Consider the following 556,409-nt stretch of genomic DNA (forward strand, 5'->3'; position numbering starts at 1 on the left):
TTTGGCCAAGTTTTCCCATACAAACTTCAAGCTCGTTGAGCGCCCCCTTAGGGGCCATGAACAAATTACGACACGCTTTAGGAGGGGAGGGGTGAGGTTTTGCAGAACGTGACGACCCATACAAACACTGGTGAGGTCCCATACAAAAAGCGTGACATAGAGGAGAGGGGGGTTGGAAAAGGACGAATTTTGCGTGACATAATTTGTGTATCACCCCTAGACTAACTTGATTTCGCTCAAATGCTGAACTTAGCTCCTGGGAGTCCCAAACAATCGAAACAGGAGGTAAGACTTGGCATTTTTTGAATTTTATGTTTTTCATATAAGTGTGGGCCACCCTAATACGCCTTTTTTAAATGTTAGTCTAGATAAATGTTAGATTATGCAAAATTGATTCTTAAACAAATTTTTAAACATCCATAAAGTTTCATTGGTTGATGAGAGGCTACTGAACCTATATATGGCCATGTTGGCACGAAACACGATGAAAAATATTCACTCAATGTAGACATGAAAAAAGTTTTTGTTAGAAAAACTTTTTTCTCTTAAATATGTCACAGCAACATCGTTTGGAGAAAATGTAGGTAATTGAAATACCTTTCTCCAGAAAAAAAAAAAAATCATCGATTTAAAAACATAGGGTTTTTTGTAATATCGATTTAAATTTTTAAAACCTTTATTTTTCAGTGTAGGAATTAATTTTGTATTTTTTGGATATTTTTCTAAAAAACTTCATGGAATTTCACGATAGTCCGCCATACAACACTTTTTTGTAGGTCTTGTCATTTTTGAGTTACATCGATTTGAAAAAAATCTATGAAAAAAAAATTAGGCCCTCTTCAAATGTTACGCTTGAAAAAAATCGAAAAACAAAATATGCAAAGTTGCTTAGAAAGACCTATTGTTTATGCCCAAAAAGTTTCGTTCGATTCTGAGAGGGTGCTGCCAACCGTTGGTCGAGTTGGCGCGAAATTCGTCGATATGCTCATCTCGATGACGTCATCTAATATTTGTGCAAGTTTTCATGCTATGCTATCTATGCTTCTGGAAAAATTTATGTAGGGTATTGGTAGGGCATGTGGCTCCTATTTTTATCCTACGAAAAACAAAGGATTGAAGCGCTGTTTGTTTTGTTTCTTATTTTTGTATTTTTTGTTAGAAGTGAGCACTTATGAAAACAAAACCCAAGTAGCAATTCGATAACCTTTCAGCATCCGCGTTATTTTATGAGGGTTTTATAATGACAATCAACATGCTGTTCAGTTTATCAAAAGCATTTATTCATGCAAAACGTACTTCTTTTTTGTTGAAATTAGTAGCTGTTTTTAAAACCCTTTGAAGTCTGACAATAAAGTTGCAAAAGGCTTGGTTTTAAAACTAAATTTATCACGGCACTGCATACCCCGATAAAACCGTTAAAGGTGTCCATAATAAACTACGTCGATGCATATTTATTACCGTGATGATAAATTGCATCATAAATGTGAATTGCCTTCATAAATGTCGTTATTAAACTGAGCAGCTTTATTCGAAACTAAAAAGCATTTATGATTACGTTTTGCTCTAGATAAAATGCATCATAAGGAATGTGTTCACTTTGTTTGGATCGCGAAAAATAAAAATGGATTCGCATAGAGAGAATCTCAGAAATATTAAAACAAGCGGTAGTTTTAAGCGCAGGATAAAACAAAACTTTTTGCGCATTTACAACAGTGATTTAACGGCCCCACATGAAACGAAGAAGTTAAAAATAAAGGATCAATCCGAGGACACTACGCCAGCAGAAGCACCGGAAAGATCTGAAGCGTCTTCGTTGAAATCCAAGGAAAACAACACAGCTATCAGGCTGAACGATTCGAATTCTGCTAAAAGTGAATTTCCAAAAAAACAGGACACCCTACATTATAAAGAACCCAAGGAAGAACCCACTAATCAAAGTGACGAAGAAGGCGCAAATCATTTTGAGGATGTTGACAATGATTTGCTCAGTAGCGAAATGATAAAAAACATCTACTTATTGAACTCTCTTCGAACATTGGCGGTAACATTCAACATCAAACAAAATGCGCGTAAATTGAAGACTGTTTGGCTTGTAAATTGTCATCATTGTTGTTTTTTCTAGATGATCCAACTTTATCGATGCTTTCGTGAAAGCAAAACGCTCTTGTTTATATGAAGTATGGAACAGCCATGTTTTTTTATGTTTTTGTTTTTTTGCACTTTTAAAAACTTTCATCTACCATGGTATTTCAATTAATAATGAATAATTTAATCTCGTAATGTTATTTTACAGTAATGAGGATCACTCAATGCCAAATAATTCCACAAATAATTATGATTTTTACATTCTGGTACTGAACTATATTTCGATTTATTCAAAAGAAATGTTAAATAACAGCTTGTTTGAATGGCGCGCACATTATTTCAAAGCTTTTCGGCACTTTACACAATAAACTTTATTCCGCACATACAATTTGATGGGAATATAAAAAATGTTTCTTCACGTATTCACGTATGGAATATGTTTTATCTATTATGGCGTTTTATTTTTGCAACTTTTTAGAATTTCTTTTATGTCATGCATTTATGAAGATGAATTGAATGTTATAAATTCTAAAATGTTTTTATCGTCGCTTTATTTAGTGTAAACGGCAAGGAAGAAGGGTAAGCAGCATAGGTTTGGTTACGATAAATGCTAAACAACTTTTATTAAAGTTTGCATATGGTTTAGAAATGGTTTCAAAGGATACCGTCACGTAACCCATTTGTTTTCATTCAGCCACAAAATGCTTGAAAAATTCACTCTTTGAAACCTTCTCTAGAGTGGGCCAACTGGACAGATTCTACTCTCAGTGACGTTTTAGTGTACGCAACCAAGATGAAAACACATTTATTTGGGTTTTATTGATTTTAGTTTATAATACTCTTGAAGGAATTCATAAAACTTAAAATGTTACTTGGGAAAGAACGGAATCAATCGGTGCCGCAATCGCTTGTTCTCGAATAGGATGAATATGGGAGCGTGATATTACTGATGGCACACATACCCTAGTAATCTATGATACAATTTTTGTCGAATCATCATGGCTTAGCCTCTTCAAACTTTTCCTCATTGCTATTGAAAATATCGCCAATTTGACCATGACGATGTCAATGACCTATTTTGTTCCAGCCAGGATCATCATATTCATTCTTCAGTGTACGAATTATTCATGCAGCGTTTATTTCATCCTGCCAGACACAGAATGCCAATCCGAACTGGATACATTATTTAGGTATTGCTTAGAGACGTTTGTAGCCATCATCAACCTCGAAATTGCCACACTTGAAGGTAATGCCAGTGGCAGAAGTAACTAAATCAACGAATGCCCCATCCGTTGGGAAAATATGCGCATATGGAGATGTATTTGAGCAGACAGTCGGGCTTCCATCCATTGTTGTGCTCCAGTTCACTTTGAGCCTGCTTATACCTATACAGGTATACGTCGCAAGAGAGTAGCTTTGCAATGAAACTATATTCATTCAGTTCTATTTTAAATGCAACCAAAAACTGAACGAACCACTATAGTAAGTGATAACTTTCCGGCAAACTTGGCATTGATTCTGCGCCACTTACAGCCATTCGGCTCAAAGTTTTTCCGCATAAAAAGTAAACTCAAAATATCACGAGGAGAATATGTTGGCACGTTTCGTATTTCCTGCCGGTTGATATATTTCCTATTTCCCATCAACCGGAGCGGACCATTTCCCGCGTAAAACTTGGCTTTTTTCAGTTGAAAGCATTCCTTTATATTCCTGCTCGTAGGTAGGTATAAGCTTCGAAGCGGTTAACTTTGCAACGCCTTTCGGCAGCACAACACATTTCTCAGTTCACCTTCTCGAAGCGTTATTGCGATGGATCTCGCTGATGGCTGGCGTGGCGTCTCCACCTGGGTTCTCTGTGCACGCGGGAAACGGTTAAGAAAAGATTCTACACTATACCTAGGTACGCCCGGCTTTCTAAGGCGGAATAAGTGCGTTGTTGGTCCGCCGCAGCCGGTCGCCCATCTAGGGCAGGCGAAGAACGAACTACAGAAGAAAAAAAAATGTATGTACATATTTGAGAGAGTTATCTGCTGCATGGAAACGGGTTCTAATTATCATAAAGCAAATATCGGCTATATATTGGCCCTCGCGGGCTAAATCTAGCGACAGTGGTTTATCGAGTGCGTTCAGTGTCTGAGGATCGTCCGGCGCGCGTTGACAGCGGTGTTCTAAGCGAGGATCGTTGAATCTTAGTTGGAGTTTTGGAAATTGGAGTGTTCGGTTAGTGAGTGATTAAAAGTAAATTGTTGGAAAGTGAATTCAGTTTATTTATAGAAGAAAATTGGCGAGTGATTCAAAGTTATCTGTTTAGGCTTGTGGAAGCCAAATTGACTCTTTTGGTTGCGCTTTTTCTTCGGGAGATGTGCCGCGTGCTTCGAAAATTGTGAAATCGATTGTTCATTCATAAGGGCCTAAAGAATATCGCTTCATTTTGGTTGAATCCTAAATACAATTTTACCATTTTTTGCAATATTATTGCGACTTTTTCGTAAAAATGCTATTTTTATTATTCTTTTTTAAGAATTCTAGCATATGTTTCTTTCCTATTTATGAAAATTCCATCGGCTGTTTCTGTCAGACGTTTGATACTTGAGAAATCGAACAATCTTGGTAACCGAATTCCTAAAATTTCATGATTCTATTTTAATAGGGGCAATATTGTTTGAGTCTCGGTGTAAGTTTTAGCGCGATATCAGTAAATCTATACTGACTCAAGGAAAATAATTACACTAGTTTACATCATTTTTGAACTCGGTAAGCTGATGATCGATTTTGGTGTAGAATCATGCCCTGAGTTCGAAAACGCGAAGGGAAAAAATACAGTAGAGCGGAAATTTTTTTCGACTTTTCATACAAGGTTGATGATATGAAATCGATTTTTGTTCTATTTTTTAAGCAAAGTCGCTTACTTCACACATCTCATTCTCCGTAATCAATACTCCGATTGAGCTGAACTTTTTACTGTAACTCGCATACATATGATATGTCAAATAAACGTTTTTTTTTCTTATTTAAAAAAATACATTTCTTCATATATTTTTGGAAATTTAAGGAGATCGCCTAAAACTCGCCAATGTCTTGAATTTCATCAATCTGACGCAAAACCTGCATTCAGATGATCGAGTGGTATAATATTCAGCTTTTTATTTATGGAAAAAGATTTAAAATTTGTTTAACAAAACGCAAGATATTTAAATTTTAGTTAATTCCATGTTTTAAAAAGTTGAAAAACTCAATATTGAGCTAAAACTCAAAAACTGTTCTACTTTTTGAAGCACGGTTTCGAAATCTGCGCTAAATTATACTTCAAAAATTTTGGTCATTGACAGAAGTTCACGACTTTCGTTTTATTTTGTAAACTAGTGTTATTTATGAGCCTTCAGTAAACTTTGCCTAGATTTCGTTAAAAGTTGGATTGGCGATGGCCCAGAAGAGTTTTTATAACATTTTGATCAAATTTTACAAATTTCATGAAACAATGTTCTTGAAGAGATTACAATTCTTGTCTTTATTTCACACAAATTTATCGTTAGATTTTGACAAATTCGTGGGCGATTTTATTAGAATATTTCAAAAGAAATCATCTTTTATTACAGAGGATGGCCTGGTAATCTGGATATAAAGTTTCTGTCAAAATGGAGCATCTAGTGGTTTTGAAATCATACATTGTTGTCCTGTTAACTGATATGTTTTTCTATTCCCTTTGAAGCGCTGGTAGTTATTCTCTTTGATTTATTTGTTTGCTTATATTGGGTAAGGTGGAGTAAGATGCCATTTTTTAACCTTTCATCGTTTTCAATTATACTTCAATGAAAATATTCATGACGCTTACGCATTTTCATCGATTTTTTTGCGATTTTAGAAGTTTGTTCGTAAAACGGAAGTGGTGCAAAAAGTACATCTGCCATACGGTAAGACAGAGGTTCCCAAACCTTTTGCTACCGCGGCGCCTTTTGACATTTTTAAAATCGTCGCGGCGCTCCAACAACTTTTTACAATGAATTTTAATAATTTTAACATCTTCATTTCAAAATTTCAAATATGAATCGTAAAAAAGCCTTCAATGTCATGCTTTCTTATTATTCAAAAAATTTGCAAAAGATTTGCAGAGCATGAAACAAATTTGTGGATAGCGTAGGCGTAAAAAACCATGCGCCTCCATATGTTTCCTAATTTCCTTGGAACACTTCGCTGATAATAAATTCACCAGAAAAAAAACTTAACTGCAAGCAAGAAAAACTGGAAGTTGCAAACTCATTTTGTTACTAAGGGACAGTTACCGATTGAGAATTCTGGAAGCTAGGGACTGTTCTCGGCTTGACAGTCGCAAATGCATTCACACAATCAGTTAGTCTTCTTCATCTGTTTCTTTGACGTGTATTACATCTTCTTCAGAGAATTAGAAGTTTCTAATAACTTTCGTTATGAGAAGCTTTGTGGAAGCATAATTCGTCCGTAGCAGTTATTCAAAAACGTTGGGATGAGTGTTGTGAGGAAAATGATAAAATTTCATAGGAAGATGTAATAATTATGAAGATATTTTCTTTGTGAAATTTCATCAACTGGTTTAAAAAAAATCAATAGTGTATTGAGAAAATTGTTCGTGTTTTAGCAATAAATGATCCGTGCGATTAAGTAATAGTACTTACCACCAATTTAAACCACACAAAAGTTCCATTCAACGTTTAATTTTGCTGCTGATGAATGCAGTATAAAATTGATAAAAACAAACTTACGTAGCACTATAACCGCGCGTTATGATTTGGTGGGCATAACAATTGAAAAAGGAACATCTATTCAAACTTAAACGCTTTTCTATATATATGCGAACGGGACGTCCGATTTGGATCGTCTTTGTTTTGTTTCGTCACTTTTCAACCAAAGAAAGGCTTCTGAGGCAAACACGTTGATGAATGGAGAGCCTTTGGAAATCGATTTTTCAGACGTTTTGCTCGGGGGACTGTGATTTAAATCGTAAAAAATGCAATATGCAAGACAAAGTTTGCCGGGGACAACTATAGTAGTTTATAAAAACATTATTCGATTTGGCCGCGTGATCTTGATGGTCTAGTGAATACTGCTTCTGATTCGTATGCAGAAGATCCTGGGTTCAACCCCTGGCCCGTCTTTTTTTCCTACTTTGAATATTTCTATGTACTTTCTCCTTGCCTCCTTTCTACATATACAACTCATATAGGGTATTGGTTCCCTTATTGAGCATGTGGCTCCCATTTTCATCCCACGAAAAACAAAGGATTGAAGCGCTGTTGTTTTGTTTCTTATTTTTGTATTTTTTGTTAGAAGTGAGCACCCATGAAAACAAAAAGAACGGAGTCAATCGGTGCCGTAATCGCTTGTTTTCGAATAGGATGAAAATGGGAGCATGAGATTACTGATGGCACACATACCCTATACCATGTATTTACATGTTCATAGCCATTGCTAGAACAGAAGAGAGTTGGAAAATGTGTTTCCTTTCCTTCCAACTTTCATAGCACAGTGTCAATCTATCATATAACGTTTACGAGTTATGTAATCAAGCGATCTGTGCCACCATTTTCTTCAGAGTAATATAAACACACTAATCTTCCACATTACGCCTGGCATCCACGCATCAATGTGTGAACCCTCTACCACCAATACCCTGACATCCGCATGAATTTTTGCATACGCAGAGGTCAGATGTGAATACAAACGATTGCAATCATCACTTCTTTACCCTTCCCTGACCTTCAACCTGACGTGGTAGGCGCCATTGTCGCTTAAAAATAGAAGGTCACCAACACTCACACACTGAAGATGCCTGCTAGTCCCTAGCAGATATATCATTGGTTCCTTGTGCGAGTGTAGCTGGTCTGGCGACACTGGAGTAGCATCCACGGGTGGTCAATCAAGCTCAAGCTCAAGCTCATAAAAATATTATTCGATTTGAATTTGAATGGCAAAGGATTTGACCAATCTGTTGATTGCACAATAATAGTCGTTTCAAAATTTTTGACTTGGGATGGACCACGGGGCTATTCATAAACCCCGTTGACCAAATTTTGGTCATCTCAGAACCCCTCCCCCCTTGTAGACTTTTGTTCATACAAACATTTTGAAATTTGTATGGAGCATAGACTTTGGCCAGAGCCCCCCCCCCCCCCCCGCTTTCCACAAAAGATCCATGTGGTTTATGAACGGCCTATGTATATGTAGATGTAGAAGGTGTGACGGAAATAGAACAGGCAAAAAAGTCATGGTCATTATCTGTAAAATGTTGTTCGGTGATATTTTCGGGTCTATCGATCGGAGGCACTTGTTCAGAGATTCATGTCAAGCGAACATTACTTATTGATATATTTGTGTTTTCATCTCGCATACTCCAAATAAACTTTTTCGAACTGAAGTTATTAGTTTTTGCTTTCCTTACTTCCTCTTCGAGTCAGGATTCCTGATTTCTACTTAGGATTCATCTTCTTCTACATTCGAAGACAGTCAGAAGCGAACGGCTGTCGCTTTAGTTAGTGTGTTTGCTTGTCAGCGACGACAACAAACTCCGGCGAACGGTCGGAAGCCACACTTGGAAATCACTCATTCGTCCACATTCGCATCGCAAGCGATCGAGCGGTAATGCGATTCGTGAGTGATACGAGTGATATTGTGCATACGATTTCTTGATGTTTTCTAAAAATGTTTATTATTTTCTTTGCTATTCTAGCATTTCAACAACAATACTCTAAAAATGAATGCATTACATGCAGAAATTCTCTTTTAGTTAATATAATAGCCGCTTCGATCGCTCACCAGCATTGTTAACCATTCGTCATTCATTCATTCGGTTGCGATCCAAACTGCGACGAACGGCAACGAATATCAATTTCAAACAACTTTAGCATGATGGGTGATGGGGTTGCGTGTTTGATCACGACAATCCGTTTGCTGCATCTTTCTCGATTCGCTTCAGCAAAGAGGAGTGAATATGAATGGAGTGAGGCGAATATACCGATCCTTGCTTCGAGCAGAGTTCATGTCACCCAAAAGTGCCAATTTCAGTTAACTATGATCATTAGCGGAGCCAGCTTTTTCTTTTGTCTTACTCACTCTCCCAAACATGCAAGCGAAAAAGCGAGATGAAAGAGGCGGCAAGCTGCCTCCTCTTCTGTTTTTCTCTTTCTCGTGTATGTTTAGGAGAGTGAGTAAGAAAAAAAAAAATGCTGGCTCCGCCAATGACTATGATAAAGTCATATGATGATCAAAACTAAGAAGTAAAATCCAAATGGAAAAAGCTAATAAAACTTCGGTTTGCAAAAAAAATATCTTGACTAGATGTCTTGTTCAGAAGTACTTCCTGGAGTGATAGTCTTTTACGAATTTTTTTCTTTTTTTATCATTACTTCAATGCAAAATTCTGTCAAAATTTTTACTGCAAATGCTTACTTAAGGTTATTTCTGAAACTTTCAAAGTTTTTCACTGTTGTTTTCCTCAAGAAGGTCTGAATCAGTTGAAAGCGTAATCTAATGTGATCGATATGAGAATTTTAGGAACAATCAATGTCACAAATATATTGATATTAGGAGAATTATTATAAGAAGGCACTGTAACATTCAATTCACAGATTGATGATTTTTTCACAACGATTCAATTGTTTCAAATAATTACGTACTTATTTTGGAATCGTGCTCCAAAAATGTGAGAGTGTAAAAATAGTTTTTGAATTTTTGTTGACAATCATGTTTTGCAACTTTAAGAATTTACATAACTTTAAATATTTATCATTTAAATCAACCGTTTTCAAATCTTTTAGCATTAATCTAAAGCTACAGAAATGTATGGAATGAGCATATTTAAGACTTTTTCGGCTTTATAGTTCATTGCCAATGATCGATAGAGCCATAAAAGTTTCAATTATAAATTAGATAAATGTAGAAATGAGCATGAGATGTATGAAAATAGAAGTCGAAAAAAAAATCTGCTAAAATACATTTTATTCCGTTGCGTTCTCAAACTTTTGACATGACTCTAAACTAAAAATGATCATCAGCTTACCGATTTAAACATGCTGTAACATATTTATTTGATGAATTCTACTTCAATGACGAGCCCTAGAAACCTCTCGTCAGGTCTTTTGGAATAATCTTATTTTTTCGCGAAACGTGATTTTATTATTATTACTATTTATTAACGACAGTTTACCATAATTGTGACATTCGTGTCATAGAAATGTGATGATAGTTTCAAAGATATTTCTTGATATTTATTTTTTAACGGGAATCTTAGAGACGTGACAATGAAGATTAGAATAACAACATATATTAAGTACTTATATGGTAGATTTACATTAGCGATAGTTCATTTCCATGCATTCAACGAGAGTTTAATTATATGATTAAGATATTTGTTACATATTTTTTTTAGATTTCAATGATAATTTAAAAAAATGAACTTTTGATGTGAGAATTTGAAGAAATTAAATCAGCTGGAAGATCATAATATGACCCATTTCATATTTAAATACTTGCATTACCTAGTTCATTGAAAATAAACTATATACGTTTTCTCGTTTAAATGCTAAAAATATTTGAACAAAATAAATAGAAACATTCACTATTTTTTTTTTAAGCCAATGGGTTATTCAACGCCAAGTGTGCACATCGCGTGTTATCGACTATCACGGATTTGGACCGAATTTTGATAGAATCTTTATTTAAATGGAACAAAAAATCTAATTTCTTGGTGCCGATCAACCCCTCGATTTTGTCAATACGAAAAAAACATCCTTTCTTTAAAAATTTGATGATATACTATTGCATATACACCTTTTTATATCTCTGGCCCTTTGAAAAACGTCGTTTCAGTAAATTAGGAAAAATATAATTGTATAGTGTTTAAAACATAAAATATTCTATTCGTTGGTAGGGAACGGTATAGTGTGGGTCTGGCAGTCAGCCTGTATAATCATGCAAAATCGCCAACCAGTAGTGGTACTACGGCAATGTGGTCAATGCAAAGACCACTTGATTTTATCGCGCATTATTCGCTTGCTTAAGGACGAACATACTGTTAATCAAAATATCCGCAATTGCTCTTTTGCTGAAATGATGATAATCTCAGATTTTACTCCATATTATGTACAGCATCCGCTCGATAAATGGGTTTGACGACCGTTCAGTTAGCGAGCGCCGCTTGATAACTGGACTGAGCTCCCGGAGCCCAGTGTTGCGAAACTCATGCTCACGAATAAAAAATACTCACTGACCTTACTCATTTGTGAGTAATGCTCACGCTGTGAGTTACTCGCGTATGAGTATACTCACGCGTGAGTAATGACGTCATACTCTCGCGTCAGTATTACTCACTTGTGAATAATACTCGCGCGAGAGTATGACGTCATTACTCACGCGTGAGTTACTCATTTTACTCACGGTGAGTTTAGTGAGTAAGTTATTTTTGTTGGTTTGAAATGATGTTTTCGTTTGTTCTGCACTGCAATGGTGATTATTTATATACTAGGTACAGTTTTCGAGGAAAGGTGGATCTGCTCGAGAGCTTTGGCACCATAGGCTAAAAACTCTTATTGTTTACCTACGCATGCAAAGTAATATCATTAATTAGGAAATCTCTATATTTCGCCACGCTTTGTTAAGGGTATTACTTTTTCGCATACGTCAGATCACTTTACGGTATTCAATAAATTGATTGATTTATCTTTATTTGAGAGACTTTCAGCCCTTGGCTGGTTCGTCTCTCTGTATTCAATAAAGATGTTTGGCATATATTTGCATACCTTCAAATAAAAAATTGTTGGGTCAATTACAGCATCTCCTAGCTCCAAACATTTAAAACCTGCATACATTTGATCGTTTTTTCCCATATGGCTAGTTTATATTACTGTGCAAAATTACTTGAGTAGGCAAGTAAGGAAAAAAGTTTTACACTGGTAACGCCTCCCTTGTTAATCTAAAAGAGCTGTAGTAGCTGTGTGGAAAAATAGTCCGTTCTATTATTCCGTAAGGAAAAGTAACGTTTTTCCTCATACTAAATACTTGATCAGTTTGTAATTTAAAATTTACAAAAATTAGTAAATGTACTTGAGTGCTCTACTTTCGAACATGAAACTTACACACTAAACGCATCCAGCAAAGCAAAAACCAGCAAAACGAATTGTTGATTTTTAAGCATTTTTTTGCAAGAATTCGTTACAACTTTGTGCCCTATTGCTGGATGTTTCATAAAAAAGTGCTTAGACTTGATAGAATTGGAACAAAACTTTATTGAAACTTATGGGTGACAAAAGGAACAAATTCTGAAGGAATCTCATGAGCTTTTTCAAGTCTTAGTTTTTTTTTTTCATATAAAGTTGGACCACCCTAATTATATGAGCCTCGGACCTAAAAAGAAAAAAAAACTGCCGAGCAAATTACTACCAGTAACATGGCCAGTAATCACACCCAGGTAACAAATAAGCAGCTAAAATGGCATTAATTCAGCACTATATGCATGCACCTTTACAGCAGGTCATTAAATGCTAGTCTGCTGCTATCAAACTGTCAAATCGGCTACCAATCGAGCACACCACACGATTCCGTAAAATTACTTTTTCTTAATTGCTATCTCTGCCAACCCCCTAAAGAAAGCGTTAGTTCTTGAAGCCGCCGCCTTTGGTGGGGTGTCACGGGCTCGTTTACGAAATTTCAGCCTGCCTTTCAATCTGCTACGTGCGGAAGCGAACTTCGTCGTACGAATTATCTTGCATTTGAGAAACGATCGTTTACACATTTGTTCAATGCGTTTAGTATTCTTTGTTAAATTTGCAAGACGCACATGCATGAATATACATGTCGTCCATTTAAAACAACGCTGAACTCAATTATATGTGAATGTCACGCCTGCACTAACAGAAAAAAAATCACTGTTTTCAGCTTAATGCAACCGCCCATTCAACAGTTGACAGCCACTATTCGCATCGTTCGGACGTACTTATAACTTCTCCCGTGCTTCGTATCGGTAAAATGAGTGGTGTTCGCAAAAACACTTTGGTGATTGATTTTGGTGTTCTTCCGTCGCGTCCAGATGTTGGGAAAGTCCAACAGTTTCTGGAACACGAAATCAAATTAAATCTCGTTGATGTTGAAAGTGTTCAATTCCACAACACCCGAAAATGTGTGTTTGTTGAAATGGTGGACATTAATACAGCGAAGCGCTATGAAAGCGCCCATAATATCAAGCGAGTTTTTGTTTGTAAGGGCAAGCCTTTCAAAATACCCGTCTATGTGGACAGCGAGGCAGTGAGTGTCCGAGTACACGATCTTCCCCCGTCCGTATCACACAAGACCGTCGCCGATTTTATGATGCGGTTTGGCGATGTGCTTTCAGTGCAAAGCGAACGTTGGAGGCATTATTTTTCGGGATTACCGAACGGAGTTCGAGTGTTGCAGATGCGGATCAAGCATCCCATTCCATCATATCTAACGATCGTCGATGAGATCTGTTTCGTGGAGCACCCGAACCAAATCCGGACTTGTAGGCGATGTTGCCGACCCGCACACCCGAGGCAGAAATGCGTAGAATCAACCATTCCCGAACGCACCAACAACACTTATCCAACCACATCACCATCATCACCAGCAGCAACAGCAGCGAGCGATGAGCAAAACACATGCGAGAATACGTTCAGTGAGGTTGATTTCCCGCCGCTTCAAATTGAATCCCAATCATTCCATTGTGCCCCTATCACGTTCAACGAGCCATCGAAATGTGTACTTGCCGAACACAATAGGCAACCCAATACCGTGCTTACGGTTTGTGCAGTGGAAGCAGAGAATCTAAACGACGCGATCGAGATCGTCGACGATGACGACGACGACGACGATGACGGTGACCACGACGATAACGGTGACGACGACGCGAACGACAGCTCATCTCCATGCGAGGCCTCTGATGGTACCAACAAGCGACGACTGTCAACGAAGCGTGGAGGGGAAAAAAAGAAAATTTGTGCTAGTCTGGGATCGCAGCAGAGTAGCTGTGATACCGTTGTTCCCAATGTAAATATAAGAGCAAATCGGCCCCGTTAAGCCCCCGGGCGTATGGGCCTGTAAAATAAACGAATAAACGAATTGAATAAAAAAAAAAAAACCGCCCATTCAAATCAGCACCACGTCCTGCACCAATTTTTTGGCTTCACGCCAGTTATATGAGGATGACAGCCATTTCAGGGGATTGATCTCTGTCTACAAGAGGTTTAAGTTCAAACAAAAGCCCTTACGTTGAGCTGTTGGGCTCAAAGGGGACCTCTTCAGGACCGCCCTTAACGGAGCGCTTAGAACTAGCAGTAAGTTACAATTCACTAGAATAAACAAAATAACAATAGAGTTATTGACAAGCAACCTTGTCTACTGATTCAAGCTAGGATTCCAAGCCTTAAGATAAATTTTAGATTACCGTATGAATATGAGTAAAGCATACTCGTGAGTGAGTATGTGCACGTCAATACACACGAGTGAGTGTGAGTTGTACAACAGCGCTTACTCAAATGTGAGTAATACTCACGGTGAGTTTAAGGTGTACTGCTCATACTCATGAGTGAGTTTGACTAGATGTGTGAGTACTCGCTCATTTCGCAACACTGCCGGAGCCTAGTAATTCTACATTATAGAGATGTGCGGAGGCAGCCATTGTGAGCCAATCGAGCAGAGAGAACTGTCAAAGTGTGAGCCAAATGAACATGTTTATCGTTTGTAGGAAGGCGATGAACGGTATTCAGTCGACAATAAACATATTACAAATATTTATTTTTATTATCGAGAATTTGATGGCATATGTAAATTTAGTAAGGAGATAATATTTATTTAGTTCTGCTTTCAAAAGCTTATGCTCATGAAGAAACTTTTGTTGCTGCTCTTCTCGAAAAAACTTTCATTGCTGCTGCTTGATTCACTTCTGCCGATTTTATTCGCGTTATTCTTTGCAATGCATTTCTGATTTCTTCGATTGCGCTGTTATCTTTTTCAAAATTTGGGAAAAAAAAAGTTCGAATATAATTAGCAAACGTAAACAAAACAACTTGGACCACAACAAAGTCACGCAAAAAGTTTGAACATCTAGCTTTGTGGCAAGTGTTGGAAGCTGTTGTAAACAAAACAAACAAGCGTTGCCGAATCGATATACTTATGTAACTTCCGCTCATCTCTATGTAGAGGATTTCTACCGGAGCCGAAGGCTATTGTTATATTTTATTTTGTTTACTGATTTGCAAAATGTGAGGTTAAATTTCGTTTCTTTTTGACAGCCAACTGCCTTTTAACTGGACTTTGGCCCAGTTATCGAGCGCCCAGTTAAAAAGCAGTCCAGTTAAACAGCAGTCAGTTATCGAGCGGATGCTGTACTAGCAACTCATTCTTGTGCATAATATGATGGTTCTTCAGCGATATCAGTAAGATGGAAATAAAAAAATCTATCTTGGAAATTGCGAGGTTAATTGTTAAAAGACAGCAATAATAACATCCTGTAATAGATTAATCGAACACGATTAAAACTGTCGCGATGCTCTCACCATGGAGGACCGATGCATAGTTTTTATGTGATCTCCTTGCACGTAGGGTAAATGTACTAATAGTGGTGCTATTAGTAGCTCCGTGCAGTAAAATAATAGAATAAAATAGATAAAACCACAATATAAAAAGTCTGAAATCGTTAATCGGTAATTTTTCACTTAAATTTGCTAGAAAAAAATGTAAAAACCATTGTTTATTTCAGTTTTTGCCAGTGGGGTGACACGGCTGTCAAACTCGGTACATCGCCGCTCCTCCCAACATCATTTTTGGTACGGCGTGTTTTGGTACCCACTTTCTGGTCGGTTTACCCTAACTTGCTCCTGCTTTTCAGGTGTGTGGCTCGTGTGTTGCTAGTGCTTGTTTCAGAAATTACACATTTCAAACGAAATCGTTGTTTTTGATGATTGTTTCTTTTTCCTTTTTCCTTTGCACGATATTATTTATAGCCCCAGTAAACCACACATCGTAATGGGAAGTGCATTCAAAATCGTATATCTCGCGGTCAGAAATCGAAATCGTAAAAACCGTTGAATCTTGTGATAAAAATGTCAAGCTCAATTGTATATAAATCGCTGCTGCGATTTGTTTTATAGTAAATTTGTTGTGTATAGAGAAAGTCATAAATAGCGCTAATTGAAGTCGTCACTGTTTGCCTACGCTTACAAATCATATATAATGTTAGTAAGGTTTGGTTGGGAATCGTAACGACTTAATGAATTTCGGCACCGCGACGAGGTGATTGGGTGGTGTTGGATGCAAAATTCATAAAGCATCCCACTTGCCTTGCTCATCACCGCCTGGCCGCTGATTATGATTTGGGACTGGAACATTCTGTTATTCGGGCAATCTTTGGGAGTGTTCATAGTTACCGAATGAAGACATTTGTCTCACAATTATTCCTATATGAGCAGTAATTTTTTCCCGCGACGACGACGACGACGAAACGTACACTCGATGCGGAACTAATGTTGTAAACAAAATATGTCGTAATGAATGCAAATCCAACTCGCTACGAGTTGTATTTAAATTGACAACTCATCATTAGGTATGCTATATATCAGTACAGCATTGCAATAAATGGAATCGCAATGACTTAGGAAAAAATGCAGCCCAATCCTCATATCAGCATTCATGTAGGAAGACTGGCAAAGGCATGTTTCATAGGTGGTTTAGAAAGCTTAAGTTTATATTGGCCAAAATTTGCGCTCTTCTCAAGGCAGATCAGTTAGTACAATGGTATGGGCTTAGACTCACAATATCGAGGTGCCGTGTTCTAGGCTAGGTGTCAACTTTTTTTATAGCTAATTTCGGACATCGTATTGCATATCAGCCGAAGTCGTATTTTATTCTTTCGATCGATTATTTGGGGCATCGTAATGATGATCATATGGAATCGCCAAATGTCGTCAGAAGTATGTATATGGCCTCCACTTTGGTACGTATATAGCAGTTTTGTGCAGTTTATACGATTAAAAAGGTTCTTATATAGTAGTGTATAACACAAATTATATATACCAAAATGTTTACTGGGGCAGCGAAGCAGTGTCGATGTTTCCAGCGCATTTTTTCCATGAATTAGGCAATCAAAACAAAAACATTGGACGCCATGTTGAATTGAATGCTGGGTAGATGATTCTGGCCTAAAGTGACCGGACGTCCCGCGTTTCGCGGGACAGTCCCGCATTTTGACCAAATGTCCCGCGACAAATTATGTCCCGCGAAATGTCCCGCGTTCGTCTGAAATCGTAAAAATGTCCCGCGTTTGAAAAAAAATTCAACAAGCATTCAAAATATTGTAGTAACTTCAAATTCCAAAGTTTAACTATTTTGACCGGTTTTGTACAAAGCACAAACCACATCAAACATATTAACGGAACTTTCAACATCAGAGTTCAAAAACTGAAAGATTTTGCGAGAAAGTACATGAAGATTCTGGGTTACAGTAAAGTTTGAACTGTTGAAAGCATTTTTTTTATCGAGCGATAGCAGTCCCAGCATTTTTTTTTATTTTCAAAGAAAAAATTCGAATATTTGGCAGCATCATTTTACAGTTGGGTGAAGAAAATAGAGAGTGACAAGAGTACAATTACAAAAATAGTAGACGAAACTGTCTCAAGTTCAAACTTCAGGGTAGAAAACTACTTTTATTACTATGTAAGTGCGCACTGCGTATAGTCAGATGAAAAATCTGGAGTGAAATCGTTGCCCGAAGTTAAAATCTTTCCAAGCCCAGTATAGTAAACTTTTATCGGAAATTTATTTTGACTGTGTTATTTTTTTTTTTTCAAATGGATGAATATCAAAACCTTCATTGACTGGCAGGCGGTTCAAACGAGTACGCTCATAAATTAAATTCATCCAATAAGTTATTCAATGTTGACAGAGAAGCATCCGAGCTACTTAACCCTACGTCTCCACTAGACAGAAATGTCTTGCCATTTTGCTGCCAGAAAGAGAAAACGCAACAGAAATGATCAACACCGCTGCTTTCTATGCAAACAGCGAGAGAACATTTCTGTTATGACACATCTGTCCAGCAAAATGGCAAGACATTTCTGTCTAGTGGAGACGTCGGGTAAGGAAAGTGGACGTCGCAATTGACGAAATTGGACAAGTAGAAGCTAGATTGGTTAACATTTTTAGGCACTTTGAGGATAATAATAACCTTGAAAAAATGTAGAGTTCACGTCATGCTTGTCAGGCAAAAATGCTGTAATAAACGATTTTTGTTTCAGTTGTGTACGAAGTTTGAACCACCTCAATTTTTATTTTGAAAGCCATTGATAGTTGAAATATTAAAACCATTTTTGACAGCTAGATTTAATTATCAGGTTTCTTTTGAAGACTGTTGAAAAATGTTTATGAGTTTGTCTCACTTCTGCAAAGCTCACAACGTAGAAAGATATGCTTGGTAGAAGAAATGAGTGCTTCGTATTCTACGAACAAAAAAAAAAACCCTACGTATTCGTTAACAAAAAAAAAAGATCATGATTTCACCTTACTATGCATCTTTCCAAATAAATGTCCCGCGTTGTAGCTCTGATCATCTGGTCACTTTATTCTGGCCCTTCGTCATCCCCCTGGTTTTTGCTAATAAAACACTTGCGCCAACTATAGGTACACGGTTCCTATTATGGAGGTAAAATTTAACATTGGTTCCTATAGTGGCGCATCCCATTGAATTCTTATGGGACCCACCACAATAGGAACACTACCACCACTATAGGTACAAGGAAGCAAAAACATTAAGGAAAATAATTATTTAAAATAGGTTTTTCGGCAAATCCTGAACACAAAACTGAATTAATGTTATTAATTAGGTATGATGCATCTATTAACAATGTCATTTGCAAGCTTTTTGGTCGAAATAGAGGTAAATTGTCACTACCACCACTATTGGTACTACCTCCACTAAGGGAGCTTTTACCCTAGTAAATTATTATATTTCAAATAAGTTTCAAACAGATTCAAAAAGTAAAGTAACTTCAACAACCATAAAAGAGCCAATTGATACCCCATTTCGTGGCACCAATGCCAATGTAACGAAGTTACTCATCCCTGTCCGATACATCACTTTCTCAAGAGCTCGTGCGAAACAAGTTCCTGTTTGAAAATAAGAAACCATACATCTAATACAGGCAAAGTGCAACTTTGCTCTTTTCCACCTTCTGCCTTACCGGTGTTGCTGCAGGGTGTATCCGTTACTACTGAATTGCTTCACCACGGAAAGCGCTACAACTTGCCGAACACTTGGGTGAGTAGGGAAAAGCGAGGTATATCTTACCGTCTAAGCAAACTTGGACATATAATTAAAATTAGGTTGATTTTTTCGCTATCTGGGTGATGATCCTTTATAATGATAAAGGTTGAAAGTGTTTTGCTCCGAGAGAGCGTATTACCCCAGGTTACCCTATCACTATTAACTTTTACAGTTTAAGTTTACCCTATCAATCTTTAAAAAATGGAAAGCTTTCTAAGAGACTGGGCCTAGTCGATACTGGCAGTGCATTAGTGTCGGTTCATGACTACTACTTTAAAAATCAGATTGACAAGTAAATCCTATTTCAAGCTAATTAACTATTTTTAAGATTTTTTAAGAAAAAAAAATTCAATAATTCTGTGGCAAAGTTTCAAAATGATTAAAACTCATGATTTTGACAACGCCAGCTCACCCTATTGGAGCATCGATTTCCCGTGGATAAATTGCATGATCCGTAGCCCTAACAAGCACTAGCGTGCGCAGGGTTCTTGCTTAGGGGGGGCACTATAATAATGGTGCAATATATGTATGACCATGGTGCAAAATAGAATTATGGCGTTACACGTAATATGCATCCCCAAGTAGGGGTTTCAACATGTTGTGGTGCTAACATCGCCAAGTACTTCATATTGGGATTCTGGAGAAGGCTTCGGATGGTGATGATTTCAAGGCAATGCGAAACTTTAATATGAAGTCATTATCTCGACTCTTATAAAATTTTATAAACGTATCAAATACAATGGAGAATATCGAGAAAATTATCAATTATAGATAAAAAATATTGTCGTTGTGAAAGAATTTTGATCCTGGACAATTAGTGATGCTAGAATTGGAGAATGTCAGAATTGCTAGATAGAACATTTTGATCGAAATCCTTGTTGCAATCTACAGAGATTCCTCCAGGATTTCTCCAAAGATTCGTGCATGAGTTCCTCCAGGAATTCCCCCAAAAAATCTTCCAATAATTCATTCAGAAATTCCTCCAGGAAGTCTCATATATTTCTACAGAAATTCTTAAAATTATTCCTCCAGGAATTCCTTCAGAAAATACTCCAGAAATTCTTCCAAAATTACCTCCAGGAATTCCTCCTGGAATTTCTTCTAGAAAAAAACCTCTAGGAATGTCTGCCAGAATTCTCCCAATATTTCCTCCAGGGATTCCTCTAGGAATTGCTCCACGGAATCCCCCAGAAAATCCTAAAGGAATTTCTGAAGAATCTCTTCCTGGAATTCCTTGAAAAATTCATCCAGGAGTTCCTTCAGAGAATTATCCAGGAAATTCTCAACGAATTTCTTCAGGAACTCCTTCAAGGACTCATCCATAAATTATTTCAAAAAATCCTTCTAAAATTCCTCCAGAAATTCCTTCAGAAATTTCTCGAAAAATAACGCCAGAAATTCCTACAGGAATTCCTCAAAAAAAATCCTCCAAGAATTCCTCATGAAATTCCTCCAGGGATTTCTCCAGAAAATCCTCTAGGAATTTCTGCCAGAATCTCCCAGAGAATCTTAAAAGAATGTCTCTCGGAACTCTTCTAAAAATTTCTCGAGGAATCTCTACAGGAAATCCTTCACAGATTCCTCCAGTAATTTCTCCAGGATTTTTTCCAGGATTTTTTTCAGAAATTCCTTCAGATATTCCTTTAGAAATTCCTCGAGGGGTTCTTTAGACATTTCTCCAGGAAGCGTCATATATTTCTCCTGAAATTCCTCAAATAAATCCTCCAGGAATTGCTCCAGTAAATACTCCTAAAATTCCTCCAGAGACCCCTCCTGACATTTTTCTAGGAAAAATCCTGAATGTCTGTCTGTCAGAATTCCCCCAATATTTCCTCCACGGATGCCTCCATAACATGCTAAAGGAATTTCTCACGGAATTCTTCCAGGTATTCCTCGAGAAATTTCTCCAAGGATTTATCCATGGATTCCTCCAGGAAATTCTCAAACAGTTTCATCAGAAATTCCTCCAGGGATCCATCCATGGATTTCTTCAGAAATTCCACAGAAAATCCTCCAGAAATTCCACCAGGAATTCCTCCAGGCATTCCTCAAGAAAATCCTCTAGGAATTTCTGTCTGAGTTCCCCAATAATGTCTCCCGGAACCCTTCCAAGAATTCCTCGAGGAATTCCGCAATTTGTCCAGGAAATCCTACACGGATTCCTTCGGGAATTTCTTCAGGATTTTTTCCAGCAATTTATCCAAGAATTCCTGCAGGAATTCATTCATATATTTCTTCCGAAATTCCTCAAAAAATCTCCCAGATATTCCTTCAGAATTTGCTCGAGTAGTTCCTTCAGACATTCCTCCAGAAATTCCTCCGAGATGCCTCCAGGGATTTCTCCCCGAAATTCATCCATGGACTCCACCAGAAAATCCTAAAGTAATTTCACCCGAAACTCTTCCAGGAGTTCCTCGAATAATTACGCAAGAAATTCCCCCAAGGAATTCTCCACGGAATCCCCTAGGAATTTCTCCAGGATTTTTTCCAGAAATTTCTTCAGGAATTCCTCCAGGGATGCAATAATGAATGTCTTCAGAAATTCCTCCAAATATTCCTCGAGAAGTTCCTTCAGACATTCCTCCATTATTTTTTCCAGGAAGCCTAATATATTTCACCAGAAATTCCTCAAATAATTCCTCTGGTAAATACTCCAATAATTCCTCCAGAGATTCCTCCTGAAATTTTCTTTTAGGAATGACTGTCAGGATTCTTACAATATTTCTTCTAGGGATTCCTCCAAGAATTGACCCTCGGATTCCTACAGATAATCCTAAATGAATTTTTAACGGAACTCTTCCAGGAATTCCTCATAGAATTCCTTGAAAAAACCCCCCATGGATTCCTCTAGGAAATTCTCAAGGCATCTCTTCAGAAATTCCTCCGAGGATTCATCCATGAATTTCTTCAGAAATTTCGCAAAAATTCCTCCGGGAATTCTCTCAGAAATTTGTTAAGGAAGAGCGCCAGAAATTCTACCAGGAACTCCTCCAGGGATTCTTCGAAAAAATGCTCTGGGAATTTTCACCAGAACTACAGGGAATTGTCCTTGCATTCCTCAAATAATTTCCTCAGAACTTTTTCTAGGAGTTTCTCAAGGAGTTCCTGCAGGGATTGGTTAAAAAATTTCTTCAGAAATTTAAAACAAAATCCTGCAGAAATTCCTCCAGAAATTCCTTCAGAAATTCCTCGAGGATTTCCTTCAGAAATTTCTACATGAAGCCTCATATATTTCTCCAGAATTTCTCCAAATAATTCCTCCAGGAATTCCTCCAATAAATACTCCAGAAATTTCTTCAGAATTATCTCCAAAGACACCTCGTGAAATTTCTTTTAGAAAAAATCCTCTAGGAATGTCTGCCAGAATTTCTTCAATATTTCCTCCAGGGATTCTTCAAGGAATTGCTCTACAGATTCCACCAGAAAATCCTAAAGGAATTTCTCCCGGAACTCTTCCAGGAATTCCTCCTGGAATTTCTCGAGCAATGCTTCCATGGATTCCTCCAGGAAATTCTACAGGAAATTCTCAAGGACTTCGTCAGGGATTCATTCCTTCAACGATTTATTCATGAATTTCTTCAAAAATTCATCCAGAGATACCTCCAGGAATTACTCCAGAAAATCCTCTAGGAATTTCTGTCAGAATTCCTCCAGAGAATCTTAAAGGAATGTCTCCCGGAACCCTTCCAAGAATTCCTTCAGGGATACCTCCTTGGATTCCTCCAGGAATTTCTCCAGGATTTTTTTCAGGAATTCCTTCAGAAAATCCTCCCTCCATGGATTCCACCAGAAATTTCTCAAGACATTCATCCAGGGATTTTTCCAGAAAATCCTCCACGGAATCCTCCACATAATCCTAAATCAATTTCTCCCAGAACTCTTCTAGGAATTCCTCCAGGGATACTTCCATGGAATCCCCATGAAATACCTCCAGGGATTGCTGCCGGAATTCCTACAGAAAATTCTCTAAGAATTTCTGCCAGAATTCCTCCAATATTGTGTCCAGGGATTCTTCCAGAAATTCGTCGACTTATTCCTCCAGAAAATCCTAAAAGAATTTTTCCTGGATCTTTTCCGTGAATTTCTCCAGGAATTCCTCCAGAGATTTCTTCATGGATTCCTCCCAAATTTCTTCGGGAATTCATCCATGAGTTTATTCAGAAATTGCTCAAAAAAATCCTTCATTGATTCCTTGAGGAGTTCCTCCAGACATTCCTCCAGGAGGCTTTAAATATTTGTCCAGAAATTCCTTAAAGAATTCATCCAGGAATTTCTCTAGTTATTACTCTAAGAATTCCTATTCCTATTCCTAGTTATTTCTTCTAATGAATTCCTCCAAAAAAATCTGGAGGAATTTATCCATAAATACCTCCTGGAATGCAAATATGGATACCTTCAGGAATTTCTCCAGAGTTTCCTCAAGAAAATCATTCAGAAATTTTTCCAGGAATTTTTCGCAAAAAAACACCTCAAAAAATTCTTTCAGGAATTCCTCCAGGAATTCTCCATTATTCCCTCAATAATTCCTTCGTTTATTCCATCTTGAATATCTCTGATTCCTACGATTCCTCCAGGAATTTCTGCAAGGACTCCTAAAATATTCCTGCTCAGATTTCTCCAGAAAATCCTGAAGAAATTTCTCCCGGAACTCTTCCAGGAATTCCTCGAGAAATTTCTCCAGGGATTTCTACAGAAATTTTTTCAGGATTTTTTTTTCTGGAATTTTTTAAGGAATCCTTCGAGAAATATCTCCTGGGACAACTATAAAAATTTCTCTATTAATTGCTCCAGAAAATCATCTAAAAAATTTATCATGGATTCCTCCAAGAATTCCAGGTATTCCAACAAAAATTTATCCACGGATTCCTCCAGAAAAAAAAAACTTCTCCTGGAACTGTTTCAGGAATTCCTCGAAAAATTTCTACAGGTATTCCTCCATGGATTTCACCAGGAATTCCTCCAGGGATTCATCAATGAATTTCTTCAGATATTCCTCAAAAATCCCTCTTGGAATTCTTTTGCTTGAGGAGTTCCTTTAATCATTCCTCCAGAAAGCAGCAAATATTTTTCCAGAAATTTTTCAAAGAATCCCTTCAGGAAATTCTCCAGAAAATCTTCCAGGAATTCCTACATTTTTTTAGGAATTTCTCCAGAAAAAAAACTCTAGGGATCCTTCCAGAAGTTTCTCTAGTAATTCTCCAGGGATTCATCCTGGAATTTCTTCACCGATTCATTCATGAATTCCTCCTAGGATTACAGCAGGAATTTCTCCAGGCATTTTCCAAAGCTTTCTCTAGGATTTCCTCTATAAATGTCTCCAGGGATTCCTCCAAGTATTCCTCCTGAAAATCCTCCAGAAATTCTTCCAATGATTCTTGAAAGAATGCCTCCAGAAATTCCCCCAAGAATTTTTTCACGGATTCTTCCAAAAATTCCTTCAGGAATGCCTCCACTGATTCCTCCAGAAATTGATCCACAAATTCCCCCAGAGATTTCTCCAGTAATTTCTGCAAAGATTCGCCATTGAATTCCTCGAGTAATTCTTCCACAAATTTATGCAGGAATTTTTCCGAAAAAAAACCTTCAGGAATTCCATGGATTCCTTCTGTTACCCCTCCAGTGTTTCATCCTGTAATTCCTTCACGGATTCCTTCAGGAATTCCTCCAGGGATTACATCAGGGATTTCTCCAGGAATTTCTCATAGCTTCCTCCAGGAATTCTTCTAGAAACTCCTCCAAATGTCCCTCCAGAAATTTCATCAGGGATTCCTGCAGAAATTCCTCCGGACATTCTTCCAAAAGTTCCTCCAGGAATTCTTACAAGTAAACCTCCAGGCATTCTTCCAAGGATTCCTTCAGGAATGCCTTCAGAGATTCCTCCAGAAATTCTTCCAGGAATTTCTCCAGGGTTTCTTCCAGGAATGCCTCTAGAGTTTACTCCAGGAAATCCTCCAGGGGTTCGTCAATGAACCACTGCTGGAACTCTTCCAGAAATTTGTCCAGGAGTTTTCGAAATCTTTCTCCAGAAATTCCTCCATGAATTCTTTCACGAATTCCTCTAGGAATTCCCCCAGGAAATTCTTCAAGGATTCCTTTAAAAATGCCTCCAGGGTATTCCTTCAATAATTTTTCCAGCAATTCCTTTAGCTTTGCAAATTCTACAGGAATTTCTCTAGACTCCTCTTACAGTTTTTGACAGCTTCGTTCAAAAATTCTTTCAAGCACTTCTTTGGTAATGCCTTCAGGGATTCCTCCAGAAAGTTCTTCAAAGATTCCTCTTGAAATTCCTCCAGGGATTTCTTCTGGAATGCCTCCACGGATTTCTCCAGATATTTCTCGAGCTGGTAAAGTGATTCTCAAAATGATCCACGGAATGCTGTTTTGATGCGCGAATCACAAAATGGTATATAAAATTCAATTGTGGATGATACAACGTACACCAAGGTGCATAGAATTTTAAAAAGGTGTGTGATGTGAGTATAGTACATTAAATACCTTAATGATCAAGGGAATGTCGAAATAGTGCATGCATGGCAAGTAATTGCAATTTGATTTTTAGAAAGCTAAGATAAAGCATGAGATTTGGAGATGTTGTAAACATAAAAATGTTGGTGCTGCGTAAAAATCAAATTGCGTGCGGCAATAAAGGTGCATGATGTCACCGTGGTGTATAGGATCTACTGATAACACTGAGTTCATTGGTATGGTGCATTGATATGGAGCATTAGAGTTGATATCGTACAAGAAACGCTATTTCGATGTACGAAACTTCATACAATAATAATGGTGCAATAGAACGCCACGATTATGCAATAAAAGCTTTTGTAATGCAAGAAATTTAACGATGGTGCATGATTTCGCAATTAGATACATATTTGATTCAAAGATGGTGCGTGAGATGGTGCCTAGATGATTCTTTGAACATCATGGTGGTGCATGGAATGAATTATGTCAGTATGGTGCATTAGCTTCACCATGATTCTGTTATACTCGTCATGTTTCATATTAAGGTGCACTTGCAATTCGTGCAAAGGTGCAGGAAACTCAATGTGGCACAGAAATCAACATGTTCCAGGTACGTGGAATACTATTTTGTATGCGAAATGCCAAAATGGTGCATCAAATTCAAATGTAAACCACATCATAATGGTGCATAAGATGCCTAGATGATATAGTGAATGCCATAATGGTGCATGGAAAGCTTTGAAGAAAGCGTATGATACTTACTAGTGTGCTGCATTAGTTGTCACCGTTATTCAAAGATTACACAACATGTTGCATGATTAAGTGCACGCAAAAATGGTGCATAGAATACAAAATAAAAGTATTTTATGTGATGCTCACAACATTATGGTGCATCAGATGCCCAGATGATAGAATAAACGCTGAAATGGTGCTTGGAAAGCTTTGATGGTGCATGAAAATCAATGATGGTGCATATCAGTATGATGCATTAGATTCCTAGTTGATTAAAAGATAGTGCATGAGAACAGCATAATGCGTGGATACCTAGATCATTCTGTGGACGCTTTGAAGAAAGTACATGATGTTAGTGTGCTGTATTAGTTGTCACCGTTATTCAGCGACACTCGACATTGTGTATGGCTAGGTGCACGAATTGCAAAAATGGTGCATGGAATTCAATGTGGTGCCGAAGTCACCATGATTCACGTACATGGATTACAGTTTTGGAATACGAAATGCCAAAATGGTGCATGTTGTTAGAATATGGTGCTGTCATCACTGATTAGTTAAAAGATGGTGAGTGAGATTAGCCTAAATGATTCTGAGAACATCATGGTTGTGCATAAGATAATAAGAAATTGTATGTATCAGTGGTGCATTTGTTGCCACCATGATTCAGTGATTCTCAACATTGCGTGGTTAGATTAAAGGTGCAAGAATATCTAAAATGGTGCGTAGAATTTGATGTGGTGCGGAAGTCAACATGGATCAGGTACATGGAATACAGTTGGGTGTACGATATGGCAAAATGGAGCTTATGAAATTCAAATTTGAATTAAACGCTTAGATGACGCGTGAGATGGTGCGTAGATATTTATGTGATCACCATGGTGGTGCATGGAATACAAAGGAGCTACATGATGCCTGTATGGTGCATTAGTTTTACCATGATTCAGTTATACTCAACAAATTCCATATGTAGGTGCACGAATTGCAAAAATGGTGCAGGAAACTCAATGCGACACAGAAATCCACATAGGCCAGGTACAAGGAATGCTATTTTGTATGCGAAATGCCAAAATGGTGCATCAAATTCACTTGTGAACCACATCATAATGGTGCATAAGATGTCACCGTTTTACAAAGCTTATCAACATGTTGCATGGTTAGATGCATGAATTGCAAAAATGGTGCATAGGATACAAAAAATGTATTTTATGTGATGCTCACGGCATTACGGTGCTTTAGATGCCTAGATGATATGATAAACGCTGAAATGGTGCTTTGAAGAGCTGTGATGGTGCATGAAATTTCATGATGGTGCATATCAGTATGAGGTATTAGATACTTAATTGATAAAAAGACAATTCATGCGATCATCATAATACGTGGATACCTAGATCATTCTGTGGACATCATGATGGTGCATTGAAAACTTTGAAGAAGGTGCATGATGTTAGTGTGCTGTATTACTCGTCACTGTTATTCAATGATACTCGTTATTTCGTATGGCTAGGTGCACGAATTGCAAAAATGGTGCCGAAGTCACCATGGTTCACGTACATAGAATACAGTTTTGGAATACGAAATGCCAAAATGGTGCATGTTTTTCAAATGTGGCGCTGACATCACTGATTAGTTAGAAGATGGTGCGTGAGATTAGCCTAGATGATTTTGAGAACATCATGGTTGTGCATGAGATACTAAGAAACTGTATGTGTCAATGGTGCACCATAGTTCAGTGATTCTCAACATTGCACAAGAACTGCAAAAATGGTGCATAGAATTTTTATAGAAGGGGGGGCAAGTGTCCCCCCTTGCCCCCCCCTGTGCACGCTAGTGCTAACAAGTCTATCAAGGGGGTTCGAAAGCTTCCCACTTTCCAACCTTGACCAAGTTGTCGACAAATGGTCTTGAGCTAAAATAAATATCGCTCCGCTTAAACAGCGGCAAGAACACGCGATTTTTGTGACGGTAAAAGTGCTGCTGCTTGCTTCAAAGCATGTGTGGGAAAGGGCCCGATGGGAATCGTTTTAGAAAGTGGTTACTAATGGACGACTAAGGACTTGATTTTCGACCGCGCATCCGTCCTGGGACCGTGGGTGGTGTCGTTCGATTGAATTTTTAAAACTTGTTTGAAAGGAATCACTGCTGTGCTTTCCGGAGGAAATAAGCGCGACCGAAAGGATAGAGTAAAACTGTGCGATGGGTTTCCAGGGGACAGAAACCACGGAGAACTAAATGGGATTCCATTTCGGGACTGTTTATTGGATTATCGTAAATTGAATCCTGCAGACTGCGAAGTGAGGGCAAAGCCAGGGGGACATTGGTGCTGCGGTGGATCAACTGAAAGCGTTACATAATTGTGAAAAATGAGTGAGTTTTGAGACAAAAAGCGATTTTTCGTGCTGCTGATCACGAGGTCCTGATAATAGTGGTTTCCGAGCTGTTGAACGACAGAGAGTGGAAGGTCAAAAATAATCTCGATAAAGGGCGCTTTTGTGGTGTGTGAACGAAAATAGATTTTCGGTCGGTGTGAAAGTGATTGTGACAAAAGGATTTAATCTGATTAGAGTTGACTGAAAACAGTAAGCCAGCGAGTGGGAGCCGCCGTCATGGATGTGAAGATAAGGGGATTGCTGCTGCTCATTTGCTACGTGGGACTCGCACAGTCGGAAGGTGAGTGGACACTATGTTGCGGTTGAGGTGAATTTTCCAACGTGGTTTCGTAGGAATTTGATTAGCGAACTAGGTGATTCTGTTCCAATACTAAGCATATAAGTATATGGGTTCAATGTACATGTACCTTAAATGAATTTTCATTGTAGTCAAAAATCCTGTTTAATGTGTAAATAATCCGAAATACCAACTAATCCTTTGTATCAACTTCTGGCAAAACTTTCATTCGTATATGTATGAGCTAATGATGCATTCACATACCATCATAATACGTGACAACGGCTTAGTGGACCGGCTATGCTGTGTAAGCACATAATGAATTTAAATTTTACCATAGTCTAGACCCCTTTGGCAATTATTAATGAGAGCGATTAAATTATTCATGAACAACGCAGCTCATGAGTAATCCTACTGCTGACTGTCGGCTGGTCATAGCCTGGTCCACGCTATACCCACACGCATGTGATACTAGAGTGGATCAGAATGTTGTTTGTTTGGGGGAACTTTAATTGAACATTTTGTTTCAAATTCGACATCCAAAACTGCGTTGCTAAAATAATAAAGACCGTCCATAAACCACACAGATCCAACTTTGGCCATCAAAAATCCTGGAGTAGACTTTGACCTCCTATCTCTAAAATATCCTAATTGTCTATGAATGCTACTTAACAAGAATCTGAAGTAGATGGGTTCCTCCAAAAACTTCCTCGCAAGTATTCCAATCTTTGATATCTTAATGCCTCCTACACGATAAATGAATGTACATAAATTTTTCGCCAGAGAAATAAAAGACTTAACCGTAGTAAGATCTCTCTCTCTCTCTCTCTCTCTCTCTCTCTCTCTCTCTCTCTCTCTCTCTCTCTCTCTCTCTCTCTCTCTCTCTCTCTTCTTGGCGTAACGTCCTCATTGGGACAAAGCCTGCTTCTCAGCTTAGTGTTCTATGAGTACTTCCACAGTTATTAACTGAGACCTTCCTCTACCAATGACCATTTTGCATGCGTATATCGTGTGGCAGGCACAAAGATACTCTATGCCCAAGGAAGTCAAGGAAATTTGCTTTACGAAAAGATCCTGGACCGACCGGGAATCGAACCCGTCACCCTCAGCATGGTCATGCTGAATACCCGTGCGTTTACCGCCTCGGCTATATGGGCCCTTAACCGTAGTAAGATGTTGGGGGCAAAATGACCCAAACAGGTACGCTGAACGTGCACTTCGTTATATGGTGGTGTGTCTAACGTAACATCTTAGGAGGGTTGAGCGTAGTGTTTACGTTTTAAAGTTGGATTGGCTATCTTAAAATCGCTTTGATTGCACGACAAAATATTGCTTTTTCGAACTTACTTAGATTAATTTACAAAAATTGAACCAGCCTATTGAAAAAGCATGTTCGCATGCCTAGTGACATACCCGCACAGATTTCTATATGTCAACCTCATGTCGGCGCATATCGCCACTCTCCCAATTGTCATGGGAACACCCCAATCGTGGAAAACCTTGTCGGATGGCATTTTTGGAGGCTTGAACTTCACTTCCAAATTTAAATTCTACACTGTTGCCCCATAATTAATGGCAGTTTGCCCAGGCACAGCTGTTTGCTTTGTATCTGGCTTGGTTGGCGGCCGAACAGCCGGAAGCTGTCCGAGATTTGCCCCGAGCAGAGGAAAATATCAAAATAATAACAACGGATTCACAAAACCTGTTTTTATATCTCGGTTTGTTATTATTAACTTATAAAGTCATCACCGTTCCATAACATGTTCTGTTTGGCAATCTTATTTTGTTATGATCGTGCTCCTGGTATATTTTCTTTAAATTACATTTCAATAACATGTTTTGTTGTAGCACAAGTTCAGTTATTATTGTGTCATTGAGACTAGCACAAATATTTGATCATTAATATTACAACATAACTTGCTTTGCAATCAAAACTACACCATTCGAGATTTTCGTTTCGGCACGTTACAGTGCCAACTTATCAGCCTTTTGTTTTATAAGCACTTTGAAAAGTATACCTGTTTTTTTTGTCCCAGTTTCAGTTAGGTATGAATACGAAAATAGAGAGTTTAATAGAGTGTTAGCCATTTTATGAAACATTTTGGATCAACTGGTGGAATTCAACGACGAACAACACATTTTCGACAAAAATGTAAAAAATAAGTCATCAAGAACTCCATTGATTATTTTTAGACATTTTTGCCTTTCTCGTACACCAAGGTGTACCGAAAGGCTATATGTTCACTCCAAAAACGAAAAGTTGATAGAGCCCCCGGAGGGGTCAAGTGTTATATACCAATCGACTCAGCTCGACGAGTTGAGATGATGTCTGTGTGTATGTATGTGTGTGTGTGTGTATGTATGTATGTGTGTGTGTATGTGTACAAAAAGGTCACCTCATTTTTAGATAGTAAATATGAACCGATTTCAACGACCGATGGTTCATTCGACGGAGTACATTGTCCCATTGTTTCCTATTGAAAATGGTTCAGATCGGTCCAGCCGTTCCGGAGTTATGGCCATTTAGGTGTTCCGGACCAGTACCCCAGGAAGGGGCCAGATATGAAAATGCAACAAACCCATGCATGCGACCCATCAAACCACGGCATTTTTGATTTTCTGATGAACGGGAAGTAGGAAAATAGTTTCAGACTATATCTGAACCGGTAGTGTTCCGGAACCGGTTCCGGGTGTACCGTCGGAAGAGGCCAATAAAAAAAGAGAACCAAACCCTGGCATGCGACACATTAAAGAGCGGCTTTTTCGATAACCAGATGAACGGTAAGCAGGAAAATAGTATCAGACCGTATCTGGACCGGTTGTGTTCCGGAACCTGTTCCGGATGTCCTGCCGGAAGTGGCCAATTAAAAAAGTGAACCAAACCCCGGCATGCGACACATTAAAGAGCGGCTTTTTCGATAACCAGATGAACGGTAAGCAGGAAAATAGTATCAGACCGTATCTGGACCGGTTGTGTTCCGGAACCGGTTCCGGATGTCGTGCCGGAAGTGGCCAATTAAAAAAGTGGACCAAACCCAGGCATGTTACACATCAAAGAGCGGCTTTTTCGATAACCAGATGAACATGCCAATTAAAAAAGTGAACCAAACCCGTGCATGCGAAACATCTAATCATCAAAAATGTTCGATAACCAGCTAAACGGGCAGCAAGAAAATAAACTCTGACCACATCTAAGATAACCGGCAGTGTTGCAGAATCAGGATTGGATGCATCGCTGAAATTACTAAGATGAACAAAATCGATGCAAGCAATTAATATGCGTAAAAGAACAAAATCTTGATAAACATTTAAGCGATCTTGTCAAATCACACCATTTTAGATTCCTGAGACGTCATTATACAGTAGGATGGATCAATGTGTTTACATACATTTTAAATTTTATAGCACCAATCCCCTTTTGCGTCTAAAATTACTGAGAACAATTTTGATGCAACAGATTAAGCCCTCGCGCTCTGTAACACGGTTGAAATTTGAATGGGTATGGGAAATTTCGCTTGCTTGCACTTTTTTTTGTCAAATTTTACATGAATCTTATAATCAATGATAATAAAATATCGGCTAAAGTGTGCAGAAAAAAAATCGCCGATAATGATCGGCATCCAGTGCTAGCTAGCTATTTTATTAGATCATCATTCAACAAACATGTTTGTTGTTTCAAACTACAGTGTTTTTTCTCCGTGAGTGAAGCTGGTCAAGCAGTCAACTGAGAGGTTTGATATTTTTCAGCTCTGCCTATACGTTTAACATAGCGTCGGATTATGAGCCATCAATAAGTTTCCAAATTCGATTATGGATTTGATAAAATTCTTGCATTTCTGAATAAGGCTGACACAAGTTTCGATTTTTTCTCAAGTCAAAAGGGGTCCCCCCTTGGAAATTTTGGTCGGAATTTAACCTTTGGAGGAAGGGCACAATTGAATAAACCAATATTTTTTTAATGTTAAGATGAAATTATAGTCTTCCGGAAGATTTCTAATCAAATCCGACGAGTTAAGCGGTTTTGCTTAATTGTTTGAGTATTTTTTCATCAAATACATGTACTATTTCTCAACTACAACCCCCCCCCCCCCTTAATTGAAGAGTCAACGAGCACTGTGACAAAAGAAGAAAATGAGGTTTATTCCGTTCTAGAGAATTCTCAGGATTCAGGAACACTTCGGGTCTTCGGGTTATGGCGACGGAAAAATTTTGAGTGCATATTCGACGAGAAAGGCACTATCACCACTAGGTGGATTAATCTGGGTTTTTTTTATTGATTTCACTGCATCGAGCCCACTTAGATTAACTAGGATAAATGTGTCAATCAATGAGGTAATAATGTAAATTAATCTTATAAACAATGAACCACCTAATAAAGGGTTTCAAAACGACGGTAGTTTTCATCGTAAGTTGTTTGGAAAATAAACGAGAACTATTGATTCTCTCTGTTTTCGATAAGAAACCGCTTGCGACAACAATAGCGTCCCAATTATGAATGAAACATTTAACAATAGATCCTATTGTTGCGTATCCCATTGAATGCATATGGGACTATGGAGGAGTTCCTATCCGCAACAGAAAAAAAAGCAAATTTTGTTTTCAGATTGTTATCAATAACGTATTCATATCAAAATTTGTTATTGAAATATTTTCAAAATTCGCTGTTATTAAGTTGTTATTGAACTAACAAAATATGTTATTAAACAGGTCTTCCAGGAACATTTTTTTGTTATAATATTTGTTATTTTGCCGCTTATGACAGACAAGTTTATAACACGATATGTTATGTAAATAACATGAAAATAACTCTTTCCGCTACTCAGTTATTTTTCCAAAATAACATATTTTATTATGCTGTTGCTATTCCCTTCTGCTCGGGGCGTGCAGGATAATTAAACAAAGGGTTTCGGTTTTAGTGGGTGTGAAATACGAAGCCAATAAACTAATCGAGTGCAAAGTGGGTCCTATCGTATCGTATTGCGGTCTCGACGGGACACAAGCGGTTACTTTCTGGGGAACAAACATAACTCTGTGGCTCAATGTTTGGCTAAATAGTGCCAGCGAGATGGAAACGCCGTGCACAAACATGTCGAAGTTTTTGGATTATTTATGAGCCGTGGGGTGACGGAATTTATGAAATTAGTTATTTTTGCTTTTGAGTAATTAGTTTTTTTGAATTATGTGATGCATTTGTTCGGTGTATTAAGTGGCTTATTGTTTCTAACACAAAGAAATATGTTCTGAATACCACAAAAGAATATCTTAAAATCTCAGGTTTCTGGTCAGTCACTCAGTAATAAAACACATATTTTTTCATATAAGCTCCTGTACAAACATGAACAGAATGCTGCATTGTCCAAATGTTATCGTCTTCAGCTACAAAAATGAGCAGAGCATCGTGGAATCAAATAAAAAAGAAAAAGTTGCATTCCTGACACTGAACAAGCTCTCGTGTGAAGAATAAGCATTAGTTCAAATTCACGAGTAAAAAAACTGAATCAGCTGAATAACAGTTTCTCAAACAAACGTTTTCTAAAAAGTAGTGTGTTCCATTTTTTAACAGTAAAAATGTTTGTTGGGTGGGCTCATCAATTGATGTGGTATTTTAGCCACGTTTCAATGCTGTGCTTTCAAAAAGGCTCGTACAACTAATAAACAGCCTACCTCTTCCTATGAGGAGTAATCTGAAAATCAACCCCTGAGTGAAGAATCTCTAGAACACCTCTAGAAGCAGTCTGGATGAATGTAGCTAGAACTTCTAGCCCAGAAGCAGTCTGTGAAGTAATGCCGGGAAAAAATTGCAGAAATCCCTCTTGGAATGTTCCTTTTATTCTTCAATCACTTAACCTAATTTACAGCTCCTTTGTCCACTAGGGCACTGCATGAGCGATTCCAATTGGCAGCTGCACTTACACTTTTTTGTACAGCGCCTAAATGTATTCTATTCTAATTATACTATATTGAACTGGTTGCCGTTGCGCTGCTGTCACTTTTCTATACTGTCCATGGTAGAATGATGAGCACGAGGATGTTGATGTGTGGCTCTTGTTTCATCTCCAGCCCGATTGGGGGTCCACTATGAGTTGCCGTTAGCCGATATCCATGTATCCGGGTCCGTTAGAGCATATACTCAGAAGAGGGTCAGGTGTCAGCTGCTCTCCGGGGGAAGAGCAACTGACGAAAAATTACAAGTGCCGGGGCTGGGATCGAACCCATGACCATCCATTTATGAAGTGAACGCGTAGCCACTACGCAACGGGCCCCGGCTAACCCCTCCTGAAATATCTGGAACCATCTTTTTGGGAATGCCTAAAATAATCTCATGATAAACTTCTAGAAGAATCCTAGGAGAAACTCCGAGAGGAATGCCACAAGAAATTCCGGGAGCAATCCTAAAAGGAATATTTAGAATAATTTATGAATACTTCCTGGGAAAGAACAAGCTTAAGTAATAAAAAGTTTGGATAAGAGGGTACTTTATTGGCTAAGTAGCTTGCAAGAGATTGCTCTCCAGCTGTATTCTTAAGTAATTTCGGAACTTGAAAGTTCACATACTGGATAGCTTTCCAAGCAACTTCTGATGGAACTTTCTCAAAATTAATGTGAAAACAAAAATGTACAGGGGAACTTACGTATTTTCGGCAGTTTTGTTCAGTGCTGAAAATGTCATTTCGGCATATCTAAATTCAGCCATCTACAGCTCACTTTAGAAGATGAACCTGAGAATATTGTGCGGCTAGACCAGTTCTATACAAGAAAGTCACGAAAAAGCCACTCGTTTTTGAATATTTAAGGAAAATGTCACGGCCTACCTTCGAAAAATCCCAAGACAAATCCGTGATAAAATTACCATTAAAATTCAAGGAGAAAACCCTGTTCAAATATCGGGAGGAGTTCCCAACAGGAAAGTACCTTTGGAAAAATACTGGGAGAAATCACTGGAAGAATTCCTGAAGGAATCTCGGGAAAAAAATCTTCAAGGCATATGAAACCATCATTCAATCATCAGCAGTCATCAATTATTCAAAATCAGTTTTTCGCCAAAAATCACAGAACTGTGTTTAAAAATGATTTCACTGTTGTGCACATAGTATATAGAGTGTAGTGATAAATTTTCATTAACATTGACTGGATTTTGAGAGAAAAACAGCTTTTGAGCTTTTGGCTGCTTGTTTGCTCTGTTCCAGGAAAAACCATTGCCAAGAAATGTCAGCAGAAATCCCTATAAAAAATCTGGTAGGAATCCTTGTAGGAATCTCGATAGGAATAGCTAATGATATTTCCGAAAGAATCCAGGGAGGAATCCCTAAAGGCATCGTGATAAAAATTCTGGGAAGAATCCCTAAAGTTGTCACGCAAAAAACTTCTTATGAAATCCCGGGAACTCGATAGGAGTTTCATGACAAATTCCAGGAAAAATCCTTCTAGGAATCATGACAGGAATGCCAAAAGGATATTCTGAAGGAATCCCTTCGAAAACACTGGCACTAGAGTTTTAGATGAAATCCTGGGAGAAATCGCAGAAGGAATTTCATGATTCCCATTCATCATTTGATTCATCCTTTCAAAAAATCCTAGGAAAAGCTCTAAATGAAATCGGAAAAGATCGGAATTGTTGAAGGAATCCCGGAAAGAATTCTCTTCTCGCACATAATTTATAGTCATAGAAATCATCACAGAGTCACTTATAATTTCTGACAGTGTGAAACCTGTGAAATTTATTCATATGTTTTCCTTTTCTCGCACTAGGGAATAAACACCGGCAGTCAAAGCTGCTCAATAAAAAATGAACAATCTCAATAAAAGTGTGGTCCACTTGGTTGAAAAACGTTCTTATAACGGCTGTCGAAAGGTTATAATGCAATAGTTGATTTTATTGATAGTTTTATTGAATTTGGCTATGATAACTGCTAATAGATCATTATAAAACTTTAAATGTTACTGTAGTCTATTTTCCCGCAGATACTTTTAATTAAGTATTGCATCATTCATAAGAATGAATGAACCTCTTGAAAAACAATTTGAACTTTTAGTGTATTGTAAAAAAATCTGAGATATTTTGGAAAAAACTCGCTTGAGAATTCAGTGGATGTTTTGTTTTTAGTAACAGGCGTCGAATATGTACTGTTGTCCATCAACCAAATCAGATATACTACCTAGTAAACTAATCATTTCAAGCTTTTAGAAATGTTCTTGAAACCGGTTTTGAATATTTTAAGGTTTGCGCTCATATATATAGGAAATGGTCATGCGTCTCCATCACTTTAAAATAGCCATTTATTTTACTCATTATTTATATATTTTTATTTATATACACAGCCTTGGGCTACTAAGTAAACTTCAGTTAGTGAAAAAAAAAATCCGCGAATTCGGCTGCTGCAGAGTAATAATCCTCTGTGAATTCCATCAGAAGTTAATTCTATGGATGTTTCTTTTCAGATTCCTCCTAGAGTTCTTTCTGAGATTCATTCAGGAGCTCCTTCTGGAATGCCTTCATGAGTGCCTTCAGAGATTGATCTAAGAGTACCTTCTAAGATTTCCCCAGAGGATCCTTTGAAGGACCCCAGGAGTCCCTATTGAACTTACTACACCAGTTGCTTCTGGTGTCACTAGGAATTGATTCTGAGAAGCCACAAAAAGTTTCTTCTTGGATGCGTGAAGAAGTTCCTTTCCTTTTCTGAGAATTCTTCCAGTGATTCCTTCTGGAAATTCTCAAACAGTTTCTTCTGAGATTTTTCAAGGAGTCCTGTCTGAGACATTTCAAGGAGTTCCTTAGAATTTTTTTTTGGATTCATCCTGAAGCTCCTTCGAAGATTCCTTCAGGAGTTTCTTTACGAATACCTCCTCCAGATCCTTCTGGGATTTCTCCGAGATTTTGCAAGAGTGACCAGGAGTTGCTTCTGGGATTTATCCAAAAATTCTTTCAAAGATTCCTCTCTCTAGGAATGTTCTCTTTCCTTTATCAATTTCTTCAAGGGCTTTTAGGGATTTTTCAAGGAATTTCTTCTGAGATTCCGGAGTTTTTTTCTGAGATTCTTAAGGATGTTCCATCTGCAATGGATCCAAGAGTGCCAGTCATTCTCCAGCAATTTTTTTTGTGATTCCTCCAGGAATTCCTCTTCGGGATTTATTTCAATTTCTGTCCAATTTCTGTATGGTGGATAAATACAAAGGGAGTAATAATCCACCGTATTTTGCCATTACTTTCCTTTCTTCCCCTTACTTTGAGTAGTATTCATATCATCTTTTTATCGGGCTGAGGTACTTTCTAACTAACATTTTCTAACTTTCAAACATGGTTATGGTTTATGGTTTTAATTTGGAAAACCTTGATTTTTGAACAGTTGGAACAGACCCTAATGACGAAATAAAAAAAATACGCATCTAATCATTTTCGATTACTACATTGCGACCATACGGGTGTCCCGCATCAAATTGCACCACGAAAAAAAGTGTATGATTTTGATTGCATGCATGAAAATGGCTGATTTTTCAACTAGCAACAGTTTATTTTGTGTAGATGATACCTTCAAAATTTCATCAGAATCAATTTAATACTGATGGAGAAATCTTTGACGCGAGAAATTTAGATTTTGGGCATCTTGTACATACAAAGACTAAAAATAACGAATACTTTACATACATGTTACGCTTGAGTCAGAAAAATTGAGCTGATTACAATGATTTTTATTTTCTATAGGTGGTGTATGTATGTCGATATTGTGGAAATGTTATTCTAAAATTGCTTTCGATTTGGTCAAACGGATAAAAAGTTGTGGTCGTATATGTAGCCAAAAGTTACCATAAGTTTATTGTATTCTGACACAAAAATGTTTTATTGCATTGTGACATTCAAAGTTTTCTAACTTTGAATGTGTTAAGCTAAAAAGGCTCAAAATTTGATTTAAAATGTGTTATTATATTAGGTTAACACTGTCCAATTTTATTGAGAATCGCAGCAGTATTGACAGTTTTATAGTCGAAAGAAGTGCCTAAAATTCACACTTAAGCGGTTTGAGTTTTGAATTATATCCGATTTCGATGAAAACTTCAGTACTTAATATTTATTATGTTGGAAACTTATAGTCAAATTTTCAGTCGTTTCGACACACTAACAGTAAAGTTATAGTCTAAGCCATTTTCAGAATAAGTATACAAGATTCCAAAAAATCAAATAAAAAAAAAGAAAAGAATAATCGGAATATATTCCATACCGATGTTCCTGTCGATTTCAAAGCAATTAAAAAGGAGTTAGTCATGATTGAATCCTTCCCTTACTTCTGGTACTTCTGAATATACTTAAGCAATGGAGTAAAATTTAGCTCTAACATCTTGCAGCATGAACAAAATCAGTCACGTCGGAAATACTCGCAATTATTTTGTTGAATTTAAAGTGTTATATTGCCATACAAATTACGTATATCAAAAAAAATAATACAAATGATACCTTAAAATTGATTTTAAAGTAGATGAAAAGTCGGCGTTAATCCCGTAATACAACATTAATCATTTGTTGATCTTCCAGAAAATCAAGCTTTGAAGAAATATTCTCAAAAGAATGTTATCGAATCGATTGTTCCCGCATACAATATTGTTTGAAAACCAACCACTTTTTTGATCTAAGAACACTAACTTGTTGAATTTTTCCACACCTTCCCTTTGTTTTGCTTAGCTTAATTTTATCGTTAAGGATAGTTTGATTGAATAAATTTCATGAAAAAAACAGATAACAGAAAAAAATCGAAGTGCGTCTGTAGAAAATGGTCAAAACAGTCCAATAGTCTTGCTTTTCATATAAATGCTAAAACCTATATGTAACCATATAGGTATTTAAATAGTTATTTATGTAATGAGTTGCAAAAAGTTGATTTTTTCAGCACGAGTCGTACATGAGTCGCAAATGAGTTGCTCTATGAACATTATACAACTATTTTTCATTATGCAATTCATTTCAGTTGCATAATGAGCCAGTTCGGAAAAAATGGCCATTATGATATCAAAATGAGTTACATAAAATGTAAATTATGATACTGAATTGCATAAAAAACATTAGTGGATACATGTCGAATCGCATAACGTTTGTATCGTAAATATAGCCTGGAGTAGAAAATTGAGGGTGCGGCTAGAGCAAGTGGCCGCAGTAGACGAACCTATCAAGTATCAAGTTCCACTATACTGTTTTTTCATGGAATGGCTGCAGTAGAAAAACAAGATATTCTCATCAAGATATAAGAAATCGCTTCCTTGAATACGAAATATGAATAAAGAATAAAAAACTGAATAACAAATCTTTTCAGGCTATTAAATTTTCATACCACTTCAAACCAATAATAACTCCAAATTGTTTGTGATTTATTTCTAGATAACAAACATTAGGTAGGGTCTGGGACCATTTGGGCAGGTGGTCCTATTTTGGGCAATTGCTGCTATAATTCAGTCAATTTTAAACCGATTGATTTAATTTTTGGGACACGATCAGATACGTACATTATCTAGCCATGTTCAAAGATTTAAGTCAATCGGTTTGAAATGGAGTCAGTTATAGTAGCAAGCGCCCAAAATAGGTCCCCCTGTCCAAATGGTCCCAGCCCCAACTGCTATTTTAAAACAAGTTGGAAATAACAGGCAGCATTGAATAACGAGCTTTGTAGTACATACTACGGTACCTTGCGATTCAATTTCAGTATATTGAACATTTTACACCTCCACACTGTTTCCTAATGGTTTGTTGTCTCGCTGCTGGAAGGAATCAGGAAAGGCAGTAACATGCTACAAGACACTCGTTCCTATCATTGCATCATCAGTTCTATCTTACCTACAACTAGGAAACTAACTACTATGGATGACGGAAAGTGGAAATTGGATTGTAATAAAACCGTTGTTCTTCTGTGCTTCAACTTCATCCTGTCTGAACGCGCGGGTAGAAGTGACCTGAGTAAGCTTTTTCCGCGATTCGATTCGATTTTGAAGAGCGAAGAAAGTCATTGGGGCATCAATTTTATTGACACAGAGAATGTATTGTTGCACAGCCACAGCGAGACATGAGCAATACTCACTACACAGTCTACTGCAAATTGGAAGGCGGTAAAATGTATTACGACTTTCGAGAATGGGTGTTGGACATAAAAATGGAAATTTCCGTTCGAAGGGTGCCAAAACATGAGCATCATAAACCCTTCAACAGCTTTTACGATTTAATGGAGAACCATATTTCACTCCGACGATGGTGACGCTGAAAGTATTCTTCCAAGTATCTTTGATGAGAATAAAATCAGCACGTCCTCGAAAGTACTCTTGATGAATAAATATGAGCCAAATTATGTGACGATAAACGCGATAATTGATACTAATGTGGAGAGTTTTGATCAATGCATGAAAACATACAAGCGTTAAACTCGCACCAGCGAAAAGCAATGTGTGGACTGCGGTGGATAACCGAATCCAATCCCTACATAATTCACCCTGCTCGCTCCATCTGTAATCCGATTGACTGCCGCCAACATGCCAAAATTACCATATATCGGATGAAGAATTAATTGGCTGGGGCCTCTCGCTGTGATACAAGGGGCAAATTGTTGATGTAAAATTTATTGGCAACAAGAACCGAACGCGCCAAGTGCAACATGCATGCCGGAAGCAGCATAGCTACCACCATCATCATCTGTGTGTGGTGTAGGTATGAGCAGTAAGGGTAACAATGGTGGCAGCGAATGGTACACCGTCCCAGCCCTGCAAAAACTGATTAATTCACACCGATGATGGTAGGGTAGATTCTTTTTTGTTGCCCGGCCGGCGAGCAAAAAGCATTTTCCACACCATACTCGCTACCGCACAATTGACAGTTTTGTCATCACACTAAGAATTAAAATTCGACGTGGGTGAGCCCAATTCGGCCCGGCCAATTAACACGTTTTTGATGGTTTCACGCTGACAGCTGGTGCACAGGGCGTATTTTTGAATGGTTCGATGTGTATAGATGAATGTGATTTAATTATGGTTTTGTGGTAAATGGGCCGACTTCCTTTATTTCTTTGTTGAGGTTTTGGCGCCATCAACCTCTGGACCTGGCTATGCTGTAATGTCCTGCTGGGTTCCAATCTAACGCTTGCTAGCAGATTTCATTCCCGCCTCTGCATAGAGTGTGGCCGACCCACCTCTACTTTCGCTCCCGAATTTCTGTCGCTATCGTCTTTAGATGGCATCGACGATGGAGCTCCACGTTGGCGATCCATTTGTGAGGCCACCATGCACGAATTGTATACAGCAGGCATCTATTGATGAATACCTGCAGCCGTTGAGTGTTCTCTGCTGATACACACCAAGTTTCACTGGCGTACAGCAGCACAGATTTCATGTTCTAGCAGGGTTGGCATTTTCTCACTCACTGCGCGCAATGCGCAGTTTCTAAACGCAAAGCGCAAAGAGCAGGTGGCTACGCAATGAGAAATAAAAAGAACGCAGTGAGCAAACTCACACGCAGAGAGCAGTTTGCCATAGTGGTTTCGCAGCGCGACGTCACGAACACTAATGCAAATCTACTGGTTGAAAATATGCCCATTTGATTTTGCCGGGAACAGCTGATTTTTGTTTACTATTTTCAACCAGTAACTCAGGTGGTGTTCGTGTAATGCAACGTGTACGTACACGCAACACCACTAAAAGCAGAAACCACTATTACACACTGCGTCATTTGTTCTGCTCACTGTGAAAGAGTGTAAAAGTAAATTGACAATGAGTGAGGCGTAACGAAGTAAAATCAGAGACAAACAGATGTAACGCTGTCGAAATTTGCTTCCTATATGTGTCAAGATCCTGATTACTTTGAGAATTGATTTTTTCGGTAAAGTTGTTAGGCTGATCAAGGGCCTAAAGGTAATGGATCGTTTGATTCAGTATTCCATCGCTAGGTGGTGCTAGAGGTCAAATAAATTTTATATTTCATATATCTCAGCACTCTAATCACTTAGAAAATTGGTGTCTTCGGCAATGTTGTTTGGTAAGTCAAGGGCTCAAAGTAAATGGTCCACTTGTTTCGAAACTCCGCCACTAGGCGGCGCTAGTTACACATTTGCAAGATCATGCTAATGATTGATTTTTTTCATCAAGTATTCAACATGCTGTAATTTTGTTTTCTTTGAACATATTCAAGTCAAGTTAAATGTTTTACAAAGACCAATATGTTAGCCGTAAATGTGGAAAATTTCATTTCATTCGGTTCACTAAATTCTGAGATATAGCAGTTTAATGAAAAATACTCAAATATGAATCATTTGACTTGAATCGCTCTAACTTCATGTAAAATTATCCAATCAAGCCCAAATTTGTACCATTTAGAGCTTACTAGTTGTGCAATAAGCGATAAAAATTTGAGAATTTTTGGTGCACTTTATAAAAAGTTACAGCTTGCTGAATATTTTTGCGATAAATAATTAAAGTTGCATGCTTCTACCCATTTTTAACTAGCGCCACCTAGTGGCAGAATATTGAAACAATTTACCAATCAACTGAAAGGCCTTAACCAACCAAACAACATTGCCGAAGACACCATCTTTCTAAGTGATCAGAATCCTGAAATATATATAATATAAATTTTGTTTGCTCTGTAGCGCCGCCTAGTGGAGGAATTTTGAATTAAACGAATCATTATTGGTAAGTTCTTAACCAGCCTAATATATTTTTCCGAAGACATCAACTCTCGAAGTTATCGCGATCATGAGATATTTGGTATAAAAAACCCGTCAGTATTACGTCTGTTTGTCTCTGACATAACAGAATTCACAAGATGTGACACTTGTGAAAATTTCATACCGTATATCTCAGCACCAAGATTACTTAGATAGTTAGTGTGTTTGACAAAGTTGTTAGGATAGTCAAGGTCTTGCTGGTGATAGACCGTTTGATTGTAAATACCTCCACTAGGTGGCGATAGCGATCAAGCAAATTTTATATTCTATATATCTCAGGACTCTGATCACTTAGAAAGATGGTGTCTTCGGCAATGTTGTTTGGGTGGTTAAGGCCTTTCAGTTGATTGGTAAATTGTTTCAATATTCTGCCACTAGGTGGCGCTAGTTAAAAGTGAGTAGAAGCATGTAACTTTAATTATTTATCGCAAAAATATTCAGCAAGGTGTAACTTTTTATTAAGTGCACCAAAAATTCTCAAATTTTTATCGCTTATTGCACAACTAGTAAGCTCTAAATGGTACCAATTTGGGCTTGATTGGATAATTTTACGTGAAGTTAGAGCGATTCAAGTCAAATGATTCATATTTGAGTATTTTTCATTAAACTGCTATATCTCAGAATTTAGTGAATCGAATGAAATGAAAATTTGCACATTTACGGCTAACATATTGGTCTTTGTAAAACATTTGACTTGACTTGAATATGTTCAAAGAAAACAAAATTACAGCATGTTGAATATTTAATAAAAAATCAATCATTTGCATGATCTTGCAAATATGTAACTAGCGCCGCCTAATGGCAAAATTCCGAAACAAATTGTCCACGAACTGTAAGCCCTTGACCTACTAAACAACAATGCCGAAGACATCATCTTTCTAAGTAATCAGAGTCCAGAGATATATGAAATATAAAATTTGTTCGATCACTAGCGCCGCCTAATGGAAGAATTCCGAATCAAACTACCCATTACCAGTAGGTCCTTGACCAGCCTAATAATTATGCCGAAAACACCAACTCTGTAAGTTATCTGGATCCTGAGATATATTGGAAGAAAATTTCGTCAGTGTTACGTTCGTTTATCTGTGATTTCTATCATACCAACTGCGCAATGAGCAGCGCATTGAGTATGCGTGCATCATGTGTCCTTTACTCTTTGCGTGAAACAGATACATTACGCACTGCGCCAAAACGCAGTGCGCCTCAAAGAGCAAAAGATCCGTGAGAATGAGTATCCGTACGCAGCACATTCGTCTGTATTGAATGCGCGCAGCCAGTGGCTCACTGCGTTTTTACACTTTGATGAGAATTCCAGCCCTGCGTTCTAGTTGAAAATTTGGATTTTGATGCGTCGACTTATCTGATTGTTTTTCCATACATTTCTTAAACTAGCAAAGGCAGCCCTCGCCTTCTTGATCTCTGCACCTATGTCGATCTTGGTGCCACCATCGGCCACCATTTTACTATCAAGATATTGGAAGGTTTTCACATTCTCCACTGCTTTCCCAGCTATCGCAAAGCTGAAAGGATTGACCGTGTTTACATCCAACGATTTGGTCCTGTTGACGTTGATGATTAGATATGCCACCGACGAACAATTAGCAAAATCCTTGAACTTGCTCTGCACATCAGAGCGTCGTTGAACTAAGATAGCAATGCACAATGGTCCGAGGACCAACATTAAGTGGAAAAAATTAATAACTCAAAAACCATCCAAGATAGAGTCTTCATGTTTTCTAGACATTTGCTCGTGAGTCCAAGCCGCGTTATATGCAAAAGTGTCCTAAACGCCAAATCTTAAAATACTTCATATTTCAGCACCTAACTTTTTTATTTCAAAAGATATCGAAATAAAATGTTCTGCAAAGTTGAAGAAGGTAAAAACCCCGACAACTTTCTCGAAGAGCAGTTTTTTCTATCTCTTCAATCTGAGGAGATATAACTTATTGAAGAAATAAAAAGTCCGAAATCGGTTTTTTGTCATATGTCAAAAACTATCATTTTTTCAAGCCTACTATGTTCAGAGCAATTGTACATATTGCCAAAATACACATTTCGTCAGAAGACATCAAAGCTGTACGATGTTTCTATCAAAAGATATAAGTATTTTTGTACTTTTTTATGCCAATTTTTCTAGCGTAACATTTGAAAAAGGCGCAAGTGAATCTTTAATTTTCTCCCACCACCGGATCTAGTATGACAAAAACTGCATTTTAACAAATTTTGGAGAGGGTGTTTTTTTGTTTTGCGTTTTAAATGTGATTTGACTATGACCGTATTTTAGGCATCAAATTCACGAAAAATGACATCCATAATGTCCGATTTCAACATCTACTCGTGTTTCAAGATCACTTATCTTAAACATTCGAGTAGCGATGAACCCAATGTTGTCTTTTTTGTTTTGTTTTGTTCCTTTGTGTAAGTGAGCAAAAATATAAAACAAATTCCCTATAGTTTTTCGATTTCTTAATTCGTCAGATATATGCATCTGGTGATCGTATGCAAATTTTAAATTGAATTGTGGACCGTCCAGTTTTATATGTTTGACATATATTATGAAAGGCCTTTGATCCTAGGATAGGATGCGACACGTAGTCAGTCAATTTGAGACCAATTTGCTGTCAAACGGAGACCAGTCGCTGATTGGTCGAAATTGATATCCGTTTGCTGCGATCATATCGCTTTGTTGTTGGCTTGGCCGTGTTGCTAGTTTGTAGGTTTAGCATTTGATACCAATATTTAAAATCATTGTATTTTTTTTATTCAAGCTTTATCGCCTCAAATATGTCAGCATTCAAAAGCAAATCAACCTAATGTGACTCCCATGGCTTGACACCGGTTAAAACCATTGCAAAAAAAAATCAGAAAGATTTTCAACAGAAATTAGTGTAGGATTTCCGGGGTAAATCTTTGGAGGAATTCCCGAAGGAATCTCAAAAGAAATCTCTGAAAGAATTGCAGAAGGAGTCTCTGAAGAAATGTCTGGAGAAATTTTTAAAGGAACCCTGAACCCTTGAAGTAATCATTAAAATAATCTCGAAGAAATAGCAAGATAAGTTCCAAAAGAAAACCCGAGAAGAATGAATGCAGGAATCAGGGGAGAAATTTCTGAAGAGATCTTCTGAAGCAATATTGGAAATAATCCGTCAAGGAATCCCGGAAATAAACCTGGGATGAATCCTACACTCTTAAAAAATTAGGAATTTACACATGACGTAAACCATCAACGTACGTAAATATTTCATGACAGAATGGCAAATTTAACTGAATTTTACATCTATCATGTAAGTTCGAGTTGTTTGCACAAGACGTAAACAAACCTATCTGACCTGGTAGGTAGAAACGGTTTTACATTTATCGCTTGCCCTGCAACTCGGTGATATGACCGAGAGGTATAGTCCGTACCTCTCAATCAGTGGACCAGTGTTCGAATCCAGTTCATTATTTTACTTTCATATGCTTCATCTGTCGATTCGGTTTTAGCGAATGCGGTGCTAGCTCGACTTTATTTGTGATAGAAGATGTATATTTGAGTCAAACGGGCCGCTCCTTTTATGTGCATCCAAGAGAACTTAAATTTACATGATTTTTTCTAAGAGTGTAACCTAACAAGCCCAGGTTAATCATCACCTGGGATGAATCATTGAAGGAGTACGGGGATCAGTCCTTGATGGAATCCGGAAAATATTCATGAAAGAATCCCGGAATACATAATTCCTTGCAAGAATCCCGAGAGGAATCAAAGAAGGAATCTCCGGAGGAATTCTTAATGGAATTCCAGAAAGAATCATGGAAAATCCCTAAAGAAAACCCGGGAAAGATCCATGAATAAATCCCAAAAAAAGAATTCCAAAAGAAGTCCCGGAGGAATTCGCTGAAGGAATCCCGGAGAAAAAAAATACCGGAAGAAATCCATTGAAGAATTTCAGGGGACATCAATGAAGAAATGACATAGGAGTCTCTGATGGAATCCAGGAAAGATTCCCTGAAGGAATCCTTGAGAGAAATCCCGGAAAAAAAATTCTTAAGAAACTCCAGGCAGAATCTTCAAAAGTATCATTCATTGATTTTTGCAGGAATTGCAGGACTTTCTTAAAGAATCCCGGGAGAAAACATAGGAAGATTTCTGAAGGAATTGATAATGGAATCTCAAGAATAATCCATGAAAGTACACGCAAGGTATCCTGGGAGGAATCTCAAAAGAAACCACCCGAGAAATCATTAAAGGAATTCCGAGTGGAATTTCTTACGGATTCCTAGAAAAAAAAACCATGAGTAATTCCAAAAGAAATCCCGGGAAAGATCAATTGAGGAATCCTGGAAAGAACCTTAAAAGAATTCGCAAAAACAACAAGAACAAATCTGAAGAAAAAAATCCAAAGCAAATTCATTGAACAAATCCTGGGGTGCAGCTCTGAATAAATCTCGCGAAGAATTCCTTGATGAGAAACCCAGAGAAATCCTTGAGGGAAACCCAGGAGACATAAAAAAATCCCGTAAGAAATTTCTAAAGACATCATTAGAGAAATCAATTAAGGAAACTGGAAATGAAGGAATCTTTAGAAACATATGTACTTGAAGGGATATCAGGAAGAATCCTGGGAGGAATACCGAGAGGAATTGCATGAGAAAATCCAAGAATCCTCATGAATTTTCTCATGAAATTTCTAGGAGAGATCCATGGAGAGTTTTCGGGAGTAATTCATAGATAAATTACATAAATTAAATCATCGCCATATAGTGGAATAATTCTTACCTGTAATTTTTCGACCTATGGCTCTTATATTCTTATTAACGCATTTGTTGAACACGCCATCTCTATATCGCTTCTCAAAGTCGAGTAACAGTATTTTTTTCACCCCAGTTGCATCTGCTCGAAGGATTAATATTACCTGACCAATTTTGGCCATATACACATATTTACAGAAAAAATAAAAATGGTATTCTTTTTTCGAATAGACACGTTTTCAAATCAAATTAATCATACTGTAGCACCATCTGATGAGAAAATTTCTAACTAAAAATCTTTCAAATAGAAGATTAACATCCTTATTAGAATCTACACCGAAGTCATCAACATGAAATTTAAAACCGTGATTAGATATAAGGAAAACAAATGCAGGGTCTGGGTACATTTGGGCACTTGCTGCTATAACTCAATTAATTTCGATCCAATTGACAAGATTGTTGGGACACAGTGAAATAGTACGTACATTATCTAGCCATGTTCATGTGTCATTCAAGTCAATTGATTTGAAGTTGACTAAGTTATAGAGGAACGTGCCCAAAATAGGCCCTTCTGCTCAAAAGGTCCCAGACCCTTCCTTTCTAATTAAAATGGTACTCATAAACCATGGTTATATGTAATTTTTGCAGCAATGTTTGGGCCACCTATTCTGAAGTTAATTGTTCACCATGTACGAAACATGGATCATCTGAACAATTCCTCCGATACAGTGTGCTGACATATTGTACAATTCTCAAGATATTCACTTCAAAAGTACTGTCCAACATACAGGGGATAGACAAAATTCTCAAATTTAGCCAACTTTGGATTGTTATATCATCGGATTCAATGAACCGAATGGAATGGAATTTTGAGCGTTTATGACATGTATAATGAGCTTTGAAAAACTTTTGATTGGGCGGAGCGGACCTGGTGTGATGGTTAGAACACTTGACTATCACGCCGAGGACCTGGGATCGAATCCAACTCGCAAAACGTGAGTTCTTCCGTCGGAAGGGAAGTAAAGCGTGGGTCCCCAGATGAACTAGCCTTGGGCTAAAAATCTCGTTAATACAGATAAAAAAAACATTTGAATTATTTAAGAATTGTTAATACAGAAAAACTGACTATCAGATACTTATGACTTTTACTAGAATTTTTCTAAGTTCATGTAGAATAGCCCGGTTTTTACCCAAAAGACCAACTTTCAGTAAAAAATGAGAATATTTGACGCACTTTTCAAAAAGTTACAGCTAGTTCACCATTTTTTGAAAAGTGGAAATTTCCTCTATCCCTATCATTTTGTATATCCCTATCCCCTGTATAGGACGCTGGGCGTATATGGGTTAAAAATTTTTTTTTCGAATTTTTCACACAAAAGACGTGTAAAATCAGAAAAACTATCCAAAGCTAGCAGCTACCAAGGCATACGCGTTTCTTCTGAAAAATATTGCAATCCCATACCTTTCCTTGTCCGCTTGGTACGTTTACTTTCATTGAACAAATCAACCAATTCTTTTCAACTCCCCGCTTGGATTCCTCCGTTCAATAGGAATGACAGACGACAGGCAACATCCGCGTCGCTGTAGGACAGAGGAATCCCTTCGGTAGCATTTCTTACCAGAACCGCGACGACAATGGCCGGGAAACTTAAATCCATTCCGATCCACCCAGTACTTACAGTTCCGTACAGAGAAATCTCTCTACGCTTTAGCCCATGCTTCTGACGGCGGCGAGCGAGTACATAATGACTTTCCATCGTTGGTCGTTTCTGTTTGCGCGTTTCACTCCCCCCAACAGGAGCAGCACATTCTATCAGGGTCAATCCACGCGCAAGCACCACCACCGCACTATGGCTACTATTTGAGCAAAACTTTTATTCTCCCCGCCAGCCGTGTGGCATGCCGCATCGCCATTCTGCAGCCATCATCACATCGCCGTCAAAGACAACCCTTTCTTGGTCTGATGCCTTCTGCCTTTGGCGCGCGGAAAGATTGCGGCTGCACGTTTCGAGGGTTTCGTTGCGGTTTCCTTGCCTGGGAAAAATAAAATTATGCTAATGAGGATGGGTGGGCGCGGAAATGTGTTTGGGTGGGTGGGCTGCCCTGGTTGCTGCTAGTCAGTGCGGTGTGGGCGGGTATTTCTCGAGGAAAAGATATATTCCTTTTCTTGCCAGCAACCGCACTGACTGTTGTAACTTTGGAATGGAATTAGTAGGTGGCTGCAACAACCACGGTTTTCCGTCCGGCGCGGCGAACGGTGTCTACCAAGTGTTAAGGTCTTCCGCTTCCTTGGCTTTCTTTACTTTTGCTAAATGGTGCAGAAGTGAAAGCAGTGCATGAATTTATGTTCTGAACTTTGTGCCGGCAAAGTGGATCCAGAAATATGAGGTCAGATTTTTTAAGTGAAAGATGTGCGGCTACCATATGGGTCATCCATATTGTGCAGAAGCAGGTGCAGTTTGTTTGGAAGGGAATATAGCTTTTTCTTCTTAATTTGCCATAAATTTGACCGTTTTTTTATTCAGTCATTCCGTGGAATATCCTCTCAATTTTATCTCCAAAATAATTTAAATCTTACAGAAATACCTAAACCTAATTATCCAATTGGAATGCTCTCACACGGTGTGTCTAAAACCGTTATTAACATAGTTTGAACGATTTGAAATTTTAGGGCGATTTTCAATGAAATTCTCTTTGAACTATTAATATTCAATCGCGGTTGTATCACGATCGTGGCCATCAACCTGTCCCTCCTAAATTTGGAATTCAACATTCGAAACGTATGGTATTCGAGTATTCTTACTGAAAATTTGAGAACTGTTTATCTACGAATTCAAAAGTTATCTTGAATTGAATTTATAATCCAAATCCTTAGGTTCCAGTATTTATAGCAATTAAACAGTTACTATTTACTACCAATAACCAAAACCAATTCAAATGCCCGCTGTTGTAGTGAATCACAGCATTCAACAACTGGTTGAAATAGGATTTAGATATCTGAAGCGTACGATATCTCTCCCATGTTTCGGAAAAATTTCTGGGAATGATCTCAGTGGCTTGCTCTCCGAACACACCAAGAGATTTGCCAGAATGTATCATCTCAGACCAGCAACTGGAACTACAAAATATGAAACTTTGAGAAAATCGGCTTATTAAGGATCTGAAATATCGTTTCTTCAACGTGGTATAGTTTGGATCCAATTTATCTATGGAACACGCTCTGTAGATGTCTTCGTAGAGCTTTAATGCCTGAAATATAATTATTATTAAACCATCATAGTTAATTAATTGTTTTCAAGACTTATGTCTAATCATTATATTTCTAATAGTCATTTATATCGTATCAATATTGTAGATTCAAATTTATGTATTTGTGGTGAATCATATCAAGATATTGATCATATAATTTTTCATTGTGTTCATTATGCATTACCCAAAAAAACTTGATTGATAGATTTAAAAGTTTAGGCTTTTCTTTACCTGTATCTGTTAGAGATATTTTAGGTTGTAAATCTTTAGCCATGATGAAAATTCTTTTCAGATATTTTATTGAAATTGGTTATGCTGTTTGATACTCTTTATTTTTTTTTTCAGTTTTCAAGAACTGCGTCCGGTTTCTGTCCTTGATGTTCAAAATTCCTTCGTCGTAGTCAGATTACCTTGGTTCATCCCTTGACAAATCCGCATCAAGAAAACGGCTCGATTATGGATACTTTTCCGGAGGAGCCTTTAGTTTTAAGTTTATTTTATAATGATTTTCGAAAAGATAAAGAGGTTTTATGCCTTTTTGAGAAAGATTTCGTAGATGAGAAAATCACGCAAAGGGGTTTTTCCCTCTTTCAAAATTTTAAGTTAAAAATAAATAACAATAACAATAACTATCATAGTTAATTAAACGCTTACATTTAAAAGATCGTGTAGCTTAGGACCTCCTTCAAGAACCATCAAAGCGTCCATTAAATTGTGACATGCTTTTCCTGTGAAGCCATACGTTCGTTGCTGGTGTCTCATAATATCAACTCCTGATCCATACCGTTAGCTAGGGGCTCATTTACACAACAAACATGACGATTTGCTTACAAATTTAAATGTTTTCGCGTGCAAGAATGATGACAACGCTACTTCACCATGCCGTGAGACTAATAAAAATCGCCCAACAATTTGCTTTAATTGCTGACTTACTTCTACACATTACAAAAAATGCTGCTTTCCCTTTTTAATTTCTGGTAAGCATTGTAACAGATTCACTAGACGTCCTTTGACCATTCATATACCACGTTGATTGCAAAGTTTATATCAATTTCCTAAAAGTTTCATGTTTAGCGGGTCGGTTTGTTCAGAGAGCAAGCTACTGAGATCGTTCCCAGCGATTTTGCCGAAACATGGGGAAGATATTGAACGTCCAAGACATCGAAATCCTATTTCATCCAATTATTGAATGCTGTGATTGACTACAATAGCGGGCATTTGAACTGATTTTGGTTATTTGTAGTAAATGGTAACCGTTTATTTGCCATAAATACTGTAAAAACCTTCACAGCTTTCCCGGGAAGCTGACTAGACTGATAAGAGCAACGATGGACGGTGTGCAGAACAGCGTAAGGATTTCGGGTGAGCTATCCAGTTCATTTGAATCTCGACGGGGACTACGACAAGGTGATGGACTTTCCTGCCTACTATTCAACATCGCCCTGGAAGGTGTTATGCGACGAGCCGGGCTCAACAGCCGGGGTACGATCTTCACGAAATCCAGCCAATTTGTCTGTTTTGCGGATGACATGGATATTATTGCCAGAACATTTGGAACGGTGGCAGAACAGTACACCCGCCTGAAACGTGAAGCAGCAAAGTACATGCTGGTAGGTGGGACTGATCGAGACAGGACAAGCCTTGGCAGCAATGTTACGATAGACGGGGATACTTTCGAGGTGGTAGAAGAATTCGTCTATCTCGGTTCCTTGCTAACGGCAAACAATAACGTGAGCCGTGAAATACGAAGGCGCATCATCAGTGGAAGTCGTGCCTACTATGGGCTCCAGAAGAAACTGCGGTCAAAAAAGATTCACCCCCTCACCAAATGTACCATGTACAAGACGTTAATAAGACCGGTGGTTCTCTACGGACACGAGACATGGACGATGCTCGAGGAGGACCTGCAAGCACTCGGAGTTTTCGAGCGACGGGTGCTAAGGACGATCTTCGGCGGTGTGCAGGAGAACGGTGTGTGGCGGAGAAGGATGAACCACGAGCTCGCTGCACTTTACGGCGAACACAGTATCCAGAAAGTGGCCAAAGCTGGAAGGATACGGTGGGCAGGGCATGTTGCAAGAATACCGGACAACAACCCTGCAAAGTTGGTGTTTGCTAACCATCCGGTTGGTACAAGAAGGCGTGGAGCGCAGAGAGCACGATGGGCGGACCAGGTGGAGCGAGATCTGGCGAGTGTTGGGCGTGACCGAGGATGGAGAGCTGCAGCTGCAAATCGAGTATTATGGCGGCAAATTGTTGATTCAGTATTATCATGAATTTGATGTGAACTAAATAAATGAAATGAAACTGTAAAAACCTATGGATTTGGATTATAAATTCAATGGAGCACGTTCGGTGTAGTACTAGATTTGAAGTAATGAGTTGAATTTTAGTATGGTGATAAGGTCAATTCTCCGTTTCTGTAATGAAATGGTGCAAAAGCGTGGGTATTATGATTCCTTGCCTAATTTTATGCTGTTCGAGCAAAACTTTGGATAACTATGTTGTTTATGTTGCAAGAAATGGAGAAAACAACAACACTGTTGCCCAAAGCTTTGCTCAAACAGCATCAAATTACCATACTAAAATTCAGCTCATTACTACAAATCTAGTACTTCACCGATCTGTCCTATTCACGATAACTTTTGGATTGGTAGATAAACTGTTCTCAAATTTTCAGTAAGAATACTCGAATACCATACGTTTCGAATGTTGAGTTTCTAATTTATGAGGGACAGGTCGATGGTCACGATCGTGATACAACCACGATTGAATATTAATAGTTCAAAGAGAATTTCATTGAAAATGATGATGATGATGATTGTGTACCCACCATCAACGCAAGGATTACCTATGGCTGCAGAGTCATACCGGAAGGGAATGATCTACCTGATGGTTTGTTGTAGCAGGGTAAGCTAAATTCACTGGAAACCTTCGGAAGACAACACGATGGTTGTTATCTCGTGACAAAGTCTGGCTACCCCACGAACATTTGCCCAGAAACCAGTTCATTTTGCTTCCTTAGGCTACCCTCCCAAAATCCCATATATCATGTAATTTAAATATAATTAATTATATAGTTGACCAATTACCTGATTTTACCTGAAATAATAAATAATATTATGATATTTAATTGACCTACATTACAATTGAGGGGCCCAGATGCAAAGGGGTGTAAGTGACCATTTTGTCGATTTTGAGCTAAGTATACCAAAAAATTCTTCAGATTTCAAGCTTTCAGCAACTTGTTTAAGATTGATTTTACGAAAAATTACAATAAATCGGAGAAAATTGAGTAGATTTTGAATTTCCATACATTTTGTATGGGATGGAAAATTGGTGAAAAACTTTAAACCTCATTTACTCGAAAGTGAGTTTTTGTCACTTACACCCCTTTGCTTCTAACCCCCTCAATTACAACTTTATTAACCTGAACAGCGCTGAAACAAATAGTTATTATCAGTGCTGAAAAATTCATTTCGTCACATCTAAATTCAATCACCTACAGCTCACTTTAGAATTTTAGAGAATTTCATTGAAAATCGCCCTAAAATTTAAAATCGCTCAAACTGTTAATTTCCTCGATGAAACATTTCCAAAATTTCAGAGATAATACCTGGATATTATATCTTTCGAATGGTGGGTACCGCTTAGATGGGTATTTTATTTTGTTAATAACGGTTTAAGACACACCGTGTTTCAAGATCCTCGCTTATTTTTTATGCTGAGAGATTTTCTTTGTAAACCTTAAAAAGATACCAACGCCATCCTTGGCGGTACTCTTTGACCTCATACACATTTCCACATTTTCATTTACACAAACACATTCTCCTACATATTCTTAGCATATGTCTTGGAAGATTTTCATGGCCATTTCTTGGATGATTTCAACCGATATTCTTAGTATTTTTTTATAATTCCCTCGACAGATTCTCGCTCAAACTTCAACCTAATGAATGGGCCTTTGAATCGCCTATCCGATGACGGATCATTCGATTTTCGATCTTTCTGAATATTTTGTATAACACAGGATTATTTTCAAGAATTCTTCTAGAGATTCCTCCAGTGATTCCTTTCAGAAAATTTTCCACGCATGCTTTCAAAAATTTTCCATGCATTTCTTCAGAAATTTCTTTAAAGAACCTTCAGAAATTTTTATCAAGAATTCTTCTAGAAAACCTTCCATCCTTCATGGATTATTTCGGAAATGTCTCCGGGGATAATTTCAGAAAACCATCCACAGATTCCAGACATTCCTACAGGGATTTTTTAATCTAGAGTTAAGATTTTTTTTTCCAGAAAAATCGTTAGGGATTTCTAAACAACTTCCAATTTTTCCTCCGGAAATATAGGGATGCCTTAAGTTCCTCCATAATTTCTAAAAATAAGATCTTAAAAGATCCTTCTATGGATTCATTCTAATATGGAGCCACTTCCAAAAGAATCAATGGTTCCGTTATAGAAAGAATCCATAGAAGGTTCTTTTAAAAAATTATTTGGAAAAATTATGGAGAAACTTAGGGTATCCCTATATTTCCGGAGGAATATTTGGAAGTTTTTTTTTGAATCCCTGAATAATTTTCTGAAATAAAAACGGATCTCTTGATTTAAAAAAAATCGTTGCAAGAATGTCTGGAATCTGTGGATGGTTTTCTGAACAAATCCCCGGAGAAGTTTCTGAAATAATAAATTACAATTGAAAATATTGTCCATTTATAACCCCTTCCCCTCTTGTATGGAATTTTTGATTTTTTTTGTATGGATTAGCACACTGTTGAATCCCTCCTCAAATCGTGACGCATATTAAGAACCTTCTCTCTCCAGAAATAGCGAAAGGAATTCCTATCTGTAGTAATTCGTCGCTTCTTCCTAGAACCCCTCCATCGGTTTCTTCAAAAATTCTGTCAGGAATTCTTTAATAGATTTCTTGGAACAGATCTCCAAGAATTTCTTCTGATTATTATCTAAGAATTCAAAGAGTTTTCCATGGAATCCGTAAAAAATCAGCCAAAGATTATTTCATAAAATTTTTAAAAGAAATTGCTTGCAAACTTTCAAGGGCTTCCTTCAAAAAATTCTCCAGGGATGTCTTCAGTTATATCTTTAGGGTTTCCTTCAGTATTTCTTTCAGACATTTCTTCAACGGTGTTTTCTAAATCTGAAATGCGTATAGATATATTTTTATGTACCCCTCCGCGGGGTCATCACAGGTATGGCCAGATATTCTAGGGATTGTCTCCAGGAATTACTCAATTTTTTTTTTATCTGTATTAACGAGATTTTTAGCCCTAGGCTAGTTCAATTCGGGACCCACGCTTTACTTCCCTTCCGAAGGAAGTACTCACATTTTGCGAGTTTGTCGGGAGTGGGATTCGATCCCAGGTCCTCGGCGTGATAGTCAAGTGTTCTAACCATCACACCAGGTCCGCTCCAAATTACTCACTCAATTTCATCAAGTTGATTCATGATGTTTTTCCAATGATTCCTGTAGAAATCCTCCATGTATTTTCCCAGAAATTTATCCACGATTTCTTTCGTGAATATCCTTATAAATTTTTACTCGCATTTTCAAAAAAATTCTGATATTTCTTCAGAAATATTTCCTATACAGAACCGCCGGCTGTTCGGGCTCGAAAGAAGTTGATCATCAATATTAATTTCTATTTCCCGATCAGCCTAGATAGTCGTGCAGTTCCTTCAACTGGCTAAGAATATCACTACGGATTGTCTGATCCGGTGGTAAAAGTCCGCCAAACAGGCCCTAATTCATGGTGCCATGCGGCTTAATACATACCGTGCCTAGGAATGGATGGTTAGGGGGGGTAGTTTAATAAAAACCTAACCGTTAACGGTGTCTGTGGAGTACCAGGGCACCCTCCACAGTATTTTGCCCTTACTGTGTTAAGCGGAGCAATGACGCAGTGGACCTTATTTTTCTCCTGGAAATAGTAAAAGAATGAGAACCATGAAAATTATTCAAACAAATCTTCACCACACGAAGGGTGCTTCGGCTGTGCTCAGCAGAAGATTTATTAGAGAACAGTTAGACGTGGGATTAATTGAAGAGCCCTGGGTAAATAGTGGAAGGGTAATGGGTTGCTCTTCGCAGAATTGTAGAATCTTGTACGACGAAAGTCAGTATAGTCCAAGAACAGCCATTTTAGTAAGTAGGAAAACAAAATTTGTCCCAATTACTGAGTTTATTACAAGAGACATTGTTGCGATTGAAATGGAGGTCCCAACAACCCAGGGAAAAACTAAAGTATGCATTGCTTCTGCATATTTTCCGGGAGACGTTGATGATGTGCCTCCATCTTTGGTCGTAAGTGTTGTTAATTATTGTAAAAAATATAAACGCCAAATTTGTAATAGGGTGCGATGCAAATGCCCATCATACCATATGGAGCAGTACAGATATTAATAAAAGAGGTGAGGATCTCCTGAATTAATAGTTCATCTAATAACATAGACATGTGCAATAAAGAGGATTCTCCAACTTTTGTTAATGCTATTCGACAGGAAGTTTTAGATCTTATGCTTTGTAGCTATCTGTTATCAGATAAGATCGCGAACTGGCATGTTTCTGATGAGGAATCATTGTCAGATCACAAACATATCAGGTTCGATTATAACGCCGGATCAAATTTAATTGAAAGCTATAGAAACCCAAAGAAACCTAACTGGGACCTCTACCGCTTTTATTTAATGAATGGAAATGCATATATGGGTGAGCAGATCTTGTCTGCTTCGCAGTTGGAAAATGCCTTTGATGAGATTATTGATAAAATAATTTCATCATATCATGCTAGCTGCCCAATCCGACAGAGGTCATCTAACAGGGATGTCCTTTGGTGGAATGAAAAGCTGGCAGATCTGAGGAAGAAATCAAGACGGTTGTTGAATAGAGCAAAAGTTACATCTGATTGGGTTCAGTATAAACAAGCCCTTACAGAATAAAACAGAGAATTGAGGTTAGCCAAACGGAAGGGCTGGAGACGGGTACGTGCAGACATCAATAACGCTTTTACGGCAGCAAGGCTTCATAAAGTCCTTTCGAAAGACCATTCAGTCGTCTTGGATGTTTTAAAAAAGAAGATGGCAGTTTTACTGTTGATTTTTTCTGAAACATTGGAAGTAATGATGAGAACTCAATTCCCAGGGTCGATTCCTTATTCGGATGAAGAACAGAACTCAGATAAGGTAAGATATGCATGGTCGACCAATGCCTATGAAAAAGCTTGTGAAATTGTCACACCGTCGAGAGTCGAATGGTCATTAAGTTCTTTTCAACCTTTCAAATCTGTCGGGAAAGAAGGAATTTTCCCAGCTTTACTTTAGCATGGAAAAGAGGCGATTTGTCCGCTCTTAACCGAAATATTCAGAGCCAGCATTACTTTTGCTTACATACCTAAGGCGTGGCATAAGGTTAGTGTTGTTTTTATCCCAAAAGCTGGCAAACGGGACAAAACAACTCCAAAAGCTTTCAGACCCATAAGCCTTTGTTGTGTTCTGTTAAAGACCGTGGAGAAAATAGTGGATGACTTTGTCAAGTCTATCAGCTTAGTAGAAATGCCTCTAAGCAAATTTCAATTTGCTCATCAAACACGCAAATCGACCATACCATGTCTGAAAAGAAATTATAGGTTTTCCAAGATCTATATTTTTTCGGACAGTCAGGCGGCCCTAAATGCGCTAAGAGCTTTCACTTGTCAATCAAAGCTAGTGTGGGAATGCATTATTTCTCTGAAGCAATTGGCCAGTAGGAACGAGTTAACTTTATACTGAGTGCCTGGTCATTTTAGAATTCTGGGAAATGAAAACGCCGACAATTTAGCCAGACAGGGTGTGGCATCAAGTTTTGTAGACCCGGAATCTTTCTGTGGAGTTCCGGAGTGTGCTCTTCGGATGAAATTAAAATCTTGGGAAATGTCCACAGTAGAATCTAATTGGAAAGCCACGGATATATCCAAGCAAGCGAAAAAGTTCATAAAACCCAGTACAAAAAAAGCCAGGTCCATAATGATTCTGAACAAAAAAATCTCAGTGTGATTACTTATTTATTTATTTGCCGTCCTTAGATAGAAAAAAAAAATACACAGACCGATTCTTAATCCTATTTAAACTCTATTCTATTCTACTAACATTCTACTAACTGGTCTGATGACTGGCCACTGCCCGAATAAATATCATCTAAGTAAGAAGGGAAAAATCCAATCCTCCGAGTGTCGTTTCTGTCAAACGGAAAACGAAACTGCCGAGCATTTACTCTGCAACTGCGGAGTGCTGTCCCATCACAGATTGTTGATATTTGGTAAAGGGTTTCTAGAGTCCTTGGAAGTTTGGAGAAGTAATCCCAACAGGGTAATAAACTTTATAAAACGAGTTGTGCCTAGTTGGGATCACGTGTTACATCAACCATTGTTCATCACAGCTCAATTATGACAGGATATTTGACTAGCACCAAATTAAATATGGGTCATACCACAATATTCCTAAATAATAGACGCAGTAGTTAAAAGGCTCCATAGATGAGCAAAAAAAAAACATCTTTAGAAATAACATTAGAAGTTTCTCATGAATTTTTTCTAGGATTTTTTTACAGAGGTTTTCAAGTTTTTCCAGACATTCCTACATTGATTACATTAAAAATACGTCCACAAATTTCTCCAGGAATTCTTTCAAAAAATCCTCCATGGATTTGGGTAAGGGATTTCCCCAGCAATTTTTCTTAATCTTTATTTAATAAAGGGTTTCTCCAGGAGCTGTTCCAGGTACACCTAATGGGAATTCTTTTCTTTTCTGAAAACTCTTTGTTAGAATTCCTAAGGAATTTCCCTGGAATTCTCACTTACTTTTAAAACTTCTTGAGGAACTTCTTTAAAAATATCTCAAGAGACTCCTTCAATAGTTTGAGCATGTAAGCAAGATATTTCATCTGAACATATTTCACAGATATTTTTTTTAGAACTTTCATGCGGTTATTCAGGAAATTTTTGTAAGGGTTCCACCTAAAATTTCATCAGGTGTTCCTGAAGACATTTCTAGAAAGTTTCTGTGTGGAATTTCTAGTGAGATTCAGACATTCCTCCAGGATTTTTTTTTGGCAAAAGGTTATTACAACCATAACAAATTGCAAATGCTCCATAGAAAATCAAAAAGCGCTCCATAAAGAATGAACATATGTTCCATGAAAATGTGAAATGTTACCCATAAATAATTGAAAACGTTCCATACTTTATAAAAAATGTACCGGTAAAACATAAAAATTTCTCATTAAAAGTGAAATTTTGCACCAATAAATAATACTGAAATGCTCCATAATAAAATACAAACGCTCCATAGAAAAATGCAAACTCTCCATAAAAATTAAAATTGTACCCATATAAAATTGAATATTGCTCCATAGAAAAATTAAATTGCACCATAAAAAAAAGAAATTGCACCATACAAAAACGATGAATGCTCCATAAGTATAAGCAAACTGCACCACATAAAATACAATTTGCTCAATAAAAAAATGAAAATTCTCCATAATTTTAAACATTTGCACCACTAAAGCAGTGCAATGTAAAGCAATTCAGCCCTGTCGAATTAAATTATGAGAATATGCTATCTATGGAGGATTTTCATTTTTTCATGGAGCAATTCATATTTTCTATGGTGCAGTTTGATAATACTTATGGGGAATTCATCTATTTCCTATGGTGCAATTTCAATTTTTTATGGTGCAATTTAATTTTTCTATGGAGCAATATTCAATTTTCTATGGGTACAATTTTAATTTTTTATGGAGCATTTGCATTTTTCTATGGAACATTTGTATATTATTATGGAGCATTTCAGTATTATTTATTGATGCAAAATTTCACTTTTAATGAGAAAATTTTATGTCTTACCGGTACATTTTTTATAAAATATGGAACGTTTTGAATTATTTATGGGTAATATTGCACATTTTCATGGAACATATGTTCTTTCTTTATGGAGCACTTTTTGATTTTCTATGGAGCGTTTCTATTTGTTTATGGGTGCATTAAATAGGCTGCCATTTTTTTTAGGAAGTACTCCGCAGATTTTTGCAGAAATTCTTTATGGAAAAACATAAAAATACTGGAGGAATGGTTCAAGGGTTCCCTGAAGAAATTTCCAAAGGAATCACCTGTGGAGATACCTGTGTATATTCCATTATTTTTTTTTCAAAAGTTAATAAATTCTGTTCTTCTTTGGTAGAACCACCTCCTCAATAAATTTGAAATAAGTCCATTTTGGAAAAAGAGCGATTTTTTAACTATATGTATTTTTTATTTGCGAAATTGTACTTCAGAGGAACATAACATAAAAAGCGGTTCTTCAAAAATGCCTTTTTTCCTTTCCTCAAATGTGTCGCACACAATGTTTTAAGCATACGAATTACCCGTACGGGGAGGGGGAGGGGGGGGGGGGGGGAGGGAATGGGAGAGTATGGAAAACTCCCATTTTTTGCGTGACGTTATTAATGGATGCGCTCTCTGCGGTAATTCCCAAGAAATTATTTTCTGTAAGAATATCCAATGTAACAGGGAAATAATCATTAAAAACACTACAAATGCGTCTTGCCCCACGTTGGGCGACACAATCTGACAACTATTACCCGAAGCCTACAAATGCTCATTTTTAGTTCCCGTGTCAGGCCCGTTTGTGTGCTGATACAAAAATAAAATGGAACATTACAAATGCACAAAACATAACATAAATTATGCCCACACTCTTGAAAAAATAGGAATTTACACGTGATGTAAACCATCAACGTACGTAAACATTTCATGACTGAATGGCAAATTTGACTCAACTTTACATCCATCATGTAAGTTCGAGCTGGTTGCACAAAATGTCAACAAACCTATCTGACCAGGTACGTGGAAACAGTTTCACATTTATCGGCTATCTCACAACTCTGTGATACGCCCGAGTGGTAAAGTCCATGCCTCTCAATCAGCGCACCAGTGTTCGAATCCAGTTCATTATTTACATTCATATGTTTCATCTGTCGATTCGGTTTTAGCGATTACTAGCTCGATTTTATTTGTGATAGAAAATGTAAATTTGTGTGAAACGGGCCGCTCCTTTTATGTGCATCCAAGTGAACTTAATTTTACCTGATTTTTTTCTAAGAGTGCAGTCATCCATATGGATAACGAAGTTCGAACCCAGGATGACGAGGTTTCATTGAAGTTTTTGGTCCATCAGTCATCCTAGAATTGTATTTCGTTTGGCAGTTCGCCTTTTAGTTCGCAGCATCTGTTGCTGCATTCATAGCTTGTTTTGCTCTAGGAATTTCTAATCCTAACAGCACAAGACCGTCTGCCGTTTGATGTCCATGTTAGGGGACGGCTTGCGTGTTTTGTGCTGGATCGGTGCCCGAAATTACTGGTGCGCTATAAATGCGCATTAAAATTCAAGGACAGATGCACAAACCATAGTATAACATACAAATTAACTGACACAATGTTCACAACTATTTACACAGCAAATAATTTTGTAATATCCAGGTGCGTAATTTTTGGCGATGTATCCATATTTTCGAACCTAATTTCATTCGGTTACATCGTTTTCCAACAATTATCACACTCACCATGTACACCCTAGTTTCCACCGAAAGTGTCAACAAACCCATTCCAGCAGCTTACCTAGAAACAGTATTATATTTATCACCCACCTTTCAGCTCGGTGAAATAGCCGAGAGGTCAGGGATATGCCTCACAATCAACGGATCATTGTTTGAATCTATGCCGATATTTTACTTATATATGATTCATCTATCGATTCGGTTCTAGCGATTGCTTGACCCACTTTCAAGCTGCGGCGGCTAATTTGCTGCGTGGAAAGAATGTAATCTGTACATCAATTTAACGACGTGACTGATGTGCAGCAAAAATAATGTGATATCACAAGATTTTTTTTTGCTGTGTACAAACGTAACAGAGGTTCTTTTGATTTTTTTTAGAGAAATTTCTGAAGAAATGAGAGAATCCTCGGGGAATGCCTGAAAAGAACCCCAGGAGAAATGTACAGAGAATTTCCTGAAGGACCACTCGAAGCACCAACAAAAATTTCAAAAAGCATTCCTATAAAACAAATTACAAATTTCTGGAGGAATTGTCAGAATAATGCATTAGAACATGATCACTAGAGATCTTTATCTATTTAGCCAAATCTACTTCCATAAAAGATTTCGCAAGAAATTCTGGAGAAAGAAAAGGTCAGAAATAATACAAAAAAGTCTAAAATGTCCCAGATAGTGTCCAGTAGTTTGCCCGAACGGCGTTTGGTTAATTGCCGTCTTGCTGAAAGGGATTTTGGCCGAATTATGATCAAAAGAATTTAGAGGCGCAGACAAACACTGAGTAACATTTTAGCAACTAATATTATCGTCACAAATAGGGTCTGGGACCATTTGGGCAGCGGGACCTATTTTGGGCACAACTCAATCAATTTTGAACCAATTGACATAATTTTTGGGACACGATCAGATAAGTTCAGAGGTCCTAGAACCCATTTCCTTCTTTTAATCATAGTAACTGCTAGTTTTACCATTAACGACAGACTTTTTAGAATCCCAAAATGGCCGCCCCCATGGGATTCTTTTTAATTATACTGATTTTTTTTATTTGTTTTTATTTTTATTTTTTTTTCTTATACTGATACAGAAAACAGTGTCTTGATTACCTAATTTCATACTCCCTTTTCCGTCAAATGCCATTTGGATAAACAACGTTCGGTCAAATGACCCGGAACCGTCCCAGAATAACATCATGTCCCAAGAAAGTATGTACATCAGTAGCTTCAAGGGAACTCCGTTGATTTATGAGCATTATGGCGAGGTTTTCAACATTCTAGGTAATTTTACTGAATGCAAATGAGTGATCAGAATACTCAGCGTGTCACAAATCACCAATTTTTCCTGTAAAATTGAAGATTACAGAATGGCATATCTATCAGCTTCAACTTCACCGAAGACCTGTTTAACCCTAGTAGAATGTTTGGGTCAATATGACCCAGACAGGCACGCTGAACGTGCACTATACCATCGTGCTCCAAAAATCCCAAGGAAAAACCTAACATCTTAGAAGGTAGACTTTACATATACTGGCGTGAGTGAGAAATGGACAAATTGAGGTGAAATTTGCGAAAAAGTTACTCGTCCTCTCGGTGAGACTCGAACTCACGACTCCTACTCACTAGACAGGCGCGTTGCCGCTACGCCACGAGAAGACTCGAAGACGTAGCTGCTAACCTGAATTCAAGTTCAACACAAAATTCCGAGGTTATCTTTTCCACAGATTGCACCCCTTTCGGATGGAAATGAGATGTACATCCACACTACGCATATATTGTATATGTAAAGCCTCTTCGACACAGTCGTCGATGAGAGGTGTGTGGACTTCCAACACACAAAAACAATGCGCTCTCGCCTAGGCTTTACATATACAATATATGCGTAGTGTGGATGTACATCTCATTTCCATCCGAAAGGGGTGCAATCTGTGGAAAAGATAACCTCGGAATTTTGTGTTGAACTTGAATTCAGGTTAGCAGCTACGTCTTCGAGTCTTCTCGTGGCGTAGCGGCAACGCGCCTGTCTAGTGAGTAGGAGTCGTGAGTTCGAGTCTCACCGAGAGGACGAGTAACTTTTTCGCAAATTTCACCTCAATTTGTCCATTTCTCACTCACGCCAGTATATGTAAAGTCTAGCTTTTGGAATAAAGTAAAACTTCCATTCGGCTGGTTAAGCCGCAAAAATCGATAATTAATTAATTTAATTATATCTTAGAAGGGTTCAATAGGACGCTTCATTATTTAATTATTGATTTCACCTAATCATGACTACAATATTTTACTGCGAAATGCAGTGATGCCAATCGAATACTTTTATCAAGAGTTTTACCATCATTATCAAAGATTTTCATTTTGGATGAAAATATGATTACGAATCAAATTAGTGATGTGAAGGAAAATCATGTTAAAATAGTTATTTATACATCCTTACAAGTTGTACACTTACCTCTGCACACCGCTGGACGGATGTCTGAAAAGTTTCTCCCGGCTGGCGCACAATCCATTACAAAGCAGTTTTTCGCCTGTAATCCTGAATCCCACCGCATAAATTACCCATTGTGCTGCTGAGAAATGTTGTTTCCGAGGAGCCTTCCTATTAACGCGAGCACTGTTGAATACCCGGCATTGCTCGGTCCGTTGAATGCCAACTCGTTAAGATCACGATGCATAGGCATAGCAATTCTTAATTTATAAAACTAAACCATGATTTTTTATGACGTTCTTTTTCAGCAATCGCCATCGAACAGATACTGTCTCTCTGCTGCCAGGAAGGCGAAGAGTGGGGTACCCAGCACAGGTTGTGTTCCAGTTTCAACAACACGTTGGAGATTGTACCGGGAGAGCTTCGGGGTCTGTGTCTGTCCACGGTGGAAATCTGCTGCTCGAAGCAGCACAAGATCTACAAATGCACGGAGGGTCAAATCGCTGCCCGGCAGGGTCTCAGCTGTTCGCTCAAGGATGGCCAATCGGGATCGGAGTTCTACACGGTAAGTAGATCGGAGTTAAGTGGTGAGACAGATTGCACTTTGTTTTCGACAATAACGATAACAGCATCTGCCGGTAGGACTGCTGTGAAGCTTGCAAAATCGGTCTGGTGGTGGGATCCAGCTCGAGCAAGTGTTCGGTGGAACCGTTCGCCTTCGGAAGCCCGTGGGATGAAGTCTACGATGGATGTTGCAGGGATATAAAGCAAGGAGATGACACGTTCATTCTGAACGAAGAAGATGAGAGTAAGTATATGACAGTTGAATTTTCTTGCACATGCTCAACCATGCAAATTTTGTAATTCTGTTTCGAAAAAACGACACTTTGACATTTTAGGATGGTTTTGGCCTTATCCCATAGAATTGTCAACAAATTCTTTGCCAGTTCTGATCAACAGGCTGGATCAATGGTGAACGCTATGCGTTATAAAACGGCAAAAGGTTATTGCAACCATAGCAATTTGCAAATGCTCCATAGAAAACTAAAAAGTGTTCCGTAAAGAATGAATAAATGTAGAGTAAAGGGGGGCAAAAGTTCGAGTGGGACAAGAGTTTCTTTCGAAGTTTTTGAGCTCAATTCAAATTATTTCTTTCGGGTGTCAAGGTTGTTCGAACCCTTTTTGAAAAAGAGTCTTTCACTCCAAAAATTATGAAAATTGATCAATATTTCGAAAAGTTATGACAAATGTTGGTTTTTGATCAAAAAATTGTAACATGCGATGGTCCTTCCAAAGCATGGAATGGAATTGTAATGAAATCGAATTGGATGTTTTATTTTGGGGCGTAACTAGGTAGGGTAGCAAACCACTTGGGCAGCGGCCGGTATTTTGGGCACTCTTCGCTATAACTCAGTCAATTCCAAACCAATTAACTTGAAATTTTGTACACGGCTAGATACTATACGTATCTCAGCGCGTTCCAAAAATTGTGTCAATTGGTTCAGAATTGGCTGAGTTATAGCAGAAAAGTGCCCAAAATAGGACCCCTGCCGAGATGGTTCCACTTCCCTACATTTTGAAGATGCTTTAGCATGTATAACATTTTGCAAAAAAGATTTGGAAATCATATTTTACACATAGTGGGGCAAAAGTTCGAGTCATGTGGCAACTTTAGGTATAAACCTTAAAATCTGCGAAATGTACATATTATTACTAAGAGTAATGGAATTAGAGAGAAAATTGAGCATGAGCATGAGCATAGATGACCGCACAATTCGTAGTTGCTACTCCGTGATTGACCAGAGCAATCGAAATTGCACAAGGAACCAATGAATAGGGCTTGGGACTAGCTTACTATTCTCAATGTACACAGGTCGAGAGCTCTCAACTTTAATAGGGTCAATAACGGCGCCGGCCACGTCCTTACGGTCATCGAGGATGGAAGGGAATGTTAGTAAGACAAACGTTGTTATAAAGACCGCGAATCGCTGCATCCCCACGTTTGTCTCAGGAAGGATTTTTTTGTTAGTAGGGTAAGGTACATTGTTAGTCCGGGAGTCACCTATGGTTGGTGATATGATTTGACAATGGATCAATATACACAAACCGCCGTTAACAACCGACCACTTTTCGACGCAAGAACTAGCCAAAAAGAAAATTCTATCGCGCGTCTCCACTCCACTAGGGAGCAGAAACCTTTAGTCTATTCCACACAGAAATACACTGAACGCGACTCACTTGTCGGCGCCCGGATTTTTTTCTCGAGCGGCGAACCCGAAGTAACATTTGTCACTCTTTTGTGTAAATGCAAAAAATGAAAGAAAATATTTATTATCAACTAAAAGTGTATTGGAAACTAGCGCCGAAGGGAAGCGAAAAATTCGGAACCGACTCGAACCACGGCGCGCGCACACTCGTCCCGTCTTCGGAGCCCCGCAGAGGGAAGAGGAAAAAAAAATCGCAAAAATCTAGCAAAGCGAGCGCGCGAAACTTTGCTGCTGCCGAACTACCGCACACTACTGACTGCTTGGCGTCCCGTCGTCGGAGCCCCGCAGAGAGAAGAGGAAAAAAAAAATCGCAAAAATATAGCAAAGCGAGCGCGCGAAACTTTGCTGCTGCCGAACTATCGCACACTACTGACTGCTTGGCGTCCCGTCGTCGGAGCCCCGCAGAGGGAAGAGGAAAAAAAAATCGCAAAAATCTAGCAAGGCGAGCGCGCGAAACTTTGCTGCTGCCGAACTACCGCACACTACTGACTGCTTGGCGTCCCGTCGTCGGAGCCCCGCAGAGAGAAGAGGAAAAAAAAATCGCAAAAATCTAGCAAAGCGAGCGCGCGAAACTTTGCTGCTGCCGAACTACCGCACACTACTGACTGCTTGGCGTCCCGTCGTCGGAGCCCCGCAGAGGGAAGAGGAAAAAAAAATCGCAAAAATCTAGCAAGGCGAGCGCGCGAAACTTTGCTGCTGCCGAACTACCGCACACTACTGACTGCTTGGCGTCCCGTCGTCGGAGCCCCGCAGAGGGAAGAGGAAAAAAATCGCAAAAATCTAGCAAAGCGAGCGCGCGAAACTTTGCTGCTGCCGAACTACCGCACACTACGGACTGCTTGGCGTCCCGTCGTCGGAGCCCCGCAGAGGGAAGAGGAAAAAAAATCGCAAAAATCTAGCAAGGCGAGCGCGCGAAACTTTGCTGCTGCCGAACTACCGCACACTACTGACTGCTTGGCGTCCCGTCGTCGGAGCCCCGCAGAGGGAAGAGGAAAAAAAATCGCAAAAATCTAGCAAAGCGAGCGCGCGAAACTTTGCTGCTGCCGAACTACCGCACACTACTGACTGCTTGGCGTCCCGTCGTCGGAGCCCCGCAGAGGGAAGAGGAAAAAAAAATCGCAAAAATCTAGCAAGGCGAGCGCGCGAAACTTTGCTGCTGCCGAACTACCGCACACTACTCGGAATTAGAGAGAAAATTCGATTAAAGTTGAAAAAAATGTTGTTTTATCTGAATTTGGCGGAAAACTACTAATTTTTGGTGTAGTAAATTTAACCCTGATTTGGGTAAAATCCAGATCGAATTTTTAAGTGTATTCCAGTTCCAACATCAAATATTAAGTGGTTTCAGGTAAAGGGTGATACGGTCAAAATTTGGTCACACAATTTTTTTCATAACTTTAGACTTTGGTGTACGCAGCTGATTTTTGGACCAGTAATGCTACATTATATGTAGCGGTTCTATAACATTTACCCGAAAAACATTTACCCGAAAGACATTTACCCGAATGACATTTACCCGAACGTCATTTACCCGAATGCGACAAATACTCGAATGCGACAAATACCCGAATGCGACATTTACCCGAATGCGACATTTACCCGAATACGACATTTACCCAAATGCGACACTTAACCGAAAAAATAAAAAAAAATGTGTTTTTGATCCCCATATGATTTGTCAATAATAAATATGTTATGGCCCGGTATCATATAGCAGGCTTTGGTTAGACCTAATAATCATCAGACTGAGTGATCATCATGTACTCTGGTATAGGACTAACTGGCTGTCACAATGCTATTTTAATCGAAGGTCTTTTGTTGATATTCTGTTCTTTTACGGCTCCATCCAATTAGCCCGAACGCCAATCCGAATCAATCAGGAGGTCGCCCAAAAAATGCAAAATTAGCTACTTATATACACGATCACAAACTGGCAGCCATACCGCAAGTATTATCAACTTCTTCTAAGATTTGCCTTCTTTTCAAAATAGGCTGTTCTTTCGAATTTACATTGTCCACCCGTAAACTGTTGATGAGTTGGTCGGCTGGTACTGGCTAAACTGGTAATTTCTCCATATAATGTATTCATTCTTTCCATAAGAGGCTACTTTTGCGAGTTGGAGTTGAAATGTTATTTAGTTTGTTGCGGACGAACTACTAACTGCATAGGAGACCCGTGAATCCATATTTCTATCTATATCCTTTAGGGAACTATTATACATATCTATCGGGGTGATGACCCATTCGGGGGAATGGCTTTTGGAATAATGTCCTATTCGAGATGAACTAGCCTAAGGTTAAAAATCTCGCTAATACAGACAAAAAAAAACTATTCGAGGTTATGATGGCATTCGGGGCAAGGGGGTAGAGTTTCTTTAACAGACATTGTATCACTGTGTTGTTTGGTGGCCAAACTATTACCTATCCTTCGGAGATTTTCCCTTCTCTTCAAAGGCTGTTCTTTCGAGTTGCACTGCTGCATATTTTGTAGGCGTTCGAACTACTAACTGCACAACAAACATTGTTGCTGTACAATAGAAGAATAAGTCAATCATAAGCTTAATTTTTGAAATTTTGATTGAATAAGCTGTTATTCAGCTACCATTATTGTTAGTTGGGATGCATATAAGTTTTGTCCTTGTTTCGATTATATGATGTTCTTTTAAATTACACTCTTACGTGATTGAGTGATGGATTCCAAGCCTACATCTAAGATTTTTTCCTTCTTTTAATAATGGGATGTTCTGTTTGGTGAACAATCTGCAAAATTTTCTGTCAAATATTATTTTCTAATGATATGTTGATTTTCCGAGGGCTGTTTCTAATCGTTTCGAACTAATGACACCTTGGCCTACAAACAGAGATTTCCCCTTCTTTAAATCATAAACTGTTCTTTGCTTATCAAAAGAACAGCATATGAATCTAAGAAGGGTAAATATCTAGAGTGAACGCTAACAGCGTTAACATAACAAATGTAAGCTGCAGTTATGTGTTTTATTCAAGCATATGCCCTGTGAATTCCTATCGTGGATCATTTCAGGGAAAATTTGATAAAATGGGTTCTTGAGGAATATCAAAATGCTTTTCTGATCCACAATACAAAATAATACATGCACTTTTTAAATAGAAGAAAATAAGTGAACTTTATTCACAAAATCACAATTTGTGCATAGTAATAAACTATTCGGGTAAATGTCGCTCGGGTAAGTGTCGCATTCGGGTAAGTGTCGCATTCGGGTAAATGTCGCGTTCGGGTAAATGTCGCATTCGGGTATTTGGCATTCGGGTATATGTTACATTCGGGTAAATGGTTTTCGGGTAAATGTCTTTCGGGTAAATGGCTTTCGGGTAAATGTTATAGAATCTATGTAGCTTATACAGTAAGGTGGGGCAAAAGTTCGACCCTAGTTGAAAATTCATTTTTTTTTGAAAAAGTCGAAGCAAATAAAAATAAATGAATACCGTGTGCCGATTCTACCATCCATGAGCTAAAATTTTGCTGAACAAAGTTACGCCAAATGTCTTTTCAATTTTGAGTTACAACACCTTTTGTATGTGTGCGTCTTTTTCGAACTCTTGCCCCACCACTGGGGCAAAAGTTCGAATCTAGTGTTTGTGGGATTTCGCTAACCGTAGCACTCTATTTTGACACTTTGGTAATAGAAATGATTGAAACCAATTAATATTTGATGTTGGAACTGGAATACACTTTAAAGTTCGATCTGGATTTTACCCAAATCTGGGTTAAATTTACTACACCAAAAATTAGTAGTTTTCCGCCAAATTTAGATAAAACAACAAATTTTTTCAACTTTGATCGCATTTTCTCACTAATTCCATCATTTATAGAGATAATATGTACATTTTACACAATTTTAGGTTTTTACCTGAAGTTGCCACATGACTTGAACTTTTGCCCCACAATTCGAACTTTTGCCCCACTATGGGTAAAATATGATTTCCAAATCTTTTTTGCAAAAAGTTATACATGCTAAAGCATCTTCAAAATATACCTAGTTACGCCCCAAAATAAAAGACCGAGTTCAATTTGATTACAATTCCAATCCATGTGTTGGAAGGACCATCGCAAATTACATTTTTTTGATCAAAAATCAACATTTTGTCATAACTATTCGAAACATTGATCAATTTTCATAATTTTTGGAGTGAAAGACTCTTTTTCAATAAGGTTTCGAACAACCTTGACACCCGAAAGAAATAATTTGAATTGCGCTCAAAAACTTCAAAAGAAATTCTTGCCCCACTCGAACTTTTGCCCCACTTTACTCTACCATAATATTTTCATCAAAATCGATTAAGTATTGGTTGATATATAGATAAAACCATCGACCTACCTTTTTAAAATTTTGTACAAAGGCGCTCCATAGTAAATTTTCGGAAATTTAAGGTCAGTAAAGCACAATTTTGATTATAGAACTACCAATACTGCTCCGATTTTTATCAAAATTTTACAGTATAATACTATTATGAAAATATGTTCTTAGTAAAATTTTGAGCCATTTTGTATGAATACTTTCAAAGTTGTAGCAGGTTGAATATGAAAAAAACTGACCGGGTGCCACTTAAGCAAATATAACTTTGTAACGGCTGGATCAAATTGAATGAAATTTTTACACAACATTTTGATATGTATACTTCACATACAGAAAAATTTTCATTGAAATCGGTTAAGCATCTCTGGCTCTATAAATAAAACAGTAAAAATGTGTTCTTATTTGTGAATCCTCTTTGCACAAAATTTTAAAATTGCAGATCTCAGGGTTCAACAATATCTCCGCAAATACTAGACCGATTTTGATGAAAATTTTATGGTACAAGCTACATATAATGTAAATTACTGATCAAAAAATCAGCTGTTTTGAAGTACGCAGTCTAAAGTTATGAAAAAAATTGTGTGACCAAAATTTGACTTGACTTGACAAAATTTGAAAAAATTTCACCACCTAAACAAATATAACTTTGTAACGGCTGGATCAAATTGAATGAAATTTTTACACAACATTTTGATATGTATACTTAATATATAGAAAAAATTTCATTGAAATTGGTTCAGTATTTCTGGCTCTATAAATAAAAGAGTAAAAATGTGTTCTTATTTTTTAATCCTCTTTGTACAACTTTTTAAAATTGCAGTTTTCAGGATTCACAATATCTCCGCAAATACTAAACCGATTTTGATGAAAATTGTATGGTATAAGCTACATATAATGTACCGTTACTGGTCCAAAAATCAGCTGTTTTGGTGTTCGCAGTCTCAAGTTATGAAACAAACTGTGTGACCAAATTTTGACCGTATCACCCTTTATTCCTATAACCAAAGTGTCAAAATAATGTGCTACGGTTAGCGAAATTCCACAAACACTAGATTCGAACTTTTGCCCCAGTGGTGGAGCAAGAGTTCGTGTAAAACACACACACATACAAAAAGTGTTGTAACTCAAAATTGGAGAGACATTTGGTGTAACTTTGTTCAACAAAATTTTAGCTCAAAGATGGTAGAATCACCAAACGGTATTTATTTATTTTTATCTACTTCGATTTTTTGAAATAGGTTGAATTTTCGACTAGGGTCGAACTTTTACCCCACCTTACTCTACCATAAAAATGTGCAATAATGCTCATAAATAATAGAAAACGTTCCATACTTTTTAGAAAATGTACCAGTAAAACATAAAATTTCCTCAATGTAAGTAAAATTTTGCACCAATTAATAATACTGATATGCTCCATAACAAAATACAAATGCTCCAGAAAAAAATAAAATTGCACCATAGAAAATAGATAAATACACCATGTTTAGCATTTAACAACTCTTCTTTTCTTCAGTTGTCCGTGGGACACTTTTCCCAGCGGCCAGCGGGTTGTTTGCACTTCTTTCGCAATTCCACTTTAATCTGTGATAGATTCACTCCCCCGGGGCACTGTACGAGCGGACAAGAATAATCCCGTGCTGAACCGTCGCAAATGGTACACGCGAAAAAAAAAACCGTTCTGATAAACGTGAACAAATATACACCGTGAACTAGAACTAGTTCCAGCTGTCAATATGGTCGTTCTAGAGAACGTGAAATCTAGTTCACGGTGTACATGTCTTATTGTTGTTATCACTGCCATGCATGCATTGCATAGTTCCCGTTGCCGTGACTGGAAGTGCACGTATATCGGAACGGATTTTTTTTTGCGTGTAGCTTTCGGATACCACAGAACCGAATAATGGGTAGTAGGGGAACAGAGCCCAAAATGCCAAGATGGGGTAAAATGGCCCAACTCATAAAATCATTCCTGTATGGGACTTGATCATTGCTATAGGTGGATGGTGTCAAGATATGTTTGCATCGAACATTATTCTAGAAGCTAGGCCACCAAACCCACGAAAAATGTTTAGATTTCCCAAAGAAAATTGGCAACTTCCGGTTTTTCGTGCTTGCATGTGTGGTTTTCTGGTGATTTTATTACCAGCCAAGTGTTTCCAACGAGATTGAGGCACACATGGAGACGCATGGTTGTTGATGTGTTCGCTTTCTATGTTAGGAGTCATTCAAATATTACGATCATCGTTTTGCAGGGAGGGGGGTAACACTCCATTTATTGAGTTTACGAAAAAAGCGGGACAGAGGGGGGGAAAGGAGTCGGAAATGCCCGAAAACTGATGGACGTAATGTTTGAATGTTTTTATGAAGTGGCATCTTACCCCATGGCAGATGGTCGTTTTGCACCACTTCTGTTTTACGCATCAGTTTTTAAATTCGCTAAAAATCAATTAAAATGCAATAGTTTAGTGAATAGTTTTGCTGAAGTATCGAGCAAATATTGTCTAGTTGCTGTTATTACTTTGAAAGCCTAACAAATGAGGCTAATTCTGGAGGAACATTTGAAAAGGGCCCAAGAGGTCTTGTGTCTTTTTTTTAAAACGCTCCGTAGGGCATAACAGCAGCCCGCCCACGCAAATGAACACCGTTATCCGAAAGATCGATGTTTGCTCTATCTGATAACGGTCTTAGTTTTTGCGAATAAGCTGAGGGGGGTTCAGGAGCGACGTGTGAAGTCATTGTTTACCAATGCTTGTATGCCCTTTTCAAATGTTGCTCCAGAATTATCATTGACCCTACGCAGATCGCAAGAAATTTCTTGACCTATCCCGATGCGTGGGAAATTCAGGCAAGGAATCGCACAAGAAATAAGGAAGCGTCGCTTTATTCTGGATCCTAGTACGGAGATGAAACGAAACGTCAAATCAAATGGGGCTTGCTGTGTCAAATTTCTTGACCATTCCGCTCACGGAAAAATAATGCACTGAACGAAAATTACTTGAGCGATTCCGTTTGAAGTGCATACCTCGCATAAGACCGGAATACGTGTAAACGCGGCTGGATGCGAAATTCAACTCTTTATTGTTTTGTCTCTTATACTACTATTTACATGGAGGTTTTTACACAGTGTGTTGGTGTGGACTTTTTTGGGTGTTAAATTCATTGTGTTTTATGTGACGAGTGTGTTTATAAATGTATTAGGAAATATCATTCTAAAATTATGTTAGTTTTAAACACACCATAACATTATCAAACTGCACCATAAAACATATGATTTTCCCCATAAACAATTGACAATTCCCCATAACTTTGAACTTCTGCACCACTGAAGTAGCGTAATGTGAAGAAGTATAGAATAATACGAATTTAAATTATGACAATATGGACAATTTTCATTTTTTCTGAAGCATTTCATATTTTATATGGTGCAGTTTGATAATATTATTGGAGCATTTATCTATTTTCTATGATGTAATTTTAATTTTTTATGGTGCAATTTGATTTTTCTATGGAGCAATATTCAATTTTCTATAGGCACAATTTTCATTTTTTATGGATCATTTCTAATTCATTATGGAGCATTTGTATTTTATTATGGTGCATTTTTGATTTATTTATAGATGCAACGTTGCACTTTTAATGAGAAAATTTTATGTTTAACCGGTACGTTTTCTATAAAGTATGGAACGATTTCAATTGTTTATGGGTAATATTGCACATTTTCATGGAACATAACATTTGCATTAAAAAAAATGGACTTTTCTCGCCAATTTTTCATGAAGTTGTTTTACACTAAAGAGTCATATTTAAACATTTTCCCCGATTTTACAACTTGTTTACTATTTCCATTCCAATTTTCATAACGATATATGCATTAATTGTGGAGTTATTCCAATAAATGTGATACCATGTTGAAAAATTTCACGTTATTCCCAATGATTTTCTACTGAGGGCATATATTGCATTTCAGTGTACCTCTGTGCTCCATTGAGATAAAATTGCTCAAAAATTTGTACGAGTATATCTTTGCATGGTTGATGAAAATATATGAAAAACTTAGATGATTGTGATCATTTCACATTATACTGGGACTTTGAAGTAGGGTGGCACTTTTAAGAAAATTCGGTCACATCATATTTCTTTTTGGGTAACAAAATTTCCTTTAAAAATTGGTAAACTATTGCATCAATTGCACCAAATGTTCACGAGAGATATAGTTATTCATTCGGGAACATAATAGGGGTGATTATATTCTGTTTTGGGAGTGGAAGCTCAGGTAAAATATTATCTCCTGGGCGCCCATTAAAAACACCACCCCCGGCGAAGACTGGCGCTCGAGCCTAGCTATTAAGCACTGTAGTTGGAGGAAATGCCAATGCAGAACCCGTAGCTTCCGGGAAGGTAAGCCCAGCTCCCTGGGTTAGTGGGTTGGTGTCAGGCCCTGCGAGCCAGCCGTAAAAAATACTAGCTCCGGAAAATCAACAAGAGAAGAATGCGAACCGATACCAATGGCGACGACCACAGCGACGAAAAGGGACTTGCGATTGGAAGCTCGGTACGTGGAACTGCAGATCTCTCAACTTCATCGGGAGCACCCGCATACTCGCCGATATACTGAAGGACCGCGGATTCGGAATCGTAGCGCTGCAGGAGGTGTGATGGACAGGATCTATGGTGCGAACGTTTAGAGGTAATCATACCATCTACCAGAGTTGCGGCAACACACGTGAGCTGGGAACAGCTTTTATAGTGATGGGCGACATGCAGAGGCGCGTGATCGGTTGGTGGCCGATCGACGAAAGAATGTGCAGGTTGAGGATCAAGGGCCGATTCTTCAACATTAGCATAATAAACGTGCACAGCCCTCACTCCGGAAGCACTGATGATGACAAGGACGCATTTTACGCGCAGCTCGAACGCGAGTACGACCGTTGCCCAAACCACGACGTCAAGATCATCATAGGGGATTTAAACACTCAGGTAGGCCAGGAGGAGGAATTCAGACCGACGATTGGAAAGTTCAGCGCCCACCAGCTGACGAACGAAAATGGCCTACGCCTCATCGATTTCGCCGCCTCCAAGAGCATGGCCATTCGTAGCACCTTCTTCCAGCACAGCCTCCCTTATCGTTACACCTGGAGATCACCACAACAAACGGAATCGCAAATCGACCACGTTCTGATTGATGGACGGCCCTTCTCCGACATTATCGACGTCAGGACCTATCGTGCCGCTAATATCGACTCTGATCACTACCTGGTGATGGTTAAACTGCGCCCAAAACTCTCCGTTATTAACAACGTACATTACCGGCGGCCGCCCCGGTACGATCTAGAGCGACTGAAGCAACCGGATGTCGCCACCGCATACGCGCAGAATCTCGAGGCAGCGTTGCCGGACGAGGGTGTGCTCGATGTGGCCCCTCTAGAGGACTGCTGGAGTACAGTCAAAGCAGCCATCAACAACGCAGCCGAGAGCACTATCGGGTTCGTAGAACGGAGTCGACGAAACGATTGATTCGACGAGGAGTGCAGAGCGGTCGTGGAGGAGAAGGAAGCAGCACGGGCGGTAATGCTGCAACATGGAACCCGACAGAATGTGGAGCGATATAGACTGAAGCGGAAGCAGCAGACCCGTCTCTTCCGGGAGAAAAAGCGCCGCCTGGAAGAAGCGGAGTGCGAGGAAATGGAACTGCTGTGCCGTTCACAGGAAACACGCAAGTTCTACCAGAAGCTCAACGCATCCCGCAAAGGCTACGTGCCGCAAGCCGAAATCTGCAGGGATAAGGACGGGAGCCTCCTGACGGACAAACGTGAGGTGATCGACAGGTGGAAGCAGCACTTCGACGAGCACCTGAATGGCGAAGAGAATGTAGGCACGGAGGACCAAGGCAGCGGAGGAAATGACTATGTTGGTGCAGCAGAGGACGGGAATGAACCAACTCCCACGCTGAGGGAAGTTTAGGATGCCATCCACCAGCTCAAAAACAACAAAGCGGCTGGTAAGGACGGTATCGCAGCAGAACTCATCAAGATGGGCCCGGAAAAGTTGGCCACCTGTCTGCACCAGTTAGTAGTCAAGATCTGGGAAACCGAACAGCTACCGGAGGAGTGGAAGGAAGGGATAATCTGTCCCATACACAAGAAAGGCGACAAGTTAATGTGTGAGAACTTTCGAGCGATCACCATTTTGAATGCCGCCTACAAAGTGCTATCCCAGATCATCTTCCGTCGTCTTTCACCTAAAGTAAATGAGTTCGTGGGAAGTTACCAAGCCGGTTTCATCGATGGCCGGTCGACAACGGACCAGATCTTCACCGTACGGCAAATCCTCCAGAAATGCCGTGAATACCAGGTCCCAACGCATCACCTGTTCATCGACTTCAAAGCGGCATACGACAGTATCGACCGCAAAGAGCTATGGAAAATTATGGACGAGAACAGCTTTCCCGGGAAGCTGACTAGACTGATAAGAGCAACGATAGACGGTGTGCAGAACAGCGTAAGGATTTCGGGTGAACTATCCAGTTCATTTGAATCTCGACGGGAACTACGACAAGGTGATGGACTTTCCTGCCTACTATTCAACATCGCCCTGGAAGGTGTTATGCGACGAGCCGGGCTCAACAGCCGGGGTACGATCGTCACGAAATCCAGCCAATTTGTCTGTTTTGCGGATGACATGGATATTATTGCTAGAACATTTGGAACGGTGGCAGAACTGTACACCCGCCTGAAACGCGAAGCAGCAAAGGCCGGACTGGTGGTGAATGCGGCTAAGACAAAGTACATGTTGGTAGGTGGGACTGAGCGAGACAGGACAAGCCTTGGCAGCAATGTTACGATAGACGGGGATACTTTCGAGGTGGTAGAAGAATTCGTCTACCTCGGTTCCTTGCTAACGGCTGACAATAACGTGAGCCGTGAAATACGAAGGCGCATCATCAGTGGATGTCGTGCCTACTATGGGCTCCAGAAGAAACTGCGGTCAAAAAAGATTCACCCCCGCACCAAATGTACCATGTACAAGACGTTAATAAGACCGGTGGTTCTCTACGGACACGAGACATGGACGATGCTCGAGGCGGACCTGCAAGCACTCGGAGTTTTCGAGTGACGCGTGCTAAGTACAATCTTCGGCGGTGTGCAGGAGAACGGTGTGTGGTGGAGAAGGATGAACCACGAGCTCGCTGCACTTTACGGCGAACTCAGCATCCAGAAAGTGGCTAAAGCCGGAAGGATACGATGGGCAGGGCATTTTGCAAGAATGCCGGACAACAACCCTGCAAAGTTGGTGTTTGCTAACCATCCGGTTGGTACAAGAAGGCGTGGAGCGCAGAGAGCACGATGGGCGGACCAGGTAGAGCGTGATCTGGCGAGTGTTGGGCGTGACCGACGTTGGAGAGCTGAAGCTGCAAATCGAGTATTATGGCGGCAAATTGTTGATTCAGTATTATCATGAATTTGATGTTAACTAAATAAATGAAATATTCTGTTTTGACATGGCTCTCCAACGATGTTTAGCATGATAAAATTATAAGTCGAAATTTGCTGTTTTTTGACACTTGGGGCAACATGGAATTCTTATTTCTCAAAAGTTTCTCGATAATTTCGAAGTGTTAATTGATAAGAAGAAGTTAAATAAGGATTATACGCAACTAAATATGTAATAGTTTTCACAGACATATAGCTCAAAACGGTAAAAATATCGAAAAATATGCCAACACGTTTGTTTTCGACTACTGTAACCAACATCCTCACTAACTTTAATAAAACTGCGTTTAAAGGTCTGTACCAATTTTTTAGCATAACCAATAAATGCTGTTAGTAAACAAAAATAACAACTTGTTTATATTTAGCTTATACAATTTTCTAGCTCACTTCGAAAAAAGTCCATTTTTTTAATGCAAACGTTATGTTCATTCTTTACGGAGCGCGTTTTGATTTTCTATGGAGCGTTTTTAGCTTCTTATGGGTGCAATAAATAGGCTGCCGTTATAAAACCACTTAGACTTTTACAAAGGAGGGGGTCTGAGCAAATCCTCCGTTGTAAAAAATTCTTGTGTGGTCGAGATAACCACAACGTCTACGTGGTATGAACAACCCCAAAGTTAGTTTTTGTCATAGCTTTTATTTTTTTCAACTGCACACATTCAATTGCATCAGCGGAGCACTTTTTGGCCAATACAAAAAACCCTTTCATAAAGACTTGTCTGCTTTTCATTGCACTGCTGCACTCCCGTTTTTATATTCCCTGCAGACAATCTTTGCGGTCGCTTTGAAAATCTTTGCTCGCAGATTTGCGAAAACACGGAAGCCGGTTCGTACATGTGCCGTTGCCATCCTGGCTACACGCTGCTTGATGACCGGAAAACCTGCGCCCAAATTACGTCCGAGGATGAAAACGAAATCTCATCGGCGGAGATTTTGGATAGTTCCGAGTAAGTATCCAACCAGCCACGATGGGAAGTTTTATTGTCTTATAATGAGCAAATTTTCCGCTTCGCTGAATCAGTTGTCGACGTGGCTATGAGAAAGACCAACGGACAGGTGAGTGCGTCGATGTGGATGAGTGCGAAACCGGTGAAGCCACCTGCGATACCCACAATCAGGTTTGTATGAATCTTGAAGGCAGTTACCGGTGCTTGGACATTCAGGATGTCAAGTGCGATGCTGGATACCGCTACGACCGCAAGGCAGGAAAATGTGAAGGTATGTTTGAAGCAGGATGACATCATTATCTAACATTATGCTCTGCAATGCAACACTTGCTATCGCAAACGACCACGGGATTCATATTGACACCTATCTTTCATAACTATAATTGTAACTCATTTCCACCCTGGTACAGAAACGCTCTACACACTATCTCTTCTATCTCTTGCCATTCTCGTTTAGATATAAATGAATGCTTAGAGGGAACTGATGCTTGCAATAGGGAAACCCAGCACTGCCTGAACGGGCGCGGAAATTACACCTGCCAGAACAAGGCGGTGGAAACGTGCTTGCCCGGGTTCATCTACGATAGTGCCAGCAAGGCATGTGAAGGTTTGAACATTGCTTTTTTTCGCACCACTGACTGACTGTCGAGCCAACCACCACAACTCCTCGCTATCTAATCATCGTTCCGATTTTTTCCCTTCTCCTTCTGGATCTGTTGGCTTTCAAGTGCACTCCAATGTGACGTTTTACTTCCCAGAGGGGAAAACACTTTCATCACACTTTGCCTTTGTTTCGTCCTTTGAAACCCAGATATCGACGAGTGCGAGGACCAAGCGGCCTGTGACGAAGGCTTCCAGTGCGTCAACATAAAAGGCTCGTACGACTGTATCGCCGTGGTGAAAAACTATCCACTGTGAGTAATCGGTGCTGCACCCGATACATAGCATACATATCCGAGGCGATCAACTGTGGCAATTTAATTGATGAGGTTTTGTGAATCATTCCAGCCCGACGAAGAAGAAGGTCGAATCCTGTGCACCGGGTTTTAGACGCCACAACGAGCAGTGTGTAGGTGAGTGCTGGGAGTTAACGGTGCATGCCGTATATCAGGTTAGGTTAGCTATGATCGATATCGTTTTTAGATGTCTTTCGGTATATCGAGTCTTTTCTATTGAAAGTGAAAAAGCCATTGAACTTAAGTGAGCCTTTTCCAGTGTCTTTTAACATTTTGGAATATTGTTGAAAACAATTATCATAGGAAACATGTAGCGTAGACGTGTTCACTTTTTTCCACAGGTGCTCTCTGATTCAAAGGTTACAATCAAACCTTATTCCAATCAAACACTGATACAAAACTTCAGTCAAACAAACAAATAGAAATCGCGTCAAACTGATTTTGTATATTTAAAATTGTATAATATTGGAAAGCATATACGATGAGAAGAATTTGATTCGATACCATTTTACCATTGTATGGTATTGTTAAATGGTATCTCAAAAACATGTGCTTTGTTATTAGTGGAGCTTTCCATTGCTGACTAAATGTCAACATTTCTGAGATTTCGGAAAAAATGGTTCTATTCTGACCCTTAACCTCATTATATGTATAACATTTTTTAGCATTAGCATTAGCATTAGCATTAAGCGAGTCGCACAAATTCGTAGGTGGTACAGTCCTAGACCGCTGTTATGAGGGTTGCCTCCTTCCCGTCCGAACCAAAGCACAAAGATGTGGGACTAATATCTGACTCTTAGACAAGACTGACGCAATCCTCCAATGATCGAGCACTGTCATGGCCACGTCCTTGCGACTGCTGAGGAATGGGAAAGGATGGTTAGTTTTGGATACCTATGAAAAATGTAGACAACTCTACGATCTCTCAGGCCTAGGTGTCACGGGATTGTTAGGTTGTTGTTAGTGGAAGGGTTAACTCCAAAGGATACGCTTGGTCAACGTTCAGGCACACCTTGTTAGACTGCTTTGAATCAGTTGTTTGCCCAATTCATCCTGTGTCCTCGTCATCTTGGTTGGATTACTAGCTACATATTAGTGATACGCTCGCCACAGTTACATATTTTTATAATATGATTTATATCATACGATAAATTTACGTGAATCCTGCTGAAATAAAATATTAATTAGCAGCGCCCTAAAACAAAATAAACTACAAAACACAAAAAAGTGAATCAAACTTTGATCTTGGAATATTTATAAATACGGTAAATATCAAGATCAACATTTGATTTGGTAGATCTTACACCGCAACGCACCATTCTAAGGTGATCTACCCACGTTACGGGTCACATTACTGTATAACATTTTTTTCCCAAATATTTGTAATTTTGATATTTTTAGATATTTTAGCTATTTTTTAGAAATTAGATGCAACGGATATGGACGCGACCAGAGTCATTATTGGCTTCATCCATTAACTCCTTCAAGGCTTCTTTCAGAAATTCCTTCAAGTATTCTGCCAAGACTGCCTCCTCATATTTTCTCAAGAAGGTTTTCTAGGTTTCCTTCAAGAATTTTTGTATTTTCTCCAAGGATTTCTTCTGCAATCTTTTCAAAAATGCCCACAGGAAATTCCCCAAGAAAAGCTTAAAACTAGCTCTTGTAAATTAAAAAAAAAACTTAGGTAAACTAAATTTAAATTCCACTAAAACTTTATCCAGGATAATAAATTGAATTCCGGGAGGAGCCTTTGGAAAGATTCCAGAAGAGTTATTGTGAGAATTACTTCAACAGCTCCTGAAGAGACGAAAATACTTTTTTTTCGAAGACACAGTGTGCGTTGACAAATTGAGAGGTGGAGCCTCGTAGCCGTGCGGTTAGGGTCACCAAGCTTATAATCGCACCATGCTATGGGGTGAGGGTTCGATTCCCGCTTCGGGCGTTGAAACTTTTCGTGAGAATAGTTTCTTCCCCGTTTCCACTGGTGCATGCTCCGTTGTCCGTTGTCTAATGTTAAGTTTAAAACAGTCTGTACAGCCGAAAGCTGAAGACGTTGTCCGTGTCTTTAAAAAAAAAATGTGAAAATACAACTTGTTTTGGTGGGATTCGAACCGGCGACTCCATATCGCTAGTCCGGCGCTTTAACCAACTAATCACAGAACAAATTACGATTCTGTGAAATAGAAAGTCAAAGTGGATTCGAAGGACCACCCTAACTGGGTCCATCTTTCACAACTTTATCTCTCTTTCGGCTTAGATGTCTTGAAAAATTCACTGCAAAAGTCCACAGTAAAACCCCGGAGGATTCTTTTAATATTGCTTGGAAGATTGCCTGCTTTTTTTTTCAAAAATTCTTGAACGAGTCGTTGAAGAAATTACTGAATAAATTATAGGAATATTCCATGGATACATTTTTAGTTGAATTCTTAGAAATATTTTTTGGAGAATTCTTAGAGTAACTCCAAGAGAAGCTCTCCGAAGAATTCCTGCGGGAATTAAAAAAAAATGTAAGTTATGGAAGAATGTTCACATAAAAATCTGGGAAAAATTGCTGAAGGGGTTTTAAGAAATGCTTGGAGAAATTTCTGGAAGAACCCTTGGAGGAAACCCTGCAAGATAGGGTAAATGATGATGGTTGAACCGAGTCAAAAACTGATCATGGTTGGACCATTTAAAAAAAATGGCAATTTAGCCAACATTTTCTCATCAACTTGATCTAAATGTCACTAGTATCGAAGAAGTATGCCTTATTCCTTGAATTGACATTGATTTTGATTGAAATATCTTCAAATTCATAAAATAACTGAGCCTTTCGAGAAGGCTTGCAATTAGCACATTTGGGTACCAAAATTAAGCGATTTACAACATCTACAATAAAGATATTCCGTGAAAAATTCCAGAACATTTTGGGCTCTACTGGTGCGAAAATATGTAATCTTCATTTTGCCACTTTGGAAGTTTATCATATTCTTTTAAAAATGCAATGAATTAGCGAAATGGTATCAACTGAATCTGATCATGGTTGGTCCTACGCATGATTTTAATTGGACCTAACCGTTACCATGTGGGTTGCTAGGTTCAGTTGAACTTGTTTACAATTTTCTTTGCGGGCGCTGACAATACCAAACCGACGCGACGATGTCTCTCGGACCTAACTACTTCAACCGCACAGAAAATAATCCAAAAGCATTGAATCAGGTTGGTAACAAAATCTAATATTTACCTATTGAAGTATTTAAGACTCTCTTGAACCATTGTAGGAGTATGGCGCGCAACATGATGCTTTTACGGACTTGGTAAGCACTTGAATTTTACCGAAGCTCGAGCGTTTGTGTGGTTCTATTCGGTGCTCAACTCCGAAGGACAGAGGTTTACCGCTGGCTGAATATTGATGATAAGCCGACATCTTCAAAAAACGCAGCCTGATATTGTATGTCAATTAGCCACTGTGTGTTTCATTAGCTAACTTATACGCTAACTTAAACCAACTTTATCACTCTGCCCTCTGGCATCGATCATTTCCGATGGGTTCCTGGATTACCATTTTACCGCAGGCGAGGTGACTGAAATTGCCCAAAAAAGTGTGCCGAATTCGATTGGTTGCCAAAATAAATTCATATATTTTACGTACTGTTCTATGTTTTTAACCCTGTCATGAAATAAATTGTTCACCGTGGGAATCCAATGGAACAGATTCTGAAAACTATCAAAAGTTATAATAGCTTGGTTTTAACCTCTGAATCTGAGCAATTTACAAACGAAGAAAGACCCGTTACCTCTAAGCTTCCATTTTTTTATCACGCAGAACTCACTGAATGTAACTGAATCTACTTGACTGCCACAGACAACTTAAAGGCAGACCAAACAAAAAAAAATACGCACTCCCAAAATAGATCGTGGTTTTCCAAACATAAACGAAACATCTTTCAAGACTTGTTGTTTGAATAATGTTGGTACGCTTTTTTATAATTTTATTGTGACAACTTCAGTTATTCGAACAATTACTCGTTTGAGAGGTGTTGTCTGCCGATTGGTCCAACCATTATCATCTCTTTGGTCCAACCATTATTGGTCCAACCAAAATCAAAATCCTCTGCTCAATAAAAAGGCTTTAATTAATTATTTTTACACTTTTTTGGTTATTTGTGGGGCTTTCCGAAAACTAGAAGAGTAGAGCTTTTCATAAATACAAAATATAGTTTACCATGTTGTCAAGATCATAGTGATTTTTCGGCACAAATGTTGACTACGTGCATGAACACGTTCCATTGGTCCAACCATCATCATTTACCCTAGTCTAGAGGTTCCAACCCGGGATATCCCGGGACAAGAAATCCCGGGATCTTGAAAAATTCGGGATTTCTCGAATCCCGGGATAACATTTTAAACCGTCCCGAAAATCCCGGGATTCCCGGGACACACATTTCCTACATATTTTTTCGCTTTGATTTAGAATTGGAGAGTCCAAAGAGTCGTGATTTTTTTTTTCGATAATTCCTTTAAGAAAAAACCACGAAAATGTTACATAAACCACTTCAACTGTGTGTGGAGTGGACGTCAAAACTCGTTGAAATTCGACTGAAACGATGCTGGAGCACTTCATTCGCTGTTTTGATTGCATCAAAGAGACACTTTCTGAAATAGGCTATTCAGGTCTTATGTGGGACAGTGATTTCGAGGTTGGAATAATCCTTAAGGAAGCTCTTCAGTCAATCAGACTCGCTTGGGAAGCATTTGGAAGACGAAATGCTACATTACTGTCTGCGGAAGGTAGCTTGAGTTTCTTCAAGAAACGTTCTTGTATTCGAATGTAATCATGAAGAGAATCAACGAACGGCGACAAATGAAATAATAACAGCGCTTAAATTCCTTGACCGTCTTCCGTTATCAACTCAAGTGCCAGCAGAACTCGAAAGCTAATCGAAAACGCAAATGATTAAGGCGAAACTGGAAGCATTTACTCATTTTTTGGTTTTTGATTTTTTATTAAATATCGAAGTAATATTTTCAAAATCGGTTTTCGTGCACATGTAGAGCAGGGATCAAGGTATCTTCTGATTTTTTTTGTGGTGGAGAAAGTTTTCCATTTTTGCAGAAACCATTTTTCTGTGAAATTATATTCAAAAATGGTTTCTGCAAAAAACGAAAAACATTTTCCACCACGAAAAAAAATCAAGAGATACCTTGATCCATACTCTACATGTGCACGAAAACCGATTTTGAAAATATAGCTTCATTATTTTATAAAAAAATCAAAAACCAAAAAGTGAGGAAATGGATCCAGTTTCGCCTTAAGTACATCAAGGAACTAGTAGTAAAATTGTTGCAAGACTGCCAAAGACAGACCGATAATGATGCAGCCGAGTTGAATGCTGGATTGTCCTGTACGCATGACACCATCGAGCATGCGTGAATAACTGGAATCGGCTATTTATTTATTTATTTATTTAACGAGATTTTTAGCCCTAGGCTAGTTCATCTCGGGACCCACGCTCTACTTCCCTTCCGAAGGAAGAACCCACATTTATTTGTGGGTTTGTCGGGAGTGAGATTCGATCCCAGGTCCTCGGCGTGATAGTCAAGTGTTCTAACCATCACACCAGGTCCGCTCCACATTTATTTATTTATTCATTGTTTAAATTCAACGGATCTCGTATGGATCTTATTGAATTTTTTCCTAAATCTAGTTTCACACAGTAAGTTTGACGGCAGCAACAACGATAAATAGTACGACACTAATCTGTACGAAACTCTTACTTACGAACACTAGACATTATATGAGAACACATACATGTAAATATATGATATAGAATTGTGAACTTGACATTTATAAAGGAATATGCCAATCCGTCCCAGACTGATCCGGGATGATTGATTTTTCAAAAGCTATTGCGAAAGAGCTATCGGTTTTTGAGCTACATGGTAAATTAAACCGACGTCAACTACTTGCGAGCGCATCTTTTTGAACTCCCCGAGTTCTCCCATTGATGAAGGCAAAATACAGTTGCCGAAACGTCGGACAGTAGAAAATTAATCTGTTTTGACTGAGGACACAAGACTGAACGCCAAGAAACATTCCCCGAAATTTTCAAATATATGAAATCTTTTTTTAGAAGAATGGTTCATATGAATAATTCTATCAGATAAAACTTTCATGATTATAAATAAAAAATAGTACATGTATTTTTTTAGTAAATTGTGATGAAAAATACTCAAAAAATATACCTTTTACCAGCCCTGGCGAAATGTTTTACAAAAATGCTACAAATATGTATATCTTTCATTCAAGGGTTGAGCACCTACACTTTTCGAACATCGATTTTTTTGGGCCAGCGCTAGCGCTGAAAATAAATTTTACTCAAATGAGTGAATTTTCTGACCGTGTAGGCGATTATCGATAAAATAATATTCCTATGCATAGTTGATGAAAATACATAGGAAACTCAAATGATTGTGATCATTTCACATTATAATGGCGCTTTGAAGTAGGGTAGCACTATTAAGAAAATACGGTTAAATCATAATTTTCTTTCGGTAACAAAATTTCCTTCAAAAACTTGATAAACTTTTGTATCAATTGTACCAAATGTTCACGGAGGATATCTTAGTTCATTCACAAATACCATGGGGATGATGATATTCTGCTTTGACATGAATCTACAACTAACTTGATGATTTGTGGCTATATCGGTCTCTTTCTACTCATAAGTATAAGGGAGTAGAGATCAAAGTGGATAATGAAATGGTAGATATGATAGAATTCGCTAGGTAGCGAACAAGTGTGAAAATTTTATAGAAGGTGAAATTAGGCAAGTAGACCATGTATTGAACGAATACATCGAATGCGTGAAACTTCTGCCGTGCGACCTGTGCTTTTAAACAGATCGGCTTGGTTGGTAGTTCATACCTCCTTACCAAGACTGGCAAAAGTTTCAGGCACCCGACTGCCTATGTATTGTTCTGTTTTCATCACAAATTCTATCGATCGGTAGCTTTTTCGGAATTCGCACTCCGTTCATAGGAGTATGCCTATATCGCGGCGTGTTCTTCCTATTAGCTTTTTCGATCTTATTGGATAGAACACTTTTCTTTTTGAGCCAAACTTTTCATATCATGTACTGATTTATCGACCGTATTCTATAATTAACTTGATGATTTGTGGCTATAACGGTCTCTTTCTACTCATAAGTATAAGGGAGTAAAATTTTCACATTTGTTCGCTACCTAGCGAATTCTATCATATCTACCATTTCATTACCCACTTTGATCTCTACTCCCTTACACTTATGAGTAGAAAGAGACCGATATAGCCACAAATCATCAAGTTAATTATAGAATACGGTCGATAAATCAGTACATGATATGAATCTACAACGACGATTAGCATGACATAATTATAAGTGGAAATTTGCGGTTTTTTACACTTCGGGCAACATGGAATCTTTATTTCTTTCAAGTTTCTCTATCATTTCGAAGGGTTGGTTAGTAAGAAGAAGTGAAATGAGGAGTATACTCATCCAAATATGTAATAATTCTCATGGAAAAATTGTTCAAAACGATAAAAAAATATCGAAAAATATGTCCGCACGGTTGTTTTCAACCACTGTAACCACTAACTACAATCAAACTGGCTTTAGGTGCCTGTACACTCAGGAAAATTGCGTTATACTTAATGGCAAATATCCATCTGCCAAACCACAGTATATGCAACTAATACACGATTACGCAGCCAAATTAGCGCATGAATAGTATGTGCTCTAAATTGTATGAGTCGCTGCTGCATGGTGCCTCATGAGTCGCACTAATGGAAAACATTTGTTTACCCCCATTGCGAAAATCCATGTTCCGGACACATAGAAGGAATGAAGATTTTTTTCCCAGTGTACCAATTTTTCTAGCATTACCAATATATGCTGTTTTAAGGAAAAATAACAACTTGTTCATATTTTGCTTATACATTTTTCTAGCACACTTTGTGAAAAAAGTCCATTTTTTTAATGCAAACGTTAGTCAATATGACATGGGCAATGTTATTTTGTTATATTCTCTTTTATTCGTTGACAGCTAAAGCTACCCGAGTTGATTCCGTTTCGCCAAATATAATAAATTTTCTGTTTGTTGAACCCGAGACTATGAAAACGTGAAAAAAATTATATATTTTTCACATTGGCACTTTTAAACACCGTCAACGTATTTTTCCTATAAAAAAATACCGTAAAACGGGGTAGCTTTGATAATACGGGTTAATTTGATAGTATGGCAGTATCTTATGACTATGATTTCTTCAATCAGTTAAGAAAACAGCAAACGTGGATCTAAACTATACTTCTAAAAGTCCATGTTAGAAGTATCTTCATTACAACCAAGCTTATATAAAACTTTTTAGGAAAAAATAAAGATAGTCGATATTTTCGTCATTTGCCAACGTCTTCAAACAGTCTGATCTATAGCATTGTTTTGATTATTTTTTTCATCGAATGGCCACTTATTTTCGGTCGATCTATCATAGTAGATTCTAGATTCTCTTATCGAAGCGTATTTTAACGACCCGGAATCTTTTTTGTAAATTGGATTGTATTCACTAAACTATTGCTATTTTCTATCGAAAGAGCTCTTTTTTCTGAGTAGACCGTTCGCAATGCTGTTTTATTTTGTATGGCGAGTTTTAAAATTTTTAAAACTCGCCATACAAAATAAAACAGCATTGTGAACGGCCTAACGTGGTTTTATTGTTTTTATTTCCGTGGATAGAATGACAGTTCAATTGATAAAATGACAGTTCGCCCCGAACAAAAAACATTCCCCATACAAGCATTAATTGCATTTTAAAAATAGTTCTCCACCACCAAAAATTATGAAGTTTCGGTTTTCGACGATTTTTTGAATGGAGATTTCGATTATGAAATCATCTAGATACAGGGGATAGACAAAATGATCGGGACAGGCAAAATTTTCACTTTTTAAAAAATGTTCAACTAGATGCAACTTTTCGAAAAGTGCATCGAATATTCTCAAATTTTTACTGTAAGTTCGTCAACTAGTTGTGTATCAGTGGTCCAAATTTGGGAAAGATCGGGCCATTTTCCAAGAAGTTATAAAGATTCTTGAAAAAGGTAAAATTATCCGATAGTTAACTTTGAGCTATTATATATCCGGATTTAATGAACCGACTGCAATGAAATTTTGATCAATTAGGACTTATATAATGAACTCTTAAAAACATTTGAATTAACTTAATTTTTTTTACAAGTGAAAAAGTTATAGCGATTTTATTATTTTCATGATTTTTTAGCAAATTGGTCTATTTTTAATATGTATTCCATTACTTTTTCAATTTGTTGGCGAATATGTTGTTACTTTCCTTCAAAATACATTTATATATAAGTCAATTAGAGGGGAATTACATGAACTATAATTTGCTTCTTAAATTTTGATACGATGTTGTAGTTTTGGATAATTTGGTGTTTTATCAGAAAAATAATCAAATTGTTATTATTTTCTTCCGTGTTAGGAATTTTAAGTTATGTCAACGGTTTTTCATAGCTCATTATATAAGTCATAAATGGTCAAAATTTCATTGTATTCGGTTCATTGAATTCGGAGATATTACAGCTCAAAGTTGGCTGTCGGATAACTTTACCTTTTATAAGAATCTTTATAACTTCGTGAAAAATGGCCCGATCTTTCCCAAATTTGGACCACTGATAAACAACTAGTTGATAAACTTACAGTGAAAATTTGGGAATATTTGATGCACTTTTCGAAAAGTCACAGCTAGTTGAACGTTTTTTGAAAAGTGAAAATTTTGCCTGTCCCGATCATTTTGTCTATCCCCTGTATATCTAAAGAACCCAATTGGGACAGAAACCTCCATACACCGATAAGCGCTCAAAAGTATGCAATGCCCTTGTATTTTCATAAAGTTTTAACTTTGAACTGTTGCTTTTTAAATTTTATTCAAAAAAAAAAAACTAAAACAACTCAAATAAAGAGAAATTACTATGCGTAGCATATAATCATATAATGATGTACCGTAAAATAATATAATTTTACACAAGTAATGATTTTTGATGGTTAATTTCTTTGAGCTTTTCACTCAGGTCTCAACAAACTCTCTTTGATATGTAGAATTTTGTAAAAAAATACTTGTTTTGTCATAGAAATTCAACACGATATGTTTTACACAGTTTCTCCCATCATGTTGATACTCCCAAGATTCTGTAATATTTAAAAAAAATATTGAGGAAATTGGCTGGAAAAATAACAAAGTTACCCCATTTTACGGTACTTAATACAAAGGATAAAAGAAATTTAATATTGGTCAACTAGATCCAAAGTTACGATTTTTTGGAAAATTTTGTGTTCAACTGTCACTCCGTTCATCGGATGTCAAAAATACCTGGTTAACAAGTAGAATCAGCTGTCTCATGGATTGCCTTATTGTTTTAATTGAAGTTCAAATCTGCCAAGGTTCATGACATTCGCAGTTCCACTATAAGCCTGTGTATGTTGGCGAAATGCTTTTGTCTCTTGACTTTCACTTCGAACACTATTTTAGTGCTATCCTGCTCACTCTCATGGGAAACTTGAAAATATTGCTTGCAGTGAAAGTCAAAATTCCACAGCATGCAAAGTAGGGTGGCCCACATTTATATGGAAAACCAAAAAAATGAAAAATTCCGAGTCTTGCATGCAAAACCAGTTGTGTTGGACTCCCAGAAGTTTGGTTCAAAATTTGAGCGAAATCGGTTAAGTCTAAGGGGGCGGTCAACGAGCTTGAAGTTCGTATGGGAAAACGTGGCTAAATGTATGCAGAAACCTTCAGTTTTCGGTTTTTACAGCTAGGCACTGTAAGCGTCCGATGATCAAGACCTTTAGTATCCTCGTAGATGACTAGACTATATGCCAAACAACTTTATTGAAGACCGCAAAGTGATTCGACGCCTGTGAAAAAAGTTATACCCTTGGTGAAGTGAGGCGTAGCACTATGATTTCATTATTGAAAACATTTTTTTACATGTAAGGTATACCAGGGCAAGTTGAAACGGGTGGGATAAGGTGAAACGCTATAATGATGTTATTTAATCATGATAAATAGTTTAAATGTCATAACTCATAGTTTTTAAATCAACCAATATTTTGGTGAAGAAAAATTTTCCAAATTGTTTTGAAAACTATTGCGTTTCATCTTGCTCCGGTGTACCTTACTGGAAAAACATCAATAACGTTTTGCCTCACTTTTCCAAGGGTATAACTTTTTTCACAGGCGTCGGATCGCTTTGCGGTCTTCGATAAAGTTGTTTGGCATATAGTTATCTACAAGAACAACAAAGGTTTTAATCATCGGACGCTTACAGCGCCATCTAGCAGTGAAAAATGAAAACTTAAGATTTGTGCATACATTTAGCCATGTTTTCCTATGCAAACTTCAAGCTCTTTGAGCGCCGCCTTGGACTTTACCGATTTCATTCAAATTTTAAACGTAGCTTCTGGGAGTCCAACACAACTGATTTTGCATGTAAGACTTGGAATTTTTCGAATTTTTGGTTTTTCATATAAGTGTGGGCCACCCTAATGCAGAGGTTCATATTGATTTTCTATTGAATGACTGTATATAAAGTTTTTGCGTAATGTAATTGCCTTATTGCGATTTTTGGCTTCGTCACTGCTTCAAACAAATAAAATAATAATAACATACATTTTTTGAAATTCAGTCCGATCTGTATTTGTTTGAGTCATTCTTGAAGAGTTAGTATTTGATAAGTTGTAAGGCATCTCTGATTTTTGTAGTGAAAATGTTTCAAATTTTGATTGGTGACTTTTTTAATATGGTAATCCAAATATGGATGTTAACTTGGAAATCAGTGAACATAAAAAAACGGACAGGACTTGATGAAAAGTTTGTAGTTTGTCTCAGATTTTTGCTCTTCGTTTCACGTAAAACTGAATAGATGATGGTTCACATCCTGCCAATGTTTTCAACACCACAAATAATAAAAAATAATTTAATCAATAATTCGCCGATCCTTAAAGTGATTTCCGCCCTCAATCCCGATCAAATTCGATTCGGTTCGGTTCTGTTTACTCATCTGCGCTGTATGCACTTGATTTTTTTTTGCAGATATTGATGAATGTGCCGTCGATAAATACGCCTGCGACAGCAACCAGGTGTGCACCAACGAAATCGGCGGTTTTCGGTGCGACTGCAAAATTGGCTTCACGCTCGATCAGGTCACCAACGCGTGTGTGGGTGAGTATCCGCATGATAAGGATTTTTCTGGTCCTGTTGGGGTGTTTAATGAAGACCTTCCATTGAATTTACATCCACGACTCAGATTAATTAGAAACATAGCTCGTGCCATTCCACAATGCAGTCACACTTTAAAACGTGCATTTTTCAGATATTAACGAATGTCAAATTAATGCACATGAGTGCCTGGAAAGTCAACGGTGCGATAATACGATTGGGTCCTACACGTGCATCCGGTTGCAGAGCTGCGGTACGGGCTACACACTGAATGCTGAAACCGGAAACTGCGACGGTGAGTGATTGGCCTTTGTTGAAGAGTGCGCACAATAATGAAATAAAAAAAAACTTTCAAATTAATCGATTTCACTTTGGTCGACCAGACGATGATGAATGTGCACTCGGCCGGCACAATTGCGTGCCACCATACGAGTGTTTCAACACCAAAGGTTCCTTCCGCTGTCGGCAAAGGTCAAGGTATGCATCGGGCGTAAGTAGAGTTCCTGGTATTTTGACGAGCACTAGTACCAGCACCACCACAAGTACGACTACAACTGCCCGTCCTGTCTATTACACGCATACGAACAGGATTACCCCTCCTCAGTATCGGCCGGGGTACCAAACGAATGATCAACAAGTCGAATATAACCGGTACCTGGGGTCATGTGGCATTGGCTTCGAGCGGAATGCCCTAGGGGCTTGCGTTGGTAAGATATTGGGTTTTACTACATTAAAGCTATAATCAAACTAATTCATATTTTTCCTTTTCAATATGCTTTCCGGAATAAACAAAAGCCATCAATCCTTGAATATTGCAAAACCCTCTGCTACTTACTCATTTTATGTTTTTATCAATTTCTTCACTACCATTAGATATAGATGAATGCTTGAACGAGCATACTTGTCGACCGAACCAAAAATGCGTCAATAGCAACGGATCTTATCGATGTTACGACCTGCTGGCGTGCCCAAGTGGATTTGTTGCCAACAGTGATGCAACGGAATGTTTAGGTGCGTATGTAGTAGCGTGGTTCAAAAAATCGTTTTGCTCCACACTGCTTATTCGATTCGTAACCAGATTCTATGCCTTCTCCCAAAATTTGAGCTGGTTTGGTTGAAAAGAGAGAGTGCTACACTCAACGAAAAAAACTAACGAAATTCATCAAAATACCATATGCTTTTCTGCTATAAGTCAAAATTATGGATGTCATAAGAATACCTACCGACGGTTGAGAATATCATGTTGCTAAACATATATAAAATACAAGTTGTGAGACGATTTTGAGTCATAGAGCAACCATATAAAATTCATACAAATCATTATGAATTATTTAAAGGTGATCCATAAGTTAGGCCTAATGAAAATCTTATGTTTTTTTTGGCTGAGTGTATGGGAAAACGATGTTTTTCATTCAATCGACCGTAGCATTTCAGTTGATTGCTGGTACACCTAGGCCACTTTATCAGCAACAACTTCTCCGAAGACCTCAGAACGTCTCATTAATTAGTTACCGTTTTTTATCCATCATGAAAATCTTCGCTCATGATGGTTAAGGTACACCGGGGCAAGTTGAAACGGGTGGGGCAAGATGGAACAGCGGGTTAACATGATGATATCCAATGATGGTGAACAGCTTGATTTCCTTAACACATAGTTTTTGATTCAAACAATCTATTGGCGAAAAAAAGATTTCCAAATTTCATTGTAATATATTTCAAAATTTCGCGTTTCATCTTGCCCCACCCGTTTCAACTTGCCCCGGTGTACCTTATAGTTATCGATGGGTATCACTGATATTTGCTTTGAAACATAGAAGCCATGATTTCTGTGCGCTATCTTTGGCACCATATGCAGCAATGTTGCCGGCTAGGAAGCTGGAGGATCACTGTTAAAGTTTCTCCAGATGGATAAAAATCAAGAATCAATTAATGAGGCGTCGATTTGAATGCGGTCTTTGGTGAAGCTGTAGATGTGCAAGCACTTCCGACTCATATTTGTGTCGTATACTAGTACCCAATTCTGGAAATAGCTTCCGAGTATCTTGTAGAAATTATCAGTAATATCTCAAGGCGTAGGAGAGGTTCGGCAATAGCCCACCTAACACTATTGAACGCGTTCCTTACATCCCGGATCATTGCTTCAAAATCCCCCTCCTCTTACGCTGGAGAACTTTCTTGTGATGTTTGTGACCGACAAGATAACGTCTACGATCGACCTCCCCTTCCGGAAATCGAACTGCCCAGGTAACCACTAAGCATTTGAATAAGCCGTGTATCAGCCCGTATTTCGCATTTAAACTGCTTGCTGCCCTACATAAGCAGTTCGAATGCATAGCTGCCTTGAGTTAGCATAAGCTGTGCTGCTCAAAAGCTTTCGGCTGTTAATTAGCATTTCAACTGCTTGAAGTGGTTTCACTTGTGTTAAGGGCGGGGTGAGAAGAAAAAGCGGTCCCGGTTTTGATAGCGGTCTGTATTATGATGCTTCAACTGTAAATGGTCAAATACGATATCTTAAAGGTAAGTACAATGCATATATCAATGGACGGTCTTCCACTTACAATTCGGTGGCCTTTACACCTCGCTCACCCTACGAACCAATTCTACCCTCTTAAATGATGCGCTATCTAAGGGTGATTCATGTTGTTTAGTGTGATATTCTAACTATTTCGTACAGTCTTACTTTTCTATTTTCAGGAATTCAGATTACACGGACTTCGCGACGGACAGGCTACCGACGACCAGGAACGAGAACTCGAGAAATAACTTCACTGTAGAATATTTGAGGTTATATGAATCTATCACTATAATCACGAATATCAAATCTACTTCGCTTTACCCTATATATCTGGGATTTATCCCCAACAAATTCAATAAAGGACGACTTCGTCCAACACACACTCTGCAGAATTCACTTTAACTTTGAGATCAAGAGCTGCCCAAAATTTCACTTTGCACTCCTTCAGCTACTGGTGGAAAAGTATGGCCGAGATCAACCGGAAACTCCTCTGGACCGATTATCCATCGAACAATGACATTTGTCATTCGTTATGCGGCGACGCTTTTACAGCAGAACGCGGCGCTCTAAAGGCGGAGGGCGACAAGGTTGCCAGTTTGCCGTTTCCTGCGTTGATAGTCTCCCCCGGGTGTGATCCGGAGTTGTCCGGAGTTTCACAGAATCCTTTCACGTCAAGCAATGCCAACCGTGACACCGGCCGCAGCAGAGTTTTCGAACCTATCTGCACCACCGCCTGTCGATTTCGGCCATCCAGGCTTGGGACAGTTCGGACTATCCGCCCACGCTCCCATCCATTTCTCTTCGTTGGCTCAGCTACCATGACCAAGTCTCCTGCTTCTACGGGACGGGCTTCCTCGAACCACTTCGGTTGCCTACGGATCACCGGCAGATATTCCACTAGCCAGCGCTTCCAGAATACATTCAACTGCCGCTGGATCAGCTCCCATGATTTCCCTAATATTTCTCGTCGGGCTAGCTCACGGTAATGTCCGTGTTCAGAAGCTTCTCCTTGCCCGCTACGTGGTCTTATTCCGTTTGAGCTCAGTAGCAGGAAGTGGTTGGGCGTAATCGCCTCTGACTCCTCAGCTTCCAGCGGCAAATACGTCAGAGGCCTTGAGTTTACCAACCTTTCAGCCTCCACGACCAGCGTCTGCAGCCCCTCGTCATCAAGCTTTCCCTCCGAATATGCTTCCTGCATTGCAGCCTTCACGGATTGAACCAGGCGTTCCCACGCTCCGCCCATGTGTGGGGCTCCTGGCGGAATGAAGTTCCACTTGGTGTTGGTACTGGTGAACGTCGTGGACAGTCCCTGGCTAATTTGATGTTGTAGCACTCGATCGGCTCCCTGGAAGTTCGTCCCGTTGTCACTGAAGAACTCCGCGGGCGGACCTCGACGGCCCACGAATCGGCGGACACACGATATGCAGGATTCTGTTGATAATGTATACGCAACTTCAAGGTGAACGGCGCGCACTGTGAGACAGGTAAACAACGCGATCCACCGCTTCACATTAGACCTTCCCAGCTTGACGATTAGGGGGCCGAAGTAGTCTACTCCGGTGTAAGTGAAGGCTCTCTCGTGGTGGGCAAGACGCGCCGGAAGGAGCGGCGCCATCGGGGGAATCGCTGGCCTCGCCCTGCGAATCTTACATAGTGCGCAGTCCCGGCTTACTTTCTTGACGACTGACCGTAGTCTTGGGATATTATAGAGCTGGCGAATCTCATTCACCACCGTTTCGGAATTCCCGTGCTGACAACGTTGATGGAAATCCAACACCAGGAGCTCCGTAACACGGTGTTTTCTAGGAAGGATAATGGGGTGGCGAACGTTAAACTCTACTCCTTCCACGGACCCGATTCGACCACGCTCGCGCAACAGGCCGCGGTTGTCTAGCATCGGCATCAGCTGGAAAATTGAGCTATGTTTTCCTATAATTTCCTGCCCACTTTCGTTAGGTGCTTTGCCGGACAGTGCCATGACCTCCTCTGGATACGTTTCACGCTGCATCACTTTGAAGATGGTTTCTTCTGCTACCTGCAGCTCCGTTTGTGATAACTGCCCGGTACGCAACGGCCGCTTCTTGTTCGAATTGTTCAGGAACCTTATCGCGTACGCTATTGCTCGTAGCAGTCGATTCCAGGAAGAGAACCGGGTGAAATCAATCGGGGGCACGAAAGAACAGTGGTGCAGGGTTGATGCGCGCATTTCTTCACTGGTAGCCGGCACTGGATCCTTCAAAAGAGGCCACTCGTTTTCTGGAAGTCGCAGAAAGTCGGGTCCCCGAAACCATTTGCTGTTGCGGTCGAAGTATGGACCACTACCCCACTTCGTAGCTTCATCCGCTGGATTGGCCTTCGACGGTACCCACCGCCAGTCACTCGAAGTAGTGTGTTCCAGTATCTCTCCTACTCTGAATGAAACGAAGTGCCGATAATTCCTAGGGTCGGATTTAATCCAGGCCAGTGCCGTTCTGGAATCTGTCCAGAATATCATCTTGGATACGGGAATGTTGTGCTCTGTTTTGACAAACTTCGACCATCGCACACCCAAAACACAACCCTGCAGCTCGAGTCTCGGAATTGACCAGGGCTTCAGTGGTGCGACCTTGGCTTTAGCGGCGATTAGGCAGCACTGTGACTCATCACCTGTTCCTAGCGTTCGTAGATATATCGCGCAAGAATACGCTATCTCGCTCGCGTCGACAAAAACGTGGAGCTCCGAGTTGTAGTAGGTATTTTGACAAGCGTTACGGAAGTAACACCGCGGAATTCGTATTTCTGCGATGTAGCCTATCATTTGCACCCACCTGTGCCACTTTGAGTAAATTTCCTCGCTGACTTGTTCATCCCAAGCGGTTCCCGCTCGCCACAAGTCCTGGATAAGAACCTTTCCGTGAACGATAAAAGGTGAGAGTAACCCTAAAGGATCAAACAGGGTCATCACGCACCGCAAAACTTGCCTCTTCGTGGGTTTCGTGGCTGTACGGATCAGTATTTGGACTTCCTCGCTCATCTGAGTAGAAAAACTCAGCTCGTCGCTGGACGGACTCCACAGCATTCCGAGAACCCTTTCGGGATTCGCACTGTCCATCAAACTTATCTGCTTATCCGATTCAAGCTGTTCCTCGTCCAGCATTTGAAGCACCACGCTACTGTTGGACCGCCAGTTGTGCAGCTTGAAGCCGCCGTTGCCATGCACGGTTCGTACATCGCGTGCCACCTTTGCTGCCTCTTCCCATGAGCTAAAACTGGCCAAATAATCGTCGACGTAATGGTCGTCGACAATCGCTTTGGCTGCCTCCGGATAAAGCTCACTGTGTAGTTCCGCGTTTCGGTTTTTCACAAATTGAGCTGATGCGGGGGAGCAAGTGCTCCCAAATGTGGCTACATCCATCACGTAGACCGTTGGCTTATCGATCGGCTGGGCGCGCCATAGAAAACGCTGAGAGTCCCTGTCCTCTTTTCGGATGCGGATTTGGTGAAACATCTCTTGGATATCCGAGGTAACGGCCACCCCATACAACCGAAATCGGAAGAGAATAGCTGGGAGAGATGTGAGTTGATCCGGACCTTTGAGGAGCTCACTGTTCAATGATACGCCGTTGACTTTGGCTGCTGCGTCCCAAATTACTCGGACCTTCCCTGGTTTTTTAGGGTTCATCACTGCTCCGACTGGGAGGTACCAAACTCTCCGGGGATCTGCTGATTCTATCTCCGCGATTGTGGTCTTGTGGGCATAGCCTTTCTTTTCATACTCGACGATTTGCCGATGGAGATTTTCTTTTAGCACTGGGTCACGCTCCATCCGACGTTCCAGACACTCCAGTCGTCGTACTGCCATGTAGTAGCTGTCGGGGAATTCTACTTGATCTTTTCGCCAAATCAGCCCGGTCTCGAACCTGTTCCCCACTCGCCGGGTCGTAGCTTCCATGATGGCTAACGCTCGCTCATCTTCCTTCGCCAGGGACGGTTCAACTGGCCTGGAACCCGTTTCTTCGACAGTGTAGAACTGCTTCACCGCTTCGTGGAGTTTCTCGTCGCAGGAACACTCACATACATGGAAGCTATAGGATTCTTGCTTACAGCTCCCTTGAGGACCGTAGACACACCACCCTAGTCTGGTTTTCACCGCAACTGGAGCTGTTTCATCACCTTCCCGAACTTTCAGTGGTACTGCTAGTCGCAAATTGTCCACCCCTATCAGAATTTTGGGCACCGCGTTTTGATAACTGGCAATCGGGAGCCCCTTCAGGTGTTTGTGACGTTCTGCGCCTTCATCTACTTCGAAGCTTTGACCGGGCAGTCCAAGGTTGTTCACGGTTCTTGCGCTAAGCAGCTTGTAGCGTTTCTCCTGACCGAGCCCTGTAATCTCGATCGTAATTTGCTGTGAGCTCTTCTCAACTCGTGAGGTGTTACCGGTCCACCGAAGGCACAATGGCAGTGGTGCACCCTTGACACCTAGTGAAGCCACCAGATCACTCTCCACCAAGGTCAAATCCGAACCTTCGTCGAGGAAGGCAAACGTGTCGACTGAACTACTCGTGCCGTGGAGTGTCACCGGAATGATTCGGAAAAGCGTTCCGGAAGTTGGGTGGCGATGGGTGTGATTTTCTGCCACCTGAACCACGGTCTCCGAAGATCGTTGAGGGCCCTTGGAGGAATGCAGGAGCGGATGATGGCGGAACTGGCAGCCGTCGATGTCGCACGTTTTCCGTCCTCGGCATCCACGTCTTCCGTGGTTGTATAAACAATTCTGACATAGGCCGAGCGCGCGTACTTGCTTCCAGCGCTCGTCAACGTGCAGCTGCCTGAATGCATGACAGTCGCGTACTCGGTGGCCTCCTCTTTTGCAGTAAGCACAGTTGAACTGCTTCGACTCCTCCTTCGAATCGTAGGACGATTTCACGATTTCCTCCGACAATTCCTTCGCGTGGGAGTTGACGAATCCCTTATTCTTCGGACGGTCGCGGGCACCGCTGCGTTTTACGTCCGGTTCGAAGGTCACCACACTTGTTGCATCCTGCACCACCGCCGCCATGTAATCGCCGAAGGTCTTGAGGTCCACCTGTTGAAATCCCCGTTTGTATCCTGCCCACATCATCCGTTGGTCCGCAGGAAGCTTTGCCACTAGTTCCTGAAGCAGCGATGGGTTTGAGAGATGAGCACGTTCGTTGGCAGCCTCAATATGGTCGCATAACGCTTGCACTGCCATGCCAAAATCGATAAGCCCTTCGAGTTTGTCCGATCTTGGAGCTGGGATTTCTCGCACCTTCCGTAGTAGCGCATTGATCAGTAGCTCCGGTCTTCCAAATCGCATTCGGAGCGTCTCGATCACCTGTGGCACAGCTGCTGGTAGGACCAATCGACTGCGTACTGTTTCAAGCGCAGGCCCCGATAGGCATCGTTGTAGACGGAGCATATTTTCCCCATCCGAGAATCCACAAGCTTCGGTTGTGTAGCGGTAGCTGGAGATAAAGATCGGCCACTCTGCGGGGTCGCCGGAGAATCGTGGTAGTTCTTTAGCCAGGGACTGCCTTGCTGCTAGCTGCTGCTGCGTTGGACGTACTAGTTCGTGGTTGGGAATCACTTGGTTGTGTTGAACACTTTCTGACTGACGAGGGGTCTGAGACAAATCAACCGCGCGCGAGGGAGGGTTTCGCGATTGCAGACTGGTTGAATTTAGATGGCTTACAAAATTGTACGAGTTGTCGTTACCAGAGTGCGCGAGGGAATCTCGCAGCTGCTCTCGGGGATAGATTGGAGGAGTATACGTTTCTTCCGGGCGCGCGTTGGTTCGCAGCTGCTCTCGGGAAGATGGAATGTTGGTCGTGGGGCAATGGTTTATGTCACATTGGTTTGGATTTTCAGTGAAATTACTCAAGGCTTGACGCTTACCTGGATTTTCCGTCGGACGCATCGGACGGTTTAGTTGACTTACCGAGGAGGGGCCCTTTTGGCTTACCGGCACCTTAAGTGGCCAGACTTGCTCCGGACGGAAGGCTCCACCGACTGCTCCGGATTCGTCCAGCAAAGTCCGACTCGCTTTCGGGATAGTTCCGGTAGGATGCTGCATGCGCGATGCTCCTACCCCCGGATTTGGCTGAACTCGTTCCGCTCGCTGAACCGGCACGGCGGGTTGTTCATTGGCCTGGAAACGTTCGAGGACCTTTCGACACAATTCCAGTTGGGCATGGAGATCGGCAAGTTGCTCAGAAGTTGGGTTGGCGCGCTGCTCGCACTGCTCAATCCTTTTCTTGAGCTCTTTCATGGCCACTTTAGGATCTTTCTTGCGCTGCAGAGTTTCTACAGCACTTGGTTCGAGCACCGAAAGAGGAATAGAAACGACAACCGGTGCTGTTGTCCTCGGAGTCTCTGTCGGTGGTAACGACCGACGGGGTTTCGGTACCAGAGGAGCTCCAGGAGGAGGCGGCGTTTCGAGTCGCTTGTTGGACGAGGGCGATGTTAGCGCATTGGTTTCTTCGCATGGGAAACCATCACCGCGATTGCCTTTCGCATCGGCTCCGTCGAGCACCCTGTCGATCAGCTGTTGCTGCTCATCCAAATGACGGCGCTGTAGCTCTATCTCCATACGGGTGCGTTCGAGCTGTTGCCGTTCCACCATCTGACTCAAACAAACGGAGAACACCGACGACGTACTACGGTGACTGGACGCACTGTGTACGGTGATAGCGTCATCGCTTTGCCGGCCGGTACAGTGGCCGCAAACCCAAGAGTGATTTGCGATGTTCTCATCCACCCCCGCGCAGGTATAATGGCTCCACACATCGCAGTGGTCACACTGGACCATGTCTTCTACCTCGTCCGGTCGCTGACAGCCAACGCAGCCGCCTGTGGGGCGATCGTCATTTTGTCCTTCCATCATTGCACTCGAATTTTGAAGATTTGTTAAGGGCGGGGTGAGAAGAAAAAGCGGTCCCGGTTTTGATAGCGGTCTGTATTATGATGCTTCAACTGTAAATGGTCAAATACGATATCTTAAAGGTAAGTACAATGCATATATCAATGGACGGTCTTCCACTTACAATTCGGTGGCCTTTACACCTCGCTCACCCTACGAACCAATTCTACCCTCTTAAATGATGCGCTATCTAAGGGTGATTCATGTTGTTTAGTGTGATATTCTAACTATTTCGTACAGTCTTACTTTTCTATTTTCAGGAATTCAGATTACACGGACTTCGCGACGGACAGGCTACCGACGACCAGGAACGAGAACTCGAGAAATAACTTCACTGTAGAATATTTGAGGTTATATGAATCTATCACTATAATCACGAATATCAAATCTACTTCGCTTTACCCTATATATCTGGGATTTATCCCCAACAAATTCAATAAAGGACGACTTCGTCCAACACACACTCTGCAGAATTCACTTTAACTTTGAGATCAAGAGCTGCCCAAAATTTCACTTTGCACTCCTTCAGCTACTGGTGGAAAAGTATGGCCGAGATCAACCGGAAACTCCTCTGGACCGATTATCCATCGAACAATGACATTTGTCATTCGTTATGCGGCGACGCTTTTACAGCAGAACGCGGCGCTCTAAAGGCGGAGGGCGACAAGGTTGCCAGTTTGCCGTTTCCTGCGTTGATAACTTGGGAGCATACAGAATGCTTTTCAACTGCTCTTTAAATGCTAGGAGCAAAAAGGTTGGGAGATATGTTACGCATTTGGCAACACATTTTGTCTCTCTCTTACAGAGTCTATGCTTCTGTTTACAAATTTGTGCATCTTATTTGTTTCATCATTTTCCCCTACTCATCCAAAAGCACCAAAGAAAACATTACTGCAGCTGGATTGGACTGGGAACTTGTCCATCAAAAAATCACCAATTATTTATCATTTCGTCGGAAAATATGTGCCGAATAGGTGGGTGCTTTGGTGGATCATAGGATTGTTTGAAAGAGGGAAGAAACAATCTTATTCCACAGATATTTATAAGAAGGGATCGTTATACTCTACCACAATGAAATATCTCAATCAAAACAAGTTTTGGATTTTTAATCTAGATCTAATCAAGAGGCACTTTCTCCTCCATTTGGGAAATTTGTGCCATCGCCATGAATACGAGCCTATTCATCATTTACCTGAGGGAGAGCGAACCCGAGCAGAAAAGAATAGCAAGTGAATAACATATTTAGGTATTAATCTTAAATACAATCAAACCTCGATATGCCCTTCATTTGGTGGACATAAGAGGCAAAATAACAAAAACGAATACCATGATTTTGTATCAGTAACACCTAGAAAATAATAAGTATTGTTATTTCAATAATAAATGAATACCTAAAATTTTAAGTGCTGTATTTGTTATCCAAAAGGTCTTGAATAACAAAGTAATAACATTTTTTGTTATTAAATCGTGAATTTGTTCGATAACGCCATGGCATAATACCAAAATATGTTCTTCAGTTATGTCACTGCAAAATCAACAAATACCACACCAATACCAAACTCTGCTCACATACTTCCAAATGTTATTGCGTTGTTCTCATAACATTTTGTAGAATAATATAATACAGTATTGTTCCGATTTTATCACGCCCCTTTTCAAAAATGCTTTTAAATATTCCTCGAAACCTATTCGCAGTTCCAATATTTTTAAAGTTGCAAAACGCACCTTCAGCATTCATCTCGAAGAAAAGGGAAAACACTTGCTTTCAAATGTAACAGTAAATTAATGAAAAATGAAGAACTGACGCGTGGAGGGCGTGATAAAATCGGAACATAACTGTAATGACAATCTTAGATATTAGAGCACAGGTTGTTGTCACCCAAGTAACCAGTAAGCATTTAAAATAGCATTACTCCAGTATTATAGTAGTCCTTACGACAAGGCACTTAATGCCAACTGGCCGTATATGCGCCTATAGTGCTACCACACAGCAGGTTTTGACAAAATAACGGGCTGCCTCAGTGCAACACCTTCAGGAACGTCGTATCTAAATGTCAAAAAAGCGTAACGCCTCGTCGAGCAAAACAAACCAAAAACAGATTTACGTCCGCTCCTCGCTCTTCGCGCTTCCTCGTCCTTGCATACTCCAGGTGATGTTAGATCGTACTTTTTTGCATATTTTAATAGTTATTTGGATTTGAACTTACGATCCAGAGATTATTCCATGTTTGCTGCACAATTTTCATTTCCACGCTACTGGATACGCCACAGCTGTTCCGATGGCGTGCACTGATTTAACCCCCAATATAAAGAATAATTCGGAAGCAGCGTTAGTTCCAACACCCAAAACTTGTTTTTTGTGCACAAAGCATTTTCATTCCCTCTTCGATCTAGCATATGATTCCCTCTTTCGCATAATTTTATGACCCGCCAAAGCATTCATAGATTCGGTACATACTTTTCGACGAAATGATACATGATAATTGTTTGATGGCCATGTTCCTAATCTGAACCAGCTGCAGCAATGTTGCTGCGGAGCTTTTTGATGAGTACGGGAAAAACCAAGGGAAAAATGAATAAGGAACTGATGTACAAATATGTCATATACAATGTAAGAAAGAGACAACATGCGTTATCAAACACGTAACATATCTTCCATACTCTTCGCTCTTAACATTTGAAGAGCAGTTAAAAAGCATTCTGAATGCTTCCAGGCGAAAACATCTCAAGCAGTTGAAGTGCTAATTAACAGCCAAAAACTTTTGAGCAGCACAGCTTATGCTAATTCAAGGCAGCTATGCATTCGAACTGCTTATGTAGGGCAGCAAGCAGTTCAAATGCTTAATATGGTCTGCTCTACGGCTTATCCAAATGCTTAGTGGTTACCTGGGCAGCATGGTATATGAAAGGTATTTGCTTCTGCTCGTGAAGGGAGGAATAAGGGATGGGATAGGGAAAGGGAAGGTAAGGGAATAGGGTCGACATAATCGCATAAGCGTACCACAACGAGTTCACAGGCGTTTTAGAGAGTTTTTGAAGGTCTAATGTGCCTTACAGGGTCTGAGGAAGTTTCAGGAAGCCTCAGCGGATTACAGGGTGTTTCGGAAGATGTTCCTCAGCGAGTTCTAAGACGTTACACGGGGCTTCAAATTTTCCAAATGGAGGAGAACGTGCCTCTGGAGCCAATCTACTGATAAAAGGGGTTTCAGAGGTTTTCAGTGAATTTCTGATGCATAACAGGTACGTTTTCAGGGGTTTCTGAGAGTCTCAGGCACGTTACAGCGGGCAAGAGGGGTTTTCGGAAGCATTTCATAAAAATTCGGATTATTTTCAGTATTACAGTGACGTTTTCGGGGGTTTCAAAGGGTTTCAGTTGCGTCACAGGGGTTCCAGGAGTGTCGGAGGCATATTAGGAAGATTCGGAGAGTTTTCTGCGGGTTTCGGAGACGTTGCAGCGTTATTTTTAGGTTTTGCGGTGGGTCTCAGTAGTGACACTAGGAATTTTAGTCAATTCATTTTGAACCACTGCTCTCAACTTCAGAGGGAATTTCTGAGACGTTTTAAAGAGTTTCAAAACGTTCCAAACTATGATGCTCGTAGATTCGATGACCTTTTGTTCATTCGACCTTCTTTCCTTAGCCCTAGTCGTGCATTGAGGTCATTATGACTCCACTACGTGCACTACGCCAGCGCGATAAGCGTCAGCTAATGCACTAAGAAGGTTAAGCCAATCGATACTGTTACATGAAACCGAAAAAAAAGTATAATTTTCCTTAAAGTTTCTATTTCACCTTCTTTTTTTCTTGGTTCACAGGTTGAAATAATTCTGCAAAGTTGAGTCCTATCTAGTTTCTGAATCTAAATCGAATTAAGCAGTGGATTCAATACTCTCGATTCTTTCCATAAAGCGCAGCATACGATGCCAACCATTCCAATTTACATTTTCCCATGAACGTGCTAATTGCATCCCGCTAGGAAACACAAACTAACGCTAATCACCATTTTAACTTCTTTCCCGCAACGCGCCCCCACCAACAGACATAGACGAGTGCAGCACCGGCAAAGCGAAGTGCGGCCCGGGCCAGATATGTAAGAACAAGCACGGCAGTTACGCTTGCCACTGTCCCCCCGGTTTCATTATCGGGAAAAACCAACGGTGCGAGGACATCAACGAGTGCGAGATGCACAAAGGTATGGTGTGTCCGCACAACTCCGAATGCATCAATACGCTCGGGTCGTACAGGTGTGACTGCAAGGCCGGTTTCAAGAAAAACCGCCCCGAGGACCTGGTCTGCACGGACGTGGACGAGTGCACTGAAGTTCCCGGGTTGTGTCATCAACGGTGTATCAATTACTATGGGTCGTACCGGTGCGGATGCGAGCCGGGCTACAAACTAACGGCAAACAACCGCACCTGTGAGGACGTGGACGAGTGTGTCGAGTACAAATCGAACAATTTATGCGTCGGGATATGCGAAAACAGCCCCGGCTCGTACGGATGCCGTTGTCCTCAGGGGTACCGATTGGGACACGACGGTCGAAGTTGCATCGGTAAGTAACGGAAACTATGGGCACTGTACAATTTGCCAATTTAATTGTTTTAACCCTTCATTGGCCGCCTTGTCCAACGAGAAATTCATTTCAATGTAAATCATGTCTATAGGCAATTTAACGCAAAGCTAAAAAGCGCTGGTGCTTTTTTAAAACAGGTATTTACGCACCCCGATAATTTGTCATTACTTACGATAAAAATGGAAGACTTTTGCAATTATTGCAGAACTTGGCGATTTTTACACAATGTATTGATCAGACACATGGTTTTTTTGCATCCAAAGTTGAAAATTTTTCGTTACCTAACCTCACAATCGCCCATGGAATTTTGAACAGTATCAAATAAGAGAACGACCCTAAATTATGCCACGATTGACAACCTATACAAAAACTCATAGGTCTCATACAAAATGTGTAACATAGGGGGGTTTTTGAAAATTTGCCATTTTTTTCGTAACGCAATTTATAGACTACACAGATCGGAATGTAAAATTGTGTGACATATGATGCACATGATTGGAGCGTGGGATATCACAGAAGTTTACATGACATATCATGTAAATGTCATAAAATATCATGTAAACTTACATTATATGTCATGTAATTCAGCATGACTCTGAGTGTTTACATGACATATAACGCAAATTTACATGATATATCGTGTTAACCATCATAACAGTAAGTTTACATGACTAAAATGAAGTTTACATGACGTGTAAATCTCATTATTTTTATCTGTGTAAGATTGCTGTAGAGGCAGGCAGTGTGCACTTGGCAAAATTAGCGCACCCTCTCAAGAGCACCCTCATCCAGTTTCGCCTTAAGGTATGGGCATGAAAATTTACCACTATTTTTTAAAAGATAGTTTCTGGGTTATTTTCATATAAATACATTTTGGACGGATTCTGCCCACAGAGGGTTTAGCTTTTGATAACCGCATTGTTCTTCGTTGTTACTTTCAGATGTTGACGAGTGCGAAACGAGAGACGTCTGTAATGGACGGAACGAAATATGCACCAATATTCGTGGCAGCTTCCGATGCACCCGCATCGATTGTCCTCATGAATATGAAATTGATCCCGATAGGAACAAGTAAGTAGGGGCGTCTGGGGTAATACGCACTGTCGAGGCAAAACGCACCCCCTTTGTTTTTCAGGGATTATCGGTTTTAGAGCTTTGAAACCTTATCAGTCTAATAGAACGTCTTAATAAATGAGCATCTGGAAAATTTTACATATCTGCGTTACGTAATTAGTGAGAAAAATGAATAAAATTGAAAAGCACGATTCTGATGTAATTTTCCCGATCGTTTGTCGAATGATTTAATGGTGAAAATCGACCAAACATCTAATGCTGTTGTGTTTATTCAGTTCATTGAGGGCAATGCTAAGCATAGGAAAAATAACTTAAACAGTAATCTACGTAAATTATATGTTTTAAACTATTTTATTTTTTGCTATTGATTGGGGCAATATGCACTCCATTGGTTGGGGCAAAACGCACCTATAGAAAACAAGCTGTAATCATATCTATGAGTGCTCTGTAAGTAATCGCAAACAAAATTGAGCTATTGTTTGTCTTAAAACCTTATAAAACATGCATTTTGTCTAAAAAGTAAAAAGATTTCTAAACTCGACGGTGCATCTTGCCTCAATGTTGTGGTGCGTCTTGCCCCTTTGTTTGAGTGCATCCTGCCCCATTGTTGTAGTGCATTTTACTCCGAGCAAGGGTGCATACTGCCCCGCATAAACATACGAAGCCGTAATGTTAGTCTTTACAAAAAACGTTATTTTCAAGAGCTGAACTGTATTAAGGCTGAAATTTTGTTTGGTTTCTCTTAGAATGAAAGTATATGCAATGAATGCATGCATTAAACCAATAAATTATTGCCTTTTTAAATGCATTTGGACGCATCTTCCTTAAGTGGTGCGTATTACCCCAGAATCCCCTAGAAGTTTTTTATGAGTAGTGAATGAAGGGCAATGTATTCCAAGATTTTTTGGGAAATTTATTAAATTTATTTTGAAGTTGTTTTGAATAATAATAAAAAATATTACTAAGGTTAGCAGATTTTCAAGCAAATCTCAAAACGCCATAACCATCGCAAGTAGTAGTGGTTATCCAACCTAATGACAACAAAAAGCAAAATTAATTTAATATTGCTGAATTTGTCGAATGTTTTTTCCTAACTAGTCGCTGCCGCCGGACGGTCCGATTCTGCCAGCAGGACGACGTCGCGTGTCTGAGGAAACCGACCTCGTACTCGTACAACTTCATAACCCTGACGTCGAACATGCCGGTGCCTCCAACAGGACGAGCACTGTTCAATTTACGGGGACCCACCTGGTACGAGTCAATCGACTTTGATATGAAGCTGATCCACGTCGATGCTCCCGCCAACGTTCGACCGGCGGACGAACGCTATTTCAGGTATGTACCGTACCATATCATACCCGCACACGCCACAGCGGACCACGACACGCGAGCATGGAGCACTTAATTCTTATTGCTGCTTTTTTTTTTCTCAATTTTCTTTACCTTTGACAGCTTGAACAAACTGTCGAACGAAGTGCTGCTGAATCTGGTCAAAAGCATAGAGGGACCGCAGGATATTGAGCTGGAGCTGAGCATGACAGTGTTCAACAATGGGCAACCGTTCGGATCCAACATCGCCAAGCTGTTCCTGTTGATATCGGCGCATGAATTTTAAATACACCTGAAGGAGTGCTCCCTGCGGGAGCTCGTCGAGTTTTCAGTTTTAATTTGATCTGCTAGACTCATCCGATTTAGTTTTTACACTTCATCGTACAAATAAACGCCAGCAATCTCCGGTTATCTCAGCTGTATCTGTGAAGAATTTTGTTTGAAGAGAATTTCCTTTTGTTTGTCGTCAGAATGCTAAGATAGTCATCCGTGTATCTTGAGAAAGGCTTGAATGACCAGCAAAAGGATCCTCAAAAAGTCAGCCTCTGCCAATGGTTTGCTTCAAAGATAACTTCAAATTTTTTTTTCAAAAATTCTCAAAAACTATTTCTGAAACAATTCCGGTAAGAATTCTTACACAAATTCCTCCTTAGCACTCGAGTGATCGCACTGTTGTATTTTGTACTACACGATAAAAAAAACAGATCGAAAAAAGAATGTAAAATTCTGTGACATAAAGACTGCCCCAGAAAGTATGGACGCACCTAGTCTTCAGTTGTCTGGGTCTGATCGATGGTTCTTGTTGCGGGTTTCGTTTTGGCTGTTTCTCCTTACTATAATATCCAAAATTCAAACGATCTTTTTCACGATGAACATTGGAATTCGAAATGATAACTTTTTTGGTCATACCCCGCTCTGTGTAAGTTAGAAGGTTTTTTTTCTTCTGCTCAAACACCTTCATTATTTGTTTATCCAAATGAGGGTTAGCAGAATCTTTTTTTTTTTCATCCAATATTTGCCTATGCTTACGTGTTATCCCCACCATATTTGCTGATTGCTGCTTGCACGACTTTCTCACTTACTCCCACCATATTTTGCTCATTTCCAAAGCGACCTTTCAAACACTGTACATCGTTTGTGCACATTTTTTCGATGATGTTGCGCTAAAAGCTCATGTATTTTGAAATCAATTGATGGAATCGCAAAAACCACTATACAAATACTGAGAAAATAGGTTGACCAACAGGATGTAGCTTTCAAAATGAACTAGTCATCAATAGTTTTGAAATGCCAGTATTTTCTTACTGCGTCCATACTTTCTGGACCGGTCTTTATAATGCACATAATTGGAGTGTGGGATATCACAGAAGCTTACGTATAATATCATGTAAATGTCACGAAATTTCAAGTAAATTCCATTATATGATGTGTAATTCATCATGACTCAAAATATTTACATGACATATAACAAATTTACATGATATAAAGCCTGTATCCGCAATAATCGGTACACAGATGTACGGCTCTAGCTCTGTAATGAATCGGTAAAATTGGTTAAATAATTTACTGAGAACCCTTTGGTGTATGTTTATTATTTGTGCCAAATTTCATAAAAATCGATGCATTACTTTTTTTTTTTTTTAAAAGACACAGACACGTTCAATGCTTCCAGTGAGCTATTTGCTCTTTGAAGGAAGCACGACACTAGACAACGGACTAGCATGCAACGCCCAGTGGCACAGCCGAAAACTTTTCCTGACAGCTGCGGCGGGAATCGAACCCGCGCTCCTTAGCACGATGCGACTAAAGGCTTGGTGACCTTAGCCGCACGACCACGAAGCCACACAAAATACAAAATACACTGTACAAAATTCAATGGCGCAGATTCTACACTTCAATTGCTACAACAAAAAGTACTGCACTGTTTCATATGAAATTTTGTAGGTGAAATGAACACATCATAAGATGTTATTAAGCCAAATTTGAGCAGTTTTAGTATGTTTATTTCAGAGTTACAGTTGTATTTCTGTGTCCCGATTATTGCGGATACAGGCTTTATCATGTAAACCATCATAGTATGAAGTTTACTTGACTAAAATGAAGTTTACATGACGTGTAAGCCTCATTATTTTTATCTGTGCAGCATTAGCGTGGTGCTGGCGGAGATGTACAACCGCACGAGTTATGGAAGGTAAAAATTCTAAATTTCTCCAGAGTACTTTCAGGCACTCCTTATAAGAATTCTCCAGAAACTCCTGAAAGAATTGTTTTAGGGAATTTTTCAAATATTCTTTAGCGGTTTTCCCGAAGACTTTCAACGATTTCACCAATGTATTTGTCATTAATAAATATAAAAACCAATGTATTCCTCCAAGATTTCTATCAGGAATTTATCCGAGAGTCTCTACAGGAATTTCAGAAAATGAAAATCTCAAATGATTCACTTTTGAGTGTTTTTTTTTTTCAAAATGTCTTCCAGGTATTGCGTTATTAATTTCCCCAAATAATTCCTTCAAAGGATTTCTTTAAAATTTCTTCAGATATTCTTCCAAGGATTACTTCCAGAGGTTTCTTCAAAAACTTAATCAAGCATACATTTGTGTTCATAACAATCGCAGTGAAAGACAATTTTCATACAAAATAGCCAACTTTGACATTCTGTATCTTTCTTCTTCTATGACCGATTGAGCCCAAAATTTGACAGCATGGCCAATTTTGTTTTAGCAACATTTAGATTTTTTCGGAGCACTTGCAAAAAAAAGGTCAATATTATGTTCAAAATAATAACAGTATTTGCTTTTAATATTTTTGTTCATCAATTATTTTAATTTTCCCTTCATTCTAATTTGTAACCTTGACGGATGTTCTCCTAATGGCGTGCGGATTTTTTTTCTCGTGGGGATTTTTCTTTTATAACCATACGGGTTTGGGCCAAAAAGACTCAGATTTTCATGAAGATTTTTCCACAGGCAAGGCTCATGGATATATGAACAACAAAAAAATTAAAAAAATCAGGGTCACCTAATATTCCGGAAAACTAAGATGTAATTTTTATTGTTTTCCCCTGACACTACTCATTTTGAAAAATTATAACTCAAGAATGAAGCATTGAATTTTAGAAAATAAAAGCTAATTTTCTCAGAAATGAAAAATAAAAAAATTGAGAAGGTTATTTCATAAGCTTTAATCGCTGATATTTTTGGAACGCATTTTTTTCGGTTTTTGAGTTATGGCCAATTTTGTTGAAAAATGTCATATAAGCCTTATCTTTGAAAAATCATAACTCAAGAACGAAGTATCGTAGAAACAAAGTTTTTTTTAAATAAAAATTATAGCAAATTTTCTCAATAAAAAAAAAGAAGTGGGAAAAGTTTTTCCACAAAATTTTCCACCGTTGAGAAAAATAATAAAGAAAAGTCGGAAAAACTATGCCCGAATTAGCTGAAAATTCTCAAAAAACAATTTTTGAGAAGGTAATTTCATAAGCTTATTTTTTTTATTTCTGAGAAAATTTGCATTTATTTCACCGTTCAACACTAAATTTTGTTATGGGGTGAGAAAAAAATAACAGGGGTTTGGGACCCTAGAAGTGTCATAGTGAAAGAATTTTTGAAAAATATTGGACCGGGACCACACAGTTCAAAACCGAAGTTTGTATGGAGAACTTGGGGTGTTCAATTAATATGTGCATTAGAATGCGCTGTGCATATATTTAGGCGTTAGACAATAACGATACTAACCCAAATACCGAAAACGCCTAAAAATATGCACGGCACGTTTCAATGCACATATCAATTGAACACCCCAAGTTCTCCATACAAACTTCGGTTTTAAACACTGAAGGCCCGGTCCAATATTTTTCAATAATTCTTTCACTATGACACTTCTAGGGTCCCAAACCCCTGTTATTTTTTTCTCATCTCATAACACCAAATTTTGTAAAATTTTGTCGAGCAGTGTTTTCCTTTATTTTATGCTTCGTTCTTGAGTTAGGATTTCTCAAAGAAAAGACTTCTATGGCATATTTGGATATTTTTCAACAAAATTGGCCATAACTCAAAAACGAATAAAAAAGTGCATTCCAAAAATTTCATCGATTAGAGCTTATAAAATAGTTTTTGGAATATTTTCCACGAGTTCGGGCATTGAACCAAGTATTTTCAAAGCTTGAGCCATCAACTTAAGAATTAAGTCTTTTAAAAAAATCTCCATTTATTTCTCTGGTGTTTTATTCCAGGACTCTTTTGAATTGTTTTTTATAAGTCCTCTTACAGTTTCATGCAAGGATTCTATCAAACATTTGACCAATGATTTCTTCAAGAATTTCGTCAAGTATTCCAACAATTTCACCATTTGCCTTCAATGGTTTTCCCAAAAAAAAATCTCCAAAAATTACATCAAAGCTTCTCTCAAAGACTCCTTCAGGAATTCATTCAATGATTCCTCCAGAAATTTCTCAAAATATTTCTGCGTGTGTTCCTGAACTAATTGGGATTTCCAACAAAGACTCCTCCAACCAGAGAAAGGTTTTTTTTTGATTCTATCCGGAACTCTATTATTTCTTCCTAATTTCTTCACGAGTTTCTTTACGAGTTCTTCCAAGGATTCTTTTGGTTACCCTTCCGAAAAAAATTCTTGGGATTTCGCCAAGCATTATTGTTTCAGATTGCTTCAAGAATTGTTTAGAAAGCATCCAATAATATTTTAAGAGAAATGCTGGTTTGTTTTAGGAATTTCCAAAGAAACTGATTAGGGTGTTCATTAAGGATTTTTTATGAGAAATTCTGATAAAATCTTTGTGGGAACTTCCGAAAAGATTTGGAACAATATTTGAAGATAATCCTGAGGATGTGCTTAAGGCGAAACTGGAAGCATTTCCTCACTTTTGGTATTTGATTTTTTTTAATAAATAACGAAGCAATATTTTCAAAATCAGTTTTCGTATACATGTAGCGTATGGATCAAGGTATCTCCTGAATTCTTTTCCTGGTGGAAAATGTTTTTCGTTTTTGCGGAAACCATTTTTGAACAAAATTTCACAAAAAAATGGTTTTTGAAAAAATGTAAAACATTTTCCACCACAAAAAAAATCAGAAGATACCTTGATTCATACTCTACATGTGTAGGAAAGCCGATTTTGAAAATATTGCTTCGTTATTTAATAAAAAATCAAAAACAAAAAAAAATGAGAAAATGCTTCCAGTTTCGTCTTAAGTTCCAGAAGGAATTATTGAAAGAATTTCAGAAGAAATACTTGGATGATTTTTTAAAGAAATCCTTGGAGTGATTCCTTGATGAATCGATAGATAAATCATTGGTAGATATTTTGGAGGGCTTCCCGTAGAAGTCTTAAGATGAAAAATATGAATACTCACTCAGTGATATCTTCTTCTTCTTATTTCTCTTCTTCTAAAATAATCATTGGTAATAAAATCTTAGGAAATCCTACTTAAAATCTTCAATCTCTTGGAATAAAACTTCTTGGAAAATATCTAATATTACCTATTTAGAAACTACTGGAAGGAGAAATATCAAAAAGAAACTAGGTATTCCGAAAGAAACTTTTGAAAGAAAATCCTACGGAAGCTTTAATGAAACTTTTAACAAATTCGGAAAAAAATCGAAAAGAATGCCTGAAGAAATTTCTTCAAAAATATTTGGAGGAGATCCTGGAGGATTCGAAGGAATAATATAATTTTAAAAACTTTTTTTTTTGGGAGAACTCCAGATTGTTTTTTGAAAAACTTCCACAGTAGAAGCACAGACAAACAGACGTAACACTCTTCAAAACGGCTTGGCACATGCATTTAACGATCAATTCAAATTTCATTTGATTTGCGCGATCGTTCCACCAGAGGCGCTAGTGTTCGATCGATTTGATGTTCGCTAGTGTACACGTTGCTGAATGATGCAAACGAAAATTATAGGCAATTTGTGTAGTAGTGTGCGTGTCAGCAAAACGTCGAATCGAAATACATCATGGCCGACAGTGTCGCGCGCGGTTCTTCCAACAGGTGGCAGTGTGCTCATGAAAATGATACCGGGAAAAAGTTTTTGATGAATTTCCTCTAAGAGTTACGTCTGCTTGTCTGTGGTAAAAGTATTTCTGTAAAACTTCTTGAAGATATTTTTGGAAGAATTTCCTAAAGACTCTTATGAAAAATTGATATAATTTTTAACAAAATTCTTGCGTGAGCTCCTTAAGGAGTTTTTGGAAAAGGAAATCCTATTAGGAATTCCCGAAGGAAACCAAGGAATAATTCTAAAAGGTATATTAAAAAAAACTTTTAAGAATCCTTGATGAAATTAGCAGAAGATTTGTTTTATGGAGAATTCCTTGAAAAACTAAATAAAATTTGTAAAAGAAATTTACAAAAGGAAAATTGCTGGAAGAATGGCTTAAAATGCATTTCTTAGCGCCAAGGTTAATCTTACAAGAAATTCCTGGCTGAAAGTCTCTTAAATGAAGACAAATCAATCAATCAAGAAATCCCTGAAAAAAAAAGATTCGAGGAAATTAAGGAAAAATCGTTGGCGAAATTCTTAGCGAATCTTTTGAGAAATAATTGATGTAACATTATCAAGTAATTTATAATATGTTATACAATAATCTTATGAAGAAATTGTAGAAGAATTATTCTTCCACAAAAAAAAATTCCAATGTATATGTATAATGGTGGCTGATCTACGTCCGAGTGCCAGGGAAGGACTCTAAGGTAAACTGTGCACTATGGTCCTCCGGAAAGTAAGGGGTTGGTGTCAGGCCCTACGAGCCAGCCGTAAAAAACCATTGTAATGGAAAATCAGCAACCGAGACCAACGGCAACGACCCCAGCGAACTAAAAGGACTTGCGATTGGAAACTCGGTACGTGGAACTACCATCTGCCGTGGAACTCGGTACCATCTACCAGAGCTGCGGCAACACACGCGAGCTGGGAACAGCTTTCATCGTGATGGGTGATATGCAGAAACGCGTGATCGGTTGGTGGCCGATCGACGAAAGAATGTGCAGGTTGAGGATCAAGGGCCTATTCTTCAACTTCAGCATAATAAACGTGCACAGCCCACACTCCGGAAGCACTGATGATGACAAGGACGCATTTTACGCGCAGCTCGAACGCGAGTACGATCGCTGCCCAAGCCACGACGTCAAGATCATCATAGGAGATTTGAACGATCAGGTAGGCCAGGAGGAGGAGTTCAGACCAACGATTGGTAAGTTCAGCGCCCACCAGCAGACGAAAGAAAACGGCCTACGACTCATTGATCTCGCCGCCTCCAAAAATATGGCCATACGTAGCACCTTTTTCCAACACAGCCTCCCTTATCGTTACACCTGGAGATCACCACAGCAGACGGAATCTCAAATCGACCACGTTCTGATTGACGGACGGCACTTCTCCGACATTATCGACGTCAGGACCTATCGTGGCGCCAACATCGACTCCGACCACTATCTGGTGATGGTCAAACTGCGCTCAAAACTCTCCGTCATCAACAATGTACGGTACCGGCGACCGCCACGGTACAACCTAGAGCGACTGAAACAACCGGATGTCGCCTCAGCATACGCGCAGAATCTCGAGGCCGCGTTGCCAGACGAGAACGAGCTCGATTAGCCCCCTCTAGAGGACTGCTGGAGTACAGTGAAAGCAGCCATCAACGACGCAGCCGAGAGCACCATCGGGTACGTGGAACGGAATCGTCGGAACGAATGGTTCGACGAAGAGTGCAGAACGGTTTTGGAGGAGAAGAACGCAGCGAGGGCGGTAATGCTGCAGCAAGGGACCCGACAGAACGTGGAACGTTATAAACAGAAGCGGAAACAGCAGACCCGCCTCTTTCGGGAGAAAAAGCGCCGCCTGGAAGAAGCGGAGTGTGAAGAAATGGAACTGCTGTGCCGTTCCCAAGAAACAAGGAAGTTCTATCAGAAGCTCAACGCATCCCGCAACGGCTTCGTGCCGCGAGCCGAAATCTGCAGGGATAAAAACGGAGGCCTCTTGACGGACGAACGTGAGGTGATCGAAAGGTAGAAGCAGCACTTCGATCAGCACCTGAACGGCGTGGAGAACGTAGGCACGGGAGCCCACGGCAGCGGAGGAAACGACGACGCCAGTGCAGCGGAGGACGGGAATGAACCAACTCCCACGCTGAGGGAAGTTAAGGATGCCATTCATCAGCTCAAAACCAACAAAGCAGCTGGTAAGGATGGTATCGCAGCTGAACTCATCAAGATGGGCCCAGAAAAGTTGGCCACCTATCTGCATCGGCTGATAGTCAGGATCTGGGAAACCGAATAGCTACCGGAGGAGTGGAAGGAAGGGGTAATCTGCCCCATTCACAAGAAAGGCGACCATTTGGAATGTGAGAACTTCAGGGCGATCACTATTTTGAATTCTGCCTACAAAGTGCTATCCCAGATTATCTTCCGTCGTCTTTCACCTAAAACGAATGAGTTCGTGGGAAGTTATCAAGCCGGCTTCATCGACGGCCGGTCGACAGCGGACCAGATCTTTACCATACGGCAAATGCTCCAGAAATGCTGTGAATACCAGGTCCCAACGCATCACCTGTTCATCGACTTCAAAGCGGTATACGACAGTATCGACCGCGCAGAGCTATGGAGAATCATGGACGAAAACGGCTTTCCTGGGAAGCTGACTAGACTGATTAAAGCAACGATGGACGGTGTGCAAAACTGCGTAAGGATTTCGGGTGAACTATCCAGTTCATTCGAATCTCGCCGGGGACTGAGACAAGGTGATGGACTCCCATGCCTACTCTTCAACATCGCTCTGGAAGCCCAAGTAACAATCAGCATGCCTTTAAGGTTTATTCATGTTTTATCCTGGTTTTATACGAGCATGTCAAAAAGCTAGTTGTTCTAAATTAGTTTTATGTGGTTGTTTTTTACTTTGAATCTTTGGCGTTCCATAAAACTATCATATAACTTCTGCTATAAACATCTTCAGTTAAAGACTTGCAAGTAGACATGAATTGGTTTTATCACTTATTATATAACATTTCAATAAAACTTGCATTGGCGGTTGTTGTCGGAGAGATTTCTTTTGTAAACAAATACACAAAACTGTGAGGCAATGCATAAAACTGACAAAAGATTTCGTGGCCGTAACATAAACCAAAAAAATGCTGTGATAAAACCGCTAGTTCAATCATGAGCTCAGTTATGACTACCTCAGGAGGGTTAGCCCTATTGGAGGAATCAACAGGAACACAGAGTTTTATCAGAAAAATATGTCGCCTAGCCGGGATAATTCATGTAAATACAGAAAAAATATTACTCAATTTTATGATTTCACGTTCAGCTTAAGATCAAATTAAACCATACAACACGTTTTCGTCATTTTATTTTGTCAGAAGAATTACATAATGTCTTTTAAACTCCGCTGTGTTGAAAAAACCGTTTTTGCACCCAATTCCACCGAGTAAATTAAATGCATTCAACTTCCAAATTATGCATAGTTTGTGTGGTGCACTTAGTTTTTGTCATTATCACAGTCACATTCACCACAAATTTTCCGTGGCATGTCTTCTAACACGTATTAAATAGGAAAACAAATCTGAATTCCATATCTGCATCTTTCCAATTGATGGCTGGATAAACAACCAAGCATAATTTATTCTGACGATCGAACATTGAGAGTGAAAAATAATCAAAACAATTATTTGACAAGGCAGAAGATGGTTTTATTTAGAAGATTGATAAAACTATGATACAACCCGAAATCCTCAGCCGGTTTGCATACGAAGTCCTGTAGACCCTAATAAGACTGGGCCAACTAGCCAGAACGTGAGCTTATTGAGGCATACAAGAACTCGAGAGCATTTTCAAGTTGGCATCAATGGTTTTATGTTTAGGATTTTTGAATCGCTAAAAAACTTTGATAAAATTAAAATTGTTACTTGGGAGGTGTGATGAGACGAGTCGGGCTCAACAGCCGGGGAACGATTTTCACAAAATCCGGTCAATTTGTGTGCTTTGCGGACGACTTGGACATTATTACCAGAACATTTGGAACGGTGGCAGAGCTGTACACCCGCCTGAAACGCGAAGCAGCAAAGATCGGGCTGGTGGTGAATGCCTCAAAAACAAAGTACATGCTGGTAGGCGGAACCGAACACGACCGGATCCGTCTGGGTAGTAATGTTACGATAGACGGGGATACTTTCGAGGTGGTGGAGGAATTCGTCTACCTCGGATCCTTACTGACGGCTGACAACAACGTGAGCCGTGAAATTCGGAGGCGCATCATCAGCGGAAGTCGGGCCTACTACGGGGTCCAGAAGAAACTGCGGTCGAAAAAGATTCACCCACGCACCAAATATACCATGTACAAAACGCTAATAAGACCGGTGGTCCACTGCGGACACGAGACATGGACCATGCTCGAGGAGGACTTGCAAGCACTCGGAGTTTTCGAACGACGCGCGCTAAGGACGATCTTCGGCGGTGTGCAGGAGAACGGTGTGTGGCGAAGAAAGATGAACCACGAGCTCACTACACTTTACGGCGAACCCAGCATCCAGAAGGTGGCCAAAGCCGGAAGGATACGGTGGGCAGGGCATGTTGCAAGAATGCCGGACAACAACCCTGCAAAGCTGGTGTTTGCAACTGATCCGGTTGGCACAAGAAGGCGTGGAGCGCAGAGAGCACGATGGGCGGACCAGGTGGAACGTGACCTGGCGAGCATTGGGCGCGACCGATGATGGAGAACGGCAGCCACAAACCGATTATTGTGGCGTACTATTGTTGATTTTGTCTTGTCTTAAATGTGATGTTGAACAAATATATGTATGTATGTATGTATGTATGTAATCTTCCTAAATTCAACCCCCTTCATAATTCCACATTTAGAAACCACCTGAAACTCCCTAAATCCTCGATGAAGCCCTAGCAATCCTCCCGAACATTGCAGATACAGAATGACCAAAACGATGTACAGAAATACTCTACTAAAAATACACGAAGGATTTTCGCCAAATCTCTTGCTGGCAACAGCGAAAGCTATTAAGCCAAAACTGGAAAGTCAATCATGACAAAAACCAGGAAACTTTGTCTTATCATCGCATCGGTAAACTGCAACATTGGTGGTACACCAAAAACCAGGGAAACCAATTCAAAATCACCATCACAGTTGTTCCCTAAGTAGAAGTCGAGGAAATCAGACGGTAAGGCGTATCGATAGCCATCAGAATCGAGCCCATCCCGAGTCATCACCATTATTGTCATCAACCACGAAAGAATGTTCCTCCACTAACTCTGATGTCAGTGCCTAGCCCCAGGGAGTCGATGATGGAGCAAAGCAGGGCGGATTATTCTGTAGAGAAACTTTTGCCGGAACTATTTGCTGAACTTTTGAATATTGTACTAATTTAATTAAAACGGAGCTTGATTAATGATCAATGCAAATTACTTGTCTTTAGAGCTTTTGGGGGGACAGCGGTTTCCGTTTTTATCGCCAGATTCGCGGTTCGTCACAAATGACGATAATTGAGATGGATTAGTTGAGGAGACGAGTTTGCCATCCCGGAAGCTATTTCGAACAGGATAAAGATTGTGGTTTTAATGAATTCTGATCTGCTTGTACCGCAGACAAAAAATCCAAATTGAGTAAACTTCATTTATTATACTACTTTCAGTGGAAACAGCCGACCTTTCAATTAATCAAATTGCAACTAGTCCCACCATAATTGAACTCACAGCACACTTAATGCGATTTGCCCCCCGGTACCATAACCGGCAATTTTCTTCCAATTGACCACCACTCAATCTGTTTGGTCGTTCTCCTGTTCGTTCCACTACACTACTCTGGGGCAATCTCATTAGAGTGCCATTAATTTATGTTTTCTGCCGTTTGCCAACACCTTTCGCAAGGCGGCGACTGGTTAAGCGGATGTGATTTTCCACTGACCAGCTCGAAGAAATTGCCAGGGATGGATTCGAGCACGGAGGAAATAAACCTGGGAATGTTCTTCATTTATGTGTTTTATAATATATATATCTGGTTTCGTTGACCTTTAATAATCTCAATTTTGTTTGTACACTAATAATTATTTCGTTTTAGAGCTACCCCATTAGTTTTGTACATAGAACTTTGTAAAAAAGAAAAAAAAAAGTTTTCTCAATAGTATTATTTTCTTTCTATTCAACTTTAAGTTTTTTTTTTTCAAGAATTGCAATTTGATCTTCCTCATAGCATCATCAAGATTTGGAACTGCTAAATCAACTAAAAATAGTTCATTTTTAATTCCTGACTGAAGTTCTTTTCAAGTTTGGTGTAAGCTCTTAAGCAACTCTGTTTGGAACTTGAAATTAAGTTTTGTGATAAAAAGCGAAACTTCGGATAACTTGTGTAGGTGGCACCTAAAAATCCTGCCCTGATGAGTAATGTTCCCCAACAGAGTAGGAAATCTATCCCAGAAATCAGCGCAGGTGATCATCCGTAGACATCACAGTTTACACCTCGCGCGCCCTCACTAGCTCTTGTACTTCCCACCTCCGGTAAACCTCTGCCAGGAAGGGGCTAAAATGTAGAATAAGCACAATCCACGACTCATGATTGCGTTAAAGTAAACTAATTACATCCTGCTGGATAAGGGGAAACGCTCGGCTTGTCCATGGTCGGATAAATCTGCCACGTCGTCGTCGTCGTCGTCCGTCGTCAGTTGATGAAATGGCTTTTCTGCACCGAGCAATCTTCTTTCCGAAGCGTCTTCATCCGTTCGTAACTGGATGGTCCTAGCCTAGCACCTCTTTCGGCGGGATAGCACTGTCCGTGTTCAACTTTGTAGCCGCAATTTCTTTTGAGCTTTCCATCACCCACTACACTGCCACTCTTGTCGTTGCGGCCGGTCGGTCTCTCCATTCTGGGATGGGTCCGGATAGATGATGTAGCGAAAAGCTGGGGTCCTGCTGCTGTTGCTTACTCCTTCTGGTGGCAGTGCCAGCGCCAGCGGGTGCGGTCGACAGCGCTGATAAATGGAACAGGATGAGCAAAAGCCATTTCCATAGTTTCCTTTCCAAAACGGATTGCAATCTTTCGATGATGGTTTAGCCACTTTAGGTGGCTGCGGGATGTTAAACGGAGGTTTTTATACAACACTAATTTCCACTCAGATTCGCTTCAACTCACGCTTTGGAATAGTGCGTATCATGATGCATCAATTTTGTTTCCTATGAAATCATCCTTTTTCACCATTTACAATAAAAGGGTAAGTATGTGATATATTGAATGATTTTGAGAATTTTGACGTGAAGAGAAATCCCATGGAATCCAGCAGTTTTGCGAACTGTCCATAGTTGTTCTGACCTGCGTGTTAAAATTCTCGAGCAAGCTGTTCTCGTTCAAGACTTTCCATAGCTTTGAACAGTCGTAAGTGTCGTATGCTGACTTTACATCAATCAACAGGTGGTGCGCTGGAACCAGATGTTCACGGAATTTTTAAAGGATTTGATGAATGGTAGTTATCTGGTCCGTTGACCATCGCATCGGTTGTCGATGAATCCGGCTTGAACACCACGAATTTATTGGTACAGGTGACAGACGAAGAGTGATGATTTGGGGTAGCATGTTCCGAGCCATGTGCACGAACGCCATTTAGCCGAATGCCGTTTGACAGAATGCCATTTGACCGAAAGGGTCATTTGGCCGAACACCCTTTAGCCGAATGCAGTTTGGCCGAAAAGGAATGACGAACTTAAGTAATCATATCACTGTTTCTTATATCAGTATAACTCGATAACACAGCCTACGATTCAAAGAAGGAATAAACTCTGACAAAAATATTCACAATTCTAAGCCAACTGTGCCTTCAATAGTAAAACTAGAAAGAATAACGTATGATTAGAAGAAGGAAATATTTGTGATGATCATATTGGCACCTGCATGTTATATAGAGTTTGCCCACTCCTCCAAATGATTTGGATCGTAATTATCCACCAGGACTTCATCTCCGCGGCCACTTAATCGCTATAAGGGTCAATTTGGACCACAGGGCACCGGTATGACCTACGAAGCCGACTCTGGAAGTTTCTTCATAGTTTGGACCTTTTTTCTCATCATTGCGAAATTAGGGTAATCGCTCTAGTTTAGCTGATCCACACATCTGCTTTTTAATAGTTTTATGTTCACTTACAAAATGCTCTACAAAGTTGTAAAAGAACTTATACGAGGTATACACTTCAAAGGAATCGCTCAAGTAATTTTCGTTCAGTGCATTATTTTTCTGTGACCGGAATGGTCAAGAAATTTAACACAGCAAGCCCCCTTTGATTTGACGTTTAGTTTCAGCTCCGTACTAGGATCCGGAATAAAGCGACGCTTCTTTATTTCTTGAGTGATCCTTGTCTGCATTTCCCACGCATCGAGATAGGCCCAGAAATTTCTTGCGATCTGCGTACTACTTATTATTTGGAACAAGTTTGCCGAAGAAACCATTAAAATTGAGTTTACTTGCAATAACTTTTAATCCATTCATTTCTCGTGAAAACTTTGTTCCGAGCACTTTTAGAACTATCAATCGTACAGTATCTAATCCTATACATAAATTCAAATCAATTGTTTTGAAATGGACTTAGTTATAGCGTCAAATGACCAAAATAGGTACACCTGCCCAAATGGTGCGAGACCCTACGATCTTTTCAAAGCAATAAAGCGATTGGAAATCCATTTCCTCCTTTTTGAGATATGATTTTTTGAAATAAAAAGTGATTTTTCGAAGAAAAATGCCAATGTCTTTTTAACTATGAGAGATAGAATATTGAGCTCTTTGGAAGAAATATGCGTCATTGATAGTTCTAAAAGTGCTAGGAACAAAGTTATAACGATAAATAAATGGATTAAAAGTGATTGCAAGAAAACTGAATTTCATGGATCACCTTAACAAGATTCTTTAAAAAAATGTAAGTTAGAGATACCACAAGAGATAGAATAAGGGTTTCTTCGGCAAACTTGCTCACAATTAGTTATTTTACAACTTTGTAGAACATTCTGTAAACGTATATAAAACTATTAAAGATACGGACACGTTCAACCCATCTACCGGCAGCATTCTTTTTTTCGGTAAAAAAAAAGTTCAAATAGCTGTAACTATTTTGTTTCTCAATATTTTTTCAATTTTTTTTCAGTGGGTTTTGAAAATGTCTTCTATTTTCAGGAAATACCTTGGTTGGGACACTTGGCCACCTGGTTCCGGAGATATTCCGATGTTCCTTGGGATACCAGCATATGGCCAATAGCATAAAGTTAGGAAAACATCAAGTGTGACACATTATTTCACATCTATTTCATGTAAGGTAATGAATAATGATCGTCCTAGATATTTCCGAGGTCATATGGCCGCTTTCGGAACCCGGGTAAGTTCCTTCAGAACCGGTTCCAGGCAACGCATAAAGTGGAAAAAAAATATATGAAACGACACATCAATTCACATCTACTTTTTGTGAGCTTTCAAACCATGACCTCTTCAGCACTCCCAGATTTCACGGTGTCACTTTCAGGTCCCGAAAACTTTTCCTGACAGCTGCGATGGGAATCGAACCCACGCCTCTCAGCACGATGCGACTAAATGCTTGGTGACACTAGCCGCACGACCACGAAGCCACACTATTGAAAAGCAGATGTGTGGATCAGCTAATCTAAAGGGACCACCTTAATTTCACAGCAATGAGAAAAAAGGTCGAAAAATATGAAGAAACTTTTCCTAAGACTCCATGTATCCAAAACTAAAGGATTAGGTATAAACCTTTTTGGGCTTCGTAAATACGTCTGTAGAACCATTGTAGATTGCTGGTAGTCAATGATATTGAAATAAGGGTTAATTAAGGCCACTAAGGTTCGCCTTCACTTACTTCGCCCAACATCCGATGAGCTACCCGTCTGAGAGTATGCGGGACGTCGACGAAGAATGCTGATGAACCTCGGAAGACTGAACACCCTAACCGAAGACCCATATCCATGCATTCTGATCGAGTTGCATGGTGGCTAGTAATCGATGCACTCTTCCTGTTCTCGCATGGTGCAAGGCCGGAACGGAACACATCCGAAGAAGTCCAATCCACGAGGCAGTTTTGCTGAGATTTCTCAGGCAATTCCTACTGGGAATCCTCCAGAAATTTTAGAAGGAATTTCTAGAGCAATCCTATCTGAAAATGTTTGATAAATCCCAGCAAGGATTTTTTGGAGCAATACTTGTAGGAGTTTTTGCTGGTACTCTAAGAAAAATCTCTAAAGGAATTCATGAAAAACCTCTGAATGAATCGCTAGAGGAATTTCTATTGAATATCTTAGAGAAATTCCTGGAAGAATCCTTGATTTCTCCAAGAAATTCTTATCGTGATATCTGAAGGGATTTCTCCATGGACTCCCCTAGAAATTCCTCCTGTGGTTTCTCTAGAGATTTTTAACAATTCTATGACATTTCCCGGAAAATCATTTACCGGAAAGACATTTTCCGGAAAACATTTCCCGGAATGACCCATTTCCCGGAAGCCCATTTTCCGGAATGGAACATTTCCCGGAAAACTGTTATCGCTATTCCCAGACTCATTAAATTTCAGCCTTTTTATGACATGCACAATAATTGACTTATTTTGGTTCGTATTCGTTGAAGAATTTAAGCAGGGCTTTGAGCGTTATTTCCAAATCTTCGACAAAACATTTAAAAATATTAGCAGTTATGATGCCAACAGTTTTATCACTGCATTCTAAATGAACAGCCATTGTTTAATGAAGGAAAATTGGACAATTCTTGCAGCTATAGTTCCAAAAGATAACATTCTAAAGAAATCAAAAGAAAGGAAAAATATCTAATGAAATGGTAGCGGTTGAATTTTGCGCATAGTTTGTATACAGTATACACTTGGTCTAAAGTTTCTTACTTTTTACGAGCTCTATAGGTGGGATGTAGATTAGTCAATATTAGCTCAAGAAATGAAAAAGTCGGCTCATCTTTCGACGACGCTTCTGAAACCTACACATCAGACGCGAACAAAAAAAAACAAAAATAAAACGTTGAAATGAAAAAAATAAATGAGAGACGAAATGTCAAATTTCAAAAATGGGGAAGTCAATGAATGACTATATCAAAGAAGAGTATACTGTATTAAATTGATCTATAGCACTCACCCTGGGGATTTTTTTTTATTATCGAACACCTTGGGCCGAATGGTCTCCGATTTCAATGAAAATTTCACCAGAGCTAGAGGTCGTGGATATATGACCATATATGGAATTCAAAAAAATCATAGTCGACTATTTTTCCGGGAATCACTAGATAAAATTTCACGATTTTTCAAAATTTTGTAAAACATCCCAAACTTCAAAAAATCATATCTCAAAAACTATGCATCGTAGAACAAATTTTTTTAGTGAAAACGACGCCAAATTACCTCAGCAATCCGATAAAAATACATTGAGAAAAAAGTTTCCCAGAAAATTTTTCACCATAGAGAAAAAACGTCTAGAAATGCTGATAAAAGTACCGTCTGTATCATAAATTATTTTGAACAAAATTTTTCCTAGCGCAAAAATTAATGTTCTTCGTTTCGTTCTTTGACGCCAAAATGGAATATCTTACCGTTTTAGAGATATAGCCAAAAAACCAACGGCCAGTCGCTATATTTTCATAGGAAGCCATCTACAACAGCGGCCGTTCACCTGTTGCAACATGTTTGCTTCACAACGAGCAAATGACATACGCTAATTGTAACGTAACTTTGACACTAACGTGCATCGGAGTGCACTGACAGCACATATATAGCACTTGAGTGCCTTTTGAATGCATTAAATAGTCATGTTTTGCAATGATCGGGTTTCTAACTAAAATGTGTTTCAAATAACAAGTTAACAATGAGCTAATGCCACCGGTGAGCGTAAAATTACTTATAGCACTCATGCCCTATATGTTCTCCATTTCAATTTAAGAAAACCATGAAAACAAAGAAAACTATTAACGGAGAATGGTTACTACTCAGCAAAATATTTGAAATTATACCTAACGAAAAAAAAAATTGCATACGAATTTCTATCTTATTTAACTTAATTTTACATCAAACAATTTATTGTATGGAATGTTGAACGCAAGCTTCATACTGAGAGCAAGCTGTGAATTTATAAACTGATGAAAAAATGCGTGCGATACGACGAGGTCCTTTTGTTACAGGTTAAATGATATAACATTTTTAACTGTGTAAGTAACAAAAATGCATAGTTGTGTAGTATTTTATGATTATAATTCTTTTGCTTCGTTCAGAAATAACGAAAGCATTCTAGAAATTTTCAAAAGATATAGATAGTTAAGGATTCAATATTTACCCATGAAGCTTCGTAAATGCACAGGCTGTGAATGAAAATGAGGACGTTAGAGGATTTCTTGAAATTAAACATTTACTTGACATCTTAGAGCATTAAACAATTTTAGACAATATTTTAATCATTCGAACCGTGCACCGATTTATTGGTTGATTCGAATATATTATGGGTAGTAGTATGGGTTTGTCATGCTCGTTCTCAAAACTGATGAAGTCTTTTTGACAACAAATTGTTAGTTAGAAAAAAGTGATGAATTGATTGATCTTACATTTCAGTGTTTTTTCTATTAATCAATGTCAAAACTTACTTTAACGGTAATAATCGATCCTCCAGTGTACCGTCTGTCTCAACTGTCGTCAACTCAGTAGCTCTATACAGAGCTCGGTATTAATCTTTGCTAACCATTGCTGAATATTATTATCGTCACTGTTGGAATTGTGTCGCTTCTTAGAACAGGAAAAGCTTGGTTTGAAGCAACAATGTTTTATTAGCGCGTTAAGAAGTTGTAGGCATGGTAAAGTTTTATTTGTTGCCCGTACTAATTAGTACATGTTTATTTTATTATCTGTATTAACGAGATTTTAAGCCATAGGCTAGTTCATCTCGGGACCCACACTTTACGGAAGTGGGATTCGATCCCAGGTCCTCGGCGTGACAGTCACGAGCTGTAACCATCACACCAGATCCGCTCTAGGGAGTACATGTTTGTTCATCTCATCCATGGTATATAACGGAACTTAAAGTTCCGTTAAGTTTTAAATTAGTGTTTTTTCTAAAGCACATTATACAAACACATTATGCACAGACCATGCTATTTATTAAATATTGAGTGGAAAATGTCTCTTTATGGTGTATAGAAGAATCCACATACCAATGATCATTTAAGCAACAAAAACTCTATAAAAACAAAATAAAGCTTTACATGTGTAAAAAGACCTTATAGTTACCTGATATCCATTCATCTTTAACGGCATATGATTGCTTTGATTGAAAAAAAAAATACGTTGAAATATGCGTTTGCTCGTTGTAAACTTGTTATTTGCAACGCTTTCTAGTTACAAATCCATTAATTTCAAAATTTGATAAGTTGTTGCATTTAAAAGGCACTAAAATGTCATATATTTGCTGTCAGTGCACTCCGATTCACGTTAGTGTCAAAATTACGTTACAATTAGCGTAGGGAACCGCGCCACTTGGGCGGTGGCTTCTATATTCGTCTGTTTTCCACTATAACTCAGTCAAATTTGAACCAATTGACACAACTTTTGGAATGTGGTGAGATAGGTATAGTATTTACCCGTGTACAACATTTCAAGTCAATTGATCAAAATTGACTGAGTTATAGTGGAAAACAGACGAATATAGAAGCCACCGCCCAAGGGGCGCGATACCCTATGTCATTTGCTCGCCGCAAAGCAAATATGTTGCAACAAGTGAACGGCCGCTTTTGTTGATGGCTTCCTATGAGAATATAGCGACTGGCCGTTGGTTTTTTGGCTATATCTCTAAAACGGTAAAAGATTCCATTTTGGCGTCAAAGAACGAAATTAAGAACATTAATTTTTGCGCTAGGAAAAATTTTGTTCAAAATAATCTATGATACAGACGGTACTTTTATCAGCATTTTTAGACGTTTTTTCTCTATGGTGAAAGTTTTTCCGAGAAACTTTTTTCTCAATGTATTTTTATCGGATTGCTGAGGTAATTTGGCGTCGTTTTCACTGAAAAAAGTTTGTTCTACGATGCATAGTTTTTGAGATATGATTTTTTGAAGTTTGGGGTATTTTGAAAAAATTGGGAAAATTGGGAAATTTCATCTAGCGTTTTTCGGGAAAATAGTCCACTATGATTTTTTTGAATTCCAAATTTGATCATATATCCACGACCTCTAGCTCTGGTGAAATTTTCATTGAAATCGGAGACCCTTCGGCCCAAACCTGTTCGGTAATAAAAAAAATCCCCCCCTCTTACACCCTCTTATTGTTTCTCTCATATGTTCTTTGCCTTTTTGATACTAAACCTTAAAAACTGTAAATAACAAGAGGTCAACTTCAACTTCAACTTTAGCCTAACGACTGAGTGTGGCTTATTAGACCGAAAATACATTTGGCAACATTATTACTAAGCCAAATTGTCATTAGGCTAGATTGAAACGAAAGCGATCGAAAAACAGGCCTCGAAAGAACAGCCCATTGCTAGAAGAAGGGAAAATCTCTAAAGGTGCAATTGACTGTTTGGCAATTAAACAACTCTGAAACAGTCTAACTTGAAAGAACAACATATTTGTAAGAGAATCGCCAATCAAATACACAACGTTGTAACTAGAAAGAACAGCCTATTAAATAAAGAAGGGCAAATCTCCTATATAGAATGCAACAAGTGCCAATAAAAAACATGTTGGTAACCATGTGTTTTATTGGCAATGCTTTCTATATCCCTTTCGTGACGGAGCGCAAAAAATTGAAATCTCCATACAAATGGCTCAACTTTGGCTCTCCAGAACTCTTAGATTTCCCAACAAAACAACAATTGTTTTACCTCATATGAAAGAACTACTCTTTATCTTTCGATTTCTTGCTTTAACTTCCTAGACAAATTGGAAATAAAAATTATGCGACAGACAAAACTTTTTCATGTTTTACGGTTTTTGTCCACTTTTTGTTTACCTTGTTGTGGTAAGTCCCACAGGCATCGTAAACAAAAGTTTGTTTACACACAAACGAGTGTAAGTAATGGCTGAACTATTGAAACAGTTTACATCACACAAAACAAAGTATAAACAGATGAAAAAAATATTCAAAAATGCCACCGCTCAACAGCACAATTGTGCTGGTTCGTCACGAAAGGGATATAGGAGATTTGGCCTTCTTTATTAAACAGGCTGTTCTTTCTAGTTACAACGTTGCGTATTTGATAGCTGGCATAACTAATAACTTTATCTGATCTTTTTTGTTCTCCTACAAATGTGTTGTTCTTTCAGGTCGAAATAACAACCCATTTTTAAAGAAGGGAAAACACCAGATAGAAATCATAAATTAGGCGCGAATCAATTCTGTAACGATACATTGTTGGAAAGAACAGACTGTACATTGAAGAAGGGAAAATCTCCTATGCGGTTAGCAGTTCAACTATATAAATGCACCTAGAACTGCCTTTGACGAAAAGGATGAACAATTTGTTACTGAAAAGCCAGTCAAAATATATCGATTCGGCTCAACGATGCTAGCTCTACTTTGTTGAGTGAAACGAGAATCTGAGTTCCATTCATTTAATAAGTTCTACAATCTTGAAAAAAATATAAAATAAGTTTTAGGGCTCGATTTTCTGGAAATTGATCATCAACTGATAAAATTAGTCGTTATAAGGATCTAAAAAAAACCAGATCATGTTTAAACGTTCTGAAATATCTTCTCTGGTTTTCCTAGAATTGCTTTTTCGGGAAATTAGGCATTCCGGGAAATTAGGCATTCCGGAAAATGGAGCATTCCGGAAAATGGTTTTCCTGGAAATGGGTTATTCCGGAAAATGTCTTTCCTGGAAATGGGGTATCCGGGAAATGATTTCCGGGAAATGTCTTTCCGGGAAACAGTATTGAACCTTTTTTAACAAGTACTCCTCCAGGAATTCCTATTAGAATTCCTTCATAAACTTCAGCAAAGACATTTCCTAGAAGGGGGTCTGCAGTTAGCCTAGTGGTTAAGGCTTTGGATCGCCAATCCGGAGACGGCGGGTTCGATTCCCGTTCCGGTCGGGAAAAGTTTCTCGACTCCCTGGGCATTGTGTATCATTGTACTTGCCTCACAATATACAAATTCATGCAATGGCAGGCAAAGGAAGCCCTTCAATTAATAACTGTGGAAACGCTCAGAGAACACTAAGTTGAAGTGAGGCAGGCTAAGTCCCAGTGGGCACGTAGAACCATAAAGAAGAAGAAGAAGAAGAAGATACCCGAGAATTCTTCTGGCATTACAACCACGAATTTCTTACTGAGATTCCTCCCGCAATTCCTGCTGTAATTTATTCATGGACTTCTCCAACTTAGGATTAAGTATTCCTACTTGGACATCATTTTGAGATTATGTTGGGAACAACTGCTGGAATTGCTCCAGGACTGCTACTGGGGTTTCTCTAGATATTTCAGGAAGAGATCCTCCAGGGTTCTCTTTCTGGGTTTTCCATGCAATATCTGCAGAGAATCCTCCAGGAAGTCCTCAAAAGTTTTTTTGAAGGAATTCTTGCTGTTTTCTCGACGTATTGTAAGAGGAATTCCGAGAGAATTACTTGGAGAAGAATCCCAGGAAGATCAAAAGATCTTAAGAGGAGTTTTGAGAGGAACTCCAGCAGTCATCCTCACAAAAATTGCTGGAGACTTTTTTTGAGAAATCCTCTTAAAATTCGTCAAGGAATGTCTGATGAGATCCTCCTAACAATTTCTGCTGGGATTCTGTCAATGATTTATTGAAGGCTCCTCCAGAAATTGTTCCGATGATTCTTTGAGAGATTTCATTAATATTTCCTCTAGGAATTCCTCTCGCAATACCTCCAAAAGATCTTGGTGAAATTTCTTGAAGAAATATCTAGAGGAAACACAGCAGTATTTTTTGAAGAACATTTGAGAATTCTCAAAGATCCCTATAAAAAGTTATATCGGTAACCTATTTCAAGTGGTCGTCCACAGCTAGAACTTGAGACGCAGTAGACCACTTCCAGAACTTTTCGAATTAGCATTACTTTCTGGTTGAAAAGTTTAAGAGAACGTCTAAATACTAAAACATTTGGGGAAGAAGACAGAGTTCTGGGACATACTCCTAATCCGAATGCTGAGTAGCAGACTGGATCCGGAAACCAGAAGTGACTGGGAAGAGCACTTGTCGACTAAGGCTAACGTTGTGAGCAAATATCTGACGACCTTCATACAGCGTAGAATCTACCACCCCAAAGTGCCCATTCCTCGCTCCGTCACTAGCTAGTTAGTTTGCTCTGACCATCATCTCTAGTACCCCTGCACCGTTTTCTCAAAGATGACCATCGAAGATAAAGAAAAGAAAATCCTGCACCTCCAGTTGTGTCGTAATTGTCTTTGCAAAGACCACCAAGCTCGTGAATCCCCCTCCTCAAGTACCTGTCCTTTCGCAAATATAGAAGTCTTCTACTCTGTCCTGAGGAAGTCCTTCTGGTGTCTGCGAACTCAAGAACCTCGGAAGCTGTCCAGGGAACCAAAGGTACCCTATGTTCTTGTCGTTCAAGAGCCATCTAGAAACTCCGCTTCTGCCGTATCGCCCCCCGTTGGCTGCGCTTCTTTCGGTCTGACACCGGAAAGCATTCTACTGGCCACTGCATTCTCGTCGATGACAGTGGAGTCAAGCATGTCGCAAAAGCCCTCTTAGACTCCGGCAGCCGTATCGTTGGCTCAGCAGGTCAAGGCCAAATGCACCAAGATCAACGTTCCGATAATTGGCATCGGACAGTCCTCAATGCAGCTACAAACCGATCATATGCGCTCGTGTCAGTTGATATTCTGTCTCCGTAGAGTTCATGGTGCTGCCGAAAGTCACCGTAAACCTACCATCCACCCACATCCGTGGCCACCCTCACTCTACCTATCATCTGCTGTATCACGTTCCGTCATCCGTGGAAACAGCTCGACCACCAAGGCGCGTGTGGTATTCGACGCATCACGCCGAACACCCGAAGGATCATACCCAAATGACGCGGTAATGGTAAGACCCTTAGTACAAGAAGATCTGCGCTCGAATTGGCTACCTTTCAAGGGGTACTATGGGTCATGGGGGCGTTACATGGGATTTCTAGGGCTTTTCAGGCAGTCTCAGGGATTTAGGGGGTACCAGAAGATCTTAGGGACGTTCCATAGGAGTCCCACAGGGTTTCAGGGGAGTTTCAGAGGGTCTCAGATGCGTGTCAGGGGGTCTCAAGGGATTCCAGGGGACTCCGGGGTGTGTCAGTGGCGTTTCAAGGAGTCTCAGGAGGTTCCAGGTGAGTTCCATGGGACCGCATAGGCGTTTCAGGGGGCTTCTGAGGGTTCCAGGGAGGTTCATGGAGGGTTCCAGGGGCCCTCAGGAGCACGAAGGGTGCATCGAAACAATCACATCTTCGGGCGAGGGAGACGCCGTAAATCGGTAACAAACCACTTAAAATGAATGAGTGCATTCGTTGATAATAACCACAACTCTAGCATTGGAAAGCATGTTTACTCGATGTTTTAATTACCGTGACGAAACAATATTCGTCACCCTCCACTTGTTTTATCGCTGTTCAACAACATTGGTCTCAGGGGTTATCAGGAGGACTCAAGGTAGTTTAAGAGTTTCAGGATTCAAGAGGTCTTAGGTAGTCTCTGGGGTTTTCAGGGGGTATCAGAAGATCTCAAAAACTTTCAAGTGGCCTTAGAGGGTTCCAGGGGGCTCCAAGAGGTCTTATTGAGCCTCAGAGGGTTCTAGGGAGTCCCCCTGCTTCAGGGGGTCTCAGAGGCGTTCCAGTGGGTGCCATTGGGTTTCAGAGGGATTCCTGGAGATCTCAGATGCATTTCAGAGGTATTCAGGAGGTACCAGGAGGACCACTGATAGTAGATCAATTATATATTGTATGCATCTAAAACACCTAGGCTAAATATGAATAGGATTATCCCCACTAGGTGGTTGAATTTACTTTTATGTACTCCACTGGACGACAGGAAGCAATCTTTCAAAAACCTCTCTCCTTACAGTATTTAGCTTAAACTACTTCTGACATAGAACGTCCACCCGTTTCATCACACTTTATGCAGCAAGTAAATCTATGGTCTGCCACCACAGCTCAACACACGATGGTCACGGCGTGCTAGCACCAATCCAAACGATACATCCAGCGCATCGTCCACCAGCAAACACCAGCAAACGCAGCGTGTCCTTCCGCTACAACCCGACCGAGACAGATGACGCTGTTGATGATTATGGTGGTGCCCCGGGTTGTCCCACTTTGTGGTGATTGCGGTTGGGCCACAGATTTTGCTGCTCAACAAGCATCCCAAATTCAAGATGACGCACCACTATAACGCTTGGTCGGTGTTATCCCGGAACTGACAGCGCGATGCTGGCTGAGTATAAGCCCGCGTCAGGACGTTGTTGTCCGTTTTATTCTGGGAAAATCTTGAGGCAGTCCGTTATTCCGCACAAGTAACTAAAAAAGCAATTGGTGCATTTTTGTAATATACGTGGTGTTTGATCCACCTACGGAGAGGGCTTTGCATTCTTACTCACTTACTAGCTCAATTTTTCTCGAGCATAAATCTAGACAACTGTCGACTGGATCAGGCTGAAAATGTAACTCAATATTTTCTGCGAGTGAGAAACGTTGGACAAAGTCAAATAACAGCGTTTTGATTTTGTCAAGTCTGAGAAACCACAACTAAACAGTTGGTCTTTGATGAAGTATTGGATTTCTAGCAATTTTCAAATTATGAAACAGAAATACTCCTATAAAAAGTTTTGCGCAATATACAGTATACAATGTACATACAATATGTAATATACTTTTCAATTAAGGAAACAAGGGGCGACCTCTGAGAATTTAATTCTATAAGTGTAACAGTTTCACCGATTACGCTAAAATTTTGTAGTTCATATGGGACCTAAATTTAATCCAAAAAGTCGACTGGAGCGTGTAGTTGATGTTTGTCCCATGCTAATATACACTGTAGATACATCCAGAATGAACCATATTCTTCCATATAAGAGCAGCATCACTAAAGTCTCTTCGGATTGAACTTGAGTGGTTTACTTATTCTAGGCTGAAACAGTCAGGGTATGGAAAAACGGGTTTATACGATGGATGATGCAGCCAGGCATCCTGGCAGCGCAAACGATGAGCGCGAAAATTTATCTACCCATCCCATCCTAGAAGCGGACGGAAACAATTTAGGAAATGAAGGAAAAGGAGATTATTTTATCTGCCTGCAAGTTTATCAAATCAAATATAAATTTTCCAAATGTCACATTTGCGAATCTAGAAGCGCAACAGCCAATATGGTGAATCCAGCAAAACCGGAATGGGACGGACGGGTCGACGTCTTCTGAGAGAATCATGGTTGCTCTGGAATCTGTACAAAGGCAATAAGTGTGGAACCGAGTCTCACGCGATCCAGAAGGCTTAATTTGCCACCGGGTCGGCCGCCGGAAGAAGAGTTAGCTTAGGATGCTTCTAGGTTGGGATCGACACGAAAGCTATTTCTCGAGATTGAGAAATGAACGAATGGCACGAATGGCGTACAGCATTCAGCTTGTCGGCTGAAATGGGTCTCCTGTGAGTGTATTTACGATTGGAGCAATCCCTTAAATTTAATTACACCTGTCAACTTGGCTGGCCGGAAACAACTTTATTGCTCTTTAGCGTCGGAGGGGCGTTTTAGCTCTGATGGAGTAATGAGAGTTTATAAAATATAAATTGCGCAACACAGATTCGATTCAGGCGATCGCTTATTTATTCATTTTTATTTATTTATTTTTTTCTAAATTCTTTTGCCTACATGGGATTTGCACGAGTTTTAAAAAATCAGTTTCTTAGAATTTCTATACCATAATTTTGTCGATTCATATATAACGTTTTACTCTTGGGAAACTGTAATGCGACGAGTCGGATTTAACAGTTGTGCATAATTTTTCCTCAACTGCCCATATCAGTGAGGTGGTTATGTAATGAAAACTGAAATACACCATATTTTGTTACTGCAATCAAACATAATCCTAACATTCAATTCAAAATGCTTCGATTTGGTGCGATTCAATCCATTTATTGTGTACATCTATCATTCACATAGTAGCAAAAACAAGAGTTCACCCGGATACAACTGTGTTCTCATGGACCATTACTCAATGGGAGCTTCACTTCGTTACACCAAAACAGCACCAGTCTTGCTTGCATGGATTGTTTTTGTGAAGAGAAACTGAAAGCCCGCCTAGAAGACTGGTAGTTTCGAACGTTACATATATTACTTTCTGTGGGATTTTCCTGTGGGTGGGAATGGAATTTGATTGAAATGGTTTTCGTCGAAGGAAATATAGGGTTAAGTTTGCAAGTTGATCTGAACGTTTCAGATGTCAATATATATTAGTGTACAATGTGTGTGATCCGCATATTTATGTGTCAAGATGATGAACTATCCGATGGAGCTGATTGCAGCAATATGATAGCCGTAACAGATGGGGTGTTCGTTGTAATTCTCTCTTGCAATAGGAGTCTTAAGTAATAGGTGGAAAGGCTCAATTAAATATTCGATTTCAACTTGAAAACTGTGTCTTTACTATAGTGTACCTATATAGTCCTAGCTTTATAAAGTTGATGAATTTTTTGCTGAATTTCGAAAGATATCTTTACTTGAATTGTCTCTAGGGGATGTTTGGGAGCAAAGCTACAATTGCTGCTCCATTTTACAAAATATGTGAACACGATTGATTATAGCGATTAACCCTTTGAGGCCAGATTTTTCCAAGCGTTATTATGGTTTTTTTTCTACGTTTTTCTGTAGTTTTGGTGGTCAATAGCATTAAAACGGTAGAACATTATGCAAAATATTTTTTCTGGATATCCTAGGTCCTATTCTTGAGTTTAGATCCTTAAGTCTACGGGCGTAACGGTAACTTCCTTTTTTATACAAAGCTACGATTTGTAATCTATCATGTCCTGTAAGTCTTCTGATAGGTTAATTGACAATATCAGATCAGTCGGGATACCGTAGGTCATTCAAACTGTGCTTGAGTTTAGATCTTGCAGTCTACGGGTGAAACGGTAACTTCTATTAGTAAAAGCTACGATTTGTAATCTAGCATGTCCAGTAAGTCTTCTGAAAGTTACAGCGGTTATTTTTTATCAACTAAGCTTCATAACAGTAATGAAGCCCATAATATCCCAAAAATATATATCAACGCTTACTGCTCCTCTAACTTACTTACTTTGGTAAGTACAGTGCAATATGTAACACATCTTAACGGATTGGCAATATCTATTATCATAAGTGTAGGCCTGAAGCTAAGATCTCCTGAGTAGTGTTGTTGATCTGGAATATCTCAAAATCATCTTGAAATGACACATGATATGCCAGGGGGTTTACAGATTACAGATTAAAGTTCATTGTGAGAACATCTACTGTTACTTTCAAGAACTAAACCTCAGGATTGTTTGGACGACACCCAATGTCCCAACGGTTCATAATAATACATAGTAGACTTCAGGTTGGTTCAGTCACCGCGATTGATTATGAAACTTTACTCAGTACGTCAGATGTTGCAGGTGTTACGAGAGTAGACCAGAAGTTCTGAACTCATAGGTAGTTTGGATGACCTGGAACATTCCCATAGTGTCTCTAAATGACATTTGAGATTTCAAGAGCTTCTCGGATCTCAGCAAATTATGCTATGCTATTATTTATGGTGAAAACACATCAAGGTTTTCTTGTAGATTTGAAGGACTTCATTATAGAACAGTTTGGATGATCCTGAATGTCCCAAAAGTTTATAATAAAAAAGTAGACTTCAGATTGGTCCAGTAACCACGGATGAATATGCAACGTTACTTAGTATAGCAGATATAGCTGTTGTTACGAGTGTAGCCCTAAAGTCCTGAGCTCCTGGAGTATCCCGATAGTGTTTCTAAATAATATTTGAGATTTCAATAGCTTCGCGGATCCCAGCAGATTATTCAATACTATTATTTATGGAAAAAACATATAAAGTTATACTTGTAGATGTGAAGGACTTTATTTATAGAACAGTTTGGGCGACCCTGAATGTCCCAAAGGTTTATAAAAGCTAATAGACATCAGATTGCTCTAGTTGATTATGAAGCAATACTCAGTATAGCATACATGGCTATTGTTACGAGTGTAGACCTGAAGTTCTGAACTCCAAAGTAGTTTTGCTGACCTGGAATATCCCATGAGCTTCGCGGATCCCCCCAGATTAAGTAATACTATTATTTAGGGCGAAAACACATAAAGTTGTTCTTGTAGATTTAAAGGACTTCATTATAGAACAGTTTGGACGACCCTGAATGTCCCAAAGGTTTATAATTAGCTAGTAGACTTTAGATTGCTCCAGTAACTGTGGTTGATTATGCAGCGTTACTCAGTATAGCAGATATGGCTATTGTTACGAGTGTAGACCTGAAGTGCTGAACTCCAAGGCAGTTTAATTGATCTGTAATATCCCTATAGTGCCTCTAAATGACATTGTACATATCAAGAGCTTCACGGATCCCGCCTTTAACCAGAGGTTGTACAGACTGAACGAGCACTAACATTAGACAACGGACAACACACATAACACCCAGTGGCCCAGTGGAGAATTTTCCGATTGACGAAAAGTTTTCCCCGACTGGAGCGGGAATCGAACGCACATTCCGAGGCTTACGAAACGTCTAGATGACTGATGCCTCTAACCGCACGGCCACGAAGCCCACCTGACGCAATAAAATGTTATTCGCATTAAGAAAATAAATACATAAAAGCTATTGAGTGTCAAAAAGTTCCTTTTTTCTAGTGTTGCCTGTATTTTGGCTAGGTTTTCCAGTTGCCAGTTTCCATTCGTCACTCTGTTAATATCGTGACTGTTGGTTTTTGAGGCGTTGCGGAAGTTTTCAAGGCTTTTGCATGGTGTTTCAGTTGATATTTCAGGAGTATCAGGGGAGTTGCAGGGGTTTTCAAGTGATTTAAGGGGTGTTCCAGGGAGTATCAGGTGATTTCAGGAGTGTTTTCGAGGAGTTTCAGGGCCGTTTCAGGGGCCAAGGGTGCTCCTTGGTATTTCAGGGGCGTTACAGGAGGTTTCAAGGGGTTTAATGGCAATTCCAGGGGATTTCAGCGGTGTTCACTAATTCAGTGCAAAAGTCACTTATTCTCGGATGTTCCAGTGAGTATCAGGAGCGTTTCGGTGATTTTTAAGGGAATTCAGGGGTATTCCAGAGTGTTTCGGGGGCATTACAGGGAGTTACAGGGGTGTGACAGGAGTTTTTGAGATGATTCAGAGGTATTCCAGGGAATTTTAGCGGTGTTCCAAGGGCTTCAGAGAGTGTTCCAGGGGGTATCAGGGGTATTTTGTGGGTTTTCAAGGGGTTTTTGGGGTATTTCTGGGCGTTTCAGAGGTGTTTCAGAGGTTTTCAGGAGGATTCAGTGGCGTTCCAGCGAATATCTGTGGGATTCCGGTGGTTTTCCAGAATGTTTCAGTTTCAGTGTTTTAGGGGCGTCTGGGGTATTAAGGGGCTTCTGGGTCGTTCCAGGGAATTTCAACTGTATTTCAGGGGTTTCAGGGGCGCTACAGAGGATTTTAGGGCTTCAATGGGTATTTCAGGGTGTTACAGGGAGTTTTAGAGGAGTCCCAGGTACCAGTTTAATTGGTTTTCAATAGAGTTTCAGAGAAGTTTCAAGGAGATTTCAATGAGTTTCAGGGGCATTCTAGGCGATTGCAAGAGGTGTCAGACCATTTCAGAGGTGTTCTGGGGGTTTCTGAGCGTTTTAGGAGTGTTCAAGGCGATCTCAGAGAGGTTCAGAAGGGTAAAGGATTCCCAAAGTTGGATTTTAAGCGTTTTCAGTAGATTTACATGATCATCTCAAGGGGTTCCAGTATGTTTTAGTGGCACTCCAGAGATGTTTAGGTGTTTCATGAGGTTGCAGGAGATTTCATGGACATCCCTTCAATCCAACGGAGAGTATTGTGTTGTTCTCTGCTGCGCATGCATCGCTCCTGTAAGGGGTGAGTATGGCAGCATAATCGATCGCGTTCGCTATTGTTTCGCGTGAAAATCAAAACAATAGATGCGCGGGTGTTTAGTGTTCAGTATTGTGTTGTTCTTTGCAGAGAAGAACATTAATCAAGACAAATAGATGATCGGCATTGAACCACAAAAAACACACAACAATTGGTGAGATCTTTCCAATATTATTTATTAATAAATAATTCTACTTCAGTATATATTTGCTATATTGTTACCGTTTCGGGTACTTTACCCTAGGATCCAACCCGAGCGAATCGTTGGTAGTAAGATAGAGAGTAGAGAAGAAGAGAAATAAATGTATTGTACTATTCGTTGTGAATTATTGTCGCATCCATTTCTTGTGTGCAATATTGTTAGCAATATTTTGAATTATATACCTTTAAAAAGGAAAATTATTTATATACTCCCACTAGCAACTGTTCTTTTAAATAAAAAGGAAAATTGTAACGCACATAACACACCACGTACACATACACACAAGGGAACTGGATTGGGAGGATTAAGCGGGCGTTAGATTAACGGATGGAATTGTTTAGAGGAGTGGCTAAGAGATGGAAAAAAGGAGGCGGAAGGAGGGGGAGGTAGGATCTGAAGATGGGTATGTCACGAGTTAGAAAACTCGAAGTAGGTCTTTTCTACTTAGAACTTCAAGCAGACCAGAAGTGCCCAATTAGAGACCAAGTTATTAGCAAGTGACGATTTCTAGTTGAAAGTTTAGTTCACTAGTTCAAACCAAGATACCGAAAAGTTCTGTGGAAAAGTTTTGAGAGACCACACTATCCCGAGTCAGGTAAATTGATCCCGAAACAGAAGATCAGTGGCATTCCAGATCCGTAATACCTCTCCTCCGCGATATTTCGTATAGGACCCTTTAAGTTCCGGTTAGGAGTCCGAGCGGTAGCCAATCCCGCTATCTAACCCTGCAGTGCACCCGGGATCACGATATTTACGTCCGGTGATCACGCACGAGCGAGTAGTTGACCCGAAGAACTACGATATTCCCTCCCTAGTCCGTGGAACCACGTGGAAAGCGTCCCACAGAGAATCCAACCCCATCAGCATTGTGAGCCCAGCAGCGAAGTCAAGCCTCCAGAGGTGGCCCACCAGATCCGTCGCAACCATCCCTCCAGTGCCGGCCGGCCATAGCTACACACCTACACTACACTAACCGTAAGTCGAAATATATTACAGTTAAAATCAAGTGAAAAGTGTTTGGACTTTTGATCAGCGTGAAGAGCCGACCCTGTAAAGAAGAGTTTGGGAACCCCTGGTGGGCAGGCCTGTTAGGTCTCGCCCCCAGCGAGCGTCTCGGGATTATCCCCTTTGAGCGATAACAATATAACTGCATATAAGTTGTAAATTCGCTATTTTCATCATCCTTTCATCTATTGGAAGCTGCTTCAGTTCTGGGCTCTTTCTAAGTTGATGAAGGGATTTATAAATGCTTGCAAGGACTTGGCCAGGTGTGTGGAGCTGAGTGAATCTATGGTATTGTAGATAGTAGCGACATCAGCAATGTCAATGGATACATTCAACTTTGCAACTCCATCCAAGACTTGTGCAAGTATTCATGCTATGCTATGCTATCCCTTCAGTGCAACGGAGTCCTCTTGAAATTACCTGAAAAGGATTGATGTGGATCCGAAACATATATGTACTATATAAAGTAAATCCCCCTTAGAAGCTCCCTGGCACCACCGGGTACCTCTTCGAACTCCTTCTGAAACTTTGGGTATTATCGCCAGGCTTGTTCTTTCGTCAGAGGGAGCTTCTTAGACCAAATTGCCTAAAACTTTGTCTTCTTCTTCTTGTTCATGGTGTCATGTCCCCTTTGGAATAAAGCCTGCTCCTCAGCTTATTGTTTTACTAGTTAAACATTTGTTAATTGAGAGCTTCCTCTGCCAATGACTGTTTTGCAGGTGTATATCGTGTAAGACACGAACATCCCTTGCCCAAGAGAGTCAAGGAACTGTCTTTCATGAAAAGTTGCAGGACCGTTCGATAACTCTAGTTTACAGCATTTTTGAACTCGGTAAGCTGTTGATCGTTTTTGGTGTAAAATCATGCCCTGAGTTCGAAAACACGAAGGAAAAAAATTACAGTAGAGCGGAAATTTTTTCGACTTTCCATACAAGGTTGATGATTTGAAATCGATTTTTGTTCTACTTTTAAGCAAAGTCGCCCACTTCACACACCTCATTCTCCGTAATCAATGCTCCGATTGAGCTGAATTTTTTACTGAATCTCGCCTACATTCATTCATTTATTTAGTTAACATCAAATTCATGATAATACTGAATCAACAATTTGCCGCCATAATACTCGATTTGCAGCTGCAGCTCTCCAACGTCGGTCACGCCCAACACTCGCCAGATCACGTTCCACCTGGTCCGCCCATCGTGCTCTCTGCGCTCCACGCCTTCTTGTACCAACCGGATGGTTAGCAAACACCAACTTTGCAGGGTTGTTGTCCGGCATTCTTGCAACATGCCCTGCCCATCGTATCCTTCCGGCTTTGGCCACTTTCTGGATGCTGGGTTCGCCGTAAAGTGCAGCGAGCTCGTGGTTCATCCTTCTCCGCCACACACCGTTCTCCTGCACGCCGCCAAAGATCGTCCTTAGCACCCGTCGCTCGAAAACTCCGAGTGCTTGCAGGTCCTCCTCGAGCATCGTCCATGTCTCGTGTCCGTAGAGAACCACCGGTCTTATTAACGTCTTGTACATGGTACATTTGGTGCGGGGGTGAATCTTTTTTGACCGCAGTTTCTTCTGGAGCCCATAGTAGGCACGACTTCCACTGATGATGCGCCTTCGTATTTCACGGCTCACGTTATTGTCAGCCGTTAGCAAGGAACCGAGGTAGACGAATTCTTCTACCACCTCGAAAGTATCCCCGTCTATCGTAACATTGCTGCCAAGGCTTGTCCTGTCTCGCTCAGTCCCACCTACCAGCATGTACTTTGTCTTAGCCGCATTCACCACCAGTCCGGCCTTTGCTGCTTCACGTTTCAGGCGGGTGTACTGTTCTGCCACCGTTCCAAATGTTCTAGCAATAATATCCATGTCATCCGCAAAACAGACAAATTGGCTGGATTTCGTGAAGATCGTACCCCGGCTGTTGAGCCCGGCTCGTCGCATAACACCTTCCAGGGCGATGTTGAATAGTAGGCAGGAAAGTCCATCACCTTGTCGCAGTCCCCGTCGGGATTCAAATGAACTGGATAGTTCACCCGAAATCCTTACGCTGTTCTGCACACCGTCCATCGTTGCTCTTATCAGTCTAGTCAGCTTCCCGGGAAAGCTGTTCTCGTCCATGATTTTCCATAGCTCTGTGCGGTCGATACTGTCGTATGCCGCTTTGAAGTCGATGAACAGGTGATGCGTTGGGACCTGGTATTCACGGCATTTCTGGAGGATTTGCCGTACGGTGAAGATCTGGTCCGTTGTCGACCGGCCGTCGATGAAACCGGCTTGGTAACTTCCCACGAACTCATTTACTTTAGGTGAAAGACGACGGAAGATGATCTGGGATAGCACTTTGTAGGCGGCATTCAAAATGGTGATCGCTCGAAAGTTCTCACACATTAACTTGTCGCCTTTCTTGTGGATGGGACAGATTATCCCTTCCTTCCACTCCTCCGGTAGCTGTTCGGTTTCCCAGATCTTGACTACTAACTGGTGCAGACAGGTGGCCAACTTTTCCGGGCCCATCTTGATGAGTTCTGCTGCGATACCGTCCTTACCAGCCGCTTTGTTGTTTTTGAGCTGGTGGATGGCCTCCTTAACTTCCCTCAGCGTAGGAGTTGGTTCGTTCCCGTCCTCTGCTGCACCAACATAGTCATTTCCTCCGCTGCCTTGGTCCTCCGTGCCTACATTCTCTTCGCCATTCAGGTGCTCGTCGAAGTGCTGCTTCCACCTTTCGATCACCTCACGTTTGTCCGTCAGGAGGCTCCCGTCCTTTTCCCTGCAGATTTCGGCTCGCGGCACGTAGCCTTTGCGGGATGCGTTGAGCTTCTGGTAGAACTTGCGTGTTTCCTGTGAACGGCACAGCAGTTCCATTTCCTCGCACTCCGCTTCTTTCAGGCGGCGCTTTTTCTCCCGGAAGAGACGGGTCTGCTGCTTCCGCTTCTGTCTGTATCGCTCCACATTCTGTCGGGTTCCATGCTGCAGCATTACCGCCCGCGCTGCATCCTTCTCCTCCAGAACCGCTCTACACTCCTCGTCGAACCAATCGTTTCGTCGACTCCGTTCTACGTACCCGATAGTGCGGTCTCGGCTGCGTTGTTGATGGCTGCTTTGACTGTACTCCAGCAGTCCTCTAGAGGGGCCACATCGAGCACACCCTCGTCCGGCAACGCTGCCTCGAGATTCTGCGCGTATGTGGTGGCGACATTCGGTTGCTTCAGTCGCTCTAGATCGTACCGGGGCGGCCGCCGGTAATGTACGTTGTTAATAACGGAGAGTTTTGGGCGCAGTTTAACCATTACCAGGTAGTGATCAGAGTCGATATTAGCGCCACGATAGGTCCTGACGTCGATAATGTCGGAGAAGTGCCGTCCATCAATCAGAACGTGGTCGATTTGCGATTCCGTTTGTTGTGGTGATCTCCAGGTGTAACGATACGGAAGGCTGTGCTGGAAGAAGGTGCTACGAATGGCCATGTTCTTGGAGGCGGCGAAATCGATGAGGCGTAGGCCATTTTCGTTCGTCAGCTGGTGGGCGCTGAACTTTCCAATCGTCGGTCTGAATTCCTCCTCCTGGCCTACCTGAGCGTTTAGATCCCCTATGATGATCTTGACGTCGTGGTTTGGGCAGCGGTCGTACTCGCGTTCGAGCTGCGCGTAAAATGCGTCTTTGTCATCATCAGTGCTTCCGGAGTGAGGGCTGTGCACGTTTATTATGCTAATGTTGAAGAATCGGCCCTTGATCCTCAACCTGCACATTCTTTCATCGATCGGCCACCAACCGATCACGCGCCTCTGCATGTCGCCCAACACTATAAAAGTTGTTCCCAGCTCACGTGTGTTGCCGCAACTCTGGTAAAGGGTATGATTACCTCTAAACGTTCGCACCATAGATCCTGTCCAACACACCTCCTGCAGCGCTACGATTCCGAACCCGCGGTCCTTCAGTATATCGGCGAGTATACGGGTGCTCCCGATGAAGTTGAGAGATCTGCAGTTCCACGTACCGAGCTTCCAATCGCAAGTCCCTTTTCGTCGCTGTGGTCGTCGCCATTGGTATCGGTTCGCATTATTCTCTTGTTGATTTTCCGGTGCTAGTCTTTTTTACGGCTGGCTCGCAGGGCCTGACACCAACCCACTAACCCAGGGAGCTGGGCTTACCTTCCCGGAAGCTACGGGTTCTGCATTGGCAGTTCCTCCAACTACAGTGCTAAATAGCTAGGCTCGAGCGCCAGTCTTTGCCTACATATGATATGTCAAAAAAACGTCGAGAAGGATTTTTTAAATTGTTTTTTTCTTATTGAAAAAAAAAATACATTTCTTAATATATTTTTGGAAATTTTGCTAAAATTTAAGGAGATCGTTCCCAAAATTCGCCAATATCTTGAATTTTATCAATCTGACGCAAAACCTGCATTCAGATGATCGAATGGTATTGTATTCAGCTTGTAATTTATGGAAAAAGATTTAAAATTGGTTGAACAAAACGCAAAATATTTGAATTTTATTAAATTCCATATTTTAAAAAGTTGTAAAACTCGAAATTGAGCTAAAACTCAAAAACTGTTCTACTTTTAATTTTTTGAAGCACGGTTTCGAAATCAGCGCTAAATTATTTTTGCAGCACGTCGTTGACAGAAGTTCACGACTTTCGTTTTATTTTGTAAACTAGTGTGATTGAACCCGTCACTCTCAGCATGGTCATGCTGGATACCCACGCCTTTACAGCTGTGGCTACAGGGATCCTAATTAATTTCTCATTAAAAATGGAATTCAAGAGAATTCAAATTCAATGGGAGGTGCGAGAAATGACTAGATCTAGAATCTAGACGATCACCAGATATGTTTCTACTACCGTGCCATTATGAACGAAAAACGAATGAAAATGAAAATTCCAGCACTTACCGTTCAACAATTGGGTTTTTAATTTAGAAAAATTCAACGATTTTATATTTTTAAACAAAAGAGCACCTTTTTCTGAGCCACTATGATTTTTTTCGGATTTTCAGAACTTTATTTTGATACTTAAAATAAATTTCAAAGAGATTTTTTCAAAACACCTTTTGACAGCTGGGCAACTGTTTGACAGCTTCGCCCAGTACAAAATCCGACGAGGGGTGATTCGACAAATCGCTCCCATACAAACTTCGAATTGATTTTTAAATAGGTTCCCGGGCACCAAAATTCATGAAAATTTGGATTTCGGCTCAGTTTGACATGCAGATTCAGAATATTGAATTATCTCAACACCGTTAAAGAAGCCAATTAGCGGTTTCTTGATTTGCAGCGTGTACGTGTGGCGATTACGCTTCGTTTTCCGGTTTACCTAGGCTCCGTCGTCATCGAACTACAACCAGATCCGCGAACAAAAGCAGGATTTAAAAATGTAAATCTCCCATAATCGCCGTGAATCACATTGAACAGTGGCTATTTGTTTGCAGTTGTGCTTCAGTATGAAGCATTGAACTTACCTTTGTTCGGTGTGGTGGGTGACTGCTGTGGTAATGGTTGGTGGCAACAACTCTTTAGCGCCTGTCTGAATCCATTCCTACGAGAGCATTAAATATTTATCATAACGATTAATTTCATCCCGCCGATGGTTGTAATCGCCGATGACCACTTGTAGTAATGTGCTTGATTATTCGTACCATTTATTGGGTTTTGTTTTTTTTACCCTTGTCTCTTTGTTACACAAATTGAAGTAATGTTGGCTGTAAATGCACGGGAGTCTATAAAAAATGATGCTTTAAAGTTTTTAGGTCAACTTCATAAGATATTGCACGAAGAAATGTTGCAGTATATTATGAATCATCAGTGCTATCACAACACGAAATGTGTATATATTCTTCACTTATATTTTAACAACATTATTGCAAAATACACAAATAAAATCCACAGGCTATAGAATATCGTATCTGAAAATTAACATATTATTCTATTATCATGACAAGTGATGAAAAATGTGACACTGAATTTTATTGAAAAAAAAAACAGTTTCGCCATTTCCCGTACAAATCCCGTCCATGAGCAATGCTCATTAAGCATCAAGGTTAGTTAGTTACAGAAAATTATTAAAAGCAACGATAAACAGGACCTACTGAAAATAGTGAAATGAGCAAGTAATTTATTGACGTTCTCATGACATTTCTCATCGCTGAAGGTCGTAGGTCTGCCCAACAGGCACCAAATACACTAGTTTACAGCATTTTTGAACTCGGTAAGCTGATGATCATTTTTGGTGTAGAATCATGCCCTGAGTTCGAAAACGCGAAAGAAAAAAATTACAGTAGAGCGGAAATTTTTTCAACTTTCCATACAAGGTTGATTATTTTAAATCGATTTTTGTTCTATTTTTAAGCAAAGTCGCTCACTTCAAACATCTCATTCTCCGTAATCAATGATCCGATTGAGCTGAAATTTTTACTGTTACTTGCCTACATATGATATGTCAAATAAACGTCGAAAAAAAAATTTTTAGTTGGTATTTTCTTATTGAAAAAAATACATTTCTTCAAAAAATTTTGGGAATTTTGCTAAAATTTAAGAAGATCGTCCCTAAAACTCGCCAATATCTTGAATTTCATCAATCTGACGCAAAACCGGTATTCAGATGATCGAATGGTATTGTATTCAGCTTTTAATTTATGGAAAAAGATTTGAAATTGGTTGAACAAAACGCAATATATTTGAATTTTAGTAAATTACATATTTTGAAAAGTTGCAAAACTCGATATTGAGCTAAAACTCAAAAACTGTTCTACTTAAAATTTTTTGAAGGTCGGTTTCGAAATCAGCACTAAATTGTGCTTCAAAAATTTTGGTCGTTGACAGAAGTTCACGACTTTCGTTTTATGTTGTAAACTTGTGATATTTGGAAGCACAGCTGAGACTTTTCTTCGAACATTCGTTCGATCTTTTGCATACTCACTTTGAACCCCTGACATTCCATATTTTACCTATTTTAGGACACCCTACTTACCATGAAACGAGCCCGCAGAATACAACAGTAATTGCGGGCGACGTTTGTTTGCAATGCGATTGCTGTGTGGGGGAGCGATTAATGTCTGAACCCATGACGGATCTGGTCTGCATGGTGCTCCGCTGCGCTGGTAGGAGAAAAGGGCTTTCGAAAAATTACAATTCGCAATCAATGCTCCGGAATTTCTTTCCCACTATTCATAAATGATCAGAAAGCGTAAATTTTTAAAAACGGTTTTAATTGGTTTATTCTGTTTCTCGCTTCATTAACTATCGTTTCCGAGAAAGGATTGGCGAACGCGAATCTGGGTTACAGCAATTTTATGTTATGGTGTGGTTAAAACGAGAACAATTTCGGTTCCGGGAAAATCAACGAATGACTAAAGGTTTCATTTTTGTTTTCGATTGGTAACAATTTTCGTGATCATGATTAGTTTTTTTTTGCCAAATTGATTCGATTGAGAAGTGTTGATTTAAAACTAGACAAAGAAGGACCAGCCTTCAATATCGGTTGAAATGTTTCTCCAATTCATATGCTAATAGAATTATAGTAATATTATGCTTCAGTTACAGAAACACTCAACAACTAACGTTTATTGCAAGATGGATGAAGTGGGTTACTCAGGGCTGCCAACCTGTTGGTTTTATACAAACGAATCAATCGAATATTTGCCCTTGGATCAACGGATAGCAACGAGAATTTAGTGCCGGGACCCGTGGTGCAGTGGTCACATGTTTGCTTCATAAGCGGATGATAATGGGTGCAATACCCAGCCCCTACACTTGCAATTTTTCGTCTTTCCCTCACGGAGCAGCCTGACCATCTTCTGACTCCATAGCTCTAAATGATCCGGATTTTTGAATATCGTCGAATGATACCTTAGAAAACCCTCAATCTAACTGGATAAAGAACAACATCAACACATAAAACATCATCGTGCTCTTCAGTTTATCATGAACAGAGTTGAAAAGGTACAGCAGCGCAAACGCAACCAGTTCAATTTAGTAGAATATTGGAATACATTTTGGCGCCGTTCAAAAGTGCAATTACAGCAGTCAATTGCAATCGTTCAAGTTGTATGCTAATGAACAATAGAGTCGTAAATTCGGCTAAGCGATGCATAGTTGAAGCGGGTCAGTTATTTTTGTGCTTATAATGAATATCAGAGAATTTCAGGGGCGCTCTGCGGGAATCAAAAGAGGGCTTTAGGGGCGTTTCAAGAGGATTCAGGGGAATTTCAGGAAATTGTAATAGGTGAATGAAGCATTTTAAGATTGTGTATCTTCAGAAATAATCTAATACGTCGAAGAAACCCTCTGAATCGTCCTTGAGACTCTCTCAACTGTCATGAAATACCCTAAAAGCTAACTGGACACCTTTTGAAGTCACATTAAACACCATGGGGACCACCTCTGATTCACTTTTGGAATTCCTTTGAAACCCTGCTATAATCCTATGACACGCAGCAGATATTTTTTGTTACGCTATCGGAAGTCCCGCAAGATAACCTGAAACCCTGAAATCTGTATTCCCCCTAGGACCTTCTTCTGTATGTTTCATACCCACTGCTTGGATAGTTTGAAAATTTTTGGTTGTAAAAATAACATTTGTGATATAACACTTTGTGCAACATGCACTATGTTTGTCGTAGTAGCAAAACTCAGAATAAGTGCCAAAGGTTTAACATCCCATTGAGAACTCATGCGACCTGTCACAATAATTCGCCCATGCCTCTATATGAATAATCAATCTAAAATGTTACGTCACATAATCTTCAAAATAACGCTGCCTGACATTGTAACGCGCTGAAGAATGAAACCCAAAATTACCCAAGGATTATAAATTCTTCGGTAATTCCATTAGGAAATCTTTTACATTGTTCAAACGAATTTCTATGGTTTATTTTTCGTTTGCTTTTTCAATAATTCCTTTCAGCAGTTGATTTGATTCGGGAATTTCTTTGAAAATTACTTTGACAATTTCTTTAGAAATTAATTAGACAAATCCGTCAATAGCTCGGCAATTCTTTGGAAATTTTGAAATTTGGCAATTATTTTAGGAATTCTTCCAATAACTTCCTTAACCTTCACGTACCCAACCCCCAGCAACTCATTTTCAAATGCTGGCATTTCGTCAATTTTTTTGAAGTCGCCCTCAATCGATCATAAATTGGTGCTAGTTTATTATACTCAAGTGGCCATGCAATATCCGGAACCATTCCGGGAATATTCCAGATTGTGTTGGGGTCAGGGGGTGGCCAAATTGGCTAAATGTGATTATTTAGCTTGTCGTTGAGCTTGAACCATCGATTTTCAGCGAAATTTTTGTGAAACACAACTGCGATAATCAGATTTGCATAAGTTAGCCCATCTGGATCCCCGTGACAGGTTCCGCGGGGCCTCACTGGGAACTCTCTGGTTTTCAATCTAAACATGCCGTGCGATATATCAATCTTCATGATTACGAATGACTGAGTCAGAGACGATAGACTGAAGTCTGTATCAACTAATGTGGCCACCCCGGGACATCTAGCACAGGTTCCACGGGGGTGTCATCGGGTATATTTCTGGATTGCAACCAAAACATGCCGTGCGACGTATCATTCTTCATGATTTCGAAAGAATGGGGCAGAAAAAAACTGATTGAAACATGTAATAACTGATATGCCCGCTCCGGAACACCTGGAACAGGTTCCGCAGGGGCCTCTCAAACACAATAACACAAGAAATAATCACTTTTAGCTATCTGGCAAAACATAACACCCCCCCCCCCCTCCCACTGACCCCAACACAATCTGGCATGTATCCGGAATGGTTCCGGATATTACATGGCTGTAGTAGGCTGAGATGATTGGTATTTCTAGAGCAGGCCATGATAGGATGTTGAGATAATAAATGTCATTCTTGTTTATCTACTTGTCCAAGAAACATCTGTTTTACTGACTATTACATTGGCGACGAGTTTCTGAGCCAACGCGGTGCACTAATTTTCGTATTAATTTAGATGTGTGTGTGGGTATAACGTGAAGAAAAGAAGACAAATAAAAGTATGTTCCGAATTAGTTAAGAGAGTATCCCCAGCAGATTTAGTTCTTTGTTAACTTATGAAAACAAGAGGATCCTGTGCCGTGATTAATCAAAATGTAATGTGAAATGAAATCTTACGTACGGACCAACTATAGAGTCTACTCTTGACTCAACTGCATTGATTTTTCAAATTTATCCAGCGGTAAGTTAACAATAAGTGCATTTGTTGAATTATTCTGTGGCAGCATTACACAACATTTGTGTGTGAAAATCTGTTCATGTAGTGCAGTGGTTTTCGACCCATTTCCCTGCTAAAGGTGTAAACTATATTTCTTAATATGGCAAGCGAGGTTAAATTCCCTCCGAGGGTGAATACCCCACATGTTGAAAACCACTAATATAGTGACTGTCAGCTTTTAACCATAATAACGAACGTTTACTCGCTGAACAGTTTACAAAACCAGCCTGCTTAGCAATTCACAATGTACAGCTACTTCTTGTAGTATAGTTCGATATTCAATGGATTTATGAAAACAAGATTCAAACCTAGATTCAAACTCATATTATTGATATGGGAAGAATGTTTATATAAAATCAATTAGAACGTATGAGTACTGAATCATCACAAACATTAGGTACAATCTTGATAGTACACACTTATTTCTGAATTGCCTGTTCGGTACTTTTTTGACGAGATTATAACAGCAGTACGATCTCGGTAGTTTCGGTAATCGATTTTACTGAGGCTCAGTAAAACAACTGTCAAAATCGTATGGAAAAGGTAAACAATGCATTTTTGCTGAACGAGTTCGGTGCTCAGCAGTTTTAATCTCGTCAAAAAATTACCGAACTCGGTAATCAAAATTAAGTGTGTAATGATAGATTTTGATGTATATTCTGGCTACCGCTCTAGTTCATTTCTTTTAAGCATGAACTCAATAGCAAAGTTAACAATTTGGATTTGTTTTCTTCAATTCAAATATTCGAAAGAAATCTAGTGAAGCAACAAATTTAAAGAGACTTTGTTGTGAATGTGAAAAACAACTTACCGAGAAAATTCGAGTGGCAGACTTAAAATGATAAATTAGCTTTGCATTCTAAAATAATTTAATAATGCAAATAGAAACTAAAGAACATGATCAGATATTTATTGCTATGAAACAAATGAGGTTTTTATCAGGTTTCTTATTATTTCTGTAATTTCATACACAGATTCAGGTGTCAGAGTTCAAATATCAATTCAATAAATTTATAAATTTGCATTTATAAAGGTTTGCCTGATTGTTAAATTTTGCCGTGTTTTCTATGGATATATGAGTGTTAAAAATGGCAACTTGTGTAGAGATGGCTCATAGTCAATGACTGTGATATTTGTTCATATAAAGCTTATGCAGGCAAAGCTTGTGTTTTATGATTTAAAATTAAAAAAAAAATAAAAATGATACTTGGTTACTTATTTTGTAGAAACGCTCACTAAAGAAGAATGAGCCCTAAGTACAGTAGCTTCATAGAATTACAGAAAGTTCATTCCCCTTTAAAAAAAATCCTGATATGACGTAGGGAACTCTGTGAGAATTCTTATCCATTTCTGAATTTTAAACATAGGGGAGACATTTATATTGATCTATTTGCTGTAGCGACCGGACAAACAAAGGAGTGTAGTAGACCATGAATCCTAGTCAGCGTCTTGGCACGAAAGAGCAATAAAAGAGACTGCTAGCAAAGATTTTTAAGTACATGATATCCCATTCTTGCATTTCCCACACTTTCGATCGGCGATCAAATTCATCCGACAAGAGCGCTTACCTGCGGCGGGAAATCGAAGCTTTTGAACAAGACTTATCTAGGTACCTAGCATTGATTTTTCACTTCGTCGTAAACGTCATTCGAGAGAGTATCGGAACGTTTATCGTTGGGGAACGTCCATAAATTACGTCACGCTGTGAGGGGGGAGGGGGGGTTCAGCAAAGTGTGACGACCCATACAAAAATTGCAGAGGTTCCATACAAAAAGTGTGACATAGGGGGGAGGGGGGGTTGAAAATGATCGATTTTTGCGTGACGTAATTTATGGACGTTCCCTTGCAGTCCATATCTACCAATCTCAAAGGCTAATCATTCAAAAAAAAAAAAATTCTGAACTCATTTTCCAATTCGTGTGCTTGGAAATCAACTGAGAATTTTTGTAGGTCAATGCATGGGGTGAGATCCGGACAGACTTCGGATCACAAGGGCCAATGAAGATCGGGCTTGGGGAGAACTGCGTCCTATTGTTAACAGGAAATTAACTGGCTATATGTCAAATGTGAAATAGGGCCGTTACGGGCTGTGATTGGAATGTTTTAGAAACCATTGTGGGTTTTCCGTTTTGCCTGGCGCTTATTCTAGTTGTGTTAAAACTTAGAGAGACGCATCGGGTAATTACGCGGTTGAAGATGTTGTGGAAATATCCCTTCAAAAACCGTCGTGGAGAAAATCCCCTGTGGAACTTGGGTTGTTATTGCGTTGCCTGTGCTGTTAGGATCGTGTGTCGTAAGCAGTGTATTGACCTGGATTATGCCATGCTTAGAAAGAGCAAACCCATCGTAAGTATTTGTATTGGAAATGAATGTAATTGATATGACAATGATTTCATTTTTCGATGAACATATTACGTAAATGTTAACCTAAAAAAAAAAGGCCAAGAGAAGTGGAAAATATCAAGAACTGTACAGCAATCAATCTTTGCCATTTTGTCAAATTATGAAAAAGACTTACTGCGGTGTGCGTTTGTGTCGGTTGACGACAAAGCGTGTGTTTTTGCCAGTCAGTGTATACCTGATCATAGTTCATTAAAGATAGAAGATGTTTTCAAGACGACAATCCCCTAAAAGACCAAAATGAAGGTTCATTTTGGCACAATATCTAGTTTGTCATGAAATGAAGAAAGTCCAAAGAGTTTTAGTCCATGTCATCAGACGATAAAGGGAAATGCGTAGGGAAGGGAAAGGACTAGTCAGAAATAGAAAAGACCAAATGGTCGGCGTTAAGTCAGAGAGGACCATGTGTCTTTTACTTAATTTCTAGAAAAACGACTTTTAAGTTTGCAACTCTATAAGTTTTGAGCTTTTCAGCAAATGTTCTTGAATTTTTGCCATAATTCTTAATAACTATTCATCACAGAATCGCTCCGTATTGATCGCGAAAAAACGTAAAATAAAGCTTGAAACCGAGAAATTGCTAAGTAATTGATTGTACTTAATCCACTCTGACTGAACGGTTTTTGGAAAATCTTCAACCAACTACAGTTTACACTCAAGTTTTTACATATTTGATGAAAAAATAATGCACAAGTAGGACAACAGTTAATAGGAGTAGTGTATAATGTGAGCAGTAAGTTTGAAATTTGATATTTCTAGTATTACACTATTGATTACCATTTTCAACTTTTATGTTCAGTCAGAGTGGACCAAGTACAACAGTTCAATATCACATAAAGGAAGGTTAATTGATGAGCTATTGAAGAATTCTTAACTTGGACATTCAATAGCTAACAACTTTTGAACGTATTTTCAAATGTCGGTACGTTTTTGAAATATTGTAGTTACACAGTTCATAATAATTTATTCAGAGGACTGGCATTTTTCAAAAAATCGTTCAGACAGAGTGAACCAAGTACACAGTTCTTAAATAATCGGTAAAATCAATTTCTTCATGAAACGGGTTTTAGTTAATCTCAATATGATGCCCAACAGCTACTAAACAAACATATTTTGATTTGGAAAGGATTACGAAGAATAAGGTAATTTCAACTTGATTTCTTAGAGACACATGGCCCACTCTGTCTGCACGCGAAATGCCACAATATGCTTCAACACGATGATCTGTGAAATACGATATTGACCATAATTAAATGTAATTTCACGTGCTCTCTTGATCAATATTCATCAGAAAATGCGTTAGGGAGTCATACGATTCAGAAACGTATCATATCTGAAGATAAACTATTTTATTTATTGGATTTTAACCAATACACATTTTTTTCAACTCTCTTGACATCAAGCATATAGTCCACTCTGACTGCACACTATTATCGATTTTTGCAGTTCAATCAAAAGAAAATTGTGATATAACTCTTGTTAATTGTAACATTAAGAAAATTGGGTAAATGTCCCAAGTTGCTTAAGTAATTCTTAATCAAATGCCTTAAAAATATAATTTTCGTCAATTTTGTAACTTGGTCCCCTCTGACTTAACGCCGACCAAATGTAGGAGATTCGTCTCAGTCCATTTGGCAGTCCAGTCTACCTCGAGATAGATGTAGGAAATGTGACTTCAGTCCATCTATTCGAAGGTAAAGGGACACAGCAAAGGAAACAACAAGTTTCAGTCTGCAATAGAAAAGACCAAATGTAGGGGATTCGTCTTAGTCCATTTGGCAGTCTAGTCTACTTCAAAATAGATGTAGGAAGTGTGGCTTCAGTCCATCTATCCGAAAGTAGGGAGACATCAAAGAAAACAAGAAGTTTCTGTCGGTAATAGAAGACCTGAAAAGCCCAAATGTAGAGGTTATGTACTCTTAGTCCATCTAATCTAATCTACCGTGCGATAAAGGAAATCTATAGAACTTTAATTCAGTCCATTCTAAGTCTATTGTCCACAAATGTTAAATAAATCAATTAATACTATTCCAAATACACAATGTTATCCTATTACAGAATAACTATTTAAATGAAGTTTCAGAATGGTCGCTATAACTTGAAAAAAAAAACAAATGGATTCGGGCAACATCTTTAGCATCCTATGGTAAAGAAAATCATCGGAAAAAAAATATCAAGCAATGGTGAGAAGATCTATCCAATGAAAAAAAAAAAAAGAAAATGAAATACGAATGGCTAAGTATAAAGAAAAATATATACATAATCTTTTGAGTATCATTCGTGTTGTTATTATAAATCATTTTTCTATCCTTACTTAGATAACCGAAGAAACCGAAAACATACTTCAGGATCATCCACATTAAACGACTGCAGTTTTACCATGAGAACAGTTTGATAGCCTGAAATGGCTAGGAAAAGAACTAAGGACACTCGAAGATGGAAATCCTGTCGATGTACAACTTCATTATACAACTTACAATTGATTAAGATACATTGTGCTATAATATTAGACTTTGAACATTCTAATCAATTTAGAGAAAAGGAGAGATGTAGTAGGCTGAGATGATTGGTATTTCTAGAGCAGGCCATGATAGGATGTTGAGATAATAAATGTCATTCTTGTTTATCTACTTCTCCAAGAAACATCTGTTTTACTGACTATTACAATGGCCACTTGAGTGTAATAAACTAGCACCAATTCATGATCGATTGAGGGTGACTTTAAAAAAATGGAATGAAAATTGACGAAATGCCAGCATTTTGAAAATGAGTTGTCGGGGGTTGGGTATGTGAAGGTAAATTATTTCTTCGTTAACTGTTTCGGAAAACTCCTCGGCAATTTCTTTGAGAATTGATTAGACGATTTCTTTTGGATTTCCATCGCCATTTTCTTCCGAAATTCCTTCTGTAATGTCTCTTAGGATCCTTTGCCAATTTCTTTGGCATTTTCTTCGGTTATGTCTTTGGTTTTTTTGCCCATCTATGAGTAAATGCCCTTGCAAAACGTATAGTGCACCCACAGCAAATTGCAACTAGGTGCAAAACTTTTCCAGTTATTCCTTTTGGAATGTTCAGGAATTGCAAACAAATAAATCCGAATGAAATTTCAAAGTAATTTCTGGATAAATTTTCTTACAAATTGCCAAAGGAATATCCTACAGTAATTGAATTGAAAAAAAGTTTCAAAGTTTTCTTAATCCTTTAGAAGAAAGGTGAACCACGAGCTTACCCAAGTAACCATAAGCATTAATAACACTGCTCGACTAAATTTGGTATTATAGGATGAGAAAAAAGGGACCCCAGTAGCGCCATAGTAAAAGAATTTTTGAAAAATATTGGACCGGGCCTTCACAGTTTATGACCGAAGTTTGTATGGGGAACTTGGGGTGTTCAATTGATATGCGCATTAGAATGTTGCTTCGGTATATATGTTTCGTTATTGTATAACGCCTACATATATGCACAGCGCGTTCTAATGCACATATCAATTGAACACCCCACCCGAGCAAAGGCGGATAACAAAGTGATATCACTTTGATAATGAACTGTGTTATTGGTGTTATCATTTTGTTATTTTTTGTTATCATCTTTTCCAATTCATGATAACTAGATGATAACAAATTGAGTTATCGATAATTGTGGTCTATCGCAATAACATAAAAATACTAAACGATAACAAAATATGTTATCTGTTTCCAAACGCACATTTTAAAGCTTACCTAAAACTGAGAGTCTGACGAACCTCGAATCTAAAAATAGTTTCCGCCTTCCACCTTCAATGCGGCTGTAGTATGAAAGCGTAGGCTTCAATCATTGTCACTCTCACTGAGTCCCGTTGGTATAGGGGCTACCGCCAGCGACCGACAATCACTCGATCAGGGTTAAAAACCCGCCTGGGCGCATCAGTTGAAAACATTGGTTGGAAAAAATAAGAAACTTTTTTCAATTGCTGACGATGTCGGTAAAGTAAATTTTCGCTATTTTGGTCGATAAAATAGCTCTGAATGATAACTAATTGATAACAAAACTAGTTATCAATCAGCTGTATCCTTTTATGTTGATAACTAAATGTAATGTTCAACAAAATATTGTATAACACAATCAATTATCAACTAGAACTCAATGATAACTTAACGTCTTATCATTTTGGTATTCGAGAAGTAAATTTTAGTTATGTTGGCTCTTAATTCAACCTAAATGGTAACAAACTAAATTATCAAACGAATGATAACCAGATAACACAACTTGTTATCATTTTGTTATCCGCCTTTGCTTGGGCAAGTTCTCCATACAAACTTCGGTCATAAACTGTGAAGCCCAGGTCCAATATTGTTCAAATATTCTTTCACAATGACACTTCTAGGGTCCCAAACCCCTGTTCTTTTTTTCTCATCCCATAACAAAATTTAATGCTGAATGGTGTAATTGGCCTCAAATCAGCATTGGTAGTATTTTCAAGCTTTAATTAAGCATTAACAATGCAGAAAAGCTCATCATTCACATTTGCAATACATTAAAGCCCTTGACTTGCATCAATGATGATGATAAGAGCGTACACGCAACCAGAGATTGGCAGATTCTAATACAATGCGGTATGAAACATATACAAATATTGTATTAAGGCTTTGCAAATACAAAAATTGGTAGGTGGCAGTATACCAAAATTGTATTGGCTTCCTAGAATCTGGAAAAGGAGAATTTCGCATGTGTGCGTGTGCTCTGTCGTACTGGTTCCTCATTATTTGTTCTATTTTTAGACTGGTCATGGCAGCAGCGGCGGTATCAATTATCAAATCATGTTTAAAAAGAAATACGGGCGGCATCGGGAATTGAACCGAGACACTATCATAGTGATACACAGTACCCTGCGCTCTAACCAGCACGGCTACAACTGCATAAGAAAAGACGAGCGGCTGAAAGCCATCATTAACAACACAAACGTGGCTTGGTGATGGAAGTGATATAGCCGCCACACTTCACAATGGGCCCAGAGCCGTATTTACGAAGACAAAACTGTCTAAGCTTAAACTTTAAGTTTTTAGACACAGTGTTTTAGGAAGTTTCTTTTTAATTGTTGACCCTATTCCGCATTATTGTATGTTAAGGTGGTTCATCTGGATAAACTGATTCAAAAATCTGCTTTCTAATAATTTTATTTACGATTTCATAATGGATGGTGATGGATCGTTTTATTAGAAACTCCACCAATAAGCGGCGCCAGTGGCCAAGCAAATTTTAAATTTCATCTCAGAGGTAGAGGCGAATGAACCCGTTGGTTTAAAACCTCTTTAATAAACAAAAAAACATATATATATATATATATATATATATATATATATATATATATATATATATATATATATATATATCTCAGAACTCTTGCCACTTACAAAGTTGGTGTATTCAGTTAGTTATGGGCTCACAGTTAATGGTCGACTTGTTTCGAAATTGCGTCACTAAGCGGTGCTAGTTACACATTTGCAAAATCATTCAAATGATTGATTTTTTTCGTGAAGTAATCAACAAGCTGTACATTTGTTTTCTTTGAATGTGTCTAAGTCAAGTCAAAGGTTTTTCAAAGAGCTATGTATTGATCATAAATGTGCAAAATTTCATTTCATTCTGTTCACTTAATCCAGAGTTATAGCAATTTTACGAAGAACACTCAAATATGAATTACTTTACTAGAGTTGCTCCCAGCTTCATGTAACGTTATCCAACCGAGCCCAAATTTGTACCGTTCAAAGCTAACTAGTTATGCAACTGGCAGGTAAAATTTGAGAATATTTGGTGTACTTTAGAAAAAATTACAGCTTGCTGAATATATTCAAAATAATAAATAAAAGTTGCATGCTTCAATTAATTTGCAACTAGCGTCGCCTACTGGCAGAACCTTGAACCAATCAGCTAATCAGCTGAGAGGCCTCAACCAACCTAACAACATCACCGAAGACATCAACTTTCTATGTGATCAGATCCCTGAAATATATGGAATATAAGATTTGTTTGCTCACTAGCGCCGTCTAGTGGTGGAATTTTGAATTAAACGGTCCATCATTTGTTAGTTCTTGACCAGCCAAATAACACTGATGAAATGTTTATACCAAATATCTCAGGACTCTGATCACTTAGAAAGTTGGTTTCTTCGGCAATGTTGTTTGGTTTATTAAGGCCTTTCACTTGATTAGCTGATTGGTTCAAGATTCTGTCAGTAGACGGCGCTAGTTGCAAATTAGTAGAAGCATGCAACTTTTACTTATTATCTCGAAAATATTCTGCAAGCTGTAACTTTTTATAAGGTGTAGGGAAAATTTTCAAATTTTATCTGCTAGTTGCACAGCTAATCAGCCATAAATTATACAAATTTGAGCTCGATTGGATAGTTTAACATGAAGTCAGAGCGACTCCAGTAAAATGTTTCATATTTGAGTATTCTTCGTTAAACTACTATATCACATGATTAAGTGAACCGAATGGAATGAAATTTTGCACATTTATGACTAATACATAGCTCTTTGAAAAACCTTTGTCTTGACTTAAATACGTTCAAAGAAAACAAAATTACAGCTTTTTGATTACTTTACAAAAAAATCATTCAGTTGCATAATTTTGCAAATGTGTAACTAGCGCTTCCTAGTGGCAAAATTTCGAAACAAGTAGACCATTAACTGAAAACCCTTGACCTACCACACAACATTGTCGAAGACACCAACTTTGTAAGTGGCAAGAGTTCTGAAATATGTGAAATTTAAAATTTTCGTGACCTCTAGCGCCGCCTAGTGGTACATACAAAAGCATGCTAAGTTTTATAAATTGCCTATAACATTTTTAGCAAGTTGTAACCTTTTATAATGTCCACCAAAACTGTTTAAATTTTGTTTACTTGTTCCTCAACGAGTTAGATATAATTGGCACAAATTTGGGCTTGATTGATTACCTATACACGAAATTAGAGCCCTTCTAGTAGAATACCAATTATTTGACTTCCGTTAATCAAATTACTGTACCTTAGGATTAAGCGAACCGAATCAAATTAAATTTTGAAAGTTTATGACTAATGGTCTTCATGTAACGTTGAACTCGACCAGGGATGATAAATGTACTGGAAAAACGGTTACCGGCTGTACATTTGACATTTTTCCACACGAACATCATAGGCCCAGCCAAAATCAAACTGTTCGAAAAATAATATCATAACATTTTTTTTTTCCTGCAGCCTTCTTCCTCGAAACGGTTTCCAAGCGCGAGAGCGCCAGTATTCGAGCACAACGACGACAAAAATTTCTGTCTCTCCCGTTTTCGCATTTTTCTGCGTTTCAAACCGCTTCTAGACAAACTTCTTTACATGCATCACAAAGCTAGGAGTGTGCTCTAGCTATTTGTGCAAATCGCTTTAGATTATTTATTCAAACAAGTGAGTTATTAGCAGTTGAAAATATTTGACATTTTTCGCAATCACCCGCCTCAGCATGACTGCTCATAAATAATTTCGTGGGGAAGCGAAAACCATCAAGCGTCTGCTTGACTGCCGTCAGCGCGGCGTCCGATGGTATTGGTGCTGCCGTTGTTTTGTTTTTATTTTACTGCCAGTATCGATGAACGTAAAAGAGAAAAAAGTATTTTTTGCCATCCCTGGACTCGACTAAAATATGTCCAAAGGGAAAAGAAGTTGCAATTTATTGAAAACTTTTCGAAAAGTTTTAATCAATTGAATGTTTTTTTTTGCAAATTTGTTACAATTTTGTAGAACATTTTGAAATTGTATAGAGGATACACAGATAAAAATAATGAGAATTACACGTCATGTAAACTTCATTTTAGTCATGTAAACTTATTGTTATGATGGTTTACATGAGATATCATGTAAATTTGTGTTATATGTCATGTAAACACTCAGAGTCATGCTGAATTACATGACATATCATGGAAGTTTACATGATATTTTATGACTTTTACATGATATATCATGTAAACTTCTGTGATATCTCACGCTCCAATTATGTGCATCATATGTCACAGAATTTTACACTCTTTTTTTCGATCTGTGAATGATACAAGAACGCATTAGGAAAAAAATAAAATATTTTCAGAATTTTGAGCAGATTGATGCAACCATGCAACCCTCAATTTGTGATCTGATTTGAACACTCTTAGTATCACAAGCAATCTTTGGTTTTAAACCGTTTGGTCGTGCTTCGATATTTTTCAAAAAAATTTCACTATTTCTCCCTAGGGGTATCCGCTGGGTTTCATCCCGTAGCGTGTACTTATTCGAAAATTTGTCGCACCTCTTGCAGCTTTAGAATGCGCATGCCACCCTTTCTTTATTTGGTGAACTTTTACATCAAACTACAAGCTAAAAGCCTTCCATATACTTTTTTTGATAGCATGCAAGAATCGCAGGTTATTGCAGCTCTTTCCAAGTGAGTGTTCCCATCCCTGACGGTGGACATGACATGTTGCGAGAATTTTGAACAACAACCCTGCACAGTTGGTGTTTGCCAATTATCCGGTTGGCACAAAAAGGCGTGGGGCTCATAGAGCACCATGGGTGGACCAGAGAAAACGTCATATGGCGAGCGTTAGATCGTTTTAGTGAGCATCTTTTGAACCGAACCACTCCGAGAGTGCTTCCATTTTATTCTCTTTGCATAAGAGCCTTGACACACCGACTCATTTCAGTGATCCAGATCCTTTTGACGGCTTCGAATCTGATTATCCATCTCTACTTTAAACAAAAATACACCAAGTCGTATACATCCCAAGTAACACACATGTTATATAAAAGTTACGACAGCGCAAGTTTTGGTTGTATAGAAGTTTATTTTACGTTATTTCTACACAATGTTAGAATAACGTAAAACAAACTTCTATACAACCAAAACTTGCGCTGTCGTAACTCTATTATAACATGTGTGTTGCTTGGGATGTGATTATAAGCACTAGTCAGAGCTTCGTACTTCGTCGTGAGTTTCAATTTACTCAATGGACATGTGTACAGATGAATAAATGTGAAGTTATGGAACAAAAAACACAGCTCAGGTAAGATCCTGAAATTGCACAGTACTAGTTAAGACTCTTCAACATGATCCTTCATAATGACAAAAATGTCGCTAGTGTAGAAGTTGTGTAATATTACATTCAATTGGCAAGAAGTTGCTTTTGTTTTGGGAAGCGTTTAAGATATGATTGGAAGCCACAATTACTGAAAATAATGGTAAGTTGTATGCATTAACTTAATTCACGAATAAAAAAAAATGCTGTTCACAAAGGAGTCTTTTTTGGATTTTGTAGTAAGAATTAATTATTCTTTGGAAAAAAAAACTCTGGAATCGTAGAAAATACTTCAGAGAATAATTATTATGTTAGTAGTCCACGTGTATTTTTTTCCAAACTTTTGGCAGCCCCGGTTTTGTGACACAAATTTTGATTTTTCTTTTTGGAATCATTGATAATTAAATTATAAGGAATGCGAACAATCGAAAGATTAATATTTATCCTATTTGACAGTTGAAATAAAAATTTATGATGACCAATTTGGAGATATTTTTCAACAACTCGTGTTTTACAATGAACTGATAGTAGACGTCGATTTTCATCATCAACGTTTACCAACGGTTGATGTCTAATGATTCTTTTGTGACAGTGGTATCATTTGCTAATTGTTTCATGATTGACGACCATATGATATTTACTGCAATGGATCAGAAGACTGGAACAAATCTTATATCCTACTTTCCTCTGGGCCGTAATCTATATCACGCTAAAGGGGGAAAGAATGATTTTCATAACTGTGTGATAAATTACTCACAAACTACAAAGGATTCATACAAAAAACGTAACATGGGAAATAAACATATTGAAGAGATATTGATGGCAGTACCAAAAATAAAAAAAATAAATAGTTGGATTCAATGAGCCGTTTTCTGGAAGGTTGAAAAAAAAAAAGTTAATGCATCACCTTTCACTGCATTCAAATTGTTAAAATAATAAAAATAGGGGTACTCACCAAACAGATTAAATTGCTGCGTAAGCCATGATTTTCTGCTTATTTGAAATGTTTCATGATTTTGCGAATGATATAATCTAAGATTGCCTTGGTGATCGCGACGTTTAATCAGTTTAATCAGTTTACGCTGTTTAGTGAATCCTCCTAATGCTTTGAGGGAGGAAGCGACAGAAGTAGATATGAATATTTGTTCCAGCCTAATATTTTAAAACAAATAACAGTGTTATATTATTTAGTACGAATTGAAAAACCTACATACCACGTATTATGTTTTGTTTTCCCTCGTTAAATTTACATACATTCGACTACGGTGCAGCATCATACAAAAATCGGTTGCCACACATTTTCCTAGACCACTTACATTACATATTTCATTCATATAAAAACCGCCGTAGAAACGAACTTATTCTACTCGCCCACCCCGCCAGACCCCTATAATACTAGGTATCCGGCAGCGCCTGATGATGGTTGAAACCAAGGAAGAACGCACGATTTTTGGCACAATTGATGTCGTGCAGTTCGTGCTCGCAGGACATGGCCGGATCCGAATTGGTCATCGGGAAAATTACACTAAAATCACCGTCCTTCCCATCGTCGATCGGTGTCTTGTGGATGCTATTACTGCTGTGATGGTTGCTCCCGTTCTGATGATGGTGCTGCTGATGCCGGTGCCGATGGTGGTGCCGGTGCAAAGTCGTCTGATGATACGCGGTCGAGCTGGACGAGGTACTGCGGTAGAGGGCATTGATGCTGCCCGTGCTGCAGGTTCGCTCCGGGATACCACTCCAGTACCGCTCCGGCAGACAATCGATGTCCGGCCGGGGGGTGTGGTTCGCCGAGCGACATATGGTGGCCGGGGGAGGACCCGGCGGAAGCGGCAGTGCTGTCAGGTGCTGATCGTACTCTAAACTAATGCTACACTTTTCGTCTAGGGAAATCCGACTACTTGTGCACTGTGGAAGAGGAAAAGGTTGTCTTTGAAGAATGTGATGATAACCAAAAAATCATAAATGGAAATTGTTCTGAGTGTTCTGTAAAGTATCAATATTTTCAAGGTTGTGTTATTTTATCATCTTTCAATCGAATTTTTTTTAAATGTTCTAATTACACCAATCACTTAAAAATTCTTCAAACAAAAAATCATGATGTAATGCGTGAAAATATGGCGGGTGTTGTTTGTTTCAGGTAGAATCTAAAATTTTGATTGCCTTGGTTTGAATTCCTGGGATTTTAGTTCTATTCATACAAAATTCTTCATGGTTTTATACAGTAACAGTCGTTTTTCAGTTAGTCATTATCATACAGCAAACACAATTGAACTACTCACCTTAGATGTTAACATATCTTTGCAGATTCTACGAAATCTGGCATTCAGGAGCCAGTAGAGAAAAGGATTCCAAAAGCTACTACTTAACGCTATCCATGTGACACAGAAATCAATCGATGGCGGTATCTGCAACGATAGGAGAAAAAAAGTCAGTTCCCTTGAGGGTCATCAACGCAAATTCAACGAGTGCAATCGTTCGACACTTCGCGAATCTCGTAAAACGCACACGAAAGTAGAACGTCAACACTTCAGACCGCTTGCCCTCCCCAGTTCAACAAACTTCAAATTCACGTGTTATTGTGCTCCAAATGGGCAAAGAGACAGAGAAATGTGGAATCCGAAACGGTTAAAAATGCACCCGAGTGTGAACTGGCAAACGCGTCATTCGCGTTCGAGCAAATGAATTCAAATTGATCCCTGAAGTGCGGTCCCATTTCGTGGCCGATGACTTTATGTTAGAACACCAGCACCAGCAGCTATGGCATTCCACCAGGGAAAAACAAATTTATGCGTCGATTGAACCTTCTCTCTCTCTCTTTCTCCCCAGACACCACTTACCTTTGATCCTGTGCATGTCGCCACAATCTCCTGTATCGTCCAGGGGGTAATAATTACTATAAAACCTAATGATATTGCCGCCATTGTGCGTGAAGTTGATCCGTTCAGTCTCTGTTCGTGGTCAGCCAGCTGCAATGAGACAATCGATGGCGAAAGATTTAATTAAAAGTTGGTTCTCAACAGCGATACCATACGAGAGTTGTGTATTGTAGATGGTTATGGTTCTTGAATTAGTTATAGGCATACCATACAGCATCATATCAGTCGACATTTCTCATTATAGTTATTTACTCTTTGTACAAGAAAAGCAGACTTTGTTCCTGGTTTGGAATGTGAAGCATACAAGTGTTCTTGTAGCTGATAAAGACCGCCCCAGAAAGTATGGACGCAGTTAGAAAACACTGGTATTTTAAAATGATTGATTAGTAGTTCTTTTTGTAGGCTACATCCTGTTGGTCAACCTATTTTCTCAGCATATGTACAGCGGTTAATGCGATCCCAACAGTTTGTTTCAAAATACATGAACTTTTAGGGGAACATCATCGAAAAAATGTGCACAAATGATGTACAGAGCTTGAAAGGACACTTAGGTAATGAGCAAAATGTGGAGGGATCAAGTGAGAAAACCGAGTAAGCAGCCAACAGCAAACACGGTGGAGATAACACGTTTGAGCATATGAAAAGATTGGGTAAAAAATAAAGAACCTGCTCACCCTCGTTTGGGTAAACGTATAATGAAGTTATTTGAGCACAAGCAAAAACCTTCTAACTCACACAGAGCGGCATATGACAAAACAAGTTACCATTTCGAATTCCAATGATCATCGTGACAAAGAACGTTTGAATATTCGAACCTATAGTAAACAGGAACAGCCAAAACATAGCCCGAAATAAGAACCATTGATCAGCCCCAGACAACTGAAGACTAGGTGCGTCCATACTTTCTGGGGCAGTCTTTATATGCTTGTACCAGTCAACGTTTTCACAATTTTCCCACATTAGATGCTACGTCACTGCTGGCTTACGGCCAACAATAATACGTGGTGTTCCACTGTTTTTCCTGCAAAATTTAAAAAAAAACAAAAACAAATTGGGCCTAAATGTTGACTAAACGTATGCTGTGACCTTTACCCTATCAGTAAGTCGGCTCCAAAGGCACTCCTGCATTTGGGAAATATGTGCCTTTACCCTACCACTTATAGCCAACTTCTTGTGATGTCAATGGGTAGAGGTCTTTGTTACTATCTAATGTAGGCATCCAACTAACCATCATTCCCCATCCCCCACTGTCACAGGGACGTGGCCAGGGCTGCTCTCGATCGTTGGAGGGTTACGACAACCTTGTCTTAGAGTCAGTGATAAGCTCCGATTCTCTGTGCTTTGGTAACGGACTTCCGGACCTCCTTCCGGATGCAACTCTCATAATAGCGGTCTGGGAATGTACCACCCATAAATTTATATTAGTTTCTAGCTCTCCAACGCCCAGTGTCACCTCTAGGTGACACCTGTTTTGTTTTGATTGATAATAATCTAGATATTGATCAAATCTTTTAAAACTGGTGTCAAATGAAAGCTATAGTAGTCTATTTTGATTTTTGGCGAAAGTGGTCCATGCTCAAGTAACACACATGGTTACAAAACAGTCACGGCAGCGCATGTAACGCACCTGAGATGCTCCGAAACTCTCTAAAACTCCTCTGTAACGCCTCTGAATCCCACCGAAAACGCTCTGAAACTTCCTGAAATGCCTCAAAAATTCCCCTCAAACCCCCTCGGACCCCATGTAATGCACCTGCGACGCTCTGAAACCCCCGAAAATCCCTCCGTAACGCTACCGTAACACCTCGGAATCCCGCCGGAAATGCTCTGAAACGTACTGAAATACCTCCAACATCCCCCTTTAAACCCCATCTGACACCATGTAACGCACCTAAGACGCTCCGAAACCCCTAAAGACTCCTCCGTAACGCTTCCGTAACGACTCTGAATTACATTGAAAATGCTCTGAAACTTCCTGAAATGGCTCTAGAATCCCCCTTAAACCCCCTCGGACCCCATGTAGCGACCCTGCGATGCTCCGAAACAGAGATGCCAGATATACAGATTTTTCTGTATTATACTGATTTTTGACCTTCTATACAGACAAGATACAGAGTACAAAAAAAAAGATTTTTTAAATTTGATACAGATTTCTCCAGAAAGTATAAAATATGAAGTTATTCTCAATAAATTTAATGAAAACTTTATAATTTGCTGCTTAAACTTTGAAAAATTCATAAAAAAATGTAAATTTTCACTCACGTTTAAGAAAAAAAAATAAAGTAGAAATTAAAAAGCGTCAAAAAGTAGTACATTTTTTTAGATTCTATTGGATTTTAGGGCTCTCGGTGTCTACTATACTCTCAAATAAGGTGATACAGAAAAATCTCTATTGATACAGATTTTTGATAAAAATAATCTGGCATCTCTGCTCCGAAACCCCCGAAAACTCCTCCGTAATGCTTCCGTAACGCCTCTGAATCCCACCGGAAATGCTCTGAAACATCCTGAAATTCCTCCACAATCCCCCTAAGCCCCCTCGAGCCCCATGTAACGCACCTGAGATACTCCGGCACCCCCGAAAACTCCTCCGTAACGCTTCCGTAACGCCTCTGAATCCTGCCAAAAACGTTCTGAAACTTCCTCAAATGCCTTCAAAATCCCCCTTAAACGCCCCGGACCCCATGTAACGCACCTGAGACGCTCTGAAACCCCAGAAAACTCCTCCGTAACGCTTCCATAACGCATCTGAATCTCGCCGAAAATTCTCTGAAACTACCTGAAATGCCTTTAAAATCCTCCTAAAACCCCCTCGGACCCCATGTAACACACTTGAGACCCTCCGAAACCCCCAAAAACGGCTCCGTATGGCTTCTGAATCCCGCCAAAAATGCTCTGAAACTTCCTGAAATGCCTCCTAATTCCCTCTAAAATCTCCTCGGATTCAATGTAACGCATATGAACCCCCGAAAACGCCTCCAAATCCCTCTAACCCATTTGAAGCCCATGTAACGCACATGAAACCCTCGGAAACCCCAGAAAACTTACCTGTAACGCCTCCAAAACCCGTCGAAAATCCTCTGAAACTCTCTGCAAAACTCCCTCAGACCCCCAAAAACCCTCCCAAGATCTCCTGGTATCCTGCGGAAACCCGTTGGGAGCCCCTGAAACTCCCCTATGACTTCAATTTGCTCATCCCTATAAACACCCCCTGGCCGCCGTTACAATAGTTACCGTCATTATTAAATATTCTTATGCACAATTAGCTTTCCCTCTTTTTATGCAGGGCATAAAAAAGGTGCATGAATTAAAAGTGCATAAAATTTATATGGATAAATGGAGGCTTCAGTGTATATAATTCGTGCATGGTGGCCTGACGATTGGATCTCCAACGTGGAGCTCTATCGTTGATGTCATCGAAAGCCGATAGCGAGCGACAGAAATTTGGGAGCGAAAGTGGAGATGGGTCGGCCACATTCTACGCAAGGGCGGAAACTAAATCTGCATGCGAGCTTTAGATTGGAGCCCAGGAAGACATCTCAGCAGAGACAGTCTAAGAGGCTCATGGCTGCGCAGCCTCCTCAAAGAAATAAAAGAAGTCGACAGAAATTTGACCTAGCCACAGGTCAAGGTGATGGCGGGCAATCGCCCGGGATAGAAATCTTTCAGCCCTCTGCACCACCATGGGACTGAAAGAAACACAATTTTTGATACCTAATATATTTGAGATCACCGTATGAAATGTGTAAAGAAAAGTGGATAATACCTTGTCCATTCTCATGCCTTATCCCTAACAAAAGCCTTAACAATCCATTCCAATTAACTTCAACATCTTTTCGCTATCCAGATTTCCCACATTCCGAGGTGCTATTTCAACAGCCTCTGATGGCCATTAATCTTATTCTTTGTTTGTTTCATTCCCAGCTCAACTAACGACACACATTTTTCCCCAAGATGGACCAAGATGAATGCTAAGCCACGTCTGAACAGTTATTGACCGACCCGGCTGATCAGTTGAAACGCTGGTCCGAGAACCTTGGAAACCTTTTTTAAGTGTTGGCTAAGCCATCAACACCTCAGCTTGATCCGCAAGGGTTTGATGCTTTACCCTTGTCAACACCGAAACTTCATCAGTGCAGGAGATAGAAACAGCTATCCGTAGCATGATATCGAACAGGAGAAGATTGACGCAACTCTCCGACGTCAGCAATCAGGATTCCGCGCCGGACGATCCTTTGTGGACCATATTGTCACGCTACGCATCATTCTGGAGCAAATAATTAATTACGTAAAATCTTTCGACCGTCTCAATCATGAAAACATGTGGGAAGCCCTCAGGCACAAGGGTATCCATGAGAAAATCATCGGCCTAATTGAAGCACAGTACATGGCATTTTCGTGCAGAGTTCTACACAACGGTGTCTTGTCCGATCACATCCGAGTCTTTATTGGAGTGAGGCAAGGATGTATACTTTCACTGCTACTGTTCCTCATCGTAATCGACGAGATCCTGGTAGATGCGAATGACCGAGAACCAAATCGTGGGTTGCTGTGGCAGCCCATTACTATGGAGCACCTAAATGACTTCACATTGGCTGATGACGTTGCTCCCCTAGCTCAACGGTGCTTTGATATGCAGGGCAAGCTCGATGATCTTGCCAATCACTCCTTGGCGGCAGGTCTTACCATCAACGTCAACAGGACCAAATCGTTGAATGTAGACAGCTTTACAGTAGCTGGGCACGTAGTGGAGACTGTTGAAAGCTTCCAATATCTTGGTAGCCAAAAGGCGACCGATGGTGGAACAAAAATCAACATCGATGCATGGATCAAGAAGGCAAGGGATGCTTTTGCCAGTCTACGAAATGTATGGAAAAACGGTCAAATTAGTAAACGCACCAAAAGCAGGATTTTCAACTCAAACCTGAAATCTGTGCTGTTGTACACCAGTGAAACCTGGTGTGTATCAATGAAGAATACTCAAGGGCTAAAGGTCTTCATCAATAGTACCTGCAGTATCACAATTAGATCTTAAACGTGGAGCTCCATAGTCGATGCCATCAAAAGTAGGGACAGAAATTCGTGAGCGAAAGTGGAGGTGAGTCGACCACACTCTACGCAGGGGCGAAAACGAAATCTGCAAACAAGCGTTAGATTGGTACCCAGCAGGATATTGCAGCAGAGCGAGGCCAAGAAGCTCATGGCTGCGCAGCCTTCTCAAAGAAATAAGGGAAGTCGACAGAAATTTGACCTAGCCACAGGTCAAGGTGATGGCGGGCAGTCACCCAGGATAGAAATCTTTTAATTCGGCCCACTGCATCATCACGGGTGCGTGGGACTGAAAGAAATACAATTTGTGATACCTAATATATTTTAGATCACTGTATGAAATGTGTAATGAAAAGCGGATAACTTCTTGTCCATTCTCATGCCTTATCCCAAGAAGAGCCGCAAAAATCTTAAACAATCCATTCCAATTAACTTCAACATCTTTTTGCTATCCAGATTTCCCACATTCCGAGGTGCTATTTCAACAGTCTGATGGCCATTAATCTTATTCTTTGTCTGTCTCCTGAGTAACAGTCATTCCCAGCTCAACTAACGACAAGCATTTTTCCCCACCCCAAAGTACTGTCTATAGTTATAGGAATAGGCCGAGGAAAACCACTAGGAAGTAGCGATAAATTACGTTCCGAAAATGGAAAACTTAAAAATCAGAAAACTCTTTACAGAAAGTGCGAGTGTAAAACAAAATTAGGAAATAAGCAAAGGTACTAAAAACCTGCTGATTTCAAATCTTGTAAATCGTATCAAATCAATGACCCCGAAAAGTGGAACAGTCCAACGAAACGACCAGACAAACCAAGCATTGTTCACAACAGGAAATTATTCAGCCTCCATTTCCAGTTCTGAACCTACTGAGAAGGAACCTTGAAATCCTCGCCGTGATAGCAGAAGAACTTTGGTTTGGTTTGGTGACAAAAAAGGACACAAAAAGAGGATTATTTTTTCACACTTTTGGTTTGCTCTACTTACCGTCGTCATTGTGTTGCAAAATGAACGTAGGGATGAGTAAGTGAGTCAGCAGTGAACGAATGCGTACGCGATGGAGGTGGTTTTCCGGAAATTTCCCCGAGTAAGTATGCGGATTTAGCCATCAAATGTCGATTATTTCGCATAATCGTCACTTGGTTGAATCCGCTCGACTGGAGAAATCGAAGCAGATCAGACAGCGATAAAAAGTAAAATCGTTTAAAAACCAACTTTCATTGGAACGGAAAATCGTATGCCATAGACTGCGATCCGACAGTGGAGTTAAATTTTCCATGTTAACATAACGAACGGTGGAGGTGCACATTTTGAGTGCTGGTTTGGTAGGGAAAGTCGAACGGTGCCCCATAAAGATTTGACTACGACATCCTCTTCAGACCACCGACTGCGAAACAGAAAGTAGGTACCATCGAATATATGTTATTCAAAATCTAGTGCCTTGAAAGGCGATGGCACACCAAACCATAAAAAGTGGTCATTTACAGAAGGAAATGGATGCCTTGGGAAAGCGGCAAAATTGAGAGCGACCTCCTGCCTAACTGCTGCTGGGCACCGTTCCAGAAGGCAGAACGTAAAGCATGAAAACGATGATTTCTTACATGAATAAATTTACAATTTTCGTTTCATATTTCCCATTACCCCGATACCTGTCGGTTCCATTTACATAAGTGCTGCTCCAGGTACGAACGGAATGCACGTTATTCATCGACTATTGCTTGTTGTCCGGTTTGGGGGCTTTTCTTGCAAACCCTCCCCCGCCATACAAACCACTTCACCGCAAGAAGTCGGTGACTATGGGATCGTGATCTGCATTCTTCTGAGGCTGCTATGTATTGTAAGTAACACGGTATTACAACCTACAACCAGCTGGATGGGACCAATTTAGAAGACACCGGCCGCGTGAAATATGTTTTGGCTTTCTATTGGGATGTGGAATGTAGTAAAAAGTGATTACTGAAGCATTATATTGTTCCTCTTGCCTGCAACGGCAGTGATTTATGAAAGTCATTAGAGAAAGTTTGCATTTATGTTGCATTGAGATTTTAAATTTAAAAAGGGGCAATATGTTTTGCTAGACATGTTGTCGTAATGTAAATAAATGTCAAGTTATCAACCACTATTAAGGATTGGCTCTTTGTTGAAAACGAGAAGAATGCAGCATGGGCGAGAATGCTGCAACACCGTATGAGAGCGAATGTGGCACGTTACAGACAGGCGCGGAACAGGCAAACTCAGTCTTCCGGATGAAGAAGCGCCAGCAGGAAGAACGAACTCGCGAAGCGATGGAAGAGCTGTACTGCGCTAAGGACACACGAAAGTTCTACGAGAAGCAGAACCGTTCGCGCAGAGGCTTTGTGCCACAAGCCGACATGTGCCGAGATAATCACGGGAATATTCTCACGAGCGAGCGTGAGGTGGTCGAGAGGTGACGGCAGCATTACGATGAGCACCTCAATGGCGACGTTGCAAGCACCGAAGGTGGCGCGGTAACGGATCTAGGAGTACGTGCGCAGGACGAAAGATTTTAAGCCCCTAACCTTCAAGAGATTGAGAGGAGGTTAGCCGGTTGAAAACAACAAAGCCGCTGGAGCAGATCAACTACCAAGCGAGTTACTAAAACACGGTGGAAAAGCACTGGTGAGAGCACCACACTGGGCCATTACCAAGATTTGGAAGAGCAAGTATTATCGGAGGAGTGGATGGAAGGTATCGTGTGTCCCATCTACAAAAAGGGCGACAAGTTGGATTGCGGGAACTATCGCGCGATCACACTACTGAGCGCTGCCTACAAGGTACTCTCTCAAATTTTATGCCGCCGTCTATCACTGATTGCTGACAAACTGGGATCAATATGTAGAATTGTTGAATTCGCATTCATTTACAATGGGGGAAACTATCGATTCAACCCAAAAGTTGGAATCATTTTCTCAAAGAGTAAATGAAAGTATCATCAATTCCTTTAACAGCAGTTGTCCCACCATACAATCGTCTTCTACTAGAGACGTGCCATGGTGGAACTTTAAACTGGATCGCCTAAGAAAATTTTCTCGTAAAATGTTCAATAGAGCGAAACAAACGGGAGATTGGACTCAGTATAGGAAAGCCCTGACTGAGAACAACAACGAAATACGAAAATCTAAAAGAAAATCTTGGGTGCTGACATGTGAAAACATAAACAGGACTCCTGTAGTTGCTAGACTACAAAAAACGCTTGCAAAAGATCATGCAAATGAATTGGGAAATCTGAAGCGTGACGATGGCGCTTTTACCAAAACTCCTCGTGAAACTTTGGATTTAATGATGGAAACCCATTTTCCAGGTTCGGTTCTAAGTGTGGATTCCAATGATACTATATCTCTGGAAGGTGAAGGATGTCCTAGTATAAACTCAATGGAGTCAAATAGTACAGTAAACACCGCCTCAGATTTAGCTGATGAAATCTTCACGAAGGCCAGAGTGGAAAATGCGATAAGATCTTTTCAGCCTTTTAAATTTGCAGGAGTTGATGGGATATTTCCAGCACTGATTCAAAACGGAGAAGCGGTGTTGGTTCCATCACTAATTGAGATGTTCAAGGCTAGTTTGAGATTGAATTTCGTTCCATCAAAATGGAGACTTGTAAAAGTTATCTTTATCCCGAAAAAGGGGAAACGAGATAAAACGCATCCGAAAGCATATAGACCAATTAGTCTTTCTTCAGTTTTGTTGAAGACTATGGAAAAGGTTTTGAAGGATTTTATCAATTCTTCTTACATAAAAGAGCATCCCCTGTCTGACTTCCAGTTTGCTTATCAATCTGGTAAGTCAACGGTTACGGCACTTCACTCGCTAGTAACAAAGGTGGAAAAAACGTTTTCAGCAAAAGAAATAGCTCTATGCGCCTTTTTAGATATAGAAGGAGCATTTGATAATGCCTCCTATTCATCTATGAAGCGTGCCATGAAGATTAAAAAATTCGACCAATGTATCATACATTGGATTCATACTGTGCTTGCAAAAAGAGAAATCACCTCTGAGCTGGGAAGTTCTTCTATAACAGTAAGGGCAACAAAGGGTTGCCCTCAAGGAGGAGTCCTCTCACCACTAATGTGGTCCTCAGTTGTAGACGATCTTCTAAGAAGCTTGAAGGAAAGAGGTTTCGAAGTTGTGGGCTTTGCAGACGATATCGTCATAATAGTGAGAGGAAAGTATGACGAAACTGTTTCGGAGAGAATGCAAAGGGCCCTAAACTATACACATTCATGGTGTATTAAGGAGGGCCTTAGCATCAACCCGTCAAAAGTCGTAATTGTCCCTTTCACTAGGAGAAGGAAGATCAACCTAAAAGCTTTTCGGCTTGGAGGGATACAAATTCATCCTAGTGATCGAGTCAAATACTTAGGTTTGATTCTGGATGCCAAACTGAACTGGAATGTTCAAATTGAGTCCGTGATCGGTAAGGCAACAAGTGCGTTCTGGTTATGCTCCAAAACTATTGGCAGGAAGTGGGGCTTGAAACCAAAAATGATAATGTGGATTTATACTGCCATAATCCGCCCAAAAGTGACGTATGCTTCGTTTGTTTGGTGGCCAAAAACAAAAGAGGCTACCACGCAATCAAAGCTTGCGAAAATCCAACGTCTTGCGTCCATTGCTGTTACAGGAGCGATGCGTAGCACTCCATCGTAGCTTTAGATGCGATTCTCAATCTGCTACCTTTGCACGAGTACGTGCAATTAGAAGCAGAAAAGGAATTGCTGAGACTTGAACGAGTTGAAAAGTTTATGCCAGGTGATCTTGTAGGTCACCTGAGCATTTCACAATACTTCCAAAATAGGCCAGTAATGAAAATGATTAAAGACTGGATGAAACCTGTGGAGAACCTTACAAGTTGCACGAAACAACTCGTGCAGATTGGGAAGTCGGAGGTCCCACTGTTCGTCAAGGGTCAATCAAATTCTATACAGATCCCGACTAGAAAAATATATCCAGTTTATAACACATTGTGTTATGATGATATGAAATTTTTCTATAACTTATTTTGTTATAAACTAGATGCAGGATGATGTTAAAATAATTAAAAGTGTAACAAAAAGTACACCGGTCTAATCAAAATAATAACCTATTTTGTTATAATCAGAACAAAATTATAACACAATATGATATAAATTTTAGCTTCAAAAAACGATTTTCTATCATATTTTGATACAATTGTGTAAGATGATGTTCTGAATGTCAAAGAATCAGAACTAAATTATTTCGCAATGAGTTATTGAACAACATTTATAACATAATATGATACAATTGAGTTCTAATATTTGTAAACACCAATGATGTTAAACATGATTATATCACAATGAGTTATACATATCATGGTTTGTTAAATTATGTTATATTTTTGTTAGAATCTTCTAGTCGGGATGGCTCAAAAGTTGGAATAAAAACGGGAGCAGGAATATACGGCCCTGGAATACAAATTTCAGTGGCGATGGGACACTATCCTACGGTGTTTCAAGCAGAGATTCTTGCTATTTTGAAATGCGCAAATATCTGCCTTGAGAGAAAATACAGATATGCAAATATTTGTATTTTCTCAGATAGTCAACCCGAGTAGAGGAAAAGAGCTCAATAATAGCATATTTTGATACGGAGATCAAAAAGTGATATGGGTTTGATTGACATAAGAGATAAAAGATCTAAAAATAAAATCAAAAATTTACTCCTGGAACATCATCATCAAATCATATTTAGATTTTGTAAGATCTAACCAATAGCAGCAAGCTATTCGTAAGATCTTGAAATATCAAATTTTGATATTGTTCAGATGTTCCAGGAACATTTTTCAGATATTATTTTCAGATCTTTTATCTCTTATATCAATCTCACCAACATCATGTTTTGATCGTCAGTATTTTACCTCTACCCGGGAAGCTGCACTAAAAGCATTGTGCGCTTACAAATGTACTTCAAAGCTTGTCTGGGAATGCATTCTTTCACTGCGCAGTAGTATGGGACAAACATCAAATTCTCACTCCAGTTGACTTTTTCGATTCCATTTAGGTCTCATATGAACTGTGCAAAATTTCAGCGCAATCGGTGAAACTATAATTTAGCGCAAGCGGTTCAAAGTTTTCATAGGATTTACTATGGGAAAAGTTACACTTTCAGATAAAAATTCCCAGAGGTCGCCCCTTGTCTCGATAATTCAAATCGATCAACGCTTCTTGTAGTAAAATTAATTATGAAACTTTCCTTCGAAGACCGCAAAACAATTGGATGCTTGTGGAAAAAGTTATTGATTTATTACCGATTACACTAGTTTACAGCATTTTTGAACTCGGTAAGCTGATGATCATTTTTGGTGTAGAATCATGCCCTGAGTTCGAAATCGCAAAGGAAAAAAATTACAGTAGAGCGGAAATTTTTTCGACTTTCCATACAAGGTTGATGATTTGAAATCGATTTTTGTTCCATTTTTAAGCAACGTCGCTCACTTCACACATCTCATTCTCCGTAATCAATGCTCCGATTGAGCTGAATTTTTTACTGTAACTCGCCTACATATGGTATGTCAAGTAAACGTTGAGAAAGAATTTTTAGATTGTTTTTTTCTTATTGAAAAAAAATTATTTCTTCATATATTTTTGGAAATTTGGCTTAAATTTAAGGAGATCATCCCTAAAACTCGCCAATATCTTGAATTTCATCAATCTGACGCAAATCCTGTATTCAGATGATCTAATGGTATTGTATTCAGCGTTTAATTTATGGAAAAAGATTTGAAATTGGTTGAACAAAACGCAAGATATTTGAATTTTAGTAAATTCCATATTTTTGAAAGTTGTAAAACTCGATATTAAGCTAAAACTCAAAAACTGCTCCACTTAAAATTTTTTGAAGCACGGTTTCGAAATCAGTGCTAAATTGTGCTTCAAAAATTTTGGTCGTTGACAGAAGTTCACGACTTTCGTTTTATTTTGTAAACTAGTGTTAGTGATCCAACGAACGGCTTTTTGTTTTGTTTTATCAGCAGCACTGCTGCTGCCGTTGCTGCATGGGGTGGCGGGTGGCACCACCACCCCCAGAAACAGCAGCAGCCAAGGCAGCAGTTACAGTGCTGCTGATAAAACAAAACAAATAGCCGTTCGTTGGATCACTAATCAGTAATAAATCAATAACTTTTCCCACAAGCATCCAATTGTTTTGCGGTCTTCGAAGGAAAGTTTCTTAAATGATTTTTCTACAAGGAGCGTTGATCGATTTGAATTCAGGAGACAAGGGGCGACCTCTGGGATTTTTTGTTTGAAAGTGTAACATTTCCCATAGTAAATCCTATGTAAACTTTGAACCGCTTGCGCTAAATTATAGTTTCACCGATTGCGCTGAAATTTTGTACAGGTCATATGGGACCTAAATGGGATCTAAAAAGTCGACTGGAGCGAGGATTTATTTTTTCCATACAAGCGTGTCCCATACTACTGCGCAGGCTGTGCCAAGGGAACTCAGTAAACTTATACTGGGTTCCAGGTCACTGCGGCATTGAAGGGAATGAAATGGCAGACGAGCTTGCTAAAAATGGTTCCAATTTACAATTTGTTGGTCCAGAACCATTCTGCGGAATATCAAACTGTACAATTAAAATGGATCTGAAATGCTGGGCTGAGCAGAGGGTGATATCCAATTGGATGGATGTCAAAAATTGCAATCAGTCAAAACGATTTATAACACCAAATGCTTATAAAACCAAAAAGCTCTTAGAGCTCAACAAGAGAGCTCTATGTACATACACTGGCCTAGTAACTGGACACTGTCCGAGCAGGTATCACTTGAAAAATATTGGCCAGATTCAGAGTGATATCTGTCGTTTCTGTAATACGGAACGTGAAACCTCGGAACATCTGCTTTGCAGTTGTGGTGCTTTATACATGCGCAGGCAAAGATTTCTAAATAGTGGTTGCTTGCAACCCAGTGAGATCTGGTCTGCAGAACCTGGGAAGGTCTTGGGGTTTATTAATTCCATTGCACCTGACTGGGAGACGACGCGTCGTGGCAGAAGCTGATTACTTGGCACATGGTAATTAGCTGGCTAGATGCGAATATCAAAACGGGACATGCCACAAAAGTTCAGCTTATTGGACGCAGTGGCTTAAATTCCCCAACAGGGGAGGAAAACAAAAATCACTGATTGCAAGAGAGTTCGTGGGACAATATCAGGCTGGATTCATGGGTGAACGCGCTATAACGGACCAGATGTTCGCCATCCGCCAGGTGTTGCAGAAATGCCGTGAATACAACGTGCACACAAGAAATCGTGCTTACTTTGGACTCCGCAGAAATTTACGATGGAATAAAGTTCGCCGTTACACGAAGTTAACTATCTACAAAACGCTGATTAGACCGGTCGTCATCTATGGGCACGAAACATGGACCCTACGTGCAGAGGACCAATTCGCCCTTGGAGTTTTCGAACGGAAGGTGTTGCGTACCATCTACGGTGGAGTGCAGATGGAAGACGGGACTTGGAGAAGGCGAACGAACCACGAGCTGTATCAGCTGCTGAGAGAACCAACTATCGTCCATACCGCGAAAATCGGGAGGCTACGGTGAGTGGGTCACGTCACCAGGATGTCGGATAGCAACCCGACTAAAATGGTTCTCGAGAGTCATCCGACCGATACAAGAAGACGTGGAGCGCAACGAGCTAGGTGGGTCGACCAAGTGGAGGACTAGCTTTTCTGTCTCATTTTCTGATGATGGAAATTGATACGTCACAAGGCATGTTTTGATTGCAATCCACAAATGTCCCCACAGAAGCCATAGTGGAGCCAGTGCCAGATATCCCGCAGTATCCAAATAAGTGTTTATAGACTACAGTCTATATTTTCTGGTTAATTCTCTCGAATTCAACAAGAGCGATACGTCGCACGACATGTTTTGGATTGGCTTGGGTCAATCACGGAGTAGCAATCATAGATACATATGTGTATCCAGTCTAAGCTAAGCTAATATGCTGGAATCCCTTCCTTTCCCCACAGAACCCCGTGGTATTGCCGAGGTTTTACCATAACCCGTAGTTAGCGTAAATGCCCCAAAAATGGGTAACCTTCCGCCGTTGAAGAGCTTCCGGCGAAGACTTGAGAAGGTGAAGTACAGGCCACCCACTAGAACCTACCAGAGGATTGTTCTCCATATGTTGAAGAACTCACGGTTTATTTAGGCGGCAAAGGATCGACAAGGAGCTGGAAAAGGCAACTCAAGTTGTTTCCTGATTTCGCGAAACAGCATGGATATACGTATAGCGACTCAAGAGATGTGAGATCAATTACAAAGTCTCGTTAGCTGCTGGGAATGGTCACAAGCGTGGGTCATCGGAACCGTTTTCTCAGATCAAAGCTTTTTATGTTCCGTTTCGGGTGCTGAGTATCTGGGCAAAATTTGAGCACGATCGGTTGCGTCTACAATTTGCGCATTGCAATTGAAATTTGTATGGCATTTTGCATGAGAAAATATATTTTTATGTATTATTGACATTAGTTGAAAAAGTTTGTCTGAAACTTTTCAACCGATGATGTAAAATGACAGCCTAGGATATTCTGGAAAACTTTGTCGGAGGCCGCAAAGCGATCCGATGCTTGTGAAAATAGTTATAACCAACAAACCGCAAGCATGCGTCTATGTTTTAACATGTAAATGAATGACAATAGCAACAAAATCATGCTGTTTCGGCAAGCAATGTCAACGTGTGTATGATCACTTTGTGGTCTTCGACAAAGTTTTCCAGGACACTCTAGGCTATGTTTCCACAACAACGGTTGCATGGTTTTAGAAAAGTTCGAGCTTGTCTAGAGAGAAATGCAAAAAAAGTGTGTTTTCCCATGTAAAATCCCAAAAATATCAAAAGCGATGCGCAAAACGTAGACATTACAGATCATGTCCAAATTTTGCACAGTTATTTGGGTTCTGAAATGGGACCTAAAAAGCTTTGATTTGATGGGATGCCTGTATTTTTTCATTTTTCCATATAACGGATGAACCACTCTAATGGTCACCTTCTGTCACCCTCTCCTCACGCCGACGGTAGTTGCCGGAGTAACCTTCTGAAGTTACATAGTCTGGATTCAGAATACCGAACCGCTACCGGAGGAGTGGAATGAAGGGATTATTTGCCATAACTACAAAAATAAAGTTAACAAATTGGAATGTGAGTACTTGCGAGCGATCATACCTACACAGAAAGAAATTCTGAAAACTACACTTGACGTAAATATTAAAACCTTGAAATTTCCATTTCATTTCATTTGATTTTGCACAAAACAATTTCTTGCACGCAAAATTGTAAGCAAGCCCCATACTACAGACAACCTGTAATTTCGCAATCCGATGGAGAATTGTGTTGAAAGCGATGGAGGTCATTATGTTACAGCGAACTCGATGTAACAATTTGGAACTGTGTATTCCGTCGTCTTTCAACTAAAGTGAATGAGTTTGTGAAAAGTACCCAGGTACCCATTAAGCACTGTTATAAGCGTTATATAGGACATTGAGTAGCTTTTCAGTGCCAACAAGCTCTGTAAAAAAAGTCTTAATGCGTATAGGCCCTGCCAACCGTAAGCACAAAAATAAGCAGTATATGGGTATATAACGCTAACTTTTAGTGCTTGTTGGCCCTGTGCCTTTAGGCCGAATAAGATGGCTGTCGATGCTGTTGCTCGGCTTGATGTGTATGACATTCGTGTCAATCAAAATTGATTTCAACCAAAACAATACTGAGGCCAATGAAAGTGAATGGAGTTCAGTGGAAACAGGGTTGTTAACGTTAATCAACGATTAACGCCGTTAACGTTAATTTTCGTCCGAATCAACGTCAACGGCGTTGCGTTAATTTTCTAGCCAGTTAACGTTAACGTCAACGGAATGCGTTAAATTAACGTCAACGAATGCCGTTAATTTTGGCGTTAATTGATGTGATATGCTTTGTGATCTGTGTGACACTTGTGGTTTTTTTTTTTTCAATTTTTGGGTAGGTTATTTTGTGTTTGACAAGATTTTTTTTCATTACTCACTAGCAAGAATTTTTGTTTTTTTTTTTTGAACTTGTGCGCCGGCATTTGACCAACAGTGTCATAATTGAATCTATAGACGAGTGCACTGATGAACATTGAGTTCACTAAGCCTAATTTTTGACAGCACAGCGGGGTCGACTCTCAACAACTTCTACTCAGAGATGCATTACCAAAATTTTTTTCTTTGATTTCTTACATGAATTTCCATTTAAAGTGATGCATATTCATATAGGGTAACAATGGGTATTATCGGCAGGTTTGTTCTCTTCGTCAGCCAAATTGCCTGAAACTTGGCCATATAATTCAGCTTATGCGAGGTATGCACTTCAAACGAAATCGCTCAAGTAATTTTCGTTCAGTGCATTATTTTTCCGTGCCCGGAATGGTCAATAAATTTAACACAGCAAGTCCCATTTGATTTGACGTTTCGTTTCAGCTCCGTACTAGGATCCGTTATAAAGCGACGCTTTATTATTTCTTGAGCGATTCCTTGCCTGAATTTTCCATGCATCGAGATAGCACAGACAAACAGACGTAACACTCTTCAAAACGGTTTGACACATGCATTTAACGATCAATTCAAATTTCATTTGATTTGCGCGATCGTTGCACCAGAGGCGCTAGTGTTCGATCGCTTTGACGTTTGCCAGTGTACACGTTGCTGAATGATGCAAACGAGAATTACAGGCAATTTGCGTAGTAGTGTGCGTGTCAGCAAAACGTCAAATCGAAATCCATCATGGCCGACAGTGTCGCGCGCGGTTCTACCAACAGGTGGCAGTGCGCTCATGAAAATGACACCGGGCAAAAGTTTTAGATGAATTTCCTCTAAGAGTTACGTCTGTTTGTCTGTGGAGATAGGCCAAGCAATTTATTGCCATCTGCGTACTACCCATTAGTTGGGAAGGATTTGAGACCAACTCTGAGTTCAATAGGTTTCAATAAACCCCGAAAGACGAAGAGAACAAAACGGCCGAGAATAGATAATTTCCCCTACTTAATGCACAAGCTCATATTTTTGCAACTTCATCGCGATAACTAGTTGAAATAAATTAAACAAATATTTAGCTGGGTAGAAGTTGTTGAGAGTCGACCCCGCTGTGGTGTCAAAATTCGCTGCCCGAGTGAACTTCCAGCGGGCGGTGCACTCGTCTATTCTTCATTACACCAACAAAGCTAGCCATGAAAATGTTTGACAATTCTCAGGTCATTTTGACAGACCACACACATGCACGAAAAAGACGGATTATATATTCTACTTTATCGATCTTGTTGCCGTCCCTTTCATGCTCATGGTACATCTGTCAAAATGACCTGAGAATTGTCAGTCATTTTGAGGTTAGGTTCGTTGGTGTAATAAAGAATATCGTCCACGTCAAGAACCTGCAAAATGCTTTGCCGACTTACTCAGGAAGCGTGAATTTATGCTTCGGAAGGAAGTAATGGTGTTGGTGCATTATGCACCTTCAGCTGTGAAACTGAGCGCGCTTGTTATGCAATATGTACAACCAGCGCGCTCGTCTTTGAGACTGGAAGTGCCCAAAGCGCTCTAATTTCGTCCATGATCCCCCGGTGTTTTTAGGCTATCCACATGTTGTTTGTGGACAATTATAAAACGTGACTCATCTTAAGTAGCTATGGTCCACTGCACGAATTTATGCTGGCTTGCTTACTCTCACAGAATATTTGAAATTTGAGAGGTACCGACACCGCTCAAACGTCAAATTTCGTGTGAGAGTAAGCAGGCCAGAATAAATTCTTGCAGTAATCCATTGAGTTGATCACAGTAGCCATCCATGCAAATGTCAAAAATAGGAGGCAATCAGTGAAGTACTAGATTGAAAGTAGTGAGCTGGATTTTTGTATGGTGAGATGATCAATCCTCCATTTCTGCAATGAAATGGTGCAAACAGCGTGGGTTATATGATTTCTTGCCTAATTTGATGCTGTTTGAGCAAAAGTTTGGGTTACTGTGTTGTTAAAGTTGCAAGAAATAAATAATACAACAACACAGTTATCCAAACTTTTGCTCAAACAGCATCAAATTAGGCAAGAAATCATATAACCCACGCTGTTTGCACCATTTCATTGCAGAAATGGAGGATTGATCATCTCACCATACAAAAATTCAGCTCACTACTTTCAATCTAGTACTTCACTGATTGCCTCCTATTTCAATCTCATATATCTCATGATCCTGATTACTTAGAGAGTTGGTGTCTTCGGCAAAGTTGTATGGCTGGTCAAGGACTAATCGATAATAAGACTTATGTTTCCAAATTCCACCGCTAGGCGGTGCTAGTGAGCTAACAAATTTTGTTTTCCATATATATCAGGAAAATTTGCAAAAAATTGCAACTAGCGCCGCCTAGCTGCAGAAACTCGAACCAAACGATAATTATTCTGAAAGCCCTTGATCTACCAAACAATTTTGCCGAAGACACCATCTTTCTTAAAAATCAGAATGCTGAGATATGTGAAATGTAAAACTTGTGCGCTCTCTAGCGCCGCCTAGCGGTGAAATCACGAATCATACGGCCCATATTCTGAAAGCCCTTGACCAGCTGAACAACTTTGCCGAAGAAACCAACTCTCTAAGTAATCAGGATCCTGAGATATATGGGATGGAAATTTTGTCAGTGTTGCATCTGCTTGTCTAAGATATCACATAAATCACAGACAAATAGATGTGACACTAACGAAATTTCAATCTCATCTATCTCATGATCCTGATTACTTAGAGAGTTGGTGTCTTCGGCTAAGTTGTTTGGCTCGTCAAGGACTAACCGATAATAAGACTTAAGATTCAAAATTCCACCGCTAGGCGGCGCTAGAGAGCAAATAAATTTTAAATTTCGCATATCTCAGTATCCTGATTTTGTAGAAAGATGGTGTCTTCGGCAATATTGTTAGGTAGATCAAGGGCTTTCAGAATAATTACCGTTTGGTTTAAGTTTCTGCAGCTAGGCGGCGCTAGTTGCAATTTTTTGCAAATTTTCCTGATATATATGAAAAACAAAATATGTTAGCTCACTAGCACCGCCTAGCGGTGGAATTTTGAAACATAAGTCTTATTATCAGTTAGTCCTTGACCAGCCATACAACTTTGCCGAAGACACCAACTCTCTAAGTAATCAGGATCATGAGATATATGAGATTGAAATATCGTTAGTGTCACATGTATTGGTCTGTGATTTATGTGACATCTTAGACAAGCAGATGAAACACTGACAAAATTTCCATCCCATATATACCGCATTTAGTTCACCACTGGACTGCGAACTGCGACTTCATAAGTGCGAAAACGTAAATAAAAGTGCGCGATTGCATCAAATCAGGTTGATGTCTTCGGCGCACTATTTCTTCAATCTATGGTGAACAAGTGCTCTGAAGACACCGAGTTGATTTGATGCAATCGCGCACTTTTATTAGCGTTTTCGCACTCGTGAAAACTAGTGCGATAGTCCAGTGGTGAACTAAATGCGCTATATCTCAGGATACTGATTACTTAGAGAATTGAATTGAGAACAATCTGAATTATGCGATTTTACACACCTTTCCGACAAATTTACCGAAATTTTTGGTTGGACCCAAGTAGGTTCACTTAAATGTACAGTCTAGTATCAATTAAATATGTACTACAATTAACGAAAAATTAACGGAGTCGTTAACGTTAAATCAACGCTCCGCGTTAACGTTAACGTTGATCAACGCTTCCAAAAAATCAACGAAAGAATCGTTGATCGTTACAATTAACGTTAACGAATTAACGAAACGGCGTTAATCGTTGATTAACGTTAACAACCCTGAGTGGAAAGATTCGCGAGAATGAATAAATTTGATCAGCGAGCAACAGCACATTTCATCGACGTTTAAACACGCAGCCGTTTCCATAAGGATTATGTTTTAAATTGGAATCGTGATCAATCTCCTACATCTATCTGACAAATTCCACCTCAATTACCTCCTTATCTCTTGCCTTATCTTTATGCTACCGATTTGCACTTCCCTATACCAAACCCCACTTGAACTCCAACATTATCATGTTCGTCCTCCGGCACGGTCTCTGGACTAAGTGACGATCGCAACCTTTTAAATACCAACAGCTTCTTACTCGTGTGAGATCGTTTCCTCGACCGCTTCTACTAAATGGAATCAAATTTTACCAACTTTTAACTACTTTAAGTATGGTTCTAAGAAAGCGAAATCCATGATGCATTGATGGAGCAGATGGGAAGTTTGACGACGAGTGCCGACTCAAAAGGAATCTCGAGGACTTTGACTGAAACCTGAAGCGAGCAGCAAAAAAGTTCGATAGAAACACAAGACGCAAGAAAAAGACAAAAGATAAACAAGTTATATTTTTCTCTTTTTTCTTTTTCCAATTTTTGACAGCTCTTTTTCCAGAGACTCGGTACGAATGGTTTCCGCAGGCCGTATATCAGCCGAATAATTCGCCAAAAATGGCTTTTGAGCAGCTCTATTAGAGGATATAGAACTTATTAGCTCTGTTAACCATGTTCTATATTCGACTATAGAGCCGAATTAATGCCACTTTTACGGCTTAATGGTTACTTGGGTAATCATGCCGGTTCCGTAGACAGCCGGCTATATAGACAGATCTATACCAAATACCTCCAAATACCAAATGCCGCGAATACTAGGGCCCAACTAATCACCTGTTTATTAACCCGGCAGCGGTCGCGTCGTGTACTGAGTACACGCACCATGAAAAATACACGCTTGTGGTATACAGCGTGAGCGTGGCGCCGTTGCAGGTAGTCAAAGACGCAACTGCTCGAGGGTTAACTTCAAGGCGGCGGACAACTGTATCAAGCGCACAGATCTACGGAAAATCATAGACGAGAATGGCTTTTCTAGGAAGCTCGCTAGACTGATCAAAGGGACGGTATAAAAAACTGCCTGAGGGTTTCGGGAGATCTGTCTAGTTCGTTCGAATTTCGCCGGGGACTACGACAAAACGATGTACTGCTGTTCAATATCGTCCTGCAAAGTGTTAGGCGACGAGTCCGGCTCATCAGCTGGGGCACGATTTTCACTAACACCAGGCAGATTTATCTGTAAGTAAAAAAAAAACGTGTTAAATGCTGTTCCTTTGAATTCCACTAAGAATTTGCATCCTTTGACAGATACGTATTTCGACCTCAACTGTAAGGTCGTCTTCAGTGTCGTCTTGTACTTGACTCGAGTCAAGTTGGCGACTTCGTGGGCGGCCGCGAACGTGCTGGCTGCACGCAGTTGAAGAAGATCTGCGATCCCTACACGTTCGGGGAAACTGAAGGAACATCGCCAAGACCGGCGAAGATGCTACTCTTCTATACGCTCGGCGTTGGACTAATGTTACTTTGTAGCAAACAAAGTATCAAGATATGTGTGTAGCGGCGAAGGATGGCCCTCGAGTTCACTACCTTCCACAGTGACCCGTATTGAGTTGTCAAAAAAAAGTCTCATGAAACCTATTGCAAGCCTATCCATATACGTGAGAACAAAAGATGTTTACAAAGTTCTTGCAGATAGGTTAACACGGGAAATCTGAACGCAAACCACTACCACACAAGAATTTGGATTGGTCAATGAGTCCGAAGTAACCAATATTCTAAAGTATTGCCAAACACCCCTGAAGTGGGTGGCAAAGCGTAATAGGATACACCACTGCACTTTTAAACTAATAACTAATTAATAATCCCACATAGCTATCTCTGAAAACTGCCCCTTGATTGATCGCCGTTTGGCAATCCAATTTGTCCGCGCTATCGTTACCCCAAAATCGAATTAATCAAACCGTTCAATGACAGGAAATTTCATCTTCCGTTCGAATTGTCCGACAAAGTGCTGACTCCCCGGACCGGAGTGAATGGCATATTATTGAGGTCATTCATAAATTATGGCATCGCTGAGCAGCGCCTAACCGCACTCGAATATGGCCATCCAATATCGCGCGTGAAACGAATGAAACGGAGAAAGAAAGAAAAAATAACACGTCTGCAGATGGTGTTCGGAGTTTTGACAACAACGACACACAGTACTATCACAACAGCCCACTCGAATAACGTACAGGGGATAGACAAAATGATCGGGACAGGCAAAATTTTCACTTTTCAAAAAATGTTCAACTAGCTGTAACTTTTCAAAAAGTGCATCAAATATTTTCAAATTTTTACTGTAAGTTCTTCAACTAGTTGTGTATCAGTGGACAAAATTTGGAAAAGATCGGACAATTCTTCACGAAGTAATAAAGATTTTTGAAAAAGGTGAAATTATCCGATAACCAACTTTGAGCTGTTATATCTTCGGATTCAATGAATCGAATGCAATGAAATTTTGACCATTTAAGACTTATATAATGAGCTATAAAAACCATTGGTTTAACTTAATATTCTTAACACGGAAGAAAATTATAACGATTAGATTATTTTTCTAATAAAACACCAAATTATCCAAAACATCAACATCGTTACAAAATTCAAGGTACAAATTATAGTTCATTTAGTTTCCCTCTAATTGACTTATATATAAATGCGTTTTGAAGGAAAGTAACAACATAGCCGCCAATAAATTGAAAAAGTAGTGGGATGCATATTAAGAAAAGACTAATTTACTAAAAAAACGTGAAAAAAATGAAATCGTTATAATTTTCTTCCGTGTTAAGAATATTAAGTTAAACCAATGGTTTTTTATAGCTCATTATATAAGTCTTAAATGGTCAAAATTTCATTGCAATCGGCTCATTGAATCCGGAGATATAACAGCTCAAAGTTGGGTATCGGATAATTTTAACTTTTCCAAAAATCTCTATAACTTCTTGAAGAATTGTCCGATCTTTTCCAAATTTTGTCCACTGATACACAACTAGTTGAAGAACTTACGGTAAAAATTTGAGAATATTTGATGCATTTTTCGAAAAGTTACAGCTAGTTGAACATTTTTTGGAAAGTGAAAATTTTGCCTGTCCCGATCATTTTGTCTATCCCCTGTAGATTTGGGGGCGTGTGAGTGTGGAATGAAGGCGTGTGGCCAGCCGCCGATTGTGAATAATTTTATGAAACATTATACTGGCGAATATTTTGTCATTTTTTGTCTGATTTCTGGTTTGACTTGGTTGAAGAAGGTTGGATTGGTCTGTTTCTCTGATTGGCTGACGATTGTTTTTCCACAAGCGAATTGAACAGACGTGAACGTAAAACAAATCATGTTGATTCAACAAAATTCATTTGCATTGGGAATTCATTAAAGGATCACTGTTTGAAAACATATTTACCATATATGTATTGAACATTATTTTGCAAATACAAGGGATTTTAAAAATTTAGTTGCGTACAAATTGAGATTTGCCAGTGGCATAGTGGTTACACGTACACCTCAAAAGTGGATGGTCATGAGTTCGATCCCAGCCCCGGCACTTGCAATTTTTTGTCGGTTGCTCTTCACCCCGACACCTGACCCTTTTCTGAGCATATGCTCTAATGGATCCGAAAACTGGGATATCGGCTAAAGGCAACTCATTCTACCATGGGCAAGATAGAAAAGAGACAGCAGTGCAAAGTCAACCACATCGATATAGTAGAATCAGAATAAAAGACACTGTACAAATACAAATACAACGCTGTACAAAATTTAAAGTGCAGCTGCGTATTGGAATCGCTCACGCAGTGCCGTAGTGGACACAAGAGCTGTAAATTAGGTTAAGTGGTTGAAGAATAAAAATAAATTGAGATTTACATAACCGAGGAGATAAACGCACTGCTTTATATTAATACTTTGCTGAGGGTGTCTGAGTTTAGTTTATGGTACGCGTAGTATATTTCGCCAATCCAGAGACAGCGGGTTCGATTTCTGTTCCAATCGGAGAAATTACCTCGACTTCCTGGGCATAGTGCATCATTGTGCTTGCCTCACAATACACAAATTCATGTAATGGCAGGCAAAGAAAGCCCTTCAATAACTGTGGAAGTGCTCAAAGAACACTAAAGTTGAAGAAAGGCAGGCTGAGTTCCAGTTAGAATGTCGAATCAGAAAGAAAAAGAAGAAGTAGGATCTTTTCGTTATGAAATTTTTTTTAAATCCGCAATAAGCATAGAGTGCCTGTCTATTGTGAGCAAATACGAAAAAGTATTGAATTTACCAAGGAATTTATCAAAGTTCCAATGTCCTCCTGCTTAGCTTAGAATTACCTCGAAAAACGTCCCAAATAAAAATAATCATTTTACCATGTTATTAGTAAACAATGCAAATGTTTTAATGAATTCCAAAGATTATTCTTGTTGCCTACTACAGTTCTACTAACATCAATAACACAATAAGCAATATCGATAACTAATTGGCATTCTTCATCATCAGCAAAAGTCCCAGGCGTAATATCGCTCGCTGGTCCTGCTGGTCTGCAGGCCGCAGAAATCGATATGAATGTGGCAATTAGGTTTCCATCGTGCGTGAATCGTTCATCCGCGTAGCCACAATTGTACGCCTTGCCTGTGGGTTTGTTCCGATCAATTGGTGGGTTATGCAACGCATTACCCATCCATTGATCCATTTATGGAAGCCTTTCAGTGCACACTATCGATCCTATTATTGCGGCGAGAATCTAACTTTAATGAGTATCACCCCAACGATTCGTTCTGCTTTTCATTATATAGCTTCACTGGGCGCCTAGTTAACATGACGTACAAGTGTTTGCACTCGTACAAAACTCACCATAACCTATAACAATAATTAGAACGACAATCAGAATTACATTGCAATTATCGCCGTGCGTTGTCCGACCTAATGTTTATTTGCACGCCGGCCGTTGTTCCGTGTCGTGCTCTGAATAACCGCAAACCGCCACGAGGTCATGTTTTCCTATGGATGATGCTCCAGCCCTATTTGCACCGCCAGCCTGGTCTGGTTCAGACACCCGTTCCGCTTATTCGTGCTGTAATTTACGACTTGTCCACCACCCTCCGTTTCATCGTGTGTCACACGTACGTATCCTACTGTGTACACACGTACAGATGTGCTATAATAGTTTTTCGTGGCAATGTAGTGAATAAATTGAAGCATTGTCGACTGGTTGTAGATAACTGGAGTAAGTTTGTAAGGAAGTAACTTACGCGTGTGTCATCAACTTTTCAAATTTATCATAAACTCACTTATATGCTGACTTGCTCACTCATAATCTAATCACCTTATGAACTCACTAATCCGCTCACTAGCCTAGTCCCATAGCGCAGTGTTCACACGTTCGCTTCATAAGCGGATGGTCATGGGTTTGATTCCAACCCCGGCTCTTGCAAATTTTAGTTAGTTGCTCTTCCCTCCGAGAGCGGCTGACACTGACCCTTTTCCGGGCTCATAGATTCAACGGAACCATGTACTTTCTACCATGGACAGAGTAGAAAAGTGGTAGCAGCACAAAGGCAGGACCGGGACCAGTCAAACTAAGGCCTGAGTGTCCTCTGCTGTACGTAGTAGTCGTCTCCATTCGACTTTGTCCATGGCAGTGCTTCCTCCACTTGATCAACCCACCTAGCTCGCTGCGCACCACGTCCTCTTGTAAGGGTTGGATAGCTTTCGAGAACCGTTTTAGTCGGGTTGCTATCCGAAATCCTGAAGATGTGACCCACCCACGTCCCGATTTTCGCGGTATGGACGATGGTTGGTTCTCTCAGCAGCTGATGCAGCTCGTGGTTCATTCACCTTCTCCAAGCCCCGTCTTCCATCTGCAATCCACCGTAGATGGTACGCAACACCTTCCGTTCGAAAACTCCAAGGGCGCGTTGGTCGTCTGCACGTAGAGTCCATGTTTCGTGTCCATAGAGGACTACCGACCCATCTGATCAGCGTTTTGTAGATACCTAGTTAACTTCGTATGATGGCGAACTTTATTCGACCGTAAAGTTCTGCGGAGTTCAAAATAAGCTCGATTTCCTGCCACAATGCGTTTCTGAATTTCGCTGCTGGTGCTGTTGTCGGCGATCACCAGTGAGCCCAAGCATACGAATTCTTCAACCACCGTCGATAGAAATTCGGGGCGGTGGGTGCGGCGCTGCCTCCCTGGAGTCCTTTGCCGTCATGTACTTTGTCTTCGATACATTAATGACTTATCCGATTCACCTGGCTTCACTCTTTAGTCGGATGTACGTTTCCGCCATCCTCTCATATTTACGAGCTATGAAATCATTAGCGAATCTGAGCAGCAGAACAGACATCGGGAAAATCGTGCCACTCGCGTTTTCCCCGCTCTTCTCATTACACCTTCTAAGGCGATATTAAACAGCAATTACGAAAGACCACCTTGCCATAACCCTCTGCGTAATTTGAAGGGACTGTAGAGTGTCCCTGATACTTTCACTACGCATATCACTGGATCCATCGTCGCGTCACCTTGATCAATTGTATCAGTTTATCCGGGAATCCGTGTTCGTGCATAATCTGCCTTAGCTGGTCTCGATCGATTGTATCATACACCGATTTGAAATCGATAAAAAAGTAATGTGTGGGCACGTTGTATTCGCGTCATTTCTGCAACAGCTGGCGGATGGCGAACATATGGTTCGCTGAAGCGCGTTCACCGATGAATCCAGCCTGATATTGCACAACGACCTCTCCTGCAATCGGTGATAGATGGCGGCATAAAATTTGAAAGAGTATCTTGCAGGTAGCGCTCGGTAGTGTGATCGCGCGACAGTTCCCGTAATCGAACTTACTGCCCTTTTTGTGGATGGGTCTTCCATCCATTCCTCCGGTAATATATCCCAAAACTTGATAATCACCCAGTCAGTGTAGTGCTCTCAACAGTGCTTCTCCACCGTATTTTAGAAGTTCGTTTAGCAGTTGATCTGCTCCATCGGCATTGTTTTTCAACCCACCAACCTCCTCCTTAATCTCTTGGAGGTTAGGGGCCGGAAGTGTTTCATACTGCGCACGTACTCCTAGATCTGTTACCGCGCAACCTTCGGTGCTTGCAACGTCGCCATTGAGATGCTCATCGAATGCTACAGTCACCTCTCGATCACCTTACGCTCGCTCGTGAGAAGATTCTCGTGATTGTCTCGGCACATGCGGGCTTGCGGCACAAAATCTCTGCGCGAGCGTATCAACTTCTCGAAGAATTTCCGCGTGTCCTAAGCGTGGATCAGCTACTCTATCGCTTCGCGATGTCGTTCTTCCTGCTGGCGCTTCTTCCTCTGGAAGACTGAGTTCTGTCTGTTCCGCGCCTGTCTATGCCTCATTCGCCCTCGTTCGGTGTTGCAACACAAAGGCAACTAGTTCGATACAGTAGAAAAGAATACATTTAGGCGCTGTACAAAGTTCAAGTGCAAATGTCAATTGGAACCGTTCACGTAGTGTCCTAGTAGACAAAGGAGCTGTAAATTATTACAAGAGGTTAAGAATAAAACAAATCCGCTCACTAACTAACATGCAAAGTTACTAAGCAACTACTCAGTCGATCACTATTCCGATCATCATCTAAGATATTCACTATTGTGGTCCAAAAACTCTAAGTCAGTTAATGATCATCTCTCGATGTGAACAGACGCTTTGTTCGGTCGCTGGCTTATTTTCGTTGTGTTTTTTGGTCGTACGCGGTGTGTGAATTCCAAGCGTCATGGCGGGTGAAGTTGCAGTGAAGAATACATTGTCATTCCTGTTTCCCAGAGATGCCGATCAGCCCAATGTGGCCGATATGGCGTGTTTCATCAGAACGCTGAAGGGAGACCAAACTATGATGGAGACGGTATACAAGATCTCTGACGAAAAATCAGTGTTCATTTGCTTCAAAAGTGAGGAAGCCATGAACTTCGTGTTTGCGAACAATGCAAAGTCGTTGCCCTTCACTACAACAGCGGAAAGAAAGTGATGGTACGAATGTCAGTGGCAGGGAATACTCGCTATGTCCGGGTATTTGATCTGCCACCAGAAATTTCCGACAACGATCTGACATCAGTGTTTGCGAAATATGGAACAGTAAAGCGTACCGTTCGCGAACGCTTTCCGGCCGAGTTCCAGTTGAACATGTTTACCGGAATTCGGGGTGTCTATATAGACATCGAGCAGCAAATTCCCGAGACTCTGCTTTTTCGTAACCGAAAAGGCAGAGTTTACTATGAGGGGGTGAAACAAGAGTGTTTCATCTGTAAGTCAGACACACACCTGAAAAGGTTATGTCCACTCCAGCGTGAGCGTCAGAAAAATGATGAGCAGCGATCACCTACGGCAGCACACGATGACCTTGGCAGGGAGCAAGAAGAAGCAGACATCCAAACAGATAAAATGATTGATGCGACAGACAATAGTTTCGAGAAAAAAAGTAAAAAGAAGGAACAGAAAACGAACAAAACGGAATCGAAGCGGCAGCGTTCGTTGGATTCAGACCCGGAGTCTGCGTCTGTGTCTAACCAGGCACAGAAGAAGCGAAGCAAAGACCAAACCTCGCCTAGCGATGGCGGTAGTAGTGCGATGACCGTTGTTCCTGATGCATCACCCACCGAGGCTAGGTACAGAGTCGCTACGTACGATTGGATCGAAGATGAAAGCGAACGACGATTGCTGATTGCAGAAGACAAGCAGAGGATAGCCGTAGCCGCTGGTTTTTAAAATACAAATAATATTGTACTATTGTAAAACCAATAATAACGTATTCGGCTCAGCAATGTGTGATACACGACCGAGGCTACCAAATAAACAAATGAATAAAAAAAAAGAACTCCAAGTATTCAATTCAACATGGCGTCCAATAAGGTGTGGCATACCAGTTTAGCACCCTATGCGCAGAGATGCGAATTGTCAGCATTCGCACATCATCAAACACCGCGACCCAACCGCGACAACAATATTCGCGCTCCATCAGACATCGCGACGTCGCGACGCGCACGTCGTCGGTCGTCAGCGACACGACGACTCGAGTCGGTCGGACAGGAGAGACCGCGCCGTCGACGATCGCCCTCTTTCGCATCGCAGCAACCGGGCGGCAAGCACGTGTCATCCAAAACAGGCTGGAGGCAATTTTGAGGCAATCGGCCGAAACTGTAGTACTGAAATTTACATAAGGGTACATCCATAAATGACGTGGCATTTTAGGGGGGAAGGGGAAGTCCCTGATTATGCTACGAGCCATGTATAAGGTATGGGAAAATAGGCTACGAAAGGAGAGGAGGGTGTCAAAAATCTACCAAAAATGCTACGTCATTTATGGATGCTTCCTGATAAATGTGCGTAGTCCACTCAGGAAGTACTGATGATGACAATTCTATCGAGATCCAAACGCTCAGGTTTGCCACGAGGAGAAATTCAGACCGACAACGATTGGAAAGGTTAGTGCCTATCAGCTCACGAATGAAAACGGCCTACGACTTATCACACATTCGTAGCATCTTCTTCCAATATAGTCTTCCTTATCGTTAAACCTGAAGATCACCGCAGCATACGGAACTCTAAATCGACCACGTTCTGATGGACGGCACTTCTGCGACATTATCGCCCCCAGAATTCATCGTGGCGTTAACGTCGACTCTGACCACTACCTGTTGATGGTCAAACTGCGTCTAAAAATCTCCGTAATCAACAATGTACGATACCGACAGTCGCCTCAGTATGACCTTAGGCAACTCAAACAACCGGATATCTCTTCAACATACGAGTAAGATCTCGAGACATTATTTGTGATGTAATTTTGGGGGCTATCAAATGTGCATATTTGTATTGGAATGGTTTTGGCTTTTGCAAACCAGTTTAAACATTATTGTTTTGATTTGATAATCATCAGACGTCGGAAAACTTTAACGTTTAAGCAGGTCTTCCGACTGAAAAGCCGAAAATCATCCTAATATGTCCAGTCATCGTTGACGGACAAGAGCGAACTGGTATAGGTCCTTCTGAAAGTCTCTAGAGGAATGCTGGAGTTCAGTTATAGCTGCCATCGAATACGTAAGCAAGAGTACCATATGATATAGGGAACGAATTCGAAGGAACGATTGTTTCGACGAAGTGTGAAGAAAGATTTTGGAGGAGAAGAATGCATTGCGGGCGATAATGCTGCAGCTTGGGATATGGCAGAATGTGGAACATTGCTATTGGAATCGGAAAAGGCTGACCCACCTCTTTTGGAAAAAAAAATCCGCCTGGAAGAAGCGGAGTGCAAGGAAATGAAAGAACCACAAAAGCTCAACCAGGAGCTCAACGCATCCCGCAACGGAGCTGAAATCTGCACGGTGGAAATGGGAACCACCTGACGGATGAAACAATGAGCTCGTGAGAAGTTAACGAACCGACTTCATCGACGGTCGACCAGCGGCGGACCAGATCTTCACCGTATGGCTAATCCTTCAAAAATGCCGTGAATACCAGGTCCCAACACATTAACTGTACATCTACTCCAAGGCGGCATACGGCAGCGTCAACCACATAGAGCTATTGAAGTTGCTGGACGTGAACGGGGAAGCTGACCAGATTGACCAAAGCATCGATGAACGCCAAACTGGATAAGCATTTCGGGTGAACAAGGTCTCTCATGCTTAATATTGAATTTCTCTCTGGAAAATGTAATGCAATGAGCTTGGCTCAACCACGGAGACAAATTTCGTGCGTTTGAAACAAAAATATTAATGTTTATTCGGTAAACTGATAAAATGTTTAAAACTAAAATTTTAATTTTTAAAACTAACTCAATTACACATTTGTTTCGACAATACCCATTGAGGAATCCCTCGTTCCTTATTATGTGGTTTTATTGGCAATTATCGGTGAAAAATAACGGAAACAGCTTTTTTGCGTGACGCGTTTCGACCTACTATTCTTCGGTCATCATCAGACGCATTCAGCTGGAATTACCCCTTCAACTGTGAGTATTATATAACTGACGAAGTTGAAGGGGTGATTCCAGCTGAATGCGTCTGATGATGACCGAAGAATAGTAGATCGAAACGCGTCACGCAAAATAAGCTGTTTCCGTTATTTTTCACCGATAATTGCCAATAAAACCACATAATAATCGTTCACGGTGATCAACCCCAGTCAGTAATCCCTCGTTCCGCCGTCGAGAACATAAACAAAACTCAAACATCAAACAAGATTTTCTCCTCCAAAAAAGGCAAGGTTCACTGAAGTCTTCACAAAATCACGTTGTTTTCGGGAGCGTATGTTATCTAATAGATGTAAACATGATGTTGCATTGAAAGTACAACCCGGGAGGTGGTTTTTTCCTGCGAAGGAAATGACATTATAAGTTTAATGGGAAAACAAATATTTCCGTAGGGCCGACATGCCCAAAGAAAACAAAAATATTTACATTTATTTCTAACATAATCTGTCAGAAGATGCATTTTTGTTTCAAACATGGATTGCATTTGCTTCAAATGTGACGTTCAATTTGCTCCAAACAGTTTTACTTTTTGGCCTGAACAAATTGACAATTTATTTGAATTTACCTCAAATATTTTTGATTTTACCATAGTTTTTTTCTGCGTGACGATCAGAGTACGATTTTCACGAAATCCGGTCAATGTGTGCGCTCTGCAGGCGACATAGATATTATCGCCTGCCAGAACATTTAGATCGGTGGCAGAGTTGTACACTTACCTAAATTTTGAAGCGGCATAGACCGAACTGGTGGTGTATGCGTCAAAAACAAAATACATGCCAGTAGGCGGAACTAAACACAACAGGATCCGTCTAGGTCAATGTTTCCCAAACTTTTAGGAGGTATCGCCCCCTTAGAGCTACAAAAAAATATTTTCGCCCCCCTTGGTGAGATTTCATTTTTCTATAGTAGAAGGCTGAAACTTTGCTTAGCTAAATCCTTTAAAAGCGCTGAAAACAATTACAAAAACATGATAGGGTGACGATGGGTATTATCGGCAGGTTTGTTCTCTTCGTCATGGGGGGTTTTTGTCGTTCAAATGTCCTGAAACTTGGTCGTATAACTCAGCTTGGTTGGGAAGGATTTGAGGCCAACTCTGAGTTCAACAGCTTTCGAAGAGAACAAAGCTGCCGAAAATACACAATTTCCCCTATGAGGCTTTCCACGAAGCAGCACGAAAAAAACAACTTTTTTTAATTTTGCATTTTTGATTTGCATATAATTTTTTACAGCTGTTCTAATCAATATAAATAACCATTTTTTCATATTAAAACTTTTTATGGAGTCTCGACTAACTTTCAAATAGGACCTATGAAAAAATGGAACACATGCGAATGAAAAATCATATCTCTGAAACTGCTTGTTTGATCGGAAAATTGTCTTCGGCAAAGTTGTAGATTAATAAATGGTGGCTCTCAGAAAAATACACATTGAAAAATTTATTTAGTTTTTCTTCCGAAAAAACCGAATTTTGTTACTAAAAATTAAATATCTCAAAAAGCTATTTGTTTACCTTCGTGATATTTTGTGAGAATAAAGTTCATTCTGTTAGCTACCATCTGTAGAAATTTCATAATGGTAAAAAAATGTACAACAAAGTTATGGCACTTTGAACATTTTCGGTTGTGTTTTTTAGAGTGTATGACGAATTCACGCAAACTCGCCGTAGGGGTTTGGCAAAACTGTCTCAGAATCCGATGGAATTTCTTAGCTTTAAAGACTATGTATTTTAAAGCAAGATTGCATAAGTTGTTTTTTTTATTTATCTAGACTAATATTTGAAAAGGGCTAAAGTATTTGACCGTTTTTTACTCAATATAACTTAAAAATGACATTACCTACAAAAAAGTTATGTATGGGTGACTTTTAGATAATCATGTGAACTTTTTTAACATTGAAAAATGTCAATAAGCTTTAAAAGTCAAAAAATGCAAATAAGAAAAATTATTTCAATTTGCAAAACATGACATTTTTGTTATTATTGAAAATTTTGCCATATATCGCAAGATGGGCACTTTTGAAGAAAAGCATTTTTGAGGTACCGTGATTTCGGGTTGAATTGGTCAGTGGGGTGAAATTGATCGACGTGAGGGTCATTTTCATTTGTTAAAAATATTGCTTTAAACTTGAACCAATTTGTATAAAATGACCATCATCTGGCTAAAGGATTATTGAATGATGAGTTACATGTTTTACAGTCAATTAGTCACATATTTCTGTATTAAATTAAATATTTTCCGTAATTGCGTGTTTGGCGAATCTCAAATACCCTTTAAAACTTTTGTTACCGTGGCTGTATCGCACATGTAATGAATATTCGAATGGATGCTTTTAGCTGCCAAGTATTTGCTAAACACGATTTCATCATCAAAAATTTTATAAATATTCGAATTTATACATAAAATTGCACTTTTCCGGAAGTAATCACTTTACCAGTATAAAAAGTGCATACTTTAAGGCGTTTTCATAAAATTTACTAAATTTAACACTCCAATAATTAAAAATTGAGAAAACTCGTAAAAGTTTTGCGTAGCATTTCGCATACTGGGGTGGTTAATTCAGGTGGAAAACATATTTTTGGCACATGCAAAGGTATTTCATTTACTGATCAATTTCATCCCGAAAGCAAAATTATTGATTTTTTATTTTGAATGATATTTACCTATTGCAATAAAATGATTTGTAGTAAAAGTCTCAAACTCGTTGAATGATGAGAATCGTGGTCGTACTTGTTTTATTGCTTTGAGTTTGACTTTCTTTGGGTGATCGACTGTACGTTGGATGATATCTTTAATTGGCATTTCAGTCTAATTTGGTCAATCAAAAACAACTATATGTTTTCTTAACTCGACGTTTCGGTCCAATAACCTTTTTCAAGGATTCTGTAATGTTTGAGTTTGACCATATCGCTGCATTCGAAATCACGGTAGCATAAGTGGAAAATTTTTGACAGCTCCTCCCCTCTTAAAGTATATTCTCCCATACCTAATAGAAGGCTCCTAACAATATCATAAACTTCCCCTCAAATGCTACATCTTTAACGGACGGTTCCTAACAACAAATACTTCATGTCATCATTTTGCGTGTTTCTCTCCGGTAGAAAAAAAAATGTTTTTATCCAGGGCGATTTTTACAGATATTTTCATATATTAAATTAAACATAGCTCCATATGTTTGATTCACAAGTCTATCTAATGCAAAGTATTTATTTTATTCTCCTATGAATAAGGAAACTTTTAAGTTGAAATTCGACTTCTGGTTGATATTCTGAATTTCTGTGCAACAGATCTGGTGTTCTGGTTCAAAAGAGAATCCTAAATTATATTCTTTGTATTGGATAGATTTATAATTGAAACAAATAAAGCTATGTTCAATATTAATGTGTGAAAATCCACGTATAAAAATACCCAAAAATTGGTTGGACTAAAAAACACATTTTGTGTTGGGTTGGATTCAGATAATAGCAATAAAATTACTTTGATCCATTTTGAATTCTATTCTTAACGGTTGGTGTGAGGTTTGGTTCTCCGAAATAGGATTAATTTAATTTCGCAAATGGGCATGTATTCCAAATTGACTTCAATTTATTTTTTAACTTTTTTTTAGCGTGATCGTTTTTTCAATATTTCAATTTTTTACTTGAAAGTTCACATAAATTCCTTAAAGTCCCACATACCACACTTTTTTGTAGGTCATGTTATTTTTAAGTTACATTGGTATAAAAAAATGGTCAAAAACTTAAGCCCTTTTCAAATATTAGTGTAGATAAATTTAAAAAAAAACAACAAAGTATGCAACGTTGTTTTAAAGTACATAGTCTTCATACCTACACAATTCCATTGAAATCTGAGAGGGTGCTGCCTACCCCAAAATCTAGTTTGCTGGAAATTCGTCATGCACTCTAAAAAAAAACACGCAACCAAAAAATGATCAAAGTGCCATAACTTTTTTGTACATTTTTTTACCACTGTAAAAATTTTGGAGATGATAGCTAACAGAATGAACTTTATTCTCACAAAAGAACACGAAGGTGAAAAAATAGCTTTTTGAAATATTTGATTTTTAGTAACAAAATTTAGTTATTTTAGAAGAAAAACTAAATAAATTTTTAAATGTGTATTTTTCTGAGAGCCGCAATATATTATTCTACAACTTTGCCGAAGACACCTTTCCGATCGAACAAGCCGTTTCCGTGTTATAATTTTTTATTTGCTTGTGTTCCATTTTTTCATAAGCCCCAATTGAAAGTTAGTCGAGACAAAATATGAACTTTTGATATGAAAAAATGGTTTCTCACATAAAAAAATAGTATACAAAAATATCAAGTAGATTAAAAAACATCGATTAAAATGGATTCGTGCTGATCCGTGGAAAGCCTCAAATACAGATCGGTAGTCCTCTATGGACAACAAAATTAGACGACCCGTACAAACAAATCTAAGGCCCCAGGGGTGGATTGAAAATGGACAATTTTTACGTGAAGAAATTTATGGACATTCCCTAATCCAAGGAACCACGAGGCAATATTATTTGCCTCGCGCGCTAATATGATTCTACTGGTGTGGTTTAAAGCTTGTATCCGCAATAATCGGGACACAGAAATACGACTGTAACTCTGCAATAGATACATTAAAATTGCTTAAGTTTGGCCTGATAACATCTTAAGATGTGGTCATTTAAACTGCAAAATTTCATTTGAATCGATGCAGTACTTTTTGTTGTAGCAACGAAACAGTAGAACGCGTGCAACTGAATCTTGTACAGTCCCTAGTTTAGCTTGTCAGCGCTGTAACTTTTGAATTTGATTAAGGAAATGGCTGAAATTTTGAACATAAACTTATAAATATTTCTTGCATAGACAAAATTTCAAAAAAATCTATGCACTATCAACAATTTTATAGTCGAAACATATATTGGGGCCGATCGTGATTTTCGCCCCTCTGACAGAAATTAGTCAGCACCCCTTATTGTTTCAATTGTACTGTTGAAAGTACTACACTAATTATCATCAAATTTTGTGTATTATACACACATAATCAACTACCTGCTGAGAAAATTTCATGAAAATTGGCAGAACCATTCAAAAGTTATGAATAGGAAAACATCGCACATGATAAACACGAAACATTTTCACTAACACTCACCCCTATCAACACCAGTAGTTTTCGATCAAGTTGATCGAAGCTATTGAAATTTTGTAAGAAATTGTCGCTATAAATATCATAACTGCTTACGAAATTTCACAATTATCCTCACAGAACTTTGAATTGTAGCGCAAAATAACCATCTATGATGCGAATGAAAATTGGTCATGATTGTACAAAATGCTTAAAACCACGTCTGTTTGTTTTTCATCCACAGGCAAATGTAATGCATCGATTTATATAAAATTTGGCCCAAAGAGTTCTCAGTCAATTTTTTGGTCGATTTTACCGATTCATTACAGAGTTATAGCCATACTTCTGTGTCCCGATTATTGCGGATACAGGCTTTACGTTAGCCAAATTATAACAATTCAAGCTCAAAACTGTGTAATATATTGCTAATGTTTATTTGTGCAGCTTTGGTTAGATTCAATTTCTGGCACTCGAACAATATTCAATGAAACCCTAATCTGGAGATAAGACCCATAGATAAAGGAGGGATGTTATATTAAATGCTATCGGATCAGCGCTAACTAGCTTCTATCAACTATATTCTGTCAGCAAAATTGACTGAAACTTGGTTGTATAATTCAGCTTGGTTGCGAAAGATTTGAGGACAATTTTGAGTTCACCAGTATTCAAAAAACCTATTATGACAAAGGTGCCCATATCATAAAAGTTGGTATGTTCATTGCTCATGGTTTGTAGTAGAAAATCAAATTTGAAATGGGCGCACAGTACAAAGTAGCACCTTTGCATGGTGCTTCAGCAAAACAATCAGTTCAATAGTACAGATTTGGAATCATGCAGAAAGAGGAAAGGTAATCGGCGAGAGGTTAACAATATGTGATTAAATTATATCGGCTCCGATGATCAACACGGGAGAAAGTGTACGTAAACCCCGTCGGATTGTATCGGTACTCAACTCATACACGACGACTGTTAGGTCCCTGGGCATAGTGTATCATTGTACTTGCCTCACAATATACAAATTCATGCAATGACAGGCAAAGAAAGCCCTTCAATTTACAACTGTGGAAGTGCTCAAATAACACTAAGTTGAAATGAGGCAGGCCAAGTCCCAGTGGGGACGTCGAGCCATAAAGAAGAAGAAGAAGTTATCCGCAAAAGTTGTTTTAAAGTGATAAATTTGACCCCGGATTACGGTACTCGAAGACAAATACGGTGAATTTTGGCACAAATCGTAATCCACAGTTAGAGTTGGACAACACCACATGGAACATAAAACGGAAAACGTATCATGAGTAAGAAAATATTACAAACCGATAAATTCGATATGCTAAATATAACCATTTTAGATTCTCCTGAAGAAGACACCATCCAATGTGTCGAAATGTCTGGTTAGATAACAGTTCGTTTTGATGAACCATGACTGAAAGACCGTTATAAATCCGAGTTATAACAGGAAATTAGGCTAACTTTGAGGTTACCGACAGGTTTGTTCTCTTCGTCATGAGGGGGTTTTTGACTGAAACTTGGTCACATAACTTAACTTAGTCGGGAATGATTTGAGACAAACTTTAGGTTCAACGAATTAAAAAAACCAAGACGAATACAGAGCTTTCGAAAATACATGAGTAACTGTTAACTGTTCACCTATATCCGGAAGTTGGTATGTTCATTGCTCAAGCCTTATAGAAACTGTTTGTAATAGGAAAACACATTTGAAATGGGAACACAGAGTCTAGAGTAGCACCTTTGCATTGTGCTTGGACAAAACAATCAGTTCAATAGCACAGATTTGGAATCACGCATAAAGAGGAAAGGTAATCGGCGAGAGGTTAACAATATGTGATTAAATTATATCGGCTCCGATGATCAACACGGGAGAAAGTGTACGTAAAGTCCGTCGGATTGTATCGGTACTCAACTCAGGCGCCGTCCACAAATTACGTAACGCTCTAGGGGGAGGGGGGAGTACGGGCAAGCGTTACGGCCCATACAAAAAATTTAGAATTTCATACAAAAAAGCGTTACGGAGGGGGGAGGGGGTCAAAAAATGTCAATTTTAGCGTTACGTAATAAATGGATGCTGCCTCATACACGACGACTGTTAGCCAAAATAAGCACGACGGCCACCTACCTTTTCCGAGAACGACAACGATGAGGGTGTTACAACGGAGATGGCCGTAGGAGTTCCGGCACAGGACGAGTTGTTGACCGTGCCGATTTCGGTCGTCGTAGTTATTGTAGCTCCACCGTCCCCGGTCCGGCCGCCGTTGCCCTCAATGCCGCTGGTGGTCCCCTGCTGCTGCTGTTGCTGCAACGTCGACAACGCGGCAGCGGCTGCACTGACGGCGGCTGGCGTCGTTAGTCTGTATCTATTGGCGTGGAAACTTGACCCGTAGCAATACATCAGCACCATCGTCGTAGGAAAGTACAGCGCACAACTGGACAGTATCCGGTAGGACGATTTACTGTAGAACGGTTCGCACGCCAGCAGTCCGGATTTGTTGAAGTAGTACCCTACGGGGAGATGTTTGGGATGGCAGAACAAGAAAACCGGGTCAGCAATACTGGAAGCAGCGGGAAATTGAATATTGGTGTTCGATGAAAAATTAATAGTAGAATAATTGTTTTGCGGAAATTTAATACATTATGGATATTACGGTGTTGTTGTGCAAATTTTAATGAATCGTTTTTCCAGCTTTTTTAATATGTGCTGTATGCAAAATTGTATGATGATGATAAAAATGGGGATGTATTTCAGTTTCCTATCATTTGTTCATGGACGTGATATGTTATGATGTATGAAGGAAACTATGGAGAATGACTCTAACAGGGTACCGTATTCCCCCTAAAATATCGAATTGGAGCGGACCTGGTGTGATGATTAAAACACTTGACTAACACGCCGAGGACCTGGGATCGAATCCCACTCCCGACAAACTCGCAAAATATGAGTTCTTCCTTCGGAAGGGAAGTAAAGCGTGGGTCCCGAGATGAACTAGCCCAGGGCAAAAAATCTCGTTAATACAGATAGAAAAAAAAAAATATTTAGAACAAGTTTAGATGACTCCTGAAGATTGAATTCATAAAAAACGTGTATCGATCATGTATTACATGGCGACCGTGACAGGACACGAACCTGATATCTACGGCTTATTTTGTGCGCTTTCGAGCGCGGCCTATTTAATTTCACTACTTTGCATATCTTCGGACAAATAGGCCAATTTTGTCTGAAACTTACAGACTTCTCCAGTGTCGAGCACTCGACACTAAGCTTAGGTTAAAAAATGTCGTACGGAAGTTAGGGTATAGGTGAATCTGATCGTTTGTGATGCGGACAATTTCCTACCTATCAGGCGGTCTAGAACTCGGCCCCTGTTTTTATAATCTTCTACCATGGTTACATCACAAGCTTTAAGAAACAAGCTGCACCCTAGTGTGCCAGTAGTGTAGTGAGTAGACCGCTTGTCAGTCAGTGAACAAATGGACCAATGGAGTAAACTCACTCAGCTCTCCGGTACGCCATAATAAGGTACTACATTGTTTTGATTTTGTGTGGAATTTAGAGTTTCTTGGCCTTGTTGTTAGCAAAATTTTTGTAAGAGTGAAAGACTGGGATAGAATTTCATGCAGTGTCCTATAGGGAAACAGAAAACAGAAGCTCTGGGAGAAAACCTGAAATAAATTCCTAGATGATTCCTAGAAAGAGTTCCTGAAAAAAATCTGGAAGCAGTGTCTAAAATAATACCTGAAGAACTTCCCGAAATAAGTTCCTGAAAAAATTCCAGAAGCGATTCCTGACAGAAGCTTAGAAAAAAATCCTGAAGAAATCCCTGGTGGACCGTCCGAAGGAATCTCGGAAGAAATTCCCGAAAAAAAATCTGGAAGTAGTTCCTGGAGAAATCCTGAAAGAAGTTTCCAGTGGAAGTAACGAAGGAATCCCGAAAGGAACTGTTAACCCAAGCAGCACACAAGGCACAACGGAGTGACGACAGCGCAGATTTTTGGTTGGACACGAGTCAATTCAAGATATTCTGCCTTTGAGTCAGAATTACATGAATGTTATTCTTGTACAACCAAAAACCTGCGCTGTCGATACTTCTTTGTGACTTGTGTGCTGCTTGGGGAAGAATCATGGGAGGAGCTTCTGGAAAAATCCCAAAGAATTTTTTGGAGGATTCCTTGAAGGATCTCAGTATTCCTGGCAGGTATCCCTGACAGAATTTTGGAAGAAGTTTCAGGACGAATCCCTGAAGCAATCCCCGAGAGAACTCGTGGAAGAATCCCGGCTACAATTGCTCCAATACCTTCTGGAAGTGAAAAAAAAACTTCTGAAGATATTCCAAAAGAAAATGTCAGGAGGATGAATGAGTTTAACAGTCTCAGTAACCTCAGCAGGTATTCCTTAAAAATTCCAGAAAAAAAACCCTTGAAGAATCTTGGAAGTACGTCCTAGAGCCCTGGTGAGAGATCTTGAAGGAATCACAGACGGAATCTTTTTAGGAATCTCAGAAGAAACTCCTGGAAAAACTCCATAGAATAGTCGAGAACTGCATGGGAATCCCACATAAAACTCCTGGAGAAGTCCAAATTTGTGGCGAAACAGCGGAAGATTTCTAGGAGGAGTCCCAGATGAAATTCCAGAAGGACCTCTTGGAGGGGTGCCACCGTGCCGCGCCGTCATTCAGTCATAAATCAGCATACATTCTCACGTTCACGAATTCCATGTTTTAGATTTAATCAAACCACGCATGAAAAGCTGGCAAGAGTTACCAAAGTCTAAAAACCGACGAAATTTTTCCAAAACTGAGTTGTAAACAACAAGAAAACGAAACCGCGACTTGCAGATCCTGCCATGAATGTGGACGACAGAAGAAACCTCTCTCCCAGCCTAATGATTCTATTGCTTAGGGAAGGTAAACGCCTTTGAGTAGAGTAGAATACTAACTTAGAGTAACCGCAACCTTTAGCTCGGGTTACCGTTGATGATTGCACGCAGGCTAATAAAATGTTGAACTATAAACTCTCTACGTTTGAGTTTGTACAATATTTATTTGACCATTAAGACAAAATCTTGTGGAAGGTCATCTTAGAGTATCCTATCTTTGAGGCAATCATACAAGATTGTCTACTTTCTGCTCATATACTGGACTACAGCCTACTGCACACAGTATCCCAAGAGCTAGAACAGATGGTTTACACTTCATCTGATTAGTTCTTGTGCAATTCACTTGGATCATTATTACTAAAGTAGACCATCTTTTCTCAACATGTTAAACTGTTAATCAGTTGCAATCAGTTCCCGAGTAGAGGAAAAGAGCACAATAATAGCATATTTTGATATGGAGATCAAAAAGTGATATGGGTTTGATTGACATAAGAGATAAAATCAAAAATTTACTCCCGGAACATCATCATCAAATCATATTTAGATTTTGTAAGATCTAACCAATAGCAACGAGCTATTCGTATGATCTTGAAATATCAAATTTTGATATTGTTCAGATGTTCCAGGAACTTTTTTCAGATATTATTTTCAGATCTTTTATCTCTTATATCAATCAAAGCAATATCATGATACAATCAATCTTGTAATTCAGTCCCTGTTTTTATAATCTTCCACCATGGTTCCATCACAAGTTTTAAATAAAAGCTGCATCTTAGTGCGTCAGTGTAGTAAGTAGACCACTTCTCAGTCAGTGAACTAATTGACCACTGAAGTAAACTCACTCCACTCTACGATACGAAATACTCTCCTTCTCTATCACTCTTATAGAAAATTTTGTAAACAACAAGGCCAAGAAACGTTAAAATCCCATACAAAATCAAAACTGTGCTGTTCCCTACAATAAGACACTGCAAGCCACGTTTGATAAGATACTTAAGTCTTCAGACGTTTCGTGGTCTTGTTGTATACGATTTAGTCATAGAAACAATTCGTCAGCTTTTCATGTGTGGTTTGATTTAATTTGAAGCATGGAGTTCGTGAGCGTGAGAAAGTGTACTGATTTATGACTGGATGACGGCACGCTGGCATCTCTCCAGGAGGTCCTTCTGGAATTCTGATTGTCTGATTTCTTCTAGAAATCGTTCGCGGTTTCTCCACAAATTTGTTGCAGGACTCCTTCAGGACCAGGGATGCCATATATACAGATTTATCTCTATTCTACAGATTTTTGAGCATCTGTACAGATTGCGTTTATATGAAATACATTTTTTTCATTTGTATGGAATACAGATTTTTCAAATAAATTTTATATGGGATACAAATTTTTGAAAGAGTGATACAGAAAACCATCTGGCATCACTGTTCAGGACCCTTATCAGGGATTCCCAAGGAGTTCTTAATGATTCTATGGAGTTCTTCCAGGAATTACTACTAAGATTCCTAAAGAAATTCAAGTCTGTGATTCCTTCAAGAGTTCTCATCAGGATTGCTCCAGGAAGTATTCCCGAGATTCTTCCAGAGTTTTTATCCTGGGATTTCTCAAGAAACACCTGAGTACTGAGATTATTGAGGCTACTAGATTCCTTCATCCTTCAGGAATTCCATCCAAGTTTATCCTAACAGTTTGAATGTCTTCAAAAGTTTTTTTTTTACTTCCAGAAGATATACTAGCAATTTGACCCAAGATTTCTTTCGGAATTCCTCCAGGAGTTCTATCGGGGATTACTTCAGGAATTCGTTCCGAAACTCCTTTCAAAATTTTGTCTGGGATTCCTTCCTGAAATTCTGCGCGAGATTCCTCAAAGAGTTCCTTCTGGGATTTCTTTTGAAATTCTTTCTTCAAGAAATCCTCCAAAAACTTCTTCGACACTTTTCCAGCAACTCCTTCCATAATTCTTTCAGGAATTACTTCTAGGATTGCTTCAACAATTTCAGCCGGGATTCCTTCGTTGATTTCACCAGGAACTACTTCCAAGATTCTTTCGGCAACTCCTTCCGGGAGATCGTCAGGAATTTCTCCAGGATTTTTGGGCTTCTGTCAGTAATTGCCTCTGGAATTACTTTAGGAAATCCTTCGTGGATTTCTGCGAGAGCGTCTTCCGGGATTTCTTTTGGGACTATTCATAGGATTTCTGTGGAATCTTATTCTGGGAAGTTCTTCTGGAGTTCTTTCAGAAACTACTTCCAGGATTTCTTCAGAAACTCTTTCCAGAGTTCATCTAGGAATTGCTTTCAGGTTTCCTCCAAGAGTTTTATTTGGAATTCCTGCAGATCCTTATGGGATTCCTTTGGAGTTGCATTCTGGAATTCTTTCGGATGTTTTTCATAGATATCTTCCAGGAGTTTATAAGGAAGTATTTTGAGAAATTCTTCCTGCAGTTTTTGCTTATGGTATTCCATTTGAAGTTCCTACAGGGTTGCCTTGAAGAAAAACTTCAAGTTCTTCCTGGTTTTCGTCAGAAGCTATTAGGAGAATCTCAGATGGAATTCCTGGAGGATTCCTGGAAGTTCATGAGAAATCCAGAAAGAAATCTCTTAAAGTTCCAGTAGGAACTCAGAAAAATTTTCGAAGGAATTTCTAAGATAAAACCTGTTAGGATTCCTCTGGAATCTTATTCTGGGAAGTTCTTTTGGAATTTTTTCAGAAACTGCTTCTAGGATTTCTTCAGAAACTCTTTCCAGGGATCATCTAGGAATTGCTTTCAGGTTTCCTACAAGAGCTCCATTTTGAATTCCTGCAGATCCTTATAGAATTCCTTTGGAGGCTCATTCTGGAATTCTATTGGATGTTTTTCATAGACATCTTCCAGGAGTTTATGAGGAAGTATTTTGAGAAATTCCAGTTTTTGCTTAAGGTATCTCATATGAAGTTCCTACAGGGTTGACTGAAAGAAAAACTTCAGCAAGTTCCTTCTGGTTTTCGTCAGAAGCTATTCGTAGTATCTCGGATGGAATTCCTGGAGGATTCCTAGAAGTTCATGAGAAATCCCGGAAAAAAGCTCTTGAAGTCCCAGTAGGAAGTCAGAAAAATCTTGGATGGAGTTCCTATGATAAAACCTGTTAAGAAACTCAGAAAAAAAAACTCCTGGAAGGATCTAAGGGGGTACTGCAGAAGGAACCTCAAAAAAAAAAATGCTCCAGTATTCCTGAAGAATAACAGAAGGAAATCCTAGAGGGATCCTAGAAAAAAAATGTTGAGAGACCACGGAAGGAATTTCTGAAAAAAAAAACAAGCAAAAATTTTTGGGGTTATCTTGGGTGGAGTAAGCTTATAGGGATCTCGGAATGGATTTCTACCAAAAATTCAGAAGGAATTTTGAAAAGAAAAACCAAGAACACCTGAAAAATCTCGGATAGTATTCCTCAAGCAAACCATGAAAAAATATCTGGAAGAATCCCGTCAGTACTGCCTGGAGGAATCCTGACAACAGCTCTTGAAGACATCCCAGACGGAACCTCTTTAAGAATCTCAGAAGAAACTCCTGGAAGAACCCCATAGGAAGCTTCTGGAGGAATCCTAAATAAATCCCCGAGAGAATCTCATCAAGAACTTCCTGGGAATCCCATAAAAAACTACTGGAGGAGCTCTGAAACAAAATTACAGTTTTTCTGCCAGAGGTTTTCTGGAGGAATCTTGGATGGAATTCTTGTGGAGTCCCAGAAAGAAGGGTACAACCGTGCCGTCATCAAGTCATAAATCAGCACGCTTTCCCACGTACACTATCTTCACATGTTGAACAAAATCAAACCACCCATGAAAAGCTTGCGAATCGTAAACAACAAGGCCACGAAACATAATTTTTTTTTAGAAATTTATCTTGCAACCGCGGTTTGCAGTGCCCTTTTGTTTGTTTGTGAAAATAAACCCTTCCCTTTTCCATTCGTTCACGGGAAAACTTTCGCGGATATGGATGGTAAATGCATTTGAGTAGGCTATGGAAGGTAAACACTTTTGAGTAGAGTAGACAACTGACTACCCAAGTAACACACTTGTCACAGAAAAGTCACGGCGTCGCAGGTTTTTGTTGCGCAGAAGCCACTGTGACTTGCTTCTAGCAAGTAAGTGTTTATTTGTTAGAAGTAAGTCATAGTGACTTCTGCGCAACAAAAACCTGCGCCGCCGTGACTCTTCTGTAACAAGTGTGTTACTAGGGTAACAGCACTCTTCAGCTTGGGTTACCGTTGGTGATTGCAAGCAGGCTAATAGAATTATGACCTATAAACTCTCTACGTTAGAGTACAGTGTTTATCTGGCTATCAAGTCAATATCTTGTGGAAGATTATCTTAAAGTCTGCTGTCTCTGAGAAGATCATACAAGATTGTGGTCAAATCAGCAACTCGTCACTACTTTCTGTTCATATACTGGACAACAGGCATCTGAACACAGCATCCCAAGAGCTAGAACAGAAGGTTGACACTTCTGATCAGTTTTTGTGAAACCCCCTTGGATCATCATTACTAAAGTAGACAATCTTCGACTGCATCCAGCTGATGGTAAACACTAAACCAATTGCGATCAATTTTGTCATATCGCTGAATACTGTCCCAATCAATCTGTCCCAATGCAATCAGTGCATATATAACATTTCTCAAATGAGTTTTTTGTGGCAACAACTGTCCACATGATCTCAACGTTTACCCAAGGTAAAGTCTGTTTGAATCTGTAGCAATAAATGCCATTTTTCCAACTAAACGGACAACTGTGATATGCTGTAAGTGGGATTAGGCTAGAAATGTGAAATTCTTTAAAATTCTTTAAAACCCAACTAATGACGTTCGCACGTTGACAGTAAAGTGATTCGACACATGTGTAAAAAGTTATACGATCGTAATTCCAGCCAAAAAGTGACATGTTATTATAATTTCGATGATCAGCTGTAACTCAAAAACTGTTCAACGTAAAAAAGCACCATCATAATTAAACTTACCTTTTGGCAGCACCAACAGTCCAAAACAGGTCAAACATAAAATCCACGTTACACTCAAAATCGCTACACAGCCCTGGAAATAAACCAGAAAAACACACACCCAGGGTTAAATCAGCTCTTACCAAATAAATACAATGAAAAACAAATAGAGCTACTGGCGCAGGGAAAAGAGATTCAGAAGCACTGTCTGGTCGTAAAATTGTCCAACTGACGTTAATGGGCATTTGGGATGCCACACCGCGCCGTGCCGGTACGCACTCACCCAGGTTGTGTCTGTTCCATTCCACCAGCAGGTGCTCGACCAGATGAACGCAGGCAAAAAAAAAACCGTGAAATGAAATTCCGACGAATGAAAAATCAATGGCATACAGGCTCATAAAATTTCGCCACTGCAATCAAACTGCCACGAGCAGACATTGCGCGCCGGTCGGTCGTCCTTTGCGAGGGGCACTGAAAGCACAGCAGCACAGAGTACATAAACCAGCCAGCAATGCCAGAATCTGGGAATGTGAGGGCGTAACGGAATCACCTGTTAAATCAAACATTGCTACCTGTTTGGGCGCAAACTCTGTGCGTTGGTGGTGTTAATAAAATAATTTGATTTTTCGCTTTGTTGGATTTGCTTTGAAATTAATTGTAAGTTATGAGAATTCTGGAGCAATCTGCGCGATATAGTGATGCGTTGTGATTCAAATAATTTCATGTCAGTGGGTCGTTTGAAGAAAATTCAGGAAATCCCTGGAAGAACCCCTGGAGTAAACCTTGGAGGAATTTCTGCAGGAATCCCTGGAGGAATTCCTGGAGGAATCCCTGGAGGAATTCCTGGAGGAATCCCTGGAGGAATTCCTGGAGGAATCCTTGGAGGAATTCCTGGAGGAATCCCTGGAGGAATTCCTGGAGGAATCCCTGGAGGAATTCCTGGAGGAATCCCTGGAGGAATTCCTGGAGGAATCCCTGGAGGAATTCCTGGAGGAATCCCTGGAGGAATCCCTGGAGGAATTCCTGGAGGAATCCCTGGAGGAATCCCTGGAGGAATCCCTGGAGGAATTCCTGGAGGAATCCCTGGAGGAATCCCTGGAGGAATTCCTGGAGGAATCCCTGGAGGAATTCCTGGAGGAATCCCTGGAGGAATTCCTGGAGGAATCCCTGGAGGAATTCCTGGAAGAATCCCTGGAGGAATTCCTGGAGGAATCCCTGGAGGAATTTCTGGAGGAATCCCTGGAGGAATTCCTGGAGGAATCCCTGGAGGAATTCTTGGAGGAATCCTTGGAGGAATTCCTGGAGGAATCCCTGGAGGAATTCCTGGAGGAATCGCTGGAGGAATTTCTGGAGGAATCCCTAGAGGAGCTCATGAAGGAATTCCTGGAGGAATTTCTGGAGGAATCCCTGGAGGAATTCCTGGAGGAATTCGTGGAGGAATCCCTAGAGGAGCTCATGAAGGAATTCCTGGAGGAATTCCTGGAGGAATCCCTAGAGGAGCTCATGAAGGAATTCCTGGAGGAATTCCTGGAGGAATCCCTGGAGGAATTTCTGGAGGAATCCCTGGAGGAATCCCTGGAAGAATTTCTGGAGGAATCCCTGGAGGAATTCCTGGAGGTATTCCTAGAGGAATTCGTGGAGGAATCCCTAGAGGAACTCATGGAGGAATTCCTGGAGGAATCCATGGAGGAATCCCGGGAGGAATCCCTGGAGGAATCCCTGGAAGAATTCCTGGAGGAATCCCTGGAGGAATTCCTGGAGGAATCCCTGGAGGAATTCCTGGAGGAATCCCTGGAGGAATCCCTGGAGGAATTCCTGGAGGAATCCCTGGAGGAATTTCTGGAGGAATCCCTGGAGGAATTCCTGGAGGAATCCCTGGAGGAATTCCTGGAGGAATCCCTGGAGGAATTCCTGGAGGAATCGCTGGAGGAATTTCTGGAGGAAGCCCTGGAGTAATTTCTGGAGGAATTCCTGGAGGAATTTCTGGAGGAATCCCTGGAGGAATCCCTGGAGGAATTCCTGGAGGAATCCCTGGAAGAATTTCTGGAGGAATCCCTGGAAGAATTTCTGGAGGAATCCCTGGAGGAATTCCTGGAGGAATTCGTGGAGGAATCCCTAGAGGAGCTCATGAAGGAATTCCTGGAGGAATTCCTGGAGGAATCCCTGGAGGAATTTCTGGAGGAATCCCTGGAAGAATTTCTGGAGGAATCCCTGGAGGAATTTCTGGAGGTATTCGTGGAGGAATCCCTAGAGGAACTCATGGAGGAATTCCTGGAGGAATCCCTGGAGGAATTCCTGGAGGAATCCCTGGAGGAATTCCTGGAGGGATTTCTGGAGGAATCCCTGGAGGCATTTCTGGAGGAATCCCTAGAGGAGCTCATGGAGGAATTCCTTAAGGAATTCCAGGAGGAATTCGTGGAGAAATTCAGTAAGAAACAAGAATCAGCGAGAATTTCTAAAGCAATCAAGAAAGGAAGAATCCCTGAGCCATTTATAAAAAAAAAACATTGATTGAATCACTACCACTTAAAGACATAGACACGTTTAATGCTTCCAGTGAGCTATTTGCTCTTTGAAGGAAGCATGACACTAGACAACGGACTAGCATGCAACGCCCAGTGGCACAGCCGAAAACTTTTCCTGACAGCTGCGGCGAGAATCGAACCCGCGCTCCTTAGCACGATGCGACTAAAGGCTTGGTGACCTTAGCCGCACGACCACGAAGCCACACACCACCACCACTTAAGCATAGTATATCAGGAAATATCGGTAAGTGATAATCTCATTACAAAGCAATCTCGATTTTTAATCAATTATAAGAGTCAGTTTCAGATTGCTTCCCTTTCTTACGATAACTTATGACTTACGACCAAACCAAACCGCATGGCCTCCAGGTACGAAGCTTATTTTGCAGCACATAAATCCCATCGATAATTCCATTGTCGATCTACCGCAGATAAACACTCAGCCAATCAAGATTCTCACTCTCTTAATTTCTTATTTCAGCGTAAAACATCATTGTCTTAGACTGCGAAAGCGTGCCTGAAGCATGATTGTTCACTTTTTCCATCATCTCCGATTCGCGCGCGCTGCAAAGGAAACCCCCAAAAGCAACACCAAGAAGGCCCAGCAAGAAATAGAATTATTTACTACCCAAAATCCCATTCGATCCCCAGTGTAATCTCTTTATCGAAATTGATGATGAAACAATAATATCGCCTTTCGGGTGATGCCTTGTTTGGGACGCGTGACTTGTGTCTTTACCTTCCTTCATACTGAGTACTACTAAGGAAGTGGTTGGCATTGTCTTTCTTGGACGACGACCACGTGCGGCCCCAAAAGGAAGCGATGAAACATTATCCGGGTGAAATTAGATCACTTACCATGATTTCGATACAGAACGCACAAACATAGCCGCTTTCTACTGGTCGCCGCCGCCGCCGGCATCTATTTGTTGGTCCTCTTGTGTTGTTGGCTGCTGTCCTCGAGTATGCTTTATGGGGCACATTGCTAGCTGTCGTCGGTGTTGTCGATATTGCCTATTTGGATTGGTTTTACGACTGAACCAGAGTGGAAGGAAATCCCATTACAAATGTGAATCAAAACGTGTTAGCGCATTGTGGCTGGATGATTATAAAGAGAGAATGTTGTTTGGAAGTCAGAGTTCTTCAGAATAAGATTTTTATTGCGGTTAGCGAAAACTATGTTAGGCTAGTGACGTATGTAGTTTGCTTCAAATGGTTCGGAGATCTTACCCTTTTAACCGTGTTTAGTCCACAAGCATCATGGTAAGTATTATCATAACTATAGGACCGTACACACCTCGTTGTTTCCACTTTTGGTGGATTTGGACAAAGTTGTACTAGTAGTAAGTGATCTTACAATCGCATGTTATTTTCCATTTAGGACATTTTCCACGAAATTCTCTTCCCGGGAAGAGTGGACATCTGGTTATCTGGAGAGAAACGACATCGTATGTTACACTGATGCAGGTACTGGTGTCCACGCTCATGAGATAAGGCATTTTTACTCACTTGGTAGACTGCACCGTTTTTCAGGCCGAAATATTTGCTCTTATGTGCTGAGTGGAATTAGTACTTCAGCAACACGTAATGGGCAAATGAATGTGGTAATACATGGGAAACTCAAAATAACTGGGATAGGTAAAATTATCACTTTTCAAAAAGTGTTCAAATCGCTGTAACTTTTCGAAAAAAAGCATCAAATATTCTCAAATTGTTACTGTAAGTTCATCAACTAGTTGTGTATCAGTGGCCAAAATTTGGGAAGGATCGGGCCATTCTACACATAGTTATAAAGGTTCTAGAAAAAGGTATAATTATCCGATAGCCAATTTGAAGCTGTTATATCTCCGAATTCAATGATCCGAATGCAATGAAATTTTGATCATTTATGAATTCTATAATGAGCAATCAAAAACATTTGACTAAACTTAAAATTCTTCACACGAAAGAAAATTATTTCGATTAGATTATTTTTCTAATATAACACGAATTTTTCCAAAACTTTATCATCGTTTCCAAATTTGAGATAGTAATTCTAGTTCATTTGAATTCCCTCTAAGTGAATTTAATATATTTATGTTTCAAAGGAAAGCAACCAAATAGCCTTCATTGAAATTAAGTAAAGTAATGGGATGCATATGAAAAACAGATAAATTTACTGAAAAAACATGGAATAAAGAAAATCGCCATAACTTTTTATCTTATCAATAATTTCAAATTAAGTCAACTGTTTTTCAAAGTTCATTATTTAAGTCATAAATGATCAAAATTTCATTGCATTCTATTCATTGAATCCGGAGATACAGCAGCTCAAAGTTGGCTATCGAATAATTATATCCTTTTCTAGAATCTTTATAACTTCGTGTAAAATAGCCCGATCTTTTCCAAATCTGAACCACTGATACACAACTAGTTGATGAGCTTACAGTAAAAATTTGAGAATATTTGATGCCCTTTTCGAAAAGTTACAGCGAGTTGAACATTTTTTGAAAAGTGAAAATTTTACCTGTCCCAGTTATTTTGAGTATCCCCTGTAGGTACTTCTGTTCAGATAACCAGGCTGCTATTAAAGTATTTGTTTCGGCTAACTCTTTTCGAACTCAATCCAGGAGCTGAATTCAGCAAATGCTGTTCACCTTGTATGGGTACCTGGCCATTCTTCCACCGCTGGATATGAATTGGCGGATGAATTAGCTCGCACTGAAGCATGACTTCATTGGACTCAGCTATTCCGGTATTGACATCTGAGCTGCCACTCAGCCCAAACAATACTGGAATAGTTTGGAGTAATGTCGTACTGCGTCATCTTTAGGGATGGCGATGGCGAACTATCTAGCTAACCTGTCTAAGCAGAGTTGCAGTATGCTGGCATGGTGGTCAAATCATTGATTGGTCACTGCCGACTCAGCTATTATATGGCGAATATTCAGCAAGCTGATTCATTTGCGTGTGATAGTTATGAATCGGATTATGGAACTTTGTATCTTTTGTTGTGGTAAAGAGCTAGACCCGTATAAAAATGAACACTAGAGTCTATGGGCAGAACTGTGGAAAAACAATAGATTTTTATGTTCATCATGATTTCTATTGTACATGTATTGTAGAGTATACATTAAAAATTGAATCGTTACAATAGATCAACATTAGATTTTACTGTGTTCGTCAGATTTCACTATATTTATAGAGATTTCGCATAACATCAAAACAAGCAGGTATAGTTACGTATGTTTGTCATTATCAAAGATAAATAAAATTTAAAAGGCAACAGTTGATTTTTTTTTGTTTTCGCTATAAAATGAGTAATTGTACACATTTTTGAGTATCATTTTTTACACGTATTTTATTCAATCAAGACGCTGACGGCAGGGTGACCAGACCTACCGATTTCTTGGTAGTCCTACCGATTTTCGACATGTCTACCGATTCACAGGTGCGAGCCCTGAAACTAATGATTTCATACCGAAAACTACCGATTTTCCACCCAGATAAGAAAAAATTTGGCATGCATCTTTGGAGTCAGATCCAATCACTTAAGATTAAAAGAACTTGCCAATTTTTTCTAGAAATTTCTGTGAAGATTTCTGCATAAACTCCTAGTGGGATTCCTCAAGTATTCACTGCTGTGATTACTCCAGAAATTCCTCCTGTAATTCTATCAGGGATTCTTCCAAGACTTCAGCTAAGGATTATTCCAGAGATTATTGCAGATATTCCTTCAAAGATTCGCGTAGGTGCTGTCCAAAACTACGTAGACGTAGTCTTTTTTTGAGCCATCTCAGCCACCCCACCCCTCTCCCTCGTAGACTTTTGATCATACAAAATTTTCGTAGACTATTTGGCCAGATAACCCACCCCCCTCCCCCCTAAGAGTTTTCGTAGTTTATGGACATGCCCTTAGAGATTTCAACCAAGATTTCAACAAGGATTCCTCTCGATATGGACCAGTAGGTCTGTGCCAATAAGGGAGAGAGAAAAAAAAAGGATTCCTCTAGAGATGTATCTTGAGTATCGTTCATAGACCCCAGAGATATTTTGTTTTGTTTTCCTCCAATAATTCCTGGGATTCCTCCAAATACCTATTTCTGATGGGATTTTTCTTCCAGGATTTCGTTGGAAATTTCTCTTCAAAAAAATCGGTTATAATTCTTCCTCCTGTGATTTCTCCAAGAATTCTTCCTGGAATTTCTATAATTAGGAACTCCACCAAGAATTTCTTATGGGATTCCTCCAGAAGTTTATCTAGCTATATCTGCTGAGATTCCTCAAGCAATTTCTGCTTCTGAAATACTTCCAGGGATTTTTTTTTGGTGAATTTCCGAGGCATTCCCCCCATGTGGTTTTCTCTAGAGTCTACCTCAGAAATTTCTTAAGGCGATGATATAGAAATTCTTTCAAAAATGCTCCAAGAAGATTTGTCTTTGAATTTCTCTGGAGATTCGTCCGATAATACCTCTAGAGGGATTTCTTTCAAGAATTGTTCTACTTTATCATCAGTAACGAATGCAAAAAGCAGAAATAGATCTAACCATTCCAAAATGTTCATATTCTTTTGTAAAATTAAATTATTGCAAAACATCGGACATTTCTGTCTCACAATAGAAAACGGAATCCTATTGTGGAGTTTAGGATTTCTCTGGGAAGGAATCACCCCTCACGTGCAGCACACACAACTTACCCAGGCTGACGTTGGTTCGCAAGTAGCAAGAGTGAACGCGGTTGGGTGACGCCTGGAGTTGTTGCTACGCAAGCAGGGATGCTAACACTGTCTGCTTGACAGTTCGCATCACATTCAAATGCGCTATATCGCCTGCTGTGATCATTCTCTTTATCACAGCTTTATTCAGTACATCTTATATCTCACATCCTTCTTCTACTCTAAAGAAGTTTTACACATTTTTAACATAAAATTGAATTTCCGTATCTCAATTTGGAGTATTTACTTACAACCATTCAACATAATTAACTGTTATATTACATCGTCACATACGTTGCAGCTGCTGCCATGGCTGCCGAATACAGTTTTCATTGTGAGGTACCATTCTGACTATGCTGCTGCTACTTTGTTTTCCAAAAAGATCGAACATTCTAGTACTTAATTGTAGGAATGATGTTTTACGACGAGCAATGGTAGCTTGCACAGTGACGTCATCATTATCTCTCTCTCTCTCTTCCTCTCGTTCGGGGTCGCTCGATACAGCCTTCCTTGCACTCAAAATAGTTTTAAGGGCAATGCTTAAAAATCATATGTGATTTTGTTGAAGTTTTGTTTGTAATGCAAGGCTCTATACTTGTAATATTTAAGAAAATTACCGCTTTGGTACTGGGTGGTTCTGAAAAAAAATCTTGCTCTATGAGTCTTTATTCAATCTTATACCCGAATTTATCCCATTGCTCCGTCGTTTAAATTCGAGATATCTGATAAAATACATTATATATAATCTATACAAGCCCGTGCACAAGGGGGGGGTTTTGGGTGTTAAACCCTCCCCATTACCGACGCTTTATACACTAGGCGCCCCTCCGCCTTTTGCAGAAATTGGCAAAAACCCCTCCCTTGGCGCCACTTCTGTGCACGGGCCTGAATCTATAGATCTATCTATAGATAAATAGAATAAAGCATTGTCATTCATTGAAACACTAGCCACAGAAAACAAACTGCATCAACATAATCCTTCTTTTGGCTAGCCGACATTGACGACACCTTTTGATAAACGGCACTAATCAAAACTACGGGATTTATCTAATATTTTTTTTTTGCGTACATTGCTAAGATTTATCGGCCACGCTAACAACAAGATGTAAGCTTCAGATCCGACATTTGCACGAAAGAAAACAACACCATCTTGCTAACCCAGATTTTCGTCGGCGGACATTGCCGGGACTGTCCCTCCACGGCAAACAACACGCTGTAAGCATTCGATCCGACATTTGCACGATGCAAAACAACAGGATCTTTCTAACCTTGCTTTTCGGCAGCGGACATTGCTGGAGGTTTCCCCCCACGGCAAACAACACGCTGTAAGCACAAAATAACAGAATCACTATAGCTTTTCCTTACCAGTTACTGCTGCTGGTTTGTTTTTCTCGTGTTTTATTTCTTCCTCGATAATTGTCCAAGCACAAAAAATCATCCGGAAGCATGCACCATCCGGAGCCCACGATGAATATCACACCACATTTTTCACTTTTTTGTGTTGTCGTAATTTTCTCACTATTGCATGCAAATTGAAGAGTGTTTCCTCCCAGCAAAATAATAAATTGGTTCGATATTTTTTTCGCAATTGAACGAAAAACTGGCAGGAATTCACCAATGTGGAGTTTAGGATTTCTCTGGGAAGGAATCACCCCTCACGTGCAGCACACACAACTTACCCAGGCTGACGTTGGTTCGCAAGTAGCAAGAGTGAACGCGGTTGGGTGACGCCTGGAGTTGTTGCTACGCAAGCAGGGATGCTAACACTGTCTGCTTGACAGTTCGCATCACATTCAAATGCGCTATATCGCCTGCTGTGATCATTCTCTTTATCACAGCTTTATTCAGTACATCTTATATCTCACACCTATTTATTGCACCCATAAACAAATAGAAACGTACCATAAAAATCATAAAGCGCTCAATAAAGAATGAACATATGTTCCATGAAAATGTGCAATGTCATCCATAAATAATTGACAACGTTTCATCTATATATATAAAAATGAGTTTGAAGTCCCTTTGAGGCAACAAAACTCACGAACGGCTGAACCGATCGGGATGACCCTTGCATAGTTAGATTCGTATTCATTGTGGCTGTGTTTATATGTACAAAAAGTTACAAAAATCAACTTAAAAAGTAAGAAAATTGATAAAGGGCTGCTTTTTCAAGAGCCGGAAAGAAAATCAACACGATCGGAATGAAACCAATCTAGAGTGCGGTGCTTAAATAAGTTCAAAAGCTGTCAAACCACCACAAGCTTGGCAAGACAAAGTTTGCCGGGACAGCTAGTACTTTATAAGAATGTACCGGTAAAGCTTAAAATTTTCTCATTTAAAGGAAATTTTGCACCAATAAATAATACTGAAACGCTCCATAGTAAAATACAAATGCTCCATAGAAAAATGCAAATGCTCCATAAAAAATTAAAATTGTACCCATAGAAAATTGGATATTGCTCCATTGAAAAATTAAATTGCACCATAAGAAATTGTAATTGCACCATAGAAAATAGATGAATTGTTCATAAGTATTATCAAACTGCACTATAGAAAAAATGAAGTGCTCCATGAAAATTGAAAATCCTCCAAAACATTTCCCAAATCATTGAATCAAATGTGTATCCAGTAATCCAGTAATAAAATCATTGCACAAAAATACGTTTATGTTTACGTAAACATAAGAAACTTTTGTATCACAACCACGGGGAATGACATTTCCTTTACTAACCGGAAAAATCCGCATTTATCCGTTGCTAATCGTCGTTAATCGCGTCTAACTGCTGCTCTGATAGGAACGGATAAATGCGGATTTTCCGGTTAGAAAAGGAAGTGTCAATCCCCCTGATCATAACTGAAAACCATCCCCAAACCATTGAATCTAATGTTAAATCACAGCTCAAAATCTAATATTCTTGACATATTTAATTGTTCAAAAAAACAAATACGTAAAAATCTACGGTATATTTGATTCCACGTATCGATATTAACAACATTTCATTTACATAAGAATCTTATGCTTTAAGAAAAAAAACTTGTATGAAAAAAAAACTCTGTTATTTGTTATGATATTTAACAACCTTCATATGATTCTGTTGTAAGAAACGTTTGATTCTATTGTTTTTCTACTATTATTTTAACACTGAATTCTATTCTAAAACCATTGTTTCCAAATGGTTTCGTTACATTAAAATCCTATGTTTTTCTATTGTTTTTTTTTATCCGAGAAGGCTCTCTTTATGCTTTATGGCTCAAATGTGAATAGCATATTATCCAAAACTAAAATAGCACTTTTCTCCAGAATTGTCATAATTGACAAAATAAACAATCGGACATTATTATTTTCTTCTGTTTGTGGATCATTATTGGAAAAAGTGCTTTTTTAGCTCTGGAACATTTGCCATTCTCAATTGAGCCTTATGCGTTATAACGCAATCTAGCGTTCATCACCAATCTCTCACAACCAGTCACAGTAGATCGCAATTTTTTGTTTAACATTTTCATACGGAGACGTTTCCGTATGAAAACAAACCTATCCTCATCGGGAGCGAAACAAAGAAAGGTGATCAAACGTCGGATAGCCTTAGAGAGCACTGCATCTCTTAGATTTTGTTAGGGATTTTGACGTTTCTTGGCCTTATTGTTCACTAAATTTCTGTAAGAGTGAAAGAGAAGGAGAGAATTTCACTCAATTCTCTGTTACAGTGTACATACTTTTCAGGGCGCTGTTGGAACCCATTGTGGTACGCTTATGCGTTAGTGCCCTCTTCCAAAGTATCTTTTCCTGATGATTAACCTGGGCTTGTTAGGGGAATATCTGTAAATAAAAGAAAATCGGGTTAAGTACGGTTCCTTTGAATTCCACTAAGAATTTGCATCCTTTGACAGATACGCATTTCGACCTCAACTGTAAGGTCGTCTTTAGTGTCTTGTACTTGACTCGAGTCAAGTACAAGACACTGAAGACGACCTTACAGTTGAGGTCGAAATACGTATCTGTCAAAGGATGCAAATTCTTAGTGGAATTCAAAGGAACCGTACTTAACCCGATTTTCTTTTATTAATCTTTTCCTATTTTTCTACCCCTTTCCCTCAGGTAGATGTTCAAATAGGATTGGCGAGTTATGGCGATGGCACAAATGTCCCAAATGGAGAATAACGTGTCTCTGGAGCCGGCTTTCTGATACTTGATAGTACCTGATACGTCGTTGAACAGGACTATTTATTTATCAATCAATCTTTCAAATCATCGTCAGTGCACATCATCGAGTACTCCATGACCTGATCGCTGTTGCAGTCGTTATCAAAATTCCTGTAAAATCGTTTTCCAAATTCAATGTCAGCGACCGAGGACCCCATTTTCGACGTTCTAATTGTTGGCGCTGGTCTGTCCGGGCTGTGCGCTGCCAAACGAATTCAAGACAAATGCTGCTCTCAAATGAGCTTCAAGCTGTTGGAAAAATCTCCGACGACGGTCGGCGGTCAGCTCGATGGCTGCCAGTCACGATGGATCACCAGCAATCATTTCCACGCCATTGAGCTTTGTCGAGAACTGGGCTGCGAGATGTGCGAACTGGCGCAAATGACCGAGAGCTCCCAAGGAGGGGTGGAGGCTAGGGCGTTACGTGACGTTGACCCTTGGCAGGGGATGATTTTTGGACCGCTAGCAAAGATCGAAACCGACCGGTTGATGACGGAAATTGACTCACTCAGCTCAACAAGGTTCATCATCGATGACCCGCTGAATATGGATGTTTTCTTGGAGCGAAAGTTGCTGCTGGACGAATCAAAGGACTTCTTCCGGTTTCTAATAAAAATCAGCTGCGGCTTCCACCCGAACGAACTCAGCGTGACGGATTGGTTCAAATTTTGTCGCTCTATGTCATCGGTCAGAAACGTGTACGAGATACTGAAGGTGAATGGGACACACATGGTCCCTTTGGAAGGTTGGGCTAGTCTGGTGGGGAAGCTAGTTCAAGTAGTAGGAGAGGAAAATATTGTACTTGGGTGCAAAGTCACTCGACTGGAACTTAGTGCTGAAGAGGAGAACAGCTTTGTACTGGTGACTGATGAGAATGGATGCATCTGGAAGGGTCGGGCCGTCATTTGTGCCATTCCATGTGATGATTTGCGGCGAATCGATTTTGCTCCTTCTCGTCCGACGTTCTTCAGACAACCGAATTCAAATGCAAATATAACACACGTCAGTAACTTCAAGGTTTATTACGAATCGTCCATTTGGAAGGACCATGTTTTTTCGGGTAGCATATTTCTCCCAGCGTATCGGATATTGTGTTTCGAACGGAGAACAGGACTACTGGAGGGGTCATTCTTCCATATGGAAAATGTGACCGAGCACGAAGCGAGACATGCCATTCTGCACATTCTGAGTTTGACTCTGAAATGCCACTCACTACTAAACGCCGTAAAATTTGAAGCAGAGCGACAAGCTCTGCCGTTTTATTTTGAAGTGCCCCCATCATTTAATAGGAGAGTCATATTTGCTTCCTCGAATGCAAGCTGCTGGTACCGGGGGTTCATCAACGGATCCGTACAAGGAGGTGAGTTCCTGGATTATGCGAGCTGTCTTATACGCCCTTAGAATACATACAGTTGAATCTACATATCTCGATAGTTGTTGAACATTACAATATTCTACACAAAGATTCCTTTGTGTTCTGGTCTCGCATAAAAAACATTTATTATAAAAAAAAATAAATGAAAGTTACCGTAATCCGGAGTAATGTACAAGCAATCGAAATGCTTAATATTTATTTTCGCTAGATGTTCTGGCCAACTTAGAAATCTTTCATCTGTCTCAAAATCCTTATGCCATTGCAAAACTAGTCATTATAAAGTAATTATAGTAACAAGCCTGAAGTCTGCCAGTTACTATCACCATCACCATTATCACCATCAGCGCCATTAGTGGCAATGTTACATTTCAACAAAGTATGTACTCACGTGCTTGCCTTTTTTCATTTTTTTTTCGTGCACCAGGAGTGAAAGCCGCAGTCCTGGCACTGCTCGAAGTGCGACCTCAAACCATCAACTTCAAGGATGTAACCGACATGCAGTGTATCCACTTCAAGTATTTCCAACGAAGCTCCGGTCTCGAGCGGTTCTGGTATTCGCTGAATCTGTCGAGTGTCAGTCGATTTGTAGCCGTGGCAGCGACAGTGGCTGCCACCTTCAGCATGCTGATCGGATTCACCAAAAATGTCGCCGGTATAAACGAATTCGAAACTGAGTGATTGACTCTCTGGGCGGAAATCTTACAAGTATCAAGGTCGGTAATGAATTCATCAAACTGATTAAATTATATCGCGAAACCCTACATAAACCACCACCCCCAAGCGTTCATAAATTCAATTATCGTTATCACTTCACCCATCTGTTGATGCGTATCGGAAGACGAGCTCTGTCCAACGAAGTAGTCAGCTCGATTTCCATAACTAACCAGTCAGCCAGCCAGCCGTCATCTAGGGCAGCTGTCGGAACCGTCTCATTGATAGGCAAGCCATCGCTACTAATAAGGCAACGTTTATAATTATACCAATTAATTAAAGGACTTCCTCCTTATGGCATCATCGATTCCTACCGTTTGCCACAAACTATGCGAGCCTTCTAGGTACTCTACAGTGTGCCAGTGATAGGTTCTCACATTCAGATGTGAACGTTATTGCATTTGTGCTGCTGTACGTGCCAAGCTTTAATATTTACTGTCATCATACCACCATCGTACTCGTACCACATGCTTTGCATTACATGATACTAGCGAGCATAGGGTCTTTAGCTGCTGTGTAAATTCTACATTGAGACAACGTAGTAACTGAAAATCGATACCGATAAAATGCATGTATACTTTTAATATATGCATGATCTAGTTGAGACAGACGGAAATACTAGAGTGCCACAAAAGCTGAAAAATCTTTACTATCTGATCTTCAAATTTTGGTCTCTGGAATTCAAGTTTGATTACTATTCTTTAAACGCTACAGTAAGTTTGATTATTATAGGCAAATACATATATAAACAGTTAATTTTAAATGCCGAGTTCGGTAATTTTATGGCGAAATTAAAATAGCTAAATATAGTAAAAATGGAATGTTTTCCTTTTTCATCTGATTTAGGCAGTTGGTTTACTAAACCTCAGGTATCAGTTATCGATCACCATCGTCATAAACACGAGCCTATTCATCATCTACCTGAGAGAGAGGGAAAGGAATAAATGATGAGATTGTGAAAAAGACATGTAGGAGAATAGGACCGTTACCCTAGAAGAGCGCACTAACGCATACGCGTACCATAGTGGGTGCTGTAATAACGCATAAAGCGTAAAGTGAGCCTATAACTCTTTTCCACCCCGGGTCAAGAACCACAGAACGTCCTGAAGATTCTGGTTTCTGAAGTCAGTTTCACCTAATAAGTGTTTACCGAGTAATCGAAAACGCAGTTGCGCAAAAACTGGACAGTTACATATCAAATTTATTTATTTATTTGTTATAATCCATCTGACCACAGAGAACAGACATCCAGGCTAGAACAAATTCCATTCTGAAACTTGTGTAAGGATTTGAATCTTCACTTGAGTAAGGTTGCAAAACAATACACGATGAAAACGCTAACGCCGCCAAACACCATATTGCCACAGTCAGTGGTAAATTGAAACATTTCAAGTGGTGAATTAAATTAGTATGAGAAATTAATCGATTGCAGCGCCACGGTATTGCCACATGTGTTGCCGATTTCAAATGGCCGTTAAATTCCTTACACAGTTTCGGAACTGGACTTGGTTGTCTGTTCTCTGTGTTCTTAATGAATTGCTGTCATCGGTTCATTATAATCGTACGTAGTTTGGTGAAATAGGCACTGTAGCAATGACCAATTCCGTAGAGATCGTTGTGGAACACGAATGTCCAGCATTGACAGCAAACGAGGTGAATCAATGTCATTCATCAACAGTTTAGCTACAAACATCGCTTGTTGTATTTTCCGTCTTTTCGCAAGGATGTCCAGTCCATGCTAAGCAGTCTGCATCTAGCTGGATATGCTGGAAGGTTAAGTGGATCACGCCAAGGTAAATGTCATAGAGGCCAACCGGATGAATCTTCGCTGAACTCGTTCAATCCTCAAAGTCCAAGTAACATCATTTGGCGTCCAAACAACAGATGCGGTTTCGAGAATCGGCCATACCAGCGCACAGTACAATGACTTCAAGCAGTAAAGTAATAGTAAAGTGAGGATCAGTGAAGTCCTTGGCAATTTTTGCAATGAAGCCCAACTGACGATTAGCCTTAGCTATTATCGATGAAAAGTGCTTGTTCAACGTCAATTTTGGATCCAGTGTCACTCCTAAATCCGTCACTTCTTCCACACGTTAAAGAATGGTTCCATTGATATGGTAATCAAACCGAAACGGATGTTTCAAAAAATTGAATGTCATAACGGAGCACTACGGAATGCTGACAATTAATTTATTCAGATGGCACCACTCAACAAACTGGCCGATAAAATTTTGCAGACGATGACAGTCTACTAACGATCGGATTACCAAATAAATTTTCAGACCATCAGCAAAGATGAGCCTGCATTTTACACCTAATTTCGAAGCGACATCCGTTGAAGAACAAAACAAACAGCAGAGGGCCCAAATTACTTCCTTGAGGACAAGGATCGGTATATTCGCCTCTCTCCGTTCATATTCACTCCTCTTTGTTGAAGCGAATCGAGAAAGATGCAGCAAACGGATTGTCGTGATCAAACACGCAACCCCATCACCAGTGGGAAGCGTTGTGCAAGCTGCTTGCGAATATCCATGGTTGCCGTTCTTCGCAGTTTGGATCGCAAGCGAATGAATGAATGGCGAATGGTGAAGAATGCTGGTGAGCGATCGAAGCGGCTATTATCATAACTAGAAGAGAATTTTTGCATGTAATGCATACATTTTTAGTGTATTGTTGTTGAAATGCTAGATTAGCAAAGAAAATAATTCCAAAACATCAAAAAATGGTATGCACAATATCAATCGTATCACTCACGAATCGCATCACCGCTCGATCGCTTGCGATGCGAATGTGGACGAATGAGTAATTTCAAAGTGTGGCTTCCCACCGTTCGCCGGAGTTTACTGTCGTCGCTGACAAGCAAACACACTAACTAAAGCGACAACCGTTCGCTGCAGACTGTCTTCGAATGTGGAAGAAGATAAAAAGTGGAAATCAGGAACCCTGCTTGAGGAACACCCGAAGCGTTGCAGAATGTCGACGACACGCAGGAATCAATTTTAACACGAAGTTGTCTCCCGGTCAGATAAGAGGCGAGCCCCGATACAAGCTTGTTTGATGCTCCGAAACGCGTGAGGTTGGTCAGTGGAATGTTGTGATCAATTCTGTCAAAGGCCGCCTTCAGATTAGTGTATATAACATCAACCTGGGCGTGGTCCTTCATAGCAGTTATGCAGGTGTTGTTGAAGATGAGCAAATTCGTAGCGACAGATCTTCCAGGCATAAATCCATGCTGATCAGTTGAAATGTAGTGTTTTGACTTACTAAGAAAAACTTAACTGTCGATGATTTCGAAGAGCTTCGATGCGGCTGACAAGCTGGTTATTCCCCGGTAATTCCTTCACTGAGAAAACTGATCTTAAGAAGGGCATAAGTTTGTCTTATGAAATTTCGACATAAGAAAAAGTTTTGATTTCCATAAGAAATTCTTATGATATCATTTCATAAGACATCTTATGAAATATTTTTGCGCAATATAAAACAAAATCGCAACCTGGAATCGAACCAGGGACGTCGATATCGGAGAACGCATGCTTTACTCACGCGCCCATCGACGCTTCGAAAATTGGAACGGTTGGTGTGCAATAATAAGTTTGGCTTTTCGGGATCAACGTTTCATAAGATATCTTATGATTTTCATAAGAGCCTTCTTAAGAGATTTTTCATAAGACCGCTGTAAGAAATTTTTGCCTCAGTGTAACATTTCTTCTATCGCCTTGCTTGAAAATGGGGAACATAAAGGACTGCTTCCAGATCTCCGGAAACACGCCGTCATTGAGGGAACTGGTGAAAATGACGGAAAGCGGCTCGGCCAAAACGGCTACACAACGACACAGCAATACTGATGAAATGCCATCGGGGCCTGCAGTAGTATGGGACACGCTTGTATGGAAAAAATAAATCCTCACTCCAGTCGACTTTTTAGATCCCATTTAGGTCCCATATGAACTGTACAAAATTTCAGCGCAATCGGTGAAACTATAATTTAGCGCAAGCGGCTCAAAGTTTACATAGGATTTACTATGGGAAAAGTTGCACTTTTAAACAAAAAATCCCAGGGGTCGCCCCTTGTCTCCTTAATTCAAATCGATCAACGCTTCTTGTAGAAAAATCATTTATGAAACTTTCCTTCGTAGACCGCAAAACAATTGGATGCTTGTGGAAAAAGTTATTGATTTATTACCGATTAGTAATCCGACGAACGGCTTTTTGTTTTGTTTTATCAGCAGCACTGTAGCTGCTGCCTTGCCTGCTGCTATTTCTGGGGGTGGTGATGCCACCCGCCACTCCATGCAGCAACGGCAGTAGCAGTGCTGCTGATAAAACAAAACAAAAAGCCGTTCGTCGGATCACTAATCGGAAATAAATCAATAACTTTTTCTACAAGCATCCAATTATTTTGCGGTCTTCGAAGGAAAGTTTCATAAATGATTTTTCTAGAAGAAGCGTTGATCGATTTGAATTAACGAGACAAGGGGCGACCTCTGGGAATTTTTATTCGAAAGTGTCACTTTTCCCATAGTAAATCCTATGAAAACTTTGAACCGCTTGCGCTAAATTATAGTTTCACCGATTGCGCTGAAATTTTGCTCAGTTCATATAAGACCTAAATGGAATCGAAAAAGTCAACTGGAGCGAGAATTTGATGTTTGTCCCATACTAGCCTGCAGTTAGCGATCTCTTTAACTTTCTTGCGCCAGCGATAACCATAACAGGAGTAACTATGAAAGGAGTCAGACTAATGATGTCCAGCGGAACACCTGAGAAGGCAGACTCAGCGTGACTTTCAGAAGCAGGAGGTTGGTCGAACACAGAAGCAAAGAACTTTGCGAAAAGTTCGCAACACTCTGCAGCTGAACACGCCTCCACCGTACACCACATTCCTAGGGATAGTCGGATCCTTCCTTTTGCTGTTGACGGACTTCCAAAAGCTTTTTGGATTTTGCCGAAGATTAGTTTACACTCTCATAACGTGAGCCTTGGACAATGCTGCATTCAGACTGCGGTATGTATTGCTAGCATGCTGAAAATTAAGCTTACTTCCAAAAGATTTTTCTCTCGTTTTAGTTTCCGGAGTAATGGGGTACTCCAAACCGGCGTTAACGGTCGTCTTCGGATAGCAACGTGTGTTCGCAACCATCGTAGAAGTACAGAACAGAAATCCTCCGCTATTTCATCGACATTTCGACAAGTGTTCAAACAGTTCCAGTCAAAAGCATGATACAAAGTTCCCTAATCGGGCTCACGGATATCAATAAAAAAAATGAATCATCTTGCTGAATATTCGCCATGTGATAGCTGAGTCGTCAGTGGTCAATTAATACTTTGATCAGAATGCTGCAATTCTGCTTAGGCAGATTTGTTATATACTTCGCTACAATACAAGTTTGCTTGACGACATGAGTCCACCCTATTCCAATATTGCTTGTGCTGAGTGGCAATCTGAAGCTAAACCAAACACTTCGATACCGAAATATCTGGCTCAAGTCCAATGAAGCCATGTGATGATCTATAGGCCACTGCATGGAATTCTTTCCTTCTCTTTCACTCTTACAGAGACTTTGTAAACAACAAGGCCAAGAAACGTCAAAATCCCATACAAAATCAAAACAATGCAGTGCCCTATTGCAAGCTAACTCATCAGCCAATTCATTGTCAGCGATGGAATAATTATCACTGGTCAGGTACCCATACAAGGTGAACAGCCCTCGATGAACTAACATCGACCTAGAGTTGGCCGATGCAAGTACTTTAGTCTGACTGTCTGAACAGAAGTATATTACTTTGTCCATTACGTGTTGTTGAAGTACTGTGTCTACCAAGCAGAGTTGATGTACACGTGCTGTAGTCCCATGTACGGGAGCCACATGGCAAGCGAGCTCCCAGGAGCTCTGTACATTTTGAGACTGGAAGTTGTGTGCCTCATTTTTCTCAAGATGTGTCTCATGAGCTTCGTCTCATGCGCTGATTAAACTAGAAAATTTCACGACAAAAACTTCCTAAACGAACGAGAATTGATACCTTAACCTTTGCATTGAGAGTCCCTAGTCGTATCGTATAGGCCAACCAGACACTTGAGTTGTGTACGGAAAAAAGTTGTTGAGGTTCTTCGTTACCAAGAAGTTGTTTTTCACCTTAGATACCAACAGCTCACGCAGCGCATGAGACGAGCTCCCCGGGAGCTAGGCGTTTAGCTCACACCCACCAGATTTTCGTGAGCCTCCTAGCAGCGCAGCACACTGCGATTTTGAAGAGCTGGGAGACAATTTGGTGGGAGGCTCGCTGTCACATTTATGTACACTAGACCTGTTCACTTTTTTTGACCTACCCGTGTCACATCAAATTATCAATTCACATGCAAAAACAAGTCTTCAGTCCAAAAATGAGCCAAATTGGTAAAGGTTTAGAGGTGTATCAAATCGATTTTGTGTTTTTTCGAGCATTTTCACGAAAATGTACTCCAATATCCAAAAAATTGCACCGAAAAGGTAACAAAAACACCGTTAAAATATAGTTGGAACAATATTCTACAACTTTGCCGAAGACACTACGGTGTTTAAATTGCTTATTTCAAAGTTATTCAACAATTTTCGTTAAAAAATCGCGAAAAAATATAATATTTTTACGGGTTTTCATGTAAAAGTCATGTAAATTTACATTGTTTTAAGTGACTAAATTAATGAGCTAATGCTCCTATGTGTTACGAACATTTCGCCAATACATCATTTTAGTGTAGGAATTCGTTTTCATTGACTAATTATCAAAAGTATGTCACGTTGATACTAAAAATCGCATAGAGTTGCCAGCACAAAATTGAACAAAGTTACCCATGATTAAAACGTCGTTACATTTCTTTGTCGCATATGCATCAGTTTCAATTTGGTGTAGATGGTTGAGCATGAGACTGCCGATTCGAAGATTCAAGGTTCGAACCCTGGAATAGGATTTTTTGCGTCTCGATCCAGCTATAAGTTAATGAGACTACGCACTGCATCTCATTGCAATTTGGCACCATAGCCTTGTTTCGAAACCGTAGAGTGCATAGTAAGAATGAAGTTTCCCTTTATCGTGTAGTTGTGTTGCTTGTGGCTAGATAGATGGAAGTAATCTCCACAGTTTTGTATGATAAATTTTGCATCCAGAAGCAGTTCCATCATCGTATTGAATTGTTTTAGCTAAATTAATCGGTATAAAACAGATGTCCAATATTTCGTCCAGCTGATCTCGTCGACACGATTTCTTGTCAACAAGTAATCTAAATATCTAGCTAGTCCTGGAATGGGCTTAATTGGCAGGTCCCGATCATCATTATTTGGGAGATTGCGTGTAAGTCATGGGCCATGGCTCATGGCAGATTCATCATCCTAACTGCTACAAAGAAAGAAAAAAAAGTTTATTATGTATTTGAGCTTGAACCTGGGACCTTCTGATCGGCAGGCTCGAGCCTTATCATCTGCGCCATTTCTGATACTTGAATCAAAAGACATTCGAATACGATGGCATGACGTCTTAATCATGGGTAACTTTGTTTTAATTCGTGCTGGCAACTCTACGCGATTTTTAGTATCAACGTGACATACTTTTGATAATTAGTCATTGAAAACGAATTCCTACACAAAAACAATGTATGAACGAAATGTTCGTTACACAAAGGAGAAAAAGCTAATTAATTTAGTCACTTAAAATAATGTAAAATTGCATGACTTTTATATGTAAAATCGTAAAAATATCGTGTTTTTTCGTGATTTCTCAACTAATATTATTGAATAACTTCGAAATAAGCAATTTAAACACCGTAGTGTCTTCGGTAAAGTTGTAGAGTATTGTACTAACTATATTCTAACGGTATTTTCGGCACCCTTCCAGAGCAATTTTGTGAATTTCTGTGTAAATTTCTGTGAAAACGGTTAAAAAAACACAAAATCGATTTGATACACCTTTAAATCTTTATCAATTTGGCTCAATTTTGGACTGAAAACTTGTTTTTGCATGTGGATTGATAATTTGATGTGTCACGGAGAATCGGAGAAAAAAAGTTTCAAAGTGAACAGGTCTAATGTACACATGAGCAATGGGAAACTCTGCTACCAAGTGAGTAAAACTGATGAAGCCTTAGCTCACGAGAGTGGACACCAGCACCAGCTCGACCTTAGAGAAGTGAGCCATCAGTGTAGCATACGGTGCCTTCTGAAATACTTCTCTCCAGATAACCAAATGTCCACTCTTCCCGGGAACAGAATTTCGTGGAAAATGTCCTTTATGGGAAATTACAATCAAATGTCAGATCATTTGGAGCAAGAACAACTTTATCCCAATTCACCAAAAGTGGAAACAACGAGGTGTTTCTTTGACCGTAGATCAAGGGTTCACAGGAGTTTTCTCCAGTAAATCGAGTACCGATAGGCGGAAAGTACAAGAAAGTGCTTATCGTTGAAGACAGACGTGTGCGCCGCTGATCATATTCTCCCACGCCGATGAGAATATTTGTTTTTGATTTTATTGTTATCATCATCATCATCATTTTATTTTGCAATACCTGCTTTGAAGATCCTTGCTTAGGAAGATTCTTATGGCAATTTACTTATGACATTCTTGTAAGATTTCCGTTCGTTAACTACTTTTCCACAATTCCCTTGGCAAATTTCCGGTTAAATTCCCGTATGCCTATTGGTTGAGGCTTTGTATAGCCTATCCGATGATGACGCGTAACTAGATTCTCGATCCTAGTGAATATTCAATACAATAACGGTTTTTTTTTCGGGAATTTTTCTAAAGATTTTTTTTATAGTTATCCACAGATAGTTATGCTACGGAAACGATTAAGAAGTCTCGAGAAAATCAAACGATTCTATTTGATTTTACCCAACGTTTCGACCACTTTTTTGGTCTTCTTCAGGGGTTAATCGCTGTTATCGTTTTTCGTCAAATTTTCTGCATAGAACTGTCGGGGTCTGGTTAACTATTTTGTACATCAAGGTGGTGAATTAGTGATTCGTAGCTAAAAGTGGTCGAAACGTTGGGTAATAGTAGTTTACGCAACAAGGTGCAGAATGACGATTTTTACAGCACGAGTCGTACATTTATCCAACGAGGCTTGCCGAGTTGGATAATTACGACGAGTGCTGGAAAAATCGAGTTCTGCACCGAGTTGCGTACAACGTTTTTTGCAATTTCATAAATTACCCTTAAGGATAATTTTTAACAAAACTTTTTCATCAAACTGCACATTGATGTTCATAGCCAATGCTAAAGAAAATCTGATCATAACAGGTTATACCGTGCAGTTGTCACAATTTTTCAAAACTGCGTCCAGAAAGCATCAAGAAGTTGACCAAAACTAAAAACAGTGCTGTAATGGTTCATTACGCAACGCAAATCAGTGCTGTAATGAACCATTACAGCACTGTTAATTTGGTGTGGAAAAGTAGGCTTTTTCCTGTCAGATTTGCGTGGGGTAAAACAGCCTATTACGATGAGAAATTGCAAAAAACCAAATAGAATCGTTTGATGTCCTCGAGACTGCTTAGCCGTTTCCGTAGCATAACTATCCCATTCAGTTGAACCCTCCCAATCTATCCACAGATATCTTGAGAAACTTTCCTAATTTCTTTAGAGCTTTCTCCCTCTCCTCGAGGAATTCTCAGGAATTTCATCTGAGATTTTTCTGGAAAACCTTCTATGCATAAGGAAATTTTCCATGGATTATTTCAGGATATTGCTTCTGGGATTCTCTCAGATAACATCCAAGGATTTCAGACATTCTTTCAGCAGTTTTTTAAAATATCAGATTTAAGAATTTTTACATAATTTTCACCAGGGATTTCTTCAAAAAATCTACCAAATATTCTTACACAAAGTCAAGATCGTGGACTTCGTGGACTTAGCGGCGTCAGTTGTTTAGGTGTCTCGTAAGCCTCGGGGTGTGGGTTCGATTCCCACTCCAGTCGGGAAAAACTTTTCGTAAAACGAAAAATTCTCCACTGGGCCACTGGATGTTATATGTGTTGTCCGTTGTCTAATGATAGTTATGTTCAGTCTTTGCGGCCACTGGCCGAAGACGGTGTGATTGTCTTTTTTTTAAAGAAAAATCTCCTTAGTTCCCTTTACAAATTCTTTCAGAGATTTCTTTGAAAATTTATCCATGGATTCTTTGGAATCTTTCTTAAATTGCTCCATTGGTAAAAAAAAGTCCAAAAAATGCGCCATGATAAAATGGTTCATTTGAAGCCTTCCTGTGATAAATTTCCTTATCAATTCCATCAAAAAACCATTCAGAGAATCTTTAATAAATTTCGTCACGAATCCAAGCAGGAATTCCTCCACAACTTCATTCCGAAATCCACTTTCCTTCAGAAGTTCCTCCGAGCATTCCACCATGTATTTTCTCGAAAATGCTTCCAGGATTTTTGCCACATTCACAGAAAGATGCCTGTAGGGATTACTCTAGAAATGTTCCCTATAAACAACTACAGAAATTCCTTTCAAAATTTCTCATGTGATTTTTCTATTATACTATATTTTTACCGCAGCTTAAGTGTTAGAGGTCGTCCATAAATTACGTAGTATTTGAGAAGGAAGGAGTCCCTGAAATTACTACGTGCCATGTATTAAGTATGGGAAAATAGACTACGAGAAGGGAGGGCGTGTTGGAAATTGGCTTAGTTATTTATGGACGGCTTCTTACTCTAGGCATTCTTCCTAGATTTCCTTAAAAAAACTTTCACGACTTCCTCCGGGTATAGTTTCAGAATTAAACTTAAATTTTGATAGGGGATTCCTCCAAGAATTTCTCTAAATATCTCTTAAGAACTTCTTAAAGGAATTCCACCGAAGGTTTCTCAAGCAGTTTTCCAGGTATCACTCAAGGAATTTATTCTGCAGCACCTTTAACGATTTCTTCGGGAATTTTCTAATGATTCTTTAAGATTTTCCACCGGGGAATTTTTTAAGAATATATTCAGAGATTTCTACAGAAATTTGACAGAAGATTTATTCAAAAATTTCTTCCAGAAATTCTACCACGAATTCTTTCTGAAGCTTCTTCAAGAATTTCTTCAGAAGTATTGCCAGAGAGTCCTTCCGAAATTTAAGGATTTTTTCATGAATGTCAGCAATGAATTTCATCAGAAAATCATCCATGGAGTTTTTTTTTTCGAAAATTCATCTAGAGTTTTTTTTTTATTTTGGGGATTGTTTCGAAATTCTTGCAAGAGCTCCACCACGAAACCCTTCCAAATTTTCGTCAGGAGTTACCTTGAAAGTTTCCAGAACGATTTTTTTGTACTAATCCTGCGGTTCCTTCAGAAAAACCTTCTTGGGTTTCTTCAGATATTCCTCCAGGAAATTCTTTCATGGAAGAGATTCCTGAACAATATTTTCTGAAGCAGTTTCTGAAATAATCTTTGGAGGAGTTTCAGCAGGAATCTCTAGGGAATACCTGGAGGAACTCCTTGTAATGGCTCTGGAGTAATTCCTAGAAGATTTTCATGAAAAAACTAAATCTGATGTAAAATTTGGATGAGTTTCTGATCTCAAGGGGACTTGAGATATCTCTGGGGGAATTCCTGGAAGAATTTTATGGAAAACTTTTAGAGAAATTCAAATAAAAGTTCCGGAAAAAAACCTGATGAGATTTTTAAAGGAAACTCTGGAAAAATTTCTGAGGTAAACCTCTGAAAAATTCCTAATACAATCTGAAATAATATCTGCAGAATTCCGATCAGGAACTGCAAAGAAAGGTATTGGAGGAGATCTTGAATATGAATTTAATATATATTTTTATGAAGGGATTCTTGGACGATATCCCTAGATCCCTAGATTCCCATATGTCTAGAGAAGCAAACTCTGGAAGAATTGCTGCAGATATTTGTAAATTTATTGCAAAATGTCTGAAGTGGACAGAAATCCCTGAAACATTTTCTTAAATAATTACTTGAAGAATTTTCCGAGGGAACCCAGTAGAAATTTGAAACAAACGTGGATGATTTCATGTTTCTAAAGGAATTGATTTTTGTATGTAATCTCCAAAGGAATGCGAGGAAATGTGCAAGTATTCCATCACGAATACCTTGGGATATTCTTGGAGATACGATAAGAAATGAATACGGAAGTGATTTCTGAAAGAATCCCTGATAGAATCTCTGAAGGGATTTCGGAAGTGTCCCCGGAAAAATTTCTGAAATATTATCTTAGGACGGTCTCAATGAAGGAATATTTGAGGAACTTCTGAGACGAATTTCGTGAGAAAAGTTCTGGAGCAATTTCTGAAGTAATGTCTGAGAGAATCTCCGGAGCAGTTCCAGAAAAGAACCTCTTGAAGAGCTCGAACAAAAATTTAAAAAAGCATTCTTGTAGAAACAATCCAAAATTCAAAAAGAATCACTCGGAGGCAAAAATTTTGCTGAAATTCAGCAAAATTTTGCTGCTTTGTTCAGTAAACTCTGCTGATCATCAGTAACGTTAACATAACATAAAAAAGAGCACCAACAATAAAACCAGATTGGTATCGATTGGAATACACTGTGTGAATCGCATAATGTGAAACCATATAGATGAAAATTTAAACTAATAAACAACATCTTCATAATCCCGCCGTTATTTAGCCTCAAGTATGAGACTTGAGGGCAGCTGATTGTCTCGGAGAAACATAAGGTCCACTGCACCATTGCTCCGGTTAGCGCAGAAGAACAAAATACTGTGGAGAGCGATCTGGTACTACACAGACTCCGTTAGCGGTTAGGTTTTTATTAGACCCCCCTAGTCATTCATTCCTAGGTACGGTAAGCACATAGCCGCATCACACCATGAACTAGGGGTTACCTGACTTCTTTCTATTGCTCATCCAAAACCTTTCTAATTAAGCTTTGTCCGTTTATCACATCTGTCTTGTAGTTTGATACAACAAGAAGCAAAGTGTTCAGTCTGTGCAGCCTCTGGCTGAAGACGGTGTAGTGTCTTTTTTTTTTTAAGTGGCTAGTGACAACATAGTATATAGAGTAACAACATTTCAACAGCTGCTCCACGTAGCAGTAACAGACTCCTCCTCTCTTCGGAAGAAAATCTCACATTGAAAAACCAAGCACTATTCCTTAACAAACTTCTCGACCAACTATAAGTAGTCTGAAAGTCGATTAGCAACCACTCAAAGTAAGACTCTACAAACTCTCTGCACTCTACCAATCGGTGACTGTTGCTTCCTTAGGAATTCAATTTAAATGTCAACAGCATGGACACCAGTAGTAGGTAGTGCTATCGTAGCCGGAATGATGATGAAAGTAGAAGAAAAAATCAGCATGGAAAACAGCCAACCAATTTTGTTGCTTCGAACAAAGTTCTATGTGATCGAATTTGCGTAGAGCCTGGTCTTCCCATCACACCGCTTTCTTCCGACCGACCCTTTCCAAGTCGTTCGTTGCCGTTGTGGCAAAATGAGTGAAGGCTTTCACCGCCACTCAATCAGTTCACAGCTGTTCCTGTTCTCTGACCTCATCTTCCAAAGCCAATCACACATTTCTGCACTCTAGCAACGGTTCCGGCAGCGGCACCACCGTACCGCTTTGAGGATTGTGCTCATAAGGCGGTAAATCTCCGTTAAAGAAAATTGATCTTCCACCTCAACGAATCTGTCGGTTGCGATATTGGCCTCATGTGAACTTCCCAATTTTTGGAACTTCCACCTGGGCGTCCCGGCGCTGCGTCTTTCTTTTGCTCCATGCTCAATCGAAGCTATTTTCAGCCGGAATAAACTTTAAACGTTGTATCCGTGACGGGGATGCTTAAAAGGATGCTTCCAATGGGAATACGTATTCGGTCGGAATGGAAAACACACTGGTAGATACCTAAATATGCTCTCATTCACGAGCGAGGAAATTGTAGAAGAAAGGGGGACATCTCGGGTTGAGCATCGACAGGAAAGGCAAACCGGATGGACAGTAAGTTGGAGGTCAAATTTTGCAAGGGTCATTTAATGTAGTCAATGGGGGAACCCAAATCGAGTTTTGTCCGTCGTCCGTTATTCTTTCGATGCTGCTGAAGGGTGTGAGTCAAGGTGATTCTTTTAGTCCCCGATTTGTTTGATGTCAATTGATGACAGTGAGAATAATCGATTCCCTTGGGTCGACTTTCGGACTTTTTGGTGAGAAATAGGATTCTGTTGATTAGAATGTACTGCAATTGTGAAAGTTTATAAGTATTAGCAAAATTGCAACTTTTCAAAGTAAGTCGTAACTACAGCAAGTATGACAACAACTGCCTCCTTTCTCACCAAGTTTTACATTTTGTAAGTTTAGACTGAAATACTTATGTGTCTCTTTATTGTTACTGGCTCTCGCAGTCCAGAGGCAAAACAAAACTATCCGTTTAGATTGTGAGAGCCAGTAAAAATCAAGATTTTTTTTTTTCCATTCGAATCATTTAGTTACTTGTGTGTTTCTTTAGAGTTGTAAGTATTTATCTCCCAAACTTATAAATTCATAATAAACGAAATCTGTATGTAAATTTCCTATGACAAATCTTGACATTAATGCATGAACAATGATCCACAATGCCTTCCAAATCACTATGTTAAACTCATTTACTGGTCCTAATTCCGTACCATTTCATGCCTGATAGCAAATCCAGATGGTGGATTGTATAAATTTTCTCACAACTGGCAATGGCAGCCGCAACATGAATAGAAACAGCAGCCTTTCTCGCTGCCATTAAGTAAACGAATATCCATGAATATTTTCCAACCCATCCGTCCATAACTCATCTGCTGTGTTTGGATGAATGATGCAAAAAATCTGGCGTCCAACCGATTCGATGCCATGCTTGACGAGCTTGATAAACATCAGTCGGAGCAATATTGCACGCATTAGCTGTATGATTGATTGTTTCATAGTTTGGCATTTTGGGTAACAGAAAGAGTATGCTGTCCGTCTCGTAAACATCCCGGACTTGACCATTTAGAAAAAGGATAATCATTTAACCAGACCAGCGAGAATTTCTGAAATTCAATTTCTATCAAAACTACTAATCGCTTAGAAGTTCTCACCTTTCAAATGGTCGCCTTTCTTGTGAATGGGGATTATCCTTTCCTTCCACTCCTCTGGTAACTATACTTGTTCGGCAATGAACACAAGAGTTTAAGGCGTAGAACACTGGACTGTATTGGGGGTGTTATAACACGGCAGAAGAGAGAACGGGGAATTTCGGACCGCGAGGGAAAAATCACTTTCACTACACTTAAAACTTTATTTTTCTCTTTGCTTACTATTTACACTTTGATAATTTCACTTTACACTTCGCGTTGTTCGAGCCACGCGAACGCTCGTAACTATTTCACTGTTTGAAATCAACTGGCTGCAATCGCGAATGGGTCGCGCTTATATACTCTATTTCCAGTATTCACGAATCACGTGGAAGGTTCTACGCGCGCGTAGAACCCACGCGACGTGTGTGGAACGAACCATCATCACCATGCTGGCTGCAGGGCGACGAGAGTCGATGATGACGATGATGATGACGACGTCTGCGGCGGCGGCGTTCGCTGCTGCTCTCATGGCGGGATCTCACGGTACTCACTCTCTCGCTGTTGGCGCTGCTGTTTCGTTGGCTCGGGTGAGTGTGTGTACTTCGTGATGATGCTCGAGAATGGTTCCGATGCAATGGTTGGAGTTGGGTTGCGCAGCTTAGGATGCTGCTGCCCTCGTTGGGAGCGTATGTTCGCGAACATACTCCCGCCCGTTGGAACACAGTTCCAATTCCAGTAGTTATTGGTAGTTTCTGATATTTAGGTAATGTTCTCACGAACTGCTTGGAAGTACGCTCAGGATTCTGGGCGATACTGGATATTCGTGTATCGTTTCGTGGATAATCGACGATGTTCTTCGAAAACTTCCCAATCGGCCCTGGTTGGTAGTCCTTGCCTGGTAAAATGTGTACCAGGTTGATACATTCTGGGATGGCTGCGGGAGGCTTCCGTTCATCAACGTGCTCTACTGGATTCCTGTTGCGTTCGAAATGGAGTAACGTGTGATGCCTTTTCGAACACTTCACACATGACTTGCTGTTAGAACACGCTACGCTATGATGGCCCCTTCTCAAACAATTAAAGCACATGCTTAGCTTCTTCACCATGGTTTGGCGCTGATCCATGGACAGCTTCTGGAACACGGAACACTTGAAATTCTGGTGCTGTCCAGAACAGAAGTCGCACACATACGTCGACGACACGAACACTGCATAGGATGACTTGGAAGGCACTAACTTGGACACTGGCGGCTTCTGGTTGGAGACCTTAGGATTCGGGGTTACGATGGGTGCACTGTTCTCACATCTCTCCAGAATGACGCATCGTTGCTTCAGGAACTCGATCGTCTGCTCGTATACTGGAAGCTCCGTTTGATCAATCGAAGCTTCCCACAACTCACGGGTCTGATCATCCAATGCGCGAGCGAGAACGGTCACCACGAGCAGCTCTGACATTCCAGCAAGCGGTTGACCAAGCTTGGTGAGGTTCTCCACGTGGCGGGTGCATTCATCGACGAGCCTCCGGAGTTCCTTCGACGATTTCTTAGTCATCTTCTTCATGTTTAGGAGGCCCAGGATGTGAGATTCCAGGATTAGCCGCTTATTGCCAAACCTCTGCTCCAGGACGTCCCATGCGCGCCGGTAGTCGTTATCCTGCAACGTTTCCAGGTCGATCACACCAGCGGCATCTCCCTTCAAGGAATTCTCGAGATGGAATAATTTCACAGCGTCCGAATCTGATGAACGCTGCATCAGATCCTGAAACATGGCTTTGAAGCGGGGCCATGCCTCATAATGACCATCGAAGGTTGGCAATGGAGCACCGAAGGACTGCGGCTGAACGATGATCTGCTGTTGGTTGGTGGCAAGTGGTGGCTGCTGGGTTGGGGGCGCAGTTAGCTTCTCGTTCCAGCTCTCGAGTAGCACAGATACCTCCTCGTACAGGTCCAAAAACTTGAGGTACACTCTTCTTGCTCCTCAAGTTTGTCTGATGGGGACATGGCGATGATTTCTTGATGAAATCTGGTGTACTCGGTGTGAGCATTCTCGACGCTTCGTTGGTACACCTTAATCTTGGCTGAGGTTAGCTCGACGCTGTCAGCTTCGGCCTGTTCCAGGATGGTCTGGATTCGGCTAACATTTCGTTGAGCAGCTCCACGGTTGAGAAACAGTGCTCTCAGTTCTCCGTTATCAGCTGGATCTGGCACCTTCTTCACTGGTGTTCTCTTGGGCGACATCTTAATCGAGTCTTTCACGGGTCAGCAACGAAAATGTAGACAGGGATTCCGCCGCACTTGACACAGCGGATGGAACAGAGCACGGACTCCGAAGCGATGGATGCAATACCCCACACTACGGCGGAAAACGGGAACTTCGTTTTACTGGATACGATCACTGGAACCGACGCGTGTGTCGCCACGGACGGAAGAAATCACTTGAAGATTCCGAAGCGACGGACACAAAGCACTACGCGACGATGGAATCAATCGTCTATTGGCTGGGAACCGACGCGCTTGTCACAACGGATGGAACACTATCACAGAATGTCCGGAGTGACGGAAGGTAGCACTACGCGACGGCGGACTCACTCGGGATAGCACGAAAATCGACGCGCTTGTCGGACCGGATGGAATCGGCACCACACAAATTCCGGAACGTCGGGTGAAGCCACTACGCGACGACGCGGTTTACACTCGCGGACCGACACGGATACGGACGTTGTCAAAGCCACGTCCACGCTATTCACTGCACAGCACGCTGTTGAAGCCACGTGCACGCTTCTGAAACTACGCACTACCGCGCTGTCGAAGCCACGCGGTACGCTTTTAAAATGACACACTACCGCGTTGTTCAAGCCACGCGGAACGCTTTCACACACTACCGGATCCTTATCCGGTTCGAAGGACCAAATTGTGTTCGGCAATGAACACAAGAGTTTAAGGCGTAGAACACTGGACTGTATTGGGGGTGTTATAACACGGCAGAAGAGAGAACGGGGAATTTCGGACCGCGAGGGAAAAATCACTTTCACTAAACTTAAAACTTTATTTTTCTCTTTGCTTACTATTTACACTTTGATAATTTCACTTTACACTTCGCGTTGTTCGAGCCACGCGAACGCTCGTAACTATTTCACTGTTTGAAATCAACTGGCTGCAATCGCGAATGGGTCGCGCTTATATACTCTATTTCCAGTATTCACGAATCACGTGGAAGGTTCTACGCGCGCGTAGAACCCACGCGACGTGTGTGGAACGAACCATCATCACCATGCTGGCTGCAGGGCGACGAGAGTCGATGATGACGATGATGATGACGACGTCTGCGGCGGCGGCGTTCGCTGCTGCTCTCATGGCGGGATCTCACGGTACTCACTCTCTCGCTGTTGGCGCTGCTGTTTCGTTGGCTCGGGTGAGTGTGTGTACTTCGTGATGATGCTCGAGAATGGTTCCGATGCAATGGTTGGAGTTGGGTTGCGCAGCTTAGGATGCTGCTGCCCTCGTTGGGAGCGTATGTTCGCGAACAATACTGTATCCCAGATGCTGGCTATCAACCGGTGTAGGTATATAGATGGTCAGCTATTCTGGCCCCATCTTGATACATTTGGCTGAGATACCACCTTCACCAGCTTCTTTGTTGGTTTCCAGCTGAATAATGACACCCTTAAATTCCCTCGGGGAGTTCGATCACTTCCGTCCTCTTCTGCCCCAACGTAGGTGTTCTGGCAGCACGGACGACGTTCAGCATTGCCGCATGTAGAATCCCGCTCGTCGTATGATTGCTGACGGTTGAACAATGACCTACTGCGGCAGAATAGACAAAGCCCAGAATGTGTGATGCTAATTGTGTATCCCAGGGAAGATTCTGCGAGATAATTAATTGAATATGCTAAAGTTGTGAATTTGTTATATGCCTAGTTGAGTGCGGAGAAATCCAAGTGAATTTATATTATATTGAACTCTATTGAAGTCGATTTCGCGTCAATTAGAAGCTACTGTTGGGATTAGATTTGTAGCATATCGACGGCTTTCATTAAGGGTGCAGTAACACCGCGCGTATAAAGACATTTACTGCGACTAGGTGACGACTATATACGAGTTCGGTTGCATCGTCCAAAGGGAAGCGGGTTCTGTATAGGCAAGACCAAATCTTTGAGCTGCACATACAAACCGCTGCTGGAAGACCCTTCGCCTATCCGAACATCCTCAAAGATTTGTTGCTAGGATGCCACCCCAGGACGATGCTAGGGAATGCGGTGCGTGCGACGAACCGAATTCCGCCGACGTCGGCATGGTGGCCTGCGATGGGTGCAGTGTATGGTACCACTACACTTGTGCCAAGGTGTCCCCGGGAGTCCAACAGCGGTCGTGGAGATGCAGTAAGTGCCTGCCCGAACCGCCTTCGGAAGCCACCGGAGCCAAGAAGAAAGGAGGTAAGAAACAAACGGCTAACTTGACTGTCCTCGGTGCTACATCGAGTGAGATACCGAAGTCGAGCACCGCCAACCAGAAGAAGACTTCGGAGAAATCGAAAAACTCCGAAAAATCGAAGACCTTGTTCGTTCCTGATCTTACGGCGAGTGGTAACGCCACTCCGAAGAAGCATCCAGAGGTTCCTGCCTTCGATAAGTCGAGCCACGGGGAGATGAGATCTTCCAAATCCAGCACTTCTACCGCCAGAGCTCGAGCGCAATTGGCATTGCAGCGATTGGAAGACGAGCGATTGCTGGAGGAGCAGAAGTTGAGGGAAGAGCGGGCACGATTAGAGGAAGAACGGATCCGTCTGGAGAAGGAGAGGCAGCTGAAGGAACAGGAGCACGCCATTAAGGCCAAGGAGCTCGCGATGCAGGAGAAGTACCTGCGCGACAAATTCGAGCTGGAGGAACAGATTGCTGATGACGAGAGCAGCAAATCAAGCGTCTTCAGTCGCAAGGACAGGACCAAGGCTTGGTTGAAAAGCCAGCACGGTATGAGTCACCGGGACGACAAAAGCGCGACACAGTTGTCGGAGTGGCCTAATGCAGCGAACGATTTGGCGGAACCGGATCGTTTCCGGCCGCTAGCAGATGAGATAGCCGATCGACAGCAGTTAGAGCCACGATTCATCCCAGAAGCGATTCCGGATCATCAGATCCGTGCCAACAGTGCGCGGGTTAGGAATATCCCTTCGGAACCCGTCGGAAACCACTTCGGAAGTGTGGCTAGATCGAATGCCAGCCTGACGCCATCATTGCGAGGGATTGAGCGCGCGGCGATAGGATCGAACCCAGGTTCCCACGGGGCGGGGCCGAACAGCGACCAAGTAGCCGCGAGACAAATCTGGCCGAAGAAGTTACCCACTTTTTCGGGCGACCCGGAAGAGTGGCCTATATTTGTCCACAGCTTCGAGACAGCCAACATTGCGTGCGGTTTCACGGACGTGGAAAATATAATTCGCTTGCGAGAGTGCTTGCGCGGGCCAGCGCGAGACGCCGTCGTTACGAAACTGATGTTTCCCCAAAGCGTTAACGCGATTATGGAAACGCTGCGACGGTTGTACGGGAGACCAGAGCTGTTAGTGAAGAATCTGCTGAGCAAGGTGCGTCGGGCCGAGGCACCGAAACCGGAACGATTGGAGTCGCTGATCAACTTTGGCCTAACGGTGCAACAGCTATGCGATCACCTGGAGGCCGCGAATCTCAGTGGCCATCTGTCCAACCCTACGTTGCTCAGCGAACTAGTGGAGAAGCTGCCAGCGTCGAACAAGCTCGAGTGGGCAAGATTTAAGCGAGGGTATGCGGAACCGACCCTAAAACATTTCGGAGTGTTCATGGAAGAACTGGTGTACGACGCCAGCGAAGTTACGTCACCGATCCAACAGAAGGCAGCGGTTGGGAGAGCCGAAAGGGACAAGCCGAAAGAGAAGGGGCATGTGTACGCCCACGAAGAGGTAGCCGAGGTGCAGAGACGCGATGAAGAAAGACAACCCTGTCCGATATGCGGTAAAACAGACCATCGTGTGCGGAACTGCGAACGTTTCCAGCAGCTGGGATTGGAAGCTCGCCTGAAAGCCGTTCATCATTGGAAGTTGTGCGAGGTCTGCTTGTTTGACCACGGCCAATGGAGATGTCGTTCGAGAATTCGATGCAACGTCGGGAACTGTCGAGACCGCCACCACCCACTCCTTCATCGTTCGGATCGCGGTTCAACACAGGAACAGCGTCAACGACAATTTCGAGCGTCGGAATGCAACGCTCACGAGCGGTCGCAAAAATCCGTTTTGTTCAGGATTATACCAGTTATGTTGTTCAACGGGAACCGCAGATGCGAAACTTTCGCCTTTTTGGACGAAGGGTCCTCCTTGACGCTTATCGAAGCAAGCTTAGCACGACAGCTTGGAGCAGTCGGTGTTCCTGAACCTCTAGAGCTGAGATGGACTTCGAGCGTGAAGAGGAATGAGGAGAGCTCGCAGCGCGTGGACTTCGAAATTTCCGGAAAAGGGCTACCCCGTCGTTACGTGCTGAAGAATGCGCACACCGTCGAAGAGTTGAACCTTCCTAGTCAGAGTTTGGCCTTCAACGAAATATCCGAGCGATTCCCACATCTCCGAAATCTTCCTGTTTCTGCGTACTCCGAGGCCGTGCCTAGAATTCTCCTTGGTTTGGAAAATTTGAGTCTCTTCGCGCCCCTGGATAGTTGCGTCGGCCGACCAGGTGAACCGATCGCGGTTAAATCGTTGCTAGGATGGTCAGTCTATGGCCCAGATGGAAGTGCGCTTTCGAAAACCGGGTTTGTGAATCTCCACGAGTGCAATTGCGATGCTGATAGGGAGTTGAACGACCTAGTTCGCCAGCAGTTCATCCTGGAGGATTCGTTGGTTGAGATTACTTCTCCGCTTGAGTCCGCTGATGAGAAACGCGCCCGCGAAATATTGGAAAATACTACAAAGTTCGTTGATGGAAAATACGAAACCGCTCTTCTTTGGAAAGCCGACGAAATCGACCTACCCGATAGCCTTCCCATGGCGATGAAACGTTTGCGGAGCTTCGAGGCCCAACTGGCGAAGGACCCAAATCTCCGCGAAAATGTGAACAAGCAAATCGAGGACTACGTGCAGAAAGGCTACGTCCACAAGGCTACAGAAAAGGAGTTGATGGAGATCAACCGAAGGCAAGTGTGGTATCTGCCTCTTGGCCTGGTTATACATCCGAAAAAGCAGAAGAAACGACTCGTGTGGGACGGGAAAGCGCAAGTGAATGGAGTGTCCCTCAACTCACAACTATTAAAAGGTCCCGACCTGCTAGTGTCGCTCCCTTCAGTGATCTGCAAATTCCGTGAGAAACGCGTTGCATTCGGAGGCGATATCCGCGAAATGTTTCTGCAGCTTCGAATGAGGACGCCGGACAAATATTTTCAGTGTTTCCTCTTCCGATTTGACTCGCAACATCCTCCTGAAGTCTACATCGCAGACGTAGCGATGTTTGGCGCCACATGCTCGCCATGCGTCGCGCAGCACGTCCTACGAGTCAACGCTGACAAGTGGGCGGACGAGTTCCCGGTAGCTGCAGCGGCAATCAAGGACAAGACGTACATGGACGACTACTACGACAGTGCTGACACCCCAGAAGAAGCAGCGGAGTTGGCTGTTCAAGTTAGGACCATCCACGCCCGTGGCGGGTTCGAAATGAGGAACTGGGTGAGCAACAGTGAGGAAGTGTTGGAGAAGCTCGGCGAACGCAACGATCCAGAGCCACGTCTGCTACAGTCAACGACCGAGGCAAAATGGGAACGAGTTCTTGGAATGCTGTGGCGCCCAGAGTCGGACTCTCTAACGTTTTCAACCGAGCTTGGCGAACAACTTCTTCAGTACGTGTCCGGAGGAAAGCGGCCGACAAAGCGAATCGCTCTGAGGATCATAATGAGTCTGTTTGATCCTCTTGGTCTCCTGGCACCGTACCTCATACATGGACGCACCCTCATTCAGGATCTATGGAGAAGTGGGGTGCAGTGGGACGAAGAAATGGCAGACGAAGATTTCGAGAAGTGGACACGCTGGGTGGAGTTACTACCGGGTATCAGTGAGCTCAGTATTCCACGTTGCTATTTCGGTGAAGCAGATCCTCTGTGCCGTCGAACGCTGCAGTGCCACGTGTTCACCGATGCCAGTGAGGCTGGATATGGCTGTGCGGTGTACTTCCGGATTACGGACCACCTGGAACGCGTGCGGTGCTCGTTGGTTATGGCGAAAAGTAAAGTCGCCCCCCTGAAACATCTCTCTATTCCACGATTGGAATTGGAAGCGGCCGTGCTCGGAGCTAGAATGTTGACCGCTGTTTTGACGAACCATACCCTTCAACCTCGTGAGGTGTACCTTTGGACGGATTCTTCCACGGTTCTCGCGTGGATTCGTTCCGACCACAGGCGCTACAAACAATTCGTCGCCCATCGTATCGGAGAACTTCTGTCTCTGACCCAAGCCGAGTGCTGGCGATGGGTACCGTCTAAGCAGAATGTAGCCGATTGCTTGACAAAGTGGGTACGCGACTCGGAGCCTGATTCTAACGGAAGGTGGTTCCAGGGTCCATCATTTTTGTATCTCTCCGAAGACAGTTGGCCACAGCAGCGAGAGAAGCCGAACACTACTGAAGAGCTACGATCGGCCTACCTGCTCACTCACATCATGCTTCCGGTGGGAATGATAGACGTTGGTAGATTTTCGAAGTGGAGTGTACTGCTACGGACCGTGGCATGCGTTTACCGCTTCATCAGTAACTGCCGATTGCGCATATCTGGGCGCCCAATAGAAACTATCCAAGCTACGAAAAATCAAGCGAAGCTGTTGAGATCCGAAGTGGCCGCCCGCAAAGTGCCACTGTCGCAGGAGGAGTTTGTACGAGCGGAGCAATTTCTCTGGAGAATGACGCAGGGTGAATATTATCCGGACGAAGTTCGAACTCTGCTGAAGAACCGTGATCAACCGATAGGGAAATGGATAGCTCTAGAGAAAAGCAGTTCACTCTACAAATTTTCACCCTTCGCTGACGAATACGGCATCATTCGGATGGAAGGGAGAACTGCCGATGCCGCTTATGCTGGCTTCGACGCAAGATTTCCGATCATTCTCCCAAAAGAGAGTGAGATTACTCAACGCGTCTTGGACCACTACCATCGTCGTTACGGACATGCGAACAAAGAAACCGTCGTAAACGAAGTCCGTCAACGATTTCAAATTTCGCATCTACGATCGGCCGTAGAGAACATTGCTCGCAGTTGCCAGTTCTGTAAAGTGGGCAAGTGCAAGCCCCTTCCTCCTCGTATGGCTCCTCTTCCCGAGCAACGATTGACGCCGAATGTCCGACCTTTCAGCTACGTCGGTATTGACTACATGGGGCCGCTGGAGGTAACCGTCGGCCGGCGCAAAGAGAAAAGATATGTGGTAGTATTCACGTGTCTAGTGGTACGAGCGGTTCACCTGGAAGTCTCTTACGATCTTTCAAGCGAATCCTGCATCATGGCAATTCGAAGATTCTCACGTAGACGTGGATCACCGGTTCAAATATTCTCCGACAATGGCACCAACTTTGTCGGGGCTAATCGCGAGCTGCAGCAACAGATAAAGCAGATCGATCTGGAGTGCGCCGGTACCTTTACCGATGCACGAACGAAATGGTCTTTCAATCCCCCTTCCGCGCCACACATGGGCGGAGTGTGGGAACGCATGGTGCGGAGCGTCAAAGAGGCCATGGCTACGTTGAATGACGGTCGGAGACTGACCGACGAAATCTTGTGGACTACGTTAGTTGAAGTAGAGGGATTGATCAACTCACGGCCCCTCATGTACATGCCGCAAGACTTAGATAATCCCGAAGCCCTAACGCCGAATCATTTTATCTTCGGATGCTCGTCGGGTGCTCATGAACCAATGGAACCACTCGTGAATCTGGAGCAGACTCTCCGAAGCAGTTTCCTTCGCTCTCAGCAGTTAGCGAACATTGCATGGGGGCGATGGTCGAAGGAGTACTTCCCTACAATGAATAGAAGGACGAAGTGGTTGGACGAAGTGAAGTCTTTGAAGGCCGGCGACCTTGTATACGTGGTAGAAGGGAAAAGAAGGTCATGGGTTCGAGGCGTCGTGGATGAAGTCATTTCCGGTAAGGACGGCAGAATACGCCAGGCGATCGTTCGCACGGCGTCCGGTAAGTTGAAGCGACCTGTGGTAAAGTTGGCGGTAATGGAGCTGGGTGAATCTACGGGAGGCCCTCCCCTCGATCCACGGGGCGGGGGATGTTCTGGCAGCACGGACGACGTTCAGCATTGCCGCATGTAGAATCCCGCTCGTCGTATGATTGCTGACGGTTGAACAATGACCTACTGCGGCAGAATAGACAAAGCCCAGAATGTGTGATGCTAATTGTGTATCCCAGGGAAGATTCTGCGAGATAATTAATTGAATATGCTAAAGTTGTGAATTTGTTATATGCCTAGTTGAGTGCGGAGAAATCCAAGTGAATTTATATTATATTGAACTCTATTGAAGTCGATTTCGCGTCAATTAGAAGCTACTGTTGGGATTAGATTTGTAGCATATCGACGGCTTTCATTAAGGGTGCAGTAACACCGCGCGTATAAAGACATTTACTGCGACTAGGTGACGACTATATACGAGTTCGGTTGCATCGTCCAAAGGGAAGCGGGTTCTGTATAGGCAAGACCAAATCTTTGAGCTGCACATACAAACCGCTGCTGGAAGACCCTTCGCCTATCCGAACAGTAGGCGTTTCCTCCGTAACCCTGATCACTCGTGCTTACGCTCTCCTCGCTATTCAAGCGAGCATCGAAGTGCTGCTTTCACCTTTCAATCACCTCACGATTTTCCGTCCATCTAGAAGAACCCGTTCTTATCCTCACATATTTCAGCTCGCGGCACGAAGCCGTTGTCGGATGCTTCGGATATTCCTGTTTCTTGAGTACGGCAGGCTTGTGTTTGTATCATTTCTGCCTGGTTCCGTGCTGCAGCATTACCACCAGCGCTGCATTCCACGGATGGTGCTCTCCGCTGCGTTGTCGTTGATAGCTGTTTTTGCCATACTTCAGAAATCCTCTGCCCTCAGTAGGCGGCACATCGAGTTAGCTCCCATCTCACAACGCTGTTTTGAGGTTCTGTGCGTATGCTAAGGCGACATTCGGTTGTTTCAGTCGCTCTAGGTTGTGCCATGGCGGTTGCGGTACCGTACATTGGTAATGACCGAACGTTTCAGGCACAGTTTGTCCATGTCAAAATCGATGAGTCGTAGGCCGATTTCGTCCAGCAGCTGGACGCTGAACTTTCCAACCGTCGGTATGAATTCTACTTCATTCCTCTTTGCTGAATCAGGTAACAGAATGTCCTTAACGAATAACACAATCCCTTCATCAAACACAGCAAAAAATTTCTTGTGACATCACATCATTTCGCTGCACATCAGTCGCGTCGTAAAAGTGGTGTAGAGATTCTTTCCACGCAGCAAATTAGCCGCCGCAGCTTGACAGTGGGTCTAGTAATCGCTATAGAGCCGAATCAATAGATGACTTATTTATAGGTAAAATATTGGCATGAATTCGTACACTGATCCGTTGATTGGGAGGCATATCCCTTACCTCTCGGCCATTTCACCGAGTTAGAATGTATATGATAAAATATGATACTGCTTCTAGGTATCTGCTGTAAAGAGTTTGTCGACGCTTTCCGTTGCCAATCAGGGCGTACATGGTAAGTGTGATAATTGTTGGAAAACGATGTAATCGGCTGAATTAACATTCAAAAATGGATACATCACCAGAAATTACGCGCCTGGATATTACAAAATTATTTGCTGTGAAGGGCCCTACAACAACCCCTCCACCCCTTGTCTACCATTGTATTTCTCAGAACCATATGCTGCTATAGAGTGTAGTAATTCAAAATACACGACTTTTTACTAGTATTCAATTCAAACAAATGTCATGCTATTTAATTGCAAAAAACCTGAGATTTCTTCACGAATTCCTCCAGGGACATCTTCTGAAATTCCTCCAGATATTTCTGCAGGAACATCTCCAGGAATTTCTTCAAGAATTTCTCAAGGGACATTTAACAGGAATTTACCCTTGATGGATTCCTCCACGGACATCCTGCGGGGTTCCGATAGTGATTGTTTCATGGCTTGTAATTCTCCCACGATTCCTTTAGAGTTTTTTCCAGATACTTCTGCATGAATTCATCGACATATTCCTCCAGGAACTTTCCCACAGCTTTCACTGATTCCAATATGGACTCCTCTAGAGAATCCTTCAAAAATTCCTCCAGGGATTTCACCAGACATTCCTGCGGAAATTTCTCCTGGGATATCTTTAGAGTTTCCTTCAGTGATTATTCCAATGCTTTTTTTTCGATGATTCCTTCAGGAATTTCTCCAACGATTCCCAAAGGAATTTCAGCAGAGATCCGTTTAGGTATTTCTGCAGGTATTCCTTCAAAGATTTTCTCCCTCCATATATTCCTTCAAGACCTACACTAGAGATTGATCAAATAATTCCATCTTCCAGAAATTCTTTCAGAAAATTTTACTAGAAATTATCCAAAAATAATTTGGAAATTACATAATCATTTTGTACAAAAAATCTTATAAGAGTCCATCTAAGGGTTCCCTAAATAATTCAACCAAAAATTACTGCAGACATGGGTTCCTCCAGATTTTTTTTTTCAAGGATTCCTACAGAAATTTTTACGGTAATTCGTTAAGAAATCTTTACTGAGATTTCCGGAATTTCTCGTGAGGTTTCTTCAGGAATACTTCCATGCATTCTCTTGGGAATTCGTTCTGTAAGTTCAGCAATTTCAGTAAAAATTCCAGGCATTATTTTGAAAATTCTTAAGTAGTTCCTCATGGAATCCATTCAGGAACTCTTACAGAAATTTATCCAGGAATTGTTTAGAGATTCGCTTAGGAATTCCTCCTGGCATTGCTTCCGGGAATCCTCCTGGGGTTTCTTCAGAAACTGCTCCACAAACTCTTTTTAGGATTCCTCCAGGATTTCTCCAAGAACTCGTTCTTCTATTTCTTAACTAGTATATGGGTTTTCTTCAGAAGCTCCTCCTGGGATTTCTTCTGGGATTCTTTTTGTGATTCTTCCAGAGATTCTTCCAGAAATTCCTCTAGGAATACTTTCAGGGATTCTTTTGGGAATTCATGCAGATTTTTTTCTAAGAATACTTCCAAGGGTTTTTCTGAGAATTCCTGCAGAGATTTCTCTAAGAATTTCCCATGAAACTGTTCCAGAGGTTCCTCCAGGAATTTGTCTAGAGTTTCCTCCAGGAATTCCTCTAGAGATTCCTCCAGGAATTCCTACTAGCATTCCCGCAAGGTTTCCTCCAGGGACTTCTCCAGGCAGTCCTCTAGGAATTTCGGAAGGGATTCTTCCAGGAATTTCTCCAGGAAATACTTCAGGATTCACTCCACTTATCTAGGAATTTCATCCATGAATTTCTCCAGAGTTTAGAATGAATTTCTTGAAACATGAAAATGTGAATTTCTTCAGAAATTCCTACAGCAATTCCTCCCGGTATTTATCCAGAAATGCTCCAAGGATATCTTGAGAAATTTTCCCATGAGTCCCTTTAGGATTTTCCACAGATCTCTCTAGGAGTTTGTACTCCAAGAGTTCCTTTAATGATTCCCTTTGGGATAACACCTACGATTCCTCCAGGAACTCCTCTAGGGGTTTCTTCAGGCATTTCTATAGAAATTTCTCAAAGATTTCCTCCAGGCATTGATCCATGCATTCAATGCATCTCTTCGGTCATTCTTCCAAAAATTCCTGCAGAGATTTCCCAAGGAATTGCTTCAGGGATTCCATCTGGAATACCACCAGGAATTTCCCTACGATTTCCTTTAGGAATTTATACAGGAACTCCTTGAGGGATTTCTCCACCTTTCTCTCTCCAGGAATTCGTCTATGGCTTTTTCCAAGGATTCGTCCAAAAACTCCCGCCCCCAAGGATTCTTCCAGGAATTCTTCCACATATTCCTTTAGGAATTTCTGCAGTGACTAATTTCTCCAGGAATTCCTGCAGGAATTTATCCAGCAATTCCTCCAGGAATTCCTCCAGAAATTCTTCCAAGGATTCCACCCAAAATTCCTTTAGGGACTCCTTCAGGAGTTCTGACAGGAATTTATCCGAGATTCCACCAGGAATTCCTTCAGAAATTCCTCCAGAGATTCCTTCAAGAAGGGATTTCTCCAGGGATTTCTCCATTGAATTCTCCAGAGTTTCCTCCAGGGTTTCCTCCAGAGATCTCATCAGGAATTAGTCCAGTAGTTCTTCAAGGTATTTTTTCAGGATTTTCTCCAGAGATTGCACCATGAATTGCTTCAGGGATTTCTTAGGGTTATACTTCGAGAGTTTGTTCAAGAATTCCTGTAGGAATTCCTATAGAAATTCATCCAGGAATTCTTGTAGGGTTTGTTCCATGATGTCAAAGTATCTCCAAGAAATCTTTTATCCATGAATTCGTTCAAGAATACCCCTTTTGGTTCCTGCATAGGAATTCTTTCAAAAATTTGTCCTGCGATTTTTTCATGAATATATCCGTTTTTTTCTGCAAGAAATCCTTTGCGAAGTTACCTTCTGCTTTTTTAAAGAACTCCTCCAGAGGTTCTCTAGGAGTTTTTCCAGGGATGTTTTAAGAGTGTTCATACAGAAAATTCTTCCAAAAAATTGTTAAAGGACTCCTTTGGAAATTGTCCTAGGATTCCTTTAGCAATTTGACCAGGGATCTCATCCCAAGTTTTGTGTAGGAATTTCTCCATAAATTTATCTTGGAATTCCTCTAAGAACCTGCCTAAATATTTTTCAGGAATCCCTCCAGCAGTTTTTTTTTTTCAGGAGTTACGCAGGGATTCCATCAGGAATTCTTACAATAAGTCCCACGAGGATTCTTTCAGGCCACACACATGTCATATAAGAGTTTGGTTGCGCACAAGTCACTGTGAATTGCTTCAAACAAACAAGTACTTACATGCCAGACGCGATTTTAGACATTTTTACAGGAAATCCATGAAGAATTCCTTCAGGGAAGACTCTTTCGGAATTATCCCAGGGTTTCTTCAAGGTTTTCTCTAGGAAATACATCAGGGGTTCCTCTTGAAATTCCTTAAATGCCTTATTTTGCATTCCATTATTTGAGAGTTCTTTGGAAATAACTCTATGAAATTCTTCAAGAATTTCCTCTGGGATTTCTCCCTTTAGATTTTTTTCAGGGATACCTCGGAGATTTCCTCAAGTGAAAATTTCAAGGCTTTTACGGGAATAACTTGGAATAATAATTCCAAGGATCTTTCCGGGAATACGTCAATTCAAATTTCTCTTGGATTATACTCTTCTGAGATCAGTATTTGCAGTACATCAGTACATGAGTATATAAAACCGTCTTTAAGGAAATTACTGCACGGATGTACTCGGAACAATACAACTGATGGTTTATTCTTGGAGGAATATAGATCCACCCAATTCACAATCGCAAGCCACAAACAAGCATGCATGCTGATGCTGAACTGTTGCTTTATAATAGTAATGATAGTTGTACGTATTACTGTGTAAATGCTTTTTTAATTGAAAAAGAAGCCAATGTTCAACCTTTCGTATCGGTATTATCAATTATAATTCAAAACATTGTTCAAAAATATAATAAGATTTCTATTCTACTTGCAGCAATTCTTTTACAAAATATTTTGACAAGGCCTTTTTCTGCTTCTTGTGAAGTATATGTACAAATAAGCACATGTATCTGTATAATGTGTTTTTCACAAGTCGAATAAGCGTTTTCGTTTCATGATACTTCGACTCAGAGTACAGGATGGAAAACACGTGTTTTTAACTGAACAGCAGCTGAATTAATATGTTGTTCAGTTGTTAAGAGCCAGTTCGCGAGAACCGCAACCCCCTTTCCAAAGGAAGTGGAATCGATGTACTCCGATTGAGCTGAAATTTTCAGGGTATGGTTTTCCATGTAAAAGATGATAACTGGCCGATTTTCAGATTTTTCCGATAGGGGGAAGTGGGGTAAAATAGCACTCAAAGAGTTCATGTCTAAAAATAGGTAAAATCACTAAAGTCGCAATAACTTCCGCAAAAGTTAACGGATTCAGCTGAAATTTTGCATGGACACTCTACTCCTACGGCACTTCCATTTAAGCCAAGCGTTGGATATTCTTTGATATTTAATTTGAAGAAATAGGTAATTTTCATAATTGTTTTTGACGATTTTCAGGGTGCCTGTTTTCGTACCAACAGAACTAGGATGAAAGACAGAGTACTACGTTCTGAAGGATAACCCAAGAGCTTTCATTTGATATGTGACCCAGATGCGCCAACTTGAAAACTTTCGAAAAAAAAATTCTCGGTGTATGCATTTTACCCCATATTTTGAGCTGTCTAAAAAGAAGTGTTGTCGCAAATTATAACAACGTTATTTAACTTTGAAGGGTTTTTCTTCAATAATAATTCAACAGAAAAATGATGACTAAGAAATGCAATTATTGGGTTTTTTTTCATTTGGATAAAGTAGGGTAAAACGGACTAACTTAATCTCCTTTCGAAATAATGTTGCTACGATGTTCTCTGATCGGACTCGAATTTTCAGAGTTCGTTATTCTATTCAAGAATAGATGCTTTATCACATATTATTATTTTTTTCTTGAGGGTATCCTCTCAAGTAAAGGGTAAAACAATTCTCAGAAAAAAGTTGAAAATAATCGAAATTTCAAAACCTACAAATGCTTTGGTAAAACTTCGCGAAATTTCATGAAATTAGAAGAAATTTCTTATTTTTTAATGCTTATTCAAATGAGCAAGTCTGATAACATTTTGACGTCGAGAAATGTCACAGATTAGCACGTGGTGTGTGTTTCACCGGATTCTTTCTCGATTTTTCTTTTGACGTGCATCTCCGGTTCAATTTTCTCTTTTTTTTTCTCGTGAATGGTGCTGCAGTGCAGAAGGGTCCACGAAAAAGATTTACGAGGAAAGATGCATTCAGCGCCTTCAAATGATGTTTTGGACAAATATGGTCTTCTACAAAGTTGTTCCCAAAAATAAGGCCCTTTTTTCGATGTACATAAAAATTAGGGTGGTCCATATTTTCTAAGGGTTTGCGGTATACCGAAAAGTTTCGCCAAGTACAACTCGAAACGGAATTCCGCGGAATTCCACGGAATTCAGCTATGCGAAATTTATGATTTTGAATTTCGTTTCGTTTCGCCAAATTCTGAAAATTTCGTCTCGAAAAAATAGATTATGACGAAATCAAACGGAATTCCGCGGAATGTCTTATAAATTTCGAAAAAAAAATACATAATGTAAATTAAGTGAGGCAGGCCAAGTCCCAGTGGGGACGTAAAGCCATAAAAGAAGAAGAACATGGTGTAAATGTTCATATCATCTATCAAAAATCTTGCTAATCTCAAATTACTGAAAAGTGTAAAAAAAACATCTTGAATAACGAAAGACAAACCACTCCCTGGTTTGTATAATAAAAATATCGAATATGCTTCTTATCTTGGACCTACCATCAAGATCTCTCTCAATAGGTATATATTTAACATTTGCTGTATGCGGGACCATACATGAAATATGGATAAATTTTCCGATGGAATCAAATGCAAGAAAAAAACAAGTCTGTCTTTAGTTTAGATTCCCAACAGGAATTTTGGGGTCGTACACAAATTATGTCACGCTTTTAGGGGGAGGGGGGGTTTTGCAGAACGTGACGACCCTTACAAAAAATATTGAGGTCCTATACAAAAACTGTGACATGGGGGGAGGGGGGTTGAAAAAGGTCGATTTTTGCGTGACATAATTTGTGTATCACCCCTTTTAGCAGAGTAATGGAGAATATTAGGTTAGTTAGGATGATACAGGGTGTGGAATACACTAGCAAAAGTTCTAAAAAAACATGGAAACTCTCCCACGATATATCTCTAGAAAAAATATTGGAAATCCCAGGAGAAATCGATTAAGACAAATTCGGTAGAAGGTGCATACATGGAAATTTTCAGGAAATTTCCAGTTGAACTCTTTAAAGAGTTCTACTATCAAATGTGTATGACGATGTTTCAAACGATTTATTTATTTTAGCAGTGATTTTAAAATGTCAAATGCCACATTTTATAAGTATTCTTTTCAATTTCTATGTGAGTTTTACTTGTACTTTTCGATAAATTCAATCATCTATCAATTTTGGGTTTAGATTTTAGGCTTTTTCCAGAAGATGCGCTATCCAACAAAGCTTGATTGGTAAACATCTGGCTGATGTTTCCATATCATTGCTTCAGGTTTCTGTTAAACAAACAAAATTAAGCACGCAATATTGGTGGGCTCTTAATGAGTCATTGAAGCAATCTTATTAGATGGAATTAAAATATACCTACGTCACGAAAAACTGTAAAAATATGAATAGCACTGTAGCAAATGAAGCTATGGGATGCGAGTATTTATGGAAACTCAATACGCGTAACCAAGGATGGAAGAAAATCACATCAAGCGATAAATGATACAGGATACGAATAATCCAAGATAGCCTTGTTCTTGCAGTAGCATGATGCCGACGCCTCACACCGTGCACGTATCACCGTGCAATCAAAGCATCTGATGCACGGTTTATCGCGTGATGACCCGTTATCGGCTCATGTTACAAGTCGTGATAAATTTTATTCATCACCATTTAGGCCACTTATGAACCCGTAAACCCTTGCGTAAACCGCATTTATATTAGAAATAATACATTCATATGCATATCTTCATGTTAAAGAAGTAAGAATGCTCAAAAAGTGAATTAAATCACTAAATTATCATTTTGACTTCATGATAGCGATCGCATCGCGCCCGCCCATGCCGATCGAATCATTCTTCTCGGACCGTAGTTTGTTATGATGCTTGACGACAAACTGTTATCGTTGTTGCTATGATCGCGCGATGCCTTTCAACCACGACACATTCGAAATCTGATCATGATCACTAGATTTCCATCCTTGCGCGTAACCGCAAACACGAAGAAAAAAATCGCCAGAAAAATGATGTAACTGCAAAATTCCGCGAAACTTTTACGAAAATTTCGTTTCGTTTCGAAAAATACCAAGTAAAATCGTATTTCGTATCGATCTCACGAAACATTTTTGAATTCCGTTTCGTTTCTTACCGCATCGTATCAGAAATTTTGTATTTCGTTTCGTTTCGCCTTGAAAAAATCCCATACCGCATACCCTTAATATTTTCAAAGAATTTGGGAATCAAACTTTTTTATTTGCAAGAATAACTGTATACATTCTTCGAGAAAGTTTTAGTTCTATCAATTTTGAGCAAGTTTCCTGAAGACACTTTTATGTAGCTTTAAAATTGACTGATCTAGAGATGTTTTTCTGAATAAGCTTAGGGTGGTTCAAGAAAAACCGGTTTTCTGGCATTAACTTTTCAGTTTCGATTTTTCATCAAAGTCGCCCAAGAAACACTTGTAGAGCATTTGAAGACGCGTCGTTTCGTGCATGGTCTAAATGGTCTTTATCTCTTTTGGTTCAATAGTTACAGTTGTTTTTCCTAGAAAATCATATTTTTTTTTTGAAAAGGTGATATTATGACCGATTGGTGTGTGAAAAATACTTGAAAAGTGCCTATTTTTTCTAGAAAATCATCAATATATTTTGAACGGAATGACGAAGCAACATTCCCAGCGCACGAAAATGTGCGTTATTTTTGAGTTCTAAAATAGTTCTTAGACAACTTTGTTGTGAAATTTGAGACAAAAAAGATAAAGATAAAGGGTGACGCTGGAACAAATCGTTTTTTTGCTTTATCTTTTTTGTTTAAAATTTCTCGTCTAAGTCACGTAAGAAACACTTTTAGAGCTTCCAAAAAAGCGCATTTTCGTTCGCTGAGAATGTTGCTACGTCATTCCGTACAAAAGTTATTGATGATTTTATAGAAAAAATAGGCACTTTTCAAGTATTTTTCACTTGAGTTACAAAAAAAAACAACACCCCTCTAGTATTTTTATATGTTTCATAACAACGTTTCTTCTTTTGAAGGCGGACAAAAGATAATTGTTATGATTGCCCCAACCCGTGATAACACCTTTTCAAAAAATTATGCTCCACAGGTGTTCTTGGGTGACTTTGATGAAAAATAGAAACTGAAAATTCGAGTCCGATCAGAGAACATCGTAGCAACGTTATTTTGAAAGGAGGTTGAGTTAGTCCGTTTTACTCTACTTTCCCCAAATGAAAAAAAAATCCAATAATTGCATTTCTTTTTTTCTGTTGAATTATTATTGAAGAAAAACCCTTCAAAGTTAAATAATGTTGTACTCAGTTTTTCATCCTAGTTCTATTGGTACGAAAACAGGCAACCTGAAAATCGTCAAAAAAAAAAATATGAGAATAAAATATTTCTTCAAATTAAATATCAAAGAATATCCAACGCTTGGCTCAAATGGAAGTGCCATGGGAATAGAGTGTCCATGCAAAATTTCAGCTGAATCAGTTAACTTTTGCGGAAGTTATTGCGATTTTAGTGATTTTACCTATTTTTAGACATGAAATCTTTGAGTGCTATTTTACCCCACTTCCCCCTAACGGAAAAATCTGAAAATTTGCCAGATATCATCTTTTATATGAAAACCATACCCTGAAAATTTCAGCTCAATCGGAGCACATCGATACAAGAAGGGGTTGCGGCTCTCGCGAACTTTTTCTTAACTATAATCTGCTGTCCCATGTTGTCCCAAGTTATATGAGATTCCCATATTCCTAACATGGGACAATTGGGCGTGGAACGGCAGTAATGTTCTGCGCTAATTCATCCCTGCTGAATAGAAGTGAAAGTGTTATCATTATTAAACCACGGGAAGTTTATAACCCTGCAACAGTCATTTATGAACCAAGGTTAAATATACAGTGGATGGCCAACATGTTTGGGATAGGCAACTTTTTTTCTCCCACAAAAAAATTCATCATGCTGTAACTTTTCATAGAGTGCATCAAAAAATCTCAAATTTTGACTCTCTGTCAACCTATTATATGTGCATCATTGGCACAAATTTGGGTTCGATTAACAAATTTTTCGCGGAGTTAGAACCGTTCTCGTAAAACACCATTTTTTAGACAACTATATTTTGAACTATCATATCTCGGAAACCAGTGAACCGAATTGAATGAATTTTTTAACGTTTATCAACAATATATTGATACTTGATACGACGTCATAAAATGTAATATTTTCTCACGGTGAATTAAGTTATACCGGGTTGATATTTTTACCCATATAGAGGAAAATAAGTAAAATTTACAATACCACACAAAAATTATTAAATGTGTTCTTCCTTCAATCTAAATAGGCTCTAATATATCTGATTAGAGATAATTTGAGAACAGAAAATCTTTGGATACCAACACTAAAATTTATTGACATTGATGTAAAAAAAATACATTTTTTCGAGAAAAATCCAAAAAGTATCAATCCATGATAACTTTATGCAAACGTTTAAAAAGTACCTATATTATAATAGTGTGTGAAGCATTTACATATTGTTAGTGTACGTTCAAAATTTCATTCAATTCGGTTCACTGATTTCCGAGATATGACAGCTCAAAAATAAGTTGTCTAAAAAAAGGTGTTTTACCCGAACGGTTCTAACTTTGCGAAATATTAATCAATCGAGCCCAAATTTGTACCAAGGATAAAAGGTTGACGAACAGTCAAAATTTGAGATTTTTTGATGGGCTCTATGAAAAGTTATAGCATAGGGGTGGTGGGGGTAAAGTGGACAACCTAAGCATTTTGGTCGTTTCCCGCAGAAATGCGGCAAAATCCATCTGCTTTTCCGAGTAACATGGAAGGTAATAATATACTCTAAAAATCTTGTAAGGGGTTGCCTTTAAAAAATATTGTTTTCTTTGATTATTTTCTTCACCAAATCGTGCATCAAAATAGCGTGAAAAAAATTGGTGGGGGTAAAATGGACAATCGATAGGGTAAAATGAACAAGTCGTTAAAAGTTATATAACAGCATATTGTTTCTATGTTTTTAAATACAAACTATCAAATTTCATACGATACCTTTATTTTGTTGTTTTCAAACTTTTAATACACACTTTGAAACACACTTAAATAATTATTGTAAAAATAGTGTAAAAAACAAGCACTGTTTTGGATGAAAATTATATTTTGTGAATATAAAATATTTTTTTATAACTTTTTACTTCAACTATCTCACGATAGCTATGACGGCTGATGATTCTGGAGTTTGCAAAAAAAAAATATGAAATTTTGGTGAAATTTGAACCGATTGTCCATTTTACCCCCACGGTCTGATTTTGCAAAAAATATTTCAAAAACTTTTTTTTTTACAAAACTTTAATTTTTTTTTCAGTCAAATATATTCTTCTACGTGGACTTTATTGGTTTAGGGTGTAAAACTTGTTATAATTTGAAAATAGCTTACGAGAAAACCTTAGCAATTATAAGCAGATTTTACATCATTTCCGATTTTTCACGTGATTTTTAAAGTTTTTGTCATCTTAAAGAGGTTTATTTGATTTTAATGTTCAAGATCAGCAAAAGTATAATGATTCATGCTTGGGCATAAGCTTCAATCGTTGAAACATTTTAAAAAACAATAAAAGCCATGAAACTGTACCCTGTCCATTTTACCCCACCTGTCCACTTTACCCCCACCACCCCTATTGAACTTTTTTATTAGAGAAAAAAAAGTTGCCTATCTCAAACATTTTGGCCATTCCCTGTATAACAGTATACCTTTAGGTGCTTCTGAATAAGATGCCTAATGCAGAATGAAATGTTTCAAATACATGTATGTATTGGTGCGATAGATTCTAAGAAATCTTCTAGAATAGTTTTTCCATAAGTCAAGGATCTTCTAGAAAAGAAAGGCAATCATCGAAAGGATCGATGTGGATAGCCACGTTGTGTCTGCTAGTTGCTAATAAGCATAAACAAACTGGATTATTAGGTACTGAAAAAACTCCATGTAATCATGGAAGACAATATGTTATGTATACAATTTTGAAAAATCTTCGGACGGGTTTCCATTATGTGCTACTGGAGAAAATGTTGAAAAAGATTCTGGGAAGTTGAATAGTTAAAACGTGTTCATAATTAACAAAAGAGTTTGCTATGATTTCTTTCGAAAATGTTGTAGAAATATAGATATATAGGGTTCTTTCAAATATTACGTTACGCAAAGTTCGGCAATTTTGGACCCCCTCCCTCACCCACGTAACAACTTTTGTATGGGTAGTTTTGAAATTTTTGTACGAGCGTAACACAGCGCTAGACACTCCCTCCCCCTGAGCGTTACGTAATATTTGAACGGACCTATAGAACAATGCTTGACTGTCTCGAACATCGGTTCGATTTCTAAACGCTCCGAGCTTTACCATCACAGACAGTAGGAAACGCTCCATTGTGTGTCTCTATTGAGTTTGGTCCCAATAGAAATATTGGCAGCATTACCATTACTATTGACATCAACGACACTATAGAAGAAGACGGACAACAGAGCTCAGAAGGGCCCAATATTTTCGTCATTATGATATCACACTTCCTGTCGCCGCGCCCGCCACCGTTAGCGTTGTTTACTTTTGTCACCAATTCGCGGGCGAAAGCAGCAAGATGGATCGATGGTTTCCTGTCAAGGTTATCTTTGGACCGTGTGATTTTGCGACCATCAGACAACGCCGGAGTCAGAACGAATGCGCTTTTTTTTTTCTACGCTGAAATCTCTGAAAGCATTTCGATCGGTTACTAATGTGCGTTCTTCGATGTTTCCCCTGAAAGAAGGATATGGTTGTTTACATGTCCCAGCTCTGCAAGTGACTTTCCAAATTCATCATTCCCGCTGGGGGCGAAATCACCATCGAAAGAAGAAATGTCCCACCATGCATAGTAGTTATCGGTTGCTTCGGGCGACGACGGTCGTAGATGAAAGCCGGATTGTATTTTGTCATGAATACGAAAACATCCTGAACAGTCACATAATCTTGGGATGGAACGAGTTTGTGTTCTGTGGGCAAAGAGAGGGATGGGCTCGGTCCACAATGTCGTCGTCGTCGTTGAGTAGTTGGCCACACGTGCTTCATCATGCGGCGGTCGTCCGTCGTCCATGGTGTTGTTTAGCTAGCCATCGTGTCGAGCACATTCATCATCACCATCATCAGCAGCGTCATCCTTGTTGGTCTTTGGTGGGGCGATGTTCTGGTTGCAGCCGTCGCCACCGATTCCATTCCGGTTGAGCGAAGCTTAAGGGCCATGTATGCGGCGTGCTGGGAACGACGATGTCTGGTGCTAGCCTTTTCGAGGTTTCATCTAGTGCTTGAATGAGCCAGAGCATCGCGCTCACGTGTCAAACGAGCCGTATCACACTCAGTACGCTTCACTTTCACTCATCAACCGTTGCCGGTCGAATGCCGGTGCAGTTCCATTTGGTAGAGGGAAGCATTTATAATCACTGCTCAGTTCGCAACCATCACTCCAACTTGTTGTTCTTTTGTTTCCGAGCGACATAGGCTTGATAGAGGTGTCCAGTATGCATGAGACTCTGATGAGTTATGTATACAAATTGGCTGATCAAGGAATTAGCTGGATGGTTGATCAGGATACAGAGCAATTCAACCGGTTCCGGAGAAAGTGTACTGACATAGATGGAGCGTACATTTGCACTTCATTAGCAACGTCCGGAGTAGTGATTGGAGGTTTAATGAGGTTGGTGTGAAATATTTATTTAGCTCACCAGCAAAGATCAGACGAGGCTAGTTCAATAGTGCAAATGTTCAATTAGATGAAAAGGTATACATATTTACCGGGTTCAGAGTCACAAAAGTTTGCAAGCTGATGAGTCGCCAACCTGAAAGGCGCGTCCAACGGGTCCACGACGATTGAGGGTGGTATACTGCAATAAAACACCCGAACCCATTATCGTATGAACTTAATTAAACCACCTAATACACGTTACTTCTCCTCAAACGATGGATAGCTATAGCCAACTACTGAGGAGCTGTGTGTAACGCCCAGCTTCCACAGAAGAATGCCAATTTTCTTCTCTCACATGTATGAATTGCAGTTGTCGGTACCAGTACGATTACATACTTTCTTATTGTTGCTGTCTATCTGCAAGTTTGGCCTTGCTTAGGGAAAGTCGGGGTTTTACAGAAAATTGATGAAAGACGCTTCAAGGAATGCTTGTTGTTATTCTATCAATTATTATTAATCTTTTAATAATATTCCGGAATGTCTTGAGAAATACAGAACTAGTAGACTAAGAATTGGAAATACCCTTTGTCCCCTACACAACTGTTTGTAGTGCATGTTCAACCAGTCACGGAATTCATTCCCATCTGAGGAGAAACACGACGAAGGCCATCCGATAAGATCCGGAAACAATAATTTTATTGTTTTCGTGAATTCCCCTCCTCTACAATTCCTTGGCGAACGACTGGTAAGACTCTGGTCACGAGCCAGACTGGAAAATCTTTACCAGTAGTTTTCCGGTGGATCGTCGGCGGGCACGCCATGCCCGAACATTGCACGAAAAACGAGAAAATGAAATAAAAATCCACCCCTAAATGCTGGAACACGGCGTACGTGCCCGGAAACGGCAATGCAAAGAGCCGGAACATGCTTTCACTTTGGCTAACTGGCTGGCTGGCACTGCTTTAGGGACAATAGACTCCACTTATTGCCTGCAGCAGACTGGACAACACCAGCTGGAATTGGATCATAAGCTCATTGAGCTGCAGCAGGCTCGAAGACTGTGGTCTGATTATAAGAGTAACACGGTGTTTCCGACGATTGAAGTCGGTTGTGGCGAAATGTGCCTTTCATGATGTTTTCTTGGGAAGAATGTTGCTACAAAGAACTGTCTGGTTTTCAATTAGACAATGCCGCTCATTGGATACTCGTCTAATTGTCACATCTGTGTCAAGAGAAACTAGAGCTTCAGGAATTCTCAAGGGATTTCCGGATGTTCCATGGTGGCTCCAGAGAGGATGCAAGGGTCTTTCAGGGGGTGTTCAAAGCTGATCCCGTAGTATCTGCACAAATGCTGCATCAGTTATTCTGCAATATCTGGAACACCATGACATTTCTGGCCAACTGAATGCAAGGCGTCCTAGTAAAGGTACCCAAAAAGGGTGATATAACTCTTGGTTGGTGGTTTTTGTACACCGTTTTAACGATCTATTTCAAAGTTTGATAGTTAACCAACGACCCATCCATGGCGCTCGCATCGCCACTCAACTATTGTTTGGTCAAAATTATTGTTATCACTGGGTGCAATTGTAGCCGTCTATGATTTGAATCGAAAAATGTTAGAAATGTCTGTTTGATTTATTGGTTGTTAGGTCATGACCGTAACGGTAGCATAGCATAGCATAGCCGACCGTACACATCCTGGGGTGGCTGTCGATAGAGACGTTAAATGCGTCAGAAAAGCTGCCTGGGACTTGACAGACCTTTCATTGAACGACCTCTTTGTTCGACACCTGGCCAGGTCCTTACGATCAGCGGGGATGGGGAGGAAATGCTGATTAGATATCTACTCAGAATATGTCCAAGAACTTGGGCCACTTCATAGATATCTGGAGTTGGAATTTGGATGGGATTCAATGGGATGCTTTCCATGACGAAAAAGCATACTACGAGATATTTTTAATTAATACTAGCTGTCCCGGCAAACTTTGTCTTGCCCGGTAGAAGTGGTTTGACAACTGTAGAGGTCATTGCAGCACGGCACTCTAGATTGCCTTCATTTCGATCGTGTCGATTTTCTTCCAAGGTCTTGAAAAACCAGTACTTTACCATTTTTCTTACTATTTTAGTTCATTTTCATAATTATTATTACTTATAAACACAGCCACCACGAATACAAACCGAACCGTGCAAAAATCATGCTGATCGGTTCATCCGTTCGCGAGTTTTGTTGCCTCAAAGGGAGTTTAAACTCATTTTTATATATATAGATTTTACAATTTTCATTTACCTGATTACCGCTGGAAGAGTAAAAATTAGTAGCAAGTATTGGGATTGTTTAATCTCACCAAAAAACGCGGTATCGTTATCCGGGTGTTATTTGACCATTAGAAAAAGCTGAACAACGTCCGTGAGTAACCTGCAGTCCGAGTTCATACACCGCTTAGAATCCGGCTTGGTAAATATATGGTGTATTTCGGGCGAACCAATTCTATCAGTTGCCTGATATCCTTGAAAAAAACTGCCGTAGCCAGCCAGTAGATTGAGTTGAAACTTGAAAGTGGGGGCACATATCCGGCGATTGAGCAACTGCGTTTGAATGTCCGTCGTAAATTCCGGATGTTTTTTTTTACTGTACACAATTCTATTTTCGATTTCTTATTCATTAAGCACTGCACAATCTTCACAAATTACGCAAAACGGGTGACATTGGCCAAATCTGTATTAAGTTCAAATTGAAATTTCACAAAAAAAGGAAAAAAACCGTGACAGAAAATTTCTACCACACAACCGCGCGCACGGCCTACTCTGTTAGGTCATGACCGTAACGGTACCGCAAAAAAAACCGCGTCCAAAGTCAAATCACGGTAGATGTGAAAAAACGACTAGAGGCCTCTACGATGTAAATGGGACATTTCAACAGCGTTTCAAGGAGTTGCATGGCGTTTCAAGGTGGATTCCTATGCGATTTAGGGGGTTACTTGGGGCTTATGGAGGTTTCTGAGGCATTTCAAGAAACATTAGGAGTTTATCGGTGGATTTCCGAGACGGTACAGAGACATTACAAAAGGCGTTTTCAGGGGTTTCGGATGGTTTCTGGTGCATTACATAGGGTCCGGGTAGGTATTAGCAGGGTTGCGGAGGCCTTTCAGGAAGTTTAAGAAGAATTTCGACGGGTTCCAGAGATGTTACAGAGGCACACCTTGGTGCACCACACCTGCGACCCTCCGGAACCCCCAGAAACGCGCCTGAAGCTCTCTGTAATGCTGTTTAAACTGGCTGAAAATCGTTCAGAACTCCCTGAAATCCCGGAGGACCCCCTGGCACGTACCAGAGACCCTCCGAAACCCATGAAAACGATTCTGAAGCCCTTGAAATGCCTCCGAAATCCCCCTATCCCGTCGGGCCCATGCATCCTGAACTGCCGTATGCAGCATATGCTACACACGGCAATCCTTTTCCTGGGATGAACCTGCCTACGGCAGAAAATCCCTGAATAAAAAAAAAGAAAAAAAAAACAATCCCTTCTAAACCCCGAATGCCGAAACCCGCAGAAAATCCTCTGAAGCTTCTCGTAATGCTCCCGAAAACCCATGTAACGCACCTGAAACACTACGATACTCCCAAAAACGCCTATATAACGCCTCTATAACGTCTGAGAAACTCACTGTAAGTTCTCTGGAAGCTTCTCGGACCACCTCGGACTTCACACTTAAAACACACAGAAATCCCTTAACATGCCTATGCCGAAAATCCTCTGATACTTCCTGAAATGCCCAAAATCCACCTTCCGAAATCCTCCTAAATCCCCTCGAACCCAATGTAATGCACCTGAAACCATCCCAAACCCCTGAAAACGCCTAAGCTTCGCCTCTATAAACCCGCCGAAAATCCTCTGAAACACCCCAGAAAGGCCTATAAAAGATCCCCCCAAACATCCTAGAGTCACCTGAAGCTTCGTCATCAAAGTTCAGAAATTTTGATTTCGCCCCAGTATGGAGTGTAGATTCAGAATATGCAATTACATATCTCAACACCGCTAAAAAGCCAATTTTCGTCAAGCGAAAATTACATTAATAGTTCTGAAGGAATTTCAATCGAATTTCCAAAGATGATTATTATGATATTTGTTGTACCATCTATTGCAGAATGCCTGCCTACTCTTCAACATCTCTCTGGAAGGTGCAATGCGACAAGCCGGGCTCAACAACCGGGGTACGATTTTCACAACATCTGGTCAATTTGTGTGCTTTGCGGACGACATGGACATTATCACCAGAACATTTGGAACGGTGGCAGAACTGTACACCCGACTGAAACGCGAAGCAGCAAAGGTCGGACTGTTGGTGGATGCGTCCAAAACGAGTTACAAGCTGGCAGACGAAACTGAATACGACCGGGTCCGTCTAGGTAGTAATGTGACGTTAGACGGGGAAAACAATCAGATTGGTCGACGCATCAAAATCCAAATTTTCAACTCAGATGTGTAAACTGTGCTGCTGTATACCAGTGATACCTGGTGTGTATCAACGGAGAACACTCAATGGCTGCAGGTCTTCATCAGCAGATGTCTGCCGTTTATAATTCTTGCATGGTGGCATCACAATTGGATCTCCAATGCGCAGCTCCATCGCCGATTTAATTCGGGAATGAAAGTGGAAGTGGGTCGGCGGCACTCTTCCCAAAATTGCTTCTTGAATCGATTCCCTGGCATATGCAAATTGCAAACAATATCAAAGGTACTTACTTTTTTACTGGACCGCTTATGATAGATTCGAGGATGCAGTACGCACAGATACCGGTCGACCGCCATACAGACTAATATAACAGCACTTTGTTGTGATAAAGCTCCACGTAGCAAGGCCTGTAATATAACAAGCATACTTCATAGTTATAACTCGGTCACTACGTTCTGGGTTTACAAAATTTACCTGAATTTGGCAAAATATTTCACCGTAAGGCCAGCAGTGTAGTAAGGCAGGTAACGCCCCGAAGGGAATGATCAGCACTCCGATGGCCAGATCGTTCAGCGCTAGCGACGTCAGCAGGTACCGCGGCTGCGGATGAATGTACGCTGCATAGCGGCGACTGTTGATCACGACGATCACCATCAGGTTGGCGCTGATCACGAGAAATGTGAGGAACACAATGAACAGTGCCTGTAGGACATCCAGTGGGCCGATCTGGGCGAAGAAACCACTGGTGAAGCTCTGCTTGCTGCAACTGATATTGTTGATCGCTGGTGCCACGAGATGTTTGCCAGCTTTCAGATCCATTACAGCTGCGACGGCATTATCTCTGTGGATGAGGGAGAAGAAGACGTACGATTAGATGTGCATTATGAAATTTCACATTACTATCAAGCTTCTTTTGGACCTATTGAACGGCAAGTATGAATCCATCTATTGCTTCTGTACATAATCCTATCTTTAATGAACTATATTTTAAATAGGTCAGCAAAACACTTCATTTTAATCTAATGGTCTAATGATCCAGCTTCCAACGTCGCCTCAGCAAGGACAACCAATAGATAACAAGTTAAGTCACTCCGACGTTGTATTAAGTCATAATGTTTCCCCTCTGCAACGTTATTTCAGTGCTCTGCAATGAACAACAACAGTGCCCAACAGCAGTACGATGAGGCTGCTCCAGCCATTCACTTGGTGCGACATAATCTCCGGAATCTTTCAAGCGTTACCTAGCTTCTCACTCAACATTGAAACCAGTTAGTAGCAAAACTCGGTTTATGTTGGTGAATGGTTACGACGACGGCAACAGACGGGAAAACACACTCGATGTACTGCTGCCAAGCCCTTCTTCGCTTTGGATGGGCTACATTAACTCATTGCAGCGAACAGTACAAACCAAGATAGAATTCGGCCATCGGGGCCAGGAACTAAAGCAGTTGGAAAGTTGGTTCACTTTTTGCCTTAGCAATGGCCCACAACGCGGTCAAACAAGTATGGGGGGAATTGGTGTGAAATACACCGTAAGAAATATAAATAGATAATTATAATTGTTCAGACGTCACGGAATCATGCTATTTTTCTTACATAGCTAAGTGTAGTCCAGCCTTCGGGCAATAACCTTAAAATAATAATAGTAATTTAAGGACTTAATTGTTAAATATGCTGGTTGTCAATAATTGCGTCAACACTGCGTCAAACAGCGATTCCGTTTACCCTTCGGTAGGGTCTTGTACCATTTGGGCAGGTGTACCTATTTTGGGCATTTGCCGCTATAACTAAGTCAATTTCAAACCGTAAATCGTGTTAAGTACTGTTCCTTTCAATTCAACTAAGAATTTGCATCCTTTGACAGATACGTATTTCAACCTCAACTGTAAGGTCGTTTCAGTGTCTTGTACTCGACTCGGCTTTTTTTCCTCCCCTGTTGGGGAAATTAAGCCACTGCGTCCAATAGGCTGAACTTTTGTGACATGTCCCGTTTTGATATTCGCATCTAGCCAGCTAATTACCATGTGTCAAGTACTCGGCTTAAAAGAAACAGTACTTAACACGATTTTCTTTTTACTTACAGGTATTCCACTAACAAGCCCAGGTTCACCATCATCATCAAAGCTTTTTGTCATGCTTCTGGGCTGTCATCTTTGACGTTTTGGTTGACATTTTTTTGGATTCCAGGCATCTTTCCCATACCAAATATACCCATATTGCATGGTTTTAGATCCTAAAACTTCATAAAACAGCTGCCATCGTGAATGTTGGGTCGCCAATTTGGATTTTGGGCCGCCATCTTTAATTTTTGGCCTAAATTGTGGATTTTCCACACAAAATTGGTCACACACATACATACTTAGAGGTGCGAGCTAGGGACTGGTTCCCTATCGTCAATGAAAAACCACCAGTTGGCACTTTCTCTATCAGCGGAAAAGTGAGCGTACTGCTGAGCACAATAGGACCGACTCCAGTAAGGACTAGGATATGCTCAACATGACGCTATGGAGCTTTTTTTTTTTTTAATTTCTTTGTATTTGTGAATTTTAACTTATTGCTAATTCTTCACACCGCTATGGAGCTGGTACTCATACTATTTCACTTCTTTAGTAAGAATAGATGACATCATTCTGAAACGGCATCGTGGCAGGCCTCCTAGTACCTACAAAACTCATCACCTTTGCCAGTGCAAAGTAGGCTAAGTTGAAGATTCCTGACAAACGTCGATCGGCTATGATCACCGTACTCCATGAAGGACCGTGACAACCTTATCATGACCTCCCTGTTACATATTTAGATAACCATGAGATTAATAGACGACTACTTGCGACGAGTCGAGATAGCGGCTCGAAGGAGGGATCCTTTAAGCATGGAGGAAGATAACGCTAACAACAACATAAACCGCGAAAGTGTGGTGAACCCGTTCGCAAGAGAACCAGCAAAAGCAGCAATAGCAGCTGGAGCAACAGGAGCGGGAACAAGAGCTGCACGAGCAGCAGAAGTGAAAGCAGAAGCTGTGCGATCAACAGCAGCGCATGGCATTTACTACCAAAGCAATCGAAGGTGGAAGCTGCGAAAACTGACACAACGTGCACAAGGACATTAAGGGCCTCGTGCCAAGAATCCAAAGAAGCCTTGGGTCAGCTATCACAGGCTGGAGAAGACTTATTCAGAGAGTGGAAGCCGCTGAAACCGAGTTAGCGGCGACCAAGAACGCCCTGGTGGCAGCAGTACTGCAGCAAATGAAAACCGGTACAGCTCCAGGTAGAGGTACCATGGCAAATGGAAAGCCATTGGAAACCACACCAGTTCTCACCCCAAAGAGAACCAGATCGTCACCTGGAGACGAAACGTTGGAAGCACACAAAAAAAAACAAAAAAAATGTAGATGCCAGACCGGCGAACGAACTGATTACCGGCGGAAATGGTGACACCTCCTGGCGTCTTGCGTCTTGCGTCTTGCGTCTCGAAAACAGAAGCTCTGCGTTTTGTACGCTTACGGAGAAATGGGCGAAAAGATGCACGTAAAAGCCATGTGCTCCGAAGTGACGATCTAATGCAAGGGTTTGGACGAGATCACCACTAAGGAGGAAGTGAGACTCGCCATTGGTGAGTAATGCGACTTGGAAAGCGTGAAGATGCCAGTACATACATACGCTTGAGAATGGGACCGTTTGAAACGCAGGCAGCGTCGATTAAGCTTCCTGACGCAGCTAACAAAGTGATGGCAACCGGCAAAATCAAAGTCGGTTTTTCAGTATGCCCACTGAGATTGTCCCAGCAATCGGAAGGGTGCTACAGGTGTATAGAATACGGCCACCTGGCGTGGAACTGCAAAGGAATCGACAGAAGTAAGCTGTGTAGGTGGTGCGGTCAGGAAGGTCACGAGGCGCGAGACTGCAACAACGAACAGAGATGTCTGTTTTGTGCCGGCAAAAGTCGCAACAGAAACGCGACGGGAGGCCCTAGATGTCCGGTCTTTAAGCAGGCGAGAGGTACTAAACCGCAGTCGAGGTAACCCAACTAAACCTCAACCACTGCGACACACCGCGGCAGCTGCTATGGCAATCTGTATCGTAGTCGAAATGCAATATGGGTCGCGGATACGACGAAGACTGCTGCTATTTGGACGGTGGGGAAGTATCCCATCCAAGAAGTAGTGTATCAGGCAACCGAAAGCTTCGTGATCGCCAAAAATAATGAAGTTGTTGTTGTAGCTGCTACGTACCCCCTCGATGGACAATCCAGCTTTTTACGCTATGATGAGGGGTGATTCGATTTTGACAATTGTTGCCGACAGCCCATGCAGCATCATAGTAACCGAAAATTTCAGTTCAACTTCGGAAAATGTCAAAAATTTTCACTTTGAATGTTTTATATGTTTGTGTGCATTGTTCAATGAAAAGCTCTTCTTTAATTTTAGGTTTGTGAACACCATCTTCTTTTGTATTATCGTAATCAATGCAATTGAGCATGCACAGGAAGGAGATTTGTCGACGATAGCCGCAACCACGGCCGCAACCCATTACAAACCCCACCCGCTCGGCAGTATAAACTTTCAATGCAGGAGCTTGGAGATATTGAGGTAGCGTTTGGCCCAGGAAGTCGACCGTGCCAGCCAAACAAAGGACCGCGCGGAAACCCCAATGTGCTGGTAGCCAACGGCAACTTCCGAGTGGGCTCGAAAGGCCTTTTTTGACTCTCGGGTTCCTGTGCGCGTGGGGGAGCTTTCGATTGGGTGGTCCTAAATTGTGAAAAAATATTTGCTTGATCTTCTGTTTTACTGTGCTCGCATGTCGAATAAGGGAGTTATGCCGGGTATGTGGGCCATCGTTATTGGCGAGTTGAAGTCGGAAGAGTCGATAGCTCGGTGGGTTGGGATCAGATCCACCGATCGGCTGATGGAAGTGTCTGGTGATCAGGGTGTGGTTGGTGCATGGCCGGGGAGCGGAGGTACGCCCATAAAAGAACTAAGATGCGGGAGGGGGCTTTTATAGGGAAACACTACGTACAAAGCAAAATGATCTAAAATTACTTTATAAAATTGATTTTAAATGGGTAACGTAGGTATGATTGACCATGGGCACTTCTATTTCCTTTTAGTCTTTATAATACTGAAATCCCATCGTCTGGCAACATGACCTGAAGAAAAATCTTTTTTTTTTGTAGGAATCGGCAAAGGACTTCGATAGGTTGGCAGGATGAGCGTAACAAGTGTAGGGAATTTGATACAAAGCGCCTGAGGGTTGATAGAATTGCGATTATTAAAAGAGTCATTTGATTTCTTGTCGTCAACTCTTTCCTCTACATGTTCTATTCCGGCAATCACCTAAAATTAAAGAAAAAAACATTAAATACCTACACAAAGAAAAACCTAGAAAAACATAAAAACATCCGAGGTGAAAATTTTTGACACTTTGGTAAACTTGAACTGAAATTGAACCGACTACTCTGATGAGCTCTGATGCTGCAAGGGCTGTCGGCAAGAATTGTCAAAACTGCATCACCCCTCATCACAGCGTAAAAAGCTGGATAGAACAGTTCAACCAGATTTTAGATAAGTTAAGAAACGAGCTAGCCGAGCAGAGACCGGTAGTAATCGGCGGTGACTTGACCGCCTGGACAGTTGAGTGGGGCAGCCGCTTCACCAACCCATGAGGGCGTGCTCTGCTAGAAACAATAGCACTAGCTCGACGTAGACTTGGCTAACGAAGGAAGCATCAGCACCTACCGAAGGGATGTCGAGAATCGTTTATCGACGTCACCTTCTGTAGGTCCATGCTCGCGAGAAACAAGAATTGGAGGGTTTGTAACGGATACACTCACAACGACCACCCGGACGTTCGATATAAGATCGGAGTACGGTCACAGAGTTCTCGGATTGGAAGGTAACCTCGCGATCGAGTGTGGAAGACGAAGCAGTTCAACAAGGAGCTCAACATTTGTGGGCTTCGTGGCCGTGCGGTTAGCGGCGTCAGTCGTTTAGGCGTATTGTGAGTGCCACGGAGTGAGGGTTCGATTCCCGCTCCAGCCGGAGGAAACTTTTCGTCAAAAGAAAAATCCTCCACTGGTCCACTGGATGTTCCTTGTCCGTTGCCTAATGTTAGTGAATGTTCAGTCTGTGCAACCTCTGGTTTAAGACGGTGTAGTGTCTTTTTAAACATCGAAGCTCTCAGAAAAGAAGATCCGGGATAGGATCTGAGGCCGGAGAAGTTAACGGCAGTGCTGGTACGAGCATGTGACACAACCATACCAACGAAGATCGAGCCGAGTCACAGACGTCGCCCTGCATACTGGTGGAATGAGGCGATCCACGATCTGCAGAAAAAAAATACCGCCAGAAGACGAATGCAAAGAACCAGAACCGACGTCGAAAGAGAAGAACGAAGAGTAGTGCTGCGAGCCGCAAGCTGCAAAGCAAGAAAGCGAGCTTCATGGAGTTGTGCCTTGATACGAATGCTAACCCATGGAGAGACGCATATAGAGTGTCGATGGCCAAAATCCTCAGCGATTCCCGCTGAAACATGCCCTGAGAAGCTGAAATGATCGTCGAAGGGTTGTTCCCTCAACACGAGCCTACGCACGGTTTCGCCTTGTAGGAGAGGAAAGAGTGAGTATCATCAACGACGAGCACATAGCAGCGGCCAAGAAGATGAAGGTGAAGAAAGCGCCCGACCCGGATGCGGTATTCCCAACATAGCGCTGAGAATTGCTATCGAGACGAACCCAGACATGTTCCGTACATCTCTGCAGATCTGCTTGGACGAGGGGCGTTTTCCGAATCAGTGGAAGAGACAAAAACGTGTACTGCTACCAAAACCAGGCAAGCCCCTGGTGGATCAGGTTCGTTCCAAATCCGGCAGAATGGGCGAACAGAGCTCATGGAGAAGTCAATTTTCATTTGTATTGCGCCACTTGGGCGGTGGCTTCTATAATCGTCTGTTTTCCACTATAACTCAGTCAATTTTGAACCAATTGACTTGAAATGTTGTACACGGGTACATACTATCCCGAGCAGAAGGGCATACCTTACAAATACTGTGGAAAGAGCAACCTGTGCTCTAATACCTCAAGTTGGTATTGCTATATTATTCTACGAAATGTCACGAGAACACCACAATAACAAATGGAGGTATTTGAGCAAAGTAAGGTATTGATGTGGTATTGTTGATTTAGTTGGGAAAATAACTGAATAACAAGATTTGTTATTACATCATGGAGCTATCGAAAAATGTTCAATTTAATAACAAGACATGCTATTACTTTGTTATTTCATACCTTCTGGATAACAAGTAGAGCACTTGAATTTTTGGTATGCATTCATTATTGAAATAACAAGACCAAGGGGGTAGACAGCTTTTGCTCTGAAGCCTACTCTGGAGCTACACTTTGAGCAGCTCTGAGCAACTCCTGTAACTTGATTTTCGAATGTGCATAGCAACCTGCTGCTACGTTGATACGGCTACTGTCAATAAACAATTTAAATGAGAAAATAAATCGACCTAACGAAAGAACGCTGGTACAAGTTGAGCTTGGCCTTGGATTCTGTAGCAACATTTTCAGGACGTTGATTTTCTTGTTGAGGCTCGTCGGGATACAGTCCGGCTTAGCGGCCGAAGTGAGGACTAACGGAATTATGTACACAATCCAAAACACGGAGTAACATGTATTTGTCTCCGTACAAATTCCGGCTAGATGTAGTGCGAATATTGCATGAAGCTGTTTCTGGTCTGGGACTACGTATCGTCTCCAAAAGACTAGTGCTGATCTATACCACAAAGAAATTCGTGGGATGAGTAACAGCAGTCTTTCCACATCATGATAAAAATTAAACAAAATTATGTTTTGGGAGGTGAAGAAGTGACACAAAACCATGTTGACTCTTTGGAAAGTAATCAAATTTTGACTACGAAACGTCAAAGGCGCTGTACATTGTAGATGTTTTTCGGCCATCTCAGGCCCCCTTTCCCCTAATAGAATTTTGTTCTTACAAAATTTTCGAAATTTGTATGGAGCGTAGACTTTGGCCAGACCCAAACGGCCCAAACGTAGAAACAAAGCCACAACTGTCGTAACTTGCTAACAAAGTTATGAAAGGATTACACATTCCCGTGTCGTAGATATGAAGATGCATGTAATTAAATCAACGGTTCAATCGACGGTGCTTAACGGTTTCAGCAAAATTATTCTGGGGAACCAGACTCATATTCAATTGCATCCACACCACAACTCAAGTGAAAATGTCATTCTTGTCCCTGTGGGTTCAACAAATTAAGATCGAAGTAGCCATACACATCAAGCTTTTCAGAGCAAAAAGTGAGCAGCTCGGAGTTGCTCAATCAACAAAGTGTAGCTCTACGTCGAGCTGTCTCCCCCCTTGAACAAGACTTGTTATTTTTCAGGTGTTATTTATACAAAATAATAGTATTCATTTGTGTTATTTTGCCCCTTATGTCTACCAAATGAAGGGCATATCGAGGTATAATGTTATTTAAGATAAATACCTCGATATGTTAGTTTGTTGCTATTCTTTTCTGCTCGGGATATCTATCTCACCACATTCCAAAAGCTGTGTCAATTGGTTCAAATTTGACTGAGTTATAGTGGAAAACAGACGAATATAGAAGCCACCGCCCAAGTGGCGCGATTCCCTAGCATGTCGACCGCTAAACGGCGAAAGTATATAATATTTTTTGGGACTTTTTGGCGCTATATCGGTCTTCGGGTTTCTTCAAAAACAAACGGTTAGGTTAAAAGTCGACTTTTTGAATGTTTATTCATACATCCTCAGGGCAAACTACAAATATCACAACCAAAGTATAGAAATAACAGATTAACAAGAACCGAAGGGCTCACGAAGCAGTGCGCATAGCATGAATCGCCTCCCCTTCAAACCCGAGCAGAGGAGAATATCAAATTAATAACTACGAAATTACATAACCTGTTTTTATATCTTGTTTTGTTATTATTTAATTATGAAGGCATAGCTTTTCCACAACAAATTTTTTTGGACAATCTCGTTTTGTTATAATCAATTTATTGACATACATTCACTTAATTACATATCAATAACATGTTTTGTTGAAGTACGAGTTTTATTATTGTTGTACTATTGATCAACTAATCAACAATAGCACAACAGTAACAAGTTTTGAAATCACAGCAACAATTCGATAATAATGATCTGTCCTTTTGTTTTGATCTATTTTTGTACTCAGTTAGGAAGCAAATTTCTGAACGAATCCTCTGAAAATTGCTTAAATAATATTCGGAAAAACACTTGGAAGATCTGGAGGAGCCCTTCGATACCCTGAGAAGTCTTCAAAAGAACTTCTGGCGCAATCTTCTTAGAAATTGCAGAAGTAATTCTTCTGAGCAATTATTAGCATTCTTGGCAAAATTTTTGAAAAAACTCCAAGAGAATTCCTCAGAAAAAACTCCTGGTGAAATTCTCAAAGAAATCTTAAGATGAAATTCGGAACAAATAATCACGGGAAATTCTGAAGGAATTCTTGAAGCGATTCTGTTCATAATTTTGGAGGAATTTCTAGTGGAGTCTTTGAAAATCTGTGAATGATTCCGTGTAAGTACTCTCGGAGAAATTTCTGGAAGTTTTTTTTTAATATTATTTTAAAATAATTAATTCATTCTGTTTCTGAATATGAATATAGTATTTTTCGATCATTTCAAGTATTGTTACTCATGTTATTGGTAGGTTTGTGAGGCAAAGTGAATAACTTTATATAATAAGTATCATAATTTATTTAGTTACGATTTTGATACCATAACAAATTTTGCTTTCCGATTATTATCAATAATATATTAATATCTAAATTTGTTATTGAAATATTTTCCAAATTCACTGTTATTAAGTTGTTATTGAAACTAACAAAACAAGTTATTAAAATGGTTTTCCAAGAACATTTCTTTGTTATGATATTTAAGGGGGTTAGAAGCAAAGGGGCGTAAGTGACAAAACCCCACTTTCGAGTAAATGAGGTTTAAAGTTTTTGACCAATTTTTCTTCCCATATAAAATGTATGGAGTTTCAAAATCAACCCAATTTTCTCTGATTTATTGTAATGTTTCCAATCATCGTAGAAACAATCTTAAAAAAGTTCCTGAAAGCTTGAAATCTGAAGAATTTTATGATATGCTCAGCTCAAAATCGACAAAATGGTCACTTACACCCCTTTGATTCTGGACCCCTCATTTGTTATTTTGCCGCTTATGACAGACAAGTTTATAACATAATATGTTATGTTAATAACATAAAAATCATCGATTCTGTTATTAAGTTATTTCGCCCAAATAACACAGCTCCTTATGCTTTTGTTATTCTCTACTGCTCAGGAAATAAGGTGGTGCCGGAGGAATCTTTTAGACGATTTTTGCATGAAGAAAAAAAAACACATAGGGTATGTGTGCCATCAGTAATCTCACGCTCCCATATTCATCCTATTCGAAAACAAGCGGTTAGGGCACCGTTTGATTCCGTTCTTTTTGTTATCATGCGTGCCCACGTCTACCAAAAAATACAAAAATATGAAACAAACCAAACAACGCTTCCATCCATTGTTTTTCGTAGGATGAAAATGGGAGCCACATGTTTAATAAGGGATCCAATACCCTACTTACTTTACACTCTACATCTTTTTATTTATATGTTTCTCCTAATAATTTGTAACATTCTTGAATCTTCAATAAATGAATTCATTTCTCAACATTTTTTTATAAACAGTTCGATTTTTGGGGATTGCATTTTTTCCCGGTCTTCCCCATGGTACGTCGTCGGTTATCTCAAGCTTCCTAGCTTCCTCAGAACGAGAGTTCTCCTGCCGCTGCCACTCTTTTGCAGTACGACCGACCGGCAACGGCGGCGGGACACAATACAAATACACATATCCTTGCCTTTCCACACCATCCAAAGCTGCCCGAAATGTGGTGTTCCACAAGAAAATGAAATTAATTTAATTGTTGTTGTCCTGCTCATATCTACAACAACAACAGTTGCTTTTGCCAAATGAATGGAAACAAATTGTTTGGGGTCTGTCTGGCTGCGGCGCACAATCCGGAAGATTCAGAATATGCTGACCACAGGGATGGTTGGATTGGATGGTCAGGTCAGAGGCCATGAGGTTGGGTCAGGTCGAATGTGGAAGCTGTTGAGTGAGTACGTCAAGCTGAGATAGAGATGGTTAGAAGCTTGGAATGTGCTGAGGGGAGGATTTGGGTTTGTTCTGTTTGTGAACAGTAAGTGAAATATATAATTGTGTAAATTGATTCGAAATTAAGATTTAAATGTTTTTGCGGGGTAAGACTATCTCTTCTGGACGATTTCATTGCATTGGTGAATAGGTCTTGCAGGTTGAGATTAACGATGCGGTTTGCAAATAAATTAATTTAAGACTTTCCAAAGGGATCTCTCTTTAAAGAAAAAGAACCTTCCATAAGTCATCATTAGAAAGGTGCATTATTTCCCTTATGTGGCTTTAACTCGATTATGTGTAGCTTACCGTGAAAGTTGTTAACGTCTCAAGATTCATGGTGGCTACATTCGACCCTTGTCCCGGATGACGGTCAAAGCACATCTTATTGTTTCCCCCCACGTTTCCGATTTTTTTCTTCTTTCGTCCAAATTTCCTTTCAAATGCCAGAAAGCTTTTTGCTTAACACCTGATGATGGCAGCGGCCTAAAGGACATCTGGCGTATAAATCATGTCCAGCTAGCTCAAGAGTGGATGTTTCTTGCTTTTTCTTTTATTTTTTACGAGCTATCAGCTTTCAAGGATTCACTCACTTTTTTATTTTATTTCGAAGGCACATTTCGGTTCCACTAATTCGGCTTTTGAACTTCACCTGGTGATTAATGGCTTTCTGACACGCAAACCACGTGCCGAAACGGACTCGGAAAAGTATATTATATCGTATCTCTTGAGGTTTCACGCAACAAACTGTCTATTAAGTGCAGTTAGCAGACGTCTCCGCCCCAGCAAATCAATTTCTATGTTCTTGTTTGCTGCCGAATTGAAATTTGAGCTCCGTCCTGCTGCCTCAGAAGTTACACTGTATAAAAAAGTGTTTTCTTTTTTATTTATTTCTAAGAATAAAACAGTTTAGCATTGGGCGGTTATAATTTCATGTCGACGTTTTTCAATGATAAGTGTTACGTCTGTTTCTCTGTGCTATAGTTTTAGCTGATAGTATTGTTCCCCTACTCAAACGATATTAAAATTAGCTTTTCTACATGTTTTTCATATGTGTAGGCATCATTCCAAGAGAAAATTCAATTCAAGAAATCAAAGTGAAAATCCAATTAACAGAGCACTTCATCTGTATCTATGCACATGACAGTCACACAGTAGCTTAAGTCTGCTCACCACCACTTCGCCATACTAGAGCTTCTTGTGCTTCACCACTTTATACTCACTCACCACTGTGTCAGCAGTCATCCAACGAAAAGCGGTGCATTTGTTTGCAACCCCTATTGACATGGCCCCCACACATGGCCACCGCGCGGTGACAAATGCCGGAAAAAAGAAGATGAAAAAGCCACCCAACACGTGTCCGCCCAGCTTCCGACACACTGACGCCATCACCATACAGTAGTACAGTAGTAGGTATCGTGTCGTCCTAATATGCACCGAATTAACCGAAGCAGCTATAGGTACCGGACCTGACCAAAAGCAAATCGATTCCGCACACCGGTATCCACACGTACGTACGTGTCCCCATAAATCCCGGAGCTTTTGTCGGAAATCCCTACTTCTTATCGGAGCACCGCACCGCACCGACGACCGATAGCACTCTCCCACTACCGTTTGGCTTCTTTTCCGTTCATACGGCGGCGGCATCCGTTTGGTAGATTTAGCTTTGGCTTTAGGGCGGATATGTAGCGCTGATGATGGTTTTCGTGTTTTCTTGGTCGAGCTTTGCAGTTGGGTGGAGGTCGTTCTCATTGGGCTTGATACCTATAGGTATGTATACCGGAATTCTGTGTTTGCCCGAAATTGGGCTGCATTTAATGAATTGTAAACATTTGCTGCAAAGGTATGCTTGTCCTTGGAGATTGTTGCATTGCGCTCTGGATGCGCTGGCTCTGAGAGAGTGCAGCAAGGTGATCATCGTCCTCCAATGGGGTCCATTTGCACACGGGTTGTGCAGTGTCGGTTCATTCATGGGTTGTAGGTGAAGGAAATCTGAATTAATAGCTTGTGGAATGTTTAATCACCCATAATTGGAAATTTTGGGCATAATCCAGGGTTCTGGGTGTAAAACCTGCACCCGATATTTTATGCCAGCAATTCTGTCCATCTCGGCTTTCATGGGGAACATTCAGAAAAGAATGAAACAACTAGTGGCACAATAAACTCTTCTTGTGCTCTCGTGCTGTTTTTTTTTCTTCTAAATCATGCTTAACAGACTCCCGAACAAGAAGCTCCAGGTAGTGTGGGGCTGCAGCCGTCGTCTACACCAAAAGTAAAAACCAGGACTACTCTCCCCTAGACCCACAAAACACATTCCCATGGTCGCCAAACCCTATGCCTCTCCGGAATCACGAAGAAGGCATTGTCTTAGAGAGGGGCTAATGCACATCACACGCTCAAGGTTAGCAGCGTAGGAACGAAAATCGAACACCTGGATAGCATGTTGGCGCTAAACAGTTTCCCGAATGGTCCTCATTACTCCTTTTGTCCTCGGAAATCGGGCAGGGTCAATCACCACGCCCGCGCCCAACTGTTTGGTAAGCATCAAGAACTGCTGCTTACGTGCTACATGATCTGACCTGCTGAACGCAAGAGTATTATTATCTTTCAGGCCCTAACAGCTGCACCAGAAGGTTGCTGACAGTAGGGCTTCCACCTGTCCCGGCCCTTACCGGGTATTCCTTTCCAACTCCATTTCTTCGATCGATTGACCGTAGACTTCCAGCGTAATGTAGTCAGCGAAGCCGACGATCTCCACCCCCACCGGGAACTCCATCCTCAACACCTCGTCTCACATGACATTCCATAACATCGGATCCAGGATATGGAACCTTGCGGGACTCCTGAGGTTATGTGAAAGCGCTTTCGACCCACCTCTATGTCGTAAACTAGTGTTCAATTTTGGTAGTTACTCCCAACAATCTTATACAGGTGCCCGGGTCCCGCATCGGCAATATCCTCCTAACTGGCGCTATTGAATGCGTGCCAAACATCCAGAGTCACTACTGCACAGAAGCGAATATCCATTCTGTTACGCTGGAGCGCTATTTCGGCGGTTTTCGTAACCGACAGGATAGCGTCTACGATCGACCTGCTCTTTTTAAGCATCTTCCCCACCTTTGGCAATAGAACCAGACAATGCCTCTTCCAAACTTCTGGGAAAACTCCCTCGTCCAGGCATTTCTGCATAGCAGACCTGAACATCTCGGGAGCCTCTGCAATACCTACTTTCAAGGCCAGGTTCGGAACTCCGTCCGGAGTTGGGGCCTTACGTACGGGACTTTCTATCCTCGCAAGTTCCACATCGGTGACTCTCTTCTCATCACCAGCCTCAGTCCCTGGCTGTCATACGAAAGGAGGCCTACGACTAGGATTATGGCGCGGAGAAAGCCCCCCTACAATCCCCTTTGAAATCTCTGGAGATTGCTCTGTAGGAGCCATTACAACTCTCGTCTTGGCCATCACGATCCTGTAGGCAGCAACCCCACGGATTCGCAGACAGAGGCCCTCAAAGCAGGTCTTTTTACTTGCCCTTATCTCGGTATTCAACGCGGATTTTGCAGTGGCAAACACCACCCGTCGTTCATTTCGCTCTTCTTCAGATCGTGCTCGCTGTATCCGCCGCCTAGTCCGTAGGCAAGCGCGGCGCAGATCCGTAAATCGCTTGAGTCCACCAGTAATCCGGTGGTCTCCCATTTCTAGGGTGGATTCGCCTAAGCATAGTAGCATCGCACAAACGCGAGAGAAGCGTCGTAGGTTTTGCTCACGGCGGAGCGCCTCCCCAAATACCCCTTCGTCCAAGTATGACCTCTTTTACCTTCGAGGACTTGGCCAGGTCGATATCTAATATGGCCAGTTTCTCTAGTAGGGCCTGACCTCCCTGGTTCATGAAACTGCTTCCCCATTACACGGCCCAGGCAATGAAATTACCCACCGGCCTTCGTCCTGTCAGCACGGTCGTCATCTGCGTGACCTGCTCGATAGACCAGCGCGGATGTGCATAACAGCTACAGAAGAAGACCCCGCTTACTTTGGCGACCTTGAACCCCTCATAGGTAGTAGACACCAACTCCTGGACGGGGTATTTACCCGTCATCCATATCGCCGTCATTTTGCTGGACCCATCCGCGACCCAATTGCCGTTGCCAACGGGTACTCGGTGTGGGTCCGCTATGATGGCGATATTTGTCCCCAACTCAGAAGCCGCCTGACAACAGTTGCTGAGCTGCGTCACAGTAGTTCAGGTTCAGCTGCGTTACCTGCACTGTGATTAGTTCACTACGGTTTTCTTGAAGGCCAAACACATGGGTGGACTCGTGCATCCTTGTGCCGTGTGGCCTTCGGCGCCACATCGCCTGCACAGCTTGCTCCTGTCAGGGCCTGTTGATTCTGGAAACACTTCTACTTCTAGCTGAATCGGTACCTTACATTATGGAAACTCTCATATGCTTTATGTCCGTCCAGAGCTGCTGATTTCAGCCGTTTTGGCCAAAGTTCGCTCGCGCCACCACTGAAAGTGGAGAAATTTCAAAACAATATTGATTTTGGGATGTCTATACAAAGCAGGCCCGTGCACAGAAGGGCACCAAGGGAGGGGTTTTTTTCCCAATTTCTGCAAAAGGCGAAGGAGCACCTAGTGTATGGAGCGTCGGTAATGGGGGGTGTTTGACACCCCCCCCCCCTTCCCTTGTGCACGGGCATGATACAAAGTCTCTGTAATCACCTTGAAGTCGCAGGACAAACCGCCCATCTGTCAAATCCTTCCCTTCTAGCGGAACTGGTCGCCAAACTCCAACCACATCCTTAAATAAAATGGGGTTCATATCTCCAAGGATTTTCGAAGGTAAATAAATCTCAAAACGTTCGGCCTCTTCATGATCAGTGTAGTGAAAGCAGTACGCAAAGTGACAGTGTACACCAGTAGAAGGTCAGCAGCATTCGGAAAGAACAGTTCGAGCTCGAGAGGAAGCGTCAACACTTGTCACGACGCGATATTCAGTTCCGAAGCCAATCCGCTTACAAATCGTGAGGATGCAAAATACCTAGTGTTCAGCTTGCAAGAACGCCGGGTATCGTATCCAGGAGTGTAGGGCCTTCAAATCACTCTCCGTGGACGGGCGTTGGAAGTGTGAGCAGTAAAATGGACTGTGCCGAAATTGCTTAAGTTCGCATGCAAGAAGAAGCTGTAGGAAAACCAGCAACTCTGGGACGAACAGCTGCGATATCCGTCACCATCCGCTTCTACACTCGACCCGCAACAGTGTAGATACGCAGATACAGCCGTTACACCAAAACCTCCATTAAGGTAACGAGTCGGGACTGCCTAAATAGAGTTTTTACCTAAATGGATTCAGTTCATAACCTAAATGGATTTAGAGATTGCAAAGAAGTTTAAGAAAAGCGAATGACCTAAAAATTTAAAGGAGGCCCTGCGGGGTTTCAGAGGGATTTCATGGTAGTTTCAGGAGGGGGGAGGGTGTCAGAGGTGTTGCACCAGGGGCGGGCTTCAGGGGTATTTTCGGGGAGTTTCGAAGAGTCTCAGGTGCGCTACATGGGCTCCGAGGGGGTTTTAGGGGGATTTCGAAGGCATTTCAGACAGCTTCGGATGATTTTTGTCAAGTTTCAGAGGTGTTACTTAGGCGTTACGTAGGCGTTACGGAGGGGTTTCTGAGGTGCTCAGATGCGTTACATGAGGTCCGAGGGGGGTTTAGGGGGATTTCGAAGGCATTTCAGACAGATTCAGATGATATTTGGCGAGTTTCAGAGGCGTTACGAAGGTGTTTTTGGTGGTTTCTGAGGTTCTCAGGTGCGTTACATGATGTCCGAGGGAGTTTTAGCGGGATTTCGAAGGCATTTTAGACGGCTTCAGATGATATTTGGCGAGTTTCAGAGGTGTTACTGAGGCGTTACGCAGGCTTTTTGGGGGTTTCTGAGGTTCTCAGGGGTGTAACAGAGGGTTCTGATAGGGGTTTGTGAAATTCCGTTATTTGCTCCGGCAGAAACATCCAGCCAAATTGGCCGGCTGAACATGCCGGCCGAATTGGCCGTCCGAATTAATCCGCCGAATTGATTGCTCGAGCGGGAGAACTTACCCGTACGTCCGCACGTGGTGGCAGTCAGTGAACGAAAGAGGACGATTGATGGTCTGTCGCTTCGTCGACTCCATCGGCTGCCCAGTCGGCTGTGATGCTTCGGGATCCGAAGTATGTTCGGATTGATGTGGGTGGATTATGTCTGTTAGGGATGGCAACTCGTGTCCCACATCCACCCTCTCCTCCATTTTAAAAACATATTTAAATAAATCGAAAAAAATTGGCTGCATGCCATTTTTGAGTAAAATCGACCCAAAAATTAGGTAGTTTGGATTTTCCGTGCAGCTCCCAATGCTAATTTTCTACTCTTTGGATTTACTGTGGGGCACTCTGTCAACCATTTATTTTGCATTGGGCTCAGTAGTGACGTTTATGATATATCACTTTCTGAACAGCAAATTTGCTCTAGGAAATCAAAATAAACAAGTTTTAGTTTCGTCAGTATCAGCACATTCAATCTCACGCGATCGAAGTTTAATAACGGTATTAGGAGCAGAAATAGTGAATATTGATCCAGCATCTGTCTACGAAGCTTCATCTAAAGTCGGCAATAGTTAATATTTGGAATTTGTTGATGTAAGCCAGTTGTTTTACTTATTTATCAGTGATTTTTGTCGCGACAAATTTCAAGGGCAAATATTCATGATTACTGTTATGCTTGCAGGTTGAAAGCCAAATCATTCTTATTGGAATGCATCTTGAAGTGGAAATCGATCGGATTTGATTTAGACTGGGCCCAAGATAATCCAGTAAGTAATCTTTGGATATCATGATGATCGACGTTGCCCGCTACATCGAAATCAGTGATGTCATCAGTTAGGCGAGGGCTATATTTGCTGAACATGGTTACTGGGGGATTATAAGCAGAACACAAATGAGCCAATCTACCAGGAACTAAAGCCCAGTGCAAGTAAGTCGAAGTAAATAAGTTTTAAACGCATAACGCCTATTTGTACGATAGTTACATATGTTGTTGATTCGTTATTTATTCAATTCAAGTTCAAGAAAATCTTTATGTCGGTTCCAATCTTATACAAAATACTATTCCCCTAGATGTTGAACGTAATTCTGCAAGTATGCAGGAGCTCTTTTTTCACGGGTGGGGCGTTTGGAGGTCTCACCGGTCTGGTCAGTCTTCGGAATTTCTTCACGCCAATTGGAAACCTTTTTGGTTTGTGTAACGTGTCGTTTCAGTGTCTGACCTTCGTCGTTACTCAGCACCAGATTCCCGTTGTTTTCCTGTAGAACTGTATACTTTTGAGGGGCAAATCTTGTTTCTCCTTTGCTTCGACTCGACCGTTCGACGATAACCGTGTCACCTGGTTTGACGCTGCACTCCCGCGCACCTCTCCTCGCATCTTCCCGTTCCTTTCCACGCAGCTTTGCTTCTTCGTCCTTCAAGTTCAACGCGTCGTCATTGAAATCCGCTTTCTTGTGCAGCAAGAGCGGTAAGTGGCGTTTGATTTTCCTCCCTAGGAATACCTCTTCGGGTGGAACTCCAGTCACAGTGTGAACAGCCGCGTTATGAGCATTTACCGCTGCCTGCAGTTCATCGTTAAAGCTGGTGTTTAGGCTGATCGCTGCTGACATTGCTCGATTAATTAGTTTCATGGAGTTCTCCACTAACCCGTTTTGCTGCGGGAAGAGCGGTGTCGAGAAGATGGTCTGTATGCCTCTTTCCATACAGTAGCTTGAATAATCTTCGCTATTGAAAGGAGGACCATTGTCAGAACGGATACTTTTGGGAAACCCTTCTCTCTCGAAAAGTTCCTCAAGAATTCGCTTGGTATGGTCGAAGCTGGTAGACTTCACGGGTCGGGCAATTACGTATCTGGATCGGTAGTCTACGATCACCAACACTGAGATTCCTCCGTATCTTACGTAGGGTCCGTTAAAATCTACGGCTATAGCTTCCCACACTGATTGTGGCACAGGTACCCTTTTCATTGGTGTTGGCCTTTCGGGTCTGCCGTTAGTTGCACAAATTCGACAAGCCTTCACCCACTCTTCTGCTGCACTGGCCATTCCTGGCCACCATACCCGTTCTCTAAGGATGCTTTTCTGCTTGTTAACCATCGGATGACCGTTATGTGCCAAATCAAGTGTTCTTTCACGGAGCAAGGCAGGGATTACAGCACAACCGTTTTTAACAACTATTCCTTTGTTGACAGATAGATCATCAGCAACAGACTTGAACTTTTTCAATTCAGGGGGCCAGTTATCCGTTTCAAGCGAATCTATTACGCCTTGCAGTTCTCGATCTGTTGCTGTCGCATCTCTGATTTCGTGTTCGGTGAGAAAACCCGTAGCGTTCACCTCCAAACAGCCAATTTCCCACGGGCTCCGATATTCGTCGAAAGGTTCGTCCACGCCAACGTATAACCGGGACGAAGGGTCTGCAATATTGTCTCGACCTCGGACGAATTCGACGTCGTAATCGTAGGGGCTCAGCCTGAGTGCCCAACCGTCGGCTCTAGTGAGAGCACGCTTCGAGCTTTCTCGGGTTCTTTTCAAGATGAACGCGACCCCTTCGGCATCAGTTCGTAATGTGAAATGCCTTCCAAGGAGGAAAAAAGAAAAATGTTCCACCGCCCAAACTGCACCTAAGGCTTCTCGCTGGTTCTGAGCGTACTTTTGCTCTGTTGGCGTTAGGGATTTTGAAGCGAAGCTGATAACCCTTGGTGGTTCGCGTTCGTTTTGTTGCACAAGGACTGCACCGAGTGCTACTGGAGACGCGTCTGTATAGAGGATAGTTTTGTCATGTTCAGAAAAATATCCCAAAGTAGTTGTGCAGTTGGTGATTCGATCTTTCACAGCCTCGAACGCTTTCGCCTGGTCAGGGCCCCAAGACCAAGTTTGAGTTGTGGACACGGCCCAGAGAGGGCTTGTTATGTCCGCAAAGTTCTTTATGTAGGAGCTTAGAAACGATGCCAATCCCAGGAAACTGCGGAGCTCGGATACCGTAGTAGGTTGCCGAAATTTCCGGACGTCTTTGATCTTCGCCTCATCCACGTGGAATCCATTCTCGTTGAGTTCGTGTCCCTAGAACTTCATGTAGGTTTTCTCGTACTCACATTTAGCCACGTTCAGGGTCAAATTGTTGTCTCTAAGGATTTTCAGGACTTTTGCGGTCGTCGAGCGTAGAGCTTCCAGTGTATCCGCGAAGATGAGAATATCATCTATATAGACGACAACGTTCCCTCAAGTAGTCGACTCATTTCCCGCTGGAAAATCTCGGGAGCACAGTTAACGCCAAACATCAACCGAGTGAATCGATACATGCCACTCTCCGTAAGAAATGTGGTCAAATCCCGTGATTCCCTAGCGAGCTCAAGGTGGTAGAAGGTATTACTTAGGTCCAGCTTCGTAAAAAAACGAGACCCATGCAATTTGATCTTGATCTCATCCAACAATGGGAGCCGGAAATACTCACGCTTAATGGCTTTATTTGGTGAACGCATATTCACCACCAGACGGAAGTCGTTTTTGCCTTTCGGTACGGCCGACATACCACTGATCCACTCTGGAGCGGTATTGACTCGCTCTATGATACCAAGGGCCTCCATTTCCTCCAAGCGTTGCCTCGCCCCTTCTCGGTACGCGGCCGGCACATTATAATACGCGTTTTTCTCCGGCGGAATGGATTTGTCCACGCTAAATTTGACCTTGATACCTGGCATTTTCGGGAACATCTCATTAGGGCTTGACTCATCGCAATTATAGACTCCCAATCCGACTTCTAATAGGCGCATCTCGTTTGATGTAGATCTTCCGAGAAGGGATCTGCGGCCCTCTTCAACCACTAGGAATTGAGCCGAGACAATTGGTTTCGTAGCTCCAACTACTTCGATTTCAGCTCGAAAAGCATGACGAACTGTCATTGGAGTCTTAACAGCGTATGCTCGAATTTCTTGGTTTTCTGGGAGAGTCGAAGACACGAGATTTACAAGACCCTTGCGTGACTGTGCGCATAGCTTTGCCCAGTCCGATCCCCCTACTATGTTCGCGTAGGATCCGGAATCAATTAGGAAGGAGATAGGACTTGACGACCCTACCCGGCAATCAACTAGGACGTCTTCGATCGTGATAGCGTTAATACCCTGAAAAATACATGAGTTTCGGATGTTATGTATATGTTCGTCGATTTGAGTCATTTGATTTATTCATTGAGGCCTTTTAGTAATTCATCGTACCTGCTGAGCAATTTCATCTTTGTTCCAATCCGTCGAATCGAGCCGCTTCCTCTTCTCGTTCTGGCTTTCTTGTACTTGGTTGACGCGTCTTTTACGGCAAGCTGCCGCAAAATGCCCAACGGTTCCACAACTATTGCACCTCTTGTTGACGGCTGGACATGGGTTTTCCGAATGAGAAAGCCGGTTACATCTCGAGCATCGTGAACGCCGACCCTGGCCATATCTTGCCGATTTTTGGTCGGGTCCCATCGATCCTACACGACTTTGCGCCTTCGGAACGTTTTTTCCGTAGCGCCTTTCCTCGTTATCTCGATGGGCTACGGCATAGGCAGCTTGTTCGTGATTGTCGTCCGGTCTGTTATCTGTCTCGTATGCATCGTTTCTTATTGCGGATAGCACAATGTAATTAGTGTCGTACCCAAACGTACGAGCCGTTTTGGCCAACTCTCTGTTGCGCATGCCTTTGAGCAGCTGCGTTCGAACGAAGCGGTCTTGGTCATCTGGGCTGTATCCACATAACCTTACCTTTTCTGTGAGTCTAGAATGAAAGGTAACGACAGACTCACCTTTCATCTGGTACATCCCAATGAAAGCCTCGTGTTCAGATGACGTGTCGGTCATCGACTTCAAGTGCGTGTCCACGTTGCTTACAAATCTGGTATAGCAACCAGAGTTGTCGAGATTTGGCCGTAGCTTGGCAGCTCTAACAATGCCTTGCAAATCTGGTCCCATGGCAAGAAAGAGTAGCTTAGCCCGACTAACGGGGTCGGAAGCGCTGGTTAACGATACTGCCAACTCAAAGTTTTCGATGAACCGTTGCCAGGCTTCCCACAGCTTGTTAGCTGGGACATCCTTAGGGAATGGTGGGATCTGATCCAACCGGAAAGCTGTAGCTGATCCTGAGCTAGCGCGGTCCATCACGTTGTTTCCGTCAGTGGCTTTCCAACCTTTCTCGGCCACCGGGAGGTTTTCCATCCTTGCGCCTTGCTCGGTGGGCGATTTGGTAGGTTCTTTGGATGATTCCAACGTTCGTGCGAGGTGGCGATTACCTTTTCGAGGTTGGCGACTCTTTCGTGCATGTTTCCGTTAGTTGCTTCTGCAGGTGGTGTTTCGTCAGTTCCATTCCCGGTCTCGGAGGCGTCGTCTGGTAGATAGTCATCTTCTCCAGGGGTATCTGTCGTTTCCACGAACTCCGTATCGTTGGTCTCGACTATTTCGATAGCGCCAAGTCCAGGAGAGAACAATTCGTCTGAGAAGAACGAATTTTCGGGAATTGATTCATCCAATGTACCCAGCTTCTCAGCCGGAGCTCGCACATATTTCCCGTGGGTTGACATTTTCAACAGTAGTATCTGCGGGAGTAAAACATCGATGTTAGTCCAACACGATCAGTGATTAACATGCGCGGTGGTTCGTTGTGTATCCCGATTATCAAAATTTACTACTTAATATAACTAGCTGTTACTTCAGGATTATATAACCTCTAATTGAACCATAAAAAAATTGTTCAATCACTAGCTGACCTAACAATGTGAGATTTCCAACTAAGCAGTGTTTCTTTTGAACAGTTGTCTCTATCCGTTCAAAAGTCTTCGTCGTAGCACCTCATGCTATTCAAATGAAAGTTAATATGCGTTAGCTCTCAGTGGATATCCCTTTCCACTATAAAACTCCATACGGTTGTCTCAATCCGTTCAAACTTTTTTTGTCTTGAAAAATATTTTTCCTTCATGCCACTGCATTTGTTCTCAGCGGATATCCCTTTCCACTCCAGCATCTCGATACGGTAGTCTCAATCCGTTCAACACTTTTCGTCGTGAAACCAATTTTTTCATGTCACTGCATTTGTCCTCAGTGGATATCCCTTTCCACTCCAGCATCTCGATACGGTAGTCTCAATCCGTTCATAAATTTTCGTCGTAAATAGATTCCTAACCTCATTTCTGTTTCAAGCGTCTCATTCCATTTTATTTTGTAGATATCCCTATCCACTCTCGGCATTTGATACGGTAGTCTCAATCCGCTTTGCAATATTAATCATTTCCAGTTCCTGCTTTGTTTGCCATTTTTATGACAAACCTGGCAGGATCGCCAATGTGAAATTCCGTTATTTGCTCCGGCAGAAACATCCAGCCAAATTGGCCGGCTGAACATGCCGGCCGAATTGGCCGTCCGAATTAATCCGCCGAATTGATTGCTCGAGCGGGAGAACTTACCCGTACGTCCGCACGTGGTGGCAGTCAGTGAACGAAAGAGGACGATTGATGGTCTGTCGCTTCGTCGACTCCATCGGCTGCCCAGTCGGCTGTGATGCTTCGGGATCCGAAGTATGTTCGGATTGATGTGGGTGGATTATGTCTGTTAGGGATGACAACTCGTGTCCCACAGGCTTAAGGGGGCCTACAGTTTCTGAAAATACATTACGGATCACAGCTCTTAAGTGAGCTTCAGAGAGATTTAAGCACACAAGTTACGCACATATATTAGATGACTTATGCTCAAGAAAGTGCTTAGGAAACCTTAAACAGTCCCAAACTAACCCCATCCCCCGTCATTTCTTCCCCCTGAGCACGCCCTAAACTCCCCTCAACTCCACTTGCAACTTAATTCCCTTAAACCAATCTTATCCCTAATCTAAAACACTCCACCTGCTCTGAACACAATCAGATTCCATTTAGGTAACGTTACCTAAATGGAGGGACCTAAATAGAGGTTTAAGTGTATTCAGTACACGCAGAAAACTAAAAGCATCGCCGCATTGGCTGGGAATCAACCGCTACTCTTCAGAATACAACCAGTGACCCTGCACGGGCCGAAAGGATCAGTGGACACCTTTGCGTTCCTCGATGATGGATCATCTTTAACGCAAGTTGAAAACAGTCTGGACAAAGAACTGGGCGTTGAAGGTGTAACGATACTGCTGTGTTTGCTATAGACAGCGAACGTTTCACGCACAGAGAAGGGGTTAAAGCAGCTGTCGCTTACTGTTTCATCAAGTGATGGAATAAAGCACTCATTGCAGGAAGTACAAACCGTAACCGTTGCCCATACAATCGCTGTAATACGTTCAACTCTTCGAGTACACCTCGAAAGCCTTCCTGTTAAGAGCTACTCCAAGGCGATTCCAAAGCTACTTATTGGAGTCAACAACCTGGATCTGATGGTTCCACGACTCCGCTGTACAACCCGTATCGGTAGCAGAAGACGCGCTCTGTGAATTCTACAGGATACCACGGTGTTGGAAATCACTTTGAGGCAGGCCTGCTATGGAAGTTTGATCATGTAGAGCTTCCTGATAGCTATGGTATGGCTCGTCGACGCCTAGAGTGCTTGGAGAAACGTATGTTGTGGATACCGCATCTCAAGCAAGCGTTACAGAGACAGCTGGATTACCAGGCAAAAGGATATGCTAAGCCAGCTGTGAACGAAATCTCACTCAACTGAGTACTGCTGAAAGGTCCCGACCAACTTACGTCCCTTCCCGGCGTTCTAGTACGGTTTCGCCAGTTCCAGGTGGGCGTCTGCTCTGATCCTTATACGCAATGAAGATCGCCACTCACAGACATGAACGCGCAGGTAGGAAGGGAGGAAATGTACAGACCGGTAATCGGGCGAAACAGCCTGCACACCGTATCGAATGATAACGGCTAGCGATGCGTAAACTTTGCAGCCTCCCGTGGTATGGTAGTCCGAAGCACCTTCTTCCCCCGCAAAGATATCCACAAAGCCACCTGGAGATCACCCGACCATCAAACAGAAAACCAAATCGACCACGTCCTAATCGACGGTAAATTCTTCTCAGATATAACCAACGTCCGCACATACCGCAGTGCGAATATAGATTCGGATCACTACTTAGTCGCTGTATGCATGCGCTCAAAACTTTCGACAGTTATCACCACGCGTCGAAGTCGAACGCCGCGGCTCAACATCGAGCAGCTGCGTAACGTAGAAGTGGCTCAAGACTACGCGCAGCAGTTAGCAGTGGCCCTACCAACGGAAGAGCAGCTTGGCGCAGCTACACTTGAAGATGGCTGGAGGGATATCCGATCCGCCATAGGTAGTACCTCGGCTACAGCACTAGGTTTCGCGACTCCGAATCACAGAAACGACTGGTACGACGGCGAATGTGAACAGTTGAAAAACGAGAAGAATGCAGCATGGGCGAGAATGCTGCAACACCGTACGAGAGCGAATGAGGCACGTTACAAACAGGCGCGGAACAGGCAGAACTCAGTCTTCCGGATGAAGAAGCGCCAGCAGGAAGAACGAGATCGCGAAGCGATGGAAGAGCTGTACCGCGCTAAGGACACACGAAAGTTCTACGAGAAGCTGAACCGCTCGCGCAGAGGCTTTGTGCCACAAGCCGACATGTGCCGAGATAATCACGGGAATATTCTCACGAGCGAGCGTGAGGTGGTCGAGAGGTGGCGGCAGCATTACGATGAGCACCTCAATGGCAACGTTGCAAGTAGCGAAGGTGGCGTGGTAACAGATCTAGGAGTATGTGCACAGGACGAAAGACTTCCGGCCCCTGACCTTCAAGAGATTGAGGAGGAGGTTGGCCGGTTGAAAAACAACAAAGCCGCTGGAGCAGATCAACTACCAAGCGAGCTTCTAAAATACGGTGGAGAAGCACTGGTGAGAGCACTACACTGGGTCATTACCAAGATTTGGGAGGAGGAAGTATTACCGGAGGAATGGATGGAAGGTATCGTGTGTCCCATCTACAAAAAGGGCGACAAGTTGGATTGCGGGAACTACAGCGCGATCACACTACTGAGCGCTGCCTACAAGATACTCTCTCAAATTTTATGCCGCCGTCTATCACCGATTGCAAGAGAGTTCGTGGGGCAATATCAGGCTGGATTTATGGGTGAACGCGCTACAACGGACCAGATGTTCGCCATCCGCCAGGTGTTGCAGAAATGCCGCGAATACAACGTGCCCACACATCACTTGTTCATCGATTTCAAATCGGCGTATGATACAATCGATCGAGAACAGCTATGGCAGATTATGCACGAATACGGATTCCCGGATAAACTGATACGGTTGATCAAGGCGACGATGGATCGAGTGATGTGCGTAGTTCGAGTATCAGGGACACTCTCGAGTCCCTTCGAATCTCGCAGAGGGTTACGGCAAGGTGATGGTCTTTCGTGCTTGCTGTTCAACATTGCTTTGGAGGGTGTAATAAGAAGAGCGGGGATAAACACGAGTGGGACGATTTTCACGAAGTCCGTTCAGCTGCTTGGTTTCGCCGATGATATTGATATTATTGCTCGTAAATTTGAGACGATGGCGGAAACGTACATCCGACTAAAGAGTGAAGCCAGGCGAATCGGATTAGTCATTAATGTGTCGAAAACAAAGTACATGATGGCAAAGGGCTCCAGGGAGGAATCACCGCGCCCGCCACCCCGAATTCATATCGACGGTGATGAAATCGAGGCGGTTGAAGAATTCGTGTACTTGGGCTCACTGGTGACCGCCGACAACGACACCAGCAGAGAAATTCAGAGGCGCATTGTGGCAGGAAATCGTGCTTACTTTGGACTCCGCAGAACTCTACGATCGAATAAAGTTCGCCGTAACACGAAGTTAACCATCTACAAAACGCTGATTAGACCGGTCGTCCTCTATGGGCACGAAACATGGACCCTACGTGCAGAGGACCAACGCGCCCTTGGAGTTTTCGAACGGAAGGTGTTGCGTACCATCTACGGCGGAGTGCAGATGGAAGACGGGACTTGGAGAAGGCGAATGAACCACGAGCTGCATCAGCTGCTGAGAGAACCAACCATCGTCCATACCGCGAAACTCGGGAGGCTACGGTGGGCGGGTCACGTCATCAGGATGTCGGATAGCAACCCGACTAAAATGGTTCTCGAGAGTCATCCGACCGGTACAAGAAGACGTGGAGCGCAGCGAGCTAGGTGGGTCGACCAAGTGGAGGACGATCTGCGGACCCTACGCAGAGTGCGGAACTGGAGACAAACAGCCATGGACCGAGTAGAATGGAGGCGGCTACTATGTACAGCAGAGGCCACCCCGGCCTTAGCCTGACCGGTAAGGTAAGTAATCGCCACTCACAGAGGTTCCTTTGGCGCAGAGATTCGTCCGAAACACCAGAAATGTATCTGATGCTCAATACATTAAGAACAAAAATGCCAAAGACTTCAAAAGGGGCATCCCCGAGCAGTCGTAGGCATTGCGGACGACTCTCTTGAAAGTTATGAGAATGTTATGAGAAGGTAATAAAAGTGTCCCAGGAAATGCGTTTCATCCACAAGCAAGGTGGTTTCGAACTGAGGACGTGGTTATCCAATAGCAGCGAAGTTCTGATCGCTTTAGGGAAACGTAAACCCAGGTAAGAAGACAAGAGTTTCGCAACGGACAAAGCAAAGTAACTTCGACCGGGTACTCGGGCTCCTGTGGTTGACACAGGAAGACCCCTTCAGTTTCTCGACCGAGATAAATCTACTACCGAGAAATCACTAGAGGACGAGAGGACAAACATCCTACAAAAAGACAGATGCTAAAGTGTCTGATGTCGCTCTTCGATCCCTTGGGTATGCTGAGCTGCATCGTGGTGCACGAAAAAAATCTTCTGCAAGAAGTCTGTAGAGAAGGGATACAGTGGGACGAAAAAGTGAACGAAGATCTGCAGCAGAAAGGTTGAAGGTAGAAAGGTTGGACCCACTTATTCAAAGATGTTCAAAGCCTAATAATTCCTCGTTGCTATTTCACTGGTGCTACCAAGGAGCGATATCGGGATCTTCAACTGCACGAATTTTTGGATGTCAGTGAATACAGTGCTGTAGCGTAATTTCGGACGTCGAACCCTTATGGACGCCCAGAATGTCTGCTCACTGCATTAAAAACGAAGGTGGCTTCCTTGAGGACCTAATCCATTACTCGATTGGTGCTGCAGGCTGCAGTCCTAGGCTCTCGATTGTCGCAGTTCGTGGAAGAAAACCATACTCTGCGCATCTCAAGGAGAGTTTCGTTCACCTACACAGTCATGGATTTGTTTGGTCCTTTAACGGTAAAGATCGGGAGAAGCAACGCAAAATACTGGATAACCGTGTTCTTTCGCTTCATGGATCTCGCTAGGTTTTTCAGAGCCGCCTGCAGAGTCGCCTCTGCTGTAAGAGCCCTCACCTCGACCCCTTCGCCTAGGACTTCTTCCGCCAGACTTTTGTAGGCGGCGCCCTTTCGCTTCTTGTCGCGCTTGAGCTCTAGGATCATTTTACCCGTACGAGTACATCTGATACTGCGCACGTCAGCTCACAGATCCACGAGCTTGGCTTCGCTTTGCATCGTCTTTAGGACGTTAGAGTACTTAGACTGTTCGGTCTTGATGACGAGAGCGTTGCCTTACTCGCGTTTAGCACCTACCCTCCTATGACTTCTTGGTATTCTTGGATCTCACGCTGTGCACCCAAGTAAACCCAGGATACATCCCTGAACCTCGAATCAAAACAGTGCCAAATCCCTTAAAACTCACCTCATCTCTTAAACAACAGTGTCGTTGTCGTTGCAAATATTAACTCCTCGGGAGACAGCTTCACCCCTATGTAGTAAGCTCTCTCGGAAAAACTAGTCGACAGGTAGGTAGGTAGCTGGTAGGAGTGCCTCCGAAGGAAACATTTAGCTCTCATTTCCGCATGTACCAACCTGGTCTGATCTAGGGTCTGGTGGTTGGTCTTTGTTTGGTTGGTGCGAGGTTTGTGTGTGTCGTGTCGTAGGAAGTGTGTTGCAAATATGTTCATTCCGTTCCGTCGTCGTCGTCGTTGTCGTCGTCGTCGAAAGCCCTCCAGACATTGTAAAGTTCAAACAAGCTCCTTTCTCGTTGAGACTATGACTGGGGATGTGAAAGCTTAGACGAGAACGGGTGCCAGCCAGGCCAAACAATTCCCATTCTCGTGAAACGGTGTATTGCAAAATAATTGATCTAAATTTTGCGGTACAGGCGTGAAAATGAGTTTTATTGAATTGTTCGAAGTTGGAAATGTTTGGTGGATGGAAGGGTGTGAATTCGAGCGAGCGATATGAACGTTGTTTGAATATATATGGGCAAAAGTTGTTCGTCTATAATTTGGCCCGCAAATATTGGTTTCAGCTCGGTAGAATGCGTGCGAACGGCGGTGGTAGCAAGATTCAATCGAAACTTTGCTGCTGGTTCAATTACGCGACGTGAAATGATATGTGGTTGTGCTTTGTTGTTTCGTTTATATTCACAGAAGGAGTTCCTTAGACATAGAAGAACGTGTGGCCTTTGATGGCAACGAGAACGTGGGTTTTCAAATAGAATTTTAAATGTAGGTGTTGGAAAATATGTGACGAGACTATGTTCTAATTATCAGTATAACACACTGATCAGATGATCAGACAGTTGGTGTTCATCTTTTTAAGTGATTTTTCAAAAATCTTGCACGAATAACTTCTGATTGATTGTTTTATTTTTATTATAGAGACTTTCAGCCGTTAGCTGGTTCGTCTCTTTGAGTACCTTCTGGAATTTTACCAAAAACTTAGTATAGTAAGTAACTCATTTCAAAATTCTATTCTAAATATCTTTCAAAATGTTTAAATGTGTGAAAATATATTGTCAGTGTTTTCTCAAGAATTCAAGTATTCATCAACGTTCTCAATAAATTCATTACTGTTGAAAGTATGCAAAGGAAATTCCCTACATTGAGCCGATCCCCCTGACCCTGTTGATTCGTTACGTCCAGTTGTTTGTTTCAAACAAATTGACTGAACACAACACAACACTACTTCACATCCTATAGGAAATATGTATGCAACTATTGTGATCTCTTCATGAATACTGTCTGTTGTCTGCTAAGGCTTCTTTTTATACCAGATGGTACTCTAACGCTACACTACGAGCATATCATTAGCATATCACAGCCGTAGAGGGTTTGCAGCAAAGAGGCTCAACAGAAAGAACGGCCACTCCGTTTGTTGTATGAACATTTCCAGCACAACACACGGTTTACCTTTTTAAATTCAAATGAAATTTTACTCATGAATGAAGTAGATGAGGTTTAATGTTTTCACCAATTTTTCATCCCATACAAAATGCATGAAATTTCTAAAGCAATTTTTTTATTTTTTTAAGACTGACTTTTGAAAAGGCCCAACTTTTTTTATTTTTATTTTTTTCAAATGTGTTCAATAAAAAATGACTACTCCTACAAAAAGTGTTGTATGGGTGATTATCATAAGAAAGTAAAATTTTAAGAAAAAATATTGGAAAAAATCCTGAATGAGCCTTACAATGAAAAACCAATATTTTTAAAAATTCAAAGTCGATTTAAAAAAACACGATTAAGGTTCTTGTACCGACTTTTGGAACCCTCTAAGCAGAATACCCTTTTCGAATGAGTTTTATCAGTTTCGTACCTTTTAATTCCGCTTTTTGTTGCTTATCCTTTGACAGATACGCGTATTTCGACTACCACTTGTAATCTTCCTCAGTGTCAGTTATCCACTCAATAATGTGGATAACTGACACTGAGGAAGATTACAAGTGATAGTCGAAATACGCGTATCTGTCAAAGGATAAGCAATTAGGGCGAAATTAAAAGGTACGAAACTGATTAAACTCACCATTTAGGGCTCATTTTGGATTTCTTTAATTCTTATTATCTTAATTTTTTTCTAATTTTGTGGTAATTACCCATGCAACACTCTTTTGTTGAAATAACACATTAAAAAAAAAGTTTAGCCCTTTTTAAAAATCAGTCTAGATAAGTTTTGAAGAAACTAAAGGTCCCATTAGACATGACAAATATGTGGCCAAACAAGCCCAACAAATGACCAATACAACGTGAATCATAGCAACCTTGAATAAATGTCGGACTTCAATGGCAAATATTTGGTATAATGACAAACAGTCTAATGGCACCTTAAGTATGCAAAGTGGCTTGTCTTGGGTTTCACACCTAGAAAGTTTCATTGTAATCTGAGAGTGGCGAAAATCGTCAAAAATAACATGCTAAATTTTACGTATTTGTCGGAACCGGTTCCAGTAGGGAAACAGAAGGACTTTCTAGAACCACATGCTGTTATAGAGTGTAGTGGCTCAAAATTTACGTATTTTCACTACTATGCAATTTATACAAATTTCATGCTAAGAGCAATAAAAAACCAGAGATTTCTCTATGAATTCCTCCAAAGACACCTTCGGATATTCATCCAGGTATTTCTTCAGTGATTCCTTCAGGAATTACTCAAGGGATTTCCCCAGAAATTTTCCCATAGCTTCCTTCAGTGTTTCCAGCATGAATTCCTCCAGAGACTTTTTAAAGAATTCCTCTGGGTATTTCATCAGACATTCCTCCTGAAATTTCTCCTAGGATATCTTTAGAGGCCCCTCCAGAGGTTTTTACAGTCCTTTTCTCGACGATTCCTTCAGAAAGCTCCAAGGCAGGTATGCCATATATACAGATTTATCTATATTATACAGATTTTTGAGCATCTGTACATATTGCGTTTTATATGAAAAAACAGATGTTTTCTTGAAATTCCTCTTGAGATTGCTTCCTGGATTCTTCCTGGGGTTTCTTCAGGAATTTCTCAGAGGATTCCTTTAGTGACTGCCACAGGGATTTCTCCAGGAGTTACTACATAGCTCTTCTTAGGATTCCTACAGAAGAGTATTATTTCAGCGATTTCTTCAGTACTTCTTCCTGGATTCCTGGATTCCTCCAGGAATTCCTCCAGGCATTCAGTAATGCCATCAAGTAATTCTTTCATAAATTCTTCCTGGTACTCCTCCAGGGATTCTTCCTGTAATGGCTCCAGATGATTCTTCCTAAAGATATTCCTTCAGAGTTTTCTCTAGAAATTCTCCCAGGAAGTTCTCCAACAATTTCTTCAGAGATCACTCCAAGAATTTTTGCTACAACACCTCCAGAAATTCATCTCGCGATTCCTCAAGAGAATCCACTAGGAATTCCTGCAGACATTTCTCCAGGGATTTCTATGGGAATGCCTGAGCATTCCTCCACGATTTCATCCAAGATTTTGTCAAAGGACTCAGGACAAAGAATTCCTTAAAAAAGTTCTTCAGCAATTACCCCAGGAATTTTTCCACGAATTTTTCCAGGAATCCTTTTAGAAATTCCTCCAGGAATTCCTCAAGAAATTCTTCCAGAAATTTCTACAGGAGTTCTTCTAGGAGTTCCTCCAGGAACTTCTCCTGGTATTCCTCAAGGGATATCTCAAGGGATTCTCCGAGGATTTGTCCAGAAATTCTCTGGACATTCCTCAAATATTTCATACAGGAATTTCTCCAGGGACTTCTTCTTCTTCTTTATGGCTCAACGTCCTCACTGGGACTTGGCCTGCCTCGCTTCAACTTAGTGTTCTTTGAGCACTTCCACAGTTATTAATTGAAGGGCTTTCTTGTCTGCCATTGCATGAATTAGTATATTGTGAGGCAAGGACAATGATACACCATGCCCAGGGAGTTGAGAAAATTTTCCAACCCGAAACGGGAATCGAACCCGCCGTCTCCGGATTGGCGATCCATAGCCTTAAACACTAGGCTAACTGGAGACCCCAGGGACTCTTTCAAGAATTTCTCCAAAACCTGTTCCAAGAATTGCCCCAAAAAATTTTCACATATTCCAGGAATCCCATCAGAAAGTCCCACAGTAATTCCTTGTGAATAATAAGCTATATATGGAATTCAAAAATAAAAAGAAGTAGACATAATACATCAATTCCCAGGAATTTCTCCAGGATTCTTTCAGATTTTTTTCTGGGCGTTTCTCCAGATAGTCTTCCAGGATTTCATTTCCTTAAGAATTCCTCTAGGAGTTGTTTCAGGGATTCATCCAGAAATTCCTCTAAGGGTTTTTCTCATCCAGGCGTTCCTCCAGGAAATGCTCCAGGCATTCCCTTAGGAATTCCTCTAGGAATTGTTTCAGGGATTCCTCCAGGAATTCCTCTAAGGATTTTTCCTGGAATTCCTCCAGGGATTTCCCCAAGGGTCTCTTCTAGAGGTTTTTCCAGGAATTACTTCATGGATTCCTCCAGGGGGTTGTTCACGAATTTGTCCAGGAATTCCTACAGAAATTCTTCCAGAAGTTTCTGCAGAAATAACTGTAGAAATTCCGCCAGGAGTTTCTCAGTGGATTTTTGCAGATTTTTTTTTCCAGGGATGTCTTCCAGATTTCCTCTAGAGATCCCTCCAGGAATTCTTTCCGGAAATACTCCAGGAATTCTTCTAGAAATTTTGACAGGGATTCATCCAAGAATTTCTCCAGGGATTTCTTCAGAAATTCGTCCATGAATTCCTCCACGGCTTCTTCTAGAATTTCTGCAGGAATTCCGCTAGGAATGTGTTCAGAAGTTCCTCCAGCCTTTCTTCCATGGTTTTTCCCAGAGATTTCTCCAGGAATTTCTCCAGCAATTCCTCCAAGAATTTTTCTAGGAATTTCTCAAGAAAATCTTTCAGAAATTCCTCTAGAAAATCCTCTTGGAGTTCTTCCAGAAACTTCTTAAGGGATTTCTGCAGATTTTTTTTTCAGGAATTCCTCCCAGAATTTCTCCAGGGATCCCTCCAGGAATTCATCCAGGGATTTCTCCGAAAATTTCTCCAGGAAGTCCTCTAGAAGTTTCTTCAGAAATTTCTCTAGGGATTCTTCCCAGAAGTCCTCCAGGAATTCTTCCAAGGGTTTCTTCAAGAATTCCTCTAAGAACTCCTTCAGGATTTTTCTCAGGTATAGTTTAAAAAAAAATACCAGAATGCCTTCAAGAATTCTTGCGGGAATACGTCAATTGACATTTCTGTAGGATTATGCTCTGCGATGCAGTATACAAATATATAAAACTGTCTTTAGGAAAATTTCAGCAAGGAATGTACTCGGAATAATACAAATGAACGTTTATTTTTAGATTTATAGATATCCAGAATATTCCACTATTGGTAATAAGCATAGACACACTGGATGAACTATTACTGAAAGAACTATAGTTTGTCATAAACGACATTATGTAGACTTTGGCAAAAAAAAACTTCGGACGGGTTTCTATTATGTTCTACTGGAGAAAATGTTGAATGAAGTCATGGAGAAAATTTTGGGTTGGTCCAAAAACCAGTTCGTAATTTAAAAAATAGTTCAGCTAAGTTTTGAAGAAATTAACAAAAAATATTATGAGCTCTAGAAGAAATAATGCACGAGTAAAGAAGAATCCTGAATCTTCCAGAAATTGGTCATCGTTACCAGCACCACGCTGATCTGTGTACAGCAGGCGAGCTTTTTTCAAGGTATTACTCAAAATACAACAGCGTGACTGCTGAAGAGTTAAAATTTAATAATGCTTTTAGAATATAATTTTACCAAAAAGCTGGCTACGCCCTTGTTCACAAGGCCTATGGACTTTGGGCCACGTACCCAGCTTTAATCTAATATATCATGGTGGCTCCAAAGAGGATAGAGATGGTGAAGATTTCTTTGCAGCTTTTACAATTAGATGGGAAACAATGGTTTGCTGTCCTCAACATGTTAGTGGAGGTAGAGAATGCTGTCAATTCTCACGCATTGAACAGAGACTTTTTGAAACTTGTATACGTAAATGGATAACAGTTTTTTCCATAGTATTACTATTATTCAGAAATGGATTTGGATCTAATTCCTACAGAGATTCCACCAAGCATTCAAAAATTCTATCAAGAGTTCTTTCGAGAATTCTTCCAGGGATTCCTCTTTAAATGGCTCCAGGTGATTTTTCCTAAAGATATTCCTTCAGAGATTTCTCTAAGGATTTCTCCAGGAAGTTCTCCAAAGATTCCTCCAAGATTTTTTTCAGGGATTCCTCCGAGAAAATATGCTACGATTCCTCCAGGAACTCCGCTAGTGATTCCTTCTGGGATTTCACTGGACATAAGTCCAGGAATTCCTCTAAAGAATCTACCAGGAATTACTGCAAGCATGTCTATGGTAATTCCTCCACGTATTTCTCCAGGGGTTCCACCAGGCATTTCGGAATTCCGCCAGGGATTTCTCCCAGAATTCGTCTTGAGAACCCTCCAGAAATTCCTTCAGAAGTTCATCCAGGAATTCCTCCAAGAGTTCTTTCAGGAATTCCTCCAAAAATTCTTCTAGGAATTCCTCCAGAAATTCTTCTAGGAATTCCGACAGAGATTCCTCCAAGAATTTCTCTACGGATTTCTTCAGAAATTCGACCAAGAATTCCTCCAGAGATTTCTCCAGGAATTCCTCCATGGAATTTTCTAGTAATTTCTCAAGAAATTCTTTCAGAAACTTCTTAAGGGATTTCTACAGACATTTGTCCAGGGATTCCTCCTAGTATTTCTCCAGAGATCCCTCCAGGAATTCATCCGGGGATTTCTCCAAAAATTCCTCCAGGAAGTCCTCTAGAAATTTCTTCAGAAATTTCTCTAGGGATTTTTCCCGGAAGTCCTCTAGGAGTTTCTCCAAGTATTCTTCCAAGGTTTCCTTCAAGAATTCCTCTAAGAAGAGTTAAATAATGCTTTTAGAGTATAATGTTGTAATGTTAAATTTAATCGTGATTCGTTTGATTATTAAAGCCAGTATGTATTAATTTGCTAAGGGTGCTCGCCTCTTCCCTCCTGACCGAAAAGCTGGCTACACCCTTGTTCACAGGGGCTATGGACTTTGGGCTTTATTTAGCTTTATTCTAATAAAACATGGTGGCTCCAAAGAGGATAAATACAGACAGTGAGGATTTCTTTGAAGCTATTAAAATCAGATGGGCTTACGCCAGTTCGAATAAATCTTCAAACAGCACTATTGGCACATATATTCAATCAGTGTAATTTTAACTACATATACCAATTCTCAAAACCAAAAATAATTTCCGGTTGGTTTCACTACATTGTCACAATCATAAGCAACTTTTTAAAAGAAGACGTTATGAAATTATTTGCTAGAAATAATAAAAGTGATCATTCTTTTTAAAATTACTCTTTGCTAGTAAGCATTGGTGAAGCCCGGAGAAAGACATGTATTTACCGAGAGAAGCTTTTCCAGCCAAAAGAGTGACGAAGCAAAGAGCTCAATCTCAACTGGTTCTACTGTTGGTGCAGAGGATCTGTCGACGTTCGACCATGGTGTCGTACGTACCTAGTACCGTTCCGTTGTACTCGTTTGTTTGTGTTTACATGTTTTTGTTGTCACTAGGAAACACCGAAGGAAAACAGAAAGTGGGAAGATTAGTCACATTGCTAGCAGAAGGATGGTTGTGTACCGAGGTTGTGTGAGCTGACTAAAGGAATTGAGTGGCTTCATGAATACAAACAGTGTATGATAGGGTTTTGATGCTCGGTTTTTATTGTTGGCTGATCAATAGATGCTTTATCTCTGTTGTTGATTCAACTCTTAATTTGCCATACATTTCGTTTCCAAAGGATAAGTAGCTGTTCCCGCTAAACCCAAAATTGTCTTTTGGACATTCAAATCTACTTAAACAAAACTTATGTCTCGTGAAACTGACCGCAGGTAGCCAACTAATAAAATCAGAAAAACATAAAGCCAATATTTTCTATTCCTATAGTGAAGTTTATCCTTCCTTAATCAAAAGAGAGCCGTCAACATTAGCCAGAGATTACTGAGCCTTCATAACTCCTCAGAACATAGTCCTCCCAACGATATTTTTCCCATGAACGGCTTCTCGAAATCCCAGCTTCGGAATAAGAAAGTACCTTAAGTATAAATTCCACCATACGTGGACACCGGATAATACCATGTCGTCGTCGCACACGCATATGTTGCTTTGCCGCATTGTTCCACCGATTTTGCTCTCGGCAAGCACGGAGAAATAGGATTGAATACCGTTCTGTTAGCCATAGTGCCTAACGATAGCCTACAGTACACACATACGAACGTAGGAGGATTCCAGCAACGCAGCGGTGGCAATGTGGTAGCATCTCGAATTAATATTTCATGTAGGTAAAACATGATACGTTTAGCAAGCGTTTTCCGGTGCGTCCTAGTTTCGCCAGAACCTCGACGACGACGACAACGATGAAGACCAGCGCGCGGTGGCGATGCTTACTATACGGTCGATGTTCTCGTGTTCGGCATTCCATAAATTATGTAAACTGATATCTTATTCCACATAGTTCGTAGAATAGCGTAGCCGTCGACGCCACCGCCATCCTCAGCGGTAATCACGATGTCGGTTTCAATCGGCGTAAATGGTTATAAGGATGTAGAATGCTGAGTGTCGAATTTTTAGAGTGGACCACCGAGAGAGAAAAACTGATTTTATAATCATCATACTTATTGTAAAGTTAATTCTGTTATTTGTTACTATTTTGTTCATTGCAGTGCTTGAAAAGTTAAGTGGTTTTTCCCGAATGAAGCAAAACATGTTCCTCTGTGACGGTAGCTCCACAGACACACAGACGTAACACTTGCAAAATTTCCATCGACCACGCTTTTAACGATCATCTTAAATTTTCATAGTTGTGGCTTTCACAATCAGAGGCGCGCGCATCGTTCTTCTATGCGTTTGACGTTTCACACTAGCGCCTTCTGTTGACAACATTGCACAAAACAGTGATTCGTGCAACTTTACCACCAAGTGATGGCAGTGTGAACTGGGCGATGGATTTCCACGAAAATCGTTCAAGGTGTTACGTCTGTTTGTCTGTGGTAGCTCTATGCCTGCATTGACTACCATAAAGAATAACAAAAAGATGTCACTGATTACCTAAGAAAAACATTCAAGCGGGGCCCTATAGATAAAGTTATTAAAATAATCAGCATGAACATGTTGAGGATGACGGGTTCGATTCCCGGTCGGTCCAGGATTTTTTTGTAAAGGAAACTTCCCCGAATGCCAAGAAGAAGAAGAATGGGAAAATGGAGACTTAGGATTCGAAGACACGCGGTTTTCAATTTCAACCTACGGCTACGAGTTTAAAATAAAATAAAGCCCATCACACCACAACTCACTTTGCAACAAACTCAATTATATCTTGATAAGCAGCAGTCAAACATTCAGCCCATCTGATTTACCTTTCTTTCAGTAAAAACAAGAGTAAATGTTTCCGCAAACCTCACGCGCTTCCGAAGTATGTTAATTTTCTGGTAAGCTTTCAATTTTCCACACCTCTTTCCATCCTCGCAAAACAACGCATTGCCATCACCGACGGCGGCACCGGTATGAAAGGAACCATCCCATTAGCGTCTCTAACTTCATTTCTACGAAGCTGATCGAAGGATGAGGCGGAAACGCCTTCACCCCGACCCGACTCCGACGGAAACCATCCAGTGGAAGCGGGAAGAGGGAACGCAAAGTCAATTTCCACCTTGACTCTTTTTATTTGGCGCCCAGTCTTGCTACCACCTAGCTGATGAACAGAAAAGCCACGCACCGTTCGGGTAATGTAATTATTTCACTTAGCAAGCTCTGTGACCCTGTTGAAAGTGCGTTGCGTTTTCTGGATGAGTGCAATAGACTTTGCTTTAAACAGCATGTTCTTCTACTTCTGCATTTTGACGTAAAGTTCCCACAGGGACATATCATAAACCGTACGGTGAATCATACTAAGATACCCTCAGCATACATGATCGTACACTCAGGCAAATAAACCCAAGATTATCATAAGGTCTAACTCATGAAATGGCTTTTAAACAATTCATAACGGCTAGAACGATTTTCCTAAGGTCGATCTATGAAGCAGAATCGACTCACAGTTTGGTTTTAATACACATTTAGCAACACGATTGTTGGAACGTTTCGGACGTTTTCGGAGGGTTTTGTAGCACACCGTTTTTGTGGTTAAGTGAGCTCAAACTGTATATTAGAAATAATTGTAATTAGTACACAATCTTAGATAAATTAGTTCATTGTTACTAACAATTGGTCTCCTAGTTTCGATTTCAGTTTATGTTTGACAATATAGTGATAGACTTAATTTCAACAAATCAAGAAATAACTTCTAACTCTGCCTTTTTTGTGTAGTGCAAAGAATGGTGTTGAGGATGATTGGCAAGAAATTTTGGTTACTGACGTCTATCAGCGTTTGACAGACCTTTGACGGAAGGAAGCGCGAGGTTGTGCGCTATCGGATACCAGTGGCGTAGGGTTGCCCCCAACAACGATATTCTCAAGCGTCGATAGCCGCGTGGGTTAGGCACGAGCTCAGTGATCTCGACGTTCATGGATCGAATCCAGTCTGCATCATTTTGTGATTTGTCTGCTCTTTTCATAAGTTTATCTTATGTAATTAGGTCATAATAAGCATGTTAAATTTTCATAAGGTATTCTTATGACATCCATACTTTACAGTAATGGCTAAATTTCATAAGGTATTTTGATGAATTTCGGTAGTTTACTTCGCTGAGTGTACTGGAAAGTTGCGTGCTTTCCGAGTGGACACCGCGCACAGGATAATGATTTCAAACCAAGAATAATCGACGCTCTTGTAAAAAATCAACGAGTTGCGTCACGCAGTTGAACCGTATACAGTCAAGCCGCACCTTCTTCAAGTCATCACTCATTGTTTCTAGTACCCTGTCGAGAGTAAAACTGGGAAAAACGGTGAAACGCGACACCTCACAGATTGAGCACGTGGATAGATATAAGGTAGCACCGAGGCCATTATCATGATTGACCCTCATCACACAGCTGGACATTTTGCCCGATGATGGTTCGTATTCATTTAAGTTTAAGTGAGCTGCCTACACGACACCCAGAAGAACATTATTCTATATATACAGGTGACGATGTTATTTTCCGTCGGTGGTATTGTTGGAAAAATGATAAATTAGTTTGGTGAGAAACCAAAAAATGTATCAGCAAAAAAACCCAACCTTATTTTGCGTATCACTACTAAGTTTACAAATAGAGAATAAATCAACCATTAGTTTTACATTTAGCTTCAAAAAGAAAGAATTTTGTCGGAGATTCTGATTTCACTAACTAAGAGAGTATGATTCTTTGCTAAGAGAAATGAGTATTGAGATAGAATCACTCGACATTTGAAAAAGTTTCCGAAGCAAATCAGGGGGTCAGCTGGGTCGGCCAATAACTGTACAGTAGCGTGGCTTAAAATACCACATATCAAAAAGTTCGATGGGCCCCCTTCTCATTTCATTTTATGTATATGACGCCACGCTGCTCTGGTCAAATTTTTAGCTAAATCCGTTAACATTTGGGCGGTGCTAAATTCGTTTGAAGATTGTATGGGAGTTTATATGGGAAAACATCGTTTTCAGCATTTTATTCATGATGGGTACTATTTCTACTTAAAACACATAACCGATTATATAGAACTATAGTCTTATATGAGACGGAAAACTTTGACGAAGACCGCATAGTCATCCGAAGCTTGTAAGAAAAGATATTACATGCAGACCATCTGGTGGTGCTTAACATTTAACATGTAAAGGAATAACAATAGCAATAAAATCTTATAGAATGGGCTCATACTGTCAAGGCTATAGCTTTTTTCGCAGGTGCGTTGCGGTCTTCGACAAAGTTTTTCGCCATATCCCTATATTTCTATAGGATTTATTACGTATTTTAATGAAAATTAAAACCCCCAGAAGCAAAATGCAAAAAAAACGATGTTTTCCCACATAAACTCCCATATAATCTTCAAACGAATTAAGCACCGTCCAAATGTTAACGGATTTAGCTGTGCAGATGCGGATTGACCAGAGCATAGTGTCGTCAACTTTTTGACATGTTGTTTTTTCATACAAGCTTGAACCACCCTACTGTACAGTCGTTTCTTTCATGGGTATCGTTGCATTCATCTTCATCATAAGGCGACATGAAATATTGTAGAGGAGATGGATGTCGCCGGTGTTTGCGGCTTTCTCGTCTTCGTCGGCTAGGGAGTTCGCTCACGCTCTTTTGTCCCGTCTACATGAGCGTTTCCGTTTCTCCAGAGCTCAATAGCGCTGACGGGCTACGTTGGTTTTGGCTCCTCATATTTTTCCTCGCTCAATCGCGGCTTTGGTGTTCCTTCGCTCCTCTATCTGCTTCCGCTTTCGCTGGTGGCGATGATGGCGTTCTTGATGGTGCTCTATTGATCTTCTATGCTTCCACTTTCCGGCTTATCCGCAGCACGATTCTCTAGCTCCTCGAAGAAGAACCTTTAACCGCAGCGTCTTCCAGCGCCTCACGTGAAAATCTCTTTTTTGTTTGTTGAGCGGACCTGGTGTGATGGTTAGAACACTTGACTATCACGCCCGAGGACCTGGGATCGAATCCCACTCCCGACAAACTCGCAAAATGTGAGTTCTTCCTTCGGAAGGGAAGTAAAGCGTGGGTCCCGAGATGAACTAGCCTAGGGCTAAAAATCTCGTTAATACAGATAAAAAAAATCTTTTTTGTTTACATATGTTACATATTACTTTTAGGACTTGCGATGGGGATCGCGATCGGGTGGCATTGTTCGAAGGAAAAAGTGAAAAATGACGCGTGTTTTTGGCAGTTGGGATGGGGATCTCGATCGGGTTGCGTTGTTCGGCGGCAAAGGCGAAAGGTGACGCGTGTTTGTGGCGATTGCGATGAAAATTTCGGTCGCGTGGCATTGTTCGAAGGAAAAAGTGAAAAGTGACACGTGTTTGGGGCAGGTGCACATTGTCCTTCCTCGTGAACTGATAAAAACGAATGCATACTTGGTTGCAAACAGTATTGCAGAAAATTGAAGGAGTTAAGGAGTGATTGCGGTCATCCGCCATGGAACTGGGTGACATCATTCCGAGTTTTTTTTTCTTTACATACTAGTAAAAGTTGGGGTAATTTCGCCAATGCGTTTTCATGAGGACTCCTGGAGCCTGTACTATCTGAAAATTAATCTTGTAGCTCTGGTGCAGGCCTAATATTGAAGCGATAAAAATGTTAGAAGAAAATGATTGCAGTTCACAACAATCCTTGAACAAATTTTAAATAATTACCTCAACGGCTGTCGATCACAGGTAACACATAGGACCAGGCTTGGAAAGCGTCAGCGTCAACACGGGTCGTCACGCGAATTTTACAGAAGTGCCTCTCTCAATGTCATCGAATCGGGAGACAATGACCAAGAGAGTCTAACAATATTCGCTCATTTTTCAGTCATGACGGAGCGCGACATGGTTGTAAACAAGGCAATTACTACAGCATTCATGGATTTTGTCATTGTTTAAATCCGTCAAAGCATGTATGTATGTCCTCTCTATCTGTTAAATACAACGGCTAGCCTAAACTTGCTTGGACCAGGTTAAAATTTTAATTTCAAAGCAATATGAAAGTTTCCATCATGACGCTTGACCATTGCAAAATGACGTGACGAAGTGCGTGAATGCTCGTTTTGTCTTGTGACGATGAAAGGGCCTACTTGTTCATCGTCATGGGAAGCTCACGACCAATAACAGCGCTGCATAGGACTACTCTTAGTAAAATACATTATTCGGAAATAGCTATCTAAGCTTGAAAGTTTATTCTCCGTATACTCTAAGTTCAATACTGTGGGAAACGCGCGGCTATTTCCGTGAGTCGATCGGTTTTCTCGGTAGGGAGATGGGGACGCGAATATTGAATGCGAAATCAGAAGTGCGCGATAACTTTCGTGGGAGAGTCGGTTTTCACGGTTGTGTAAACGATCAATGCGGGGACGCGTTTAATATAGAACGATCGTTGATGTATGTGCATTACCCATACTATCGCGACCAAATAAATCATTATCGGGAAGAAGACCGTGTCGTGTATTTTCATATAAAGTATACACACAGCAAAATCTAGCCACCGCATTTTGGATTTAAATTTTACAATTTTCAACGAATCATGGCAACCTATGGCGCAAATGAAAGCTTATTGTGTAAGGAATCGAAAAATTGAAAAATTGAAAATAGAGTCAAGGGAACAAGAAGTCCTCGAAAAGTGTTTGCACAAACGTGCTGAAAATCTGACAATGTACATTAAAACGACCTTTCCCGCAGACTTCATTTAGCTTTCAAGTATTCGATTCTTTACATCATTACAACGTGGAACGGTTGCAGATTAACTTAAGACCAAGAAATAATCGAAGTTTGGCAAGAAATACATAGTTTGGTCAACAATATGAAATTGTGGATTGAAAAATCGAGCTTTCAAAAATACATGTACAACAAATCATACTTTTTACTACGGGGAATGTCGGGAAAAATTGCTGGCACCCCTTATTCAAAAGCTTAGATATTGTGTATTGATTTGGATTGATTGGAGATATTATGATTGGATTTGGATTATGCCCTGCTTATGGCGGAGAATCCTTGCGTTTGTATGCAGAAAACTATGTGAAAAAGTACCTCATTTTTCCAAAAAAACGTGAAATCTCATACACCTCAAAACTCACACCAATTGAAAAATATTGAGTAACCGTGAATTAAAACCTTCAAAAAATGTCAAGAAAGGCAGCTTTCATAAAAAAATAAGATTGATTTTGACACGAAGTTGGTAAAAATTTCTTGGCAAGCGATCGAAGGTACTGTGCAAAACTTTACGGAAGGACTCAAGTGCAAAGCTCGAGATGACGGATATAATAAGTCAAATCAACAATGTCTTGATGTTGATTGAAAGTAAATTAATGCTTTTTTACGATGAATTGCTTTTGGTTTCGGAATAGAGTGAGTTTTTGGAGGCAAAGTGTACAGGCCGCTTTTTCGGAATTCAGTGTGCGGTGGACGCGTCGTGGCTCGAGTCGGTTCCGAATTTTTCGCTTCCCATCGGCGCTAGTTCCCAATACACTTTCAGATGATAATAAATATTTTCTTTAATTTTTTGCATTTATACAAAAGAGTGATAAATGTTAGTTCGGGCTCGCCGCCCAAGAAAAAAATCTGGGCGCCGACAAGTGAGTCGCGTTCAGTGTATTTCTGTTTGGAATAGACTTAGGGTTTCTGCTCCCTTGTGGAGTGGAGGCGCGATAGAATTTTCTTTTTGGCTAGTTTTTGCGTCGAAAAGCGGTCGGTTGTTAACGGTGGTTTGTGTGTATATTGATCCATTGTCAAATCATATCACCAACCATAGGTGACTCCCGGACTGACAATGTACCTTACCCTACTAACAAAAAAATCCTTCCGATCAATTCTCGATCAATTCTGACTATACATGTCAATGGTTGCTCCTCCGTGATTGATCTGAACTGGTACCAATTGCACTGAGATCCAACTGAATAAGAGGCTGGGACATTCCACTTATTCTCAAAGTGCAATTTTAGCAGCTCATGCATATTTGATCAATAACGGCGCCGACCAAGTCCTTATAGTCAGCTGGGAAGGGAAAGGAATGTTAGAGTGTACTGGTTGTTGCTACTAGAGACCGAGAGCACTCTGCGTCCCCACAACCCGCACGGACTGGGGTATTTTTAGACGGAAAGGATGAATGATCTGGGAGTCACCGTTGGGTCGGTGATGCGATCCATGGATAGGGGATATTTAAAGTGTTCGTGATAGATTGTGTGGTGCATTAGGTGAATAAGGACAAGCGGCACAGCACGCTTTGGTTGCATAACTTATAGGCGTTATATATACAACACTGTGCTGTGAGTAGAAGTTGGAAGGGAGGGAAACGACTTTTTTTTTCAATTCGTTTCTGGTTCTAGCGATGGCTATGAACATATGAATATACATGAGTTGTATATGTAGAGAAGAGAGAGCGAGAGAAAGTGGATAGAAAGATACAAAGTAGGATGAAAAGGACGGGCCAGGGATTGAACCCATGACCTTCTGCATACGAATCAGAAGCGGAAGCCACTAGACCACCAAGCCCGTCTACCTACTAACAAAAAAATCCTGCCTGAGACAAACGTGGAGATGCAGCGATTCGCGGTCTTTATAACAACTAACATTCCCTCCCATCCCCGATGACCGTAAGGACGTGGCCGGCGCCGTTATTGACATTATTAGTTGAGAGCTCTCGAACTGTGTACATTGAGAATAGTAAGCTAGTCCCAAGCCCTATTCATTGGTTCCTTGTGCAATTTCAATTGCTCTGGTCAATCACGGAGTAGCAACTACGAATTGTGCGGTCATCTATCATGCTCCATGCTCATGAATTGCTTCTGGTTTGGGAATAAATTAGAATACATTATTACTGCTTGATTTTCTTTGGTTAGATTTTGCTGTGCGCATACCTTAACTATTTCCCGAGACAACTGTGGGGATGCTGTGGATTCCACGGTTTCTAGTAACAACGGTTGTCGAACTAACATTCCTTCCTCTTTCCCGATGACCGTAAGGACATGGCCGGCACCGTTATTGACTTTAAAATATTGAACTTTCGAATTGTGCACATTGAGAGTGTGTAGCTAGTTTCAAGCACCATTCATTTGATCTCTGTGCATCTTCGATTCTGGTCAATCACGAAGTAGCAACTACGAAGTGCACGGTTTTGCTTTACATATGTTACATACGGCGTTTCGTGGCCTTGTTGTTTACGATTAGGACTTAAAGACATTTCATTCGTTTCCACAGGAAGTGTGACTGGTATTCAAATGTACTTTTTTGCTCGCGTGTCGGGAAAATGATCTAATTTATAACGTTTGGACGGGCTTCTGAGTAAAATCCAGAGAGGGAGATTCCAACGGAGTTGTGAAACGTTCCAAGGGAATTGCTGATGAGAGACATTGCGCTGGGATTCTGTGGCAACTTTTAATGGTATTACAGCGATTAATCTGCTGGGATTTTGCTGCAAATCCTCTTGAAATTCTTCCAGGTGTTCCACCGGAAAATCCACCAGGAATTCACCGGGGATTCTCATAAAATGTCTCTGAGATATTCATTAGAAGTTCTACAAAAAATCCCTCCATGAGTTCATTCTAATGTTTTTATTTCCGGATTTAATGGCATGGAATCATCTAGGTGTTGGCAATCCCAGGCGCAGTGGACACAGTTCCCTATAACCGACCGAACAGCAGTCGTCCTCCGGGATTAGCGTGATTGAAGAAAATAACAACACCGAATTCGTTTTCTTACGCCTCTATATTAAACGACAGACTAGTACGGACTGAATATAAACAATAACAAACTTTTCTGGTCAGCATAATGCTTCGTCGCTCTTACTCATACACATTAGGCCTGTCCACCTTTTCAAAAATGTTCTCTGATTCTCAAGTCCACCCCCATATTTTGATTGGCATCCTAAAAGAAGTAACTTGTCAAAATTTCAGCCAAATCCATTGAAATTAAGAGGTGCATCAAATCAATTTTGTGTTTTTCGACTATTTTTGAACTTCAAAAAATCATAACTTCACTAAAACTTGTCAAAACTTAATTCTTTCGGCAGAAATTGAAAGCTATACTTGTTTGCTACAACTTCTCCGAACAACGTGTGCCAATAAAATTGAAGGTAACATGCGTAATTATCACATTTGTGATCAGAAAAACCTTAAAAAGTTGTTTTTTTTGATAGATTTTGTTCTGGAACGCCCTAATATACGTAATAAGTTTGATGTTTTAAAACGGCATCATATTCTTTCATGTTTTTTGGTTATTTGTTTCTTTGGCACCAATGCTGTAGGAGTAGAGCGAAAAATATTAAAATTCGGGAAAGCCAAATGTGGCCTAAAAACTAGCTTTTTGGGGGCAATCACGCTGTGGCGCGAAATTGTACTGAACGTAGTAGCTTTGCTTCCTTGTAGTTTGCCTTGGCTACCCCCTATCACGGGTGATAACAAACAAGCGTAATGACAGGTGTTGGCTATCAGTGCTGACGCGATGCCACTTTTTGCGCGCCAAAGCGTGATTGCACCCGAAAAGCTAGTTTTTAGGCCACATTTGGCTTTCACGAATTTTAGGAATTTTTGCTCAACTCCTACAGCATTGGTGTCAAAGAAGCAAATAACCAAAAAACATTGGAGAATATGATGCCGTTTGAAAAATCCAACTTATTACGTATATTAGGGTGTTCCAGAACAAAATCTATCAAAAAATCAACTTTTTAATGTTTTTCGGATTACAAATGTGATAATTACACATGTTTCCTTCAATTTTATTGGCACACGTTGTTCCGAGAAGTTGTAGCAAACAAGTATAGCTTTCAATTTCTGCCAAAAGAATTAAGTTTTGACAAGTTTTAGTGTAGTTATGATTTTTTGAAGTTCAAAAATAGTCGAAAAACACAAAATTGATTTGATGCACCTCTTAATTTCAATGGATTTGGCTGAAATTTTGACCAGTTACTTCTTTTAGGATGCCAATCAAAATATGGGGGTGGACTTGAGAATCAGAGAACATTTTTGAAAAGCTGGACAGGCCTAATACACATACATTAAAACAGTCACACAACTAACATTCATCTTCGTATCAACCGGATGGTTGGCATTCCACTTTAAATGCGTATCCTACCAGGGGGCTGTCACTACTCCAATCCAATATTAGGAGTTCCTTCAGGGTTTTCTCCAGAGGTGTTTTCTATACCAGGAGTTTTTTCGAGCCATCCTCCAATAGTTTCAATCGGGTTTTCATTATTATTATTTTCCGGGGTTCACTCAGATATTTATTCGAATATTCTCGCTGGAATTATTTCCGGGATCATTCAAAGAGTTCCTTCTAGGATTTTTACAAGAATTCATTGTAAGATTCCTCCGGGAGTTCTTTCTAACATAGAACCACTTGGGATTCCACTTGGTTTTCTCTTGGCGTTTTCTATATGAATCCTCAAGGAATTCCTTATGGGATTTCTCCAGGAATTGTTTATTAGATTGGAAATCCTTCCTCCAGCAACTCCAGCAGCTCCCAGGAACTCCTCGGTCTCCTCTAACTTTATGGGTTCCTCTCATAGTTTCCCCTCGTATTTCTCCAAGATTTTCTTTTACTATTACACCAAAGTAGTATCAGGGACCTCTCCAGATATTTCACCCGGGGTATTTTTCGAAAAATTTTCAAAAGTCTTTCCAGAAGCTCTTCAGGACTTCCAGCCTCCTGAAATATAAATCAAGTTTCTTTCAGGAGTTCCTTCTAAGATATGTCCAATAATTCATTCAGGATATCTTTCCGGCAAGGATCGGTATATTCGCCTGACTCCATTCATAATCAATCCTCTTTTCTGAAGCGATTCGAGAAGATACGGAAAACGGATTGTCGTGATCAAAAACGCAACCCCATCACCAGTGGGACGCGTGATGCGCAAGTTGCTTGACATGAACAGTCGTTGCCGATCGTTGCAGTTTGGATCGCAAGATTCAAACTTCTCCAATTTCTGAAGCCTTCATGAGTTCATTTTTCCAAGTAAAAATTCAGACAAATGCTCCCTCAGGCTGTCAGATTACGAAATTGGATTCTACTTAATTCCTAGTACAGTCGACTTCTGCCCTTTAACTGCTTTCGAATCGATTCTGTGAGGCAGCGGAATGGCTGTGGAACTGAAATGAGGTGATAATGCGATTCCACTCCGCTCACTCATAGTTTCTTCCTTCAGCTCGATACATAGCAGAACAAAGCGTTGATGCACTTTTGATGAGCATTCGATGGCGGCAGCGCTGTACGCTCCAAAGGAAAAGGATTACTGGATGGAAGATTTTCCTCTGGCAAATAGAGAATTGTTGGGAAAAACGAACCCGCCGACGACGACCACCCAGTCGCTGTCATCACAGATCAACGAGAACTGATTTTTGTCCCATTTCACTTTTTTTCTTCGCAACCGCGCGTGCACTGGTTGAGCTTTCCCAACACCATCCCTTCAGGCTACGTTGATATCACAACCAAAGTCAATGTGTTGACTCGTTTCGATTCTTGATGGGGAATCATAAAATTGTAACCAACTCCGCACTGCTCACACTGCCGCCACCGCCGCCACTGTCGGTCACCCATAGACAAACAGATGTATCCCTTAGAACATATTTGGATTGGCAACATAATCTCCCAATGTTGATCGCACTCTGTATCGTCCAGCGCAGACTGGGTGGCGGTAGTTAGCAACATTTCGACCATCACGCAACAATAATGACAAAGTCACAAACTGCATTTGTTGCGACAATTCACCCATTACAAAAGTAATGCCTAGCTTGAATTTAATTTGATAAAGATCGTTCAGCGCTCCAGTCGGCAAACATTGCAACACTATTGAAGAACTACTATCAATGTGTGTTGATTTTGGATTTACAGCTTCTGTTTTGTGACCAAAAAAATAACATACGACATCATGTCATTATCCGTACAAGTTGAGACAAAGAATTAACTTCGCGTTTTACTTGTCATTTGTTTTGTGTTTCTTTAACTTGGCCATGCTCTTCTCGGGTTGTGTTCGATTAACGTATGAAATTTGAATTAACTGTTAAAAAGATGAACGATAACAAGTGAGGAGTTGATAATGAACCTGGGCTAATTAGTGGAGTACCTGTAAGTAACAAGAAAACTGGGTTAAGTACTGTTCCTTTTAATTCCACTAAGAGTTTGTATCCTTTGACAGATACGTATTTCGACCTCAACTGTAAAGTCATCTTCAGTGTCTTGTACTTGGCAGTCGAGTCAAGTAAGGGATACTGACGACGACCTTACCGTTGAGGTCAAAATACGTATCTGTCAAATGATGCAAATTCTTAGTGGAATAAAAAGGAACAGTACTTAACCCGATTTTCTTTTTACTTAAGTGAGGAGAGTTATACGTCTGTTGGTCTGTGCCTTTCCTATGTACAAGTGCAAACTCAACACTTTTTCCTCTCGTTTTCGATTGCCACGATGCGATGATGATGATGACGTGTATACTGACTTCCAGTGGTTGGTGACTGAGTGCAACCATTCGAGGATGCTTGCTTTGACTATCTCTCTCTCTGGTGGAGCTTCGATTCTCGATCGGAAAACGGGGCCAATCGGGGAAGCGCAGAATTGGTAAAATATTACTTACAGCACATTTTCGAGAAGACTCGCCTGGGATTGCTGGCGGTAGAGATTTGGGGGAGGAAATTGCTTCCCGCTAGGGATTTGATATTGATGGGGTGCCGAGTGGAAACTGTTCGATTGCGATCTTGGGGGCACTTTGCGAGAAGAACTTTAAAGCATCGATAAATATAGTTTGGAATGGAAGAGGAAATGTGATGAAAGTGGCATTTCGACAAAAAAAAATCGCTTTGAAAGCTGATTGTTTGGTATCAGGAATTAAAATGAGTTTAAGTTATCATAAAAAACCCTAATTAATCACCCTAGCACTTTCATAGTTTAACCAAAAACCATTTCATGGCACAAGAAGTCGTATATTTTTTTTGGGTTTTGATGTTTGGGCCTTAGCTTCTTAAAAAAACCGCGATCTTGATTTAAGGATTTAAGTCCGCATTCAAAACATTCTGGTCGCTATTTTTGGACTCCAGACTTCTCCCCCATTTCAGGTATAGCCATATTGAATGATTTTAGTGCCTAAAACTACCTTAAAGAGCCGCCAGCTTGGATACTGAAACGGCATCATGGTTAATCTGGCTGCCATTTCTGGACTTCGGAAATCCTTGTTATACCAAATATACCCATAGGGAATGGTTTTGGAGCGTGAAACTCCATTAAACCCCTTTTGAATTTGGAGTCGCCATACTGGATTTTATACCGCCGTCTTGGATATTCTTTGTCGCCATTTTTGGCCTCCGGATATCTTCCTCACACCAATAATGCCCATTTTGCATTGATTTAAAGTCTGAAAAAATTAACAGCCGCCATCCCGAATTTGAAGCCGCCATCTTGCATTTTTAACCACCATCTTGAATATTCTGGTCACCATTGTTGGACTCTGGACATCTTCCCCATACAAAAAATACCCATATTGAATGGTTTTAGCGTCTAAAACTCCATTAAGCAACCGCCACCTTGAATTTTGAGCCGCCATCTTGGATTTAGACCACCATCTTGGATATTCTAGTCGTTATTTCTGTACTCTGGACATCTTCTACCAAATATACTCATATTGCTTGATTTCGGAGCCTAAAACACCATTAAACCAACGCCATCTTGAATTTGGAGCCGCCATCTTGGATTTAGACCTCCATCTTGGATATTCTGGGCGCCATTTTTGGACTCCAGACATCTTGTCCATACAAAAATTACCCAATTGGCTTCTTTAGTGGTGTTGAGATAATCTCATGTTCTGAATCTACATGCCAAACTGAGCCGAAATCCAAATTTTCATGAATTTTGGAGCCCGGGAACCTATTTAAAAATCAATTTGAAGTTTGTATGGGAGCGATTTGTCGAACCACCCCGACCAGAAGCTCCTAACAAGATTATAACAAAATTATTACAGCCGTTTTTAGAAATAACACCATTTGATATAATTTAGCTGTAGGGATTCGTATATGTGATTAACCATAACAAAATTGTAACAAAACTTGTTATTATTTTAAAAACAAAACCTGTATTATTTATTCAAACGGATATATAACAGCATTTATTACATTATGCATATTAAAATAATTGCCTATAACAAAATTTCGTAACACATTTATTGTAGTATTTGCTACATTTTTTGTAACGAAATAATTTTCAAATTTGTTAGAGTTTTTGTATTGACGCGAAATAGTTTGATCATTTTTGTAATATTGACCACTCGAGCCAAAAGCAAAACTTATAGCATTCATTTAGAACGATCCTCTTCCGTTACGCTTTTATGTATGAAAGTTCTAAAATTTTTGTATGGACCGTTAAAAAAATGCATTTTTGAAAAAAAAAATGCATTAGAACAGCATGACATGTGAAAAGGGCCTAAGTGCAAACATGTTTCGGTCGCTGTAGGGCCCATCTTGATCTACTCACGAACATCAACACCCTTATCAAATAGAGCACTCTTTGGGCTATCTGGTAAGGGTGTTGATGTTCGTGAATGAATTCTTTTATTGCACTCTAATCCAAATCCGGAATAGTTGCTGGATGATGTGCCAATCGAATAAGAATCCAACCAACAAAACTGTTGCTTTTATACAGTTTATTTTGTAATGTTGCAGTTTTTGTAGCGTTCTCCAGTAGAAATTGGAGGGCCGGTGGAGAAAAAGGCTAATAGGAAAGAAAAGTCTTCTCTACCCGAGCAGGAGAAAATAGCTGAAGAATACCTAACTCAGGTATGGAAAACCGAATACCTACAACCTAAATGAGGTATTAAGTAGCCCTGCATAAGAGGTAAAATACCTGAAATAATAACTGGTGCTTATTCTGTACATAACGCGTGAATAATGACATCAGGTATGGTAATACCTAAATAATAATTGACGATTTTTCCACACAAATAGCGATTTTTCCATAATTGAACAATACCTCAAGCAGTCCTCAACATCAAATCAATAACTCGTTGAGGTATTTTATCAATACCTACAAAATACCAAAACAAGTTATTTTCATTACCTGGATAACCGACCAATACCATATTTTGGTATGATACCTGATTTTGGTATGCTCCAGTTATGTGTCAGTTATTCATTCCTGCTCGGGTAATGAACTTCGCGTAATTTCGAAACTGTGGAAAATCCGCGTAGAGAAAGTCGTGTAGAAGTGAATCCACTATATAGCAAATCTGCGCGAAATCGGTATACTACAAAACTATAATACCTCGTTTTTTGGTGTTTTCAGCATAACAGTATAAGTAAGTGATTATACGTGAGAAAAGATCGTTTGGTTTTGAGAGTAACTTTTGAAATGCACGTATATGTTTTTGACATGAATGTTCTTGAAAAACTGTTACTCGGAAACCATTCGTATTAGAGAAAAAGTGTCTGAACAAAAATGGTAAGGAAACAAATGAACTTTATGAAAAATAATCACTGAAAAAACTCGTTTTACTCATAAAAACAAATTTTAACACACACACACACACACACACACACACACACACACACACACACACACACACACACACACACACACACACACACACACACACACACACACACACACACACACACACACACACACACACACACACACACACACACACACACACACACACACACACACACACACACACACACACACAGAATAACAAATTTGTGGTACTAACATAGAGTTTGCCGCTCAATGGCGGTACGCTAAGCAATAACAAGCTAACAGGAGCCGAAAGGCTAAGAACGAATTAGAATAACAAATTTGAAAAATAGCATGCATGTCGCTTAGTGGCGATACTGTAATATTAACAGCATACTAATGAAGCGGTGCGCATAGCATGAAGAAAACTAGGATAACGAATTGGTGATGGTGCACAAGGCACATAACGCCTCCCCTCCGAATAAATACTGCATGGTGGTACCGGAGGGGAATTTAAGGTGGAGGCGAACTAGGAGAGTGTTTTTAGTGGGTAGGCGCACATTCGAATCCCACACAGCGTCTTTAGAAGATTTTTGGACTCCTAGAATAAAAAAAAAAAAAAAAAAAAAAAAACACACACACACACACACACACACACACACACACACACACACACACACACACACACACACACACACACACACACACACACACACACACACACACACACACACACACACACACACACACACACACACACACACACACACACACACACACACACACACACACACACACACACACACACACACACACACACACACATAAAAACTCCAATTCCCAAAATACGTTTTTTACAGTGTATTATTTTGAACTGTGATTGAATCGACTGTATGGTTCAATGGTCCACTGCACGAATTTGTGCTGGCCTGCTTACTCTCACAGAAAATTTGATGTTTGAGTGGTGCCGACACCACTCAAACGTCAAATGTCGTGTCAGAGTAAGCAGGCCAGAATAAATTCATGCAGTAATCCATTAACTATTTTGGCTACGCAGTCATGAAGTTACGTCGTTTGTTCATTTCATGACTGCTTAGCCAAAAATAGTTAAGTATTGTTTTGAACGAAACTCTGATGTTTTGTTGACAAAATGAAACAAGGAGCAAACATTATTTAAAAAAACTTTTCTAATAGCAATTTTGATGTTTTTTTTTTAAATCTCTTTTGGTTGATATCGATCAACTCTAAGTAAAAACAAAGAAATATAGCTTTGGAATAACTAAATTCTCAGTTTGATAATCAACTATACGTTTCATAGTTTTAAACAAGCGACATTTTTTTATGCGTGAGCATGTTAAAGGCAATGTGGCCGACGAAACCCTCATGACGAAAATAACAAACCTGCTGATAATACCCAAAGTCACGCTGTCTAAAACGATGGATATTGCATGTGCTGTAATTTCCGACCAGATGAACAATTCTTCTATTACATGGAACTTGCAATCAGTCCTGAAAATGTCATTTCGGCATATCGAAATTCAACCACCTACAGCTCATTTTAGAAGCTGAACCTGAGAATATGGTATATGAAAAACTTGTGCGGATAGACCAGTTCTACAAGAAAGTCACGGAAAACCCGCTCTTTTTTATTATTTAAGGTAAATGTCATGGACTACCTTCGAAAAATGCCAATTGATATTCACCATGAATATCATTTGCATTTTTCGAAGGTAGTCCGTGACATTTACCTGAAATATTCGAAAAAGTGCGGTTTTTCCGTGACTTTCTTGTAGATCTGGTCTTGCCGCACAAGTTTTTCATATATCATATTCTCAGGTTTAGCTTCTAAAATGAGCTATAGGCGGTTGAATTTAGATATGACGAAATGACTTTTTCAGCCCTGCTTGCAATACTTTTGACTTGAATTTTTCACAAATAACGTATGTTTATACACAAAAACATGAGATCGATTACAGAAAATACCAAAACAGTACTACTGCTCTAATTACGTCAGTAAAGTATACCGAGTAGTGAATGTTATTTAACGTGAAAAGCAAAAGTAGAAATGAATAACACAGCGCAAAATTTTTTGTCTCAAGAGCAAACTTATGTGTCTCTGACAGATTTTGGGCCGCTGAATCCGAATCCGGGCTCAGATTTGCTCTAACACGTCACAATTTTGAGCTATACCTCAATTTATAGGGCAAAATATGCAATTTTAGGCTTTTTTGACTGCAAGCCATTAAGCAAGGAAATATTTTTTTTAAGCAATCAAAAGGTTAATTGGTCAATTAACATCTAAATTAACGACTCATGCAAAATATTTCGTTTTATCAAATCAAATTTGAGAGATTTAAGCATTTTATGTTAGTATGTAAACTTGCATGCAACTTTTGGAGGGTGACTTGTATGGGAAATACCGTACCTAACATTAATCGCTTAAAACTATCAAATTCGATTTGGTAAAACGAAATATTTTGCATGAGTCGTTAATTTAGATGTTAATTGACCAATTAACCTTTTGATTGCTTAAAAAAATATTTCCTTGCTTAATGGCTTGCAGTCAAAAAAGCCCAAAATCGCATATTTTGCCCTATAAATTGAGGTATAGCTTAAAATTGTGACGTGTAAGAGCAAATCTGAGCCCGGATTCGGATTCAGCGGCCCAAAATCTGTCAGAGACACATAAGTTTGCTCTTGAGACAGACCAAAAGTTAATTTTTGTTACGCTGTGTAATTATTATCATTAAAAAATGTCCTCTATGCAATAATTCTGCTCAGTTAATCATGGAATTTATTCTGCCTATTTTGTTTCGACCTAAAGGAGCATCCATTAATCTTTCTGGACGCGCGCCAGTTTGATCCTGAAACTGCACCGAGCTCGCGCCGTATACGACGAGCGAGCTCTTTTGGTGGTGTTGTACTTTTTCCAACGCCTCCTGAAGGGTTAAGTACGTCACGCTAAAATTTGAAATTTTCAATCCTCCCTGCCTCCTTTAAACGTGACAATATACCACTTATGTGATGGATGGATGGATGACCACTTATGTGATGGATTTCATTGCTTAAAACAAAATAAAATTTTGAATATAACTAAATTATATCTAAAGTTGTTATCATTTCTGCCTATGATATAATTGCGATCGATTAAAACAAAATCTCTATCAACAAACCAAGTCGATTATGTGTCAACGAGCTCAATGTGACGTTATACTACCCCTCTTGTGTACGTCTGACAAACAAGGATTTGAATGACGGAGCTGGCAATACGTAGAACCAGTAAAGCTTTTATCACCGCTCTCCTCAAGAGCCGTGATGGCCTCATTGGCAGAGGCGCCTGATTTCTACCGATGGTAGGTGTCTTGGTTCAAATCCCGTTCGGATCCAAATATTTTATAACGTTCTGGAAACTGTTTTTTATGTTACTTTTTCTAAAAATAGAATAACACACTTAAAAATATTTACCCAAAAATGAGTATAAAAATTAGTTTTTACCCTAATTGGTGTCAAAGGAATTATTACACAATTTGTTATAATTTTGTTAAATTCTATCATATTTCATGGAACAAGTTTTGTTATATTTCTGTTATGATCATAACACAAGTTATTACATTTTTGTTCTTTTCAGTGGGAATTTTGTTAGATTTTTTGTTATTTTAACTACTAACGGTACATGTTTCATAACAACTCTTGATATAAAAAATTATTGTAACAAAATAACACAGCTTGTTATAATTTTGTAATGTCCATCTAGTCGGGAAAGCGCTTCATAAAGAATGAACATATGTTCCATGAAAATGTGTTACGTTACGTCGTTTGTTCATTTCATGACTGCTTAGCCAAAAATAGTTAAGTATTGTTTTGAACGAAACTCTGATGTTTTGTTGACAAAATGAAACAAGGAGCAAACATTATTTAAAAAAACTTTTCTAATAGCAATTTTGATGTTTTTTTTTTAAATCTCTTTTGGTTGATATCGATCAACTCTAAGTAAAAACAAAGAAATATAGCTTTGGAATAACTAAATTCTCAGTTTGATAATCAACTATACGTTTCATAGTTTTAAACAAGCGACATTTTTTTATGCGTGAGCATGTTAAAGGCAATGTGGCCGACGAAACCCTCATGACGAAAATAACAAACCTGCTGATAATACCCAAAGTCACGCTGTCTAAAACGATGGATATTGCATGTGCTGTAATTTCCGACCAGATGAACAATTCTTCTATTACATGGAACTTGCAATCAGTCCTGAAAATGTCATTTCGGCATATCGAAATTCAACCACCTACAGCTCATTTTAGAAGCTGAACCTGAGAATATGGTATATGAAAAACTTGTGCGGATAGACCAGTTCTACAAGAAAGTCACGGAAAACCCGCTCTTTTTTATTATTTAAGGTAAATGTCATGGACTACCTTCGAAAAATGCCAATTGATATTCACCATGAATATCATTTGCATTTTTCGAAGGTAGTCCGTGACATTTACCTGAAATATTCGAAAAAGTGCGGTTTTTCCGTGACTTTCTTGTAGATCTGGTCTTGCCGCACAAGTTTTTCATATATCATATTCTCAGGTTTAGCTTCTAAAATGAGCTATAGGCGGTTGAATTTAGATATGACGAAATGACTTTTTCAGCCCTGCTTGCAATACTTTTGACTTGAATTTTTCACAAATAACGTATGTTTATACACAAAAACATGAGATCGATTACAGAAAATACCAAAACAGTACTACTGCTCTAATTACGTCAGTAAAGTATACCGAGTAGTGAATGTTATTTAACGTGAAAAGCAAAAGTAGAAATGAATAACACAGCGCAAAATTTTTTGTCTCAAGAGCAAACTTATGTGTCTCTGACAGATTTTGGGCCGCTGAATCCGAATCCGGGCTCAGATTTGCTCTAACACGTCACAATTTTGAGCTATACCTCAATTTATAGGGCAAAATATGCAATTTTAGGCTTTTTTGACTGCAAGCCATTAAGCAAGGAAATATTTTTTTTAAGCAATCAAAAGGTTAATTGGTCAATTAACATCTAAATTAACGACTCATGCAAAATATTTCGTTTTATCAAATCAAATTTGAGAGATTTAAGCATTTTATGTTAGTATGTAAACTTGCATGCAACTTTTGGAGGGTGACTTGTATGGGAAATACCGTACCTAACATTAATCGCTTAAAACTATCAAATTCGATTTGGTAAAACGAAATATTTTGCATGAGTCGTTAATTTAGATGTTAATTGACCAATTAACCTTTTGATTGCTTAAAAAAATATTTCCTTGCTTAATGGCTTGCAGTCAAAAAAGCCCAAAATCGCATATTTTGCCCTATAAATTGAGGTATAGCTTAAAATTGTGACGTGTAAGAGCAAATCTGAGCCCGGATTCGGATTCAGCGGCCCAAAATCTGTCAGAGACACATAAGTTTGCTCTTGAGACAGACCAAAAGTTAATTTTTGTTACGCTGTGTAATTATTATCATTAAAAAATGTCCTCTATGCAATAATTCTGCTCAGTTAATCATGGAATTTATTCTGCCTATTTTGTTTCGACCTAAAGGAGCATCCATTAATCTTTCTGGACGCGCGCCAGTTTGATCCTGAAACTGCACCGAGCTCGCGCCGTATACGACGAGCGAGCTCTTTTGGTGGTGTTGTACTTTTTCCAACGCCTCCTGAAGGGTTAAGTACGTCACGCTAAAATTTGAAATTTTCAATCCTCCCTGCCTCCTTTAAACGTGACAATATACCACTTATGTGATGGATGGATGGATGACCACTTATGTGATGGATTTCATTGCTTAAAACAAAATAAAATTTTGAATATAACTAAATTATATCTAAAGTTGTTATCATTTCTGCCTATGATATAATTGCGATCGATTAAAACAAAATCTCTATCAACAAACCAAGTCGATTATGTGTCAACGAGCTCAATGTGACGTTATACTACCCCTCTTGTGTACGTCTGACAAACAAGGATTTGAATGACGGAGCTGGCAATACGTAGAACCAGTAAAGCTTTTATCACCGCTCTCCTCAAGAGCCGTGATGGCCTCATTGGCAGAGGCGCCTGATTTCTACCGATGGTAGGTGTCTTGGTTCAAATCCCGTTCGGATCCAAATATTTTATAACGTTCTGGAAACTGTTTTTTATGTTACTTTTTCTAAAAATAGAATAACACACTTAAAAATATTTACCCAAAAATGAGTATAAAAATTAGTTTTTACCCTAATTGGTGTCAAAGGAATTATTACACAATTTGTTATAATTTTGTTAAATTCTATCATATTTCATGGAACAAGTTTTGTTATATTTCTGTTATGATCATAACACAAGTTATTACATTTTTGTTCTTTTCAGTGGGAATTTTGTTAGATTTTTTGTTATTTTAACTACTAACGGTACATGTTTCATAACAACTCTTGATATAAAAAATTATTGTAACAAAATAACACAGCTTGTTATAATTTTGTAATGTCCATCTAGTCGGGAAAGCGCTTCATAAAGAATGAACATATGTTCCATGAAAATGTGCAATGTTACCCATAAATAATTTAAAACGTTCCATACTTAATAAAAAATGTACCGGCAAAGCATAAAATTTTCTCCTTAAAAGTGCAATTTTGTACCAATAAATAATACTAAAATGCTCCATAATGAAATACAAATGCTCCATAATAGAATTCAAATGCTCCATAAAAATTGAAATTGTACACATATGATTTGAATATTGCTCCATAGAAAAATTAAATTGCACCATAAAAAATTGAAATTGCACCATAGAAAATAGATGAATGCTCCATAAGTATCATCAAACTGCACTATATAAAATTTAAATTGTTCCATGAAACATTGAATATTCTCCATAGATAGCATATTGTCATAATTTAAATTCCGCAGTGCTGAATCGCTTTACATTGGACTACTTTAGTGGTGCAGATGATCAAAGTTATGGCGAATTATTTTTTTTTTTATGGATCAAATCATATTTTATATGGTGCAGTTTGATAATACTTATGGATCATTTATCAATTTTCTATGGTGCAACTTCCATTTTTTATGGTGAAATTGTATTTTTCTATGGAGCAATATTCAATTTTCAATGGGTACAATTTTATTTTTTATAGTGCATTTGCATTTCATTATGGAGCATTAGTATTTAATTATGGAGCATTTTAGTTTTATTTTTTGGTACAAATTGCACTTTTAATGAGAAAATTTTAGGTTTTACCGGTACATTTTCTATTAAGTATAGAACATTTTCAATTATTTATGGATAACATTGCACTTGTTCATGGTACATATGTTTATTCTTTAGGGAACGCTTTTTAATTTTCTATGGAACATTTGCAATTTGTTATGGTTGCAATAACCTTTTGCCGATATATAATGACGAGTTTGGCTAAAATGCCGTTTCATCGCCATCACCCATACCGCCTTGGAGCTACAGAGAAGGTGGCGCGTGGACTTGGAGAATGGCTAGTAGACGCTATACAAGAGGTGGTCCAAGGGTTCGGAGTCGGCTACGTAAGTTGCTCTACGGTCGACCCTTATACCGATTAAGTGACCGCAAGGAAGACATCCAAGCCCGCAGTTGAAAAGAGATCTCCGGCAAGGTTGTGGCAAGTGAAGTTCCCATTTCGGCACGTCCATCTGTGTGCTGGGTGATATGGTCTTACTTGCCAGAAGGTCATATCGCTGTGCGCGTGGTCTCACTTCTTGACAAATACTTGTTGTGCCTGCTTCCATGGTGTGGAACCTGCCTGCCTTGTAAGGATAAAAGAAGTGGTAAGGAAAACTCGGGGAGCTTGTTAAGCGCCAGCATGCTACCTTGGTGGACGAAGCGAGCCATCAATGTTCGTTACTGCATGGCTACACAGCTAACCTTGAGGGTGCGATGTGCACTCTGATACAATGCTTTCAAATCGTCGATTTACATTGACCCTCATCAGGCCAAATGCTCTAATGAACCTGATAATTTGATGACGACCAATACCGGATGAACTGATAAGGAACAAAATCAACAACATTGCGTGCTCTTCATTTCATCGTTAATGAACAAGAAAAGAATAATAAGAACAATAAGAAGAAGAAGAAGAAGAAGAAACAGCAAGCAATTAGCGCCAACAGTTAGTAAATAAGAAAGTGATCTACTTACTGACTCTGTACAAATACAGCACAGCAGTCAAAATGTCTCCCGCTCACGTATTACCATAAGCCATAACCCATGAGCTGTAAAATTAGAATACGTGAAATAAAGAAATGAAAAATCCATTCGAAAGCGTCAAGTTGGAATGTTAGAACTCTCGTTCACAATGCCTCCAAACAATCTGTTTGGACTCGAAACAACTTATTCAAAATAATCAATCTAAGTCAATAATAACATGGAACTTTTTTTTTTTTTTTTTTTTTTTTTTTTTTTTTTTTTTTTTTTTTTTTTTTTTTTAAAAAATCCTCAGAGAATTCCTCTAGGAGTTTTTTTTTTTTTATTCTTAATCACTTAACCTAATTTACAGCTCTATTGTCCACTTGGGCACTACGTGAGCGACTTCAATTGACAGCTGCACCTACAGTATTGTGCAGCGCCTAGATGTATTCTATTCTACATTATTGAACTGGCTGCCTTTCTGCTGCTTTCACTTTTCTACTACATGGTAGAATGATGAGCACAAGGATGGTGGATGGCCGTTGTTCCTTTCCAGTCCGATTGGGGGTCCATTATGAGTAGCAGTTCGCCGATTTCCAGGTATCCGGGTCCGTTTGAGCCATGGGGCTCAGAAGAGGGTCAGTGTCAGCCACTCTCGGTGAAGAGCAACTGACGAAAAATTGCAAGTGCCGGGGCTGGGAATCAAACCCATGACCATCCGCATATAAAGCGAACGTGTGACCAACTACGCCACGGGCCCCGACCACATGGAACTTCACCGCAAAATTGTACATTTTCGTACCGTCGATGGGGGTGACAATGGGTCTGGGGGGTGAGATTGGGTCAAAACGGAGAAACATAAAATTTGAAATAGCTCATCAACTATGGCTAATTTATATTTAAAACTTTACGTTATTTTAAAGAGGAGATGGTTTTACACGTCGTGATGCAGAAAAAGATGTTTAGCAATAATCGTTTTTTGCTCAAATTGTGGCTAAACTTATATGATGAAACTACTAGTAATTCACTCTGTAAAAATTTCTCCTTCGCAATGTTTCACACAAGCACCTAACCATAAATCTTCTAATAAGTGATTAGCTGTAGGTATTACCTGGTTGATGCAACGAAAAAAGTGGGCTGTCAATTAACTTTTTATATAAAAAATCAATATTTTCGACCCTATGTCTAAATATTAAAAATGGGGGTGAGATTGGGTCAAGCAAATTATCGAGTGCACATAACTTTAACTAAAAATTCAACTTGTTATCCAGTCCCCATTTGATGTTAGAGTGGTGCCATGTTTACCATATCTTCATAAAAGTACGTTTTTTTTTTTCGAAAATATGTCGCAGAAGTGTCAAGCGAGTGTGTTCATACGTTTAGTGCCTAAAATCATTTATAACAATAAACATGGACATGGACAGCTCCTTTAATCATCATCTAACGTTTAGTGTACTGCAATATCGTAAGCTCACAAAATAGACATAAAAACGCTCTTCTTCTCCACTCATTTTTGAAATTTTAAGGAAATATCCTGAAACTACCAGACAGTAGTGGGATTTAGGAAATACAGGGGCTATAAAACCGGTGACATAGTACAATGTCGAAAAGTGAATGAACGTCGAATTTTGGTTTGGTTAAACATTTCTCATGCAATCTTTCAATGCGTCCCTCGCTCATTGTAATCCCCCCTCCTCTCATGGAGGTTGAAACTTTAAAGGAGGATGATTATGGTGGCTAAAAATGGCGATACAACATACAAACGTTATTTTATCAAATTTCAACAACTTTTTCGGTTGTATTAGCCCGTTTAGGTGGGTTAATCATCTTTTAAAATTACAAAAATTGTTTTTAGTCATGGTTATATTGTTTTATTAAGTAGGCTTACTAGATATGATCAATAAAATTAACTTATATTCATAAATAGGCGATTTCGAATACTTTGACCCATTCTCACCCCCTCTAAGGGGTGAGATTGGGCCAATTTTCAAACATTTGTAGTTTAGTAAGAAATTCATATAATGTAATACTTTCTTGCTAAACTATCAATATCACATAGAAGAGTATACATACCAAATAAAAAGTTATTCCGACTTCAATTACATTTGTTATTTAACAAACAATCTTTGAGTATCCTTTTTTGACCCATTCTCACCCCCAACGACGGTACCAGAAAACAAGCAAAACAAGTCAACCCGCCAAACAAACAAGATCGATTCGATTTTTAATCTGCGATATCCATCATCGATGTCCCGCCCAGCAAAGCCACAATGTTCGAGTTTTGGTTCGAGCGTTGGTTGGTTGGTGCCAAGGGAATTTGTCGCAATTTATTCCATGATTCCGTTTGTACACATAAACAGCATAACACATTCGCACAGGCGGCGATTGCACGCGGAAATTGTGGAAGCTGTTCCCGATTGTTGGTACCCATCCCATGGGGAAATTCTCAAAACACACCCTTCCGCTTTTCTCTCCCTACCGTGAATGATGGCGCTTTCCGGAAATAGATTGAATCCGTATTTTATGCGCGGTTTTTTTATTGTTATTCGCAAGATTAACGTAACGAGCTTCCGAATGTGATACTTAAATTAAAATATTCATTCGATACGTGCGCGCGGCGGATGCAATCGATTCGTTGTTCGTCACGTCTCCCAGTAAATATGGAAATGTGGGAAATGTAGTCACAACAGTCAATTCCACAAGGGAATGACTTCGAGAAGTAATGGTTGGGTAAACCCTTGTGAAGTAGCACACAGATTTGAATCGGATTGAATTTGTTGAAGCTTATTGTTATTGTGGGGAATCATGATCATTGGTTGTGTACTGAAAATTCGCTACAGTAGACGTTCGATAAGTGCAACAGGTTTGAGTTTCACTTACCGAATGAAATTTGATAACTGCAACAACTGGCAGACGTCACATAACTGTCAGATGCTGCAGAATGCAACTTATGTACGATTGAGGATCATTGCATTGAAGCAAAAGTGCATGCGAAAAATATAACATCGGTGTTGACATTTGATTTTGATGAGTAACAATGCAATTGAGGCGTTTGCACCGAGCGAACTTGTACTGTATTTGTAACTGAATGCAGTTTCTTAAGATTGAAAAAGTGTTCAACGATAAAACTCGTTTGGTTTTTATCTGCTTTCTAGCTATGGCAAAGCCTGTTTTTCTTCTTTATGCCAGGTCAACTGGCAACACTGTCCAATTACGGTTGTTTATGATATCGGGCGCGTAAATATCTATGTTTTTATCGTGTATAATTGCATTTTTATTTGTTTTTGTGTGGTGTCTTCATTCGCCTAGTGATTTATCCGTGTTCCGTCGGCCGAGTGTAGTGCCTTTATTTTGCTAAAGTGCTGTTTTCGGGAAATCTGTTTGCTGGTCAGTGGTAATTGATAATAAAACCATACACCTCCTGCTTACCCGCATACGCACTCTCTCTCTGGTGAAGCTACGCTTGCGTGCAACTTCGAGTACTGCTGGTGGCATACCGATAGGCGATTGCATTTTGCACGTCGATACAGTCTTTCCTCCTGTTTCACGGATCTATGACCGAGATGTCTTGCACGAAATGTCAAAATGCAACATCCGATTCGGATCAAATCACCTGTCGCGGATACTGCAAAAAATCGTTCCATATGAGCTGTGTGGGTATGGACCTCTCTTTTCGAGACCATCAGAAATCGAATGGAAAAAATGTATTTTGGATGTGTGATGAATGCGCTGATTTATTCTTGTGCGATCCCTTCCGTAACATGTCTCTGCGTTGTAATGCTGGGAATCCACCCGAAGAGTGTCTCTCAACAGTCTTAAGGACGACATCACTGAATTGACGGGAATAGTGAGAGTGCTGTCCTCTAAAGTTGATGGGAAACCTTTGACCTCCGTAGCGTCCACACCGTGGTCCGGATTCAACCGTATGTTGAGCCCGAGTAATGTCCCGAACACTCCAAAACGAAAACGCGTGGAAAGTCAACCTAAGGAGAAATCAACGATTATTCGTGGTTCGAAAGCAGCATCCGAAATGGTGAAACTGTTTCGCCTCCAGAGGAGTTGTTTTGGCTGTACCTTTCTGCATTCGATCCCAACACGTCCGAAGATGACATCACTAGCTTCGTGAGGAATTGCATGGATCTTCCTGCCGATGAAATGCCCAAAGTTGTTAAGCTGGTCCCTAAAGATAAAGACCCTGCCACACTTAACTTCGTCACTTTCAAAGTCGGGTTGAAAAAATCCCTGAAGGACATGGTGTTGTCAAAGGAAACGTGGCCCGAAAACGTTTACTTTCGTGAATTTGAAGCCAAGCCAAAAAACCAACGAAGAGCCGTCCGAGTGATAGCAGAGTAGAATCCGCTCGACAGACAATAGCCTATCGTTGGACGCCGGGACGCACACCTGCATCCAGCACTTTGGAAGCCTTGAATCCGCCCACCACAGTCGAGCCCCTCCCGCCAGCGACCTACAGCCGTCCCGGTCCTGTGTGTGGTGCTGGTGAAGAGGTCTTCCGAAATTCAAACGCAGGCAAGTACAACGCTTATTTGAACTATTCGTCCTCTGAAATGTATGCAGTTTCCAGCCCACCCGCATCGCCCAACTTCCGCCGTCTCTTCACGCTCCAGCCACCGGGACGCACGCCTGCCCCCAGTACTTTGGAAGCCTTGAATCCGCCCACCACAGTCGAGCCCCTCCTGCCAGCGACCTGCAGCCGTCCCGGTCCTGTGTGTGGTGCTGGTGAAGAGGTCTTCCGAAATTCAAACGCAGGCAAGTACAACGCTTATTTGAACGATTCGTCCTCTGAAATGTATGCAACTTCCAGCCCAAGCGCATCGCCCAACTTCCGCCGTCTCTTCACGCTCCAGCCACCGGGACGCACGCCTGCCCCCAGTACTTTGGAAGCCTTGAATCCGCCCACCACAGTCGAGCCCCTCCCGCCAGCGACCTGCAGCCGTCCCGGTCCTGTGTGTGGTGTCGGTGAAGAGGTCTTCCAGAATTCGTGTGCAGGCAAGTATAATGTCCCTTCGAACAACTCATGCACTGAAATGCGTGTTGTTTCCAGTTTAGCTGATGGACCAGCCGCCACATCGACTGCGCCAGTTTCCAGCTCCCTCTCGCCCACTAGTCATCAAGAGATCACCGTTTACTACCAGAACGTTGGCGGTATGAATAGTAGTATCGCGGATTTCCGTGTTGCTATCTCCGACAGTTGCTATGACATCATCGTTCTTACCGAGACGTGGTTGGATGCACGAACACTCTCCCGCAACGTTTTTGGCAATGACTACGAGGTTTTTAGATGTGATAGGAGTGCCGATAACAGCACAAAACTAACAGGTGGGGGCGTTCTAGTAGCTGTGAATTCTAGGCACAAAGCGAGGAGAGTAGATAACTCCTCTTGGACTCGCTTGGAGCAAGTATGGGCTTCGATCAAACTGGGCGATCGTACACTTTTTCTCTGTGTGCTGTATATTCCTCCTGATCGGGTACGTGATGCTTCTCTCATTGAATCGCATTGCCGGTCGATCTTTTCCATTCTGGAAATCGCCAAACCCAGAGATGAAGTCGTCATGATGGGTGACTTCAATCTTTCAGAGATCACGTGGAAGGCATCATGCAATGGATTTCTCTTTCCTGACGTGGAGCGGTCAGTCATTCACTCCACCGCATCTTGTCTTTTGGACAACTATAGTGCTGCAACTCTCGCTCAAATCAACCACGTCACCAATCAGAACAACCGTAGTCTGGACCTCTGCTTCGTCAGTGCACAGGACACTGCTCCACCCATATGCGAAGCGCCGGCTCCTCTAGTGAAATTAACAGTCCATCATCCTCCTTTGCTGTTAACAATCGACGCAAAGTCGCCTCTTGAATTCGTCATTTCACCGATCGCCGTTTCCTATGATTTCCACAAGGCTGATCATCGTAGCATCGCCGAAGTGTTATCCGGTCTGGATTGGGGTGATATTCTCGACACCGAGGACATTGAGGTGGCTGCTCAAACCTTGTCCAATGTGCTGGCATACGTTATTGACAGACACGTCCCCAAAAAGCTGCACCGCAATACATCGCGTCGTCCTTGGGAAACAAGCGAACTGCGTATGTTGAAATCTGGAAAGAGGGCCGCTCTGAGGAAATTCACCAGACACCGCACACTGCAACTCCGGAACTACTATGTGAGGATCAATTACGAATATAAGCGCATTGCGAAACAATGCTTCCTTCGTTATCAGCGTGGCATGCAGAGGAAGCTTAAATCTCGTCCTAAACAGTTTTGGAAATTCGTAAACGAACAGCGTCAAGAATCCGGTTTGCCATCGTCTATGATGTTCAACGGCGATGTGGCCTCCTCTCCGCAAGATATATGTAATCTCTTTGCCGATAAATTTGCTAGTGTCTTCACCGATGAGCTTCTGGATGACAACAACGTCACACTCGCCGCTAGCACAGTTCCACACCTTGGGCAATCGCTGAGCAGTGTAGACATCGATGAAAACATGATTGCCAGGGCTTCCGTTAAGCTCAAGACGTCGCACAACCCGGGACCCGATGGAATTCCATCGGTATTTGTCAAGGCGCAAATCATCAACCTATTGCCACCACTGCTTCACGTTTTCCGACTCTCCGTAACTACTGGCCTGTTTCCGTCCACATGGAAGCTTGCGCACATGTTCCCAGTACATAAAAAAGGGAACAGGCAAGAGATTGGCAACTATCGCGGTATTACTTCGCTCTGCGCCATCGCCAAGTTGTTCGAGATTGTCATCATGGACCCGTTGCTCGATCACAGCAAATCGTTTATTAGCACCGAGCAACATGGATTTCTGCCTGGTCGCTCAACGGCCACTAATGTGCTGTGTCTTACCTCCTCTATCATCGAGAGCATGGAGAAACGCGTTCAAACCGATGTCATTTACACCGACCTGACTGCAGCATTCGATAAATTGAACCATCGTATTGCTGTAGCTAAACTCGATCGGCTGGGGATACATGGAACCCTCCTGCAATGGTTTCAATCTTATCTTACAGGTCGCCGCCTGTCTATCGTCATAGGTGACTGTCAGTCCGTTTCATTTGCCGCAACGTCTGGTATCCCACAAGGTAGCCACTTGGGTCCACTGATCTTTTTGATATATTTTAATGACGTGAACTTGGTGATCAAATGCCCACGGTTATCCTACGCGGATGATCTCAAACTGTATCTTCGTGTTCGATCGATTGAAGACTGCTACTTCCTCCAACGTCAGCTGAATGCGTTTTCTGAATGGTGTACTCTAAACCGAATGGAAGTTAACCCGTCCAAGTGCTCGGTGATTTCCTTTACGAACAAAAAACGGTCAATACTATTTGATTACAGTTTGTCAGGCACCCAAATTGAACGCGTCAGTCAAGTCAAAGACCTTGGTGTAGTTTTGGATGAAAAGCTTGTCACACGGGAAAAAAAACCCACTGGCATGAGACAAAAATTGAAAAATTCCTATTTAGAAGAACACGTGCAGAAGTGCTGTTCTACCAGAAAACAGCCTGAACAGGTTCGCGGCTTGGCTCAAAAGTTTGCTTATCGATTCTAATCCGTGAATCACCAGATGAAAAAAAGAATATTGAAATTTTACATGCAAAAACCCTTTTATTTCCCCCCAAATCAACTTAAATCTAAATGGTTGTACTTATCTGCTAGTGTTGTAAATGTGTAGAAGTATAAAAGTGTATCCCAACGGCGAAGTCATTGGGCCCCGGACGGTGTCCACCGGAGCTACCCACGTGACGCCACGGCACGACTGCGGTCCGCACATGCAGTTTGTCGACCTTGGCCTTCACCGGATCTTCCTCGACGACACTTTCGGTGGCATTAACAAATAGGCCTAGGGTGGGATCAATGCGTATATAAGTTTCTTGGCCACTTCACTATAATCCAACTTCTTACCGATCTCATTTCAAGCCCTTTTAAACTACTCCAAGCTACGCATGCTGCTATGCATGCAAAGTTCCGATAGAAAAAATGGTCTAACAACCCCAGAGGGGACTTAATCTTGTTCACTGCACTTGTTAAAAGAAATACTAATAGGCACAATACTGTGTTCTTTGGTGCAGCATGGGTCGATCGGAACTGATCGTAGAAAAATTGGTTTAGAGGATTGAACTCAGATCTCATACGGATCGATATTCACCACTGCACGATGGAAATGTTGTTCGGCAATTGAGTGGTATCAGTTTTAGTACAAAACGATCGATACTGAGTTCTGTGCTTGAATATCGGGTTTTCAGGTAGCCAGAATTCTGAGACCGGCTAATGGTCTGTTGTCCCACCGCCTAGACAGGTAGTTACTCATTTGAGTGTTTCGCCGATCTACGATCGGCTATCGACGATGGGTTCTGTGGTTCTGTTGGTAGGCGTTCTGCAGTACAAAATTGAGAACCCCAACATTCTTTTTGGTCTGGGATCATCCATTCCACGGCTTTATGTATAAAAATCTGTCGCATGCTATTTTGTAGCAGGTGACAAGCTCTCTTTTAAACAACATATCAACTACGCCGTCGGAAAAGCCTCTAGCATTCTCGGCTTCATATTCAGAATAGCAAGAGAGTTCACGGATATCTTCTGCATTAAGTCCTTGTACTGTGCCCTATCCCGATCCATACTTGAGTACTGTTCGGTTGTCTGGAACCCATACTACAACAATGGAGTTGAAAGGATTGAGTCTGTTCAACGGCGGTTTTTAAGATATGCTCTTCGACGTTTGCCTTGGTCCAATCCGTATAATTTGCCAAGTTATGAAAGCCGTTGCCAGCTGATACATCTGGAACCTTTATCGACCCGTAGGGACACAGCCAGGGCTTTACTGGTCTCGGACACTCTGCAAGGACGCCTTGATTGCCCCGCCATTCTGGGTCAACTAAATATTAATGTTCAACCTCGTGCTCTTCGCAACAATTACATGCTGCGGCTACCCTTAAACCGGACGAACTACAGTATGTTTGGGGGTGTTAACGGCCTGCAACGTAACTTCAATAGAGTTTGTTCATTATTCGATTTCAATGTGTCTCGTCAAATACTTCGTCGGAGGTTTAGTTTGTTTTTTTCAAGGCGTAATTAGTTTGTAGTTTTGTATGTTTTTTTTTTTTGTTTGTTAATTTTGACTATCAATTGGATTGTGTTAACAGTTTTTCTTGTGCTTATGTTTAAGTTTTATTTTTGACTGCGATATGTTACTTTGTCATGTTAGACTTTAGATTTAAGTAAAATCATTGGGGCTTATATAGAGCCTGTTGATTAGATAAATAAATAAATAAATTACAATTATAAGTACTTGCACATTTTTAAACAAGTTCACTCTTGAGAATTAATTTCATTATCGTGGAAACACGAAGCGGAAGGGATAACTCGCATTACGGAGTTTTGCCGTTCTTATGGCATCATGAACATTTGATATGATAAAGTCCTAACTGATCTTAAAAGAAGTTGAATTGTGTGTACATTTCATAATGTCAAAAATCCGTAACGAGTATTCAATCCAGACATCCTCCCTCAATACTCCTCATCACTTCTTTAACAGCTGTACATTTACCATCCATAAGAGGTCCTATGTCCTTGATGTCTTTGATGTGAGAAGAACTTGTGGTTAAAATTTTGATGGAATTACTGATACAAGCTTTACATGACTTTCAAATGGAATTCTATCATTTTCTGAAAAAAATGGTAAATTTTTCCTATCATAAACTTCATTAGGAAATAATAATCCTTGTCATCCACGTAATCATAATCATCCACAAATTACATTTAAATCTGCATTTCAAACGCAATTAATCCTTCTTAGTATGGATAGAATGTGACACCAGTTGGCGGTAAGTAAATTCAACTGCACGCCACTAAGCAAACTTCTCCTTCACTTTCGCACTCCGGGTGAAGAAGACCCACTGAAAATCATTAACTTAACTTAAGTACAGTTTAATCAGATTCAACGCCGAGCAGGCAGCACTTGGCGAGTTCTTCCTCGACCAAATAAACGGGCACCGTTGCGTTGCGTTGCACAGCTGGATGCTTCTTTTGCTGCTGTCGTGAGCGGAATGCCGCACGTCCCTAAGATGGAAGGTAATTGAAAAAGTTTAACGGGATTATTTGTCATCCTTTACACGGTCGTCGTCGTCGGCAGCGAGAATGTGCTACGCTACAGCTTCATATCGAGCGGTTACTTCGCTCATTTGTGTTTCTTCAAGTTGTTATTTACTGCGAAGGATTCTTGTAGTTTACGTGCATGCTTGATTCTTGTCAATGTTTTTTTTCTAGAAACAATTTACACAAATAAGTCAAATAACTGTTGAGATTCATCTACTCTTCTACAACAATGAGATAAGCTTGTTCTAAAATGTATTCGGTATCCTGGATCTCGAGAAGAAAAGATTTTTTCCAGTCCATTTTCTTCTCCGTTCTGTCTCCATTACTCTTGAATATAAAATTACCACTTCTCATTAGTCCCATTTGGTGCTTGCCCAGTGCTGCTCATTCAGACGGAGTATTTTTCATATCAAGTCATGGGCGTAGCCAGAGGGGGGCAGGGGAGAGCCATCCCCTCCCCTGGCCGGTAGATTTATTTTTTTTAATCGAGCCAACTCAAAGATTATCAATAACTCAGAGCTCCAGAATATCTCAAAAAATAAACTGTCCTAAATAATAATTAAGGTTTTTATCCACAATTATCAAACCTTTTTTAACTAGAAAACCACAGGATATTTCTCCAAATATTTCTCCAAGAGAACCACTTCAATGTTACCATAGAATACCAAATAACCAAATATTTAAATAACAAGCTTGGTTGAATGGCTAAATCTTGTGATGTTTATTAATGGAATACAAATAAACAGCATACAAAATTTTCCAGATATGCCGGAAACGGTTAGAGTAGGGAAAAGCAGGACTATAGAATGTTCTACTGCCACACGAATTTTCACTAGTATTCAATTCAAATAAATATCATTCTAAGAGCAAAATACCTGGGATTTATTTTCGAATTCTTTCAAGGACGCCTTCAGAAATTCCTTTATGCATTTATTCAGGAACTGAATTTATTCTTCAAGGATTCTTTCAGAAATTCTTCCTACTTCCTACTCCTTCGCGAATTCTTCCATACCCAAGTAACCAGTAAGCATTTAAAATAGCATTCCTTCAGCATTATAGTAGCTTTTACGACAAGGCGTTTAATGCTAATTAGCCGTATATGCGCCTATAGTGCTACCTCACTGCAGGTTTTGGCAAAATAACGGGCTGTCTTAGTGCTATCCCTTCAGGAACGTCGTGACGAAATGTCAAAGAAGCGTAACGCCTCGTCGAGCAAAAAAAAAACAAAAATAGATTGACGTCTGCTTCTCGTTCTCTCAGCCTGCTTCCCCGCTTCATCGTCCTTCCATATTCCAGCCGGCGCTAGGTGATACTTTTTTGCTGATTTTTGTAGTGATGTAGGTTTGAACTTACAATCCGGAGATTGATTAATCATATCTGCTTCGGATTCTGTTGCTCCTGATCCACGATGCTAAAGCTGTCCCGGTGGCGTGCGTTAATTTAATCGCCAATATAAAGAATGATTCGATAACAGCTTCAGATTCAACATCCAAAACTTGTTTTCATTGAGATATTTCATTGGGGTGGAGCATTACGATCCCTTCTTTTAAATATCTGTGGAATAAGATTGTTTCTTGCCTCTTTCAAACAATCCTATGATCCACCAAAGCATCCACCTATTCGGCACATATTTTCCGACGAAATGATAAATAATTGGTGATTTTTTGATGGACAAGTTCCCAATCCAATCCAGCTGCAGTAATGTTTTCTTTGGTGCTTTTGGATGAGTAGGGAAAAATGAAGAAACATATAAGATGCACAAATTTGTAAACAGAAGCATAGGCTCTGTAAGAGAGAGACAAAATGTGTTGCCAAATGCGTAACATATCTCCCAACCTTTTTGCTTCTAGCATTTAAAGAGCAGTTGAAAAGCATTCTGTATGCTCCCAAGTGAAACCACTTCAAGCAGTTGAAATGCTAATTAACAGCCGAATGCTTTTGAGCAGCACAGTTTATGCTAACTCAAGGCAGCTATGCATTCTAACTGCTTATGTAGGGCAGCAAGCAGTTTAAATGCGTAATACGGGCTGATATACGGCTTATTCAAATGCTTAGTGGTTACCTGGGTAGGCATCTTGCAGGGTTCCGATATTGATTGTTTCAGGGTTTGTTCCGAAAAATTCTTCAAGAATTCCTCCCACGGTTCCTTCAGAAATTTTTACAGATACTTCTGCAAGGACGCATCGACGAATTCCTCCTAGATGTTTTCCTTCAGTGATTCCATCATGGTTTGCTCCAGATTTTTTTTCAAGAATTCCTCTATGGATTTCATCATTCCTCCGGGATTTTCTCCTGGGATATCTATAGAGGTTCCAGTGCTTCACTATCAATTGGTGTATTTAGTGCTAACGTAAGAACAATCACGACATTCACGAAACGCGACGCGAGACAAGACACGACACTTATGGTTCTTACAATCGTCAAAATAATTTAGGCATTAAGGTAATTTTTAAATTATTTTGACGATTGTAAGAACCATAAGTGTCATGTCTTGTCTCGCGTCGCTTTTCGTGAATGTTCCAGTGCTTTTTTCGATGATTCCTCCAGGAATTTCTTCAGGGATTCCCAAAGGAATTTCAACAGAAATTCTTTTAGGCATTTCTGCAAGTGTTCCTACAGAGATTTCTTCGGGGATTACTCCATATATTCCTACAAAAATTCCACTAGAGATTGCTCCAATAATTCAATCTGGAATAATTTGAAGTATTTCAGCAGGAATATCTTCCAGAAACCCTTACAGGAAATTTTACCAGGGATTAGCTAAAACTAATCCAGGAGATTCTTAAAAAAATGTACGAAACTTGTAGATGTTTGACTGTGAAATTGACTTCTTTCTCTGGGGATTTCAGCTTTCAGTCAAAGAAAAGCGTTGATTTTCTTATTTCATCGCCAACGTTTTGATCCAGATGTTCTTCAGGGCTCGAAATTAACCAATTTGTCTGACCCCGTGTTCATCTCACGGTTGTCGTTTTTTTTTTGTTTTTGCACTGCACGAATCTCATTTATTGCCAGCACCCTTGATGGTAGTGGGTGGGTGGTACAAAATGGGAGGTCTACACCAGAAGCCACAACGCTTGCCACAACGAGCCCTGAAGAAGACCCCACATCTGGATCGAAACGTTGGCGATGAGATAAGAAAATCAATGCTTTTCTTTGACTGAAATCCAAAATCCCCAGAGAAATTGTACAATTGTGAGTCCATCCAAAGATTCCAACAATAAATCGTGCAAACATTGTTGCAGACATGGATTCCTTCATATTTTTTTTCCTACTGAAGTTCTTCCAGGAATTTGTGAGGAAAGCCATCCTGGGATTTCCTATGGAATTCCTCATGGGATTTCTTCAGGAATTGATCCAAGTTTTCCTTCAAGAATTTCTCCAGGGTTTTGCCCCGGAATTTATTCTGTGTTTCTTTCAGGAAAAACTCCAGGGATTATTTTAAAAATTCCTCCAAGGATTCCCCCAGGATCACTTTTTAAAATTCCTTCAGGAGTTCCTCTTGGAATTCACTCAGGAACTCCTCCAGGAATTAATCCTCGAGGATTTGCTTCTGGGATTCCTCCTGGGGTTTCTTCAGGAACTCTTGCAGGAATTCTTTAGAAACTGCTACAGGGATTCCTCAAGGAGATCCTCCATGAAATTTTCTTAGAATCCGCGGATTTCTCCAAGGATTCCATCTGCAATTTCTTCAGGAAGTCTTACTGGGATTCCTCCAAGAATTTCTCAAGGGATTCCTCTACGGATTTCTTTAGAGATTACTCCAGGGATTCCTCCAGGAATTCTTCTAGAGATTCCTCCTTAAGCATTTCTAGAGATTCCTCCGTTAATCCCTACAGTCATTTCTCTAGGATGTCCTCCAAGTATTCCTCCAAGAATTTCTGCAGGGCTTAACTCGGGAATTTCTTCTGCGATTCTTTCTGGAACAACTGATTTAAAAAAAAACCTCCAAAGATTCTCCGAGGAACTCTTCTTAGGATTCCTTCAGAAATTTTTCCATGTATTTTTTAAGGAACTACTTCAGGAATTAATTCAGTACTTCCTTCAGGAACTGTTTTTTGGATTCCATTAGGAATTCCTCTTGAAATTGCTTCCGGTATTCCTTCTGGAGTTTCTCCAGGAACTCTTGTAAGGATTCTTCTAGAATTTCTCCAAGAATTCCACCTGCGATTTCTTCAGGAATTATTCCTGGTATTACTCTGCGAATTCCTTAAATGATTCATCCACGAATTTCTTCAGGAATTCCTCTAGGATTTTTTCCAGAAATGCCTCTGGGAATTCCTGCAGGAATTTTTCTTAATATTCCTCCAGGAATTCATCTGGAAATTCCTCCAACAATTTCGCCATTCCTTCAGTGCTTCTTCCAGGCATTCCTCCAGAGATTCCTACAGTAATTGCTTCCGGGACTCTTCCAAGAATTTCATCAGGAATTCCGACGGAAATTTATCCCGGAAATCTTCAAGTGAATTTTTGCAGAGACTCCTACAGGGATTTCTTCAAAGATTTATCCAGGAATTACTTCAGGTAATTCTCCAAGAATTCCATCAAGAATTTTCTTAGGCATTCTTCCAGGAAATTTTCCAGAAATTTTTCCAGGAATTCCTCCTTGGAATCTTGCAGAGTTTTTTTTCCAGATTTTTTTTTCAGCGATTCCACCAGATAATCCTCCAGAAATTGCTTCAGGGACTCATCCAGGAGTTTCTTCAGAAATTCTTCCTGGGATACCTCCACAAATTCATGCAGGCATTCCTCCAGGATTTCATCCAGGAATTCCTCCAGGATCTCCTCGAGGAATTCCTCTCAGAATATCTTCACGAATAACTCCAGGAATTTCATCGGGAATCAATCAAGGAATTCCATTATAAATTATGTCAGCAATTCATCAAAGGATTTCTTCAGGAAATACTTAAAAAGTTCTTCCAGGATTTTCTCTAGGAATACGTTCTAGATTTTTTTCAGGAATTCCTCCAAGTATTCTTTCAGGTTTTCCTCCAAAAAATGCTGCAGGGATTCCCCTAGGAATTCTGCAAAAAATTCTTCCAGAAACTTTATCAGGGATTTCCAAGGATTTCTCCACGAAAGTCTCCAAAGATTTATCAAGAGATTGCTACAGAAATTCCTTCGAGGATTTCTCCAGAAATTCTTCCAGAAATTTATCTAGAAATTCCTCCAGAAATTTCTCCATGGATTTTTTTCAGAAATTCATCCAGTAATTGTTGCAAGAATTCCCCCAAAGATTCCTCCAGGAATTCCATCAAGGATTCCTCCAGCATTTCCCAAAGGAAAACCTCCAGAAATTCTTTTAGGCATTCCCCTAGGATTTTATTCAGGAATTTATTTCTCCAGGAACTCCTCCACGAAATTCTTTAGGAATTACCCTAAGAATTTCTTAAGGAATTCCTCCAGCAATTTCTCTAGGAATTGATCCAAGAATTGCATCCTTCATAAATTATGTCAGCAATTTCTTCAGAATTTTTCCTGAATCTTCCAGGGATTTTTTTCAGAAATTCTCCCAGGAAATTCTCCAAAAATAGCCTCAGCAATTTTTTAAGGATTCTTCCAGGCATTTCTTCAGGGATTTCTCCAGGAAATCCTTCGAAGATTCCTCAAGGAAATCCTTAAGAAGTTCCTCTAAGGATACTTCTAGTAAATTCTCTAGGGATTTCTTCGGAAATTTTTCCAGGAAAGTCTCCAGGAATATCATCAGGAATTTTTCAGTGATTCCTCCAGTATTCCTCCAGGAATTCCTCTCCTCCAGTTATTGCTTCACAATTTTTTTCAAGGATTCCCCCAGAGATTTCTTCAGAAATTCCTTCGAGGATTTTTCCAGAAATTCCGCTAGAAATTCCTCCAAGATTTTTTCAAGGGATTTTTCCAGAAATAGTAAAATAATAGAAATCTCCGAGAATTCCTCTAGAGATTTCTCTAGAATGGATACATTTCAATAATTCCTCTGAAGATTTCTCCAGGAATTTCATCATGGCTTCCTCCAGCAAATCCCACGGGAATACTTCAAGGAATTTCCCCAGTCATTCATCCAGAATTCTATCCAGGAATTTCTACACAATTTTTTCAAGGAATCCCGCAGGGATTTTTTTCAGGAATTCCTTCAAGGATTTCTCCCAGAATTCCTCTAGAAATAACGCTAGAAATTCCTCTAGGACTTTCCTAAAGGATTATTTCAGAAATAGAAAAATAACAGAAATAGAAATAGAAATCTCTCAGAATTCCTCTAGGAATTCATCCAGTAATTCTTTCAGGAATTCATGGGCGAAACTACTGATTTTTATCAGGGGGTGCACTGCAAACAAATATTCATTAGTTCATCCATTCATCGCTTCATATTTCCCCGCAATGCATCAAAATTCTAGGGGGTGCCTGGCACCCCCGGCACCCCCAGTAGATTCGCCTATGCAGTAATCCCTTTAGAGATTCCTCCAGCAATTCCCACAGGAATACCTCTAGAAATTTTTCCTCTAGGAATTCCTCCAGGATTTTATCCAGGAATTTCACCAGGAACTTCTCCAGGAATTCTTCCAGGAAATACCCCAGGAATTTCTTCAGGAATTCGTCTAGGAATTTCTCCATGAATTGCTCCTGGACATCTTCCAGAAACTATGTTAACAATTCCTCCAGGAATTTCTTCAGGAAATCCTCTAGGGATTTCTTCATAGATTCTGGAGGGATTCCTCCAGACATTCCTCCAGGAATTCCTCCAGAGATTCGCTCAGGAATTGCTTCAGGGATTCCTCCAGGGACTTCTTCACAAATTTCTCCAGGGATATTCCCAGAGATTCTTCCAGGAAATCCTCCAGAAATTTCTCTGAGGGTTCTTCAAGGAATTCCTCCTGGAATTTCTCAAGGGATTTTTTTCAGAAAATTATCAAGCAATTTCTCCCAGAACTCCTCTGGAGATTTCAACGGTAAATCCTCCAGGTTTTTTTCCAGGGATTGCTCCAAGAATTCATCCAAGAAATTTCTCCGGGAATTACTACTGAGTCTTTCCAGGAATTACGCCAGGAATTTGTTCAGAAGTTTCTCCAGGCATTCCTCGAGGATTCTCTCTAGAGATTTTCTCAGGAATTACTTCAGGAAATCCTCCCGCAATTCCTTCGGAGATTTCTCCGAGAATTCCTCCATTACGCCAGGAATTTGTTCAGAAGTTTCTCCAGGCATTCCTCGAGGATTCTCTCTAGAGATTTTCTCAGGAATTACTTCAGGAAATCCTCCCGCAATTCCTTCGGAGATTTCTCCGAGAATTCCTCCAAGGATTTCTTCTGAAATTTCTCCAAGATTTCTTCTGAAATTTCTCCAAGATTTCTCCAAGAATTCTTCAAAAGTTTTCTTGTAGATTTTTTTAGGGATTTTTCTAGGGATTCCTCCCAGAATTCCTCCCGGAATTTCTCCAGAACTTCCTTCAATGAATCCTCCAGAAATTTATCTAGGATTTCCTCTAGGTTTTCTTAATGAGATCTTTTCAGATATTTCTCTAGGTATTCCTCCCATTTATACAGGAATTCCTCCAGGTAGACTTTCAGAAATTCTTCCAGGGATTCCTCCGAGAATTCCTCTAGGGATTCTATAGGGCTCTTTCCAGGCATTCTTTCAGGGATTGCTCCAGGAATTTCTCGAATGATTTCTTGAGAAACACCTCTCAGGTTCCCTTAAAAAATTCGTTCAGGAGTTCCTTTGAAATTTCAGAAATCCTTCAATCATCTTTTCAGGAATGTACTCACCGTGCTGGTAGCCTTGATTTATGTAGTTCAGGCGAGCTTGTTTTAACGCATTGTACAAAATACAACAGCGTGACTGCTGTAGGGTTGAATAATGCTTTCAGAATATAATGTTATTATATTTAATTCCATCGTATTGCGTTTAGTTATAAAAGCTAGTAGGTACAAATTTGCTAAGGGTGCTTGCCCCCCGACTGAAAATCTGGCTACGCCCTTGTCAAGTATTATCACCGACTGCCAGGTATATCCTGCAGACTAAAAATCTGCACACAGTAAAAAAAACTCTACACTGATTTAGCTTCCAACGACTTTCGTAGCAATTTTTCAATAATACTGCATTCCCTTGGCAAAGCCAAGTGAGTTAAAACAGGGTGTAAAGCACTTCTTAAACGTGTTGAGCTAATAATAAATTGGTGATTGAATGATGTGTAAATTTTCAATCGAATTAGATTCAATATAGTTAGCCATTGTACACTCGTTTTAAAAATCATTACTTCGACATCATTTCCGCTGTCACATACAAGTAATAACAAAATATCATTACTTTTTGCTGTGCTGAAATTCCACCAGCGACTACCACTATATTCTTCCGGACAGCGGCATCGGGCAAACCAGATCCATCAACATCATTTGGCTTAGCAAGCAGAGAGGTAGTGTGGCAACACGTGGTGCGGTGAAGCTACCGGAGAATCAGGGAGCAGCACAGAACGAGATAATTTCACGCCTTAGTAGCTTGTGTGGTGGCATGAATAAATTCGCAGCTAATTATTTGTACTACCTCGCAGATACCACCGCACTGCTACTGCGTGGAGGAAAGTGACGTACCCACATAGCTAAGGATGGAGCAACTACCACCACAGGATAATGGTTGAGGTTTGAGCTGATGTCGTCGGGGGGATTTAAGGAAGTGGTCTACAAAGTGGTTCCCATCGCATATCTCTACCGTAGGTACAACCGAATGGCAGCGCGTTGTGTGTGTGTGAGTGTGGTGAGTTGCGTGTGCTTTATGCTAATGAAACAAAGCTGGGAGACATTCATACCTAAGTAGACACGTGGTTTAATCCTAATTATGGGGTTTATTTGCATTTTAAATAAATCTGTATTATGCAGGAGCTGGTGTTCTGGTGCGAGGAAGGATTTACATTTTTTACACAAGTGGAAGCATGAAGATAGGCGCTTCATTAAATTTTTAGAGGAAATTCGCTAACCGTTTGGGTATTTAGATGCCATGCCAAAGGAAATCAGGTGTGATGGAACAATTTATCAGTATCTTACATTGTTGAATTTTGGATTAAGATGAATAATTTATAAATGTTCATCCTTTGATTTTTGATAAAGGAAATTAACTACCGGATGATAGAATCACTGAATCCTTTACTTATTAGGTCATCCACATAACATTACTGCTGAGTAGTAGAAATAAACAGCAGAGTAGAAGTTACATGCAAATTTAAAAACCTTAAGCAAAACGAAATTGAGTATTTGATGTTATGCTTGGACACAAAATCATAAGCTTCCATTGAGTTAAACTCATTAAACATGGTGCACATGCTATTCCGTTTGTAGAACTCACAGCTTCAACCGGAAGCTGTACCTTTTGAAGAACCGTAAACGGAACCTCATTACGTCATTCACTGCAATTAACACCTCATTTGACTCAAGAACCTAATCCCTCTGCGTACGAACTCAACACCGACAGAGTCGACCAAATTTGTAACAATGATACTTCTGTTGTATTCGTTCATGTGCTGGCAATCTTTCCCCATTCTGACGGTAAGTCCTTATTTGAGAAACATGATTGACATAATCCTTGCACAATAAATGGTGAAAATTTCTCGTCTGATGTAAATGCGCATAAACATGAGATAATAATCAATATTCTTCTCCCAGACCACGTAAGAAGATATTCCGATCATTTGAAGCTTCAGCTTGAAACGAAGAATAAGTTTCACTTCTGCCACAATTTTCAAGAACTACTTGAGAACTATTAACATCTAGTAATGACGTCAACTCATTTTGGGACACGATGAAAACCAGTTTTGTGCATAAACTCAGTTAGCACAATAAATGAACGAATCTAATTGTAGATAAAAGGTTAATCTCCTGAGGGTTTGAGGTGAAGCCCAAGAGACACACCTTCTTAATAGCCCCTGAGCCCTCTGATACACCCTGAAACCCTTGCGACTCCCTGAAACGCATCTGAGACCCTCTGAGTTGGATCTGAACTCTCCTGACATTCCCAGAAACGCCGGAGCTCTCCTAAAATCTCCCGAAACTCCCTGAGAGCCACTGAGGCCCTTTAAACGTTCCTGAGACCTTCTAGTACCACCTGAGGTCCCCAGAAACCCGCTAAGATCATCTCAATCGCCTTTGAGACCCATGATACCCCTCGAAACCTCTGGGACTCCCTGAAACACTTCTGATACTTCTTGAAACGCCCCTAAGATCACCTAGAATTCTCCTAACATCCCTAGAAACGTCTCTGAGACCTTCTGAAACGCCCCTGAGATCCCCTCTAGCACCCCTGAGACCGCCTGGTACCCTCTAGAGAACCCCTGAAACCCACTGTGACCCAACGTGTTCGACTCCTGGCTCGTGAACTGCAGAATGTCTGCGTTGATGTGGCAGCTATCCAGGAGATACACTTCCCTAAAAGCGGAGAACGCAAACTCCGATTGGTGGATCCCATGCCCAACACTTCATTCAAGTACCTCATCTACTCAAGTGGCGGCGATAAGGCAGAACGTAGAGTTATAGTTATCGGGAAGAGAGGAAGCGAGTTTTTCAGTGGAAGCCTATAAGCGACTGAATCTATGTTTTGAGGATGAGAGACAAACTCTTCAACTACATCCTGATCCGCATCTATGCGCCGACGAACGACAAACTCGATGATATGATGGATGAGTTCTACTGAGAGCCTTGATTAAGCCTACGGAGAGTGCCCAAAACAAGATATCGCAATAGTCATTGAAGAAGCAGATGCGCAGGTCCGCAGATAAAGTTTCTTTCGACGTGTTATTGGAACGGAAAGCCTTCATTCCGTTATCAACAACAATGGTCTGCGCCTTATGACATTCGCTGCTACTAGAGGGATGGCAATCAGCAGTACCTTCTTCGCTCGTAAGAACATCCGAAAACACACCTGGCGACACTCGAGTAATGAAACTTGCTCCCAGAAAGACCACGTGCTGGTCGACGGGCGACATAGATGTGAGGTCCTACACAGGCCCAAACATTGACTCGAATCATTATCTTGTAGCCGCAAAAATTCGGACGCGAGTTCAAGAAACGCGAGTTCAAGAAACAACAGAACGATACGTTTCAATATCCAACGCTTGTCAGCCGAAGAGGTTGCTGTACAGTACCATCAGAAGCTGGACGAGAGGATAGGAGAGAGTTTATGAGGGGTTTTTTCATGAACAACAACAACAGTGCAAAAGGTAATAGGTACCGCTCAGCAACGCCAACATAATGGTTGGTTCGACGAGTGACGAATGAAAAGAATGTCGCCAGAAGTTGAATGCTAGTGGCCGATACCCGGCTTAACAAGAGAGCGGTACAGGGTGCGAAGAGCAGCAGAGAAAGGAATCCAAAACGCACGAATAGTGTGTGATTGTTGAAGCGCAAGAAAGACAGGACAGGAACGATATGCGGAGATTTTATGCAACTACCAATGATGTGCGGCGCAAAACTGAGCTAGTGCCCGAGATGTGAAATGATCGGGAAGGAAATTTGCTGACAGACAAAACAATGGTGGCAGCTACACAGATAGAAAAAAATCATGTAAAATTACGCCAACAATAATGCACATACAGGGAATGCTATGATTGGCGTAAAATTATGCTCGATCTGAATTTAAGGTGAATATATGACGAAGCCACAGGCAAAATTTTCAAAAGCACAAATCTGAAGAACCATTGGACGGTTTGCTCTGAAAAGTTGATCGATTGGTCATCACCAGCAGGTAACCAATCGATCAACTATTCAGCGCAAACCGACACGTGGTTCTTCAGATTTGTGCTCTTGAAAATTCGGGCTGTGGCTTTGTCATATCTTCACCTTAACACGTCTTAAATTTCGTGAGAAAGTAGATTTACACGGCCTCGTTGAAATTTCAATCTTCGTGCAATGTTTTGTTTACATACGGTTAATTGAATGGACAAGTGCAATTAAACTGCAAAACCAATACTGAAGTGAACATTCGCTAGCGGACAATCCATTTGGGAAAACATTTAAAAATCAGTTGCCATAACATCCACGTAGGGGATTCGAGGTTTGAATAAAATAAGACACTGAAGTTGTTGCTTGATATTTGATTATTTCACGTATCAGTTGAAACACCTCAACGAAACCGAGCACTGCACAGGAGCATAATTAGTTTTTCGGGACACACACAAACACACTTTTACACAACCATTTTCTGCTAATGAATGCTTACTTATTTCGCCGCAGAAGTCAGGAAAAAAACTGCACTAGATATGTTTGGGCACCGTACCTGAAGACCATGTTTCTTCATGCAATGAGAAAACAGTGAAACAGAATGATCGACTCCTCCGGCGCAACAATTTTTACAATGCCACAAAACTACTTGGTATCACAGAGAACAGACATCCAAGTCCAGTTTCAAAGCTGTGTAAGGAATTTAACGGTCATTTGAAATGGCAACACAAGTGGCAACTTCGTGGTGGCGCTGCTGTCACAAAGTTCCCACGCTGTTGTCGGTGGTGAATATGAAACTTATCTAGATATGCGTATTCACCACTGACTGTGGCAATTTGCCGCATAGGTGACGCTAGTGTTGTCAACGCTAAAAAAAATTGAATCCTTACACAGCATTCGAGAAAATTTTCTATAGGCTTGGATGTCTGTTCTCTGTGTTGGTATCACTTACGTTGAGTCCAGTCTTGTTAGAGATCACAGTCATTGACACCTTTTCGTCGATATTCGTCTGCCTTTGTTTCCGACATTCGCAGCACAAGCAATAAAACTACTACAAGAAACAAAAATGTCAAACGAATGCACTTGACCACAACAGCGTCTTCGAAAGACGGTTCGGCTTTTGTTTTTCCTGTCAACCATAATAAGAGCTGGTTTGGCCATACATATGTGTTGAATTCAATTTAGCAAGCAAGAATAAACTAATATTAACATTCATAATCGGAATTGGCTCAATAATTGACTGAAATCTATGCGAAAAGCAAGAATTAGACAAACTTCATCGTGTCATACGACATTGATTTGACCCTTGGTTTAAGGAGCACTTTGAAGATTTGTTGAATGGTAGCAGTGAAGGAGCACTCAGGAACAGGATGAAGGTCAAGCAGTGGAACCAGCAAAGCTGAAATAAGTTAAGAAGGCCCTTAAGGAACTGACAAACAGCAAGGCTGCTGGGAAGGACGAGATCCCGGTCGAACTTCTCAAACACGGAAGCGAGCAGCTACATCAATAAATCTACCATATTATTGTAGAGGTTTGGGAGGATGAAGATTTGCCTATCAGCTGGTTAGATGGCCTCATATGCCCAATCCACAAGAGGGCACAGACTAGAGTGTGTCAATTACAGAAGAATTACCCCTTTAAATTCGGCATATAAGATACTGTCGCGTGTCCTGCTCAACAGACTAAGACCTCTTAAGGAGTCCTTCGTCGAGAATACCAGGCTGGTTTTCGTGAGAGCCGATCAATGACGGTTCAAATGTTTAACCTTCGGATGATCCTAGATGAATTTCAGGAATACAACTTGCACACTCACTATCTGTTCATTGATTTTAAAGCAGTGTAGCAGGAATAAGCTTAAGCAGATAATGTCAGAACATGGTTTTCCGGCGAATTTAATTAGTCTGATACAAGCAACGCTGGATTGAGGTCAAGCAGTCAGTAGTGTGCGGTAGTTCGGCAGCAGCAAAGTTTCGCGCGCTCGCTTTGCTAGATTTTTGCGATTTTCTTTCCCTTTCTCTTTGCGGGGCTCCGACGACGGAACGCCAAACAGTCAGTAGTGTGCGGTAGTTCGGCAGCAGCAAAGTTTCGCGCGCTCGCTTTGCTAGATTTTTGCGATTTTTTTTCCTCTTCCCTCTGCGGGGCTCCGACGACGGGACGTCAATCAGTCATTAGTGTGCGGTAGTTCGGCAGCAGCAAAGTTTCGCGCGCTCGCTTTGCTAGATTTTTGCGATTTTCTTTCCCCTTCTCTCTGCGGGGCTCCGACGACGGGACGTCAATCAGTCATTAGTGTGCGGTAGTTCGGCAGCAGCAAAGTTTCGCGCGCTCGCTTTGCTAGATTTTTGCGATTTTCTTTCCCTTTCTCTCTGCGGGGCTCCGACGACGGAACGCCAAACAGTCAGTAGTGTGCGGTAGTTCGGCAGCAGCAAAGTTTCGCGCGCTCGCTTTGCTAGATTTTTGCGATTTTTTTTCCTCTTCCCTCTGCGGGGCTCCGACGACGGGACGTCAATCAGTCATTAGTGTGCGGTAGTTCGGCAGCAGCAAAGTTTCGCGCGCTCGCTTTGCTAGATTTTTGCGATTTTCTTTCCCTTTCTCTCTGCGGGGCTCCGACGACGGGACGCCAAACAGTCAGTAGTGTGCGGTAGTTCGGCAGCAGCAAAGTTTCGCGCGCTCGCTTTGCTAGATTTTTGCGATTTGATTTTCTCTGCGGGGCTCCGACGACGGGACGTCAAGCAGTCAGTAGTGTGCGGTAGTTCGGCAGCAGCAAAGTTTCGCGCGCTCGCTTTGCTAGATTTTTGCGATTTTCTTTCCCCTTCTCTCTGCGGGGCTCCGACGACGGGACGTCAATCAGTCATTAGTGTGCGGTAGTTCGGCAGCAGCAAAGTTTCGCGCGCTCGCTTTGCTAGATTTTTGCGATTTTCTTTCCCTTTCTCTCTGCGGGGCTCCGACGACGGGACGCCAAACAGTCAGTAGTGTGCGGTAGTTCGGCAGCAGCAAAGTTTCGCGCGCTCGCTTTGCTAGATTTTTGCGATTTTTTTTCCTCTTCCCTCTGCGGGGCTCCGACGACGGGACGCCAAGCAGTCAGTAGTGTGCGGTAGTTCGGCAGCAGCAAAGTTTCGCGCGCTCGCTTTGCTAGATTTTTGCGATTTTCTTTCCCCTTCTCTCTGCGGGGCTCCGACGACGGGACGCCAAACAGTCAGTAGTGTGCGGTAGTTCGGCAGCAGCAAAGTTTCGCGCGCTCGCTTTGCTAGATTTTTGCGATTTGATTTTCTCTGCGGGGCTCCGACGACGGGACGTCAAGCAGTCAGTAGTGTGCGGTAGTTCGGCAGCAGCAAAGTTTCGCGCGCTCGCTTTGCTAGATTTTTGCGATTTTTTTTCCTCTTCCCTCTGCGGGGCTCCGACGACGGGACGCCAAACAGTCAGTAGTGTGCGGTAGTTCGGTAGCAGCAAAGTTTCGCGCGCTCGCTTTGCTAGATTTTTGCGATTTTTTTTCCTCTTCCCTCTGCGGGGCTCCGACGACGGGACGCCAAGCAGTCAGTAGTGTGCGGTAGTTCGGCAGCAGTAAAGTTTCGCGCGCTCGCTTTGCTAGATTTTTGCGATTTTTTTTTCCTCTTCCCTCTGCGGGGCTGCGACGACGGGACGCCAAGCAGTCAGTAGTGTGCGGTAGTTCGGCAGCAGTAAAGTTTCGCGCGCTCGCTTTGCTAGATTTTTGCGATTTTTTTTTCCTCTTCCCTCTGCGGGGCTCCGACGACGGGACGCCAAGCAGTCAGTAGTGTGCGGTAGTTCGGCAGCAGCAAAGTTTCGCGCGCTCGCTTTGCTAGATTTTTGCGATTTTTTTTCCTCTTCCCTCTGCGGGGCTCCGACGACGGGACGCCAAGCAGTCAGTAGTGTGCGGTAGTTCGGCAGCAGCAAAGTTTCGCGCGCTCGCTTTGCTAGATTTTTGCGATTTTCTTTCCCCTTCTCTCTGCGGGGCTCCGACGACGGGACGCCAAACAGTCAGTAGTGTGCGGTAGTTCGGTAGCAGCAAAGTTTCGCGCGCTCGCTTTGCTAGATTTTTGCGATTTTTTTTCCTCTTCCCTCTGCGGGGCTCCGACGACGGGACGCCAAGCAGTCAGTAGTGTGCGGTAGTTCGGCAGCAGTAAAGTTTCGCGCGCTCGCTTTGCTAGATTTTTGCGATTTTTTTTTCCTCTTCCCTCTGCGGGGCTGCGACGACGGGACGCCAAGCAGTCAGTAGTGTGCGGTAGTTCGGCAGCAGCAAAGTTTCGCGCGCTCGCTTTGCTAGATTTTTGCGATTTGATTTTCTCTGCGGGGCTCCGACGACGGGACGTCAAGCAGTCAGTAGTGTGCGGTAGTTCGGCAGCAGCAAAGTTTCGCGCGCTCGCTTTGCTAGATTTTTGCGATTTGATTTTCTCTGCGGGGCTTCGACGACGGGACGTCAAGCAGTCAGTAGTGTGCGGTAGTTCGGCAGCAGCAAAGTTTCGCGCGCTCGCTTTGCTAGATTTTTGCGATTTTTTTTCCTCTTCCCTCTGCGGGGCTCCGACGACGGGACGTCAAGCAGTCAGTAGTGTGCGGTAGTTCGGCAGCAGCAAAGTTTCGCGCGCTCGCTTTGCTAGATTTTTGCGATTTGATTTTCTCTGCGGGGCTCCGACGACGGGACGTCAAGCAGTCAGTAGTGTGCGGTAGTTCGGCAGCAGCAAAGTTTCGCGCGCTCGCTTTGCTAGATTTTTGCGATTTTTTTTTCCACTTCCCTCTGCGGGGCTCCGACGACGGGACGCCAAGCAGTCAGTAGTGTGCGGTAGTTCGGCAGCAGCAAAGTTTCGCGCGCTCGCTTTGCTAGATTTTTGCGATTTGATTTTCTCTGCGGGGCTCCGACGACGGGACGTCAAGCAGTCAGTAGTGTGCGGTAGTTCGGCAGCAGCAAAGTTTCGCGCGCTCGCTTTGCTAGATTTTTGCGATTTTTTTTTTCCTTTTCTCTCTGCGGGGCTCCGACGACGGGACGAGTGTGCGCGCGCCGTGGTTCGAGTCGGTTCCGAATTTTTCGCTTCCCTTCGGCGCTAGTTTCCAATACACTTTTAGTTGATAATAAATATTTTCTTTCATTTTTTGCATTTACACAAAAGAGTGAAAAATGTTACTTCGGGTTCGCCGGTCGAGAAAAAATCCGGGCGCCGACAAGTGAGTCGCGTTCAGTGTATTTCTGTGTGGAATAGACTAAAGGTTTCTGCTCCCTAGTGGAGTGGAGACGCGCGATAGAATTATCTTTTTGGCTAGTTCTTGCGTCGAAAAGTGGTCGGTTGTTAACGGCGGTTTGTGTATATTGATCCATTGTCAAATCATATCACCAACCATAGGTGACTCCCGGACTGACAATGTACCTTACCCTACTAACAAAAAATTCCTTCCTGAGACAAACGTGGAGATGCAGCGATTCGCGGTCTTTTTAACAACGTTTGTCTTACTAACATTCCCTTCCATCCTCGATGACCGTAAGGACGTGGCCGGCGCCGTTATTGACCTTATTAAAGTTGAGAGCTCTCGACCTGTGTACATTGAGAATAGTAAGCTAGTCCCAAGCCCTATTCATTGGTTCCTTGTGCAATTTCGATTGCTCTGGTCAATCACGGAGTAGCAACTACGAATTGTGCGGTCATCTATGCTCATGCTCATGCTCATGCTCACAAGCAACGCTGGATTGATCAAAATCAAGTATTCGGATCGCAGACGAAAGTGGCTACCTCGTTTGTGACCTTAGACAAATTGAAGCAGGGTTATGCTCTATCAAATTTACTCTTCCACTCTGCACTCGAACGAGTGATTGGGATGGTCTGACACTATCATCACATGCTCCTCGACTTTGTGGACGATATTGATTTCATTGGCATCGGTCATAGGGCAGTTGAGGAAGCTTATGCTCCTCTGAAGAGAGAGACAGCGAGGATAGGCTTGACGATTAACTCTACTAAGACGTAGTACGTAATAGCGGATAGTGGGGTAGGCCTAGTGGTGTTAGTGCTGAGGTAGTGATTGATGGAGATGTTTTTGAAGTTGTTGAAGAAAATGTTTAACTTGAGACACTTGTGATATGTGACAAGAACTTTTTTTTATCTGTATTAACGAGATTTTTAACCCAAGGCTAGTTCATCTCGGAATGTGATAATAACTTCTCCCGTGAAGTGAAAAGGCGTATTGCAGCTGTGAATAGGGCCTTACAGTGATTGTGTAACCAGCTTAGGTCCCATAACTTCCAAACGCAAACGAAATTGGCTCTAAGACTCTGATTATTCCGGTTACCCTTTGCGGTCACGAGGCGTGGACGATTGAGGAAGTAGATCGAAAAGTTTTCGGAGTTTTCGAGCTCAAAATGCAGTTGACAATTCTCGATGGGAAACAAGAAAATGGAGTGTGGCGCAGACGCATGGATCACGAATTGTACCAAGTGTACAAAGATACGAATATTTTGGAACATATAAAATACGACAGACTTCAGAGGGCTGAACACGTAGTGCGAATGCCGGAAGAAAGGATAAGCGAAAACAATATTCAACTTTGAACCAGGTCGGCAACTTCGTGGGTTCCGCGAACACTGTACGCTGTACGGCTGTACGCCGTTGAAGAAGATCTGCGATCCCCTACACGTTCGGGAAAACAGGAGGAACATTGCCCAAGACCGAAGAAGACGGTGTTCTACTATACGCTTGGCGTTGGAGTAAAGTTACTTTGGCGCTGTCCTTAAACTACGTAGACTCAAATTTAGCAATCTCAGACACACCACGCCTCCCTCCCCCTCCTACATCGCAGACTTTCACTCGTACAAAATTTTCTTGTATAAACCGTAGACTTTGTCCAAAGCCCTCCCTCTCCCCATCAGAGTCTACGTAGTTTATGGACAGGCCCTTTGTAGCCAACAGAGTATCAAGGTGGGTATAGCAGGAAATCGAATAATTACACAACATTTTACGTCTCAAATTTGTTGGGAACTTCGGAGCGCAGCGGAATTACCGTCCCGGGATTCGTGATACAACAACTGTAGTCAACAAATATCTAGTAAGGACTAATAACAAAACAAATATACATTGTTACAATACACCAGCTATCATGCTTCGTCGTTTTTCTCACACGCACACATCACTACATAAACATCTGTCATTACAGGGTGTTGACTACTTTCATCTTTTACAAACTCGACCAGGGGGCTTACACTACTGTACTTCAGCAAAATTAACTCCACTTACGATTTCACATTTTTTCTCGCTTTGCGTATGCCGAAGGCAACCGCTCCAAAGCAGCAGCTAGCCGAATTGTGCTTCATCGCAGTTCAATTTTCACTTATTGAACTGACCTTCAATTCACACCCTGCAAAAGCTCTGTAGCACTTCAGAATTGGATTTCATTCCTGCAAAATGAAATAAATTACATTTTCCCGTTGGTAAATTATTCAATCTTGTTATTGTAAGAAAATTGTAGTTATTTTACTATGTGCTTACATGACATGAAGACTAATTTAAAAATTGCTTATTGAAACCAAACTGGCCATGGGGAATTGGGCGAGGTGCAAGAATAAGCTCGATCATAATTGGTCAGTGATCAGCTAGACGATAAATAGATAAAATTCTAGATATATGAGTCATACGATTGTCAGGTGAGCCAAAACATCCTTGATGGGTGTTGCAAGCTAATCCGTGTTGTTGAAGTAACGATATCTTAAATTTAAAAATCGCTTTGAGCTTTCGCAACAAATTCCTTGTCTCAAAAGCTCACAAGTACAAGCGCTACAGTACACATTTTCTTACATTTCAGCATATGCCTTCGGATCCGATCATTCCGTTAAAGCTACCCTATCAGCGGTATACAACATATTAACATAAGCCACACAGCAACTGTCTGTATGATTGCTCCCGTCCCAACCTTTCCCCTCGACGACGACGACGACGGCGGCGCAACTTTCAAATTCCCGAATGCCGTCGTTCCACTGGTACTCAGTGCTGTAGTCATAAAACCATCTTTTCCCAACGAATAAAAGTGAAAAAGCAATGTCATAAAAATCCGTTTTCTTTGGCTTTCCTCACTGTAGGTATAACCACCCTTGTACGTACATATAAGGGAAATCAAAGTGGAGTTTCGAGGAGTAAGGACGGCTCGTGGGAAAAAAAATCACACATTTCCCTGACTACGAACGGTGAAGTGGCTTGCCGCTGGCTGTCGGGTGGTGCCTGGCTTGCAGGCGGACTGTTTCTCCAAGGGGAAGGACGTAAAGATAAACTTTGGGAAATTTATATTCAAATAAAACTGCGTTGGCTCTCTTTGAGGAAGTATCGCGTTACAAGGAGTTGGATCTTTTTTCTTGTCGGAAGGAGAAGAAGAACATTAAAAGTTTGATGAAGCCCAGAGTGGGGGTTCGATTATGGTGGTCATTTTAGTCGCTTTGAAAGGATTGGTCGTTACATCTATCACGCGCTTGCACAGAATTGGTTGAATTAGGGTAACGATTACCATTTGAGCTGTGGCCCTCAAATAGGTTTGCGGCCTGGGTATTACTATAACTAGTAATTCCATTCCATACCATACCCTTTTTTTATCCTCCGTTGAAGCTTCGAAGACATTATTGGTATAATCATTTCAAATGGTTTCATAGAGTTTTTTTTTTTCCAAAATCAACTCTGAAAGTTTTCCTACAAATGTTGATGTTTTCAATTGGCAATGGTTTGTTTGTACATCACCACATCAAACCAACATACATCGAATTTCACAGCTAACGAAAATCGGAAGATTGCTCGATGGAGACATAAGTCTTGTTGTAGTAGGTTGAACATGGTCAATGTTGCTGCATCCTGCTCTTATCCATTTGTTGACGAATGGGTAAGAGCAGAATACAGCAACTTTGAACATGAAGAACAAGAGCTCTTCAACTATATCGTAAAACCATAAATGGGGGGTGAGGGGTTTTAGGTTCTGAGCAAGTCTAAGTTAAGCGTCGCGTTCAGTGTATTTCTGCGTGGAATAGACTAAAGTTTTATGCTCCCTAGTGGAGTGGAGACGCGCGATAGAATTTTCTTTTTGGCTTGTTTTGCGTCGAAAAGTGGTCGGTTGTTAACGGCGTTTTGTGTATATTGATCCATTGTCAAATCATATCACCAACTATAGGTGACTCCTAGACTGACAATGCACCCTACCCTACTAACAAAAATCCCTTTCTGAGACAAACGTGGAGATGTAGCGATTCCCGGTCTTTATAACAACGTTTGTCTTACTAACATTCCCTCCCATCCTCGATGACCGTAAGGACGTGGCCGGCGCCGTTATTGACCTTACTAAAGTTGAGAGCTCTCGAACTGTGTACGTAGAGAATTGTAAGCTAGTCCCAAACCCCATTTCATTGGTTCTTTGTGCAATTTCGATTGCTCTGGTCAATCACGGAGTTGCAACTACGAATTGTGCGGTCATTTATGCTCATGCTCATGCAGTAGGGTAATTATTGACGGACTCACTCTTTCTAAAAGGTTCTCATACCTGCTGTCTGCTATTGAAGTAGTCACTAGCTCTCGTTATAAAGACTTATTAGAATATACTACACATAAATATATACATACATACATATTAGGCCGTTCCTTATTTTGCAAAAATTGGAAATGTTATAAGTTCGTTAGTGGAAAATGATTATTCTAGGTAAGAAATGATCCTGTCAAAATTTGAAGTCCGTATCTCAAGGCTAAGTGGTCCCTCAAGGGACCTAAAGTTGTCAAAAATTGTATGGGACCAAAAAAAACATAAATTTTTCTCGACAAAATAAATACGCTATTCTACTAACTCTACTACTTCTACTACTCGTTTTTGAGTTATTGAACAAAATAGGGTAAGTTTAAATCGAAATCTGAAAAAAAATGGTCAAAAATGCTGATTTTCAGTTGTTTTTTGTCAATATCTTGGAAACGAGTAGAGATATCGCAAATCTAAGCACATTTGTTTCGTATTTGTTGTATTTGTTTTGTCGAAAAAAAATTTCATGTTTTTTTGGTCCCATACAATTTTTGACAACTTTAGGCCCCTTGAGGGACCACTTAGCCTTGAGATACGGACTTCAAATTTTGACACGATCATTTTTTAGCTAAAACGATCATTTTCCACTAGAACTTATAACATTTCTAAATTTTGCAAAAAGAGCAAATTTTGCAAATAAGGGACGGCCTAATACATACATATATACTATGATACTATGCTTGTCCGTCTAAACGGCAATATGAATGATTTGACTTTTTTTTCTTCATGATCGGGTTTAATGAAACAAGTGCGCGATCAAGACGATTTTCAACAGATTGGACTTTGAAATCCAGTCAACGCCATGGTATTACGAATATGGTTTATAACCTTTAACTTCCCTCTATGGAATAATGGTCAATTAACAACAAAATATTCCGTTTCACCAATTCAAATTTGATAGATTTAAATATAAAATTAGTAAGTTCACTTGCATGCAACTTTTGGAGGGTGAATGGCATGGGGAACGCAAAAAACTATCAAATTCGATTTTGTAAAACGGAACATATTGCATGTAACGACTCATTTAGATAATAATTAACTATTTTACCTTTTGATTGCTTAAAAAAATGTTTCCATGCTTAATGGCTTGCCCAAAATCGCATATTTTACTCTATGAATAGAAGTAAAGCCAAAAATTGTGACATGCTGGAGCAAATCTGAGCCCGCATTCGTATTCAGTGGCCCACAATCTGTCAGAGATACATAAGTTTGTTCTTGAGACAGACCAATAGTTGATTTTTGCTTCGCTGTGTTATTATTTCATGATATTTTTCTGTATTTATCGAGTTAAAGACATTTTTGACGAAATTCTTTCCATGAGTTTAGTCCGAATTCTTCCTAAAACTTTTAAAAAATTCTCCAGGAATACCTCCAAGGACACCGCCAGAAGTTCCTTTTTAATATTTATCAAAAATTTTCAGAAATGCTTACAGAAACAATTTCTTTGCCAATTTCTCTTGAGAATCCTCCAAAGATTCTTTCAGGATTTTCTCAAGAAATTTTTCCTGGAACTTCTTTAGGAGTTTCTCAAAGAATTTCTCAAAAGATTCTTCTAGAAACTAATCTACGGGGTTTTTTTTTTTATTCCTGTTCGGGTTTGTCACTGCGACCAGTTTTTAGATCTATTGTGACATTACCCGTATCCTTAGTGTAGTGCATGTCGCATTACTCAATTGCCATTGAGGGGCAATAAAGTATCGATTTTGAAACAGTTTTTGTTTTGTTTTGTTAGAAAACAAAACAAGAGTACTGATATTGGCCATGCATCGGAAACCTAGCATCACCCTTGTTTTACTGCTAAATTCTCCCCAGGTTTAGGACCCGGGTTTTAACATTAGCAGCAATATCATTCCAATAATGGGACATGTGTTCAGTAATAAGGATTCTAGTATGTTCCTTGCGTACTAGCACTTTCCAGTCTTCGAAGAGTTAGTACATACATGGATCCCTAACCCAATTTGATTTCCTTTGCATTGAGTTTAGCCTCAGATGGTGAGGTTTTTAACTATATGCAAAGTAAAGTTGGTAAACTCAGTTTTATTCAAAAACTGGAAGTCTCCAAACACCAGTAGTAAGGACTAAATACTATAATTCCTTGAATTACCAGGACACATATTCCAAAAATTGAAAAATAGGACAACACTAGATTTCGGTTTGGTAGATCTATCACCGCAACGCAACCCAAAAAGGCGATCTACCCACGCTACGGGCTCCGTTAAAGATCGAGCATCTTTTAAACCCCCTCAACCATTCATCCCTCAGCACGGGTCGCCTGACACCTTGGATTGGGGTTACCTGTTTGGTGGACTTTTACCCCCGGAACAGGTGGTCCGTAGTGCTATTCTAAGCCGGCAGCTACACGGGCAATCTACGGGGTTTCTTTTGAAAATCCTTCTGGGATTCCTTAAAAACGGTTTGTGTTCGGTTTGGGTAAAACATGCCCCTGGTAGACCTGTGCGCCGCCACGCCACGCCGCCGCCGACACTTTTTGTCCCACGCCGACGCCGATCGAGGTATCGGCGGCGCGCCATACGCCGCTGTTTGTCACGCCGCCGATTTTCATATTTCGCGCCGGTGATCAGTCAAGAACGTATTTAAGTTTATATAAATAAAGTTGAGATAAAAAAAATCTCACGATCACTATCATAAGAGTTTGATTACAGTAATTGATTTATCAACTCTTAGAACACACATTCACACTTCTCCAGAAGTTTCTTCAGAGAATCTTCCAGAAGATTCAGTGATGGCTCCTGGAGATCCACCTAGGATTTCTCCAGAAAAATTTTCAGGGATACCTCCAGGATGATTTTTTTTATTTGAGAAGATCTCTCAGGAAGATCTCGACAGCAGTACTTTCAAAAATTATTTCAGAAGAATTCAGGGATGCCTACTAGAGATATATCAGAGATTCATCCAGAAGATCCTTCAGGAATTCTCATATAAAGTCCTTCAGAGATTAGCCTGAGAGTTCCTTCATGGATTCCTTCAGAAGTTCCTTCAGGAGTTTCTCTAGGATCTAGTCCAGGAGTTTCCTCAGAGATTCATCCAGGAGATCCATCGGAAATTCCGGGAATTTGTTCAAGAATCCCTCCTTGAATTCCTCCGGGGATTCTTCTTGGAATTACTTCAGGATGCCTCAAGACAAATTTGCAGAGATTCTTTCAGGGGTTCTTCTAGGATTGCTCCAGAAGTTCCTTCGGTGATCTCTCCAGGAGTTTGCTCAGGGGTCTCCCTAATAGCTCCAGGAGGATTCAGGGATGCCTCCATGTGTTCATTAAGAATTCCTTCAGAAGTTCGCTAAGCTATTTCAACGGGAGATCGTTCAGGTATTCTTCCAGAAGTCCCTTTAAATATTCTTTCAGCAGGATTCAGAAATGCCACCTGAAGATCCATCAAGAATCCAGTGAGTAGTTTTTTTCAGGAATTCCTGCAGGAGGTCTTTAGAAATTAGTCTAGGAGTTCCTGCAGGAATTCCTTCTGAAATACCATTAGAAATTCCTACATCAGTTCTTTCCAGCAGTTCCATTAGAGATTCCTCCAGGAGTTTCAGGGATTCGTGCAGATGTTTCTTCAGAGATTCCTGCAGAATTTCTTCAGAAGTTAATTCAGAAGTTCCTGCACAAATCATTACAGAAGTTCCTTCAGAGAATCTTATACGAAGATCCAAGTATACCACCAGGAGAACTCAGGGATTACCGTAGTAGTTTCTCCAGCGATTCCTATATAAGAGTTCCTTCCAAGATTTCTTCAGGATTCGAGAAGTTTCTTCAGGATGTCCTTAGGGATTCGAGAAGTTCCTTAGGAATTCTTCCAGAAGTTCTTCCAGGGATCGCTCCTGGGGTTCTTTGAGATTGTAGATTGAAATTGTGATTTTTTTTTCAGGAAGACTCACGGATGCTTTCAGGAGTTACATCAAAGATTTTTCCAGAAGTTCATTCAGGAATTCCTACAGGAGTTCCTTCAGGAAATCTTGTAGGAGTTCCTTCAGGAAATCTTGTAGGAGTTCCTTCAATAATTTCCTCAGGATTATAATCAGGCATATCTCCAGAATATTTTTGAGGGATCTTTCATGGAGTTTCTACAAGAATTCCTCAAGGATTTCCTTCTGGAATTATTTAGAGAATAACTCCTGCAAATCTTTCCCCCTACCCGGAAAGATCCTCTGAAAATCCTTCGAGGATTCCGCCTGGAAATCCAGTTGATATTGCTACTGGAATTCCTTCGAGCATACCCCTGGAATCCCTGCAGGGTTTTCTCCTATAATTTCTTCGGGGATTCCTCCTAGACTTCCTTCAGGGGTTCCCCTGGACTTCCATCGAGGATTCCCCCTGGCTTTTCCTGGAACTCTTTCGGGGATTCCTCTTGGAATTCCTCCGGAGATTCTTCCTAGATTTTCTTTCGAGGTTTCCTCCTAGACTTCCTTCGAGGATTCCTCCTGAAATTCTATCGGGGTTCCTTCTAATATTCCGACAAATTTCTTTGGTGGTTTCCCTTAAAATTCTTTCGGAGATTCCACCTGGATTCCACCTGGATTCCTCATGGAATTCCTCCAGGGATTTCTCCTGCACTTCCTCCTAGAGTTCATACTGGAATGTCTCCTGGAGCTCCTTTGAAGATTCCTCTTAGAATTCCCTCGTGTATTCACCCTGGACATTCTTCATGGATTCCTCCTGAAATTATTTCGGGGCTTTCTTCTGATATTCTAACGTGGATTTATCCTGAATCCCTTCGGAGATTCTTCCTGGATTTGCTTCAGTGATTCCTCATGGAATTTCTACAGGAGTCCTTCTGAAATTCCTTTGGGATTTCCTTCTGGAATTGCTTCAGTGATTTCTCCTAGAATTTCTTCAGGGATTCCTCTAAGAATTCCTTTTCCTGGACTTCCTATGGGAATTCATCTTAAAAACCCTTCGAGTATTCTGCTTGGAAATCCTTCGGAGATTCCTCCCAGAATTTCTTCAGGGGTTTCCCCTGGAATTCCTGAAGGTATTTCTCCTTTCATTTCTTCGGGGATTTTTCCAGGAATTGCTTCAGGAATTCTTCCAGGAATCCCGTCGGATATTCCTGCTGGACCTCCTTCAGGAATTTCTCCTGGACTTCCTTCGGGTATTCCTCCTGTAATTCCTTTAGGGATTGCTCCTGGAATTAATTCGAAAATTGCTTCTTAAATTCCATCGGGGATTCCTTCTATAGTTTCTTCGGTTATTTCTCCTGAAATTTCTTTGGGGATTTCTCCTGATATTCCTAAAATTTCTACAAGAATTCCTCTTCGATTTTTTTTTCGGAGATTTGTCCTGGAATTATTTCAGAGGTTTTTCGTGGAATTCCTACGAGGATTCCTTCTGGATATTTTTTGATATTTTGAGGATTTCTTCTCGATTCCTTCAAAAAAATCTGGAATTTCTTTGGGGATTCCTCCTGGACTTCCTTTATCAAATCCTCCTGGGATTTTTTTTTCTGGGATTCCTCTTGATATTCCGTCTTGGATTCCTCTTGGAATTCCTTCAGGGTTTCCTCCTGAAAATCCTTTGGTGATTCCTCTTAATTTGTAATTTGTAATTTTATTAGTGATAACGTAAACCTGGTAGATACAGAACTATTTTTCAAGTCTTAGATTTCCTTCGGAGATTCTTCCTTACATTCTTTCAAAAAATCCTCATGAAATCACTCTGAATTCCTTCTTGAATTTCATCGGTGATATCTCCTAGAATTCCTTTGGGAATTTCTCCTGGTATTCAAAGATTCTTCCTAGAGTTCCTTCAAGGGTTCCTTCTTAAATTTCTTTGGAAATTCCTCCTCCATTTTCTATGGGAATTCGTCTTAGAATTCCTTCGGGGTTTCCTCTTTGAGGAATCCGCTTGTGATTCCTTCGTAAATTCCTCCCGGCATTCCTTCGGAGGTGACCTCTGGGATTCCTGCAGGGATTTCTCCTGTAATTTCTCCGGGGATTCTCTCTAGACTTCTTTCGCGGATTCCTTTTAAAATTCATTCTGGGATTCCTTCTGATATTTTGTCGAAGATTACTCCTGGAATTCCTTCAGTGATTTCTCTTGCATTTCTTCGGAGATTACTGCTGGAATTCCTTCGGAGATTCCTGCTGGAAATCCTTCGTGAGTCCTCCTAGAATTCCTGCAGGATTTATTCCTGGAATTCTTTCGGTGATTTTTCCTAGAATTCTTTCGAGAATTTCTCCTGGAATTCTGTCAGTGATTTCTCTTGGAATTCCTTCAGGGATTCCTCCTAGAGTAATTTCGGGGATTCCTTTTGGAATTCCTTCGGGGGTTTCTTTTGAGGGATACTTCTTTCGAGGGTTCTTCCTAAAATTCCTTCAGAGATTTCTGCTGATATTTTGTCAGGGATTTCTTCTGGATTTCCTTTGGAATTCCATCTTGAAATTCCTATGGTGATTCCTCTTCGAATTTCTTCGGAGATTCCTCTTAGAATTCCTCCGGGGATTCTTCCTAGAATTCCTTCGGAGTTTCCGGCTGGAAGACCTTATGGGATTCCTCCTGGAATTCCTTCGAGGATTCCTAGTTCCTCTCAGGGATTTCTGCTGGAATTCCTTCGGAGATTCCTTCTCGATATTTTTCGTTGATTCCTCCTTGAAATCCTTTGAATGTTTCTTCTCGAGATTCTATATAAATACCCGTTAAAATTCCGTCGGGGATTTCTCTTGGAATTCCTTTGGAAATTCCTGCTTCAATTCATTTGGGGAATCCTCCTAGAATTTCTTTCGAAGATTCGTCCTGGATTTCCTTCTGAAATTCCTCGAAAACTTCAATCAGAGATTACTTCAGAATTTTCTGAAGAGATCTCTAAAAGAGATTCTTGAACCGCCAGAGATTCTTGCAGAAGTTTCTTCAGGGTTTCATACAGCAGTTCTTGCTGAGATTAGTCCAGAATTTTCTTCTTGGATTTCTTCAGGAGTTTCTTTCAGGCTCCTCCTAGGATTTCTTCTGAGATTCCTCCCTGAAATCATTCGGGGATTCCTTTATTATTAAGTTTGATAGCTTCTGAAGATTCTGAGAAAACAAAACAAAAAAAAACTGTAGCACAATCAAAGGGTAATACCTTCATTTGCAATTGAGTAATGCAACATTCATTATATTAAGGATACCTGTAATGTCTCAATATTCCTTTCCAATTATAAATATTTGTTATCCCTTACCTCGAAACAGCCGCGAATACTTCGACTTCCCAAACTAATATAGTGTTAAGGCAGTTAAACATTTGAAAAATGTAAACAACGTAAAAACAAAAATGCACATATCATTTCGGCTCACTTATGCCCATCCCAACAAACATTTTAGCTGTACAGGAGTGGAACAAAAATAACTCTTGAAGCAAACTTTAGTTTAAGAAACTATTATTCAACTAGTTTTGTTTCTTGGGATGTGGCGCCCTGGAAGGCTTTGGTGAACGAATAATTAAAAAAAAAAATGTCGCAATAGGTCTAATCACGCAGTGACGGACCCGAACAGAAAAAAAAGGTATTCATTCTAACGTAAAAGTTTATGGCATCAATAGTCATGAAAAAGCTCAGACTACAAATTCTATAGCGTAATGACAATTTCTTTGCTTTGCCAATGTTGAAATTATGGTCAAATTTTGGTCACGCCGATTCACGCCGCCGCCGCCGCCGCCGAAATGTGCCACCGGCGTCACGCCGATGACGCCACCGCCGCCGATCAAAAATGGCCCTCACGCCGCCGCCGAGCAAAATTTAGGCGGCGCACAGGTCTAGCCCCTGGTGCACAAGGAGGGTTAAGGAATTATATAGAAAGTTCCTTTAAAGAAATTACAGATTGAATTGACCTGGACCTGGAGGGGTTTTTTTCAGATTTTTTGCCAAAGATTGACCTAATAATTATTTCAGAAATTACTCCAGAATTTATGCTTATGAATCATTTTTGAAGTAATTTTTCAAGAAATGTTTCTACAAATACCAGAAGTTCATCAAATATTTTTGTAAATTTCTTCAGAGGTATCTACAGCAGTTCTTCCAAGGTTTCCTTCAGAAAATCCACAAGGGATCGTTCAGAAATTTATTGATAGATTTCTTTAAAAATTCCAAATAATGCAATTTTTGAAGAAATTTCTTCAGAAATTCCACTAGAGATTTTCAGAAATTTCTCAACCATTTTTCCTAGGAATGACATGAAAAGTTCTTCCTGAAGTCACTCAAGTTTTTTGTTTCAGAGAAGTAAGAAGGTATCTTGAGGTGTTTTTACAGGTATTCTCCTAGACATGCAAGAATCATGCAAGAACTGAGAGATAACTTCATTAATGGCTTCAGGAATGTTTGTCCTGGAATTTGAAGAATTTCCAAAATTTCGGAGTTTTGAAAGGTATCTTCCGGAGTTTTTCAAGGGACTTTTTTGATATAGTCCTCCAGGAATTCCTTGGAAATTCCTTAAGGAATTTCCCAAGCAATTCTTAAGTAATTTTGTGCAATTTCTGAAAGAGCTTCACAAGGAATATACAGGGGGTGGCCATAATGGTTGGGATAGGTAACTTTTTTTCTCCCACAAAAAAATTCAACATACTGTAACTTTTCATAGAGTGCAACAAAAAATCTCAAATTTTGACTGTTTATCAACCTGTTATATGTGCATCATTGGTACAAATTTGTGCTCGATTGAATAATTTTTCGCGGAGTTAGAACCGTTTGAGTAAAACACTATTTTTTAGACAACTCATTTTTGAGCTGTCATATCTCGGAAACCAATGAACCGAATTGAATGATTTTTTTAACGTTTATCAACAATATATTGATACTTAATACAACGTTATAAAATGCAATACTTTCTCACAGCGAATTAAGTTATACCGGGTTGAAATTCTTATCCATATAGAGGAAAATAAGTCAAATTTACGATACCACACAAAAATTACTAAATGTGTTCCTCCTTTAATAGTAATAGGCTCTAATATATCTGATTGAAGGTAACTTGAGAACAGAAGTGGAAAATCTTTGGACATCAACACTAAAATTTATTGACATTGACGTAAAAAAATTACATTTTTTTGAGAAAAATCCAAAAAGTGTCAATTCATGATAACTTTTTTCAACGTTCAAAAAGTATCTATATATTAATAGTTTGTGAAGCATTTGAATATTGTTGGTGTACGTTCAAAATTTCATTCAATTCGGTTCACTGGTTTCCGAGATATGAAAGCTCAAAAATTAGTTGTTTAAAAAATAATGCTTTACCTGAACGGTTCTAACTTTGCGAAAGATTAATCAATCCAGCCCAAATTTGTACCAATGATGCACATGTAATAGGTTGACAAACAGTCAAAATTTGAGATTTTTTGATGCACTCTATGAAAAGTTATAGCATGATGAACTTTTTTGTGAGGGAAAAAAAAGTAGCCAATCCCAAACATTTTGGCCATCCCCTGTATGAACAAATTTAAAATATCCCAGCGCAGGGACATATTTGTGATGGTAATTCCTGAAGAAATCCCTGCAAATATCTTCTCAAAGAAATTTCATAAGATGGAATTTCCAGCAGGTATTTCTAAAAGAAATCCTGAAAGAATTTTCGAAAAAATGTTCACTAGAATTCCTGTTGAAATCTTAGGAATAACTTTAGGCTGAATCACTGGGAAAATGTAGGGATTAATTTTAGGAAAATTCTTGAACGAATCCTTGAAAACTTCTTGGAGAAACTTCTCGGGAAATACTTCCTGGATTTCCTAGAAAAAAAAATTGAAGGATTTGTGAGGAAATTTCTAGAGAAAATCCTTAATACAATTCTTGGAGGATTTTCTGGAAACAGAAGAATCTGTAAACGAATTTATGAAAAAAAAATCTGTTTGAATACCTGGAGAAACGCATTGGTAAACTTCTGCAATTAACCCTAGAAAAAAACAACTTCTGAGATATTCCTAAAGGATTTTCCTTAGAAATGTCTTGTAAATATTTTTGAATGAATTTCCTAAAGAATATATAAAAAATATAAAATCCATGGAACAATTAATAATGATATCGCTAGAGGAAAAGCCGGATAAATTTCTGAGGTAATACATGGAGGAATATAAATTTCATGGAGGAATATCAGGAGGAAGTCCTGAAGAAATCTCTGTATGAGCTCCTGCATGAATCTCTGAAGGAATCCCTGTCTGAATATCTGAAAGAAGATATAATTCAACAATCTTTGGAGGAAATTCTGCAAGATTTTCAGGATATCTGGAAAATTTTCTGAAGATATCACTGAAAAAAAAACAAAAAAAAAATATTTGAAGAGTATGTAGACAATTCTGAAGGAATCCCTGGAGAAATTTCCGATCATTTTTATAAATAAATCTCTGAAAGATTTTCTCAAGTAATTCCCGGTGGAGTTTCAGAAGGAACCCATAGATATCCACCTAACAGAATCCATTGAGAAATTCATTAGAGAATATCTGAAGGACACCCTGGAGAAATTTCTTAACAAATCCCTTTATGAATTTCTGAACTTAAAAAATCGTCGCAGGAGTTTCTGACTCCATTTTTTTATAGAATTTAAGACGAATTTCTGGAGTAATTCTGAAAGAATCCATGGAATTATGTTAAAAGAAATACATACTGTAATAAAGATACTGTCATTTGAAGGGACCCAATGGAGTTAATTGATAACTCCATAGAAGATTTCATCGGACTTGGAAGCCATGGGCAAATTTATAGATAAATCTCATAAGGAATTTAAAAAAATCCATGAAAAAATTTCTAAAGCAAACTTTGTAAACATTTCTGTAGGAACCCGTGGATGATTTCCGAAAACAATTCTCATATTGATTTAAAAAAAAATTTGAAGGATTTTTTAAGGAAACCAGTGTAGGTTTTTCTAGATGAACTTTTGATGAAATTTTGGGAGGATCTTCTAACAAAAATTCCAAAGAAAATTCTAGAAGAAATCCATGGAAGATATTCTAAAAAAATCTGTTAAAGACTTTTCGAAAAGAGTTCGTGGAGGATTTTCCAATCGAATCCATGGGGCAATATCAGAAGCAATCCAGGAAAGGTTTTATATAAAAATAGCTTGATTAATTTCGGGGGTAATTTATAGAAAACTTTGGAGAAAATTCTAAAGGAAACTATGAATTTTCTAAAGAAATCAAAGGTAGTATTCCTGGAGATTTCTCAGAGAATCCTTCGAAGGTATTCATGGAAGAAATTCTGTAAATTCCATGGAAGATTTTGTGAAGGATTCGCTCGAGAAATTTCGAAGGAAATATCCGTAGGATTTTAAGATGAATTTCCGGAGAAATCCATAACAAACTTAAGAAATCCCTGGAGAAAATTTTCGAACGAATCGTTGATAGATTTGTTAAAGCCTGTATTGGAATTTTAGGAGGTTTTTTTTTTGAATAATCCTTGAATACATTTCTGGAGAAATCCCGGGAAGAATTTCTTACCTTACCTTACCGGTCAGGCTAAGGCCGGGGTGGCCTCTGCTGTACATAGTAGCCGCCTCCATTCCACTCGGTCCATGGCTGTTTGTCTCCAGTTCCGCACTCTGCGAAGGGTCCGCAGATCGTCCTCCACTTGGTCGACCCACCTAGCTCGCTGCGCTCCACGTCTTCTTGTACCGGTCGGATGACTCTCGAGAACCATTTTAGTCGGGTTGCTATCCGACATCCTGATGACGTGACCCGCCCACCGTAGCCTCCCGATTTTCGCGGTATGGACGATGGTTGGTTCTCCCAGCAGCTGATGCAGCTCGTGGTTCATTCGCCTTCTCCAAGTCCCGTCTTCCATCTGCACTCCGCCGTAGATGGTACGCAACACCTTCCGTTCAAAAACTCCAAAGGCGCGTTGGTCCTCTGCACGTAGGGTCCATGTTTTGTGCCCATAGAGGACGACCGGTCTAATCAACGTTTTGTAGATGGTTAACTTCGTGTTACGGCGAACTTTATTCGATCGTAGAGTTCTGCGGAGTCCAAAGTAGGCACGATTTCCTGCCACAATGCGCCTCTGAATTTCTCTGCTGGTGTCGTTGTCGTCGGTCACCAGTGAGCCCAAGTACACGAATTCTTCAACCGCCTCGATTTCATCACCGTCGATATGAATTCGGGGTGGCGGGCGCGGTTATTCCTCCCTGGAGCCCTTTGCCATCATGTACTTTGTCTTCGACACATTAATGACTAATCCGATTCGCCTGGCTTCACTCTTTAGTCGGATGTACGTTTCCGCCATCGTCTCAAATTTACGAGCAATAATATCAATATCATTAGCGAAACCAAGCAGCTGAACGGACTTCGTGAAAATCGTCCCACTCGTGTTTATCCCCGCTCTTCGTATTACACCTTCCAAAGCAATGTTGAACAGCAAGCACGAAAGACCATCACCTTGCCGTAACTCTCTGCGAGATTCGAAGGGACTCGAGAGTGTCCCTGATACTCGAACTACGCACATCACTCGATCCATCGTCGCCTTGATCAACCGTATCAGTTTATCCGGGAATCCGTATTCGTGCATAAACTGCCAAGAATTTCTGGAATTATCCTAAATTAAATATATTTCTTTTATTTTTGAGGATTTCTGAAGGAATACCTGAAAAAAGTACCAATATCACATAGTTTTGAATTGCACGTTTGAGATCACAACAAAAAAAAAATGGAAAACTCACAAAGGTTATTTACTTTTTCTACACATATGTTCATAAAAATAGCAGTGAAAGTTGATTTCCTTACAAAATGGCCAACTTTTATATGCTTTAACTGTTTTCTCCAATGAGCGATTGATCTGAAAATTGGACAGCAAATTACAAATACGCAGAATATTGTTATCGCAAAATTTAAAAATTTTTGAAGCACGAGATAAAAAGGTTAAGCAAATAATAACAAAAACACTAATTATCCTTCTCATAAACATACGCTAATTTATTTTTTGTAAGACCCCGAGCTAGCTATTCAACTGTGAGTTACTTACACTGGGAATTCCTGAAGTGTTTCCATGTGGAGTTCCAGAAGAAATTCCTGGTGCAAATCCGTGAAGAATTCTAAGTAGAATTCCTGAAACAATTTCTAGTGGAATTCCTAGGGGTATTCCTGCGTGATTCGTGAGGGACATTTTGGTAGAGTTCCTGAGAAAATTCTTAATGGAAAATGATGGTGAGACTCTTGGTTGAGTTCCTGGGGAAATTCCTGGTGGAATTTCTAGTGGAATTCCTAGTGAACCTTCTGGTAAAATTTGTGATGGAATTTTTGGTGAAACTCTTGTATAAATTCGTGGTGGATTTCCTGGCGGAATTCCTGGTGGAATTCCTGTTGATATTTCTGATGAAATTTTATGTGAGAATCCTGTCAAAATTTCTGATGAAATTTGTGATAGAATACTTGAATCATATATTAATAAATACATAGCACAATAAAAGAGAGCAAGAACATTAAACTTGGTCAAGGGAAATTTTGAAAGATAGCTGTGAAAGTATACATTCATTAATAGACGGCATCTCATGCCAAGCAGCAAATAATTTAACCAGTTATAAGCAGAGGAAAAAAAACTTCCCAAAATATAGCGCTCACATAGTTCAACGACCACCGAATTTGCCTCCGTATCGTAAATTTGCAAAACTGAAAAGTTTACCCATTTACAACTTTCCGCCTTTTAAATCACTTTCTAAAAATAGCGAAACAATTGTTTTTATGCATTCCCCTAGGTGCCAGAACCCTACCCAATCGTTCTGCGTGGCAAAATATACGACCCGGAAGCTCACCGCACATAGGGCTTCGGTGGAAGTATGATGCACTCCTTGTACCAGAGCCCCCCAACCAAGGGCTTCTATAATTCGAGAAGCTGCCACTGTAATAAAAAGTTTCACTGTTTATCAATTTGCAAGCTCGAGGGATCTCCTCCGATGTTCACCATAGTAGTGGCAGCAGGGCAGCCACGAATCGGACGGGTCGTATGATCTACAGCGTCGTGACTTGGTGTTTCCAGCGCCAGCGCTGCGTTGTTCGGTTGTCCTGCTTGATGGCTGTATTCTATATATTTTCTTCTCAGAAGAAGCATAATCGTACCGCACCAGTTCGGTTGGCTACCTTCCAGCAGCGAAATGTAAACGCCAGGGTATTTCCGAGGAGACTGAAACGGTTTTTGTTTGGCGTACAATTGAGTACGGGTTCGCCCCATCACAACAAGGGAAACTGCCATGGTTTCGTTCGAACGAACAACGGCGTGATTGCTTTATGAGGTGCAAAACGGGCGCTGTTGAAAGTTGGTCCTCTTGCTTTTTTGGGATGCACAGATTGTATTAACATGAGTTCAGAGAAAATATATTGTATATATATATATATTTAGAAAATACATTCGGTTCCAAACATAGATTGAAATTCGTCACTATGCATTTGAAATATGTGATGACACAGTCATATTTAGTCATACAAGTTTGAGTCAGGTGCACCAAAGTATGTATGGGCGATGAATGAATTAATGAAAATGTAATTTCTGTCAATTCTTCTAATATCTTCATGAAATTTTTATGAGAATTAAAACCGAAATTCATAGTGAGATGTGTAGTGGAGCTCCAAATAGAATACCTAATGGAATTCCTAGTGAAATTCCTGGTGGAACTCTTAGCGGAATTCCTGGAGGCATTCCTGGTGGAATTCCTGGAGAAATTGTTGGTCGAACTCCTGGAGGAAGTCCTGGTGGAGTTCCTGGAGGAATTCCTGGTGGAATTCCTGGTGGAATTCCTGGTGAAATTCCTGGCGGAATCGCCTGAGGAATTCCTGGTGAAATTCATGGAGGAATTCCTGGTGAAATTCCAGGAAGATTTCCTGGTGGAATTCCTGGTGGGATTCCTAGAGGTAGAATTTCTGAAGAAAGTCCTGGTGGAATTGCCTGGTGGAATTCCTGGAGGAATTCCTGGAGGAACTTCTGAAGAAAATCATGGTGGAATTCCTGGAGGAAATCCTGGTGAAATTCGTGGAGGAATTCCTGGTGGAATTGCCTGAGGAATTCCTGGTGGAATTCCTGTAGAAAATCCTGGTGGAATTGCCTGAGAAATTCCTGGTGGAATTCCAGGAGGATTTGCTGGTGGAATTCCTGGAGGAACTTCAGGAGGAAATCCTGGTGGAATTCCTGGTGGAATTCATGGTGGAATTCCTGGAGGAATTCCTGGTGGAATTCCTGGAGAAAATCCTGGTGGAATTGCCTGAGGAATTCCTGGTGGAATTTATGGAGGAATTCCTGGTGAAATTTTAAAAAGATTGGCTGGTGGAATTCCTGGAGGAATCCCTGGAGGAATTCCTGGTGGAGCTCCTGGAGGAAATCCTGGTGGAGTTCCTTGAGGAAATCCTGGTGGAATTTCTGGAGGAATTCCTGGTAGAATTTCTGGAGAAAATCCTGGTGGAATTGCCTGAGGAATTCCTGGCGGAGTTCATGGAGGAATTCCTGGTGAAATTCCAGGAGAATTTCCTGGTGGAATTCCTGGTAGAATTGCTGGAGGAATTCCTGAAAAAAATCCTGGTGGAATTGGGGGAGGAATTCCTGGAGAAATCCCTGATCGAATTCCTGGAGAAATTCCTGGTGGAATTCGTGGAGGAATTCCTGGAGGAATTCTTGGTGGAACTTCTGGAGGAAATCCTGGTGGATTTCCTAGAGGAAATCCTGGTGGAATTCCTAGAGGAATTCCTGGTGGAATTTCTGGAGATAATCCTAGTGGAATTGCCTGAGGAATTCCTGGTGGAGTTCATGGAGGAATTCCTGGTGAAATTCCAGGAGGATTTCCTGGTGGAATTCCTGGTAGAATTCTTGGAGGAATTTCTGGTAGAATTCCTGGAGAAAATCCTGGTGGAATTGGAGAAGGAATTCCTGGACGTATTCCTGATGAAATTTCTGGATGAATTCCTGCAAGAATTCCCAGAGGAATTCCTGGATGAATTGCTGGAAGAATTCCTGGTGGAATTGCTGAAGGAATTCCTGGTGGAATTGCTGGAGGAATTCCTGGTGGAATTCCTGGACGAAATCCTGGTGGAATTCCTGGAGGAATTCCTGGTGGAATTCCTGGAGAAAATGCTGGTGGAATTGCTGGATGAATTCCTGGTGATATTCATGGAGAAATTCCTGGTGAAATTCCAGGATGATTTTCTGGTGGAGTTCCTGGTAGAATACCTGGAGGAATTCCTTATAGAATTCCTGGATAAAATCCTGGTGGGATTGGAGGAGGAATTTCTGGAGGAATTCCTGGAGGAATTCCTGGATGAATTCCTTGTGAAATTCCTGTAGGAATTTTTAGTGGAATCCCTAGTGGAATTCCTGGAGGAATTCCTAGTGGAATTTCTGGAGAAATTGTTTTGGAATTTTTGGAGGAATTTTTAGTGGAATTCCTGCAAGAATTCCTAGTGGAATCCGTAGTGGAATTCCTTGTGGATTTTCTCGTAGAATTCTCGGTAAATTCCTAGTGGCATTTCTCGTCGAATTCCTAGGGGGTTTTCTGGTAGAATTTTTCAAGGAATTTCTCGTGAAATTCCTAGTGGAGTTCCAAGTGGTATTCCAAGTGGTATTCTTCATTATTTTTATTTTTATTTAATTATTTATTTATATATCTCTTCAATTAATGTTACTTAAGACATAAACTTTTTTTTGTTGTAATTTCTGGTGGAATTCTCAGTGCAATTTCTCGCAGAATATCTAGTGGAAATCCTCGTAAAATTCTTAGAGGAATTCCTTGTGAATTTCCTAGTAGTATCCCTGGTGTAATTCCTAGTTGAATTCCTGGTGGAGTACTCAGCGGAATTCCTAGTAGAAATCCTGAAATTCCCAGTAGAAGTCCTAGTGAAGGATTCCCCGTGGTACTCCTTGTGGAACTCATGGTGGAATTCCTTGTGTTTGAACTCATTAAAGTTTCGTTGCAACTGAAAAGAGAATGGAAACATTCAAATTATATATGTCAAATGGTCCAGCTTGAGGAAAACAAAAGAAAACGAAAAGCCCAAGGCAATTGCGACATTCAATTTTCTAGGCCACTTTTCTTGGTCAAATTCCCGTTTATTTTTTGTTCCACTTTCTTTCATTTTCCAGCCTCTTACAAAGTCAAATCAAAGAAATCACCACTCAAAGCCAGTCAAAGTTGACGACATGCTTTCCCAACAAATGACCCCGATTTCGCAACCGCTAGGTACAGGCGGCGAGGCGCTTGCTGCTCCACTAAACTGCGAAAATGTCGTCGCAACAGTCAGCGAGCAGCAATATCGCAGCGCAGTGCCAGCGCCAGCGGGGGGGCGGACTATTTTCTTACGCGGAAACGCGAAACTGCTTCCATCCTCTTGGATTGCATGGGAATGACCGTTTACAGTTGGTTGCTGCTTAAGTGTGTGTAGCCAATGGATGTGGCGGGTGGTGGGGTCTTGGAATGAAATATGATTTTTTTTCCGGTTCTCTGTTTTCTTTGGGCGGTTGCTCGTTTGGTTCTGATGACAGTAATTACGGTTAGTGCTGTGCTTTATGATGGTTGAAATTAGATATATACCGAGTAGGATGGAGCAGGCAATCGCACATAAATCGTTTGCAGTCCGGTCTGATGGAGGTGGACAGTGCGAAAAACAATCAACGATGTGAGGCTTAAGGATGTCTTAATAAAACCGATTACGTGTGTTTGAGTTCTATTGCTTTCGACTTACAGCTAGGCAGTATGTCCAGAGAGGATTATCAGAAAATCGAATGTACCTCAAAGTTTATTCCCTAGGTTTCATAGGTTTCGCTGAAGAAATCCATGAGAGAAGCAAGGAGAAATCTTTTCTGACTGGAAGAAATCTATAAACAAATTATGAGTAATATTTGAAAGCAGTCCTTTAAAATTTCTAAAAGAAGGGAATTCTGGGAGAGCCATGTAAGAATTATGGAAGAATCCCAGGATAAATCCCAAAAACATTAGTGGAAATTTCTTAAAGAATCCCAAAGGAATTTTGGGATGCATTCATAAAAGGAATCCAGAAGAAATCTATAACTGGATAGAGGGAGAAATGTTTGAAGGAATCCCTGAAAGGATCCAGGAGGAATCTCCATGGCAATCGCTGATTACATTTTAAAAGGAATGGCAGAAGAAAATCTGGGAGAAAACAATGAAGGAATCTCTATTCCGGAAGAAAACCCAAAAGGAATCTCAGAAGAATTCATAATAGAATACCTGAAAGAATCTCAAGAGAATTTTATATATCCTTCAAATGAAGTATAATAAAGGTGTTAGCAAGTTCAAGGCATTTGCAGTCTCTGTCGTATTTTCCAATGACCATCGAAGCGAAAGTCTATTAGATATCAATTACGTCTCTTGACAAATAGGTAAGCGCTAGAACGCTATTACCTGTACGTAGACATTACAGATTTTTTAAAAAGTAAACCCGGGAGACGTCATTAAGGAATCATAAAAGAAATTTCTGAAGAAATCCAAATAGAAATACCTTGAAAACCGGGATAAATCATAGAAAAAAAATCGTTAGGAATTCCTTATGATCCCGGATGCAGTCTCAGGAACAGTGCTGAAATTTTCATTCCGACATATCTAAATTCAACCACATCCAACTCATTTTGGGAGCTCAACCTGAGTATATGAATAACTTGTGCGGCTAGACCAGTTCTACAAGAAAGTCACGGAAAACTCGATCTTCTTCGAATATTTAAGATAAATGTCACGGACTACCTTCGATAAATAGCAGTGATATTCATACTGAATATCATTTGGCATTTTTTGAAGGTAGTTCGTGATATTACTTTGTATATTCAAAAAGAGCAGTTTTTCCGTGACTTTCTTGTAGAACTGGTCTAGCCATACAAGTTTTTCATATTTCATTTTCTCAGGTTGAGCTTCTAAAATGAGCTGGCTGTGGTTACATTTAGATATGAAGAAATGATATTTTTAGCACTGCTTAGGAAAACACTCCAGAAGAAATCCCGGAAGAAATCCTGGGAGGAATCAATGACGAAGTTCCAGGAGGAGTCCCTGAAGGAATCTCTGAAGGAATCTTGAAGAAATCCCGGAGGAAATCGCTGAAAGGATTGCAAAGGAAATCACTAAATGAAAAAAGTTGAAAAATGCCGAAAGAAATCCATAAAAAAACCAAGAAAGTAATCAATGAAGAAATCCCTGAAGGAACTTCAGTAGAAATTTAAAGAGGAACGCCTCGACGGAGACTTAGGAGAAATTTCTGAAGAAATCTCGGGGGAAATCATGAAAGGAATCAAATGAGAAATTGGAAAAAGCCCCGTGAGAAATCCCAAAAGGAATCCTGGGAGAAATCAATGAACAATTGTAGAAAGGAATCTCGTGAAAAATCTCTAAAGGAATCCCGGAAAAATTCTTGAAAGAGTCCTTAAATGCATCTTGGAAGGAAACTCCGGAAAAATATATTACGAATTCCCGGTAGATATCACTAAAGGGGTTCTGGGTCATTTGGTCGAACGCCATTTGGCCGAATGCCGTTTGGCCGAACGCCGTTTGCTGAACATGAATGATGAGCTTAAGTTACCATGGTATCAGGTATCAGGTATCAGAAGGCCGGCTCCAGAGGCACGTTATCCTCCATTTGGGACATTTGTGCCATCGCCAAAATAACAGCCTATTTCATCATCTACCTGAGGGAAAAGGAAGGAAAAAGGATTTGGATGGGGATAGGGACAGGTAGGGAAATAGGAAAAATACCCTGGAAGAGGGTACTAACGCACAAGCGTACCACAATGGGTTCTAACAGCGCCCTGAAAAGGGCACTGTAATAACGCATAAAGCGAAAGAGAGCCTATAGCTCTTTACCACAGCGGGTTAAGAACAACAGAATATCCTGAAGATTCAGGTTTCTGAAGTCAGTTTCACTTAATAAGTGTTTACCGAATACTCGGAAACGCAGTTGCGCGAAAACTGGACAGTTACATATCAAATGATACGAAGTTCCATAATCGGATTCACAGCTATCACAGGCAAATGAATCAGCTTGCTGAATATTCGCCATGTGATAGCTGAGTCAATGCTTTGACCAGCATGCTGCAATTCTGCTTAGACAGATTAGTTAGATACTTCGCCACCCGTAGAGATGGCTCAGCACTATACAATTTGGTTTGACGACATGACTCCAAACTATTCCAATATTGTCTGTGTTGAGTGACAGCCCAGGTGTGAATCTGAAGCTTAATCCAACACTTCGATATCGGAATAGCTGGCTCAGGGCCAATGAAGTCATGTGATGCTCCAGAGCGAGCTAACTCATCAGCCAATTCATTTCCAGCGATGGAAGAATGACCAGGTACCCATAGAAGGTGAACAGCGTTTGCTGAATTCAGCTCCTCGATTTGAGTTCGACAAGCGATAACTATCTTCGACCTAGAGTTGGCCGAAGCAAGTGCTTTAATAGCAGCCTGGCTATCTGAACAGAAGTATATTACTTTGCCCATTACGTGCTGCTGAAGTGCTGATTGCACTCCGCACATAAGAGCAAAGATTTCGGCCTGAAAAACCGTGCAGTGTCTACCAAGTGAATAAGACTGATACAGCCTTAGCTCACGAGAATAAACACCAGCACCTGCTCGACCTTCGAGAAGGGAGCCATCAGTGTAACATACGATGCCGTCTGAAATACTTCTTTCCAGATAACCAGATGTCCACTCTTCCCGGGAAGGGAATTTCGTGGAAAATGTCCTATATGGAAAATTACAAGCAATTGTAAGATCACTTGGAGCAAGGACAATTTTGTCCCAATTCACTAAAAGTGGAAACAACGAGGTGTGTGTTGAACTGCGGTTCACAGGAGTTTCCTCTAGTAGACCGAGTACCCGTAACCGGTAAGTGCAAGAAAGGGCTTCTTGTTTGAGATGAATGTGTAGTGGGGCAACGTCAAAGAGAACTTCTAGCGCTGCCGTAGGAGTTGAAGAGAACGCTCCAGACATCGCCATTAAGCACATCCTTTGGAGATGGCCTAATTTTGATTGGACCGTTCTCACTTCACCCTTTTGCCACCACACAAGACATCCATAAGCCAATATTGGCCGAACCACAGTTGTGTAAATCCATTTGATATACTTGGGTTTTAGACCCCAAGTTGTACCAAAAGTACGCCGGCATTGCCCGAAGGCCATACAAGCTTTCTTGATTCTGAACTCAATGTGAGGTGTCCAGGAAAGCTTGGAATCAAGAATGACTCCAACGTACTTTACCTGTTCGGTCACATCGATTTCAGAATCAAAGAGACGCAAAGGTCGAACGCCATTACGGTTTCGCCTTTCCGTGAAAAGAACAATAGATGTTTTACTCGGATTAACCGAAAGGCCATATTGGCGACACCAACCCTCAACTACCTGAAGGGCGTTTTGCATCAGGTCGAAAAGGGTGCTGATGCACATACCAACTAACAATGTTAGGTAGTCGTCGGCAAAACCATAAGTAGGAAAACCGCTATTATTGAGTTGCCTCAATAGCGTATCTGCTACGAGATTCCACAAAAGCGGTGATAAGACTCCCCCTTGGGGGCATCCACAAACACTCAATTTCCTAATCCCTGCTAGACGCAATGTCGAGAAGAGATATCGGTTTTTGAGCATTTGGTGAATCCAATTGGAAATCATTGGAGATATACCATGACTCCGTGCGGCTTCCAATATGGCATCGAAAGGCACGTTGTCAAAGGCACCCTCGATATCTAAGAAAACACCCAAACAAGATTGCTTTTGAGCGAATGCTTTCTCGATATCGTAAACAACCTTGTGTAAAAGAGTCACAGTGGACTTACCAGATTGGTAGGCATGTTGGTTCACATGAAGAGGCACGTTGGCCAGATGAACATCACGGATATGATGATCCACAATGCGTTCTAAGCATTTCAGAAGAAAAGAGGTCAAACTGATAGGTCTGAAACTCTTTGCTTCTTCATACGACGCACGACCCACTTTCGGAATAAACTTTACAGTAATATCCCTCCAGGATTTGGGAATATACCCTGTAGCAAAACTGCAAACAAGTAGTTTTTTCAAAACATGTTTGAAATAATCAAATCCCTTCTGAAGCAAAATAGGATAAATCCCATCTGCCCCAGGAGATTTGAAAGGAGCAAAGCTATTAAGAGCCCACTCAATTGATTCTATAGTTACAATACTCCGAGCCGAAGCTAAAGAATCATAACTACAAGAAAAGACATCAGGATCATCCGAAGATGTAATATCCACACATCCAGGGAAGTGTGTGCTGAATAAGCATTCCAGAACTTCCTCATCAGAGGAAGTCAGATCGCCATTTGGCAAACGAAGTTCGTTCACCCGGAAATCCTTAGATTTCGCAAGGATTTTGTTTAACCGACTGACTTCACTCAAGCTGGAAACATTTGTACAAAGGTTTTTCCAGCCGGATCGTTCAGCAGACCGGAGAGCTTTCCTGTAGGCCTTGCGAGCCGACCTGAAAGCCTCCGAACCAGCCGAACGTCGTCTGTTCCAACTCTTTCTACATTGTTTCCTGAGTTTCGCCAGATCAGAGTTCCACCAAGGGGTTCCTCTTGTGATCTTCACAGACCGTAGAGGGCATGCTTCTTCAAAAGCTTCCATGATGAAGGTCGTTGTAGTATCAACGGCATCATCTAAATCACTTGGAGTGTCAATGGATGGTGAATATCCATGAAATTTGGCTGCAACCAAATCAGTATAAAGATCCCAGTTTGTTGACCGAGGATTCCTGAAACGCAATGTTTGCGAAGTAACATTTAAACGTTCAAAAAAGATATAGCGATGGTCAGATAAAGATTCTTCATCTGACACATGCCAATTGGTCAGCTCGTGACTAATTCTGCTAGAGCAAAGCGTTATATCTAACACTTCCTCTCTAGCAGATACCATGAAGGTTGGGCGGTTGCCTATGTTAAGTAATGCAAGATCTGTACTACTTAAGTACTCCATCAAACTGGAGCCTCTCAAGTTAATGTCTGAGCTGTCCCAGATGATATGGTGAGCATTAGCATCACTGCCAACAATTAGCGGAAGGCCTTTTGAAGTGCAGTATGCGATGACTTGTTTGAAAGCATCCGTAGGGGATGGTTCATCATGTGGTAAATACACAGAACAATAGACGTATTTCCTGTTGAGGTTTCCAACAGATACATCAATTGTGATAGCACATACATCTCTGGTGGTTAGTTCAGAGATGAGTGTAGCAACTATTGCGTTGTTGACAAGCACACAGGCTCGAGGCATGACACGCGAGTTTGCCATTTCATGTTTACTGAAAGTGGCAAACACCGGGTTCACAAGGTTTCCTAGATAGAAATTTCCCTTACGAAAGTAAGGTTCTTGTACCAAGGCCACTTGGGCTGTACCATTTTGCATAAGTCTGCAAAGATTGATCGTTGCTGTTCTTTTATGCTGAAGATTGATCTGAGCTATCCTAACCGTAGCCACTACCCAAACTAGGTAAGATTAAACTTTTCGCAACAGCAGCACAACAAAGAACAGCAACAATAAAACCAAATCGGTATCGATTGGAAAACGCCAAAGGCGAGGATACACAGAATACACTGTGTAAATCGCATAATGCGAAACCATATAGGTGAAAATTTAAACTAATTAACAACACCTTCATAATCCCGCCCTTATTTAGCCTCAAGTGAGACTAAAGAAGGGCAGCTGATTGTCTCGGAGAAACACAAGGTCCACTGCACCATTGCTCCGGTTAGCGCAGTAAGGGCTACATACTGTGGAGGGCGCCCTGGTACTCCACAGGCTCCGTTAGCGGTTAGGTTTTTATTAGACCCCCCTAGCCATTCATTCCTAGGCACGGTAAGCATAAAGCCGCATCACACCATGAATTAGGGGTCACCTGTTGGTGGATTCTTACCACCGGAACAGGCGGTCCGTAGTGTTATTCTTAGCCAATTGAGACAATCGCTACCGACACTACACAGCTATCTAGGCTGATCGAGAAAAGAAGTTAATATTGATGATCAACTTCATACGGACTCGAACAGCCGTTTGCTGAACATGAATGATGAGCTTAAGTTACCATGCCACTATCCCTCGCATCAGTATAAGTCGAAAGAACAGCTTATGATTCAAAGGAGGAATTTTTTTAAATAAAATATTGACAGGTTCAACGCCAACTAATCCCTGAATGTCAAAACTAGAAAGAATAGCCTATGATTAAAAGAAGGAAATATTTCTGATGATCATATGAGCCATTTTTCTAAATGACAACAATGTTGATGATGATATTGATTTTCACGGGTTATTGAACGCTACCTCCTCTGCCGTAATTCTGCAAAGTGACGTAAGCGCCATTCAAAATTCCGAAATTTTTTGGTATATTACATATATATATAATATCTAGTGTAAAAATAACACTGTCCATTGCCTGCTGTATTGGAATGCAAGATCTAGTCGTAATCTATCATCTATGGAAAGAAACTTAGAGGATGACCAAAAGTTTTAGGCATTATAACCAAAAAATGGGCCAAAACTATCAATGTCGCTTACGTCACTTTGCAGAATTACGGCAGTCCTGTCAAAATTCTTTTATAAAATCGGCTCATAAAATGGACTATTGGTAGTTGGAATGTCAAAAACTTCCTCTGAATTATTTTCAACATAGGGTGTGGGACCATTTAAGCAGGGGGACCTATTTTGGTCACTTGCTGCTCTATTCAGTCAAATTTCAACCGATTGACTTGACTTTCGGGACACTTTCAGATACGTACAGTATCTAACCATGTTCAAAAAGTGAAGTCAAAATAGGTCCCCCTGCCCAAATGGTCCCAGACCCTAATTTAGGCAAATGGCCGGACACCTGCAGGAAGAGTCCTTAGGGCACCCCTGAGGGAATCTCGGGAATAATCTGCTGAAAGAACTCCGAAGGCATCCTGTGTGAAATGCCTAAAGCAATTCCGGAAGGAATCAATGAAGGACTCCCGGGGAAAGTCAATGCAGAAATTTTATTAAATATTACGGAATAAATCCCGAAAAAAACTCAGAATGAATCTTAGGAGAAATTTCTAGAGGAAACCTGGGAGAAGTCAACGAAGAAGTCCTGGGTGGAATCCCTGAAGGAAGCCTGGGAGAAAAACCTTAATCAATTCCGGGAGAAAATACAGGAGGAATCCTTAGGTCTTAGGAATAATTAGTCAAAAAAAATCTGCAAAAAATCCGTACATGACTACCGAGAGGAATCCCTGACGGAATGCAGAAAACTGGATTAGCTGGATAATCGAAAGGATCCCAGGAGAAATTTCAGAAAAATCCTGGAGGAATCCCTGAATGATTTGCCGGAGAAATTCCGTAATGAAATCAGGAAACGAACAATATGATGAACCGGGAAAGGAATCCCCGAAGGCTAGGGGGAGTTATTGAAAGAATCATTTTCCATTTCCATTTTCCATTTTCAGGACCTGAATATCCTGAGAGATATCAATTAACCACGCTAGAAGTTTTTGAAGGAATCCCAAAAAGGATTCAAGAGATATATCTACATAGGGTTCTAAGATTGCCAGCCTCGGGCTAATAATCTCGTTTTTGATGGAGGAAGTAAAGATAATCTGGTCTATTTCGGTCTAGTCTACACACAGCCTTGGGAATCACTTAGAAAATGATAGAATCGACTGTTCCTAAAAAATTTCTTGTTATTATGAATGCTTGCAGTGTATCTGAGATGCAATTGGGCACTGCATGAAATTCTCTCCTTCTCTTTCACTCTTACAAAATTTGTAAACAACAAGGCCAAGAAATGTCAAAATCCCATATAAAATCAAAACAATGCAGTGCCCTATATAAACAAGTATTAAAGCTACCAGGCCTACTCTGCCGTAATTCTGCAATGTGACGAAAGAGACCTTCCAGAAATCGTCAACGGGGACATCCCGCACCAACCATTTTGTAAAGAACGTAATAAAAATATTAAGCAAATACATTGGGAGTGACGTAGTTAAGAAAGTTAATGTCACTCCGGTGATGAACTTCTTTCTGGGATAGGGCATAGGGATTTACACCTTCTGTCCAGGCACATAAGCCATGACTTAGGCGCCAATATTCGCTTTCTGAAAAAATAACAAATAACAAATAAGATTTGATTTCACCAGTTCTTCGGCACCTCTATTGGCATGGCACGTGTTCGATTCCATTCCTTGTACCTACGATGTTTAATTGTACAAAACGTAGAATGCATCATCCCTTGTCGATTGAATCTAAAATCCACTTTTTCAGAGAATGATTGCCTAATCGGGCATACACCAGTTTTCATTCATTTTTTCCCTAAAGGACATCAACAACGATAAGCGGCCGATGTGCAGATGTTTTATACAATATGTTTTCCGAGGATCGTGGTTTGATGATATGTATCAGTAGGTGGGGAAGTACCTCTGGAGATAATGTTCAAAAAATCAGTATTTTTCACATAGGCCGATTTTGCAGGTCTGGCAGTTTTTTCTATCGGCAAGAACTTCAGGAATGTGTGATATTTCATTTTTTTACTTAAATGAAGTCAAAATTTTGTTAGTTTGTTGAACTGTTTGAGGCATGTTTTGAAATTAAAATATTCACTTTCACAAAAATTGGCCCTTTTATACTCTTTTCTTTATTTTGATCCAAATATAATTTTTCGTCATCTAAAATCGACATAAATAGGTGTTGGAAGGTTACTTTTGAATTCGTGACTTTGTCCATTTTTTTTGAGATTTCTAATCTTTATTTCTGAACATCCCAATACTTTATTATTTTTCCTGGAAGGCTATTTGGGATACCGATTTTTTAAGACGAAAACATTTTGATGGTTTATTATTATTTTTTTAATTTTATTTTTTTTTTCGTTGAAAATTTTATATTATTACTCGGGTTTGATAAACGGTCAGCGTGTTTCTATGGGTCAATAAAGTGGACTGATCGTTTTTGGGAATTTTCAGTGTAATATGCATGAGATACTGCATTCTTAGTTTTTGAGAATGCACCAAATTGATTTGCCCCATAACACTTTACTGTGATAGAATGATTTAGAAAAAATAAAAATAAAATATGTTGTAGCGATTTAATATTGAAGAAACAATGATACATATCTGAAAGGTGACCAAAACATCAATATTTCAATGATCCAAATATGTACACACTCATTTCTGAATTGCCTGTTCGGTACTTTTTTGACGAGATTAGAACAGCAGTACGATCTCGGCAGTTTTGGTAATCGATTTTACTGAGGTTCAATAAAACACCTGTCAAAATTGTATGGAAAAGGTAAACAATGCATTATTGCTGAACGAGTTCGGTGCTCAGCAGTTTTAATCTCGTCAAAAAATTACCGAGCTCGGTAATCAAAATTAAGTGTGTAAAAAGGTTTTTAAAGACAGCAAAGTCATTTTGAATATGCAAAGCAGTCCTAACTACCTGCTAGAAATAGGTATATAAGTTTTGATTTGAAAGAAAAAAGTACAAAAAATGATCAAACTATACCTCGTCTCTAGGCGGAGTTGGGTATTAGAGATTCAAAATAAAATTTGATTTATAAATGATGTTGTTTTTTTTCTTTTGATGAGATTTTATTCTTCCACTGCTATTTATTTATTTATTTGTTTATTTATTTATATTTGATTTGATCCATCTGACATAAACATTGTCTTAATGAATATAGACTTAAAAACAGACTTAATCAGTATTGCTGCTGAATAAAGTGTTGTTCAAGAAGGGGAGAATGCATTTCACGAGAAAGGCACTCTTATCGCTGCTAGTGGATCAATCTTCGATTTCAAATCAGGCTGCATTGCTGGTTTATTGATTGAAAAGCCGATGCCACAAATTGTCATTATGGCACATAGAAGCAAAACCGGACAATAAAATTTTAGTTTTGTTTACGATGCATAATTAAAATACCAAAGAGAGAGCAGCCATCCAATAAGTGTCAAGAAAAAAAAAATACTTCTTCACAGCATTCGCCAAAGCTGAAAGACATTTGGACTGTGAGATGCAATTATAGCTGGAAGAGATTTCGAAACAAACTTCCTTTCGAGTTGAAGAGAAAGAATAACTATAACACTTTGCTCTTTTCGCATGCCGTCAAATACCACACTGCTTCACTGACGTCTGGAAAGCAATGCAATGCAGATAACTTGTGCTATCCTAGCCCTGATTATTGAGCTTCCTCAGCAGAAAAAGTTTCCCTGTCACCGGCTTCATTAAATTCTTCCGGTAATTGTGGCTTTTGAGAAACTGACGGATTATGACGTGCTGAGTGATCTGGAACAAAATGTTAAATAATTTAGGTACTTGTTATTATTAGTTTCTCGGTTCATTTCTTCCGCAAAAATTTACATCAAACTCAGTGAGGTTGTAAAGAAACTTGATAATAATTGCCGAACTTGTCACCTTTTCCACGTAGGTACTACACAGCGTCTAACAATCTCATTATTATCATAAAATGCATCCAAATGAAAATCTTCCATCATTACGGCAAGGACCTCTTCCAGTTGTATCGCTCGTCGCTCTCAGTAGTAGTGATGTAAGAGATAATCGGATTAGAATGGATGAGGACTTGCATATGTCACCTTTTCATAAGCGCACCTCTCCTAACGACAGTGGTGAAAAACGGCACCTCTTCCGTCGAAATTGGAGCTGAAGCATTACAACGTGCCTCTTCAATCTATCTTCAGGATGCTTCATGTTTTTTTTTGCATAAATAGAAAAGATGTGTTCTGCTTGGTCGGTGATAGATTCTCAACGAATGTTACCACGTCAGAGTTGCATCTAGGAGTGAGTGACACTTGTAATGCTAATTTGAAATAGGTCGTCCGTCCAACCAATAAACTGAGCAGCTCAAAAAAGTTGAAATATTCAATATTGCATATTTTTCCAATTTTGATTCATTTTTTGACTTCCAAAAATGACATGAAATGTGTGAACATATTAGTTTTCAAAAATAATGAACTATCTTAATCAACACCTTCCTTGGTGTCATTTCGTTATCAACCCACTACTGGCAGCGTCAGTTTCATCATTATTACCGAATTGCTGGTTACCTCCCGGTTGAGCAATAATATCAAGAGATGCTTCAAGCCAGAGAGAGAAAGTTCGCATTCGCTTCTGTCTGGTTGGATGCAGTTGAGCAGGTAAGAGAAATATGATTTATAACGAATTCATTCTACACCGGCAAGTCACGACACGACGGCTGAAAGCGCGTTACGATGACACGGTTAATCCCGAGAAAAGATTACGGAAAGGGATTTTCTTCGGCGTAGAATGAAGAAGATGTGCAATCAAAATGGTATTTATGAAAGGATAGGAATGACTACATGGGATATGATATAGCTACATAAATCGGATCTCATGTTAGGCTCAATTTACGCCCATAGATCACTTTTCATCTAACTTCAATGATTAAAGCCTGTATCCGCAATAATCGGGACATAGAAGTACGTCAGTAGCTCTGTAATGAATCGGTAAAATTGGCTAAATAATTGACTGAGAACTCTTTGGTGTATGTTTATTATTTGTGCCAAATTTCATAAAAATCGATGCATTACTTTTAACTGTGGATGAAAAACAAACAAACGTGGTTTTAAGCATTTTGTACAATCATGACCAATTTTCATTCGCATAGTAGATGGCTCTTCTACGCTACAGTTCAATGTTCTATGATGATAATTATGAAATTTCGTTAGCAGTTATGATACTTATAGAGACACATTCTTGCAAAATTTCATCAACTTTGACCAATTGGTTTGAAAGCTACTGGTGTTGATAGAGGTGAGTGTTAGTGAAAATTTTTCGTGTTTTTCATGTGCGATTTTTGCCAATTCATAACTTTTGAATTTCTCTGCCAATTTTCATGAAATTTTCACAGAAGCTAGTTTATTATGTGTATATTATGCCTGCAAAATTTGATGATTATTGGTATAGTACTTTCAATAGTACAATGGAAACAATAAAGGGCGCTGACTAGTTGCTGTCTGAGAGGCTAAAATCACGTTCAGTCCCAAAACATGTTTCGACTATAAAATTGTTGATAGTGTATCGATTTTTTTTTTAATTAATTTTGCCCATGGAACAAATGTAGATTGAGAGGTTTGTGTTCAAAATTTCAGCCGTTTCCTGTGCCAAATTCAAAAGTTACAGCGCTGATAAGCAAAACTTGGGGCTGTACAAAATTCAATGGCGCACATTTTACTCTTTCGTTGCTACAACAAAAAGTACTGCACCGATTCACATGAAATTTTGTAGGTGAAATGAACACATCTTAAGATGTTATTAGGCAAAATTTGAGCAATTTTAATGTATCTATTGCAGAGTTACAGCTGTGTTTCTGTGTCCCGAATATTGCGGATACAGGCTTTATTGTCGAACAAGCATTTACATTGCGATATGAAATAGTCACCTACTCTTTTCTATTGCGTCTTTTAGATAAAATGTGCAGAGTATGTGATAGTGGAAAATATGACTATTTCATATAATAAAAAAATATACACATTGCTTAAGTTTTGACTGGATTTTTTTTATTATAGAGGTTTTAAACCTAGGTTCATTCGCCTCTCTTGATTGGAATGTAAATTTTCATAAACACTATTAAAAAAAAACTAAAAAATACAAGCCCAATAAAAAGTACGAACATTATTATTAAGGTACACCGGGCAAGATAAAACGCGAAGTTTTGAAAAAGGATTTCAATATAAGTTGGAAATTAATCCTTCGCCAAAAGATGGTTCGATAAAAAAACTATGTATTATGGTAAGTTTGAATAGCATCATCATTACATAATATCATGCTAACCCGCAGTTTCATCTTACCCCACCCAACTTGCCCCGTAATACCTTATTTCTTTATAATATATAGATATTTTCTGCCCAAGGCAGGTGCAGGTAAGGGATGGATAAAAATGGATTTTTGAGATTGACCAAAAATCAGTGATCGTAGTTTATGGACAGCGCCTTGAAAATTCTGAGCTACTCGAATGTACTCAAAAAAGTTAAAAATTAACCAAATTTACCAGTGCCGATTTGCAGGCCTCAACTCCAGCATATTTCGGTTATCATGTATGGATACGTGCCCCAACGATTGTAAAATACATTATTGGATTACGTCGGCATGCAAGAATCCTTTGAGAACTCCTGCGATAATACCTGGAAAAATTGCGGAAATTATACTGAAATTACGAAAAATTTCTAAAATAATTCCTCTAAAAAGATCCGGGAATGATCCTCGGAGAAACTCTGGAAGGAATCTCACGAAGGGCTCTAGGAGGAAGCACTGGCAGAGTTCCGGCAGAAATAACTGAAAGATTTAGAAAAGGGTTTCCCAAAGGAAATCCGAATGGATACTTTGGATGAAATGTTTGTTGAAATTTCGGGAAAAGTTGCAGATGATACACCGAGAATAACACCCTGAAGATACCCGGGAGACTTCCGATATGCGAGAATCGGCGAAAACATTTTTTTTTATTTTCCTGAAAGAATATCTGAAAGAATTTCGTGAGGAATGCTTGTTGAAATTCTGAAATGAATCCCCTGAATAAATAATAAAAAAAAACTAAGAAAAAATTCCGGACGGAGTCCTTGGGAAAATAAAACGGATCTTTGAAAAAATAAATCGGGAAGGATCCAGGAAGAATTCTCTGTAAGAATTTCCGGAGGAAAGCCTACAAAATGCCGAGAGTAAGCCTGAAAATAGTTTCAGATTTAATGACAGTAAAGATTCAAAATTTCGGGAGGAATCCCTGGTAGCATTCAGAGAAGATAACCTGGAAGTTTGAGAAAAAAAATCTGGAGCTAACCTCAAGGGAGTTTTACGAGAAATTACGTAAAGTATTATGAAAGAAATTTCTTGGAAAAAAAAAATAATCCTGGAATCCTGGATGAGAAATTCACTGCAAAAAAAAATCAGGAACAGCACCGACAAGAAATCATGGAGCAATCCTGGAAAAAAATACGATGAGAAAAAACCTCAAAGGGATCTTAAAAATTACATATAAATGTCCAAACAAAACATCAAAAGTTTCTTGGAAGTATTGAATGCTACGTATAGACAATTCCAAACACCAACAATCAAATCGGACAAGTTTGAAATGCTTTGAATAGTCCTCATATAAAACGAAGACGCAACTATGTACTTCAATAAAAGGCCTGAACTTTAAAAGTTCTGTGACATTCGGATATAATTTAAGCTATGTGAATTAATCTTACATGACCTGTAAAGCAACTTTGAAAAAGTTCATCCATGTGTGCTCTTGGTATGAAAGCACATGTCTTCATAACCAATTGAGTCGCCTATTGCCACGATCATGATCACGATCAGTTTTGAAATAAATTTCCACCAACAGTCATGAACAGCTTTTAAATTGGTCACTTCTCCGTCTTCCCCGAAGGCACTTGAAACCTGTTATGCATTAGCCACTGGCTTTTGTAGATCTGAAAATATTTTTGTAGCCATCGAGCCGTAATACCATACTCATATTGGAACCAGAAAGTAGTTTACAAAAATACCCAAATATCCCAAAATCTCGGGTAAATGCTTATTCAAATTTCGAAGACACGGTGTGTTTTTAATTGACAAATTGAGAGATAAATGGCCAAACTCCAAGAACATGGCCATTCGTAGCACCTTCTTTCAGCAAAGCCTCCCGTATCGTTACACCTGGAGATAACCGCAACAAACAGAATCGCAAATCGACCACGTTCTGATTGATGGACGGCACTTCTCCGACATGATCGACGCCAGAACCTATCGTAGCGCTAATATCGACTCTGATCACTACCTGGTGATGGTTAAACTGCGCCCAAAACTCTCCGTTATTAACAATGTACAGTACCGGCGGCTGCCCCGGTACGATCTAGAGCGACTGAAGCAACCGGATGTCGCCACCGCATACGCGCAGAATCTCGAGGCAGCTTTGCCAGACGAGGGTGTGCTCGATGTGGCCCCTCTAGAGGACTGCTGGAGTACAGTCAAAGCAGCCATCAACAACGCAGCCGAGAGCACTATCGGGTACGTAGAACGGAGTCGACGAAACGATTGGTTCGACGAGGAGTGCAGAGCGGTTCTGGAGGAGAAGGATGTAGCGCAGGCGGAAATGCTGCAGCATGGAACCCGACAGAATGTGGAGTGATACAGACAGAAGCGGGAGCAGCAGACCCGTCTCTTCCGGGAGAAAAAGCGTCGCCTGGCAGAAGCGGAGTGCGAGGAAATGGAACTGCTGAGCCGTTGACAAGAAACACGTAAATTCTGCCAGAAGCTCAAGCCGAAATCTGCAGGGATAAGGACGGGAGCCTCCTGACGGACAAACTTGAGGTGATTGAAAGGTGGAAGCAACACTTCAACGAGCACCCGAATGGCGAAGAAAATGTAGGCACGGAGGACCAAGGCAGCGGAGGAAATGACTATGTTGGTGCAGCAGAGGACGGGAACAAACCAACTCCCACGCTGAGGGAAGTTAAGGATGCTATCCACCAGCTCAAAAACAACAAAGCGGCTGGTAAGGACGGTATCGCAGCAGAACTCATCAAGATGGGCCCGGAAAAGTTGGCCACCTGTCTGCACCAGTTAGTAGTCAAGATCTGGAAAACCGAACAGCTACCGGAGGAGTGGAAGGAAGGGATAATCTGTCCCATCCACAAGAAAGGCGACAAGTTAATGTGTGAGAACTTTCGAGCAATCACCGTTTTGAATGCCGCCTACAAAGTGCTATCCCAGATCATCTTCCGTCGTCTTTCACCTAAAGTAAATGAGTTCGTGGGAAGTTACCAAGCCGGTTTCATCGACGGCCGGTCGACAACGGACCAGATCTTCACCGTACGGCAAATCCTCCAGAAATGCCGTGAATACCAGGTCCCAACGCATCACCTGTTCATCGACTTCAAAGCGGCATACGGCAGTATCGACCGCGCAGAGCTTTAGAAAATTATGGACGAGAACAGCTTTCCCGGGAAGCTTACCAGACTGATAAGAGCAACGATGGACGGTGTGCAGAACAGCGTAAGGATTTCGGGTGAACTATCCAGTTCATTCGAATCGCGACGGGGACTACGACAAGGTGATGGACTTTCCTGCCTACTATTCAACATCTCCCTGGAAGGTGTTATGTGACGAGCCGGGCTCAACAGCCGGGGTACGATCTTCACGAAATCCGGCCAATTTGTCTGTTTTGCGGATGATATGGATATTATTGCTAGAACATTTGGAAAGGTGATAGAACTGTGCACCCACCTGAAACGTGAAGCAGCAAAGGTCGGACTGGTGGTGAATGCGGCTAAGACAAAGTACATGCTGGTAGGTGGGACTGAGCGAGACAGGACAAGCCTTGGCAGCAATGTTACGATAGACGGGGATACCTTCGAGGTGGTAGAAGAATTCGTCTACCTCGGTTCCTTGCTAACGGCTGACAATAACGTGAGCCGTGAAATACGAAGGCGCATCATCAGTGGAAGTCGTGCCTACTATGGGCTCCAGAAGAAACTGCGGTCAAAAAAGATCCACCCACGCACCAAATGTACCATGTACAAGACACTAATAAGACCGATGGTTCTCTACGGACACGAGACATGGACTATGCTCGAGGAGGACCTTCAAGCATGCGTAGTTTTCGGGCGACGCGTGCTAAAGACGATCTTTGGCGGCGTGCAGGAGAACGGTATGTGGCGGAGAAGTATGAACCACGAGCTCGCTGCACTCTTCGGTGAACCCAACATTCTGAAAGTGGCTAAAGCTGGACGGATACGGTGGGCAGGGAATGTTGCAAGAATGCCGGACTACAACTCCCCCCCCCCTTCTTGTGCACGGGCTTGTGAGGAGATACGTACAGTATCTAAACCTATACAATTCAAATAAATTGGTATGAAATTGACTTAGTTATGGCGACAACGATTTAATGATCAATCGATTCTGACTATACATGTCAATGGTTGCTCCTCCGAGATTGATCTGAGCTGGTACCAATTGCACTGAAATCCAAATGAATGAGGGTTGACACACTCCACTTAGTGCAATTTAAGCAGCTTATGCATTTTTGATCAATAACGGCGCCGGCCAAGTCCTTAAAGTCAGCTTGGAAAGAAAAGGAATCGAATGTTAGAGTGTAACTTGCTGTTGCTACAAGAGACCAAGAGAACTCTGCGTCCCCACTGGGATATTTGTTAGATGGAAAGGAAGGGAGTTCTGGGAGTGGGTCGGTGATGCGATCCATGGATAGGGACCGTCCATAATTGACGTGGCTTTTTTTAAAGCGATTTTTAATACCCCCCTCCCCCCTCGTAGCATTTCATCACAAATTCGGATACGCCCCCCCCCCCTATAAATGACGTAGCTTGATAAACACCCCCCCCCCCCTCTCAACAATTTTTTTTTTTAGAAACGCTAAGAAAATCGAAACTATGTTCTGATATCAATTATAACTTGTACGTTTAACAAATACTTATTAAAAAAAAAACAACAACAATAGAAAGAAAATATTGCCGACTGCCTGAACCTTGCCGACATCAAGACCAAAGGTGCAACCAGTGGAGATTATCACCAAAGCTAATGACTCAATAAACCGCTCATCGTTCTGCTTGATGCTGAAAAACAGAAAGTTGAACTACTGCAATCTGTCAACTGTAATCTGCTAAGAATATCAAATTGGTTTCATTTGAATAAAATGCACCATGAACTTTGAGGGACCCTGCAGGAGTTTCTTCTAAAATTCTTTCAGCATTTCAGTCTAAAATTCCTCAAGGAGCTTCTTTTGGGATTCCCATTTTTGAGAATTCCTTCCTTTTCAATTTCTGCAACACTTCCCTCCAAGAATTCCTTCCGGAATTTCTTCTTAGTTTCCACCAAAAGATGCTTCTCAGATTTCTCCGGAAGTTTTATTTTTTTAAAGATTTTTTAAGGTTTCTTCCACCAGTAGTTTCTTCGAACATCTGTTCAAAGATTGTTCGGAATTTCTTTTAAGATTCCATCAGATCTTCTTTCTGGGTTTCCTAAAGAAGGTTCCAGTAGTTCCTTCTGGGTTTCTTTCAAGAATTCCTTCCGGAATTCAATCAGATACTCATTCTGAGATTTTTGTAAGAATTTCTTCCGCACGCGAAAAATCCGTTCTGATAAACGTGAACTAACAAACATACACCGTGAACTATAACTAGTTCCAGCTGTCAATATAGGCGTTCTAGAGAACGTGACATCTAGTTCACAGTACACATGTCTTATTGTTGTTATGGTTGCTATGCATAGTTTCCGTTGCTGTGACTGGGAGTGCACGTACATCGGATCGGATTTCTTTTGTGTGCGACATACTTTCAAAACCCCTCCAGGAGTTGCTTCTGGGATTCCTCCAGGAATTCTTTTTCGGATTACTTCAGGAATTCCTTCCTGGATTCTTCTGGGTGTTTCTTCTGGGATTCTTCGAAAATTTTCATCTAGGATTCATCCAGGATTTTTATCCCGGGACTCCTCCAGGATTTTTTTCCGGTATCCCTCCATTCACTCCTTTCAATATTTCTCCAGGATCTCTTAGAATTCCGCGAGAAATCCTTGTACGGATTTCTTCCATAGTTCCTTCTAGAATTCTTCCTGAACTTTATTTCTTAGATTTCACCAAAAGTTCTATCTGGATATCTTCCGGGATTCCCCGAAAAATCTGGACTCCTTAAGAAATTCCTTCTGGGATTCCATCAAAAACTTCTTCCGTGTTTTCTACATAAATTGAACCAGGAGCTCCTTCTGAGATTCTTCAAGATTTCTTAAGATTTCTCAAGATTGCTCCAGGAACTCCTCACGGGATTTCTTTTGGAATTTGTCTATGATTTCTTTTCAAGATTCCTCCAAGAGTTGCTTCTGAAATTCTGCTGGAAGTTCCTTCAAGGATGCCTCCAAATCCATTTGGAATGTTTTTAGAATTTGTTGTAGGATTTCTTCGAGGAAGTCCTGTAGAAACTATATAAGGAACTCCTCGAATAATGCCATTATGCCAAAAACTTATTTTTTTCCTTTGCAGCCTTAGCGGTGTGCAGTGCCTTATAGCAAGCAGCAAACTATTGGTCGTGAGAAGCATTTGAGCGATATTGAAATTTTTCTGCGTACACAATACATTATTCTTTAAGCAGGATTTCAAACCATTTTCTCAGATACAGTTGTTGCGTCCGATAGCTGCATGTATTATGAAAGGAAATCGGCATTTATGTTCATTATTTGTTATTTACATTAATGCGAATGGAAAGAGAAATCATGCAATATATTTTTTCTTCGATTTACTAATACTTAATGCAAGTAAAAATTTTATTAATTATGAAATACTTTTTTCAATAGGCTTAGTAGAAAGCTACGTAGCATATCATAAATCCCTACCCCCTAACGCCACACTTCGTCACAAAATCACAAACACCCCCCTCACCCCAAAAAAGCTACGTCATTTATGGACGACCCCATAGGGGATATTTATGGTGTTTGTAAGGTGATAGATTGTGTGGTTAATACAATGAAAGTCAAGGGGCACAGTTCGCTTTGGTTGCATATATTGTAGACAGTGCTGTGGAAGTTGTAAGGAAGGGAAACGACTTTTTTTCAATTCGTTGCTCGTTTCTAGCGATGACTGATAGCTAAGATCATATGAATATACAGTAGGAGCAAAGGGACGGGCCAGGAATTGAACACATGATCTTCTCCATACGAATCAGAAGCGGTAGCCTAGACCACCAAGCCCGTCTTGAATTGACTTAATAATAGCGCCAAGTACCCAAAATAGGTATACCTACCAAAATGGTGCAATACCCTATAGCTTTTCATATGTAACGATTTTAATATTGGAAAACAGAAAAGGAACAATTTAAATAATAAAATAAACATTGCATCAAAAAAAATGCAGCAAAAACTTAATAAATCTGATAAGTAGCTTCCACATTATCAAAACTAGACAGTACTCTGTTGCCTCCCATTTTATTGCAATAATAAATTTGTTCCATTCGGAACCAAATCGTTCACATGTTTCTTGAAAATATTTTATCGAAATCATATCTCATACAAGCCCATAACTCAGCGACATTTTTTATCGGGTCGTCTTGTCGTAATTCTTGTTCAAATAGCGTTCCTCAACCTGGAGAGTTCTTCTGGCTTGGTAATTTTTCCACCACCCAGTCAGTGGTGACAGCTTGGAGGACTGAAGCTAACGTGTCGTCCCCACCGACATACATATATCATCATCCTCCTCCGACGACGACGACGACGGGAATATGTGAAAAGGCTTGCCGCGTCCCTCCCCCTCAATGCATCGCCCGCCATGGGTGCCAGGAAAAACTGCGCCAACATTTGTTAGCGTCAAAAATTTATCGCACTTGTCACATTACCATTTCAAACGATCGAATGGCGCGCGGCGTCGTCGTCGGTGGGCGTTTGTGTCATCACTCTCGAACGCCGCCGTCGTCGCCGGCCGTAAATGATTAATCTGGGACATTTGTTAGCGCTTTCTGAACAATTGGGCGTCACATCTCCCAGTTTGAATGGCGAGCCTTAGGGGGCTTACTCCTACACGCGAAGACTTTGGGGTTTGCTCGCTTTGTGACAGGTAATGAGGCTTGTTCAAGAAAAAAATTTCGTTTCATTATTTGCGGGATAGGATGAAATATTACTTTTATGATGCGGAGGATGCTGTCTGACGAGCCGGCATGTCGTTTCAAAGTTCAGGATTGCCAATCTTGAAATTCTACTGTGAGTACAGGCGGAAGTCACCAAGGATGCGCACAAAAAAACATAAGAGAAGCAACATTTGTTCCACGATATTGCATATTTGTATTCCATTTCGGTTCATAAAACAGAACTGCGCAGGAAACCAGCCAGCGTCTTATGGCTTGGAAGGATAGCAGGATAGTAGGTTATCAAAAGTCTGCATATGTATATTCTCTCGAGATTGAAATCATAAGAGCAATGTGGAAGCAACATTCGAAAGACAGCTTCTGTAAAATTCAAATTATGATTTGTTCAATGAGAAGAGAAAAAGCTGATATGACTTTTAGTAGAATTCCAGGATAAATTGTTTGCGAACTTTTCAAAGGTACAGATGGATTGCAGGGAAGTAATAGCAATCCTCAACAACTTTATCATTACAAACGTTTTGATTAAACTGCATAAAGCAATAATCGTTGCACAAACATAATTCAGGTCATAATTAATGTCGGTGCAGTAGGACCTTGGGTGCAAATGATTGTGCGATAGTATTCCTTGGAGTTTTCAGCAGAAATAATACAGATTTAATTTCATGAGAACTTATGAAAATTTGTATTTTAATACTTTCGATTGTGTGCCAAATTTATAAATGGTATAATTACATAGTTTGCTATGAATATGCTTGAAGCATCTCTCATATATCTTGTATAGCATTTCATATACAGGAGATGGCCAAAATGTTTGGGATAGGCAACTTCTTTCTCCCACAAAAAAATTCAACATGCTGTAACTTTTCATAGAGTGCATCAAAAAATCTCAAATGTTGACTGTTTGTCAACCTATTATGTGTGCATCATTGGTACAAATTTGTGCTCGATTGAATAATTTTTCGCGAAGTTAGAACCGTTCGCGTAAAACACTATTTTTTAGTACAACTATTTTTTGAACTGTCATATCTCGGAAACCAGTGAACCGAATTGAATGAATTTTTTAACGCTTATCAACAATATATTGATACTTAATACGACGTTATAAAATGTAATATTTTTTCACGGCGAATTAAGTTATATCGGGTTGAAATTTTTACCCATATAGAGGAAAATAAGTAAAATTTACAATACCACACAAAAATTATTAAATGTGTTCGTCCTTCAATCTAAATAGGCTCTAATATATCTGATTGAAGATAATTTGAGAACAGAAGTGGAAAATCTTTTGATATCAACACTAAAATTTATTGACACTGATGTAAAAAAAATACATTTTTTCGAGAAAAGTCCAAAAAGTGTCAATCCATGATAACTTTTTTCAACGTTTGAAAAGTACCTATGTTTTAAAAGTTTGTGAAGCATTTACATATTGTTAGTGTACGTTCAAAATTTCATTCAATTCGGTTTACTGGTTTCCGAGATATGACAGCTCAAAAATGAGTTGTCTAAAAAATGTGTTTTACCAGAACGGTTCTAACTTTGCGAAATATTAATCAATCGAACCCAAATTTGTACCAATGATGCACATATAATAGGTTGACAAACAGTCAAAATTTGAGATTTTTTGATTCGCTATATGGAAAGTTATAACATGTTAAACTTTTTTGTGAGAGAAAAAAAAGTTGCCTATCCCAAACATTATGGCCATCCCCTGTATTTAGTTCAATATCTTCAAGCTATAACACTGAGAGGCTTTACATCACAATATGTACTTAGTTCTGGTTCACAGCGGCTTCGATTCAACCTCTTGAACTACACACGCCTACAGTCGCCAGATCACACACATGGTCCGCTGTGCTTCACATCGCACAGTGATGCGAGGGCGGAAAAAAGTCGAAAAATCAACTTATGTATTTTGATTCAAATGTATTTTTTTTTCATTTTTTCTCGACATTTGAATAGTCTATTTTCAAAATTTGGTGCTGATTGAACGAAAATTGAATTTTTTCCAGAACTTTAAAATGGGTGTCCATCATACTTGAAATTTAAGCTCCCATATAAAATGTATGGAAAAACAAAAACAAACTTCCTCTGTGTTTTCAAATATGAGCACACATTTGTACACATTTGACGCTTTATTCATTTTGAAGATTTTTTGTCAGCTTTCAGGAAACCTAGAGGTTATTTTGCGCAAACTTGCGTAACATATGTTTTTCGGCAAAGAAACAACTAGAAATCCCATATGTTGAATGATATTTGACCTCCTGCTTTTAGTTAGCGTATTGCTTTACTTATTTTGCGAATAAAAGGAGATACATGTATATCTTCAAATTATAACGATTGTATTGCTTCCACTTCTTATCTTTTTATCATTCACCATTTTATTTTCAAAGCTCAGTCGTCTTGAAGCTTTACGGAGCCTAGACGAGAGGTCGGGAAAACATCTTTATATCTAAATTATTTCCAATATTTTCTCTAATTCTACATTGAAGAAGTTTCTATTCATTTGTATCGGCTCAGCTACCATAGCGCATAACAGAGCCGATGTTTGTTGTAGAATGTTAACATTTTTATGTGTGAAAAGTATTTTAAGACAAGACATAAATAGCTGTTATGCGCGCAGGTATTCAGCAAGAGTGCGTTGATGATATCTGTGTTCGATTTATGACCGTTCCAGAATATTTTCGTATTTAAAATTTCAATTGCGAAGGTGTCCCTGTTTCTTGATTTTCTCGAAGTAAAAAGGAGCAATTTCAAATTAGAAAGCCTGAAATAACCCTAATATTCAAATCTGATCTTTTGATAAGTTGGTTAGCTTGAATTTATCAACATAACTGTTATTGGAAGCAAAAGTTTGATATTCGCGCAAAACGTAACGCGTGGAATGTGTCAAACGCCAAAAAAGGTAAATTGGCATAGACAATTTGCAGTAAATAACTACGGAAGTCTTTAAAGAATTTTAATAGAAGCTGATGAGCAGATTTTGTTCTAGCTGGGACGTTGCGCCAATAAATAGAAGGAAGTTGTTTTAATCGAAATTGTAAACCCACATATCTAAAATGAAAAAGAGACAACATACTTGAACTTATTACCCCTGACTTAAGGGCAAAGTCTTCGGTATACCAATCCGTGTGGTCAATTAATGATTTTTAATGAAACTCAACGTACATATGTACAGATGGATATATTATTAGTAAAATTGCGAAAAATTCCACAGCTCAGGTGAGATTTGAACTCACGATCCTCATACGCTAGACAAGTGCTTTTCCAACTAAGCTACCGAGCCAATTAATGACACGGCATTTTGGTTGGTACAAGGTAATTCCAATCTCATCGATCATGCTTCATCTTTCCCTTAAATTTCACCGCAAATATATCCATCTCTTATGTACACATGCATGAAGAGCGATGCGATTTATTTACTGTTGAAACTGTTTGCCTAACTTTCAGGCGTCTCTTCATCACCGACTGTGGTGAGGAAGAACAATTGAAACCTGGTAGGCGACCAACGTGTCGTTCGCACTCTTTCATATACGACAGATTACTACAGAAGAGGTAGAAGCTCGAATATGACTTAAGGGCAAAGTCTTCGGTATACCAATCCGTGTGGTCAATTAATGAAAGTTAGGCAAACAGTTTCAACAGTAAATAAATCGCATCGCTCTTCATGCATGTGTACATAAGAGATGGATATATTTGCGGTGAAATTTAAGGGAAAGATGAAGCATGATCGATGAGATTGGAATTACCTTGTACCAACCAAAATGCCGTGTCATTAATTGGCTCGGTAGCTTAGTTGGAAAAGCGCTTGTCTAGCGTATAAGGGTCGTGAGTTCAAATCTCACCTGAGCTGTGGATTTTTTCGCAATTTTACTAATAATATATCCATCTGTACATATGTACGTTGAGTTTCATTAAAAATCATTTATTACCCCTGTTAAATGTTTCAGGTTTTGCAATTGTTCGCATTACACACTTCTGGTAAACTTTTTTTTGCCCCAAATGAGTAATTACATGCTTTTAATTTTCTATCGGATATTTTGCCTAATTCAGATAGATCCTAATTTTCGTCACTTCCACAAGCATAAACCAATAACTTTATGCTATAGCTTATTTTATCGGTAGCTATTCGAAAAATATTTCTTTACACTATTTTTTTTAGTATTAATTCAACATTTTTTGTGTTCATGAATTTTAGTAATTTTTGGAAAAAATAAAGAAATAAATAAATAAGTACTGGTACGAAATGGTTTAAGTTGGTTCAAAAGTGTAACGGTCAAACGAACCGGTTCTTCTGATCATTTAGGAGAACTTCATGTAGGAGAACTTCAACGTTTTTCAAACTGAACAATAACTTATTTTAACCGGTTCATAACTAGGTTGGTTTTAGCCAATTTGCAAAATCATTTAGTTTTGTTGATCTGTCATTCTTTCAAAATAAAAGTATCTTTTACATTGACACTGCATAGGCGGAACTTTTTTATTACTTTCAAAAGTTTATCGGATTAGTGAACCGGCTTTCCTTATCACTTATTTTGGTCCTATGATTAATCGTTCATCAAAATAAATTACAAATTAACAATTTCCAAGCTGGGCAGCAAAATTTATTAACTGTTTCATAAATTATTGTTTTTGCTTACCCGGCTCTCAAAATTATCTTTTTTTTGTCGAATGGGCATGCATTTACTAGTAGGATGAATTTCTTTATTTTACCGGTTTTCCTAATCAATTATTTTATTTTTTGTGGAAGCCATAAGAGGTAATTATCAAACAACTAACCCGGCTCACCATGTCCTTCCGACTTTGACCACCCACAGGAAGATGGGGTATTCGTAAAATACAGCGAACTTTTTGTTCATCCTTTGCCGTGACATACCATTCTCCTACATACCTCCTAAGCTCGTCCCAAGCAACACACTTGGACGTTAATAAGTTCCTATAATTTAAATGCAACTACATTGAATGTTGTGCCCTTTGTACCAATCGTCTTATTAACGACTAAATTGCAACGAAAAAAGCGCAAGAGGTGGAGCCAATATAAAACATCCATTCGTGTTATAAACGATTTTTATTCGCAATCGATTTACAACCGAGATACAACTCATGGTCGACTTACAAATTGTGACCGATTCGACAACTAGTCAGCTAGTCATCACATTCGTCTCTGCCAGTGACTATGTGTCAACAGTTTCATCAATGTGATTAATAATTATGTGGATAAAATTAACCGCAAAAAAAAAGGCTGAACGAGAACGTAAATTTTTGTGCCGCTCCTGATTTATCGGTAAATCATGCATTCTGGCTCAGTATTTTCAACGCGCCTCAGTCTACTTATCATTTTGCGAGTGAAAATTTAGACATTTGTAGTGAAAATGTACGCGCCATATTGCTTTGACTGAGTTCATTTCAGCAGCTTATTAAATGCACCCGTAAAATGCTGAAAATTAGTTTAGAATTTTTACTTGCTAAATTATGTCTAGGACAACATTGCTTCACGGCAGACAATTAAACGTTCCATAATAAATACAAAATTTCCCATAAATAATTCGAAAAGTCCCAGTGAAGAAACAGGGGTGTAAGCAGTAATAAATAACAAAAGTTCCATAAACAAATAGAAAAATGCATAAATAAATCAAAAGTTTCCATAAATAATTGATTTTTGAGCAATTAAAAACGTCAAAAATGCAATGAATAAATCAACTGTTGCAATAAAAAAAGCCAATTTTCCCACCAAATAACTTCGAATTTTCCATAAATAAATCCGATTTTTCCATAATAAATTAGAAAATTCACAATAAAAAAATATCGAAAAAGCAATAAAAAATTAAAAAAATGCAATAAAAAATGACGAAATTACCCATGAAAAACAAATGCAGAAAAGTACGAGACGGTGAAATGCTGAATCGCACTTATATGACTGAATCGACTGAAAAGCTTGCGCAACTATGATTGCAATTTACCGAGCAATTGCTTGCTGTCCGAACTCGCTATCGCTCGTCGGACCTAAAAAAAGGGATAACATCTATGTTTGCATTATACCGGGCAAATTCTTGAATCTATGGTTTGCCTAGAACCGAATCGATGCTGTTGCGGTGCATCGGATATCGGAAACTTCGGCGGCCTTCTGCCGCCTCAGTTCCTCAATCCTCTATGCGGCTTCGCCGCATGGTCTATGTTATTTTTGGCTCAAAATGCATTTACGTTTATTGCTCGTTTTTCGACATTTATTGATAATTTATTTTTTTGTTATTGCACTTTTTGAATTATTTATTGCTTTTAAGATATTTTTTTATTGTGAATTTTCTAATTTATTATGGAAAAATCGGATTTATTTATGGAAAATTCGAAGTTTTTTGGTGGGAAAATTGGCTTTTTTTATTGCAACAGTTGAATTATTCATTGCATTTTTGACGTTTTTAATTGCTCAAAAATCAATTATTTATGGAAACTTTTGATTTATTTATGCACTTTTCTATTTGTTTATGGAACTTTTGTTGTTTATTACTGCTTACACCCCTGTTTCTTCACTGGGACTTTTGGAATTATTTATGACGAATGCTCACTTTCTTATGAGTCGTTTATATTTTAGCCATTGCTTCACACGGTAGGCCATAAACAACCAAAAAATGTAAACACTTGGACGTTTACTTCTCGTCGACAATTATGGGGATATCCATTTATAACGTAAAGGAATTTGATCATTTTTTGGACATCCCTTCCTTTATTTTTTTTTGTAGGAAACCCCAAATATTTTAGTGCGGAGCATAAAATTTCTCAATCCCCCTCTCACCTTATACTATTACGTAATTTATGGATAGCCCCCAAATACCTTATGATTTCTTAATTTATCTAAGTATGCTGCTAGCAACTGTGGAAGTGCTAGTAGAGCTCCTGTTTCGTTGTAATGATCAAAAGAAGATGATAAAACTTCCGTACCATATATTTAAAAACGGAATGCTGTGTCTGACATTTTGCCTGATTAGGAATCAAAGTTGGTTCAAAAAAATGTCAAAATTTAAGCTAACGGAATGCTGCATCTTTTCGCCAGATATTTTTAGGAAGCTTCAGAGCACCACTATCTAGTTCGAATGTAACATGTATTCAAACCCTTTCAGTGGTACCAGTTGTCTTGTACTACGCAAATAGTGCATAATTTAACAACAAATGGAGCATTTACCAGTGCTTGTATATTATTCTTGGTTTGAAGAAGGAATGGTAAAATGTATGAATTCTTCTTTGAACAATTTACTGATGTTTATGATGTTATTTCAATTTAATATGGAGCAACTATGGTATAAAAATGAATCAATTATTTAAATATGAAAATCAACTTGCATTTTTTTAATGAAACAAAAATGTTTTACCTCCAATTAATTTTTTAACCACTCTAATTTGATAAAATTATAGAATATGTTGAAAAATTTGTGAAGTAAATGATACATTTTATTTTTACATGACTTCGATTTTTTGGAAACATTAATGTTTTTATAGCTCATTTTATTATTTTTATGATTTCAAAAACCTTTTGTCGCACATTTTGCAGCTTCCATCCCTTCTGTCAAAATTTTTCGTTATGTTCTAAATTAGTTCCAAGTAAACATGTTTATAACAATCAGTATCAATGTTTTGGTTGTTTTGGTTTGTAAACGGTCGTAACTAAGATTCGTTGAAACAATCAGATTATACCTCAGTTACAAATTGGTTTCGCAAGTTTCAACTAACGATGACGTTTATTTACATTGCGCTAGTTGTTATAAATATGTTATAACACAGTTTGGCTTTAACAACACGATTTTAACATCCGTTGTTTCATGAAAACTCAGTTGCAACATGTTTGCAACGATGATCTTTTCTATTTTAGTTGCAGGTGCTACTTGGGGTTCTTAGCACTTGCTCGAACACTCAAAGTGTTTGCAAGACTTTTTCGAGCATGGTCTAATTTTCGGCAGGCAATCAGACCTGCCGCATACAAAGCGAACGTGTGATACTCGTGACCACGAGACCGGCTTTCCATACCATGAAATTTCTAGGAAAAAGCAGAAATTCTTTTCTAAGCCATTTTATTCTTCTCGGGCAATGATGCCTGAATCACTGTGAAGCCTTAGGATAGGCCCATGTAGCTAATTTTGGAAGTTGTCAGTTGTCCGAGATTGAAACTCATATGTTTTTCTGACAACAAATTAGGAAATTATTTAAAATTCCTGGTAGGCCACTATTGTGCAATTTTTCTGACAATATGCCTATGGAAACTGAGTCAAAACCCCCCTGATATCCAAGAAAACTGAAGCCAGTTGCTCCTTTTCCGCAAAGGCTAGTTGAATATCTGTTGAAAGCAACGCTGTGTATTCGACTGAGTAGTCGTCTTTTCGCGATATCTGGGAGATTCTTAAGAAGATTGAACTTGATCATATCGCGTCCCGGAGCGGAATTATTTGATGAAAGAAGTGCCATAGAAAATTCCAGCATAGTGAAGGGTCTGTCCAGAGAACCATCTCTTGAGGATGTTTCCCAAGATATCGGTTGTGCTGGGACTGAGTCTGGGCAGACCTTTTTCGCGAAGCAAAATATCCAACGGTTGGAGTATTCGTCACTCGCATTAGAAGAAGAGCGGTTTCGCATGTTGCGAGCCACTCTCCAAAGCGTTGACATTGAAGTTTCTCTAGAGAGGCCCTCAATGAAGTGTCGCCAATAACTACGCTTTTTCGCTTTCAGCAGGTTCTTCAGTTGTTTTTCGAGCTTAGCATACTCTTGATAAAGCTCTGAAGTACCATGCCTACGAAAAGCTTTGAAAGCATCAGATTTTTAAAGATACAACTGGGTGCAATCATCATCCCAGCCTAGTGTGGCTGGTCTTCTTTTGAAGGTTGCACTTGGAACACGTCGTTTTTGTGATTTTAATGCACTCTTGTATATCAGTTCTGACAGGAATCGATATTCATCCAAAGGTGGGAGGGGATTGAATGATTCGATGCCAAAAGATACCGCTTCTGCATATTTTTGCCAATCGATATTCCTTGTGAAGTCAAAAGGAACCTGAATTGGTTGGTCTGACCTTTCACTATTATGCTTTATGGTGGTTATTATGGGCAAGTGATCACTACCATGAGGATCCTCGATTACCTTCCACAAGCAATCGAATGATAGTGAACTTGACCCCAGTGATAGGTCGAGACGACTTTCTTTGCCGTCAGATGCAATACGTGTCACTTCACCTGTATTTAAAATGTTCAAATTGAAATCGTCGCACAAATCATAGAAAATGACCGCTCTATTATCGTCATATGGTTCGCCCCACCCTGTACCATGTGCGTTCATATCACCCAGAATTAAAACTGGATGTGATAGTGCAGAAACCGCATTCCAAAGATGACGGCGGTTAATTGAAATTCTTGGAGGAATGTAAACGGAAGCTACGCAAAAATCTTTACCCTTTACGTTTATTTGGCAAGCGACGATTTCTACGCCAGGATGAGTTGGAATTGGAATTTTATAAAATGAGTAACTTTTTTTAATCCCCAAAAGTACCCCTCCATAATGATCATCTCGGTCCTGGCGTATAATGTTGAAATCGTGGAAGTTTAGTTCATCTTCAGAAGAAAGCCATGTTTCACAAAGGGCAAATATATCACAGTCAGATTTGTGAATCAAAAACTTAAACAGGTCTAATTTAGGTTTTAGACTATGACAGTTCCACTGTAGCACAGTGATCATATCTTTTACTTCATTTGATGAATTATCCATCGAAACATATGATCGCAGCAAGGAGGTTCCATGATTGTGTCAGATTCCGAAGATATTCTTCTACTGTAGGTATAAACATATCAATAATGCCTCTAAATGTTTCTGGGAGACCGAGGGCATCCTATGAGCGATCCACGAGAACCCTAAAAGTAAACAGTCCTCGCTTGGGTCTAGAAGGCTTGCTTCAACTGCGTGGAACTTTGGTAGCTTTTTTCTTGCTACCTAGTCGAATATTTGTTTTTGAAGTGTATTTAACAGGCGGAGACGGGGGTGACAGATTCTTGCTACAACATGGATCTGAAGCTAAAGGAACCTGATTTTTCGGAGTTTTTAAATTCACCCCGCCTCCTTTGACATTAGGCAAACTTTTGAGGGAAGACTTCAAAAAGACCTTTCGGTGCAATCCCGGGGAAGATGATGACTTCCTTTTTCCAGGTGCGTGTACCTCCGAAAGAGGTCCACCCTCATCAATTTCGCCGTCGTCCTGATCATCGGAAGACAACTCCTGATAGAGATTTTCAACTGGTACAGCTGATTCAGACACAGAATCTGGTGTATTAAAAGATTCCACCATCTCCGCATAGGTCTGCTTGGAGCGCCTTACAATAGAGCGACCAGTGAATCAAAATTTAACCATCGCGCAACAATAATGACAATGTCGCAACCTGTATTTGTTGCGACAATCCATCCAATGAGACATAAGTTTGTCCCAACTTGAAAATAATAGGATAAACATCGTGAACCACGAGTTTAGAGATTTTCAAGCCTTGCATTGCGATTTTCGAACAGTAACTTCGAGTCGGTAAACACTGCAACTCTGTTGAAGATCTATCATCAAACAGTTTCGACTTTGGGTTAGTAACAATTGATTATTCAAGAGTTGAAAAGTACGCAACAAATTCAGCTTCCGTTTTGTCTGCAACAAAAAATTTCGAGATCATGTCATTATCTGTTACCAGTAGGGATAAAGAGTACAGTATGCGGCAGGAAAAAATGCGAAAGTGTTTTTTAACTTCAAACCTCATTTTCGTCCATTTGACATTAACCAATCTATGTTTCAACGTTCCATGATCTATAATAGGCTAGTTTTCTGAAAAGTTAATTAAAAAATTTCCCATTTTGATCACTAACCTTTACAGGGCGGCGCCTGAAGATGAAGACAACCATAATTTTCAAACCGCAGAAAATCGCACAGGTCGCTTAATTTCGCATCTGATAAAACAAAATGTTTGATTTTCTCTACAATATCATCAAATATATGTACTTATTTCATCTGGCATGTGAAACTACATGGTTCTGGATCAGTGTGGTCTGGTTGTTCATCGAATTTGAGCTAATTTTGTTACTGTTATAGTCATTAAGTTTAATGACCATTGGGCGCGCAGTTTAGTGATATCCGCTTATTAGGCCTACATTATCACATGTTAAACATCAAATATGTTCATTTTTATTTTTCAGTGCTAGAATATAGACATTGACTGATACACTGTCATGAAAAAATAGTCATATATATCCCATATTTAGCGTGTAATATTGCCTTGAACTTTTCGCATTTTTTCCTGCCGCACCCTGTAATCGTCGCGCCTTCTTTGTTGCTTGTTTTGTGCCTCTTTTGTCTGACAATTCTCTTCACTGAGAGCGACTCTCATTTCGAATGGGTCTTTTGTAAGCCGGGCAAATTTGCAAGTCGTGTTGATCTCCACCAAAGTAGCTACATTTTTCCGATTCCTATGTGCAAGAGTCCTCTAAATGAGTCTGGTTGCATTTGCCATAACGGGGCTTGTTGTCACAAAAGCTATCTCTGTGACCAATCTGCTTGCATCTGGTACAATTAACAACCTTCGGCCTAAAAAGATGCACTGGGTAAAAACCACCATCGATTAAAACAAATTCCGGGAGGACGGAACCTGGAAAAGTCACTCGAAAAAACGCTGAAGGCGAGAACACCTTTTTATTTCCTTCCATGGAAACCTTAGATAAGCGTTTACAGTCTAGGATAGCCACATCAGGAATTGACCTATTTCTGAATCGACCAAAGCCGTTCTTAATGTCCTCACATGTCAGCGTTTCGTTGAGGATCTTCCCCTCCAGCTCCACTTCTCGTGCTGGCACATAGACCGCGTATTCAACAGTAAGCGCTTCGTGTTGAGCAATTTCATTTGCTGCTTTGTAGCTAGATGCGGTAACACGCAGCTTTGATGCTTTCACTTGGTGAATAACGGTCCCAGGATACTAACGCGTCAGCTCTCGAGAAATCGAAAGCATATTCAATGGCTTGCATTTGCGCCGGAAATAGACAACCCAAGTCCCAGGCGAAGATGGCTGATAAAATCGTGTACGAGCAATGATATCATTGGGAGGAGTTTCGCCTCCATTCGAATCGTCCATGTGGAATAGACCGGCCCACATTTGTATGGCGAGAAAAATTCACGGGGCACCCTCTAGAATCGTACCTTTGGATGAGAAGAACAATCTGTGAAAGATTCAGCTCAATCGGTTTAAAACTGAGCTGGCGCAAATGAGTTGAAGGTTTGTATGGGATTTTCAGTCCATATATATGGGAAATTGGATGGCCTACAATCTCTCACTCAGTACGCCGGTTCAACGAGTTCGATTTAGCCCAGAATTGAAAGAATGGTAGTTGATACCCTAAGGAACAATTTTGTAGAAGCCAATATCATGATAAAACTTAATTTAGTTGCAGTTTCAGCTAACGAAAGCAGTATGAGGACATCTTCCCCCGTTTACTCTCGGTTGTTACATGCAGCACGTGTTTGGCGGTCGAAGCTTGCGCGCTATATCATAGGCAGCTATGTGATTCTTCATTGTTTCGATACCCACACACGTGCGTGAGCAATTGAAACGAAGGACAACATAGCCGCCTATGATGTAGAGCGCAAGTTTCGAACAGCAAACACGTGTTGCATGTAACAACCGAGAGTAAACAGGGGAAGATGTCCTCATCCTGCTTTCGTTAGCTGAAACCGCAACTAAATTAAGTTTTATCATGATATGGTCTTCTACAAAATTGTTCCTTAGGGTATCAACTACCATTCTTTCAATTCTGGGCTAAATCGAACTCGTTGAACCGGCGTACTGAGTGAGAGATTGTAGGCCATCGAATTTCCCATATATTTGGACTGAAAATCTCATGCAAACCTTCAACTCATTTGCGCCAGCTCAGTTTTAAACCGATTGAGCTGAAATTTTCACAGATTGCTCTTCTCATCTAAAGGCACGATTCTAGAGGGTGCCCCGTGGAATTTTTCGACATTTTTGTATTTGGGCCGGTCTAATGTGGAAACAACAACTAGTTGCCAAACCCCCCACCCTCCCCCTTTCCCTCCCCATCCAGGGGTTTGAGTTCAATGGAGTCTAAGTACTAGCCTGGACCCGAACCTCCAGGGGAGAGTGAACAACTTAAGGCGGTAGCTGATGGAACGCTTACTATTAGAGTGTACTCATGTTACGGTCTCTGCTTTTCAAAGTCATCCCTAACGGGTGTACTGCGCGCGAAGCTAAGCAAGAGAGAGAGTATGTTTTCAGCGGGTCGATTCTCACATAACCCGAGGATCCACCTCTTGGGTATCTGATCAACAGATTTTCTAATTCTATAAAAAAAATACCTCGGCGAATGTTCCCACCTCAGTTTTAAAAACAAGCGAGTCACTCCTTTGGCACTTGCGGCTTGGCCTTCCTATTTTTCGTTACCTTCACTTTCCCAACCGTGATCCCAGGCTTGTCGCGGTTGGCCCCTATTTTCTTAAGGTTGGCCTCTTGGGACTTGGTTTTCCTGCCCTTTGCGCGTTTTACATCCAGCTTGGGAGCCTGATTGCTCGTGTCGGTCGTCCCCTTCCTTATCGACGGTCCACCTACCTCCTACAGATGCTTTTTTCCCCTCTGGGCCGTGCCTCTTCGGCAGGTTTTGGTTATGGAGCTCGAGTTATGGAGCGGTTTGCCCTTTCTCCTACGGCTCGGACGAGCTGCATTGTTTCGTGGTCCTAACTCAGGAACGGAGAAAATCCACATCTTCCAAAAATATGTTTTATAAGAATTTTTTCCGCACTTTCTAAATAGTTGTCCGACTTTTCCAAACGATTTTCCTGAACATTGGAAAACTTTATGTGAAACTGTTTTTATTTTGTATTTTTTTTTTTGAATTGCTGAGAGAATATACATATGATTTCACAAAAAAAACATTGTGTCTGCCTACGATGCTTCGTTCTTAAGTTATGACTTTTCAAAAAACGGCTCATATAGCACATCTGGACAATTTCCACAAAATTGGTCATAACTCAGGAACGGAGAAAAACCACATCTTGGAAATTTTACAGAATATAGCTTATAAAATTTCCATTCCAATTTTTTTTTTGAATTTTTCCGGACTTTGAGAATAGTTTTTCCGACATTCCCAAACGATTTTCCTCAACAGTGGAAAATTTTGTGGAAAACAATTTTTATGTCGTATTTTTTTTTTAATTGCTGAGAAAATTTGCTCATGATTTCACAAAAAAAATGTACTACGATGCTTCGTTCTGATTATTCAAAGTAGGTGGTGTCAGTGGAAAATGATTGTTTTCCACTGGAGTTTGCCGGAAAATTTGGCCACCCCAATTTTTTTTTCAATTTAGTTTTTGTTCATATATTTATGAACCCTACCTGAGAAAAAAAATTCACCAAATTCTGAGAACCTTCGTACCAATTTCTACGATAATAAAAAAAAAACAATATGGACATTATTTCCAAAACATTTAGAACGGTGGCAGAGTTGTACACTTGTACAGGCTCTAAAACGTTAAGCAACTGAAAAACATGTTTTCTCACAAAGTCATGTCAAATAGACTTGTCGGCTTTTCTCTCAAACAAAAATGATTAAAATGCTAATACCACATTAAAGAGCAACAGAAAATATGGCATTTTTCGGAACGATTTGAAATTAAACGAATCCAGTGAGCACTATTTTGTCAATGGACTCAGCTCGTACGGATACGCTCCCCCATATAGTTAGTAACTCCACACTCTAGGCGCTGCTGTCGACATTTCCAGTCATAAACGCGGAAGCATAAATAATTAAATGTTGTATAAATTTTATAGTGCCCACATTTTTTGCAAGGCAATCTCTCACTCAACTTTGCCAGTTACCAGTGCGAGTGTGGTAAACGAAACGCAGGATGTCCAGTTTCCTATCTGTGTCGGACGAGTGACTGGTGGTGGTGGCGGTATGCGTATGCATAAGTGTGACGTTCACTATGATGTCCTCAGCAGACTCATCCGGAGACACACGAGATGCTGTTGGCGGTTTGAAGAGTAATTTTGTTTCACGACAAACATTTTGATGTTTTGTTAGTTATTCATGCGAATGATTGAGAGTAAGCGAAAAAGTAGGTCACGAGGACTGAACTGAAGAACACTTCTCTGTTGAATTCCATTGAAATGAGGAGACAAATGGCAAAATAGCAGAAGTTGTGCATAAACCGTGTGAGCTAACCCTTATTTTGAGGCAAAACATCTAGAATAAAATGTTTATACTTTTATGAGATAACAACAAGATTTAAGCTGCTCACGTATCGTTCTCGTAAGTGGAACACTAGCCGGCTGCTGAGCGGTCCGTTATCGCCGCAGCTATTTTAGGAATGCTAAAATGTTTCCTCCTCGGCTGCACAGATCGCATCTCGCCGAGCGCGAAATGGGCTACACCATACTGCGAATGGCTAAAGTTCAAATTCATCCATTGCACGTTTTCCGTTGTTATCTGATCTTTGCGCGAAATCTGCGAAAAATGGCGAAACAACAGTTGTGCTGCCCGGGAAAAATCACCAGTACGACAATGTTTTGTGCAACGTTTTTTTTTTGGGAATGGTTCCATGAAAAGTAGCTACTAGAGGAGATTTTGTCGTGCACTGTTGGACGTGGCTGTTGTGCATCGTTGTGGCATTTTCCTAGTGGTACAGTATTATCTCATATATAGAACTTTTCAGAGACTGATGATAACTCATCAGATGACTTCTGTTTTATTATAAATTCAGGCTATGCATATGATTCGTCCAATCTGCAGGCCAGTCCAGATGTTCTACTTCTAAACAAATAAATCAATCTAAGTTTGATTACTTATTGATCACTTATTAACTGTTGGGGGGAAAGACCAAATATTCTGTACCGCAAGATGCAATTAACCCTCTAATACCCAAATTTTTGATTTTGGTCTAAATATCATTTTTCGACATCTAAAATCGATTGTTTTGGAAGATTATTCTTTTTAATTCTCGATTCCGTGAATTTCAGTTTTTGATTTTCCTAATTTTTATTTTTGAACATCCCCACACTTTTACATTTTTCCTGGAAGCCTATTTGGGGTACGGATTTTTTTAGATGAAAACATTTTGAGATTTTATGTTTATTGTTGAAATACTTTTATTTTAAATTTTTTTCACAGACAATTTTATTTTCCGTGTAATTTTAGGGAAAATAATTTTAGAGTGTATTCGATTCCCTTAAACTATAAACTTAGGATAGAATGATTTGGGAAAAAATTAAAATATGTTTATTGTAGCGATTCAGTACAAAATAAACAATGACTTCTAAAAGGTGACTAAAACATCATTTTTTCAATGATTTAAAAAAAATGTAAATACGCTTTAAAACACACCTAAAACCATTTTGAGATATACAAAACAGTCCTAAATATCAGCCAAAAATATATAAATTTTGATTTTCCTTGAAACAAAAAAATACAAAAATGCTCAAACTATACCCTGTCTAAAGCGGGGTTGGGTATTAGAGGGTTAAACCCTTCATTACAAATCTGGTTAGTACGTTTTCAAAATGTTTAGCTTTATAATAGGTGGAGTTTGGGTTTTTCTTGCCAACAACCACAGATAGCAAGATTCGTTACGAGTAAATTTGAAATGTAGCCAACTCTACTGATGCATTTACTGTTAGCATTATTTGCTCTACGGCATGGTTGATAACTACCTGTGGATGGAAATGAGTATTAACTAACCACGCATAGATGAGGCGTTGTTGGAAATTCGTATGATGGCGATTTACGTTCCCATTCATCTGCCGGGCACGAAATTCAACAACTTTTTTATATCACCAAAAATGGGTGAAATGGTAAGAAATGATACAAAGGAGCCTGTTTCCGCATTTTCCTACCACACACTGTAAGAAAGTCCACCCAACCCACGAAGCATAAAGTGGGGTGACGATGTATCAAAACGGTCGACGAGAAGCGGCCTCCAAGTGTTTATTTGTTTATATGCAGCGTGTTTATACTATCAAAAAGGAAAACTCTAGCCACTGCTGATGCTGTTCTCCGAATGCGGTAGTTTTCAGGCTCCTTGCCCGGAGGCCACCACAAACAGTAGGTATAGTGGCTTCCAGTCGAAGTTGATTCGCTTTCTGCTGACGTCGTCGCTCGGCAAAATGATTTCCTTTTCGTGCACTTTTCATTTGGTGGGCTAGGATCGGATGTGGATGCGGAGCGGTGCCCTGGATGGTGGCAGCAGCTTTGAATTCAAATCAGGCCACACTGGAACAGATTTTCCTTTCTAACGTCATTTGATAATACCGCAAATGGAATGCAAATCCTGTGGTGAATACGGCGGATTTGCGGATTGCGTGCCGCTCGGACTGATAGTTTCTGAATGGTTTCCAGAGTGGGCAGCGGAGTGGGTTTCTATTGTTGTCAAGTTAAAAATAGAAAAGCAGATGGCCGTGAGAAAGTCAAAGCATAAGATCGAACAAAACCATTTTAAACATAAGAAAGCATCTTATTATTGTTTCTGGCCGGGCATCCCAATAGGAAAAAACAACCCTCTTCTAATGATATACACTCCCGATCAAAAGTTTGGGGTCACCCCCTCAAAAACATGTAATTTTTTAGGCCCATATCTCCGCCAATTTGTGTCCGAATCCAAAACCCCAAGTCTCATTCAAGAGATAATAAGTCAAGGTAACTTTGAACATCATTTAGGCAAAACTTTTGCAAAAATATTTATATGTAAGCTTAACCCAAAGTTGACAAATTTCCTAAAAAATGAAAAAAAAAAAACTTACGGCAGTGTCGCTGGAAATTGGGTCGACCAAATTTTATGATGAGAGCGGTAATATAACCTATTAGCTTTCAACTGCTTTTTACCGAACTTGGCTAAAAAATCCAGGAAAAAAGTTATTAAGTAAATTAACTCTTGATGTCATCGACCAAAAGTTTGGGGTCACCCCTCAATATGATGTATGTATCAGCCAAATGTTTGGGGTCAACTTCGTAAAACATGGCAAAGTGATTTGCTGATATCTTCGTCATCTATAGTTCAATTTTTATTCCTTATGGCTCATTTTAAAGATAATGAACTAAATTTACGTTTGATGTCTTTAATTTAACTTTTTTAACGATTTTTAAATATAAAAATGTTATGAGAAGTTAACACATTTCATCACATTTCAAAAAATGAGGCAATTTTAAGTTAGGTTTTGGTTGTAAATTTTAACAAATACGTGTGGTTCAATGTCTATGCAGTAAGTATCATTCATTATGTTTCAAATAAGCCAAGAAGAATTAAAATTCAATGGAAGATGACAAAGATATCAACAAATTACTGTTCCATGTTTTACGATAGTGACCCCAAACTTTTGGCCGATACATCATTTTGAGGGGTGACCCCAAACTTTTGGTCGATGATATCAAGAATTAATTTACCTAAAAACTTTTTTCCTAGATTTTTTAGCCAAGTTCTGTAAAAAGTAGTTGAAAGCTAATAGAAAAAAGATTATATTACCACTCTCATCTTAGAATTTGGTCGACCCAATTTCCAGCGACATTGCCGTCAGTTTATTTTCATTTTTAAAAAAATTTTTCAACTTTGGGTTAAGTTTACATACAAATATTTTTGCAAAAGTTTCACCTAAATGATGTTTAAAGTTACCTTGACTTATTATCTCTTGAATGCGACCTGGGGTTTTGGATTCGGACACAAATTGGCGGAGATATGGGCCTAAAAAAATTACATGTTTTTGAGGGGGTGACCCCAAACTTTTGATCGGGAGTGTATATTATGCGCACTTTTATAGTTATTAAGGTGAATCTTCGAAAATAAAAACACACAAAATTGTTGAAGTACTAACATGAGGTATGTCTACTGCATCTGTAATCCCTGTATAATATTTTGAAACATCTCTAAACAAATGTGTAAAGTAAACCCTTCTTGAATTCCTAAGTTATGGTGGAAATTTCTCATGGAATCTTTTAAGGGATTATTCTAATGAAATTGGGCAAACCTGGATAATTTTATGGTGTAGCTATTTAACCTACGGTTTCATGGAAGATTTCACTGCTGCCTCCTTAGTATGAAGCTTATTTAGTATGATTCTTTCAATATTCCCTGATTAAATAATCCGCAGCAAGCTGCAAGAATTATCTGAGAATGAGCTTCATGGCCCTGCGGCTAATGTCATCAGTCATTTAAGCGTATTGTGGGTACCACGCAGTAAGGGTTCGATTCCAGTCTGGAGAATCTGTTCATCAAATAAAAAAACACCTCTGTGGTTGAAGACTGTTAAGTGTCTTTTCTATAAAATTCCTGGAGGAAAACTCCAAGATAAAAATTATTGAAGTCACCGTAAAATTTGATGCTTGAGAAATCGTTATGATGTGTGGTGGTTGTAACCGTCAAGTGTTACAATTGCTCTCGCGAATTCGTTTGACGATTTTCACCACCATGCCAGTTTCTAAAGAGAGGTTGAGAAATTTAGAACCCTATTCGGCGCTGCAGGGTACGCTGCTTTTGGTAGCGGTAACGATAGGCACATGGCGGTCTAGCGAGCTACCAATCGGACAAGATGCAAAGTGTACTGGAGACGCTGGAACCGGTGGAAGTTGGAATGCCGTGGATGGAGCGATAGGGGTTCGAGCAAGGAAAAATGTGAAGATACAGTCTCTTAAGTTGTGACCGTGGTCGTGAACAGTTCGATTCTTTATTCCAAAAAGTTTCTCGAAAATTTTGTTTCCCGCCAAGTTCAAAGGCGATTTGGGACGGTCCAACTGGTCTTGGAGCCCCGATCACCAGTAACGCCATCGGTGACTGGTTAACCGCTAAGGATCGGTCAGAGCTAAACGGCTTCGCCCTGCACGATTTTCAATCGTCACGGCTAACCGTAATAGAGAAAGCCGGTTCTAGTCGCGAATCAGCACTGTATGGTACCATTTTATTCGGGTTCATCGTGAGTTCTTCTAGAAGATGCTCCATTGGGAATTACTTTAGGAATTCAACATGGAATTGGGTTGTTTAATGAATAAAATATTGCTATTTTCTATAGCCTAATCGATAGAGTTCATGTTTCTGAGTATAACGTGATTTTATTAGACTCCAATAGCTTTGTTTTGATGGTAAAAATAACAAAACAGTATCAATTTTCGTGGATAGAATGACAGTTCAATCGATAAAATGACTGTTCGCCCTGAACAAAAAAATTTCCCCAGACAAACTTGAATTGGATTTTAAAAATACTTCATGACCACCAAAAATTATGGAATTTTGGATTTCGACTAATTTTAGAACGGAGATTCCGATTATGGAATAATCTGGATACCCCTAAAGAACTCAATTCTTCCAGAACTTATTTACGAGCACCACCACAAATTCAAACAGGAGTTTTTTTTTTGGGAATAAGCATAGAAGTTCCATTGGATTGATTGATTTGTCTTTAATTAAAAGACTTTCAGCCCTTGGTAACTCATTGGAAACACCTAGGAGTACCATCGCTAATCATCAGTCACAGAAGGTCCAGCGGGAATTTCCTCCATAAAGTTCAACGAGAAATTATCAAGGAATTACCCCGGAAATTTCAGGAGTCTTGTCTGAAACTACAGCAGGAGTTACATCATGAATAGGAGTACATGCTGGAGTCCCATCATAGAATCTTCTGGTAGTTCCAGAACTAGCATGACACTAAAATTCATCAAAATAAAAAGATAACAAAACTTTAGCATTTTTAGCACCGAGAATATCTCCAGGTGTATCTCAGCTAGAGGTTGATGTTTCTCTAGAGGTTAAAACCGGAAATATTTGCAATGGCAATTCCGTTAAAAATTCTATAGGGAATTGTTCTTGAAGTTTCAACCGAAATACCTGTAGGAGTTTCTTTGGTAAATCATCTAGCAGGTACAGAAGAAGATTCTCAAGGGGTTCTATTGGGACACACGTGACGCGAGACAGGACACCACTTTTTATAGATCTTACAAAAAAGTTAAAAGGGTTTTAATTTACTTTTGAAATCGACCGGTTTCGAGTTCGACGTTGCCGATCGACAGGACGATGTCCGACTGATTACGTTAGGCACTAATACAATCGTATTGCGCACAGTACTCGTGTTTTACTGGATTCTCAGATTTTTTCAGGTAGAAGAGGGGGGAATTGTATCGGGGCATTCGTCTTCATGACGGGACGATGCGCTGTGGCGATGTACACCGTTAACACCACGCTAAATCTGACAAGAGAAGGTTACGATGGTGTCCCCCGGGGATTTCAATCGGACTATTTTTGTTACATTCTACTTGTGGAAATATGAATAAATCCAAAGCCTTTCGGGTGATGGGCCAGGTCTTTTTACACAATCTGAAACACATGGTGCTCAAAGGTTGCATAAATAGGGTTGGAATTTTTTGGGTATAACGGAAGACTGATCCTTTTTTCTCCCTCTCCTTCCGGCTTCAGTATCGTGGCATTCCTCCTGTGTTTCTTTTTCTCGTGTTCCCGGAGCATTTTATTCACCTATTCTCTGGTGTTGCCCAGGTTGATGAATTTTCTTTCTCTCCTCCACCAAATTCCCTTGATCTGAATTCGTAGGGTAAATGATGATGGTTGGACCAGCTGAAAAACTGATCATGGTTGGACCAATTTGGAACAATGCAGATTTCATGAACTTTTTCTTCAATAAATGAGTCGAAACCTCAATATTGTCAAAGCATAATTCATTATTTATTCAGATCAATTTGACTTTATATAACATATCTCCAAATCTTTAAATTAATTGCGTATTTCGAGAAGGCTGCATAGAAGCACATCTTCAATATGAATTGTCTCATTTTGAAACATCTGTAGTAGAGGTGTTTCGTGTGAAATCATATTTATTTTTGTGTTATACTTTTGCGAAAATGTACAAACTTCATGTTGCCATATTCTAAATTCATCACACTCAGAATATTCTTTCGTTAAACCTCAACGAATATGTTTCGTAAAACTAGTTTTCGTAAATTGAAAGCAATTTGTGTATAATGTACGGTCCATTCGTACCACCATGCTGAAACAATACAAATGAAGTAGTATCATGTACGAAATCACGAATCCGACACGCGGTCAACTTGCTCATTCGTAGATTTTAGCTCCAGCTGTGTAGAATAAAACAAAACATACAAATGTCAATCGTTTTTTACTAACCATGCGTAAAAAGAATATTTTGCTTCGTAGAATGCAACAAAGTTTTGCAGTCATCACTGACGATTGATTGGATCGTAGAGAAAACAAAGCAACCTGTTTTCATGAGCATATGACGGTGCGTGTGCGAGAAGAGGAAAGGAAACATGCTCTCGGTTGGAAGTAAAAGTTATTTATAAACAGAACCAAAGTGGAAAGCGTTCTGGTTGTTTTCGGATGCTTTCAACAAGCGCCCACAGATGGGTGGTTAGCACTGGTAGGTATCAATTAGAAGACACGTGATTCGAAGCCTGTGATATCCAAGTGGACGAACGTGTGGTATTTTTTATGCATGTTTAATGTATTCCGACAAAAAAAAGAGACAGAAAAATGTGTCGGAGCAATTTTGTACGAAAAGAACTCATGCACATTACGAAGCTTTTCGTTGCAGAAAACAACGAATGGCATTTGTAAACATGACGAGCGATTTCGTACAATGAAACAAAATATATTTTCAGTGCATTTTCCATTAAAAATTCAATTTATGAATAAAATTAGACCAAATGAATATGATCATGGTTGGTCCAACGGATGATTGTGGTTAGACCTAGCGGTTACCATGTTGGTTGCTAGGTCAGTTCAGTTTGTTTACTATTTTCTTTGCGCGCGCTGACAGTGAAAAAGAGCTCCGCGTTTATAAAATTATGTGCCGGAAAGCTGCTACTCACCACCGGATAAATCACCAACCCAGAATCGGCTGTCCAAGAGGTCATTGCAACCCGTAGATCCGTCAGCTGAAATTTCCGTAGGACTTAAATCTTATCCCGACGGCCAGTTTCTTTACCCTCAGCGCATGAATCAAGCAGATCCCGATTACGTGCGCCAGAAAAGTGTCACCGGTCGGCTGATCATTAACACGTCACCATTAATTAAAGCCCGCAGCATACTAATTTCCTAGACATTCGAAGTTGGAACTAGGTAGCCAAGGTGTTCCTGAATCCATAATACATCTGCACCACATCGGTATATGATACTGGACTGCTTTCTAACCCATCGAGTGCTGCGTCCCAGAAGCCAGAAACCCCTTTCTCAAGTGGGGCATCAAGCCCAAATCTTCCTCTATCTTATCAAGTAATAAACTATAATTAATAACCGAATTCATAATTTCATTATTTAATTCATAGAAAACAAATTATAATTGCAAGAATGTTGGTAGTTCATTTATTATACCAATTGAAACATTTCCAAACTTTAACGTTTCTAAACCTGAATCTTGAATGCACCCAGTGACCGCCGAGAATGGGAAGCTTTCAAATGCTTTTCAAAACCTAAAACCCTGATAATACCTTTATAGATGATCTCAGTATCTTAACTCACGCGTTCTGCGTAGAGTTCTATGTTCGTTAGTATTGGGAGATGTTCCTTCAGTTCCAGTTCAATGTTCCCAGGCCTTCTTCAACCGCGTGCAGCCAGCGTCGTTGCGGCCGTCCACGAAGGCGTTGAACTCAACCCGGTTTCCTAATGAATACCATTTACACAATTTGTTCTTACGACATTCGGGTGTCTTGACATCATGGTCCAACCATGATCATTTTTTGGTCCAACCAAAATCAACGTAGGTCCAACCAAGATCAAAATTCTGTGCTCATTAAACACGAATTATTTAATTATTTCATGATTATTTTAGGTTTTCGCAGGGCTTTTCATAAACTAGAAGAGTAGAACATTCTGCCTATTACAAATATGGCATATTAGTATGATTCGATCATAAAAAATTCTTGGCGTACACTTTGTCTACGTTTTCAAATACCCTAAATTGGTCCAACCATCATCATTTACCCTAGTTATACAGGGTGACTGGTAATTCGTGTTACACCCGAAAGGAGCTGAAAGTAGACCATATTTGCAGCAAAAAATTGTTCTACAAGTAGGTCCGGAAATCACTGCTAAGTGAGTTATTCAAAAATTAGTGTTATTAAATTACCCCATCTTTAAACATCTCTAACTCAGAAACTATGAACCGTATAATCAATCTTAGTGCATGGATAGAAAGCTTAAAGCTTCGTCTTTTAATGCTCTTTGGACAGGTAATTGATAAAAAGTCATTTAAGTGCAGAAATTTTGACTTTTATGTAAAAAGTGCCTAAAAATGTACCCCCTTTTCACCTTTTTTGATAGTTTACTCGTGAAAAACGTGATAAATGTGAGAAATGTTCTTCTACAAAACATTCATTTTTTTGATACGCTACCAAACTGTCCTTTGATGCAACATTGTATCTTTCATAGTTTTGTCACAATCTTGAATTCAAAATTTTGTGAAATAAATCAATGTTTTTATTGCAATACTGTCTGGCAACCCTACACGTTTGCTTGATGTTGGTCGTCGTGCGCATGGCAACGAAGTCCAGCGTCGCGGCGGCGGTCATCGTTTGACAGAGCCAACAGTGAACGGCAAATTGCGCGCAATGTTTATGAATCAATCTCAAGGCATCCTTTTCTTTGGGTGAAGATTCAATTCGCCTAGATGCCATACACCCAAACCCACTCACTGGTGGAATTTAGCGAGATCATACCGCTGGGTGGCACCGTTTTAAGGGATATTCAAACCTACGGGCCGAGACAGGGTCCGGGCCGTGGCCGCGGCCGAGACTCGATAGGGCTTTTGTCGCTTCGTTCTCACTGCACACAATGCTCACCGGGCTATAGCGCCTGCGCACCAGCAATTTATGTTGCGCGAACGCACGCACAGTATGAAGCGGTTGTCATTTATTTTTGTTTTTGTTTCTGCGCACTTTCTCCAGTGTGTTTGATGTACATTCATCCAGAACTTTCTTTTGTAATTTCTACAGGAATCTGGGATTCCTCCAGCTTTTTTATGATTTTCCTTGGAGTGCTTTCTGGGACTCTCCCGTAGTTCTTTCTGGAAAACCTCTAATGAGATTCTTCTAGGAGTCCTTCCTGGTATTTCTCCAGCTACTCCGTCTGGGTTTTTGTCCTTGAGTTCTACTAAAATTTCTTCTGGGATACTTTCAAGAACTGGTTTAGAATTTTTCTCCAGAAATTCCTCCAGGAGTAGCTTCCCACAGTTTATTTATTTTCTGTTCAACGGGAAGCCCTCCTGAAGTTCCTGAGAGTGAGTCCAGGAGCTCCCCAGGCATTCCTCCAGGGCACCCCCAAAAATACCAAGGGAATTTCTTTAGAATTAGCCCAAGAATTCCTCCAGCATTTGTCGTAGAATCACCCTAGGATTTTACTGGGAATTTCTCCATTATAACTCTGGAAATTAATGCATGCTTCTCTTCAGGATTTTTCCCGAAAATTACTGAAGGACTCAAGGGATTTCTCCAGAAATTCCTGCATTAATACCTCCAGGACTTCCTCAAGGGATTCCTCCAAAAAACCCCTCCACGATGTCAACTAAAAATTCTTCCAGTAGTTCTTCCAGGAATTCACAAGACAATTTTTCAATAAATTGCTCCAAGACTTTCTCTAAGAATTCCTGCAAAGATTCATCTAGGAATTCCTCTGACGATTCCTCTAGAATTCTTTCCACGGTGTCCCCCAAGAATTCTTCCAGTTATTCCTCCATGAGTTCCTGCAGGAATTCATCCCGAAATTATACCAGGGATTCCTCCAGGAATCCCACCATAAATTCCTCCTGTAATTGATGCAGGAGATTCTCTAGAGGTTCCTCCAAAGATTCCTCTAGAATTCCTTCCAGAATTTCTCCCAGGAAATCATAAAGAAATTCATCCCAGGAAATCATCAAGAAATTCCACTAGAAATTCCATCAGTAATTCCTCCAGTAATTCCTTCAGTAATTCCTCACAGAATTTCTCTAGGAATTTCTACAGGAATTTCTTCAAAAATTTCTCCAGAAAGTACTCCAGGCATTTCTGCAAGAATTACTTCATGAATTTCTCCATAAATTATTCCAGGAATTCCTCAAGAAATTACTTCAGGTACTACTCCAGGAGTTCCTCCAAGAATTCCACCGGAAATTCCTCAAGGAATACCTCCAGAAATTCCATCAGGTGTTTTTCCAGGAAGTCTTCCTGGAAATACTCCAGGCATAACTCCAAGAATTTCTCCGTGAGTTAATTCAGGTATTCCTACAGGATTCTCACAGATGTTTATCCAGGAACTACTGCAAGATGCAAGAACTATTCCAGAACCTACTCCAGGAATTACTCCAGGATTTCCTCAAGAAATGTCTCTAGAACTTCCTTCAAGAATTCCTTCGGTTAACTTTCCGGTTCCTCCCGGAATTATCTCAGGTACAGTATTCCTTAAAGAGTTACTGCAGGGATTCCAGGAATAGCTCCAGAAACTCCGTTAGAATTTACTCCAAGAATTCCTCCAGGAATCACTCCAGTAATCCCTCAAGGTACGATGTCATCCAGGAATTTCTGTAGGAATTCTTGGAAAAAATTTTGAACGGATTCTTGATTGAAATCTTGAAAGAATTCTTGGGGGAGTTCCCGTAGCAGTTTCTGGAATAATTTCTTGTGGGAGGAACCGGAAAGTTAACCGAAGGAATTCTTGAAGGAAGTTCTAGAGACATTTCTTGAGGAAATCCTGCGTGCGTTCGCGCAACATAAATTGCTGGTGCGCAGGCGCTATAGCCCGGTGAGCATTGTGTGCAGTGAGAACGAAGCGACAAAAGCCCTATCGAGTCTCGGCCGCGGCCCCGGCCCGGACCCTGTCTCGGCCCGTAGGTTTGAATATCCCTTAAAACGGTGCCACCCAGCGGTATGATCTCGCTAAATTCCACCAGTGAGTGGGTTTGGGTGTATGGCATCTAGGCGAATTGAATCTTCACCCAAAGAAAAGGATGCCTTGAGATTGATTCATAAACATTGCGCGCAATTTGCCGTTCACTGTTGGCTCTGTCAAACGATGACCGCCGCCGCGACGCTGGACTTCGTTGCCATGCGCACGACGACCAACATCAAGCAAACGTGTAGGGTTGCCAGACAGTATTGCAATAAAAACATTGATTTATTTCACAAAATTTTGAATTCAAGATTGTGACAAAACTATGAAAGATACAATGTTGCATCAAAGGACAGTTTGGTAGCGTATCAAAAAAATGAATGTTTTGTAGAAGAACATTTCTCACATTTATCACGTTTTTCACGAGTAAACTACACCGTTCAACAGTGGTTCACGCTATGGGATGAAATTAAAAGTAACAGGGGTTTGGGACCCCAGAAGTGTCATAGTGAAGGAATTTTTGAAAAATAATGGACCGCGGCCCCACAGTTCAAAACCGAAATTTGTATGGGGAACTAGGGGTGTTCATTTCTGTAGGACAATCCTTAACCAGCCGGGACTTTGTGGCTTCAAATGGCTCGTTCTCCGAAACTAGGCCACCAAATTACAATCGGTTTGAAGCATCATCAAGGGGAAGAGTATATCTAAAGAATGATATGGTGGGGATCCCCCCTGACCCTCCCCCTTTTTGCTGCGGGCGGATCTAAGTGTGACATGATACATAATTTTCGCACATCATAATAATTTCGACTGGAAACAGTGTTTTTGAATCGCTGTTAGTGACAAATCATTATATAAATGTTGTTCCGGACCTGATGAGGCCATTTGGTTGGCACGGGTTATCCGGTGGCCACGGAACAGGTTCTGGGGACCACAGGGTCTCAGGCGGAAATGGCCAATTTTCGATGGTGAAAGAGCCCCATCATGCGACACCTCAAAATTTGCACAATTCCGTGTGTAGTCTAGAAGAACCAAAAATTTTAGTTTTACCCAACGCTGGGCACCCGGAGGCCACGGAACAGGTTCAGGGGACCCCAGGGTATCTGGCAGAAATGGTCAATTTTCGATGATGAAAGAACCCCATCATGCGACACCTCAAAATTTGCATAATTCCGTGTGTAATCCAATAGAACCAAAAATTATAGATTTACCCAATGCTGGACACCCGGTGGCCATGAAACAGGTTCAGGGGACCCCAGGGTATCTGGCAGAAATGGTCAATTTTTGATGATAAAAGAACCCCATCATGCGACACCTCAAAATTTGCATAATTCCGTGTGTAATCCAGTAGAACCAAAAATTATAGTTTTACCCAATGCTGGGCACCCGGTGGACACGGAACAAGTTCTGGGGACCACAGGGTCTCCGACAGAAATGGCCAATTTTTGATTCCAAAATAACCCCATCATGCGACACCTCAAAATTTGCACAATTCCGTGTGTAGTCTAGTAGAACCAAAAATTTTAGTTTTACCCAACGCTGGGCACCCGGAGGCCACGGAACAGGTTCAGGGGACCCCAGGGTATCTGGCAGAAATGGTCAATTTTCGATGATGAAAGAACCCCATCATGCGACACCTCAAAATTTGCATAATTCCGTGTGTAATCCAATAGAACCAAAAATTATAGATTTACCCAATGCTGGACACCCGGTGGCCATGAAACAGGTTCAGGGGACCCCAGGGTATCTGGCAGAAATGGTCAATTTTCGATGATAAAAGAACCCCATCATGCGACACCTCAAAATTTGCATAATTCCGTGTGTAATCCAGTAGAACCAAAAATTATAGTTTTACCCAATGCTGGGTAAATGCCCCCCCCCCGGTGGACACGGAACAAGTTCTGGGGACCACAGGGTCTCCGACAGAAATGGCCAATTTTTGATTCCAAAATAACCCCATCATGCGACACCTCAAAATTTGCACAATTCCGTGTGTAGTCTAGTAGAACCAGAAATTATAGTTTTACCCAACGCTGGGCACCCGGAGGCCACGGAACAGGTTCAGGGGACCCCAGGGTAACTGGCAGAAATGGTCAATTTTCGATGATGAAAGAACCCCATCATGCGACACCTCAAAATTTGCACAATTCCGTGTGTAATCCAATAGAACCAAAAATTATAGATTTACCCAATGCTGGACACCCGGTGGCCACGGAACAGGTTCAGGGGACCCCAGGGTATCTGGCAGAAATGGTTAATTTTCGATGATAAAAGAACCCCGTCATGCGACACCTCAAAATTTGCATAATTCCGTGTGTAATCCAGTAGAACCAAAAATTATTGTTCTACCCAATGCTGGGCACCCGGTGGCCACGGAACAGGTTCAGGGGACCACAGGGTATCTGACAGAAATGGTCAATTTTCGATGGTGAAAGAGCCCCATCATGCGACACCTCAAAATTTGCACAATTCCGTGTGTAATCCAATAGAACCAAAAACTATAGTTTTACCCAATGCTGGGCACCCGGTGGACACGGAACAAGTTCTGGGGACCACAGGGTCTCCGACAGAAATGGCCAATTTTTGATTCCAAAAGAATCCCATCATGCGACACCTCAAAATTTGCACAATTCCGTGTGTAGTCTAGTAAAACCAGAAATTATAGTTTTACCCAACGCTGGGCACCCGGAGGCCACGGAACTCCACAGGATCTCTGGCAGAAATGTCTTGTCCCTTGTGATTAAGGGTTAAAACAAGCTTATCAACTTTCCACTTTAATTTAGTTGTCTCTCAACCGATTCTTCTTTTTTCAAGTATGCAATTTAAATAGTATCTGGGATTGTAAGTATAATGAAATTGAATTCTACCTTATATTTTTAAGATCTATTTTCAGAAAATACTGTATCTTCCTATAAATATTTTAAAATCAGTATGCCTTCAAGAAAAGCATCTCCCGGATACATCATAGTATATGAACAGTCTTCTTGAATTTATCCTCAAGGTGTATTCGCTTCTTTTAAGTTTTTAAAAAACATAAAATAAATTCACAAAATACCGTATCTTCATATATATATATATATATATATATATATATATATATATATATATATATATATATATATATATCTTCAAAAGTTGGAATTTATATACGAGAAGTTCATTGGAACGTCACCACAAACACCAAACACGCCAAACGGAATCCTCTCTAAAATGTATTCAAGATCTAAATATTCATTCTAAGCTTTAAAGTTTCATGTAACAAAACTCTGATTTTCTGTGAGAAAATCTACGGAAGATCAAGTGTGTAAGTGTTTGCATTGTCCACTTAGAATCCGTACGCGCTGCATATTTTCTAGTGACACGCTTAGTTTACTCATAAACTATTCCTCTTTTAATGGTGAAAATTTCACCGGTTTTCGTACAACGAATCAAAAGATATACCAGAATGAAAATAAGACGAACAAAAAAATCTAGCACAAACGCCTTGAAAATTCAACATTTTCAAGCGCGACTATAGCAAAAAGCTTAAATATCGCCAAAACTATCATTTGTTACGCGCTCAAATGTTATTGATCATGACATGAGAAGATGTCCCCTGCCGATTGGAGTTCGTGTTCATGGAGAAATTTACTACGAATATCATGGCATGGCGGGTAGTCCTCCTTTGGACACCGTTTTAGTAACAACATGATGATCAACTCAAAATTGTACAAGATCTAAAGCCTCAGAAATCACTAGCAATTTTTAAAACACCGCAAAGGACCAAAGAAGATTTGGCTTGGATTCGAAAGTTGTCACTACAGTCGAAAGATTTTCAGAGGCAACGCAAAAATTGAGTAGTGTTTTTCAAAATAACTCTTCCATAGTCTCCAATATACTACATCCATTCAAACGCCCCCATTTCCATAACTGAAAAAAATACTGGTCAAAACGATTAGGAATCTAAGAAAGACAGGAAAACCGACTCCGGACACTGCACTATAAAATATGTTTCCAAAAAAGCTTGATACTACAAATTTTACAGTTAGACAACTTTTGAAGGAAGTTTACATTAGTAAAATTAAAAAATAAAAGTAATAATTTTAATGATATTTTTTCATGAAGGCGCTCTAAAATATGCATGTTTTGAAAGGTTGACATTTTCACAAGCCAGTTTATTCCAGAGATATTCGTGATTCCGTGTGTACGGATTCTAAATGGACATGATTTATGTTAAGGAGCATCCATTTAGTACGTCATGCACAATTTAGGACTTTTAGCCACTCTCCCCCATTCGTGCGAGGTTTTCGTATATTTGATATATTTTCCGAGCCCACCCTCCCCCTTATAAGCGTGACGTACTTTATGGATCCCCCCTTTCTTCTTCTATTTCCTTCCATTACTAATATCATCACTAAATGTGCTGCGATTGTTTCCTACGACGGATGTCACACAATTATGCAGCAATAATTACCGTAAAACTGGGTAACATTGATTAGCGGTGTAACTCACCTTGATTTTTGTCGTGGAATGTTCAAGATTTGATTTTTCCTGAAGAATAGTCAAGGTGATCAAAGGTTCCCCGCTGATCAATGTTACCCCGTTTTACGGTACTTCTCCCTATCAAGAATTCGATATAGATGGTAGAGAATAATGCGATAGGGTAGGTGTTCCAATATTCGCTGCCCCCAAGCAATTCTTATGGAGGGTGGTGAATACTGGAGCAGGAGTGGCAATACTGATTTATGGAGCTAAAATTTTATGAAAACTTTTTTATTCTTAATTTTTTTGAGTAAACTTAAAGCATCCAAAGCATCCAGCGTTTTCATATCATTTGGATGTGTTTTACTTTACAAAAAAATCATTCATATCGATCTATACAGCGAAAGGCTGAATAATACAGGGTGGCGAATACTGCTACATGGCGAATTCTCGAACACCAACCCTATATGGAATCATGCGATAGTGTGTGATAATGGCTTACGAGTAGATCAACAATGCAACACCGCACTGCCTAGTGCTATTCGAATCTTTGTCTCAGTCGGACTCGTGGTCGTGATTCTTCGCGCCGATAACAAAGTTACGGTTGTTTTTATTTCACAGTGCAAAAAATACGCGAATATTTTAAAGTTTTGATCATTTTCTTTAACATTAAATTAATTCAAGCGTGTCGATATCATAAAAAGTTTATTTTTTACAGAAAAAGATACAATTATTTTTAAAAGCTTAATCTCGGTTTATTTCTACCGAGATTTAGACAGCCGAACAGTACTCCGAAAGAATGAAAATGTTACTGGACATGGCCAACTTTCATCTAAAGAAAATAATTTTTGTCTAAAACAAAATTCCGTTGTAAACTTTTAAAACTCAAATATGGTTTTGTTGCATTTGATACTTTGGGCTGTTTGGTTGATGCTCAGGAACCAATGATAAAATTTTGTTTACTTTCGATAGCCTAAAAAATGTTGCGCAGTGTTTGTTATGAATTATTTTGGCTGATTACTTCTAATATTCCATGTCGTTTTAGCTGTTCTAAGTGCGTCGCTAATATAAAAAGTATTCGAAAAGAACGCTGAAATCAAACGTTGAACACAAAACGTTACTGCGTCCGAATAAAAAAACAGATATTTTTTTAATTGATTTCTAGTTCAAAAAAATTGTGTTTTAATAGTGAATTGTACAAAACAACATAAAAACACAATGCATGCCTGGTTTGGAATCTAGGAACAGATAGAAAATACTAAAATTTCTTACAAAACAACATTTTTGCACATTTTTCCAAACCTGCTTTTCAGAAACAACTCGAGAATTAAAATTCGAATTGTTATGACTTACAGAATACCATTTAAATCCAATCAGCAACTGAAGTTCTACATTTTAAGACTGAATTATTAAACACAAAAAAGTAGATTTATCACCCCACTTACGATTTGATTTGTTTTTATTGTTAAGTAAAGTTAAGTAAACCAGTTTATATAAGAAAAAAGCTTTTATATGGATTGTATCGTAAAATAATTAGCAATGTTTATGACGTTATATCTCAACACTGAATTAAATAAGTCTTTTTATTTCGGTTCTACTAGCAAATCTTTACGATTTAGTTAAATATGAGTCCAACATTTCTTTATTTTAGAATCTTAAGTATTATTGAAGTATGGATAGATTAATGCATGTCACAAAATAAAAATCTGATCAAAATTCGGTTTCTTAAAATATTTCCTCGCAATTAAATAGTTTGTAGCGAGTAAAATTTGTAATGAAAAAAATGTGGAAAAAACATCTTGTTGGGGATTACGCACACTTTATATATTACATAACACCGGTTTTCGAAATAGATATTTTCTATACAAAAAACATCATCAACTTATTATCGGACTGTAAAAAAAGCGTAAATTTAGTTCTTTGCTATAACTACTCCTCTATTATGTACATCGAATAATAAAAAAAGGTTTTTTCGCTTTGTATAATTTTAATTGACATCAACGTGATTAGATGGAACACCATCAAACTGAATACCTGAAAAATGCGTTATTTTCAGTGATTCGAAATACTTTAAAATTCAGAGGAAATTGTCCTTGGTGATCGTGAGAATTGTACCTATGTATGTATTTGCTTAATGAGCCGGATTTTTGTTTTTTCTTATACTTGCTTCCACATTTTTTTTGCAAATTAATTTTTTTGTGCCGAATTTTTAAAACATGTGTTTAGTTTTCGAGCAAAGCTCAAGTAAAATGACTATTTCTAGAAAGTTGCAGTTCGATTTCTTTTTCAATGATTTATACTATATTTCTAAACATCAAATTACTATTTTTGGGTATTTGGCATCTCAGTCTGATTTGGTCAATCAAAAACAACTATATGTTTTCTTAGTCCGACGTTTCGGTTCTTAAGGTCCAATAAATCAGACTGAGATGCCAAAAACCCAAAAATATTATCCAACGTACAGTCGATCATCCAGTTAACCGTTCAGCTATCGCGCGATCAGCCGTCCTCTGCAGCACCGCGCTGTTGCTGTGTACAACGAACGAGCTTTTTTAAGCGAGTTTTACACAATACAACAGCGCGATCAGCGAAAGGTTAAACATCAAATTACTTGTATGTTGAACCTAATCTTTTGAAGCCGTTTTCATCATTGCTAATAACTTTTCGATACAGTCCTTATACGAATGCTTTGCTCGGCAAAATTACAGTTTCTGTTTCTGAATCAGTAGTTGTACTTGAGTTCAAGTGTGCTTAGTAATAAGAATCCAAAGTGCCTAGAACTGAAATACAAAAAAAAATGTCATCGACCGAATGTCTCCACTCACCTGACTCATTTTGCTACGTCTGTGGAGAGTTTATAAGCTCCCGTGTGAAAAAGTGTTCAATTTCTGATGGAGCTAAATTAAGACAAGCATACCAAGAATATTTTGGCCTGGAAATCAAAAACCAAGACAAATATTGGGTTCCACATTTCGTTTGTCAGAGTTGTGCTGTTGGATTGCTTAGTAGGTTTTAGATAAATTGACAATTTTATTAGTAACAATATTTCAAACGCGCGTAATTTGTTGGAGTTCTGATAAACCGAACTATTTGCCATTTTGAATAATTTCCACTGTTTTTATCCGTAAATTGCCGGAAAACAATTTCCGTATGTGTTGTGGGTACAAATTTCTTCTACAGAATGTTAGTAATATAGTTCACAATTAATTGGGATGAACAACTTTCTTATCAGTTAGGTCTAGTATGTTTGCCACCATCGATGGTTTTCATATGGTAAATAGTTCGGTTTAGCAGAACCCTGACCAATTGCTTTTGAAAACAACTCTATTTTAAAGCCGTAGGTCGTACTTTAGCCCTACTATACAATTCACTATTTGAAAAGTAGAGATGCTTTCAGCCATCTAAATAATGAATTTATTTAAAAATTCTTTCTACTAGAATTAGTATAAACCTCTTTTATATAGTGGCTATGGATTTTAGGTAGGACTGAAATACGACTTGACAGAAAAGGCCGTCTTCAAAAGCAATTATGCCCTGTTGAAATTTTGATACCGCATTTGAGCTTTCTAGCTTATTTTTCAATAGAAACAAAAAAAAATATAATATGTTTTCTCTTCAAAGAACCAGCAAAAGATAGATCAGCAAGGTTGAAATTTGACAGGCCAAGAATTTGGAGTCAGCCAACTAGCCATCAAAATGACTGTTATTTTTGTTTGGCAAAAATCTTTCGCGGGAGGAACTTAAATATTTATCCAAATATTCCTTCATCACAAGCTCCAACCCTGTATGCTGGACCAAGCGGATCTGGTCTAAGTCGCACAAATGTCTCTGCAACTGGTGATGCTCGAAGGGTTTCAACTTCAGATATGGAAGAACAACAAGTGGCAGCAGCTGAACAGATCGTCGATCATACTTCAGAAAACGTTGCATCAAGTGTTAATCAGAAATTACGGCCTGTTGACAATGGCAAACCAGAGGTAAATTACTAAATGTGCTTGAAAAGCTTTAGCTAAATTTCTGTTCACTTTTTCAGATGCTTTGGCGATCTGATGACTGCAATCATCATCCAGATGATTTTTGTTACATTTGTGGTTACTTTATTACCAGGACAACAACCAAACATACATTGCGAAAAGATACCAAGTTATATGAAGCATACAAGCAATATTTCAACATCGAAGTCGAACATCAAGATAAACAGTGGGTGCCACATTATGCCTGTCATAATTGCACAAGACGGTTGCATGGTACAGTATTTAATTTAGAATGATTTTTTTATCTATACAATACTGCCATTCTAAGCGTATCTGTACCATGTTGTTTTTCAACGAGGTTGACCCATTCGCTCTAACAAAAACAATATTTTAAAATCAATGTCAGAAAGATACATAACGTTATTGTGCTATATTAAGCTATGAAACCTGATGAAAACAAAAATCCAATTAATTTTAAATGGCTTTGTAACTGAGAAAAATGCTACTTGCATTGAATTCAACATAGTTCAGATATGCTTAAAAGGGCAGAATAGACGTTCTATAACTTATTCATATGTTTACGTTTTACTGCTTTTTCTAACAAATGGTTGTGTCAGAAATCTGTTTTTATTTCACTCGAAAAATTTCTGGTATTTGAACCAAAAACAAAACAGTAGTTGGGTCTATGATGATGAATGGACCAATTTCGTTGATTCCAACACTTAGTCATAATAGAAGCCTCTTTTATATATAAAGTAGCCAATTTTATACAGCCAAGTTGTGATTCGCTGAAAGCTTTACTCATCTAATTTTCAAAAAACGACATAGAAGCATGAAATAACTAGCACATTTATTTTATAAATTAACTTTTATGAGCAAAAGATTCTGATCTTGGTGGACCATTGCTGCTTATGGTTGGACCAAATAAATGATCATGGATGAACCAACGAAACATGAAGACATTTTTTCGACTAACCTTTTCTTATTCCTTGTGAATCGCAGCGAAAATTGGACTTCAGGTCAGCATTGTCGTTCCGAAACGAATCGGTGTTGCAAGAAGTGATAACCAATTAATGTACGAGGCTTTCGGTTGGCCAAACGATCGGTAGCGGGCCGCAGATACCGCGCACGGAATCCGGATATGATATTAAAATGATGAAACTTCGGGAGCCTCGGTGTACTGGGCGAATTTCAGGACGAGCAGCTATCCATACGGTCGGGGCGCGATGGCAAAGGCTCTGTTATTTGATATAATGTACGTAGAGATCAAATATTTGCAATTTCAAAACTCTTCCACTTCATTTTGAGACCGACGAACGTTTTGAAATTGACATCGCGCGCAAAGAAAACTGTAAACAAACTAAGCCGGACCTAGTAACCAACGGTGTAATGGTTTGGTCCAACCAAGATTACACCGTTTCGGTATTTTCATAAATAAACTGCATTCAAAAATATTTCGGGGAAACGGTCCATTCGGGGAAACGGTTCATTCGGGGAATCGTTTTTCGAGGGAAAAACTTTCGGAGAAACTTCTTTCGGGGTACTGGTTTTCGGACAAATGTCGGTCAACCGCCAAAGAAGGTTAGATATTTTTGCAATAGAATAACGAAAAAAGATCAGGAAATGAAAAAGAATTTCTATGTTCTCGATGCTACAAACTGAGCATTTTTGGTGCTCCACTAGGGCTTCTAGAAAGCCTTTCTAAAACCATTAATAATTTAAATATTTGGCGGTAATTTAATTAAAACCGATGTGATTTCAATGAAGAAAGAGTCATATTTTGTCATTAGTGAGAGTGTAGTTTGAGTTTTTAAGAAAACAATACATTATTTTGGGTTTTCAAAATTGGTCCAACCATGATCAGTTTTTGGACTGGCCCATTCATCATCATCTACCCTACTTCTAATGTATTTTCCAACAATACCACAAAGAAGTCAAGATGCATGCTCTCGGTTTTTACAAGGCAGCCATTTTTTTAATTCTCTCATATATGTCTTTATTTTTTTTTTAAGATAATTTTTAATCTTTCACAGAAATGTCTTCTTGAGTGCTACTAGAGAATTGTTGAGGAATTCTTACTGAGATTTCTTAGAAAATTTTACATACTTAGTTTCGACTGTATACACTTTGAAGATGAATGCAATTGAATTCCTAAAGTAACTTTGATGTTCTGCACACCGCAAATTTTTAGCTGCCTTGTATTTGATTGGGCCGATTTTTTGGTTGTGATAAGTTTCAGGTAAAGCTAACTTCCATCCTAAACTCAGCAAAATTAATTGAAAGGCAACCCAGAGATTTCGGTGGGTGTAAAGTGATTGCCACTGGAGTTCCGAAGAAAACCACCAGGGTGATGTTTCAATGAAAGAGAATTATTGTATGAAAGAGGAATAAAATGAAATGTAACATGGGTCATTCCATACCAAATCGACAAATCGATTGGCACATGATATTCCAAGTAATGTTCAAAGTAATTTCAGCAGGTCGGAAATGGCTTATAATGGCCTCAGCTCGATTTGTAACACTCGGAGATTATCCGTTCAACCTACACACTATTTTAAAATTTTGATTATTTTTGAAAAAAATCCGTAAATCGCATTACGTATTTACTGATTTCTGATCAGCCAGGAATCATACCGCTTATCTTTTTATGTCTCTAAAAAGGTTTTTCTGTGTAGAATCTGATAAAAATAATCTCAATATGGTTTTCCTGACATTTCTCTCAAATTTATACGTTTTAATCCGATTTTGATAGATATCTCAAGAACACCCCTTTTATTTCTCGATTTTTCAATTTTAAAAGATTTTTCTGAGAGTTTCCCACTTTTTTCGCTTATTTGTACAGAGTAAAATAAGTATAACCTTCGTGGGGTATTGTAAAAGTTGGGTTTCGAGTTATCAGAAAAATTAGCTCCTATTGAATAATATTCAGTTGTTTACTTATAATAGTCATTTATTGCGTTTAACTGTTTCAAAATCAGAATCCCTTACATATATAGATGACAGTAGTCTAAAAAACAGACCAATAAATAAAAAACAATATAAATATAAATATTTTCATCATGAAGAAATCTTCGTTATTAGAGAAAAGTTATAGGATCAGCGTACCATTAAAAATCTTACGCGCCTAAATTTATCCTAACCGTAAACAGACTGTTACGGCACCGATTAATTCAGTTCATTTTAACATCATGGGTGCTCACTCCTGAAAAAAAGTACAAAAAAGACAAAACAACAGTTGAAACTTTGCCTTCAGTAGGACTAAACTGGGAGCACCATGTTGAAAGGTAGGAACTGTACCGTGTAGGCACCAAACTCTGCGCAAAACCCACTAAGCTCAAAAGTTTTTCTTCCAATACAAATTGTTTAAGAGTTCCAAAATTAACTAAATTTTCTCCCAATTACTGTTTTTTCTAGTTAACGTTACATCTAAAAATAGTGCTGAAAAGCATGAAGTCTGATGAATATTTGTCTATAATCAACTAAAAATTGACCAAAATGTCACTTAAGCCACTATGTATCTGGGGGCCCCTCAATTGAAACAGATAGTTCACAATACTGACTTTTATTTCTACTTTATCTACGGTAGAACTATAAGCACAACATCTTATTATTGTTTATCATTGTTCTATCTATGCCAGTTCATTATAGGAGTCCGTTGGGACTGTTCAGCGATTACAGGCAGTGTAGCTCAGAGGAGAATCAATGTACAATTACGACTAGAGCGTTTGTTCGAATGGTTGGGTGGAGGATGGAAAACATTTCTTTATGGTGATTTCAAAGACTAAACATTTGTCATGTATTAGAGTGAATTTTTGATAAGATCTAGAGTCTAGACCAACAGGTGCTCCTCTCACATGTTGGTCTAGTAAGTTGAAAATTCAATCCCACAACAATATCAAACTTGTTTAGGGTAGTATATTAATTATATTGATTAAATGTTTATGTAATTTAGTTTTTTTACTATTACGAATGATATGCTCGATAGGTGATATAATATATGTAATACATGACGATAATAATATTAACCAATGAATGTCATACTGTAGGTTCACATTTCCCTAAATACTCGAAGCACTACTTTAAAATTGTCTATCGTTGTTAATACAAATATTACTCTGTACAAAGAAGCGGAAAAGATGGGAAACTGTCAAAAAAATCTTTTAAAATTAAAAAATCGACAAAAAAGAGGGGTGTTTTTGAGAAATCTTTCAAAATAGGATTAAAACACATAAATGATAGATAAATTTCAAGAAATCCGTGTTGTGATTATTTCTATCAGATTCTACGCAGAAAAAGCTTTTTAGGGACATAAAAAGATAAACAGAGTGACTTCTGGCTGACCAGATATGAGTGAATGCATATTGCGTTTTACGAGATTTTTTCAAAAATAATTAAAAATTCAAATTTTGTTGTGGATTGAACGAATGATCTCCGAGTGTTAGAAATCGAGCTGAGAGTTTTTTAAGGCAGGCTCTATTCAACTAGAATATATAAATTAGTATTTGAAAGATTAGTGGCAAAAACATATGAAAAATTTGTCGATTTGACATGGAATGACCCACATTTTATTTGGATGAATACAAAATGTATCAAGTATCGTAAAACTTTAGTATGGTAAAACATGTATTTTCAACGCAATATGGTATATCAAGATAAGCACTTCAGGTTTGAAATATTTTTGGGAGAAAAGGTATTATTTATTAGTCATTTTAGAAATTTGTAAAACTTAAATCTTCTCTGAGCAGCATTACCATTTTTTAAATATTTCTATGTGTTGTATTATAGATTTACTCAGGAAAGAATGAAAACTATTTCATACTTGTCATAACAAAATCTTGTACAATTTTTATACCATCAAAAACTGTTAGCAGAATGTTTATGTTATATTTACTATTTATTGATTCCTTTTAAATTCTCAATTATTCAAATACAAATATTCAAACAAATTTCAGGTTGGTACCAAGGAGAAAACAGATTAATGGAATTTGCTGTGCCTCGGATTTGGCATTCACCTTCAAATCATCAAACCGACTGTTATTTTTGTGTTGTGAATTTGGCTAGTGGTCAAAAAAAGTCAACTTACCCTGATATCCCTTCATCACGTGCGCCAATTCCACATTCCGCTGAACGCCCCATACCTCAACGTACCTGTGAAACGGCTGTTAGTACCACTACAATATCGACAGTTAGTGGAAGTTCTGTCCCAAGTAGTGAGTCTTTACAACTTCAAGGAGGAGTGCTCAATATTCCACATTATCCGAATCAAACGGAAATAAATGATTTGATTCGTGACCTTGCACTCCCTAAAAACAAAAGCGAATTATTGTTATCTAGGCTGAAGCAATGGAGTTTGCTGGATGAATCCGTCAGAATAACATCCCAGAGAACTCGCGATGAAGAGTTTTCCTCCTATTACACCAGCGAAGATGGAATTTGCTTTTGTAGAGATATCGAGGGTGGGTATTTCTATCTATTCGGATGACAACAGCATCAAAACGAAGAAAACTGTATCTCTTTTTTTGCAGGTCTATTTTCTGAAATCGGCATTCCATTGATTGTAAGAGACTGGCGGCTCTTTATTGATGGCTCTTCAAAAAGTTTGAAGGTTGTGCTACTGCACAACCGCGTAAAAAGCGAGCAGTACCCATCTCTACCCATTGCACACTCCATTCTCCTGAAAGAAAGTTATGCCACAACAAAATTGTTATTCAACAAAATTCAGTATGAAAAATTTGGTTGGGAGGTAATAGGCGACTTTAAAATGATTGGTTTCCTAATTGGATTACAAGGAGGGTATACTAAATTCCCTTGTTTCCTGTGCCTGTGGGACAGCAGAGACACAGAGAACCACTATAAAATTAAAAATTGGGAAATCAGAGCCCAATACAAAATCGGCGAAAAAAATGTTAAAAACGATCCAGTAGTGAACATGGAAAAAATTTTAATGCCACCTCTTCATATAAAACTTGGTTTGATTAAGCAATTCGTGAAAGCATTGAATAAGGATTCGGAATCATTTAAGTTTATAACAAAACTGTTTCCGAAACTTTCCGAGGCAAAAATAACTGCCGGTGTTTTTACAGGACCACAAGTAAAAAAACTTATAAAATCGGAATCGTTTCCGAAATTATTGAATGAGAAAGAAAAGGCAGCCTGGAAAAGCTTTCGAGATATAGTTCAAGGATTTTTAGGGAATAATCGTGATCCAAGATATGAGGCCATAGTACATGAACTGATGAAAAATTTTGAAACCATGGGGTGTCGAATGTCACTAAAGGTGCACATTCTTCATTCTCATTTGGATAAATTTAAAGAAAATATGGGTGTATACTCAGAGGAACAAGGCGAACGTTTTCATCAAGATATAAAACATATGGAGCAACGATATCAGTGCCAAGCAACATCGAAAATGATGGGTGATTATGTGTGGAGTCTCATGCGAGACACAACAACGGAGTATACGCGTCAACCTATTTCGAAATTGCATTTTTAAGTATATTATAGTATGTTATTTTTCAAATAAAAATGTGTGCAAAATGTGTATATTCGAAATATATTTCCTAAAATGTCTCATTCGCATCCAAATAGCTACATTACTGGGAAGAAATCACTTAAGATATATATATATATAAGAAATATAAGAAAATGATATTTGTTCCGGCCTTATTTAATTGTGATTATTATATGTATGATTTTAGTATTAGCAAAACTATATTTAAGAATAGAATAAGAAGCAATATTCACTGTTTGATAGGAATATCTTAGACGGTGTCCAAATAAATATATATATATATATATATATATATATATATATATATATATATATATATATATATATATATATATATATATATATATATTTATTTGGACACCGTCTAAGATATTCCTATCAAACAGTGAATATTGCTTCTTATTCTATTCTTAAATATAGTTTTGCTAATACTAAAATCATACATATAATAATCACAATTAAATAAGGCCGGAACAAATATCATTTTCTTCTTTTGTCACTTTGCTGTTTGACTCGTCAAGGGGGGGACAATAATAAATAAATGGATTTTGTGAGAAAATACCCGAACAATTAGGCAAAATCACAAAACTCATCGGATTTGTTAAGGAATTTTGTGAGTAGCCCAGATTTCGTAAAAAAAAATTTCATTTTCGTTAAAATTTTATTTTTGCCCCCCCCTCAAAAATGTGAAATCTGGTCAAAATTTTGCGAGGGGGGGGGGGGGTGACATTAGAAGAAATGGAAATTTGTTCCAGCCTAATCGACAACATTCTACAAACGGGTTAAAAAAGCTCCTATGGCCGTCATTTGGTAATCTTAAAAAATCATGCTCTCTCAATGTCCTGGATGGAGCATGAATGTTCAGCATTGCCAATAGAGGACTACATTCTATATTTCCTTGCAGCAAATCAAAAATAAATAATATACGTAACATTTCACTTCTTTCGCTCAAAGTTTCTAGATTGATCAGCCTACATCTGTTTGCATAAGGCGGTAAGCCAATGGAATCATTCCAGGTAGAGATCGCATCGCATATCTAATGAATCTTCTTTGGACACTTTCGAGTATAATTTGTCTAGGAGCCCAAATTTGAATGGCATATTCCAATATACTTCTAACTAGGGATATATATATATATTTATATATATATATATATATATATATATATATATATATATATATATATATATATATATATATATATATTTATTTATTTATTTATTTATCTAGATCTCTATAGGAATAAGGAAGTTAAAGGAGAATTGTTAAAAAAATTTTTACGAACAATCTTGGATCTTTAAAGAAACTATGATGAAATTCCTGTAAACATCAATGAAAAAACATAGAATAGAGGTATCATGAAATACTTTTTTGGTATAACCGGTAGAAGCAATGCGTGAATGGTTCTCTGGAATAATATCGAATGTTTCATCTCGGAAGAACTTTAGAATAAAATAGAGAAGTTCCATGCAAAAAATCGACAACTGTTACAGGATTCCATGAACTAAAGAAACCCTAAAGGGGGATATCTGGATGAATTTATGAAAGATATTCTGGAGTTTCTAATCAAGTAGTTTTTGAAGGGCCTTTCAATGTAATGAAGAGAAACTCTGGCGTTTAGTGTAATGTGATTGGTTTCAATTACTGTTTTCAGAAAAATGATACTGTCGCTAATCGCCTGGCGACCCAAGCCCCCGGTTTGTTTCCCGGACTTTGTGCACTTCTCGGTGATTGCAAAGGCAGCGAAGAAAGACCTTCGAATCCAGGCAGAGTTCATGGTCGAACAACCAACGAAAATATAATATTTGTGAGGTTCATTGTAAAAATACGGTTTGGCGGCTGTTCGGGCTCGAAAGAAGTTGATCATCAATATTAATTTCTATTCCCGATCAGCCTAGATAGCCGTGTAGTGTCGGTAGCAGTTCCTTCAACTGGCTAAGAATAACACTACGGACCGTCTGTTCCGGTGGTAAGAGTCCACTAACAGGTGACCCCTAATTCATGGTGTCAAGCGGCTTAATGCGTACCGTGCCTAGGAATGAATGGTTAGGGGGGTCTAATAAAAACCTAGCCGCTAACGGTGCCTGTGGAGTACCAGGGCACCCTCCACAGTATTTTTGCCCTTACTGTGTTAAACGGAGCAATGACGCAGTGGACCTAATTTGTCTCCGGGATAATCGGCTACTTTTCTTAAGTCTCAATTCCGAGGCTTAACAAAAGTGGGTAAATGTATATTTTCATGACTGGAATCAAGTTTGTACAGGTAAACCTTCATCACGCAAAAGGTGCTTCTGCTGTGTTGAGTCGAAGGTTTAAAAAAGAAGGGCTGGAAGTGGCGCTAATTCAAGAGCCATGGTCCAATAAACGAAAGATTCTTGGTGTTCTGACACAAAATAGTAAACTATTTTATGATGAGCAACAAGATTCTCCCAGAACTGCTGTCCTAGTACGTAAAACGTTAAAATGTTATCCTATTACAGAGTTTATCAGAAGGGACATTGTTGCGGTCATGGTAGAGGTACCAACCACTAGGGGTAAAACTGAGATCGCTGTGGCTTCAGCTTACTTTCCTGGTGATGTTCCTGAGGTACCTCCTCCTGAGATCGCATCATTTGTTCAATTCTGTAAAGAAAACAACAAATCGTTCATCATTGGCTGTGACGCCAATGCGCATCACACGGTTTGGGGTAGTACGGATATTAACAGTCGAGGTGAGTCACTATTAGAGTATCTGTCTTCGAACAATATAGACATTTGTAATAATGGTGATAAACCTACTTTCTTAAATGCAATCAGACAAGAGGTCTTGGATCTAACACTGTGCAACGCTGCAATCTTTGACAAGATCACAAACTGGCACGTGTCAGATGAGATTTCTCTATCTGATCATAAACACATAATCTTCAATTGGAGCGGTGGAGATTATTCTAGAACTGCATTTAGAAATCCCAGGAAGACAAACTGGGATCAATATGTGGAATTGTTGAATTCGCATTCATTTACAATGGAGGAAACTATCGATTCAACCCAAAAGTTGGAATCATTTTCTCAAAGAGTAAATGAAAGTATCATCAATTCCTTTAACAGCAGTTGTCCCACCATACAATCGTCTTCTACTAGAGACGTGCCATGGTGGAACTTTAAACTGGATCGCCTAAGAAAATTTTCTCGTAAAATGTTCAATAGAGCGAAACAAACGGGAGATTGGACTCAGTATAGGAAAGCCCTGACTGAGTACAACAACGAAATTCGAAAATCTAAAAGAAAATCTTGGGTGCTGACATGTGAAAACATAAACAGTACTCCTGTAGTTGCTAGACTACAAAAAACGCTTGCAAAAGATCATGCAAATGAATTGGGAAATCTGAAGCGTGACGATGGAGCTTTTACCAAAACTCCTCGTGAAACTTTGGATTTAATGATGGAAACCCATTTTCCAGGTTCGGTTCTAAGTGTGGATTCCAATGATACTATATCTCTGGAAGGTGAAGGATGTCCTAGTATAAACTCAATGGAGTCAAATAGTACAGTAAACACCGCCTCAGATTTAGCTGATGAAATCTTCACGAAGGCCAGAGTGGAAAATGCGATAAGATCTTTTCAGCCTTTTAAATCTGCAGGAGTTGATGGGATATTTCCAGCACTGATTCAAAACGGAGAAACGGTGTTGGTTCCATCACTAATTGAGATGTTCAAGGCTAGTTTGAGATTGAGTTTCGTTCCATCAAAATGGAGACTTGTAAAAGTTATCTTTATCCCGAAAAAGGGGAAACGAGATAAAACGCATCCGAAAGCATATAGACCAATTAGTCTTTCTTCAGTTTTGTTAAAGACTATGGAAAAGGTTTTGAAGGATTTTATCAATTCTTCTTACATAAAAGAGCATCCCCTGTCTGACTTCCAGTTTGCTTATCAATCTGGTAAGTCAACGGTTACGGCACTTCACTCGCTAGTAACAAAGGTGGAAAAAACGTTTTCAACAAAAGAAATAGCTCTATGCGCCTTTTTAGATATAGAAGGAGCATTTGATAATGCCTCCTATTCATCTATGAAGCGTGCCATGGAGAATAAAAACTTCGACCAATGTATCATACATTGGATTCATACTGTGCTTGCAAAAAGAGAAATCACTTCTGAGCTGGGAAGTTCTTCTATAACAGTAAGGGCAACAAAGGGTTGCCCTCAAGGAGGAGTCCTCTCACCACTGATGTGGTCCTTAGTTGTAGACGATCTTCTAAGAAGCTTGAAGGAAAGAGGTTTCGAAGTTGTGGGCTTTGCAGACGATATAGTCATAATAGTGAGAGGAAAGTATGACGAAACTGTTTCGGAGAGAATGCAAAGGGCCCTAAACTATACACATTCATGGTGTATTAAGGAGGGCCTTAGCATCAACCCGTCAAAAGTCGTAATTGTCCCTTTCACTAGGAGAAGGAAGATCAACCTAAAAGCTTTTCGGCTTGGAGGGATACATATTCATCCTAGTGATCGAGTCAAGTACTTAGGTTTGATTCTGGATGCCAAACTGAACTGGAATGCTCAAATTGAGTCCGTGATCGGTAAGGCAACAAGTGCGTTCTGGTTATGCTCCAAAACTATTGGCAGGAAGTGGGGCTTGAAACCAAAAATGATAATGTGGATTTATACTGCCATAATCCGCCCAAAAGTGACGTATGCTTCGTTTGTCTGGTGGCCAAAAACAAAAGAGGCTACCACACAATCAAAGCTTGCGAAAATTCAACGTCTTGCGTCCATTGCTGTTACAGGAGCGATGCGAAGCACTCCATCAAAAGCTATAGATGCGATTCTCAATCTGCTACCTTTGCACGAGTACGTGCAATTAGAAGCAGAAAAGGAATTGCTGAGACTTGAACGAGTTGAAAAGTTTATGCCAGGTGATCTTGTAGGTCACCTGAGCATTTCACAATACTTCCAAAATAGGCCAGTAATGAAAATGATTAAAGACTGGATGAAACCTGTGGAGAACCATGATGTTCCTTACAAGTTGCACGAAACAACTCGTGCAGATTGGGAAGTCGGAGGTCCCACTGTTCGTCAAGGATCAATCAAATTCTATACAGATGGCTCAAAAGTTGGAATAAAAACGGGAGCAGGAATCTACGGCCCTGGAATACAAACATCAGTGGCGATGGGACACTATCCTACGGTGTTTCAAGCAGAGATTCTTGCTATTTTGAAATGCGCAAATATCTGCCTTGAGAGAAAATACAGATATGCAAATATTTGTATTTTCTCAGATAGTCAAGCTGCACTAAAAGCATTGTGCGCTTACAAATGTACTTCAAAGCTTGTCTGGGAATGCATTCTTTCACTGCGCAGGCTGTGCCAAGGGAACTCAGTAAACTTATACTGGGTTCCAGGTCACTGCGGCATTGAAGGGAATGAAATGGCAGACGAGCTTGCTAAAAGTGGTTCCAATTTACAATTTGTTGGTCCAGAACCATTCTGCGGAATATCAAACTGTACAATTAAAATGGATCTGAAATGCTGGGCTGAGCAGAGGGTGATATCCAATTGGATGGATGTCAAAAACTGCAATCAGTCAAAACGATTTATAACACCAAACGCTTATAAAACCAAAAAGCTCTTAGAGCTCAACAAGAGAGCTCTATGTACATACACTGGCCTAGTAACTGGACACTGTCCGAGCAGGTATCACTTGAAAAATATTGGCCAGATTCAGAGTGATATCTGTCGTTTCTGTAATACGGAACGTGAAACCTCGGAACATCTGCTTTGCAGTTGTGGTGCTTTATACATGCGCAGGCAAAGATTTCTAAATAGTGGTTGCTTGCAACCCAGTGAGATCTGGTCTGCAGAACCTGGGAAGGTCTTGGGGTTTATTAATTCCATTGCACCTGACTGGGAGACGACGCGTCGTGGCAGAAGCTGATTACTTGACACATGGTAATTAGCTGGCTAGATGCGAATATCAAAACGGGACATGCCACAAAAGTTCAGCTTATTGGACGCAGTGGCTTAAATTCCCCAACAGGGGAGGGAAAAAAAAAAAAAAAAAAAAAAATACGGTATTGTGTGATAAACCTTTTTTCAGGAAACAAAAAATTTAAAACCATCTGCACACATTTCCCACATTTTCAGAATATCAGACTAATATTCATATGAACTTCCGAGCTTTATGAAGAATTAATTAAAATGCGGTAGTTTATTGGATTTGTTTACCTTAGATCAAAAATAAAGATTTTTATGATACGGTAAAGAGTGCATATGAGTTAGTTTTGAGAAACACATTTTTTACGATTGATTTGAACTTACGGAATTACGTGAATTTGTTTCATGAAAATTCGAAGTTTTGATCATAAATATAGATTATAAAAATATTTTGAATAAGCTTGTGTAGTTTGTTAATTATCATACGAATATTGCGAATTTGTTTCATAAAACAGATAGATTTTGATAATATTTTGTTTTGAGGTTGGTCTTCTTAGGAATTCCTCATAGAAAACCAGATTTTGTAAATTTGTTTGGAATTTCTGAATAGCAATTCATGAAGCTTAAGGTAACATGCTGTGCCATTGAACTTTAATACAAATCAATGATTTTTATGCTTGTTTCTAATAGTTTGCCTCGCATTTTTGAAATAGTAAAAAAAACGGTTAATTCGGCATTCACGTTGCTGAAAAAGTATCATCATACCAAGTTAGCATATAGAATGGTACTCCAACCCAATATTTGCAACAGGTTTGTAAGAACAATATGTTTTGCTTTCTTGTACTCGTAGATGAGGTTCATACGTTAGCATACCACAAAATTTAACGGGATTTTTAGCAGAGACTGAAATGTATCAGAAAGACGAGAAAACATTTTCCATGGTAATTTTTGTTCAAATTGCAAGCCAGTAACGTCTCCTACTGAATTACCTAAACCTCTTTTTACGTCCATCATTGGCTGATTGATAAAAAATCTGTCGCTAATAGAATAGGCAAACTCAAAACTTATACATTTCTTTGACACATCTACATATTCAAGAGAAGTGTTAAAACATATAAAAGTTTTGTTAAAACAAGCCATTGTTTTAATGGCAGAATTTTGTATCGTTCAGCCAATGATGAACGTATAAAAAGGTGAAAGTATACTTATTGAACTTCCCGTAAAAATAGAAAGAGAAAATCGATGAAAAGAAATCGATCATTGCAGACACGTCGTTATGAAACTTAACGCGAGATATATATTTGGAGCTTAGATTGATATTCCTAAGAATTTCTCACAGAAAACCAAATATTTAAAAATTTCTTCGAGAGATATGGAATTTTTTCTTTTCTGCTTGAGACCCTGTGGTCCCCAGAACTTGTTCCGTGTCCACCGGGTGCCCAGCATTGGGTGAAACTATAATTTTTGGTTCTATTGGATTACACACGGAATTGTGCAAATTTTGAGGTGTCGCAGGTTCTTTTATCATAGAAAATTGAGCTGTTGGAAATTGTAGACTAATTTCCTTCCGTGCCTAATGAGTTCCGAGTTCCCTTTAACCATCTAAATGTACGGAGTCAGTTGAAATTACGAGAACATGTAGTGTAAGAGTTTAATGTAACGAACTACAGTATTAGAAGGGTTAGGAGAGCCGCGTCTCGGAGAATTCAGGCATGAGAGTATAATGTAAGTAATAAGCTAAGTAAAATGTGAATTATTGAAATAAAATACCAATTCTTTGCAGTCTCGAAACCGTTAGCTGCTGTCGAGAGGTTTGATTACATTCCGAGAAAGTTGCGTCCCTAACATGACCATTTCTGCCAGATACCCTGTGGTCCCCTGAACCTGTTCCGTGGCCACCGGGTGCCCAGCATTGGGTAAAACTATAATTTTTGGTTCTATTGGATTACACACGGAATTATGCAAATTTTGAGGTGTCGCATGATGGGGTTCTTTCATCATCGAAAATTGACCATTTCTGCCAGATACCCTGGGGTCCCCTGAACCTGTTCCATGGCCACCGGGTGTCCAGCATTGGGTAAATCTATAATTTTTGGTTCTATTGGATTACACACGGAATTATGCAAATTTTGAGGTGTCGCATGATGGGGTTCTTTTATCATCGAAAAATGACCATTTCTGCCAGATACCCTGGGGTCCCCTGAACCTGTTCCATGGCCACCGGGTGTCCAGCATTGGGTAAATCTATAATTTTTGGTTCTATTGGATTACACACGGAATTATGCAAATTTTGAGGTGTCGCATGATGGGGTTCTTTCATCATCGAAAATTGACCATTTCTGCCAGATACCCTGGGGTCCCCTGAACCTGTTCCGTGGCCTCCGGGTGCCCAGCGTTGGGTAAAACTAAAATTTTTGGTTCTTCTAGACTACACACGGAATTGTGCAAATTTTGAGGTGTCGCATGATGGGGTTATTTTGGAATCAAAAATTGGCCATTTCTGTCGGAGACCCTGTGGTCCCCAGAACTTGTTCCGTGTCCACCGGGTGCCCAGCATTGGGTAAAACTATAATTTTTGGTTCTACTGGATTACACACGGAATTATGCAAATTTTGAGGTGTCGCATGATGGGGTTCTTTTATCATCGAAAATTGACCATTTCTGCCAGATACCCTGGGGTCCCCTGAACCTGTTCCATGGCCACCGGGTGTCCAGCATTGGGTAAATCTATAATTTTTGGTTCTATTGGATTACACACGGAATTTTGCAGATTTTGAGTTGTCGCATGATGGTGTTCTTTTGAAATAAAAAATTGGCCATTTCCGCCTGAGACCCTGTGGTCCCCAGAACCTGTTCCGTGGCCACCGGATAACCCGTGCCAACCAAATGGCCTCATCAGGTCCGGAACAACATTTATATAATGATTTGTCACTAACAGCGATTCAAAAACACTGTTTCCAGTCGAAATTATTATGATGTGCGAAAATTATGTATCATGTCACACTTAGATCCGCCCGCAGCAAAAAGGGGGAGGGTCAGCGGGGATCCCCACCATATCATTCTTTAGATATACTCTTCCCCTTGATGATGCTTCAAACCGATTGTAATTTGGTGGCCTAGTTTCGGAGAACGAGCCATTTGAAGCCACAAAGTCCCGGCTGGTTAAGGATTGTCCTACAGAAATGAACACCCCTAGTTCCCCATACAAATTTCGGTTTTGAACTGTGGGGCCGCGGTCCATTATTTTTCAAAAATTCCTTCACTATGACACTTCTGGGGTCCCAAACCCCTGTTACTTTTAATTTCATTCCATAGCGTGAACTTTTCTCATTTTTTGTCGAGCAGTGCTATCAAAAAAGGTGAAAAGGGGGTACATTTTTAGGCACTTTTTACATAAAAGTCAAAATTTCTGCACTTAAATGACTTTTTATCAATTACCTGTCCAAAGAGCATTAAAAGACGAAGCTTTAAGCTTTCTATCCATGCACTAAGATTGATTATACGGTTCATAGTTTCTGAGTTAGAGATGTTTAAAGATGGGGTAATTTAATAACACTAATTTTTGAATAACTCACTTAGCAGTGATTTCCGGACCTACCTGTAGAACAATTTTTTGCTGCAAATATGGTCTACTTTCAGCTCCTTTCGGGTGTAACACGAATTACCAGTCACCCTGTATACAGGGGAAAGACAAAATGATCGGGACAGGCAAAATTTTAAATTTCACAGAAATGTGCAACTAGTTGTAACTTTTCGAAAAGTGCATCAAATATTCTCAAATTTTCACTGTAAGGTGGTCAACTACTTGTGTATCAGTGGTCAAAATTTGAAAATGATCGAGCTATTCTGCACGAAATTATAAAGATTCTAGAAAAGGTATATTTATCCGATAGCCAACTTTGAGCTATTATATCTTCTGATTCAGTGAACCGTGACTTGTGACCATTTATGACTTGTATAATGATCGTTTGACTTAACTGAAAATTATAAACAAAAGAAAAAGTTATAGAGATTTAATTTATTTTATGATTTTTTAGTAAAATTGTTCTATTTTTTAATATGCATTCCATTACATTTTCAATTCATTGCTGACAATTTTGTTACTTTCCTTTAAAACATATTTATATTCAAGTCAATTAGAGGGAATTTATATGAACTATAATAAACATCTTAAATCTTGAAACGATGTTAAAGTTTTGAATAATTTAGTATTTTATTAGTAACATAATCTAATCGATATAATTTTATACCGTGTTAAGAATTTCAAGTTAAGTCAAAAAAATTTAATAGTTCATTATCCCTTTCGTGACGAATCAGCACAATTGTGCTGTTGAGCGGTAGCAGTTTTGCATATGTTTTTCATCTGTTTAGACCTTGTTTTATGTGTTTTATTGAAACTGTTTCAATAATTCAGCCATTATTTATACTCGTTTGTGTGTAAACAAACTTTTGTTTACGTTACCTGTGAGATTTATCACAACAAGGTAAATAAAAAGAGGACAAAAACCGTAAAACATGAAAAAGTGTTGTTTGTCGTATATTTTTCGTTTCCGATTTGTCTAGGTTGTCAAAGCAAGAAATTAAAAGATAAAGAGTAGTTCTTTCAAATGAGGTAAAATAATTGTTGTTTTGTTGGGCAATCTTAGAGTTCTGGAGAGCCAAAATTGAGCCATTTGTATGGAGATTTAAATTTTTTGCGCTTCGTCACGAAAGGGTTATATAAGTCATGAATGGTCAAACTTCCATTGCATTCGGTTCATTGAATCTGGAGATACATATAACAGCTCAAAGTTGTCTGTCGGCTAATTATACCTTTTTCTAGAATCTTCATAACTTCATGCAGAATAATCCGATCTTTGCTAAATTTTGATCACTGATAAGCAACTACTTGATTAACTTACAGTGAGAATATTCGATGCACTTTTCGAAAAGTTACAGCTAGTTGAACATTTTTTGGAAAGTGAAAATTTGGCCTGTCTGGATCATTTTGTCTATCCCCTGTACTTGTCTGTGGAGGTAGCTTTGGGGTATCAGAAGGTCGGCTCCAGAGGCACGTTCTTCTCCATTTGGGAAATTAGTGCCATTAATAGGTTTGGGATAGATCGCGTATTTTAATCTGTTTTTCTTTGTTTTGGTCTCATTATAAACTAGAGAAATAAAATTCACCGAGCTGGAGAACTACAATGGAGGTCCACCGTGATTTTTCAACAAATCATCCGTGAATTCCTCCCGATGATCCTCTGGAAATTCCTCCAGAAGATCCATTTTAAACTCCTCCAAGGCTTCCATCGAAAGTTACTGTAGGCAATTCCACCGAGAATATCTCTAGGAGTTACAGTATAAACTCCTCTAGGACTTCCACCAGGGATTTCTCTAAGAGTTTCAAAGAGCATTTCTCTAGGAGTTCCACCGATTATTTGCAGAAGTTCCTCAGGGATGTCCACCAGCAGTTGCACCCAAAATTCTATTAAGAGTTCCACTGGGAATTCTTCTCGAAGATCCACAAGAAATTTCTTAAGGAGTTCCAACGAGCATTTCTTCAAAAGTTCATCATATGATCTATGAGTTACACTAGAAAATCCCTGGAAAATACACTAGAAAAAGAGTCCCGTCCTTAATTTTCCTTTCCTACCTCTCAAGATTTATGATTTTATTCAATGTTCTAATACCATTTTTAGATTAGTGCCTCGACTATAATATTCAATAGATAAATGCGAGTTTTATCGGTTTGAAGCAGATGAACAATGTCTTTGAAAACTTTGGCATTTTTATGGGCCATACTGTAATGCTACTAATGGGCATGTTGGTAGCAAAGAACAATAGAAATACACTAGAACTCCAATGGCGCTGTAGTCAATTTTCCTATTTAATTAAATTTATAACTTTAATTGTAATAATTGATTGTTTTCAACTGTCCAGCTGATAGAGGATCTTTTGTTTTGGTAAATAAAATTTATTTGACACTGCTAGTACCGCTACTGACGCTGTAATAGCGTGGCAAACTAGATGTAAGTCACGAATAGTCGCGACATTGGACTTCTGTGGCTAGTTATTCTACTCAAAGAACTTATTTATTCCTAGTCCTTGTCAACCTGACCATTGATATAATTTTGAAGTCATGGCGTAAGCCTCAAGGCTGAGTAGCCTATCATAAGCCCCGGCAGCTTGTTGACTTTTTAGCTGCCTGTATGCAGCCTCTCTTGTTTTCATCACATCGAAATATTAAAGCAAGGAATCATGGAAACGCATATTTGTTATGGAAGTTCCCTGATGCACCACGCCTAGCGTCCCTACTCGATATTCTAGCTGCGCGTAGGATCGTCATCTAAGACTCTTCTTATTTCAATACAAATTTTGTTTTTTATTTATTTTAATTTTTTTTTTATATTTATTAATGACACCTAACACTATAAAGTGCATTCTTGCCAACAAATTTTGCCAACGTTTGCGTAAATAATTTGCTTCAAAATATAGTTAAAATATAATTACTTTCAATGTATGGTATCCAATAAATTTCATCTTACCGTTTTCATCCAGATAATTCATTACACTTACCCGCCTCCCATTTTTGCTTTCTATTTTCATCACCAATCGCAATTTCTCAACCTGCCAATTGCATCGACAAATCTTCACGTTTTTTGCTCGTGTTTCCTGTGTTTCCTCTTTCCAGCATCGAATAAATACACACATTCCAATGTACGTACACTTAATCAAAGGAAAAAACACTCCCCAAGAAAGAAGTTGCTGGTTTCAAGGAAAGTGTACTAGTGCCACCGATAGGAAACTACAGCATATAGGAAACAGGGAAAAGGCCAGTTGCTTCCGCAAGACAAAAGCGGAAAATCACAAACAACGTACGAGAACAAGTGCCATCTTCTTTACAACGCTTCAAGCCACTTCTGAAATGGAACAGAGAGTGCAACAACGTTGGCGCTTTTCTGTTACTCATTGTTGGTACCGTAAGCTGGCAGAAGTTTGAACGCTGCGTTATTTATTTATTTTTTGTTGTGCCACCTTTTTGTATTCTTGCACTGGCACGCCACTGGAAGTGCCACCTTTTTGCATTCTTGCACTATGGCCAAAGAAATTTCAACTACAAAAAGTTCCTGGACCGACCGGGGATCGTACCCATCACCCTCATTGTGAAAATTTCGAAACGTTTAGTCGTTGAGACTTAGCTATCTTTCAAGATGATGCATCATCAACACAACATATTTGAAGGAAAATATCAATTAGACAGAGGAAAACTTTCCGCCAGTTCACAGTAAACTATACACATTCTAGTGTTGCGCCTTCACTGTAGAGCGCTAGGTATCTACCATTGTACACCGCAACATTCTTCTCATCTTCCATTCTTGGCAAAGGCTCATCCGGCCGACGGACGACGTCGTCGGAGCGCTGACCGAGAACGGAATCCACTCGCCATTCCCATGCTTCACTCCGGGTGTGGTGAAAGAGGCTTCGAATGGGGAGGAAAAAATGTAGACATTTTGGCAACATCCTGTAAATTAGACAGCCAGCGTAATAGGGAATCGCGCCACTTGGGCGGTGGCTTCTATATTCGTCTGTTTTCCACTATAACTCAGTCAAATTTGAATCAATTGACACAACTTTTGGAATGTGGTGAGATAGGTATAGTATCTATCCGTGTACAACATTTCAAGTCAATTGGTTCAAAATTGACTGAGTTATAGTGGAAAACAGACGAATATAGAAGCCACCGCCCAAGTGGCGCGATACCCTATATTTCATCGTGGGTATGCCGCCATACTACACGGTCTAGCGCATTACACTACCACCGAAGGATACGCCGCTCTATGTTCCGAACCAAACAAAAAATTCGATACACAGATACCGCCGATGACTGCTCGCTCGAAGTTTAAAGTTTCATCGTAACAGCGATGGAATGGGGAGTTCTTATCCGATCCATGCATCCGAGGGTTGTGGCGTCATCACCATTGGCGATAGGTACCAGAGCGTTGTCTGTTTCTCTTTTGCGGAGTTGCCTTCTAATTTGTGCACTTCTCTTGCTGGTGGTATTCGTCGTAGGTTGAGCTGAGCGGCATTACTGAATCTGGTTCTTCCGAACTGCCCTGCTGTTGGTGACAGCTATTAAATTTTGATTCGGCAATTTCCAAAACAGATGTCGCTTTGAAAATCCATTAATGATAAGCTCACTTGGTGTCGGATGGGCTGGTCGTTGATGGTAGTGAGTTTTTTTTTTCTGTGGTAACTTACAAATCTGAACGTGGAGACAAAATGGGAAATCGTCGAAAATGACGATGACGTCTTTGAAGTTCGACGTTAGATAGACGATAACTAGCCGTAAGTCTCGTTTATTGATATGGTTATTCATTTAATCAAACGGTCAAACTCTGCTCTATGATTGGTTCTTTAACACACGTATTCCAAAAATGAACACTTAAAACCAACATGATTAACCTTCCTAATGCATTAAGATAAAGTTTACAGTTAAAGTGTAAAAAAACACCCATAACCAGTTTCTCGTTCTTATGGTCTTAACAAATTGATATTAAAATGTATAGGTATCTGGAATTACATTTGTGGCTTGGACATTACCCGGATAGAGATGAAGTACTTGCAATCAGAAGGTGATATTGGTTGATTGGTATAATTGATAAAAGTACTGAAAATAATCCTAAAACTTTTCCTGCAACATCTGAATAATATCAAAAATTGATATTTCAAGATCAAACGTTAAGCTCGCTGCTATTATTGGTTAGATCTTACAAAAGCTAAACATGATATGATGGTGATCTTCCATCAGTAAATTTCAGATATAATGCTTAGATCTTATATCTGCTACATCAATCAAACCAATATCGTTTTTTGATCCTCATATCAAAATATGCTATTATTGAGATCTTTTCTTCTACTCGGGTATCCAAAACAAAATTAAAGCGTTGAAAATAAAGTATGTTTTAATGATTCAAATTATGTTTTTTCTTTTCATTTATTATAAAATCTCCAGTTAGCCTGGTGGTTAAGGCTACGGATCGCCAATCCGGAGACGGCGGGTTCGATTCCCGTTCCGGTCGGGAAAATTTTCTCGACTCCCTGGGCATGAACAGTATCATTGTGGCAGGTAAAGAAAGCCCTTCAATTAATAACTGTGGAAATGCTTAAAGAGCACAAATTTTAAGCGAGGCTGGCCAAGTCCCAGTGCGGACGTAGAGCCATAAAGAAGAAGAAAATCAACATACCAAGGACTAGCAGATCAATGGACAAATTATCCGTATATTTCGGAATTGGTTTCGGTACAGAAACTGAAGGGCTTTCTTTAACGCCATATGCTGCTAAGCATACTTAGTGCAAAAAACCTTCAGGAATTCCTCCAGGGATTCCTTCTGAATTTCCTCCAGGGATATTCTTTCAAGAATTCCGTCAGGGATCCTTTCAGGATTTCCTTCTCGCTGGAGATTCTAGCAGAATCTCGTTGGTGGTTCTAGCAGAATCTCGTTGGAGATTCTAACAGAATCTCGCAGAAGATTTTGATAAAATCTCGCTGGAGATTCTAGTGTAATCTCTCTAGAGATTCTCACAGAATCACGCTGGATATTCTAGCAAAATCTCTCTGGAGATTCTAGCAGAATTCCGCTAGAAATTCTAGCAATATCTTGCTGAAGCTTCTAGCACAATCTCTCTGGAGATTCAAGCAGAATCTCGTTGGAGATTCTAACAGAATCTCGCAGAAAATTTTGAAAAAATCTCGCTGGAGAATCTAGCAGAATCTCACTGGAAATTCTAGCAGTCTCGCTGGAGATTCTTACAGAACCACGCTGGATATTCTAGCAAAATCTCGCCGGAGACTCCAGCAGGACCTCGCCGGAGCTCTAGCACCATTAAGAGGTATTACTGGGAGAATCCCAAACATAATCTATGGAGGCATCCACAGATATATCTTTGGAGGTCTCCCAGCAAAAATTTATGGAAAAATCCTCCAAATAATTCTTAGAGAAATTTAATGAATAATTCCAGCAGAAATCACAGGAGGAATAAAGTTGTTTAGCGATAAATAAGTTATTTCTTACTTTATAATCAAAAAAAAAGTTCTGAGCAATAAATAATTGAATGGATCAATGAAGCAAACTTTTCCAGTGTTCGCCGCATGTAAACAACGGCGCCACCGCATATGAACATTAACATTGTGACAGCAGTGGAGTTATTTCAAACACACAAGGCTACGGTGGCGCTATCTATTCGTTCCATAGCGACCGTTTTATTATTATTATTAATATTTATCAAAGACACTTTACCACTTATGTGGCATTCGTGTCTGACAGCGGCCGTTTTAGTTATTTTAGTGATCCATTGCTGTCACATATTTTTATGTTAACGGTCAAATAAACAAGGCAGCACAAAAACAGGAAAAAGATTCTGGAGGTATTTGGAAGACTTTCAATGCAGTTTCCGAGAATTTTCAGAGGGGTTTCAAAGCGTTTCGATGCGTTTCATAGTTGACGGTTACGCCCTTGAAAGCACCCCCCCCCCCCCCCCCCCCCCACCCCCGGGGACCACAGAAACTCTGAAACACCATTGGAATGCCCCCTGAAAACCCCTTGAAACTCCCTGGAATGCTATTGAAACTCACTGATGCCTCTGAACCAGCCCTGGAAGGCTTCTGAAAAGGCTTGACAACCAATGGAACGCTCCAAAAATCCCCTGATACGTCTTTCAACACTCTCGGAACGTTTCTGAAACCCGATAAAACACCTGAGCGATTCCAAGCAACAGCATCAAAATTAAGGAAATTTTTAAATTCATGATTTTCTATTGAACTGAAACTTTGCAGAGTTTTTCAGTTCCATCTAAATCGCCATTTTTTATTTTGAATCACGACTAACTTTTCAAAAGGGTGTATGTGAAAATGGTTCAAAAATATTCAAAAATCTGCACAGCCAAAATGGTTCGTTCGATTGCTATGAATTTTTCAGCAAAGTAAGATAACTAAATGGTGATTCCTAAGAAAATATACACAGTGAAAAAAAATCTTTTTTAACATGAAAAAATATAATTTTTGCCACAAAAACTCAAATAACCCTAAACCCTATCTTTTTACCAACGTAATTTTTTTAGGCAAGACGATCCATTGTATTAGCAATCTACCATAAAAATTTGGTGATGGTAAACTAATAAACAAAAAAGTTATGACATTTTAAACATTTCACAATTTTCAATTTGGTAAAAAAAATTTTCTGTGTAAATTACTTCGGTCAGAAATCGCAGTTTGATGCTGATTTTATTGTTCAGCAAATTTAGATAACTAAATGGTGATTCCCAAGAAAATATACACTGTGAAAAAAACATCTTTTTTAACATTAGAAAATATCCTTTTTGTCACAAAAACTCAAATATCTCAAAACCCTATCTTTTTACCAACGTAATTTTTTAGGGAAAACGGTTCATTGTATTAGCAATCTACCATAAAAATTTGGTGATGGTAAACTAATAAACAAAAAAGTTATGACAATTCAAACATTTCACAATTTTCACATTTAGTAACAATTTTTTTCTTCAGTGTAAATTATTTCGGCCGGAAATCGCAGTTTGATGCTGATTTTATTGTTAAATGCCTTGCGTGAGTAAAACAAGCTGTTTTTATTATGTACTAGCTGTCCCGGCAAACTCTGTCTTGCCAATCTTGTGATGGTTTGACAGCAGAGCGTTCATGATTAACACAAATTTTAATCATGATTAATCATTGATGATTAAAATTCCAATTTTGGTGATTATTGATTATGATTAATGATTAATTTGATTTTTCGGATGATTAAAGATTATGATTAATGATTAAAATTGGTTTTATCTGTGATTATTGATTATGATTAATGATTAAAAATGGCTCATTGATTGAAAATCATGATTAATCATGATTAATCAATCACAAAAAAACTGGAAATGATTAAAGTATATTTATTGTTTAACATGTTTTTGAAGTTTCAAAAGTAAAAGGTAACTCTGTCCAGGAGATTTTTGAAAAAAGAATCAAAAATTATATTATTTAGAACATCATTTGAACCAATTTAAATTGGATCATATATTTTATATGATGAATCATTTTTGGAGATGATTGATTAATGATTGATTAATATTTTTTCTTATGATTATGATTTCTGATTAATGATTAGATTGCAAAAACAGTGTGATTAAGATTAATGATTAATGATTAAATGAGATTTTTTTTGTGATTATGATTAATGATTTTGATTAATCTTAATCATTAATCATTAATCATGATTAAATTTATGATTAATCATTAACGCTCTGTTTGACAGCTTTTGAGCTAATTTAAGCACCGCACTCTAGATTGGTTTGATTTCGATCATGTTGATTTTCTTCCCAGTTCATAAAAATCAGTACTTTATCAATTTTCTAACTTTTGGAGTTGATTTTCGTAACTTTTTATACATATAAACACAGCCACCATGAATACGAATCGAAACGTGCAAGGGTCATGTTGATCGGTTCACCCGTTCGTGAGTTTTGTTGCCTCAAAGGGACTTGGAACTCATTTTTATATACTACTAGCTGTCCCGGCAAACGTTCTCTTGCCAAGCTGTGGTGTTTTGACAACTGTTGAAGTCATCGCAGCAACGCACTCTAGATTGATTTCATTTCAATCACTATGAATTTCTTTCCGACTAATTAAAAATCAGTATTTTCACTATTTTCATACTTTTTAAAATGGTTTTCGTAACTTTTTGTGCATATAAACACAGCCACCACAAATACGAATCGATCCGTGCAAGAGTCATGCTGATCGGTTCATCCGTTCTTGAGTTTTGTTGCCTCAAAGGAACTTCAAACTCATTTTTATATATATAGATGTATTATGTATTATGTATTATGTATATTAAATGTACAGTATGCGGCAGGAAAAAATGCGAAAGTGTTTTTCAACTTCAAACCTCATTTTCGTCCATTTGACATTAACCAATCTATGTTTCAACGTTCCATGATCTATAATGGGCTCGTTTTCTGAAAAGTTAATTAAAAAATTTCCCATTTTGGTCACTAACCTTTACAGGGCGGCGCCTGAAGATGAAGACAACCAGAATTTTCAAACCGCAGAAAATCGCACACGTCGCTAAATTTCGCATCTGATAAAACAAAAATTTTGATTTTCTCTACAATATCATCAAATATATGTACTTATTTCATCTGGTATGTGAAACTACATGGCTCTGGATCAGTGTGGTCTGGTTGTTCATAGAATTTGAGCTAATTTTGTTACTGTTATAGTCATTTTGTTTAATGACCATTGGGCGCGCAGTTTATTGATATCCGTTTATTAGGCCTACATTATCACATGATAAACATCAAATGTGTTCATTTTTATTTTTCAGTGCTAGAATATAGACATTGACTGTTACACTGTCATGAAAAATTGTCATATATATCCCATATTTAGCGTGTAATAGTGCCTTGAACTTTTCGCATTTTTTCCTGCCGCACCCTGTACAGTAATGTTCCGATTTTATCACGCCCTCCGTGCATTAGTCGTTTATTCATTAATTTGCTGTTACATTTGAGTACAAGTGTTTTTCCTCTTCTTCAATATGAATGTTGAAAGCGTGTTTTGCAACGTTAAAAATATTGAAATGGGTATAGATGTTGAAGAATATTTCAAAGCATTTTTGAAAAGGGGCGTAATTAAATTGTTTAAACAGATGTCGCTGATGGTACGGTGGCATGACTCTCTGTACTTAGCACTTCTGGCAATTTCTCAGTTGTTGTTGTTTTCGAACTTCCTGCACCCTGCTTTATCGAAGATATACAGATGGCTCGTTTGTCAAATTCTAGACGGCAGGACGTGCAAATGCGTAATTTTGTACACAATGTGGACATTTGGGCATAACCAGTCTCTTTCAGTTTATCTATGGTGCTTTCGGTGAGATTTCGTAACTCTTTTGAACATTTTTTTTTCATCAAACGGTCTACAAGAGAGCGTTGAGAGACTGTTCATGTTGTTCGTTAGATTATAATAAACAAAATCACTTATTAGTTTTAACTGACTAGTTTGGTGTTGTTTGCTTGGCTGAAGAAAAAAATAACTATAAAATCTTTAATATCCATAACGATAGTATTTTTTTGCTTTTTCGTGAGCGTTGTCATGGTATGTATACAGACAAACAAACGTAACACTGACGAAATAATCATTGACCACGCCTTTAACGATCATTTTGAATCTTGGTTGTGGCTTTCATAACCAGAAGAGCACCCATTGTTTTTCTTTGCGTTTGACGTTTCACACTAGCGCCTTCTGATGACGATATTGCACAACGCTTAAACATTTCCACCTGGGCGATGGATTTTCACGAAAATTGTTCTAGGCGTTTCGTCTGTGGTATGTACCTCTCATGCATTTGTTGTTGTTGAAGTTACTCGCATTCTTCCGATCATAAAGTCTGTTCTCTAAGAGGTATTTTTTTTTGCAGATAAACTAGACGTATACGCGTATATAAAACTTTTATTATACAGCTTTTGTCTTAAAAATAAGTTTAATTCCATTTTTCTTATAATCAACAGCTTTTCAACACTATCAAGGGATTTTTTCACCAGTCACGTACAATAAAAATTATGACACTCTCAATATTTTTGATCACAACACTGGATCACGTCTAAGTTTCAAATAGATACTATAGTAATTATTATTATTATTATTTCTTTATTATAGAGATTTTCAGCCCTAGGCTGGTTCATCTCTTATATAGTAATTATGAATAATCAAACAAAAATATCATGAAAACAACTTGTTTAATTCAGGCGGTAGTCTTTACAATAAAATCAGCATCAAAATATAATTCTCGAAATAATTTACACAGAAAAATTTTTTTTTTGTTACTAAATGTAAAAATTGTGAAATGTTTGAAATGTCATAACTTTTTTTGTTTATCAGTTTACCATCACCAAAATTTTATGGTAGATAGCTGATATAATGGGCAATTTCCCCTAAAAAATTGACGTTGGTAAAAAGATAGGATTTTGAGATATTTGAGATTTTGCGACAAAGATCATATTTTTTTAAAGTAAAAAAAGGAATTTTTTACAGTGTATATTTTCTAAGGAATCATCATTTAGTTATCTAACTATGCTGAAAAATTCATAACAATCGAACAATCCGTTTTTGCTGTTTTTAGAATATTTTTGAACTATTTTCGCATACACCCTTTTGAAAAGTTAGTCGTGAGTGAATATGAAGGTTTAATATCGGAAAATGGCGATTTAGATGAAATTGAAAAACTGTGCAAAGTTACAGATATTTTTGAAATGGTCGCTCAGGATCGACTGACATGACTCCGTGGAATTCCTCACCTTGAAATGACTCTGAGACTCCTGGCACAATTTTTTCAAATACAGGAGCACATGTCTTTGGAACCGACCTACTGATACCATGGGACCCCTGAAACCCCTTGGAACGCGCTTGAAACTCCTTTATATCCCCTGGAACACCCTTGGAACGTCCGTGGGATTCCCTGAACCTCAATGACGCCCCATAAAATGTCCCTGAAACAGAGCGTTAATGATTAATCATAAATTTAATCATGATTAATGATTAATGATTAAGATTAATCAAAATCATTAATCATAATCACAAAAAAAATCTCATTTAATCATTAATCATTAATCTTAATCACACTGTTTTTGCAATCTAATCATTAATCAGAAATCATAATCATAAGAAAAAATATTAATCAATCATTAATCAATCATCTCCAAAAATGATTCATCATATAAAATATATGATCCAATTTAAATTGGTTCAAATGATGTTCTAAATAATATAATTTTTGATTCTTTTTTCAAAAATCTCCTGGACAGAGTTACCTTTTACTTTTGAAACTTCAAAAACATGTTAAACAATAAATATACTTTAATCATTTCCAGTTTTTTTGTGATTGATTAATCATGATTAATCATGATTTTCAATCAATGAGCCATTTTTAATCATTAATCATAATCAATAATCACAGATAAAACCAATTTTAATCATTAATCATAATCTTTAATCATCCGAAAAATCAAATTAATCATTAATCATAATCAATAATCACCAAAATTGGAATTTTAATCATCAATGATTAATCATGATTAAAATTTGTGTTAATCATGAACGCTCTGCCCTGAAATCATCTGGAACATCCCTGGAATGTCCCTAGGATCTCTTGAGAGCCCCAAAAGCTGCTTGAAACCCCCTGGAGCGCTCATGAAACCCTCTTAATTCCCCTGAACAGTCCTGGAACCATTTTCAAACCCCCTGAACCCCATGAATCCCACATGAACCTACTTGGAACACCCATGGAACGCTCCTGACAATCCCTGAAAATACACTGGAAGTTCCTGAAACCTCTTGAAACCCCATGGAAATACTTAAAACACTTGGAATGCCCCTGAAACCCTCAGAACCACCTGTAACAAATATGGTGGAGCGCCCCTCGGACCCCTAAAAACACACTGAAATATCATTGATCATCTCAAATTTTTTTTTAAGTCCCTGAAACGCCTATGAAGCATCATGGAATGCCCTGAAACTCCCTTGAACACCCTTGGAACCATGGGACCCCTTGAAATCCCATGGAATGCTCCTGAAAGTTTCTGAAACCTCAAGAAACGCAATTAAAACCTCCTTAGACTGCCTGAAACACCCCTGGAGTTTTTAACAATTGGATCAGGAATGCATAATGCAAATGTTATATGTTTATTTACATAAAATAACAATGAGAATTTTGTAAACATTGCAACAGTGTAAAAGACATCCTCACTGTTCTTGAAACAATGGTGAGACTTTGTTATTTGTCGTCGGTTCGCCAGCAAAGCACATTCCGTGAAAGTGATTCTTAAAATTAATTTTGACAGCAATTCACTCAAGTTCTATTAATAAGATTTTCAGAAACTGTTCAAAATTTTATTAATGTTTAACAATTGGAAAATCACCCTAATCGCTAAACGGTGAGCTTTTTGGTTTATTTGCGCCGACTCAATAATAAACAACAATAGAGAGACTGAAATGATATGCCGAGGTTTTCTGCAGCTACCAATGATGCGTTGTACAAGGTTGAGCCAGTGCTGGCCATGTTCAAATGCAGCAGACGTTCGATAAATATTCGTCATAAACATCCTTAGGAATCACAACTTGTTAAGCCAACGTCTTTTCATTGGTTTTGAAGCAGAGAACAGAAATGTCAGAACATGGTTTTCCAGCGAAACCGATTTCCTTTGGAGTTGAGTATCTAGACTATCACGAATTCTTTCATGGATTTCTTCAGGAATTCCTCCAGAGATTTCTTCAGTAGTTCATCCAGCGATTTCATAAAGAAATCATCTAAGGATTCCTTCAGGAATTTCTCCAGGGATTTCTTCAGCCTCTAGGGATTCCTTTAGGAACTCCTCCAGGTATTCCTTCATGAATTCCTCCAGATATTCCTTTAGGAATTCCTCCAGAAACTCTTTGAGAAATTTATCCAGAGATTTCATCAGAAATTCCTCCACGGATTCCTTCGGGAATTCCTCCAGAGATCTTTTCAGGACTTCTTCTAGAGATTTCTTCAGAAATTTATCCTGGGATTCCTTCAGCAATTCCTCCAGGGATTCCATTAGCAATTCCTCCAGTGATACTTTCAGGAATTCCTCCAGGGATTTCTTCAAGAAATCCTCCAAAGATTTCTTCAGGAATTCCTCCAGGGATTCCTTCAAGAATTTCTCCAGGGATTCCTTCAGGAATTTCTCCGGTGATTGCTTCAGGAATTCTTTCAGGGGTTCCTCCAGGGATTCCTTCAGGAATTCCTCCAGGAATTCCTTCAGGAATCCTTTGGCAATTCCTGCAGGGATTCCTTTAGGAATTTCTCCGGTGATTGATTCAGGAATTCTTTCAGGAATTCCTACAGGTATTTCTTCAGGAATTCCTACAGGGATTCCTTCAGGAATTCCTACAGGGATTACTTCAGGAATTCCTGCAGGGATTCCTTCAGGAATTCCTCCAGGGATTCCTTCAGGGATTCCTTCAGGAATTCCTCCAGGGATTCCTTCAGGAATTCCTCCAGGGATTCCTTCAGGTTTAATTGTCTTTATTTTCTCCAGGGATTCCTTCAGGAATTCCTCCAGGGGTTCTCTTAAGAATTCCTGCAGGGATTCCTCCAGGGATTGCTTCAGGAATTCCTTCAGGGATTCCTCCAGGGATTCCTTCAGGAATTTCTCCAGGAATTCTTTAACAAATTTCTCCAGCGATTTCTTCAGAATTCCTCCAGGGATTCCTGCAGGAATTCCTCCAGGGATTGCTCCAGGAATTCCTCCAGGGATGCCTTCAGAAGTTCCTCCAGGTATTCCTTCAGGAATTCCTCCAGGGATTCCTTCAGAAATTCTTCCAGGGATTCCTTCAGGAATTTCTCCAGGGATTCCTTCAGGAATTCCTCCAGGGATTCCTTCAGGAATTCCTCCAGGGATTCTTTCAGGAATTCCTCCAGGAATTCTTTCAAAAATTCCTCCAGGGATTTCTTCAGGAATTCATCCAGCGATTCCTTCAGGGATTCCTCCAGGGATTCCTCCAGGGATTCCTTCAGGAATTCCTCCAGGGATTCTTTCAGGAATTCCTCTAGGGATTCCTTCAGGAATTTCTTCAGGGATTTTTCAGGAATTCCTCCAGCGATTCCTTCAGGGATTCCTCCAGGGATTCCTTCAGAAACTGCTCCAGGGATTTCTACAGGAATTCATCCAGGGATTCCTTCAAGAATTTTTTCAGGGATTCCTTCAGGAATTCCTCCAGTGATTCCTTCAGAAATTATTCTTGGGAATCCTTCTCGAATTTCTCCACGGATTCCTTCAGAAATTCTTCCAGGGATACCTTCAAGAATTTCTTCAGAGATACCTTCAGGAATCCCTCCAGAGACTCCTTCAGGAATTCTTAAAAAAAAATAAGAGTTTAATAAATATTTCAATGTTTAGTAATCGTTTTCAACAGGCACAAAATCACCAAATACATGTTTACTGCTTGGCCATTGAAGACACTGCTCCAATACTGGGAAAGCAGTTCCTATATACACAGTGCTACACAGCATCTAGATTACACTGAAAGCGGCAGAAGAAGACATTTCAAATCCTTGCAAACCTCATGGTATAATTCTTCCAGATCCAGTTAAAATTAAATTTTCTCTCCATTCGTATCCATTTCGTCTCTCAGTCCGTGGCGGCAATGTTTGCCGTCTGTTCTAGGATTTTGGACTTAATCTACGTGGAATGATCTTTCCACACTGCTTTTGAGCACCGTAGGAAAAAAACTGCCGTAGGGCTATCTGTCGTTCTCTAGTAGAGACAACTGGTGAAGCCCCCAAAATGGGGTTACACTTTTTTCTTCTTAATTCAATTACATGGCTGTCCTACTCCAATTATAATTCATTCTTCTGGTGGATTGTGTTTTTCATGCCAGAGGCGGAAAAAAAGTGCGCTGACATTTCCATCTGCATTGCATCTGCGTTGCAATTTTAGTATACGAATGGAAATAATTTACGGTGTTGTTGAGCTGCTGCGCTTGCATAATTTACCAGAGTGAAAAACACGGGTTCCATTAAGATACAATTTTCGATTCTGTTTTTTTCCACAGTTTGTACGATTGACGAACCGTGCCGTAGATGTAGCAAAAGTTTCGATAATGATGATTAAAACTTTAAAATTTGCATTGCTTTATGCAAAACACCAGGTTGATTTGACTGTGCTTGAAGCTCTATGAAAAAAAGGTCCATCCATTCTGTTACAATAACAATCCCGCTGGTGCTGCCGTCTGCAGTAGACCGAACGAAGTCAACCAAAATTGCCCCAAAGTTGCTTTCAGTTTCAAGGGTCTCATCCAAATTTGCGCTAAACTCGAGCCGTGGGAGCAACTGTTTCGGCAATACTTCAACTGCTTCCGCAATAATCTCACTCGAGTGTCGCTTTTTCTGCTCGTCCTTCACAAAAAAAGATCCCAACGATGATAGTACCTAGATAGGAATTTGCTTGGTTAATTTTCGTAAGCATTGCCCCTCTGCGATGAGAGATGGTCTTTTTTGCGCTGTAGTGGCCATTTCAGTTTGAGAAGGTTGCGGATTACCGTTGGAAGAAACATCGATGAAAAGGTAGAATTCATCATTTTCATAATGATCAAAAATTGTTAATTCAACCCAGCCAAGATTCTGCGTGGCACGGGTAAGGCTGGGTATTGCGTAAAGCAGATCCCATTGCAATCACTAGCTTCTCTTTGCAGCTGCTATCTCTACCTCACCTTGATTCGTATTTACTTGATATTTGATACTTGATGGACTACAACGTGCAGCGATGAGTCTACGCCGAATGGAGCAATCGCCTCCATTGGTCTCGGTCCTGGGCTAATCGCTCCCAGTCGCCATGAACGTTTAGAGTCCTTAGGTCCTCCTCAACTACAAAAAGCAAACGTGTGCGCGGTCTTTCACGAAACCGACGACCCCTTCATGATTCTCTGTTGAATATGGTTTTGCTTATCGTTCTTCTGGCATAAGAGCTACGCGCTCAGCTCACTGAAGCCTGTCGTGTTTTATTCGCTCCCAAGGATCTTCGATCAACTGCTCTCAGCGGCCAACGAGTCAGGGCAACATAAAGCGTTCGCAAGAATCAGAGTTTTGTACAACGCGAGTTTTGTCTTCGGTTGCAGCCTACGGGACTACAAGTGGATTCGCAGACCTAAAATGGCCCAATTCTTAGCCACAAGTCGTCTTCTCACCTCGCGTGTAACATCATTATCGCACGTCGCTAGAGTACCAAAATTTACAAACTCGTTCGGTACAACAAGCTTTTCATCACCTAGCACCAATTTGTCACGATTACCATGGCTGCACCGACGCCAACGTTGACCACCAGTAATCATGTATCTGTAAAATCCTCGCAGCCTCCCTCTTAAAAGCTATGAATGCCTCTTCCACGACTCACTGGTCGATCCCGAACATGGGGATACCTTCATGGCCTCAGTTTCGTCACCTCGCTGAGTGTGTTCCATCAAAGACGAGCTCTGAAAGGCGCCTGGGGTCCAATGGACCCCAGGTATCCCTTTTAGGGTTAAAAAATGAAAGTAAATTTTCTCAGAAATCAAAAATAAAATATGAACTGGAAAAAGGTTTCCAACAAAATATTCCACAGTTGAGAAAATTCGTAAAGAAAAGCCGGAAAAACAATGCCGAACACGTAAAAAAATATCATAAAAATATTTTTAAGAAGGTTTTTCCATTAGCTTACTTCGTCAAAATTTTTGGAATGGACTTTTTTTCGTTTTTGAGTTATGGTCAATTATGTGAAAAATGGCCATATAATATATGCGTACGTGGTTATTTTTCACAAAATTGACCATAACTCAAGAAAGAAAAAAAAAGCCATTCCAAAAAAATCAGTAATCAAAGCTTATGAAATTACCATCTCAAAAATATTTTTTTTGAAAATTTTCCGCGAGTTCGGGAATATTTTTTCCGGCTTTTCTTTTTGAATTTTCTCAACAGTGGAAAATTTCGTGGAAAACTTTTTCCACTTCATATTTTTTTTATTCCTGAGGAAATTTTCTTTCATTTTCATTAAAAAAAAACTTTGTTTCTACGATGTTTCGTTCTTGAGTTATAATTTTTCAAAGAAAAGGCTTATATGATACATTTGGACATTTTTCAACAAAATTGGTCATAACTCAAAAACGAAAAAAAAAACATTCCAAAAATTTTAGCGGCTAAAGCTTATGAGATTACCTTCTCAAAAATATTTTTTTGAAAATTTTTCACGAGTTCGGGCATTATTGTTCCGGCTTTTCTTAACGAATTTTCTCAACTGTGGAATTTGTTTTTGGAAAACTTTTTCTAGTTCATATTTTTCATTTTGTTTTTGATTTCTGAGAAAATTTGCTTTCATTTACTAAAAAAAAACTTTGTTTCTATGATGCTTCGTTCTTGGGTTATGGTTTTTCAAAGTAAGTAGCAAGGTAAGTAGTGTCAGGGGAAAACCTAGAATTTCCACCTGAGTTTTCCGGGAAAATAGGCGACCCCGAGTTTTTCGAAATTTTTTTGCTGATAAATTCCCAGCCTGTGGAAAAATTGTCATGAAAATCTTAGATCCTTCGGCCCAATTTGTACGATAAAAAAATGCCCATATGCGACTTCGTGACAATAATGGTACTGCTACTTTTCACATCAGCTCTTCTTATTACTTCCTCCAGTGATGTGTCGAACGGTAAGCCCTGTGAAGATATGATGAAGCAACACCTCGAATTTTCAAGAGCTTAACTATGAAGATCCATAATGCATTACACAAATCAGTCTAATCAGCTTCGCCGGAAAACCATGTTCGATCATTATCTGCCATAACTCGTTTCTCTTCACTGAACCGTAAGCCGTTTTGAAATAAATAAATAGATGATGGGTGTGCAAGGTGTACTTCCGAAACTTTTCGAGAATGTCAATCAAGTTGAACATATGATCCGTCATTGATCAACCCTCACGAAAACCCACCTGATATTCACTGACAAATCGAGCTCTGCCTGTTGAAGGATTCAATTCACAATTCCAGATATTAAGTCTTTACGTCTAGCGTTGGATGCTCCACAGCCTGTCCGTCGTCGATGATTCGAATTCTATTTATCGCTCTTCCATTACTATTACTATTACTTTAACCATTACTATTACCATTACAATTACTGTTAACCAATATCTTGAAGTACTCTCTCCACCTGACAGCCATCATGTTTTCTCTATCAGCAAGTTTCCATCCCTGTCGTTGCATATAACGAGAAAAGGCGCGGTTTATTACCGCACGCCATAGACAGTGTCATGAAATCTTCACATATCATTCTGTTCCATACTAAGTTATGTCTTCATTCGTTGTTAAGTAGGCCGTCCCTTATTTTGCAAAAATTAGAAATGTTATTAGTTCGTTAGTGGGAAATGATCATTTCTGCTAAGAAATGATCGTGTCAAAATTTGAAGTCCGTATCTCAAGGCTAAGTGGTTCCTCAAGGGGCCTAAAGTTGTCAAAAATGGTAGTGGAGACTGAGGAGACTTGATCCCTGGGGAGACTTGTTCCCCCCATATTTTCTCGGAATCAAAAACAGTTTTCTTCTAGCATATTTTTTTCCAAAACAACATCTGGACAGACGACAATGATTTGGCTACAATTAATTTTAATTGTGTATTGCATTATTTTTTAATGGCTGATGGTTTGTTTTCGGTCCTTCAGAAATCTTTCAGGCGATTCCGAAAAATCTCAATAATTTTGTGAAAATTGAATCAAATCGTGTCAAAATTTCAAAGCATATAGTATAAATAAAACACTATCAAACGTATTTATCCAAATAAGGCTGATATATAAATATTTCAATTAATGTAGCTTAGTGTATACAACGTGTATACAACAGTGACATGGGGAGACTTGATCCCTCGAGGATTACACACACATTATACATGTGAAAAATAAAATTTTATTTGGAAGCCTCTATTTGCTCGGAATTCTAGTATATTCAATGATAAAACGTGTCAGATGATTATTATGTTATTACACACCATTAAAAGGGGGATCAAGTCTTCCCATTTTCAAAATACGGCTTAACCTTAACAATTTAAGGAAATCTTTTAATTTCAAATACACCATATTCATGAAAAATGCAAGAAAATTTTAAAAGAAAATGAATAGGAAGCTTCTGCAGTTATTTTCCCTTTACATTAACCGTGAGTTCAAAAGGGGATCAATTGTGACCCATTTTTGAAAAAATACATCATAAGACATGCCTCCATAAAAACACAGTTTTGAAAACTTTAACAATAATTTAAAGTCCTTCTGTTGTGTATAAACTTGCAATAGATGTTTACCTGCCATTCTGTACGAAAATGGATCTAGTTTTGTGTTTTTTCTTAAAGTTACAGGCAAATTAAGAAAAAGGGATCAAGTCTCGCCAGTCTCCCCTATGGGACTAAATAAACATGAAATTTTTTTCGACATAAAAATACGCTTATCTGCTCAAACCGGTGATTTTTGGACCCTTAAGGGCCAAAAATGTGCTTAGATTTGCGATATCTTTACTCGTTTCCGAGTTATTCTGCTATTATTCTGCTATTATCAACGCATCCCCTGGCTTTCGCCCATCTGCGTTGTCTTTTCACTAGGCAATACGTCTACCAATTGATGTTTATGGGCTTGCCGGACCAAGTCATGTAGCTAAGCCAAACACCCCACCTACAACTGTTGGGTAGGCACCATTGTCCCGCCCACTGGTCTTTTACAGCTAGTTGTAGGTGCATGTGTGCGTGTAAGTATTGGTGTATGTGTGTTAGTGTTGGTGTATTGTAGGCGCCAACTCGTTCTAATCCACTCTGATTGCTAACACCCTATTGAACCATTACCCTTAAATCTGGCAATCTATGAAATAGAATGAGTTAAACGCCTGTACATAATAGTCAATTAATCAAACAAGGAATATTAGTATTAAAGCGAAGATACAATGAAGCACCGCCCCGAACCTCGAGAGCACAAACCCCAAGAACCAAATGACAGGCTGCGCGAACAGTCGATCGACTGGGTACCAACAGTGAATAGCCAATCGAGCAAACCCTCCAGCACAAACCGCCACCAGCTCTCCCGACCTGCGCCCAACAAATTCGAGGCACAGCCCAGCCATAGCTTCACCTTAAAACCAAAATCTAGATTGCAGAGCACAATACTTCCCAAGTAACCACGCAGCTCGGGCCGCAAATCACGCACAACACGTCACAAATAAGACAAACACTACCCCGCCCGTACAACCGAAACCGATCTAGGGTAGAGAAGGATCTCTTTCCACTCCAACCCAGACTCAACTGCACCGACAGGGTAGCGCACCCCACACACACTGCACTCATGCATCCATCACGACCCGAGCCGCACGGTCACCTGGGTTGCTTCTATCTGCAATCTGCATGACCTCACCCAACCCGTAACGCAGAGTTTAAATCCCTCTCTTGCATTACAAAGCAGTCCCTCTTCCCAAAGTTTGTGCGTGGTATAAATGAGATTATAAAGCTGAAGAAATCGTCACCAACACAACCGTCAACAATGAGCACTCAATGGTGTCGGCAGAATCAATGACGACCCCCTCAGTCCCAAACCCAATTATCCTACACTACCCAAGTAACCACAATGCTGAAGCCGTACGCACTGCACGTACGAAGTACATACAGACCTACCCACACCGCCTAAACAAACCACCTAGGCCGAACACAAGCGAAAAGCGGCGCCACCACTGTTAAACCACGACCATACCAGTAGGTATAATCGCAATTAAGCAATCGTAGAACCATTTCCCGTTCCTACTCAGCCCTAACGATCCATAGCAATGCTTGTCAATATATGCACCCCACACACGCAACCCCCACAACCCAACACTATGGTCACTTGAGTATCCCTGGGATTATGATTACATGATGGTCAGGGATCACAGCCATCAAAACGTTCCACACTTTACCAGGGCTTGCGACCTGTAACTATGATGATTTCCGCTATGGGAAACCATGATAGCTAGCGGTGTTATCTTTACTCGTTTCCGAGTTATTGACAAAAAAACAATCGAAAAATCAGCCTTTTCGACCTTTTTTTTAACTTCGAAGGAAACCTATCCTATTTTGTTCAATAACTCAAAAACGAGTTGAGATATCGCACATTTTTGGCCCATAAGGGTCCTAAAATCACCGGTTTTAGTAGAATAGCGTATTTTTTTTTTTTGTCGAAAAAAATGTCATGTTTTTTTTGGTCCCATACCATTTTTGACAACTTCAGGCCCTTTGAGGGACCACTTAGCCTGGAGATACGGACTTCAAATTTTGACACGATAATTTCATAGCTAAAGCATATTCTCCTCGTCTTTTTCCAAATCCATTGGTTTTTCCGAGGGGCAAGTGCGGCAGTGTGCAAGCAGTGGTTGTCCCAAGCCGCGCTTGCAAGATTTGTTTCATTGGCAGAGCCATTACCCGTCGAAAAGTGCAGTTTTCGTGCGTATAGCCGTCCACGTGGTCCGGTATTTTTCCTAACACGCTCCCGTCAGAATACCCATTTTTTCATTGCTATCTCTGTCGCTCTTCAAGAGGCTCCATTTAAAAATACCCATTTTCAAGTTGGGCGGTCCAACTCATAAATGGGTATTTTTAAATGGAGCCTCTTGAAGAGCGACAGAGATAGCAATGAAAAAATGGGTATTCTGACGCAAGCGTGCAGCGTACCCACGCTCACGCTTAGATCACGTTGGTGAGTGTCCGATCAACGTGTGTGTGAGCAGTCTTTGACCAACACCAACCCAGCAGCAGTGAGAGCAGAGAGAGCAAATCATCGTGCGTTTCCACCGCCGCCGCGGTGCGGCCGGCCTTCGTCGCCAGATCATCGTGTGTGCACAACCGACAACCAGTCGGCACTAGCGCAGCGCAGTAAAGTTAAGTACCCCGTTCCCTTTCGTGGTTTCCCCCCACTTTTTCGTCTCCTTTGATTAGTTTTTATCAAGTATATTAGTAGTTTTTCCGCTTTCCCATTTGTATTGATATTTTGTGTTAGTTTAATAGTTTAATAGTTTATTTTCAAAATTACGGGATCCTATTACAATACAGTATCATTAAGTATAAGGAAACAACCATAGTGTTCATTTTTGATCTTCGTGATCGTTGTTGTTTTTGAGTGTGTGCCTCGTGGCGGTGGTTACCTGCCGCAATGGGTGATGATGAGGATGGCGGGGGCGGAGGTACGTCATATCCCATCAATGAAGCCTTGCTGTTGGCTTCGGGTGCACCGATCCAGCAAAATGTGAACTTTAGCACCCCTCAATCTGGCGTTTCTGCAATGGATGCCAATAATACCCCTCCAACGTCCCCCCGCCACAAGGCCTACCCTCCCGACTTTGGCGGGCCATATGTTATTTTCTTCCGACCGAGAGGCAAACATTTGAATACCATTCAAATCAGCAAGGATCTGACTGAGCGGTATTCTTCCGTTGTTTCCATTGACATGGTTGGTACAGCTAAGCTTCGGGTGACAGTAGGCGAACGAAAACAGGCTAATGAGATTGTGGCCTGTGAGTTGTTTACACTTGAGTATCACGTGTACCTTCCAAGCGCGTCGATTGAGGTTTCGGCGATCCTTAACCTCGAAACAGCCGCGAGTTCTTCGGCTTCTGCAGTAATAAAATGTAAAATCAATGTAAAAACAAAAGATTTTGGCTCAGCTATGCCCTTGTGGCATGGCGCCCGAGCCTTCCAAATAAACGAATAAGAAAAAAAAAAAGTTATGTCTGAGCATTCACATTTCTCCCTTGCACTATTTTCTTTTTTGTAGGGTGGATTTGGTTTTCGGCTACTATTGATATACCCTATATCGCTGACTGCTCGACCGGGTCCCCGACACCAGCATCCGGCATCTGGCAACGTCCTTTTCCGTGTGGCACTCCTCGCCAAACCGATTGCATAACATTTCGCCGAAAACCATTTCGCGGAATTCCTTTTCGCGGTCTATCATTTCGCGGAACGACATTTGGCAAAATAAACCATTTCGCGGAATGTACCATTTTACCGAAAACCAATTGACGGAATATACCGTTTCGCGGAAAATCATTAATAGGAGACAAAAAATTAGCTGATCGAGAGACTACAAAACAGCAAAAGAAATAACAGCATATTTGTAAAAACTGCGTATGTTTAATAGATGAAAAACCCTGGTATACAAAAATGAGAATGTATAAGTTGGAACATTAAAAAGAAGAGAAAACAGATACAGTTATCACTGAGGAGTGTTACTTGATTTAAGAGTTACGCGGTCAAACGGTTCACAAATAGCAGCATTCTAACAAGAGATGCTTTCCATAGATTAGTTCGGACGTGCGGAAGCTGAGAATGAGGTTCCGTTTCAAAATTATGATGCTGGGACTTTAGGGTGAATTGACATGAGGCCCTATAATCGTTGGGCTGAATAGATGTTAAACCAATTGGATCGAAAGATCTGCTTAGTATTATCAGAAGGAAAAATCTCATAAGAATCAGTTAGTTGCAGGGTCACCAAATAACACTGTAGCATCAGAGTAAACAACCTATTATTAAAAGAAGGAAAAATCTCAGATGTTTGGTCACCAGCAAGTGTTATTTGAAAATAAAGCACGATTGTATAGCATTTCGTCGAACACCATTTCGCGGAATTCATTTTTGGCGGTGTAACATTTTGCGGAATGACATTTCGCGGGATGCACCGTTTCGCCCAAAACCATTTGGCGGAATGTACCGTTTCGCGGAAAAACGAGAGAGAAAAATTAAATTGATCGAGAGACAACATCATAATAAAATTCAAAATTAATCAGAAGGTGAAAAATGAAACGTTCCATATCAATATTTCATTTTTGCAACAGCAAACTTTGAAGGAACAGCCTATTTATGAAAGAAGGGAAAATCTCTGAAAATATAAATTTAGCAGTTCTTATACCAAAAAAAGTATAATGCATACCATTTATGAAAGAGTAGTCCTTGATCAGAAGAAGGACAATTTTCCTATTAAAAATAATAGCGTATGTTTGAAAGATGGAAAAACCGGTGACACAAAAATGAAAATCATTTTTATATCTGTTATACAAGTATAAGTTATCACTCAGGAGCTTTTATTTATTTATTTACAACATCTTCAACACAATAATGGTTGTACAGACTGATAGCTTATATAACTAATGAAAACTTCAATTAAAATAACTCTGATACATTCATAAGACGTTTACATAGCATAATAACATTGGCAATCACAGTTCGAATCAACATTATCAACAACAAATGATACAAAATAAAAACAAAACAAACAATCAATAATTATCTAAAATAAGCTGTTAGCGCACATTACATCATTAGGGCTTCCAAGGGTTGTCAGAGCGTCGAACGAATTCTCGAAATTTAATTCCGAAGGGCCAGGTTGATGCACACATAGCTAATTCTTTCCACCTTCGCTTCAAAACGACTTTAAACGAAATGTAATCGAGCAGCCTGTAGTGAATACGTTTTGGCATCAGCTTCATCACGCATACAGGGTCACCAACGGGAGCGCCAACACATCTGCGAACCAAAACCTCTATATCACTTTCGGTTGTATTAACGTCGATGTTCGACAGCAGCAAAGAAAAGCAATCATCAGTTGTCTCCGGTTGCTCACTGTTCTCATTCCGTTCACTTTCATAGCACATATTTGTTCCACTCATTACTTCAGCTGCTACAACCGGTGTGGAATGAAGTGGAATTGCACTATTATGAAAAGTGTCGTTAGGCATGATTCGGTCCAGCGTATCCATAATCGAAGAAACTTGACCTTGTAGTTTGGATATTTCAGAATTTATCGACTTAGCATCAACCGGGAGTGCAAGTGGTGACTTTGGCTTAGCACTTCTCCAGTCATTGAAGGCAGGCGTACATTCGCAACACAACCATACGAAGCCGCGAGAAAGAGATCGTAGATGCTCACTACTAAGACCAACACATGAGATATGATAGCTCATTCCACATGGTCCAGCACACTTTACATACATTCGCAATTCCGTATGAATACACAGCTCACATTCTTTGCAAAAAACATTTGCATCACAATCCGACGAATTTGTTTTCATTCTGAAATTGTCCAAAATTGCTGATTTTCGGTACTTTTTCCACGGAGAAGCTTTGGTCACTGAGCGATCCACGTAACGGTTTTGCTTTTTACAATATACGATGCAAGTTCACAAAAAAACGGGTCGATTAGACGGAGGGCTATAAACGATGCAGCAGCTCAAACGAAACCCGAAACTTTTTTTTTTCCTATCTCAGGAGAGGTAATTGGCTGAAGGGTTACATTGTCACCCGGTATACAAATGCTTTAAATCAATAAGGGTGAAAGTGTGAAGGCTGAGAAGCAGGTTCAGATCCAGAATTATGATGCTGGGCCATTAAGCCGTAGGACATTAGGCTGAATGAACATTAGGTCGAGACATTGGGCTTGAAAGATCTGTCTGTTATTAGAGGCAGGAAAAATCTTAGAAGAATTTGTTAGTTGCTGGGTCACCAAACAACACTGTTGCACTGCAACTAATAAATAAACAACTTTTTTCTTAATAGAAAGTAAAATCTTAGATGTAGATATCAGTTTGTTCACCAGCTTTCTTTCAAATAAGAACAGCTTATTCAAAGAAGAAGAGCAAATCTACTACGGAGTGAACAATAAGACCGCCAATAAATATTATAACAGTGCAACTCGAAAGAACGGCTCTTGATTTAAAGAAGGATAATGACAGTAGGGTTGCCGGGGACCGTGACTACACGTTCACTTCATAAGTGGATGGTCATGCCCAACTAACAATTGCAAGTCACAAACAAGCAAGCTTGCTGGATTGTTGCTTATTAATGGTAATGATAGCTGTACTAAAATTATGCTCTACACATTACTGTTTAAATGATTTTTCAATTGAGAACATAGTCAATGTTCGACTTTGCTCATCGGTATCAACAATGATAAATTAAAACACTTTTCAAAAGTTTAACAAGAAATTTATTCGACAAGCATTGATTCCTTAACAAAAGAGTTTAACAAAACATTTGTCTGCATCTTTTTAAGCTGATGTATCGATAAGTATATGCTCCTGAACAATGTGCTTTTCACTTGTCCAATAAACGCCTTCAGCTCGTCATAGTTTGACTCGGAACTTTGTTCGGATTATGGGATAAATCATGGCTAAAACTGTTTAGACAACCAAGTTATTAAAGAACCAAATTTTTTAACGAATCACATGAAATAAAACAGAATAGAATTAGGAAGTTTAACAATGAGTGCCAAGAGACGTAATCAACGTAAAAATATGGCATTTATTTATTATTATTATTATTAGTCTGTAACAAGATATCTTGTAACCTTGATTATTATATTTTTTATCTTCCGCAGCAGTTCGATTGTACGAGACGCTTGGATCGATGAATTTGACATTTCAGTGCTGTCGTGTTTACTGAATATTGTTTCCACAGTCACCTAGATAACCAAACGGCATTCAGAAATCGACACATTTCAAGTATCCCCAAACATTCTTATGCACTATTTATTGAACATGAGATCAAGATTCCATGACAAAAGCATAAATAAAAATATTGCTCAACGGATCTTCGACTGAACATGAGTAGATAACCTGAACAGATGCTGTGAATGCACCATGTCCAAGATCATACCGCACCACATACTGTCATACATTTTTAAAGATCGATATTTATTAATAAAAATAAAAATATATTCATATCGCAATTAGTACGTCTGGAAACAATATCTTCAAAAAGGACCAACACTTTTTGACCGCATTCGATACAAGTTTTCTCACCGTGCGATAAAAAAACTGACAGCGAAATCAGAATGGAAAACACGTGTTTTGGGCTGAACACTGTTGAAGTAGGGTAAAAGCCCCCTTCTTCGGCCTAGTACCCATATTCATCTCATTTTGTCTCAAAGACTAGAGATATGCGCCGACAAGAAACGCCGCCGGATGTTTTGATTTTCCAGCACGCCGCCAGTTTAAAACTCATCACGCCGCCGAACATGTTTTTTTCAATAATCTTCAGAAAATAATCGATTTTAGTTAAAACGCTCCAAAAGTGAATACTGGTCATTCATTGCCGAATAAACAAAATATTTTGTTCAACGAGAGTTTAGTTATTTTTTAGTTATTTACATATCATCATGAAACAATCCTAGCGTATAGCATATTCTTCACACAATTCAATGCAATGGAAACATACGTGACTAATAATTGTGGACTTGAAGTATTATTTTGGAAGTTAAAGAGAAGAAACAATTAATTGTTCGAGCATGTTGATAATACTAAAGTAACAATAATGTCTAGATCCCCTTGAAGAAGGATCAATAAAGAACCAAACAACTGTGTTTGCTTACCACTCAGATTGCTATTGCTCGCTCAGTAATAATATTTTTACATCGTCTGTTCATAATTTATATTTTTCCTCGCGTGACGTTATATTCGCATTATAATTATAGGTACTGATATCTCAAATCATGCCAAACTTCTTTTATTTCTTCATTCACCAAAAACAGCTTTAAGTTAACAGTTCAAAACTTTCGCATATTATTACGCCTGTGATGGCGTTAATCAGTTAATGGGCCATTTAATGCGAGATTCCTCCTCGAGATGGTGCTTACAGTAACTTTTTAAGTAAGTAAAAGTGGCGCCAAAATGGGCAACTGCATCGTTGTTCTGCGACCTGGATAGTTTTTCAGATATTTTTCGGATATTTCATCCAAAGGAACACCGCCGCCGGCGGCAGACGATACGTTACGCCTGGGGCAAATGTGGCGTATGCTGTGGGCTCTTCTTCTTCTTCTTCTTTATGGCTCTACGTCCCCACTGGGACTTGGCCTGCCTCGCTTCAACTTAGTGTTCTTTGAGCACTTCCACAGTTATTAATTGAAGGGCTTTCTTTGCCTGCCATTGCATGAATTTGTATATTGTGAGGCAAGTACAATGATACACACTATGCCCAGGGAGTCGAGAAAATTTTCCCGCCCGGAACAGGAATCGAACCCGCCGTCTCCGGATTGGCGATCCATAGCCTTAACCACTAGGCTAACTGGAGACCCGATGCTGTGGGCTCATACTTACGATAAAACGAAGCATAGTTAATTCCCAGAAGAAGGCGCAATCTAGCGACCGACGTTTCAGATGATAGCCTAAAAATCCGTTTTTGAGTTATTCCTCCAAAGACTGAACGCCATTCCATTTCAACATAATCACCAACAGTCGGAATTCGAAGAAAGATGTGCTTATCGCACGCGTATAAGCCTTCGCAAGAAGAAAACCTCATGTAACCCAGCGAAGCAACGTAAACTTTTCAATGAAAAAAGCAATATTGTCGCGCTTATCTTTTATTAGAGTCCTGCGGCGGTCGTACGCTCGCAAGGCATACCGCCGCATGACAGTCGCAAGGCAAAACAAAAGAAAAGGTGTTCCCGCTAAAAACAAAAGCACGTGGGTTTCGCGAAGTGACAGATGTTTTTGAATGTATTTGTGACGAACGGCAAGAGTGGCTCAGTGGAATGAGTGTTCTTGCTGTCAAACCCCATATAATGGAATTATATACTTTTAAATCTGGTGACGCTGTTATGATTAGTGACTGTCGCGCTAATATCAGAAGCCAGAGGCAGATAATCGCCATATTCTGATTTTTCTTGAGAGGCATAATATCTTTTTAAATATTTTTTAGTCCAGTTTACAAGTTACAGCTTGTTAATTTTTTGGAGGAATTCCAATAATTTACATTCTTAAATTTTATGACAAGCCCCGTCCTGCAGTTTAATCTTGCATCATGATGGGCCACTGAAAGTCCTTGATCTACCAAACAACTTTGCCGAAGACATCAACTCTCTAAGTAATCATGACCCTGGGATATATGGGATCTGGTATAGGGTGGATATTTGGGCTTTTGGAATTGAGTACTTGTGGGATTTTCTTACTTATAATGGAAAGTTCAATTGTCTGCCGCACTCTTTTCGAGTACGCAATTACTGGATACTATTTATATTCTCATATGCAAAGTATTATTTGTTCAAATTTTTCGCTATATGAGATGTAAGAAAGCGAAATATTGAAACCTAATTTTTACGCCGCCGCCGCCGACGACCAAAAATGATGTTTTTGCCGCGGCGCACATCTCTGTCGAAGCACCTCAGCAAGAAACACAGCGGTGCCAGACAACAAGAAACAAGTAGATAGTTGAATGAGATTTGGTCACTTCAAATACGATGTTTTTTCAATCACAAAATGGTCGTTTCTTAATTTAACATCTTGGTAATCAAACTTCTACGCAAATCCATGAATAATTTCATTTTTCAACGCCATTTATATGAAATAATTTGGTATGATTTTCATCTTAATTTGCTGCTACCGTTCAATGCTTTACAAACTACCATCCAGTTCGGCAGCACTGATTTGCCAATCAGCTTTGAATGTATGCGAATGCAAAACGTGCGGAGCGGGTATAGACGATTCGTCGCGGCGTACATTGTTGTGACTTCTCCTTTAAGCGAAACAAAAACAAAGGCTATGAAGCTGTCACCGACTAGGGAAAGGCAGTGCGTTAATGTGTGAGTGCAGAATGCTCTACGATGAGAAAACGTGAGCGTGTTTGAGGATTTGCTGTACGTACAGTTGAGATGAAAAAGGGGCCACCCGGTGGACCGCGGTGAGATGAAAATTTTGTCGTGTGCTGAAGATGGGTACGAGTGGCTCGCGATTTGTGATCGCAATAAAATCAAATATTGAGAATAAATTTAGCTCTAGTGCATCGTAGGATCAACAGTGGAAGTGAGCACGTATGTTAAGGGTTGGTATCACTAAATTGGAAGCGTAAACATTGCGCTTTGAATGATTTTTCATGTTGCACGTCCTTAATGAGACTAAGATAGGTACAAATACCCTATAAGGCGCGATTTAGTTGATTACCACGTGCTGTGCTAATTCACCACTGCTGAACACAAGTTCAGGAGTGATCATTATTGAGTCATGGGAAGATTATGTTTTGCTTTGGGTGCTGCATTTCACCATCTCTAGGATGGCGCAGATAGGAAGGCATGCGGCTGGCAATCGACAGGTCTCGAGTTCTAATCCGGATTTGGGTAATTTTATATGTAATTCTTATTTCATAATAGGTGTTCTCAACATGAGAGCAAATAATTATTCTCGTGAGAGTCCAACATTTTTTTTTTATCTGTATTAACGAGATTTTTAGCCCTAGGCTAGTTCATCTCGGGACCCACGCTTTACTTCCCTTCCGAAGGAAGAACCCACGTTTTGTGAATTTGTCAGGAGTGAGATTCGATCCCAGGTCCTCGGCGTGGTAGTCAAGTGTTCTAACCATCACACCAGGTCCGCTCCACATCAACATTTTTGCATTTTATTTATTTTCAGTCATTTTTGCCAAAGCTTAATAACAACTTTCTTGTACATTTGTAAAACGCTTTGAACAATAAAAAATTAAGATGGTGCACAACATGATGCTTTACAACTTCTCCAAATTTGTGTGAACAAAAACCCGAACATAGGTTGTACGTGAAAATAATTCAAATGTTATTCAACATTGTGCTGAATTAATTCGTCATAATGGTGCCTGTTAAATGAGTGATTGTTGGTTGGGTACTCCAGTTGACCGCAAGTAAGTAAGGCACCGTTATTGACGCAATCAAGTTTGATTTCTTGGAGTATATTGAGGAAGGTGTACACTGTACATACTAATCCCAAGTTCCATATATTCATTCTCTGTGCAATTCCGCTAGCTCTGGTCAATCACAGAGCAGCTACTACAGAGGGTTGATGTAATTAATGTGCATTTCTTTGACTATAGATATCCAGTCCAATCATATGTTGATGAAATTCAAAAAGTACACAGGAGATATATTTGCTAAACACCAACATCAACGACTATTGAATTAGAACTTACACTCTCCAGGGCTCTAAGAATCCTCCTTATTATTCTGCTCTACTTTTTGTCACTTCACTAATTTAATCTTCATTTTCTCACAATCCATTAGACGGTGGAGCCAAACAGCAAATATGCATTTTCCACCAACAACCATTCACCATCACCAACCGGCATCCAGCAGTACTTCTTTTGCTTCACGGAATAGATGTCTCCCAATTTGTCACCACTACTCAATGTCAACGCCACTGCAGCAGCACGAACAGCACTCCATCAAGCATCAAACGCTTGCAAAACTTTCACTTTATAAAAGCACGATGCCATCAGCACAAAACGCCATTAATTAGATGCTTTTTCCGAGAGTACGCAAGCACACGTCACCGTTTTCTTTGTATGCAAAGGTGCGAACTTCAAAACCAGCGCAAGTGGTTCACTTGTTAGTAGCATCCTCATTACCGCCAAGAAGACTGTTACATCCACATTTGTAAACCGCAGCACAAACCAACTTCAGGAGTAACGTTTCCGGTTTCCTTACCACACCACGACGGAAAGCCAAAATTAAATTTCAAACCTTAATCTCTTCGCCAACTTTATCTTCGCCATCAATTGAGGCAACATCGTCCCAAGACAACACTCCAGGCTCGAGACCCAATTTTGCAAAGTTACACATAATTTATTTGGCCCTTACTTTGCTTAAAGGATTTCACTCCCGCGGACACTTCTTGGGCGCGTTGGTGGTGCACCTCGGTGGGCCACTCTCCAGTTAGCGTTCCACAATCAGCGGGCGGTCGTCGTCGGCTGGGGTCTACTTCCCGGCTTTTGTTTGGTCTCACTGCAAGCAACTTCAGACACACATACGCCACCGGGGAGCACACATACACACAATCATCCGCCTCCCCAGCGATGAGTATTTTAAAATTTATTGCATATGACTTTTGCAGCAGACAACGAACCAGAACGTCAACATGCAGCAGCATCCACACTTCCAGCTGGGAGATGTAAAGGACCGGACCAACTGACCAACCGCACAGCACACACTATGGCGCTGACCTTCCCGACTCGGACCGCGATTCTAGGGCGACTGACTTGGCACCAGACAGGGGCACACCAGCAGACAGACAGGCTGTGGTTGAACTAGCCAGCCAACCAAAGAGAGAGAGACAGACAGACAGACAGGGACTCCACGGAACAAGATTCGCGTCCAACACGGCCGGCAGTCAACAAACGACTAGTGGGTCAGATTCAGATGCTGCTGGTTGGTCCCCGCCACAGGACGCTTGGCATGGCTTCGGAGCACGTGCTACACACGATTCCGATTGCGCCAAAAGCACGATTTTCCGAGGAGAGTGGAGAGAATTGTCGGGAGCGAGAGTTTTTCCCGCGCTTTCCGGATGCGATGAAAAGTCAGCTGTTTTGATTCTACACCTAAAATATAATTAATCCATCTAGTAATACTGATACCTGTCTCGTGCCTTTGAATATCTTTTGATGTAAATACAAAATGAAAATTATTTTCTAAACCCACTCAGAATGGGTAAATTTTATAATGTGGCATTCGGAAAATCTAAGGCTACGTTCCAAAACTGGATTGCAGATCTTTAAATATACCCATTAGACTGGGTCAACAAAGTCGATTTCTCGGAACAAAGCTTTTTCGATTCCTTTTAGCGTCCAAAACAACTGTGCAACATTTGGGAGCGATTTAATGCTTCTCCGTATTCCGCATAGCGATTGAAATTTGTATGAAATTTAGTATGGAAAAACATGCTTTTTTGCATTTTTACCATAAATTGAAATTTTTCGTTTAAAACAATCTAACTAATGACGTTGCTGTATAGCCTAGGATATGCCGAAAAACTTTACCAAAGACTGCAAAGTGATCCGACACTTGTGAAAAAAGTTACAACGTACAGATTGCCTGGTGGTGCTTAACATTTAACACGTGAAGGAATAACATCAATAATAAAATCTCAACTTTTAGCCTTAGTTACTAAGCGAATAACTTTTTTCACAAGCGTCAGATCACTTTGCGGTTTTCGGCAAAGTTTTTCGGCGTATCCTAGGCTTTACTTTAACGTCATTAGTTACATGGTACTAGACAAAAGTATTGAACATATGAGTAAAATGCAAAAAGTACGTTTTCCCATGCTAACTTCCATACAAATTTCAATCGCAATGTGGAATACGGGGACGCAACCAATCGCTTCCAAATTTTGCACAGTTGTTCTGGACGCTAATGCAGATGGAAAAAGCTTCGTTCCGGGTTGATGCGATAAAATTTAAATTTTCTCCATACAACGTTGACCCACTCTAATACCCACATTGCTTGATTTTAAAGCCTAAAGCTACATAAAATATTCGCCATATTGAATGTTGGGTAGCCATCTTGAATGGCACGCCGCGCGGGAATTTTTGGTTTCCGGTCATTTTCACCATACGAATTATACACATATTGCAATAGGGTGGGGCTAATCTTAAAAATCTCTCCGGGATATGATTTCCCAAGTGGAAAGTGATCTACTAGTTCAAATAAGTGGACTGTACAAAAATAAGCGATTTCGGTTGATATTTAGGAGTGGCGCAAAGAGTTTAAGTAGAACTTTTGCTAGAGCAAACGTTGAAAAAACATTTCAGATTTAATTTTCGAAGTGAGCATCTATTAAATTAATTGAACTTCTTTAAAAATATCTCTCAAATAACACTCTAGAAACTCTCCACACATTTTTGTGAAACTTTTCTTTTTACATTCCTCGCATGACTGCTTCAGAATTTGTTTTGAAAAATTCTTTAGTGATATTGTCGATATACATTCGCGTGTAAAGAATAACATTTAGTTAAAATCTACAAATAACAAGAAATCGAAAAATAAAGATAAACACCACTAAGAATTCCATCAGTGTTCATAGAAAAAAAAATCAAGAGATTCAAATGGTATTCCCTTTAGTTATTTAATAGTGATCTTCCCCAGGTATGCCATTAGTAATTTATCCAGAATCTTTTAAACATTACCTAGGAATTGTTTTGAAAAAGTATTCGATCAAGCATTTTTGTTTACACTTCAACTGATTCTTCTTAGAAATTCCTACAGGAATATCTTCAGGAAGCGTATAGTATACAGAATAGCTATATTACTGATCACGTATATTAATAGAATATTTTGTGTATGTATAGTTTATTTCCTATTACTGAAATTACTGAAAATTGATAAAAAAAAATATTTTTCGATAACATTGAAACTATTAATGGATAAATTGAGAAATATTGAAATAAAAAACCCTAATTAATCCACCTAGTGGTGATGGTGCCTTTCTCGTGCTTTAAGATATCCTTTCAACAAAACTCAACCGACGTGTTGATGACATTGACATAAATACAAAATGAAAACTGCTTGCTAAATCTACTCAATATGGATACATCCAATAGCATAACATCCAATATTCAGAAAATATAAGACAACGATTCAAAATTCAAACCAAACAAGTGTTACGAAGCCGCAAAATTTCGAAACGTCATTTTAGATTTTCCGGTCATCATTTTTATTCATTTTTGGACTCTGCACCTAAAATTACATAAAATAGTCACCGTATTGAATTTTGGCATGTCGTTTATGATTTTATGGTTACCTGTTTTGGACGAAGACCGGCATTCTTCCCCATTCAAACTATAGTTATATTGCAGACCTTGTGAAACAGCGCACAGCTTGGGTTTTCTGATAACAAATTTTGAATTCTGGACATATTTCCATACAAAATATGCCCATAATGCAAGAATTTAAAATCCTATAAAGTAGGCGCTAACTTGAATACTGGGCCATTATCTTGGATTTTGGACCGCTATCTTGGATACTCTGGTGGACTCCGAACATTTTTTCCATACCAAATACACTTGTTTTACATAGTTTTAGAGCTAAAAATTCCTTAAAACAGCCGCCATCTTCTGTTGACGCGATCAAATTCTTATTTTTCCGTTCAACGTTGACCCATCCTGCTATAAATGTACACCTTAGGAATCTGGAATGGTACGATTTGATGAGATCGCTTTAGTTTTGTCTATATTTTGTTCTCTTTCATATCTGAGAACTTATACATATTCGTCACTGTTGTTCATACCTAACGTTTATCAGGCCATTAAACAAAGCCACGATTTAATTTTTCACATGAACGTTGGTTCTGCTACACAACAGCTACCCAGTCAACCAGTGATCGTATAAGATGTTGTATAAGATGATCGCCTATGCGTACATTTTACATGCGCCAAAATGGAGGGATTTTCTTGCTAACCGTTCATTAGGTTATCAAAAAATCTGCAATCTGATGTGTCGTATCCCGGGTAGAGCTTAATAGCAAAAGAATGGCAAATTTTACCATTAAAACAGAATGTTTGAATGGCAAAATGTGTTATTTATTTGTTTGAAATAAGAGTTAAAATAACAAAAATAATAACAACATTTTGGTAGCAGAAAAACTTAAAAATAACTTATTTTGCCATTGTAATAACAAAGTAATGGTAAAGCATGCGGATAAAATTGAAGAACAAAATAAGTTATTATTGAGATATGGATAACAAAATAAGACCCAAATTAACTGTTATCGATGAATAACAAAATAAGACATTCTTAAATTATTGATAACAGAATAAGAAAAAATTTAGCTGTTTATGTGGCGATCAAAATAATGATAGGTTTAGTTGTTCAAATTCAATTTTAAAATAATGGTAGATTCAGTTATTATTTCAATAAGTAGCAGAAGAAAGGTAAAATGAGCTATTTCTTTTTTTTTTCTTCAATAAAATTTAAGTTCATCAATCAATGTAAAAACAGTTTTATTTTGTGGAAATTAAAAACTCAAAACGAAACGAACTTAAAAATCAAATTCACTTTGATGAACGTAGCCACCTTTGCCCCGCGATCTACTCTGGCTTCTCCTATTTAGGAACGTTTGCGCAGCGTAGGGTTGTTAGGGTAGATAGATACGTCGTTTTACAAATTATACTCTTTAATATTGTTTGAGTTCTATATTAACATAAATTGATGTGCATCAAATAGAATCCATTGCGAATCAAGCACACAGCTGGGAATCCGGATTTGTTTACTTTTGCGAGATACGTCGAATTAAAAAGTTATGCTTGAAATATTCAATATAATAGTTAATGGTATATTAAAAGTAAAATATGTTATGGGGCCTAATGTTTATAAATAACAAAATAATGGCAAATTTAGCTAGGAATGTTAATTATGTTATTGTTTTGATATTTTATACAATTCATTATAAAAGGTGTTAAATTGCAAGTTTTACCATGATAGTAATTTTTGTTATTGATGTGTTATTTAGCACTATTCATAAATAACATATCAATGACAAGATTTGCTATGATTGTATACTTTGCTATTGATTTGCCATTTTAAGTTTTTCATAATAACAGAAGAATGGCAAAACGAGATATGATGGCAAAACCAGTTATTATTTTGTCCTTTGTTTGCCATTAGCCTCTACCCGGGATGTATGGGTTTGGTTCATTTTTATATTTGGTAATTTCCGGTGGGATACCCGGATCTGATTCCATGACATTATCGTTTGTCCCAATTATGGTCTGAGATTATTTTATTGCTAATTCTTCACCTTTACTTAATCACCGCGATTTGATATCACATGTATGGGTTTGATTCACTTTTACTTTTAACTACTTTCGAAGCCACAGCTGAACCCGCAACACTACCGGGAATCTAATGTGGTCTGACCCTATTTTTCCATCAGGTTGTCGATAAGTCGTGATCAGTCTTGTTAGAGATCACAGTCATTTGAACCTTTTCGTCGATAATCGGCCTCCTTTGTCTCCGACATTCGCAACACAAGCAATCAAACTACTGTTCGAAACAAAAAAAAAAGACAAAAAAGACAATCACACCGGCTTCTACCTTGCGGCCTCTACAGACTGAACAGTACAAACATTCGACAACAGACTGAACAGTACAAACATTCGACAACGGACAACACATATAACACCCAGTGGCCCAGTGGAGAATTTTCCGTTTGACGAACAGTTTTCCCCGACTGGAGCGGGAATCGAACCCACACTCCGAGGCTTACAAGACACCTAAACGACTGACGCCGCTAACCGCTCGGCCACGAAGCCCACTAAAAATGTCAAACGAATGCACTTCACGACGATAGCGGCTTCGGGAGACGGTTCAGCTTTTGTTATTCCTGTCTTCTTCCATAATAAGAGCTATGTTGCCCATCTGTGTGTCGTATTCAATGCAACATACAAGAATAAACTAATATTAACATTCATAATCGGAATTGGCTGAAAATATATGCGTAAAGCTAGAATTAGACAAATATCATCGTGTCAGATGACATTGATTTGACCCTTTCTTATGTTTATCGATCTTCGTTCTACTGCTCGTATTGTGTGTAAGAGGAAACGGTAGCGCTCGAATGTAACAAAGCAAGCTAACACCCGACTGCGGAGCGAAATAAAGGTAGTAAAAAGTGTCGAATGTTTACAAGACTGGTCGTGATTTGATGTACCGCATCCATGGATTTGGTTAAATATTACATTTTACTATCCGGGTAACTACCGGCTGAACCAAATATGGTCTGACACTATTGCCTTGTTAACTGTTCATCGGTTAACCAAAAACGCTGCAAATTGAAGGTGTCACTTGCTGGGTTTGACTATTTCAACGGGACTCTCGGAACCAATTCCAGAACACTACCCAGTTGTCTCTAGTGTGATCTAAGGCTATTTTCTTGCTAACTGTTCATCAGGTTATCGCAAAAGCCACGATTTGATGTATCACATGCCTGGATTTGGATTACTTTTACATTTGGCCTCTTCCGGCCACTCAAAACCGATTCCGAAACACTTGCTTGCCGTTCATTAGGTAATCTATAAAGCCGCTATTTGATGTGACGCATGCACGGGATTGTTTCTCTTTCAAATTTGACCACTTTGGCGAGAAGCCCGGAACCGGTTCCGGAACACTACTGGTTCAGATATGGTCTGAGATGATTGCCGTGGTTTGATGTGTCGCATGCATGGGTTTGGTTCAATTGTATATTTGGCCACTTCCAGCGGGACGCTTAGAACCGGTCCCGGAACACTACCGGTTCAGATATGGTCTGAGACTGTATTCCTGCTCATCAGGTTATCAAAAATGCCGTGATTTGATGTGTCGCATGCATGGGTTTGGTTCAATTGTATGTTTTGCTACTTCCAGCGGGACGTCTAGAACCTGTTCCGGAACACTACCGGTTCAGATATGGTCTGAGATGATTTTCCTGCTCATCAGGTTATCGAAAATGCCGTGGTTTGATGTGTCGCATGCATGGGTTTAGTTAAATTGTATTTTCGGCCACTTCCAGTGGAACGCCTAGAACCGGTTCCGGAACACTACCGGTTCAGATATGGTCTGAGATGATTTTCCTGCGCATTGTCCATCAGGTCATCGAAAATGCCGTGGTTTGATGTGTCGCATGCATGGGTTTGGATCAATTGTATATTTGGCCATTTACAGCGGGACACCCAGAACCGGTTCGGGAACACTACCGGTTCAGATATGGTCTGAGACTATTTTCCTGCTTACCGCTCATCAGGTTATCGAAAATGCCGTGGTTTGATGTATCTCATGCATGAGTTTGGTTCACTTTGATATTTGGTCACATCCGCCGGGACATCCGGAACCGGTTCCGGAACACTACCGGTTCAGATATGGTCCTAGACTATTTTTCTGCTTACCGCTCATCAGGTTATTGAAAATGCCATGGTTTGATGTGTCGCATGCATAGGTTTGATGCATTTTCATATCTGGTCCCTTCCTGGGGTACCGTTCCGGAACACCTAAATGGCCATATCTCCGGAACGGCTGGACCGATCCGAACCATTTTCAATAGGAAACAATGGGACCAGATTCCGCGTCGAATGAACCGTCGGTCATTGAAATCGGTTGAGGTTTACTGCCAAAAAGTGATGTGAGTTTTTTTGTACACACTCACACATACACAGACACACACGCACACACACACACACACACACACACACACACACACACACACACACACACACACACACACACACACACACACACACACACACACACACACACACACACACACACACACACACACACACACACACACACACACACACACACACACACACACACACACACACACACACACACACACACACACACACACACACACACACACACACACACACACACACACACACACACACACACACACAACACACACACACACACACACACACACACACACACACAGACATCACCTCAATTCGTCGAGCTGAGTTGATTGGTATATATGACTCGACCCTCCGGGGCTTCTATCAAAAAGTCATTTTTGGAGTGAACATATAGCCTTTCCAGTACACTTAGTGTATGAGAAAGGCAAAAAGTTGGTGTTTAGTGGGAATTGAACCCAGGTCCTGTGATTGAGAACTGTTCGTCTCTATTGGATACAAAGCGAAGTTGAAAGTGGAGGGTTCAAAGTGAATGGACTGATACGAACTAAAATTAGCGTGATACAGTGCGAGATTTGTGGTGGGAGCGTTGGGGTTGCGCATTGCGTGCCACCAATAGTGGTGACGTGGAAGAGGCTCTGATTTCACGTCATTGTTAAAATCTATACAAATGTCATCTTCAGTATTCAAATTGTATTAAAACCTACATATTTGGTAGAAATTATTGCTACCATAGTTGACATATCAAAACAAAGTAAAACAAATTTGTGATGAATACAAACTTTTCCTATCCTTCATCACACAAAGATGTGACAAAACCATTTATGATTTCAGACATCAAGTTTCTACTGCTTAAAGTGAAGTTTCAATCATATACCAAGGGGGCGTCCATAAATGACGTAGCTTTTTAGGGGGGAGGGGGGTGTTTGTGATTTTGTGACGAAGTGTGACGATAGGGGGGTAGGGGTTTATGATATGCTACGTAGCTTTCTACTAAGCCTATTGAAAAAAAAGTATTTCGTAATTAATAAAATTCTTACTCGTTATCCAGTAAATCAAAAAACAAAATACATTGCATGATTTTTTTTTTTTTTCATTAACATCAATGTAAATAACCAATAAAGGAGATTAAAAGCAGCCTCATTTAATAAGACATGCAGCTATCGGACGCAACAACTGCATCTGAGAAAATGGTTTTGAAATCCTGCGTAAAGTATAATGTATTGTATTTGCAAACACAATTTAATTTCGCTCAAATGTTTCTCACGACCAATAGTTTGTTGCTTGCTATAGAGCACTGCTCACCACTAAGATTGCAAAGGAATTTTTTTTTTCAGGACTTCCTCGAAGAATTCCTCCAACAATTTCTTAAGGAGCTCCTGTAGCAGCTTTGTAAGGAGTTTCTCATGGTGTTTTTTATAGGTTTCCCCAACAGGAGAAGGATAACATTTCCACAAAAACTCCTATTGGGAATACCAAAAAAAAAAAAACTTCTGAAAACATTCCAAAAGAATCTGGAGGAATCTCAGAAGGAACTTCCAGAAGAATTTCAGAAGGAACTCCTGGAGGAATTTTTAAAGGAAATCATAGAGAAATTTCAAAAGAAACTCCGTGAATTCTCTGAGCATCTCAAGCCTTTGAGAGAAATCCTTATAAAGTCCTTGTGAAATAGCGATTTACTATTGATATATTTTTTTTATTGATTTCTAGAAGCATTTTGGAACTATAGTGAAAATTATTAAAAAAAATGAACGAATGTTTTTTTTGGAATAGGTATCTCAAAAATCTTGTTGTTTTAAAAAATACTCGTAGAAAATATTTGGATGAAAATATACAGAAATCATGAAATCGCTGATTGACCTGGTGGAATTCCTTGAAGCACACCTAGTGATATTTATAAAATATTTTCTAGTCAACAACTATGATAAATTTTTGCCTTATTTCTGGGGTTTATGAATAAAAATCTTCAAGATTTTTTGTTGAACTAAAGAAAGATTATCTTAGTAAAATGAAATAAATTGCCGGGAGGAGCCTTTTTTTTATAAAGCCTACTTGCAAGAATTTCTGGTTTAACTCATGTAGAAGTCATAGTACTAATTGATTGAAAAGCATTTGGAGAAATAATGATGTGATTTTCAGAAAAAAAATACAAATAACAGATTTGCCCCTAATGAAATTTCAGGAAAACTATTTTCTCAAAAAAACCTCATTGCAATGCTGGATAAATATGAGTGAACTCCAAACTCCTGTTAAGTTCCGTATATGAAAATCGCTGATGAAATTGCAGAATGCCAGAGGAATACCTGACAGAACCTAGGATTTTTTTTTAATTCAGATTTTTTCCTAGAATTTAACCTACAGTATGACCCATAAAAAAATGCGACATTCCATTTTTTCGTGGTATTTGATGATTTTTAATGAAATAATCCTAATGAATTAAACTTTTTTTGGATTAGGATACAGTAAGGAGGTCATTGTCATACAGGATCTCTAAATTTTTTGTCAATATATTCATTGGCTACGTATATTGGATACCTTATTATTGTTAACAATTTATAAATTAAATCAAGTTTTCCTCTAATTTTCAGCGCAAAATGAACTAAGATAAAAACTTTCCAACGATTTTTTTTTCCTCATCTGTAGAGCCTTTTATAACCACTGCGTCCATTGTTTAGGAATATTGTGGTATGACCCATATTTAATTTGGTGCTAATCGATTATCCTGTCACAATTGAGCTGTGATGGACATTGGTTGATATAGCACTCGATCCCAACTAGGCACAACTCGTTTTATAAAGTCTATTACCCTGTTAGGATTACTTTGCCAAACTTCCAAGGGCTCTAATAACCCTTTTCCAAATATTGACAACCTTTGATTGGATAGCTCTCCACAGCAGCAGAGTAAATGTTCAGCGGTTTCGTTTTCACCTTGACAAAAACGACACTCAGATGATTGGATTTTTCCAATCTTGTGTAGATGGTACCTACTGGGGCAGTGACCGGTCATCAGGCCCGTTATTACCCTCAGGTCTCTCTTGTTTAAATTTAGTATGGTCCTGGCTTTTGCTGCACTAGGTCTTATAAATCTTTTTGCTTGTCTGGATGTATCCGTGGCATTCCAATTGGTTTCTACCATAGACATTTCCCATATTTTTAGTTTCGTCCTAAGAGTACACTCAGGAACTCCACAGAATGGTTCAGGGCCTACGAAGCTCGATGCTGCACCCTGTCTGGCTAGATTGTCGGCGTTTTCATTTCCCTAAATTCCGCAATGGCCGAACGCCCAGTATACCCAGTTCCAACGATCAAACGATCAACGATCAATTCTGACTATACATGTCAATGGTTGCTCCTCCGTGATTGATCTGAACTGGTACCAGTTGCACTGTGATCCAACTGAATAAGGGGCTGGGACATTCCACTTATTCTCAAAGTGCAATTTTTGCAGCTCATGCATATTTGATCAATAACGGCGCCGGCCAAGTCCTTATAGTCAGCTGGGAAAGGAAAGGAATGTTAGAGTGTACTGGTTGTTGCTACTAGAGACCGAGAGCACTCTGCGTCCCCACAACCTGCACGGACTGGGGTATTTCTTAGACGGAAAGGATGGGAGATCTGGGTGTCACCGTTGGGTCGGTGATGCTTATATTTATAGTGTTCGTGATAGATTGTGTGGTGAATAAGGTGAATAAGGTCAAGCGGCACAGCACGCTTTGGTTGCATAACTTATAGGCGTTATATATACACTGTGCTGTGAGTGGAACTTGGAAGGGAGGGAAACGACTTTTTTCAATTCGTTTCTGGTTCTAGCGATGGCTATGAACATATGAATATACATGAGTTGTATATGTAGAGAAGAGAGAGTGAGAGAAAGTGGATAGAAAGATACAAAGTAGGATGAAAAGGACGGGCCAGGGATTGAACCCATGACCTTCTGCATACGAATCAGAAGCGGTAGCCACTAGACCACCACCAAGCCCTGAACTAAGATAAAAACTTTCCAACACATGGAAACCATGAAGAAATATGTACTCTTTAATACGCCCATGTTTGAAAAATATTTTGAAAATAATTTTAAATGTTTAGGAAACGAAAATTAAAAAAGGTGCTACATATTAAAAACCGTATATAAGATAAATTAATAAAAAAAATTAACACTGTTTGAACATTTTTCAAAACAATTTTTTGTCGATGAAGGCACATAAACCTACGTTTATGATAGGTACAAATACTAAGTACTTAAAAACAATTTCATGCTTAAAACACAATATTTTCTAAAAAATATCATTTGTCAAATAATTCAATTTTCAGAACATGTCTCTTAATTTATAAGTTAATATTTTTTCGTTCTTGTCCGACGAACCAACGAACTCCTGAAGACCTTATCCAGCCATAAAAGTACTATTTTGAAAATAAAATTTGATTGAATTGAAAAAAAAATTATATCTGGCGCGTGGGCGATTTCGACATCCATATGTTCAACGTTATATTTCCAAAGGTAGGTGCATGAAATCAGTCTACACTGTGTCCAATAAGTTCTCACACAAATTACATATTCAGAAAATATAATTTTATTTTACATCTGTGATTCATATTTTCAAAATGAATACATGTATTGAAGGGCCACATAATACTGATTAAATGAAGAATACGGATTAGAATAACGTTATTTTCTATTTGTTTTTATAAGCCTAGTAGTATACTTCCGTTTTCTGAAATCCGTTTACTCCGGCATGCAAGAAAAATGTTCGAAAACTTTTTCATTCTACGGTACCTAAAAAGAGTCCATAAGGTTTACCCGAGCAGGGGAGAATATCAAAATAACAACAACGGAATCATGAAACCTGTTTTTACGTCTTAGTTTGTTATTATTAACTTATTGAGGTATTACTGTTCCATAACATGTTTTGTTGGGCAATCTTATTTTGTTATGATCGTACTATTGGAATATTTTCTTTAAACTACATTTCAATAACATGTTTTGTTGTAGCACAATTTCAATTATTCTTGTGTTATTGAGACTGTACAAATATTTGATCGTTAATGGCACAACAATAACAAGCTTTGCTATCAAAACTACGCCATTCAAAATTAATTTTATTCACAGTATTCCGTGAGGAACAGATGAGAAAATATTGTTTCCTCATCGGTTCCTCTTCCGCTTCTTTTTGACATTACATTCTAACTGTAACAGAGCCAACTTATAAGCATTTTGACTGAATTTTCCAGTTTCAATTGGGTACGAGTACGTATATAGAAAGTGCACTTGAGTGTTAGCCATGTTACGTTCTGGATCAGCTGGTGGAATTCCAGGATGAACTACACATTTCGGTAAAAAATGTAAAAAAGATGTCAGTAATCAAGAGAAGAACTTGATTATTTTTAGACAATTTGTTTTTATTGTTTTCACTCACTGCATCGAGGCCACTTCGATGGCATTATAATTCATTTTGTTTTCTGATTGTTATCAATAACTTATTTATAACAAAATTTGTTATTGAAATATTTTACAAATTCGCTATTATTAAGTTGTTATTGAAACTAACAAAACGTGTTATTTAACTAGTCTTCTAGGAACATTTTTTTTGTTATGACTTTTGTTATTTTGCTGCTTATGACAGACATGTTTATAACAGGATATGTTATGTTAATAACATGAAAATAACTCTTTCCATTACTCAGTTATTTTTCCAAAATAACATATTTTATTATGCTGCTGCTATTCCCTTCTGCTTGGGTAATTTTCAGTTTGTATCCCATGTATAGTACCAAATGGATGTAGGGTAGTGGAGGTATTTTGGCCCACCTAGGGAGTTTTATCATATTTATCACATAATCTCTACTAAATCTTGGTAATTTTTTTATTGGAACACGAAAAGTATTCAACTATGTGATGACCTTTATTTTGAATGTCAGTTAAATATGCTGTTCAGTATCAAAAATAGAGAAAATGTTTTCACTTCCAATGAAACGCACGGAAAAGCACCAAAAACAAAGAAGGTGACAAATTTGTAGTCGGCTTCGAGGAGGTATTAAATTTTACAAATAAATATTCATTTCATGTGAATGTAGTTATGGCCTTGTAAGAACTCAAAATAAACTGTTCTTAACCTCGGTGGAGCGATAATATTTACTAAAATGGTGGTTTGAGGTATGGCCAAAATATGTTCAACATAATCAGATGTGAACATATTTTGGACCACCTGTCAGATCCATCTCTCCAGGTTCTTCTAAAGGGAGAAAATATTCATGCCAATGTAATGTACTCTAAAAGCAGATAAAAAGAATAAGTTGGGATATCCCGTGATCTGGGTTGTTATACGTTTATTTCACAATGAGATTGTTGTGGGTTCGATTTGTTCTAACAACTTTTCGCCTAGTTAAAAATTTCGATTCGATTTGTGTCATAACAACTTTTCGACAAGTTGAAATTTTCAGGTGTTCAGTCATCCAGTTTAGAAAAGTTGTCCTTCTCGGCAATCAGTTTATGACTGAGACAATGTGTTATCTTATGTATGTTTGCCAATTTACGTATCATTCAAATTACTTTATTGTTGATGGCCTTTCCACTCATTACAATACAGGGGATACTCAAAATAACTGGGACAGGTAAAATTTTCACTTTTCAAAAAATGTTCAACTCGCTGTAACTTTTTGAAAAGGGTATCAAATATTCTCAAATTTTTACTGTAAGTTCATCAACTAGTTGTGTATCAGTGGTTCAAATTTGGAAAAGATCGGGCTATTCTTCACGAAGATATAAAGATTCTTGAAAAGGGTATAATTATTCGATAGCCAACTTTGAGCTTTTATATCTCCGGATTCAATGAACTGATTGCAATGAAATTTTGACCATTCATGACTTATATGATGAACTCTTAAAAACGTTTAATCTAACTTTAAATTTTTAACAAGAGAAAAAGTTATAACGATTTCATTCATTTCACGATTTTTAGTAAATTCATCAATTTCTAATATGCATCCCATTACTTTCTCAATTTATAAGCGGCTATGTTGTAACTTTCCTTCAAAACACATTTATATATAAGTCATTTAGAGAGAAATTAATTGAACTATAATTTGCATCTTGAATTTTGAAACGATGTTGAAGTTTTAGATAATTTGGTGTTTTATTAGAAAAATAATCTAATCGTTATAAGTTTCTTCCGTGTTAAGAATTTTAAGTTAAGTCAAAGGTTTTTCATAGCTCATTATACAAATCATAAATGGTCAAAATTTCATTGCTTTCGGTTCATTGAATCCGGAGATATAACAGCTCAAAGTTGGCTATCGGATAATTTTACCTTTTTCTAGAATTTTTATAACTCCGTGGACAATGGTCCAAACTTCTCCAAAATTAAACTACTGATACACAACTAGTTGATGAACTTACAGTAAAAAATTGAGAATATTTGATGCACTTTTCAAAAAGTTACAGCGAGTTGAACATTTTTTGAAAAGTGAAAATTTTACCTGTCCCAGTTATTTTGAGTAACCCCTGTATGTGTGGAACGCCTTTATATTTAGAAAAATCATTAGACTTTCACACTTCTTCTATGAAGTGTTACGTAATTTATGCATGATGACTGACGTCATGCAATAGTTAATAAATACACGTATTGCGTAACATTTTTTATGAAACATCATACTACAATGCGTAAAAACTGGCAATTGCAACAAAATCTCATCTTTTTTACCGTTACGTAATTTTTCAACGTTCCCTGCCTAAAAAAATGAATAGAAAAGATGTAAACTTCACGTACTTTTAACTATGTTTAATTTTTTGCTGAGGTGGCTTTCATTTCATCAATCAATTGAAGTTTAATTTGGTGGGCCAAAATATGTGCACTTGGTGGTCCAAAATAAAATCAGGTGGTCCAAAATAGAAGCCCGAGATCCTTCAGGAGTTTTGATATTTCTTGTATTTACTACAACAATTTTGAGTTCTGTTTGGCCTTTTCCGACAGAAAACATGTTGCTCTACGTAATGCCCATTTAAATTATCCATATTTTGAAGTGGAAACTTTCTTTTTTTGCTTATCTGTTCATCCACTTCCTAAAGGGGTCCAAAATACCTCCCTTACCCTACTTAGGCTAAAACAATGCAATTTTAGTGATGATATGGTAAAAAAAGTGCAAGTTAGCTCAACTTGGGCTGTTTTCCTTGAAAATGACCGTTATATTAAAAATAATCATCATGATGTTGGACAAAATTTACCACATTAGGGATACAAGCATGTTTTAGAAGTGAGAAGTGTGTGAATGAAAAATATAAAATGCAGCCATGCTTCTTCAACACAACAAATATCATTAAAACAGGTAAATGGCCATTTTTGTTTAATTTAAGTATTATTTTGTACAAAATAAAACGGCTTCGTACTTCACCAATACATAATCTCATATTTTTTCTCTTCTGGTCATAGTTGCTATTAGCAATAGCGAAAACAGGAACCTAAATTGTTTCAACGTGAAACCATTACTCGTTAAAATGAGACGAAATACCAATGAAATGGCGTGCGTGCCAGCTGAAATGAACATACGACACATAAGCGATCTGCAGAGAAGGATAGACGACAGTAAATTACAAAACATATGCTGTATTTGATCAGTGTTAGTTGGCCTTTCAATAAATAAATTTATTTTGAAAATCCTAATTACAGATGTGAAATGAATTCATTTTGATTTTGTATGAAAAGGAAGGAATGTTAGTGTGGCGTGCGTTGCTACTAGAGACCGAGATCACCTCATCTTATCCAAGACTGTTACGGGAAAGAGTTTTTGTTGATGGGGAGGTAAGAAAGTCACATGATCTGGGTTCACTTGCGTTTCGCCGAAATCCAAATTTCCGGGTTAGTTACAGCTATAGGCTCAGAAGAGGGTAGGTAAGTGTCAGCCACTCTCGAGGGAAAAAGCAACTAACAAAAAATGTTGAAATGCATTCACTTGGGAGTTGGGACTTTAGCTTCTTTACATTTGTACCACTGTGCAAGAAACAACTTTCACGTGAGTATTCAGAGAATATTTGAGAGCATTTCCAACCATTTGAACCTCTCTTGCTCAGTTTTCTTGCTCTCCCACATTCCACCGATAGCGATGAAAAATCAGCTGTTTTTTGTTGATTCGATGTTTCGGCAAGCTGTCGAAGACCATTTCCTTGTGGGAGAAAATCTACACCCAGTGTATGTCTTACACCCACCCACCCCCACACCAAGCGTAAAGATCACGCTCCAGAGAGCACCCAAAACGGAAACGATTCTGGAGTAATTTATGGGCCGTACGACCACACCACACAGACACACACGTTCCTAAATTAACTGGCAAGGAGATTTATTAGAGTCAAAGTACTCCGCACGCGATGCGATGGGCGCTCATAAGTGATATGCTCCAATGCATCCAACGCCGCGCCGGCCGGCCGGTTGAGAAAAAGTGCATTGCTAGGGAAGCGGGTGTCTTCAGGAGAGTTATGATTGGTTTTTTTCTAAGGTGAAAATTAAACAACGGAGCGGGTTGGGTACTTGAGACTAGGTCAGGTAATTGAGACAATGAATGATTAATTCCGGTGAATGGAGATCATATAGTTCATAGGTTCCCAAACATCTGCGGCCCACAGTTTAGGAAACTATGATACAGTTCATCATGTGGGCTAGGCAAACAGAGCTGGAGCGATATAAGTATATAAGACCATGCAGGGAGTGTCTGACTTCGAATCCCGAACGATAATAACTATGGAACCTGCTCATGATCGAAAGAAGGAAGAATGACCAAAAATGCATTCAGTCCTTTCGGTCAAATGGCAACCCGGCCATATGTCAATAGACACAAAAAATGAAGTTCTGATTAGAGAGCTTTTCGGATGAATTTTCAGAAAAAAAATGTCTAAAGAACCTTCTGAAAAAAATCAAGATAAATTTTTTTCGAGCCAATCTCACAGAGAAATTATAGATAAATTTCAGGGATTGTTTTAAACTTATAATGACAGGAATGGCAATTGCCATGTTGTGTTACCCGATACAATAAACAGGTCATACCGCTTAAAGTTAAAAAGATACACCAGAATCAGCTGCTTCTGTCATGCAATAAAAACATGAACAGGAACTGAGCCATCTTCTTTCGACTCACTTCGGCTGCACTTTTTCCACCCAATTGTGCTGGGCAAACAAAGAAAAACGGAAAACTTTTCAACAAGTTTTTACTAGTCTAATCTGCTTTCCACTTGGTTTACAAGCAATCGCTGCCAAAAACGAAAACAATGCCATAAGTCATATGGATCCACGAGCGAAAGAAACGGAACGCAACACCATGAATATAGTTATGAACTGTGTGAGTTGTAACAAAACTAAACTTTATTGGGTGTTCTCTGCTGCTCTAGAGAGCTACTGCTTTACACAAAACTGCACAACAAAGAAGTATCTTAACAATCGTAATAAATCATCTTAAAGTACGGGATTAGCACTGTTGTGCAGCGCTGCCCTCACCCCCGTCCAGCGCAGATCAGTACTCTCCCGGAATACAGAACTTGAATGTACACGCCGCCGTCTGTCCAGTTGTATCACACCGGCAGGTATTGCATTGGTACTTGAAGCTCTTGCCGGGATTGCAGGTGAATCCGGGAGTACCAGGCGCCAGCTCCGACACGGGCAGTTCATCGTTGTTGACCTGTCGCTTCGATTTTGTCGTAGGCTCTTCAAAGAAGCAGAACTTCAACGTGCAAGCAGCCATTCCATTATCCGAACAGAAGCAATCGTTGCAACCATCGGAGTGCTTGAAGGATGTTCCCGGTTCGCACTGCTTCTCCATCGATTTCGCGGCCAAACGCTTTGCCCTGAGACTGGTTTCAGGACAAAGCTTAATTGTGCATATTGCTTTTCCCGGTTGAATACAGGTGCAGTCGTTACATCCATCGGCATGTTTGTAGGTCGTTCCAGGGACACAGTTCTCCTCTGGTGGAGTGTCTCGCTTTGTCCTGGTATTGAAACAGAACTTCATAGTGCACGCAGCGATTCCCGTTTCCGTGCAGAAGCAATCGTTACATCCGTCGGCGCTTTTGAAAGACGTTCCAGGGACACAATCCTTCTTCGGTGGTTGCATAGCTGTATCTCGCTTAGTTTTGGTATTGAAACAGAACTTCATTGTGCACGCAGCGATGCCGGTGTCGGTACAGAAGCAATCATTGCATCCATCTGCGCTTTTGAACGACGTCCCAGGAACGCAGTCCTGTTTTGGTGGTTGTGCAGCAATGGCCCGCTTAGGCTTTAAGGAGGAGAAGTTGATGCAGGCCTTCTGCGTACAGGCAGCAATGCCGGTTTCCGTACAGAAGCAACTGTTGCAGTCATCATCACTCCTGAAGGTGGTTCCCGGTTCGCATTCCATTTTCGGTTGCACGGCACGCCTTTCCCGTGGTGGACAAGCCTTACGGGTGCAGAACCATCCGATACCGTTGGCAGCGCACTTGCAGCGGTTGCAGTCCTACGGAGAAAAGTGGAAATGGAAATGTATTAATGTTTTCGATTAAAACACAAATCTAGTATCAGGGCAGACAAGTTCTGAAGTCTGTAGTTGACTAAAACCTCTACTACCACGTCTATAATATCGAATAAGAAAATGCTATATCTGGAAGTTTGGAAAGGCTTCCCCTAGAAGCTTTGTTAAGTTTTCTCAAAGAATCTTGGAAAAGGCTTCCGTTGCTGTATTGGACAGGTTTCTTTTGGAAACTTACGGAAACTTCTACCCAATGTTAAGAATTGGAAGCTTGCAAAGACTTCCCTCGGGCGCTCGCAAAGGCTTCCGTCGGAAGCTTGCAAAGGCTTTCCGCGGAAGTTTTCACAGGCTTTCCTCGGAAGCGTGCAAAGGCTTTCCTCGGAAGCTTGCAAAGGCTTCGCTCGGAAGCTTGCAAAGCCTCCCTCGGAAGCTTGAAAAAGTTTCCCTCGAAAGCTCGCAAAGGCTTCCCTCGGAAGCTTGCAAAGGCTTCCCTCGGAAGCTTCCAAAGGCTTCCCTCGGAAGCTTGCAAAGGCTTCCCTCAGAAGCTTGCAAAGGCTTCCCTTGGAAGCTTGCAAAGGCTACCCTTGGAAGCTTGCAAAGGCTACCCCTGGAAGCTTGCAAAGGCTACCCCTGGAAGCTTGCAAAGGCTTCCCTTGGAAGCTTACAAAGGCTTCCCTTGGAAGCTTACAAAGGCTTCCCTTGGAAGCTTGCAAAGGCTTCCCTTGGAAGCTTGCAAAGGCTTCCCTTGGAAGCTTGCAAAGGCTTCCCTTGGAAGCTTGCAAAGGCTTCCCTTGGAAGCTTGCAAAGGCTTCCCTTGGAAGCTTGCAAAGGCTTCCCTTGGAAGCTTGCAAAGGCTTCCCTTGGAAGCTTGCAAAGGCTTCCCTTGGAAGCTTGCAAAGGCTTCCCTTGGAAGCTTGCAAGGGCTTCCCTTGGAAGCTTGCAAAGGCTTCCCTTGGAAGCTTGCAAAGGCTTCCCTTGGAAGCTTGCAAAGGCTTCCCTTGGAAGCTTGCAAAGGCTTCCCTTGGAAGCTTGCAAAGGCTTCCCTTGGAAGCTTGCAAAGGCTTCCCTTGGAAGCTTGCAAAGGCTTCCCTTGGAAGCTTGCAAAGGCTTCCCTTGGAAGCTTGCAAAGGCTTCCCTTGGAAGCTTGCAAAGGCTTCCCTTGGAAGCTTGCAAAGGCTTCCCTTGGAAGCTTGCAAAGGCTTCCCTTGGAAGCTTGCAAAGGCTTCCTTTGAAAGCTTGCAAAGCTTGGAAAATGGGATCTAAGACAGCCTTCCCTTGGAAGCTTAGAAAAGCTTCCCACTGAAATTTAGATAGGCTTCCCTCGGAAGCTTAGCAAGGCTATCCTCAGAAGCATAGAAAGACTTCCCTCGGTAGGTTTCGTTCAGCAGCTTGGACAGGCTTCCCTTGAAGCTTGGAAAGGCTTCTGCCGAAAGCTTAGAAAGGTTTTCCTCGGAAGCTTGCAAAGGCTTCTCTCGGAATCTTGGAAAGACTTTTTTCGGGAGCTTAGACAGCTTTCCCTCGGAAGCTTAGAAAGACTTCCCTAGGAATGTTAGAAAGGGCCCCTCGGAAGCATAGAATGACTTCCCTTGGAAACAAAGAAACGCTTCTCTCGGAAGCTTCAAAAGATTTCTGAATGTTTCGCTTGGAAGCTTGGAAAGGCTTTCCTTGGAAGCTTGGAAAGGCTGCCCTCGGAAGCTTGCAAATGCTTCCCCGGAAGCTTGCAAAGCTTGGATAGAATTATCTCTAAAATTTGAAAAGGTTTTCCTTGGAAGCTTGGAAAGACTTTTCTCGGAAGCTTGGACAGCCTTCCCTCGGAATCTTAGACAGGCTTCCCTTGGAAACTTAGAAAGACTTCCCATGGAAACTTAGAAAGACTTCCCCTCGGAAGCTTAGAAAGGCTTCCCTCGGAAGCTTTCCGTCGGAAGGTTTCGCTGGAAACCTTGGAAACGCTTCCTTCGGAAACTTGGAAAGGCTCCTTTGGAAGCTTGGAAAGGCTTTTCTCGGAAGCTTGGAAATTCTTCACTCGGAAGCTTGGAAATGTTTGTCCTGGATGCTTAAAAAATGGAAATGCTTGATCGCAATTTGACGAATAAGGTTTATATTCACATACGCACAAACGCCCCTAAATCTCTTGAAATGCCGTGAAACCCCTCTGAAATCCTCTGAAATACCCGGAAACTTTTCTTAAACTCCACTGTGGCTCCATGACGCCCCCAAGCTCCTCTTAAATCTCCCAAAATTGCATGAAATCATTTGAAACGCCTTGTAAACCACCTACGTGATCCATTTAGCCGGAAGATGTTCTTAGCCCTAAAAGGGATACCTGGGGTCCATTGGGTCCAGGTGCCTTTCAGACCTCGTCTTTGATGGAACAAAGAGGTTATCAAGAAGTTTTGGTGTACTAATCAATACTATCAGTTTTACAGCCGAACAAAACTTAAAATGTTACTTGGACCTGATACCCTCGTCTGAACCCTCCGTCTCCCCCATCAGGTTTCCGACAGCCCTTCTTCTTCTCCTTCTCCTTCTTCTTCTTCTTCTTTATGACTGGCCTTCTTCTTCTTCTTCTTTATGGGACTTGGCCCTCCTCACTTCAACTTGATGTTCTTTGAGCACTTCCACAGTTTTTAATTGAAGGGCTTTCTTTGCCTGCCATTGCATGAATTTGTATATTGTGAGGCAAGGACAATGATACTCTATGTCCAGGGAATCGAAAAAATTGTCTCGACTGGAACGGGAATCGAATCCGCCGTCTCCGGATTGGCGATCCATAACCTTAACGACTTGGGTAGCTGAAGACCCCTCCCCTCCCCCAGAAATTACTTGAACCTGACACGCTTTAACCCATTTTAAAGACATTTATATTATTTTGTTTATTTTTTTTTAACTTGTGAATTTTAACTTGGGCTAATTTTTTAAACGATCTGAAAGACACTCTTTACTTTCTCTAAAAACGATCCTGGAGCCCTTCGAATCTCCGTGAAACAACATGAAACTCCTTCGATCCCGAATCCCCTACAAGCGCCTTAAAGCTCCTCTAAAACCCCAGGGAACGTCTCTCAAATCACTAGAAACGCCCTGAAGCCTGAACACCTCTTAAGCTATACCTATAAGCCACCTATAAGCCTTCCTCAGTACGAAGGTTTACTGTGTTCTCTCAAGTTTCCCTGAAACCACCTGGAACTTCCCAAAATTTGAAAACCCCAAAACGCCTTGAAGTCCCTGAATTCTCCTGGAAGCCGCTGAAACGTCTTGAAACTTCTTGAAACCTCTCTGAAACCCCCTAAAATATCCGTTAAATTTTTTAAAGCTCTTCTGAAACCCCATGAAACCCTGATACCTGATACGCCTTGAAATCTTTTTGAGAATCACCGGGAGCCTCCTGAAATCTCCATGAACTCCTCTGAAGGCAACACCCTACCCCCCACCAGCAGTGCCTTAAATCCAACACGAAACTCCCAGATACTTCCCGTAAGCCCTTTGCGGAAGGGTGGAATAAGATCCACAGCTTTATAAGAAGATGGTGTTTTTAAAAGCTACACGGGAAAGAAATGAGTCAGGAAACAGATATCAAATGGTTTCAGGTCGAACGCCAAAATTCTAAGACCTGAAATACAAGTATGGATTATGCTTCAGAGAAAATGAGGTGCTTTTCTGGGGAAATGATCATGGAATCGCTGGAAATGGCCATATGCCATATCCAAATGGCTTTAGAGCAGAACTGGGGTTAAGAGTTTGCAAATCCAAACTAGAATTTAAAGTTTCTGACATAGACATGATTGTTGACGTTAGGCACTTAAATATACGAAAACATAACCGAACTCACCTCCATCTTCACCTCATTGGGGGTGCACACCTGACCGTTGGTATGCACTTCCTCTTCCTCCTTTTCGACAGCGGCAGCCTCCGATTGTGCGTTACCGCTAGGCTCCTGAACCTTCGGATCATCACCTTGCAGCTCCGGCAGGCAAAACTTCCTCGTACAGGATACAACCATGCCGTCGGCACTGCAGCGGCACGTGTTGCAGTCCATCTTGAATGTACTTCCCGGTTCACATCGTTGACCGGCTTCGAGGGACAGTGCTGCAGGTGAGGAAAAGAGAAAATGAAAGCAATGTGAATTGAATGAAGGATTTTACTATCGGGTAGTTTAACATAGGCTAAAAAATATCTATGATTTTGAGCAACTGTAGATGAACTTTCAGGTTATGATAAGTTGGCGGTTCAGTCATCAAATGGATTGAAAACAATGATTAAATTTTCATCCAATGTTTCGCTTCGTATTGAAGCATCTTTAGGGACTCTGAAATGTAGTTAATTTACTATTTGTTTGTTATTAGTGTTTAATTCCTTACCAATTTGTATCGTTTTTTCGTCTAGTCAGATTTGTTAAACGATGAAATGTCAATATTGGTTGAGTCTGTTATAGATATTTTATGAAGATTATGGTGTCATTTGCGTGTAATATTTTCAAAGTGTACTTACAATTTGTTTTAGGGGTGTAAATTACTAATTTCATAGGCTCTACTTTGGATGGAATATCTAGTTTTGTGTCAATAATATTATGGTTTTTAGTCTGTTTGTGTTAGGTCTATCGATGTGATTTTTTTTTGATTCTATTTTTAGCGTTTTTGTAGATGTGTAATATTCCAGAACCAAACAGACTACGACTCATTATATTATTGACACAAAACTAGATAATCCTTCAAGTAGACCCTATCAAATTAGTGCTTTCCGTAATGCTACCACCTCCAAAACAAATTTCGTACACTTCGAAAATATTGCACACAAATGACACCATAACCTTTATAAAATATTCATAACAGACTCAACCAATATTGACATTTCAACATTTAACAAATCTGACTAGACGAAAAAACGATACGAATTAGTAAGGAATTAGACACTACTAACAAAAAAATAGTAAATAAACTACATTTCAGAGTCCCTGAAGAAGCTTCCATACGAAGCGAAACGTTGGATGAAATTTTAATCATCGCTTTCTATCCATTTGATGACTGAACCGCCAACTTATCATTAAAAATATCTTCATATTTATATTATTCATTTGATTCGAGTTTTTCCTAAACGAAATGCTTATCATAGCTTATAAAAGTTTATGTTTTTTATGTAATTATTTTTCCGTGTGCGATTCTTATATAAATTATAACATATAGACGTCTAGATTAGCAAACCCACGTCAAGAGAAATACGATGTACGTGCATTTGACATAGGCGTGCATGGTAACCACGACTGTTTCAAACATCACCTTGTATCCCTCGTCATCTCTCATCTGGGTAGGAATTAAATAATAAAATTCCTTTGTATTCTATGACATTCAAATTTATTAAAATTGTAAACCTTAAGTGAAAAATAAACTCTGAAACTATGTATGTAAAACACATGCACAAAAGATAGGAGAAAAGTCAAGACAAGCTTGAAATATGTAGAATGTAATTGAAAGCTGAGAAGTTTTAATTTCTGAACTCGTTATTGTTTGTTTAAAAACATTCCTTTGCATATCAGCTTAGTATTATATGACATTCACTGTTATTAACAAAAAAAACTTTCATTGCCATTGATCATTTTCGCATTCGAATTTCGTATGTGACACGCTACAATATTGTGTGCCCGAGGAAGTCAAGAAAATTAGCATTATGAAATGGTCCTGAATCAACCGGGAGTTAAACCCAGCGTGGTTTTGCTGAATACCCGTGCGTTTACCGCTTCGGTCATATGAAACATCTTTAACTGCTTTTGTCATATAGGCTCAGTGTACCAGTTATGGCTATAGTACCTCACATTCGCCATAGTTGATTCTCAACCTTTAAAGGTACAAATCAACAAGAAAAAAATCGTGAACAACAGATCACGATCACAAATGATAATTGCAATCATTAAAATTTCACAATTTGCTCAAATTATGGTTGAAATAAATCATTTTCCTTAAGTTTTCGGCCTCCTTGCACCCTATTTCGCCATAGTGTACCAGTTATGGCAAATCCCATAAGGAATGCATGTAAATAGTGCGAAGTGGAACCCAAATTAACAAATGTGTCCATAACTGGTACAGGGTTCCTATCATTGGCACACGCCGTAATAATACTAAAAGTAGTTTTAGCTCCGTTTTTATATTTTTCCTGTAAAGTATGAAAACTAATCAATCATTTGACTTATTGTTTACATTCGTCGGTCTTCTTCTTATTTTTGTATAAATAGTTTTTCTTAGGTGGTGCGATAACTGGTACAGGCACCCTACTGGACCTGGAGGCATACAACCCATACCCATGTTTAATCGAGGCCAGTGATTCTTAACAAATATTGTCATATGCATAATCTTATTGAGCTCATAACATGCACTTTAGTATTAAACCCAGATATATGTATGACCAAAATAGGAACATCGCCCCTTACGAAGCAGCTCATATCGGTGCAACTGGTGGTAAAAAGAAATCAATTTTCACAAAGTGTTTGCATATGTCACCCGGAACAGCCCGTCGTAGTTGTCGTCGTCGTCGTCCGTTACTGATAGATGGGACCGGTTGTTTACAATCGTCATCCACACACAATGTTTCGGGATTGGCTCGAGTTCCATGCAGTGCGCTGCGCATGTTGTACCAAGAGCGATAATAATTGGTAAATGGTTGAAACTCCACGAGAGTCGAATTGCTCATCACCAGCTATGGCCGGCCAGGGAGTAACGGTGATAAGGTGATAAGCCACCATTCTGACAGACATTAGCATACATATACTGAACTGTGAGTGAGGGCTGCTGGTGCTGCTACTGCTGTTGCTTGCGATCATCACACAGAACGGGGGAACAGAAAACATTCGACAAGTCATACGAAAGCGATGACCCAAATGGAAAACAAACGACAGTGTGCTCTCGGATAATGCGATTGGTGAGTGTCGCATGTTGAGAGTTAAGGGCCGTTTCTGCAACTACAGCATCATCAACGTGCACTGCCCACCTGATGACGAAAAAGAAACGTCCTACGCGATGGTTGCTCGCCCCGTGACGTGAAAATCGTTTTCGACGACATGAGCACACAGGTTGGAAGGGAGGAAATTTACAGACCGATAACCGGGCGAAACAGCCTGCACGCCGTATCGAATGATAACGGCCTATAACGGCCAGCGATGCGTAAACTTTGCAGCCTCCCGAGGTATGGTAGTCCAAAGGACCTTCTTTCACCCGAATGAGGCACGTTACAGACAGGCACGGAACAGGCAGAACTCAGTCTTCCGGATGAAGAAGCGCCAGCAGGAAGAACGAGATCGCGAAGCGATGGAAGAGCTGTACCACGCTAAGGACACACAGAAGTTCCACGAGAAGCTGAACTGCTCGCGCGAGGCTTCGTGCCACAAGCCGACATGTGCCGAGACAATCACGGGAATCTTCTCACGAGCGAGCGTGAGGTGATCGAGAGGTGGCGGCAACATTACACTGAGCACCTCAATGGTGACGTTGCAAGCATTGAAGGTGGCGTGGTAACAGATCTAGGAGTATGTGCGCAGGACGAAAGACTTCCGGCCCATAACCTTCAAGAAATTGAGGAGGAGGCTGACCGGGTGAAAAACAACAAAGCCGCTAGAGCAGATCAACTGCCAAGCGAGTTACTCAAATACGGTGTAGAAGCACTGGTGAGAGCACTACACTGGGTCATTTCCAAGATTTGGGATGAGGAAGTATTACCGGAGGAATAGATAGAAGGTATCGTGTGTCCCATCTACAAAAAAGGGCGACAAGTTGGATAGCGGGAACTATCGCGCGGTCCCACTACTGAGCGCTGCCTACAAGGTACTCTCTCAAATTTTATGCCGCCGTCTATCACCGATTGCAAGAGAGTTCGTGGCGCGTTATCAGGATGGATTCATGAGTGAACGCGCTATAACGAACCAGATGTTCGCCATCCACCAGGGGTTGCAGAAATGCCGTGAATACAACGTGCCCACACATCACTTGTTCATAGATTTCAAATCGGCGTATGATGCGATCGATCAAGAACTGCTATGGCAGATTATGCGCGAATATGGATTCCCGGATAAACTGATACGATTAATCAAGGCGACGATTGATCGAGTGATGTGCGTAGTTCGAGTATCAGAGACACTCTCGAGTCCCTTCGAATCTTGCAGAGGGTTACAGCAAGGTGATGGTCTTTCGTGCTTGCTGTTCAACATTGTGTTAGAAGGTGTAATAAGGAGAGCGGGGATAAACACAAGTGGGACGATTTTCACGAAGTCCGTCTAGCTGCTTGGTTTCGCTGATGATATGTATATTATAGCTCGCAAATTTGAGACGATGGCGAAAACGTATATCCGACTAAAGAGTAAGGCCAGGCGAATCGAATTTGTCATTAATGTGTCGAAAACAAATTACATGATGGCAAAGGGCTCCAGGGAGGAATCACCGCGCCCGCCATCCCGAATTTCTATCAACGGTGCTGAAATCGAGGCGATTGAAGAATTCGTGTACTTGGGCTAACTGGTGACCGCCGACAACGACATCAGCAGAGAAATTAAGAGACGCATTGTGGCAGAAAATCGAGCTTACTTTGGACTCCGCAGAACTCTACGATCGAACAAAGTTCGCCATCACACGACGGTAACTATCTACAAAACGCTGATTAGACCGGTAGTCCTCTATGGAACGAAGCATGTACTCTACGTGCAGAGGACCAACGCGTGCAGGTGAAAGACAGGACTTAGAGTAGGCGAATGAAACACGAGCTGCATCAGCTGCCAAGAGAGTCAACCATCGTCCATACCGCGAAAAATCGGGAGGCTACGGTGGGCGGGTCACGTCATCAGAATGTCGGATAGCAACTCGACTAAAATGGTTCTCGAGAGTCATCCGACCGGTACAAGAAGACGTGGTGCACAGCGAGCTAGATGGGTCGATCAAGTGGAGGACGATCTGCGGTCCTTCGCAGTGTGCGGAACTGGAGACACACAGCCATGGACCGAGTAGAATGGAGATGACTTCTATGTACAGCAGAGGACACTCAGACCTTAGTCTGATCGTTAATCGTTTCAACTAGAGGAAAAACATATTCTAGTAAACAAAGGAAATCATTATCTCCTTACTATACTTCATATCTTGTTAAAAGTTATAGGTCTCGGTTTTGGTGTGGCCGAAAACGAAAATGGTTTAGTATTCTACAGACCATTTGACCTAACGAACGTCGACTAAATGGCCTTCGGCCTGATGACCTTCGTTCGAATGGCCTGACACCGTCACAAGTTGGCTATTGTGTGCACATGAAACAGATACGAAGATACTCCAAGTACCCAAGTTCACGGGAGTCTTGACGTCAACTGATTAGACCCGCACTATTCGAAGAAAGTCTGTTCCCACTCATACGCAGCTGTGATTGATACGGATGGAGGCGAACATCGCAGCACATGTCCAACAAGAAGAAGGGGGAGAAAATCCTGCAATCGAAGCCAGTCAAGTTCGCCGCCGATGTCGATTGGCCGGTAGTAAATTGGTTCGTGAACTTGACCTCTACCATCAACCAACGACGACGACGACGACGACAACGACAGCCACCGCGGCTGCCGTTTACCGGCAGCCGTTGGTTGGTTGGTTGGGAGCCGAGCTGATTCTAGATTCCAACATTGACGCGGGAATTGTGCGCGCGCGTTCTAGTGGGGTGTGGTAATTAGAATAGAAATTTGCGCATGTTTCAACGTTTGGAACGAAATTTGGCTTCCTGTTGTACGGGCGCTAGGGTCAAGGAAGTCCGTTCTGATACTGCCGCTTACTGAATGTCGAGGTTTGATTATCAAGCAGATGTAAATTTTTTGAACATTTAAAATGTGGGTACTTTGTACCGAGCAAGGTTTCTAGTTACCTTGAGAATTTGAATTTTTGAATATGACACTTCAGTATAAAAGAATTTCATGAAAAATGGGTGAAAAAAGTCCATCACATCCAACAAAGTTGCTGAACAGTAGGACAGCTCTTCCTATAATAATTACTGATCTTGATTGGCTAATGAGGCTTCCATGATGCTAGTGCTATTTTAGTAATCAGCACTTATCTCTATATCATTTAAGTCTCGTCTGTGTGCTAGATTCTAATTGACCACCAGCAATGGTTACCACTCCATTACTGGCTGCATTCTCAAAGCTATCAACAGAGAGGTTTTGATGGTACTCAACGTGTATATCGATGAATTGACTGGATCCAGTTACACTCAAACCTCCATTTAGGTAGGATCCATTTAGGTGCGGCTCCGTGCTCGTGCGGCTAGGGCCACCAAGCTCATAGTCGCATCGTGTTGAGGAGCGCGGGTTCGATTCCCGCCGCAGCTGTCAGGAAAAGTTTTCGGCTGTGCTACTGGGCGTTGCATTAGCATGAAATTCGCAATAATGGGAGTTGGACGATTGATTTTGTACTAGTAGAGCTGAATATACTCGATATTTCCGTATCACAATGATATCGGAACGGAAAACGAGATTTAAATTTTTCACCGGTCGTTCCAAATTCTAACATCTTGTAAACAAGCTCGCTGAACTGTCAAACAAAGTGTGGTTATATTTAGGTGCGGAACAGGTAGAACTTAGTCTTCTGGAAGAATATGTGCCAGCAGGGAGAAAGAGATCTTGAAGCGATGGAAGAGCTGTACCGCGTTAAGTGCTAGCGTCCGTTGTCTAGTGTCGTGCTTCCATCAAAGAGCGAAAAGCTCACTGGAAGCATTGAATGTGTCCGTGTCTTTTTTAAGGTAAAATCTATTTGGGTCGCTCCATTTAGGTAACGTTACCTAAATGGAATTTGATTGTAAACATTGATGACGTCAAACCCGGCATCAACCTATCATTGACCTGCTTCCATTATGGCCGGCAAACCCTTTATAGACCCAACAGTTGTTCGATGTTGGTCCAACAGTGGCCCAACATATGATAAAAATTTACCTGACTTTGACCCGACCCAGTTATTTGAATGACAAGTCTGACCTGACACCCTCCAAAACCCCCGAAAATGCCCCTAAAGCCCCTCCTTTCCTGAGACTCCTTGGAAATTTCTCTGAAACTCCGCATAACCCCCTTAAAATCTCCTAGTCATTCTCCCTTCTTGAACTTTTTTTCAACCTTGTACTCCATTCAGGTAAAAATACCATTTAGGCAACCCCAACTCATTACCTAAATAGAGGTTCTGGTGTATTTTTTTTAGATTTTTTTTATTTATTTATTCCAAGTTCAAGTTCTTTAGAACTTTAAAAAAAATAGTTTGTGGCTACAGTTTGGATATTTATTGGTGAGTTCCATATCTTTTTATCACTTTTTTAATAGATGTATTGCCTATTTTGTTCCGAGTATTTAACAACTTTCTCTGTTTGCTTCAACTTCAATTTGATTGATCATGAAATCGAAATCTGGAACATTTCTGCATCGAAGGATTCTTAATTCAACCGAATACATTATCCGTGAGTACTAACCGGATCTAAGTTTGTCAAAAAATGAACAATATGTTCAAAAACCGTTTTGTTCTCTTCAGTACGTTATAAAAAAGATAAAATTATTGTGAAACAACGAAAAAAGTATGACAATCTGCATCATGATACTTTTTAGAACTCTCATCCCGAGCAGAAGGGAATACCTTACAAATACCATGCAAAGAGCAACCTGTGCTTTAACATCTAAAATTATTATTGCTACGTTATTTTGCGAAATTTTCTGAGAACATCATAATAACAATTGTAGTTATTTGAGCAGATTTTGGTAATCATATGGTATTGGTTGAATTTACAGTGTAAATAACTAAAGCACAAGTTTCCCTATTACATCATGGAACTGTCGAAAAATGCTCAACTTAATAGCAAGAAATTCAATACCTTCTGAATAACAGATACAGTACTTCAAATGTTAGGTTTGCATTCATTATTGTAATAATAAGACTTGCTATTATCTAGGTGTTCTTTACACACAATCATGACATTCGTTTTTGTTATTTTGCCTCTTATGTTCACCAAATGAAGGTATGACCGTATTTAGAATTAATACCACGATATGTTATTTGGCTGTTATACTTTTCTGCTCGGGATACCAGCCATGACATATAGTTGGTGGATATCTTTAAGAACTTTTTGAAAAATTTCAGAAAGTCGATGAAATTTCTAAGAAATTTCAGAAGCAACTTCAGCTAAATTTATTTGGCGACTTATATTAGAAATGGTAATCGAAATAACTTTCGAAACACATTTTCAAAATTTAATAGAATTTTTTTTTATGTCTGTATTAACGAGATTTTTAGCCCTAGGCTAGTTCATCTCGGGACCAACGCTTTACTTCCCTTCCGAAGGAAGAACTCACATTTTGCGAGTTTGTCGGGAGTGGGATTCGATCCCAGGTCCTCGGCATGATAGTCACGTGTTTTAACCATCACACCAGGTCCGCTCCAATTTAATAGAATAAGTTAAAGCACCCAAGGCGAAACTAGATGCATTTCCTCATATTTTGGCTATTATTTTAAAAATTAAAACATGAGGAAATGCATCCATATTCGACTTAAGGTTTCATTCACATATAACGTAACGTAAAATAATCCTATTTAACAACCACGTAACAACTTTTGAATGGGGAATGTTAAATTTTCGTATAGAGCGTAACACAGGGGTAGACCCCCTCCCCTCCCCCAGCGTTCCGTAATATGAATAGGAATAGAGAAAAATGAAAGTTCTGGTGAAACACACGGAGTATCTGCCTTGAAAAACGGATGGATAAGAAGTAGCTGTGAGAAATCCTAATAAATTCTTGAAAAATTGCAGCAAAATTCTTAAGCACATACTTTTCTAAAAGGTTGGCAAAAGAATAAGACAATTATCTAGAAGCTCAGCCAAAATATAAATGAAGTTTCTCAAAAAATGCCTCGTAGTTTCGTCCACTTTTGGCGTTTCCTCATATTTTTTTTTATTAACGGCAATTTTTTTACCGAAATTTTATCACAATCTTGTTATGTATTACTGTTTACACCCCAAATCACGAATAGATCAAACTTAATGGTGATTCTGAAGAAATTGTGCATTTTTTTTTAATATCCTCGAGTATTTTTTTGGCTGGCTTCAAGTAGTTTTGCACAAAAGTTTTTTTTATTGTTTCTTGGAATGCGGTGGTCATATGGAAATATTGTCTGAGAACAAATTCTACACGATTGATTGACCTGGTAATATGTTGGGGTCAATATAGCTCAGACAGTCACACTGAACGTGCACTATGCTAACGTGGTACAAAATTTCTAACATCTTAGGAAGGTTGAGCCTTATAAAAATATAAGACATTTTTCAATGTTTTTTTTACAAAGAATAATCCAAAAATATAAATATTAATGTAGAGATAATAGGGGTGCTCAGTTTTACAGTTTCTGACAGAATGATCTTTATTTCCGTTATTTCAAAAGTCATGGCCTGCTTACAATCATCTAAGTCTGTTAAGTCCGTCCGAGTACAGTAATATTATATATTTACTACAATTCGGCCATCCTGATCTCCGCGATGCACAGTGGCCGGAAGCCGGACAAAACCTCAAAAATCGACTTCAATATTTTATTTTTCTAATATTTTTCTTCCATTATAGATACTCCAACTAAGAAAACCCCAAATTTTCAATTCATTTGGTCGAAAATTGAGTCTTGTGGATCTTTTCAAAGTTGAAGTTTTATGTGCCACAATATGAGTATTTATTGTCTTTATTCTATGAGCTTCCTTCATGAGTTCGTTGTAAACGTTAGGAAGACTTGAATAATGTGACAATATTTTTTTGTGTTTTTGGGTATGAATAACCATTACTTTTCAGGGATTGTTTGGAATTCAAACACAAAATTATTATGTTTTTAGAATATGCAAACATATTGACTTTTATAGAATTTTGGAGAAAAACTTCCTATTAAAGAGATCCAGTACTTGTTTAGGAAACATCAGAAAACGACGCCGTATCCCGGATCTGACGTGCAATTTTGTCTAGTTTTTGGCTATATAGGTCACTGTTTGCGCATTTTTGCGCTAAGCGCGAAAAAAAAAAATCTGTCATGTCACAATGGAGCCGCATGGTTGTGGAGGAAGTGATATTGTTTGAAGTTTAAATTTTATCTTAACATAGTTTAAGCTTCAGAATACTAACAATTAAGTTTATTTTTCATTCATGTAAGAGACTTTCTCCAAGTCAGGTGGTTAAAAGGGGGGGTGTTTATCTGATAATGTTTTTTTATTATTTTTTTTTAAATATTAGTTTATTTTTTGACAGAAAAAAACACAAGAAGGTGGGTGCTCCAGTTAAAAACAGTAAGCTGGAGAGGAAAGGAGTGATGAGTAAGTATGAATAAGCATTTATTTACTTAGACACTACCTACATGCTGCTTCACCAGATACAACTAACTCTTTTAACGTTCAAAATAAAAGAAAGACAAAAACAACGGTGAACAACATATAAAAATAACTACAAACCATTGCTCATTGATTTTTTTAACTGGTCGTTTCTTCGATTCATCTTAATCGTTAGAATTGCTCAACAACCTTGGAAGCAATCTCTTCACGAACTTCTATCGAAGTTTCAATATAATAATAATAAGACACAAATTCGTCGACATCTACGCGTTTCTTTTCTACACGCACGTCGCTACAGTTCAAAGCAACAATCATCTATAAAATATAAAAGGAATTCACTAAACGGCGTAAAACGCTACGTTAAATATTTTTCTGCGCGATCACCAAGGCAATGTTTGAATATTTTAATCGCAATTTTATGAAACGAACATTTTACGCTCTTCAGTGAAACCCCTTATATTGGTTTTTTAAACATGAAGTGTTATTGTATGTTATTCATGCGGTTTCGTTAAACACATTTCTACTGAACGACACACAGAGTGATAAAGATTTTGAAAATATTTGCTGGAGCTCTACTGTTCATCAATGTGATCCCCGATCTCTGATGATCGTTTATCAAAAACTCCCTTCAATATTGCGAATATGAATTGCCAAATCTTTATAGATAGACTTGTTTCGGTTGCTTCGACAAGTGATAGCAGAGATCGATGTACCTTACAACCCAAACTCGGAAGAGCATATATGAAGTTGTTGAAACGAGATTGATAAAAAGCAGTTCAAATTTTACGCAGTTCACTATATTAGGCTATCTGACCCCATAACGATTGAATTAACACACCTCCGTGAACCCACCGTAAAATGTCACGTGGTCTACAGGGCAGTACCTGAGAATAGACCACGTCTTGTCAGCCAACATTGTTGTGTATCTGAATTGATCCATTGAAAGAAAACGTAGGTAAACGATTTTTTCTAATGATTTATGTAGTTTTGAAGATTTTGGACCACCCTAACAGCAACAAATTCACAATTACAGTTTATTTCAATACCACTACATGATTTAAGAACGCTCAAATTAAAAGGTTAATCAAAATCTACGTTCAGAAAGCACATCGTAATAGCTTATTATCGATTATTTTTACATGCTTTCCATAATCAGCAGCTTTCAAAATTTTGAACCACCCTAATATAGTAAAATCAAAATATATAAAAATCCCATATCAGAAATAGATTTAGGGAACTAAAATCATCATAACCTGTGAATTTTAGCAATTTCGGTTAACATTTGAGGTTTTGTCCGACTTTTGTATGGACGCCCGCCACTGTGCGATGTCCTCATCGATACCATTTTGGTCTACGTCACTGTGCACCCATTTTCTCATATTTTGCGGAGAACAAACCGATTCAAAAGGAACACTTGAAACTTGCAGTCCATCTATATCGGATACAACATATCTTTGATTTGGCAAAACTTTTTTAATAGTATATGGTCCTTTGAACTTTGGAGATAATTTATGAGACTCAATTGGCTTCTTTAGCGGTGTTGAGATAATTCCATATTCTGAATCTGCATGCAAAACTGAGCCGAAATCCAAATTTTCATGAATTTTGGTGCCCGGGAACCTATTTAAAAATCCGTTTGAAGTTTGTATGGGAGCGATTTGTCGGATCACCCCTCATCGCATTTTGTACTGGGTGGAGCTGTCAAACAGTTACCCAGCTGTCAAAAGGTGATTTTAAAAAAATCTCTTTTAAATTGATTTTAGGTATCAAAATAAAGTTCTAAAAATCTGAAAAAAATCATAGTGGCTCAGAAAAAGGTGCTCTTTCGTATAAAATCAAAAAATCGATACATTTTTCTTAATTTAAAAACCCAATTGTTTTTAATACTATAAAATCGCCTATCTTATAATCAGGACATTTTAATCTTTTCTTGTCCGTGATGCTCTTATTATAATTTTGAACTTCTAAATTCTTTCGACGAGCATTTTCACGAATGCATTGTATATTTTGAGCAGGAATAGCAGGTTGATTGTTTTGAATAAAACTTTCAATGTTATGTTTTTCTATGTCTGAAGATTTTTGCTGAACTCCGAAAAGCAAAACACTAGGATAGTTATTAATCGACCTATGGTAAGTGTTATTGAATACATACTCAATCTTTGGTAACAGTTTATCCCATTTCAACGAATTTTCACTACACATTTTTGCAAGCATTGGGGTGAGAGTTTTGTTGATACGTTCAACTTGTCCATTTGCCTCTGGTGTTCTTACAGCAGTTTTAATATGTTCTATGTTATTCTTCTTTATAAATTCATCGAATTTTTCTGATGTAAAACACGTGCCTCTATCAGAAATAATCTTATTCGGTTTACTATAATATTGTATATAACTATCAAGATGATTGATAACCTCTTCTGAACCTGTAGATCTAGTAGCATAAAATTTTGTATATTTTGTAAAAGCATCAACTATGACCAAAATGAATTTAGATTTATTCGACGATGCTAGCTTTATTGGCCCATAGTGGTCTATGTGTAATGTATCAAATGGTTGACTTCCCTTATCAACTATTTTAAGAAATCCCTCTTTTTTATTAGTTGGACTGTAAAAAATACAAGTAAGGCAATTTTTTATATAGCTTTTGACAATCTTTTTCATACTACTAAACCGACTAAACCAATACATTTTTTTAAGTTCATGAATTGTTTTATCAATTCCTATATGCCCACAGTTATCATGATATAATCGTATAACGTTGTCTATCATAGACTTCGGAACGACTAATAAATTTTTATTCTGTTCTTTTCTGAATAACACACCATTAATTAGACTAAAATTTGGAAAACTCGATCTCTCTAATAGTTGTTTTATGTTCAAAATCTTACCATCTTGTTCTTGTGCAACTACTATATTATGTTCTATATCCGAAGTATCAAACAATCCTATAGTTTCAACTTCATGATTATCAATTTCAACAGATTCTTTTATTTTTGAAACAATATTTGATTCATGGTTGGATTTTGAACTCATATCTATCCTACTTAGAGCATCAACATGTCGCATTTTACTTTCTTCCCTATACTCCAAATCAAAATTGTAATTTTCCAAAAACATTGCCCATCTACTAATTTTAGGATTAATATCTTTTTTAGACAATGTTTTGACAAGAGCACTACAATCAGTGAAAATTTTGAAATGAGAACCGGCCAAATAAACATGAAATCTTTTTATAGCGTGAACTACAGCTAGTGTTTCTAACTCAAAACTATGGAGCTTTGCTTCAAATTCATCTGTTTTTTTACTGAAAAAACTAATGGGATGAAAGTTACAATCAGCTTGTTTTTGAAGTAACATTGCTCCAAAACCATATGAGCTGGCATCGCAATGTAGCTGAGTTTCAGCATGGGGGTCAAAAATAGCCAAAATTGGGGAAGTTATTAGTTTTTGTTTTAGAAGAAGAAAAGATTCCTTTTGTTCCCTTTCAAAAATGAATACTGCATCTTTTTTAATTAAATTATAAAGCGGTCTAGCTAATATTGCAAAATTCTTAATGAACTTTCGAAAATAACTAGTTAATCCAAGAAAACGCTGCACATCTTTACAATTTTTTGGTTCGGGAAAATTAGAAATACTCTCTATATGAGTTTTGTTTGGTTTACGACCTTGTTCGTTCACAGTATACCCTAAATAATCAATTTCTCGAAATAAAAATTTACATTTTTCCAAATTTAACTCTAACAAGTTTTTGCTTAAAATGGTCAAGACTTCCTGCAAGATATCCAAATGCTCTTCAAAACTTTCACTTATTATAAGAATATCGTCAATATAAATACAAACTTTACCCTCATCAATCAAATGTTTAAAAATTTTGTTCACAAAACGTTGAAAAACTGCCGGTGCATTGCATAAACCAAATGGAACTCTAACATATTCATACTGTCCTCGATGAGTTACAAAAGAAGTATATTTTGTTGACATGGCATGTTGATGTTTTGGGAAAATTGGCGTTATATGTGAGAGAAATAATGTAATCGTTATAATTTTATTCTTCTTTAGAATTCAATATTTGTCAAAATTTTCTTTAACACCATTTAATTGAACTACACTATTCTTTACACAACTTTATTACGTAGTTTTATTTTACACGATTTTTTACACCATTTTCTCGAAATTTCGCGATTAGCTTTTGGGGAAGATTCTTGGATTTTTGGATTTCTGATTGCTACTATTTCATACGGGACTCAAATTTCTACCAGAGATCTTTTTTATCATCCTAGTTACCCTGTAAAAACTTGAAAACGATCCGATAAAAAAGTATTGAAATAGTAGTTTACGCAACAAGGTGCAGAATGAAGATTTCTACAGCACGAGTCGTACATTTATCCAACGAGGCTTGGTGAGGTAGATAATTACGACGAGTGCTGTAAAAATCGAGTTCTGCAACGAGTTGCGTACAACGATTTTTGCAATTTCATAAATTACCGGTTGAAGATAGTTTTTAACAAAACTTTTTCATCAAACTGCATACTGATGTTCATAGCCATGTTTAGGAATGTCTGATCATAGCAGGTTATACCGTGCAGTTGTCACAATTTTTCAAAACTGCGTCCAGAAAGCATCAAGAAGATGATCATAACCGAAAACAGTGCTGTAATGGTTCATTACGCAACGCAAATCAGTGCTGTAATGTACCATTCCCGCACTGCTGATTTAGTCGTTCCCACACTTTTTCTGGCAGATTTGCGTGAGGTAAAACAGCCTATAACGATGATAAATAGCAAAAACTTCTTTACACGATATTTTCCACTCGGATCAATCAATCGCGTAAAAACAGAATTTAGTGTATCCTGATACCTAGATATCTGCGAGCAACCGAAAATATTTCCAGTAGAAATACACACACGACCAGTGGAGCGGTGTAATGGTTTAAACCCGCGACGATCACGCCGAGGACTTGGGATAAAATCCCACTCACTCCCGACATACTCTCAAAAAATTTGAGCTCTTCCTTTGGAAGGGAAGTAAAGACATGGGTCTCGAGATTAAGTCCGGGCTAAAAATCTAGTGAATAAAAAAAAATTGAAAAAATTAAATTAAAAAAAACAACAACACGAACAACGCTGATAGCTCTTTTCATATTGAGGATACCAGTCTATTCGAAATTCTAGAAATTATTATCATTTTGGGAGGATAAAATTTAAAAAAAGCGCTGCAATTCTAATAAAAAAAATTAGATGAGCATTCCTCCCTAGATTCCTTGCCGTTTTCCATTCCATAATACTTGTCATGAAATGTCTGAGAAAGATCTTGATCAAGCAGTTTAAAGTAATACAAGCATGGATTGATCAGTACCTTAGTATTATTATTTATCTTTTTTATTATCGGTATTTCTGCTCCTCCAAAATAGTACCTTTTACACTTTCATGTTCGATCTTACCAACACCTGGCTGAAATTTTACAACATATTGTTCCACCAAAATTGTCCGATACCAAATCTGCTAAGAATAGGGATATAAAGCCTTGTAAAATTGTAATAATTTTCAAAATTTCACTAAGCATAATCAAAACTTTGTTAATATTTTCGCCAGAACTACTCCGAAAGTATCAGTAAACATGTCCGTTCAAAACAAATTCATCAAGAATTGCAAAATAGATGCGGCTATATAGTAAAACGGTTTCGAACTCATATTTTAATTGAAAAAACTGCCTAAAACTGATGAGAAATCCGTCAAAGCTGCTATGTACAGGTTTGAACGTTTATCAACAATATATTAATGCTTCACAAGTTATTAAAACATAGGTACTTTTTGAACGCTTCATTAGTTCTCATGGATGGACACTTTTTGGATCTTTCTAAAAAAAATGTATTTTTCTTTACGTCTATGTCATTAAATTTTCGTTTTGATATCCAAAGATTTTCTACTTTTGTTCTCAAGATATCTCTAATTAGATATATTAGAGCCTATTTGGGTTGAAGGAAGAACACATTTAGTAATTTTTGTGAGATATTGTAAATTTGACTTATTTTCCTCTACATGGGTGAAAATGTCAAACCGGTATAACTTTATTCGCCGTGAGAAAATATTACATTCGCGTCAAGTATCAATATATTGTTGATAAACGTTCAAAATTTCATTCAATTCGGTTTACTCGTTTCGGAGATATGACAGTTTTGAAATTGAATAACAACCTTGGGTAATAATTGAGATTTGCCTACCACGCACCCACTCATCGTTGATAGTCGAGTAGGACATGGCCAGAGAAGGTTCTGCATCAAAGAATGCAGTTTTAGGAGCATTAATGTTAGGGGCCGTCCATATACCACGTGGACAACTTAGAGGGGGGAGGGGGTTTGAGAAATGTCCATGCTTGTCCATGGGGAGGGGGGTAGGGGTCTACCAAATGTCCACGTGGACAGCAATCATTTAAGAAATTAAAAGAATTCATCAACGAAAGAAATTTTGCTGTATTATTGACTTGATTTTCCTTTAAAATAGTTCCCTATTAGATTTTTCAAAAACATTACTTGTTTTAGTTGGCAACGATAATTTCCAAAATGAAGTCACAGCTTTACATACTAATTTTTATTTACTGTAACAAAATTTCTTGAAAAATTATCAGAATTACAAATTACCTACCAAAAATACTAAGCAAAATTCTGGAGTTTCAAAAATGTAGATCCTTACAGATCCATCATACCAATTTTAAAAAGTACTTCGAAGGTTTATAATATCAGTAGAAACTTTAAATTCATGATATTTTATGAAACTCAACATATCTATACATGAAAAAGATGGATAAATTATTAGTGAAATTAGTTGAGTTTCATTAAATATCATTAATTGACCACACGGATTGATATACTGAAGACTTTACCCTTAAGTCAAGTCGTTTAAATTCATGTCAAGATACTTTGCAAGTTTACAACAAAATGTTGTCTTGTAATTTCTTCTAAAACTTGAGATACTTTATGAGATACTGCAGTGCACTGTACTGCTATTTTGGTGGTTGTGGTTGCTTGACAATTTTGATGTGGTCATTTCAGTACTTAGTCTAGATTGATTTTCTTGCAATCGTTTTAATTTCTTCCCCGAGCCTAGCAATCTCATTAATGTAATAATATAGTTTCCAATATACATATAAACATAGTCACACTAAAGACGGATTGAACCGTGCAAAAATCATGCTGATCGGTTCATCCGTTCGAGAATTTTGTTGCCTCAAAGATACATCAAACAAACATATAGATAGAGTAAAGTCAAAATCATATCACTATGAGTGAGTTTTGGAATTATGGTCTTTCAAAATCTTACTAATTCTTGTTTTTCTTAGCAAATTCTTAATTTAAAAAAAAATAAAAAATAAACTGTCATAGTGTTCTAAATATCGTAGAATAAAAGTCATCTAAAAATATGAGACAACCATGGATTAAACAAACTTCAGGGACATGGAAAGCCATGTTGACATGCGTTGCCGAAAATCATAAGATTAAACCTTACAGTCGATCGATCACCAGTTTACTTAATTGATAATTCTGTAATACGAAAGCTATGGAATATTTGTAATACAAAAAAATATGAACATGTTAAATGTAGGGCATAATTCTCTGAAATAAAAAAAAACTTAAAAAATAAAAATAAAAAAAAACTTTTTTTTATAGATTTTTTTTTCTCTGAAGTCCACGTGGACATTAGGGGAGGGGGGTAGGGGTCAGTGAAAAGTCCACGCTTGTCCACGGGGAGGGGGGAGGGGGTCAAAAACCACGATTTTTCTGTCCACGTGGTATATGGACGGCCCCTTATGGTTTGCAAACGGTGCTAAAAATGTGATTTTGATATCTAACTTCAACCGCATCCAGCTCATTTTAGAAGCTCAAGCTGAAAATATGGTATATGAAAAACTTGTGCGGCTAGACCAATTCTACAAGAAAGTCACGGAAAACCGTTTAAGGTAAATATCACCGACTACCTGCGAAAAATGCAAATTGATATTCACCATGAATATCATGAGGATTGATATTTACCATAAATATTCAAAAAAGATCTTTTTTCCGTGACATTCTTGTAGAACTGGTCTAGCCGCACAAGTTTTTCATATACCTTATTCTCAGGTTGAGCTTCTAAAATGAGCTGGATGTGGTTGAATTTAGATATGACGAAATGACATTTTCATCACTGCTTGTAAACAATTATTAATTCAACGAATGTACGACAGAAAAAAAAATCGCATTCAAACAGAAAACGTTTAGAACATTTCTGCTTCAATATGTTCAATATTAAATTCCTAAATTCATTCAACATATGAACTTTATCTAAATCTATTTCAGCATGACGATGCCTCCATATTAGAACGTCAGCTTGTCACAAATTATATCCACATGATGTATTTCCACATTCCACAACACCCATCATCAAAACCAACAAACCGTAATGCAATTAATCCGTCACCAAACAAAAAGATTGTCATAAAATATAACGCATACCTCCCGCGACAAGCACTGCCGCAATTAACAGTAATGATCTCATGGTTCCGCTTCTGCTGCTAATCGCCTTCCGTTCCTCTAGAACTCCTGCTCACTTTATCCACTGAAAAATTCCTCCGCAACTTCTCTCGATCCACTCCAACGCCGCCGGTCGGTCTCAATTCACTCTCGCACACACACCTCTCGTTATCCCACTTGGGAAAACTATCCACCCCGATAAGATTGCCCCGCTGAGAAAATGCACCGACCAGCCAGCTATGCTTCCGTATTCTTCCACTATTAATTAGATTCTAAACTATTCGTATACGCAATAGCAAGCACTAATCACTACTGCTGTTCGGTGTGTCGTTCGCCACCAGTTTTCTTAGAGTCGTCTGCTCCGTCGTCCGTCGTCGTCGTCGTCCGATCTTCACTTTTGCACTACAACCGTCAAACTGATCCGCCGATCGGGTCCGACCAATCATTTAAATACGTTATCAGCAGCAGCGCGGAGCCGCACACTCCACATGAAGAGAAGCGAAAAATCACAACCAGCTAGGAAACCGAAACACCGAAAACGGATGGAGAATCGGCCCAACAACAACGCAGCGGCGGCGGTGTACGTAGGAGTGACTGGATCGATATTGTGGCGAAATGTGAGCCACGTACTTGTGACGTAGTATGTTTAATTATGTAGTTAGGTTATTTTTATTATTCTGAATGAATTTTGGATAACAGGCTTTCACAACAATCTACTTATAAGTCCTCGATATCTATCGCAATTATGTATTTGGTAATGATTACTTGGATACATTCAATTGTACCTATTTGATTAGGTAATCCAATTACTGTTTCTTCAACGTATATCTGTAATTTTCTGTACTTTTCCATTACAAATAATTCTTGCTAGATGTATTATCAGGAGAATATGCGACATTTACATTCTCACTGATGAACTATCTAGTTTTATTTTTTATGCATGTCATGTTTTCCTGTATAATTTATTTTTTTTGATGAACATAATTTTGACAGAACATGGTTTTCCGATGATAAAATTGTATTTTTTTTTCACAGTTTTGATGTGAGGGAGGATGGACGGATGCTTCTACCATTCGAATGAAGTTTATAAAAAAAAAGAAAACAATTTACACTCATATGCAATTTAAAAATCTCATAAAGTTGAAAAAAATAACATGTAATGAATAACCATAAAGATAACATGTTGATAAAACATATGGATTTACAAAGCAAACTGAATCATTTACATAAAAATATAAACTAAAACATTTTAAAACATTTAAACATGCACATAATAAAAGAAATGGTAGAAGCAAACATCAAACCAATAATGAGTAGGTATTCTACTTTTTTTGTAGAGTTTTGATGTCAGGGAGGATTGGCGGATGCTTCTACCATTCGAATTAAGTTTATATGCAATTAAAAACTCTCATAATGTTTTAAACATATTAATTTAAACATCCAAACCTTCAGAATGTTCTATGTAATTTATGGATATCATAGTATTCAAACTTAAACTTTGATCTGGTTGTTTCTAGAAAGAAATATTTGATCTTAGCGGGCTCAATATTTGATATAATTTGCACTATTGTTGCGTTTTGTTTTATTGTTTTCTACTTATAAACGTTTTATTTCAGGAGGATTCAGGTAAATCTACCATTTCTTATAAAAGGATGCAGGTGAATCTATAATTTTTCCCTTTCTATTTCAGATTAAAAATCGAACAACCAAAAAGGATCAAATTCGGAAAGGAACCAGACATCAACCAAAATATGTTGTGCACCTGAACGTTGACCAAACGTTTCCTTTGAACTTTACCCTTCCACTAACACCCAAATTCCCGTGACGCCTACGAATGAAAGAATGTAGAGGTCTCTATGTACTTTCATAGGTGTCCAACTAATCTTCCTTTCCCATCCCTCAGCTGTTGCAAGGACGTGGCCAGGACAGTACTTGACCGTTGGAGGATTGTGTCAATCTTGTCTAAGAGTCAGAGATTAGTCCCAAATCTTTGTGCTTTGGTAACGGACAGGTGCTTTCAGCAAAACGATACTGGTGATCAGCAGAGTTTACTGAATAAATCAGCAAAAGCTCGGTAAAATTCAGCAAAATGTTGCTGAAACCCTCAATCGATTTTTGGTATGTGGGTCGACTCCAGAGGCACGTTCTTTTTTATTTGGGAAATTTGTGCCATCGCCATGAATACGAGCCTGTTCATCATTAACCTGAGGGAGAGGGAAGGGAGAATTAAGGGATGGGATTGGGAAAAGCAAGGTAAGGGAATAGGATGGACATAATCGCATAAGCGTACCACAACAAGTTTAAACAGCGCCCTGAAAAGGGCAAAGCGTAAAGGTTGCCTATAGCTACTTACCAGAACGGGATCAGACTGAAAATTCAGGCTTCTTAAGTCAGTTTCGCTTAATCAAGTGTTTACCGAGTACTAGGAAACACAGTTGCGTAAACATTTCCTAATCGCTGCCAGACGTAATGCCAAGAAAAAATGTCGGTTTTTGAGCATTTGATAAATCCAATTGGAAATCATTAAGGATGAACAGAATTTTGGGAAATGGCTTAGCAGTCTTGGAGGAAATTGAAAACTAGTTGTTTAAATCTTTCCCGACGTTTCGATTCGTTTGGGGTCTTGAAAACCCTTGAAAAAGATCCCAAACGGATCGAAACGTCGGGAAAGATTTAAACAACTAGTTTTCAATTTCCTCCAAGACTGCTAAGCCATCTCCCAAAGTTCTATATCAAAACAGTCGAAACCCGATAAGATGAACAGAATACCCATGCGGCTTCCAATATGGGATAATTATACACATCGTAGTTGCTACTCCGTGATTGACCAGAACAACCGAAGTTGCACAGAGATCCAATGAATTGTGCTTGGGATTAGCTACACACTTTCAATGTGCACATCTCGAGAGTTCAATATTTTAAAGTCAATAACGGCGCCGTCCACGTCTTTACGGTTATCGGGGAAGGGGAAGGAATGTTAGTTCGACAACCGTTGTTACTAGAAACCGTGGAATCCACAGCATCCCCACAGTTGTCTCGGGAAGGAGTATTTGCTAGTAGGGCAGGGTAGGGTAAGATGTGGATCTTGGAGCCACCTTTGGTAAGTGATATGATCCACTAGTTATATGAAAATACACGACACGGTCTTCATCCCGATCATGGCTTATTTGGTCGCAATAGTAAGGGTTATGCACATACGTCAACGATCCTTCTATACTAAATGCGTCACCGTATTGATCGTTTACACACCGTAAAAACCGACTTTCCCACGAAAGTTATCGCGCGCTTCTTATTTCGCATTCAATATACACGTCCCCATATCCCTACCGAGAAAACCGACCGACTCACGGAAATAGTCGCGCGTTTCACACAGTATTGAACTTAGGGCCGATTTCTTCACCTCGGCTTAACCGGTAAGCCAGGCTTACCCATACAGTTAAACCTGGTTTAACGCTTAAGCCGAAGAAATCGCCCCTTAGAGTATACGGAGTATAAACTTTCAAGCTTAAGTATATCCTGCAGGATGCAAAGAGCTCGCACCGATGAGGGTAGAGCGGAGCAAAGTAAGGCCTGCAGAGCGGCTAAACTAGCACTGAACAAAGAGATTAAGGCGCGTAAGCGGGCGTGCTTCGAAAACCTCTGCCAGGCAGCCAACACGACCCCTTGAGATGAACCTACGGAGTATAGTCATGGCCCAAACGAAGGGTGCGTCAGCACCCCCAGAACTATCCCTCGAGATTGCTGCACAAGATCGTGGAAACACTGTTCCCGCACCACGATATCAGACCATGAGCCCCCGTCCCCTATGACAAAAGTTGCCAAAACGAGGTCGTCCCGGTAAAGAACGACGAGCTCATCGCAATAGCGAGGTCGCTTAAGTTGAACAAGGCTCCACACAGTACGATCTGTAAATTTCTGACGAACTGAATGTAACAAATTGACCTCCATCGTGTTCGATAGAAATTTATGTGTGATCTGAAAATTACACTGCTGATTGTTGAGAGAAAAGTTTTAATTATAGCACCGACTTTTCAGAGAAATTAAAAAAAATCTTTATACGAGAATCGAACTCAGATCTTCCGAGTGAGAGTTCACGCCTAACAGCTGTCTCACCAAGCTGTAGAGAGAGCAATCAAAGTTAAACATGTTCCACCATAAAGGAACAAACTGTTGTACCGCTTCGGCCACAGAGAGCGAGAGAGCAGTCTCCGCAGCGAGGCAGACGATTGAGCGTAACTGTCCTCGTTTACGTTACTGCATGTAAATTTCAAACGGATATGTCTCAATAAATGTAAACAGTACGCATGATTGGCTGATTACTGAGCGGACAGTATCATCTCTCGGTAAATGGCTGTAATTTTGTAGCTTCTGCTATAATTTTCAGTCGCCGCTTAACTTACGTGCTGTTTAATTTTCATTATTTCTTTCTGTGCAGGCCTGGACGGTATCCTGAGAGTAGCCATCATGTTTAGAATGGCTATGCAGATGTGCTTAGAAAGAGGTAAAGATTGGTTCTATTTACTGCCCAAACCCGGGACCCGTCGGCACATAGACCTTATCTGCCTTCTGGGCATCGCCGGGAAACTTTTGGAATAGATTATTCTGTCGAGGCTAATGGTCTTTACCGAGAAACCCGATGACTCTGGCCTCTCGGATTTGACTTCCGGATGGGTCTCGCTCGACGGTAGACGCAAAACGGCCGAGATAGCGCTCCAAAAGAAGCGAACGGTCGTCACGCTGGACGTAAAGAATGCGTTCAACAGCGTCAGCTGGGGTGCCTTCGAATGCGTCCTAGGAGCCCCGATTAGCTTATGTTGGATACTGGAGAGCTACTTCCAGAATAGGGTGCTAATCTATGACACTGAAGAAGGCGAGAGGAAAAACGTGGTATACGGCAAGTCGATGGAGGAAGTGGAACCGACAGCAACGCACGCAATTGGCATAGTGGAGGACTGAATGAGGTCGAGACAGTTGGCACTCGCGCACCACAAACCGGAGGTGGGCACATACTGAAGTAATCAGCGCGACAGTATAGCGATCTCTACCCAAGTAACAATCTTGATTCTATTTGATTTTTTTTTGTTTTTATGATAGTTTTATCGAAGCATTACATATTCTAGTTGATCTTATCGGAGATTCAGCTGAGCACAACTATTCTTCAACAATATGTGGTTTTAAAAACACCTCCAAGAATACTTGGGATTCAGTCCATAAAACCATAAACACAACAAGAACTATTGAACTTATTATCAGTCTTATGAGGCTCTCGTAGTTATCTTCGATCAACCATTCTTGAGCAAGAGTAACTGTTCTCGAGTGAGAACAGTTTGGTTAGCAGAAAAATGAAAAAAAAAACTTGAGCATCAGATTATATTTGTCATCTATCCTTTATTGCTACCAACCAGGAAAATGCGTCCCGAAAACCTACCTTAATACTGTGCAGTGTCAAGCTCCTCCGTATCCGGCATCCGAAAAGATATCGGTTTGGTCATTTGACGTCGATTCCCGTGTAATCGGTGATCAATTCATCCGACTACATTTTGTTGTCGACATAATGAAAATCAATTTCTTACCTGACCGGAGGAACGTTGCACTGCATTGTGTCAAGAAGGGTTGTGAGACAGGTTCTCCCGATGGACAGCGATCCTGGGCTGTAGAAGAAATTTGTAAAATGAGGGAGCCCAGTTTTTGATTGCCAGCTCACATTTATAACACACAATCCATCGCGGTGTGGTGGAATTATTTGTTTGTTTACAATTTGGCATCTAGATTTATGACGTTCTCGGCGGAGTTTGCATAAATCTGCAATAAGAAAGCCATAAATCGGTGTACTCTTGAGTAACACTTCCTCAACTTGATCAAGTTGAAATAAATTTAAGACGTTTTTTTGGCGCTTTTGGTGAAGAACGTTATAAATCTGAGGACTCTTGAGTTACACTTTTTACTTTTGATTGAGTTGAAAGTTATTTAAGACGATCTTATGGTGATGTTTATTAAAACCACCGATAATTAATGACGACTTCGTGGATTTCAATGGAAGCCATATTGAGAAAACTCATGAATAATGTTCTCGTGATTTGAAATAGTTATTTTAAAGATTCTCCCATTGCATTATTATCGAAGCGCGTTGCAATTTTTGGAAGTATCTCACAACATATATACGATAAATTTCGCGTGGCAGTTAACACTCTTGTTATACTTCGGAAGTATTCCCATTTTATGTTAGGAACTAATCCCAATAATAATGTTGTATCATTGATTTTCATGAAGTTTTTCCCCGAGTTACTTTTAATTTTCCTGCAACATAAAAGCTGCAGCAGCAACAGAAGCTGTCAGAAGCAGTCAATTTTATTATCGTTTTATGGTACACTCGAAGTGCTCTACAAGGAGGTACCAATTCGTCTACAGGACGACTTGGGAAGTACAACAGGTTTTAAGATAATCTTAAAATGAGTTCTCCAAGACTACCTTAGGATGGGCCTTTTTCATCTTATGGCGGGTTTATGATTGTTTTGACGTATTTATGAAGAGTAATTTGGTTTATGCTTGGTTTTAAAGAATAAGTGTTGAAGAATTCTTCAAAAGCATTATATAATTAATTTTGTTACTTGGGTATATACTACATGGTCGAATGCGCTAGTGGTCAATCGAAACCTGAAGCGACTCGAGAGGCTGATGTGCCTTAAGGCGGTCAGTGAATACTACACGGTTTCAAAGGACGCGTAATGCGTGCTGGCGGGCATGATGCCCATATCAACAGTGGTGGCCTCTCTGGTGGCAGAGGACGAAGAGTGCTTCAAGCGACGCGACATAAGAGGCGCAAGACGGCTTGCCAGAACATTGTCTATGTTGAAGTTGCAGAAGGAATGGGATTCCTTCAGCAAGACTTAAGACACTTAGGCTCATACCGAGCGTGTCTGAATGGCAAGCAGGCCCCATGGTGAAGTGAACTTTCATTTGGCACATATTCTGTCAGGCCATAGGTGCTTTAGATGGTATCTGCACAGATTCTGGCATGCAGCGAGCCTGCAAGAAAATGGCGTGCCGACCAACAGGAAGTTCAGTTCGCCCCCCCCCCCTTCCCCCTTATGGGCGTACCGTGAAGGTAAGGAAGAAAGTGAATGTTTTTAGTGGAACAACCGCCTCTTGGGTACCTGATCAGCATTCTATAAAAAATGTTCCGATTTCATCATGCAAAAAGTATGATGGAATAAATAATAAAATGTTGATTCGAATTAGAAGTGGGGACGGTACTTACAACCAAGAATCAGGCCCAGTTACCCCTATGTGCAGCATGGCAGCAGCGCCAGGCGGTAATTCCAACAGCATCCATACTAACTCACTTAACACCGCAGCATTACTTAGTATTCCACCGTCGTGGTTGATTCCTGCAAATATAATACCTCGGTACCGGCTATGTATTCGATCGATCGCCGATTCCTCGAACGAACCCGTGCGTACACGGATGATCGATCCACGGGAACGAAAACAAAAAAAAAATCACCGCCCAGAGAAGAAAGAGCGCGCAAAAATGGGCAACATTAGACCATTATCAGCAGCACGATTAGCGGCGAATATTTAGATAGAGCAGGAAGTTCAGAAGAATGGAAGAAGTCTGTTTCCTTTTGGAACTCTTCGAGATTATTTCTGCGAAAGCGTGCTTTGTGGTAGAATAATTTGAAATTGGACGTATGTTGATTGATCAGTGATTCAGTGGAGACGCACGGTATCTAGATCAGCGAAATATCATCGGTGAATTCTCACCACTTGTAACCATAGCAAGTTGATTAGCAACACGGGTGGTCTTGCAATCCGCCCATAATTGGTTCGACAAAGTCTCAACATACCGACTAATCTGATTCGCAACACAGATAGGATGTTGACATTGTTGACTTTATCAGCTTCCAAGTATTACACTTTGATTTGTAAACAAATAAACTCCGCTGTGTTTGTCTCCATAGGCGCTGCTTCAGGTCAATACTGTAGAGCAGAGTTATGATGCACAGTTCGATTGTTGTTGTGAAATCGTTTGATTAGATTTTGATTCCATGGAATATATTTACCTACTTAAGGATGTTTCCTTCCGGTAGTCGGTTTCGCAAAATAAGGGCGCGACAACAGCACCAAGCCTGGGACAGAAAAACACATTTCACTCCTGTACTCTTTTTGGGTTCCATTTTAGTCTCCAACCAACCATACAAAATTTCAGCTCGATCGGATGAACTATGTTTTAGCGCCAGTCTAAGTTTTCATACAATTTACTATGGGGAAGATTAAAGAAAAATTAAAGGAAATCGAATGAAAATTTTAGATGACGGGCGCTAAAATATAGTTTCTCCGATCGAGCTGCAATTTCGCCCAGTAGATATGGAATCAAAATGAAACTCAAAAAGTATAGAGGAGTGAAATGCGTTTTTCTGTCACAGGTCAATGGTTCAGTTGTCTCGCCCTTATCTCATCATATCGTGAAAATATACAGGAACAAGAATGTTTCCGATTAATTTCCATGAAACCCTGTCTCATGTTAAAGGGGTATTACTTGCAAAACTTTTCGACCTTGAATCAACGATACCAACGATAATATCAATCTTTAGGATAAACTAAAAGCTGGCCTGTACCCTTAATACCCGTATATGAGGTAAACTACAGCATATTGCGTTAAGCGTATTGAGTATTTTCAAAGAATGGCCACAGATATTCCTTCAAGAACTTCTCGCAAATTCCCCCAGTTCACACGAATTCCTCCAGGAGTTCCCCGAAAACTGCTTCAGGAATTTCCAAACAATTTCTCCAGAAGTCCCCGAGAATTTTCTTCGAGTTCCCAGTGATTTTCTCCTGAATTTTCCCATTTTTTTTTTTCAAGGAATACCACGGGAATTTCTCCAGAAGTCCCCGTGAATTCTTCAAGGAATTTCCCGGAAATCCCTTCATGGCTTCCTCATAAATACCTCGGGAAATCCTTTAAAAACTTCCCAGGAATTCCTACAGCATTTGATGTAGAACCCTTCCAGTATTTCCCTGCGAATTTCTACAAATTTTACTTTAGGAGCTCAAATAATAATGCATGATTCCCTTCAGGATTTCTTTGGGATATTCTGAGGTTGGTCGAAAATTTCAAGTTCCTTGAAAATTCCCCGGAAATTTCTTCAGAGTTCCTCGGGTATTCCTCCAAGAGTTCCTTGGAAATATCTTCAGGAGTTCCTCGATAATTTCTCCAGGAGTTCATTGCGAATTCCTCAAGGAAAGCCATCAAGAATTTCTCGGAAATTTATCCCGATGTTCTTCGGAAATTCCTGCAAGAGTTCCTCGGAAAGTCCTACAAAGTCCCACAGAAAGGAGTCTCCCGAGAACTCCTTCAGGAGTGCCTCGAGAATTGATCCAGCAGTTCCGCAGGAATTTCTCTAGGAGGTCCTCGGGAATGCCTCCAGGAGTGCTTCGGGCATTCCTCCAGTAGTTATTCGGGAATTCCTACTGGAGTTCCTCGGGAATTCCTCCAGCAGCTCCTCGGAAATTTCTCGAGAATCCCTCCCAAAAATTTCCGGGTATATTTCCAGGAGTTCCTCGGAAATCCCACTTGGAGTTCCTCAGCAATTAATTCAGATGTTCCTTATGAAATCCTCCAGGAGTTTCTTGGGCATTTCCTCCATGAGTTCCAGGGGAAATTCTTTTGGAGTTCCTTGATGATTCTCCAGGAGTTTCAAAGGAATTTTTAAATAAAAAATTTCTCAGGAATTTCTCGGAAATTCCCCCAGAATTTCATTAGGAATATCTCTAAGGAATCCTTCAAGAGTTTCTTGGGAATTTTGCCAGGTGTTCCTTGGAAATTCCTGTAAATAAATCAGATGTTCAAATTTTGTAGTAGGCCAGATACTATACGCATCTCACCGCGTTCCAAAACTATGTCAATTGATTCAATTTTTCTACTTATTCGTTTATTTAGAAAGCTCGGGCGCCACATCGGCACAACTGACCGAAATCATTTGTTGATTTTTTTACATTGATTTTACATTTTACTTTTTTTTCACTGCCTTAAATACTAGGGTTAATTTATGAAGCCGAAGTACTCGTGACTGTTTCAAGGTTAGGGATTACCGTCTACTCCCGTTGGTTTGAACGACACCTCATGCAAACCAACGGAACTCATTTTTTTAATTTGAACTTTTAGTAACCCTGTGGACATCGCAAAAAAAACGACGACAACATTTTTTGATGTTTTGTTTTGATTATGAGTTCCGTTTCACCCCGTTCCATGAGCAAAATGACATTTGAAACTTTTTTAGTTTGAACGATGTGCAGATTAGCGGGGATCAAATTAAAAAGTGTTCAGATTAGATGCGGTCAAACCAACGAGGGTAGACGGTACAAAAATATTAAATTTGTGAATGAGGGATTTAGGGGACTCAAACTAAATTATTTGCTAACTTATACTAGAAAACATTTATGGGACAAAATGGCCTGATCTGTAACGGAACAAAAAAGGGACAATCTGTAGACTACGACAGGAAGAGGACAAACAGGAGCAACAAAACCAAATAGCGGACAACTTTAACATGCAACGTACAACATCAAACTCTGACATCAACACACTTCAAGAACTGTTAAATATGATTCATTTATTCCAAATTAAGGCCTGCCAACACTTCTTTAACGCGCTTCTGTTGTTTTCCTCGGACCCGGAGATTTGCAGATCAGATCTGACCTCACGATACTCATCGCATCCCTATACGACATGTTCGATATCCTGCTAAGCTACGCCGCAGACACAGAGATTGCTTTCCGAGAGCTCGATACGGAAGGTATGTGCGTTCAACAAATAGTGGTTGGACATCAGCCGACACATTAACGAATGAGAGTCCGCTTTCTCATTGCCCGGAATCGATCAATGTGATGGGACAAAAACTATGGTGATGGTGTATGAGCGTTTGGACAAAGCACTCAAGACTTGGTGTATTCCATTCACGAAGTACGCTGAGTGCTTCATCAGTTTCATTGACCGAACAGCCTCCAGAGAGCTTGAACTGTCGGTAAAATTGAAGTAGTGCTCAGTTTGAAGAGTGCCAATGTACTTTAAGGTATAATATATATGTAGCTGCTAGCTCCACAACGTATACAGAGCAGGGTTTTGAAGCATGAAGGTAGTGCTATGAAATTCATCGTGGACAGTGGACACCGAAACCAGTCGAACCATCGGTTTTTGAACCATCTGTGACATGCCCGAACTTACTTGCAAAAATTTGTGGAATACCTACTGAAAAAAGATTCTGGTATACCGGTAGATGATTGATTCAAAATTGGCTGAGTTATAGCAGAAAAGTGCCCAAAATAGAAGCTCTGCCGAAATGGTTCCGCTTCCCTCAATGAATATTACAGCATTGAAGCTGCTATACCAAAGGCTGCTATCAATAGGTGTTTCAGCGTGTCAAAAAGATATCCAAACCCAACCAAATAAATAAAAAAAAACAAATACATAAGTAAATAAAAGTGGAGCGGACCTGGTGTGATGGTTACAACACTTGACTATCACGCTGAGGACCTGGGATCGAATCCCACTTCCGACAAACTCACAAAATGTGAGTTCTTCCTTCGGAAGGGAAGTAAAGCGTAGTTCCCGAGATGAACTAGCCTTGGGCTAAAAATCTCGTTAATACAGATAAAAAAGTAAATACAAAATAAATAATTGTTCAAAAAAGGAATTAAAAAGAAATCAATAATTGAATAAATATTCGAATAAACAAAAAAAAACCTCGCAGACCAAATTTTAGTAACCTCTTAAAACCTTCCTCTTCGCTCGTAAACTTTTGTCCATATCATTTGAAAATTTATATGGATCATAGACTGTTGCCTGGCCACTTCTTTATGCCTCGAAAATTCAATGTAATTTATGAACGTCCCCTAAAATGTATAACGAGCCTCTCCACTTCCCAATTACGACATATTCAGACGCGACAGTATCATTCAAACAAGCCCTCGACACTGTTTGCTGACCCGTGCATAATTATCGGAAACAATGTCAGCCAAACACATTTCATCTCGTTTCATAAATCATCTGTCGAGGCACTTACCACTTTGGAACGACAACGATTTGGCATCGGTGAAGTAGGTATCCAACCGCCGCCGCCGCCCATTAAAAAGTCGGAAATCCTTGCTTCGCGCTAATATTTGCACGATCATCCGCAGTCGGAATTCCCACCGTTCCAGCTATCCAACGATTCATACGATCCACCGACACCGTTCGCAGGCAGCACGCTGAACGCGACATCGTTGTCGTTGTCTTCGCCGTTGTAAGCGGCCGGCCGCCGGCAAACAATAATATTTACATGCTCATATTTACGCCCCTTCCTCTGGCATACTCGCGCTGGCTCTCTTGGCCACCAAGCGTCTCCATTATCATTCGCACCTCTTTTTTGCACACAAGAATTTTAATGGCTCATTGTTGTTTCATTCAAAGCCGTGATTCTTTTGGCGGTTTGGTGCTTTACCATCGTGGTAAGCATCGAAGCATAATCAGTTCGACGACAATGACGTCAACGAGTCTGTCTTCCGAAGAGAAATAAGCATGTTTAATAAACAATAACAGAAATCGAAATTGATTGGCTCATCACGATGACGATTTAGCGCATTATTCATGCTTGCTGAGGAGGGAAAAATCCCACTTTGCGGTTTCGTGGAAATCATTCGCAGTAGGGTAGCTTTTATGGCGATCTCCTCGGCAGGTATTCGCTAGAAATCACAATTTGACTAGTGCAGTGATCATCTTTGTGGACAATAGTCATATGGAGGAATTACAGCAGGGGACCTGCAGCAACAGGTGTCAAGTGATTATTGATTAGCTGAAGCGGCAGGTTGATAGATACGATTAAGGCGAATCCGGATGGGATGAAATTAGTTGATGTCAATGATATAAAGCTGTTGGTACCGTCTCGATAGTTTATTCCATCTTGAATTTATAAACTTCTGTTGTTCATAGGTGTAGTTTGTTTGTTTTCTAAACTTAAACTTTGGTATTGCTGTATATATGTGTGTCTACCTTCTTGGCTTCATATCATTTCACCTTAACGTACACTGTTGTGCAACGCAAAAAAAAAACATGCAAAAATCAATCATTTCAAGTGAGAGTCGCTCGGCCGGCATGATGTATAGGTACCGACCGCCAACGTGCACTTATCATTGGTGAGAATAAATAAAAATGCTAATAAAAGTGCGAAATGGTCGAACGACCCAGTGGTAAATTGTAATTGATTATGGACACCGGCGGTTTGGTCATATAGTAACAGTTGCGTTGTGTCTCAAAACAACCTTGAAACAAAACGAGAGTTTGTTTTCAGTTGGGTTTTATTTGGGAAGCTTGAGAAATTAATGACACTGTAAAGTTCTATTTATTGCAACCACAGATATGGCAATCGATTGTTTAACTTTGTTACGTAAGGTTTGCAAAAGAAAAACATTATTATGTCGGTTATTGGTTATATTTGCAACAAATTTTGATGTCAAATATTCATTTTTCTTTCTTTCTTTCTTCATTCTAGATTCTTTCATGTGTTTACACATGATAATTCCATATTGATAATCCAAATGAGAAAAAAAATAACATAATAAGAGGTTCACTAAACAGATTGAATTATTGCATAAGCCATGATTATCTGATGATTGAAATGTTTCATGAAACTGTGAATTATATAATCAAGGATTGCCGTGGCGGTCGGGACGTTTAACCAGTATACAATTTATCAGCGGCTTACGCTGTTTAGTGAATTCCCCTATTATTTTATTGCTTTAATACTCTGCGGCTTGTGGAGCTTGGAATTATTGTGGACAAGCGGGTGCCCCCAGGAAGTAACTGGTGTTTATCTTTTGACGTTCGCCAAGTGATGACGCGACGACCGTTTGCACGCCTACTAGATTGCTTGATGTGTATTTGGCAGACCATGTGCTACCAGTGTTCAACGGAAGGCTAGTCGAACAACAATGCACATTCAATACCACACATCCTCCCTCTTCTCAGGAATGAATATAGTAACAGAAGCTTTCAAGCTCCGATACTACATCGTTTTCAATTTCATTTCGTTAATTTTAAACATCAGTCTTTGCCGCAGTTGTTCATGTTTTTATGTTGTTGCTGTTTTGTTCAATTTGTATTAGCAGAATCCATAATCGATGAGCACTGAGCGGTAATATTGTCGAACCGCCACTAAGCCGGACATCGCACAACTGAGTCACGACACCACTCTGTTCGAGATTTTTTTTTCTGATCATGGTAGAAGTTGTGTGCATCCTTCGCATTTTATTCAGCAACACGGATGATTCATCACGTTGAACTTGCAAAGCTTAGATACTAAACAAATATTAAATTTTGCTATTTATGACTACATACCAAATCAAAATGTGCAATACGAGTCTCACAGTTCTTCCCTTAGATGTATCTTCTGCATGTATTATTCTTAAACTGCAGCATCTTCTACAAATGCCATACCATCTATTCCCTTCAGTCAGATTCTAATGGAACAACAATTATACAACAAACAAAAAAGTAGAAGTTCCAACGTCATCCGGACACACTGTAGACTCTTTTTACCGTCCCCATGAGACAGAATTTCTTACGAAAGTAAGGGTGCGGTCATCCAGACACGCTGTGGACTGTTTTTACTGTCGCCATGAGACAGAGTTTCTTATAAAAGTAAGGGTGCGGTCATCCGGACACGCTGTGGACTGTTTTTACTGTCGCCATGAGACAGAGTTTCTTACAAAAGTAAGGATGCGGTCATCCGGACGCGCTGTGGACTGATTTTACTGTCACCATGAGACAGAGTTTCTTACAAAAGTAAGGGTGCGGTCATCCGGACGCGCTGTGGACTGTTTTTACTGTCGCCATGAGACAGAGTTTCTTACAAAAGTAAGGATGCGGTCATCCGGACGCGCTGTGGACTGATTTTACTGTCGCCATGAGACAGAGTTTCTTACAAAAGTAAGGGTGCGGTCATCCGGACACGCTGTGGACTGATTTTACTGTCACCATGAGACAGAGTTTCTTACAAAAGTAAGGATGCGGTCATCTGGACGCGCTGTGGACTGATTTTACTGTCGCCATGAGACAGAGTTTCTTACAAAAGTAAGGGTGCGGTCATCCGGATGCGCTGTGGACTCTTTTTACCGTCCCCATGAGACAGAATTTCTTACGAAAGTAAGGGTGCGGTCATCCAGACACGCTGTGGACTGTTTTTACTGTCGCCATGAGACAGAGTTTCTTATAAAAGTAAGGGTGCGGTCATCCGGACACGCTGTGGACTGTTTTTACTGTCGCCATGAGACAGAGTTTCTTACAAAAGTAAGGGTGCGGTCATCCGGACACGCTGTGGACTGATTTTACTGTCGCCATGAGACAGAGTTTCTTACAAAAGTAAGGATGCGGTCATCCGGACGCGCTGTGGACTGATTTTACTGTCGCCATGAGACAGAGTTTCTTACAAAAGTAAGGGTGCGGTCATCCGGACACGCTGTGGACTGATTTTACTGTCACCATGAGACAGAGTTTCTTACAAAAGTAAGGATGCGGTCATCCGGACGCGCTGTGGACTGATTTTACTGTCGCCATGAGACAGAGTTTCTTACAAAAGTAAGGGTGCGGTCATCCGGACGCGCTGTGGACTCTTTTTACCGTCCCCATGAGACAGAATTTCTTACGAAAGTAAGGGTGCGGTCATCCAGACACGCTGTGGACTGTTTTTACTGTCGCCATGAGACAGAGTTTCTTATAAAAGTAAGGATGCGGTCATCCGGACGCGCTGTGGACTGATTTTACTGTCACCATGAGACAGAGTTTCTTACAAAAGTAAGGATGCGGTCATCCGGACGCGCTGTGGACTGATTTTACTGTCGCCATGAGACAGAGTTTCTTACAAAAGTAAGGGTGCGGTCATCCGGACACGCTGTGGACTGATTTTACTGTTGCCATGGGACAGAGTTTCTTACAAAAGTAAGGATGCGGTCATCCGGACGAGCTGTGGACTGATTTTACTGTCACCATGAGACAGAGTTTCTTACAAAAGTAAGGGTGCGGTCATCCGGACGCGCTGTGCACTGTTTTTACTGTCGCCATGAGACAGAGTTTCTTACAAAAGTAAGGATGCGGTCATCCGGACGCGCTGTGGACTGATTTTACTGTCGCCATGAGACAGAGTTTCTTACAAAAGTAAGGATGCGGTCATCCGGACGCGCTGTGGACTGATTTTACTGTCACCATGAGACAGAGTTTCTTACAAAAGTAAGGGTGCGGTCATCCGGACGCGCTGTGCACTGTTTTTACTGTCGCCATGAGACAGAGTTTCTTACAAAAGTAAGGATGCGGTCATCCGGACGCGCTGTGGACTGATTTTACTGTCACCATGAGACAGAGTTTCTTACAAAAGTAAGGGTGCGGTCATCCGGACGCGCTGTGCACTGTTTTTACTGTCGCCATGAGACAGAGTTTCTTACAAAAGTAAGGATGCGGTCATCCGGACGCGCTGTGGACTGATTTTACTGTCGCCATGAGACAGAGTTTCTTACAAAAGTAAGGGTGCGGTCATCCGGACACGCTGTGGACTGATTTTACTGTTGCCATGGGACAGAGTTTCTTACAAAATAAGGGTGCGGTCATCCGGACGCGCTGTGGACTGTTTTTACTGTCGCCATGAGACAGAGTTTCTTATAAAAGTAAGGGTGCGGTCATCCGGACACGCTGTGGACTGTTTTTACTGTCGCCATGAGACAGAGTTTCTTACAAAAGTAAGGGTGCGGTCATCCGGACACGCTGTGGACTGATTTTACTGTCGCCATGAGACAGAGTTTCTTACAAAAGTAAGGGTGCGGTCATCCGGACACGCTGTGGACTGATTTTACTGTCGCCATGAGACAGAGTTTCTTACAAAAGTAAGGATGCGGTCATCCGGACGCGCTGTGGACTGATTTTACTGTCGCCATGAGACAGAGTTTCTTACAAAAGTAAGGGTGCGGTCATCCGGACACGCTGTGGACTGATTTTACTGTCACCATGAGACAGAGTTTCTTACAAAAGTAAGGATGCGGTCATCCGGACGCGCTGTGGACTGATTTTACTGTCGCCATGAGACAGAGTTTCTTACAAAAGTAAGGGTGCGGTCATCCGGACGCGCTGTGGACTCTTTTTACCGTCCCCATGAGACAGAATTTCTTACGAAAGTAAGGGTGCGGTCATCCAGACACGCTGTGGACTGTTTTTACTGTCGCCATGAGACAGAGTTTCTTATAAAAGTAAGGATGCGGTCATCCGGACGCGCTGTGGACTGATTTTACTGTCACCATGAGACAGAGTTTCTTACAAAAGTAAGGATGCGGTCATCCGGACGCGCTGTGGACTGATTTTACTGTCGCCATGAGACAGAGTTTCTTACAAAAGTAAGGGTGCGGTCATCCGGACACGCTGTGGACTGATTTTACTGTTGCCATGGGACAGAGTTTCTTACAAAATAAGGGTGCGGTCATCCGGACACGCTGTGGACTGTTTTTACTGTCGCCATGAGACAGAGTTTCTTACAAAAGTAAGGATGCGGTCATCCGGACGCGCTGTGGACTGATTTTACTGTCACCATGAGACAGAGTTTCTTACAAAAGTAAGGGTGCGGTCATCCGGACGCGCTGTGCACTGTTTTTACTGTCGCCATGAGACAGAGTTTCTTACAAAAGTAAGGATGCGGTCATCCGGACGCGCTGTGGACTGATTTTACTGTCGCCATGAGACAGAGTTTCTTACAAAAGTAAGGGTGCGGTCATCCGGACACGCTGTGGACTGATTTTACTGTTGCCATGGGACAGAGTTTCTTACAAAATAAGGGTGCGGTCATCCGGACGCGCTGTGGACTGTTTTTACTGTCGCCATGAGACAGAGTTTCTTACAAAAGTAAGGGTGCGGTCATCCGGACACGCTGTGGACTGTTTTTACTGTCGCCATGAGACAGAGTTTCTTACAAAAGTAAGGGTGCGGTCATCCGGACACGCTGTGGACTGTTTTTACTGTCGCCATGAGACAGAGTTTCTTACGAAAGTAAGGGTGTGGTCATCCGGACACGCTGTGGACTGTTTTTACTGTCGCCATGAGACAGAGTATCTTACAAAAGTAAGGATGCGGTCATCCGTACACGCTGTGGACTGTTTTTACTGTCGCCATGAGACAGAGTTTCTCACAAAAGTAAGGATGTGGTCATCCGGACGCGCTGTGTACTGAATTTCAAACCAAAGTTTTTTTTTAACTGCCTGTTTTGCTGATTTCGCATTACTAAACATGGTCACGCAACCAAGACTGTCATTAACAGTTCAATTATGAAAAATGAGCTGTAAACAGAGCGTTCATGATTAACACAAATTTTAATCATGATTAATCATTGATGATTAAAATTCCAATTTTGGTGATTATTGATTATGATTAATGATTAATTTGATTTTTCGGATGATTAAAGATTATGATTAATGATTAAAATTGGTTTTATCTGTGATTATTGATTATGATTAATGATTAAAAATGGCTCATTGATTGAAAATCATGATTAATCATGATTAATCAATCACAAAAAAACTGGAAATGATTAAAGTATATTTATTGTTTAACATGTTTTTGAAGTTTCAAAAGTAAAAGGTAACTCTGTCCAGGAGATTTTTGAAAAAAGAATCAAAAATTATATTATTTAGAACATCATTTGAACCAATTTAAATTGGATCATATATTTTATATGATGAATCATTTTTGGAGATGATTGATTAATGATTGATTAATATTTTTTCTTATGATTATGATTTCTGATTAATGATTAGATTGCAAAAACAGTGTGATTAAGATTAATGATTAATGATTAAATGAGATTTTTTTTGTGATTATGATTAATGATTTTGATTAATCTTAATCATTAATCATTAATCATGATTAAATTTATGATTAATCATTAACGCTCTGGCTGTAAAACCGCTACGCTTCTTACGTTAGAATAAATACATCGCGATATACTGATATACACTATGTACATGGCAGTTGCCTCTACCAAACTACAAACATTTCAACTTCATACCAACTTTCCAACTTCCCGGACATTTTTCATAAGCAATATAAATCAAATGCATGAGGAAAACAATCATACTCGTGAACAACTGAAGAGTAGCGCGATACGAGTAAAATAACACTCAGCCAAACACTCAGCTGACTTTTGGGACCATAATGTTTCGATGTGTAGGATTTTTTTTTTTACTCGCAAGATGCGTCATGTTCGTGGTCATGATGAAACCTTTTCCATTACTGCATGAATGTCAATCAGATTTTAGTTATATAGTGGGTTTAGAAAATCCACTTCGACAGCATGAACATTATAGGGGCAGTCAAATTGTCGAAAATATATCCACATTTTTTATACTGATTTTCAGTTATTTATTCATATTTAGTAAAAAAACAACTATTGCAACTACTGCACTCTGCTCACCCAAAATATCAAATAAAGACACAGTTTGATACGTATGTAAATGAAACCGCTTTTTTGAAACTCATACACTGAATCGCTGGCCCTGCAGTAAATATCAAATAAACAGGAAATCTCCCGAAGTTAGTGACACTACAACCCGAGCAGGAGAAAATATCTGAGGAATAACAAACTCAGGTATGGAAAACCGAATACCTACAACCTGAATGAGGTATTAAGAAGCCCTGCATAAGAGGTAAAATACCTAAAATAATAACTGATGTGTTTCCTGTGCATAACACGCGAATAATGACTTCAGGTATGGTAATACCTAAATAATAATCGGTGATTTTTCCATAATTGAATAATACCTCAATCAGTCCTCAAAACCAAAATAATAACTCGTTGAGGTATTCTATCAATACTTACAAAATACCAAAATAAGTTATTTTCAATACCTGGACAACCGACCAATACCTGGTTTAGGTATGATACCTGACTTTGGTATGCTCCAGTTATGTGTCAGTTATTCATTCCTGCTCGGGAATGACTCCTATAAAAAGTTTTAATTTGTTTTTTTATGTCGTGTTCAATCGCACAGTCATGTTTAATTATTGCAATATTTTATCCTAAAACAAATTTCTGTCGCATTCATCTCGACAGGACAACAGACGCAACGTAAGTCGTACAACTATTTTCTTTACTGTCGTAAATCGCTTGTAGGTACATACACATACTTACAGAACTGATTCAACTGATAAGCAAATCAAATGTTGTCATGGAAAAACGCAGAAATGCGTAGAAAACTACAATTCCGAATGAAACTCTCTGCGTAAAACATGCATGCAAGATCTTCTCTTAAGAAAAAAATCGCAAAACCAGATTTTCAAATCTTTTGTTTAAGAATTCACATAAACGCCATTTTTTGCATCGAAATCATGCATGAGGTGAATGTTTTGCTTGCTCTTTGTCAAGTTTTTTTTTTATTTTTGATACTGTCTTTTGGCACGGCTAAGACCTATGCAGATCCATCTCGACAGTTTTGGTGTTTTAATAACAAAAATGTTGGTTTCTTGTCTTTATTCTACTACAAAATATTGACAATTATCTCAAACCAGAACAAATAGTTCGATTTTCACGCCACAATGCTTTTGAGCGATCTAGGATGGTAATCTCTAGTGCATACATATGATCAAACTACACAATGTTATTTTACATTGCTAAGCGTACCTTGAAGCGATTTTAGGCAGGCTAAGCATCGCATAAATGACCACTCTGCGGGACCCAAAAGTATATAAATCAAGCACACTTTTTGTAATGATTCAACCGACAATAAAACATTCGTTTAAGGCCGCACGGGACGACGTGTAATTTTTGCTATCTTGCCTCTCTTTCTAACAATTTGCCTCGCGATTTTGAAGAAGGAAATGTCAATTTCTACTGCACTGACGTAGCTGAAACTTTAGTCGATTGTGCACCGAAAGTGAGCAAATCAACGATCAAATTTCTAGTCGAAAATATGAAGTAGAAGTTGAAATTTGCATCTTTTTAACAACAGAGCAATGGTGGACGATTCAGCCACCGTCCCGTCCGGCCTTAAGGAGAGCAATCTCTAGACAGTTATCTAAACTCACCACTGCCTAGGCAGTGTGCTCTAGACATCCGATCTTCCGGAACACTTTACATTTTCACTCACTTTTTTTTCACACTCACGGCAGGAAAACTAAACCACACTAAAACAAACGAGCACTGTCATCCGGGTCTGCACCCGCTTGCCATCATCCAGAAGATTCACTATTCTCCTGGCAGGATCGCCAAATGTGGAGCTTGGAATTATTGTGGACAAGCGGGTGCCCCCTGGAAGTAACTGGTGTTTATCTTTTGACGTTCGCCAAGTGATGACGCGACGACCGTTTGCACGCCTACTAGATTGCTTGATGTGTATTTGGCAGACCATGTGCTACCAGTGTTCAACGGAAGGCTAGTCGAACAACAATGCACATTCAATACCACACACGGCTCTACCACGTCGATCTTGTTCAACGCGCACTAGATCATGCTACATCTGGTCCACTCACCGTTCTCTCCACGTCCCACACCTTCTTATACCACCCCAGCAGGTTTGCAGAGTTGTTGCCAAGTATTCTCCCAGCGCGCCATGTCCATTGTCCATCGGATTCTTCCAGCTTTAGACACTCTTTGAATGCTGGGTTCGCAGAAGAGTACAGCAAGCTCGTGGCAAGCATGGGAATCTCTCATTCTATTTTTGCGTTTTCCTCTCACTATCACGCACAATTTGAAGCGAATGAGTGCGCTGATGTCCAAGCCAAGTGAATTCTTTCGACTTTCGTTGCTCATTATTTTTATTCGCCGAGCACTAAGATATACAAGAAACACTAGAAACGACGGCTGAATGAATCGCTACTGAATCTGTGTTCCAATGGCGGCAACATTCGATTCCCGGTCGGTCCAGGAACTTTTCGTAAAGAAAACTTTCTTGGGCATTAACCCTCGAGCAGTCGCGTCCTTGACTACCTGCAGCGACGCTGCGCTCACGCTGTGTACTACATGCGTGCATTTTTCATGGTGCGTGTACTCAGTCCACGACGTGACTGCTCCCGGGTTGAGTATCTTCGTACCTGTCATACGATATTTATACACATGCAAAACAGTCATTCATTGGTAGAGCCAGTTCTCAGTTAATAACTGTGGAAATGCAAAACTGAAAAGCAGGCTTTGTCCTAGTTGGAAGAAGAAAAAAAAGAAGCCAATCCGAGTCGGACGAGAAAGCATCCGGTTTCATTTATTTGGTTCATTATTAAATTTATGATAATACTTAGACACCAATTTGCCGTCATAATCTGTACTCGGTTTCGCTGCAGAGCTATGAACACTTGGTCCGCCCTTCGTGCTCTCTGCGCTCCTTGTCTTCTTGTACCAACCGGATGATTAGCAAACACCAACTTTGCAGCGCTGTTATTTGGCATTCTCGCAACATGCCCTGCCCTTTGTATCCGTCCATCTTCAGCCTCTTCAGGATTTTGAGTTCACCTGCTCGTTGTCGCCAACGGTCGTCGAAACAAAAATTGCGGCAGGGCTCTCAAAGCAAATCCGAATGAAATTTTAAAATATGTATAATTTTAAATTACAATATAATTTTCCCAAAATTACTACCTTGATACTTGATGGGCTACAACTCGTAGCGGTGAGTCTAAGACGAATGAAGCATTCGCCTTCACTAATGGGCTCAGTTCTGCGGTCGGTCCCTTTCAGTCGAAACCAATTACCCCTTCCTGGTTCTCTTCTGAATATGGTTTTAGTCTGTTGTTTTTGCGGTACACAACCTGCCGTATTTTATTCGCTTTACTATATCCATCTCTTCATATACTTTATGTACAATTCACAGCTCATGGGGCGCCGTCAGATGTCGTCTGACGTCTACGACGTCGTCTGTATCCTTGAAATTGAACGAGAATCTGCCACACGGTGTACATCTGATCCATTGTGGCTCGGCCCTCTCGAAAATCTGCCTGGTATTCGCCGACGAAGGACTCCTCAAACGGCCTTTGTCTGTTAACCCTCTAATACCCAAATTTTTGATTTGGATCTAAATATCATTTCTCGTCATCTAAAATCGATTTAAACATGTTTTGGAAGATGATTCTTTTTAATGCTCGATTTCATGAATTTCGGTTTTTTATTTTTCTAATTTTTATTTTTGAACATCCCTACAATTTTTTATTTTTCCTGGAAGCCTTTTTGGGGTACGGATTTTTTGAGATGAAAACATTTTTGAATTTTATGATTATTGTTGAAATATGTTTATTTTAAATTTTTTTAATGGAAAATTTTATTTTCCGTGTAGTTTTAAGGAAAATAATTTTAGAGTGTATTCGACCCCCTTAAACTATTAAACAAGGATAGAATGATTTGGGAAAAATTTGAAATATTTTTTTTTATCTGTATTAACGAGATTTTTGACCCTAGGCTAGTTCATCTCGGGACCCACGCTTTACTTCCCTTCCGAAGGAAGAGCTCACATTTTGCGAGTTTGTCGGGAGTGGGATTCGATCCCAGGTCCTCGGCGTGATAGTCAAGTGTTCTAACCATCACACCAGGTCCGCTCCAAAATTTAAAATATGTTAATTGTACCGATTCAATACAAAATTAACAATGACTTCTAAAAGGTGACTAAAACATCAATTTTTCAATGATTTTTAAAAAATGTAAATACGCTTTAAAATACACCAAAAACCATTTTGAGATATACAAAACAGTCCTAAATAATATCAGCCAAAAATATAAAAATTTTAATTTTCCACGAAACAAAAATTACAAAAATGCTCAAACTATACCCCGTCTAAAGGCGGGGTTGGGTATTAGAGAGTTAAACTCCATATTCCGGCTAAAATTGTGTTCGCTGAATTGAAAAATGTTATTCTTCTGTCTTTAGAGTACCCAGACAACCAGTAACGTATAATATGTTGCATAAGATGCTAAAATGGATGTCATATGCGTACATGCCTCTATTTAGGCGCATGTAAAATGTACGCATATCGCCTCCACTTTAACATCCTATGAAACATCTTATACGATCACTGTTTGACTGGGTAGATACAGCTACTCACTAGTGTGTTGGAAAAATTGAGCCGGTATTTTGACCTTCCCAGCATCCTTGTTGTTCTTCAGTCCTATAACAGCCGTCTTGACCTAGTCTAGCGTTGAAAATAGTTTGTCCGTCGTCAACAATTTGTAATCTATTAGTCGCTTTTCCATTCCTACCATTCAACAATGACTCGAAGTTCTCTTTCCACTTGGCAGTGACCATTTTATTGTCTGTCAGCAAGATTCCTTCACGATCGTTGCACATGACGAGAGAAGTCGCTGTCAGTTTTGTAATTACACAAAAGTTTCAGATGTTCTTTCTTCCAACATCCGGCGTCTGGCAACATTATTTTCTTTCGTTATTCTCTGGAACTCCTCGCTGAAACACCCGTTCCTATGTGATTTATCCGCTCGTCAAGCTTCTGGTGATAGCTATCGTACCGTCTGTTGAAAACCTTGGATGTTGAAATGATATCTGATTCACGAAAATGGTTAATAACTGAGCTCGAAACCTACGAGATAGTGATCTGAGTTGGGACCCCTAAAAGTTCTAACATCAATGCCATCTAAGAAGTGTCATCTGATTCACGAAAATGGTTAATAACTGAGCTCGAAACCTACGAGATAGTGATCTGAGTTGGGACCCCTAAAAGTTCTAACATCAATGCCATCTAAGAAGTGTCATTCATCTATCACATGGTTGCAAACTCCGTCGTCTTTGTAAATCCAGGTGAGCTTGCAGATACTGAGCTTGCAGAGTGGCTGAACTTTCGTGCAGTGATGGCTGCGTAGTGGGACATTACATTTTACCTAATTACAAACGTTATCAATCCTGTAATGTCCACTGACATTTGTAACAATCTCTTCCGATGCATTGAAATCAACGTAAGCGTCAACATTTATGCCTAAAATTGAACTCTAAAAAATGTTTTATATGCTCAACTAAAATTTGACGAAACGGGCACTTATACCCCCTTTGCATCTGAGTTCCTCATGTACCACAGAATTGTTGAAAGAATTCGGTATGATATTGCCAAAGAAACCCTCGAGCAAAATTGCAAAGGATTTGTCGATGAAAATTCCAAAGAAATTTATGTGTAAAATTGCTAAAAAAAAATTACGATGGCAAATTCGGGAAGAGCCGCCGAAAAAGCTCTCGAAGGAATTCTAACAAAATACTAAAGGAGTGAAAAGAAAAACAACCTGACCAATTTTCAATGAGATTTCAAAAGAAACTGCGATGGAAAAAAAACGAACTAATTTCCAAAGAAATTGTCGAAAAATTTGCAACAATATTCTTTTCTAAAAATTCTAAAGAAACTTTTAGAACATCGCCTAAAACGTTTGGAAAATAAAACGAAGAAATTCGTGAAGGCAAAAGGTTATTGCAACCATAACAAATTGCAAATGCTCCATAGAAAATCAAAAAGCGCTCCATAAAGAATGAACATATGTTCCATGAAAATGTGCAATGTCACCCATAAATAATTGAAAACGTTCCATACTTAATAAAAAATGTACCGGTAAAACATAAAATACTGAAATGCTCCATAATAAAATACAAATGCTCCATAAAAAAATAAAATTGTACCCATAGAAAATTGAATATTGCTCCATAGAAAAATTAAATTGCACCATAAAAAATTGAAATTGCACCATAGAAAATAGACAAATGCTCCATAAGTATTATCAAACTGCACCACATAAAATGCAATTTGCTCCATAAAAAATTGAAAATTCTCCATAACTTTAAACATTTGCACCACTAAAGCAGTGCATTGTAAAGCAATTCAGCCCTGTCGAATTAAATTATGAGAATATGCTATCTATGGACGATTTTCAATTTTTCATGGAGCAATTCGTGTTTTCTATGGTGCAGTTTGATAATACTTATGGAGAATTCATCTATTTTTATAGTGCAATTTCAATTTTTTATGGTGCAATTTAATTTTTCTATGGAGCAATATTCAATTTTCTATGGGTACAATTTTATTTTTTTATGGAGCATTTGCATTTTTCTATGGAGCATTTGTATTTTATTATGGAGCATTTCAGTAATATTTATTGGTGCAAAATTTCACTTTTAATGAGAAAATTTTATGTTTTACCGGTACATTTTTTATTAAGTATGGAACGTTTTCAATTATTTATGGGTGACATTGCACATTTTCATGGAACATATGTTCATTCTTTATGGAGCGCTTTTCGATTTTCTATGGAGCGTTTTTATTTGTTTATGGGTGCAATAAATAGGCTGCCATTCGTGAATAAATTGCTTATTACTCTTCTGTATGGCTCTAAGTTCTCACAGGAACTTGGCCTGTCCCTATTCAAATCAGTGTTCTTTGAGCACTTCCACAGTTATTAATTGAAGGACCTTCTTTGCCTGCCATTGCATGAATCACAATGTATATTGTGATGCCAGCACAATGACACACTATGTCCGGGGAGTCAAAAAAATGTTCCCGCCCTGAGCGGAAATCGAAAACCACCGTCTTCGGATTGGCGATCCATATCCTCAACCACTAGGCTAACTAGAGACCCTCAGTTCCTTATGTAACTTCCGAAGAACTTTCCACACAATTTCCTGCCAGAACAAATCGTAGAAATTTCTGAATTTCAAATGGCCCTTGAGGAATGGCCTATGAAATAACTTGAACAATTTTAAATCTGCAAACGAAAAGCAATTCCAAAAAAATGCAAAAACAAAAAAAAAATCCTGAAAACATTTTGAAAATAATTACCGAAAGATCTTCCATAGAAGTTGGTGACGTATTTCCTAAAAATGCCTATTGAAAATTCCTAAGGAACTTACAAAAAAATGTCAAATGCCAAATGATGTGCAGATGAAATTTCCAAAAGAATCACGGAAAGAATTCCCTAAGCAAATGCCGTAAAAGTACTAAAGAAGTGTCTGCGAACGAATTGCTGAAGAAGAAAAAGTCGAAATAAGCGCCAAAGTGAGATTTTAAATTATGGCTTATGATTATGGTTCATCTTCTAATTTTCTATAAAATTGAAAATTTAACATGAGTGGTTCAACTACACAACTCGTCTTGCCAGTTTTTCGTCGTGAATGGTTGTAAAACGCGATAGGCGAAAAAAAGTATAAGCCAGAACACAACTGAGTAAAAATTGTTTTTTTTTTATTACCATATGAACGTTATCGCATAAATGCCGATGAGTGCTTCTGAATCACGCAAGTCGCGAAAAGTTCAGGGTTAATGGAAAAGTTGTGAATGAACTTGCTAGTACCTATTTACGCATTGGTTTGTTCCAGTGCAGTTTTTTAAATTATTTGTTATAACCTTTCGTTTTAAATTACACAGCGAAACAAAAATTAACTATTGATGTGTCTCAAGAGCAACCTGATGTGTCTCCGACGGATTCTGAGCCGCGGAATCCGGGCTCAGATTTGCTTCAGCACGTCACATTTTTGAGCTATACCTCAATTTATAAGGCAAAATATGCGATTTTGGGCTTTTTAGTACAAGCCATTAAGCAAGGATTTTTTTTAATAAATCAAAGGGTAAATTGGTCAATTAACATCTAAATTAACGACTCATGTAAATATGTCTGTTTACAAAGTCGAATTTGATAGTTTTAAGTGATTTATGTTACGTACCGTAATCCGGGGTCAAATTGATCACTTTAAAACAACTTTTGCGGATAACATCAGTGCCTGTTTAAATATTGCCAAAAGAATTTCTGTAAAACCAGTACCCAGTGGATCTCCATGGAACCATGTGACAGAATTTTGTTCAACAAATTTAAACATTCAGTTAAATAACTTCAAATATCAAAATATTGGAAATGCCACTTTGGGGCGAAATTGATCAGTTGGAAAGGAAAATTTCCTTCACCGCTTAATTTTGCTTTTCTAAAACCGAATAACGCGTCTAAAATCTTACAACTAGTGAATTGAATACTTTAAATGCAAAATTAAATTTCGAAATTTCCCCTTAAACGCCTGAAGGTAGGCAATTTCATTTGAAATAAGTGATTTCTATTACAATAAATGACTATTTCGTCAAAAATGTTTCGTGTTCAGTTTCGTACCTTTTAATTCCGCCCTATATTGCTTATCCTTTGACAGATTCGCGTATTTCAACTACCACTTGTAATCTTCCTCAGTGTCAGTTATCCACTGAAGAAGTCATCGCATTCACCCCGCTTATATACCAAAATCCTACCGCTACTATTGTTACCTAAAAAAACTACCTATACCTATAAATCTACCTAAACCTATTTGTCATACCTCTATAAAAGTACCTAGTATGTAGCTTATTAGGTACCTACGTATTCCTATCACGTGCACTGCGCTTAGGTATGAATTTAAATAAACGTGACTGACCGTTTCCCTGATCCTTGTTAAGAAGTAATGCCGCCCTTTCTTTGTGGATTTCTAAACTTTCCGCTACGTCAAGCTTCCAAGATGAAGATACATTTCGCAGGATACTAATGTTATCCTTTGTCAACAGGTGTTCATCTTGGAAAACATCTTGGAATGGTTCGACGAAGAGTGCAGAATGCTGTAAGAGGGCGGTAATGCTGCAGCAAGGGACTCGACAGAACGTGGAACGATATAAACAGAAGTGGAAACAGCAGACCCGCCTCTTTCGGGAGAAAAAGCGCCGCCTGGAAGAAGCGGAGTGTGAAGAAATGGAACTGCTGTGCC

The 556,409-nt window shown here is 39.9% G+C and overlaps 5 protein-coding genes across 11 annotated transcripts; 3 read left to right on the forward strand and 2 right to left on the reverse strand.

Annotated features, from left to right (window-relative positions):
• The first annotated feature begins 4,160 nt into the window (after positions 1-4,160).
• LOC109621451 (fibulin-1) lies at positions 4,161-110,992 on the forward strand. 7 transcript variants are annotated; one of them, XM_029875839.2, is made up of 17 exons: positions 4,161-4,305; positions 28,784-29,245; positions 66,229-66,485; positions 66,563-66,728; positions 80,778-80,958; positions 81,033-81,229; positions 81,416-81,565; positions 81,770-81,872; positions 81,967-82,031; positions 94,036-94,164; positions 94,316-94,456; positions 94,545-94,868; positions 95,035-95,172; positions 107,634-108,146; positions 109,109-109,238; positions 110,340-110,576; positions 110,694-110,992. In XM_029875839.2, exons 2-17 carry the CDS (start codon positions 29,182-29,184, stop codon positions 110,854-110,856), a joined length of 2,958 nt encoding a protein of 985 aa, XP_029731699.1. In that variant the 5' UTR covers positions 4,161-4,305; positions 28,784-29,181; the 3' UTR covers positions 110,857-110,992. The 7 variants fall into 7 exon arrangements, with proteins under 7 accessions (XP_029731699.1, XP_029731703.1, XP_062712458.1 ...); XM_062856474.1 differs by having other exon boundaries at positions 4,187-4,305; positions 28,862-29,245; XM_029875841.2 differs by having other exon boundaries at positions 4,198-4,309.
• Positions 110,993-164,419: 53,427 nt separating this feature from the next.
• LOC115267983 (5-hydroxytryptamine receptor 1D) lies at positions 164,420-486,738 on the reverse strand. The gene is made up of 8 exons (XM_029875846.2): positions 485,405-486,738; positions 271,542-271,908; positions 271,358-271,474; positions 213,362-213,434; positions 205,619-206,001; positions 167,381-167,509; positions 166,823-166,948; positions 164,420-166,448 (listed from the first exon to the last, which is right to left on the reverse strand). Exons 2-8 carry the CDS (start codon positions 271,884-271,886, stop codon positions 165,936-165,938), a joined length of 1,686 nt encoding a protein of 561 aa, XP_029731706.1. The 5' UTR covers positions 271,887-271,908; positions 485,405-486,738; the 3' UTR covers positions 164,420-165,935.
• On the forward strand, positions 224,807-227,087 carry LOC109621484 (probable flavin-containing monoamine oxidase A). The gene is made up of 2 exons (XM_020075514.3): positions 224,807-226,119; positions 226,559-227,087. The coding sequence occupies exons 1-2, from the start codon at positions 224,895-224,897 to the stop codon at positions 226,810-226,812; spliced, it is 1,479 nt and encodes a 492-aa protein (XP_019931073.3). The 5' UTR covers positions 224,807-224,894; the 3' UTR covers positions 226,813-227,087.
• LOC109407714 (uncharacterized) lies at positions 432,182-444,079 on the forward strand. Its single transcript, XM_019680867.3, has 4 exons — positions 432,182-437,503; positions 437,560-437,773; positions 442,453-442,956; positions 443,026-444,079. Exons 1-4 carry the CDS (start codon positions 437,393-437,395, stop codon positions 443,991-443,993), a joined length of 1,797 nt encoding a protein of 598 aa, XP_019536412.1. The 5' UTR covers positions 432,182-437,392; the 3' UTR covers positions 443,994-444,079.
• A 16,952-nt stretch (positions 486,739-503,690) lies between the features above and the next one.
• LOC115267989 (kielin/chordin-like protein) lies at positions 503,691-528,107 on the reverse strand. The gene is made up of 3 exons (XM_029875866.2): positions 527,658-528,107; positions 508,674-508,930; positions 503,691-504,835 (listed from the first exon to the last, which is right to left on the reverse strand). The coding sequence occupies exons 1-3, from the start codon at positions 527,698-527,700 to the stop codon at positions 503,861-503,863; spliced, it is 1,275 nt and encodes a 424-aa protein (XP_029731726.2). The 5' UTR covers positions 527,701-528,107; the 3' UTR covers positions 503,691-503,860.
• Positions 528,108-556,409: the final 28,302 nt, after the last annotated feature.

This window comes from Aedes albopictus, chromosome 3 (genome assembly GCF_035046485.1).
Source record: "Aedes albopictus strain Foshan chromosome 3, AalbF5, whole genome shotgun sequence".
Classification (NCBI taxonomy): domain Eukaryota; kingdom Metazoa; phylum Arthropoda; class Insecta; order Diptera; family Culicidae; genus Aedes; species Aedes albopictus.

Coding starts and splice junctions, on each gene's coding strand:
- LOC109621451 (XM_029875839.2), top strand. CDS start 29,182: ATGGATGTGAAGATAAGGGGATTGCTGCTGCTCATTTGCTACGTGGGA. Junction 80,959..81,032: donor GAGATTTTGGATAGTTCCGA/GTAAGTATCCAA, acceptor TCGCTGAATCAG/TTGTCGACGTGGCTATGAGA. Junction 94,869..95,034: donor TGCCCTAGGGGCTTGCGTTG/GTAAGATATTGG, acceptor CACTACCATTAG/ATATAGATGAATGCTTGAAC.
- LOC109621484 (XM_020075514.3), top strand. CDS start 224,895: ATGTCAGCGACCGAGGACCCCATTTTCGACGTTCTAATTGTTGGCGCT. Junction 226,120..226,558: donor CAACGGATCCGTACAAGGAG/GTGAGTTCCTGG, acceptor TTCGTGCACCAG/GAGTGAAAGCCGCAGTCCTG.
- LOC115267983 (XM_029875846.2), bottom strand. CDS start 271,886: ATGGATCTGAAAGCTGGCAAACATCTCGTGGCACCAGCGATCAACAAT. Junction 206,002..213,361: donor ACTGTTGGTGCTGCCAAAAG/GTAAGTTTAATT, acceptor ATCTCCCCGTAG/GGTACTACTTCAACAAATCC. Junction 166,949..167,380: donor CGACATGCACAGGATCAAAG/GTAAGTGGTGTC, acceptor CTATCGTTGCAG/ATACCGCCATCGATTGATTT.
- LOC109407714 (XM_019680867.3), top strand. CDS start 437,393: ATGGAAGAACAACAAGTGGCAGCAGCTGAACAGATCGTCGATCATACT. Junction 437,504..437,559: donor TTGACAATGGCAAACCAGAG/GTAAATTACTAA, acceptor TCACTTTTTCAG/ATGCTTTGGCGATCTGATGA. Junction 442,957..443,025: donor CTTTTGTAGAGATATCGAGG/GTGGGTATTTCT, acceptor CTTTTTTTGCAG/GTCTATTTTCTGAAATCGGC.
- LOC115267989 (XM_029875866.2), bottom strand. CDS start 527,700: ATGAGATCATTACTGTTAATTGCGGCAGTGCTTGTCGCGGGAG. Junction 508,931..527,657: donor GGCAGTGCTTGTCGCGGGAG/GTATGCGTTATA, acceptor CCTCACCTGCAG/CACTGTCCCTCGAAGCCGGT. Junction 504,836..508,673: donor CCAATGAGGTGAAGATGGAG/GTGAGTTCGGTT, acceptor TTTTCTCCGTAG/GACTGCAACCGCTGCAAGTG.